The sequence below is a fragment of the Labeo rohita genome, chromosome 19, assembly GCF_022985175.1.
Source record: "Labeo rohita strain BAU-BD-2019 chromosome 19, IGBB_LRoh.1.0, whole genome shotgun sequence".
Taxonomy (NCBI): Eukaryota; Metazoa; Chordata; class Actinopteri; order Cypriniformes; family Cyprinidae; genus Labeo; species Labeo rohita.
In genome coordinates this window covers 28,332,370-28,909,085 of record NC_066887.1, presented here as the reverse complement: position 1 = coordinate 28,909,085, position 576,716 = coordinate 28,332,370, and the positions used below count along the sequence as shown (strand labels likewise).

Genomic DNA, 576,716 nt, shown 5'->3' with positions numbered 1-576,716 from the left:
ACTAAAAAATATAGACAAAAAGAAAGCCTTGAAGGAAATTTTGGCTTCAGGTTTGCTATAGACTTTCTCTTACACATTCAAGTTTACCACCTTTTGTACACTTTTTATACATTCTAAGACTTTTTGAGTGTTTTTGTCCCTTCTGTTAAACCTTACTTTAACCAGGTCAGGTGACTTCTGTTGGCTTTCAGAGGGTTTACAACTAATGTAGAGCTTTTATACAGATCTGTTCTGAACGCTGTAACGTTTGAGGCTTTTAAAAGGGGCTTTGCTTGAGTGTGTGTCTGAATCTAAACTATGCTGCTGTCATTCTGCTGTCTGTAGGGACCACAAGGTGCTGGGAACCCTGAGGGAAGTGGGGAGACTGTGAGTGCTTGTTAGATTTTAATAATATGCATGTTTCACAAGGACACACAGAACCTGCACATCTGCATTCAAGACATTTTCAGTACTAAAATAAAATATATATATGTATTCCAATAAGTTCTGGCAAAAACCTAGATCTTAAAACAAAAAAGATACATTATGCGACATATAGAACTTGGAAAATGTCAGCATGTACTATATCTGTTCTAGACTTTGTAGGGCTGGGATGAAAATATATAATTCTAGATTGCCATTTTGATGAAACGATATTGATTCTTAAATCTCAAGAATCACTTTTCATTTAATGTGTGAATAAAACTTTATGAAACATTTGTAGCCTGATTCCCATCCAATAAATCAGAATAAGCTTTTTGCTTTGTCCAATGATCCATGATCTTCACTTTAGAATACGGGTCCAAATTAGTAATTCCTTCTAAAGTATTTGGTCATTAATAGTGGGTTACCATGATCTTTACTTTAGAATTAATTATACATTTTGCATCATTCACATTAATTATGAACATGTATATAGTAGTTCTTAGTAGTTCTTTGGGAGATAGGAAAAAAAGAAAAAACAGTTGTTACTGATTAGCTAATAGAGCACTATTACTTACTGATTCATTAATCAGAATTTCTTGTTAGTCAATAGTTACTAGAATGTTAACAGTGCATTAGTCATTTGTTCCTGTGTAGTTATTCACTAATGACGGAACTGTATTCTAAAGTGTTACCCAAAATTCAAACAATAAATATCATTTAGCCGCTCTTCAATGTGGTGTAACAGATCGCGGTAGCGCTTCACTTCAAGCGGCATGAAAACCAGTTGTCTCTTCCTCTTTACTACAACTTATAGCACCAAATGAACATAAATAAACATCAGAAGAGATGGTAAGAAACAGTAAAGAAACAGTATAACTTACCGAACTGTATTTGGTATTTCTTTAATCGCTCAATCAGCATTTCAACTGCAGAAAGACGTCAGTGAAACAGCTTGTAAACAATGTAACGTTACATTTATTTCCAAAAAATAGTGACCATAAACTCGATAATTAGTTAGAAAAAGTTTTGCCATCCACTGTTTAAAGTTTATATTTCAACAACAATTTGGTGTAGAAACATAATAATCTTTAAAAAGTTAATATGATAAATATTTATTACATATTTTTTTATTATAAAAACTGCCTTGTGCAATTTTAATGTTTTTTTTCAAATCACTTTAAAATAAGTAATGTAGTAATATAATTGTGCGGTTTATAGCATTAGCTGATAGATTTTTAGAAAATATATTGTACCTGATTTGCTAATATGCCTAATATGCTAATACATAAATCTAATTGATCTGAGGTCAGAACTGAATTTAATCGCAAGCTTGTGCATGGAAATTTCTTTGAATCATGAAATTTGCCTGAACACCCAGCCCTAATAATTTGTCATTAGCTCATGAATAGAGTTGACAGTTTGGTTGCAGTGTCTGTTGTGCTCCCTCATCTTAAATCTTCAGTGCTCGGTTTGCATGTCTCTGGGGAGCTACAGGCTGGTTGTGTGTTATTCTTCACTTCCTGTCTGATCCTACAGTTGCTGATGAATAGACCTGATGCGATTGTGTGTCTCATTTGGTTAACAGTGCCAGACAACATGTCCAGCTGGACCGCAGGGACTGCCTGGTCTGCCAGGGATAAAGGTGAGTCCTCAACATTAAGAATTAAACTTTGGTCCAAAAAAAAAAACCCCTTAAAAATAAAAAAAAATTCCAGAAATGTAAAAGTATAATTACAAAAATGAAAATGTAAAAAATTGAAGTATTGCTTTAAATTAAAAATAAATGATTGAAAATAAACTGTAATGTTTCTTAATAGGTTCCATTTACTACTTGTTACAGAAAGACTGAATGTTCTTTCTGGAGCAGCTGTACATCATTTTGCTCACTGAAGAACATTTCTTTGGCCAAACACCAACGACTTTTCTAATGAATGAGTGTATTATTAAATTGAATCTCTCTGCCAGGGACATCGTGGTCTTCCTGGTGTGGACGGTGTGCCAGGTGCCCAAGGTGAAAAGGTAAGACTGCTTTAAAGTCTTCTTAAGAATGATAAAACCAAGAAATTCAATGCACAAGCTCTCCTGAGCTATAAATGAACAAACACCGTAGTCATTTACTTCTTTATTGACAGGGAGAGCGAGGGGCCACTGGAGAGCCAGGTCCTGCTGGACGTCCAGGAGATGATGTATGAAAACTTGCTTATTTGTTTATGCATTATGGAGTTTGATGTGTTTTCAATATTTTAATTGGAGTGATTGTGTTTACATACAATACTGACAAAGCATTATGCACAAAGCAAGAAATGACAAGGAAAAGAAATATACAATAACAAATGATATGAGTGTAGACATTTATTTATTAAAAATACTGTAATATGTACTATGATGGTATTTGATAAGCAGTAGTTGGTTTCTGAGGGTGTGCAGCTAAAATCTTTTTCACATATTATATCATTTTTGCTCATATTCCCTGCAGGGTCAGCGAGGGCCAATCGGATTCACTGGACCTCATGGTGATAAAGGAGATCGGGTAAGACTTACAGCATCTTCATCAGCAGACAAGGAAAAAGCGAGAAACCAGAGGAATGCTTACAAAGCAATATCCTCCAGCCTGATCAATGCATTAAATAAAAATTGCATTTGTTTAAAACTCAATAGAGCAAATCGAATAACGTCTGCAGCGATTGTAAAAGTGCTCTGTGAGCAGATATGCAGATATCTCTGATATGCAGAACAAAAAGCAAGTGTGGGTGTATTATAAGAGCTTGCATGTGTGTTTTATGTCTGCAGGGACCTGCTGGATTTAATGGGATCCCAGGACCCACCGGACCACCCGGATCCCCAGTACGTGAGCTGTATTTTATTGTTTTTTTTTTTTTTTTTTTTTTAAATCAAAATATTTGGTCAAAATGTTCTGAACTAAAGTCTGGTATCAAAGTAAGAGTAAATTTTAAGTCTTACTTTATGAGATGTTTATGAGAAGAGAATGCACAGCAAAGCAGCCTAGTGGAATTGTACTTTAACAGAGCTTAGATTAGAAAAATTTAAAAATACTATAAAAACTAATATAAAAAATATTTGTATATATTATTATATAGATTACTATATTATAATATATTATAATACTATAAAAAATAATATAAAGGCTTTTTATATTTTTTATCTTAAGATTTTGTTTTCTAATCTCTAATATCTAAATAGATATATAGGTACTCGAATAATGTGGGAAAAAAAGGCTTTTTATATTTTTTCACATTATTCGAATGCCTTGGATTTATGAGTATTTTGATGTTAAAAAAAAGAATTCTGCATCTGAACAGCATCAGTTTTTTGCATTTTTGAATTTATGATTTCAATTTATTTTAGGCAGGTAGGCCAGTATAAAATACATTTTATTGCATTTTACTTTTTTACTAATTTTTTTTTTTTTTTTTTTTTTTGCATTCATAAGCATAAAATCTAAATTTATTGGCTAAATCACCACTGGCAAAATGGGGGTTTAATACAAATTGGTCAGTTTTTTTTTTTAACTGTTGCTAAAGAAAACAGAGAAAAGGGGCTGTGTTGAAAAAAGGGTGGGAAACTTGAGCACCCATAATGCACCCATAAAGTCTGCTAGATAACTCGATTTACTTCATTAATAAATAAATGGGGATATCATGGTGCAGGTAATGGAAAAATAAAATGTATTGTTCATTTGATTATATTACAAACATTAACAATTCAAAGCTGATTGAAAATCAGCAAACTTGCCCTTTAAAGCTTTGTGCAAATGCAGCAAATGGGAGTCAAACTGGTCAACTAACATTTGTACAGATAATAAATTTATATATTTAGTTTTGTGATTTATATAGTTTAACATAATATTTAATAATATTAATATTTGTGTGTCCTAACAGGGTGTTGAAGGCATCAGAGGGCGACAGGGACATCCTGGGCCTAAAGGAGATGATGTGAGTTATTGCTGTCCAAACAATAATAAAATAATTTAAAGTGTTTTGTTTCTCTCTGAAGAATTCTAATGTGTTGTTTTAGGGTGCGATTGGAGCTCCGGGAGAGAAGGGAGCTGCTGGAGCCAAGGGAGACACTGTGAGTGACTGATTGATCAGCTCTCAGTAGATTTATGCTCAAAATGACCTTCATAATTTGGCAGAGCTGTAATGAGTATGAAACTGTACTGGAAGAGTTATCTGAAATGTCAGCTTTAATGATGATGAAGATTGTTTATTTATAGGGTGAACCAGGAAAGCATGGATCTGATGGAGAACCAGGAATTCCAGGAGAGAAGGTGAGTTATGATGATGATTTTCATGGTGATGCATGAAAATCAGAAATTATATTTGTACCTTGTACCACAAATTCAGTTTTAATGATGCTGATTTTTACCCATTTTTATTATAAAAATGCATATTGCTTTGTGACAAAATGATGATTCTTATATCTGCCTTGTTAAAAAATGATTTAAAAAAAATAAAGAATTTGAGATTTAGCTGTTGTCTTGACAGGGAGAGCCTGGTCTGCCCGGAGCCATTGGTGTCAGAGGAATTGTGGGAATTCCAGTGAGTTAATCAGCATGTGCATGTGTGCTTTTACTGAAATGACTCTCAGAGCTGCTGCTGTTACTCTGAATGCTATTACAGCAAATGAGGGTTTTTCCTACTATACAGTAAATACTAAATTTACATGAGGGTGCGTGGTACTGACACCAGCAAACTTAAAATGAGGAGATTTTCACTTGTTTGTAATCTGCAACTCACCTTGGCTGAACAATGCTGCATCTCAAATTTAGGGTTTGCCAGGAAAACAGGGACTCGTGGGGCCTGCAGGCCAAAAGGTAAAACTTCATTTACATGAATAGTAATATATGCTAAATTTTATTTAAATTGTAAAACAGTGATGCACTACAAGCAATCGCTTTTTTTACAGGGTGAAATTGGCGCTGTAGGACCGACTGGTCCAGTTGGGCTTCCTGGTAAAGATGTGAGTATTATGATATTAGCTTTTTGTGTGTCTCTTTGTATATACATTCATTTAACCCTTGTGCAACCTTTTGGACATTTTTGTCCTTTTCAGTTTTGTTTTTTTTTTAATCATTTTGCCTGTGTTATTGCCAGTTGCATAAATTTTGGCACAGGTGTGTTTTTTATTGGAACTTTACTATTTTACCCCCATTTCCTTTAATAAATCTATTTTGCACCAGGTACAAAAAAAAATAGTTCCTCTCAGGACCTTAAGGACAAAAATGTCCCAACTGTTATTTTTAATCATAGTGCCATTTAACTGTAAAATGATGCAATTTTTGTTAAAAGACTTTCATTCTGTTGGCAAGGCTTCAAAATTTAATTTTTTACTATTTTTTTTTACCAGATGGTGCCATTGTTTTCAGGTTTGGCCTATAAAGGAAATATTCACTTTATTCCTGTCTTCTGCTTATTATAGAGCCAATTGGATAAATAATGCAGCTATATTTGTGTGGGTGTGTTGGTATAGATGTCAAAGTATGGTTTGTATGTGTGTTATAAAAAAAATTGTTTGTGTGCTTGTAATATTTGGGAGAGTAAAACTCTCATCTAATGGGGAAAATTTGGTACTGCGCCCAAACAAAATCTTACTGAAACTTTGGAACACAACTTGTTTAGATTCGTGGCTTTGATTTTTTTTTTTTTTTTTTTTTTTTTTTTTTTTTTAGAGTTCAACATTTTATATAAAATATTGTTCATAAATCATTTTAAACCTTTTTAACTTTTTTTTGTTTCACTTTTTAACCTTTTTTAACTTCAACAATACTTTAAAATGAGATTTTAAATTAAAGTCTGTGCTCCCAATCTTAAAATTTTTATGACAGTTTTTTGACACAGACATTTTTGTCCACTATGGACCTATGTGTAACTTTTTTATTGACGCACAAGGGTTAAGATATTGTTATATTTTGTTATATGTTCATTTTATATATAGGGACCCACTGGACCCTCAGGAGAAGATGGAACTCCAGGAGCCAAAGGAGCCACTGTAATAAAAGCATAATTCAAACATACAGTTTATTTATTTATTTTTAATGTAATACAGTTAACAGAAATTTCTTAAAAATGGGTTTAATTAATTAAGAAACTTCTTTCCTTAGGGTGAAACAGGAAAACAGGGTCCAGTCGGCCCAATGGGCCCTCAAGGAATCCAGGTGGGTTGGACAAATGGATAAACCTGTTGGTCTGATTATGGGTCTTAATGGTTGCGTCCCAATTTGCATACTTATACTATGCACCAAACATATGTACTTTGCTGGCTATGGAAAATATGGTACTTGTGAGCAAGTAGCAAGTTAGTGTGTAAGTTAAAAAAATATATATTATTGATACCACCTTTGGTTGCATACATTTGAATTTAAGTTTTAGCATTTAGCAAAATAGTGAATTTAGTACACCATGTAGTTTTTCTTTATCATCTAAATATATGATCAAAATGTTCTGAATTGAAGTCTGGTATCAAAATACAGAGATTTTATTTTTTCAGATGTTTGTGAGAAGAGAATGTACAGCAAACCAGCCTAGTGGAAATGTGTTTTTTAATTCGATATTGAATATTAAATTTAGTTCAAACTTTAAATTCAATAATGCTGTTTTGAAAAAAGAGAAAGGCTTCAGTTCGCTCAAATGTTGCATGTACTGCAAAAAAAATATATCTTCCACAGAGCTTTTGTATCTAAACATCCTTAGTTAAGCTACTTCAGATGCAAACTAAGCATATAAAGTCTTATTTTCTGAACAACTAACCACAATAAAATGAGTTCATGCTTAAAAATAATGAGGATGGAGGAATGAAAACAAGTTTATTTATTTATTTATTTCCCTTTTAAATAAGTTTATTTAAAATAGTGAAGCATTTGTATACCATACAGTTATTCCTTTTATCTTTCCTTGGTTTTAAAAAGTCTATATTTTCTCTGAAAAAACCTGCAGTCTCTGTTAGACGGTATGGATTAATATTAGCTAAAATGCATGCAGTCATGCACCCTTTGCAACCCATTTTCAAAATTTTACGTGACGTATTAATACTAATTGTGCATGCTATTTAGAACAGATATAGCGTGCACTTTGGGACACGACACGTTTATATAATAACAGACAAATCCAATGGCTATTCACACCATTTCCCATTTTTTTCGCATAATTACAGTACATGCGTGACTAATAAAAGGTAATTATTTAGTGAAGTGCAGTCAGTTGCGCATTGTTATTGTAATTCATTATCTGCACTACTTCCGCAGGGAGATAAAGGTGACCAAGGACTCATGGGCCCTCGTGGAATCAAGGGTCACACGGGTCATAAAGGAGACCAGGTGTGTTCATTGTAATAATCATAACATGGGAATGTATTATTGCTTGCTGTGTGTGTATAATCATGTCTTTTTTCTTTTTTTAGGGCCCGATGGGTCCCGTCGGTCCCAAAGGAAGTGAGGTAAATTAGAAAGTACTCAGTGACCATTTAGATTCCTGCTGCTTCCTGCATTTGTATAAGCACCTCATAATTTTATTTTTCTCTTTCATTGCTCTACAGGGAGATCCAGGTGTTGCAGGAGAACCAGGCGTGAAGGGTGATCAGGTTCGCAATATTTATAGCCGCATACCTGTCACACCCTCTAATTATGATATTTCAGTATGTGTACAGTAGTGTGATGGTTTTTAATAATGGTTTACAGGGGCCTCCGGGTATTTCTGGAATCAAGGGCGAGGTAAGCGTGCCATCCTTCATAAACACTCATATTTTTGGAGTTTTAGGTTGTAAGGGTGTTGGGGAAAGTTACTTTTAAAAATAATGTCTTACAATATTTTTTAAAAAAGTAACTAATAATGTTACTTAGTTACTTTTTATGGAAAGTAATGTGTTACATTACTTTTGCATTACTTTTTAAATCTTGGCTGGGCTTGCTTGTTTGTTTTATATATATTTTTGGCAAATGTAAAAGCCCTTTCACACCAAAAGTTAAATGAATTACACTCACGCTGAAGGTAAAGTAAATTCATATCTGTACAGTAGAACACAAGAAGGTTCAACACTCTTAAGCAATTAAAAAAAAAGCACAAATGTTAGCTTATCTAAAGTAATTATTACTTATTAGCCTTATTAGCATGGTTGAATTGGATCAGTGAAGGTCATCAGCAAAGACACTTGTTAATAATATGGGATTAAATACATAAAGGATTTTTGTGTTATTTAACACATTTAATTATTGCACGTTTGCTTTATATTCTAAATTTGCAGTTCACCGAGATGTGTAAATGCATGTTCACATTTAGTCTCGAACTACATTACACTGTACTAGTTACTTGGAAAAAGTAACTAGTGTTACTCCAACACTGGACCCCCCCAAAAAATAATTTTCAAATCTATTTATATATAAAATAAATCAATAATAGATTTAAAAATAAAATAATTTATTTCATAAAAAAATTTATATGAAATAAATTATTTATATAAATTTCATCAATTAATTATATAAAAATTGGTGCTGCAACTAATATATATATATTTATATGTGTGTGTCTGTGCGTGTGTGTGTGTATGTATATAATAAATCAATAATAGGTATAAAAATAAAATTATTTATTTCGTAATAGATTTTTTAAAAATTAATTATATAAATTTCAGAAATTATTTATATAAAAATTGTGGCTGCAACTAATGTAAAACTAATGTAAAAACTTTTTTTTAAATTGGTCTGTTAATACTTTAGTTAACTTGCCAACAAATAATAACTTCTGCCATTAATTGTTTAATATTTTTTTTAAAGATTTTCTCAATAAAAACACTTGTTAATAAATACATTGTAGCAGACCCCCCCAAAAAATCATTTTCATATCTATTCATATATAAAATAAATCAATAATAGGTTTAAAAATTGAATTATTTATTTAATAATTTTTTATATAAAAATCGGGGCTGTTTTTTCCCCTCGATTTGTCAATTAACCATTATGTTTACAGTTAAAAATAATATACTATTTTCTGAGTAGTCTGTTAATCCTTTAGTTAATAAAGTTATTTGCCAACAAATAATAACTTCTGCCATTAATTGTTTAATGTTTTGTTTAAAGATTTTCTCAGTAAAAAAAAAATGTTAATAAACACTTAAATTGTAGCATACCCCAAAAAATCTGTTTCAAATCTATTTATATATAAAACAAATCAATAATAAAATAATTTAATTAATAAATTTTCATAAATTATTTCATAAATTATTTATATAAAAATTGGGGCTGCAACTAATGTTTTTTTTCCCTCGATTTGTTAATTAACCATTATTTTTACAGTTAAAAATAATAACATATTTTCTGATTAGTCTGTTAATCCTTTAGTTAACTTGCCAACAAATAATAACTTCTGCCATTAATATTTTATTGAAAGATTTTCTCTATAAAAACACTTGTTAATAAACACTTAAATTAACTTTAGAGAGAGAGAGAGAGAGAGAGAGAGAGATGCAACAAATCAATAAATGTAAAAATATTTTAAAAAATCCTTTAAATTCTAAATGGATAATAATAAAAAATTTTATGCCATTAATTGTTTTTGTTCAAACATTTTCTCATAAAAGGTTTAAGAAAAGAAAAAAAAAAAAAAAAGAGTATTATACATTATATCACTTCAAACCAGTGTTGCCAAATCTACGGTTTTCCCGCAGAATTGGGTTCCTTTAATACTGTTGCCGCAGGGTTTTTTTTTTTTTTTTGTGAAAACCTGGCAACCCTCCTTCAAACTTAAAAATCTAGTAAATCTAGTGTTTGTTGTACGTTGTTCTTATTCTTTGTTTCATCTAAGCGTGGAGAGAAAGGCCAGAGAGGAGCTACAGGAGCTGATGGTCGTCCAGGACAGCCGGGTCATGAGGGTCTGACCGGACCACAGGGAGCCAGAGGTCTGGAGGGGGAACGAGGACTAACAGGAGCCCCTGGTCCCAGAGGTCTACCTGTGAGTACCTTGCTTTATGACATTGTTCATTTTTGACTGTACAGAAATGTTTGCTGTGCATTTGTTGCTGATGTTGCTCTCAAATTGCATTCAATAGGGGCCCAAGACGAGTGACGAGAAGATCCGAGAGATTTGTTCAGCTGTTGTTGAAGGCATGACTTATTAGTTTTTAATCACACCAACGTCAACTTTATTTTTCTTTGTAAATGGCAACTAAAGTATAACATTGTATTGTTCCAAACAGAACATTTAGATGCTTACAAGAAGGAAGTAGCTAAGAAGCCTCTGGCCATTGGAGCCCCTGGAACTCCAGGACCCATGGGACCACCTGGACCTCCAGGACCATCAGGTCCTGCTGGAGAAACCGGACCCAGAGGAATCATGGGCCCCAAGGGGCCTCAAGGATACTACGGTCTTCCTGGAAAACCAGGAGCCAAAGGTATGTTGACTCTCACTTCCTCTGATGGTTCCAAACCATATATCACTGTATTAGTTCTCTGCTGTCAGCTGAAGCTCTGGAGGATGCAGTGAACACAGTTAATGCTGACATCTTTGATTGCAAACATCTTGATTTGTTTTTTATTGCCTATGAATTTTCAAGATTAAACACTATGAAATATTTAGTTAAGCTTCAGCTGCTTCATGCTAATATGTAACAGCTGAAGTCTCAGTCTAGATTGTTTGATGGTTGACTAATAGTCCAACAACAGACTAAAGTCGGGTTTTAGATTTTTATGCTTTAAATGGCATGAAATTTATTCCATATCCTGTTTTCCATACATGATGCATTCTCTCATTTCACCTGCAGCTTTAGCTATTGCATAGCGCCTTATGTTTTTAAATGTCTTGTGCCATTAGTTTTGCATTTTTAAGATGCTGTGAAATTAATTTTCTAGCAAAATTACCATGGATAATCCATGTTTTAGTGAAAACTATGATAATTGTGTGCAAATTTGGCCTATTTTGCACTAGTGTAGAACTAGTTTAAAGATGTACTATGTATACCAGGGGTGCCCAACCCTGTTCGTTGAGATCTACCTTCCTGTAGAGTTTAGTTCCAACCCTGATCAAACACACCTGTCTGTAATTATCCAGTGCTACTGAAGTAGATCCTAATTAGTTTTTTTCCAGGTGTGTTTGATCAGGGTTGGAGCTGAACTCTGCAGGAAGGTAGATCTCCAGGAACAGGGTTGAGCACCCCTGATATATACCAATATATGGTCAATACTGCTATTAGTCTTTCAACACTGTAATGAAAAAAAAAAAAAAAAAAATCCAACATAAAAGAGGTGTGTGTGTGTGTGTGTGTGTATCAAGGTTATTATTACATATCCTTGGAAATAAAATTAATTAGAACTTTACAAATACATTACTGAAGTAAATTAAAATTATTATTTTAGCTAGCTGTCAAAGCAACATTTTTCATTTTCATGTAGATTAACTTTATATACTCAAACAGCTTGAAATTAAAACTGAAATTAAGATGAATAAAAATTATATAGATATTTTTTAAATATTTTTTTAAAAGATTTTAAAATGACAAAAACGGAATAAAATAGTTAAATCTTAAACTAAAATTAAAATGAAAACAGGAAATGTACAAACCAAAACTAAAATAAAAATTTTTTTTTTTTTTTAAAATATAGATGGATGGATAGATTTATAAAAATGTAATTTATGAAAATAACAAAAAATGCAAACTAAAACAAAACTAAACTAAAAAAAATATTTTAAGATAGATAGATAGATAGATAGATAGATAAACAGATGATAGATATAGATTTATAAAAATGACACTGATGAAAATAACAAAAATACAATAAAATAGCTAAAACTTAACCTAAAATTAAAATGAAAACAGAAAATATAAAAACAAACAATGGAAAAAATGGTAGATAGATAGATAGATAGATAGATTTTTTTAATACAGACTAAAACTAAAATAAAAATTACTATATATATATATATATACACACATACATACAAAATGTATAAAATTAATATAATAAAATTAATAATAATAATAAATGAAAAATAAAAGCCTAGTGATACTAATACAATAATGATGATTTTAATATTTTATAATATAATGTATAATAATTTGTAATTATAAATATTATTATATAAATTCTATAATACACAGTGCATCCTTAATGCTTACTAGTCATTACTTACTAACTACTAGATTTTGAATAGATGGGTAGTAGTAGTAGGTAATAACATTTGTAAAAAGCCTCTTTGGCACTCCACTTAATGCTAATGGTGTTTGCTATACTTCCTTAATATCACATAATGTGCTTAAATGAATACCCCTGCAAGAATCAGCTGTTTGTATGATTTTTCATAAGTGGATTTTGCCTGAGGCTAAAACTGCGAGCCCACATTGATTTCCATCAGTTGCTGGTCATTGAAGGGTAACAGCCTCCAGAATGTTTAGCACTGCAGTCCTTTTGTCCTCACAAGCGGAGGCTGTTGTACAGTGAGTGCAGTCTGCGCTAATTGCCAGCGAGCCGAGGAGGAATGCTACGCTTGCTAATGAGACAGAGATTGAGAAGCAATAACAGGATAATTAGAAAAGCCCCCAACAGCATCTCAATCTACCTCAATTATTTCTGCAGAACCTCTAAGGATGTGAACATGTTTATTGAAGTTTATAAATGCAGGAAACATTCTAGCATTCTCTCAACATTTGTGCCTAGCAGGGCTTTTGAAGGTGTAAATGTCAACAGTCTCAGAGTTTTCCTACATCACTTATAAGAGCTTTAAATATAAGAATTTGGCCATCAATTCCAGTCGACTACAGGCCAGAGACTGAGGTGTGATTGCAGCACTTTTGTGTTCAGTACTACATTAGGTATTCGTGCTAGCACAGCACCATGAAACCACTGCCATTTTTTATGGCCAAACAAGCACACCTCCTTTCTAACCAAATGATGAAACGCTCCAGATTCAGATACTATTCAGCACTATTAAAATTACAGGATTACCAGATAGAAAAGAAAAAGAAAGCTGAGAATTAGCTTACGTAGAAGGGATGTTTGTCTATGTTCTACTAATAGAAAATCATTGGTTTAAAAAAAAAAAAAAAAAACATTATTATATATGATTTTTTTTTTTTTAGTAATCAATGTAAATTCACATTAAATTCAAAATGTTTTGAATTGAATTTTATCAGATTATGACTGCAATCTATTTTGATTTACTAACAAAAAATATATTTTGTTTTACTGTTTTGTTTCTGACATTAAAGACATTTACCAAAGATTTATATTTCAAATCTAAATTATATATATATATATATATATATATATATATATATATATATATATATATATATATATATATATATATATATATACACTACCGTTCAAAAGTTTGGGGTCAGTAAGACTTGTAATAGTCTTTAAAGAAGTCTCTTATGCTCATCAAGGCTGCATTTATTTGATTAAAAATATAGAAAAAAAAAACAGTAATATTGCAAAATGTTTTTACAATATAAAATGATGTTTTTTATTTTAACATACTTTAAAATAGAATTTTTTCTGTGATGAAAAGCTGAATTTTTATCAGCTGTTACTCCAGTCTTAAGTGTCACATGATCCTTCAGAAATCATTCTAATATGCGGATTTATTATTGAAATGATCAATGTTGGATAATATCAACAGTTGTGCTGCCAAATATTTTTTGGAACCTGTGATTTTTTTTTTTTTTTCAGGATTCTTTCAAGAAAAACAAGTTTAAAAAGTACAGTGTTTATTCAAAATATAAATATTTTATAACAATGTAAATTATTTATTAATAAACTTTTAATTATTAACTTAATACATCCTTGGTGAATAAAAATATTAATTTCTTAAAAAAAAAAAAAAAAGAAAAGAAAAGAAACAATAAAAATGTACTGACCCCAAACTTTTGAACGGTAGTGTATATGTATATGTATGTGTGTGTGTGTGTGTGTGTGTGTATGTGTGTAAATATATACAGTGTAAATGACATGGGATGATACATGAAATAATGTATTTAATTTAATTTAAAAATTGTTGTGCCATACTGTAAGATTAATTTTTCTGTTTATGTATTTGTGTAGGTGATGCAGGACAAAAAGGTGATAAGGGAGATAATGGAATTGGAATTCCAGGAATTCCTGGAGAACCCGGACCTCAAGGTACGAAACACTAAACCTCAGCTTTCTGCAAATCATATTTTACCATAATTTGAAAAGATAACTAATGAGTCATTGTGAAGACCCAATTAAAAAAAAAATGTACTCAAATTCTCACATTGACATTTTCAAAATTCTACCAGGACCAGCTGGCAAGCCTGGCATCGGTAAGGACGGTCAAGACGGTGCCAGAGGAGAGGCTGGAGTGCCTGGAACCCCAGGAACCCCTGGAGCCAGAGGACCTCCGGGCACCCCTGGTCTTTGTGATCCTTCAAACTGCTTTAGGCCTCAACCTCTTTACCTGGTAGGCGGGAAGAAGTCCGTCAATATCAAGGGTCCATGAACAGAAACCTTCTAGAAACCTTCATCACGGTCATTATCAGGCAGTCCATTTCCGACAAACTTGAAGAGACTTCAGGTGGCGAGCAGACGGTGAGAGAAACGTGACAAATGTCTAGAGACATACAGATGCAGCGGACCCCATTCATTTGATTTATTCTTGTACCTTGTACATAAACTAGAAGAAAATGTGTTTGTTCTTTCAGATGGTTTACAGTAAATGGCAGATAAATAAATTAATTGGAAATCGATGTTTCAGTTCTTGAGCCACAAACTGGTATAATCGATTCGTTTCACACAACTACATGCCATGGAATTGCAAGTATTTTTAAAATATTTTTTCATAAAATGTGATTGTAAAGACAGACTTTAGACATGGTGCCAGACATTAAGCTACGCCAAAAGACGACAGTGTGATCCAACAACAGGGCTTCTTGAAATAAAAGCCTTTCACCACCATGCTACCTGCGTGCGACGGTTTATTTCAACCTAGGTTTCTGTCACCCTACTTGTAGATAAGATCCCCATATTATACAATTAAATGCAGAGCTGTCCTTTGTTGATGGATCAGGAGGCCTGATTGTTACATTAAGTGCTGGTAAGTAACTGATTACATGTAATCTGGATTACATAAAATTCCAAAAATAAAGTACTTGTGTTTAGATTACATTTTAAGAAACTCCTAATCAGATTACATTACCTTTTTGTTTTTTGTTTTTTTATAGATTACATAACACTACTCATTCAATGACAGTAAATTATTTTATTCATTTGTGCTAATTCATGTATTTATGCACATTCATTGCAAATCGATTCCATGCGTCGATTTGTTGCTTTTGGTTTAGTTACGTCAGTTAATAGTCACAAAGTAATTCTACGTTTACTGTTCAAGTGTTTTTATTTTAAATTAGTTGGTTGTCCACTACATATTTTAAGGTCATTTTCAACACAATTACAGATACAGATTGACAAAAGGAATGATTCCAGAATGATGATTTAATTGGCACATAATTATTTAAGGTTCAATACACCCTTAAGCTTCATGCACAGCATCTATATATTGTCAGCTATAACAGAAAATAATTTCCACTTATATAGGGTTTCAATACAAGTGTCGTTGAAAGTAACAACATTTTCCATAGAATTCCTTAATGGACAAATAAGGGCTTTGCACAAATGGTGGTAAGTGATTTTAGCGGAAAAAAAAAATATTGTAGGTCATCTGTACAGTTCATTACTGTAATAATTATAAAGGTAATTCAAATAAATAATATTTATAAAAAAAAAAAGCTCCTAGAACATTAAAAGCATAACATTGGGGTCTTAAAAGGCTTAGCCATATAGCAATTAAGAATTACAGATATCACTGCTTTTCCACAATGCAAACTTGTAAATTCATTACTGAAGAACTGTATATTATGGAAGCCCGTTTCTGCCCCGAAATAAAAAAAAAAAACAACTTACAATCAGACTTTTTTTTTTTTTTTTGCATGATACAAACGTGCAATTCTGAGAAATAAACTTGCAGTTCTGAAAAATAAATTCAGAATGGCAACATATAAACTCACAATTGCATGTTGTAAAGTCATTTGAGATATAGTCACAATTCTGAGAAATAAAATCGTAATTCTGAAAAATAAAGTTGTAATTATGAGAAATAAAGTCAGAATTGCAAGATACAAAAACACAATTGCGTATTAAGTCAGAGTTGTGAGATATAAAGTTGCAATTCTGAGACATAAACTTGCAATTGAGAAATAAAGTCAGAATTGCAAGATGTAAACTCGCAATTGTGTGGTATAAATTCAGATTTCTGAGATCACAAAAGTCACAATTTTGAGAAATAAAGTCAGAATTGCAAGATACAAACTCGCTATTGCGAGTTGGCGATATAAACTTGCAATTCGGAGAAACAAACTTGCAATTTGGAGATATAAAGTCAATTCGGAGAAATAAAGTCAGAACTGTGAGAGAAACTCGCAATTCTGAGAAATAAACTTGAAATTCTGTGAAATAAAGTCAGAATTGCAGGATATAAACTCGTAATTGCATGTTATAAAACCACAATTCTGAGAAATAGTTAGAATTTCAGGATACAAATTCACAATTCCATAAAATAAAAGTCAGAGCTGTCAACTCGGGGAAATAAAGTCAGAATTGCGAGATAAAATGTGCAATTCTGAGAAATAAAGTCAGAATTGCAGGATACAAACTCACAATTGAGTATCATGACGTCAGAGTTGTGAGCTATAAATAAATAATAAATTTCCGATTTGACGAAATAAAGTTACTATTTGGAGGAAAAAAAACAGTAAGAATTGCGAGATGCAAACTTGCAATTGTGTTTTATAAGAGTTGTGAAATATAAACTTGCAATTCTGAGAAATAAAGTCACAGTTAGGAGAAATTAAGTCAGAATTGCAAGATACAAACTCGCTATTCTGAAAAACTCAGTTTTGAGAAACAGACTTGCAATTCTGAGAAATAAAGTTGCAATTGGTAGAAAAAGTCAGAATTGCAAGATATAAACTTTTATGTGTTATAAAGTCAGAACTGAGATACAAACTCATAAATCTGAGAAATAAAGTCATAAAACTTGTAATTGCATGTTATAAACTCAGAATTGAGATATAAACTTGCAATTCTGAAAAATAAAGTCGCAATTCTGAAAAATAAAGTCGCAATTCTGAAAAATAAAGTCTTATAAGATATAAACTCATAAATCTGAGAAATAAAGTTCAGAGTAATACAGTCAGAATTGTAAGATATAAATTTCCAGTTGCATGTTATGAAGTCAGAATCTGCAAGACATAGGCCTGGTTTTACAGACCCGTCTGTGAACCCAGGAGTTCAAGTCACAGTTCAGATTTTTTTTTTTTTTTTTTTTTTTTAATCTACCAGAATTGTTTGTATCTCACAATTCTGACTTTTTTTTTTCTCAGTATTCTGAGATATAAACACAATTGTGAGTTATAAAGTCAAATTTTTAGGGGAAAAAACATTCTCAGAATTGCGAGTTTATATCTCACAGTTCAGCAATTGAGGGAAAAAAAAATACCATTTTGTTACCTTTAAGTTTTTTTTTTTGTTTGTTTGTTTGTTTGTTTGTTTGTTTTTCCACAATAACAGCCCAGTCCTAGAAAATGGACCTGATCCAGTCTTTATTAACACACATGCTCTCCCACACACATACACATCATACATCAACCTAATTAAGATTAACTGTAGCACCAGAGAATCAGTATTAACAAGTAGATTATACCATGCATAAATTATACTATTTTACATCACCTGCACCTGTAGTTCATTAGAATAATTTAATGCAAATTGATATGGAAAAACAAATACAGTCATTATCGGCTAGAAGAAGCCAAACTAACAGGAGGATACAAAGTCAAAAAGCAACTATATTTGAATAAAGTGGAGGAGAACATGATAGCAATGCTGATAGCGAGTACTTCTTTGGCTTGCGTCGAAAAAAATAAGCAGCACCATTCATTTACATAAATTTGCATCAGTAATAAGCTCAGCTTTTCAAAATACATCACCAAAACATCATCTCTTGAATGTGACGCTTGAAGGCAGGGCAAAGATGGACAAACAATAAAAAAAATCTGAAGTCTTTTTTTTAATCAAGTGTGTATATAATACTAATTACTAAGAGCTTTATCATTGTGATTAAATAAGAAGGTAAACAACGAGCCTGTACAGGATCACATCTGGTTTTTGCATTAAAATTGATATTTAAATCTTTCTTATCTACTGATGATGCTTAAGTTATTTCAGCCATTTTGGCAATTTTTAAATTCAACACATGACCTATCTCTAAAACCTTGCACTGCAAAGACAGCCAACATGAACATAACAGAAAAAAGGCTTAAAAAGAAAAAAAAAAAAAAAAGAAATCTATCCTGATAGAGACACCTATCTATCAGGTAAGTATAGGGATAGAATAAAACAATAAAGTAAAATAAAAAAAAGAAATAGTTTTATATTATTTTATTTTACGTCATTGGTCTAGTTTTATATTTTATTTTACTTTATTATTAAACTAGAATAATAAAATAAAATAAAATAAAATATAAAACTAGACCAATGATGTAAAATAAAATAATAAAATAAAAAGTGAAATAATAAAATAAAAAAGTAAAATAAAATAATAAAATAAAATAAAATAAAAAGTAATATAAATTAAAATAAGAAAGTGAAATATAAAACTAAAATAATAAAGTAAAATAAAATATAAAAGTCAAATAATAAAGTCAAATAAAATAATAAAATAAAAATAAAATAAGTCAAATAAAATATATAACTAAAATAATAAAATAAAATAAAATAAAAAGTAAAATAAAATAATAAAATAAAATAAAAAGTATTAGCTTTTTCCATTCCAAAAAAAAAAAAGAAAAGAACCTGATGAAATTCCACAAAGAAGTGGTTAGAGTTATTTAATTAAAAAACTTATGCAATAATACTGAAAATTCTTTTCAAGGATATCATGATTTCAAGGGAAAACAAATAACAGATCTTAAAGAAAAAAAACATTGTGGCAACAAGGCTGAAAAGATTCTTTTAGATACTACAATTTCAGTCAAGCACACTCAAAAACAACTAAACGCTCAAAAGCCTTCTGACATCAATCTATTCTTGACCTCACTGAAGTTACAATGCTTGTCAATTGAAGATGAATTGCATCCCGGTTTGTGGGCTAAAGAAAAGAGTTCATTTTGAAGCAGTCTTTTCTCTTTCAACAGCTTTAATTGGCTCACAGGGGAGCAATCTGCAGGATCGATCCATCTGAACGCTTTAGCGACACAAGCGATAGTACTGCTTTAACTAGGACTTGGTGTTCCCGAACCTTCATAATGACAAAGGCAATGGTGTTTGAAGAAGAGTGCTACACAAAACTATTACAAATGCATTATAAGAGGCGTCAGTCGTGTATTTATGCAGCGACAGCCTTTTTCGGGTAATTGTTTTTATGACAAACCACCCGTGTTAAACAGGCACTAAACTGAGCAGCTGCCTTCAGTCATCACATGATCCAAAATGAAAAAACAGCCAGATGCATAGCTACAAAAGAGATGTATTTTACAAAAAAAGACTAAAAAGAGCAGAAATGCATTTCTCCATCACCTCCAGGACCTCTAATGATCCTTATTGAGGTATCCTATTGATGCGTGGAAAAGCATCCCACTGTGTTTTTTCCCAGAGCAACGGAGTGTTTCATCAATAAAACTCAAGTAGACAATTTAGACAGACTTTAAAAGAACATCCTGACCTGCTACAGACATCGCTAACAATGGATTGACTCTGCGATTACCGATCGATGATCTCAGTAAACGCCATGTGGGCAGCACAACCTCGATTGTCATCATCAGATCACGGTCGGGGTAGTGAATGTCTTTCTTTTATAACACAAATTCTCATCCTGTTACACAAGTAAATAACCTTGTACAAGTGAGCTTGACGTTGAGCTTAATCTTACTAACTACTCACCCACCCCTCCTCTAATAATAATAAAAAAAAAAATCATAACCAACTCTGACCGGCAGGACACTAGTGGGCTTTTCACACTTAAAACTGTTAACCAAGGGCCATTTTTAACCCTGGGTTAGTAAGATTCACACTATAGTGGTTTAGCAGTCAATCCTGGGTAATCGGTTTGTAGAGGTTTAACATTCTACATTAGTAAAATCTGGGTTAACGTTTTTATTTGTATATATATTAGTGCTCTCAAGCAATTAATCGCGATTAATCGCATCCAAAATAAAAGTTATTGTTTACATATATATATATATGTGTGTGTGTGTGTGTACTGTGTATATATATATATATATATATATATGTAAATATACACACATGCATGTATATATTCAGGAAAAATGTTATGTTTATATATTAAAAATTCAGGACTGTTAAACGATTAATCATGATTAATTGCATACAAAATAAAAGTCTGAGTTTGCCTGATATATGTGTGTGTACTGTGTGTAATTATTATTATATATAAATAAAACTGTTTTGTACATAAATAACATTTCTCTTAAATATATGCATTCATTTGTGTGTATTTATGTATACATAATAATTACACACAGTACACACACATATATTAGGCAAACTCTTTATTTTGTATGCGATTAATCGCGTGATGACAGCCCTAATAAAAATATTTATATGTAATATCGATTATATAAATATACACATGTAAATTATTTTCAAAATATATACTGTATGTGTGTGTACATACATAATAAATATACACAGTACACACATATGTAAACAAAAAATATTTTGGATGCAATTAATTGCGATTAATCATTTGACAGCACTAATATATGAGGTTAAAATACTTTGATTGGGCAAGTACAGTACACATTATTTTAATATTAAACTTTTAGCAAGTTTAACTATCTTTCAGACACTGAAACTAAAAAAATAATACACTTCATAGTTTAAGCACTCTGTGATTAATGGACAAGGATTTTTATTAAATGTGAACTTAATTTATGAATAATTCTGAACAATTTGTGAACCAGGGGAAAAATCTAAAAAAAAAAAAAAATTAAATAAAAAAAAAAACTAAATTTAATGACAAAATTTTAATTCAATTAATTAAAAAAGTTTATTTAAAATTTGTATACTTACTGTAGAACAAAAATTCCAGGATTTCTTAAAGTCTGGCAATCAGGAAAAAATTATACATATATTTTATATATTATTTATTTTTTATTGATTATCATTTTTCCTAGCTGTAGGGTATCTCAACAAATTTCCATTAAGTCTTGCATAGCATTATTTCAACTTTTTATACATTTAGGACCACTATTCAGTGTCACTCCTGCTCGAGCTAGACTTCATAACCCAGAGTTAAAAGTGCTAATGCTACATGCTAACACCTTTTCAAAACTAAAGTGTGAAACGTTGCTTAACCCAGGAATAAAACTGGCCTTCACTCTGGGTTCAAGAACATATTAGCTGTAGTGAAAAGCCTATGACAAACACACACATATAAACACACACACACACACACATTCACTCACCCCTCAGACTCTGTAGTTCTCCTGATGTTAAAGAACATGTTCTTGGCTTACTGAATGTCCAAGTTCATAAATAGGTGTATTAAGTCCCCTTGACGTTTTTGGTGTGAGGTCTTGATGCCAGACTGGCGTAGTAGGCACATTGTGAGGGGTCACACTGCCCTGGCGGTCCAGGAGGTCCGGGCTGACCGTGTGGACCAGGATTACCAGGCTCTCCCTGAGCGCCTGCAGCTCCAGGAAGACCATCTTTTCCGTATCCCGGCATACCTGCAGGACCTGTGGTGCAAATACTGTCTCAGCTGATGTTCACCATTCCAACAATCACAAAGAAATGTCCAAGTCACAATTTATGCAAAAATAATAAAGAGTAGAATGGTCTTGTAAATAGGAATTAATTTTCTAATTAGAATTTAAAACTGTACTAGATTTAATCAAAATTGTTAACATGAAAATAAGTAAATAAATAAATAAAATATGACCATTATGTATAAATCATAATTTAATTTGATAAATAACTAAACGTAAATGTAAATATGAAATGAAGAATAAGAAACAATAATAATAATAAAAACAGAACTAAAGGTACTACATATATAAAATTAGGACTTATTTATAAGATCATTTTACTCTTTTTTTTGCATTACAACATTATTCAGATTTTAAGTACATTTTTCCCCAAAATCCTCCTTTCAGTAATGCAAGAAATATCATATTTTTATTATTATAATGTGGGAGAAAAAAATCTTATTCTCCGGTAAAATTATATATTTTTGAAATCTAAAAGTAATTAAATTTGTTAAAGTAATGTAAGCATAAATTAAAGACAATACAAAAATACTATCATGATCTATAAATATTTTATAATTTAAAATAAAGAAAAAATAAAAAACAAAAATACATTCTGTATTATATAAAATCAAGACCTATTGTTTGGACCATTTTACTCTTTTGCATTTTGCCATTTATAAATAATTTTTTAAGTTTAAATGCAGCTTCAGAGGGCTCTAAACAATCCCAGCCAAGGAAGAAGGGTCTTGTCTAGCGAAACGATCGATTATTTTCTAAAAATCTCCTCCAACTTTAAAATCGTCCTACATCTCTGCAGAAGTACCGACCCACTGTTTACAAAGTGAACGTGCAAAGAAAATGTAACACCCTTTACAAAAAAGGTAAAACAAGGTTAAAAAAATAAATGAAAAAAAAAGAGATCTTGACCTACCTTTACTGTCAAGAATGTTTTATATTTTTAACACATTTCTCCCCCAAATCCCCATTAAATAATTAAACGAATGAATATTTAAAAAAAAAATCAAATTTCTGAAATATTTTTAAAATATTCTTATGTTAAAACATTAGTATTAAAGATGGATACTGATGTCAGTGCAGTCTTTAAGGTCATAAAATAGACTTCCTTTCCATTACAAAAATTATTTTTTTTTTCCATCCTGTATTCCAGTTCTTGACAGTTTTTTTTGATGTTTGATTTTCTTTGCACGTTCACTTTGTAAACACTGGGTCTGTATTTCTGCAGCGATGTAGGATGATTTTGAAGTTATTAAAGGATATTTTTAGAAAATAACCGATCATTTCGCTAGGTAAGACCCTTCTTTCTTGGCTGGGATTGTTTAGAGCCCTTTGAAGCTGCATTTAAACTTAAAAAATTATCTGTAAATTTTTGAAGTGAGCTTTTTCTTGACCGTATTCATGAGATTCATCCAAAACATTGAGTCAATGCAAACTTGAGGACTAATGACCCAATGGTCTTACCCATGGGACCAACTGGACCAGGCTCTCCTCTCTGTCCAACACCATCCTCTCCCTTTTCGCCTCTTGCACCTCGTTCACCTGAAAAACGAAGTTGGGGGGTTATACAAAGTTAAACATTAAACATCAACTAAAGTAACACTCAGAAGTTAGCTTCGCGGTACCTTTAGGACCAACTGGACCTCTAGATCCTTCTGCTCCATTTTGTCCAGGTATTCCAGGCTCTCCAGGTGGACCCTGTCGGCCAGGAGGTCCATCTTTACCTGGCAGACCAGGTGGACCGGGACGGCCAACTGAACTCTTGATATGTGCGGGCTGCATTTGAGCCATGAGGTAAGCTAACTTAGCTGTGAAATTCAACAGAAAGTTTAGGGAATGTAAAAAGACACAGCAAAACAAGTCAAATACATTTTAACCAAATGAATCTCACCATCCAACTGTTTGGAGAGTTCCTCTTGAATGAGCCGCCGCATTTGTTCCATTGATGGCGTCTCACCCTTAAAGGGGACATAGAATGAAAAGCTGACTTTTTCCATGTTTAAATGCTAAAAACTGGTCCCCAGTGCATCTACCAACCCAGAAAATGTGAAAAAGGACAACCTAGTAACTTTGTTTCGGTAAGCCTTTCTCTGCAAGCATGTAGAGAAAAACGAGCCGCTCAGATTTTGCTTCCCCGGTCACATAGTAAGGGGATCTTATAATATTAGCGCCTCTTCATCTGCACGTTTCCACCCACAGCGCCACATTTTGTTTTCTCAAGGGACAATGGTGTACCAGTTCTAACGCAATGGCAAAAGTTCGAGCAAAGCATGCTAACTGTTCTGTCGTTGGCTGCAAAGACGATGAGCACAGAACACTATTTAGAGTCCCAGCCTCAGAGGAGACAAGAGAGCAGTGGATTTACTGATTTATTTACTGTATATTACCCTCCTGCCACACAGATCTAATATAAACATGCCATTTCTTTCCCAGCTGTTTACCTTCACAGACATAACCGACTGTTTTTGTAACTCATGTGTGTTTTTAACATATACCTCTGTGTATTTGACAGCTTAAGTGCAATAAGACATGAAAGAGAACTTCGTTTAGTACTCAAATGCTGTGTGACAGACGCTTTCTGTGTGCTCAGAAAACCCTATTATCAGTACTTTAAACTAATATGGCCTTAAAACACGATTTCAGCGTGGTAAACATGATAATTAACAGATGTTTTTTGGCAGAGCATCTGAGGTACGAGCTGTAAAGGCACAGTCCTATTTTGGAAAAAGGAGGCGGGGAGCAACAGCTCATTTGCATTTAAAGAGCCATGCATGAAAACAGCGTGTTTCTGCTTTCACTTAAACTAGGCATTTTCAAAATTATATAATAAATGATCTGTGGGGCATTTTGATATAAAAATTTAAAGACACATTCTGGGGACACCTCAGACTTACATTACATATTGTAAAAATATGTAATAGGTCTCCTTTAAAACACGTTGAAATGATGTCATGGTATTTATTATATCATTAGCATCACGCACTTTCCATTAAAAAACACTAAAGCAGACTCACTCTGAGACCTGGGAGACCTGGCTGTCCTGGAGAACCAGGGGATCCAGGAGGACCCACTTCCCCTGGGGGTCCGGACATGCCCATCATTCCTGTGTGACCCTTTCTGCCGGGAGGCCCGGGGTTACCCGGAATGCCTGGATCCCCAACAGGTCCTTTGTCTCCTTTTATTCCATTATCACCCTACAGAAACAAGCAACACAGTAAGTTTAGATTTGATTCAAGAGGTACGTATGTGGGTGGATGGATGGATGGACGGACAGATACCTTTTCTCCCTTCTGTCCTCTGTCTCCTGGTTTTCCATACATGCCCTATGATATAAAAAAACATGGTTAGCTGAAAACATTATGAAAAAGTGTTCATACAATATTAATGAATCATCACTCACTTGTTTGCCCTCCGGGCCAATTGGACCAGGCGAACCCTGAGGGAAAATCACAAGTGTAAATATAGACAGGCAGATAGCTAAAACCCTTCATATCCACTCGGGACTGATTGCTTTTCAGCTTCTATAGATTTACAAGGCTTGTCTGTACAAGTAGAAAAACTTAACTTTCTTCATATAACTGAGATTCCCATAAGTCCCAAAGCAACATCTCTACTCACCGATGGACCTTTTGGACCTGGGAAGCCGGGTAATCCTGGACTCCCTGTTTCACCTTTGTGTCCTGGCTGACCCTGAAACATGATAAAACAAAATGATTATTTACATTAATGAACTATATTACTTAGGTGGATGAATTGATGTTTTTTCTGATTAATAGCAACAAAAAGTTTAAAGTTAAGGTAGTTTTAATTATTGTGCTTGGCGTTGTGACAATAATTGTAATGCAATTACGCGCACTGCATTAGTTCAGGAATTTTCAAAAATAAATACTTTTGTCTAAAACTTTGCTTCTAAAAATCTTGTTTTTAAAGATTTTTTAAATGTTTTTGAGACGCTGCATTTATTTGATCCTATCCAACCCCATACATTCAAACTAAAGTATTGTGAAATATTATTACTATTTAAAATAAATGTTTTCTATTTTAATATATTTCAAAAAGCAATTTATTTCTGTGCTGGCAAATATATTTATTTATATATTTATTTATTTTTTTGCTCAAGAAACATTTCATATTATTAAAAATATTGAAAATATTTTTTACATTGATACCTGGACCCATGTTTTAATTGACAAACAAGCAAGAGGTGCAAACACAGATGTAAACATAAATCTCAGTCAATTAAACAACATGGCAGCCCATATTGACATGCTACTATCAAACTTACAGGATTTCCCTGAGATCCAGGCTTGCCTGTTGGTCCTGGTTCTCCAGGCTGACCCTAAAAATACAAAAAACATATTGACCCAGCAGAATAATCACACGGGTGCTGTTTTATTTTGTGGTTTAATTGGTTCATCAAAAGCCTCCTCACGGGTTCTCCTCGTGGTCCTCTCATGCCCTCTGGCCCTGGTGGTCCGGAGTTACCCTGGGCAAAACAAGTACGCCAATTAAAAACCAACACCATCTACTCACGGCAGTCAGGTTTACAGTGACCTCTGCACAACACAGATTACGTTTACTCACGTCTTTCCCGGCTGGACCCTCACGCCCAGGAACACCCTGTTTCCCATCTTCACCCTAATATGACATGACAGCATTTATTAAAAAGAGCCCATGAAATTTCTGCCCATTATCGGGAGCATGTAATAGTCTTGTAGTTCTCCATCTCTGAATACTAGATGTATCTACAGACATGAATTTTATTTGGCATTGACTAACCTTTGACCCTGGTGGTCCTGGTTCCCCTCTGTGACCTTTGAAACCCTAGAAAAGACAGAGATAAAGATGTAAACATCTCAGTCTATAGCTATAGGTATTTGATAATAAAACCATGGTGCATTTTCGTGAGATAGAACAGTACTGGCAGTCTAGTGCCAGAAAATCATTTCTAATCCACTAATCATCTAAGAGCACCACTCACAGGCATTCCTCTGAGCCCGTCTCTTCCTGGTGATCCTGGCTCTCCCGGTTTACCCTGAAAAAGCAAAGAGAATAATGTTTTTTATATTGCTTCTGTATATACAGAACTAAGTATTGTTAGGATGCTGGCATGTATGCAGAACATCATATTCATACCGGCTCTCCTGTTTCTCCTGGTCTTCCATCCTTTCCGGCTTTACCCATCAAGCCCTACAGCACAAAATATGTAGCATTAGACAGTATGTAGGTATAAGAAACAAAAATAGCATGAGGCATTGTTAAATGTATTCTTCATTACACAGACCAAAAAGTTTAGAGTCAGAAAGTTGTTATAAAAAATGTCCAGAAAAAAAAAATGATGAAATTACGCACCATTAAACCTGGAAGACCTGGTGGTCCCTGAATTCCCTGAAGACCTTCTTTACCCTGGTAAAGCACATTCATTTATCAATAATATGGCCGGACTCCAGTTTTGCAATCCATCCAACTAATACACATTCGAATCATCGAACAAAAAACTAGCCTTGCCTTTTCTCCAGGAGATCCAGGTGGTCCAACAGGTCCAGGGTTTCCATCATTACCCTATAGATGAAGTAAAAAATATTAAGGTTTTTCAATACAGCTATACAGGCTGAACATGTTCTTTTATTAAAGTGGCATTTTAAAATACTCACAGGTTGACCCATAGCTCCTGCTGCCCCTGGATAACCAGGAGGTCCTGGGGGGCCCTGGGAAAATACAAATCAATGAGAGAAAGATGTGACATAATGGTATGTCCATTTTTAAATGTATTATATGTATATTCAGCCTATTTATAATGAGAATGGTAGGCTGACAGTACCTTTTCACCTTTATCTCCAGGTGCTCCTACAGGACCTCTGTCACCTTTGATCCCCTGCAATAAAAGCAAATATAAATGGTTATACACAAAAACTTCTCAAGCGGAGAGTATTAATGTAATGCTGTCGAATGACATGCATTTGACACATGAAAGGCAAGTGAACCTATTATTGTGTGATGTAGACGTGTTCGTAATGTGTGTATATGTCATCTACATTCTAACCTTGGCTCCATCAGCACCTGGTGGTCCTGCAGGCCCTGTTGGTCCAGGAGGACCCTGCCAAAGCCAACAATTGATTCACTGATTATTATTCCATTCATTAAACTCACGTTAGTTTCCAATTCCATTAAGTTTAAAGATGAAAGTGGGAGTTTGATGTCTAAATCATGCTCTCTCACCACATATCCATCCTGTCCGCTTGTCCCAGGTGGTCCAGTAAGACCTTTTTCACCTGGAGGTCCTGGCATACCCGGTTGTCCAGCAGGTCCAGGGGGGCAATCTGAACAAATGTCCTGGGAAAGAGAGAAAGGCAAAGTTACAATTTAAAGATGGATTGACGGTTGGATGGAGGTTTGGATTGTTGGATGGATGGATGGAGGGTTGAGTTGTTGGATGGAGAGTTAGATGGAAGATTGGATAGATGAATGGATGATTGGATGGATCAAAGGATGGTTTGGATGGATGGTTGGATGGAGGTTTGAATTGGTAGATGAATGGATGGATGGACGGATGAATGAATGCAAAGGATGATTTTATGACTGGATGGATGGATAATTTAATGATTAAATGGATGGAGGTTTGGATTGTTGGATGGATGGATGGATGGAAGGAGAGTTAGGTGGATGGAATAATGGATTGATGAATGGTTGATTGTGTGATTGGATACATAAAAGGATGACTGGATGGACTGATGGAAGAATGGATGGTTTGGTAGATGGAGGGTTGTTTGGATAGTTGGATGTATGGATGGATGGTTGGATGAAGGTTTAAATTGTTGGATGGATGGATGATGGATGGAGCATTGATGGATGGATGGAAAAGATGATTGGATGACTGGAAGGATTTGGATTGTTGGATGATGGATGAATAGAGAATTATATGCATAGAAAAATTAATGGATGAATAGATTGTGTGATTGGATAAATGGATGGATGGTTTGATGGTTAAATGGAAGAACTGATGGTTTGGTGGATAAGTTTGTAATTGGATGGATGGATAATTTGATGATTAAATGAATGGAGGTTTGCATTGTTGGATGGATGATGGATGGAGAGTTGAATGGATGGAATAATGGATGGATGAATGGTTGATTGTGTGATTGGATACATAAAAGGTTGACTGGATGGATTGATGGAAGAATGCACGGTTTGAAAGATGGAGGGTTGGTTGGATGTATGGATGGATGGTTGGATGAAGGTTTGAATTGTTAAATGGATGGATGGATAGATGATGGATGGATGGAAAAGATGATTGGATGACTGGAAGGATGGAGGTTTGGATTGTTGGATGATGGATGGATAGAGAATTAGATGCACAGAAAAATTAATGGATGAATGGATTATGTGATTGGATAAACAGATGGATGGTTTGATGGTTGGATGGAAGAACTGATGGTTTGGTTGATGATTTTGTGATTGGATAGATGGATGGATGGTTGGAAGAACAGATGGTTTGGTGGATAAGGGTTGGTTAGCTGGATGTACAAATGGATGGTTGGATGGAATCTGAATTGTTGACTGGATGGATAGATGAATGGATGGTTGATTGTGTGATTGGATGGATGGATGGATGGATGGATGGTTGGATGGATGGATGGATGGATGGTTAGATGGATGGTTGGATGGACAGACATTTGGATTGTTGGATGGAAAGTTGGATAGAAGAATGGGTGAATGAATGGTTTATTTTGTGATTGGATAGATGGAAGGATGGTTGAATGAATACATAGATGGAAAGGGTGATTGTATGGCTGGATAGAAGGAAGGGTTGGTTGGATATATGGTTGGCTGGACAGAGGATTGGATAGAGGTTTAAATTGTTGGATGGATGGATGGTTGGATGTGCATGACTGTTACCTTCAGGTTCAGATCAGAAATGTCTGCAGCCTTTCCCTAAAAAATTGGAAAGTAAAAATCCATAAAAAAAAAATACTATTCATAATTCATAATCCACACATTTATAATCCATCAGCAGCAGGTGAATATTAATAGTGTTAGCTGATTTGATGAATCCATATTTAAATGGCAAACTGATATCACTCACTGGTTCTCCAGGGGAGCCCTTCTCTCCGGGTCTTCCTGGTAAACCCTGCAGGTAGATACACACACACAGAGACACATGTGAGCCATGACTGCTTCTGTAGATCCTCCCCACAGAAAAACACATTCATCCCTTGCTGGTCACAAACTAACACTGAATCCCTGAGACGACTTAACTGTGATCCACAGCAGTGCAGTGAATCTGATTCAGTTCCGCATCACGACTGGAGATCAAAAAATAATTCTCATTGTCATTGCACAGGTAAAATAAAATTAGTGCTATGGTGTTTTTTGCATGTTACTAGAGTGTTCTGTAATACAAGAACAAGTTATTAACTATTAATGCACAGTATTAATTTTGGTGGCAAATCTTGATCATTTTATCCAAAAAAATGTCAGCTCTCCCTGAATTATAAATTCAACCTGCCACAACCTGACTAGCATTTGCATATAGCTACTTACAGACTGTCAGTGAGTCTTTGGTTGTGTGTTGTGAAGACAAACTCATTCTAAAGGACTGATGCACAACAAAACAACATGTAGCCATGTCCATAATTCTTTTATCCCTTCACTACTTCAATGTGAGTAGTGTAGTGTACTGGTAAAATTTAGCATTTGGCTAATACTATTAAAATATGGTATTATGAACTGTCCCAGTACAATAAATAAACGGAATAAATCTTACATTGTGTCCAGCGGGTCCCTGTGGTCCACTTACTCCTGGAGGTCCTCTCAAACCCTGAATATCAAACATGACATGTCACGTAAGGCTGTTCTGTGAGCGTCTGTCTTAATTGAAAGTGCTATGAATATGAACAGATGTTTACCGCTGGTCCTGGTGGCCCTGTTTGTCCGGGAGGCCCCTGAAAAAGACAGAATATCAATCAGCTCTGAGATAAAGAAATGTGTGCCTGTGTTTGTCTTCAGATACAAAATTAAAATACTTTAAATGCAAAAGTCACAGAAGCTTTCACATTACAGTATGTGTGCTTATATATGCATGTGCTTGTAAATATGCATGTTCGTCTATGCATATGCCATCTGTTTGCTTTAGTTTGACCAGCTGCACTGGTTTCAGTCCCCTTTCCATATTCACAGCAAATTAAAAAAAAAGTCAGTTTTCGGCCATATGGTAATTTTGGCGTCATTTGTGTTACTAACACTAATGCTAATGTGAAAATGACTGCATTTTGATTGGATATTGCAGATGAGCAGATATATAACCACATGACTAAGTTATGCGTGTGTGTGTTTGTGTGTTTCCATACCTCGGGTCCAGTGGTTCCCTCTCCTGGTGGTCCTCTGTTTCCTGGCATCCCTTGCATTCCCTGTGGACCAGGTAAACCCTAAAACACAAATAAAAATGCATAAACATGGAAGAATAAACAACATCCTCCATCCAATATAATGATGATAGTTCTGTGTATTGCTGTACAAAATATTGTTTACTCTATTTTACAATACTGACTAATTTGCACATATATTGTAATGCATATCCATAGTATAGTAATCTATCTCTCTGTATATACATATATATGTATATAAGGCTGTAGCCTTCTGATCAAACATAAATTAATACAGTAATATTTGGAAAAACTAATTTAATTTAAAATGGCTGTTTTCTATTTGAATACATTTTAAATGTAATTTATTCCTACACTGTAAAAAACAATTTGTTGAGTCAACTTAAAATAATTTGTAACCTGGCTGCCTTAAAATTTTAAGTTCAACTCAAAAAAAAAAGTTTATCAAACCTGAAATGTTAAATTATACTAAGTGACAACTTAGATATTAGAGTTGAATCAACTTAAAATTTTAAGGCAGATGGGTTACTTACCCATCTAAGTTACACATCACATATCTAAGTTGTTACTTAGTACAATACATTTCATGTTGACTAAACTTATTTTAGTTGACTGAACTTAAAATTTTAAGACAGCAGGGTAACAAATTATTTTAAGCTGACTCAACAAATTGTGTTTTTTATTTTTTACAGTGTATGATGACAAAGCTGACACATGATCACATGATCCTTCAGAAATCCATCTAGTATGCTGATTTGGTCCTCAAGAAATATATCTTATTACTGTCACTATTGAAAACAATTGTTCTGCTTAATATTTTTGTTAAAACCATATGTTTTTTTTGGTTACAGGATCAACTTTTGTAACATTATAGATATTTGTACTCTCACTTTTGATAAATGCATCCTTGATGAACAAAATTAATTTCTTTTAAATGTTTTTAACTGACCCTACACTTTTAACCAGGAGTGTGTATACATTATATAAGTCCATAGTACAGTATATAGCACTGACTGCTAAAATACAGTCGCAAGATGCATATTCTGGAACTTTTTCCCCTGAGGAAAACTTGCCCAGCTCTCTGAAATTTCAGTAAAATCATCACATAAATAAAATGCCCTAAGGGAACACACACCTGCTTACAATGAAAAAAAAAATGCCTAAAAAGACCTTTCATGCTGATGGAAGACAAAATGAAGTCTGATTTTTTCTTTTAACAAGAAAAAACTTGTGAAAGAAGTCTCATTACCTTCAGGCCGGGAGGTCCAGGTGGACCTGGAGGTCCAGAATCACCCTGTAATTAAAGAAAACAGATTACTGCTGTGTTGCTATTTTTTTTTTATTTCACTCTCAATCTTTTCTTCATCCTTTCCCTCTCACAAAATCACATACAGTTTATTTTTATGAATGCTTATTGTATAAGTCATCTGAATGCATATGATAGCTTTGTGAGACAAACAGACTACAGTTTAAGTCATGATTCATTGGAAATCACCAATAATGTTTGATATCACTGATAAAGCAATTCTTGATTATTATATAAATGTGTTAATGTGTCTGTATCTCTGTTGGAGAAATTGTAAATGTGTGCGTGTGTATATAGCTGGAAAAATAAGGCATCTGTAACTATAAAACAACCCCAGTCTCCCTGTAACACCTGCAGCCGGGGTCCAATTGACTCATTAGTTTAATGAGTGGTAGTTTTATTCACCACATTTCAGTGCTTTTAACCACAATCAGCAAATATAAATGGAAAAAGTTTGCGTAAACAACTTTCAGATTCCCCAGAGGACAAGACGTAAACACAATGCTTATTAAATGCAATTATACACGGTCATGGCGGGAAACCATAAAACAAGAATGAAACAAACTGCATGTACTTTTCATCTAAACCTAATTATCTAGTAGTTTTGAGAAGTTTAGCAAAACAACACTGTTCAATAATATAATCAATGTTATTGAACTGTCGAATACATTACCTTTGGTCCCTCTTTGCCTTTTCCTGGCAAACCGATTTCTCCTCTTAAACCAGGCTCACCGGCTGGGCCAGGGGGTCCAGAGGGACCGTCTTTACCAGCATCTCCCTAGTGTGATATAGATAACCATAAATTTAGACAGGATGAATTATGATTAAAGTTCATATTTACATCAACTTGAGTTAAATTCATAGATGGTTGGTGCAAAATAATACAACATATCAAATAAAACATCCACACTGAAAGCTACACTTGCCAGTTTCTTTTGGTTTCACATTTAGTTTATTTCAAAAGTTAATTTTCATACCTTCTCTCCTCTCTGTCCAGCAATACCAGGTGGACCGATACTGCCTGGAATACCCTGAAAAAAAACATAAACAACATGTCTACACTTGCAAAGGCAAATAAATAAATAAACACTTAAAAATAAATGATTTTGTAAGTTACAATTACAATATGAGATGATTAGAAGAATAAATGGCATGCACCTGTTTAAATTACTAAAAACTGCACATTTCCTGCAATGGATCTTGCATTTTGGATGTCAAAAACAGGAATTTTTTAAAACGTACCACATTGCCTGGGAGCCCTCGGAGCCCCTGAGGGCCTGTCAATCCAGGCGGACCCTGAAAAGAGTGAAGAATATGACAGTGAAAAGTTCTGAAAGCAATAAAAACATCATGTGTGATAAGAAGACAAACTCACTGGGTCTCCGTGTCTCCCTGCCTCTCCTTTTTCACCAGCATCGCCCTTAGGGCCCTGTCCACACAAACAAGAAGAAAAACATCAGACAGCAGCATGTGGAAAACAAAAGAAACATCTCAATTACTGTAAAAATCCCTGACTTTCTCACAGCTATGACTGGAATATGAAAGTATAGGATTAGCAATGATCAACATATTCAGTAGACTTCGTCTCATGTGAATGAAAGCAAGTCATGTGTATCGTAAAACAGCTGGTTAGATGTTGTGTACCGCAGGTCCTTGTTGCCCTCTGAATCCCTGCTCTCCGGGAAGTCCTCTTTGACCCTGGAAATATCAGAGAATGCAAAGGTAATCAGATTGGTTTCAATAACCGGTATGATATAATACCTACAAACACCTTCAAAGTTGAATTCAAAGTGATAGTCCATCCATAATCATCATTTAATCACTTTCATGTCATTCCAAAACAAAATAATGTATTTTAAATCATTTATCATGTCGGCAACCAGAAAGGTTGTTCAGATCCAAATGACTTCCTTAACAGTTTTGTCCAAACATTCTGTCATTTGTTTCCATATTAAAACATTTCCTTGTTCATTCAGTCATGGTGACTTTGTAATCTCCTTTCATAAAATTTACACTGCACTCCAGAAATGAAACCTGGCTCTATTTTAAGATGTCGTCAAGGCGGTTTCTCCAGCAGAAATGATTGCATTTGGCTGAACTAGTGAGAACCGCAGTAATTCAAGAGAGATTTCTCATTTCACACTAATAAATTCAGGTGAGAGAACATACATCATCGTAACAAGCTTGTCCGTGTTTGTGTAAATGATGCATCGCTTGATGTCTGGACTATTTTAGTAGATGGGTGCGTGATGGAAAGAGCTTTCATGAATTCGGTTTTCAAATGCGTATAATATAATATTCAACAATATAATATACCTAATAATGTAATATGGCTAGGGCAGTAGCCCTAGAAAAAGTATTAGAGTGGGAAGGCCAAAAATGGGCAGGTCATGATGTGAATATATAGGAAGTGACCTCATGAATTATTAATTGTCTAATTGTCTAATTAATATTCATCAGCCAAACTTTCACCGTGATATTTATAATCTGACATCCTCTGCAGATGTGGTTGAGTTGTCTGGCATTTTAGACTTGCTTTGCTTTATTTTATCATTTAATATTTATTAGTCAAGAGGTCAAATATGCAAAAAAGCTCATTTTGGATATTTCAATACCAAAATGTAAAAAATTTAGAATCAACAGATCATTATTATTATTTCAGCTTCAGTAAATATGTAAATAACATATTGCTTGGCCATTTTTCTATGTTAACGCATGTTCATCTTCCTGCAATTGCACTGATCTGTGGACAGATGCTCGGGATCTGTTTAATAGCTTGGGGCAAAAAGACACCTTCACCTTCAAATTTCTCCAATAGTGAAACAGCGGTTTTAAAGTGAGCCAACCAAGATACATAATATCAGTTGATGGGCTGTGACGCCCCTGACCTTCAAGTTTCTTAATAGTCCCTTATGCAACACTAAATCACTTAATATCTGTTGTCAGCTAATGTGTAAAACACTTCAAGTGACTGTTCTCAGAAATGAAATGCACATATTTCACCGTTGCTTTTCAGATGAATCTGTCTTGTGATTCTTCAAACTGACAGCAGACTTCATTAAATCTGCATTAAGAATGCACTTGTAACAGTAACATGATGCTATAAATGAAATCGTTTTAGAGGCTCAAGAGAATCCTGACTCTCTACTGCCCTCCTGTGATGGGTTTTACAAGCTGCAAGGGTTGCTTTATTAAATATAAAATTAATTTGGAAGTGTTGGAAACAATAAAAGCTCACCATCTCGCCTGGTTTTCCTTGATCTCCTTTCTCTCCCTTTTCTCCCGGCTTACCCTAAAGACGAGTTAAAACAGTGAATAGACATCAGGCAAAATATGTGGTTCATTATATGATACAAAGGCCCCAAAAAGTGTTTCAACTAAAGTCACACTTAAAAAGTAATGGATTAAATAACAAAATATCAAACCAAGTGTCATATAGTTTAAAGAAAGACAGCACAAACACACTTGTGTAAGATGATTAAGTTAGTAGATATACTAAAAATATCTATTAAACTATTCTTAATGTAAGATATATTATACAAAACATTTAGTTACTCAAATTAGGCTCAAAACCAAGTCAAAACTGATGACTTACTGGTTCACCAGGTTCAGGAATCACATTGGCCACCTAAAGAAAATGAAAACACATCACTGTGAAATAATACTGTAATACTATGAATTAAAAGTCACTTTCATCAATAAATGGTGCAACAGCTGAGTTAAAAATACACATATATTTGAGTTTGTCTAATCTATTCCCATTTTTCTGATTTATTACTTACATTATATATCCGTTTTTATATTTATCATTACTTAAAATATCTGTAATTGTTAGGGCTGTCAAACGATTAATCGCGATTAATCGCATCCAAAATAAAAGTTTATTTTTACATACTATATGTGTGTTTACTGTGTATATTTATAATGTATATATAAATACAAACACACACATGTATATATTAAAAAATATTTATATGTGCAGTGTTTCCCCTACCATTATATTATACTTGAAGGTCAAGTTATTTGTATTTTCAATATAGCGCCAGATTACAACAGAGTTCATTTAAGGTTACCTTTCCTATTGAACAGGTCTATACAGGTCTATAATCTTTTATTAAACAAACTAAATAACCTTATGGTATTTTTCTTATTTACACGGCAGCATGTCATTTCTGTCTCTACATGGGTCTCTACGCGTCTATAATTTGTCCTCTGCAAAAACGCTGACGGGATCACGAGTCCATTCATAAAAACTGAATTTACTCTATAGCCCGGAATGCCAAGGGATTCGTCGATTTTTGGATAACTGTAGAAAAAATACTACAATTATTATTAAAACTTTTTAAACTGAATATTCACAAATATTTTCTTCCATGTTTTAATGGTAAACCTCTGTTTGTTTGGCAAAAAAATAAAAGGGTTTAATTTTCGTTTGATTAAAAAAAAATATATTTAATGCCTTCATTTGATTATCAGAAAAATTAAAACCGACAAGAATTTCTGGGCAAAAAAAGAAAAAGATTGCAGGGCCCAGAGGTCGCGTTAACCAAAAATTCTCCATTATTGACGGAAAATTTTGATCAGTGACGGAAAAAAGTCCGTCCATCACTTTGACAAATTACACTGAAGGTGATCTAATTGGTGGCGAGTTGCTGGCGAGGGATCCAGAACAAAAATGAAACTCACAAATGTTTTCCTATGTTTTTTCTACATATACAGTAAATGAACATACTTTCCAGAAGGCCAACAATTCACCAAAAATGTTTTTTTATTGGTTTTATGAAGTATTCTAATTTGTTGAGATGAGTGAATTGGTGGGTTTTTGTTAAATGTGAACCAAAATCATCACAATTAAAAGAACCATTGACCGGGCGAGTCCGTGTGCATTGAATTTATTTAATAAACGAGTTTCACAATGACTGAAATAAATGAACTTTTCCACGACATTCTGATTTATTGAGATGCACCTGTACATTAACATATACAGTAAACACACATATAATATGTAACAAAAACTTTTATTTTGGATTGTATATTCATAGTTATGTATTTGTACACAGTATGTCAATAATCAGCTGTACTCACGTTGCCTGGAACCCCGGCTGGACCCCTGGGGCCAATCTCGCCCTGCACAAATGAAAAACAGCAACAATGAGAGGTTATATCCTCATCCTGTCAGCATGTTAATTATCTCATTAACGACCTCATGCCCTCAGGAAACCACTGCTGACAGTTTAATCCTGAGTGTCTGAAACTTACAGCAACTCATGGTCAAAAACAGCTTCTCTAAGCCTTCTTTACTGTATAACTGCTATAATGTTGCTATAGCAAATGCCATTACACAGATGTGACTTGCAGGCAATTGTGCATTAAAAAAAAAACTTTTTAAAGACTTTAAAAAAAATTATTAGATGATTTTCTATTTTAGACATGTCATACTAAATAATATAACATAATACTACGAAATAACAATAAACACTACCACTTAGTAGTAGTTTTCATCTTCCTAAAAGAAATCTCTTATGCTCACCAAAACTACATTTATTCTAAATTGATCAAAAATCCAGTACAGTAACATCGCAAAAAAGTAGCATTGTGAAATATTCTACATTTTAATGGAATTTCCATCAGAAATCATTCTAATATGCTGACTTGCTGCTCAAAAAAACATTTCTTATTATTAGCAATGTTGAAAACTATTGCACTGCTTACTATATTTTTAGGAACTGTGTATTTTTAGGATTATCTGGTGAACAGAACAGCATTTATTTGCAATATAATTTTTTTGTAATATGTCTTTACTGTCAGTTTTGATCAATTTAATGCATTAAAGTAATTTATTCCTATCTCTCTCTATATATATATTTATACTGTACATGCATAATCGTTTGATAGATGCATTAAACAAAATTTGTCTTGTTTTTATATGTATATGTGACCCTGGACCACAAAACCAGTCATAACGGTCAGTTTTTTGTTGTTGTTTTTTAATTAGATGTGTACATCATAAATAACGAATAAATAAGCTTTCCATTGATGTGTGGTTTGTTAGAATAAGACAATATTTGGCCGAGATACTATTTGAACTATTTGCAAATCTGGAATCTGGAAGAAAAAAAATAAATAAAAAAATAAAAAAATGAGAAAATCACCAGTTGTCCAAATGAAGTTCTTAGCAATGCATATTACTAATCAAAAATTTTTGATATATTACGGTAGGAAATTTACAAAATATCATGGAACATGATCTTTACTAAATATCCTAATGATTTCTGTCATAAAAGAAAAATCAATAATTTTGACCCATACAATGTATTGTTGGCTATTGCTACAAATATTCCTGTGCTACTTATGACTGGTTTTGTGGTCCAGGGTCACATACGTATATTTAATAAAGCATAAGCCTTTATATTAAAAGTTTTCTTTTTCACTTTCTCTTGTCTCTCACCTTGTCTCCTTTCTCTCCTTTCAAGCCAGCAAGTCCATCTTTTCCTCTCTCACCCTACAAGAGAGAAGGAGGGATGAAATCTGACAAAAAATGGCTCAAACAAAAATAAAAACGATGCTTAAACTGACATTAATAAGATTAGTTCATCTCATGCAGAATGTGATTTCTTATATTTTTCCTCACAATCTTTGCAGTGAAATATAGTCTGAACATGCGAAGCACCCAAGTGAATAGATGAAGGTTGTTTTTTTTTTTGTTTTTTTTTTTACAGTAGAGCCTGAGATTTTCACAAATCAATGTGTATTGATTCTGTTAAATCAATAAAACATCTAATTTTGACTTCAAACCAGTAATGTCCATATAGTTCTCTCTTACTTGGCTTCCTCTCTCTCCTTTGGGTCCCACTGGGCCGAGCTCTCCAGGCAAACCAGGCACTCCCTGAGACAAAGCAAGACACAAAGCGAAAGACAGTTGTTTTATGTGTCCTCCTGTCAAGGCTCTGTCAAGTCTGATTTAAGTTTTACTTCCCGCACCCGTTCACCAGGAGGTCCTCGTGGTCCTGGTGGGCCTTCATCTCCCTGAGAAAAACAAACTGGCATTGGTGACCAAAAAAAACCCCAGGTTTCCAACCCTTAAATCAACAGCCCACGTCACCACTTTACCTTCGGCCCTGGTTTACCAGGAAAGCCATCCTGTCCGGGTTCTCCTCTTTGCCCCTAAATGGAAATACACAATTATTAAAAACAGAATCCAGTACAACAAAAACACAAAAGAAAAGGTCAAAAACCAGATCTGGCCTTTAGACAGGTTTATAAATGATGAAGTTCTGCCTCCACAGAACTCCACAGTTTGCCTCATTAAAACAGCTCTAACCTTCTCGCCGTCGTTTCCAGGTTCACCATCCAATCCATCCTTTCCTGGCAGGCCCTGAAAAATAATTACCGTTAGCATCACTGTTTCAGTTGAGTTTATAGGGCAACAGATTATGAGAGTGTGTGGACAGTATGTTGTCAGCTGTCAGTGACTCACTGGTTTTCCTGCTTCACCTGGTTTTCCTGCGAAACCGATTTCACCTGGTAATCCCTGTAAGAACAAACAGATGAGTTTAATATCATCTGCTACTATTAAGTGGCTCTAGCTCAGTTTGCAAACAAAAACGATTGAAAAATTAATTATTTTGGTGTACGTAAACTTACTGGAGGTCCTGTTGCTCCAGGGCTGCCAGGAGGCCCAGGAGGCCCCTGAGGACCCTAAAAAATATAAAATAAAATTGGAAATTTAGCTTTTAAAATTAGTTTTCTGTAATCAATCCATTCAGTTTTCTTTACTAAAAAGTAACAATATTGTGTTTTCACTGCATGTGTTTTGCCTTTTAATCTGATTGATGTTTATTTCCTCTGGTAACCACTAGAGCTCACTGTTACTCACTGTAAAAAAGACTTTTTTCATTAAGATAATAATGTTGTGAATGCCATGTAGGCATAATACTCATACTACTTTTGCATACCAGACTATGTTTCCTCATGCATGACATACATGATTGTTAAAATGTATACTGTTGCATTTTGCTGTAAAGTACAGTATATGGTAAGAACTATGTTAGTATTTCATTCCAAACATAAAATCACACTAGAAAGGAAAAATAAAGGGCAAAGAGCTGGACTTAGAGTGAGAACAAATATTTTGGTGTTTCTTACAGGTGGTCCTGGAAGACCATCGACTCCTGGCAATCCTGATTCACCTTTTTTACCCTGGAGAAACAGAGAAGACGATGTCTCATGAGTCTGTGTTAGGTAAAAGCAAAATAAAGGAGATAAGGAAAAAAAAAAAAAAAAAGTTTAAATAATAATATTGAATAACAAAATAAATACAACTTTAATAGTATTTATAAATAAGTAAAATGATAATAAAGACAATGAATTAAGGTGATATTAATTAAAATTAAATAAAACAAAATTCAGTTTTTTTTAATTACTTGGTCAGATTGATTAGATAAGGTGATATTTAATAATTAAAAAAATAATAATAATAAATTCAGCTTTTTTAATTGTTTAGTCTGATTGATCAGATAAGGTGATATTTAAAAAATAAATAAATAAATAAAATAAAAAATTCAGTTTTTTTAATCACTTGGTCTGATCAGATAAGGTTATATTTAATAAAACAAAAAATAAATAAATTCAGCTTTTTTAATTGCTTGGTCTGATTGATCAGATAAGGTGATATTTAATAAAATAAAATAAAATAAATTTTGCTTTTTTAATTGCTTAGTCTGAATTATCAGATAAGCTGATATTTAATAAAAAAAAAAAAAAAAATATATATATATATATATATATATATATATATATAAATAAAATAAATACATAAAATAAATACATTTAGCTTTTTCCCAATCGCTTGGTCAGAGTGATCAGGTAAGCTGATATTTAATAAAATAAAATAAAATAAATTCAACTTTTTAATTGCTTAGTCTAAATGATCAGATAAGGTGATATTTAATAAAATAAAATAAAAATAAAAATAAAATAAAATTCATTTTTTTAATCACTTGGTCTGATTGATTAGATAAGGTGATATTTAATAAAATAAAATAAAATAAAAATATAAATAAAAATAAAATAAAATTCAGTTTTTTTAATCACTTGGTCTGATTGATTAGATAAGGTTATATTTAATAAAATAAAATAGATTTAGCTTTTTTAATTGCTTAGTCTGAATGATCAGATAAGGTGATATTTAATAAAATAAAATAAAATAAAATAAAATAAAATAAAATAAAATAAAATAAAATACGTTCAGCTTTTTCCCAATCGCTTGGTCAGAGTGATCAGCTAAGCTGATATTTAATAAAATAAAATAAAATAAAATAAAATAAAATAAGTTCAGCTTTTTTAATTACTTGGTCTGATTGTTCAGATAAGTTGATATTTAATAAAGTACATTAAAATTGGTCCGACTGATCAGATATGGTGATATTAAATAAAATCAAATCAGCTTTTTTAATTGCTTAGTCTGATTGATTAGATAATATCACTTTTTTTTAATATAATGACTATGAATGAAACAATCCATTAGAGGCATAAAAAGAGTTGCACTGCCCTCTGCTGGACAAACAGCAAATCACACTTAAGATAATTTTGTTCTGTTCTATAGTCAATACAGATTAGAAACATGCAAAGTAACCAATAACATTTAAGATCCTAAGAGTGAAGTTTCCTTTCCTGTGTTGACACATTTCCAACAAAAACAGGATGCTGGGGCACGACATATAGAAGGGCTCATATTTTCTTAATAAAAATAGCCAACAGCCTATATTCATGGTCACAGTCACAGACTATGATTTGCTATTTGTGACTGCTAGTCAGTTTTAGGAATACGTTCAATCTAAAGAACACTTGAATATATGTGGGCTCAAAGCTTTTAGACACTGACTACATGGCACAAAAATACATTTTTGATCAAGGGTTTAAGAGGTTAAGAGCAATGGGGGGTAAAATGATTTCCTTCGCATTTACATTTGTTCAGGAAACTCAGTCACTGACGTTTACATGCTAACACTTCAGCATCCCCTGCTGCTGGCACATGAGATAGGAAAAGTAGTTTGAAGGTATTACAGTGATAAGAGCTTAAAATAGAGTAGAAAAAGAGAGAGAGAAACACTTTTTAGTGTCTCACTCAGGGCTTCCTGCTGCTCTGCAGTTGTGCGTCATTCTACACTCACTCAAACGCCACCCGCACCGTTTCCGAGCCGAGCGCTAGATCTGATTCCCTCTCTAAGAGCTCCTGACAGTGTTTCCCACTGGGACAGAGAGAACTCAGGCTACACTCAAAACACCTGCAACCCCGCTGAGCTACAACACTGAGATACAGGAAGTGTGCACCCAAAATGAAAATTCACATTTGCAAGGATAAAAAGTATCATAAAAGTAGTCAATATGACTCATGCATACAACAGCTTTGTGACTGAATCTGGTTTACTTGTTATAGCTGGACTATTGGCTGGTTTTTGAAGGGTTCTGGGCACTTTTCAAACAGTCATCCAGCTAAGACCAGCTGTGCCATTTGGGAGGCCAAAGAATTGGATGCTTCATGCCAATTTTTTTTTTAGCAGGATATTCACTGAAAATCAAGAATCAATGCCTTAACTGGCCAAGTACAGCGTGTCTTCATGTGTCATATTTGAAATTATCAGATTTAAAGGCACAGTATGAAACAAACAAAGAAGTAGTTTGATTAGGGCTGGACGATATGGCCAAAAAAAAAAAAAAATCACGATAATTTTTTTTTAATATCAGTCGATATCAATATTTATCATGATAAAAGTCAATTTTTTATTTCTTTTCAAGTTTAAAGAATTTTTGCTACAATGTGACTATTTCCATTTTTTTCTTAAAAAAATAAATATAATTTCTTAGTTCTGCATGCTTTAATGAATAATATTATTTTACATCAAGAAACAGATGTTCATAATCAAAATCAGTAATATCTGTAAAAGTTGTAGCAACCTCATTTTTAAATTTTATTATGCTGTTTTTTTTTATTATTAACCATTGTTTCATCCATACATCATGATAATAACAGTTAAAACCACAAATATAGCACCTCAATACCATTGTAAAAATGTAATATGATTCCTAGGTATTTGTATGAAAAATAGTAGTCTAAATGCATTTTGTATAAATGCATAAACACTATAGCTTAATCGCAAAAAATAAAAAAATAAAAAAAATACTGTAATTATATTTCATTACTCCTCCCTCAATACATTTAAGCCTTTTCTGCATTAATTATATAATAAAATTCAACACACATATACTCACATTTCTGATACCATTAGTGGTACTATAGTAAATCTATAGTAAATGATGGCGATTTGTTGATTAAAAAGCCTTTGCGCACAGTTTGTCTCTTGTTTGTCAGCGCCGTTTCATCTGGCTTTAAACCAGGGGTGTCAAACTCCGGTCCTGGAGGGCCACAGCCCTGCAGAGTTTAGATGAAACCCTAATTTATATATTCAACTATTATTTTCTCTTGTGGACTATATGTAAACATCTGAACATGTGAAATATCTTATTCAGGTCAGTACTAAATAAACAATAACATGCATTTTGTATGATCCCTCTTATTTTGGTAAAATAATTAACATTTTGCAGATTCTGAAAGGAGGATGTAAACTTTTGACCTCAACTGTATATACTGTTATAGTGCAATAACATTTTAAATTAACTTTCATTTTTATTTATTCTTTCAATTTCTTTTTAGTTTAATTTACAGCAATTTTTAGTCTTTTTGTTTCTGAGAAGTTCATTTTTAGCATGTTTTTTTATTACCTTTAATATATCAAGGTCCCTTTCTGTATAGACAGTAAACTTGAAAAGTCCAGAATATGTTCTGTTCTGAATGCATCTCAAAATATTACTAACAATATAAGTTATATATCATGACCTGAAAAAGCCTTTTGCTGGTTAAAGTATAACATATTAATCAGACGACAAAAGCCATGCAGTAGATTGTGTAAAATGGTCTTTTCAGCAAATTTTTGATCGTGCTGAAAATGTTGCATATCAAATATGATACAGTAGGCTTTATAAAGTTAAATTCATTTCAGGTAATTGCCAAGGCAACATTTCTAATTTTCATTTAGTTTGAGTTTTTAGTTTAATATTTATAGTTTATTTTATTTCAATTAACAAAACTGTTTTTAAATAGCTTTAGTTAATGATAACAACACTTATGGATCATTGAAGAAAGTCATATTGATTTGGTACAACATGAGGGTGAGTAAACAATGGCAGAATTTTCATTTGAATACACAAAACTTGTTTGTTTGCTTGTTTTTTTCATTTTGGAGCTGTTCTCCAAATACCATTATTATTTTTGCCAAGAAACAATGTTTTCCAAGTATTCCGAGAACATTTTAATGATGCTGTCATCTCATCAGTTCGAGGGCATCTGAGAGCGTTTGAACATCTCCTGCCTCTCTTCCTAACGAGCTCCTCGCTTTAATCTGACCCCACGAGCACTCAAAAATATCAGAACATGCACGGAGATCCGTGCTTTCCAGCCAGTCTCTATGGTTACCACAGATCAGGCTCTAGAACATCTTACATCTCCATTAAAAACAACCGAGATGGATTGTTACAATAAAATACAATTGTCCTACCCTTGGTCCGTTCTCACCCGGCTCACCGGGCAAACCTTGAGGTCCAAGTGGGCCCTGAAAAAAAACAGCATAAACAATATGCTAATTAAAAACACTGAAGTACACAACAATAGCAGACAGAGGAAAATATGATGCTTCTTATTTTCCTAAACAGACCATGAATGTGATACTTCATGATGTACAGTGACCCCAAAAAGTATCAGGACACTTGAGGCCCATTTAAAAAGTCTTAATGTTTGAGTTTAACTTTACTGTCTATTCTGTTTGTCACAGAGTGGAAATTTGACATGTAAATACATTCCCATAAGTGCTTACACATTGACACAAACACAGAGTTAAACAAAATTATACTTGCTACATCATTCCTTGAAACATTTAAAACAATAGCGCCATAATGCCAACCATTTTCTTAGATTGACTTCATTTAAAATTTGCAGTTTAAAATAATCACTGTTCATTAGTCTGCAACCAGATGTGAGGAATAGACCAGGCTTTTCTCAGAACTAACTTCAATTTTCATCCTCAATATGCCGTTTTAAAATGATAAAATTAGTTTGAAAGAGCATTAAATCAAAACATATCTTACAGGAGGTCCAGAGGGACCGTCCGCTCCTGGGGGTCCTCGTACACCAGGGGCGCCCTGAAAACAAACACACATACACAGTTACGAGAATGATCAACAGAAGCGAGGTTCAAGACTCTTCTTCTCAACAGATTGTACACTCACAGTCTCCCCCTTGAGTCCTGCCAGCTGAACCTGAGGAAAAACACAGATGAAGCCATGAGCATCCCAGTACTGCTGTTTTACAATGTGATTCATTCAGTTAAAGGATCACTTCATTTCAGAATTGAAATTTCCTTATAATTTATTCACCCCTACGTCATTCAAGATTTTTATGTCTTTCATTCTTCAATTGAAAAGAAATTAAGATTTTTCTCCATATAGTAGACTTCAATGGGGATCAATGGGTTGAAGGTCCAAATTGCAGTTTTAATGCAGTTTCAAAGGGCTCTACACAATCCCAGCCGAGGAATCAATACTTAGCGAAACGATCTGTCATTTCCTAAAAAAAAAAAAATGTATATACTTTTAAACCACAAATGCTCTTTCCAATGTAATCACGTTGGAAAGGTCATGTGTGACGTAGACAGAAGTACTGACCAAGTGTTCACAAAGCGAACATGCAAAGAAAGTCAAACGCCCTTTATAAAAAAAAAAAAAAAGGTAAAACACTGATGTTAGATGATTTTGAAGTTGGAGGAGAAAATGAGATGGAAAATGAGAGAGCTCTGCACTAAAAAAAGGGCCTAAAATCTAGGCCCTACCCCGGCCCTGGTCCGACAGCTTATCAGAATTCTTGGCCCGAGTCCAACCAGAGCCTGTCTTTTTTTTTCCCTTCTCCCAAAACAGCTTACACTACTGTTTCAGCTATTAAAGGAGAAGTCCACTTCCAGAACAGCAATTTACAGACGATGTACTCACCCTGTTGTCATCGAAGACGTTCATGTCTTTCTTTCTTCAGTCGTAAAGAAATTACGTTTTTTGAGGAAAACATTTCAGGATTTTTCTCCATATAATGGACTGCTATGGTGCCCAGAGTTTGAACTTCCAAAATGCAGTTTGAATGCGGCTTCAAACGATCCCAAATGTGGTTGTAAACGATGCCAGCCGAGAATGAAGGGTCTTATCTAGTGAAATGATCGGTTATTTATATAAAAATAATACAATTTATATACTTTTTAATCTCAAATGCTCGTCTTGTCTTTCTCTTCCCGACCTCTGTTTTTTTCCTGTTCATGACAGTTAGGGTATGTCGGAAAACTCCCATCTCATGTTCTCCCTCAACTTCAAAATTGTCCTATATCACTGTTTTACCTTTTTTGTTAAGGGTGTTTGATCTTCTTTGCATGTTCATTTTGCAAAGACTGGGTCAGAACTTCTGCAGTGATGTAGCATGATTTTGAAACGATTTTTGAAGATGAGGGAGAAAATACGATCAAAGTTTTTTGACATACCCTAACTGTCTTGAACCAGAATACACAGAATTCAGGGAGAGCAAGACAAGACGAGCGTTTGAGATTAAAAAGTATTTAAATTGTATTTTTTAAAATGAAAATAAACAATCGTTTCTCTAGATAAGACCCTTTTTCTCGGCTGGGATCGTTTACAACTGCATTTGGGATCGTTTGAAGCCGCATTTAAACTGCATTTTGGAAGTTCAAACTTCTAATATGGAGAAAAATCCTGAAATGTTTTCCTCAAAAAACACAATTTTTTTTTACGACTGAAGAAAGAAAGACATGAACATCTTGGATGACAAGAGGGTGAGTACATTATCTGTAAATTGTTGTTCTGGAAGTGGACTTCTGCTTTAAAATAGTTCAGTTTTGTAAGAAATGGCAAAATGATATATTTTGTTCCGTTATTTTATTAAGTCAATTTAGAAAAAAACGTTTGGAACATTTTTTTATTCATTAAATGTAAGTTTTTGTTTTTTAAAGTAATGACCAAGCAACCAGTGGCAGCAACTAAACACCGTCCGAGCTGCTCTTGACAGTGGCAGTAGCCCGTCTGAGCTGTGATGTGAAAACTGGCCAGAGGGTCATAAATAAGTTGGGGCCTGGGCTGAAATAAAGGCCTCTACGAAGAACTAACCATGCATGACCTTTCCAATGTGATTACATAATGTGCAAAGTCATGCATCACAGAGCTAGTGCCGTTGGCCACCACTGAAGTCCACTATATGGAGAAAAATCCTGGAATGTTTTCCTCAAAAACTTTTTTTTTCGACTGAAGAAAGAAAGATTCTTGGATGACATGGGAGTGAGTAAATGATTGGAAAATTTGAATTTTAATTAATCAATCAATCAATCAAACAAACGTCTTACCGCATCGCCAGGCAATCCAGCAGGACCTCGTTCACCCTATTAACAAACACAGTGTTTATTAAACAGCTAAATTTTAACTGATCTATTCAACGCAGTTTAAAACCCCACAAAGGGTGATTTGATATTCTAAGTGGAGTTAAACCAGAGTGAAACCGTCTGTACTACAACATGTGACAAAGTAGCATTTCTCATTTTGTTTGAGAAAGTCATTTCCTTTGTGGGTATGGGACAGTGAACAAGAGATAAAATGACACAGACTGGTTCAATTTTGGAATGTCTGTCTTTGTGGATGAGCTTGAGAAATAGACATATGATACAAAACTATAATTTTCCAAAAAAGATATATGTGTTTTGAGGGTTTTATGGGAACAGTCAAATACGGGTCAACTATCTAAGAAATACAAAAGGAAACACTGTACAAAATTACTTTGTATGAGTTTGGAACAAATTGAGGGTGAATAAAAAAAATTGCCCAGACCTTTCAAAGTCAAGCAACGAGTGTCTCAAATAAAATGTCTTTATACCTTTTCTCCTTTGACTCCACTTGCACCAGGAGCACCAATCAGCCCCCTAGGACCCTGGTTTCAGAGAAAATGAGAGAAAGAGAAGACCTTACTTACTTGACCTAAGCAGAAATGTGATACAAGTTCATAATATCTTGTACATCCAGTGCACATGCATGCTGAGCAAAATGGTACATGACAAATTACATGCATTATAAAATGCTCAGAATACTTACGTCTTTTCCTGGAACACCCGGTTTCCCTGGAAACCCATCTAAACCTGGTTCACCCTAAACAACATTTGAAAGTGAGACGTCATCAGATGGATAATTATTATAATATTACCGTTAGAAATGCTGAAAATTCAGCTTTGCACAACAGGAATAAATTACATTTTAAATTTTAATAATATCTCATCATATTACTGTTTTTTTTTTTTTTTTTAGCATAAAAAACTAAATCTTACTGTGCCCAAACTTTTGAAAAGTACTATATATGCAAAATGCCATTATGTATTCCAATTTTTCAATGATAATTTCATGAATGTCATCTTAATAAACGAATATTATAGTACATATGCAGTTTGCTCTGTTTTATGACCACCATTAGTATGCATCTGCTAACAGTATGTCATGTCCAAAGTCCCCATCTTTATTCCCAGTTTCTAATTTTATGTCCCATAAACAGCATACAGGTTTGGAATGACATCTTCAATTTTTTGGGTGAACTATTCCTTTACCTTTATGTGTGTTTGTCTAGACAGGTGTTTCGTTTTTAATACAGAAAACAGCAGCAGGAAACTGACTGACAGGATGGAAATGTGACCATAACATGACAAAAACATGTGCAATATGCACTATGCAGAGCCTGCTGTTTTAGGTCAGAAATTCAGAAAATATAACAGATGGTGGATGCGTTCGCATGATGAATTTATTTTGAATTCAAGGCCATTTGAGTTCCAACCATCAAGGCCATTTGAGTTCCAACAAGGCCATCAAGGCCATTCAAGGCCATTTGAGTTCCAACCATCCATTCGGTCTAAAAATATATCCACTCACTCCATTTGCACTAAATTACCAGCATTCTTATACAAAAGTAATGCGTTTTGGCCAAAAACTACGCTTATTTTTCACATTAAAATATTTGACACAATAATATAGCTGTGAATAGTTCTAAAATATTTAGTTTGAGCATTCCAACCAGCTAAATACAGCAACATCAGTTCAACCAATGGCATGAGTTGGGGGTGGGGCTATGTGTTTGCCAGCCAATGACAGACGTGAAGTTATGTGAACCTGTATCATTATTTTTGAAGTTCCATTTTGTGACTCTAGTGGTGCAAATGTGCTTCATCTTTGACTTCTAAATTATTTTCAGGAAAGTCAAATTTGTCTTAAAAGCTCTCAGTGTGCGTGCGGGGGCGGGCCGTCAGACAGACTGAAGAATGACGGCAATGCTCTACCGTGTGAAACTGTTCTTAGACCGCTCTGACTGCACAACGCCCCCACAGAACAGGATATATGGAGTCTGCATCAGCGCTGTGACATCTGTTTGAGTTATTAGTCTGCCTGCATTCACTCTGTAGAAATATTCCCTCTGTAGCGTTTGGATCTGACAGGTATGTACAGTACTTTGTGACAATGACTAGTTTGGGCTCCGTCCAACTTATTCCAAAGCATCAAAACTAAAACAGGGGCGCTGACAAGGGGAAGACAAGCGGGAACATTGTCCCAGGCCTTTTAGTGGGCAGAAGGAGGTCTGCAATGACAGACTAAACTAGATTTTTCAATTTTCCCAAGACAATGAGAGTACTGTACATGTAAAACATCTGCTGCATGGTTTCAGGAATCATTCACAATTGCATTAGGGGGTTGTTCAGATCACTAAGCCTAAGTAATGATGTTTGTGTGAACATAATTGTTATAATTGACAGGTGTCAGTCATCCCTTACCCTTTCTCCAGAAGCTCCTTTGTCTCCTTTAACTCCAGCGACACCCTGATGTAAAACATGACAACTCAGTATGTCACAAACGTCACAGAGAAGAACACTGAACACACAACAATCTGTCCTGAACAGATGCAACACAAAATTGTGGATGCAAAGTCTTTATTTCAGTTTGTGATCATCTATTGAAGCTAGTTTCAACAGCAAAAATTAATCATTAAACAAGTAAATAAAAAACAGTACAATCAAATACAAAATTAAATAAAAAATTATGATTAAGAAGTCAAAAAAATCATGATTAAGAAGTCGCAATTGTAAAATATAAAGATGCATTTATCATAAACAAAGTTGCAACTGTGAAATTTGAATAAGTCATAAGTACATTTCTATTGCAATACTCAGGGATGGAAATGGGCTTTCATTATCATTAGTACATGGTTTAAACACACAGGTTATACTTACAGACACCCCTTGAGGACCCGGTGATCCAGGTAGACCAGCATCACCTTGGATACCCTAAATAAAAATAGGTCAAAAGGGCCAGATCATGGGTAAAACTACATAAGAACACCTAGCACAGTGTCAGAAATTAGTTTGTCAGCAGAAAGTGATCAAACTAAAATTATGAGAAAATTATGCCAAAAAAAATGGCAACAGCAAACACACAGAAATCTACTGACATACTATAGAGAATTAATTGCATTATTTACAGCAGATTTAAGGGCTTTTTATGCCTTTAATGAGAAAGGCAAAAATCGTTGGGTGAAGAGAGGGGGGCGGGATTGGCAAAGGACCTCGAGACGGGAATCGAATTCGGGTCGCCGTGAGCACAGTTGCGCTGTATGTCGGCGCACTAACCACTAGGCTATCGGCGCCAACATTTACAGCAGATTTAATGTTATTTTTATTTTATAAGTGACATCAACAAGACAATTACTTTTAAATGTGTACATTTTTTTTTTTTTTTTTAGCATTTATCATCACAAAATCACTTCACATTAATATATATCATATCTTAAAGTCCCCATGAAATCAGAATTTAAGTTTTTTGGCTTTTAGTATGAATATGTTAGCCCTAAGGTTATGCATAAGCTAAAGTGTTTCAAAACAATGACAAAATTTGTATTTACAACATATAACCATTCGAAACTTCCACCAATATGGGCCAATGATTCTGATGACATCACCTTGCACTTTAGCTTCTCATCAAATTTTCTATAAAATCAAATTCCTTCTAGAATCTGAAGCATCCCACCCCTACACTATAAATAGACGCTGAACCTGCATCTGAAATCGGTCACTTGTTTACAGAAATAATATTTTCTGCACGGTGAATGGCACTGGGTTCACACGCACAGTGCGTGGCTGCCATACACTGTCAAATTCAGCTATACTGAGCTCAATGGCTCAGACTCAACCTGCGATAAAAACAAAACGCTATTTGTCATTTAAAAAAGGGGGCAGGACTGCTTGATATGTCCTGCCCTGTCTTCCTGTTTCAGTTGAAATTAAATCAACACATAGAATAACACTGCATGTTTCAAAGCACTTCAGTGGACCTTGACAACAGCCTTTTTGGACTCAAAATGACAAAACAATTGCATTTCGTAAGGCAAATATTGACTTTACATAACCCTGGACCACAAAACCAGTCATAAGGGTCATTTTTTTTCAGTCTAAAAGCTGAATAAATAAGCTTTCCATTGATGTATGGTTTGTTAGGATAGGACAATATTTGGCCGAGGTACAACTATTTAGAAATCTTGAATCTGAGGTGAAAAAATATCGAGAAAAATCACCTTTAAAATTGTCCAAATGAAGTTCTGAGCAATGCATATTACTAATCAAAAATTAAGTTTTGATATATTTACAACAGGAAATTTACAAAATATCTTCATGGAACATGATCTATACTTAATATCCTAATGATTTTTGGCATAAAAGAAAAATCGATCGTTTTGACCCATACAATGTATTTTTGGCTATTGCTACAAATATACCCGTGCACTGGGTCCAGGGTCACAAATACAGTATGTTAATTTCTGACACTAGTTTAATCAAAAATATCCTTACTCCTCTGTCTAAAGGAGGTCTTACCTTTGGTCCGAGAGGTCCAGGTAACCCAGCTTCACCTGAAACTCCTTGTTCACCCTGTTCATCAACATGTTTGGTCAATAGTCTATAACTACCAAATTATACCTTCAATCACATACAAATAAACCTTTTGTCACTCACTCTCTCTCCTCTATCGCCTTTTTTCCCAGCCAGACCAGGTAAACCATTTGATCCCTAAAAATGCCCAAATGTAAAATAAATATTAATGTAACTTATAAACACACCTATGGAATCAAGAATGTTTGGACAAACTTGGATAAAAAAAGGTCACATGCATTACATTAGATACACCAGCACTCAAAAGTTTGGGGTCAGGTCAAGTTTTTTTCTTTTTTTTTTTTCTTTTTGGTTGTTTTTTTCAGCAAGGATGCATTGAAGACTTTTTGTTAAAAAAATACACAGAATATTTCAAATAAATGATAAGTTACCTACTTATCTATAAATCACATTTTCCACAAAAATAAGCAGCACTGTTTTCAACATTGATTATAATCAAAAATGTTTCTTGATCAGCAAATCAGCGTATTAGAATGATTTCTGAAGGATTATGTGACACTGAAGACTGGAGTAATGATACTGAAAATTCAGATTTGCATCACAGAAAAAAACATTACATTTTACAATATATTCAAATAGAAAACAGCTATTTTAAATGACAACATTTCACAGTATTACTGTTCTTACTTTGGTCCTTTAAAAAAAAAACATTGCCCCAACAAGCCCCAAACTTTTGAATGGTAGTGCAAGTTAAATACAAATGGCATTTCATCTTGTTTGTATGTACACAAGTGTGTCTTACTCTTTCTCCTCTTTCACCTCTGGCTCCAGGTTCACCACGCTCGCCGCTGTCCCCCTGTGGAAGAAGGCAGAATTTCAGCAGGGCTTTAAAACAACATGTCACATGACTTTGGACATGGCCATAAGTGGCCCCCAAAACATCTCATCCTTTAGCATGTTATACATGTTCAAAGAGGCCAAATGTGTTCCTGTGAAAAATCTAATCATATTTTTCTAAACAAGATTATCAAACCAGCCAACCAAAAACTCACCGTCTGTTTTTGCTTGAAATGATCATCAGACATTACAATGGTTTTTCCATCTTTGTACGCAAAGAATCACATACTACAGGCTTATGAGAAAAGACAAAAAGAGGCCAATGGCAGCTAGTGTAGTTTTCTGGTCAGTACCATTAATCACACATTACTTCTAAACACCTCTTAAGGAAACCTAAAGAAATCTTTGCCATTATATCTTGCCTTTCAGGCATCTCGTGCACTCCAGGGAATCTCTTGGAATTCTGAGAGTAGAACCGTAAAGAGAAAAGCTTTATGACCTGATTATAGTAATGACTTCACACGCCACAGCTGGCAGCCTGATAGCATGTAATTACTCTCAAACTTCTTTACACTTCGATAAACTGATAACTGACAAATGCCATCAAAGGGAAAGTAACACAACAAAACAACCACAATCTTGAGAAATGCCATTTCATTTGTTTCTAATGAAGTTATGTATTAAAGCTATTTTCCAAAAATATACGAGTAAAATTTCAGTACAGTAGCAGCTGGCTTAAATGAACCATATTCATCATAGATAAGCTACTGATGCAAAAGCAAAAGGAAAATCCAGTCCAAGGAAATCCAGAATGCAATGTAGAGATGTTAAAGTGTCATTAAAAACAGTTTAACTAAACACTCATTTTGCAACATCTGTAACTTTTCTGCATGACTCAACTTTTCAAAAGCTTCACAGCTTCGACAAACAACATTTCAGTGTTAAGGATTGACAAAACAACCACATAAAAGGGTTTAAGAGAGACAGAGACAGAGCAACACCTCAAACACAAACATGCGTTTGCGGCATCATGCATTTTAACTAGCCAACTCCTCAATATACTGCTAGCTAACATTATAACACATGGATACATGTGAGTACACAGACACACATTCACATAGAATGAATACACGTATACATAAACGCATGGACACTCATGCAAAACACTGACACACAAACCCCGAGAAATACACACACAAGCAATTGAAAATCATGCATAACAACAAAAAAATAGTTGTAAAACTTGCGGCCACAATACTAATGTTTTCTGAATGGTTGCTTACTGGCCCATATGGCTTAGGTTCTTCCTTTATTGTAAGTCTACAGGATTTTTTCCACTTAATTTATTGTCTGCCATTTAAAAATTAGCATTCTTAGTATTTAGTATTTTTGTCTTTTGTATTTTTGTCTTAAATCAAGATACAATTACTTGAGAAGGAAAATGACTTATGAAATACTGTTTCTGAAAAAAAAAAAAAAAAGTTTTGTTAAAACAAACAAAAAAAAGACTTTGGTGATTTTTTTATCTTGTTTTTCATTAAAATGATCTAAACATTCTTAAATCAAGATGCATTTATACTTGGAATGGAGAATTTGTTAAAACATTAAGTCTAATTTTCTGAAGTTTTAATCAAAATTAAATGAGTTTGTACTTAAAAAAAAAAAAAAATCTGCCATTGAACTAAAAAATATTCTTGTGTTCCCTGTTGAATTTAGTTTATTTTTCATAGTCCATAGGCAGATTTTTTTTTTCTTGTTTTATGCATAAACTCATTTAAGTTTGATTTATTTTTATTTTTTATTTTTTTTTTAGAAAACAAGACGTCAGAACAAGAAGTCATTGTGGTTCTCAAGGAACTATATCTTCTTGATTTAAGACTGTTTAGATATTTGTACTGGAAAGCAAGATAAAAAAATACTGCAGAAGAAAATCATTGTTTGCAGTGCACAAAAGGCATTGTAAACAAATCCATAAATATCGAGCAATTTAATCAAAGTCTTGTCAGGAGATAGGATCATTTTATATGACAAAGAGATTTAACTTCAGCTCAACAGAGTTTCGAAGATTAACCAAAGACTTATGGGTTTGAAATTACATGAGGATGAGTAAATATTAAAAATGTTGTCATCATTTACTCACCCTCTTGTTGTGAGTTAATTTCTTTCTTCTGCTGATCACGAAAGGAGATATTTGGAAGAATGTTGATAAACAAACAGTTGACGGTAGCCATCGACTTCCATTGTATTTTTTTAGTATTATTACCAGCATTCTTCAAAACATATTCAACAGAAGAAAAAAAAACTCAAAGAGGTTTGGAACAATGCGTGGGTGAGTGATGACAACATTTTCTTTTTGGGTGATCTATCCATTACAAACAAGACATATTGTTTTGTGTGTTTAATTTGCAATTGTTAACCTGCTGAAGCACAGCTTTTGCTGTTCGTAGGTCGCCCACAGGAAATTCCAATGACCAGTCCAGCATGCAACATTTTTCTGTGGGCGTCATCTGGCATATAAATTTGGCCGAATAGTGACCGGGTGCAGTGGAAATCTCAAAATACGACTCCTTTTGAAAAATCTTAACAGATTGCGAATCGAAAAATTCATCATATGAGTAAAATCTGAACATTTACCGATATTACAATAAGCACAGGTAAATGTTTACATAATGACAGTTGTCGTTCTATTCCCAACACCACAGTCATTTCATTCTCCTTTACGAATCTCTGACTGATAGAGGTTAATTATGATATTATTCTGAGGTAATTATGCCCTGGAGTCTATATGTCTGTCTGCTGAGCAGCGGAGGATGTCTGTTTTAAGCACTGTGAGTGGGTGTTCGGTGCGCAGCTTCTTGTTTTGCGTATCCTGTGAGACTGGAAGACCCATAATTCTGCATTTCAAAATAAGGTATTTTTATTGTTTTCATCCTCAAAAGAGTGGCAGTTTGCAGAATTTTTCTTTCGTGGTATGTACTTTCATAATCCTAGACTTTGGATTTCCAAGGAAGAATTAAGTTTTTGATGAACTGGCTTCTGGCTCGCACAAAAAGTCAGTAACACACACGTGCACAAAGACATTAACAGTTTTGTCTGTCTTGAGGAGCTTGGCTGTTAAATTCATGACCTTACCTTTTCTCCTCTATCACCTTTGATAGAGATAGCCTGGCCCTGCAAATAATCAATCAACACCGATCAATTATTCTCCAGGCCCAGAGAAATAGAAACAGCAGAGATGGAAGCATATGAAAATAAATCATGTTTTTCTCTAACGACTATAATGCAGAAAGCATTTCTAACAGACAGCAATGCTGTTTTGCGTTCATCTAAACAGTCAACAAAGCTATATGAAACTTTGTAAGTGATATGGATGTAATATGGATGTCGTACACGTTCTCCTTTCTGCCCTTTAGGTCCTGGTGGTCCTTCTGCCCCTTTAAGACCAGGATCCCCCTGCAGATGTACAGTTTATGCAAAAACCCAATGAGGAACCCATTGGAAACGCATCCAGAGATGTGTAAAACCATAATAAAGTCATTGTGCGATGCTGTGATACTGAAACATTATTTGACCTTTTCACCCTTGGGCCCCGTGGCACCCGGTAGACCTGTCTCACCCTGTAGAATGGGAAAGATTGAGAGATATTGCAAAAGAGAGAAATGAGGGGATACATTTTGAAAGACAGTGGTCAGAAATAAGAATGAATGCATTACAAAACAGAACTGAATGCATTACAAATGAAAGTTTAGAAAAAATTGATATCCAGCCTTATATCTTTAAATAAAAGTTCCAGGTTAAATAATAATAATAATAAAAATATCTATCAAAAGCATCTGAGACATACTGTTCATTAACACAGAAAATAATTTTGACTAAGTAAAAACAAACCAATATAGTGAATGCCTGTGACATGCTTGGGGTTTAAAACAAAATGTGCAGCTGATTTTATACTAATTATATATTCACATAATTTATATTAAAGGAAGGGTTACATTAATTATTATATACAAACTGTTATTTATGGCAGATGTTGTTAATTTTATTATTTTGTTTATTCTTATTTTTTGCAGTAATATAATTTTATTTTGCTACATTTTATGTAATAATTATACTTTTTATGAATTATTCTTCATATAATTTTATCACACCTACTCTAATGTTGACATGTTTAATGTTGAAGTCTTGTGGTTATAACGGTGTATTTAGTAGGGATGTGCACAAATGAAGGAAATGACGTGTACTACAGTACACATAAAGGGAATTAATTCAAGATAGGAGGGAAAAACATATTTCAGTGCTCTCACAATTATATCATTTGGTAATTATACTGTATATAAATTGCATCAGGGAGCCACTATTAATATGTGGGGCATTGAAATCACTTTTGAATGCATGCCACTTTTATTAATTTGCAATCACAAGTACTCTGTGTATGGGTCAATATCACTTTTGAATGCATATTTGCCATGATAACTTAACATAAAAATGACTACAAAAGGGTGTGTTATATTAGGTTAAGTTTTTATATTCATAACAAGCATTATTTGGCTCTTTAGATGCATTTTCTAGATTTTTTTAAGTTTTGTGTAGGAGGATGCATGTTATTTTGCAATGTCCCATGAGAGTAGAATATAATCAAATCATAAAATTTTAAAATTTTGTTCTCCTATTAATATTTTGTTAAATAAGAGATTACTCAATTTGAATGTATGGACCATTTGGTAATAAAAACAATATTTTTATTTAATAAAAAGGAAGAGTTTGTCCATGTCCCTTGAATGGTTGTCCACCCTGTCGTATTGGGGAATCTCCGGCCTCTAATATTTTAAATAATAATTCAATCATATCAATATAATACAGTGTGTTCAACAGCTAAGCGTGGGGGAAATAAAATGCAAACACAAAACTACATCCAAATATTTTTCTCCAAATAAGAAAAAAATACATGTGCGAATTGTATGAGTTTCTTTAAAAACACAAGGTTTAGATAAAATCTTTTATATATTTATAATTTGAAAGCAAACAAATAACCCTGTTTAGGAAAGGGACATTATACCTTTTAGAAAATATCATTTGCATCTTAACACTGCAATGAAAACATATTTAACAGTAATATATATGTCCATGACAGGGTGGACATATCTTATGGTCTATGCTTCGAATAATAGCCCATAATTATCTTTAAAAAAAAAAAAAAAAAAAAAAAAAGCTGGGGGAGCTCAGCTAATATGTTTTGATAGTACTTGAGTGTCTACTATTTTATAAAATTTTTGAGTATTGTGAGGGTTGAAAGGCAGTTTCTCATTCATACTGGTGATACTGACCTGTATACTACGAAGCGCCAGTACTTACCACACATTTTACAAGATTAGTTTGTCAGTGTTGCTCAGGATCTGCAAATCATTCGCCATTGTTCTATAAGTCATCTCTCCTTACTCTGTTAATGTAGTAAATTAAATTTTATGTACTGTAATGTAATAGGCAATAACCTTGTCCCTTTAGTGGCTCCATAGAATGCATTATTCATTTTCTTTGCCATTCCGAATATGGATGTAAAATTTGCCTTTTTTTTTTTTTTTTACAAAAACTAAAGAATGAGCTAAACTTATTTTTGTTTTAATCAATAACATGATCACAGAAAAAAGTCTTCTAAATTAAGATGACCACCATTTTATCTGCACATGACTTCAGAAAAAAAAAAACAATTTAGCCTCTACTTAGCGTTTTCTTGCTTGTGCACTGTAATTAACTGCCTATAACATAAGGCTGATTCAATTTTTTGCATGTTAACATGGTAGTTCACCAGCTTTAAGAGTGTGACCTTTGACCTGAAAGGTCTTACCCTTTCCCCTGCAGGACAGGAGCAGTTGGCCGCAGCTGGTTTCTTCTGCTCAGCGCTTGTTGGTTTTGGAGTGGGCAGTGGGAGTGGGGGGGCCTCAGTTACCAGAGACTGTTCACACTGAGCGAGAAGAGAAAGTGAACGAGGAAATGGAAAGAGACTGAGTGTGTTATGAAAGAAGGCGAAAGGAAAGGAAGAGGAAGCAGCTTCAGATGTCCAGAAAATTAATTCCTGACACTGGACAATGAATATTCCCCATCTTCATCTTCATGAATGACTAAAAACAAAGACTTCAGAGCAATTTGGAGAACTTTTCCTGTTTGAAACCATATGTTCCGCCATACTATCCAGGTGGTGACATAATGAGGTGAGAATAAAGGTTTGTATGCGGGTCAGATGCACTTACCAGGCCACCAGGAATATCACAACATGTCTCTTGCTCAGACTGTTTACCATCGCAGTAGATCACCATCCTCTGGAGGTCAAACTACAGAGGAAACACAGGAAGAAACAGACTTCATAAACATCATTATAGAGTGTTTTTGCGAATCGTCAACAATCAACCATATTGGTGGCACTGAACCTAAACATTGCCACTGAACCAAATGAAACTTGCATATTTAGCTGATTACTGCTGTTGAAAATGGACAATTATAGTCATGTTTTGGGCTGTAATAATCAGTCAGACCGGGAAAAACATTTGGAGTTCTATGGACTGCCAAACGTTATAGACTAACAAATCAAGCAGAAGAATGCAAAAAACTGTCTGAGGAACAAAGGGCATTTGTGGTTGGACAAAATGAATGAGGATTTCCGGGGCAAGAACCTCAACAACATTCGTGTTTGTTTCCAGTCAGGTAGGTGAAATATTAGGCTAATATCTTAATACTGCTTTTACATATCTTTACCACTTTAACTTTAGTTTGTCAAAATATTGTTGCCTTTCCTGCTTACTAAGTCCTTCCTGCTTACATGTTTTTCCATGGTTTAGACAGCATAAATTAGCAGAACGATGTATTCAGTAGTACATTAACTGTGCAATCTATGCTGTTGTTTACATCCGAGTATCTCCAATATGGCCGTGCATCTGGGTAACTGACCAAAAGTTTTGGGTCAGTAAGATTTTTTTATGTTTTTGAAATCTTTTATGCTCAACAAGCACTTATTTGATCAAAAATACAGTAAAAACTGTATTATTGTGAAAAATGATTGCAATTTAATATTATTAAAGTGCTTTTATTGAAATCTCTCCCGTCCTACAGGTTCCAATTATCAATACTAAAACCTGTTGTGCTGCTTAATATTTTTGTAGAAAAAGTGATACATTTTTTCAGGATTTTTGATGAACAGTATTCATTTTAAATGAATTAAATTTAAACATTTAAAGAATTCTTTACTGTCACTTTTGATCAATTTAATGCATCCTTGCTGAGTAAAAAGAAAAAACACAAATCACTTTTTAACCATGTTTTTTGGAGACTACCATGATGGTATTCTCTTAAGTAACATGAAAATATTATTATATATGAAAAAGATAATCAATCAGTACCTTAGTATAGCATGGTATTATAATTTGATACCACCATGGTACCATTACAACACTTTTGTCCGAGTGAGACTTAATCTTGTATAAAATGCATATAAATAAACCTCAACTGTTTTCTTACATCAATGGGAACGCTGTCGTAGAGTCTCTTGCCGATGACAGTCTTTCCCTGAATGTCGATGTCTTCTCTTTCTTCTATGGGCAGCGTGTCAATGTGCTTGCAGTCCAGGAACAGGGACACAGACTTGGAGTCCACCCTCATGCCGATCTTATGCCAGTTACGATCAAACAGATTCTCCACCTCTGGGTTCTTAAAGACGGCTCGGACTGCGTCCTTCGTCAGGCCCACAGCGTTGTACTCCACCGCCTTGTTCTCCCCGTCCAGACGGATGGAAACCTGGAGGACATTCTCATTACAGCCTGATCAACTAGACTGCATATACATGAACTCAAATTGATTTCAAAAACAGAACTTTAGAAGAGGATCTTCATTTTCAGTTCTGCATACAGCCTTGATGTTTCAGCTCCATTCGGGACTCATTAGTACACACCTGCGGGATGCCGTATTTGTCATAGACCTGCCACAGGTACCAGTCTTCTTTACGAGAGGTTTTCCTGAACTTAAATGTGGTCACAAAGGCATATTCATCAGGCAGACCCTGAGGTAACACATCTCTACAACACAAAAAGACAAAGATACGTTTTGTTAAAAGAAAAAAAAACTGTTGGAAAACAAAATATGCAAATTAAGTAAAAGTAAACATGTGATTTTTGCATATATCGTTGAAATAAATAGATTTCTTACTCTGTTTGTTGGACGATGGGCATGGTACCGAGCCGGACGTAGGGGGTCTGACCTGGCTCAAATTTTTCTCCAAGAAAATCTCTAACATTGAAGTACTCCATCAAATCAAATCCTGGGAAAAAGAAATACATTTTTAATAAATTAAGTTATTATTCCTATTAAGTAAACTATAACTAAAATAGACTACTGTTAAAATGTCTTTCCATCAGTGATCACTAGGTGGAGTCCATGAGACAGGTCAAAATGCAACATGCTGTACATGAACTTTCCAAAATCGTTTACTTTTATAAAAAAAGACAAATAGGAGTAAAATATCATAGAGCAATAAACCAAAAAAGCCCTATATGCAATGACATAGCCTCTACTTTGTGCGAATCTAGGCACGTTTATTGATTAAAAAATTATAGAGATAATGGTCAACAATACATTTAACTATTTAAAGTAAACTTTATTTAAAATTATTTATAATAATAATATTATTCTAAATTATATTATTATAATTTAGGGAACCTGTAATATTATATTATATTATATTATATTATTAAAATTACAAATGAGCCTTATAATATAACATAAAATTATAAAGATAATGGCCAACAATACAATTTAGTTTTTTACACATTAAAAAAATACACTGCTGTTCAAAGAGTTGGGTTTTTTTTTAATTATTTTCTTATGCTCATCAAGGCTGCATTAACTTGATCAAAAATACAGAAAAAAAACAGTAATATTGTAAAATATTATTACAGTTAAAAATAATGGTTTTCTATTTTAATATATATTAAAATATAATTTATTCCTGTGATGCATAGCTGAATTTTCATTAGCCATTATTCCAGTCTTCAGTGTCACGTGATCCTTCAGAAATCATTCTAATATGCTGATTCACTATTTTTATTATCAATGTTGGAAACAGTAATGCTGCTTTATATGTTTTTGGAACCTATGATTTTTTTTTTTTTTTTTTTTTTTTTTTTTTCAGGATTCTTTGATGAATAAAAAGTTAAAAAGAACAGCATTTATTCAAAAAAGAAAACTACAATACAACAATACAAGTTTTTGCCATCACTTTTTATCAGTTTAACACATCTTTGGTGAATAAAAGTATTAACTTCTTTAAAAAAAAAAAAAATAATAAAAATGTACTGACCACAAACTTTTAAATGGTAGTTTATATTGCTACCAATTTTTTTTTTTTTAATAAATGCTGTTCTTTTTAACGTTTTATTTGTTAATCCTGAAAAGAAAAGGGTCAAATTTTATATTAAGTGGCCAAAACTACTATGTACTTACATTAAAAATAAGTACAATGTCCTTAATGTGGTCGTTTTGTATTGCAAAACACATTTGCTGCCACTGAGGTGGGATATGGGTAGGTTTAGGGAGAGGTCTGGTGATATGGGTAGGTTTCAGGGTGGATTAAGGTGTAAAGGATGGGTCAACATTGTATTTATAAATGTAATTACAAAAATTAATTACAGATGTAATTACATGCAGGTATTTTTTAAATCTAAGTACAACGTAAAAATACATGTATGTACACAATAAGTGCATTGTATCAAATAATTAATTTCAATGTAAGTACTTAGTAGTTAAGGCCACTTATTATAAAGTGGGACCAAAAAAAGTATTACAGGTTACAAAAAAATATATATATAAAATCATGTGACCCTGAAGACTGGAGTAATGGTGCTGAAAATTCAGAGTAAAGAACAAAACTACCGTGTAATTGGTCACCGGTGTTTTCAGTGTTGTAAAATGTCTGTATTACAGATCAGCAAGCAAAAACGATGCCTCACTTGGGCCTTTCTCCACATTCACACAAAAAACTCCATGCCTCTGGGATCAAACATGACATCATTGTTTGTTTAAAAATAGTAAAGTAGTGCTATGCTGTGTGTGTGGATATCAGCCCACTAATTATCGCTTCAGATCCGCAGCCAACACTCATTAAACTGCACTGCTGCACCAGATGTTTTAAAAAACAACCTTTCATGTGCAATTATGTCACTGGTTCTCCAGCATGAGTGTGTGTGTGTGTATCTACTGAGGTTGGCAGTCCTGTCCTTCCACCCTATTATAGCGCCCAAACCAGGGCGCTCCTATAACCAATACATAGTCTGTCGCCATGACGATGCCAGCGGGGCCCTGGGCGTCGCCTAGGGAGGCAATTCAAGGGTTGCTTTGGAAACACACTAATGCTGGTGAAGTTAAACTTTCAAAAGAGCACCGGGTACATGAAACGCTGATGGTTTGTGTATATGATGCCTGTGAGGGTCATGTAGAGCAATCTCGCTTGCACTTGATGAACTCTCATGTTGTTTTCTTAGGGCAGGAGTGTTCAGCAAACGGAGGTTGTTTTAAACAGTCTACAGAGAATGATTATTTGAACTGAAGGATGTTTGGAGTTGGTGGTAATGCGAGAACGTGCCAGTCTAGACCAGACGGTGTGTGCGTGTCTGTGTCTGTAGTAGAGTAACAGGTGGCTGAAAACGTAGAAAGCAGATACTGTGTTAAGAGCAAAGTAGAAAAAACATAAAACAACAAAAGCACTTTGATTTTTCATCTTTTTTGCACTCACAAAGCACAACAAATCCCTCATGCTTTCTGGCAGAGCAGCATTAGAGGGCCGTTCACACATTCTCATATTCCATCTGCGTTAGGTTTAATTGAGATCTTTGGCCGTTATGGTACATTTCAATGTTTTTGCAGTCTATTGTGCCATTAACGCTGTTAAGTTAAAAATAGTTCAAGATTTTAAAACAATGGGACAATTAGAGTCAATATTGAATTATACAGCAAATCTGGTGTAAGCTGCCTCTTAAAGGAACAGTTCACAAAAAAAATGGCATTACTGTATAATACAGTAAAAACAGTAATATAATGGAATATTACTATTTTAAAAAACAGTTTTCTATTTGAATATATTTAATATATGGCAAAGCTGACTTTTTGTCATTACTTCAGGTTTCAGTGTCACACGATCCTTTAGAAATCATTCTAATATGTTGATTTATTATCAACTTTTTTTTTCAAGATTCTTCAAATTAAAAGTTCAAAGAACAACATTTATTCAAAATAGAAATCCTTTGTAGTGATATAAGTTTTTACTATCTTTTTTTTTTGTGCAATTTGACATATCATTGCTGAATAGAAGTATTGATTTCTTCTAATGTTTTTAAAGAAGTCTTCTCTGCTCATCAAGGCTGGATTCATTTGATTAAAAATACAGAAAAAAAAAACAGTAATATTGTGAAATATTATGCAATTTAAAATAGTGGTTTTCTGTTTTAATATACTTTAAAATATAATTTATTCTTGTGATGCAAAGCTGAATTTTCAGCATCATTACTCCAGTCTTCAGTGTCATATGATCCATTAGAAATCATTCTGATATGATATGTTATTATCAGTGTTGAAAACAGTTGTGCTGCTTAATTTATTTACTTATTTATTTTTTTTGGGAACCTGTGATACTTTGATACTTAGGATTTTTTTGATGAATAAAACGTTAAAAATAACAGCATTTGTTTAAAACAGAAATCTTTTTTAACAATATACGATAATACCATTTTTTCTTTCTTTTGTTGAAAGAAATGAATACCTTTATTCAGCAAGGATGTTAAATTGACAAAAAGTAATATTAAAGACTTATATTGTTAGAAAAAAATTCTATTTTAAATAAATGCTGTTCTTTTTTTTACCTTTTTATTAATCAAATCCTGAAAAAAAAAAAAAAAAAATCACAGTTTACAAAAAGTATTTAGCACCACATCTGTTTCCAAAACTGATAACAAATTAGCATATTAGAATGATTTATGAAGGATTGTGTGACACTGAAGACCGTTATTTTTAATTGCAAAACTGTTATTTTTAATTGCAATAACATCTCATAATATTTTACTTTTGTCTGTATTTTTGATCAAATCAGTGGAACTTTGATGAGCATAAGAGACTTCTTTGAAGAACATAAAAAATCTTACTGATCCCAAACTTTTGAACAGCAGTGAGCATTGTTACAAATTATTATTGTGGTTATTATATACTTTTTAATTCAAAGAATCCACAGAAATTATTGATTTATGCTAATATGTATATATAATTTTTCTTGTGTTTGGAAAGAAAAAATGTAAAATTAATTCATGCAGTGTTTTTTTTTTTTTTTTTTTTTTTTTTTTTTTTTTTAACTTTAACAAGCTATTAACACAAGTAACAAGTGAATTTGACCCTCTGAACGTTTCTCATCTTAAAAATAGGATGAATCCCTTTCTTTTCATATCTTTTTTTTCATATTTTGTTTTATTAGATTTTTCCTTTTTTCTAAAGGTTATTTATTTAAAGAGTGGTATTCTGAAAGTGTGGACTTGTTTATATATATATATATATACAGTATATATTGTATTTTACTTTATTTATTTATTATGAAGTTGTACCTCTTCTGCAGCCTTTTTCTTTGGCCTTTGCCAAGCCTTTCGCGTTAAACAACAATTTAAGTACTATATTCTTTCACTGTCAATTCTGAGAATTCTGGAAGGTTTTTTTGACTCAAGATTATATGGCCGTTGTTTTTTGTTTGTTTGTTTGTTTGTTTTTATGCCGTGTTCTTGGGTGTGGGGGGTGGTATTGATTCTAATTGTAAATGTGTACATTTAAAACTCAATAAAAAAAAAAAAAAATAAAAAAATAAAAAATAGGATGAATAGAAATCCGTGCACGTGTATGCTTAGTTTCATCAGTTTGATGGATTCATTCCAGCTGTTTGTTTGATTTCACACCATGTTCAACTCCTCCAGCTGTATGCTTCTCATCAGCTCATTTCCAAGACTCTCTGTTTGTCTCAGCGTCTCCATGCGCCAGGCACGACTCTCTCCCGGTAGCGTTCCTAAGCCTGGAGGAACCTCGCATGGTGAGCAGGACCTGTAATTTGGGCCTGGCGAGTGAAAGCGTATAATCACGACCGAGTCTTATTTTAAACAGTGAGAGAGCGAGAAAGGCTGGGTCGGTTCTGTGGCACGGCACAGATGAGTGCCTTACAACTCATGTCTTTGATCCGAACACATGGGCACTTCGGCGCACAACGCAACAATCTGGAAACCAGCCCAACTTCACCGCTTGAAAACTCTACGGCTGCGTTTTAACACGGTCACAGACTCACAGTGCGTCAGCGTGACAAGCGTCTCTGTGGTTAAAGTGGCTGTTTTTGATCAAGACGCAAGCGCTAAACTGACGCCCTTTTGCCCTCAGCACCTAGTAGCATAAGCGCAGTGTTTTTAAGATGCTGACAAACCATTATTATTATGTACTGAAAACAGTTGTATATTATGTTCCACTTCTTGTACGCCATAGCCTATATCGGGTTTTGAAATTTGAAATCTTTTGAAAATCTGCCCGCTCCCGCTCTAAACGTGCAGCCTCCCAATGCACATGTGCAAATGTGTACCTCAAAAGTTCCACCAAAAACTTTTATATATCACGACGTGTGCACTCAGATTACTATAGAGGGTTTGCAGTTAGATCACAGTTTGGTCATTTACCCAGATGCACAGCCATATTGGAGATACTCGGATGTAGGGTTGTCAAAAAGGTACCGGGTTCGGTACTTTCAGTACTGAAATGTTAAAGACATCAATTTCCCGCTATCATTTGAGCGCCGTTGAGCCAGTTTTTAAACATCGCTGATTGGCCATAGTGTTCACGCGCTCAACAGACATGACTGTTGAGTGCGTTTAAAAATCGGCTCAACGGCGCACAAATGTTAGCGGGAAATGGATGTTTTTAACATTTCAGTACCGAAAGTACCGATCCCGGTACCTTTTGACAACTCTACTCGGATGTAAACAACAGCATGGTTTGCACGGTAATGTACTACTGAATGTTGTTCTGGTAATTTATACTGTCTAAGCCACGGAAAAAACATGTGGAAGCTACTAAATCATATAGAGAAGGTGAGCAGAAAAGGCGTAATATTTTGACAAACTAAAGTTAATGGGCGGTAAAGATATGTAGGAGCAGTATTAAGATATTAGCCTAATATTTCACCTACCTGATTGGAAATTAAAAGAACAAAAAATGAATGTTGTAAAGATTCTTTTGCTGGAAATCCTGGTTCAGTTTAGCAAACCACAAACACCTGCACGCAGTTTTTTGCACTCTTCTCCTTTGATTTTTTTTTATAACTTTTGGCAGTCTATAGTACTCCAAATATAATTCCCAGTCCGACCGATTAGTACAGCCCAAAACATGACAATAATTGACCATTTTCTGCAGCAATCAGCAAAATGCGAGTTTCGTTCGGTTCAGTGGTACCGTTTACGTTCAGTAACGCCAATATGGCTGATTGTTGACGATTTGTGAAAACTCTCTATAAATGGAAAAAGTGCAACAGACACTATGGCAGAGTAAAGGTCCTTGTGCACGATAAAATATAAATACGATCTCATGTCAATCATGTTTACACACTGGCTCCAAAACTTTCGCACGTCATAAAAAAACAATAATTTTCAGCATTTTTCGCATCTGTAGCAAGCATTTTGAGAGGTGTCTTGACAATTCTGAGCCACACAAATCGTCTCCCGTGGCCTCATGGGATAGTAAAGTGTTCATCGAAAACACACTTCAGAATCTCAGCAGAAGCAGTAGGTTGTCCAGGTGCTTTTCACTTACTGTTTTTCAAATACTATGAATTTATGCATAAGAAACCACTTTAAGATTCAAATTTTGTTGCTAACTTGAAACATTCTATTTGAAAGTGAGCATTTCAATCTTTTTTTTTTTTTTTTCAAGATTTCCATATTTAAGTATACAGTAGCTAAGACTTGGTCTTGAATGCCCAAATTAGCTGCCTGAACACACTGCAAATATGGCCTCCAAGTAAAAACTTTTTTGAAAGGGACTTTGGTTTGACTCTCAGTAGGCATGTACCTCAAATGCAATGAGACACTTGATGAAGCATCTTCTAAAGTTTCAGTGTAAGGTTGAAAAAGTAATATCTGAAGCACCACACATGGAAAACTTTTTGTTAAATTATATAAACTGAGTTAGTGCACTTACACTTATTTTCAGATTCAATCTTAAGTCAGCAAATTTTTGTGTCCATTTTGGCCTAACTAACCCTTGGTTAACAGTGATGTTCCAAACTTTAGAAACAGCATGCAGATGTTGGCAGCTTCAGCAACTGTGACATCTTATGTGAACCTGGAATTTCCCTGAAGATTTAGCTTGTGTTGTTCTCTTGAATATCACAGATTACAGGAGCAAGATGCCATAATTACCACTTAAGGCCACCAAAAGAAGAGAGATCTAGTCTAGTCAGTGCAATCCAAAAGAACCGCAACCAAACAGATCTAAGCACAAACATCAAGCCTACAAGGCTAAAGATGACAGAAACAAAGAGTGACTCACTACAGATGTTCAGACGTTGAGATAACACCTTAAACTTTGACTAAACTCTGATTACCGAAGACAGCACTTTTCTTCATTATAAGTAGTATAATTAGAGCCGAACAAACCACATTTCAGAAAACTCTGTTTTTAATTTTTTGAAGTAATGCATATATTAAAAATATAAAAAGTAGAAAGAGCTCTTTGTGTTTTTCAGAGTATAATTTTTGAGTCACCTTCATTTTCAGTGTTCAAACAACTGAAATGAGATTTACAAGAAATAGTTCTCTTGACCATTTTGTACATACAGTAGTTTTGGTATATGCCAACAAAATAAGACCTTCTATAGCGCACACCCCTATAGCTCCAGATTGTATAGTCATTTACTTACACAGGTAAGCGCTCTCTCTCCTTTTCGGTCTGGTTTTTTACTTAGGTTGATGAATTTGAGTGGGTGTCTCACAGAGGAACTCAGAACCCTCTGAAGACCCAAACACAACATCCTCCAGATCTGTGCAATCACTAAAGAACTCGCATTTCTTAGAACAGAGGAGGGCAAAAGATCTCTCATTTCGAAACCTCAGTGTCTCGCTGCAACGTTTCATGTTTTAAAGCATAACCTTCAGGGAAAAGAAAACTTTATTTTTGATCCAAAAATACTTTACACATAAAAACTAAGCTTGTAGTTTGTGGTATTAATACTTACATCCACACAAGAAAAGAGACTAAAAACCCTGAAGTGCAAGATTGGAAGTCCATATGTCAGATTCATTATGCAGGGCACTTCTTTCTCTAATTGAAATAAAATACACTAGGGATGATTTTCATGTAACTGTGTAACCTTGAGAATAAGAAATGTTTTGGTGTTCTCACATCTGAAAATTAAACAGAAACACTGATATATAGTGGTATATTAAAGGATCATGAATCACTACAACCTAAGTTGTAGACAATATTACTGTATCATCCATTATGTCTAATTTAAAAACAAATTTATAACAAATGGATTTAGTGCCGAACCAAAGCAAGCTCAAATTATTATTGAAACTACATTGTTTTTGCTGAGAAGTCACCGTCTCATAACTATTCATGACACAGTGTTACGATTCCTTAAGATGCAAACCGTGAATTGATATGGACAACAAAGCATTATGGGAAGAATATGGAGATAACAAAACATTACCTGGGACCTCCGTCAATCCATCACTGGTGCTGTTTGGCCTGAAACGGCCTGCCTGGACTTTCATATTTGGACACAGGACATCTGTGGAGAGACACACAACACTATAAGTGGACATAACATTGGACACACGCCTCAGTTTTTATGATCTTATGAACTACACAGCACTCCACAGGTGTTTGGATTATGGAGAGTAATTTATTTTATTTAACAGTTTGAAAAATAAAATAAAATTAGTCCTATTTAAGTTAATACGATACATTTGTGCTTTATTAACAGTATGGGGTATTTCCCCTGAAATTTCCAAACACCTGCTTTTATGGAAGCAGACCACATCATTAATTCATATTGTGAAATTAAATTTTTTGTTGACATTTTATTGTACAAGCTCCAGGTGCTCAGGCAATCTGCTGTGGTATTTTGCCAGTGACACCCCTTTTCACTCATACATTTTTAACATTTAATGTTAAGACTGCAGACATAATTAGAATGAAAATGGATTCAGATAGCAAAGTGGACAAAATAATACATTCGTCACGACTGATTTTTTTCTTTCTTTGTTTCTTTCTTTATAATTACTTGTTTTGCCAAAAACGCAAATGAGTTTTCTGTAAAGCTCTAAGTAAGTTTCTTACTTTAAAATATCAGTTTAAAAATAATTTGTACGGTAAAGTGAATTCTAATAAAGAAAATGTTAATTTGAAAGTTTGGTGATCGGGTACGAAATTCCGCGAAAAGGTTTGCTTTCCGGTTTGCTTTCCGGTTTGCGGTTTGCTTTCCGGCAGCAACAAACCAGGCACTATAATTACGACAGTGCTATATTTATGACAGGGAAATCCACTCACTTAGCTGTAGGGGGCTCCAAAATCGCAAAAAAACACAATAATTAGTAATTAGTAGCAATATTCTGTTGTTAAACAACAGCAAGTTTATTAAATACAGTTTTGTATTTAATATAATCTCAATAAGAACTCAAACATTTCTCATCATATTTTTAAAAACCAAATGGTTTGACTTTCGAGGCAATATTTATTATATTATTGTAAAATGACATTTCCGAGCAGTAAACATTCCCTACTTTGAAGAGGTATGATTTTACTGCCAGCTGAAGGAAATGAACAGTTGAGAGTGACTGTCACTGTAATATTATCCATCTTTCTCTCTGTGCTTGAAGACAGGCTGTTAGAGGACGCATTCCAAGCACTCCAGTGAAGACATGGTGGCATAACTTATGACGCTGGGATGCTGGCACACAGACATAAGGAAAAATACGGGTTGGTTCAATGAGCCTAGAGTTTTGGTGGAGCGCTGCTATGCTAACGTCACAGCTGTGATAATTTAGGATGTACAAACAGGCAGATTTCAAATGGCAAGGCATAGCTAGTGACAGCAGTGATGACAGGAGGAAACGCAACACCAGCAGACTTGCTTTACTACGGCATCTGTGATGAGAATATGCTATTTGTAGAAAAGAGCTTGCTAGCACTAAGGAAGGATGTTAATATTAGCCTAGATACTGGATGAGTGCTTTTGTTTGGTCTTCGTGTTGCTTTTAATTGAAAAAGGAAAAAACAAACAAAAACAAAGTACAGGTGATCTGATTGGCAAACGTTGTGAGCCAGATCTGAATCACCCATACAAGCACAACAGCTGTTGTCTTTGGAGGAACATAGTTTACCTAGAAATAAAAATTCTGTTGTCATTTACTCAACCCTGTGCCATATGCTGTTATTTGTGAAACACATACAGACGTCTGTGAAGGATTTTAAGATGACTAATTTTTAGAGCCAAATATGACCACACCTGTCAAACTCAAATAAACAAAAAAAGCATAAAAGAGCCATAAAATTATCATCAAGTCCTATACTTTTAAATTAGTAAATATAGTAGTAAATTAGCAGTACATTTATGAACTGCTGCTGCATACTTTGAAAATGTGTAATCTTTTTTTTTTTTTATTATTATTATTGTTATTATTACTTTTGCCACATAAATACACAAAGGCAAGTAAACAATAAAATAATATTTTTAAGAATTTTTGACTGAACTATTCCAGACAGGTATAATGACACAAAGTCGTCAAACTTTGGTTTTAGGTTTTCTGGTGTAAAATCGTAAAGTGCTTAACTAACACTGGCATCACCTATATTAACCCAGCCCAACCTGAAAATAGAACAAGTGAGTGGGAATTAGTCTTGGATTAGAAACTGTTTATGAATATTTTGGAACATTTAAATTTAAAGTAAATGATGTGTAAATGTTTTTTTGTAATTATTATTCCAAGGTTCTTATTTCATCCTGAAAAGGCTAAATCTAAGTCTCCCCTCCCCTAGAATAATGCGCAATAAATAAACAAATAAATAACACTATAAACCGGAAATATGTCACTTTTTAAATGATTTTAATGTTGTTGTTGTTTTAATCCTGCTCTTACTCTCCCACACATGCACACACTCTTGGCATGAAGCAGGCAGACGCCCAAACCACAGCGGCTGATCGCGTCCCTGACAATCATGTACGATCAGACCCTGTAATTTTCTTTAATCGCTCCTATAAAAAGCGCTTTGTAGCGTTTTAAAAGGCCTCAGCTTCGCTACGAATTCCATTTTACACAGGCTGGGTCACTTGACACAATTACATCTCTGTCCCATACAGTGTCCTCAGCGTGACTCTCCCAAAACCCCACACCCCTGAGTGAGTCCCTGCCCGATTCAAACATCACCCTCCTGACCGCCAAAAAATAAAGAGCTCACCCGCACACCCGCGGATAAATAAAGGTTGGAGAAAAGAGCACCTGGCTGTCTATATTTGTGCTCTGTTATGTGAGCCAAGTTACTTTACCAGTGCAGCGGACATCCACGTAACGTTTTCAGCTATTTACGGTACCAAAAGTTTGGAATACTTAGGATTTTTTAAATACTTTTGAAAGAAGTATTTTATACTCACCAAGGTTTTTATTGAATCAAAAATACAATAAAACAGTAATACTGTTTCGATTTAAAAATAACTGTTTTATGGGAGTAGCAAATTCCACGATTACGGTAGTGATTTATGACAGTGCATTTTGTAGTGTATTGTGTGAGATAGAGGAATATATAGAATAGTTGGCCACTCTTGTATTGACACTGAGTTCGAGTTTAGTTGGCCAACCCCTTTTTCCTTGTAAACATTCCCCGTTGTTCTTACTGCTGACAGGTTTATTTCTGTGATGGCAACGCTTAATTTTCAGCGGACGTTACTTAAGACATCAGTGTCACATGATTCTTCAGAAATCATTCTAATACTCTTCAACGCAGAAGTAATTCTATGGGTGAGGCTTCCGGAAATAAGGAGAAGAATAACAACGTGCAGTAAACCGTAAAACTGTTTGCATTACAAACCAGTGTGTTCATATTTATGATAATACATTAAAATAACATGATAAGATGAACCAATTTGCAATATTAAGCAGCAAAACAAGCTGTTTTGATGAGACCGGAATTCAGACCCATACATTTTACATATGGCCGTGCCCTCTCTTATGGGTAAAAAAAAAAAGGTGCTGACTGAGAAACTTAGGGTTTGTCTTTCTGTATTTCTTCAAACAGGTCATGTTACTAACTATTACTAGCACTAACTACTACTAGTTCTTAGTCGTGTCAAAAAACAAAACTACTGGGTATTGGAGTTAGTTGTAGAAGTTAATGGTGTGCATTGAGTCGGTGAGTTGCACTCGCGATTTATGAATGAATCATTTAGAACGGTGGTATCAACTGATTCACTGGAATGATCTGACTCTAGTGATTCACAGCTGAACTGTGGATTTAACCTTAGTTTATTTTGGGGGACTGATCCCACAGTTAGCATACTGCTAAATGACAAGTAACTAACTAAATGTGGTCATTCATAAAAGTTGTTTTTGACATACCTATTTCCTTTCCCTACTAGTGAAATGACAAAGCAATCTAAAGCCAGGCGTGCGTCATTGTTTAAACGGTGGCACGTATGAGTGATTTCTAACTGTGCTCTATCCAGGGCAACTTCCTTCAGCTGTGGCATAAAGGCTGTAATTTAGAGACTGACCATGAAACTGAAATGATGGACTGAGCAGAACATAGCCTTCATATTGCTGCAGTTCCATGTTGTTTTTCCAAAGACTTTTGCATTTATTTTCTTGTTTGTCCGTTGCTTATTTCTTAAAGCACGTCAAATTGTGATTGGTTCACATACCAAAAAAAAAAAAAAAAAAAATAAAAAAAAATCATAGCGATGCTAAGGATAAGTTGGTAAAATGACTAAATATATATGTCATGATGCACCTACAAAGCCTTTTGATAGATGTTGTTGGTTAATGATGTAATAAATGCAAATGCACAGGACAGTTTGCACTGTTTTGTGTTAAGTAGGGATGAGCGAGTACAGCATTATCTGTATCTGTATCTGTATCTGTTAACCATATGAATTATCTGTATCTGTATCTGTACTCGGAGTGGGCGGGGCCTAACCCGGAAGTGGGTGGGATTTAACCTGGAAGTGGGTCATGTTGTATTGAAATGGGCGGGGCTTTAACCGGTATGTTATTTTAAGCATGCAATTGATATGGGTTGATCAGAAATTGTTATATTTATTGCTGATTAGAAAACTATTTACATGACAGCATCAGCATTGAGCTTCAGATCAGTGGTTTTGATCATGATAACAAACGAACTATATACAGAATAAGTTTTGCAACAATGAATACAACACATGCGGTTGCAATTACGAAGTAAAATGTAATGAACAAGAGTTTTCATTTCAACATAACTTTCTTTTTTAACCTTGAGCAGTGTGGTTTTTTTATTTATTTATTTATTTATGTACATAAATAAATTTACATTTATTTATGTACATTATTTAATACAGAAAGAAAGTGTCAGACACTCAGTGCGTGAAGTAAAAAAAACTGGTCAGAGCCAGCTGACGGTTTAAAAAAGAAAAATAAATTCTCCGACAGGCAGAGACGCGAGTCGCTTTTACCAAGCACCACGTCTGAACAAACCCCACGTTTACCAAAACTCTACTGGTTAAAAAGTAAGTACTACAAACAAACCAAAGTAAAAAACAAAAGTGATGCTGAAGAAACCCTAAACGTTAACGGAAAAAAACCCGCAAACCTGAGTGACTGAGGGAGAGAACAGAGAGAGCGCGCGCTGTTCTCTTCTCTTCTCAGTGTTCTGTGTGTGTGTGTGAGCAGAGCGGGACACAGCAACACAATAAATGTGTATGTGTATCTGTATGTGTTAGTGATGCGCGGATGGCGGTTATATCCGCGGGCGCTGCGGACAATCCGCGGGTCGGGTGGGTCGGGTAATAAAAAATTGCATTCTGATTATTTGCGGGTGGTTCGCGGGTGGATGAGAAAAATCAATAATGACGCAAATATTAACTGTATTTTCTAACATATGTTTTAAATACTCGAGTAGGTTAATATGCAGTGGTGTGTATAACCCGCGTATACCCATTTCTTTATCAGTCGGCTCTGCGCACCCACTTCTAAATCCCCTCTGATGCGCATCATTCAGTAGTGTCCTGCATTAGCCAAAATCATGACAGGCCACCATTTGTAACTAAATCGTATGTGAATAAATGCAAATATTCGCTCAAAACACCCAGCAAAGACGGTAAGGACCCTAGCGCCGGCTTCCTTTGAAATATGTTTTATCATTGCACCTGATGCGCCTGATGCGCCCGATGCGCCCGCGCCCGCGCCGTCCGCGCCAGCACCACATTTGCTGCCTGTTCATACGCGAGAGCATGTCAAGAGAGGCACGCCGAGTATTAAAATAAAAATTATTATTGATTACTAATTTGAATCAGTACATTATACCGAAAACAATACGTCACGTCCAGATATCAGTTAACGTTATTCTTTTTAGCGTGGATTTGGCTTAAAAGCACGAGTGATTAAGCTTATAAGTGTTCATCACATTCATCATATCATCATGCAAAACTAAGAATTAGAATAATTGTAAATGACGATCGGGTGCGGGTCGGGTGCGGTTATCTAAATCAGAGAAAAATACAGGTGCGGGTGGGTGGCGGGCGGATCATTTATTTGGAGCTGCGGATTCCGGTGACGTTTAAGCTCATCCGCGCATCTCTAGTATGTGTGTAGGGGAGGGGCCCTGTGACTAGCCTATCACAGAACGCAGACACAGTAAACTACCCAATGAGAATTTTTATTCAATCCGAGCACAGATATTGACTCGTATTACTCGTATGATACTCGTACTCGGCAAAAGTGCTTTATCCGTGCCGGATACTCGTTTCAGCCGAGTATCCGGCTCAACTCTAGTGTTAAGGCTTTAGTCAGTTTATAATAGATCAAACATTATTCATGCAAATGAATGCAAAAAAAAAAAAAAAAAAAAAGGCCCAGCTGATCAATGAAATCAACAATTAATCAACTTGACATCTCAGGCTGGATTTTAGAAAGTGCTGTGTCATACAGAGAACTTTGTAAAACCACAACTGTATTTTTGTTCTAACTTAAAGTACTCAAATAGCTAGTAAAAAAAACACCCTAGCAACCACATAGCAGCACATTTAAAACCATTAAGAATGCCAGTATCAGCAACTGAAACTCCTCACATCCAAGTTTTCTTGGATGCATTAGGCACACAGAGACAATTCCATTTTATAATTGCGTCCAACCCAAAGTACTAATCTTTGTGGATAGCATATCTGAATCCACCAGGCAAGTGTGAGTATCCTCAGAGACACAAGAAGGGGAAGGGCTTAATCAAATGTTTTCTCTTCTGTTTGAAATGCCCATTAAGTTAATCAGAACCAGATTTAGGAAACCGGGACAACAGATGCTAAAGCAAACATGAGGAAATTAGCACACCCAACAATATTACAGTGCACTGCTGTTCTGTTTAGCAATATCCCACCACTGATTACAGATCTGGCATGCTGTGGTCATGGGTGGACCACCGACCTGAACCAAAGCCCAGATACACCAAGTGATGAAACTACCCAGTCAAAGACGCTTTACACTTTTCATTTAAGTATGCTAAAAATGGCCCAGTGTGCTTCCTTGACCATCAAAGAGCTCTAAGGACTATAATAAACATTTTTAGCATTTTATTCATGATATTTTCTCATTATTGTAAATATTGTATATTTATTTATTAACTGATTATAGAAAAATGTACAATTTAAATGGCTAAAAATAGGAAATGTCATTTTATTGCATTTTTCCCAGCAAAAAAATGCATTATGGGTAATCACATTCCATAAATTAAAATAATACTAATTGTGTTCCTAAAAAAAAGGTAAAGCTTTTGATCTTTCCACATGAAACAAATTAAAAGCCAAAGATGATAAAGTAAAAACAGTACTGTGGAGCCCAGTTCCACTGGAAACATTAGGACTGTAATTTTCATGGCAAAAATAACTTGGACCTCAGAGATGCCATGTTTTCTAGCCACCAGTGTTCTTAGACGCCAACGCTGGTGCCAGATGATCTTGGTTATCACAAAACTGGACCTGATATGCAGTTCCAGCCTTTCTAAATGATAATCCCTGATAGGACAACAAAGTCTGTAGCTGGCAGTGAGATCTTCAAGTTGATATTTCTGCACACTGAGTCATATATGTGGTTAGAGTAATTCGGAGGACTTTAGGTTGGAATCAGGGCAGGGTCAGTGTTTGGGTTTACAGTGAATCAGTTTATCTCTTTCTTTTTTTATCTCTCTATCTCTTTGCCAATTCCAAGTGGTTCCCTATCTTCCCACAAGGCTGTCTGACTTAAATTAGGCATTGGTGAAGGCTTGTGTTACAACCTCTTCAAATACCAATGATTGTTTAAAGAGTGTGACTGCTTCACCACTGTATGTGTCATGATTTAGTATTGCTTTGACTACACAACAGTTCTGGTTAGCTCTAGTGCTACTACAGACTCAGATTTCTACTTCAAACTAAAGAGCTCCAGGTGTTGTCGCTCTCCCGTTCTTGCTAATTTTAGTGAGGAATGTCAAGTCCGGTGTGCTAAGCATCCATCAGAACATACTATGCTACACATAATTTGCATTTGGACGGTCAATCCTGGCCACATACCTCAACGGTTCGGGTTTATGTATTTTTGAATCTATATTCATAGTTTTAATGCAAGCTTGTTGTTTGTAATGGCCTCCAAAGACTATCCCACATGCACTTTTAGGTTGTCTTTGCCTGCCGAGCAGATGTGATCTGGAAAAGCACTTGAGCTTGGAGCTTTTCTGTCTCTTGTACTTACTACACCTCTTTACTCAGAGCTCACCAAGGCAAGAAACCACAAAAATGTCCGGGCCAAAGAGCTTCTAGTTCCTGTCCAATAAGTCTTGTATGGCACAGAACAGACCCTCTTGTGAATGGGAATGTGTGCCAACAAAAGCAGATTAAATCACTAATGTTTTTAGTTAACTGTCAAGTCGATTACATGTAAAGTCCAACTTAACCTATCTGACTGTGTAAAGAAAGTCCTTTCTAAAGGTTCTTTATTGGCATCTTGGCACAGTTTAATCAAGAAAGGGGTGTCAAATCCTGTTCCTGGTAGGCCAGTGTCCTGCAGAGTTTAGCTTCAACCAGCTCCAACACACTTGCCTGGAAGCTTCTAGTACAGGGGTCACCAAACTCAGTCCTGGAGGGCCGGTGTCCTGCAGAGTTTAGCACCAGCTTACCTCAACTCCAGGACCGAGTTTGGTGACCCCTGTTTTAGTAAGTCAGAAGACCTTGATTAGCTGGTTCAGGTGTGTTTAATTAGGGTTGGTGCTAAATTCTGCAGGTCCATGGCCCTCCAGGAACAAGTTTGGACATTTCTGATCAAGAACCTTTCCATTGCACAAAATGTTCTTTATGGTGGAAAAAGGTTCTTTAGGTTATCAAAATCTTATTCACACACAAAAAAAAATGTTCTGTTTACTGAAAGGTTCTTTGGGAAGCTCAGAATAGTTCCTCTAAGGCAGGATGGGCAAATCTGGCCATCGAGATCCACTTTCCTGCAGAGCTTAGTGCCAGCCCTAATAAAATCACTCCTGAACAAGCTAATCAAGGTCTTCAGGATTACTAGAAAGCTATAGGCAGGTGAGTTTGATCAGGATTGCAGCTAAACTCTCCAGAAAAGTGGATCTTGTGGACCAGAGGTCACCAAACGTAGTCCTAGAGGGCTGGTGTCCTGCAGAGTTTAAGGACACCAGCCCTCCAGGACCAAGTTTGGTGACCCCTGTTGTAGGCCAAAATTGCCCAGCCCTGTTCTGTAGCAGGAGTATCCAGTCCTGCTCCTGGAGGGTGAACATCCTGGAGAGTTTACTGTCAACCAGCTCCAACAAACTTGCCAAGAAGTTTCTAGTGAGCCTAAAGACCTTGATTAGCTGGTTTAGCTATGTTTAGATAGGACAAAGTCAAACTCATCAATACTCACTCTCACAGAGTCTCCTCCTTAGCCTGCCCCTGATCTTGTCAATGGCGTCAAAGTCCGTCACATGGAACACATGAGCGCTTTTGGGCTCCGCCGCAATCTCCTCCAGCTCCTCCCTCAGGGCTTCCCCAATTCCTACGGCGAACAGCCTGATTCCAGCAGCCGCTGCAGCAATCGATGGCTCCAAAACATAATCCTGACTCCTGCCATCCGTTAGCAAGATCGCCACTTTCTGAATGCCCTTTGTGGCAGGCCTCGCCCCTGCCTTCTCTGTGAAGATGTTGGTGGTAGTGAAGCTGATGGCGTCTCCAGTCTTGGTGTTCCCACCCAGGTAGCGGATGTTCCCAGCAGCACGCTTGACCTCCTCAAGGGTTTTGTACCTGCCCAGGTTGAATTCGGCGGTGGGACGGTCACTGTAGCGAACCACGGCCACACGCGTCTTCTCTGCACCTACGTCAAAAGATTCCACCAGGTTTGCCACCCACTGCCGGATCTTCTCAAAGTTGTCCTTGCCCACACTGGAAGAGGTGTCCAGGATGAATACAAGATCATAGTGGACATTCTTGCAACCTGGGAAGAAGGATATGAAATTTTACAGACTGTGTGTATACAGTTTAGCCACAGGCTTGTGTTTCCACCATGGTCCGGTTGGATAATACATGGGCTAAATTTTGCAGAGAACTCAAAGCTACTAGTATGTCAGGTTCAAAACCTCAGTCTGCAAACATTACAACAGACTCACTGAAATTCAGAATTAGAACCACCAAGCTAAACAGAGATGTGGTTAGAGGTCATTAAAACAGTATATTTAGACATGTATGTGACCTCACCTGCCCTTTGTCCTTCAACACTGCCTCCGTACAGAGTCAGTGCCAGTATTGTCAGGACCAAAGAGATCCTGAGCCCAAATCGAAACTTCATCTCCTTCTCCGCTGTTGTTTGCTGATATTCCCGCTAAGGTGCGATAATCATCAACTTGCTGCTCCTGTGGAGACATGAGAACAAATGTGAGGTGATCAGTCATTTGGACTCAGAGCTGAGTTATAGTGAACGATTGCAAACAGAAGTGGAGTGTATGATTCATGTTAGCTCTGCGCTAACTGATGTACTGCCGGTGCAGCCCACATTAATCCTGATTTGTACTTTCCAAGTTGTCGTTTCAGTTTGAGCTGATAACAAGATGACCAATGCTCATAAACAAAGTATGTAAGTGAATACAGGGATACTTACCATTTTAAGCTTTAGGCTAAGCAAGGCATTGCTTTTTAATGACCTTTAAACACACCACTCTCCACAATATTTTTTTGTCTATTTTGGTATCTGACCTAGACATGGACACCATGTAGTTGCTTCAAACTTAAAAATGTATTTACTAGGTGAAACTAGGTATCATGTTAAGTGCATGGTGAAGAAATGATGCTTGTTATGTGATAGACATATTCATTAGCAAAAGTAATTGCATGCATGTGAGATGATATATTTAGGGGGGGAAAATGCATAATATTATAAATAACACATAATGAAAGATTATAGGTCTCCATCAGCAAACCAGAGTAAATAAGGAGGGGTAACAGAATGAAAAATCTGATAGTTTTACGTCCAACCGTAATTCATTTTCCCATTTGCTAAACTATACATTCCACCACTGGTGACTAACCACACTCCTCTGGCTAAGCTGAACTGATGTTTCGCTGTAAATAGGGTGTTCTTCTGATTTAGTGGTGTACAGTACGCCCCAGGGAGCACACTGTCATCAGAGACTGAGGGAGCAACGTTGGGAAGCATTGAATTATGGTTTGCAGAGCCTTGATGATGTGGCAATCTCCTCACAGGCAGTTTCATCTAAGCTGTCTAACTTTCAAGTGCATAAAATTACGATAATTCTTGCAAAACCTTCACCAAGGACACAACAGAGTGAACTTCATCAATGGGAAATTGCATCGATTCAATTAGCGAGTTAAAAGTCCCCCTTATATCTTTCAAGTACTAGTTGATGCATTTAGAAATGGAAAACTGCCCACTTTTTGGATCGGCCAGGCCAGTTCCTCGTGAACTGTCAGCCTGACGCCTCCTCTAACACAATTCAGTGTCGTGTCTTTGTTGCCTTCCATAACTCATTCCTCTCCCTCCTTTTTTCCCTTCATGAAGGTTTGCATTATCATCATATGACCCAGAAAGCCATGCTTGCTCATTGCTTTTGGTCTTAAAAGCCCACAGGATCTCTCAGCATGATGAGCTTTTTGAACCCTCTGACTAGAGCAGGTCTTCTTATGTTTCTTTGATGCTGTGAAAGTATCCCACATTTATTTAGCTACTGTCCAAAAGTATAACCAGAGCCTTTGTATATTTGCAGTAAACAACATTTATGTTTTGTGAAATCTAACCATCTATAACCTCCTTTCAGTCAAATGTTGGCTGGTATCTCTATGGACGTCAAAGGCTTCTGTTTTCTAACAGTCAATTCAACAGTCCAAAGTATTAAAGGGCACACTGTTTTACCAGCCCTCTGGTCAGGCTATTAACCTAAATTACCGGTTGCTTTCTAAAACTAATTGACCTGCATTTGGTTAAAAAAAAAAAAAAAAAAGATTAAAATAACAAAATTCTTTTTATAACTAAAATTAAATGTTTGTGGAAGTGAACACCCATTTCTGTTTTAAGCCCTTCTGTTCGCCGCTGCAAATGTTGGTTAAAACGCATTTAACAGTACACGTTAGGCTATATGTGTCCCTGGACCACAAAACCAGTCTTAAATATCACCTGTATATTTGTAGCAATAGCCAAAAATACATGGTGAGGGTGAAAATTATTGGTTTTTCTTTTATGCCAAAAATCATTAGGATATTAAGTAAAAATCATGTTCCATGAAGATATTTTGTAAATTTCCAACCGTAAATATATCAAAACTTAATTTTTGATTAGTGATATGCATTGCTAAGAACTTCATTTGGACAATTTTAAAGCCGATTTTCTCAATATTTAAATTTTTTTGCACCCTCAGATTCCAGATAGATATAGTTCAAGTAGTTGTATCTTGGCCAAATATTGTCCTATCCTACATCAATTGAAAGCTTATTTATTCAGCTTTTAGATGATCTATACATAGGAATTTCCAAAAATTGACCCTTATGACTGGTTTTGTGGCCCAGGGTCACTTTTAGTCAATGTCCAGAAGTAACCTGTGTTTAAAGGCCCGGTTATACTTCATTTTCTGCGTTCCATCCAGCCTCTCGCTCACTCGTGTCCACACAGCTTTCAAAGTACGCTCAACCGCAAATGAGCTTGGATGGATAAGATCGACGCATGTGCAGTACAGTTGTTTTTTTTGTATACTCTACCAGATGCAATTACGTTCTAACTTTGCGCACGCTCTGTTGTACACACTGTCAATGAAGACACAAAAAATTGCGCACAACACGGAAGGTGTGCACAGATATCCGTAGATCTTCCTGATAATTAAAATTACGTCACACAGATGGCCAAAGTATTCCATGGCCATAAGTTAAGACCTTTTGTTTACCAACCCTACACTCTTAAAAATAAAGTTTCTTAATTGGCTTCTATGGTTCCGTTTTAGAACTTTTAACATCCATGAAACCTTTCTGTTCCACAATAGGTTCTTTATCATGAAAACAAGTTTCTTTAGATTATTAAAATGCTCTTCAGTCTTCTGTTTTCTGATGATCTGCAATCATTTGGTTACCAGTTCTTTGACCTACCATCTTTTGTTTACTTGCCTGGCGACCTACAATTGTTTACTTACATTACCAGTCCTACAACCGTTGGATTACCAGCCCCTCGTCCTATAACCTTTAGATTACCAGCATTGAAACATTTTGTTTACCAACCCTACAACCTACAATCATTTGGTTACCAGGCCTATGACCTGCATTTTTTTTTTTTTTTTTTCCCATCGACCACCTTACAACTTTTAAGTTACTTAGACATACAGTATAACATACTGCATTGAGCTTTCCTGCTCTATAACCAACAATATTTTGGTTTCCAGCTTTATTAACCTGCGTATTTTCATCGACCAACTTAAATAGATGTACAGAATAACATACAATTTTTTTGGTTTACCAGCTCTATAACCTACAATATTTTGGTCACCAGCTGACCTGCATTCTCTTCATCAACCAACATAACAGCTTTTACTTACTACACATACAGTATAGCATACTATTTTTGGTTTACCAGCTCAATCTACAATCATTTGGTTTATTAGCCCTATAACCTGCATCAACCACATAAAAGTTATTAAACTTATAACATACTACTTTTGACTTATCAGCTCTATAACCTACAATATTTTGGTCACCAACCCAACTGACTGACCTGGTTACCTCTGTCATTTCATTATTGAACAATTTGCAATTTTGCAAAGTTTTTAATCTTTTCTTGATCATCTGCAGATACAGTTCTAGTTTTGAGGCTCTAAAACCTTTCAGTACGTCTAGCTCCTCTAACACTCCAGGGCCCGGCTTCCGGCCAAACTCCAAAACTCAGCTAAACGACCAGCATGGGAGCAACCTGCAGATGAATAAACCAGAAAGCTTCACTCTTCTCTTTCTGAAATGTAAAAACCAGCTTTTCTTTCTTCTGAAGTTCTTAAAAAAAATGAAAGAACAAAGAAAGCACAGACTGAGCTATCAAGAAATGATGGATAAACATTCTAGCACAAAATATCAGAAATTAAACACTTTAATATAGACTTGTTTACCAATGGCATGTGAATGATAAACTTCACTCTTACCTGTGCTGTCAATCCGTAGGAATAAGAAGATCTTCTTCAACCTCCTCCTGAAGCACACCTCACAGACACCTGAAGTTTCAAAGCAGCATCCTCCTAGAAATAAAGCTCCAGGTAAGGTCACACAGGTGTGATGGCACTCACACAGTAATCCTGCAGTGAGGAGCACAGTGTTGTGGAGTCTGCTCTCCTCTGCTGGGAGGTGGGAGGGACGAGGAACTGCTTCTCCAAGTGTTGGGTTTCAGTGGGGACGAGATGGCTGCCCTGCCCTGTTCACGCACATAAAATAGGGCTCTGACAGACTGCGCCAATTATAGAGCAACTTTCCGGGATATTTTTGTCACTTTCTTTCTCTCTTTCTTTTTCTCTTACTCCCATTCCTTCACGCTCTCCTTTTGGTCTCCATGGCTTTAGTTTTTCCAGGCCAGTCTGAGCCAACCACAGGTTGCCAATGGGGCTGATGGGTGATTGGTAGTCACAACATGTGTGTCTGTAGTCAGTGTTCACTATATGAAGATGTTTTTTTTTTTTTATTTCATTGCACACAAAAAGTATTCTTGTAGCATCATAAAACTAAAACTACTGTTGAACCACTGTCACATGGACTATTTTACTGATGTCCTTACTTTTTTTGTCCTTGAACATAGTAATTACATTGCTGTCTATGCAGGTTCAGAAAGCTCTCGGATTTCATCAGAAATATCTTAATTTGTGTTCCGAAGATGATCGAAGGTCTTACAGGTTTGGAATGACATGAGGGTGAGTAATTAATGACAGAATTTTTATTTTGGGGTGAACTATCCCTTTAACGCATCCATTCCAAAACGTTACCTGATTTAACCAATCCATTTAAAAAAAGACAAACATAATAATTACAAACATTTATTCTGGTTCAAGACACCTGATTTTAATGTCAGGTCTGTTTAAGCAGAAGTCATAATTGAACTCAAACATTTTAAAAACATTACCAGGTTTAAAACATCCAATTTAATTACGATGCAAATTAGAAAACATTTACAGTACCTGGTTGAAGACACTGGTTGAATCCACAAGTTATGTACAACCAAATTAACCCATTTCAACCCACCCATGACCTGCATCTCTCTCTCTCACTAACTTTTTGTATGCTATGTTGAAGTTGGAATGGGTAAGTTAAACCAGTTGAAGTGTGTGGAATAAGAGTCAAAAACCAGATTATGTTACTCAGATACTAAATCAGGTTTAACCAAAAGTCTGAAATGGGTTAGTGTTATGACAGTGAATACCTGCTCTTGAGAAAAAAGGCTGTTGGGCTCTTGTTCTTATGATGATAAAATCATCATTATTTCTAGATCAGATGGACAGACATATAGACAGAACAATGATGAATTGATACAGTAGATTGGATGGATGGATGAACTGACAGATAGAACTGTAGCACAACAGATAGATAGAATGATGGATGGCTGGATAGTACAAAAGATAGACAGAATGATAGACTGAACGATAGATAGAACAATAGAACGCTAAAACGATAGACAGATAGATAGATGGATGGACGGACGTACGGACGGACGGACGGACAGAAAGATAGAATAATTTGATGGATATAGTAAGTTGAACAATAAACAGATAAATAGAAAGAACAACAGAATGATGGATGGATGGATGGATGGATGGACAGACAGATGGAAAGATAGAATGATTTAATGGATATAGTAAGTTGAATAATAAACAGATAGAAAGAACAACAGAATGATGGATGGATGGATGGATGGACAGACAGACAGAAAGATAGAATGACGGATGGATATAGTAGATTGAACAATAAACAGATAGATAAAAAAGAATGATAGAATGATGGATGGATAAATAGACAGACAGACAGACAGATAGATAGATAGATAGATAGATAGATAGATAGATAGATAGATAGATAGATAGATAGATAGATAGATAGACAGATAGATAGACAGATAGATAGATAGATAGATAGATAGATAGATAGATAGATAGATAGATAGATAGATAGACGGATGGACAGAAAGATTTGATGGATAGTAAGTTGAACAATAAACAGAGAACGATAGAATGATGGATAGAATGATGGATGGACAGAAAGATAGAATGACGGATGGATATAGTAGATTGAACAATAAACAGATAGATCAAAAGAATGATAGAATGATGGATGGATAAATAGATAGACAGACAGACAGACAGAGACAGACAGACAGACAGACAGATAGATAGATAGATGGATAGATGGATAGATAAGATAGATACTTCCTTCACAAGATATGTTCCTGTACAAATTGTACTTTTAATCTCTTTAAACACAAGCATTAACTAAATGTCAAAGTATTAGTGGAGTTAATCTCTCAGAGGAAACCCAATTAAAAAGAACTTTTCGTACCTTAAAAGATTATTGTGTTAACTACACAGAGCTCACGTCAGCGGGCAGGACTTCTCTGGCATTTTCTGTTTTTTTTTTTTTAAGTTTTAGTTTTTCCTGTTTGCTCGTCTTGTTCTTTGAGGTTGAAGATGCCAGATATCCTGTGTGCACAGTGTGTCTCTGAGGACCCCCGTTTTCTCTCCCTTTCCTTTTTCCTCCTGTCTTACTTTTCATGTCTCATCTGGACGTCTCACCGCAGAGTACTTTCACAGACATCGGACACACACGAAATCTCACAAACAGACACTTTCCAAACTCCCTAAATCCCATCTTTATGCACAGTAAAACATATCAACAACCATGTCACACAGCAATAGACATCCAAAAATAAAATCATGCAGGAAGTAACTGCTACGTCTCGTTGAAAAGAAACAAGATCTATTTCCATCCTCTACCTTTCTAAGGGGTCCCACTGGAGGTCACACTAACTTTAGCACAGGGCAAAGTCCAGCAGAGGACAACTGATGGGTCGGCACAGATGCAGATCTATGAGAGTAATGAGGAGAAGTGAAGATTATATGCTTTGAGCTCAAGTAAAGAAACATGTAAGAATACAAAAGTCATTGAGATCTGTTATGAAGATTTCTTTATGGAAAAAATTCTGATTTAATTGTGAAAAGAAGGGCTTTGTATTTGCTGCCTGTTACTTTAACTTACAACAAAAAAATGAATAACACTAGTGCCTCTTTATCAGGGGTCTTTGGGATAGCTTTCCATCCTGGTCCTCTCCTGATTTTTGTACCCATTTAAACAAACAAACAAAAAGATGCTCATCACCTCAATGCACCACGGCAAATGGTTTAATAAACAGTAAACCATACCTGTATTGGCAAAAAATCATCAGCTAGTGTTCTTTTCTAGTGTTTTTCAGAGTGACATTTTAACGCAAGCAGTATAGTGCTAAAATTACATTCTGTGAAAGTCATTTTAGTCATTTAGTACTATAGTAATTTTGGTCTCCAGAGTGAAAAGCAATTTATTTACGTCTCAAACTGTGTCAGACACAGCAACATTTCATTGATTTATGTAAAAAGGAAAAGAAACACTGTGATCATTTACATTTTTATTGGCTGCCGTGAATAGTATTGACAAATTCTTTGCTTAGACTGTCAATATGGACGTTCTATTTTTATCTAGTTTTAGCAACAACAACAACAAAATTCAAGTAAAATGAATGTAGCAAGAACATTAATGAACTTTATAATATGTCTCACTGGAATAGTGGATTCTGATTGGTAAACTGTAGCCTTCTGCTAGGAAATAATTGTGTACAATGAGTAAAAACTGCACAATTGACCGATTCACTCTACCCCTCCTTGCTAAAAATCATTAAAACCTACTGCCCTCCAAAAGTTTGGAAACGCCCTAGAAAAGTGGGGTTTTGGATAATATTGGCATGAATCCTTTTTAATTTGTGATAATTTTTCAGTGATAAGGGACAACACAAACTACGAAAACATTTTATTACATAAACAGTTTATACATAGATAAAAACTTACATTTTCGATTCATCAAAATATCCACCATTAGCAGCTATTACAGATCTGCATAATCTGGGCCTAAATTAATTTTATTCTAAGCTTAATTGGCAATCAATTGTTGAAGCTATTAAAATGTGCTCACCCAAAAATCTTTTAAAAACCTGGGCCAAGTTTAAACCAGTAACCAGGCATCACAGCTGGAAAAGGGGCATGTCTGACTTTGACATGTATATATTGCCATTATTATGTAATCAAAATGAAAATTATTATTGCTGGTCTTCAATGATAATGTCAGGTTACTTTAATGTATTTGCACCAAAAAATGATAAGGATTTATGCTGATATCGTCCAAAACCACACTTTGCAAGGGGTATTTCCAAACTTTTGGAGGGCAGTGTAAATAAGTATTTTAAGGCAAGATACCACAGGTGAATAGGGTAACTAAAAGATATAATCATCTTTACCCAGTTAGTTAATCACAGTCATTTAAAGGGATAGTTCACCCAAAATTGAAAATTCTGTCATTAATTACTCACCCTCATGTCATTCCAAACCCGTAAGACCTTTTTTTTATATTTGGAACACAAATTAAGATATTTCTGATGAAATCCGTGAGCTTTCGGACCCTGCATTGAGAGTAACACAGGTGACACGATCAAGGGCCAGAAAGGTAGAAAGGACATTAAAATAGTCCACGTAACATTACTGGTTCACACACTTGTCGTGAGCATTCGTTGACTGTCACAGAAGAGAAGAAATTGTTGAATGAAGTTGTTATTTTTGTTTTCTTTGCGTACAAAAAGTATTTTCGTAGCTTCATAAAATTACAGTTAAACCACTGATGTCACATGGACTATGGTATTGATTTATTGTTCTTACTACCTTTCTGGGTCTTGAACGTGTCAGGTGCGTTGCTGTCTATGCAGGGTCAGAAAACTCAGATTTAATAAAAAACATCTTAATTTGTGTTCCGAAGATGAATGAAGCTATTACGGGTTTGGAATGACATTAAGGTGAGTAACCGATGACATAATTTTCATTTTTGGGTGAATTATCCCTTTAAGAAAATACATTTCGCATTACAATTTTTCTTTTTCTTTTTCATTAAAAATGCACTAAATTTGCATACATTTCCATAACCGAAATTCAAACATTCTGGCATTTTGAAAAAACAGCCCTAAAGACGTACTGTAATTGAAATCTACAGATGCAAATAGATGAACTGTGATAAAATAAACACTTAAATGTGTATTTCGGATGTTTTCATTACACTAGTCTAAAAGAAGACAGGATTGATTGATTGGTTTACTTATGTACAGTTGAAGTCAAAAGTTTACATACACCTTGCAGAATCTGCAAAATGTTAATTATTTATTTAGTACTGACCTGAATAAGATATTTCACATAAAATGTTTACATATAGTCCACAAGAGAAATGTAATAGTTGAATTTATAAAATGTCCCTGTTCAAAAGTTTACATACACTTGATTCTTAATACCTGAATGATCTACATCTGTTTTTTTTTTCATCTTGTGATCATTGATCATGAGTTCCTTGTTTGTTCTGAACAGTTAAACTGCCTGCTGTTCTTCAGATAAATCCTTTAGTTCCCATCAAATTCTTTGGTTTTTCAGCATTTTTGTGTATTTGAACCCCTTCCAACAATGACTGTATGATTTTGAGATCCACTCATATGCAACTATTACAGAAGGTTCAAACGTTCAGCGATGGTTCGGAAGGAAAAACAATGTATTAAGAGCCAGGGGTGAAAACTTTTGCTCGGATTGAGGATGTGTAAGTATCTAAATATCGTATTTTTTTTTTTCATGTAGTACTGCCCTTCGGAAGCTACTTGCATGTTCCCCAGAAGACAAAAAAAGTAAAATTTACCCCGATCTTCAAATTCAAAAAGTTTTCACCCCCGGCTCTTAATGCATTGTTTTTCCTGAAGCATCAGTAAGCGTTTGAACTGTCTGTAATAGTTGCATATGAGTCCCTCAGTAGTCCTCAGTGTAAAAAGATGGATCTCAAAATCATACACTCATTGTTGGAAAGGGTTCAAATACATAAAAATGCTGAAAAACCAAAGAATTTGATGGGCCTGAAGGATTTTTCTGAAAAATCGCAGACAGTTTAACTGTTCAGGACAAACAAGGGATTCATGAAAAGCATAACAGTAGTGATCACCCAGTCTGGGTTTATTTTGTAATAATCAAAGTGTAATTTTTGGATATTTAGATCAGGAATGCTGCGCTGTTTTCTACATTATCGCAGGCTGTTTTCCCATCTAAACCCAAGAGGGAAAATCCTCTATTGCCATGTTCAAGTCTCTAACCCCAGCACCACGTGCTCCACTTCCTCTTCGGGTCAAAGAGTCAGAATATGGCTTCTTGAATGTCATTAACAGCCATCCTTCTCCCGACTTTACCCACTGCCTCGGCCCCGGGTTCCCGTGGGTTCCTCCACGATGCCTTTTCCAGCACACGGCTGGCGTCTCTGAGGGCCTTCTCGGCTGCGCGCTGACCCTTGCCAGGGCCGGCTGAGGCCAGTTTGCTCTCATCAGCAGATAATCCACCTGTTGATGAGCTGGATTTGCTTTGATCCTCCTCTAACCGCTGGGTTCTTCGGAGTCTTAAACGCTTCTTGACTGCATCCTGGGCTGATTGGCTGTTGCCGTGCTCTGATTGGCAAATGTTCTCGGGAGCACATGTTGAGCGGATGGTCGAATTACCTTCCGTTTGCCCTGCTGGCCTATCAGGAGCAAGCTTGACTTGATTGACAGGTTGCAGTGGTTTGTGTGGTTCTGTGATGGTACTCAGCGGGGAGTGTTCTGGTGACTTGTCCAGGCCGTCCTGCCAACAAACTTTCACCTTTCTTGGATAGGTCTCAGCTGACTTACAGTCCGCCACTTTGGCCTCCTGCGCGCTTTTCAGCTTCTGCCGCTGCACCTCTAGGGGGAGCTCTAGCGGAGCAAGTTTCAGAGGGCGTCTCGGGGGGAGATTCTCAGATTCTCGCTCGGACGGCGGAGCAGGAGATCGACCCTGATCCTGTATGGAGGAGGAGGAGGAGGAGGAGGAAGAGGATAGCGTCAAGCGAACAGAATCCTCAGCATGTGTCGATAACAGATGGAGGGCAGGTGTGCGTGAGAGACGGCCCTTTTTAGACACCAGCTGAATGCCACAGCCACTCAGATGGATCATCGCATTTTTCCCCTGGCAAGTTAAACTCTCCTGCATCTGTAACACAAACATGCAAAAGTGTGACTATTATTTATGTTGTTTTATGGAAAGCATATGAATTATACACACTCAAATTTGTTTCTTATGATAATCTGAAAGTTTATGCTTAAACACTTTTGTGCAGTAATATGCATAAATATGAATTTCTTCATAAAAATGTATATTTAATTGTTTTATATACTTTTTTCTTTTATAGATGAGTTGGAACACATAATGAAAAAAAGACAGCCAATGAGTGTACAGCAAACCCATTTTAAACATCCCAGGATGCACCTCAAGCTCTGAAGGAGCTCAAATATAAGATATAAAAATATAATTTTTTAGTCACTACATAATTCCCATATTCATATGTGTGTAAAATTAAAGAATAGTAAAAAGCTCTTACAAAATAAATATTAATAAATATATACAAAATTATAAAAAATAAAAGTTAATAAACATGTTTGTACTAGCAGATATATTTATATTTCATTTGCAACTACTACTTACATAAATCACTGTAATATTTGATCAAAGGTGTTGCAAAAAATTAATTTTTATTTTGGCCATTTTTGATAATTTACAAAAACTTTACAGTCCACATTGCAGTATAGCATTGTTACACTTTGGTGGCACAGACTGTTTTATTACTGATTTAAAAAGACATCTGGTTCATTGCGAAAGTGGAGTATGCATATATACAAAAATCATCACAAATAATACTTTAACAATAACATCTTAATCTATAACGATTTGCTGTGCTTGCTATTCACACTAAAATACAATTACAAGATTTTATTTATTATCTGCCCTTTTTTGAATTTGTGGCTTGCCCACAGATATTTTGTAACAATAACACAACATATTTTTCTAGTTTTGTAGCAAGAATAATTGTCTTTAACAGAATAAAATAGAATGCTTAAATACTCACAACTGTTGCCATAATTTCCTGAGTGTGTTTTTGTCGAATCATCAGACAGCGCATTTGTTGTTTCCTTTGTCCTGCACGAGACCGTGACTCTGCAGAGAGTGAGACAGAGATTGTGTTAGACTGACAGTTGTCTCAGTGATTGACGGTAAGATCCTTATGAAGATTGGGGTCAGTGTGCAGGTGTGTTGTGATCTCTGCTGATGTCAAAGCCAGTTCACTCACACACACACAAACAAATAAACTCACGTGCTCTGGTGAACACATGGCCTTCTTTCCTCTAATTGACCAACACACTTTGTTTTCAAATGTTTTGTAGAAAAATGTGATTACTCTGTTAGTAGCCACTAGATGGCGCTACAGACTACAGCTTAGTCCTGTCCAAATACTGCACACTGTACAATGTACACTGCCTACAAAACTATGAAAATAGAAAAAAACTAACACAACAGTTATTTTATATTAAACCAACTGCATTAATTTCAAAAGCCAAATATGGGATCAAAATAGAGATGTTTCTAAAAATTAGTCTAGTTGAGCATATTGCATTGTAGAATACAGAATTCAAGTGTCAAAGTACAAAGTGTGTCCCTTGGAGAGCACTGCCCCAGCCACAAACTGTTGTACCCCTAAAGAGACGATTAGGTACTATTATTAACCCTTTAGGGATAAATAAGTTACAAAGTTGTCCCTTTCAGGGTACTGACCCAGTGACAAGCTGTTATACCCTTGAAGGTATAATGTAATAAAATTATTAACCCTTTAGGGGTAAAGAAGGTACAAAGGTGTCCCTTTGAGTGTTCTACCCCAGCAACAAACTGTCATAACCCTTAGGGGACAACTTGGTGCTATTATTAACCCTTTAGGGGTAAAGAAGGTACAAGGTGTCCCTTTGAGGGTACTACCCCAGCGACAAGTTGTTGTACCCCTAAAAGTCCAATTCTGTAACATTATTAAAGGAGAAGTCCACTTCCACAACAACAATTCACATTTACTTACCCCCTCATCATCCAAGATGTTCATGTCTTTTTGTCTTCAGTCGTGAAGAAATTATGTTTTTTGAGGAAAGCATTTCAGCATTTTTCTTCATATAATGGACTTCATTGGTGCCCCGATTTTGAACTTCAAAGGGCTCTAAATGATCCCAGCCGAGGAAGAAGGTTCTTATCTAGCGAAATGATCTGTCACTTTTTTTGGGAAAATAAAATTACCTTTCTGGGATGCGCGCTCACGACGCTACGTACTATTGAATCATGTTGAAAGGTCATGCAGAAGGTGGGCGGAACTACAGACCCAGTGTTTCCAAAGCGAACGCTGGACTTCTGGACTTCAGAAAGTGGACTTCTCCTTTAACTCTTTAGGGATAAATAAAGGTACGAAGGTGTCCCTTTTAGAGTAGTGGCCCTGTGACAAGCTGTTGTACCCCTAAAGGTGCAATTTGGTACTATTATTAACATTTTCTTTTTCTGACAGTGTATACAGCACATTTTGGCAAATTATTCAGCAAATTTCTGACTCTAAATCTACAAATATGGAAACATATAGCAAGCAAATGATCCCCAATTTGATGATCTTACTCTTCATTTGTGAGGTGGAATGAGATATCCAGTGGCCTAATCTTCTGTTCAAGTCCTCATAGTCACCCTGAAATCCTCTTCTTCCATGCTGGGGCTGATGGGATTATTTGTATAGCTGTGGTGTTGAGTGAGGCTGATCCTGGTGACCCAGAGCAGGGAAAGTGCTGTCGTAATCCAGACCCGAGCAGAGCACCGGAAAAAGCAAGCGGACCACATATTCACACAAGCACGAGTGCAGAGACGCCGAAATTGGTTTCAAAAGGGCAACGGGCTTAACGAGCATCAGCGCCGCGCAGGCTCTCAAATCTGCTGAAGAATTGTAACAATCTGCCTGAAACCCCAAGCCTTCAAGGCAGCCGTATCCATCTGTCCTGATCCGTTCACTCACAGATGTGAGTGTTCAGATGGAAGCAGCTGATAATGCTGCTTTTGTGCACACTTCCTGTCTCTATTTTCATTTTTGCTCAGGATCATGATATTTTTGGGCTGTAAGGAACTACTGTAGCGATAACACATTCACTTCAAAGCCAGTGCAGGTGAACACCACATCAACTTTTAATCAGCTTTCTACATTTAGCTGACTTAAAAATATTTAAAATGAGTGTTACTTAGTAGTTGTTAGGTTGTTGCTATGTGGATGCCAGGGTGTTGCTAAGGTGTTTTGGTCGGCTAGAAGTGTATTGCTACGTGTTGTCAGAGTGCTGTTCAGTATTTTCCATGTGAAAAAGTGCTAAAGTGTTCTGGGTGTTTACAATAATGTTGCTATGTAGTTTGATAGGGTGATCTGGGTATTTTGGGTAGTTGCCAAGGTGTTGCTAAGGTGTTCTGAATAGCTACCAGGGTGTTGCTAAGTGGTTTAATGATTTTGTGTGATCTGATCTGAGTGATTTCCAGAGTGTTACTATGAATTTGCTGGGGAGATCTGGGCAGTTACTAGGGTGTTTTGGGTTGTTGCCAGGGTGTTGCTAAGGTGGTCTGGGTATCTGTCAGGGTGTTGCTAGGTGTTGTCAGAGTGCTGTTCAGTAATTTCCATGATGGTGCTAAAGTGTTCTGGGTGCTTACAATGATATTGCTACATGTTGCTAGAGTGGTCTTGGTGGTCACAGGGGTAGTTTGGGTGGTTGCCAGGGTGTTGCTAAGGTCTTCTGAATAGCTGCCAGGGTGTTGCTAAGTGATTTCTAGGATATTCTGGGTGATTGCCACCCTATGTGGTCATCAGGGTGTTCTAGGTGATTCCCCAGGTGTTGCTATGCAGTTGCCAGGGTGCAGTTCAGTAGTTGCTAAGGTGTTGTTGGTGCTTGCCTAGGTGCTAAGGTGTTCTGGGTGGCTTCTTGGGTGTTCACCAGGTCACCAGGGCATTCTGGGTGGTGTTCATGTTCATGTTGCTAAAGTGATCTGGGTGGTCACTAGGGTGTTTTGGGTGGTTGCCAGGGTGTTGCTAAGGTATTCTGAATAGCTCCCAGGGTGTTGCTAAGTGATTTTGTTGCAATGTGGTCATCAGGGTGTTCTGGGTGGCTCCCCAGGTGTTGCTATGCAATTGCCAGGGTGCAGTTCAGTAGTTGCTAAGGTGTTGTTGGTGGTTGCCAGGGTGCTAAGCTGTTCTGGGTGGCTGTCAGGGTGTTGCTAAATGGTTGCTGGGGTGTTCTGGGTGGTCATTTGGGGGATTGCCAGAATGTTGTTATGTGGTCAACAAGGTGTTTTGGGTGGTTCCCCAGGTGTTGCTATGTGGTTGTCAGGGTTTTGAAGGTGTTTTAGGTGGCTGACAGGGTGTTGCTAAGGTGTTCTGTTGCTTTGTGATTGTTAAGGTTTTTTGGGTGGTTGCCAGGGTGTTGTAAGTGTTCTGGGTGCCTGCAGCAGTGTTGGCAAATGTTTTTTAGTAGTTGCTATTGTGTTCTTGGTGACTGCCCAGGTCGCTGTGTGGTTGCCAGGGTTGCAATGGTGTTCTGGGTGTCACTAAGGTAATCTGGGAGATTGCCAGAGTGTTGCTATGTGGTCATCAGGGTGTTTTGGGTGGCTCACCAAGTGTTGTCAGGGTTGTAAAGGTGCTTTGGGTGGGTAACAGGGTGTTGCTAAGGTGTGCTGTTGCTATGTGATTGCTAAGGTAATATGGGTGGTAACTAGGGTGTCCTGTCACCATTGGTGGCTACAATGGTGTTGGTAAATGTTTGTTAGTAGTTGGTATGGTGTTCTTTGTGGCTGCCCACGTTGCTATGTGGTTGCCAGGGTTGCGAAGGTGTTCTGGGTGGCTGATGGGCTGTTGGTAAATGGTGGCTAGTGTCACTTCTGAGTGTCACTAAGCTGATCTGGGAGATTGCCAGAGTGTTGCTATGCAGTTGCCAGGGTGCTGTTCAATAGTTGCAAAGGTATTGTTGGCGGTTGCCAGGGTGTTGCGCTAAGGTGTTCTAGGTGGTTTCCAGGGTGTTGTCAGGGTGTTCTGGATGTCTGCAAGTGGTCATTTGGGTGATTAACAGGGTGCTCATAAGTGGTTGCTCAGGTGTGCTGTGTAGTTGCCAAGGGGCTCTTCAGTAGTTGCTAGGATGTTCTAGGTGACTGTGTTGGTGTTGCTAAGTGGTGATCTGGGTGGCTGCCAGGGTTGTTTGCAGATTTTCGCCTGTTTTGTCATCCACCAGAAGATAAATGAGCTTGATCTGAGAAGAGACGAGACAAAAATGTCAATGTTTAGTATAATTTTAAGCTGTCATTCTATGCCTGAAAATGCAACAATTTGTGACAATTTGTCCAATTTTCTTTTATCACCAGGTGCGACACGTGCAATTTTGTGTCTCCGATCTCAAACAGGTTGTTCTCGCAGCTTTCTCAAGATGTTTCCAGCCATCCTAATAGAGAAAAAATACGATTTTCCTGTCAGATGCCTGGTGGAGTTTATTGTACATGTCTCTGCCTGAAGTTGTTTCTGCTGAAATGTCAAACACCTGTAGTGCAAAGAGAAAAAGAGGGTATTACTGCAAAGACGAGAATTTCACCGGGTTCATGACGGTTGGCTCTGCGGTTCTCCAGACAGACCCACGATGGACAAAAGTGCTCACATTTACTCGCAGTCTCCCATGGAGGGGTCACTGACCACCATTTATTTGAAGGAATTTAGACGCCCACTGTTCCACAGTGCTTTCACCTGTTTCAATCCTAAAGCACCACAAACATGAGGATGAACAAATTATACCAGCATATTTACTTTGGGGTAAATTATTACTTTAATTCACCCCACATAAATAGTTTAGCACATAGATTTTGTTAGGAGAGAAAGTCAAAACTCAAATGAATTACTGACCAAATATCAATGTTGTTTGTTTTTTAGAGATTCAATCTTCTGAGTTTCACAGCAGCACATTTGCATGCTTTTTATGCAAATATAATTTATTTGACATAATGGCAATCTGGTGCAAACGGATATTCTGTGAAATGAAAGAACAGTCTGTACTCTTGGCTAGAATAAGACCCAAGTCAATTTCGATGGAGGTGGATTCATTTTTGTCCCAGAATGCCCCAGTGCATTAGCTAAATTTTTCATTATTCTTTATTAAAATTTAAATAGCTTACGAAACTTATGAAAGTAATGCATGTATGTAGGGGTATATATATATACACACACATACACACACTTTATGCATAACATAACTGTATTATGTAAGATTTATTTTATTATAATTCTAAACATAATGCACATCTAAATTCTATAAATTATTATACCACTAATAATTATGTTTATTCATTAAAAAATTAAATTAAATTAAAAATAAAATATATATAATTTTTAAAACTGAAAACTTTTGGTTTTAAATCACAGCTTTTCAGTTTGATCTCTGCCTTTCAGCTCTCGCTTGATGTGCATATGCATTATGCAACACATGCATGTGTACATAAGCTTGTCTAATATCCCTCTCTCTCAGCACCTGCATATTAGACAGGCCGTTCATATCAGTGATATATAAAGAGAGAGGTTAGCTCCACTCCTCGGGTGGCTTGGCTGGGTGCTGAAGCTCTTTTGAGCTGCGTTTAAATTACAGGCTGGATCCAGCGCCAGAGATCCAGCCTCCCTCCACCACTGCTCTTATGCTGTCGCTCTCCCCCGGCCTCAAACAGCAGCCTGACAGCTTAATTAGCGAGGAGCCGCGGGAGATGAATAGGGCCGCAGAACATTCGCTTCCACCTACTCGATAAAGGCCGGCATCCAGCTGTAGACCCACGAAACACTGGGGACGCTGATGTCATAGAGGCTGCTGAACTGCAACCTGACGGAGAACCGGGAACAAGAGTGAAAAGAATATCTATTTGCTAGAGCATTAGCTAATGTACTGTGTTACCAATGACAGCGCTGTGATTAGCATAAGAAATCAGGTCTGTAGAAAAACACACCGTGCTGAAGATTCTACAACACTCAGGAGCACAAAGATAAGTCAACATAAATCAAAACTGATATACTTTTATTAAGTTCACTTAAGTTTCTAAGGTCTTATTGTGGATGACTCATGCATTTTATTTTAAAAGTAAAAAATGACTTTACTTTTCCTGCTGACATCACCTAGCCAATGGAAGCTTGTTTTTGCCACAGGATAAAAATCACGTAATTGCGACTTTTTATATAACAGTTCTTACTTTTTCCCCCTCGCAGTTCTGAGTTTCTGTCTGAGTTATAAACTTAGAATTGTGAAATGTTAATTAGAATTTGTGAGATATAAACTCACAATTCTAATAGGCCTATATCTAATGCTATAAGTAAAGACACGCTAATGATATTAAAGCTCTGCCTTGCAAGTTGACGGGATTGGTTACATGTTTGTGAGGGAAAACTGCAGTTTCAAACCACATTTTTGAGACTATCTTTGATAGACTGCAGTTTTAAGGAGAGAATGCTCAGTGATGGTGTTGACTGATGAATTTGCACAACAGACAGACGTTAAAAATGTTAGTCTAGACGTTATGTTCTGCTTTTTAATTTTAGCTGAAGTTTTTGTAATTTTGTTAGGTGTTTTTGTAATTTTTATTAGTTTAGTTATATGCCTATAAAGTTTTATATATATATACTCACATAATTATATACTCACATAATATATATATATATATATATATATATATATATATACAATTCAAATTAAAACTGAAAAAAATAAATAAAAAAAATAAAAAAAAATAAATAAATAAATAATATATATATATATATATATATATATATATTATTATTTTTTTTTTTTTTTTCAGTTTTAGAATAACTTAAAATAAAAAATGTTGATTTGTTAACTAACTGAAATAAGTTTGTTGCACATTTTATTTAAGTTTAAATCTCTTATATATACACTTCCAAAAGTTTGGAAACACCCTTGGCAAAGTGTGGTTTTGGACAATATCAGCATAAATCCTTATCACTTATCATTATAATTTTTATTTTGATTACATAATAATGCCAATATATACATGTCAAAGTCAGACATGCCCCTTTGCCAGCTGTGATGCCTGGTTACCAGTGGCGATTTCTTTAAGACTGCAAGGGAAGCTCAGCTTCCCCTATAATGTCACAAAATTAATGGTCAAATTATGTACTATTGTATTAACATTTTATTGACTAAAAATGCGTTAGAAAACGTTCATTTCAAAGACGAGTTCGTTCAGAATCAGTTAGATATAGCAGGTCGGCTGACTTGATTTTCTTCTCATACATTCCCGTAGCGTCACAGTGCATTTCCCCGTTGAAGCCCAGCGTCCATTGACTTCAATGCGGCTGCTTTGAACGTTTTTTTTCAGTGCTTTGAAACTAGACGGTCATTGGATAAACGCTGCGATTATGTCCCGCCCACGGACGCTCAGCGTCTCTGGGGGTGAATGAGGAGCAAATGAGGAGTGGGCTGGCCTGGACTCCGAGCTTCTGCGTCATGATTGGAGGGTCTGTCGAAAGATTGCATCTCCTTTTGACTGACAGCGATTTTGTACTATAAGGAATCGCTGAAGCTATTCGCGCTCAGTCCCATCGCGGATTTCTCAAGTTCAGTCGAAATAAAAACTGCTGCAACCTATTTCTTTATATTTGCTTGGCGAAATTGCTTGATTTTCATCATACATTTCACACAATTATACACCACATTCCTTGTTTCACTTTTACAGAGTTTAATATTTTTTTAGATCGTTCATTCATTCATTCATGTTAATATTTAATGTAGTAATCAATATATATATATAGATTACTACATTAAATATTAACATGGAGGATGACTATAAATTAATATAATATATATATTAATATATATATATATATATATATATATATATATAGTAATCTTGAAAAATTTTAACATAACATAATGAAACCTTATATTTCTATTAAAATACTTTATAAATAAATAAATAAATAAATAAATAAATCTCCATAATAACGTTATTTAAATTGCAAAATATTTATACTATATAGTAGCATCTGACTAAAAGAAAAAATACATCATATTTTGCATAATAAAACTAAAGCTTTTTTTTTACGATTGTTTGCATTGTGACTTACTTATGACAATAAAGCACATTCTTGTGAATAAATGAATAGACAATTTTATGATGTAGGCCGAAAATGAGCTTCCCCTATTTGACAGACCAGTAGCCGCCACTGCTGGTTACTGGTTAAACTTGGCCCAGGTTTTTAAAAGATTTTTGGGTCAGCACACCTTAATAGCTTCAACAACTGATTGACAATTAAGTTTAGAATACAATGAATTTAGGCCCAGATTATGCAGAGCTGTAATAGCTGCTAATGGTGGATATTTTGATGAATCGAAAATTTAAGTTTTTTCTACTGTATGTATAAACTGTTTATGTAATCAAATATGTTTTCATAGTTTGTGTTGTCCCTTATTAGTGCAAAATTATCACAAATTAAAAAAGATTCATGCCAATATTGTCCAAAACCCCACTTTTCTAGGGCGTTTCCAAACTTTTGGAGGACAGTGTATATTTTTTCAAATATTGTTTTAGTTAAATACAGTAGCCCTGCTAGGGGAGAGGAGGTGGGGGGAACAGTCTTTAAAATGCATTTTGCATTTATGAAATGGCAACATCAGCCAAAAAAATATAATAATAATAATAATTTCAATTTTATACTCAAAAACTAAATATCTATTAATACACTTGGGGCTTTTGAAAGTGAGAATATGGCTCATCTACATCTAGGCCAACTGTACATCCTCTTTTACTGCACATGTCTTGGCTGGGATTTTTTAAATTGCCTAAAATGTCCGGTTTTTGGCTGTATTGCTTTTTTTTCCCCAAATCCACCCTATTTTTGCCCTAAGAGCAGACACAGCCACTTGTAAATTTTATGGGTCTGGTTTCATATGCGTCCAGCTATTTTTAGCTGTACAAAACAGCTTGTTTTGCTGTTTGTTATGGCAAATTGTTGTGTCTTAACATATTATTTTAATTATGAACACACTGGTTTGTAGTGCAAACAGGTTTACCATTTACTGCACATTGATATTCTTCTCGTTTTTTTTCCAGATTGAACAAAAAACCTAGGACTTACGTTTTCTTAATCATTTAACTAACAGTTTGATTGACAGTGGTGGCTCTAGAGGCAAAGATGCTCGGAAGGAGGAGGTCTATCGTATGATACAAATACTGTGCATATGTGTGAAAAAATGCACAATTTACAATTGTTTACACCACTGGTCTCAAACTCAATTCCTTGAGGGCCACAGCTCTGCACAGTTTAGCTCCAACTCTAATCAAACACACCTGATCCAGCTAATCAAGGTCTTCAGGATTACAAGAAACTTCCAAGCAGGTGTGATTTAGAGCTGGCTGAAGCTAGACACTCTGCAGAGCTGTGGCCCTCCAGGAATTGAGTTTGAGACCACTGGTGTACGCCCTTTAAAAATGTGATATCGCCCCCAAGCGGCTGATTTCTTTCAAATTTCTCACAGACATTCAAAACTGTATGTCAAACAGGCTCAGCAGGTTTTGTTCCGGTTTACGTCCATTATTCTTGTCTAACAGGTGCTCAAGTTTCATCGGCCTATGACGGCCATGTTTTCTGAGTTACGTAAATGTCCTTATACCCATTGTGGCACTTTGGGCCAAGACCGTCCATACAGATTTTCATGTCGCTAGGACAAACGGTTGCATAGTTATGGCTGTTTTTGTTTTTTTCCCCTGTTATAGCACCACCAAGTGGCCAAGCTCCACGACTTTTTTCGTGTGACTTTAGATTCAGCTCTTACATTATGAGTTTGGCGAAGATATCTCATTTCATTCGAAAGCCGTTTTAGTAAAGGCAGCCCTGCCCCTGTCAAACGTTTTGGCATCCTGGGAAGTCAAAAGTTCAATCTTTTTTTGATAATTATTGATATTCACTCCCCAGAGAATCTTCCTGTAGTGGTTTGGTTCTGATCGGATGAAAAAGTTGGGACTAGTTTGCAAAAGCTTTTTTTTTAAAATCAAAATATCCAAAAATGTAGCCCGGGTGCCGGACGATTTGAAGGCGTGTGTTTTGTCCAGCATGAGCCAAGGATTTCAACGACAAAAGACACTTGAGTCTGCAAAGAACGGTTTAGGAGTTATGAGCGATTCCGTACTTTTGATCGCTGTAGCGCCCCCGTCAGGCCGATTGGGGCGAGCCTTGGTGACCTTGTAGACTCTGTGAGTACTACCATCCCTCCAAGTTTCAAGTCTCTACGACTTACGATTTGGTCTGTCTGATTAGTTTTATGTGGAGATCACTTATCCTTGGCCATTCTAACAATTACATGCTTGAACTCCAAATAACGCATACATAAAGTAAAATAACGCACAAGTCTTGAAAAGTGAAGCCAAAACGTTTCAATCGCCCCCAAGGTGGCTGGTCCCAGTATAGGTCATAAACTCCACCCTCTCCATGTAATCTAATGGGACGTGAAGCAACCAATTAAATTTCACATCAAATAATTGCTGTCCAAAGATGTTTTTTTTTTGTCATTTTATGCAGTATTTATCATGCTGATGTAAGTTCAAGTGTTCAAGTTTATTAAATATGTTTGGTATTAGATATGTGATGTTATAAAAACGGGAGCGTGACGTCATGATTGACAGATTTTCTGAACGAACTGAAGCGGCAAACTTTTTCGGCATCTTCAGGAAGAGATTGGGGTTTTTTGTACTTTATTTTAACAAGCCTCTGGGACGGCAATAAGCAGACAAAATTTGGAGCAGTCACACTAATTAGAGGCGTGTGCTTGCGATCGACTCGAGAGTGTGGGTGGGACGCGGCGCCACTTTGCTCCCTGCTGTGCAGACTCGGGTACCAAGTTCTCTACTGCGCAGACTCTGGCAAGTATGTATAACTGCAGACCGGGGATCTCCAAAATGGGGCAAGAATTCCAAAAGTGGGCATAACCTCCAAAATGGGGCGGGGTCTCATCACGTAAAGACTTTCCCCATTGGCTTCAGCCTATTGTTATTGACTTACATTTCAAAACTAAACTTTATAAATTTAACATTTTTTGTAGTTGATCTCAAATATAATAAACTATGCTATATAACTAAATATGCTCAGTGAGAGCAGAGCCCCAAAACTCGTGGCCAGTGGTTAATGATATAAACAGGAATCACCCATGAGCTCTCACGCTAGCCGTCCCAGTGAAGCGCAGGGGAAAGGCTTTAATCTATCCCTTTGTTTTAAGCAACGGGGGCGTACCAGGGCTTAAAATTCACAGGGTAGGAGGGGGTAGTGATGCTGGATGTAACTAAAAAGGTCCAATTTTCCAGTGAGGTCCGGTTGCGGAGTTACGGAACGACCCGACGATCTTATATCGCATAATCTTATTAACTGTTTATCTGCCACGCTATTCAGCGCCAATCCTGCCGTGCAGTCACTTTCACTGGTTAAGGTTAGGGTAAGGTGTGGGGTAGGTTTAGGGGTTAGCATTTGTGTAACAGTGTAGGAAATCAACACTTTGATTGACACAACCAATAAAATCTGTAGAATCAGCTATGGGGCGGAGTTTGCATTGAAGTGGATTGGGGGGGAAAAATTGCACATGCGTGTCATGTGCCTGTCTGTCAAAGGGAGGAAGCCACGCCCTATTAGATTAGATTTCCAGGCTGCAGTTACCCTCGACTTTGGTCCCAAATCAGCACAATATGTCCTCGTCCTATTGGGGCGCTGGCGGCTTCACTTTTCTTCGGTGTATGTGTGTCGTTCCATCTTTTTTTACAGTCTATGACAGAGCATGTCAGTAGACAAACAATGGCAAAAACTTGGACATATCCAAGAGAGAAAAAAAGAGGAAGTGTGGTCAACCAGATCTAGCTATTTTATTAAAGCTTCGCTGCGCTGAAATATGCATGATGAAATATACATGTGCTAATAAAAACTTGGAGCTTGTACTTACTGCCACAGCTGTAGTAGCTCTCATACGCACCGCACTTCTGGAACGAACGTAGTCTGTTCTCACTCACTAAAACACAGGCAAACACTTTTTATTGGCAGAAAATGACAGATTGATATTCTTCCACTCAAGATGTGAGTGTGGTTTCCACAAATAGGCTCGCGGTGAAATTCACAAGCACATTCAGCTCCTTCTCTCTCACTATACTTCATTTAGTTTTCACACATTGAGAAGGTGATGTTGCCTCTGTTAGCTCAGGTTTGCTCTCACTTACATCACACTACAGTAGATCCACACGAACTATCTTTTATCTCTGCACAGCCTACTGTATGTATTTAAGGCCCGTTCACACCGGGAACGATAATTATTAGCATCCACACGAACGCACGGTAACGTGTTTTGTCTGCTGCTGCTGCTTTAAATGCTCGTGCTTGCTAAAGCAGGATGGATTCTGATTTGCTGTCAGTGTTTTAATACTTAATGAGCTGGAAAATAATGTTGCAAAAGTGATTCCAACTATGTTGGTGTGACATGGACAATTCTTTTAGATTCAGAATAATTTTTCAAATATCTTTATTGTTCGTTTTTACCCTTGGTGTGAACGTGCCTTGCTCGCAGTAAGTTAAAAAAATTAAAAATGCAAAGCAACTGCAAGCTTCTGAACGAACAGATTCTGTGCAAAGGTAATTTAAGCGACCGTGTTTTCCGTTTTCCATTTTTTCACAGATTATTTATCAAAGCACCTTAGCCAGATTTATTTTTTAGCAGGATATAGAGTGGTAATGATAAACATTCACTTTCGAGGAAATAAAATGCATCAATGTGTCAAGGTTCGTACGTGGTAATAAGAAACAGGTGTATAAATTACCTTCTCTGCTGATAATCGTGCACCTGCAGAACTTCTAGCATTGCGAAGAGTCATTTATCCTCTGCAATTTCGTTTCAAGAAGTCTTCTGTGATGACAAATGAACACCTGCAAGCAAACATTAGCATATTTCTTTGTACTGTACACCATCACCTGAGCGTCAGAAAGCCTGATGGAAGACGTTTATGGTCGGAAGTCACAGATACAGGTAGGACTATCCCACATTTGATTTTGAGTTTTACGTTAGGCAACTTTATACGCTGGGTTTAAATGTTGTTTCACACTTACAATACTTAAAGTGTTTTAGCATTAAGTATAGGCTACTGTTAAGGATAGCTTTAGCGTTTAGATTATGACGCCTTCTTTAGAGTTTTCTTGACAGTAACCTCAATTTTTTCCTGAGTAACCGATGAGCCTCGCCATGAAGGATTCCAACTTCCGTTTGGGTGCTTTTGTGTTCCGGTCTCCATAGAAATCCATGTTAAAATGGACTGAACTGAAACTTTTTATATATATATATAACTAAATCTAAAAATAAAAGGTGGATAGTCTGAATTAATAAATCAGGATAAAATATGAACTGTGTGAATACAATAATCTGAGCACTCTAAAAAAAATTCTAAGTTAAAAACAACCCAGCGCTGAGTGAAATATGGACAAACCCAGCGGTTGGGTTAAATGTTTAACCAAGCTTCTGGGTAGTTTAATTTAACTCAAGCATTGTTTAAAAATAACTGTATAGCTGGCTTAAAATAAACGCAAAGCAGTTTGCAGTTTAAAAATCAGACACATAATTACTAGAGGTGTCAGCAATAATCAAAAAAGGTGAACATTTATTAAGAAACCATTTCAAAACGTTTATTATTGAATTATTATTTATTCAACTTATTAATAAATATTAATTTACTGAACTTATAAATAAATGTTAATTTCCAAACTATTTTGGGTTCGTTTTAAGCCAGAAACAGTCATTTTTAAACAACAGTTGATACAATAAAACTACCCAGTCGCTGGGGTTGTCCATATTTCACCCAGCATTGGGTTGTTTTTAACCCAGCATTTTTTTAAGGTGAGATTTTCTTAACTTGGGGTTAAATGACCATGGGTTAGCAATTTCAAGTGTAAAATTTAAGTGTGAATTAGTCATAATAAAAAGACAAAGCTACTGAGGACAAAAAAAAGGGTAACACTTTACAATAAAGTATTAACTAACATGAACAAACAATGAATAATACATTTATTTCAGTATTTAATAGTCTTAGTTAATGTTAGTTAATAAATAGTCGTTCATTGTTTGTTCATGTTATTTCACAGTGCTTTAATGTTAACAAACAACTGATTTTAATATTGCATTAGTAAATGATGAAATTAACATTAATAAATGCTGTAAACGTATTGTTCATTCTCAGTTCATGTTAACTAAAGTAGTTAACTGATGCTAACTAATGAACCTTGTTCTAAAGCTTTACCAAAAATGTCTTAAAATAACCTAGGTAATTTTAGTTTAAGATGGTTTAGCTCAGGTTCAGCCTAGTAAGATGGTCTGGTGTGGTCTGTGTGCCTAGTTTAGGACGGTTTATTCCCATACAGGCAACAAACAAACAAACAAACAAAAACAGATAATAGAATGTAATGCAGATATGCCGTTCTGGTCAGTTGATCGAATTCCTCTGTTTACTCTGAGGGTACATAACCACAGCAGAAAGACTGTATACAGCAATAAACGTCGCAGCGTTTGATTTATTCACCGTAGTTAAAGTTTAAATGGCATCTTGAGGAATTCTACTGATTTTTCTGTACGGCACACAAAGGACTCGTACGCGGCTTTCGACAGCTGCCGGAGAGATCCTGATGTGAGAGATAAGGTGGGAGGAATTGTGTGGTGTGATAGCGCTTTGATTTACCAGCGATTATAGCAGCACCTCTCACCTCCCATCATGCACTGAGAAAGCGGACTAATTTTGGGCCCAGAGAGAACGCACACACCGCACGCTTATTGGCAGCACATATGGGAAACACAAGAAACTGGAAACAGAAATAGATTTTCACAACATGGTTATTTGCAAACCGTAGCTGTCAAAAGTCATGCACACAGATGTGAATGCTGATTGTGTTAGTACAAGTGTAAAGCAATTATTATAGTAACTAAAAACTAAAACCATGAAAATACATAGGTTACTTGAAATAAACACTACCTGAAAATAGGATTTTATTTTTTTTTTTTTTCATTTTCATTGTTTAAAACGAATAACTAAAACTTAAACAAAAAGACAATTTAATAAAAAATGAAAAGTGGGAGAAAAATGCACAACAAAATTATTAAAACTTTAAATCAAAATGATCTTAAATACTGATTTAAAAGATTAAATAACTATAAATCTAGATAAATCTAGATATATTTAAACAAATTTGCTGAAATTTAAAAAAATATATACGTTTGATACTTGAAATGAATGTTACCTTAAATAAAATAAAACCAAAGCCTTGAAATAAAATTAAAACCTTTAACTTATTTCAGCTAGCTGCCAAAGCATCATTTTTACATGCGAGTTGTACTCGATGTACAAAAACAACATAAAACTAAAATAATAATGAATAAAAACCGCATAGAAATTAAAGGATGAAACACAACTAAATCAAACCTTTAAAAGGCAAAAATTCAAATCTAATTCAAAAAATTCACAACGACACTAAAATATTACTGTTTTCAGCATATAAAACAAGTGTGCATATACACTTTGCCACCATCACCAATAAAACCAATGGATGTGTTTATGCAAATTGTCATGTGATACAGAAACTCAGCCAATCAGAGAGCACTCTGTGAGAAAGGAGGGAAGTTGACATTTTTTAATTCAAATTTTTAATTCACCCCAGTCATGTGAAGAGGTCAGCCGGCCACACTATGTCATGCACACACAACAAATAAGACAAACAAACGAATTTAAATGCTCATTGCAAGTTTTCCCAATAAAGGCAAAAACAATAAACAAGTATGTTGTTCTGACAGTCCAGAGATCGAATCTGTATCATGACGGATCCCCTTCTTTAGTCGGACAGGATCACACAGATTATTTGATGCAGTGGGATCTTAAAAGATCCACTGATAATGCATTCTATTGCAGAAAGAGATTATTATAGAAATAAATACAGAGCAACATGTGGAGATTATTGTGAATAATCATATTTAAGCGGCAGCGTGATTCACACTGCTGTGGGTGGACAGACAGATTTAATAGTGCAATATTCCTGTAGCATTAAGACAAAAATATAGTAGCTGAGAGTAAACAGATCAGACAGATGACATAAAATTATGCAAAACTGTGATAGACAATCACAAATGGAAATTTGCTGAAATGTACACAACCCTCAGGCCGTCAATATACAAATGTTTGTTTCTTCATGGGAACCGATTTGGAGTAATTTAGCATTACATCGCTTGCTCACAAATGGATCCTCTGCAGTGAATGGGTGCCGTCAGAATGAGAGTCCAAACAGCTGATTAAAACATCACAATAATCCACATGACTCCAGACCATCAATTAACACCTTGTCATTTAGCTGGAAGCTACACTGGTTTGCAATTAAAAATGTCATGCTGCTTTTCACTTCACAAGATCCCTATTCTCATTATTGCTTCCTCCAGTGAAAAAGTTGCCTTGTCTGAATCAGGAAAGAAATACACACAGATCAAGCAATGTTTATGAGAAGAAGAAAAAAACAAAGTTTTAAACAAATGTGACCCTGAACCACAAAATCAGTCTTAAGTAGCAGGGGGATATTTGTAGCAATAGCCAAAAATACATTGTATGGGTAAAGATCATGTTCCATTAAAGATATTTGGTATATTTCCTCCTGTGAATATATCAAAACATAATTTTTGTTTAGTAATATGCATTGCTAAGAACTTTTTTTTTTGCACCCTCAGATTCCAGATTTTCAAAGAGTTGTATCTCACCCAAATATTATCCTATATTAACAAACCATACATCAGTGGGAAGCTTATTTATTCAACTTTCAGATGATGTATAAATCTCAATTTCAAAAAAATTTACCCTTATGACTGGTTTTGTGGTCCAGGGTCAAAAATATGTTATTGTATTTTGATGTGAGAGGACAACAGGAGATGGACTTCTTCACTGTAGGAAGCGTTATTATGGATTACGGACTTGTATTTTAGCTAAAAGTAATTTTAAAAACATTTTAATGATAAATTTGTTTATTACACACAGCTTTTTGCTTCATAAGATGTTATATGATGGACTGGAGTGGTGTGGATTACTTGTGGATTAAGGTGATGTTTTTATCAGCTGTGTTGGACTCCTATTCTGACGGCACCCATTCACTGTTGAGGATCCTTTGGTGACCAAGTAATGCAATGCTGCATTTCTCCAAATCTGTTCCATATATTTTCAGCAAATTTTCTAATTGTGGGTCAACTATTCCTTGAAGTTTTATTTAATATAACTATTATTAAACAATATCTCTCTTATAAATGAATTAGGGTGGATTGATATGTATTTTGATACATATGTTTTATTTGTCAGTGTCTCTCCACAGCAGTGGATCTGTTGCCAGTCATAAGCTTATTACATTTCATCTAGTCCATACATACAAGCTCATCTGTCTGAGTAATTATCATCAGGCTATTACATATAGAATGCAAGTACAGTTTATCGATGTAAAATACATGTTATTCTCTCCTGACCCCAGGAACCATCATGTACATACATAGGTTAAAGTGACAACCAATAAAAAGTGGCAAATAAAGCTGTAATTGTGCTAGTGAAATAACGGACGCATTTCAGACAGTGTTCACGCTAAAATATAAGTTTGTGCATCGTTTGGGCGGTGGCGGCGGCATTCGTGAGGATTAGTTGCTTTGGTTTTATTTGATGTAATGTCTTCCATGTGAATACATGGGGGGAGCTTTTGCTTTGACAACAAAGTCTTTTAATTTGTTTGCTTCTACATCTGAATATGAATTTGAGTATGTGCCTTAATGAAATACAAACTCCACATTTGAAAGATACCCCTTCAAGGCACAGTATGCTGAATGCTGTAAAAATGGGAATGCATCTGAGTTTAAAATATGCCTTTGTAATTTGTCAAGGATATAACTACTTACAATATATGCACTGTACAATTTTATAAAATGGTAGCGATTTACATAAATTTACATGAGTGCTGCAACATATGCTGTGAAATCCAGAATGTCAGACGTCAAGTTGATTGGTATTAGAAGGGTGAGCTTTTTGAGCCTGAAACCGCTTCCCACTGCCAGACTCGGAAATTGACTAAAAGAGTGCACGGGAACGCCGGAGTCCCTCGGGAATGTCTCTCATTAATTAGTCTTGTCTGAAACCGAATTACTTTAGCGGGCACTTTGGGCTTTGCATACCTCAGTGATCCACATCAAGATAATTATTCAAGATTATTTTTTAAGAAAATACCAGCAAGGTTCCAGTCTGGATGTCACTTACCACCTAAAAGGTTTGGGTAATTTTTAATAACTGATTCATTGTGTCACATTTCATCTGATTTATTATTTGTCGTCTGCATGTGATTCTTGGATTTTAGGTGAAAACTTCACCACTCTGAATGCTTCTGATTTGATCAACAGGACTGAAATTAGAGATCAATTCTCAATTAAAACTTCTGAAATTAAATGCACATCGAATCTTATCACACAGCCTTCTACATCCATTTAAAAAATCCCTTATTTGCGATGTTATTTTTTGGTTCGCTATTGTCAGAGTTGGAGTCTTGAAGACCCATCAAGACCACATGAATGTTGCATTCTTATAATTTACTCACCCCCATGTCATCCAAGATGTTTATCTCTTTCTTTTTTCAACTGCAAAGAAATTAAGTTTTTTTTGAGGAAAACATTCCAGGAATTTTCTCTATATAGTGGACCTCAATGTTGGCCAGTGGGCTGAAGGTCCAAACTGCAGTTTCATACAGCTTCAAATCGCTCTACATGATCCCAGCTGTGGAATAAGTGTCTCTCATCTAGCGAAACAATTGGTAATTTTCTTTAAAAAAATAAAATAAATAAATAAAAGTTTTTTACTTTTTAACCACAAATGCTCATCTTGCACTAGCTCTGTGATGCTTGTCTTGCAAATTACATCATCACGTTGGAAAAGTCATGCGTGGTTTGTTCTTCATTTGTGTACTTAGGTAGGGTGAAAATCTCCTCATTTTGTCTTCAAAATCGTCTGACATCATTGTTTTAACTTTTTTTGTAAAGGGCATTAAAGGTCTTTGCATGTTTGCTTTGTAAACATTGGGTCTGTGTTTCTGCCTACACCACGTGCGCGCATTTCCGTAATGCGCAAGGTCGAGCTAGTGCGAGACAAGCATTTGTGGTTAAAAAGTATATCAATTTGTATTTTTTCTTAGAACATGACTACAACTAAAGACTTTTCTGGTCGACTAGTAGACATTCATTTTAAGCAATAGTTGACTATTAGTCGCTTGTTTATTAATAAACCATATAATCGTAATAATGAGCCTTTGATTGCCTACATAGCCTGATAAAAACGCTGAGGCGCACAAAAAAAAAAAACTTGCCACAGCGCACCAGCAGATACGATTATGAATGTGTCATGCAAAAACAGTAAGGAGGCTGCATTAAGGTTTAAATAATTTATTGATAATCTAGTGCTTTTTTTGTTTTCATCTTAAGACATGAAGTCGACAACACTGATTTATCATATCCACAGTAGTGGATGCACCTGTATGCATGTTTCCTATGGATTACATAATAGGAGAATATTTGTTTTCTGTTTTAATTGGTTCATTTTTAAAAGTACTAATTTCTCTCTATGGATATACTTTTCATGTCTGTAAGGCAAGTGTACTCAGAGTTTCGAAGTTTCACGCTCAAGTTCCCAGATAATGCTTTAATTATTTTAAAAAAGCGCAACATTTTGTTGCTATTGTGTGTGCGCACAAATAAACGTAGTGTCTTTACAGATTCAAAAGATGTATTACTTTTATCTGTATGACCAAAAATGACAGTATTTTAAGTGCAAGTGACCGCACCAGCACCTCCATCTGTCATGCAGTAAGCACGCTTCTGTTCAGCTTCCACACTCCGCACAGATACTTAAATAGTGCACATTTTTTCTAGGTTAACATTAGATTCAGCTGCCATGTAAAGTTACTACATACATCTTTCAGATGAAAAGCCATATTTGACGTCAATGAATGATAGGTGGGCATTTAGATGTCCTTCCTGATGTACTGCATTACCACATAGACCAGCCGTTAACGATCTGTCCGTCACGGACTGCATGACTTCACCTCTTTATGTGGTTTTCATTTTTCTGTGACTAAGACTATGCTTACACGACAGCGATGTAGTCGAAAATGGACAAGTTTTTCCCTTACAGTTTCATGTATACACAACGTTTTCAAAACGATTCGCGTTTACACATATCCACGAAAACTGAAAAAAAAAAACTGTATTACGTATGCCAGGCCAGAAGTTGGCGGACTGTTTGTTCACGCTTGCCTTTAAAATCATCACGTACTGCTCATGACTACATACCTAACACGTACTACGCACGTGCATGACGTTACCGTTTTCAAAGATTTCCATATTGGGTGCCATTTTCAAAAACGTGCACTTTGAAACCCGGTTTCAAAACACCATTGTCATGTACACGAACAGCAAAAATGCATTTTTGGCTGAAAATTCTGTCGTCTAAACGGACATAAGCGACTAATAAAATTTTGGTCGACCAAGCCTCTTCTCATCAACTAACAGTTAGTCGACTATTAGGGGGCAACCCTAAACATGACCGGTCATTTCGCTAGATAAGACCCTTATTCCAAGGCTGGGACTGTGTAGAGCCCTTTGAAGCTGCATTAAAACTGCAATTTGGACCTTCAAACTGTTGGCCACCATTAAAGTCCATTATATGAAGAAAAACCTGGAATGTTTTCCTCAAAAACCTGAATTTCTTTTTGACCAAAGAAAGATGGACATGAACATCTTGGATGATATGGGGGTGAGTAAACCATCAGGAAATTTTCATTCTGGAAGTGAACTTCTTTAAGATCTTTTCATTCTTAAAATTCTAATTCAACCAAAGGTGTCTTCATGATTACAGCAAATTAGCAAGATGTTATGTAAAAGGGACAAACTCATACTTGGACAGGTATTGGTCTGGATCTGGGCCTCAAAGCATCAAGTCATGGTCTGGGTCTTGTAGGGTCTGGTCTTAACTCCAACTCTGCTTTACTGGATCCTAACTGTAGCACAGATACTCCGATATTATATCTAGTAAGACCAAATAAAAGAGTTATAAAAGGTTTAGTTATATCAGATGCAAAAACATTCCCTACCACAAGCAGAGAATGAGAACTGTTGATTACATCCAGACCGTTCCTAAAAGAGATGCACTGTTTTTCAATCAACATCCGAGCAATTTTTAGGTTTATGAGGTACCATCTCATTTGCAGGGCATCCTCTGAAGACATCATCAAAGTGTAAAATACATAAATAACTGTCTTTATTGATGCATTTAAATAAGTCTCATTCAAATAAATGCCATGGTTATGGTCGAGAAAAAAGCAATCATTGCTAGGGTTAGCATACATTATACATTGATTGTTCACAATGGAATAATAGCCGTGCTGTTGTTTATATAAATAACGATGAATAACAATCATCCGCGATGCTGTTACGTTCCCATTCGTGAGGCCCTGTTTTAGTGGATGTTTAGTTCGACTTTCATTTAAAAAAAGAAAAACTTTTTAAAGGATTATTTGCTTTTAATATTGGATCCAGTGCTATCGGTTCGCCTCGTGACAATATACGCATATCAGTTTGAACAAAGCACATGCAATTATTCTCCTTCTGCCGTCTCTCATCTGTCACCTCTAAATTCGCACTTGGAAAGTCTCTACATACATGTATAATTTACAGAAAACCTTCGATCAAAATTAAACAAACAAACGGAAAACGAAAAGGTAAACGGAAATGATGACGCACATCAAACGACAACTAATGCACATGCTATGGTTGGCAACAATATTTTGGCATGATGTGAATCAATGTCTTATTTCTCTTAAATAGAATTGCTTATAGAAAACAATACCTGATACTGCGTAGTCCTTTTCAAATCAGTTTTATCGTTATTTCTCCTTCTGTGGTGTGGCACTTGAATCTTAAGAAAGAACCAGAGGTTGCTCACAGTTTGATAAAACGCACATTTTCACATGTCCCTTAAAAAATATTATATATATATATATATATATTTATCTCCCTCTGTATTATTCAAAACACAAGTGTGCATCGTCTGATAAGATATCAGGATGGTATTATTATATCCAAATCCACTTAGGTGCTGCTCAAAAGGGCAAAGAAGGCCCAGGCGATGTTTTCTGCAAAAATAGATATCCATGCTTCATGCTTTTTAACCGAGTTCCAATATATCCACCAAGCGATCAAATGTCCTGTCGGTCCGACGTCAGCCAGAAAAATGACAAAAAAAGTGCCGGATGAGGTTTGGTAGAGCAGCAGCATTGGATATGTGTGTTCAGCGATTGCCGTCGGCCCTCAGATGGACTTGCGTCGTCTCATGAGCCGGAGGTTTTCCGTGAAGCTGTGCAGCCCGGGCGAGACGGAGCTGATGGGGGAGGGAAGGAAGCTGTTTTTCAGCGTGCTCGGCGAGATCTCCTCTATGCGGTAGGACACCGTCGAGTGGTAGTGATGGTACTGGTGAGGGCTCAACTGGGAGCCGAACGAGTTCTGGTGCTGAAAGGCGCCACCGCCGCCACTTCCTCCTCCCATTCCCAACCCGAGGCCGACCGAGCTCCCAAACTCGTGCGAATGGTAGTGCATGCAGGAGCAAACGGACTGAAGGTCGGTGACCTCGGATCTGTAGCGCTGCTGCTGCTGTTCTCGTCTCCGTCGACTCCTCTGCAGCGTGTCCTCCTGGATGTGGATGATCATGCTACTGCGGTTCCCCGCCAGGGAAGCCCTCTCCTCGGCGTCCCGCCGCTCGTCCTCGCTGTTCATGGTCAAGAAGCGTAGTACCACCAGGTTGAGAAAAGCCCCGATGACTGTCAGCCCCACTAGGATGTACATGAAGCTGAACGCCACATAGAGAGGCTTTCTCTGCAAAGCTTTGTTCTTCTGCAGGGCCACAAAGTCCCCGAACCCGATGGTGGTGAGTGTTATGAAACAATAGTAATATGACTGAAAGAAACTCCAGTCCTCGTAATGGGAGAAAGCCGCCGCACCGATGCAGAGTGTTCCCATGCAGGAGAAGAAGCCCACGGTCACCATGTTCTCCATGGAGACTTCCGTGATGCGCATCCCACAGCACTTCTTGATGCGCTTTAGCATGTACTTCACGAAGGTGTTCATTCTCTCGCCGAGGCTTTGGAACATCACCAGCGTCAGAGGGATCCCGAGCACCGCGTAAAACATGCAGAATGCCTTTCCAGCATCAGTGCCTGGAGCCGCGTGGCCATAACCTGAGGAGACCAAAGAGACGAGTGATCAGATCAAAGATGACAGCAAACAACAAAAAAATGAGTGTGCTGAGAATACTGCTGGTTAAAGATCTGGGCTGGTCACCAAATGTTGCAGGTGTGAAACAACACCTGGGTTTTTAACTAAAATATGCAGTAATTTTTCACAAATTGATGCCACTGGAGAGCTTTTTTGAACTTCAGTAAAGAACATTTATTATTGTTCTTGCTTGCTGGTGCTTTAATGATCCCAGAAACCAAATGCACTGAACATCACATTTTCATCTCCAAAGAATCATATATAGACGTTTCCTGAACATGGAAGTCACGTCAGACTCTTAACTGGAAGAATGCTTTGCATTTCTGGTCTCCAGTGTTCCTAGCCAAATTACCGTATTTCCGGAGCTGATAGTCTAATGTTAAACCTATTAAAATGTTTTTAAAAAGCACATTGGCTAGATAGCGCCATCACTTTGCAATGTCGCAATGGCCGTCATTTGTCAGTACCTCCCTCCTCAAAGTTTAATGAGCGTCTAGATGACACGAAGCTGCTAACATTAGTCACATTTAAAAAAATCCAAATTGTTTTATCCATTTGAATTTTTCAGGATTCCTCCCCCAATTTATTAAAAGTTTAACAAAAATTACATTAAGGCCCTATGAAATATGTTTACATTTTTTTTCTCTCAAATTCAATTTCAAACCCCCCCCCGCCCCCCCCCCAATTCTGTTTTTTTTTCCCATTTAAATTTTTCTAGACTCTAAATTTTTAACACCCTATGAAATACATTTTTTATGATTTTTTTTCTCTTGAATTAGTTTATTTTTATTTTTTTTCTAAATTCAGTTTTTTTCCCCATATTAATTTTTCTAGACACTGTTTTAATGGTTAAATAAAAAAAATATCAAATCAAATAATAAAAGGAAATCATGAAACACAATTTTATCAGCAATTTATTAAAAGTTTAACCTAAATTACATTTTAAGGCCCTATGAAAAATGTTTATAATCTCTCAAAATCAGTTTAATTTTTTTCCAAATTTTGTTTTTTTTTTATTTTTTTATTTTACAGGATTTAAATTTTTCTAGACTCTAATGGTTCTAGATTAAAAAATATAATAAAATATGAGTCAAAAAGCATGTCTAATTAATTGAAATCCTGAAATGTACACAAATTAACATCAATTTATTAAAAGTTTAACCATAATTAAATTAAGGCCCTATGAAATCCATTTTATTTTTTTTCTCAAATTCAGTTTTATTTTTACTTAATTTTTCATTAATTTCACTTTTATTAAATTTTAATGATCAAAATCATCTATAATTAGTTGATTTCATAAAAAATAATTATTTATTTATTTATTTCAGAAATGCTGTGTTGTGTATTTACATTTTTCTGGTAAATACTTCTTTAAAATAATGCTGTAATAATGATTTCATTATTATTAATATTAGTAGTAGTATTGTAATTAATATAATAATTCATTTATATAATCATATAATAATGTCTTCAAGTTAAACCGAACGTTTATTTTGACAGGATGCTGTGAAGACCTTCAAGTTTCTGTTTGTATATGATACATCAAAAGAAACAGTAAAATGCTCATGAAGTGACTCTCAGAGCAGTTCTACAGATTGTTAATGTGTTCATGTACTCATATATTGAGACAGAGACTGAAAACACTGCTACAAAAAACAAGAACCTTCATTTCTTTTTGGCAAAGGCATTTTTCCAAGTTGTCTAGACGGATTGCCTGTGATTAACTGCTGCATGCCAACTTGGATAAAGGTGTTAGCTAAATTATATAGTAACGTACAACTAAGGAACTGCTTTCAACAGCACCGGAAATCAAAAATGCATCCCATATCAGCAAGCAGAATTTAGCAACATGGTGTGCTTTCATACTTTAATTTAATCATACTCTGGTGACCAGCCAGTTTCTATAACTTCTATCATCTTCACCAAATTCCAAGAAGCCAATCAGTCAATTTCCAAGAAGTGAAAGTTCCCCAGAATTTGGCCTCGCTTGCAAACGCACTCAGGCAGAAAATATGAGCTGAGTCACGCACTCGTTTAGCCAAAACACTGAGTATAGGTCACGCAAACCAGGTGCCTCTTTGATCTTATTCTAGGCTCAGAGATGAGAGGGGGTGTCCAATTAGTGCCAGGTTTCCTCTCTTGCCCCCTTGGCCCACTTCTTAGGGGGGTGAGACAGGAAGGTAGGCATTACAGGTTTATAAAAGAAAGAAAGAAAGAATAAAAGAAAGAAGAAAGGCTGGTGGAGCCAGTAAAGCTTTTAGCTTAATTAGACTTTATCTGGAAGTAAAAAGGCTAAATTCGCTGACTCACCGAAGCCAGCGAGCCTTTCTAATACAATCTTTGCTGATGAGCAAGAAAATAAGTGACAAGACTATAGTAAAAATGTATTACATCCCACCTCACTATGCCAAGGCGAGTATTCATCCTCCCTCTTTCATTAGCACTAAGAAGGTATCATTCAACAAAACATAGTGGTTTAAACTATTTTTAACAGGCTCGCTTAAAGTTGCAGTAAGTGATTTTACACTTTCCGCTAACATACACGACTTAACACTTAAAAGCCTTCCTACAAAAATCACCCGCCACAGACATGTCAACAAACCTGAACACTGACAGACAAAGAGCATTTTAGGTTTGGCTAAATAAGTGTGAGCTGCTTGTGTCTCGTTTGTGCCGTTTATAGCAAGGTGCTCATTGTTTGGCTGGTTTGGCTTCAGTAGTAAGAAGATCTGAAGGCAAAAAGCTTATTTTTTCATTAATGGCCAATCAAACGTAGCTGAAAGCAACACATAAATCAAACCAAGTTAATTATCGTAGATTCAAGATTTACATATGTTTTTGGAGTACAACTAATAGGGTGAAACATCACACAGTCTGCTGCAAGGAATTCTAATATGGAGTAGAAATATAACTACTTTTTGTACAATATTTTAGTATATAGGAAGAGTTTGGTTCCAAAGCTAATAAACGCTATAAATCCATTTTGATTAATTTTAGTAAAAATGTGCTTTCTTTAGCAAGATGAAAATCCCTATTTTCTGTTTCAAACTTTCATATAGCATCTTTAGGTTAAAATAACATTAAAAATTCTAATCCTTTAGATTTTCAGAGATTTATTATAAAAAATGATTTCCTTCATTCAGGAATAAGGAAAAGGGACTGTCTTTATGAATTGTTGAAAACTAGGATGCGGGGTGTATTCAGAGCGGCGCCTTTACGATTTACAATATGTGAAATGGTGCGCTGTGATTGGCTGAGCAGATGTATCGCATTTTGCAAAAAAAAAAATAATTTTATACATTTTATAACATTTATATTTATGCTTTAACTTCTACAATCTTAAATTAAGTACCAATATAGAATTTACTTTTTTTTTTATTATTATTACCTGAACTAACTTTTTCATGTAGAAATTACATTTGTTTTTCTGCAGTATTTACTACAGCACATAATAATTTTTATTAGTGTAGTATTTATTCACAAATCAAAAATGGCCTCCTATGCCTTTCATAACAGCTTGCATTCTTGCTGGCACTGTACTTTAGACTGTAATTGGGAAAAAAATTGAAGAAAAAAAAAAAAACACTATAAAGCACTTGACAAAATTTTTCTGCCTTTCTTTCATAGATAACAGCAATAATTATATTATAGCATTAAATAATAGCCTACTACTGTTACTAAAAAGCTTGTGCATACTGGAGGATTAACCAATATACAGACGGCTAAAAAATGATTTTGATAATCACAAGTACTGTTAGTTTGGAGCAGCAGTGGCACAAACCTTACATCATTTGTTTTAATAAATTTGTTGAACACTATAGTGAACATAGTGTAAATCTTCACATTATACAACAACAATACAGATAATAAAGATGAATAAAAACACAAACTCAGTGTTAACGAACAGGTGAGAGGAATGTTCTGCAGGAACACACGTTCACTTTGATCACAGCAACATCTTGCTGTCAGTTCTTTATCTTATAAAAGGTGATTATGAAGCATCTGATATTTATTTTCAGACAATTACAACATTCATTCAACAACATATTTCAGCACAATGAAAGTTTTTGCGCCGAGTATCAGTATCACTTGTCACCCTCTCTACTATGTTCCATCTCTTGTGCTTTTTCAGTTAAGATTTAAACTTAACACAGACTGTCATGGTGGGCTTTTATGCAAAAATGGAAATGCTCATGTGAATTTGTGACATTTACAGATAAGGACATGACTGTAAACTGAAAGTTTTTGGGCAGAGGATGCAAACGCATCTGTCAAAGCGCCTGACAGGGCAAGCCATTACACTAATGCATTAGCTTAAAATAAACAACTCTCATGTATTGGGCGGCTTGGATGACCAGGGTTCGTACAGATACTGTAAAAATGAAATTCCAGGACTTTCAAGGACTTTAAGTACTTTTTTTTGATTTTCAAGAACTTTAATCATCTCACTTATCAAACAGTATCTGCTCTTTCAAATTAAAACCATGGTTAATTTTCTGTTTTAATTTTTAAGGAAAAAATTATTAAAATAAATAAAAATCAGAAAAAAAGGTTTGTGAAACCACTGCAAAATCCAGATCTGAAACAAATGATTCACGATCCAAGCTCTGAAGTCACAAACTGAATCAAATAGTTTGCAAACTGACACCGAAGTCTAGATCTGAATCAAATGATTCGCAATCCCACTCTGAAGTTCTGATCCAATTCAACTGATTCACGAACCCGCTCCGAAGTTCCGATCTGAATCAAATGATTTGTGATTTGTGGTCTACAAGCAATGATGAAACTAAAAAATAATTGGCTTTTTTAATTTGATCCTTTTTTTTTTTTTTTGCTAATGAATCATTTGAAACATGATCAAAGTCACAAGTTTGAATCAATTGGAGCGATTCCAATATATATGACTCACTCTACTGAATAGTTTTATTAACTGAAATAAGTGAAATAAGTATTTTTTTTGTTTGTTTTTTTTGAATTGCATGAATTTTGCATGAAAAGATATTTAATTAAACACTTACTTCATAGATATATAGTCTTTCAATAATTCAAGCACTTTTTATGTACTTCCTCAGGAATATTGCTCAAGGGTTTTCCAGGCCTTACATTTCAAAAAGTCAAATTCAAGCACTTCAAGCACCTTGTACGAACCCTGGATCACGTACATCTCCTGTAGTATCTCATTTTGTTTCCCACACTATTTTACATACGGAACCAAGTGGCTCTCTTCAAATGAGTGAATCATTCACTGAACCAATGCAGTCAAAACTACAGAAAATATTTTGTCTAAAACTTCTGGAGTTTCAAGAAAGCAATACCACACTTACAATCACGCTGTCAGAAATAACTATATAAAATACATTTAAATGTACCTATCCATCGAAAAAAAGAGAGTTAATTCAAATGTCTACAGAAATAGCATCAGATTTAATGAGAATCCATCCCATTGACATCTAGCCTCTTGAAAACCTTCTGAACGCCCACTGGCCGGCCCACGCCGCAGTGCTCAACACCCACAAACACATGCATTCATTACCGTAACACAGCACGACCATGCGGCTCAACTCCTGCTGAGCACTTGTGCGAACTTAACTGGCTTTTACTGATCTTTTGGACTTGTAAGGATTGATCTCCCAGTTCCCCTGAAGGCCGCCTGCCCACTCAAGTGTGCGGTTATGGATTCTATTTATAGAAGTCAAACCTGATCGATTCGATTTGCAAGCGGCACCGGGAGAGTTATTCCTTTCTTTTTCACTGGGTACTTACTGTGTTGGAGTTGCTCTTTTGACCTCATGTGCACACACACGCACCGGCATGTATTGGAAATATGGGTGTGTAAATTTCATGTTATTACTCTCAGCTGTACTGGAATATTGAAGAAAAATATTGCAGGGGTCAATAGGTTGAAAGGTCAAAGTGCACTTGGATAGAATTGGCAGCGTATATGACTGATATCTGAAGACAAAAATATATTCAATACAGTTGCATATTAAAGATGGAACATATTGTGGAGCTGTCGATAATTCAATAACTGCATTTTTAACAGCGCTCTTTTAAAAAGCTCAGTCTTTTGTTTTATGGAAAAGAGCTGCATAGAGAAAAACCTTAATTTCTAGACTTAAAGTTTATATATTATATTATATCTATCTATCTATCTATCTGTCTACCTATCAGGGCTGTCAAACGATTAATCATGATTAAATGTGTGTATACTGTGTGTAATTAATACGTACAAATAAATACACACAAATTAATGTATATTTAATAGAAATATGTACAAAATATCCTTATTTGTATTTAATCGCGATTAATCGCATACAAAATAAAAGTTTGAGTTTGCCTAATATGCGTGTACTGTGTGTAATTAATATGTAAATATAAATACATACAAATTAAAGTGTATATTTAAGAGAAATGTTATTTATGTACAAAATGTATTTATTTATATATGTAATATAAATTATATAAAAATTATAATAAATATTTCTTGTAAATGTTTCTTAAATACATGAATGTGTTTGTATTTATATATAGATAATATAGACACATAGTACACACACATTTGTTTGCGATTAATCGTTTGACAACCCGTATACGCACAAACACATACATATACACAATTTTTTTCATCATATTGCGATATATTTATATTGTATGGACAGTGGAAAATATTGTGATATGAATTTTAGCCTATTATGCCCACCCTAACTACTACTAATACAATTATTATTTTTTTAATTATTATTATTTTTTTTTTAAGAAATATTTTCCAGAAAAAATATTTACAAAAATAAATAAATAAATAAATAAATAAATAACAATAAATTAACTTTTTATAAAATCTATTAATTAGAGATGTTTTTGATTGTTAAAACTTAAAAAATAAAATAAATAAATAATAAATAAATAAAAAAACAAATAATTTGGTAAAAATAAAAATTTCATAGGGCAATAAAAATATAGGCCTCATTTTTGTTAAACTCTGCATAATTTGCGGTTAAATTGTGGAAGTTTCATGATTTAATTTATTTAAGCATGCTTTTGATTAGTAGAGTTTGATTTAACCATTAAAACAGACTAAAAATATTCATTTAAACCTGAATATGGGAAAAGCTAAAATTGCTTTCACACACAAAAAAAAATGCTAACTATTCCAAACTTTTGACCATTAATGTAAACTGTAAGTGAGTGCGGCATCACCGTTCATGACAACACAAGCTGGCAATGTAGATATGCAAGCTTTCATGTCTCACCTGCATCATCTAAACACTGCGGACACTCTCTCCTCCCACATGCTCACTGTCAATGCAGCCAAAAACCGCAAAGACAGCTGAAGCTGCATGCCGTGACTCATTTGCATAAGGTAAACGCTGACCTGCTAGCATACTGAACACTCTTTTGAATAACTAGCATGTAAAAACAAAACAAAATGCAATGACACATTACATATCAATCATGGTAGTCTTCATCCAAAACGGGCAGCAATGTGCACCACACCTTTCGCGAAGTCAAAAATCTGGTTACGCAAGACTACGCAAGCCCTGATGTCAGTGCATAAACTGTGTTTACAGCATAGAGATTTTGAACCGTTCGCTGGTAATATTGATTCAGCAAGCGACAAACACATAGTATTCAATTCGCGTGATTCCCTGTTCACCTCGGTGGCGTTCCTCCTCCTCCTCTTTCCGAGGATGAACGCTCGCTTTAGCGAGAGCTCTTGAGTGGGATGTGAGGAGATTAGAGCTGATGCACGTAGGTGGTTTATTTACTGTCAATGCAGAGCCTTGCAGAGCTTTGATACCGTGAGAATTTAAAAGCATTTTTATCGCTATCTGTGGCAGTGGGTTGATCTTTTACACGGTTGGGTTTTCGTTCCAGTCCTGGCTGTTGATGAGCTTAGTCATACTGCGTGTGCGTGTGGTCTTTCTCACTACACAGCCCGATGGGAGAAACGCACTGTGAAAATGATTCAGATTCAAAATAGACCACTTTGAACCGGGAGTCATTTGTATTTAAAACCAAACTGCAAACAGCCAAATTTCCGAACACTAACACTACAGCATGTGCGTTGCATGTTTTAAGTGTTTCTAAAGTTTTACAAGGTGCGTAAAAGCACTAAAAATCACCTTCATATTTATGCGTCACACATTTCAGCTAAGCATCTGTGATCCGTCGTCTTATATTTCACATTACGCAAGTGCTAATTAATATTGAGCTCTGACACTTTTATAACCTGTGCTGTAATTACTTTAAATGAGTCATTATTGGCAGATTTGATTAATTGATGCAATAATATTCACGATCACATCACAACAACAACAGCTGAGTCACTGCCGTTATTCACACCAAGTGAATGCACAGGTTAACCAGTTAGATCATCATTCAACTCTTCATGCTGCTGTGAAGTTGGAAGGTTAAGGACTAACCATGACATAGCTTACTACGCAATGTAACAAAAACTAGCTAACTAGGAAAGCAAAAATACTTTTAGAGGTATCACTGGTCAGATAATAAACACATTTCAATACTCACTACACATCATGGATTTGTCACAGGCTCTGTTTTTTTATTCCTCGAATCAGGCATCATTTTGATAATCATTTTTTTGTCAGCTCTGGTTGGACGACATCATGCTTATTCTGATATGATAATCTCATTATTCCAGCACTGCGACAACAGAGCCATTCGTTCAGCAGAACACAGGCTGGTTGGTGTGTCACAGATGTGTGTGTCTGTGCAGAAAGCACTTACAAAAATTTACCATGGTAACTGTCCACCTTATTCTTTAACGTGGAAGTAAGCCTATGGCTGAGATTTCCGGTTCATTAGCCGTTATAGGGACATAATGAGAAGAATAACAACGTGCAGTAAGTCGTAAAATTGTTTGCACTACAAATTAGTGTGCTCATAATTAAAATAATATGGTATAACACAGCAATGTGCAGTGTCAAGCAGCAAAACAATCTGTTTTGTACAGCTAAAAATAGCTGGATGCGGATGAGACCGGAAGCCAGACCAATTTACTCTACAGCGCTGAATGCTACAGAATTCGTACATTTTTGGATGAATAAATCAAAAGTAGGTCTTTCACTTAATTCGAATCGCAATACAGACTAGTGAATATTAAATATTACGAATATTGAAACACAAAAAATTATGAATATGACAGAACCGCAATATTGTGAACATTACATTGAAAAATTACGGTTTAAATATCCTGCATGTTCCGCTTGCCTCTGTATGTATGAATGGCGGAGACACAGTAGTTGTTTACTACACAAATATTGAAGCACATTTGACTCTCGCAGCGATTTTCAGCCTCATTGCGTTTTACTATATGACCTGCTGTGAGAGTCACTTCTTGTGAATCTTATCGTTTCATTTAAGAAAACTAGCATCATATACTGTTTACACACAGAAACTTAGTAGCAACCTGTCAAAATAAAAGTATGATTGATTGAACATGTATCAGAATTATATTACTTTTATTACTTTTGTTATAATGTACGTCTTTATATTAAATTTTCTGTTAAATTAAATAAAACAATTAAATGATAAAAATAAATAATATAACCAGATTAACCACTTAAATGTAGAAAACAAATGTTACAATTATTATTAACTTAAAGCAATATTTACACATTTTTTCTTCCATGTATTAATTTTTACAGTAAACCTCTGTTTGTTTGCCAAAAAATAAAAGGGTTTAATTTTAATTTGATTAAAGTAAATAAATGTTTAATGCCTTCATATAATTTTCAGAAAAATTAAAAAGAATTTCTGGAAGAAATAAATAAATAAATAAAAATTGTAGGGTCCTATTGGTTAAAATGTTGAAATTGAGAGTTTTGTACTTTTTTTTTTTTTTACTGAAATAAATTGTTATTGAACCGAGTAACGTACCGAATTTCAAGTACCGATACCCGTACTGGTTAAAATGTGAGCAGTACCCAACCCTAGCGCTCACTCCTACGGGTGAAAAAGGTGGATGGTCAACAAGACACCAAAAAAAAACAAAAAAACTATAGTATTCATAACAATAAAATGGTGGTATACACAAGTGTTGTCACTGTTAACCAAATCTACAACAAATTGAAAGCTGAAATGCAATAAAATATAAATATTTGAATAAAACGTTAAACTTGAAATTCTTAAATGAAAATTAGAAATGAACTAAAATAAGTTTAAGTACTACATTTACATATAACTAAAATTAAAGGTCCACTGAAGTGCCTTGAAACACAGCGTCATTCTGTGTGTGACGTAGTTTCAACTGGAACATGAAGACAGGGACATATTAAGCAGCCCCGCCCCCTTTTTTAAAATAACCAATAGAGTTTTGTTTCTATCACAGCTTGGACCAAAGCCGTTGAGCTCAGTGAAGCTGCATTTAACAGCATATTACAGCCACAGATTACCCCTTTAGATTAAATATTAAATTGTTACTAAAGCAAACCAGTGATTATAATGATCCTGAGGAGGTGTAGTTTAAAAATTGTGTTATATTGGTGCAAGGCAACTATATTATTTCTTCTACTCGTTAGTGCAGTTTGTCTATCTGTTTTTACTCCAATCACATCCATATCGCTATAAAATAGTATTCTGTGTAGAATTCAAATGGGTGCGATACGTTTTATGGTCTGCACTGACTCGCACATATGACCCGCTCTTGCTTTCGTGTCTCTGGACCAGATCAGACACAACATGACAATACAAAACCAGACTTCTTTCACCCCACTCGAAAGCATATTTACAGTGTCTGAATCACTCCCTATCCCCTATATACAGTAATCAACATTTGAAGTGGATCAAAAAAGTTAATCAAAGTTGTCCTAGGACAAGAACGGGTATTGTTTTGATTTTAGGACAACTTTGATGAAAGGTTTTGATTCACTTCAAATGTTGACTACTGTAGTGCACTACGTGGCATTCACCATACAGAAAATACTAATTCTGTGAACAGTTGACTGATTTCAGATGCAGTTACAGCATCTATTTACAGTGTAGAGGGCGGGACGCTTCAGATTCTAGAAAGCATTTGATTGGACAGAGTTTGATGAGAAGTTGAAGTGCAGGGTGATGTCATTAAAATCGTTGACTCGTATTGGTGGAAGTTAGAGAGTGTAAGTTTTGAATGCTTATATCTTGTAAATGCAAATTTTGTCATTGCTTTGGAGCACACTAGCATATAGATAACCTTAAAGGAGAACTCCACTTCCAGAACAATTTACAAATAATTTACTCACCCCCTTGTCATCTAAGATGTATGGTGCCCAGATTTTGAACTTTCAAAAAGCAGTTTAAATGCGGCTTCAAACAATCCCAAATGCGGTTGTAAGCGATCCCAGCCGAGGAAGAAGGGTCTTATCGAGCGAAACGATCAGTTATTTTCATTTAAATACAATTTACATACTTTTTAATGCCAAATGCTCGTCTTGTCTTACTCGCCTTGGACTGTTTTTGTTCCGGTTCGTGACAGTTAGGGTATGTCGAAAAACTCCCATCTCATGTTCTCCCTCAACTTCAAAATCGTCCTATATTGCTGTTTTACCTTTTTGTTAAGGGTGTTTGATCTTCTTTGCATGTTCACGTTGCAAAGACTGGGTCGGAACTTCTGCAGCGATGTAGGATGATTTTGAAATGATTTTTGAAGTTCATGAGAGTTCACGGAGAATAAGGCAAGATGAGTATTTGAGATTAAAAAGTATTTCAATTGTATTTTTTTTAATGAAAATAACTGATCGTTTCACAAGAAAAGATCCTTCTTCCTCAGCTGGGATTGTTTACAACCACTTTTGGGATCATTTGAAGCTGCATTTAAGCTGCACTTTGGAAGTTCAAAATCGGGGCAAAATGGAGAAAAATGCTGAAATGTTTTCCTCAAAAAACAATTTCTTTATGAATGAAGAAAGCAAGCATGTCTTTCTTTCTTTAGTCATAAAGAAATTATGTTTTTATAATGGAACATCTTGGATGACAAGGGGGTGAGTACATTATATGTGAATCATAGTGTAATAGTATAACAATACTAAAATAACACTAGTGGGACATTAATAATAGCTATTGCTGTCATCAGAAGTCTTTAGAATGTTCTTTATTTTGCAATAAATAACTAGCAGTAATAATCAAAAAAATAAAATAAAATGTAACATTATAAACACTTTAATGCATATTTTCATAAAGCAAAAAAAAAAAAAATTGTGAGAAACAATACCATCAAAATATGTTTGTCAAGTGAGGGTGATTACTTCATATTCTGCCTCTCTTCTATACCTCAAATTAAAAACAGAAACATCCCATTTCATTTCAAAAAGCTTTTAAGTCTTGACTTGAGTCCTGAAGTCTGTGAACTTTAATAAAACCAATGTCAAAAATATTATCAAAACTTTATCTCCAGTCTAGACTAAGGATAATAACAGTCACAATAACAACAACAACTGACTCACTGCGGTTATTTACAGGTTCACATGAGTGCAGAAAAGGAGGGTTGATAATTTGTAAACAAAAATCTAATTTATTCTTTACCATTGCCAACATATAACCTTCCCCATCCCTGCAATGAGCTTTATATTAACCAATAAGTAAAGAGCATGTCTCATTGTTGTGACGAGGAGTTACGCTGGCCAAACAAAGATGAGCAGCATCACTGATCAATCCAGAGCTGATTAGGGTAATGGCAGTAACAGATTGTCCTCGAAGAGAAGAACATATTAAAGACACACCGAGACTGAATCTGCATCTCACTCCATCATACTGAACAAACAGCAAAGAAAATCATAGATTAGATCTCTTTAATAGCTCAAATGATTCAGCAATGACATGGTGAAGAGCAAATGAAGTCTACTGCTTGTGAGATGTTACATCAGAGAAAGAGATGCCAGTAATCGCACACGTGTCTCCTTGTAGAGTTTCAGAAAAGATTTCACATGCCCTTGCACACACTGCAGCTAAATTTTAGTCCTTAATCCTATTTTGTTCACACACAGTTCAGTAGTTTACAGGAATGACAACTGCATTCTACAACTGCATTGACTCCCGAAAAAAGCAGTGTGAACAGAACTGAACACCTAGTTGTTAATGATGCATTTAAACGTGTATCAGAGTTTTGTCTCTCTTCTGTATGCGCGGTGCAAGAAATCACAGTGAACCAGCTACAATGACTCAGTGTTGCCAGATATATTAAAAAACAAGCAAATAAGCCCATAATAAACTTAAATCCAAAAGCTTTACTTTGCAAATAAGCCACATGCCAAAATATCACGACCTGCACCTGCCTACTATTAACTCCATAAACTGGATCGCTTTATGAGCCAAGCCCAAAGATGATTAAAATAAGTGCTTATAATAAGTGGACATGGCAAGCTTTCAAGAGCGCTCTGCAAAGCAACCTTCCAAACAAAAAAGAAACACAATGGCTCTGTTGACAGTGGTTTGGTTAAAATCGCAAAACACAATGAGTCTCTAATCATTGTAATAATACTCTGGTCAAAAACAGCGGCCTTAAAACAACAAAAAACAGCATCATCTGAGCAATAAAATAATCCTCTGGTATTGATGGAAATCTGATGTCTCACATCTACACCAGGTCCACCATTTTGTTCATAAGTAGAATGATGCTGCATGAACAAACACACACACAAAACTATGCTTAGACACACACGGAAAAGTCTCTCACACACACAAATGCATGAATGCATCTGGACACAAACACACTCTCGCATACGCATGAATGAATTTGCACATAAACACACACTCGCTTTCTCACACACACACAAATGTCATCCTGCCATGTGATTTAATGAACTCAGTCACCCTTTTAGATGTAGTCTCTCAGAGGACTGAAGCGTCTAATTTCTCATCAGATTCCCGCTGTTTGTACACACCTGCTGTGCCTTTTAGAGAATCATATCTGATGTCCCACACACTGCTGTCAGTCCTATAGTGTATGTGCATTGTAAATCCTTCAAAAGCAATTAAAAGTTAGCAGGCTTTTGTTTGTGTATGTGTGTGCGATTGTTTTTGTGTTTGTTTGCAGCTGTGTAGAGTGATTCCCTCATCAAAATAAACGTGCAGCGTAGATGTCTGAGTGTTTGCTGCCGAACACTTGAAGCAAGTAACAAAACTCTTACAATCTTGAAAAACAACCAAATGTGGAACCCAAACAAATGTAATGTGGTTCAGTTTCAATTCATTTAAAATAAATTGCAACAGTTCAATTCTATTTCTGTTCTATTCATTCCAACGGTCTTACAACCATAGCAGCTAAATGTGCCACTCAACCAATATAAATCTGATTTAGCTGAAGTTTTGATTTAATTCCATTAGATTCAGTAGTTAAAATAATTCTAAACTGAGTTAATTCTAAATCAGTTCTGTTCCGTTTTATTCCAACATTCTTAAAATTACAAAGAACAGCCAAATGTGGCACTAAAAAAAATGCAGTGCAAATCAGTTTCAATTCATTTATTGTCAATTCTATTTCTGTTCTATTCCATTCCAACATTCTTATAAATCAAAGCAGCCAAATGTGCCACTCAAATATAAACTTCATTTAGCTCACATTTTAAATTCCATTTGATTCTCTAGTGCAATGAATTCTAAATGAAGTTAATTCTAAATCAGGTCTATTCCATTCTATTCCAACATTCTTAAAAATCACAAAAACAGCCACATGTGGCACTAAATTAAATGCAGTGCAATTCAGTTTCAATTCATTAAAAATCAATTCTGTGTGTCAATTTTATTTCCAGCAGTTCAATTCTATTTCGGTTCTATTCCATTCCAACAGTCTTGTCATCAAAGCAGCCAAATGTGCCACTCAAACAATATAAACTTCATTTAGCTCAAGTTTTAATTAAATTCCATTTGATTCTGTAGTTCAATTAATTTTAAATAGTTCATTCTAAATCAGTTCTATGCCATTATATTCCAACATTCTTATAAAATCACAAAAACAGCCAAATGTCGCACCAAAACACGTTCTATTCAGTTTAACGAAAAAAAAAGTTTTGAAATGGTTTTACTCCAAATCATTTAAATTAAATTTACAAATATAGCCGTTCAGTTTAACCATAACAGTGCAGTTTTATTAAGTTCAGTCAGATTCAAATAAAATGAAAGGAATTCTGTTTCAAATGCATTTGATTCAGTTCAGCCCAATTCACCTAATGTCTGTTCAGATATATATATACACAGATATATATACACACACACACACAATTCAGACAAATGGAATTAACTTAATTTTAAATTTTTAGTTCAAGTCCATTTGATTTTGTCAGTTAATTCTATATCAAATTTTAAATCAGTTCAATTACATTCAGACATTCTTATATTCACAAAAAACAGCCAAATGTGGCACGCAAACAAATTTCAGTTCAGCTCAATTCAATTCAAATGATTTTATATTTTCAAATCAGTTTCAGTTCATTCAACTCACTCCAAATAAATTTCAAAAAGTGACAAAATGAATTCCGTTTCATAACAGTTCTTTGATTAGTTGTTAGTTCTGCCCAATTCACTTTACTTCTGTTCATATTACACACACACACACACACACACACTCTTCCATTCGATTGTACTCTATTCTATTCTGTACTTTAACCATCACCTTTTCAAAAGTGCTGTTTAAAACACAAAAATCAATGACATTTGTGAATATCCATCGTTCAGATAAAAATCTGGCCCTGAGTGGTTTAATGTTTGACTCACTCTTTCCAGATAAACAGATGGAGCGGCGGCCAGCAGAAGCTAAGTGCAGATCGCACAGCACACAGACAGTAGTGGAGATGCTGGAGGCACTAGATTACAGAGTACACACAGCACAATGACTCATTACCTAAAGGTCAGTGTGTGGCACACAAGAGCGCTTTACTCTGACAGAACGTCAGCTAGAGGAGGGTGGCCATTACGGATCACTACAACCACACACGAGACACACCGAACCACAACACACAATGTCGTGAGGGCGCTGGTCTGGTGCTCAAGTGCAGTGCTTCTCAAGAGGCATGGCAAACTTGTAAAGGGGCCTCAAGATAACTTGGATGAAATGGTTTATTATAAAACAAAACAAGCTTTAGGATAAGTTAAAACAGCTAAAATTCAAGATATCTCTTATCTTCATTCTTGTTTTAAGAACGAGGGTCTTGGAAATATCATGTAAATAAACAGAATCTTAAAACACCATTCATGTTCTTTATAAAGAACATACTTTTTTCCCTAGTTTTATCATGTTCTTATGTAGAAACCGTGAGTAAAAACAGAACAGTCAGCTCTTAAAATGTCTAGAATCTTGAAATTTTATTTTGATTTAAAATTTGATTTAATATTGATTATAGCTACTTATTTTAATCTCTGGAAAAAAAATGTAAAACACTTTGTCATTGCAGCAGATGTACAATAGGAAAACTATTCAGGGCCCTTTGAATATTTTTGTGGACAATGGCCCAAAAAGCTGAGTGTAACTACTCTAGTACAAGAACTATATTACACAAAGTTGAAATTACCTATTGGCTATCAATTCTTGAATCCGTGTTAATCCAGAAAATCACTTATGCACATCAGTGTAAAAGTTTTCCAGCAATGCTCAGAAAGTCTAAAAACTCAAGTAAACAAAACGGTCACACTATAGTAGATCACTCATAATTGCATATACAAGTATGGAGTAATTCTAATGAGCAACATGCACTAGTGTTTCATCTTTTGTGAATAAATATCCATTTGCTCTCTATTTGATTGTATTGCTGTCAAGGAAAAGAGATGATTGTGACACTATAAAGTAAAGAGCTAAGAACTAAAAAATAATAATTAGACAAAGAACAAAAGACGACGACAAATGAAAAAACGCATCAAATTTAGTGTGAGGAAACACACGCAATTGACCTTTTCCAGCCGCTGTTATTCCAGCAATGGTTTGCAGTTGATGGTATTAGCTCAAAGGTCAGTCATTAGGACTGCTAAAGGAACCTTATTTATTATTAGTTTGCTTTCCTCAAGACTATTAGTATTAGGATTTGGCCTGAAGAGTAACGGACACTTCACCTCCCAAGAGACGTTTCAGAACGTGTCCTCTGAGATTCCAATTCTGAGAACTAAACAGAACAGAACAAATGTTCACTTACAACAACAAAGAATATCATTCTATGAACCCTGTATATAAACCACTATAATAGTAAGCCTATTCTTACTGTATTCTAATTAGGGTTGTTGTGAGGAGATTACAATAATACAGTGATTAATCTCATGATTTGTGGTTAGTGCTTAAAGTTCCATTTTGGGTATATTTGGATGTATCATCCGATTACATTAGCCTCTCTGTGTGTGTGTGTGTGTCTCTATCACTCATTCCAAAGGCTCAATAAAAGTTTAGTGTTTTGCTATATTTATATAGAAGATACATATGTGACAGTGATCATGTGATACTCACTACAGATGATCTTGCTTCCACTGGACTGTGTTTTTGATTATATAAATTTAAATTGGGAGGTGGCTGTCCCGAACCCTAACCTCTAAATTTCAATTTATGAAAATGATATTGAAATAATTTTTGTATTTTATTCCACTGTTGATTTTTTACCATTTTTTTTTAAGTGAAGTTTAAAAAAAAAAAAAAAAAAAAAGTATATTTATTTTATATTTTTTTGTAAATTATATATAAAAAAAAAGTTTTAATCCATTGGCTGAGACCGATTTTAACTACACCCCTACCATTTACAGTATAATCAACTTTTTGCCTTTTACAAAGAAAAATTGGATTCAAAATACAAATCTCATAAATCACACTTGAAGTATTGTTAAAATCAGGAAATATTCTTGTGTCCCCCAAATTTAGGGAGAGGACAAATATTTCAAAACTTTCTGAACTCTGCACAATTGCTAGAAATATGTACCTTGGATATTAGTGTTGGACGATATGCTCATTTGTCATATTGTCCTATCTTCAGCCTGTGAGATCGCCGATACAAGATATTATCGTGCTAATTTATTTAATCACAGGGCTCAACAATAAGAAGTGCCCGATGGCCTGGGGCCAGCGTAAAAGATGCTCAGGACAGTTGATGAATCTGTCACTGGCCCGATAGGGTCACTGCTGCGTCAGCACGAAAGTTTATCATTTGCATGTGCCTTGTTCATCTAAAATTTCAAGCGATCACAGAGAGACACGTCTCTCTGTTTTTCAAAATGTCATGTGGAAGTGGAGTGGAAGTATTACAAACTCTTTAAACATCCATTAACAGAGGTCAGAGACGCTGAAGACGAACGCAAAAAGGAAAACATACTGTAGCGTAGAGCAAGATCACGGTTCACACTGCGCAAAATATTGGAAATATTATCCTAAATATTGAAACAGGGTTTATATTAATGCATCTCTAAGGGGAACTGACTGTATTAAGAAATGTTTACATGGCGTGTTCTTTTTATTTGCCTCTGTATAATTCATTTAAAGTAGCGTTCATGAGCACAACGCTGCTTTGTTTACAATAATGATACGCTGTATCATTATTCCATAAGCAACACCTGCTGGCAGAGACTGAATTTGCGTTCATTCAGTCTGCGTGCTATTTTTCCCTAAGCATCGTTTAATTTGTAATAATTTTTGAACAAACAAATAATGTTTGAACTTTATATTTGTTTTACTAGTAGGATTTGCTGTGATATCGAAGTTGGAATCGAGAATTGTACAATAGGTATGTAAAATGTTTTGTCATATAAGCTTATTTATTAAAATAAAATGATACTAGATGATATTAAAATAAAACATGAGATAAAAACAATGATAACAGCAATTATTTTCCTTTTTTGTGGTAGGGCCAGTGAAAATTTTAACCGGGCAAGTAAAAATTTTAACCACTGGCCCAGTAGAAAAAATCCTTAGCGTTGAGCCCAGAATTATTTTCTTAATTAGTTTCATTGCCGGCAAATAAACCAAAACCAGCATAAGGCTAAAAGCAGCCTAATGAATTCAGTATGACTTAATTTGTGTTTAACATGATAATTTATTAGAAACATCGTAAGGTACTAATGATTACATTTCCCTAGTTATTCAAAAAGCAGCTACAGAAAACAAGCAAATAACATTTACATCATCAAAGAACATCATCACTGACTAGCCTAGTCTAGCGCAAGTTTATGCACTTTAAAAAACACTCCCAGTACCATAAGTGAATACAATAGTTACATCACTGTATGATGAATACATTTCTTACCCCTTATTTACATGTCTACGGCGCAAAGGGGGCGTTCCCCCCAAAATGAGTTACTGTGTACCCCTTTTCCATCCTCTCCCCTCCTTGCTGAACGGGATCGATTTCGAAAGTGAAAGCAATACACGATACACGATACACCCAGTGAGCTTGTAAATGGGTGTAAATGATGGAAGGTTTGGTGGCCATGTAATTGCCACTGACAAAATGACACTAAACTTTTATTGAGCCTTTGGAATGAGTGATAGAGACACACACACACACACACACACACACAGAGAGGCTAATGTAATAGGATGATACATCCAGTCTAGAAATAACAGTATTGTGCTGTCAGACTGCATTCAGTGTGTGCTAATCTGAATGAGGCCAGAGGGTAAATCATCAAGCGCAGGAGGAGATGAGAACGCCAGGCCTAGCCGTGTTACTCAGTGCGCTGCGAGTCCCTCCAAAACACTCCAGTGTGATTGGAAGTGAGTGCAGTGTAACTGAATTGAACGGAAATTAATGATTCAGAAATGAAATTATGCTCAAGTGAATGGAGGAAAAGTAATGTGAAATCTGAAGAAAGGGACAAAGCTGTCTACATGCTCTGATTGAATTATTCAACAACGAAAACGGCCAACTGGAAATGACATCGCAATTCAATAGCCACATTTTCCCAGGAGGTACCATTGGTGAACTGGGATACGCCGATGGCTTGCACTTGTCTAAAGTGAATACGCCTTTAAGGTTTCATTTGAACCTGCGAAAGCATTCGTGTTCAGACAGAGCAGAAAGCTCAAGAGTCACCCTAACTGTGTGTTTCATACTTCATACAGACAAACATCATCCACAGAAACACCATTCAGAAAATTTTAGAGACCAAAAACACCTAGATGAAATGAGTCAAGTCATTTTTGTGTCTTCACTGCAAGGAAAAACACTAAACAAAGAGGCAAAATGACAATCAATCATTATGAAAGTATTTTTCCCCATTTCTCTTTAGGCAAAATGTTCAATACATTTCTAAGCCATGAACCAAACCAACCAGCTTGGAGATGAATCACAACATAATAAAGCTAATTTGAAGTGCAAAAAAAATGCCATGTGTTGCTTCTCGTTGTCGCAGCTGATTAAGTCAAAACTCTGATTAACATGGATGTGATTTGTCACTTGACACTGTCTGAAAGATTTGTATGGATGATGTATATCTGTATGAATCACTCACTTCAGCTAGTTTCAGTGGTGTTTATCTGAATGTAGTAACCTTTAACATGCTGTCTTAGCTTGTTTTACTGGCGTTTGGCCTCTCCATTACTCTCTCCCACTCCGGTGACATCTGACAGGCTAAAACACAAGGTTCATATCGTTACGTTCCAGCAGCGAGTCAAAGAAACATGCTTTTTGATGCACTACACACCCTCTTACCATAGAGTAAACTCTATGATATGTACTTGGAATTTCTATACAAGGTTTCTGCAGGCTTTATAACAGTAAATATACAAATTTAAGACTAAGTACAATGTAAGCAATCACTTGAATGAATCACAGTACATCAATATGGTCACACAATGAGTTAGTTGTATTAGCAATGTTATGACTTGAATATCCCTTCTCCCAAACAATTAGAATATGGGAGAGAATAAAAAAACCTTTAGTTTAGACTAAAAATTTAGTCTTGTTTCTAGTGCAAATGTTTAAAGATTCTTCAATCAACAAATATTTACTTGAGAAGCAAATGACATAAGAAGTCCTGATTCAATACGTTATTCTTGTTTTTAACAAACTCAGTTTTGTTCAGTTTCTCAGAAAACAAGACTTTTTTTTTAGTTTGAATCTCAACTAAATGCATCTTGATTTAAGGAGATTTAAATATCTGTATTGATTTTTTTTTTTTTTTTTTTTTTTTTTTTTTTTGGCAGCATATGCAACTTTTAAATCAATGACTATTAATTTAAGGCTTTCTTGTACGATTTAAGACCTTTTAGGCCTTAAATTGCAGAAGGGCAAATTAAGACTTCTTAATACTTGCAGAAACCCTGTTTATAGTTCTTGGAACAACGTTTCTTTCAAGCAGCATAAGTTGTGTCTGAACAGTCCATTATCCCAAAACAGTCAACTGCTTAATAAACAGTGTTTTGTACGAACATTAGCTTCCATCAAACCTTGAAAGCATCAAAATGTCACGTCTAATGATCTAAAACAAACTTAAAAGCTTTAGAGAAACCAAGGAAACATTTAAAGGGCAGTTCACCCTAAAAAAAAAAAAAAAAAAAAAAATTAAATAAAATGTAAAATAGCCAACAATACATTGTATGGGTCAAAATGATAGATTTTTCTTTTATGCTAAATATCATTAGGACATTAAGTAAAGATCATGTTACATGAAGATATTTTGTAAATTTCCTTTTTTTGATTAGTAATATGCACTGCTAAGAACTTCATTTGGACTTGAGTTGTCATCTGGACAACTCCACAGATGAATTTCTCAATTTTTTTTTTTTTTTTTTTTGCACCCTCAGATTCCAGATATCCAAATAGTTTTATCTCAGCCAAATATTGTCTTATCCTAACAAACCATACATCATTGGAAAGGTTATTTATTCATTATTATTAAATTGATGATGTATAAATTTAAATATAACTTGACCCTTATGACTGGTTTTGTGGTCCAGGGTCACATATCTCCTAGAACAATCCTATATGACAATCTCCTCAATGTCTACAAAAGCATTTCTCATTAGAAATGGAACAATCAAAATATACATTATCCACAAAAATCAGAGAAAAACAGATAAGGTCAATAAGGATACAATCAGAAAGACAAACAAGGCATTTGACCTAGGAAGACATCCTACTTGACGAAATCGCTGTAAGCATGGGATGAAATGGTCTGTCTGAGAATAAATTGCCTGTCCTATTTTAAAGAAGGCGTACTAAAAATGGTTCTAGTGAAGATCATCGAGCACTCGGCCCTCTCTCACACGCACACAGATACATAATCTTTCCCACTCAGAACGTACAAAGGTTATTTACACACATCAATGAAATTGCTCAGCTGTCACCTGCCATTACATCACCGCGCCGTACAGACACACAAAAGCCATCTGTATCAGCCCCAATTCCTGCATCCCTGCTGATTGCTACAAGTGCCGCTCTTCCTCGGGGCAGCTTATATCCATGGTTACGGGCCATGAAAGGATGCACAGGCCGTCAGGACTCTCAGAAATGGAGCTGAGCTATGCTGGAGGAAAAAGAGATCCATCAAACCATGAAGGAGTTTCTGCTTAAGGAGCAATTACATGCTCCGGCTCTGCTCAGCCCCCTTTCTCCTGTGGGGATGTACAGCGGGGGAATAAGATCTGACGGGGACATAAGGTCAAGTCTGCCGAGACATCCACACTCTTAAAACATAAACGCAGTTCCCATGTCCTACGTTATCATTTAAATTAAAAGGATAAGGACGTTCCTTTATTTCATACTAATACATTCATCCCAGTTTACCTGAATTATTTCACACCATTTATGCATGCATGTATATATTTTGCCAATGCTATGATGATTCCAAACTTACTCCGGCATTAATAACAGCTCAAATACCACATGCAAGTCTTATATCACCAAGTATAATGGCACGCGTCAGATGGAGTGGTGTTAAGAATGCCGCTAAACACTAGTGGACTCTGGAGCAGTGGAAAGCTGTGTTGTGAAGCAACAAATCACGCTTCTGTTTGGCAGCCTGATGGGCAAGTCTGGGCTTGGTGGATGCCAGGACGTACATTACCTGCCTAACTGTATTGTGCCAACTGTAAAGTTTGGTGGAGGAGGGATAATGGTATGGGGCTGTATTTCAGGAGATGGGCTTGGCTCCTTACTTCCAGTGAAGGGAAATCTTACAGGAGAACTCCACTTCCAGAACAACAATTTACAAATAATTTACTCACCCTCTTGGCATCCAAGATGTTCATGTCTTTCCGTCTTCAGAAGTTAAGAAATAATGGTTTTTGAGGAAAGCATTTCTGAAATTTAACTCAACTCTAAATGATCCCATCCGAGGAAGAAGGGTCTTATCTAGCAAAACGATCTGCCATTTTTTCTTTTTTTTTTTTTCTTCGCAAAATAACAATTTGTATACTTTTTAAGCACAAAAGCTTGTGTAGCACAGGCTCTGGGAAGCGCGTCCACAGAACAGGTTCAGACGCTCACTGATGCTTCAGAAGGAAGAACGATGCATTAAGAGCAAGGGGGTTAAACTTTTGAACAGAATAAAGATTAGGGCTGTCAAAGGTACCGGGTTCAGTACTTTCGGTACTGAAATTTTAAAAACGTCCATTTCCCGCTCACATGTGAGCGCTGTGGAGCCGATTTTTTAAACATCGCTGATTGGCCATAGTGTTCACGCGCTCAACAGACATGACTGTGATTGGCTACAATGATAAGCGCTTCACGTTCCTCACCGAGCACTCACAAATAAGCACAACGGGAGCGTTTGAAAGCCGCATCTGTCATCAGATCCGTCTATATGCAGATGTATTAGGGATCCGCTGACACACGTGGCTTTCAACAGCCCTAATAAAGATGTGTACATTTTTCTTATTTTGCCTAAATCTCTTTTTTTTCCCCATTTAGTACTGCCCTTCAGAAGCTACTGAAGATACTTACATGTTTCCCAGAAGACAAAATAAGTTCAATTTACCCCGATCTTTAAATTCAAAACATTTTCACCCCCCTGCTCTTAATGTATTGTGTGTTCTTCTGCATCAGTGAGCGTTTGAACCTTCTGTAATAGTTGCATACGAGTCCCTCAGTTGTCCTGAGGAATAAAAAAACAGCTGTGGATCATTCAGGTAACAAAACCGTATTAAGAATCAAGCATATGTAAACTTTTAAACGGGGTCATTTTTATAGACCAATTTGGAGTAGACATCAGTTACATCACTTGCAGCTGCAAGTGCATTGTGGTTGCAGAAAAACACTGGTAACAAGTGGAGGTAAAAGGGTAAAATCCATGGAATAAGGAAAAAACCATTTTTGTGCCTTTTGATGTCAAAATCAGAATGCAAATAATTGTAATAGAATACTGTCGTCAAAGACGCCATTTGAAGCTAAACGCATACGTTTAAACATACATACTATGGATGAAAACTGCTATGATTACTGTTTTTAAGCATAAATTTGACTTAAACAATAAGTCTACATTATATTCACATATGCTGTTTTTTATATATATCTCCTAATTTGGACTTTATAACTTGATTTAACTCAAAAAAAGTGAGTTTGTCAAATCTGATGGGAAAAAGCCACAAGTTTGGGATATAAACACCTACACTGAGCCGAGGTTTTTTTTAATATATAATTCAAATGTACCTTTTAATTCTTTTATTCCATGACTCTTATTTCTGCCACTTGAAAACTATCATTTTGTGTCACCAGATAGGCTCCGCCCACAAAAAAATGTCATCTCTGTTTCAGATCTGTAAGACTATCCCACTATCTAACGTCAATTTCGCTGAATAACAGAGGTCTTGTAATATGCGGAGAACATTTTGAAAATGACATCTAATCAATATAATCTGTAATCTTTTTACATTGACCTATTTTGCATCGTACCCGTGTAATTCTCCAGCCGTAAAAGCTATCTCCCCAGGGTTTTCTGCAACCATGATGCCCGCGCATCCCGTTTACAAACCTGTAATTGGTCCTGTAACTTTCTCTTGTGGACTATATGCAAATGTATTTTATGTGAAATATCTTATTCAGGTTGGTACTAAATAAAAGATAACATGCATTTTGTATGGTCCCTCTTATTTTGGTAAAATAATTAACATTTTGCTGATTCTGCAAAGGTGTATGTAAACTTATGACTTTAACTGTACATACACTAAAACAACCATAAAACACTAAAAATATGAAGTCTACACACTTAAAAGCCCAGAAACATTTCAGAATTCCAAAATTTTCAGAAATTCCAAGGAATTCAAAGATTGTGATCTTATCACAATTCTATTTCACGTCGGTTTTTAAGACTTATTATGATAATCAAAAACAATCAAAAAACAGCCATTACACTGCAAGCACAATGCATCTACACTGGGATTAATTCATAACTTAAAGGAACAGCGAATGAATAAAAGAATCAGGTTCTAAAATGACTGCTGTGAGGAAGATGAGCTGAGCGGACGAGGGCTCACAGCCCTAATGATCACACACTGATATCTTGTCAAATTTAACACAGACATTCGTTAAATGGCACAGAACTCAAGCAGATATCACAGTTATGCACATCAAACGCTGTGTATTTATAGTCTGCGCAGAAGTGTACCTGCAGCTCACTCTGTGTGTGTGTGTAAGGCTGTGAGTCACACAGTGCTGCTCGACTGACAGAAAAACACTGTGACGTGGCAGGAGCTACTTATGACCCCGTTACCCTTTAACACACACAAACACCCGTGCATCTCCTTCGAGAGCTGCTGTCAGATAAAATATACACACTCGCACACATGCAAGTGTGTAAAAGCAACAGTTCATGCTCTATTAGTATCTAGTATCTACTGTCTTTGAGACACACACATTTACTTACAATTGAGATCACACTATAGACTTTTGTTGCTTTAATAAAGATAATTATATGTACATGATAATACAACACTTCATTTAAAATGCTAGAAAACATGAATTTATTTATGATTTGTTTTTCCAAATGAGGACATTCCTAAATATTCCCAAAAGCAGAATGCAACATATTTAGCTACAGTAATTTAAGCGGACAAATTTGTCCTGCAAGTATAGCTAATAAACCTATACACACATCTAAATAATTACCTAAAACTATTCTATTCCATTGTTTTCATATAAAATAAAGTTATCGTAATCACTACGGAATAACCCAAACTTTATGATTACCTCAAAATGCAAATCTCGTTGCATTGTAACTTTATTTATGAAGCTTTTTACTCTTGGAAAGATGTCATAAGTAAATAAACGCACACATACTGCACTAATTTTACAATTACAGAATATTCCAAACTACTCCAAAATAAAACATTTCAAATTGTTATATTACAAATTAATGTTCGTTTATGAATTGTTTTTCCAAAAAGAAAAGGTTCGTCATATTCAACTAACTTCAGGAGTCAATTTTATAAATAAATAAGTAAATTTATTCATTAATTGTTTTTCCAAATGTGGACTAACTAACTTCAGGTGACAAATTTGTTAAAAAAAAAAAAAGAAAGAAATAAGAAAAATAAATAAATAGTATTACTAATAAATAATATTAATAAAAACTATTTAAAGTATTAAAAATATTACATAAAAATAATTTTGCACATTAGAATAAAAATATATAAAAATGAAAAATATAAAACAATATAAAATATATAAACAATATATAAAACAAAAATAAACTTAAAATAACTAATAATTATAAACTAACCACCATATTCACCTAATTAAAAAAACTTTTTACATTTACATAAATCTAATTATACTTACAGACTTAACACACACCCTCAACAGTTTCGCATTTCTAGAAAAAAATAAGCAATGTCTTTATTAATAAATGAGACTCCAGAAATGCTGAAGAGGATTTTGCAAAACATGCATGAGAGATGGAGGAGCGAGCGCTCTTTCAGATGGGCTGTGCTATCACATTATTGCATCTAGCAGCAAAAGCAGTCTATTTTAAACAGGGCCGCCCTGCCAAAAAGTATTTAACCACAGATGTCACACACACTCCCACACACGCACAAACACACGCACACACACACTTGCACCTTCTAAACTGTAGACGGAGCTGTTTAGTCAGCGCTAAACTAAAATTATGCATGAATGATTGTGGCAATTAGGTTAGAAGCAGCTCAATTACTGTATCCTTACCAAACAACCCACATCTCACACACACTTCATTCGGTCACATGACTGTATGAAGTCATCCTGTTGCTCGAAGTGATTACCTGGGGATAGTTCATCCAAAAATGAAAATTGTCATTAATTACTCACCCTCATGTCTTTCCAAATCCATAAGACCTTTGCTCATCTTCAGAACACAAATTAAGATTTTTTTTTTAAGAAATCTGAGAGCTTTTCTGACCCTGCATAAACAGCAACGCAACTGACACATTCAAGGCCCAGAAAGGTAGTAAGGACATATTTAAAATAGTCCGAAGATAAACAAAGGTCTTACAGGTTTGTAACGACATGAGGGCTAGCAATTAATGACAGAATTTTCATTTATGGATAAACTATCCCTTTAACATCTCAATCGTCCCTTATTTGAGAGAATTTCTGACAATATAAAAGAAGCTGCACTTTAAACGCAGCGATTTCTTTCACATACTTGTTAGCCCATTCTCTCAGGAAAACCCAAGCCCTCTAAACTGTTGTATTTCCTCTGTGAATTGCTCCCGGAAGAGAATGAAGTTACTGAGACCTTTTCCTGAGATGTCAAGCGAGTCAGAGAAAATAAGAGCATGAAAGAGGCAAAAATATCCTCAGGAGAGACGAAACATCAGCCCTTGCTTTCCTGATGCTGCTGCTCAAACGCTAGCCAGTCCACCAGGTCTTATTGGAGAAGAAGCGTGTAATATCAACAATCTCCTGAGTGATACGCTACCAAAACCACATCTATCAAGACCTAAAAGGGCTGTGTTCTACAATCTTGTAGTGTTGTAGCCTTTAAATGAACAGTTCACTATTAATAAATGTTCTGTCAACATTTTATTTCTTCTGGAGAGTTTCTGAAAATGATCCTAGCTTATCTTTTCAGTACAATGAAAGTGACTGTTCAAAATGGCAAACAATGGCATAAAAAACCCTTATACTCACTTCTGCTGTAGGTAAAGCTGGATCACCAATGATTTGCGCGAACATAGACGCATTTATGTAGATCGAGAGGAGCATTCCCTTTACAAACAAACGTAACCCACTGCATCTTCAGCGGCTCAGATGTGGGGAGTAAATGACGACCACTATGTTCATTATTACATCCAGCATCACAACACCTCAATCACTCAATCGGAGATATTCGTCTAGCCTACATCCCTGCTCCGGCATCGAAACAATGGAGGTCGGACTGTTATAGCTGATGTAAGGCAGGTCTGAGATAACACGCTCATGTCAATCAACTATCGTGGGAGCGGCCTCTGTCGGTGTGACGCCACAAGGGGATGAAAAAGGGGATGTTATTTTTACAGATTAATTAAAAACCACTACATGGATTTTTATCATGATAGGGTAGATGTGTACATACACTGCCAACACACATTCATGTTCAAACAACATGTAAAAGTGAACTTTGCATCCAATGACTCCTTTAAGTGACTTACATTGTCTGACTATAACACTATTGCCTGATTTTGCTCTATTTTGTCATTAAAAAAAAGTCTAAAACGAGTCACAACTGAGCCGCTGCACATCTCCATTCAAACACGTGTTTTTTAAACGAATCTAGTGAGTCAATGATTCAATTTCCCATTCATAAAGTCACTTTCTTTATTCCTGAATGAATCAGCCATTCGGACGAATAAAATGAATGAATGATTCAGTAATTAAATCAGTGACTTGCTTCATTTTAAAGTATCTTTTTAGTTATTTAAATTACTTAATATTAATTTCAACATGAATTTATGAACTTGACTGCACTCGTGCCACCTCTGTGCCTCATTAAACATCAGAAAATACACCTACAAGCAACTTTTGTGTTCTTCTATGTCACCTCTGTAATACAAATTCATTTTGTTAACACTGATTTCATTTGATTGGTAACTTATTCTACTTGTTCTTATTCTGTTGTTTTAATCAGAAATGTTAAAAAGCTTATAAAATATAATTAAAAAAAAAGTGACATAAGATTACATACTTTTAATAAAGTTAAAATTCAAAGAAAAACAAAATTCCTCTGTAAATCACTTTAAGAAGTCAAATATCACCTTGTAAAGGGAAGGCTAATTTTTGATCAGATTTTTTGTTTATTGATTAGAAGGTGCTCCTGAAATTTTGACTAAGCTCCTAGCCTCCTAAATTTAAGTTAGGTGCACAAGTTCTCCTAAAAAGAAAAGTAAGTGCCTGTAAAAGTATCATGAAAGCAGTCAATATGATTTATTTTGCATAATTCAATATGACTTATTTTGCATAATTACTTATGTTGCAACATTTGCAACATGGTTGATGAACAGACCAAAAATTTAAGCTACTGCAACTAAAATCTTAACATCCAAAGGCGCATTCATGAGAGTTTATGAGTAAAGCAGTGAGTCTTCTGAATCTTTTCGGCGAACCAGTTGGTCCAGACCAAACTGGTCTGAAAGATTCATTCACGAATCCAATTGATTCAGATACTTCAGTTAAACACACTGAATCAATTACAGCATTTAGGAGCTCACTGAAGAGATTATCAGTAAAGAAACATTTAAATTTCTGTCTGTTCCTCAGAAAATTATCATACAACTTTGGAACACTTATAAATATGAAAACATTTATAAATAAATACAGCAGACATGAGTTGTATGGATGCTGTTATGGTGCATCCTTTTTGGCTTCTTCACATACACATATACATTACATTTATCAGATGAGAACATCTGAACTGGATTGAGCTGGATAATGACACTAATTTTGCAACATCAACACTGTTATTGAACTGAATTGAATTACCATTGAACTAAATTGAGCTGAATAATGACACCATTATCTTCTGTAGAGCTGCTAATAGTTGAAATTGAATTGGTTACATAACTGATTCATTTTAAAAAGCAGGTTATATATTTTTTTAAAGTGTCCTAATATTATAGTTCTGAGTGAGATGTCTGTAAACCCCTCCCTTCCCTAAGCTTACTCTGCGCTGATTGGACAGCTGGCCAAACCTGTTGTGATTGGTACAGAGAGGAGTACTTTTCCAGAGAGGAGCAAGTTTGCGAGTGTTAACATCTGTGTTGCCAAGTCTGTAGTTGTTTTTGATGTCCGTGGGTTAAAGCAACCCCAATAACGTCATAGTTAGCCCCTTGAATGCAAATTTAGTTACAGACAAAAAGTCTGTCAGGGCTCGACAATAAGGAGTGCCTCGGGATGGTTGACGAATATGTCACTGGCTCGATCGGGCCACTGCCGCGTCGTCACGAAAGTTTATCATTTGCACATGTTTTTTAACCTTGATAATTTCAAATTTTAAGCGATCACAGAGAGACGCGTCTCTGACGGACAAATAGCCTACAAATGTGTTGCATTTTGCATGCAATCTTCTTTCAAAATGTCATGTGTGTAGAAATATGACGAACTCTTTAGACATCCGTTAACAGAGGCAAAAGACGCTAAAGACGAACACAAAGAAAAAAAAAAAAAAAAAAGTACTGCAGGCAGACCAAGATCACAGTGCACAATTCACAAAATATTATCCTAAATATTGAAACTGTGGTTTATGAGAGTGTATCTGTTAGGGGAACTGACTGTTTACATGGCGTTTTCTTTGCATTTGCCCATTTATGATGTATTTAAAGTAGTGTTGATAAGCACGGAGCTGCTTTGTTTACAGTGGCAACCGCGCTCTTTCAGTCTATCTGCTGTTTTTCCCTAAAGCATCTTTTCATTTTTAATAAATTATTAATAATAATTTTTAAAAATTTTAAACAAATAATGTTTGGACTTTAGTTAGGCTAATAGGTTTAGGAGAGGTATCGAAATTGGAATCGAGAATTGTAAAATTTTATTTGGTATGTAAAATTTTGGTGTCATATAAGCTTATTTATTAAAATAAAATATAACATGAGTCAAAAACAATGATAACAGCAACTATTTAATTTTTTTTTGGTAGGGCCAGTGAAAATTTTGATCGGGCAAGTAAAAATTTGAACCGCTGGCCCGACTGGGCCAGTAGAAAAAATCCTAAGCGTTGAGCCCTGTCTGTATTTTACAACCCAGAACGGGATTTTTAATGGGGGACCCCCCAAGAAATGCGATTGGGCTAGTTTGAGTAGCAATTGGGCAGGTTGTGTTGTGAAAACCTGGCAACCCTAGCATGCACCTTTACATAAAACAATTTGTGCTCCAATTTGTTCTTAAAATAATGACATAAACTTATGCAAACAAACTGTACCCACAGCTAAAGTTTGGCCGCTAAACTGTAAACACATAACAAAACAATAATGGTGGATATGTTAACCAAGCGCAAACATGACTAACTGATGAGACAAACTAGAATATGTCTAAGTTACATTCTTCATCATTTAACTAAGTAATTAGAACAACGACAGTCTATATAAATTGACACATTCTTATGCAATAGTGGGTTCACAGCTAATTATTAGAACTATTTCAGCAAGGCAACAAAAGGTTCGAATTGTATTGCTGTGGTATCATGGAAAAAAATTGAATTTGCATGATGTAAACATTAACCAGTGGAAGTGTTTGTGGGCAGGTTAGACTGGTCTTATTGCGCAGGCAGGCGGGGATTATGCCAATATGTTACCAAGTGTAACAGGCTACAGGTTAAAATTGAGAAAATATGACAACTCATTAAAGGAGAAGTCTACTTCCAGAACAACAATTTACAGATAATGTACTTACCCCATTGTCATCCAAGATGTTCATGTCTTTCTTTGTTCAGTTCAAGATTTTTCTCTATATAATGGGCTGCTATGGTGCCCCGAGTTTGAACTTCCAAAATGCAGAGTTTAAATGCGGCTTCAAACGTTCCCAAGTGCGGTTGTAAACGATCCCAGCTGATGATTGGGTCTTAATAAGGGATAAGGATAAGGGTCTTATCTAGCGAAATGATTATTTAAATGATTACAATTATTTTCATGACAGTTAAGGTATGTCGAAAAACTCCAATCATATTTTCTCCCTCAACTTCAAAAATCCTTAACAAAAAAGGTAAAACAGCGATATAGAATGATTTTGAAGTTTAGGGAGAACATGAGGTGGTAGTTTTTCGACATACCCTAACTGTCATGAACCGGAAAAAAAAACAGAGGTCGGGAAGAGCAAGACAAGACGAGCGTTTGACATTAAAAAGTATATAAATTGCATTATTTTTATGAAAATAACTGATCGTTTTGCTAGATAAGACCCTTCTTCCTCGGCTGGGATCGTTTACAACCGCATTTGGGATCGTGTGAAGCCGCATCTAAACTGCATTTTGGAAGTTCAAACTCTGGGCACCATAGCAGTCCATTATATGGAGAAAAATCCTGCAATGTTTTCCTCAAAAAAAAAAAAAAACTATTTCTTTACGACTGTAGAAAGAAAGACATGAACATCTTGACAAGGGGGTGAGTACATTATCTGTAAATTGTTGTTCTGGAAGTGGACTTCTCCTTTAATGTGATTCTTAGTCAATATCTTTATGTATCAGGGCTCGAAATTGTGACCGTTTTGGTCGCATATGCTCCCGGAATTTAATCTACATGACCTCAAAATATATTTGGGAGCATTTGTGCGAGTGCTAGTAATTGTTGTGGTTTTCATTTCTTTACAAAAATAATAAAAAGCCCATCAAACAGCACCAGATTACTGGAGTAAGTTATCTTTCATGTGTGGTTTGGGCCAGGTGTTTTATGTAGCATAATTTCACAAAGCTAAAGTCTGTCAGAACATTCTGTTTTTGCTTCAGATATTGAAATTATAATCTAATTTATATCAGAAACAGCTCATGCATGTAGCATCTTTGTGTGGATTAAGTTTAAAAATGCAGTGGTTGCCTCTAATTTAAATGGCTACAGAGAGTTTGACCTGTAATAGAGAAAATAAACGTCTTGTTCATGTACTCATATTTTCATTCTTTCTTGTCCCTTGCTTGAGGCAATAAATAATTATTAAAATAGCCCATTTGTTCGTAAAGCATCGGCAATCAGAATTAGCCATGAAGAATCAAGATCAGCGCATTACTAAAAAGAGGTGTGTGGTAAAGAATTCAGGATCAGGTTTAACTGGTGAAGCTGTATTAATCATCAGGATGTTGCTGGCCGTTACTCTCAACTGGCAGTTGTGGTGCTCCATATATATTTTCCAATATATATTTTCAAAACCCATATGACCTGCTCTTTAAAACTTAGTTTTAAAAAAGTTTTTTTTGCTTTGAAACAAACTATACTGCATAAAGCGCTATATAAATAAATGTGACTTGACTTACCGAAAAAAAATGTATATATGCACAATATGTCTTAAGACAGATAACCTGTCATAAAAATATTAACTATACCCCAGACGGGCTGCACTAGAAGTGCAGGTACACCAGATTTCTGGAAGCGATCCTGCAATAAGACACCTCCATTAAACACACAACCCCCAACAGGAAATGACATCATTAACACCTGCTTCACTTTATTGTTACTCAGCCGGGAAGCATCAGGATGTCAGTCAATAACCAGACCCCATACTGGATGAGAAAACAAAGAGTGAAAGCACAAAAGATGAGGAACACAGCCAAATATTAGTTATGCTGACTCACAGGAAGAGAAGAATTAAGGAGGAGGAGGAGGAGGAGAGGAGGTGAGATATTCAACTTCATAGATCAATATGTCCTCTTTTAGCTTCTTGCAGGACTTTCTCAACGAGTTGAGGGGTGTAAGAGAAGAGACTAAATGGGAAAGAAGAGATGAGAAGATACTACATGAGGGGAGCAAAGATGAGAAGGACGAGGCAAGGAGGAATTAAACAAGGAGAACAGACAAGATGAGCAGATACGACGAGAGCGGGAGAGAGAAGAGGTGACCAGCTTCTCTTTGTCAATTTAAAATGAAAGCAGTGCCATCTAATAAAATCATTAATACATCATACTTTAATCATCCAATGTATAAAACTTTTAAAACACAATTTAAAATTCTCATGCTGCTTTGAATAATAATGGAGTCCACACACTCATTACACACCACTAACACACTAAAGGACACACACTGATCAACTGATCAACTCATAAAAACATCCATCACATTTACTACAGATTCATGTGTCCAACACATCTTTATACCACAGTCAGAATGCCCAGATCAATATTTAAGGGAAATAACTGCTTCATGTCAATGTTTTATTAATAAAAAGTACTTTTTTGATGCTACTCCACTGGCATTCTGAATGTTTTATGAGTTCTTAGTAAAGGGTGCGATATGAAAACGGTCTCCTGATATGCTAATACTAGCCACGAATCTACAACACTCAGATAATACGCTAAAAAAAACACTCTTCAACTAAAGAAATCAATAAACGGGCATGATTTAAACTCTGTGCACAGCTGACATTATGTTTGCAAAATAACGTTATTAGCATGACTGCAAATGCACTAGCTTGATGTAAAGTTAGAGGTGCTCTACCTGGTGGTTAAATTAATTTTAACATACCGTGACTTAAACATTAACTATACCATAGTATCTATGCAATCCATCTGATTTGTCATTTTCTTCAAACCTTTGTGGCATGAGCATGAGTTGAACTCAAATAACATCCGATATTCAACTAACATAGTAAAAAAATTTGGTAACATGATCAAAAAACTGTATCACTCCAATCTTATATTTGTAAACAGTCAGTGCAGAAAATGACGTCACCGTGATTAAGCAATATTACTGGAGCTTCAACCACAGAGCTTTAAGAAATATTTAAATATTGAACTACTTAAATTCACAACTATTAAATCCACATCCAAATAAGGAAACAAGTAACTTGGTGCTCTTACAATATCCACAGAGGCAAATAAACCTAAAGCTATCAATGACATGACATTTAACATCTTGTACATGAACTTCTCAGCTCTGCACGGAAGCTCCTGTACCTGCCAAACCCCCATTAGCTTTTCTTCTACCACCCTGACCCTTGTCTAGACACCTCAATTAGTTTTCAAACACTTCATTATTTAATTACTAGCTCAATATCTTCAAGTTTGTGAGATAGTGTCATCCCATTTGGTAGGATCTTAAATTAACCAGCAGTTCAAGCACGTTTTGTGTAGAAATATATATCCCAACTTGTGGCATACATGTAGAAATATAATATCCCGACTTGTGGCATCAAGAATATTTTAATCATCGTTCCCAAACAAAAGGCCCAAGCAGTTCATCAGTCATTGCAGAGACCGTCTTATTATTAGGAGATACCAACATCTGTGACTCCACCACTGGGAAAAAAAAATAAATAAATAAAAAGACTTGGATCACATGATACCCAATCATACTACAAACTTAATGTCACTGCATTTCTGTTCCAGTGGTTCGACAGTCAGCCACAGTTTGCCTGTCGCAAAACAGGTGTAAACTCTAAAATCAGATCAATCAAAAACAAATGTTGCCAGAACATGTTGAAGATTAATCGATAGACAGTCCATTCATTAAATGATAAGCTAAAACAGTTTATTTAGCGTTGTAAAGCCTCTCCTACATTGGCATCCATTCAAACAAACAGCCTCCCGTCTCTTTCCGGTGTTACAATATGTTCGGTTCCTGAAATATCTGGTTCCAATGGGTGGCGCAAGAGTGCATATTCATGAGTTTCCACTTTTGTGGGCGTGTCGTTGAGACAACGCGCAAACTAATGGAACTGAAAATATTAGTGCACGCTCCTCTAATCGCTGCTTGTTTAATGGATTATTTGGAAAAGGTAACAACGTTTCAGTGTTAAGCATTAAAGCATTAACTGCAACAGTGTCAAAACAATCTGAGGGTGCGAAAAGAAAAAAGAAAATCAAAATATTGAGAAAATTGCCTTTAAAATGGTCCAGATAAAGTTCTTAGCAATGCATATTACTAATCAAAAATTAAGTTTTGATATATTTACGGTAGGAAATTTACAAAATATCTTCATGGAACATGATCTTTACTTAATACTTTTACCCATACAGTGTATTTTTGGCTATTGCTACAAATATACCTGTGCGACTTAAGACTGGTTGTGGTCCAGGGTCACAAATAATTGTTTAAACATAAACTATCATTCAAAAGTTTAGGGTTGTTAAGATTTTTTTTGTGTGTTTTTGAAAGAAGTCTCTCATGCTCACTAAAAAGCTGCATGTATTTGATCAAAAATACAGTAAAACAGTAATTTTGTGAAATATAATTTAAAATAACTATTTTTAATTTATATTCGTGATGGGAATGAATTTTAATTTTCACATAATCCTTATTGATCCCAAACCTTTGAACAGTATATTAACCCACAGGTAAAAAATTCAGTAAAAATATAAAACAGAGTTCTTAACTCTGGCCCTCAAGGTCCACCCTAATCAAATACACCTGAAGAAGCTAATCAAGGTCTTCAGGATTACTAGAAAGTTACTGGCAGGCAAGTTTGATCAAGGCTGAAGCTAGTAAACTCTGCCAGAAAGTGGACCTTGAGGGCCAGATTACATAGTTTAACAGCTTACATACTAAACTTGCTTACAGAGTGCTTATTATTTATATCATGGGTTCAATACTAAAATAATCTTTAAAAGTGTTTCAAGATAAGTCACACTTAGAAATGTCTGGATGTCATTAAATATTAAAATATCAATTCAATTTCTGTATATGCATGTATCAAGCTCATTTAAAACACACTTTAAAATACACGCCACTTGGTTTAATGTTTAGTTATGTAATGTAATGACATTCATATATATATATATGCTTTATACAAATACTTTAAGAGGCCACAGTGAAAGACGTCAAACAGTGAATGCCTCAAAAGGCCCATGCTGTGAAGAAGCGGATTTGTTAAATTCAGAATTAATTCATCTCACATGAAGTTGCCCTTTTTCCCAGATGTCTTTCAGAATTAAGTCGGTGACCAAATTGAGCACTCAGCCCCTCATTCCTTGTAGAAATTATGTATATATTTCATATTTTCCGCCATTCATCACTCGCAATAAATTGCAGCCTTTATGAAAATGGCCCGTAATTAAATTCACATTTTAATTCGTTCTCAGCTTGTACCGATTCAACTCCAAAACTGATTATGCTCAACAATGTACAGTAAATGAATTCCAAACCTTCTTCTTCTTCTTCTTCTTCTTTTTTAAATCAAATGTGGCATTTTATCACAAAAACACCTCATTATAATAATCTTCTTAATCCTGCCAAGTAATCTGACAGGGCACGTGTCCTCTGAATGCATCTGAAGTCATTTGCATCTATCAAAGATACAGCAAACAAATCGGTTATGATATGACTATACAGATATGCTTTATATGGATGGAAGACATTCTGCATTTTTGTTTGCATCGCCCATGCAGAGCGTAAGGTAAAGATAGAACATCACGATGAGAAAAAAGCAGAAGATAATGTGTCATTATCTAAATGAATCTCAACACCGCCTCTAAAATCTTCCTCCCACTTAGCAGATTGAGTCCAACTGCACAAACACACAAATATGCAGACATAAACACACACACACATACGTACACTGCTAATGAGCTTTAAATACCTTCTTTTCCCACCTGCGAGAGGATGAGCATGCCAAAAGTGAAGAGTAGTAGAAATGTGCCTACATACGTGTATGTGTTTGTGTGTATTTACAGTGCCGCTCAAAAGTTTGGGATCATTAAGATTTTTTAAATATTTTTAAAGAAACTTTTCTGCTCATCAAGGCTGCATTTATTTGAGTAAAAATACAGAAAAAAAACAGTAAAATTGTGAAATATTATTGCAGTTTAAAATCATGGTTTTCTGTTTTAATATACTTAAAAATAGAATTTATTCCTGTGATGCAAAGTTGAACTGTCTGCATCATTGCTCCAGTGCCACATGATCCTTAAAAAAATCATTCTAATGGGCTGATTTATTATCAATGCGGGAAACAGTTGTGCTGCTTATTTTATTTTATTTTATTTTATTTTATTTTATTTTATTTTATTTTATTTTCAGGATTCTTTGATTAATAGAAATTGTGAAATATTATTGCAATTAAAAATCGTGGTTTTCTATTTTAATATACTTAAAAGTAGAATTTATTCCTGTGATGCAAAGTTGAACTGTCTGCATCATTGCTCCAGTGCCACATGGTCCTTAAAAAAAATCATTCTAATGTGCTGATTTATTATCAATGCGGGAAACAGTTTTATTTTATTTTATTTTATTTTATTTTATTTTATTTTATTTTATTTTATTTTATTTTATTTTATTTTATTTTATTTTCAGGATTCTTTGATTAATAAAAGTTTAAAAATTTTTTTTTTTTTTTTTTTATAAAAATAGAAATCTTTTGTAACAATATACACTACCATTCAAAGTTTGGGGTCAGTACATTTTTTTTCTTTCTTTGTTTCAAAGAAATGAATACTTTTATTCAGCAAGGATGTGTTAAATTGATAAAAAGTGATAGTAAAGACTTATATTGTTAGAAAAAGATTTCTATTTCAGTATTAAGCAACACAGCTGTTTCCAGCACTGACAATACATCAGCATTAGAATGATTTTTGAAGGATCATGTGACACTGGAGTAATGATGCAGAAAATTAGGCTTTGCATCACAGTTTTGCATCTTTTTAAGTATACTGAAATAGAAAACTGTTATTTTAAATTTAAATACTGTTTTTTTTTCTGTATTTTTGATCAAATAAATGAAACTTTGATGTGCATAAGAGAATTCTTTAAAAAACATTACAAATCTTACTGATGCCAAACTTTTTTTTTTTTTAATTATTATTGCTTGTTTTTTGTTTGTTTGTTTGTTTGTTTTTTGGGGGGCAATTACTGGGATAATTTAAAATAAAATACATAGAATATATAACTGAAATGTAAAAAATAAATCACAGAATACATAACATTCTACAAACATCATTCAAAGAAATATTTAAGAAATACACATATATAAGTATGCACATGATCCAAACCTTTTGAACTGCAGTGTGCATAACTAAAATTGTCCCCAGAAGTATATTAAATATGAAAATCTACTTGGAGACTTTTTGAGGATAAATATTAATAAATAAATAAAATAAGTCAATATGTTGATGTATTTTGCATACTTAAATGTATTGTAAGGAATACCATGATATTTGAATGTGATATTATATGTGGTATCTTGAAGCTGCCACAGCATATGACCAAAAACTTATCTTGTTAACATGGTACAACGTTCATAAAAAATTGAAACACTCTAATAAATACCTAAAAACATGTTATTGCATGGTAAAGACATGGGATTACTATATGGCAAATACCCCAAAATGCCTATTGTACACATCCAAAAAACATAGTATAACCATGGTACCATATTTCAGAAAACCCTATAGGATTACTGTACACTTACAAAAAAAGTACCATTTTTGTACTTTTGTACACAAGTGTTATCCCATGTGTTGGGGAATGTAATACTATTTATGCAACAGTTGTTTCTGGTCCTCAAATCTGATTGGCTGAGAGGATAATGGCTGATATTCTAGTGATATCAGAACTCTAACCGTTTCACCATTTGTATCACTCTGCTTGCGGGTATTTTTCAAAGCGAGTGTCATGGCGGATGCCCAAATGCACTATAATTTTATAAATAATACAGTTTTTATGTCATAGAATGTTCTTCACACTTGTTTCTAAATATTTAAATAAACAAACAATATAAGCCGGTTCAATGTGCACGGAAGGCACGGGTGCATCTGCCAATCTGAGAGGTACAGAAAAGTGAAAATACGAGTGAAAAAAAAATGATATATATATATATATATATATATATATATATGATGTACTAGAATATATATATATATATATATATATGATGTACTAGATAGATAGATAGATAGACAGATGAAATAGACAGGTGAAATGGCTTTGAAGCAATTGTTTGATTTTGCCACAAGAGTCAGGGGTTGAACATTTGGATCTGTGTTTTAGCATTTCAGAAAAACTGTAAAAGTAATGCATTATAATATTGAGTTACTCCCTAAAAAGTAACTAATTTCTTAGTTACTTTTTATGGAAAGTAATGTGTTGCTTTACTTTTGCTTTACTTTTGAAATCTGGGCAGGGCTTGCTTGTTTGTTTTTAAAATAAAAAGTTCTATTTTTGGCAAATGTAAAAGCCTTTTCACACCAAAAGCCTCAGGCTTTGAGAAAAGTAAATTCATGTCTGTACAGTAGACAGCAGAAGAAAAAAAATGTCCTTCAGCAACAAAAACTCTTCAGCAACAAAAAAAAAAGGAAAACAAATGTTGGATTATCTTGAGTAATTTTTGCTTATTAGTATGGCAGAATTGGATCATCGAAGGTCGGCAGCAAAGACATCGGTTAATAAAATGAGATTAAATGCATAAATGATATTTGTATTATTTAACATATTTAAATATTGCTGGTTTGCGTCATATTCTGAGTTGAATTTCACAGTTTTTATTCATTATGAGAAATACTGAATCTGTTTTTTGTGAGTGAGATGAATTAATGCATAGTTATTCTAGAACTAACATCTTACTCCCGATTTCTGTCAACATGGGGACAGGAGAGCTTTTAATCAATAAATGGGGGGTAAAGTAACTAGCGTTACTTATTTGAAAAAAGTAACTTTTTTCTTGTCAATTAAAAAGTAATGCGAGAAAAAGTAATAATATTACGTAACTCGCGTTACTTGTAATGCGTTACCCCCAACACTGGTCTTTGGTCTCATTAATCTATTATTTGTTCCAGAGCAAATAGTTTTCATTTTTGGGTGAACTATTCCTTTACTAGAAACGGTGGTACTTTTATTTTCTCACCGTCACAAGTATAAAATCATAGCCACACACATAAGTGTGCGTGTGTGTCTGTTGACACCTTACGACCTTCTCGTTCTTATGCAATAAAAACGAGAGTAAAAGAAATGGAGAAATATTAAAACCAAAGTCGAAGGCCATTAAGAGCTGTCAATCAAACAGCAGTTTGTGTTTGCAGTGAGATTTCCAGTGAGAGACGTTATGCTTTCACTATGACGCACACGCGCACAGTTCTTTCTCTGAATTGCTGCAGAGTTAAACATCTCCGGCATGCTCACCTGATTTGCAACTCTATGAATAAGATAATGCTAGTTATCACAGACCTGAGCTGATATTGCTCAAGCACACATATAATCTACATATCACAGTTTTTTCCCCTCGTGGACATCCTGGAGTGTGTGTGTGTGTGTGTGTTAGAGGATTTACACAGAGATGTACAGCACGGTTACATGATCTGCTCCCATGAGAAGCTTCAAACGATGTTATAATCCAACACTGACCAGAACTAAATGTTTTATTCATGCCGACATGTGTGTCCCAGCATGCACTGCAACATTCCTTTATGCATGAACAGGTCTGCTAATGCTTTTGGAGAAACGACTACAACGTTCACACATGAAATGGAAAGTGATACTTAATTTACTCAAAGTTATACTCAATTATTGTAAATAATTTCTTGGTTTGAAAAATAAATTTGCACTTTCAATGTAAGTCTTTTTGACATTTGTCATTCATTATTTGCTATAGTAATCAACAGCATTACAGACACTGCTAATGGAGCGTAGTGTCTTTGTCTTTTATAAAAATGTATACTTTAAAATATTTAAACTCATTGTATGAATTTAAATGTATTTCTAATAAAAATTAAACATACTTTTTTAAATATTGTAATTTGTATATTTTAATTCAGTTATTTTGATTTTTATTTACAAATTTGTAAAAATAAAAATACTTTTAAATATTTTGAAAATAAAATGCACAGAGTGGAAGTGTTTTGGACATTTAGCATTTTTACTTTCTATAGTAATCAATTACTTTAATATATTTTAATTAAAAATATACTTATTTATAATATAAATAGATTTTTAATGAACATTTTTTACATTATTTTTAAATTTTAAAAAATGGAAAAAAATGTAACAGTTGTATTATATTTTGAAAAATAAATTGTGCTACTTTATGTAAATGCAAATGCATTTACAGTTTAAGTGTTTTGGACATTTATCATTTATTATTTTCTATAGTAATACATTTATTTAATATATTTTAAATAAAAAAAATCACTTATTTATAATGAAACAATGATTTTTAAGTAACATTTATTTAAACTAATAACGAAAAATAAAATTAACTTTCAATGGAAATGTTTTGAACATTTTTCATTAATTATTTCCTCTAGTAATCAACATTACACACACTATCAATGGCGCTTAACATGTCTTTGAACTATTTCTTTCATATTATAATTTAAAAATATTTTAATTAATTTAATTTAATTAATTTAAATGTATTTCCAAAATAATATTTTTTTAATTAAAATATTTAAATTTATATTTTTTTCAAAATGTACTTTAAATATATATTTTTTCCCCCAACAATCAAGATTTAAACAGCCAAATTCTGCTGAATCAGTTCTCACAAAGATTAATTTGTTACACTGGAAGGTCGATGTGAAGTATATCTGTGGCCTATTTTAATTTATTCAAAAAGAGTGCACACAACATGCATCTAAATCAACTTATATTTTTGCAGTTTTTATCTTAATCATTCATGAGCTGTACCTGTCAGTAAAGTACGTCACCTGTCCGTTGTGGTGTATGAAAACAACAGCGCTCAGCAAATAACTCTGACCTGTTAAAACCCCCATCAATAAAAATGTACTACAATATAAAAACACCTTTTAAGAGCGCCATCCATTTCCCCTCGACGAAAGCGTTGTAACCGCATGTTTAGTCAGCAGAGAGAGACCTCACCAGCAAGCTGACTGAACTTAATTGAAAAACAGATCACTCATAAAAATGGCCAAGTGCCATGCAGCTACTGTTACGCAAGTATAACACTGTTTGAAATTCATCTAGAAAACTAACTGAGCTGGATTCCCATCTATGCAGTTCTCCGTGAACGGGAAGATGATCCGAGTCACTAGATGAAAAAAAGAGACAAGGTCAAATCATCCCCTTGTAGCAGTGCTACAAGTGATGCATGTAGAGAGAGAAAGACAGAGAGAGAGAAAGACAGAGAGAGAGAGAGAGAGAGAGAGAGAGAGAGAGAGAGAGAAAGAAAGAAAGAAAGAAAAAGAAAGAAAGAAAGAAAAAGAAAGAAAGAGAAAGTGATGGTATTGCTATGATGCCACATTCCACAAAAAGATGGTATTATGTACCATGGTGCATAAACCACAGTATTTATATGGAACTTATTTTAAAAACAACAACAAAACAGTACAAGTACTGCCATGGCACTAACATTTTTGGATATGTACAACAGGAAGAATCTAAATGAGTTTTTTGTACCATGGCATTTCTCTAAGTACCATAGTATTAATATAGCTGTATCATGTTATGCCACAGTACTTTAATATGCCATCAGGCATAAAAATCTATAGTATTACAATAGTACATGTCTAAATAAATAAATAAATAAATAGTTTTACAATGGTACATTCCTAAATAACATAAAATAAAATAAAAATAGGTTGTGCATAAATAAATAAATAAATAAATAGTATTTCCATGGTGCACATCATTCATGCATGGAAAATAAAATAAAATAAAATAAAATAAAATAATCAATAGTGTTTCCATGATACATGCATGCATGCATAAATAAATAAATAAAATTCCCATGGTACATGCCTACATAAAAACTAAACTAAACTAAACTAAACAAACAAACAAAAAAAAAAAAAAAAATCAATAGAATTTCCATAAATAAATAAAATTCCCATGGTACATGCCTACATAATAAAATAATAAAATAAAATAATATTATATAAATCAATAAATAGTGTTCCCATGATACACATCATGCATAAATAAATACATAAATAAATAAAATTCCCACTGAACATGCCCATATAAAAAAAAATCAAACAATAAAATAAAAAATAAAATGAAATAAAATGAAATAAAATAAAATAAAATAATAAAATAAAATAAAATAAAATAAAATAAAATAAAATAAAATAAAATAAAATAAAATCAATCAATCAATCAGTCAGTCAGTCAGTCAATCAACAGTATTTCCATGGAACACATCATGCATAAATAAATAAATAAATAGTATTAAATGAACAGAATGAACATGGTACACACCTAATAAAATAAAATAAAATAAATCAATAGTATTTACATGGTACGTCATGTATATATAAATACATGCATAGTATTATCATGGTACATGTCCATATACACGGTACTTTTTATATAGATTTTATATAGATAGATAGATAGATAGATAGATAGACAGATAGACAGATAGACAGATAGACAGACCGATAGATGCCTTTACTGTGTTGAATATATCTTATTTTGGTTGCTATAAGGATCTTCCATCAGATGATATAGTGTATATGTGTTATAGATATGCAGAGCATGTTGGAAATTAGTGGAAAATCGATTTAGCTTTATTGGATAAGCAACCGAGTGTGACTGTGGGCTTGTAGAGCTGGAGCTAAAAATAGCAGCAGAGAGAAGGAGTGTGAGCGGTCTAATGCTTCCACAGTAACACGCTGATGAAAGCCACCGCTGTTGATCCAAGATGCTCACGCTCGCTGCAAACTTTACATTTTGTGCAATCAGGCGTTTGTGCTTTATGGAACGAGAACACTCTTAATGGGAATGTTGATTGCTACATTTTCTGCACGCTCCAGAGATCTAGAACTCTAGAATGAATGACATCAGCCGTTCTGCTGCCTGACAAGCCGATCACACACGCCACGTTCTGGTGTTCATGCACATCCAGATGGAGCCTTGAACAGTTTGGGAATGTAAAACGTATCGATCCTGTGCCGCTGACGTCACCATAAGGAATCATGACAGGTTTCTCTAACACTGGCCTGTCAAATAGATCCCACACCAAACTCATGATAGTGTCAGGATTGACACAATCAGAAACATAGGATCGATCTGAAACATGTGGGAGGACACATTATAACTCTTACCATCATTAATATTAATTAGGTGATGTCACATTCACCCTAACTAATTTGCTGTAAGACAGGTAAGTGGACACTAGGCAGAAAATAACTTAATAATTTACCCTGTAGAAATGTATTAATATATTACATTATATTATATTATATATTTATGTCTAATATTTCAATGAAGACAATTAACTTTTCCATCCGAACAATTATAACAATTACTTATAAAATCAAATAAGAAGTTGTAAGTAATGCAAAGGATCTGGTTAGAATATTATGAAGCAGGCCTACATTAAATGTTAAAAAATCTTAAAAAAAATATATATATATATATATATATGTATGTATGTATGTATGTATGTATGTATAATCAGTATAAATAACAAAGTAATGTCGAATAACCACATGCATACTACAGTATACAGTAAACTATTGTTAAATACATCAAAAGTTAAAATAAAGTAAAATAAATGTAAAAAATAATAAAATTAAAAATGAAATGTATCAAATGTTTAACATACATACAATAATAAATGAATGAAATATGAAATCGCAAATGTTAAAAATTAAATGTATGTACAATAAGTGCACATATACCTAAAAAATATAATATAATATAATATCATATCATATAATATTATATAATATACACAGTACAAAAAGGAAAAACTAAATATGAAATATGTCAAATGTTAAAGAGTAAACAAAACAATAAAATAGAAAAATAAATATATCAAATGTTTTCAATAAAATACATAAAAATAATAATAAATGTTAAAATGAATAAATATTAAAATAAAATATGACATAACAAATGATCAAAAAATGAATAAAAGTTATGTAAAATAAGTGCATGTATACCGTATATAAAATATAATATAAAATACATGGTATACAAAAAAAAGTCAAATAAAAAATAAAATATAACAAATGTTAAAAAGTACATGAAATAATAAACATTAAAATAAATTTAAAAAATAATATGAAATAATATTAAAAAAGTAATTGAAAATAAGTAAAATATGAAATACACCAAATGCTAAAACGTAAATAAAAATAAGCATACCACTAAAAATAAATAAATAAATAAATAGAGTACAAGGCATTTTGTTGCTGCTTTTGGTGGCATTTTTGCCAAGAGCCCTGGTTAATTTCTGACCTTGTTACTGCTTACTGTCCAAGGACAGTTTACTCTGCCGCTGCCTCTGGTTGGGCTGGAAATGTGACTGTCTGCATTTTATAACACAACACTGCCAACAAAGCAAAACACTTAAAATAACTAATAATTATTTTGACATTTCATAATTGCTTGTAGTTCAACCAGCTTTAGTCTGGGTGGACCATTTTATTAAATTCAGATTGCAAACAACCAGAAGCGTCTTTTCCACTGCCCCGAGGTTGACTCTTTCCAGCTGTCCAAACTCACCCGGAGCAGTGTATGGTGGGTAAAGCGTGATGGCCAGCTGAGGAGCGCCCCTGTACAGAACAGCACATGCTGCATGGACAAACTCAGACGCACTCAGTCTCCGCGCAAAGGTGGAAACATTCCGAGCAATTAATCACGGCAAGTGGAACCGGCTCCCCGCGCAATCTGTTCGACGCCGAGTTAGCGCCGCACACATGACCAAGACACACAGTGTCTCCACGGAAACCAAGGCTCCAGGCTACTCTGACATTTCCACCCCCCACATGCATACACACACTACCGCACATCCACGGCCTCCTCTACGCCATCAAAACTAATACATCTGTTAATTATTAAAAACATACTGTCACTCGTACTGTGCTCACACCGCTCACTAAAACACCACAGACAGATAGATACATAGATACATATATAGATAGACAGATAAATAGATAGATAGACAGACAGACAGACAGACAGACAGACAGACAGACAGATAGATAGATAGATAGATAGATAGATAGATAGATAGATAGATAGATAGATAGATAGATAAAAATAACAAGTGTGTGAACTGTTACTTATAAGTGCTTTATTTCAGGTAATGTTTTTTTATTTTTGAAAATACAGAAATATGATTTTTGGGTTTTTGGGTAATATAATATATAATATTTGCCCCCTAAAGTTGGTTTTCAGTGGCATTTTTTATACTGATTTTCTATATATAATATATTTTTCCTAACCCTATAAAAACACGTCATATATTTATTATTGTAAATATAAAAGTTTAATGCTTCGATTAACTCAATAAACTTACCTAAACTGTCACTCTGAACAGTTATAACCTCTTAAAAATGTGTCACTTTCTTATTAATATTTATATAAAAGTCTAATACTTTAGTTAAAACAATAAATTTCAATTGTCAATCTGAACAATTACGACTATTAATTATAAAATCAGATAAATAGCTGTGAATAATGGAAGGATCAGGGTGAAGCTTACAATAGAATATTATGAAATATATAAAATGTTAAAAAGTAAATAAATATATATTATGACATACATTATATGTTAAGAAGTAAACAAATATAAAAATGAATAAATATAAAAATAAAAATAACTTATAATTAAATAGGCCAACGTAAATAAAATCAATATAAATTAATACAGCAATTACAAAATACATCAAATGTTAAAAAGTAAATAAACTAAAATCAATATAATGTATATCAAAGGTTACAAAGTAAATAAATATAAAATAATATAATATGGAATACATTATATGTTAAAAAGTAAATACATATAATGTATATTAAATGTTAAGAAGTAAATAAATACAAAATATTATGAAATACATCATATGTTAAGAAGTAAATAAACATAAAAATGAATAAATATAAAATAAAAATAATTTATAATGAAATAAACCAACGTAAATAAAATCAGTATAAATGTGTACGGCAATATACAGTAAACTATTATGAAATACATCAAATGTTAAAAAGTAAATAAACTAAAATCAATATAATGTATATCAAAGGTTAAAAAGTAAATAAATATAAAATAATATAATATGGAATACATCATATGTTAAAAAAGTAAATAAATATAATGTATATTAAATGTTAAAAAGTAAATAAATACTAAATATTATGAAAAACATCATATGTTAAGAAGTGAATAAATATAAAAATAAATAAATATAAAAATAAAAATAATGATGAAACACCATGTTAAAATGTAAATAAAATAAACATAAATGCATTCGTCAATATACAGTAAACTATTATGAAATACATCAAATGTTAAAAAGTAAATAAAATAAAATTACTATAATGTATATCAAAAGAAAATATTAAATAATATATTATGGAATACATCATATGTTAAAAAATAAATACATAATACATCAAATAAATAATAAAAATAATTTATGAAATACACCATGTTAAAATGTAAATAAAATAAATATAAAATTTCAGTATTTCAATACACAGTAAACTATTATGAAATCAAATGTTAAAAAGTAAATGAAAACAACAAAATAAAAATAAGAAATATAACAATTTTTAAATATAAAATATTAAATATACAAGTATTAGACATAAAAAATAAAATATGAAATGGCAAATGTTCAAAACGTAAATAAAAATAACAAATTAAAGTAAAATAAGTGCATAAATCAATATAAAGTACTATGCAATTCATGGCATACAATAAAAAAGTAAATAAAAATAAAATATGAAATATATCAAATGTTAAAACGTATATTAAAAAAAAACCAAAGTTTTAAAATAAGTAAAATAAGTATTTAAACCAATATAAGCTATGAAATACATCAAATGTTAAAATGTAAATAAAAACTATTAAAATAAATACACCTTTAAATATAAATAAATAAAAATGTTTATATTTTTCTATTTTATTTTTTAAATATAGGTTAAAAAAATGAATAAAAATAATAACTATGATGCAAAGATATGACTTTTGGACCCATTTGTTTGATTTTCCATCAAATACTGTGATTCACAGACATACTAAACCTCTAAGTGACTCATTTGTTTAAACTGCTCATTGGACGTGTAACAACACAAACCGATGTAGTTTAAAGCAAATGATGGATTTAGTTTTGTACTTGGCAGAATTTCATTTAAATATGAACTGCAATTTTAAAATGAACTTATAAAATAATATAATGAAATCGATATTATACTAAAGATTTAAATACATCCTATTTTTGTCTCACAACTTGATTGTTTGCTCCAGTGTTCAATCAGATTGAAAAGAGGCGAACTGCGTTCATGCTGAAACTTTACATTGCTAATGCAAGTGTTTACGTGCCAAGCTGAGCCACCTGGTCACTTGAGAATGGAGCCAGTTCCATTTCAAAATCCAAACTCAAGAGAGCAATTCACATACAGACCACAATTCTCCACTTCTGCGCAGATACATTCAGCAGTGACGGACTGAATGTGCCAGCTCAATTCATTTCATTGTACTAAACTGAATAAAATTATACGGCATTCATCTAAGCCCGCTGACCCTGACATCTCACCTGTTGAATTACTGATTGTTTAGGATTTAACAAGCAATTCAGCCAGAATTATTCTCGAATAAAGCACTGTGCTAAATAAACCACAATCAGAAACTTGTTATAGAGGTCAAAAAAGAGAAACAACTGGTGATTCAGGAAGAATTAGCTTTAAATGTGTGTAACTGGTTATTTAATACACTACCAGTCAACAGTTTTTGGACGGTAAGATTTCTAATGTTTTTTAAAGACAAGCCTGCCTTTATTTAATCCAAAGTACAGCAAAAATTGAAAATTTTGAAATATTATTTAATTTTTAAAAAATTGCTTTCTATTTGAATTTGTTTTAAAATGTAATTTATTTCTGTGATTTCAAAACAGAGTTTTTAGCATCATTACAGTCACATGATCCTTCAGAAATCATTCTAATATGCTGATTTGCTGCTTAAAAACATTTGTTATTATCATTATTATGTTGAAAACAGCTGAGTAGAATTTTTTCAGGTTTCTTTGATGAACAAAGTTCAGAAGAATTTATCTGAAATAGAAATCTCTTGTAACATTATAAATGTCTTTATCATCACTTTTGATCAGTTTGAAGCATCTTAGCTAAATAAAAGTATTCATTTCTATAATTTCTATTACAAAAAAAATTATACAGACTCCAAAGCTTTTGAACAGTATAGTGTATAATGTCACAAAAGCTTTTTATTTCAGATATATGCTGATCTTTGGATCTTTCTACTCATCAAAGAATCCTGAAAATTTTACTCAACTGTTTTAAATATTGATACTAATAATAAAAAATGTTTCTTGAACAGCAAATCAGCATATTGGAATCATTTCTGAAGGATCATGTGACACTGAAGACTGGAGTAATTATGCTGAAAATGTAGCTTTGATCACAGGAATAAATTACATTTTAAAACATATTAAAATAGAAAGCAGTTATTTTAAATAGTAAAAATATTTCACAATATTACAGCTTTTGTATTTTGGATCAAATGCAGGTTTGGAGAACAGAAGAGACTTTAAAAAACATTAAAAATCTTACTGTTCAAAAACTTTTGGGTGTTTATGAGATGGTTTGTGCTAAAGTTTCATAAATCAGTAAGTTAGCATAAAAATGCATTTTAACCCATTTTACTTCCATAATCGGACATATTTTGTGTGTTTTGTGTGTGTGTGTGAAATAGGTTATTCTAAAAGAAAATGGGATTTTATTAATCAGGAATTGACTGGATGAAATCAGAAAAGTGTGTTTAATATTTTAGCTGAAAATTTAGCTTTGATCACAGGAATAAATTACATTTTAAAATATTGAAATATTGAATATTTTAACTAGTAAAAAAATATTTCACAATATTACAGCTTTTGCTGCATTTTTTATCAATTAATTGTAGGCTTGGAGAGCAGAATTATTTTTAAAAAAATTAAAATCTTACTGTTCAAAAACTTTTGGGTGTTTAGATAATATTTTTTGTGCTAAAATTTCAGAAATCAGTAAGTTAGCATAAAAGTGCATTTTTAACCAATTTTACTTTCATAATCGGACATATTTTTGGTGTAAAATAGGTTATTCTGAAAGAAAATTGTATTTTATTCATCAGTAATAAATTGGATGAAATCAGAAAAGTGTGTTTGATACACTTTCAGGGGAAAAAAAGATACAAAAGCTGTCACTGGGGCGGTAACTATACAAAAGATACTCCAAAAGTGCATATAAGTACCTTAAATGTACACTTTTGTACTTTTTTGAAAAGATACTGCCCCATTGACAGCTTTTGTCTGATTGTCCATAAAAACACAATTAATGCCAATCTCAGTTAAACCCAATAAACCTATTCAGGCCGTAAAAGCAACTCATAACTGTAAATCTAGTAAATCTTTCTATTTTTTTTTTTTTTTTTTTTTTTTTTACCAGTCTTACAAAACCAGAATTTATCTCAAATACATAACAGGTGGTACGGAAAGATACTGAACTACTGATATACTAATATACTCATCATCAGCTCAATGATGCTTTGAGTGATACTGCAGTGGTGTACACACACACACACACACACACAGGTGCAGTGCACTGCAGTATTGTCGCTGTCCTGCTGAGGTGTGGCTTCACACACACAGTTTTTTCCTTCTCAACAATGCGATGATAGACACAGATGAGCTAATGAGGATGTCTAAAGTCAGTCATTCTGATGCTTCTGCACCATCATCCAAAAAAAGATTTCATTAAAATCACCAGAAAGAAAGAAAGAAAGAAAGCTTTCAAAGAACTGATTTTAAATCATGCAATACTTGTAAAATGCATGGTATAAGCCAAACAGCACTGAATTACAATGGTAAAGTAGGAGAGAAAGCTTTATGGAGTCACATGACCACATCAGCGATGCATTAGTAAAAAATGTACTCAAAACCAATAGCTAGATTCAATGTACCCTACAAATGACCAGCAATTACAAGCACAAAGCAACAGACGGTTTATTCAGTCCACAACACTGTGTGCTCACCTGCATATGCGTGTGTTTCTCGTGATCGTACTGTACACAAACGCACACAGTAGAATGCACGTCGTGCATTAGTGTCCTTTTACAGAACGGGACGCTTATTCATTATACACAAGAGCTGCTGTTCGCACACCACTAAAACGTCGTCAACACAGTGAGTACCAACATTCAGGCTGGATAAGTACATTCTGTACAGTAGACCTACTGCGTGGACACGCAACATGCAAAGCTGAGCTGTTATGCACAACATTTATCTGTGCACATTCAGTTAAGAAACTGAACTTATGCTTTTTAAAGATGGAAATCACATTTGTTTCATTTTTTTGAACTTCTGTCTACAATGTATTTTAAATCATTCATGGCATTTTGGTCATGTCAAAATAAATATAAAAATAAAATGTTAAGAAATATATCAAATGTTATGGCAACACTTTACAATAAGGTTCATTAGTTAACATTAGTTAATTAATCTTAGTTAATATTAATTTTAGTGCATTATTAAGATCACAAGTTGTGTTTGTCAACATTAGTTACTGCACTGTGAACTAACATGAACAAACAATAAATGACTGTAGTTTTATTAACTAACATTAACAAAGATTAATAGTGTAATAAATGTATTGTTCAGTGTTGGTTCATGTTAGTTAATACACTAACTAATGTTAACAAATGACGCCTTATTGTAAAGTGTTACTAATGTTATAAAGTAAATGAAAAGAATAAGCAATTAAATAAATATGAAAATAAAATACTATGAAATATAGCAAATGTTAAAAAGTAAATAAATCTGATAAAACAAATAAACGCATACATACATAAATCAAAATAAACTACTGTGGCATATATTAAATGTTAAAAGATAAAGAAAACAAAATAAATAAATATATGAATTTACTATAAGGCTTTTTTGCCTAAAGCCTTGGTTAATTTCTGACCTTGTTATAGTTTGTGTGTTCACCTAATTCAAGAAATGTAATTTTTGGCATGTCTTTGGGTGCTGTACTAATTTTAACATGAAAAAAAATCTATTTATTAAGAAATATTTCAGTTTTCTTTTCTTTCTTCTTGAAAATGTTACAATCCTCAGAAAATTGTTTAAATTGGTAACTAATTTAGTTTTATTCCACTTTCCAATGTTAACCCTCAAACAAACAAACGCCTGATGACATCATCATGCCTCCAAGAAATGGGAAGTGACATCATCATGCTGAATTTGAGGAATCCTGTAATTTTTTTATGGTCTTTACTGGATTCTCACTCCATCCTGTTTGATGAAATGGCAGAAACTGAATTTTAAAATTTCAAAAGGTGAATAAAGCAAGTACTCAAAACCCTCATGGAGGTTAACGCCAGTGTCTTGCTTACAGTAGCACTGACTGATTTCTAGTCCTGCTTTCTTTCCATTTTGTGAATCATCATATTAAAATGATATAGTTGAGCAGAGCACATTTATAAGTCTTGTTTACACTTTTCTCTGAACAGAATAAAGTCGAAAGGTGCTGCATAACAGAAATGAAGCAGCAGCAAAATCAGTGTGTGTTTAAAATGAAGAACCTGTGGCCATTCAAAAACGAGGCCTATAAAAGACCAGCGCTGATTATAAAAGCAACATGTTCAACCTATGAAAAGAAACCAGCACCTGAGCGAGTGCAGCAGAAACAGCTTTGGAAAAAGAGAGAATATCTGGTGCAGCAGAGTTGCATTTCTAAATTTGCATTTCCTGAAGGAAATGTAATTCTTGCAAAGCAGCACAAAAATAGTGCTGAAGTTTTAGGCGCGTTTCAGTTTTAGTCTTCGCCTCTATATAAAAGGTTGCTTAGCTGTTGTCATGACACATAACAGCATCAATAACAGATGCAGCAGCTTAAACAGACACAATAAAGACCAATCAGTATGCAAACAAGTCTAGATTTAAGTAGTGAATGTCCTACTAATGCAACTTAAAAGTTTATTTACAAATCGAAATGCACGACTGAGCATTAATTGCACAAGTTCAACATTTAAGAGAGAGTCTAGGGGATATCAGTACAGTGCAGCCTTCGAATGCTGCAATAATAATGTGCACGATCGGTGAGGGGCGACCCAGCTGTAGCTGCACCCGACACCTGTTGCATCAAGATTGATTTTACAGCGTTTCTAGTGAACCATTAATGACACTGAATGATGATGCATTGAGAAATGAACTCAATCAGCGATACAATACTGCAACACGCAAAACCCTGGCCTTCATCTGACCTCGGTGCGGGTGTTTGTGTGAGAGAGAGCGATTACTGAACCACTCCAGCACGTCTCATGTCCTCATATGAACTGTCATGACGCCTGATCATAAAGACGCGTTATGAATGTTTTATGTTGTGCGGTGCTTGTTCACGGTGACTCTTGTTGTCGGTGAACTGTTCTTTCAGCACCACGGCACAAGACTGAACTACAAACTTCACTACGGTCCACACTATTACATATGCTGTGAATATGAGCATGCCAAATTGACAAATGTTTTATATCTTAATGGACTAAACAACAATAAAGTAATTAGTATTCCCATGCCTCTTTAACAAACATCGTGCAAGAGGTAAGCAGCTCATGCGCAATAAAATCTGAATATGAAAAGTACAGTGTAATGTTATTTCAAGCTATTAACTAACGTAAATATTACATGTTATATATTGTACGTCAACTGCAATTTTGCCAAACAGCTCAGGTTACGCATTACATAAAGTGACGGTTCCAACGCTTAGGTTCGAAATGCAAACAATCGCCTTAGAACTCATAAACTTTAGGCCTGGACTAATTATTTATGTAGTTTTCCTGAAATTATGCAACAAATGACACACCTGTGGTGTGATAATAACAGCGATTTTCCGCGCATTCAGAGTCCAGCACTAATAGCGTCCCTTCATCTCACCAGACAAACCCCAGTCTGGACTTTTCCTCCCGTTGAAATGATTAACCAGGTATCCCACGCGATGTCCATCACACCATAGAAAGTGCAAAAAGCTGTACGTTTATATCCAAGCTAGACTCTTTTCGCCACCTTGCGTGAAAGACACACGAATAACGAGCCGAGACTCACCTATAGTGGTTATGACAGTGATGGCAAAGTAAAAGGACCCTGCAAATTTCCACTGGACCCCCGCTCTGTGCGGCTCGGCCTCCATGATGATGGTCTCCAGCTTTTTATAGTCATCCTCACTGATGTTGTACTTGCCCTGGAGGCGCTTCTCCTCAGCCTCCAGTTGCTCCTTCTCCCGCATCTCGAAGTCCGACTCGAGCGCGTCAAAGACCGCGGCCCCGACCAGCAGATAGGTGAACGTGCAGACGATCAGGGACAGCGTCCGCACGTTCTGCCTCTTCATGGCCACCAGGAACCGCCGGCTGAGGGGTTCATGTCCCCTCTTATCCCCCGGGAAGGCGCAGCAGCAGTCTGGAAAGGGCGGATAGGGGCAGTGCTGCTGCTGCTGCGTCTTCGGACACCGGTTGCGGTTGTAACAGGTCCCTTGGTCGTGGTCCTGGCTGGTGGAGAGACACAGCAGACTGCTGGAGCGCCGGGACCACAAGCCCTGCAGCCGCGAAACTCTGCGCAAAACCTGCCCGAACCAAAGCAAAGTCCTCCCGGCGCGCAGTGCCATCAACTAGCGCGCTCCCCGCGTGATCTCCAAAGAGCTTCTGAACTGGAGAAGGCGCCAGAAGCCACTGGGATTCATGCTCGAGCGACAATTACGCACCTGTTAAATTTCCTCTTCCGCTGTGTTTAAACAAACTCATCGTCGTGGCCGTCAGATATCCAAACTGCCCTGAACATCTCCCAGGAAAAGTTTCCCCGACCTGTTCATCTGAGGATCATCTTCAGCTGTTCTCACTCCGCCGGTGCGTGAGTAATGCCGGTGGTACCGGAGGAGGACCCGTGAACACGCAGCAGCATCATCTGATGAGCGGAGCGGCGGAGACGCGCAGCGCACGACTGAGGCTCCAAACGTGATCCAACCCAGGAGAAACTCACTTATTCCCGTAGCTTTGGCGAAACGCTCAGCTCGATGATCCTACAAACAACAGGTCCGAGCGCGAACGTGCCCATCTGTTTCCCCGGTAACGCATGGATGGACGGATGGATGGATGGATGGATGGATGGACGGGCTCGACTCTCATTTGGCTACGCTCCGGTAAAGCTGCACTGTCACGGTATGCCACCGCAAGCGTCCGCTGGCAGACTTCAGTGTGTGCCAGCCTGAAAAAAAAAACACACGCAACACCAAAGCGCACACACAGATGGAGACACTAACGCGCGTGTGCGTTACGATCTCAGCTTGAAATCATTTATGCAATTTGCACCTTCTCAACAGGTGACCTCGGAAAAAGAGTTAATTCAGGTAAAATCCGGTCTCATCCATCATTTTATGTTGAAAATGTGCCTAAACCCAGCTTTTTAAATGTCAGAAACCCCCAACCATGTTAATGGACAGTGAAACCATCAGTGTGAGCAAAAATGCTCTTTTTATTGCATTACGAGAAACATATTATGGCAGCATAATACATGCGTGCGGTGAGGCTGATAGAAATTGAGCAAGAATTATATATATAACATTAACAGGAATATTGCAATAAAAATCAGCTTTCCATCATAAAACTCACTGAACTCCTTGATGCTATTCCTGTGTGAACCATTGTTACGCATGAGAGAATGTGCCACGAAACCATATGGGTAAATATTAGCTCACCAGGAGCCAGTAAAATATGATCATTATTGTCAGTGAACATTTCTAACGCGATTACAGAGGGGAAAAAGATATACTTAATTTAACACACATTAACCACTTTGGGGAATGTTGTCACAATGAAACCTTACATTAAACAGCCTATTATAGGCTTTAAAACTAAATGTAAACAGTAAAAACAACTCTGAAATAAACATCATGAGTCAGCATAAACTAAATGGGTATCAAATCAACAAAAATTGCAATTAATAAACTAAAAAATAGCTTGCGCTGACCAGACATTGTCCTGAAAATACAGTTTACCTTCATAATATAGTTGACCCTTGTGTGAATGTATACTGCATTGGTTTTTCTATTCAAAACAGGATTTGTGTCTGAATAAAATCATCAAATAATGGGTTCCTTAAACAACTGTGTGAAATACACTGTTGTGCCAGGGTAAAATGCATTTGGACCTTCTGAAAAGAGTTCAGTTTTTCAGAGCGTCCATCTGTGAGGATCCTGTGACTAAAATAACTGTAGTGAGCTGGACACCATAGAGTATTTTGGTAGGTAAATGTAGGTCCTGTCCCAATATTTGTGCAGTCACCTGGTGTAAGTTCCAAAAAGCAATTTAATACCCCTCTAATATATAAGCTCATTCCCAACATCTAAAGATATTTAACAGAAAAGCAGAAAGAAGGACTCTAAAAGGACTATAAAACATTCAGTTTTTATAGTAATAATGATTAATTGAAAATAAAACATTTGTAATCATTACTCACCTGTTCCAAATCGTTCTGAATTTTTTTAAATTATTTTTTTTTCCTGTGGAACACAAAATGAGATGTTTTGCAAAATGTTTAGGCTGCTATTTTCTATACAGTTGATGTACACACTGACTACATTATCATCAAGCAACCCATAAAACACCATAAAATATGTGACTGGTACACTATGCATTTAAAATAATGTTTTGTGAGAAACGTGACAACATTTAAGTCATTATTCACAGAGAATGGTATTTGTTATCATATTATTTAAATATAATATTGCAATGATAAACACATTGGTTTGTAGGGCAAATAGTTTTACCTTACTGCACTTTGTTATTCTTCTAGTTTTTCCTGAACACGAAAGTCTCGTCCGTCTCCCCACCCTGTTGAAGACAACAGCATATGCTGGTAGGTAGGTTTTGATGCTGGTTTAAGCTGGTCCTTTGCTGGTTTATGCTGGTCTTTGACCAGCAACATGGGCAGATAGCATAAACCAGCAAATGTCCAGCATAAATCAGATAAGGACCAGCTTAAACCAGCATCAAAACCTACCTAACCAGCATCCCAGCGTCCCAGCATCAAAACACACCTACCAGCATATGCTGTTTTTTTTCACCAGGGCAAATGGGGGAAATATGCTTTACATTTCCGGTCTCTTGTGTTTCTAGTCAAATTAACGCACAACTTTAATTAACTAGCACATTTTTATTTTTAGTACTTTTAAAAAGTTTCAGTTTAATTTATTCAGTCTATCTTTTTACCCTATTTTAATATGGAAGACCAAGGGAAGTTTTAATCCATAATGGCGGTGCTCATCCGCTACTCAGGAAAAAGGTGAATGGTAGCAGAAAATAGCTACCTCCGTGTAGCAAACTAAGGTAGATATGGAACAGATTTAGTCATTGCTGCTGTAGGAAAACAATCATGCAAATCAGGCCGAAAAAATTATTCTTTTTGGTGAACTGTCCCTTTATTTCATGTCTCTTACACAGCGCACTACATCCCACATCGTGAGGTGTACAAACACCCACATTGTACTTTCGGATTTTTAAAATAGGTACTGTTTTTCACTCGCATAGTGAACCAGAAGAGGTCCATTTTTAGTCTACTAGTCATCAAGGGGAACCAAACACAAGCTTTACATAAACATTCACGCTGTATGCTTAGAATTTCAGCAAATGAATTAATATCAAACATGGTAAACACACAGAAAGACGCGTTGGGCTGCGAGCAGACGCTGACGCACGGGCGAACGCTAGGCTATAAACACATATACAGGCTAAATGTTCTTTCTGATGTACTGCCGCTAAGTTTAGTTTCATTTCCTCACATTTCAAAGCCCCCCACAACAGCCACCCACACAGACACACACGAAGGATAGTCTATTTCTAGATGTGTGAAGGGAGAGAGCTGACTGCTTAATGAAGAACGGACTTCAGAGGAAAGCGCTGTAGGTCAGAAAACACCTGTGAAATATGATTTCATACACAAGCTCACGTGTGGAAATCAGTCTTGGGGAAACTCTTAAACTCCAAACCAAAAAAGTAGGTAACACTATAAGTTTTGCTGACTATATTGAAGTTAAAAGTAGCCTACGTATAATTATCGACCGTATTTTTGCCGTAAGAGTGGGTCCGGCCATTTGTAAAATGTTATGGGTCTGACTTCCAGTCTCATCCGCATCCAGCTATTTTTAGCTGTACAAAACACCTCGTTTTGCTGCTTGAGATTGCAAATTGGTGTGTCTCACCATATTATGAACACACTGATTTGTAGTGCAGTTTGCTGTTTAATGCATGTTGTTATTCTTCTCATATTTTCCTATAGCAGCTATTAAACTGGAAGTCTCGCCCATAGGCTTACTTCCACGTTAAAGAATAAGGTGGATAAGGCAAAGTAAACCAAATTTATCAAAAGTGACAGTAGGCTAAAGACTTCTATAATGTTAATATTGCAAATGCTGTTCTTTTTAACTTTCTACTCATCAAAAAACATTAATATCAATAACTGTTTTCAGCATATCAGAATGATTTCTGAAGGATCATGTGACACTGAAGACTGGAGTAATTATGCTGAAAATTCAGCTTTGCATCACAGAAATAAATTATATTTTAAAATAAATTAAAATAGAAAACAGTTATTTTAAACTGTAATAATATTTCACAATATTACTGTTATTTTCAATAAAAATAAAAGTAGCCTTGATGAGCATATAAGACCTCTTTTATAAACTTGCTGACCCCAAACTGTTTAAGTCAATGTACCAAGTAAAATGATTGAGGAACTTTCTAAGTAATGATTCAAATGAATTGATGAATTAACCAGTGAACCAGTTCAGTCGACTGAGCGATCTAAATGAACCAAATCACTGGAATACAGTCTAAACCAACAAATTTGCTGAAATGAATCAGACAACAGTCTAATACAGAAATCTGGGAGAGCATGTTTGATTAAGGTCTCACTTTATCCACCTGTAAAGCTTTGCGTGCAATTCAACATCAAAACCAGCTCTTTGTTAGACTAGTTTTCTTGTTACAGGACAAGACTGAAAAATGTAGTTAAGTTACTCTCCAACACGTGACCAGAGTTCCGATCCTTTTCTGTCTTTTCTCTTGTTTTCGGCTTTGCTACGTGTTCTAAAACACTCTCATGCACAAACGCAACCTTTTCTCTCAGATTGTACTTTGCCTAATCTCATACTGATCCATCTTTGGTTTTATCTTTTGACCTTTTTGTCTCTTCACACCTGTGCTGGCAAATATAACGAAAGGTGTGGCTGAGAGAGGTAGAGAATGAGAAAGAGAGAGAGAGCTTAGGTAAATCTCTGAGCTCAGATGCTGGAAACATGGAAATTAATTGAACTCCTGGTTCCTTGGAGCTCATTTGCATGCAGGAAGGAATGGGTCAAATCCCTCAAGTAAAGAGAGGCTCATTTAAGCCAGAGAAATAAATAAATAATGTAAAAAGCTATGTTTTTCCTTTTAGTTTAAAGCATTCATTGCCTCTTTTGTTACCGGAGCCAAAGGACGGATACACTCTATCCGTTTTCCATAAACTGCGAGAACAATGTGTATTATTGTCTGTGGATCAAAGAGAAAGGATGAAATTGTCCCATGTACATTTAAAATATATACTATAATAAATAAACAATACATTGTGTGCATATGGAGAAATGCAATCAAAATTAAGCTTATCTTTAACTTTATTAACAGAAAATAATTATGACTAAAAAATAAAAATAAATATTGTAATGAACTTATAATGAAAGTCTGTGTTGCAGAATTCTGGAGTTTTTTTATTTATTATTATTTATTTGACACAAAATGTGTTTAATTTGTGGTGAAAAAGAACTTTTTGGTATTTTCTGTGCTAATAAAGAGCTTAACTTGTACTGAACCCGTAACATAAAGTGATGTGTATAAGGTACAAACACTCTTGCAAACCTAAATGCTTTGGAAACAGCAAGCTGAACTACTGTATTTATAGACTTTAAACTCTGTTCTGTAATGCAATATTACAAACACTTCAGCTAAAAGACCCTCAATTCACTGTCACATGGAGTTCAGTAAGTGGGCGGCTCAATTTCCCAACGCTAACACAACATCACAGATCAATACACCACTCTCTTTTCAGGTAATATCGTAAAGTTATTCATGAGCAGTGCTATTTCGAGCGGCTGTGCTTCATTTGTCTGGATGTGTCTTCATTTTCTCTCTACTTGGCATTTTGAGGCATTCTTGACCGTATTTACTCTGTCAACCAATTTTTCTAGCAATATCTGGTACAAATCAAATCTTGTTTCTTCCATATGAATGGCAAAAAAACACTGTTTGCATCCAGTTGCAAATGTGGTTCTAAATCTGAAATGTATCTGATCATGTGAAAGATATCCAAACACTCATTTCTGATGATGATTCTTGATATCAATTTCAGCAAAAACTCAGACATAAATATTATTCATTAACAAATTAAACAAAAAAAATAGCATGCCTTTAGGCATTGTTCAATTAGGTAAACACCGCTTCAGGGTTTTCAAAGAATTATTCATGTAAACAGTGAGATATAAAGAACAAAGAAGAAAACTAAAAGCAGCAAGTGATTTTCTCAGATTCTTTCCATTTTTGTACTCTGCTTATTTTTAACAACTTAATAAACAGCAGTAGGTTTATCAGACTTCTTTTACACTAAAGCAGAGCTCAAATATTTACACATTTGTCATGCATGTTTAGATTCTTTTCAGACTGATTGCTCTAAAGCCATTTGCACCAAGAAGTTTAGAAGAAGGAATAATTCACCCAAAAATTAACATTTGCTGAACATTTACTCACCCTCAGGTCATCCAATATAGATGAATTTGTTTCTTCATCAGAACAGATTTGGAGAAATTTAGCATTACTTATTCACCAATGGATCCTCTGCAGTGAATGGGTGCCGTCAGAATAAGAGTCCAAACAGCTGATAAAAACATCACTATAATCCACATGACTCCAGTCTATCAATTAACATCTTGTGAATGTGAAAAGAGTTCTAAACAAATATGATGGTGGGTTTTGGTGTGAGAAGACAACAGCAGATGGACTTTTTCACTGGAGGAAGCGTTATTATTGATTATTGTGATTTTTTTTTATCAGCTGTTTGGACTCTCATTCTGACGGCACCCATTCACTGCAGATGATCCATTTGTGAGGAAGTGATGTAATGCTACATTCCTCCAAATCTGTTCTGATGAAGAAACAAATTCATCTATAATGGATGACCTGAGGGTGAGTACAATCAAATTGAACAATGTTGCAACTGTCAAGAATTCATGGGTAATTTACATCTCTGCATTTGGCAGACATTTTTATTCAAAGCGACTTATATTGCATTCAAGGTACAGTGGGGAAAATAATTATTTGATCCCCTGCTGAATTTGTACGTTTGCCCACTGACAAATAGGCTATCATTCTATAATTTTAATGGTAGGTTTATTTGAACAGTGAGAGACATAATAACAACAACAAAATCCAGAAAAACACATTTCAAAAAAGTTATAAATTGATTTGCATTTTAATGAGTGAAATAATTATTTGACCCCTTCACGAAACATGACCCTTCACAGAGGTCAGATGTTTCTTGTAGTTGGCCACCAGGTTTGCACACATCTTAGGAGGGATTTTGTCCTGCTCCTCTTTGCAGATCCTCTCCAAGTCATTAAGGTTTCAAGGCTGATGTTTGGCAACTCGAACCTTCAGCTCCCTCCACAGACTTTCTGTGGGATTAAGGTTTGGAGACTGGCTAGGCCACTCCAGGACCTTGATGTGCTTCTTCTTGAGCCACTCCTTTGTTGCCTTGTCATGCTGGAATACCTATCCATGACCCATTTTCAATTAGGAAAGAAGGTTCTCACCCAAGATTTGACGGTACATGGCCCCGTCCATTGTCCCTTTGATGCGGTGCAGTTGTCCTGTCCCCTATAATTTTAATGGTAGGTTAAAATTATATGTTTCCACCTCCATGTTTGATGGTGGGGATGGTGTTCTTGGGTTATAGGCAGCATTCCTTCTCCGCCAAACACAGCGATTTGAGTTGAGTTGATGCCAAAGAGCTCGATTTTGGTCTCATTTGACCACAACACTTTCACCCAGTTCTCCTCTGAATCATTCAGATGTTCACTGGCAAACTTCAGGGTGCTGCAGGATTTCAGTCCTTCACGGCATAGTGTGTTACCAATTGTTTTCTTGGTGACTATGGTCCCAGCTGCCTTGAGATCTTTGACAGTATCCTCCCGTGTAGTTCTAGGCTGATTCCTCACCGTTCTCATGATCACTGAAACTCCACGAGGTGAGATCTTGCATGGAGCCCCAGACTTAGGGAGATTGACAGTTATTTTGTGTTTCTTTCATAATAGCACCAACTTTGCCTTTTCAGCTGCCTGGCGATGGTTTTTGATTCAAATACTTGACATTTCAGCTCTTTGGTCTTGGCCATTGAAATCCAAATCAATAACAAGCTGCTTACCTCTATAAAAGACACGTGGGAGCCAAAAATCTTACTGACTGATAGGGGATCAAATACTTATTTCACTCTTTGAAATCCAAATCAATTCATAACTTTTTTGAATTGCTTTTTTCTGAATTTTTTTTTTTGTTGTTATTCTGTCTCTCACTGTTAAGATAAGCCTTTAAAATTATACACGGATCATTTCTTTATCAGTGGGCAAACGTACAAAATCAGCAGGGGAAAAAATAATTATTTTCCCCACTGTATACATTTGGGCAGCTCATGCATTTCTTTAGAACTGAACACATGAAACTGGGAGTCACTTTTAGCCTGATCATTTCTTTTATAAAGCTGCTTTGGAACAATATGTGTTGAGAAAAGTGTTCTACAAATAACTGAAGTGAATTGAAAATATGAGATCTGTCCATTTAGGCCTTCCAATGTAAAAGCAGCTGTTGATTCTGTCTATCTGATCACAGAGTCACTGAAGTTTCGAATGCTGCACGGTTAGAAAAGTGTGTTCGAGAAATAAACAACAAAAGGCGGCGGCTATATCTGGTGGCAGAGTCAAGAACGCTCAAGCAGTTGAAAATGACAGGTGAACACAGACACAAAATAATATATCACAGGAAAAGTTGTTCAAGCCTGTGATTTCCTTTCATCTCATAAATTAGCTTCTCATTATCCGCTTACCTCTGGGAAGAGAGAGAGAGAAAGAAAGAGTGAGAGACAGACCGCAAAACAGACAAAAAAAATACTAGAACAAAACAACACTGCTGTCGATTTCCACAACACACACACACACAAAGCTTTAGGACTTCACAGGGCCGCTCTTCTGTATTCTCTTCACTGGATCTCATTTCAGCGTTAGAGTAGAAACACAGTGAGACACGCTGATGTGATTCATCTGGCAGACACAAGCAGAAGTATGATAGTCCATGCACTGATCACTAAATTATTCAGATGATGTCCAACCAAAACTATTGAAATATTCTCAAGGAACCACTGGGTCCTGCACAAACACACACAAACACAAACACATCAAGGGTCATATGAAGAGTAGCCCCTGCGGATCGCAGCAGAATAGAGCGACCTGTAGACAAACAGTGAGATGATGAATGTGAAGCAGAGTTCATTTAAATGCTGCTCCTCCTTAACATCAAAATTCTTTGTGTGCCTGTCACACTAATAAAATTATCAAAACAATGTACAGTAGACTTCTAAATTGAATTGGTAAATAATTATTTTTTCTGCCAGAATGATTCATCTGTAACTAAAAAACCCCTTAGGCATTATTATATTGATACAGTATGGTGCAAAGAGAAAGACACTGTAAATTGCAGTTCTTTTGAATAAAAAAATGAATTATTATAGTTACTATTATAGTTAGTTATAGTTACTAGTTACTTACAAATAGCAACTGAGTTAGTAACTGAGTTACATCATTCTAAAAGTATCTAATTACCAGGGAAAGTAACTAATGTGTTACTTCAAATGTCCAATAACTCAGATGCCCCCAATATTAAATGTTAAATGAATGACATTTAAATAAAATAAATGAATTTTTTAGTTTACTCACCAGACTAATATTAAATATCTGATATACTATTATATAGTAGTCAACTTTTGAAGTGGATCAAAAAGTTAACCTAAGTTGTCCTAAGATAAGAATGGGTATTGTTTTGGTTTTAGGACAACTTTGATGAAAGGTTTTGATCCACTTTAAATGTTGATTACTTACCAACTATTTACCAATTCAATGTTCACGCATTACTTCCGCCTACTACCAGAGAAACCGTTCTTAAAAGTTCTTAAAAGCTGAAGAATTCCAGATGAGCTTTGTTATTTTGACAGGAAAACACAGCAAAGAATATCATCTACATGTAGCGCATCGATTCTGCATGGTATGTAAATCTCTCTTGCTCTGTATCTTTCTTTGCGTGTGTGTGAAACAAAGTGACGGCTAGTCGTGTGCCTTCACACTAGAGTTTACGAGTACATTGTTTATGGAAGGCTTATAAAGAGCTCCTTATTCAAGGTGTTTGGCCTATATACAGTGCACAGCATTAATGAGTACACCCCCTCTAAAACTCAACAAATTCCAAAAACCAATTAGCCTACTCTTTACTTAGAATACATGTTAGGGTTTTTTTTTTTTTTGGAGATGTAATGTTCCAACAAGCCAGCTAGATCAATTACAAAAGAAAAATGTCAAAATTATTTAGGAAAATAAGTATTGAACCAACATTGAACAAATACTAAACCAAAACTTTTAAAGACAAGTAATTTCCTGACAATTAAAAGTGTTAAAAAGCCTACTGAATCATACTCTGACTTAATGCTGGCAACAACAGAACCACTTGAGAAAACAGCCAGGAGATTTATTTCTTAGCATAAAAGAGGACAATGGTACAAGAGGAATACCAAACTATTGTTTCAAGTGTGAAAATATAGCAGAAGTACCACTGACATTTAAAAACAATGGACTTGGCTCCTGAAATAATCAGGTCTTTACTTGAGTTAGAAGAAAAAGAGTTTTTGCTAGAAAAAGAGCAGGAAATATACCATGCACGTGTCTCGGAGCCGGCAAATCTATCTATCTCACAGAGTATGACACACTAGAATTATCTACTGTAGCCAAAGCACAATAAACTAATTTAACCTCTTCCAAGACCCATATTTATAAAATATAGACTTCTGGGAATCCATACTTGTCTCAAGAGACCAAGTCAATAATTTTGGATCCAAAAGCATCCAAAATGTTATGTTGTTGCTAAAGGAGGAGTACGGTGAGAAGTGCCTGGTTTCCACAGTGATGTTCAGTGGTAGTAAAGCTCTTATGTTGGGACATATAAGTGCTAAAGGTGTTTGGGAGTTGTGCTTTATCAATACTGTCATCAATTCTCACACCACTGTGTGATGTAATACAAAAACTTGAAACAGAAGATTCTACCCTCTCTTCATTCCATGCATTGTTGGACATTTTTTCAACATGACAGTGAAGATACTGATATTCATCTTAACACTCTTGAGCGGCTTTGGGAGATTCTGTAGAGATGAGATGAGCAACACTCCCCTTAAGGACCAGGGCTTTTTGGGGAAGTCATCCTCCAGGAGTTAAACAGGACAGATGTGGCATGTACTCTCAGTGCCACGAAGGGTCAGAGCAGTATACTTAAAGTTCTGGAGGACATACTAAGTACTAGAATATTATACATTTGCTGAATTAAATCTAGGGTGTACTTATTTCTGCAATCCTTCATTTAAACAAAATTGGCTAATTTTACTTATTTTGTTTAATACATTTCAGTTTCGCCATCTTTCCATTAATTATATTAGTGATCATTAAGAAAATACATCTTTTATATTTATTCAGAGGGGGTGTACTCATTTATGCTGGGCACCGTATATTATGCTATTCTTTTTTGGGTCATGACCCACCATTTGAGACCCCTGGTTCACCACATCCAGCGAGAGTGAGAGTGAGCAAGCGCTAGACAGACGTGACTGTGGCTCTGCACCGCCTGAAGGATGCTGTCTGCTGACTGATAAGACTCCCGCTCATTCACAGGTGGTTGTCAAGGAGACGGAGAGGCACAGAGAGGCCACTCAGACAAACCAGAGCCGGTCGGCCCCTCACCGCCAAAGATCAGGATCAGACCCCACAGACGCACACAAATCCCTCTCAGCTCTACCCGCTGAGTCTCTGTCTCCCACAGTGCACTGCTGCGGGCTAAGAGAACGAGCTGAATGGGGAAAACGGACATTAACACATGTATGCTCAACCATTCAGTGTCTCTTCTGAAGTGGCTGAATCAGCAAGAATAACTTAAGCGTTCTCTGGTTCTCCTTCCATGCACTGTGAGAGCACTCCAGCAACTGACGCTCACTGCTGAGTGTGTGAAAGTGCACTTAATCCTCACAAGTGTGCACTTACAACAGAACAGTTCAGCTGTAGGTTGCAGTAGAGCGTGAGAAAGCACTCGGTATTGTCATATGGTATCGTCATTATATAGTTTGAGCATCAGACGGCATGTACACGGACTGAGCTACATTGATTCTTTGGAACAGTTTTGGTAACAAACAATCAAGATAACAACAGTGAGACCAGAACTTCATATTCCACTTTGTTTTTAAGAGTGATCAGATTTGTATTTTTCCAAACAGCTAATAACAACATCATAATAATCCACACCACTCCAGTCCATCAGTTAACATCTTGTGAAGCGAAAAGCTGCTTTGTAAGAAACATCCATCAAAACATTTTTAATTTCAAACTGTTGCTTCCAGCAAAAATACAAGTGCTCGATCCAAAATATTGCTTTCTCCAGTAAAAAAGTTGTCTCATCTGAATGAGGAGAGAAATATGCACTGATTAAGGTAAATTATGAGGAAAAACAGTCATTCAAAAACACACCTTGATGGATTTGTTTCTTACAAACATGCAGCTTTTCACTTCACAAGACAATAACTGATGGACTGGAGTGGTGTGGATTATTGTGATGTTTTTATCATCTGTTTGGACTCTCATTCTAAAGGTGCCCATTCACTGCAGAGGACATATTGGTGAGCAAGTGATGTACAGTTGAGGTCAAAAGTTTACATCCCCCTTTCAGAATCTGCAAAATGTTAATTATTTTACCAAAATATGCATGTTAGTGTTTATTTAGTACTGACCTGAATAAGATATTTCACATAAAAAATGTTTACATATAGTCCACAAAAGAAAATAATAGTTCATGAGTCCCTTGTTTGTCCTGAACCAAATTCTTTGGTTTTCCAGCATTTTTGTTTATTTGCTACAATGACTATATGGTTTTGAGATCCATCTTTTACAGACAAAGGGACTCATATGCAACTATTACAGAAGGTTCAAACACTCACTGATGCTCCAGAAAGAAAAATGATGCATTAAGAGCCCGGGGGTGAAAACTTTTGAACAGAATGGAGATGTGTAAATTTTTCTTCTTTTGCCTAAATATCGTATTTTTTTCATTTAGTACTGCCCTTCAGAAGCTACAGAAGATACTTACATGTTTCACAGAAGACAAAATAAGTTGAATTTACCCTGATCTTCAAATTCAAAAAGTTCTTAAAAAAAAAAATATTAATGCATGTTTTTTTTTTTTTCCTTCTGAAGCATCTGTGAGTGTTTAAACCTTGTGTAATAGTTGTGTATAAGTCCCTCAGTTGTCCTCAGTGTAAAAAGATGGATCTCAAATACACAAAAATGCTGGAAAATCAAAGAATTTGTGGGACAGTTATATGTAAACCTCTTTTATGTGAAATATTTTATTCAGGTCAGTACTAAATAAACAATAACATGCTTTTTGTATGATCCCTCTTATTTTGGTAAAATAATTAACATTTTGAAGATTCTGAAAGTGGGATGTAACCTTTTGACCTCAACTGTAATGCAAAATTTCTATAAATCTGTTCTGATGAAGAAACAAACTCATCTACATCTTAGAAGGCCTGAGTAAAACAACAGCTCCTTTAAGGCAAAACATTACAGGTGAAAAGGGGATTTTTTTTTTTTTTTTGACTAATGGAAATCAACGGTTCAAATATCAAATTTATATAAAAGTTTTTCAAATTTTATGACTACAAGTTATGACAAATGCTGAATTATGTATTTAAATATGCATTCATTTGCATTCTGGGACAGAAATCCAAACACTGGATAAAGCCAGGCTCAAATCTCTTGTTTATTTTGTTGGCACATTAGTGTTCAAGGTTTTTGCAGAGGGGAATTTGGATTTCTTTTTATCACTGCGTAAATCAAAAAATACTAATTTGCCTTATTTTTTGGAATAAAATGCAACATAAATCAGGCGAATGTTATATGAAAAAAAACACCTCTGTAAAAACTTGCAGAATACATACGGGTATAAAACTAAAGTTTGATTTATGTAAATTCTACCTAAGTGGAAATTTCTGTCTCAGTGCATTAGTAAAAACTCAGATGCAAATAAAATGTAATAAAACACTAAAATGTGCATTTTGGATGTTTTCTTTCTAATACTATGAAAGAAGACTCGTTTAATATGCAAAACAGCCCAAATTGACCTGAGAAAAACAGTGGTTTTGTCTGTAATTTCTTTAGCTACCTGAAAAACCTACAAACTGATTATTATGGTGAATTTTTACTGTAATGTATAGAAATGCATACAAGCACATGAACACAAATGATTGTATTTAAAGGGTTAGTTCACCCAAAAATAAAAATTCTGTCATTAATTACTCACCCTCATGTCGTTCCAAACCCATAAGATCTTCGTTTATTTTCAGAACACAAATTAGAGGAGAAATTGTTCAATAAAGTCGTTATTTTATTCAAGTATTCTCATAGCTTCATTATATTACGATTGAACCACTGATGTCACATGCACTGTTTTAACAACGTCCTTACTATCTTTCTAGGCCTTGAAAGTGGTAGTTGCAAGGTCAGAATGCTCTCGGATTTCATCAAAAATATCTTAATGTGTGTTCCGAAGATGAACGAAGGTCTTATGGGTTTGAAACGACACGATGTTGCGTAATTAATGATAGAATTTTCATTTTTGGGTGAACTATCACCAAAGGGGCGCTATAGCTGACATTAGCATAAACACACTTCTTCTACGGTCACTTTTAGGCTTTAATATATGCAAACAACCTAAGACTGAGTTCAAGGTCAAATGGAAGATGTCATAGGTCAGCGGTGACACCCTTGGATGTGCTGTAGGTTTAAGGGGAACAGTGCGACAGCATTAGTAGAGGTTCATCCCCTTGAGAAGATTAAGAAACAGTATTTAGCATTTTCACTGTATTTTGCGTGTGCGTGTGTGTTTGATGAAGCCCCTGGATTTTTCCATCCTGTGGCGACAGAACAGATCAAAGTGAACGTCAGGAAACCTGGGCTGAGATAATCTCATTCATGACGGAACATGAAGGAAACACACACACAAATGGACATCAAGGACACACATGCATATGAAGGTTTACACATACACACACACAGTGGTAATTGAAGTTGTGAGGTCTGGGCCATAAAAATTCAATATTAGCAGAGTTTGTTGGGTTCATCATTCAGAGCTTGTGTGTGTGTTTAAACATCTCGGCTCATTAACTCACGCTAATTGAGATAAATATGAATAGTTTAAAGTGTCATTAAAATGGTTCATTTCTCCTTGATCACTGATGATTGTCTTAAGTAGTTCATCTTACCTGAACATTTGGAAGTTTTAAACAAATAAAGGTAAAGGTGTACACTACCGTTTAAAAGTTTGGGGTCAGTACATTTTTATTATTTTTTTTTTTTTTTTTTTTTTTTAAGAAATTAATACTTTTATTCACCAAGGATGTATTAAGTTAATAATTAAAAGTTTATTAAAAGTTAATAATAAATAATTTACATTGTTATAAAATATTTATATTGAATAAACACTGTACTTTTTAAACTTGTTATTCATGAAAGAATCCTGAAAAAAAAAAAAAAAAAAAAAAAAAAAATCACAGGTTCCAAAAAATATTTGGCAGCACAACTGTTGATATTATCCAACATTGATCATTCTAATAATAAATCCGCATATTAGAATGATTTCTGAAGGATCATGTGACACTTAAGACTGGAGTAACAGCTGATAAAAATTCAGCTTTTCATCACAGGAATAAATTCTATTTTAAAGTATGTTAAAATAAAAAAACATTATTTTATATTGTAAAAACATTTTGCAATATTACTGTTTTTTTTTTCTATATTTTTAATCAAATAAATGCAGCCTTGATGAGCATAAGAGACTTCTTTAAAGACTATTACAAGTCTTACTGACCCCAAACTTTTGAACGGTAGTGTATATATAAAACCTTATTTTTTCTTTAGTATTTATTAACAATTAAAAATTAATTGATGTAAAAAATGGACTGAAAAATAAAAAGTCCTAACAGCATCTCCTTGTACAAATATAGTAAGATGTACCAAATTATACAACATATTAAATAAACTTGCTACCACTAGGGAAGAATTTTTTTTAAACTAAATTAAAAAGATTATTGATTGTAGACATTGAATTTAATTTCAGTTGCCAGAATTCACAATTATATGCAACTTTTTTTTTTCCATTTACAACTGAAATGAAAAGGAGTGTCTACAACCAATAATTCAGATTTCATTTTTTTCCCTTTAGATTATTTAATATGTTTGGTCATTTGATCTTATAATCTTTGTACGAGGACTAATGGCATTTTTAAATTTTCCAAATCAGAACTGCTTTTATTATTTAATTATTATTAAATATGACATAATAATAAATTATATTTCTAAATATTTTAATTTTTTTTTACTGCCAATTATCTGTATCTAATTAATTACCTATTGTTTACTGAAAATCCAATACATTTAAATTTAATCTATGATGATTGTGTTTGTTGATTAAGGCTGTTTTATACTTTTATTACAATATAAAAATATTTTTAAATACTGTAAACAAATTATTGTTGTATACACTAACAAAAGTTTTTGAACAGTAAGATCTTTAATGCTTTTTAACAAGTCTCTTCTGCTCACCAAGCCTGCATTTATTTGATCCAAAGAACAGCAAAAACAGTAAAACTGTGAAATATTTTTACTGTTTAAAATAACCGTTTTCTATTTGAATATATTTTAAAATGTAATTTATTTAAAGCTGGATTTTTAGCATCCTTACTCCAGTCACATGATCCTTCAGAAATCATTCTAATATTATGATTTGCTGCTCAAAGAACATTTATTATTATGTTAAAAACAACCAAGTAATTTTTTTCAGGTTTCTTTGATGAATAGAAAGTTCAGAAGAACAGTGTTTATCTGAAATAGAAATACTTTGTAACATTATAAATGTCTTCATCAGCACTTTTGATCAATTTAAAGCATCCTTGCTAAATAAAAGTATTAATTTCTATAAGTACTCATTTCTATAATAAATAAAAACTGACTCCAAACTTTTGAATGGTATAGTGTATAATGTTACAAAAGCTTTTTATTTCAGATAAATGCTGATCTTTGGATTTTTCTGATCATTAAAGAATCCTGAAAAAAAAAAATGTACTCAACTGTTTTAAATATTGATAATAATAATAATAATAATAATAATAATAGTAATAAATATTTCTTGAAGAACAAATCAGCATTTCTGAAGGATCATGTGACACTAAAGACTGTAATGATGTAAAAATTTTGCTTTGAACACATGAATAAATTACATTTTTAAAATATATTAAAATAGAAAAGAGTCATTTTAAATATTTCAAAATTTTACTGCTTTTGCTGTATTTTGGATCAAATAAATGCAGCCTTGACATTAAAAATCTTGCTGTTCAAAAACTTTTGTAGTGTATATTATTGCAAAACAACACAAATATTGCAGTATTTGAGAATTTCAAAACAAACCAATTAAAAAAATGACCAAACACATTACAGTAATGAGACTTAATGCAAAAAGCTCATAATTGTCATTAAAATAATTTCATAATGCAAAAAATAAATTTTTTATTTAATTATGGATAAATATGAAATAAAAATGAACTCCATTTAACAATTTTTTTAATTACCAATTATCTAATAAATTACCTATTACTTACTGTAATTCATATACTGTAAGACACTAAGTTTCTGCTCCGAAAGCAGCATCTCGTTAAGTGTGGTTTATGTATTTTTTTCCAATATATACTGTAAAATATACCGTCAACTCGTTTTTTATGACAATGCAACCAAAACCTAAACTTTTTTCCCCCTAATACTCTTAGGCAGTAATATTACATTATTATCTGTAATACTATCTGAACGTTTAGATGAATCATTTTAAAAGCAAATGAAGTCTTGCATTAATGATTCTGTGATTTAGAGACACAATTTGGTCAGATGGACTTTTAGACAATCTCAGCGCTGAAATCCCTGAGCGGACGTTTAATGCTAATTGAATTACTGCAACTGCAATCACTTACCATTACAGCACATAATGTAGACCGTTTCAACCGCCTCTTGCATTATCACCGCTGGACCACACCACAATAAAAGCATTATTATCACATTTCCAGCAATCATCGGTTGCTAGAAATCAGTAAAAAAATAACCTCAGTTCCTGGAAAAATAAGAGGTGAAAACCAGCACATGTTCACATCCTGTCAAGTTCAGTCTTAGGTCCTGAAAAACTCTTCAAACCACTATATTATTATTTTAATTGTATATTGAGTTTTTAATTAACATTTAATCAATATTTTATTAAATTTTTAGAACTGCAAAGTCAAGTCAACATTCCAATCTTTCGCTCAGATTCATAGAGACATTAAGATAATCAGCTGACATCAGATTCATAAGCAAACACTTTAAACAGACTAAACCAGTTTCATAAATATATAAACGTGAATCAAAGTCGTGGTTCCCACATGCCGTCACAAAACCATTTATGCATCAACCCCAGAAAAACTGACCCAAATGTGCTAAAAGCTACATTCCTACATGAAAATATTGTGACAAGTGTAACCCATATTTACATGCACTTCTAAACCTGCCAAGAACATATCCAGGATATATCCCAGCCCGAAATCAAAAGAAGGAAATGGTAAATTATGTTTTATTTTATGTTTTATAACAATTAAGAACATGTCCCCTACAACTCTCATTACTACAATGCAAAATCCAATAAAATTAAAATTAAATCCATGATGATTACACTGTAAAAAACAAAACCAAAAAAAAATACACAACTTGTTGAGTCAACTTAAAATAATTTGTTCCCCTGCTGCCTTAAAATTAAGTTCAGTCAATTCAAATAAGTTTAGTCAACTTGAAATGTTAAGTTGTACTAAGTCACAACTTGGATATTTGAGTTGACTAAACTAAAAATGTGGTTTGGTAAACTTAAAAGCTGGGCTTGTTACCCAGCTGCCTTAAAATTTTAAGTTGAATCAACTCACATATACTTAGTACAACTTAACATTTCAAGTTGACCAAACTTTTTGAGTTGACTGAACTTTTAATTTTAAAGGCAGCCAGGTAACAAAGTTTTTTAAGTTGACTCCACAAATTGTTTTTTACAGTGTATATTTGTTAATTAAGGCTGTTTTATAATTTATTACAATATATATTTTTTTTTTTTTTAAATGTGATAATCAAATTATTGTTGTATATATTATTGCAAAATAAAATATTTTGCAGCAATATAATTTTGAGAATCGCCATTTACAATTATGAGAATTACAAAAACTAAATAATTATAAAAAAAAGTCCAAATACATCACAGTAATGAGAGGAAAAAGTTCTTAATTGTCATTAAAATAATTTCATAATGCTATATATATATAGATATAGATATAGATATATATATATTAAGGCTGTCAACTGCATGTTAATCACATGCAAAAGTAAAAGTTTGACTTTACATAAAATATGTGTGTACTGTGTATATTTATTATGTATATATAAATACACACAGATGCATGTATATATTTAAGAAAATATTTATATGTACATATAATATAAATTATATGTAAATATAAATATATGTATACATTTACATAATTTTACATATATATTTTTACACATAATTACATACATGCATGTGTGTGTATTTATATATACATAATAAATAAATACAGTACACACACATTTTATGTAAACATAGACTTTTATTTGACAGCACTAATATATATATATATATATATATATATATATATATATATATATATTTCCTGTGTGGTTTTTTGGGATGAAATATGAGCTGGAAACATGTTCATCAGTTTTATGCATTGAAAGCATGAAGTGGTTGTGCAGTCAAGCACATTTTACATTTCTCCACAGTCACGATCACTTAAAAAGAACGATTCAGAACTAAATTGTAAGACCTCCTTAGATGATTTCACTTAGTGGTTACCTGAAAAATGTTCTTCATCCTTTTGTCTGTCTCTAAAGAGAAGAATCATGGGTTCAGAACGGATGTTAAAGTGGAGAATTCGGCATAAATTGAATCTTCAAATTCTAAAAGCTCCATATACTAGAACTGCACTCGCTCTTGACTCAATAAATATCCAGATCAGCTCAGTAGTCGTCTAAATAACAGCAGATTTCTCTCCCAGGTCCCTCACAAAAGCCTATTGAGTCGGTCTGGTCAAAGGTCAGAGTTCAGAGGCTCAGGCGGCCGCTTCGATGGGCTCCTGGGCTTTGATGTGGACGCTGGGCAGACAGAACCAGGCGGGCGGCAAGTCGCGGGCCGTGCTGTCATCTTGGAACTTGATGTTCAGATAGAAATCACCGGTGTATAAGAAGAGCAGGGCTCCCACACACACTGAGTTCTCTGTAGGGTTCACCTGCGGACGAGAACATCACACTCCTCAAACACCTGCTGACCTCAGCACTGCAACCCACACACTCCTCACACATATGTCCTGTGGCTAGCAAATAAAAGTCTTACAGCTGCAGAAGCAGACAGTCCGTCCTCTTTAAAATAACCAAACTCAGACCATTGTATGTGAACAGAGTGAACAGGAATTCATTGTTTCTGCTCTTAAAATTGGGCTCAGATCTCACTTTGACCCATTTTATTTGTGATTTAATCTACTTTTTTTTGAGGGGGGTAAGATTTTATACATATTATAGCTATAATTATTATATTATATTATATTATATTTAATACTCCCTTTTATTTTTTAAATCTAATAGTATTTCCACACTTTATTATTCTGTTTATTATTTTAAAAATTATAATTTATTGCATAAAAAATAAATAAATAAAAGTCCAGTGTGAGGACCAAACCAAATCTCCAGGTACTCTTATGAGAACCAGGCTAAAAAACTGTTATAATATAATATAATATAATATAATATAATATAATATAATATAATATAATATAATATAATATAATTAAATTATACATTTCTGACATAATTTCACATGAACTACCAGTTAAAAATTCGGATATATATAAATATATTTATACTTCTCATGATCTTAAAAACATTTTAATCTAAAGGTTTATGATTTAGTGCTTGTAATTATTGTTTGTACAAATTAATCATTTAAATTACATGTTACATTTTTACATTTTTTTTTACATTTATTATTATTATTATTATTAATAATATTAATAAACAAATATAATATTAGAAAATTGTCATGTAATATTACATATATTATGCATTTATATATTTCTGTCATAATTTCGATACACTACCAGTTAATAGTTTGGGTGCAAGAGACAGAATTTATGCTTCAGATTATCTTAAAATCATTTTAATTTAAAGGTTTATGACTTCATGTAATTTTTTGGTACAAATAAATAAATAAATAAATGTTCAATTATTAGATTATTATTATTACTACTACTAGTACTATTACTTCTAATATTATTAGTAGTAATAATAAACAGTTATAATAACAGTTATAATCAGGGTTCGAAATTAACTTTTTTGATCACCAGCCAAAGTGGCTGGTAACTTCAGAAAGTTATCAGAATTTTAAATCAGAATTTCCATTAGACAAATTTTTACATGGTGAAAATAAGAGATTATGAATGCCAATGAATGAAAATTTGATCATTTTATTAACAGTGCATGAAAAACGCACAGAAAGTGCAATACACACAACAAACTATACAGTTAAAATTACTGGTCCCCACCACGAAACTGTTAGTTTTATTTTTTTCTTTCGTGTACTCACGGCAAATCTGACAAAACATGACCGCATTTTTACTATCAAACACTAGCCAATGACGACCTGTCTGCCATTTACAACTAAACTTCCTTCTCTTTGTTTCGCACGCTCTGTCAACATTTTCATCTTCTGCCTCCTTCCTCTTCTCACCTCTTCCTGATCCTGACGTCTGTCCTAACCACCGCAGCATTTTGATTTTAGCTTATTTCGCTGTCCAGCTCAGTCCTCTTTGCTCATCCGATATTTCCCATTTCTTGTTCGTATTTTCGCGCTCTTGTCGTCGTTGATTGGACCCGCAAACCGAAGCGTACTGTATCTGCGCGCTGCTGCCAATAGGTATCTAAAACGTCACCTGTAGTGTAGTGTTCATGTGAAATGTAGGACGGAGGGGACAAACGACCCAGAGCGGCTCTGACATGATTTGCATGATTGGCTCATGCATCACCGGCCAAACTGGCTGGTAAGTTTTTATCAATACCCGCCAAAATGATTTAATTTCGAACCCTGGTTATAATAACACCCCAAGAGTGTTACAAAGGACAGAAAATGATCATGGGAAAGTACATTTCTGTTGCATAAAACCTAGATCAATATATACAGTATGTAAGTGGACCTTCAACACCTTGACTGTGATTGAAAGCTAAACGCCCCTCAGAAGTAAAGGATGTGACCCGGCTCAGACAGCGTCCTGCTGCTGTGCGCTTTACTACGTGTGTCATTGGCTCACCGTGTTGATGTAGAAAGTGTTGGAGCCGATGAAAGTGACGGCATCCTGCAGGTCGTAGTTTTGGACTCCGTTCTGATAGTCTTGGAAGGGGACGACGGTCAGAGAGAACGGTCCGACTGCACTTTTGCTGCGGTTAGTCAGTTTCACCTCTAGCGGCACAGCGTCTCCGACCCTGCAGTCAGCGATCACGTCACAGTCACAAGGCTTTCCGTTAACCACAACATCTGGAGACAAACAGAGAGACAGACAAGAGACGTTTAGCCAAAACAACGAGTCTTCTTTTTTGAAACACTGTATACACATGCTTTAATGTTTGCAATGCTCACCCAGCACATTTATTGTAACTAAACCGCAATAAGAAGTCATTCAGAAATCATCATAGTCATAACATCACAAACACATTTCTTTGACCAAAAATACAAACTGTACGAATCTCAAACTTTAAGGACAAACTCTCTATTCAAAACTATATCACCTCGCCTTCAAATGGTTCATAAAGCCATCAAATATAAATATACACAGAGCACTCATTACACACTGCGTGATTTATTAAAAATGATTTGAATCTCACCACTATTAATGAATGAAACAGCTTGAAATGTGAAACGGTGCGAAGCTACCAGCATGTAAATGACTGAGCATGCAGGTACTGAAAAACCAATACCATCAAATATTAAACACTTCATCAGTAAAAATATTGCTTTTGTGATTACAGTGTGATTCAGAATAATGAAGCATTATTTCAGGAAAATAATACATTTTGAATGTGAGTTAACACAATAACAAGTCTGTAGAAGAACTGTTAAATAAAACAAAATAAAATAAATTATTCAAACGAGTAGAAAATAACCTACTGTAAGCAGACAATGCTTACAATGTTACAAAAGATTTATATTTTAAATAAATACTGTTCGTTGGGAAATACATTTCTATTTAAAGAATCCTGAAAAAATTGTAAAAAAAAAAAAAAAATGATAATAAATAAAAAATATCTTTGGTATAAAGTTTTGCTTTTGTGATTATAGTGTGACTCAGAAAAATGAACCATCATTTCAGGAAAAGAATAATTCCAATATTTTGTATGTGAATTAACACAAGAAGTCCGTAGAAGAACTGTTAATAAAATAAAATAAAATAAATAAAAAATAAACCAAAACAAAACAAAAATAGAAAACTCAAATATATATACGCTACTGTTCAAAAGTTTGGGGTCAGTAATATTTTTTTTATTTACTTTTTTAAATTTACATTTTTATGCAGAAAGTATGCATTAAACTGATTAAAAGTGAGAGTAAAGACAACATTACAAAAGACATTACAAAATTTTATGAATTAACAAGAAGTCATCTATAGAAGAACTGATAAAAATAAATAAATAAGTAAATAAATAAAAAAATAAATACAATTATTAAAACATGTAGAAAAAACCTATTGAAAGCAAAAAAACTATATATATATATATATATATATTTTTTTTTTTTTGAATATATTCAAATAGAAAACATAACAATATTTCACAATATTAGTATTTTTACTGTAATTTTGATCAATAAATGCAGCTGTGGTAAGAATAAGAGATCACTATTATTCATTATTAAGAAATCATTATTATCATTTCAAAATCATCAAAAAAATTACAATTCCTGACCACAAACTTCTGAAAGGTACTAACTATTTTTTAAATAGTTGCAGCTCGACAACCTCAGTCCAAATTCAATGAGTAAAAAGAGCAGATCTCCTATTATGCTCCAAGGAAGAGAAAATCACATCAGTTTGAACAAAACCCACAAAAACCATCTGTAAGATTGGCAACACTGGCAACCCATAACGCAGCGGCACTGATCTCAGAGCAGATCATAACTGAACTCTCACTAAAACTAAAGAAGAAAGAGTAAATAATACAGATTATGTGTGACTGATCGTGAAGAAAGTTGCATCTCTCTCACACGCTCTCAGCTGTCGCTATCTATCACGATGAGGAGTTCTCTGTGTCTCTTCAAGCGCCGGAGGCAGAGCTGTCATACGAACCCCGTCCCCGGAGAGCGGCATGCTGGGAGATGTGGTCCCTGCGGGCCTCTGTCAATGACATGCAGACAGACAGCCTGCCCCGCAGGACTACAGCAGCTCACTGCAGGACGAGTCCCGCACAGATAAATAATCTCGCATTGACAGGACAGCTGTAGATGTCAGGAACGGCAGCGATGCTCTCCGAGGACTCAGTTTAAGCTCTGAGAGGCGGCAGGTACGGCCGTCTGTTTGGGTAATGATGATTTAACAGTCGCTATCACAACCGCAAAGGCAAATGTCAAGCGTTTTTTTATATGCCGAGCCCAAATGTTTAGCTTTGCATCATCAAATATTCATAGTCCCTCCTGACTGACGTAAGACTTGGTGAAATAAAGTTTTCACTTTCCAAACCCAAATGTTATTTCAAGTCCCAAAATAGCATTTCACCACAAACAGAAAGCGTTTTTTGGAACAGAACAATGCCACGGGCAGCGACTAAACACAAGCTGTTTAATCAAGATTTGTTCCAACAACTCGTGTTTCATTTAAAGGTTTGTCTTTAAATGCTGAAGATCAAATGTAGATCACAAAACACATCGTCACTTAGCCGTCAAAATAAAAACAATATTCAGCGCAAAATAGGACACAATTTAACTGGATTGTGAAAACAGGCTATGATTTTATATTTTATATATATAGCATTTGAGGAGGCAAGGAAAGCAGTGTCTCCTCAAAATATTTTGGATGAAAAAAAAAACATTGTATAAAAATAAAACAATGCCTATATTACAAAATATAACATTAAAAAGTGTATAAATTGCTTGTATAAATCTGGTGCACCTAGAGAGTTCAATAATAAGAGCTCCAAGTTAAACTATGTTCAGTGTGCAAACTGAACATAGAAAAAATGTTGATGACCTGACTCACCCCTCTTCTGATACTCTGAAAACATCAGCAAAGTCATATTGTGCTTATTGTGATTTTAGTTCATTTGACAGATACTTTGCCAAAGCAGTGGCACAAAACAATGTTGTTACACTATGAAAAATAGTAAATAGTAATCACTGCACATAGCAAACATATCGAAGTATTATAACAAAATTATAACTTTACAAAAATACATTACACAAATAAAATAATACGATTGAAAATGTATTTACAACTGTAACAAATACATATTTGCATGCAAAAATAGGGCCCCGTTTTTTTTAACCAAATTCCATTTTATTTTTTTCCAAATTCTGTTTTTTTTTTTGTTTTAACTTACACAAGTTAACGTCAATTTATCAAAAGTTAAGTTATGTTTAGGGCCCTGTGAAATGTTTTAGCATGTCTATTTATTAAAATGCATAAAACAACTTTTATTTATTTCTACAACAGCCTTATGAAATTCTGTGTTGTGTATTTAAATGTCCGTCTTTTTCTGGTTATCAAATAAAGGCATACAATATTAATTTATCTTTTAATAAATGAAAATGTAATTTTATTTTTGGCAAATAAAGGGCATACTATTAAAATTTTAAAGATGGAAGAAATATTGTGTAAAAAAGTTTTATAAATTTTTCAACAGTAGTAGTAGTGGTAGTAGTACTGTATGTACGTACATTCTACTGAATGATAGTAATATATTTTTGGCACAACGTCTACAAGCTAAACCAGACTTTTATTTTGATGGGTTGCAGTGAATACCTTTACATTTCTGTGAGTATATGACACTGGTTTTACTCAAATGAAACAGTGAACTGCTCACGAAGTACTCTCAGAGCAGTTCCGGAGATATTGTTCATGCATTTTTTATGACAGACACTGAAATCACAGCAAGCGTCACGTGTGCTTCAATGCGTGTAGTAAAGGAAACCACGCATGCGTCTGCACCATTCATTCATAAAGAGACACGCAGAACATGCAGCATTCATATTTAAATGGTATTTTGCAGCTTAATATTTACAGATGCTAGTCCATATCGTGATTTGATTGAAGTTTAATGACCGGCTTTTGATTAATTCATTCAAACTTTCATTCCAAAATTCCTCGGAAATCATAGTGTGATACAAAAACATTCGGGGCTAGAGAAAAATCTTTCAGGGATCGAGCCCCGAATGATTAGCCCTGGCGACGCCCCTGCTACTACTACTACTACTGTTGAAAAATGAATAAAACTTTTTTTACACAATATTTCTTCCATCTTTTAAATTTTATTAGTATGCCCTTCATTTGCCAAAAATAAAATAAAATTTTCATTCATTAAAAGATAAATTAATATTTTATGCCTTCATTTGATAACCAGAAAAATTTAAATATACAACACAGAATTTCATAAGGCTGTTGTACAAATAAATAAAAGTTATTTTATGCATTTTAATAAACAGACATGCTAAAACATTTCATAGGGCCCTAAACATAACTTAACTTTTGATAAATTGATGTTAACTTGTATAAGTTTTATTGTTTTAATTAATTAAACTTGTTTTTATTATTATTATTATTATTTAAATTTAACCATTAAAAATGAGTCCAGAAAAATTAAAACAGAAAAAAAAACCCTGAATTTGGAAAAAAATAAAATGGAATTTGCTTAAAAAAAAAAAAACGGGTCCCTATTTTTGCATGCAAATATATATTTGTTACAGTTGTACATACATTTTCAATTGTATTATTTTATTTGTGTAATGTATTTTTGTAAAGTTATAATTTTGTTATAGTACTGATATGTTTGCTATTTGCAGTGATTACTATTTACTATTTTTCATAGTGTAACAACGTTGTTTTGTGCCACTGCTTTGGAAAAGTATCTGTCAAATGAACTAAAATCAAAAGCACAATATGACTTTGCTCACAAGATCACTTCATGATCCGATGTTTTCAGAGTATCAGAAGAGGGGTGAGTCAGGTCATCGACATTTTTTTCTTTCTTCAGTTTGCACAGTGAACATGGGTTAACTTGGAGCTCTTATTTTTGAACTCTCAAAGTGCACCAGATTCCAGGTTCACCCACTGGTGTCTAACAAAATCTTATGTATGTTGTGAGCTCCCATCCACCACCACCACCAGCCCCTGATGTTTTGGCACCAGCCAAATGTTTTCAAATCCTAGAATCGCCCCTGTGTCCAACAGCGACACCAGCGGATAAATTTACAGTGGAGTCCACATCTCTCTCGCCTCCCCTGAGCCCACTGAGTTTTAACAGACTCCCTAAAATGCACGGTGAGTTTGGTGGGGCGTACCTGAGAATTAATGGGGGAAAGTCACCAAGTCATCGTGACATGATTGGATATGACTGGTTGTGTTTGGCTGTGATTGGTCCATGCAATAAATCCCACCTCTTGTGTTTGTGCGTTCACAAATCAGTTTGAATGAACAATGTAATGGCGTTAATGGGAAGACTCATTTAAAAAGTATGTAAACAATTCACACACTTACATATAACCACTTTGTTATGTCAAAATTAGACTTATAATATTCTTAGTGAGTTTTGGTTTAAAAAAAAAAAACTTGTTTAACCAAGAAAACGTGACCGGGACATGAATTTACATTTGATAAAAAAACAAACAACAAAAAAAAAACTTTAATTATAATAAAGAATATAATTTCTTAGTAACTTTTTTTTCCCCAGATATTTTTAAACAATTCCAAACACCTCTAATATCCACCCTTTTCTGAATGCGGAAGTCTCGCCTGACTGGAGCGGTGCTTTACATTTCCGGTCTCTGGTGCTTCTAGTCAAATTAAAGGATAAGTCCACTTCCAGAACAAAAATTTACAGATAATTTACTTGTCCCTTTGTCATCCAAGATGTTCATGTCTTTCTTTCTTTAGTCGAAAAGAAATTATGTTTCTTGAGGAAAACATTTCTGGATTTCTCTCTCTATAGTGGACAATGGTGACCATGAGTATGAACTTTCAAAATGCAGTTTAAATGCAGCTTCAAATGGCTCTAAACAATCCCAGCCGAGGAAGAAGGCTCTCATCTAGCGAAACGATTGTTTCCGTTTTCGTCATTTTCAAAACAAATTGACAATTTATATACTTTTTAACCACAAATGCTTGTCTTGTCTCGTTTCTGCGATGCACATACATAGTCTATGCAATCCAGGTCAATACAGTTAGGGTATGTCGAAAAATTCCCGTCTCGTTTTCTTCTTCAACTTCTCTTGGATCTTGGATGACAAGGGGGTGAGTAAATTGTCTGTAAATTTTTGTTCCGGAAGTGAACTTCTCCTTTAACATATTTTCTGAGCCGATGATATAACATTAAACCTGCACACATTTTTATTTTTAGTTATATTGAAAAAGTTTCAGTTCAGTCCACTTTAACATGAATTTTCTATTTTTATGAATTTCCAGACGAGAACACGAAAGCACCCAAACGGAAGCTAGAATCCTTAATGGCGCCACTCATCGGTTACTCAGGAAAAAGGTGGATAGAGACTCTTTTTCACAATCCAATCAATTCTTAGTATATAAAATTAAGTTCCACTTTTGTCTCAGCGAATATTCTATCATTCCAAAATGCATAACATTACAATAAAATGGGTTATGGATGCTATTTTCAAGTTTCATGTTCATATGTTTTAATTCACTGCAGTCTTCAGAAAGTAAATCCACCTAAAAAATCATCCAAAATATGAATCGTGTAGTTGTGCCTCCTTCTCAACACTCAATCTTGTATTCTGAACACAAGTTCAGAGGTTTATTCTGTTGTGCTATTTCACAAGAATCCAGAGATGATTACTCAGTGTGTGTGTTCAGTTTGTAGACAATATGAGATCACAGTCTCCACTTTTCTGAAAATTTATCTTATTTTCGCTCTATCCACTTACAAATAATAGCCCCCCATTTCATCTGCCACACACGCACACACACTTCAGTAGCCCATGTATTAAATCAGAAAATCTATAGGCGAATCTCACCCAACTGGTCAAGAACATGTCTGTGTCACATTTCTCAGTAAGAAAATATAGTTTAAAATATGCACATTTAAAGGAGTAGTTCACTTCCAGAACAAACATTTACAGATAACTCACGTACTCTTGTCATCCAAGATGTTCATGTCTTTTCTTCAGTTGTAAACAAAATCAGGAATGTTCTCCATAGTGAACTTCAATGGTGCCTGCGAGTTTGAACTTTCAAAATGCAGTTTAAAATGCAGCTTCAAAGGCCTCTAAAAGATCCCAGCCGAGGAAGCAGGGACTTATCTAGCGAAATGATCTGTCATTTTTTAAGAAAAATAAAAAATGATATTCTTTTTAACTTCAAACGCTCGTCTTGTCTAGCTCTGCCCTACGCATGCATACTCTATGTAATCCGGGTCAAGGCAGTTAGGGTATGTTGAAACTTTTTTTTTTTCAAAAATGACCAATCGTTTCTTCCCTTCTGTCAGATAGACAGATGATAGTGATCTTTTTGACAGCTAAAGAAGGGGGAGTATGTAAAATGTTGATTTTTTTCCCCTGTTTCTCGATTCCAGACTACTACAACAATATGTCAGACTTTATAAAGAATAAATAAATAAATAAATATTTATGCATGGCAATTATATGTATATATATATATATATATATATATATATATATATACACACATATATTTTATTTATTTATTTTTATTTATTTTTTTTTTTAAAGGGGTCATTGGATGCAAAATTCACTTTTACATGGTGTTTGCATATAAATGTGTCTTAGCAGTGTGTGGACACAACCACACTACAATAATAAAAAATCCATTTACTCCAAAAACCTAAAGAGTCTTAATTATCAAGCCGTTTTAATTGTCTGAGCAGTATGATGTCATATTGCTCAAGCCCCGCCCATGACTGCTAACAGATTGTCCCGTATTAGCATATCTCCACCCTCAGCCAGTTTTACGTTGTCCGCCATTTTCTTCACACTTGAAAAGCTGTAGCGACAACGATTCGTAAGCAATTACGGTGTTTTGTAGTCAGATGTAAACATGAATGCAGTGGTTTAGTTTTGTTATGGATGCAGGGGAAGACAACAATGTCTCTGAATGTATTTGAGTGATTGAGGTGTTCTGTTGTTGGATGTAATAAGGATCATAGTAGTCATCATTTACTCCCGACATCTGAGCTGCTGAAGATGCAGAGGTTTGACGTTATTTTCGTTTTAGAAGGAAATGCGCCTGACAATCTACATTCGCGCGAATCATTTGTGATGCAGCTTCACCTACAGCAGAAGTGAGTATAAGGTTTTTTTTTATGCATCTTTGTAAATCGCCTTTCTTAATAATGTGCTAGTTAGCAAGATTCACGGTTAAATGCAGCTAAAGTAAACAGACTGGCTCGTCACCACACAGTTAAGAGGGGCGGAGTGAGCAGAGCTCATTAGCATTTAAAGGAACATGCAATAGAACGGCTCGCTCTGAACGGCTGATTTTGACAAGGTAAAAAGTGTGTTTTTTACACTACCACTGAGAAATTTTAACCAAAGTATGTTATAGACTTCTCATTAAGACCCTAAAGAATCTTATCAGTTTATGGAAAATGGGCATCCGATGACCTCTTTAGCATCACAGTCATGAAAGTCTAACGCAAATCACAACTCAAAAACAAGCAAAGGTTACATTTCATGTATGTTCATTTAGGTAAAAAAAAAAAAAAAAAATGCTTCAGTCAGCAAATCAGTTTAATATTCGTAATACTCTTTATTTTGATTTTGTGCTGAAATTTAAGATGGACCTCTCTTAGTCATGTCGACTGGCATAAGAAAGCACAGAATTATTGTTATGTCATACATCAGTGAGATTTACAGCACATAAATGCCCATGAAAACAGCTGGATCTGTATGGAAACGATACACTGCAACACATAACTGCACCATATGCATGTACACACGCTCACACGCTCACACATACACGGCCCTGGTGCGACACCTTACCAAGTGTTATATTTAGTTTTTTAAAGAGCTGTTGCTAGGAGATGTGAAAATGATAGGTAGATCAGCTGAGGATGGGTGGAGATATTCCTCCATAATGATGAACAGAACAAAGAGAGAGAGAGACAATCAGACATGCAGAGAAATGCAAACTCCATACAAAAACTACATTTTTACATTCTCTATTCATGCAAGACTCACTGTCATATTGCTAGTGTGTTGCTAGGTGGTTATGTCCTCACCCAAGTCTGAAAGATTAATCTTCCGTCAAACACAACATTTAGCTGAACTCTGTTTACCATGTCAGCATGGTTGTGGTGGCTGTTGCTCTAGAACTGTTGTCGGGGTGACTACGATGTCACAGAACACACACCAAAAAAGAAACAGGTTGTCATGGCAACCAGGTCTGCTTGTGGCAGTGAGCGGATGCAGTAAAAGTGCCGGAAAGCCGGAAAACCGTCCGACTCAGCAAAGCCACGAGTGCAGACTGATTCCTGGAGTTGGCAGGAGTTCTGTGTATCAGAAACCTGCTATTTACTGTAAGACTCGAATGCACCCAAAGGCCGTCAAAACAACAGATTGAGGCAGCTATGACCTAGACAAATGAAATTTCACTATGATAAAGTTAGATGACAAATTAATAGAAAAGCTCGCAAACAAAAGCTGCACCCATTTGAGGCGGTTAGCGTAGCAACAGCAGGCCTCTTTGCATCAGTAAAGATGCAAAGCAAAATATAAGTATAATCATTAATTATCACTTAAAACGTTATGCATTTGCTATAAAAAAGTCTTTAAATGGTTGCTGTTTGGGTCAGTGACGTTTTTGAGATGATTAAAACTTATTGAAGTGTCTGTTGGAAAATAAAAAAATGGTTAGGGATTATCATGCAGAATAAAGATAATGAATACATAAGGAATATACTGTAAACCACATAATCATTATAGCAAATCAAAAGAGTTTTTTGTTTGTTTGTTTTGTGATTATTTGAATGCCTTTTCTTTTCATTTATTTTCTTTTACACTGAAAATTGCCCTGAAAATGACCTATTATTATTATTATTATTATTATTATGATGATGATGATGATCAATGACACTGAAAATTGATATATGTACCTTTATTATTATTGTCATTTATTGTTATTACTAATATTATATTTTCGAAGATGACACCTGAAAATTGCCCTGGAATTGACCCTTTTTTATTATTATTAATGTCACTGAAATTTGCTTTGAACATTTGATATACGTATCATTATTATTTTGTCATTTATTATTATTATTAACAATATATTATTAAAGATGACCTCAAATATTCCCTGACAGTTACCTAGAATTATTATTATTAGTATAATTATTATTATTATTAGCATCATTATCAGCATAGTCATCATTATTGTCATTTATTATTATTATTATTAAATATTGCACCAAATTGTTCTGAATATGGCATGTTATTATTATTATTATCATTATTGTTATTATTATTATTATTACAAATGACACCAAAAATGCCTTACTAATTGCCTTGAACATTTGATATGTATTATTATTTTTATTATTACAATTAATATTAATTAATAACTAATATTAAAGGTTACTCAAAATTGCCCTGAATATGACCTATTATTATTATTATTATCATCATCATCATCACCATCATTATTAAAAATTACACCGAAATTTGCCCTGAAAATGACCTATTATTATTATGATTAATAACTGACACTGAAAATTGCCTTGAATTGATGTATTATTATCAACAACTTAAATATTACACAGAAAATTGCCCTGAACATGACCTATTATTATTATTATTATTGACACTGAAAATTGCCTTGAACATTTGATATAAGTATTATTATTACTACTAACAACATTGTATAATTAAAGATTATTACTATTATTATCATCATTATCATTATCAGCATAATCATCATCATTATTATTGTCATTTATTATCATTATATTATTATGAAAGATTGCACATAAAATTTCCCTGAATATTATTATTATTATTATTATTATTTAATGACACTGAAAATTGCCTTTAAAATTTGATATAAGTATTATTATTATTATTGACAATTTATTATTATGACACTGAAAATTGCCTCGAATATTTGATAAAAGTATTATTATTGTGATTTATTATTATTATTAACATTAAATTATTAAAGATGAGACCTAAAAGTGGCTTTAAAATTACCTATAAGTATTACTATTATTATTGTAGTAGTGAAAAGTAAAAGTTTTTGTTGTTATCATTAATAATATATGTAGATATTTCATAAAATCATCACAGAATTTGCACTCTGAAACAGCACAAATCCTTCGACAAGTACAGTGGCCAAGATGTGCATGCAAATGATTACAAACAAACTCTTACTAACCAGATCAGAAGGGTTTTCACCCAAAGGTTTGGATAAATTTGCTCCTAGGCTTTCTTGGATTCTAGAACATGAATGTCAGCGATCTATTAACAGCCCTCCTGTAAATGTTTAACCATGTGGTAATTTAGATGAATTATTAAGCTGAGTTACACTAAGGTGGAGCGCCGTCATGTAACAGCATAAATTTTACTTGGAAATCTATATGAAAGCACAGAATGAGCAGACGGGCGACCTAAGGAAGAGTTTATCTTCTCATCTCATTTCCTCCACATTAGCGCTGACTCTCGCTCGGCAAAAGTCATCGTCTGGCAAACACGAAGGTGTCTGGTGCTTTCAGGCCACTACAATCACACTAGAGCCGTACCTGCTCGAGAGTTTTATTCCACAAGGCTAAAGGAAACATCCGTCTTGTCTTCTTCAAGATCAGGTCACATGTTTTCAAGTGCACTACTCAGCGTTGAAAGAAACACTAGTGGGACTTAAGTCTGAGGGACACAAAAGACCCTTTTCAATCTACTCGTTCTGAATCGCAAAGCTAGAGAGCAGAGCAACGTCCTTCAAACGCAGTTCAGCGCACCGCTATTAATCAACGGTGAAAGAACAAGAGGGATATCTCTCACTGTCATGGCTGAATCATCAAGCACTTAAAACGTGTGGTAGAGTCTGAACGCTTACGTAAGATCAATTAATTACAATGCTTCAAAGTGGCACTCTACTGACTTCTTATTCTTCGTCTTCACAAAATTCTCCAATTAATTCAGCTCCGACCGCTTAACAGATTTCCGTAGCACTTAAATTTAACATTAAAGTTTGAAATCCCCACTGAATTACCGTAATTACGAGTTTCAGCTGGTAAAAATAGCTCATATCTGAGTCTGAGGACGTGAACAGGTCAGAATAAAATCTTTCAGTGGCTACTTTGTAATTCAGGTCACTTCGACATTCAAAAGTCTAACCATTAGTGATGATGTCACTGTGATATTTACATACACAACTGAGCTTTTCATTCTTGCACGAAGGAGGAAAAGGAGAAAAACGTAATGCTGAACCGCAGCCGATCTTTTCTTTCATGCATTTACATGCATACTGACTTGTTATTGCTTTTTATTTTCACGCGGGCATATGCACACTGAATTTCATGCATCTCTACATCATTAAATGCAAATCTACCTTTAACGTGAAGGACTAAATTACTGAATAAATAAATGAAGTTTATCTTTTTCTTACGCATGCACAAGTGCATTGAATAATGATTGCTTTTTCTTTTATGCATGTATATGCAGACTGAATTTAATGCATCCATATGTGATGAAAAGAGAAATGTGTTTAATGTGAACAAATGTGTGTGCATATGAAAAAAACCTACTGTTCAAAAAAGTTTAATGTAAAATAGCATGTGAGACCTAAATACTCTAAGTTTTAAATGCAGTATATAATAAAACATTACAACCATAAAATTACAAATTATAAAGCGCATTCAGAAAAAGAATTTATATGTGTGTATGTGAATTTGTGTATATTGTAATAAATAAATAAATAAATATAACATCAACATCAAAAGATGGGAAGAAAATGCATTGTTCAAAGGAACAAAAATCGAGAAAATCTAAAATAAATAAAACATAGAAAATTATACATTTGTTTAATATTAAAAAGACAAAAGAATAAAAGTTTTAAATGCACTAGTTTTTAAAATCTAAAATAAATAAAAATAGAAAATTATACATTTATTTAATATCAAAAAGGAATAATAAAAGCTTTAAACGCAGTACTTTTTAAAACCTAAAAAAAATGAAAACAGAAAATTATACACTTATTTAATAAAAAGAAATAAGAATAAAAGTTTTAAATGCACTTTTTTAAAATCTAAAATAAATAAAAAATTAAAATTATGTTTATTTAATATTAAAAAGAAATAGAATAAAAGTTTTAAATGCACTATTTTTTAAAATCTAAAGTAAATAAACATACAAAATTATGTTTATTTAATATAGAAAGAAACAAGAATGTTTTAAATACGCTACTGTTTAAAACCTAAAATAAATAAAAATAAAAAAATGATAAATTTATTTAATATTAAAAGACATAATACCAGCTTTAAATGCAGTACTTTTTAAAATCTAAAATAAATAAAAATAGAAAATGATACATTTATCTAATATTAAAAAGAAAAAACAGTTTTAAATGCAGTATGTTTTAAAATTTAAGATAAATAAAAATAGAAAATTATACACTTATTTAATAGTAAAAAGAAATAAGAATAAAAGTTAAATGCACAACTTTTTTAAAATCTAAAATAAATAAAAATAGAAAATTATGCTTATTTAATATAAATAATAAAATAATAATAAAAATAATAAAAAGAAAAAAGAATAAAAGTTTTAAATGTGCTATTTTTTTTAAAATCTAAAGTAAATAAAATGACAAAAATGTTTATTTAATATAAAAAAGAAACAAGAATAAAATTTTTAAATGCGCTTTTTAAAACCTAAAATAAATAAAAATAGAAAACAATATATTTAAGAATCAGTTTTAAATGCACTACTTTGTAAAAACTAAAAAAAAAATAAAAAAAATAAACAGAAAATTATACATTTTATATTCAAAAGAAATAAAAGTTTTAAATGCACAACTTATTAAAATCTAAAATAAAAAAAATAGAAAATTATACATTTGTTTAATATTAAAAAGAATTACAAAGAAAAGTTTTAAATGCACTACTTATTAAAATCTAAAATAAAAAATAATACATTCATTTAATATTAAAAAGAAATCCAACTTTTTAAAATGAAAACCACAGTACATGACATCCTGCGCCAACTCTGCCACACAAATCTGGAGTCTTACATCTGATCAAGCAGATGAGGATGAAAGCCATTTGTTTTAGCGTGAGTACAGCACAATCTATTATATTTCTGCACTGTCACGTTTACACAGGCTATGAAATAAAGAGACTGGCATCAAATTTGGCTGAGAGCCTCCGGTTGGCGATGCCTCTTTCTCCAGAGAGAGTCTGATCAAATCACAACTTCCTGTTTTGGACGAAATTGAATTCATCTCAACTCAAAATCACTCCTGTTCATTTCCAGCTTTAATTACACTTCTTTTATGCCAGAATTCCTGTACTGGATCCATCCTGCCCTCGGCTCCAGCCTGATCTGGCTGGATATTTACAGTCAACAAAGGTGACAAACAAATTCATAGAGGCAGCAAAACACCTCCCTGCATCAAAAGATAAATAACTTCTGCAAACAAACAATTCAAAGGTTCACTAAGCAGAACAATACAAAGAATCAAACACAACAAATATCGCTTCAAACTACAACAATGGAATATTCTCTAAGCAAATATATATAGGAATGAGTTATTCTTAAAGCATTTTGTCAAGCTTTATCCAAGAACAAAATGTTTTTGCTGAATATATATATATATATATATATATATAAATATACAAATATAAATATATATATATATATATATATATATATATAATTGTTATATAAAATTCCACTTGAATAATGAAAACTAAATAAATTATAATATATATTTAACTTACATTTTTATTATCATTATCATTAAAATATAAAATTAAACAAGAACATATAGTATTATAAATTAGATTTCGTATGCTCTCTCTATTCTAATAATTAACATAAAATAAATAATAATAATAATAATAATATTATATAATAATTTATAATGTAATAATTTAATAATAATAAAAATGACAAATATTATTTCTAATAAATTTAGATTTAATTATTTATTTACATTTTTGTTATCACTACCATCAAAATATAAAATTAAACAAAAATATATAGTATATATTGTATGAATATATACAGTCTCTATTTCTCTATAATATTATCAATATTTATTATTATTATTTATTACAAAAAAATGCTTTAAATGCACTACTTTTTTAAAAACCCCAAATAAATAAGAATAGAAAAATATATAAGAATAACAATAAAGGTTTTAAATGCGCTACTTTTTAAAACCTAAAATAAATAAAAACAGAAAATTATACATTTATTTTATATAAAACTAATTAATATAGATTATAATATATATTTAACTGTGTATCATTAAGATATACATTTAAACAAAAATATATAGTATTATAAATTAGTTTCTGTTCTGTCTCTCCCTCTCTCACTTTCAATAATAATAAATTAATAATAATATATAATGTAATAATTTAATAATAATAAAAACTAAATAAATATAATTTTTAATATATATTTAATTTACATTTACATTTAATTTACATTTTTGATATTATCATTAAATTAAAAAAATATACAAAAATATAATAATAACATTCTATATATATGCACTAAATATATATATATATATATACACACACACAAATATAAATAAATTATTTATATAAATTATTATTATTTAAAGACAACAGATGACGATAGAGAGATCTATATATTTATACTATATATAGTATAGTACAATAGTATTTATAAATGTATTGTACTTAAAACTAAATAAATATAAATTAAATACAAATGATATTGCCTGTTCTCTCACACACCAAAAAATGGTCTGAATTACTAGAAGGCCCATGGAGACAGCACAAACCTCATTGTGAATCGTTTTCGATGCTCAGCTAACCTGACAGACATTGATCAATAATCAGCTATGCCTGAATCGCAAACACAGGTTACGGTGTCAGTTCAGCTGTGAAAATATGGCCGCTTTGACGAACACGACCCGCAGAGCTGATCAATGACGGAGGAAAAACGGCGCTTGGCAAGGTTACGCCGTGAAACTGCTCTAGAGAACTGTCAAAAAAGCACATAAAAAGAGAAAGGGAAGTCTGGATTGGATGCGAAATGTTCTCCGCAGGAGGTCCGTGTACTGGAGATTTCATTTGGCCTTACGAATGATTAATCTAAACTACATCCACTGCACTAAATGATTTGTTCATCGTCCTCCTTTGAACACGCGGGGAATCTTTGACACGCCACTGCAGATCTTTTGAGAGGAAATAAGGGACCCATTCCCATTTTATCTGGACAAAAAAAAGCTTTAAAGAAATAAAGAAATATGCAATTAACAATTTTAGGCCATTTTCTGTAACTTTGAGTGCCATGCTGCATCTATCAAATGCTTAAAAATGTGCATGTCAATAAATGTAATATAGGCCTTATCTAATTTCCAGTGTTTGCACTTAACCCAGACTTTCTCACACAACAACTGGCCAAATCCACCTCTTGGGCAGAAATTAAATCAGCACTAGCCAAAGATGAATTGCCACTTACTGCTAGCCTGTTGCCAACACAACCACTTGGCAGAGGCTTCTGCTTGGACCTTGTCATTTGACACGGTCATTTTAAAATGTCAACATGACGAAGCAAAATAGCACACTTAAATTCCCGAAACGTAGGTACGTTTTAGACCTGTAAACTTGTTTGTGCTGTTCTGAAATGGACTGTATTGTCACATTTTCTTCTTGGTTCACTTTCAGAAGCCACAGTATTTCAAAACAGACCAAAATTTAGATGAAAGCAGAATTTCTGAACTTCAAAATAGATGGACAATATCTCTGCAAGCTTTCACTGGCCTTTTTTCTGTCCATCAACAGAACAAATCCAGGCTGTGTCTGGAAAACAAGTCATTATAAGGCATTTTCTGAGAGAAAGTCATGTTTTGTTTGTAAATTACAATATAAATGACTTGAAATCTGAAAATCTGGGCTGGATCCATGTAAAAATGATGCCATGTATGCCTACATGAATCAAGTTCAGGGGAAATACACCAGGTTCTGAATTATTTCTAAACATGGTGCAACCTTTTTATGATCATAAAGTTGATCATAAAGTCACAAATGTCAAAATGTAACTGCAACAAAGCAAAATGGCACACTAAAATATAATGGCCATTCTTTAAATTTATGTTCGTCAGCGTTATTGCTAATATCAGTTCGAGCCAGAATCCAGCGGTGTCTGGGAAACTACAATCATGACAAAGCGTTTTCTGAGAAAAAAAGCATGTTTTGTTTATAAATCACAATATAAATCACTCAAAATTTGAACATTTCTACAGTTTTACTAAGACAAAAAAAAAGAGGCATACCTAAATATAATGGCTAGTCTCTAAATTTGGGTACATTTCAGACCTGTAGCTTGTTTGTGTTGTTTTGAAATGGACTTAAATGCAAAAGGTTGCATTTTCTTCTTGATTTGTTCACTTTCACAAGCTAATATTTCAAAAAAAAAAGCAATTCTGAAGCTCTACAGGCTTTTATTGGTCTTTATTTTGCTCATCAACATTACTGCGTCTGGAAAACTACAGCCATTGAAAGGCATTTTAGGATAAAAAGGCATGTTTTGATTATAAGTTACAGTATATATCACTTGAAACCTAAATATTTTGTGTTAATCCATACAAAAATGTCATATGCCAATACGAACCAAATTGAGAAGAAACACACCAAGCTCTGATTAATTTCTAAAAGTGGGGGGACTTTTTTTAAAAAGTGGTTGCCTCTGCTTAGTCCTACAGTAGTCATTTTACACAGACATTTGTAATAAATAAAAATGATTTTAAAATTTTAGTAGGACAAAGCAAAAAGGCACACATAAATTTCAGATCTGTAACTTGTGTTGTTCTGAAATGGACTTAAATGTCATAATGTCTCGCAATCTTGCTTTGTTCACTTTCACGAGCTAATATTTCAAAACACACCAACATGTAGTTTAAAGCTGCATTTCTGAAACTCAAAATAAATGGATGAAAGCTCTGCAGGCTTTATTTGGTCTTTATTCTGCTCATCAACATTACTGCGTCTGGAAAACTACTGCCATTAAAAGGCATTTTAGGAGAAAAAGGCATGTTTTGATTATAAGTTACAGTATAAATCACTTGAAACCTAAACATTTTTGTGTTAATCCATATAAAAATGTCACCACATATGCCAATATGAACTAAACTGAGGAGAAACACACCAAGCTCTGATTAATTTCTAAAAATGGGGTGACTCTGCTTTATTTGATCTTTATTCTGCTCATCAACATCACTGCGTCTGAAAAACTACAGCCATTTAAGAAAAAGGCATGTTTTGATAATAAATTGCAGTATAAACCACTGGAAACCTAAAAATCTTGGGTTAATCCATGTAAAAATGTCGCCGCATATACCTACACAAACCAGACTGAGGGAGAAACACACCAAGCTCTGATTCATTTTTTTTTTTTTTTTAAAAGTGGTTGCCTTTGCTTAGTCCTACAGTAGTCATTTTATATGGACAGATTTTAAAAATTTCATCAAGACAAAGCAAAATGGCACACTTAAATTTAATAGTCCCTAAATTAGAGCATGTTTCAGACCCGTAGCTTGTTTGTGTTGTTCTGAAATGGGCTTAAATGTCATAATGTTGTGTTTTCTTCTTGGTTCATTCACTTTCATAAGCGACTATTTCAAAACAGACCAAAAAGTAGCTTAAAGCTGCATTTCTGAACCTCAGAATAGACTGACAACAGCTTTGCAGGCTTTTACTGGTCTTTATTTTGTTCATCAACGTTATTGCTATTATCAGTTTAAGTGGGAATCCAGGCTGAATCTGAAAAACAACAGCCATTAAAAGGCATTTTAAGAGAAAAAGGCATGTTTTGATTATAAACTATAGTACCTGAAACCTACAAATCTTGGATTAATCCATGGAAAAATGACACTGCATATGCCTACACAAACCAAACTAATGGAGAAACACACCAGGCTCTGATTAATTTCTAAAAATGGGCGCACTTTTTTTAAAAGTGGTTGCTTCTGCTTAGTCCTACCGTAGTCATTTTACACAGACAGATACTAAATTTTTAAATTTCACTATGACAAAGCAAAATGGCACACTTAAGCATAATGGCTAGTCCCTAATTTTAGACAAGTTTCAGACCTGTAGCTTGTTTGTGTTGTTCTGAAATAGACGTAAATGTCACAATGTTGGTTTTTCTTCTTGCTTCGTTCACTGTCACAAGCTAATTTTTAAAAACAGACCAGAATTTAGCTTAAAGCTGCATTTCTGAACCTCAAAACAGCTCTGCAGGCTTTTTCTGATCCTTATTTTGTTCATCAACATTACTGCTATTATCAGTTTGAGCGGGAATCCAGGCTGTGTCTGTAAAACTACAGCCATTAGAAGGCATTTTAAGAGAAAAAAAGCATGTTTTGATTATAAGCTACAGTACAAATCACTTGGAATCTACAAATCTTGGGTTAATCCATGTAAAAATGTCACCGCAGTGAGGAGAAACACACTGGGCTCTGATTAATTTCTAAAAATGGGGGGACTCTTTTTTTTTTTTTTTAAATGATTGCTCTTGCTTAGTTCTGTAGTGGTCATTTTAAATGGACAGATACTAAATTTTTAAATTTCACCAAGACAAAGCAAAATGGCACACTTAAATCCAATGGCTAGTCCCTAAATTTAGGTAAGTTCCAGACCTGTAGCTTGTTTGTGTTGTTCTAAGATGGACTTAAATGTTACAATGTGGTGTTTTCTTCTTAGTTTGTTCACTTTCAGAAGCTAATATTTCAAAACAAACTAAAATGTAGCTTAAAGCCACATTTCTGAACCTAAATAGATGGACAACAGCTTTGCAGGCTTTTATTGGTCTTTATTCTGTTCATCAACATTATAGCTATTATCAGTTTGAGCAGGAATCCAGGCTACATCTGAAAAACAACAGCCATTAAAAGGCATTTTAGGAGAAAAAGGTGTTTCGATTATAAATTAGAGTATAAATCACTTGGAAAGTAAAAATATTGGATTAATCCACGTACAAATGCCGCCACATGCCTACGCGAACCACCTGAAGAAGAAACACACCAGGCTCTGATTAATTTCTACAAATGGGGGAATTTTTAAAAATGTTTTCTTCCTGGTTTGCTCACTTTCACAAGCTAATATTTCGAAACGGATCAAAATGTAGCTTAAAGCCACATTTCTGAACCTCAAAATAAATGCATGAAAGTTCTGCAGGCTTTTACTGGCCTTTTTTTGTTCATGAACATTACTGCTATTATCAGTTTGAGCGGGAATCCAGGCCTTCTCTGGAAAGCTACAGCCATTAAAAGGCATTTTGAGAGAAAAAGACATGTTTTGATTATGAATTACAGTATAAATCACTTGAAATGTAAAAATCTTGGAATAATCAATGTAAAAATGCTGCCACATGTGTGCACACAAACCAAATGGAAGGAGAAACACACCAGGCTCTGATTAATTTCTGAAAAAGGGGGGACTTTTTTTCTAAACGTGGTTGCCTCTGCTTAGTCTTACAAGTAGTCAGAAACTAAATTTTAAAATTTCACTACGACAAAGCAAAATGGCACACTTAAATATAATGGCTATTCCCTAAATTTAGTCAAGTTTCAGACCCGTAGCTTGTTTTGTGTTGTTCTGAAATGGGCTTAATGTTGTGTTTTCTTCTTGGTTCATTCACTTTCATAAGCGAATCTTTCAAAACAGACCAAAATGTAGCTTAAAGCTGCATTTCTGAACCTCAAAATAGTCTGACAACAGCTTTGCAGGCTTTTACTGGTCTTTAGTTTGTTCATTAACATTACTGCTATTAAAAGTTTGAGCGGGAATCCAGGCTGAATCTGAAAAACAACAGCCATTAAAAGGCATTTTAGGAGAAAAGGGCATATTTTGATTATAAATTATAGTATAAATCACTTGAAATCTAAATATCTTGGATTTATCCATGTAAAAATGCCGCCACATGTGCCTACATGAACCAAACTGAAGGAGAAACACACCAGGCTCTGATTAATTTCTAAAAATGGGGGGACTTTTTAAAATAAATAGACGACAGCTCTGCAGGCTTTTACTGGCCTTTATTTTGTTCATTAACATTACTGCTTTTATCAGTTTGAGCAGAAATACAGACTTTGTCTGGAAAACAACAGCCATTAAAAGGCATATTAGGAGAAAAAGGCATGTTTTGTGTATTAAATTACTGTACAAATCACTTGAAATCTAAAATTGGGTTAAAATGCCACCATTTATACCTACACAAACCAAACTGAGGGAGAAACACACCACGATCTGATTCATTTCTAAAAATGGTGTGGGGTTTTAAAATGTGTTTGCCCTTGCTTAGTCCTAGAGTAGTCATTTTACACGGACAGATACTACATTTTACAATTTCACTACGACAAAGCAAAACGACACACTTCATTCACTTTCACAAGCTAATATTTCAAAACACACCTAAATGTAGCTTGAAGCTGTATTTCTGAACCTCTAAATAGATGGACAACAGCTCTGCAGGCTTTTACTGGTCCTTACTTTGTTCATCAACGTTATTGCTATTATCAGTTTGAGCGGGAATCCAGCCTGTGTCTGGAAAACAACAGCCATTAAAAGGCATTTTAGCAGAAAAAGGCATGCTTTGTTTATAAATGACTGTACAGATTACTTGAAATCAAACATGTTGGGGTAAAATGCCACCATTTATACCTACACAAATCAAACAGAGGGAAAAACACACCAGTCTCTGCTTAATTTCTAAAAACAGGGCAGCTTTTTAAAAAGTGGTTGGAAATGAAATATTTTGAAGTGCAGTTTACTACTCTTAGAGAACAGCACAATGTCTTTGTAAGTCGTAAGCTTTAGGTAATTGTTTGCACAAATGATTGTTATTAAATGTAGGAATCAGGCTGTAATGAGCGTGCTGTCATTGTCTGTAGCAGCGGGGAAGGCTCCAGTAGTAGTCCGTTTGCGTTCTGTCAGCAATACACCGACGTGTTGGAGGACGGAACCACAGAAGTGAAATTTAATTACAGACTCTTAGAGAATCAGTCGTAAATGCAGCAGTCTTTCTATAACTTTCTCCTTCTGCTGTGGGGTTAAATAAGATCAGATGCATACAGATGACATAGAGATAAGCTTGAAATCCAACATGGAGGTGAAAAACTGTGCTTAGATGTCTATAACAGACCTGCATAGTGAAGTTCAATGAGCCTGACATCATTTAGTAGGGATATAAAAATGCATAAAGTTTAAAAATTGCATGCATTTTAAAATGCATAAAGCCGCAATGAAAAGTCAATGCATCAATTACAAGTTTTAATGATGAATTATAAGTAATGTACTGCATATTCATTTTTATTCAACATATATATATACACCCCGAATACTTAGTGGCAAAGGAACCTTGTGGCCAAAAAAAAAAAAATAAAAACATTAATATGACCATATATAAAATAATGGTACAGAATGCTGAATTTATGAAACTTAAAATATGATTTAAGATTGCACACACAAGATTTATAAAGCATGTCTGCGAAGATTATGAATTTTATAACTAATAAGCATGAAATAATCCAAAAGTGATTACAGTCACATGGCATTAATGGATCTGGTGATTGGCTCAAAAAACATTTGCATCCATAAGTGCCAGTCGAGCAACTGCTGTCTTCTGTAGAGCTGTTTGCATCATTTATTCTCTTATTTTCCTGTTTATTACTGTACTGTAACATATAAATGCTAGGGCTGTCAGTCGATTTTTAATCAAATTAAGTACATGATGTTTCGATTAATTAATCTAATTAATCTCAAATTAAATTTGACTGTGAAAGTACCCACAAATGATTATTTAAAGCTATTTTTGTATTAAATCAGAAAATATCAGGTAGACATTACAAATGGCAGCTTTAGAAAGAAATATTTTATTTGATTCAACATAGAATTTATTACACATAAACATTTAGGCTGCAATGTGAACAATGGAACATAAAAGAATAATTTGAGAAACATCCCAGTATGTTTTGTTCATATGATGAAAGTCATTGGTAACCAAAACAGCTTTCGTACCAACAGTCTTCAAAATACCTTCTTTTATGTTCCACAAAAGAAAGTTTTGAAACGACATGAGGGTGAGTAAATGATGCCAGAATTTTTTTTTTTTTTTTGGCGAACTATCCCTTAAATGTTTCTATTTTTTTATTGTTATTATTTTAATAAAATGATAGGCTACTCCAAATAAGAAACTAAATCTGCCAGCAGGTGGAGGTAAATGTCTTTATGAGTCATTCATTCATTCGAATGGCTGATTCATTCAGGAATTAAGTAAATGGCTTTATGAATGGGCTTTTGAATCATTGGTTCACACGATTCGTTCAAAATGCGGATTCATTCAGAAACTAAACACTGCTGTGTTGCTCAGAAAAGTGCAACAATTCTGCTATAGCTTCAAAGTTAATATGTTTTCTGCAAAACTGAGCAAAAACAATATTTGTTTGTGATAGATCAGGACAAAATCAGCACTCATACTGCTCTTGTTGTCTGTGTGATATTGTGTGTGATATATATATATATATATACATACACATACACACACATACATACATACATACATACATATATATATATATATATACACACACATATATATATATCTACACACACACACACACACACACATATATATATATATATATATATATATATATATATATATATATATATATATATATATATATATATACACTGCCCTCCAAAAGTTTGGAAACGTCCTAGAAAAGTGGGGTTTTGGACAATATTGGCATGAATCCTTTTTAATTTGTGATAATTTTGCACTGATAAAACACAAACTACGAAAACATATTTTATTACATAAACCGCTTATACATACAAAAAAATTTCGATTCATCAAAATATCCACCATTAGCAGCTATTACAGCTCTGGGCCAAGTTTAAACCAGTAACCAGGCATCACAGCTGGCAAAGGGGCATGTCTGACTTTGACATGTATATATTGCCATTATTATGTAATCAAAATGAAAATTATTATTGCTGGTCTTCAATGATAATGTCAAGTTACTTTAATGTATTTGCACCAAAAAATTATAAGGATTAATGCTGATATCATCCAAAACCACACTTCGCCAGGGGTGTTTCCAAACTTTTGGAGGGCAGTGTATATATATAAGTATGAGACAAAACATATACAGCGGCATTTTTTGCACCAATATCTTGAATTTAAGGGAATAACTGCATTTGTGGAACTGTTGCCCTGCATCATATTTGTCAACAGTCACCTATATAAAACATATAAGATGACGTACAGGTCTGGGGGCAGGGTCAGCATGTAACTGCGTTAAAATATTTTAATTGCATTACTTTTTCATAACTAATTAATTAACATGTTAAACCGACAGCCCTAATAACTACATTATAATGCAATGACACTATATAAGTACACTGACTTGACCAGTGAGTTGACTTAACTAGTATGATAGATCTGCTTAGAATAAACAGAAAGGCTGACTGGATCCGTCACAAGGACAAAAGTCTTCAACAGAACAAAGCGCAATCTAAACCAAACGTGCCTTCAGATCCCCAGTCAATCAATGATCTGCCATTTGAACGGAGCTCAATTGGATATAGGTGCAGAGAACTGGGTCTCCACCGGGAGCTCTTGCACACAAAGCCTTGTCCTCATAATCCTGTTTGCCGGTGAAGAATTGATTAAGCATTTGATGTGGGAGGATGCAGGTATGACGGCAACATCGACCACTAACACGCCTTGGAAACCCTCTCAATCACACCAACACCTTTGGCTGTAAATGTATGCACAACAACGCAGAGCCACAACTCAAAAAAAATCCCGATATCCAATATCCACACTAAGAAAATGTAAAGCGTACGTTAAATTTGTTTTGGAGGATGAAATAAACACATTTGAAACATGGGAAATTGGTCGACAAGCCTCTAAATCTCGGTTGAATCCATCTGAAACTAGTTTCACAGAACAAAACATCTCTTTGATGAGAACCATAAAAAAAGAGAAATCATTTTATCCAGCAGGATCAGAGGGCAACGGCTACCTGATGAGACTTCTTAATCTGGGGTCTTGGGAAAGAGCTAAAACCACCGGTTTTGTTACTTGGCTTGGCCGAGGGTTTCGAAACGCTGCACCTACCAGCTATTAGCGGCAAATCCTTCTTTATCAGGCACAAAAGGAAACTAATTAGGAGTTTCAATTTCGCGGCATGTTTTACACAACCTAGGATCAGAGCAGAGTCAAACAGCTGGCGGCAAAACCTTTAAAACGACCCCACACGCGCACAAACACAATCAGCGGTAACGCCGACTGTCTTTCTGAGTGGCCTTCGCTGATTATCCGGTAGGGATTATAATTTGATTTGATTCCTGACTTGACCTGCTGTGGAGTTTAAATTTAACCGGGTAATTATAGGTTAAGAAGAGTGGGGGGGAAACGGCTCCTGAAGACTTTCATGATTGCAATAACTTCACATATCAGCAAGGCTCATCGCTGCAGTGCAAACACCAACCCCATCAACACATGCAAGCGTTTTGCTTATTCCATTTAAAATAGCTAGCAAACATGTAATGCACTTGAGTATATGGTTTTTGTACATTACAATCAAAAGGTTATGGGTTGAAATGCTTACATTTGATCTTTTAACAAAGCAACGTAAGAACACAAGATTATTCAGCAATATCCACAACACAGACGTGCACAAATTATGAAGCTAATTTACAGATGAACTTAGTTTAAAAACCAGTGTTAGTCAGAACAGCTCACACTGTTGCGATAACACTTTGATTCTGCACAGTACTAAACATTAAAATTATGTTTTTGTGAATTTTATATGCAAGAAATAACAGATAATGGATACATCCATTCAAACTATTAATATAGGATATAAAGTATACAGTTAAATAAATATAAAACTATGAAACATTCCACATTAATGATATATATTGAAAAAAAGGAATAATTTATATATATTTTTTATTTATTTATTATTTTATATATCAGAAATAATGGATAATGTATAAATGAATCCAAACCATAAGTTGAATGTAGGATCTAATTTTTCTTTTCTATTATTTTATTTATTTTATTAATTTAATTTAATAATTTAATTAAAAAAAAAGAAAAAAGGCTTGTACTATGTAGGGTATAATGTACAATATATATAATAACACAATTAAATAAAAATACAATCCTAAAAAATATTGTAAATGATACAATAATGATATATACTAAAAATAATAATGAAAGTATTTATTTAATTTTACATAAAATAATTATTTTATATACCAGAAATAATGTATAATGTATAGATTATTAAATTAAAATCAAATAAAAATACAATAAAAAAAAAGTTGTATTATATATATATATATATACACACACACACACACACACACACACACACACACACACACACACACACATATATATATATATATAATATATATGTATTAATAATATTTTTATAACTATGTACACAATTAAATAAAAATACAATAAAAAAATTTACACAACAATGATATATAATAAAAATAATATTGTAATTATTTATATAATTTTTCATAAAATAATTATTTTATATACCAGGAAAAATGTGTAATGTAATGCTTGATGGCTTGTCCTATGTAGGGTATAAAAATAAACTTAAAAATTATATCTATCTATCTATGGCTAAAACAAACAAACAAACAAACAACTCTAAAAACTGCTTTCACTCTGTCTCTCTCTCTACATATTGAACAAGACACTCCACATTAAACATCTGTACAACATTAAATAAACCCTCATGCTAATAGCCTACAAGTACAGCATGAGTTTATTAACAAGGACACCTTTAGCGAGCGCTGTTGGAGACCCCCAAGTTAACAGACTGTAACCATTCTATTAAGAAAATACTAAACCGCAAACCTCTGAAACGGCATGTACTGCCTTCCCAACCCCCTTGAGGAACTTCATACAGAAAGCCGTGAGCTTATAAAAAAGCTTAGAGCTGTGCACGGCATACCACGCTTTCACATGCAAAACAAACCAAATGACTCGGTATGAATGACCAAACGACACGAAAGACCATTCATACCTGTCATAAAATGCTCTATCCTGACAGCTTCCAATCATTTAAGCTGCGAGCCGCACAAAGCCGGCCTGTAAATATTTGTTATTTGGTAAAGACACACACTAATTGGCCTGAAGGGGGACGAGGAATGGCGGCAGGCGTTTCTGTAACAACACAAGCTGAGTGAATGGAAAGACAAACACGGACGCACAAAACGGCCGCTCTTATCAGTCAGATAGCGTCTGTGAGGAAGAAACGAGCTAGTGGGGGAAAAAAAACATTTGACTCTTGCGGGAACAAACTATTAAGCGTCCGCGACATGCCGCTTTCATACTTGGAGGAGCTGTTTAACACGCATGTATGCGCACACACACGCAAATGTGCGTAATTACGCCATTGGCATGCAAAACACACATCGGAGGGTAACGGGGACACCACTTTTTTCAGACGATGCGAAAAGGTGGCGGAAGAAAACAGCAGTGCTTCGTTTTAAATTGCAAAAACAATCAACTTAAAATTACTTTGGAAAATCTCCATCGCGGGACACGCTCTCCTCCAGCGTTCTCCTCAATCTCGCCGTTGTCTTAGCCTAATTATGTAAATGAGACACTGTATGTGCTATTCTCAACGCTTAATGTGCGGGGAAAAAAAGCTACAGGACCCATGAATAAACAACCCACACAAACACACACAGATGTAAACACAAGCCATTTAAACAATCTAATCGCTTTTGTCCTTGGTCACCATCACTGTGTGCGAGTGTTTTAATGAGGTAAACAGTTTGCGCTGATTACACAGTTAGAGAAAGCGAGGATTGAGACGTACAGGAACGCAAAGTCTTCTCGAAATGTGTCAGAACGGAAAAATGTCACGTAAAACTCCTACATTGTGCTCATTGAGGGGATGCACAACCGTTGTTGAGTTTGCTGGCTTCGAGTCTTTGAATAATCCTCAAGAGGTTTGTTTGAGACGCTTAGCAAGCTGCAAGAAAACAAGATTTTATATTAAAAAGCAAACTGGGGTTAGTAAGATCTCTTCCAATCTAAGAGTTGGTTCAATGAATTCAAGTTTATGCGTTTTTACCTATTATATTATTTATACCAGTTTACTAACTGAAAACTACAACTTTAAAACACTCACAATACCTGAAAAACCTACAAATAAAAATGTGCAAATTACATATTACAAGGAAACCTATAAAATAAATATACAAATTGAATAAAATTAAAAAACAAAAGCTTCAAATGACCTGGGGAAACAAACAAACAAATAATTAAACCCACAAATGACCAGAAATCTATATCTATCTATACATTAAATTTGATTTATTTTCTGGAAAGCATACAAATTAAAATTAAAATAAAAATAATAAAATAAATACAATAAATAAATAAATGTATGAACTGCTCAAAAAACCTAATAAAATAATAACAATAATAATAATAATAATAAAAACCCCACAACATTAAAATGTACCAATCATTTGAAAACCCTAGAAAATTAAACCTATACATTTTGTGGGAAATTTCTGAAAATTAAAATCTACTAATTGTATTAAAATACTAAGAATAATCCTTCCAATTGCATGAAAACCCTAAAAACCTACAATTTTGACATATTTTGAATTACATGTGTTGTGTTTTGGGTTAAAGAGAATTAAATATTTAAAAAATTACAGTCTAAAAAAAACCTACAAATGACCAAAAACCTCAAAATGATTATTTGATAAAACTAAAAATGTAAATTTATGAACTATCTGAAGAACCTAAACCTAAATACCTACATTAAAATGTACCAATCATTTGAAAATGAAATGAAACCTATCACTGTAAAAAATACAAAAAACAATTTGTTGTCAACTTAAAATAATTTGTTGTCAACTTAAAATAATTTGTTACCCTGCTGCCTTAAAATTTTAAGTTCAGTCAACTAAAATAAGTTTAGTCAACTTGAAATGTTAAGTTGTACTAAGAAACAACTTAGATATTTGTGTTTGCTAAACTTAACAGATGGGTAAGTAACCCAGCTGCCTTAAAATTTTAAGTTGATTCAACTCAAATATCTAAGTTGTCACTTAGTATAATTTAACATTTCAAGTTGAATAAACTTTTTTTTGAGTTGACTGAACTTAAAATTTTAAGGTAGCCAGGTTACAAATTATTTTAAGTTGACTCAACAAATAGTTTTTCACAGTGTAGATATTTTGTGGAATCTACTAATTATATTAAAAAAAAAAAAAAAAAAAAAAAAAAAAAAACTAAAAATACTAGGGATGCACCGAAACGTATTGGCCGAAATGCTTGCGCGTTTTGTCAGTAAAGCCGGTTCTGTAATCAGCGGTAAATGCCATCAGAGGCGTGATTTCACGTTGAGCCATATATACTACACACAGCCGTTGTTCACCGACGAGCTGCGCAAATTCACACTGATAATGAACATGGATTTGCGCAGCTCGTCAGTGAACAATGGCTGTGTGTAGTATATACGGCTCAACGTGAAATCACGCACCTGATGGCATTTACCGCTGATTACAGAACCGGCTTTACTGACAAAACGCGCAAGCATTGCGGCCGATACGTTTCGGTGCATCCCTAAAAAATACCCCTTCAAGTTGCATGAAAAACCTACAAATAAAACCCCCAAAATACTTGAAAAACTCACTCATTAGAATCTACAAATTGTCCTGAAAAAACAAAAAATTTAAATGTAGAAATTACGCTAAGAAAAGTCCATGTTAAATATATCATGGAATTCTTATTTTTGAATGACGTGTGATGTGTTTTATGTTGAAGGAAATGTCCATTAAAATCTCAAAAATTACAATCTAAAAAAACTCAAAACAATTACTTGATAAAACTAAAAATTAAAATGTACGAGCTATCCAAAAAACCTAACACTAAAAACCTACAACATTAAAATCTGCCAATTATTTGAAAACCATAAAAAAAATAAATAAAAAATAAATAATCCTTCAAATTGCATTAAAAACCTACAAATAAAACCCAGAAAATACTTGAAAAACTTACACATTATAATCTACAAATGTCTGAAATGTCTGTATGAAAAAGCTAAAAATTAAAACTTAGAAATTACTCTAAGAAAAGTCCCATGTTAAAATTAAGTAATTTTCCATTTATGTATGTATGTGTGTATATATGTAGGTATGTATTTATTTATTTATTAAATTTTGACATACTTTGAATTACATGTGTTGTATTTTGGGTTGAAGAAAATGTCCATTAAAACATCACAAATTACAATCTAAGAAGTTTCTGAAAAAACCTACAAATTACCTAAAAAAAGTCTGAAAAACCTAAAAATCAGAACTCAGAAATTACGCTACAAAAAAATCTACAAAAAAGTACAAAGTTAAAATTATTTTTTTCTTTTAACAATTTTTTTTTTAGCTGCAGGGTCTGTTTAACAGGCAAGTCGTGCATGAACGCAAATGATATAAGATATTAAATGGCAGAGCAACCGTTTAAAGACAATTAAATTTGTTAAACTGTTGACATGCTTCTATATGTCCCAGAATAATAACACTAATTTACTGGCGTAGACGTTTGAAGTAAACTCTATGTGTCCCTAGAGTACAGAGGTTTGTTACTGCCACAGTACCACATACTTATCTGGAATAAGGCTTTAGCAAACTGAAGGATGTCTGTACACCCAGTACACCTTTAACACAACAACTCTGTTGGTACACAATGATGAATGTTCAAAACGTCTCGACTGAGAAACTAACACACTGTACCAAAACTGGAAAACTTCATAAAAAAACTGCACTATTTTTACCCGAAAAACAAGAGAAAATAGCCTTCAGACACCAGTTCAGATGACATGAGAGTTATTACATTTAAAAATGTCCAACCCAAACAAACCAAATTACATTTCAGCCATTTTATCAATGGCTGGTTTCCATGCCCACCTGCTTCAGAAGTTAAAAAATAGTCTTTTCCTGCAGAGATTGTTTTTTTTTTTTTTTTCTCTTAGTGGAAACTACTCTGAGACAAAGTTTTCAGACTTTCTGTGGATGACGAACATGGTGAAGCAGACGTTGCTCTGAGTGAAGCTGTCAGGATTGGACATGTAATGAGGACACACATCACAGACAAATTTCAGCCTGCAGGTCAGAGAGTTTCTCTGCCACCTAAACAGAGAGTCTGCCCAGAACATTTACTCAAACTAAAGAGTAAAAACAGATCATACAGAAGTCACAACTTTGATTTTATTAACATATGACCACCCCTATTTGAATATTTAACAACACGACCTGCCCTGATGATTGGTAGTGTGAAAAAGAAAAAATTTAAAATAAAATAAAATAAAATAAATAAAAATAAAAAAATAAAAAAATAAAATAAAATAAAATAAATATAAAAAAATGTAAAAAAAAATAACAAGAAAGTTGGAGAACAACTCAAAATCCAGAGAAAATGCAAAACAAAACAAAAAATAAATAAATAAATAAATAAAATAAAATAAAAGAAACAAATTAAATGCTGACAAAAAAAATGCAACATACTAAAATAAAATAAAATAAAATAACAAAAAGGTTGAAGAAAATTTTAAAATCCAGAGAAAATGCAAAACAAAACAAAACAAAACGAAACAAAATAAATACTAACTAAAAAAGCAAAATACTAAAATAAAAGTTGGTGAAAAAAATTAAAACCCAGAGTAAATGCAAAACGCAAAATGCAAAATGCAAAAAAAAAAAAAAAAACTTAAAAAATACATACATACATACATACATACATACATACATACATACATACAGGATAAAATAAAATAAGGAAATTGAGGAGAAACACTTAAACAGAAAAGAAGAAAAAAGCAAAATACAATAAGACCTAACATGCTAAAATAAAATAAAATATAATTTTAATAAAAAAGAAAAAAATAAATACATGAACGTTAAAATAATTATAATTATTTAAATAATTATTATAATTATAAAAATAAAATAGAATATAATACAAACTAGCATGCTGAACTAAACTAAAATAAAATAACAAGAAAGTTGGAGAAAAACTCCTGAAAATTCAATAAATAAATAAATAAATGCTACCTAAAAATGCAACATACTGAAATAAAATAAAAAATAAAATTGGGGAAAATCTTAAAATCCAGAGAAAATGCAAAATCTAAAAAAAACAAAAAAACAAACCCCACCCCCACCCTCCCCCCCACGGATAAATAAATAAATAAATAAACACTAACTAAAAAAATGGAACATATTAAAATAAAAAAGAAAAAAAAATAACATGCTAAAATAAAAATAAAAATAAAATAAAATAATAAAATAAAATAAAATAAAATAAAATAAAATAACCAGAAAATTGGAGAAAAACTCATGAAAATGCAAAACTATAAATAAATAAATAAATAAATGCTACCTAAAATGCAACATACTAAAATCAATTTAAAAATAAAGTTGGGGAAAAAGTTTATTTGCAAAACTAAAAAACAAACAAATAAATAAATAAATAAAATGAATGCTAAATTAAAATATGGAAGTTGAGGAGGAAAACTTAAACACCAGAGAAAATGTGTAACTAAAAAAGCAAAAATAAAATACAATTAAAACTAACATGCTAAAATAAAATAATAAAATAAAATAAACACAAAATTTAGAGAAAATGCATTGAATAAATAAATAAATAAATAAATCCTGAGAAAACACTACCGAATCCATCTCATGACAATGTGATTGCTCCTAAACAGAGGTGCAAGAAAACTCATTTAATAGGTTCATATAAATAACCAAACACTTTTATGACATGATATGAACCATAACATCGGTTTACGAGCAGTAGAGAATGACAAATCATAAAATTATGCTATCGCTCAGACGAGTTAAAAATATAAAGTCCCTAAATGGTTTTGCTGTCCTTGGATGTTAAAAGTCAAAACAACAACAACATTATCCATCATATGCTGCTGTCTCAGAGCGCACCTCATGTTACCACAGAGAGCTCTGGCAAAAAACGGCCAAACAATCAGCTTGTTCCCACCAGGACGTGTCCTTCAACACAGCTACACTTCCTGAAGACTGCAGGCTTATAGATCTATGAAACACCTGAGCAACTGCAGATCACAATCAATAAATTCTGCATATGAAGCTTAAGAAATCAACACAAGAGCACAATAACTGAACAATCAGAAAAGGACAGACACTAAAAAGTATAATAAAATCATCCCACATGACCCGCACTGTATATTACACACACAAAGCTTATCGTATGACTTCAGAAGACCTGAAGCTGTGGAAACACCTCAGCGGCACAAACAAACTCGAGAGTGACACAGATCAAGCTCTTCTGTCACTTAAAAAGAGCAAAAACAAATAATAAAAGAAACCATATCAGCCAATGAAGTGAAGTAAAATATAAATATATAGCCACACGCTCACACACTTGTGTTTATTTCCTTCATTATATGGTATGAGTCATAAGCGAGGCACAGGATGCATTGATTGTAGGTCTGGATTTGTCTTTAATTGCACGCCTTGTCTCAACAGTACATGTATCCACTTTATTTGAAATGCTGTGGGCTTTAAAGCGAGAAAGAGACTTGTTGCCCTTTGCTGTCCTACACTTACGTTAACACGCATACAGGAAAAAATGCCTAGTTTGACGAGACAAATGTAAGTATACATATTTCATGTTAGCTACTTCATTAAATATGTGTATAAAATTAATCTTATTGCATAAGTGTTACAGTAATTCTAAATTCAAGATCCATTCTACTTTGCATTTACTTATCAAAAATAAAATAAAATAAAATAAAAAAATGAAATAAAAAAACAAATTATTTTATTTTATATTATTTTATTTATTGTTTGGTGAGTAAAATGAAATAAAATAAAATAAAATAAACCAATAGGAAGAAGTAAGAACATACTCCAACTGGTTTATTTTATTTTATTTTATTTACTTAATTATTTTTTGGTTGGTGAGTACAATAAAATAAAATAAAATAAACCAATTGGAAGAAGTAAGAACATATTCCCTCTGGTTTATTTTATTTTTTATTTATTTTATTTTACTGATTTAATTTATTTTAATTCTTATTTATTTATTTATATTTACTTGTTTATTTTTGGTTAAAGATAAATTAAAATTTTTAAAAATTTAATAAAAAAAAAAGTAAAATAAATAAAAACAAACCAATATGTAGAAGTATGAACAAAATAAACCAATAAAAATAAAATAGAATCAAGTCCAAACCCACTTTTCTTTAATTTATTAAAAATTAAATTAAACAAATAAACTGAAAAACAACAAACCAATGGGGAGAAGTACAGTTTGAGAGTTGAGGAGAGTAACTTAACGTCCAGCGGTAATTCTAAATTCTAGTTCCATTTTACTTTTCATTTACTCATCAAAAATAAAATAATATAATTCAATAAAATAAAACAAATAAACCAATAGAAATAAAAGAAATCATATTCCCACTGGTTTATTTTATTTTACTGGTTTAATTAATTTTATTTCCTACTTATTTATTTAGTGAATAAAATAAAATAAAAATAAATAATTAAAATAAACCAATGGGAAGAAGTTTTTTTTTTTAATTATTATTTTGTTATTATTATTATTATTATTATTATTATTTATATTTTATTTTATTCAACTGGTTTATTTTATTTCCTATTTATTTATTTATTTATATTTATTTATTTACTTGTTAATTTTTTGGTTAGTGATAAAATAAAAAAATAATAAAAAATAAATAAATAAACCAATGGGTAAAAAAAATAAAATAAAATAAAATAAAATAAAATAAAATAAAATAAACTAGCCAATGGGAAGATGTAAAATCACAGAAGATCCTGTTTCATTCAGAAATGAATGGGTTGCATATAAATAGCATGCTATGCATAATGCACATCCTCCATACACAGAGAAAGCGTCTACCCATCAAAGTGGATGACCTAGTGTGTCCAATCATGCTCCAGTCATTAACACAACACATCCGATCATGTATCTAATCAACTTCCCAATCACAGCTTTACTGTCAGCCTTACAAGACAGCCGCTAATGGCCACAATTATCAGCGCTTACCAACTCATCTGACCTCAGCCTGGAATGAACCACGCTACAAGTCAATAGGAAACCGGTGGACCACTGTCTGCGATTGATTACAGAAGCTAATGAAAATTTTCTTCATTAGAAGAGCAGGATATAGTTAGATACCGACTTAACCACCGTGACAAGGACCCAGCATTTAATTTAAAGGAAAGTGAAATGACTTTAACTGCACGAGTGGCTTTAAGTTTACAGCTTTTAAATAATGTTGTCAAGATTAATTTATAATTTCAAAGTTAGTTAGTTTCAATTCAAAGCTGTGTATATGCTAATGAATTATATTATATGGTGGAATATTTATTAAATTAATTCAATTACTAAAAATTTGATATTTATTGCAATGTGGTGTCTTGTTTTTATAAAAGAAAACAAAAGTCAAAAAGGTCTGGGATAGTCAGGGGGAACAAATGCGAACCAATTGGTTAGGGTTTTAGACAGGTGTTTTCGCGCAGTTAGATCAGTAGTTAGCGCGTTGGGCTCATTTACAGGGACGTCACAGGACTGATGAACAGAGACTGCAGACGAGAGCATCTGTTAACGACGGCTGCCTAATAATAACTTGGCTGCATTGAAGAAGAAAGCTCAAGCCATCCCCTGTAGGAAAGCACAAACAGATCATGTCAAACAGCTAATGAGAGGTGACACTCATTTGGGCGCCTATCAGAATGAATATTAGAGCCTTTAATGCTATCAGGATTGTAACAGGAGCACACTGGCACAATAAGTAATGTCTAGTCCCGAACAACACATCCAGATTTCTAAGCTAGAGGTTGTTGAGGTGTCCTAAACAGACATAATCTGAGGGGCATTTTTATGTCCTCTCTGAAAGCAAAATGTGAGAAATAAGAAAGCATCAGGCAAAATGCGTATTTGATGAGTTTTGGACCAATCAGATTTCACTGTGGGCGGAGCTACTCAGCACAATGTGACCCAAGAATAAATAGATTAAAAAAAAGTTAATCATAATATAATAATATACAGCAGAGTCATGTACAGAGTATGTACTCAGTTCAAAGGAGAACTTCTAAAAATAGCTAAATAAATATGTAAAAAAAATAAATAAATATGATAAAAGAAAAATGTTTCCCAACCTTCCTTTCTTAAAAATGCTATGTATTCTTATGTATATTCTGAAACTATTCTGTACGGATTTCTACTAAATTCACTGAAAAAATATTTATTTAAAAAAAAAAAAAAAAATTATATATATATATATATATATATAATTTATATATATATATATATATATATATATATATATACATACACACATTTACTCAAATTTTTTATACATTTTATATGCTATTTTTGTATATATTCTGCAAATATTCTGTACTTCGAAAAATAGATCTTAAAAAACTAAAACAAAAAAATTAAAAAAATATAAATATAATACACAAAAGTAACATTTAATCAAGTTTTTGTTACATTTTGTAATCAAAATAAAATTAATTTAAAAAACTAATACAAAAAAACGAAAAAATGTAAAAATATAAATACAATTAACAAAATAACATTTACTCAAGTTTTTGTTACATTTTGTATGCGATTTTTATGTATATTCTGCAAATATTCTGTACTTCGACTATGTGCTAAATTCAGTAAAAAAAAAAAATTATAAAATAATACTAAAATATAAAAATATAAATATAATATAAAAAATAACGTAATCAGGTTTTTGTTACATTTTCTATGCTATTTTATTTATATTCTGCAAATATTTTCTACTTCGACTATGTACTAAATACAGTAAAAAAAAACGTCTAAAAATAAATTCTGAAACTTCTGACATTTTGAGTTCGTATTCAGGGAAGAAAAAAAAAAAAAAAACATACATAAAATTAAATAACAAAAATAAAACTTGTATTAATTAAAGTAAATCTTAAAAAAATTAAAATAAATAAACTTTCCTTACTTTTTACTTACATTCTGTATGCTACAGTATATATTATGTATATTCTGCAAATTATAAAGCTTATACACAGCAAAATGTTAAATTTAAGATTTCCTTTTTCTAGATCTGCAGTTTAATCTGCATAATATGTATAACAGTGCATATTCATTTTGAATATTAGGTAAAGCATTAGTATTTACTATTTAAACTCAGTTTAGTATTAGATTGATTTCTTTCTTTTTTTTTTACTGACCTTGTTGCAGTGCAGTTTGGGATTGCCTTTCTGCAAAGGATGCACTAAATCATCATAATGCTGCTCACATACCTTTTAAAACAACCTTTGTGGCGGGAGTGCACCTATAACACCTTAAAATGCAGGTAAAGGGAGCTATTAACACTGAGAAAAGAGACTTTGACTCCATTTTCCAAGACGTACCATAAATTTTGCCGCTGTCGAAACTGACAGCGAGTGCCGTTATTATCTGTGGAAACGTAGTGACGTAGAAAAGGAAGATGAAATTACAAGACTACAAGAAAGAAAACAGCGGACAAAAAGGGATGAAAGCAGAGTACATCGAGTCCTTTCATTATTCTGTCTCCAGACAGTTTAAGCTTCGCTTTTTGACCTTAATCAGTTTTGATTAAGTGAATTACATCACAACATTAAAGGTCTCTCTCTCTCTAATTGATCAGAGGCAGGAAGTTGCGGAGAAAGGAACAAAATACTGATGACAATGTCTGCGATGATTAAGAACATAAAAACGACACATCAAAGCCGAGAGGTCGAGGAGCACGTTTGATGCTGCTTCACAGACTCAGAGGTGAACGCTTGCACTTTAAATACTTGGTTTAGACGAAAAAGACGAGGTAGAAACACAGAATACTGATGGGAGGAATCAATACGAGCAGTTAAATAGTTACTACTACGGTTTAGTTGCACTGCATTTTTTTAATGCATCTTTTTAACAGCTACAAACCTGAGTGATTCATAGCCTGACTCATCCACTACTAGTGATCTCATTCCTCCAGTGAACTTAAAGTCAACATGAAATACAAAATCTGGTGTTGTAAATGAGTCATCAGTGCATGCTATTCTAAAGAAAGACAAATATTGTTTGTCTAATCTTCAATCCAAATTGCACTACCTACAAAACTAGTTTAAAAACTGTCATACAGAGACCATTTTTATAATATACTGTATTAAATTAAACACCTCTCAAGTATATGTCATATTACACTCTTAGCAGTGATGTCATAGAAGAACCAGTTTTGGTTCCCCAAAGAAATTTCAGTGAACAGTTCTTAAAAGAACCATTTTGAAGACCATTTAAAAAATGTAAAGAACCTTTTTCCATTATAAAGAATCTTTTCTGCATTTGAAAGATGCCATGGATGTTTTCGGTTCTTCATGGAACCGTCAATGCCAATAAAGAACCTTTATTTTTAAGAGTGTATAGAAGTAAAATGGGTTGAAAGCGCTGTATCAATGTCGTTTCAACACTGGAATGATCACTTGATCCAAACTTGAGCATGATTCCACCTGATGCAAGTCTCTGTTCACATTGTACCCTGGAAAAATTACCACAAGAAGTTGGAGCAAAACCCTCAAATACTGCATTAGCACTTTAGATGCTTGTGGAAATTTGTGGAAATTGGACAAACAATCCATTTCAAGGAGAAATGGATATACATATGATTCGGCATTAGAAGTTATGTGAATTTTGATCTTAACTATGACGATTCTAGAGTGTAGTCAAAAACTGCATTACAGCGCCACCTTGCATCTGATTCTCACCAAATTTAATACACAGCTTAATTGAGACGTCTTCCAAGTATCTGCCATTTTTTGCAATGATCGGATATTCAGAATTGACGTTATAAGATGCTGAAGTTTGAGCAGATTATCTGGGTAATACTTAATGTTACTATTTGCTCCCCAAAAAGCCCCTTTTTTAACTTAATTGTTCATATATATTTAGAGTCTTAAAGGGAAACCCAGGTATTTAGACTATGGCTTAGTACAACTTAAATGATGTCTCTTACTGAAATATGTAGTAGAAAACCTATGAAAGATTTATGTTAATTAAAAAATACACATCGTTTTAAACATATTTTGGACTATAGGGGTGCCATTATTTTGATGATGTCAAATGGTTGTACTCAGTGAGCTACTGGGCTACCTGTTGCTATTTTTACTGCAACACAATTCGGAATACACAACTTGAAAAATAAAATGCTGATACAATGCCACATTGTGCGGCTTTTGTTTATAATGTTCAGTCGAGGGCAACAAGAGAAGTGAGTTAAGTCTTCACTGCTTTCCTAGCAATAAGAAGAGGAGAAAAGAATGGGAAGATGCCTGTGGATAAATAAAACTTCCTAAAGACCTGCATCTTTGTTCTCTCCACTTCAGCCCTGATGCGTCTGAGGCTGAGACAAGAAACGCCAAATGCCATCCTGCCAGGATATAAACATGCCGACGCTTGTCATGATGCCGCAGCCACTGGAGGAGTTTCTCACTGTGGATTTCACTCGATATGTGGGAGCGTTTAGACTTCTTATGGGAAAAAAAAATCAATGGCACGGCGTTCGCCACCTGTAAGCTCTTTCAGTAGCTGTGGTCATCGTATCAGTATTTTATTTTCTGAGTTGTGTTGCGGTAAAAATAGAAACAGGTGGAGCTAGTAGCTCACCGAGTGCAACCATTTTACATCATCAAAATAATGACACCCCCATAGTCCAAAATATGTATAAAATGATGTGGATTTTTTAAATAACGTAAATCTTTCATGGGTTTTCCACTACATATTTCAGTAAGAGACATTTATGTTAAATTAAGCCATACAAGTCTTAATACCCGAGGTTCCCTTTATGGTATTAATAACAAAATTAGGGTAAAATCAAACTTGGGTTTTGATCAAACAATTGACACAACAGGACTTGGGTGGGGTTCCTTCATAAAAACCACTTTGATGCCAACCAAACGACCCATATTCATCCGATCGCACTGAAAGCTCTAGAGTACTATGTGTTAAAACTGCTTGGAAAGTAGCAGACGGCTGATTTGAATACTCAGCAGCGCAAAGCTCAGGAAATAGATTTGACATCATAGCGCTGTGAGTTCAGTTCCCCAGAGGTGAGTCTATGAGTAGAGTCACTTAACCCTGAGTCCCGGAGCGGGAGAGCTCCTGTTCAACCCCAGAAATTCATTTACTGGGGAAATGACCTCGTATAACACCTGATTCAACCAAAAATAGATCCATTTCCATTTCTTCTCCTACAGAAATGGACCAAAATGCTACATTAACTAACTATGATCCAAATTATTTACATTCAGACAACCCTACGGGCCAGAGCAGTCAATGGCTCATTTTTCTGAAAGTATGATGGAGTCATTATATTTCTACGGATACAATTTGTCCCGCAGACTTTCACCAGGAAAAAAAAAAAATTATAAATTATATTGTACTTTAAAGTTCCCAAAATAGAGCCTTATCTGTATTTAAACAGCCCCAGGAGCCTGCGGCCAGCTCATTTTCTTCCCAAACACTTCTCTCCTCGGAGAAATCAGCTCTACCTGTAGAGTGCCTGCAGCCGGTGAAAAGCTTTCAGCACACAGGTCTGCAGCTAATGGCTGCCCTCGTCATTACACACCCTGCCATATGATGGAGGCGGGTATTGCCATGGTGACATATGCCAGGTGATGCAATGTGAAGTGAAACTTCCATGAAAAAGTCTATTATCAAGCTACCAACAGTACCTACACTAAACCAACCTAAACCAATCATAAACAACCTACATTCTAAATAATGCTGGGTTAATTTTTTTTTTTACCTGAATGCTGGGTTCAGCCCATTGGGTCATTTTATTGGGTTGTTTTTAATATTTTTTACCCAGCTGTTAGGCAGTTTTTCTGTAACTACGTTGCTGGGTCATTTTTAATGCTGGGTTTTTTTTTTCTACCCAACCGTTGAGTTGAGCATGTCTCTGACGAAACTATTCAGCTGCTGAGTTACAGTCAGAGCGTGGGCTTTTTGAGTCCTCTACAGGAGAGACCGATTTGGTGCACTTCTTTAGCGAAATAAAGGTTTGTATACATTTTGTTTCATTCACAAAGGCTTTACTGTGCTGTAAATTGTATTATTTTACGCAGCGCAACATAAGGATGAGAAGTCAGTCAGCTGCGTCAGCCGCGGTCACTTTGCATGATGGAAACGCCTTTTTCCTTGCATAAAATAAATGGATTTCATTTGTTTTAGTCTGAGTTTGATGTTAAAATGTCAGTACTGTTTGTTTATGGGCAGGTTTTGGAGTCAGTCACAGCATCTTTCAGCTACGAGTGAAACGCAAGTCCACAGTCTGAAGTCTGAAGTTCGCAGTTACCCTGCCAAACAGCGGGGTATTGGGTAAATCCAATATTTACCCAGTGCTGGGTTGCCAAATAACCCAAGTTGGGTTGTTTTAACCCAGCATTTTTAGAGTGTACTATCTATCTATCCATCCATCCATTTCGTCCATTTGTCCATCTACCTGTGTATTTAACCATCTATCTATCATCCATCTGTCTGTGCATCAGTTAATTTGTTCATCTGTCTAGCTATCTATGTATCTATTCATCTATACATCTGTATATGTCTATCAGTTTGGTTAATCTGTCTATCCATTTATTTGTCTTTTATTTATTCATCTATATATTTATTCATCTATTTACTTATCTGTCTATGCAGCTATCTATCCATTTCTCTAACTGTCTATCCATGACTATATTTAACCATCTATATTTGTTTGCTCATCCATCTAGCCATTGTTTATTTATGCAAATATCTATCTATCTGACTGTCAATCTATTTATGCATCTACCTATCCATTTGTCCGTATGTCCATCCATCTACCTATCAATCCATACAGTTATCTTTATTCCTATGCATCTATTTGTCTGCCTATCCATTTATACGTCTATTTATTTGTCTATCTATCCATTTTGCCTCTGTCTACATTTACCTATCTATCCATCTCTGTTTATGCATCTATATATTTGTCAAAATCAATCTGTTTACACATCTACCTATCCATTTGTCCATCTGTCTATCATCTTCCTGTCTATCCATCTACTCATCTACCCAACTTTTATCTGTCTATCCATCTATTCATCTACCTGTTTATACATATATACATTCATCTATCATCTATCCATCCATCTATCTGCTGATTTATCTGTCTACATGTTTATCTATTAGTCTATGTATTCATGTACCTATCCATCCCTCACTGCCTCCTTCCATGTCCCTGAGCAAAGTGTTTACGTATAGTGGCTTCACATCACTTCAGCTCTGCTTTATCAATGTTTCATTCAGTTGTACAGCATTTTACTGAGCCCTTCATAAACACAGTGCCAAACCAGCAGACGTGACCTTTAGACGAATCGATTGGACTGATGATAGTCTTAACAGCTGCTCCGTAATGGTACTAATTAATACAAATTATGCCTTTTGATGGAGATTAACAGATTTGCTCGGAGCGCGGACATCTGCGAGCGGAGAGATGTCAGAAGAGAGAAACTGCATAATTAAAAATCAAAAGGACTAGACTGCAGTTTTCAAATTTACAAGGGAAAGATCTAGACTCGTGCGTTTTCTTCACCTCACATTGCCTCACGAACCCCTCCCGTCATGAATAATTCAGGTCTCGCATGCGGCACGTGAGAGCGAGTGCTCCAGAAATAGCTCGCGCTGCTAAAAAGAGAACAGAGGCTCCAAATTTAGTCCGCCTGCGTTCATTATTCACTGCACACAGCAGGAATGAGCAGGGGACCAGGAATTATGGGATGCTTTTAGGTCAAAGTCGCAGAATCGCACTGCTCTTTAAGCGGTCCAGACAAGGGCTTCTCCAGGGACATTTATTTATTTAGAGAAAGAGAACGGGAAAAGGAAAATGAAAGAAACAGGGCGTTGCAATGGCAGACGGAGCTCAAAATAAAACTGTAGTAAACCTTAGCACAGAATAGACAAACAGCCCTGTTTGCACTAACCCAGATAAACATGCAAATCTGTTGACCAAAACAAAGAGATCGGTGCAATTTAACTAACAAATTAAATCACGAATAGATTGTGCCCCTAAAAAAAGAGGCACTACAAACAATGTCATTTGAAGGAATGGAGATAATATCAAAGCAATAAATCATTCACAATAATAATGCTTTCTTTATAAACACTCTCGGTCTTGTTGCGAATGATTAATCCGTGCACGTTATTCCAGGGTCAGTTTTGATTTCAAGTTGTTTTTGAATGTGTGAATACGCTGACTTCATTCCAGCAGAGATTTACTGACACAACTAGTCAACCGTAACCCTCATTTAGCACACCGTTAGTTGTGCCAAATAAAATGAACTGCGCTTGCAACCGGAATATAAAGCTGGAGCGAACGTCTCTGTGGCCCCATGACACCCGTGAGCCGCTCTCATCATCTGGAGCAGGAGGGGAAGAGAGAAAATTAATCATTGTCTTCACATGCAGCCTCAACTGGAACACAAAACTACCTGTCCTCAAAAAAAAAAAAAAAAACTGGAACAAAGACAGCTAAACTTCTTTGAACATATGCTTAGAAAATCACTTCATCACACAAACCACTAGGTAATACCACATATGACACAACCTTACACATAAAACAATTAAGAAAACCCTTCATTTTAACTACAGCAATAACATCACACAATAACAAAAAAAGACGCATGATATTAAGATTGTAACTGATAAGTTAGATTAGTTTAAATATTTTGATATTATGATATATTATTATTATATATTATAACAGTATCAAATAGTATTTGATACTGTTTTGTCTACAAAAATACAATTTTACAATAAAAATAAATAAAATGGTAAAAACTAATTTTTTAAAATGCTACAAGAGTATGACTGTTGTTATTTGTATTTGATGATTATATTTAACAGTGTTATTAAAACATTCAGTAAATTAATAATAGATTAACCAAGTAAACTTTAAGTGTGTGAATATAACACACACACACACACACACACACACACACACACACACGCACACACACTGCTGCTCAAATGTTTGGGATCAGTAAGACTTGTAATGTTTTTTAAAGAAGTCTCTTATGCTCATCAAGGCTGCATTTTTTTTTATCAGAAATACCGAAAAAATAATAATACTACAAAACGTTATTACAATACAAAATAATGGTTTGTATTTTAATATACTTTAAAATATTTCTGTGATGCAAAGCTGAATTTTCACCAGCTGTTACTCCAAGTGTCACATGATCCTTCAGAAATCATTCTAATATACTGATTTATTTTCAGTGCTGGAAACAGTTGTGTTGCTTAATATTTTTTTGGAACCTGTGATACTTTTTTTAAGGATTCTTTGATGAATAAAACGATAAAAATAACAGCATATACTAAAATAGAAATCTTTTCTAACAATTTACACTACTGTTCAAACCCTGTTTGGAGTCAGTAAATTTTTATTCTTTTTTTTTTTGAAAGAAATTAATACTTTTATTCACCAATTAATACTTTTATTCACCAAAAAGTGATAGCATAGATTTACATTGATAGAAAAGATTTATATTTTGAAAAAGTGCTGTTCTTTTTAACTTATTTATCTTATTTATCAAAGAATCGTGAAAAAAAAAAATCACAGGTTCCCAAAAAAAAAAAAAAAAAAAAAAAAAAAAAAAAAACTGTTTCCAATATTGATCATTTCTTATAATGAATCAGCATATTAGAATGATTTCTGAAGGATCATGTCACACTTAAGACTGGTGCTGATGAAAATTCAGCTTTGCATCACAGAAATAAATTATATTTTAAAGTATATTAAAATAAAAACCATCATTTTATATTGTAATAACATTTTGCAGTATTATTGTTTTTTTCTCTATTTTTGATCAAATAAATGCAGTCTTGATGAGCATAAGAGACTTCTTTAAAAAACATTACGTCTTACTGATCCCAAAATTTTAAACAGTAGTGTATATATTACATATTTTAGTCTGCTCTTTAAATACAGATTTTATTTGACTTCAAAAGACATTAAATATCGTACTTGAGTGACACGGATGACTTATATGGTACTTTTTGTTCTTTTTAAAACTTGATTGATTGTAATTCTATGGAAAAGCACTGAAACCAGTCTTTTCCTTTTGCGCTTTACTGAAGAAAATAAGTTGTATGGGTTATAAATAATGACAGGGTGAACCGTTCCTTTAAATAAAAAAGCTGATACATGTTCGCTCTATATGACAGTTGTGCAAAAACAGCAAAGCTAGAAAAGTGAACAATCAAATCACTGAAAATATGACACTAAAAGCACTGCAAACAAATGAGTCATGAAACCATCAAATCACAAAGCGCCTCTCTCACTATGACCAGGTTTGGTTTATTTATCTGTTTGTCTAAGATTTCATTTAGTCTACAATTAATTGCGTGTCCCTTTAGCAAGTGAATCCAGCAGGTGAAGTGTTTTTTGCTACAGGCTAAGACTAGTGAACTGAGTGTGCTGTGCCCACCATGAATAAACACAGACACACACACCGTTCGTCTCTCATTACGGCTAATTGCGCCGCTTCTGTAAAGGGGTCTTAATTAGCCAAAACAACAACAGCAGTGAGATTATGGGGCCGTACAGATGTCCGCTTTCTCTCTGTCTGTAGACTGAAAGATCAGCCCGAAAACAAACAGGTGGCCTGTTTGTTTAACTGTAACTGCCTCGTTAATAGACTCTGATAGCACTGTATAAAAACATGACACCACTTGTGAATGTATCTGTATGTAGTGTTAATATACATTGGCAGCCAAAACTTTAGAATAAAGATGATTATTTTATTTATATTTATATATATTTGAAATAAATATTAGAATGATTTCTGAAGGATCATGTGACACTGAGACTGAAGTAATGATGCTGAAAATTCAGCTTTTCCATCACAGGAATAAATTAATTTTAAAATACATTCAAATAGAAAACAGCTATTATAAACTGTAATAATATTTCACAATTGTACAGTTTTTACTGTATTTTTAATCAAATAAATCCAGCCTTAAATGTGCACAGACATCTTTCAAAAACAGCAAAAAAAAAACCATATTTATTCCAAACATTTGTGTTGATAAATTCCCATCACGGCCGCCAATGTACGTTTTTATTTAGCAAAGCTTTGCACAAGGGGCTTACGGTTGTTTCGTGCATTACAGTTTTGTGATCACGTCAAGCCTCATGATTATTTCTGCACGACATTGAGACCTCTGCATTGTCGGCATAAGAAAGGGAATTTTTAGCATGGTGGCACATTGTTAATTGGAGGGTCTTGCATACCGAGGCGTCCCTCCATAGGAAGACATTATAGCAGCAGTGTGAGTCCACAGCAAATGCTAAATATTTGTGGTGGTAATTAGACCCTCTGTAATGGTCTCAGGGCATTTGAGGGCTCACATATTGTGGTTTTGGTACACTGTTGGTTTGATTAAATTCTTTAAAGAACCATCAACGCTATAAATGTATTTATCCTTAAGCTAGTATGCAAATAATTCATGCTAGTAACCTGTGGATAAGGATGGCAGTATGAAGTATTATGCTGCCTTCAAGTCTTCACTCAGAAAGTCAAGATTTAACCTAAAAATGAACAATCTGTCATCATTTACTCACCCTTGTGTCTTTCTTTCTTCTGTGGAACACAAAAGGAGAAATCAGTCTTTCCATACGATTTCATTGAATTAGGACAGGAGCTTTCAAGCTTCAAAAAGACTGCCAAAGCACCATAATAGTATCATAAAAATGGTCTATATGGGCTATATTCTATCTTCTGAGCCATATGTTATGCTTTATGTGATAAACAGATCAAACTTATAGACTGAAACCTTCCCTTGCAGTGAACTTTTTCCCTCTTTTAGCTTCCACTTCTTATTTCCATTATACTGAAAAGAGAATGCAGAATATTCTTCAAAAAGTCAAGCTGATCTGAAAATGCCATGGAAGTGAGTAAATAATGGTAAGTTTTCACATACAGGTGAACGATTCCTTCAAATAAAATAAACTAGTGATTGTATTTACATTAGGGGTCGACCGGTATGTGACCCTGGACCACAAAACCAATCATAAGGGTAATTTTTATGAAAATTAGATTTATACATAATCCAAAAGCTGAATAAATAAATGTTCCATTGATGTGTGGTTTGTTATGATAAGACAATATTTGGCCAAAATACAACTATTCTGAGGGTGCAAAAAAATCTAAATATTGAGAAAATCACCTTTAAAGTTGTCCAAATGAAGTTCTTAGCAATGCATATTACTAATCAAAAATTAAGTTTTGATATATTTATTGTAGGAAATTTACAAAATATCTTCAGGGAACATGGATTTCACTTAATATCCTAATGATTTTTGGCGTAAAAAAATATTGATCATTTTGACCCATACAATGTATTTTTTGGCTATTGCTACAAATATACCTGTGCTACTTAAGACTAGTTTTGTGGTCCAGGGTCGTGTGTTTTTCAGGGCCGATGCCAATACAGATTATTACAGATCAAGTAGACCGATAACCGATATTTTGACCCAATAAATATGTCTGGTGTAAAAGTGAAATTTAATGTCAAAATTAAGAATAACAAGGGCTTCGGAAAAAAAAACAAAACAAAAAAAAAAACATTCTTTAAATGCTTTTAAATGATTTTATCGGCAAATTGGTTTTAAAAATGACCAATACCAATAACAATAAAAATATCTAATATTGGCGCCGATAATTGTTCAGGCTGATAATCGGTCCACCTTTAAGTTTGTAAATGCACACTAAATAAATACACTACCATTAAGTTTGGGGTTGGTAAGACTTTTTTTAAAGTCTCTTTTCATCATTACTCCAGTCTTTAGTGTCACATTCTTTGATGAATACAACTTTCAAAAAAACAGAATTTTTAAATATAATTTTTTGTAACATTTAAAATATATTTACTGTCACTTTTGATCAGTTACAGAAAAAAAAAAAAAAATCACATATATGTTTTTTAAAAATGAAACTTTAATACTTTACTAGATTTGAAAGAACATCAAAATTAAATAGTTTGAACTTGGAACGTTGAATGTTGCTTTAGCTTGACACATTGAAGAACACAAATTCTACAGCCCATCTGCCAACCTGTGAAGTGACTTCCCCATCCTCCAAAAATTCAGCAACAGCCATTTTCTCTTATTCCGTTATGCCAATTAGAGTGTCACCGCAACAGGGACATCGCTGGAGGCGGTGGGTGGCTTCCTGTCCCATCCACTAATTCCTTCCCATCATCCTCCAGCGCGCCCATCCATCTTAGACCATGGTGCAAAGACGTCGCCCTGGATCAGATCCCGCATGGATGAACCTGCTGAAGCAGCGGCCACAGAGGAGGCTCATGAACTGCGGGGTCATGCGGGACCAGTGCTGAGGTGTGCGAATGTCACCGAGCAGTCAAAAACCTTTCTGACAGAGCTGCCCTTGATGTCACTGGACATTACTATCACAGTTTGGCTTGATATAGCTGTCTTTGACTGATTAGATGACACTTGGATTGCCCTGCTCAAAGTGACTAAAAGTAGATATCACCAACAGAGACTTCCAAAACAGAGAAAAAGTCTCATCACAATTGATAATGTTTTTTAATAAACGGGTCCAACTATGGTACAAGTTCATCCGTCAAAACTTAATTAACCAACAATTGTAAACAAAGATGTTTCTCTGAAGTCCTCACTGTCACAATCTGAGATTACTAAAGATTAGAGGGAAAAAAATTAAATAAAACGAATGGATAAAACAACAGAATGATGTTGCGATAGAAACAGACAGATAGATAGATAGATAGATAGATAGACAGATAGATAGATAGACAGAATGATAGATAGACAGAATGATAGACAGATAGAACAGAATGATAGACAGATAGAGATTGAACAATAGATAGAACGATAGATAGAACGATAGAATGATAGAACAATAGATATAGATAGAATGATAGATAGAACGATAGAACAATGGAACGACAGAACAATAAAACGACAGCTAGAACAATAGATAAATAGATAGATAGATAGATGATAGATAGTTAGACAAAACAACAGAACATCAGAATGATAGATAGAACCATATAATGATAGATAGATGATAGATAGAGAGAAAGAGATAGACAGAACAACAATAGAACAACAGAATGAATGATAAAATGACAGATAGATATAGATAGATAGATAGATAAAGCAATAGAACGACAGATAGAGAGACAGAAAGATAGAACAACAGAACAACAGATAGAAAGTGACTGAACAATAGATAGAACGACAGAATGATAGAACAATAGATAGACAGACAGATAGATAGAACAGACAGAAAGACAGATAGATAGGTAGAACGATAGATAAAAAGAGAGATAGATAGATAGATGATAGACAGACAGATAGACAGAACGATAGACAGATAGAAAGAGATTGAACAATAGATAGAACAATAGATAGAACGACAGAACGATAGAATGATAGAACGATAGATATAGACAGATGATAGATAGAACAATAGAACGATAAAACAATGGAACGATAGAACAATAAAACGATAGCTAGAACAATAGATATAACGACAGAATGATATAACGTTAGAACAAGAACAATAGAACAACAGAGAAAGAGACTGAACGACAGATATAATGATAGAACGATAGATAGATTGATAGATAGAGAGAGAGAGAGAGAGAGATAGACAGAACAATAGAACAACAGAATGGTAGAATGATAAAATGATAGAACGATAGATAGATAGATAGACAAAGCAATAGAATGACAGATAGACAGACAGACAGATAGAACAACAGAACAACAGATAGAAAGAGACTGAACAATAGATAGAACAATAGAATGATAGAACGATAGATAGAAAGATAGATAGATAGATAGATAGATAGATAGATAGATAGATAGACAGAACAGACAGAAAGACAGATAGAATGATAGACAGATAGATAGATAGATAGACAGACAGATAGACAGAACGATAGACAGATAGAAAGAGATTGAACAATAGATAGAACGATAGAACGACAGAACGATAGAATGACAGAATGATAGATATAGATAGAATGATAGATAGAACAATAGAACGATAGAACAATGGAATGATAGAACAATAAAACGATAGCTAGAACAATAGATAGAACGATAGAATGTTAGAACAATAGATAGATTGATAGAACAACAGATAGAAAGAGACTGAACGACAGATATAATGATAGAACGATAGATAGACAGACAGATAGACAAAACAACAGAACATTAGAATGATAGATAGAACCATAAAATGATAAATAGATAGATGATAGATAGATAGATAGATAGATAGATAGATAGAGAAAGAGATAGAACAACAATAGAACAACAGAATGACAGAATGATAAAATGATAGAACGACAGATTTATTCATGATTAAACAATTAAATAATTAAAATATAAATTAAAAAAATAATGCACTGTTTAAACTAATAATAATTAGCTGTTATTAAATCATTAAAAATACATAATTAAACAAATTAAAAATTACAAATAAAAACAAAAATAAAAAAAATAGATAAATAGAGCGACAGTTTTTTTTTGTAATGAGCGTTACTCTTGAGATCAGGCCAGTGGGTTCAGATCTCTGTCACTGCATTTAATCAATTCAAATATAGTTAAGAACTGAAACAATATATGCATTCAGGTCCTTTACCAGCACAGAAAAGAATATTAGCCTGAAAGAAAATAAAAATCAATACCTTCCCCCAAAACAGCTCATAAAACAGAAAGACAGAGAGCGGAATAGTGAAAGACAGAACGCCACAGTAGAAATGAACATCAGCTTAATGGGTTTAGCTCTTGTAGCTTTCTGTACATCAACAGATGCTCACATGTGAGAAACACCGAGCGAAAGAATTGGCTCCCTGTCAATTCATGAGTGTGAATTCGAATTAGCCACAACACACATGAAGCTGAACTGAGATGACAGGAAGAAGAATTACTGAACAGCAGCTCAAAGAAATTCAAAACAATCTCACAAGAGAAGAACAAAACAAGTGAGAACAACGAACGTCCCAGGTGATCTGTTCAACATTTCTGTTTATCTTGTATGCTGCTTCATGTTATTTGGCTCTGTTTTAAAGACTTTGGGGGAAATTAGAGCAGCGTTTTCTGTTGCTTTTCACTAACGGCTGAAAATATAATAAGCTGGATCTCTGCAGAATCACCAACTCCATGACAATGAGTTGTGGATGTGAATTTGCAGTCTGAATTAAATGAGATGAGGAAAAAAAAGAAATTCAACAAAATAATATAATAAAAATACAACTTTCTACTGACTGAGCAATGCTCTACTCACTGAATGAACTCACTGAATCAGTTAAAAAAGAAATTCAAATCTTTAATCTGGAGGGTCAAATGCAACCCCCAGACACACAGGACAAGAATTTGTTTAATGTCCAAAAGCACCTGCATTAGAAAGCTTCCAACTGTGGCCTCCATTATGTCCAATGAAACCTCTTATCACATATTATTAAGATGTCATCCTATCCAGTGTATAAAAATAGCAATAGAAACAACAAATTCATTTGAGTTTAGCTATCAGGCATCTATCCTGTTAATAAACAGCGTCATAGGCTGAAAGAATGACATGGAAACGCACACAAATAAATAAACAGGTCTGTGTAGCAATAAATGGTATTCGGCAGCGAGTAGAACATGAACAAAAAAATCTTTATCTTTGTCAGGGTCTGATTGTCTCACAGCAGGATGGAACGAGACTCTAAGAAGAGAAACAGAGATGAGATTTCAACTGAACTGAACAAATGAACACATTAATAGAGCGAATGAAGCCAGAGACAACAATTAAATCCCTGCAAAGTTCAAGCTGTAATATTTCTACTGGAATAAAAGCAGTAACGGCTGCAGGCAGTGGACGTAATCATCATTATCGTGATTACACAATTAGACATCAGAGGAAAAGTTATGCTGCATTACAGCACAGATTGACCCCGTGAAACCTTGGGAAATTTTAATGCGAGCTGATTCGGGTTCAGAGAGAGGCCTTTATAGAAACGCTTCACCCATAAATATAATTGGATACTTCCTGTTGAAACTGCTTTCAAAGACTGAAAACAAATGCTGGCTCATCTCTTCTCCTGTTCAGCAGGCCATTCAAATCATCTCAAGAAAATAACAATAGAACCAAAACGCAGTCTAATCAATTGCAGAGAAAAGAGAATGACGGGTTTTATGGACTCTTCCATCAGAAAACATCTGCTTTGTTCCAAAAACCTAGTGCGATGTCTTGACGTCTGTCTCCTACATAAGACAGCTGCCTTCCAAGGACATGTTGTGTTGAGTCGCCCATTTGTTTCACTGGTTGCCTACGTATCGCATCTATTGTAAATCGGTCTCTAGCTGCGTTTCCATTACGCAAATTGAACTTACGCATTGAATATAAATACAATGGAAACACATACATTTCACAAAAATATCCATATCCTGCAAAAATGTTTTTATGCTTGTATGACATGGTTTTTCAAGCACTACGAAAAAGGAATATTTTGCAAAGTTGTAATGGAAACATGCAAATTTTGCAGCGCATTTCTTCGCTGTGTTGTGAGTATATGCAGTGTGCTTCTGTTATTGCAACACGTTTCTGTATTTGGTTGTGTTGTGAGTATTTGCAGCACATTTCTGTATTTTCTGTATTTCTTTGTTGTGAGTATTTGCAGTGTGTTTCTGTCATTGAAGCACATTTCTGTATTTGGCTGTTACGAGTATTTGCAGCGCATTTCTGTATTTTGTTTTGTTGTGAGTATTTGCAGAGAGTTTCTGTTATTGCAGCTTGTTCCTGTATTTGGTTGTGTTGTGAGTATTTTCAGCGTGTTTTTGTATTTGCAGCACATTTCTATATTTGGTTGTGTTGCAAGTATTTGCAGTGTATTTCTGTATTTGGTTGTGTTGTGAGTATTTGCAGCGTGTTTTTGTATTTGGTTGTGTTCTGAGTATTTGCAGCACATTTCTATATTTGGTTGTGTTGCGAGTATTTGCAGTGTGTTTATGTATTTGCAGCGCATTTATGTATTTGTTTGTGTTGTGAGTATTTGCAACATGTTTCTGTTATTGCAGCGCATTTCTGTATTTGGTTGTGCTGCGAATATCTGCGCATTTCTTAAGAAAGCAAATTTATAGATAGAGGAACTCGATGTTTTGGACAGAAGCAACAGTTTGAATTTAAAAATATCTTGATGAGTTTGTTTCTCATAAGCACACAGCTTTTCACTTGACAAGACATTAATAGATGAACTGGAGTGGTGTGGATTACTTGTGGATTATTGTGATGTTTTTATCAGCTGTTTGGACGCTCATTAGGTGTAGGTAATGCTACATTTCTCCAATGAAGAATCAAACTCTACATCTTGAATGACCTGAGGGTAAATGAATTTTCACCAAATTTTCATTTTTGGGTGAACTACTTCTGAAAATAGATTCACAACATCATACTCTGCTAGTTGAGCATTTAAAGTAAACCAGGTTCTGAACTACAGGCATGCACACAAAAAAATAAACAAATGCAAAGTGATATGATTGAATTGTTTAAAGCACAATGTTTGGTCTGCACCCTTTTGTTTTCTTTACAACTCACGCCTGAAGCAAAAGTCGTGTCCTCTTTATTTACCACAAAGCAACACACAAACAGACACACACACTCGAGACCAAGCTGTTTGATGTTAGGATGTCGAGTGCTATCAGGCAGACAGATGTCAACTGCTTCTCGCGCACTCTGCGCCTCAATGTTATCTCTCACTCAGACACACGCCGGCCAATGGCTAAACGAACCAGTCACCACGGCAACAAGTGTTCCGACGATTTTTTAAAAGATGTCACGATATCGTTCCCACAGCGAGAGGCAGAAACACGAATACTAATATTCCGCATTAAACATGCGCATCTCATTGTTTGAGTACTTGACAAAAACTCCCCAAAAGAAAAGTCCCTAAATATTTGGAATTCAAATGACATATTTGCGTTTTATTTCATAACTTCATCTGAATGTAAACCCACCTAAAGCTTGCATTCCCTCGTCGTCTTTGTGAAAGAATCTGATTCAATGAAACCAGACGTCTGACCAAACAAAAGAAAATGGAAATGTCTGGAAGTCACAGCAAGGAGCCGAGAAACACAAAAGACATGATTTCACAATGAAGACGACTCAGGATGGAAAACTTGATGGAAAATTGTCACAGATGTCTTTTTTTTTTTTTTTTTTTTAACTGGTTGTGCAGGTTGATTGCATAGCGACCATTACTAGAAAACAGACTCCAAGTGACTTACACAAGTTTCTAACTTTACTAGTGCACATCAAATAACTCTTTGTATACATGATGGTAATGATATTAAGAGTCTTCATGTGATCTACTGTTCTAGTAAAGCGCAAAAAACTGATTCAAATATAAATATGAATCTAGATTTTGATTACAAAAAGGTCCATTGATGTGTTTTGCACATGGTTAATTAACCATCTTCAAATGATATGGATGGGGCCTGCCAGAGCACATACATATATTTCTAGGCTGAAAAGTACACATGCACATTTGATAACACTGATATTCATCAGTCTGGTCTGTATATGAGGCTTCAGACCCAAACAGATGCATTAATCACAGCAAGCAAACAAGAGGATCCAGCAGCCAGAGCTGACAGAGATAATGATTCCTCACTAAGGACAGATCAGTCTGCATTAAGAGCTCTTAGTTCTAACCTTTGGCCAGTTAGCACAGCGGATGATGAACTCGGACAACCACAGGCTGAATCTGAATTCACATACTATCTCAACACACTTAAAACACACAATTGTAGTATGTAGCATTAATATACCAGTATGGGCACATCACATTACATTTTTTTTTTTTTTTGAGAAACGGTTGAAATAGAACCCTCATAGGAGGGTTTTTGTAATGCAAGACGTGGGTGATATTGGACAAAAGTGCATACATGGATGCATACTTCGAAAATCAAAGCATTGTAGACACACTAATGTAGACATGCTAATGTCACATACTATAATGTCACATACTATACGGGATAGAAAGAATGTGCATTTATATAGTACGTATGGTAAAACATGGTATGAGCCCTCTTAGACCTCTGGGTTAATAGTGTGAGAAAGAGCAGTCGACTTGTTATCGGAGCGCAGCGCATATGTAATGACAGCTAAATAAGATTCATCTTTCATTATAATCGCACGGTCGTAATTTATTCATCATGTTAGATTTAATTTGGTATGGTTTTATACTTGGAAGTGTTGCGTTCATTATGCGCACACCTGTACACGTCTCTGAAGCAGATTTCTGAGAGCTTCATTAGGCACGACGAGGAGGAAAAAGCACAAACAAAAACAAAACACATTTGCATTGAATTAGCATGGACTGAACATGATGCTAATTATATCTGCATATGGATATTTGATGACTGACAGACATTGAGCCAGACGGACAGAAAAATGTGGACAGACAGAAAGATGGATGGATGGATGGATGGATGGAAAGAACGATAGATACAATGATAGATTGATAGAACGATAGAACTACAGAGAGATAGATAGATGATAGATAGGTAGATAGATAGATAGATAAATAGACAGATAGATAGATAGATAGTTTATTGAGGTTTGTGGCCATTTGCTTATGTACAGCTTTCACCACAGTATTTGAGTCAGGATGAGCTCTGGACTTGGACTGGGCTATTGCAACACCTTGATTATTTTCTTTTCAGCCATTCTGTTGTAGATTCGCTGGTGTGCTTGGGATCATTGTCCTGTTGCATGACCCAATTTGGGCCCAACTTTAGATGTCGGACAGATGCCCTCGCATTTGACTCTAGAATACTTTGATATACAGAGGAGTTCATGGCCAACTCAATGACTGTGAGGTGCCCAGATCCTGTGGTTACAAAACAAGCCCAAAATTATCAGCCCTCTTCCAGCATGCTTGTCTTTTGGTATGAGGTGTTTGTGCTGATATGCTCTTTAGGTTTTCACCAAACTTGGCGCTGTGCATTATGGCCAAACATCTCCACTTCGTTCTCGTCTGTTCAAAGGACATTTTTCTAGAAGACTTGTGTTTTGTTCAGATGCAACTTAAGACCTAAACTGTGCTGCAATTAATTTTTTAGAGAGAAGAGGCTTTCTTCTGCCAAGCCTTCCAAACATGCCATTTTCGTCCCATATTTTCCTAATGGTATTGTCATGAACTTTATCATTTAACATGTTAACTGAGGCCTGTAGAGTCTGAGGTGTAGTTCTTGGGTTGTCTGCCATTTCTCTGAGCTTTACACGGTCTGATCTTGGTTTGAATTTTCTGGGACGTCCACTCCTGGAAGGAGAGGTGCCTGTTTTAAATGTCTTTCACTTGTGAATAAACTTCAGATTGTTTGGAAATGGCCGTATTACTCTTCTCAGATTGATGGCAGCAACAATTGCTTCTCTAAGATGATTGCTGATGTCTTACCTCCTTGGCATTGTGTTAACACACACCTGAAGGCTCCAGACCAGCAAACTGCCAAAGCTTATGCTTTTATAGAGGCGCTCAGACTTGCTGATGATCAGTTAATCAAAGGTATTTGATTAGCAGTGCTTGACTGTTATTTATCCTGATAATTCCAATGTTAACAGTAAGGGTGTCCTAACTTTGTCACACATGGCTTTTCCATTTTGGCTTTATTTTTGTTCAGTAAATAATGCCACGGTGCAATGTTGTTGTTGTTCATCTGAGGTTTTATTTTCGAAATGGTAAGACCAGCCAAGGACCAGTTTTTCTTATTAATGATGTCCTGATATGGAAAACCATGGAATTCAATAGTGTGTCCTAACTTTTTCACATGACTGTACATAGATAGACAGATAGAAGCAAGAGAATGATGATGGATGGATGGATGGATGGAAAGAAAGATAGAAGGATAGATAGAATGATAGACAGATAAAATGATAGAACGATATAGTGATAGACATAACGACAGACAGATATAACGATAGAACTATAGAACGATAGATACTGTACAACGATAGATTGATAGAACGATAGAACTACAGAGAGATAGATAGATAGATAGATAGATAGATAGAAACAAGTTAATGATGATTGATGGATGGATGGATGGATGGATGGATGGATGGAAAGAATGACAGAACGGCAGATAGAATGATAGAAAGACATAACGACAGACAGATATAATGACAGAACTACAGAACGATAGATACAACGAGATTGATAGAACGATAGAACTACAGAGAGATAGACAGATAGATAGAAAGATAGATAAGATCGATAGATATATATACAGATAGACAGAAACAAGAGAATTTTTCTTGATAGAACGATATAGCGATAGACAAGGACAGACAGATATAACGACAGAACTACAGAACGATAGAAAGATGGAACGATAGATAGAAACAAGAGGATGGATGGATGGATGGATGATGGATGATGGAAAAAACAATAGAACGATAGAGTGATAGAATGATAGATAAATAGAACAATATAATGATAGATATAACGATAGACAGATATAACGATAGAACTACAGAATGATAGACAGAATGATGGAATGATAGATAAAAGAACGATAGACCAATAGATAGAACAATATAACTCTAGAACAACAGATAGAACGATAAAATGATAGAATGATAGATATAATAAAAACAATAGATAGAATGATAGGATGATAGATAGAACAATAGATAGAACGACAGAACAAAGATAGAACGATAGATAGAACGATAGATAGATAGATAGATAGACAGATAGAAACAAGAGAATGATGATAGATGGATGATGGATGGAAAAAACGACAGAGCGACAGAATGATAGATAGAGTGATAGATATAACAATATAACTATAGAAAGATAGAACGATAGAACGATAGATTTTTTTTTTTACAAGATATGGCAACAACATTAAAGTTATTGTGAAATGCTGTTCACAAACCATTTCTACAATGTGAAGTGGCTAAATGTAGGGCAGGACTGGAACTGACTGGATGGTCAAAAGTGTCTCTATCTGAAAAATAAGAGGGCCTGATAACATCAGCAGACAGTAAAGCGAGCTGATTTTGATTTTAATGTTGACTTTACACCGTCATGCAGACATGCAGACAGCAAAGACACCTGAGACCAGGATGGAGACACAGTTCTCTCACTCTAAACAACCTTAAATCAGTCACTTTCCCTCTCGGTTCAATCTCTAAACCTAAAAGCTTCCTGTTCAGTTCTCTTCAGCTGAACATTTATTCCCTGATCACCAGTCGAGCCTCAGAACCCTGCCGAGACAGACAAACATCTATCAGTCTCTCTCTTCAATCACGCCACAGTATCTTTGTCTTTCCCTAGTGCAGGTTTGTTCATGTGACGGCACCGGTGTGTGTGTGTGTGCTGGTCGTCTCACATGCATTGCGTGCATAGAGCAGATGGCCATGTTCAAAAAGACACGCTACATTCTGCCATGCCACCAGCGACCGGCCAGTCACACGCAAGGGGATCAGTGATTGGCCAATCATAGTCTGGACGTCTGTGGAGCCATCAGCGGACCTTTTACAGCTTGAACAAGAGCCATTTCACACCGCATGACAGAGTGAACGGTCCAGAGGGAACAAATCATATGGAGCCGATTTCAGTATTACTCAGTGAGGCGGGAGGAACTTTGACCCTGAAGGAGAAACACAGCCAAAAGCTCTGATAGCAGACAGATACTGGCCTTCTGCTTAACACGGGCGCTCTGATACTGAGCCTAGTGTGCCTCCTCGCTCTCTACTGCCTACACCAACCGCTCACTAGCCCTTATAGTCAACATTTTGACTCAAATGGTACCACAAAAGTGACTTATTTGAAATTCTAGATTGGCAATCGCATTTAGCACACAAGGGATTCCAAAAGTCTAACGTTAGCATAAAATACATATTAATTTAAAAAAAAGAAAAAAAAAGAAATCTATTTAATTATCTATTTAAATATAAACTTTTAATTATTTTATATATGTACATATACATTATATTCAATGTCTTGACTCTGCCTAAGTGGATGACAGATTGAAATTTCAATGAGTTGGTCGCAGCGCATTTTGAGATACATGCAACCTGTGCTTAGGTACTGGCCAACCATTGTGGAGCAAATAAAATGAAATGAAGCAAAACAAAATAAAATAAATAAATAAATAAAAAGAAATAAAAAATAAAATAAAATGATGAAATAAAACACAATAAAATTATGTAAAATAAAAATGAAATAGAATGACATGGAATGAAAGGAAGTGAAATAAAATTGAATGAAATTATGAAATATAATGACATACAATGAAATAAAATGAAACAAATTGAAGTAGAACAAAATTAATTAATGATATAAAATGAAATAAAATGCAGTAAAATAACATGAAATAAAATAAAATGTAATAAAATAAAATAAAAAGACGTAAAATAAAATTAAATAATGAAATAAAAATCAAATAATGAAATAAAATTAAATGAAATAAAAGGAAATAAAATGAAAAGAAAAAAATAAAATGAAGTAAAAAAAATAAACAAAAAAATGAAAGAAAATGAAATAAAATTAAATGAAATAAAATGTAATAAAATTAAATTAAATTAAATTAAATTAAACAATAAAATAAGAGTAAATTAAATTTGATAAAATTAAATGAAATAAAATGAAAAAAAAAATGAAATAAAAAATAAATAAACAACAACATGATTATTATATAATCTAATAATAATAATAATAATAATAAATAACCATTGTGCAGCAACTATTACTAATAATGCGTAAAAATTATTATTATTTGATTTTTTTTTTTTTTAAACATTAAAATGTATAATTCTTTTAAATTGACTAGTTATTTTCATTTCAGCAAATGGTGCCGGCCACATAAATGAAAGTTTATCCCAGTAATGTGATTTTTAAAACCCCTACAATAACTAGCTAATTATTCATATTAATGATTAATTATTAGCATTCAGACCCTTCACACTTGACCAACTAAGATCACAACAAGCTGCTAAGATCTGCTCACTCTATCTGGTTATTTAAAATTGATGCTACTTACTCGACAGTCTCCTAAAAAACATTCTCAAACACCCAGCACAACATGTAACAGATTGCCAATACTGAGAAAATGCAGAAACCTTATGGATGATTCCAAAGAAATGTGCGGCTAGACATCAGCATGAATATTTCACAGACAGAAATTATTCTGATCGTTTCCTGAGAAGCTCAGTGCATTTGTTTTGGCATCAAATATTTAAGAAGCTAAATGCAGTGGTTGACTTGCTCATGGAGAAAACAGCAATAAAACACGGAGGAACATCACCTGCAGGCACAGATCAATACGCACAAAAGATTACGCTTCATGAAATGGTCTGACATTCAATAGTCATCAGCGACACAAAGCATAATTTCTTGCCGTGTTTTGTTGGTGATTGCGTGTTTGACAGGCACATACAGTACATTGATGTGTATTTGCTGTTTGAAACATCAGCTAATGTCAGTCTAATGCTTATTAGCATTATTATTTATCACTACACAACTAGGGCTGGTTAAATTTGTTTCTGTGACTGCCTAGAATCAGAAATGTGCCTAAAACCTACAACTTTAAGGTTAAAGGAGTAGTTCACCCAAAAATGAACATTTGCTGAAAATATACTCACCCTCAGGCCATATACATAAAAGATGTACGTGAGTTTGTTCCATCATCAAAACTGATTTGGAGAAAAGTAGCATTACATCACATGCTCACCAATGGATCCTCTGCAGTGAATGGGTGCCGTCAAAATGAGAGTCTAAACAGCTGATAAAAACACTACAATAATCTACAAGAAATCCACACAACTCCAGTCCATCAATTAACGTCTTGTGAAGCAAAAACCAAAACAAAAACTGCTTGTTTTTAAGAAAATGATCCTTCACTGAGGCGTTTAAACCACTGCTTCTGGCCAAAATGTGAGCCAATAATCCATAATAACGCTTTCTCAAGTAAAATAGTCCATTCCCTGTTGCTCTCTCACATCAAAATCCATCTACATATTTGTTTAGAACTGTTTTGGCTTGTAAACAGTGCTTGATCTTGGCATATTTCACACATGATTCAGACAAAACGACTTTTTCACTGAAAAAAGCAATGCTATGGACAGTTTACTAGTACTTAAGCTGGAAGCAACAGGAGTTGGAGTTTAATTTTTTTTTTTTTTTAATCCTTTTCATAAACATTTGTTTATTACAAACATACATTTTTGCATAAAAAGATGGCCCGGACTGGTGTGAATTACTTATGGATTATTGTGATGTTTTATCAGCTGTTTGGACATTGTGACGGCACCCATTCACTGCAGAGGATCCATTGGTGAGCAAGTGACATTGATGCAACAAACTCATCTACACGTTATATGGCCTGAGAGTGAGTACATTTACAACAAATTTTCTATGGAAGTCTGTTTATTCATTTTATTCAGTGGTGGACCAAAAAATAAAAATCACAATAAAAACTGTGAGATATAAACTCAAAATTGCGAGATATTAAGTCAGAATTGCAAGATATAAAGAACTTTTTTCTCTCGCAATTCCGACATTTTTCTCGCAACTGTGAGTTTAAATCTCTTAATTTTGATGTTTTTCTTGCAATCCTGACTTTTTTTTTCGAAAATGTGAGATATAATCTCGCGATTGCGAGTTATACATTTCTTTTTATTTCTGTTCTTTTAAGGGGAAAAAAGACTGATATGTTCTTAGAATTGTGGGTTTATATCTCACAATTCTGACTTTATAACATGCAATTGCACACTTATAGCAATTCTGACTTCATTTCTTATAATTGTTTATATCTCACAATACTGAGAAATAAATTCAGAATTGCAAGATGTAAACTCGGTCGGCCGTCGGCCCTCATCGGGCAGCGTCTGTCGGGCTAGTTTGTTTGGTGTTTTCCACACTTCGGCTCTCATCGACGGGAGTTTGCCTGATTCAACATTGGGAATCCGTCAGGGAAAGTGAGAACTCTGATTGGATGCCTAGTTTTGCGAACGAGTGCAGGAGAATTAAAGCATAAAGTGATGAAAACTAATAAGTAAATGAAGGCAGCACAAACAGAAGGCTGTTCTAATGTTAATGTGATCTTACCCAAGCATTCTAGTATGTGAATATTATCATAACAACAATGAGCCGCTTAAAATGAATAACGTTATCAACATAACTGATATTCAAAATGGTAAGCAAGCGCTGCGTTGTTTACGTTTCATACACCTGCGCTTATCTCGTATATATTTGTTTCGGTTTCTCCTTTTAAATGACGAATATATACTATTAAAAGCTGCTGATATAGACAGCAAATTCCTCTCAGGCAGACGCAGAACGCTCGTGCTAGTTTGCAGTCGGCTGTAGTCGGTGCGGTGTGTTCAAGGACAGCTTTGTCCAGGTGCTGCCGACACGAGAGGACAACACCGTCGGCTTTCGTTGCCGCTAGTTCTTTGAAGTCGGCTTGGTGTGTCCTAGCCTTAAAACACCTAAAAAAAATCCTTAAAGCTTTGCTGTCCCGTAATGATGTAGCGTATGCTTCTTGGTCTCTGAGGCAAAAATAAGTGTTTATTCGTTTTTTGTATAGCATGTGCCCCGAATGTGAGTGCAAATGTGTACTTGTCACTCAGGTTGTCCTGTGGGAGTGTGTGACTAAGAGGTTAACCTTTGTGTGCAAGGAGGCCGTTATTTAGTGCAGCAAAGATGCCCTTGGGTGTGTGTCTGTATGTGTGTGTTGATTTGATCGATCGAGCTGCACACAGTGATTATCTCACCTGCTGGATTCAATTAAAAACTCTCGCACACACAGAACAGCCGCTCCTAACTGTGTGCAACGCAGCGACTGGAGATAGAATCCAAACTACAAATACATCTGACATCTATTAATAGAAGTGCATTAGTCTGTCATTTACAGTCAATAAAACCCAGAGCCATTAACTCACAACATGACGGCAATAATCAAAAAGCCCTACGGATTGAAAACTACATGATTTATAGAGGAAAAAATGAGATTCTGTGGTCTGATGGGCTTGCAGGAGGAAAGCACTTCCTGAGGAAACAGGAACATGATCTCCTGAGGTGAAGCAGCAAGACACTGTTTGGGGACTCAGGGTCCTTGATAGTCTCTCCGATTGCGTTCACAGACCGCCTGACGGATATGGGACACAACAACATGTTTTCTTATTAAATGTATTGCCTAATTGCACCAAATCAGCATGCAGCAACTTTCAATGCATTGTAATTGAAATGCAACTTTAAGCATGCATTGTACATTTGTACATGCAAGAAGAGAGAATCAGATGGCCACTTTCTATCTATGTTGGCAGTTCTTGTATAAGTATTATAATAAGTATTAAAAATAAATAAATTTAAAGCAGCACTGCATGTATACTTCCGGGATAAAGCAATCCCAAAATGCATGTAACGGGATATGTGAAAAACGTAATTTACATAAAATAAGACTTAAATATTAAGAATAAATAAAATATTTCAGAGAGAAATATTGTGTGTGTGTGTGTGTGTGTGTATAAAATCCTGTAGTAATAATATCAATAAAATATACTAAAATATACATTCAAATTAAAAATGCACAATTAGGCATGACTTTTTTTGACATATTATTGAGATAATATTACAGTTTTTATTATTTTTTTATTTTAATTTTTATTTCAGTTAAAGTTAAGCAATTTTTGTTGTGTGTTTTTATAATTTTTTATAGTATAGTATGGTATAGTATAGTTTTTATTCATTTTTATTTGTGGTTTTTGTTTTTATTTGTGGCAATTTTTGTTGTTTGGTTTTCGTAATTAATTAATTAAGTATATTTAAAGGGGCCATCGGATGCTAAGTTCACTTTTACATGTTGTTTGAACATTAATGTGTGTTGGCAGTGTTTGCACAAATCTACCCTAAAATGATAAAAATCCATGCAGTGGTTTTTAATTAATCTGTAAAAATAATATCCCCTTTTTCAAATCGAGCCATTCTCAGATGCCTGTTGTTGTGGCGTCACACCGACAGAGGCCGCTCCCATGATAGTTGATTGACATGAGCATTTTACCTCAGATCAGTTGTAACAGTCCGCCCTCTTTTGTTTTGATGCCGGAGCAGGGATGTAAGTTAGACAAGAATATCTCCGATTGAGCAATTGAGGTGTTGTGTTGCTGGATGTAATAATGAACATAGTGGTCATCATTTACTCCCGACATCAGAGTCGCTGAAGATGCAGTAGATTACGCTTGTTTGTGAAGGAAATGTGCCTCCCGATCTACATATATCCATCTGTGTTCGCACAAATCATTCGTGATCCAGCTTCACTTGCAGCAGAAGTGAGTATAAGGGTTTTTTTTTTTATTCATCTTTGCGGTAGCCTTTCCTAATAAAGTGCTAGTTAGCAAGTTTAAGGGCTAAACACGGCTAAACGCGGCTAAAGTAAACAGGCTCGTCACTCCACAGAGAAAAGAGAGGGGCGGGGTGAGCAGAGCTCATTTGCATGTAAAGCAGCCTCGACCAGAATGAGATGATTTTTGCAGAGCTGATTTTGGCAAGGTAAAAATGGTGTTGTTTTACACAACCATTGAGAATTTTTAACCAAAGTATATTATAGACTTTTCATTAAGACCCTAAAGAATCATATCAACCTGTGGAAAATGGGCATCCGATGACCCCTTTAAGTATAGTACATTATAGATAATTGTTATTTGTGGTTTTTGTTTTTATTTGTGGAAATATTTGTTGTATGTTTTTGTCATACATTTATTTAGTAAGTAAATTCATACATATAGTATAGTATACTATAGTATAGTATAGTACAGTATTTATTCATTTTTATTTGTGTTTTTGGTTTTATTTGTATTTATTATTATTTTTTGTTGTATGTTTTTGTCATATATTTATTTATTTAATATAGTATAGTATAGTATTTATTCATTTTTATTTTTATTTGTGTTTTTGTTTTTATTTGCAGCATTTTTGTTGCATGTTTTTGTCATTTATTTATTTGTTTATTTATAAAGTACAGTATAGTATAGTATAGTTTTTTTTATTCATTTTTATTTGTGTTTTTTGTTTTTATTTGTGGAAATATTTGTTGTATGTTTCTGTCATACATTTATGTAGTAAGTACTTATGTATAGTATAGTATTCGTTTTTATTTGCGTTTTTGCTTTTATTTGTGTCAATTTTTGTTTTCGTAGTATAGTATAGTGTAGTATAATTTTTTTATTTGTGTTTTTTGTTTTTATTTGTGTAAATATTTGTTGCATGTTTTTGTCATACATTTATTTATTTAGTAAGTATAGTATAGCATAGTGTAGGTTTTTTACATTTTATTTGCAGTCTTAGTTATGTTAATATATTCCAAGTTAAACTAAAAAAAAAGGAAAATTTTGTATTGAGAACTAGTTAAAAAGTTTTGTTTGTCTAAACACATATTTTATTTCAGTTAAGATTTATTTCAGTCAAGAAACATTTTTTTCCATTTTAGTTAACTATAATAACCTTGCTTCCTATGTAGAATGTTACAAATCAGTCATTCTCAAGCTACCATTTTCAGTTTGGATGCTTCTTTTAGATGCATTCACACTGACAATGATCAGCAGTGAAAAAGTGCTTTATGAAGGAAAGTGTTATGTAGGCAGCAGACAGCTAGACAGATTTTCACATAACTATTTTCCACATCGAGACCTTGATGTCTTTGAGAACCTGTTGATAGGTGGTGTTGATGTATCGCCCAGAACGGTGGGGTGAACCACAGCTCCTGGAATATCTAAAAGAACAGCTGATCTCACGCGCCTCCCACCAGCCACTGATATCAGAACCGCTGATCGATCCAGCGGTCCAACCATTAACCACGAGAGAGAGCGAGAACAGAGCATATAATAGACCCCCGGGTGCAGACAGGTGGATTTAATTACGCTACGTAATCAATGCAGGGCGATATTTCAGCCGTTCAGAGTGATCAACGACCGTCTCGTATGATCACATGGTCTGTCAGCCCGGTAACCGCCGATCGCCGTCCTCTTCCAGCTGACTTGCATGCCTGCAGCAGAATTATCATTAATGTTTCAATAACTGATTCATAAACAAATCAAATGATTGAATCTAACTATAGCTGGTGGAAACGCTCTGAAAGTACAGCTCAACCTGTTCCTACATCAAATAAGACCTGCCTGAATGTGTGTGTGTGCGTCTCCACTGAAGTAGAGTGACTCCCGCTGAGGTAACAGGTATTATCTAATGAGGCCAATTACTCTCATTCAATCTCTGATTAACTAAATATCATTTACTCACAGCAGCTGATTCGAGCTCCGCAAAATCTAGAGAACTGAAAACCAGATATGCAATGATCATTTTAGAGTATAAGGATAGCCGATACTTTTATGCTTTGACTAGGGCTGTCGATTTAGCTAGTTCATTTAGTAACATTTACTAAATTAATCATGCCCTACTACAACAAATGCACCTCTTTAGTAAGAAATCTGTAACTTAATTTTAAAATAAAATTGTAAATATATCTACAATTTTGAGTGCATACTACTACTACTACTACTACTACTACTGATTAGTTTTATTTATTTATTGCCATACCGGCAGCAATAATTTAGGCTATATTTATGTTTATATTTAAATTAGAACCTCAAAATAATAATAATAATAATTATTATAATAATATATAATTATTACTACTACCAGCTACCAGTACTACTACATACAATATATATATGTATTCATTAGTATTACTTTTTTATTTTATTTTATTTTATTTTATTTTATTTTATTTATTTTGTTTGTTTTATTCCATACCATCAACAATAATTTGGGCTATATTTATGGCAAACTCAAATTAGAACCTTAATAAATAAAAGAGAATATATACAATCATTTATATAATAATTATACAACAATATGGTCTTACAACAATAAAAAAGGTAATTAAAGAAGCACTCTTTCATTCTTATATTTGATTAAAAATCTATACATAATGATTTTTATTATTTTCAGTAGAAATAGTCTTTTACTATACTTAAATACTTATTAATAATAACAATAATAATAATAATTATTATTATTATTAATCATTTTTATATAAATAATTAAAGGATTATTTTTTAGTAGTAGTAGTAGTCTTATACTATACTTAAAAACTTAATAATAATAATAATAATAATAATAATTTTTACTATATGTATATATTTTTTATTATTATATATTATTATATTATATATGATATATTTATATATTATATAAAAATATATTATTGTTATTACACTATTGTTTACATATATTAGCTATTGTTTTAATAATAATACCATTACTATTATTATTATTATTATTATTATTATTATTAATATCAATTAAATTATTATTATTAGTAGTAGTAGTCTTATACTATATTTAAATACTTAATAATAATAATTGTTGTTTTTATCATACGTTATATTTTTATTATATATTATTATACTATATAAGATATATTTTATATTTCATATATTCTTCTTATATTAATTTTCATATCAATTAAATTATTTATTTTTATTATTATTAGTAGTAGTAGTAGTAGTCTATACTATACTTAAATACTTAATAATAATAGTAGTAATAATAGTTGTTTTATTATATATTATATATTTTATTATATATAATATATATTATTGTTACTATACTATTGTTTACATATTTTATTATTGTTATTGTTTCTATAATAATACTACAAATAATTATTATTAATAATTTTAATATCAATAATTAAAAAACATACAGTAATAAAACAATAACAATAACAGTGAAAAAAACCCCAGGTAAAAATCAATATTGGTTATAAAAAATGATACTGGTCAGTCTTAACTCTTCTTAACATGCTGTTCAAATCAGTACATATTATCGACAGTATTAGCGATGCTAACATTAGAAAGTTCTGCACCAACAGTTAATTGCTTTTTCATACAAAAGCAGGATCAGGAGTGATTTCAAGATGCCTCTAATATATGCAACCAGAGAATGAAAGCGTGGCTGTGAAAGGCAGTGGGAGTTTGGTAAGAGGTTTTCAAGAGGCTGGTCTTCCAGTGTCAGATGCCCAGGCTGACAGATGGCAAAGCGGCCTGGCTCTAGCGCGCACACTGGGGAAAGTCATGTGTACGTGGCCCTCACAGCCCGATCCACAACCGCAACTTTCACTCCGGCTCTACAACTTCCAGCTAGTGGCCTTAATGCCACCCCTGTCCCAGAATTCCATCTTTTGCTGACTCGACAGCCATGCTAATGAAGCTTTCCCTGATTCTCCAAGTTTGTTTCCACCGACTCTAATTATGCCTGGCAAGTGTCACTGGAAAAACGCTATAAAAAACATATTTATCCGCCAGCGCTGGCTATTTTCAGCCTTTGTGCGAGTGGGTTGATCACTAGCTTGCCATGCTAAGGCGCTGAAGATGTGACTATGATGTCTCCGTGCCTGAGCGCGTGCCCTGCCGAGATGCATAAATCAAAATGTGGAGGGGGGGCATCTGGAGCCGCCCGTCACTTTGACGGATGGGTGCTGTGGGCGGAGCCCAGACTGATTTATCTGCTTGTTTTGCCGCACTGTTACCCAGGCAGTGTCCATCAGAACAATGCGAGAGCAAAGCAGTTGAACAACTATTTCTGGAGCCGTTCTGTCGCCTCAGAGTGTGATTTAGAGATGAACCTCTGATACAGCCGCGGTAGAGCGCTGGATGTGTTAAGCACATGGTGATGAGGTGTCCTAACCCCAGAGAGACGTTCACACGGCTGTCTGCAGACAGAGAGAGAGCACTAGCGTTTAAAAGAGTCGTTATGTGTCAGAGAAATGTTGCGTGGAGTAATTTGAGTAATTCTTATAGCTCTAGTTGCAGCATTTTAATGCACAGAAAACTAGCATCCGTTCAAAGTCATCCCAGCAGTCGTTACATGCATATGCGATATATGATTCACACTTCTATATCGAGGCTAAACACGTCAGAAAAAATGCACGTCAGAGAAAAGAAACACCAGAAACAATGACTCAGAAAGGATAATTCACATTATCCCCCTGCCCCCTCCCCCCCGGTTTTGTTTTTGTATCATGATGATGCAAGGCTGTTACTGAGTTTTAAACATTTATAAGTCATAGGTTCAGTTCCAAAACATATTAAGCTGCCTTGCAGCCTACATAGACAGCAGTCCTCTAAGGCAGACTTACAGGGGAGTAATTTAAGCATTGCATCTTGCAAATAGCTCTTGCAATTTAAGCATTGCATCTTGCAAATAGCTCTTGCAAAGAGATTTTGACACTAAAAAGTAAATAAAGTCAATGGCTATTTGCACTTAGTGCTACTTAGCAATAGATTCTGTTTACACTAAGTGCAAATAGCTATAGATTCTATTTACACTATGTAAAAAAAGCAGGATTTTCTGCTATTTATAATACTTATTGCAAAAAGAGGCAATTATCTGCACCTGTATCTGCATCTGTATTGTATTATATTATAAAACAGTATGCAATGACATATTGAGTGTAAATTATAGTTGTAATTCAAATTATTAAATGCATGCTGCCTTATTGGGACTGCCCTCCCTATACCTACCTGAACTCTAACTGATACTTTATATTCAACTTTTCGATTATTTCCTTCATTTTTATTGAAAATAAATGCCTTTCTGAAATGATATGAGATTTGAAAAGGGAGAAAAAAAGTCTGCCGAAAGGCGAATTCGAACCCAAGTCTATCGCATTGAAAAGACTACAGCATGTGCTTTACCATCTGCGCTACTGGAGCTCATGTTTAATGATCGTCCTTTGTAGTACTGACCAGCCCAATCACACGTTGGTGGGCGGAGTTAGCGTAAATAGCCTCTGCCAACAAGGCAGGCTGTTTGCATTTAGTGTAAATAGACACTCTGTTAAAATTATTAAATTGATGTCACTAATTGGTAAAATAAAATAATAATAATAATAATAATAATAATAATAATAATAATACACTCAGGACAGGACACACGACCTGGGGGGGCTTGAAACACCCAAAACATCCACTTTAGTAATATGGCAGATGCATCTTGAATGAAATGTCTCTCCAAGCATTATTTTTTGTATAACAATATTATGGTAGTCCGGCAATTCAGTCTGTTAAAGACATGAATACTTGGAGACAAGCAATGTTAAATTCTTCATTGTTGTTCAGTCGTAGTACAAGCAGGGTAGTCCCACCCTCCTCCACTCTGATTGGTTGGCTGACTAGAAAGTGACAGTGATGAGCACAGCGTTTTAATCAAAGTTGAAAATTTTTCAACACTCTGACCAGAGGAAAAAACGGCCGAATGCTCAGCACTCAGCAGGAAAAAGACGCTCAGGGCTCGGCACGCTCCTGGCGTTTTAAAAAATGTGGCACTCCCAATGAGAACAATTTTAAAAACACGCTAGTAGCAGGGAAAAACTCTTTGGTGGATTTGTAGCCTAACTGATAATTATCCATTTTCACAGACTAAAGTAAAAATGCTGAAAATTCAGTTTTGCATTAAAGGAATAAATTAGATTTTAAAACATATTCAAATAGAAAACAGTTCCTTTAAATTGTAATAACATTTAACAATATTTTTCACTGCAACTGTTGCAATGCACTGTACTGTCTAGCTAGACAGCACACCAGGTTGCACACTAGGCATACTAGCAATAAAGAGCTGAAATAGTGGAGGCTAGACAAAGAAATACAGTTATTAAATATCCATCAGAAATTATTGTTGACAGGAGGATTATTCATATTAAGGTTGTGATTTGAGTCATCTTGCAAAAGGAATATATCAAATCACATCTGTTGTTCAGATGATTTAGGTTTTATACGCGAGTGTTCAACATTCATAATCCATACAGAGCTGTTTAAATAGTTCATGACGCACATTTCATAAATATGTTGCACACGAGGCTGATGATGTCATAATACTGAATCAATACAAGTGTCGAAATCCACTCAGATCGTGAATCAGATTCAACTCTCAAAACAAACGCAACACCTGAATTAATCTCTGTCTGCTCGAGTTTCACTAAATCATACAAGTGTGTTTCTTCTCATTTTCTGTATCTTCCTCTCACTCTCTAAAGCTCATATTAAAACTCTTTGTTTTGTTTTTTTCTGTCGCATTCTAAATGAAACAGCCTCTCCATTGATTTCCTAGGAGGAAACACAACAGTCTCCCCTGAGGCTGCTTTTTCATCCTTAAAAGACAAATTACCTGACATTTCTAAACTTAACACAGTTGTGTGTGCGGTTACAGGCCTCTGGTATCGTTCTTATTTGTTTGAGCCTTAATGTGCTTTGTAAGTGTGTAGTCCTAAAGTGTGTGTCCTCAACAGACCCTCAATTCACGGATGAGAACATGTTGAATTTATTCTAATTACTGCATGTTCAGTCAATTTATTTCATTCAGATATTAGTTCGAATATAATGTAGAAGTCCAATCAGATCATTCACTGCAACTAACCTGCAAAAGAAGCTCATTTAAAAACCATCAGCTCATTAACATATGACCTGCCAACATTTACATATATATACCTATTCAAAATTCAGCAACTTTAATGCTGCTATGTAGATTTAGGCCAATCACAACATAGCTCATTTACATAAACAAGTCTTAAAGGCTCTAGTGTGTGGCAAACAGATTGAATTCATTTATTTTTCCTCTCAGTTCAACTGGCAGGGAAGATTTGCTTGTTTGACCTCTGATCTGTGTGATTAGTGGACACTGACACGCGTCCCAACAGCGTTCCCGAGAGATCTTGACGGTCCAGGTCCTAAAAGCGAACCTCTTCTCACTGTAAACACAAGCGCAGCTGTCAGCCTCAAAGTCAGAGCACTGTAAACAGTAAAATGCCCGCCCGGAGGAGGTTTAACGTCCATTTGTTTGGATCTGTAATAACTGTAAAGCTTTTAAAGTACCGTTTGCACAGATCAATAGTATCATCACTGGAGCCTGCCACATACTTAAGACCATGATTGTACTGTTTAAAGCTGTTAGTGAGGTGGAGAGAGATTGATGATACCTTGCCTGAGCATCAGACGGCACACCCACGGACCGCCCACTGACTGTCTCATAAACGCAGAGCTCAATAGTGAACGCCCCGATTTTCAGCAGTCTTAGCTCTAAAACTTTTTTCTCATTTGTTTTCTCCACAGGGACTTCAAAAAACACTTTTATGTAGGATATGAAAAAGAAAAAAGAAATTATTATGAATTAAAAAAAAAAAAAAAAAAAAAAAACGAGGTCAAATAAATAAATACTACACAGTTAACCTTAGATTAAGCACCTTAGATTATTAAATAATTATTATATAAAAATAGATGGAAGGGTGGCTGGATATAATATAGGAAAAGAAGAGTCCATAAAAATAATCAAACATTATTATAAATTAATATTTAGTTATAATAAATATTACAACTAAATAAGTGCTATACTGCCATTCAAAAGTTTGGAATGAGTAAGATTTTTAATGTTTTTTGTTTAAAAAGGTCTCTTATGCTCATCAAGGCTGCATTTATTTGATATAGAAAAAACAGTAAAATTGTAAAATAATTTTCCAATTAAAAAAATGGTTTTCTATTTTTAATATACTGTAAAATGTAAGTTATTCCTGTGATGCAAAGCTGAATTTTCATCAGCCATTACTCCAGTCTTCAGTGTCACATGATCCTTCAAAAATCATTCTGAATATGATGATTTATTATCAATGTTGAAAACAGCTGTGCTACTGTAATTTTGGAACTGTTTAATTGTTTTTTAGGATTCCTGAATGAATGAAAAGTTAAAGAACAGCATTTATTAAAAATAGAAATCTTTTCTAACAATATAAGTCTTTGTTATCACTTTTTATCAATTTAACACATCCTTGCTGATTAAAAATAATAATTTCTTTTAAAAAATTTGAATGATTTCTGAAGTATCACGTGATACTGAGGACTGAAATAATGGCTGATAAAAATTCAGCTTTGCATCACAGGGATAAATAATGTTTTTTAAATTATATTAAAAAAATAAAACCATTATTTTAAATTGCCATAATATTTCACAGTTTTACTGTTTTTTTCTGTATTTTTGGTAAAATAAATACAGCATTAATGACCACAAGAAATTTCATTAAAAAACATTAAGTATCTTAAATTGATCTCAAACTTTAATCACATGTTCATATGGCTTTTTTGTCTAAATTGTTTTTGTTTTTTTGTTTTTTTTTTTGGTCTACCAGACTTTACAGTGTGCATTTGTTTTTGCCTTTTTTACCAGATGTTTTTTTGTTTTGTTTTTGCCTATTTTCATTATGAAAACCATACATAAAACATAACTAAGACACCAAACAAAAAAGATACTAGGCTTTAAAGTGTTCATCAAAATGATTTGAACACAAGACTCAAACACACATCAGTTGGCATGACTGTTCCAATTGAGATGTGGAATAGAAAAGGAATGACAGTACACTCACACTCACAGGAAGAGTATCAAGTCCACAAGGCAAATGTCAGGTGTGTTTATATGTGTGGGTCAAATAGGTGACCGATTCCCATATCATGCTTGATCGGCCCCCTGAAGCCCTTCTGATGTCAGAGGTTCCACCCAGTGGGTGAGGGATGATGCGTCTGATTGGTGCTGACAGCTGTCCGTCACTCACAGGGTGCATTGTTAATGCAGGAGAAGAGCAGGGAGGAGGGAAAGTCGAGTGCTCTACGGTGAGTCTGACTGTTGCTATGTGACAGCAAGAGCTCATTTCAGCTTTTCAGCAAGTGCTGAATCTTATTTTTAGAAAGACGACACACTGTATGTCATTACATACAGCTTTTTCTCTCTGTCTCTGTATTCAAAGTGGCAGAGCCACAGACTACACACGCCATCAAGACGTACTGGACATATTCATTTATATATCTGTGCATGAACTAATACATCTTTATTGTCAATTGCTTTTCTAATTTCTAAGTATAACTCATTCTGCATCAGCACTCACATAGAAACACCCTGGCAACATTCTTGTAACTGCAAAACAAAATGCTGCGAACTAGCAACTGCATATGGGAACTTGAAATCTTTGTAATGGCAATGCAACACCCTAGAAATCATCCGCAAAACAGCAAGTTAAAAACAAAGTCTCCTATGAACCCCTAAGCAACCGTAAAGCAACACCCTGGCAACCACCCAAAACACTTTAACATTGTGGTTGTGACTTTTTTCGATGAGCAAGCACCCCTCACTCTCAGAAGTGTGTGTGTTTGTTTAGCTTGTGTGTCATTAAGTGAGTGGGTGACTCTCAGCAGGGGGGAGATCCACTCAGAGTCTCCTTACAGAGTCTACACACGCCACTTAATCAATGCTGTCATTTACATACCGCAGCAGAAACACTGCCATCCACTCACTAACAGTGTGTGTGTGTGTGTGTGTGCAGATATTTGTGCAGGATTTATTCTGTAGCCTAATGAAGAAATGAATGAGGAGCTCCTTGAAGACATTTCAAGATTCTTTTGAAAACTAGATTAGAATAATAGATAGACAGAAAGAACAATAGAAATATATGATATAGATAGATAGATAGATAGATAGATAGATAGATAGATGGACGGATACAATAACAGAACAACAGAACAATAGATGAAATGATGGATGGACAGACGGACAGACGGACGAACGGACGGATGGACGGACGGACAGACAGACAGACAGATAGATCGATCAACAGAACAAAAGAAGGACAAATAGAATGATAGATAGATAGATAGATAGACAGACAGACAACAGATAGATAGACAGATAGATAGATAGATAGATAGATAGACAGATAGACAGACAGACAGACAGACAGACAGATAGACAGACAGACAGACAGACAGACAGATAGATAGATAGATAGATAGATAGATAGATAGATAGATAGATAGATAGATAGAACAAAAGGACAAACAGAATGATAGATAGATAGACAGATAGATAGAACAAAAGGACAAACAGAATGATAGATAGACAGATAGATAGATAGACAGACAGACAACAGATAGATCGATCGATAGATAGATAGATAGATAGATAGATAGATAGATAGATAGATAGATAGATAGACAGATAGATAGATAGATAGATAGATAGAACAAAAGGACAAACAGAATGATAGATAGATAGATAGATAGACAGACAGACAGATAACAGATAGATAGATAGATAGATAGATCGATAGATAGATAGAACAAAAGGACAAACAGAATGATAGATAGATAGATAGATAGATACACAGATAGATAGATAGATAGATAGATAGACAGACAGACAGATAGATAGATAGACCGACAGACAGAAGGATGGGTGAATGGATGGAAAGATATACAGATTCAATGTTAAAACGACAAAAATATAGAACCACAGAACGATAGACAGAACGATGGATGATAGATAGATACTCTCATAAAACAACAGAAGGACAGATAGAACGATAGAATGATAGAACAACAGAACAACAGTAGAACAATGGATGGACTGATAAATTCAATGACAGAACAACAGAAATATAGAACAACAGACTGACAAACAGAGAACGATGGTTGGTTGGTTGGATGGATGGATTGATACAATAACAGAACAAAATAAGGACAGATAGAAAGAATGATAACAGAACAAGAGAAAGATAGATAGAATGACGGAAGAATGATGTTCTTGGCCTATTCAGACCATCCAAAATAATAACAAAAACCTTCCTTTTTTATACACCCCACTTGCAACACCCTCATTCTCACCGTTGGGATGGATAAACATTTTTCCTTTTTTTCTGCCCCTATGTTCAGAGGAATGTTCTTTAGCCTCTCAGTTAGCAGCAGCGCCCTGCTCCACTCCCCCAGCACCCTGCTGTCTGCGTAAACGCTCATCTTTCCATTTGATGGAAGCCCTTCATTCCAGATGCGTACAGATGATGGCTCTCCGCTCCAGCTATGGAAATTAAATTACGTCGCCTCCTCCATCTTTCAGTCTCCTGTGTTTCCAAGCCCTCTCCATCTTATTGGTGGATTCTTTTCACATGAACAAGATTTATATGATTAAACAGCCCATATCTCCACTCAGAAAATACTCAGAAAATTTGACTATCAGTCTTCCTAGCACTTCCTCATGAAATATTCACCTTAAGTTACTTAGCCCAAATCGCAGCTAAGCGTATTTCACAAAAAAAAAAAAAAAAAAGCACAGAGGACGGAGGTCTCAGACGCTCTTTTGCTCTGATGGAGTGTCCTGTCCTGTTTTAAGTGGCATGGCTAATTGCGACAAAAACAAATTTGAGAATCGCCAGCTGGGTTCACATTCTCCTGTCAGTCATTTGGGGACATTATTACGATGACAATAATTATTTTATTCCCATTTAATACTCGCCCTCATTGCTCTCCTCTACCTCATCACTCTATCTTTCTTCTCTCACCCAGACTCATCCATTCTGGTTCTGTTGGATATTAAGGGTCGTTTAGTTTTTTTTGGAGCCAGACTCATCATTTGTCTCTGGTAATCTGCTTGGATGGCTAGGGTATCTTCTTCAGAAATAATGGAGGAATAAGAGATAAGAGAAATTAGAGTAGGAAAACTCTCTGTAGAAGCTTGTAAAGTCTGACAAAGACACAGAAATCTCACCACAGCTCAACCATTAAATGCTCGTGTTGTTCTTTTTTTGTCCAAAAGACCTGAGCTCAAAGAAGCAGCCCACAGGAGCTCTGTTTATACAACAGACGTTTTTTGACCATCAAAACAGAATCAACACAGAGAGTTGTTGTGAGTGTTTTAAGGTGTCCCTGTTCATGCATTTCTAACCATGTAAAACAGTCTTAAAGCTGCATGCATCAATTGTACTCTATCCTACACGATTTACTGTTACTACTTGTACACTACCCTATATTTTCCAGTGATTGCATTTGCAAAAATCAAATTCTAAATAATGACATATATTTTAGAGCACAAAGAGAAAAATGTATATTCACTATAAAATATTCCATTATTTTTCCAGGCGTGCAAAAAAACAAAATAAGACAGATGGAGGGAAAGAAGTAGAACTCCAGGATGGGCATTAGTTGAAAATAGTGTGCAACTGCATGGCTCTTCCATTACGTTGGTTGCCTTGTGGTTTAGAAGCTTTAATCACCACCTGCTGAGAGCAAATACGACAGTGAGGCATCCGCAGCGTAATTATCATGTATGTACGTCTGCGCAGACAACCTAATGATTTCACACACCAGTGAGCAGAAACCCTTTCACTCAAAAGACCTGCTGACCACACTAATACAGACGTGCAGTTAGACACTATTGATGTCTGCGACAATGGGAGTGCACGATTGGACAGGGACGTATTGTTACATCACAATGGGTGAAGGATTGTAGAGATGCTGATTGGATGAGACACATCACTGTTGTTGATTATCAGACAGAGAAATGCAATAACGGCTTCCCATTTAAAACCATCAGAAAGGAACTAGCTGTACCGAATGAGATACTTTTTTTTAATCCTACAGCTCAAAAGAGCTTGTTTAGGAATTGTACAGCGTGACAAAAATTTGATAATTCTGTACCACGCCGACACAATAGAACCAGAAGGATCAAATGCGCCTGTATTGTGTTGAGCCAGATTAGCTGTTCCCCTCAAGCACACACACATTTAATGTGTTTCACTAGCACTTATTAACATTATAAAGCGTACACAAAAGTTGCTAGTAGCATCTAATTTATGTCAAAATCGTAAGAGGATGCAGTCTTAATGCAGTACTGCAGTCAGATACAAATACCATGGTGAAAAAAAAATCTTATTTGCAAAAAAAAAAGTGTGTAGATTTAAATGTGAACATCATTAATCCTCAACTGCACATCCTGACCTTTCTTAAGAAAGAGAGAAAAAAAAAGACAGAAAGACAAAAAGACAGAAAGAAAGAAAGAAAGAAAGAAAGAAAGAATGAAAGAAAGAAAGAAAGAATGAAAGAAAGAAAGAAAGAATGAAAGAAAGACAGAAAGAAAGAAAGAAAGAAAGAAAGAAAGAAAGAATGAAAGAAAGAAAGAAAGAAAAACACATAATCAACCAATAAAACAAGATGTAGCACACAACAACCAATGAAACACAAGACGTGTCACATAGCAGCCAATGAAACAAAGGACGCAGCACACAGCAACCAATGAAATGCAGGACACATCACATAGCAACCAATGAAGCCCAAGACAGGTCACACAGCAGCCAATGAAAGGCAGGGCGTAGCACACAGCAACCAATGAAATGCAAGACAGTTCACACAGCAGCCAATGAAACGGAGGACACAGCAGATAGCAACCAATGAAATGCAAGACAGATCACACAGCAGTCAATGAAATGCAGAACATAGCACATATCAACCAAAGAAATGCAGGACGCAGCACATAGCCACCAATGAAATGCAAGACAGGTCACACAGCAGCCAATGAAACGCAGAATGTAGCACATATCAGCCAATGAAATGCAAGATAGGTCACATAGCAGCCAATGAAACGCAGAATGTAGCACATATCAGCCAATGAAATGCAAGATAGGTCACACAGAAGCCAATGAAACTCAGGACACAGCCCATAGTACCCAATGAAGCCCAAGATAGGTCACACAGCAGCCAATGAAAGGCAGAATGTAGCAAATATCAACCAATGATAGGCAGGGTGCAGCACACAGCAACCAATGAAATGCAAGACAGTTCACACAGCAGCCAATGAAACGCAGGATGCTGCACATAGCAATCAATGAAGCCCAAGACAGGTTACACAGCAACCAATGAAAGGTAGGACGCAGCACATAGCAACCAATAAAATGCAAGACAGATCACACATCAGCCAATGAAATGCAGAACGTAGCACATATGAGCCAATGAAATGCAGAACGTAGCACATATCAGCCAATGAAATGCCAGACAGGTCACACAGCAACCAATGAAATGCAAGACACACCACACAACAGCCAATCAAACACAGACCATAGCACACAACAACCAATGAAACGCAAGACAGGTCACACCACAGCCGATGAAATGCAGAACGTACCACATATCAACCCATAAAATGCAAGTAAGGTCACACAGCAGCCAGTGAAACACAGGAAGTAGCAAACAGCAATCAATTAAATGCAAGAGAGTTCACACAGCAGCCAATGAATCACAGAACATACCACATATCAACCAGTGAACTGCAAAACAGGTCACACCACAGCCAATGAAAAGCAGAATGCAGCACACAGCAACCAATGAAATGCAAAACAGGTCACACAGCAGCCAATGAAACGCAGAACGTAGCACATATCAGCGAATGAAATTCAGGACCCAGCACATAGCCACCAATGAAATGTAAGGCAGTTCACACAATAGTCCATGAAATGTAGGATGCAGCACATAGCAACCAATGAAATGCAAAGCAGCCAATGAGCCACACAATAAAGTTGAAACATAATCTGTTCATAGCCTTTCTAGCATTTAATTCTTTTATTTTTTCATCATCAATGTCAAAATATTATGTTTAATGTATAAATGAAAGTATATATCTCAATCTGTGTATCTACATTAATGTGTTATTTTTTTGAAGTTAAAACAAAGATTATTGGAGTACATTTTACAAGAAAATACTATTAGTTTGTAGAACTTTTTTGTTAGTGTAGGCACTATTTTTTTTTAATCACCCTTTACCTTCATTAGATCATTTTAAATGGTCCTACAGTGTGAAACTAAATATTTCAAAGTACAAATATTTCAGTAGATGCTCAGTTAGTATGAGCCTATAACATTTGATGCATAACTCTAAAGAAATTAACAAAATGCTGCTAAAAATAGTCTCCAGGACATACCATCTTACCAAAATAATTGATGTCAACTATGCAAATACAGACCTCCAAGATAAAGGAGCCCATGAGTGTCTATACACGCTGCACACAATCTGCTGATTTCTTAAGGACTGTGTAGCAAACAAGCATCCAAACACTTACAGGTACAGACACGCACACACACAGAGGCATAAATCAGTGGCTGAAACGGACATTGCCGCGTCGCCCCTTGGTGCAAATGAACAAAATCATCAGAATCCTGTCCGGTTCCCATGGTAACGCAGAATGCCGCAGAGTACCTGTCTTTATCTACAGCAAATAGATTCAAGTACGGAAACGAAAAAAAACACCAGATTACGGCTTTAACACGCTAATCGACACTTACGCTGTGCTGATGAGTTTCCAAAAGTATCCCACACTAAATGCATCAAGCTTTTACGAAGCATTAAACATCCTGAAGCACGCTGATTAAAGTGTTTCAGGTTTTTTTTTTGGGGGGCTCTTTTCAAATAATACATGCTCTTACTTTACAATGCAATCAAACACTCTTGATTTAACAAATAATTAGGATGATCTCTCCATCCATCCATCTAAAAATAAGCTTGAGGTCTTGTTCCTCATTGCTTTCTGCCTCTATCTAGCTCTAAAGACAAAAATAACCAAAAATAAAATAAAAATGATTAAAATAATATTTAACGAATAAATATATGTATTTTAAAATAATTCTAATAAAAATAACAGAATATAATAATAAATAAAATATTTAATATATTTAGTAAAAATATAATTTTATGTTTTTAAATATAATGATGACGTGTTTTCATTTATCTGTCAGGAACAATACACTCTCATCTCTGTGATTTTACAGCTGTGATGACTGTGATTATCAGAACTATGATTTATGAAGGCAGTTATAGCAAGACTGTCTGATCCGAGTTCAGAGGGTTCGAGAGTTAAATAAATGAAAGAATTAGAGAACCATAGCCACACGAACCATCGCCAAGTTCTAGAAATAGCAGGCTTTGAAAGTTTGACAAAGTTTGTGTCTTTACTTTTTAATAATCTACCATCTAAAACGCAATGACCCGGTGAAGGTCTCCTCGGAATATACTTCAAATTAAGACAAGCGACGTGTCAGCCTTCAGAGCACATTCATTTAGTTGGAACAGCACTGTTGAGTTCTTAACCGCAGAAGAACGACCAGTTCTTCGCAGAAGCTCTTCGCAGATCTCAATGTATATGACAGTGGATCTGGATCGGAAGACAAGCAGGTGCAGAAAGAGCTGTCAGCCGTTCTGAAGCTCTGATGGGGTTTTAATCAAGAGTCCTGCAGTTTTCACATCTCTGATAAATGCATAAGAGAGAGAGACTTCTGATAGGTCCATTAAAGCATTAAAGAGCGCTGACCGCATTTAATAGCTAAATAAATGCCGCTGATGATGGGAAAGAATTTTAATGGCTCTTCTGCTGCACTTGTGTGTTTGAAAGTCTCTGATATTACTGTATGTGTGTGTGTGCAGGGTTCAGAAATAACACTTAATAAAAACCCAATGCATGTAAAAACTGGCTTTAACCTTTATATAAACTGCAACATAATGCATGGTTTAAGTTGTGTTTAGTACCAAGTTTTGCTTAACAAAATGAAAAAAAAAATGTTATGGGTGGCCATTTAGAATATGATGCTGTGTGTCACAACAATCCAGTTCAAATAATAAATAAATAAAAAATAGGAGTGAGAGATCAATTTGAATAAGACGTTGAAAAAATAAAATAAAATAAAATAAGGTAAAATAAAGTAAAGTAAAGTAAAATAAAATAAAATAAACAAATTATTATTAAACAAATTAATATACACAGTGGGAAAATTGTTTTGGGGCAAATAAATAAATAAATAACATAAAAATACAACTAAAATAAATAAATAAATAAAAAGAGAGAACGACAGCAATTTGACCAATCTGAGTGAAAAGTTGAAAAAATAAAATATAAAAGAAAAGAAAAGAAAAGAAAAAAGAAAAAAGAAAAACTGTGAAAAAATCGTTTTTGGGCAATAAAAAATAAATAAATAAAAATGCAAATAAATAAATAAAGAGAGCAATACCAAGAGATACCAATTTGACCAATTTGAGTGAAAAGTTGAATAAAAAATATATATATATATATATATATATATATATTTTTTTTTTTTGCCCCAAAACCATTTCTCCACTGCATACTGCATATATTTTATTGTCTTTTATTTTATTTATTTACAAATTATAATATATAAAGTACGCAGTGAAGAAATAGTTTTGGGGCAAAAAAATAAATAAAAAAATAAATACATAAATACATATATATAACAAAAAAAATGTAAAAGAGAGTGAATATGAGTGAAAAGCTAAATAAAAAAGTTTTGGGGCAAAAAAATAATAACAATAAAAATACAACTAAAAAAATTAAAAAGAGAGAGAAACCAATTTGAACAACTTGAGTGAAAAATAAAATAAAATAAAATAAATAAATAAAATAAAATATATGCAGTATGCAGTGGAGAAATGTTTTTTGGACAAACAACAACAAAATAAAACAAAACAAAATATCAAAAAGATACCAATTTGACCAATTTGAGTGAAAAGTAAATAAAAAATAAAATAAAATAAAAGTTCAATGAAAGAAAGAAAGGAGGAACTCTAGAAATTAAATAATAATAAATAAAATAAACATAAAACATAAAGGAAAAAAAAAAATATATATATATATATACATATATACATATATATATATAGTTTTAGTATTTTGTTTGTCTGCTTTTGCTATAATGAACAAAACCTGATGATCACACTCTTCAGCACTATTTGAAAATGATACAAATAGCATCAACATCCTAAAACTTTCTATTAATTTTCAGATAGATTTTGAATCAGAGACCATAGATTTTGAGTCCAGTCCAATTCGGACTCAGACTGTAAATACAGCGCTAAATACTGGCCAAGACATTTTTTATTGCTGATAAATTCTGTCAATTTATCCACTATTGGCAGGTGAAACAAAACATTAAATCACACCAACACACCGGGCCTGCCGTAATGACAGATAAATAAGACCCTAGTGCTCTGACAGCCACTTGAGCGCAAACGTAACGCTGATAAAGGCCGACAGAGATGATGACCGTGTGATATGGAACATGTTTCATGTCACGGTCTGGTCATCTCAGATGAGTCCTCCAACATTTATGAGCTCATAAATATGCATTAGTGTTACGCAGGTCTGCGGGCTTGAATAAACATGATGGTGTGATGTGCTGTGAATGGCTGCTGACCCCTAGACAACGAGGAGGAAGTGAAGAGGCACGACTGCAGATCCAGAAGCAGAGAGGGTGGTTACAGATAAATATAGACACAAGTTTGAGCTTTGATCTCTGAGTCCCATCGAGAGACAGACAGAAGAAGAGCGGGTTACATCACACGTACTGTCACAGAGGAAACTACAGATGATCCAGGCCAAGACACGCCACTCAGACTCTCAGACAACTCCCATGATTCTTTGCAGACAATCCACACAGTGCTCACATACACTTTCACATTCTATCTCAATTTTAACACTAAAGAAAGTACTGGAAACACCGGCTCTGCATCTAGAACCAGTATTGGAGATTTTACATTTTTAGAAAATAAGGTTTTTAAAACAGCTCAAACTGTTTTAAGATAAAAACTTATAATAAACTAACTTGTCCACATTAATAGCACAGAACATAGCAAGTTTGCACTGTACTTGCCAAAAACCATGTACTTTTTTTGTTCATGGATATATTTTACTTTATTTTATTTTATTTTATTCAATTTTTCACTCAAATTGGTCCAATTGGTATCCGTCTCTTTTTATTTATTTCAGGTATTTTTTAATGTTTTTTTTTTTTTTGCCCCAAAACAAGTTCTCCACTGCGTACTGTATATATTATAATTTTATTTTATTTATTTGTTTATTTATTTTTAAATTGGAAATATCTTGGCATCTCTTTATTTTACTTTTTTGTTGTTGCATTTATTTATTTATTTATTGCTTAAAACAATTTCTTCACTGTGTACTATATTTTATTATATTATTATTACTATTATGATTATTATTATTATTAATTCAACTTTTCACTCAAATAAATTATATGTGAGTGCAACTGGTATATACTGATATTTGCATCTCTCTCTTCTTATTTATTTTTTACTTTTTTATTGCATGTTTTTTTTGCCCCAAAACCACTGTGCACTGTATATATTATAATTTGCTTATTTTATTTTATTAAACTTGTCACTCAAATTGATTAAATTGGTATTTATTTATCTATCTGCCGCAAAACAATTTCTCCACTGCATACAGTTTATTTTATTTTATTTTACTGTTTTTCTTTTCTTACATGTGTTAACTGTCGGACATGAATTTTATCTGTTATATATTTAAACAAGTTGTGACCATTACATGAAATCATCTTATGATGACATAAAAACTGCATTATATTACACTAAAACATCTTATCAAAAGTAGTTTTTTGGTGGAAAAGTGGAAAGGGGTCCATTCACATATATGGCAATTTTATAAATAAATAAAATAAAATTAAATAATAAAAGAAAAATACAACATTAAATAAATAAGTAAAATACAATGAATAAAAAAAATACAAGACAACACAATAGAACAAAATAAAACAGAATAAAAAATAAAATAAAATAATAAAATACAACACAACACAACTAAATAAAACAAAACAGAATAAAATAAAGTAGAATACAAATTTGAAAAAAATGAAATAAAAAATTAATGAATAAATAAATAAATGAATAAAATACATTAAAATGTCACTCATTTCAACTATTCTATGTAATTTAGAACTGATTTTAGAGAATAGGCTTTTTTGAGAAACAACAACAAAAAAGATCTAATAAAAACAGAAAGAATGACTGCACCCTCAAAACACATCCATCTGGTGCATACCTACATTGACCAACAATTATAAAACAGCACAAAGAATGCAAGAACCTTGTCTGACGCAAACGGCCTCCAACACACACGGTGAGGGACATTTCTCCTCGATTACAAATGCAAATAAGAAACATGAACAGAGACCAGTCCTACATCCACCGCTGGAGACAAATAACCTCTGAATGTGAATATATTTGAATATCTGTATTCATGAAGACAGGGACGGAGAGAGAAGAGTGTTCTTACCCCACTGTAGAGGAGCCAGCTGCAGATGTTCTAGTATGAGCTGGTTGAGGACGCCCTCCACACTGGCCTCACCGTGACGCTGAAGGGACGAGTGCACATTTGGTCAAGGAAAACATGGCTTATCATCCACAACTGCTATACTAGTGCATCCTTAATGATGCTGAAAACTGATGCACATTTGATCAAAACGTCATATGATTCTCATCCCTACTGACCTTCATTATATTTTTCCTAGAAGCGTTCATAACAATAATGCCACTCTATGTTTTCTGCGTTAAATTAGCCAAGCAGTGTGCATGGAGACGATGAGAGTATAGACAGAGGTGAAATATTTGCATGCAGCGACAGTAATAATAGCGACGAGTACAAAAGCTCATTACGTAACAGCAGTGATGCTATCAGAAGCCTCTAATGACTGCGAGCTGTGTAATGATGCTGAGCGCTGCGCTGAGTCTGAGAGATGGCCTTCTTCTCAACTGAACCACGTAAGTGTACGCGGGGATCTAAAAAGGAGGAAGAGATTCATACAGCCAGATATAGACAATAATAATAATAAATACTATTCATTTGACTTTAAAGGAATAGTTAACCCACAAAAATGAAAGTTGAGGTCAAAAGTTGACATACACCTTGCAGAATCTGCAAAATGTTAATTATTTTACCAAAATAAGAGGGATCATACAGAATGCATGTTATGTATTTTTATTTAGTACTGACCTGAATAAGATATTTCACATAAAAAACACTTACATAGTTGAAGGTTCTACAAATTCTTTGGAATTTCAGCATTTTTGTGTATTTGAACCCTTTCCAACAACGACTGTATGATTTTGAGATCCAATTTTGACATTAAGGACAACTGAGGGACTCTATATGCAACTATTAGAGAAGGTTCAAATGCTCACTGACGCTCCAGAAGGAAAAAATATGCATTAAGAGCCGTGGGGTGAAAACTTTTTGAATTTGAAGATCAGGGTAAATGTAACTTATTTTGTCTTCTGGGAAACATATAAGTATCTTCCGAAAGGCAGTACTAAATGAAAAAAAATATGATATTTAGGCAAAATAAGAAAAATGTACACATATTCATTCTGTTCAAAAGTTTTCACCCCCCTGGCTCTTAATGCATTGTTTTTCCTTCTGGAGCATCAGTGAGTGTTTGAACCTTTTGTACTAGTTGCATATGAGTCCCTCAGTTGTCCTCAGTGTGAAAAGATGGATCTCAAAATCATACAGTTATTGTTGGAAAGGGTTCAAATACACAAAAATGCTGAAAATCCAAAGAATTTGTAAGACCTGAAGAATTTTTCTGAAGAACAGCAGGCAGTTTAACTGTTCAGGACAACTTTTTTGTTTTGTTTTGTTTAGTGATAGTTGTTCGACTGTATGATTTTGACTGTATGATTTTGAGATCCAATTTTGACATTGAGGACAACTGAGGGACTCATATGCAACTATAAGAGAAGGTTTAAATGCTCACTGATGCTCCAGAAGGAAACTCGATGCATTAAGAGCCGTGGGGTGAAAACTTTTTGAATTTGAAGAAGATCAGGGTAAATGTAACTTATTTTGTCTTCTGGGAAACATGTAAGTATCTTCTATAGCTTCTGAAGGGCAGTACTAAATGAAAAAAATACGATATTTAGGCAAAATAAGAAAAATGTACATATCTTCGTTCTGTTCAAAAGTTTTCACCCCCTGGCTCTTAATGCATTGTGTTTCCTTCTGGAGCATCAGTGAGTGTTTGAACCTTCTGTAATAGTTGCATATGAGTCGCTCAGTTGTCCTCAGTGTGAAAAGATGGATCTTTGGGGTTCAAATACACAAAAATGCTGAAAAACCAATAAGTTTGTGGGACCTGAAGGATTTTTCTGATGAGCAGCAGGCAGTTTAACTGTTCAGGACATACAAAGGACTCATGAACAACTATCACTAAAAAAACAAAAAAACAAAACAACAACAACAACAACAACAACAACAAAAAAAACTGTGGGTCATTTAGGTAACAACACAGTATTAAGAATCAAGTGCATGTAAACTTATTATTTTCTCTTGTGGACTATATGTAAACGCCTTTTATGTGAAATATCTTATTCAGGTCAGTACTAAATAAAAAATAACATGCATTTTGTATGATCTCCTTATTCTGGTAAAATAATTAACATTTTGCAGATTCTGCAAGGTGTATGTGAACTTTTGACCTCAACTGTATATGAGTTTGTTTCTTCATAGGAACATATTTGGACAAATTTAGCACTACATCACTTGCACTTCAATGGATCCTCCGCAGTAAATGGGTACCGTCAGAATGAGAGTCCAAACAGCATAAAAACATAACAATAAAAGTGATTCACATGACTCCAGTCCATCAATTAGCATCTTGTGAAGTGAAAAACTGCCATGTTTGTAAGAAACTAATTCATCATTAAGATGTTGTTAACTTCAAAAATGTGCTTCTGGGTTGCTTCAGTAATCCATAATAATGCATCCTCCAGTGGAAAAAGTCACCTTGTCTGAATCAGGAGAGAAATATGCACAGTTTACAAGCCAAAACAGTCTAAAAACATTTCTAAACAAATGTGTTGGTGGATTGTGATTTGAGAGGACAACAAGGCATGGACTTTTTCACTTGAGGATGCGTTACTATAGATTATGGACTGTTTATTTGGCCAGAAGCGACGGTTTACAGTTAAAATGCCTTAATGATGGATTTGTTTAGTACAAACACGCAGCTTTTCACTTCACAAGATGTTAATTGATGGGCTGGAGTGGTGTGGATTACTTGTGGATTATTGTGATGTCTTAATCAGCTGTTTGGACTCTCATTCTGACGGCACCCATTCACTGCAGAGGATCTGTTAGTGAGCAAGTGATGCAATGCTAAATGTCTCCAAATCTGTTCAGATGAAGAAACAAACTCATCTACATCTTGGATGGCCTGAGGGAGACAAATAAAAGTAGAGCCCTTGCTATATATATATATATATATATATATATATATATATATATATATAGCATTGAACAAATTAATTTCGGTTCAAAATATTGGTTAGCGCTCTGCTTGATCTGTAATAATCGGTATCAGCATAGGCCCTGAAAAACACAAATTGGCTGACTCCTAAATAAAAAGATTCACATGACACACTATTATGTGATCTCCAATTTCAGTAATTACTGTCAAAATGTCAGACTATGAAGAGACATCTTTCGTTATAATATTTCCAGTGTGGTCACACGCAGATATATTCGTGTGTTTATGGTCGGTTGACTGACATGATGGCATCTCTGACCCGCGGGCTCAGGATGAACTTGGACACATCCTCCCACAGGGGCTTTGAACACAACCCTCATCTGTTACTCGTCCCATCTTTCTCTTCATATCACTGTGATTTTACCCGTTCAATCACGCCCATGTTTCCACACTTCCAATCAGTCATGCTGATGCCACGCACATCGCCGCTCTGGACCGTATCTCTCAATTATTTATTATTTTAGGTGTTTATTATTTTGTAAGTGTCATTGAGCCTCCGCAGTGGCAAGCGACTCGTGAAGAGAACAAGAGCTTGTAATCATGGGGGCGTTTAAACGCTATTAAAATGAGGGACGTTCAGACCTTGTGTCAGGGTGTCAGTCTTCTAAAATAAACAGGAGATGATAAACACCACTGGATGATGCGTAAGAATCCTGAGCTTCTGATTGGCTGCAGTGATTTTGGCAGGATAGGATAGAAGATGTGATTGGTGAGTAACTGTGTCACTCCATTTGGAGAATGTAAAAATACACTAACACAACAGCCATTTTCATAGATACATCAGAGATTTCTAAAGATATTAACATAAAGCTAATTATAGAGACGACAGGTTAAGCCAAACCCTAAAAGTAAACTACATGGACGAAAAAAATATTACTTATATAATTTTTTTTCCAGTTGAGGACGTCTCTATATGTCCTCAGACAGTTAAGTACATGTACTGTACACACACAAGCGCCATAAGTTTGAACCATATGTCAGTGCATCAGGCTTAGTGTAAACATGTCTCCTCCAGTATGTCCAGCTGTTAGAAACAGATGCTGTCTGACGGTCATCCTCACAGCTGGGACACACGTAACATCCATAACACATTACATCACCTGAGTCACTCGGCATACTCCAAAGCCAAAGCTCCAACAACGTAAAAAAACAACAAAAAACTACCAGGAGAGCTCATCTGAAAACATCTGATAAAATAAAACATAATAAAATAAAATAACCTTTACTTTTTAAATAACCATCCTATAGTCTAATATCCTATAGGCTAATAAACTAAATAACACTATTTATTTATTTATTTTTACTATTAATACTGTATTCCTAATTATGTAAATATCTGTATACAATAGCACCTGTTCTATTTACATAATTACATAAAAATATATCAGATTGTGCTTCCACCAAGATAGGCTGTTCTAGTGGTTTTCTAGATAATAATAATAATAATAAAATAATCTATACTTTTTAAATAACTATCCCACAGTTAGGCTGATGAATTATATTACTTACAGTATATAGCCAAATAAATGTTTGTTTATTTATTTACTTATTTATTTTACTACTAATACTTTATGTAACTATGTAAATACCTGTACAGCTTATCATATTTTGCTTCCACCACGACAGGCTGTTCTAGAGGCTTTCTAGGCAAAACAATAAAATAAAATAATAAATAAAATAACATAAAATAAAACAAAAAAAATCTTTACTTTTTTAATATCCATCCAACAGTTAGGTTAATGAATTATATTACAGCATATAGCCAAATAACTGTTATTTATTTATTTATTTGTTTGTTTGTTTGTTTGTTTGTTTTATTTTATTTTACTATTAAAACTGTAATTTAAATAAATTATGTAAATACCTGTATAGTTAATCATATTTTGCTTCCACCATGATAGGCTGTTTTAGAGGTTTTCTAGGTAAAATAAAATAAAATAAAATAAAATAAAAATAAAAATAATCTTCACTTTTTAAATAACCATCCCACAGTTAGGCTAATGAATTATATTACTTACAGTATATAGCCAAATAACTGTTTATTTATTTATTTATTTTACTCTTAATACTGTATGCAAAATAAAATAAAATATAAAAAAATAACTAAAATAAAAAAAAATAAATAAAAAATAAAATCAGCATAATAATTAATGAAATATATACTGTATAACCAACTAATGGTTTATTACTATTTGTACTTTATGTTTAATACTGTATACATCTGTATAATTTATCATATTGTTGATGACAGAATTTTAAAGCTGCTTTGGAAAAAGATGTACTGTAAAAAGCACTAATATAAAAAAATATCTAAATATTATATATCATGTATATAACACTGTCATAATTTTTGTATAAAAGCAATATGCCCATACTGTATAAGACTGTATAAGTTGTTTTTTTTTAGGGATTTTATTATGATTAAGGTATCGCCTTAATAATTTTACCCCCTTTAAAAAGCATTGCTTTTTAGTAAGATGAGTTACTCAAAAAGTACTCAGATGCGCTCAGCTTTGGCTCACTTGTTATAGACAGTGTTATCAGAACAGCTGGCTTGAGTAAAGGATATGATGGTCCAGTGGATGTCCAGTGTGCTGTTGATGAGTCCTCCCTGGACCTGCTGTCTCTTCTCTTCCTGCTGCCGAACTGTAGCCAGTCGCAGTGCATCATGGTCCATCACGGGCATGCTGTCAAAATCAAACTTATCCACCTGAATGGCCATCCTGCACAAACACAGAAGCACACAAAGGTCAAGTGAAGTGCTGTCATTCAAATGCACAGCAAAAATACATTTGTTTCACAGAGAATGACATGCTCAGAAATAAATCCTTCAAACGTCAGTCAGGTTTCGTTTGTATACACAATGTTTAGAAACTGACAACAAAAATCCATCATCATAAAAGGCTTGTCAGAAATGGTACACAAAAATGGCAAGGACACATGCACAAGCTCACAAAACCACTTCAGGCTCATAGAAACGCCAATAAAATATCCTTGACATTTCCATGTTTTCCGTTATCAGCGAGCAGAGAGAAAAACAAAGCGAGAGAGACAGAAAGAGTGATAGAGGGATGGATTAATGAAGGAGATAAGACCCTCTGGGGGGCTGTTGGGAGACGCTCTCAGGCCTGGAGTCGGATCACAGCATCTCTGGAGAAGAAAAAAATCCACTGCAAATCTATTGATTACAGACAGAAAATACGCTGCGACGCGTGACCTCACAAAAGAACATCAGTCGTTTGTGGCACAGAAATGATCTTTTTTGAAGAATACGTGAGAGGTGCTTACATGCGAAAAACTCAATGGCATTCTAGGAAGTTCCACAGGGTTACTATAGTATTGCTAAGCGGCTGATAAAGGGTTCTGGGTGGTTTCTAGGTAGTTAATTACTCAAAAGAAGCCACTCAAAAATGTCTATAGCTACATTAAATAAACAAACAAACATTTTAATAAAGCCACATTTTTGTGCCATGTGTTTAGGAGAATGAATGAATAAATCCTCAATGAATCAATGAAATCACTATATTTTTTTTTTTTTTTATAAAAGTATATTAATTTCATTAAAGCAGTATTTTCATGGCATGTGTTCAGAAGAAATAAAATACATCACAACTTAGATTGAATAAAATAAAATAAAATAAAATAAAATAAAATACCCCAAAAATTTAGGACAGATAAAATATATTAAATACATATAAGGATAAAATAAAATAAAATAAAATAATTATTACAATTTAGTTAGGGATTGATGAATATACTGTAGATGAAATAAAATAAATACATAAAAATATAGAAGGATAGCTATAAAATAAATACATATAAGGTTAGAAGGTTGGATAAAATAAAAAATAAATAGATAGAAGAATAGATCAAATACAAAAATAAAAAATAAAAAAAATAAAAACAGAAGGACAGATAAAATAGCTAAAATAGCTCAAATAAAATAAAATAATTACAATTTAGTTATGAATAGATGGATATACCGTAGGTAAAATAAAGTAAATACATAAAAATATAAAATAAATAAACAAAAGGATAGACAGAAGGATAGATGAAATAAAATACAAATATATATATATATATATATATATATATATATATATAAACAGAAGGACAGATAAACTAATTACAATTTAGTTATGGATGGATGGATATACTGTACATGAAATAAAATAAATACATAAAAGTATAGAATATAGAAGGATAGATATAAAATAAATGCATATAAGGATAGAAGGATGGATAAAATAAAATAAAAAATAAACACATAAAATAGAAAATAAATGCATAGAAGGATAGACAGAAGGAAAGATTAAATAAACTAAACTAAACTAAACTAAAAAAAAATTAAATAATTACAATTTAGTTTGAATTAATGGATGGAGGGATAGATAAAGGATGGATAAAATAAAAAAAATGAATAAAATAAAATAAAATAAAATTATTACAATTAGTTTGGATGGATGGATGGATGGATGGACTAGCAGACAGGCAGATAGATAGACATATATATTTATTTTCAAATTATTGAGGCAAGTCATGTGACTTGTAAAAGTCCAACACTAATAGTGAAACTTGGCTGAGCAAACGCTAATGAAGAGATCTGACTGCACACACATCCTCCAGTTCTTCCTTCCTTCATTCATTCATTCATCCAGTCCACAGAAGACAACAGGCTGAGATCCCTGCAGACACTGATACATAATTCATCACACACACATTAAGGAAAACACAAACAGCCCGCGGCCGCTCGCGCTCTGTTTCCACAGCCTGTGGCGTACTGGCCGCCGTGCAGGACGGAATAATTATTTCTCCCCTTTCTTCTTTCATGCGTCTGGCGCTCTGAGGCTGCAGTGGATTAAGACGCTCAGATAGCAGCAGATGAAACACAGCGTCAGTGAAGCTCAATCTGACTGGATCTCTCAATCGACTCCACTACTCCGTCTGTAAACACTCCTGCTTGCTTGCTTTCTTTCGTTTACTTGTTTATATGTTTGTTTTGTCACTGACATTATTTTGTTCATCTTTATCGTTCTTTAGGTTTATTTTAGTTGTCTGTTCTTTTGTACTGTTTCATGTTCTTTTTATTATTTCATTCTGCTAATGTTTTATTCATTCTCTGGTTTGTTTTTATTCCGTCATTCCTATCCTCCAATTCAGTTTCGTTTAATTTGTTTGTTCTCCTGTTTGCTTTGCCATTTATTTCAGTTTATTCTTTCATTCTACCATTTGACAGTTTGTTTGCTATCTGTTACTTCTTTTGTTGTTCTTTATTTCATTTTTCTTTTAGTTTCAGTGCTTAGATTCTTCTAAATTTATTTCAAACTGCATTTTTTCTCTATCCTTCCATTCTGCAGCCCTTTACTTTGTTCTTTCTTCCTTCTTTTTCATCTATCTGTCCTTCTTTTTAATCTTCCTACCTTCCCTTTGTTCAACCTTCCTTGCTTCTTTTTTATTCTACCTGTTTTTCATTCTACCTTCCATTCATCTTCTTGTTCTTTTCTTCTATCCTTTCATAATTCCAACTTCCTTCCTTTTTCTGCTCCACCTTGCTTCCTTTTCCTTTCCACATCCTTCCTTACTTTTCCTTCTTCCTACTTTTTGTTTGTTCTTCCTTTTTTAACCTCTCTTATTCCCTTCTATTCTTCCTTATTTTTTGGTCTTCCTTTTGTTTTTCCTTTCTTCCTACCTTCCATATTGTTCTTCCTTCCTTCCTTCTTTATTTCTGTTCTACCTTTCTTAATTCCCATTTCTGTCTTTTTCATGTTTTCATTCTTTTTCACTTTTTCTTCCAGCCTTCTTTGTTCTTCATTCCTTTTTTGTTCCTCCCTGCTCCTTCCATTCTTCCTTCCGTCATTTCTTTTTGTTCGACCTTCCTTCCATCCTTCTTTACGGTCTTTCTTCCTCGCTTCCTCATGTTCTTCCTTCTTTTATTCCTCTTTCTGTTCTACCTTCCTTCCACCTTTCTTCATTTCACTTTCTGTTCTACGTTGCATCCTTCCTCTTTCCCATCTTCCTTCCGCTCCTCCTCCTTTCCATTCTTCCTTCTGTACCTCCTCTGTTATCTCACATTCCTTTCAGTTCTTTATTCCATCCTCTTTCATTCTTTTCCTTTTTCCACCTTCCATCATTCCTCATTTGTTCTTAATTCCTTTATTCCTCTTTCTTTTTTCTTCTTTCTATTTTTCCTTTTTTCCTTCCTTCCATTTGGTTCTTCATTCCTTCCCTTTTTCATTCTACCCATCATGCTTTCTTTCATTCATTCATTCATTCATTCATTCATTCTTTCTTTCTTTCTTTCCTTCCTTCCTTCCTTCCTTCATTCATTCTGGTTCTTCATTCCTTCCTTTTTCCTTCTACCTTTCCTCCCTTCCTTTTGGTTCTTCGTTCCTTCCTTTTTCACTTCCTTCCTTCTGGTTCTTCATTCCTTCCTTTTTTCCTTCTAGTATTCCTTCCTTCTTTCTTTCTACCCATCAAGCTTTCTTTCTTTCTTCCTTCCTTCTGTTTTTTTTATTCCTTCCTTTTTTCCTTCCTTCCTTTTGGTTCTTCATTCCTTCCTTTTTTCCTTCTAGTTTTCCTTTCTTCTTTCTACCCATCATGCTTTCTTTTTTTCTTTCTTTCTTTCTCCCTTCCTTCCGGTTCTTCATTTCTTCCTTTTTTTCCTTCTACCTTTCCTTCCTCCCTTTTGGTTCTTCGTTCCTTCCTTTTTTCACTTCCTTCCTTCTGGTTCTGCATTTCTTCCTTTTTTCCTTCCTTCTTTCTGGTTCTTCATTCCTTCCTTTTTTCCTTCTAGCTTTCCTTCCTTCATTCTACCCATCATGCTTGCTTGCTTGCTTTCTTTCTCCCTTCCTTCCGGTTCTTCATTCCTTCCTTTCCTTCTTGCTATTTGGTTCCTTGTTCCTTACTTTTTTTCACTTCCTTCCTCTTTTCCTTCCTTTCTTCTGGTTCTTCATTCCTTCCTTTTTTCCTTCTTTCCTTTATTCCTTCTAGCTTTTCTTCCTCCATTCTACCATCGTTCTTTCTTTCTTTCTTCCTTCCTTCCCTCCTTCTGGTTCTTCCTTCCTTCCTTTTTTCCTTCTACCTTTCCTTGCTTCCTTTTGGTTCTTAATTTCTTCCTTTTTTCATTCGACCTTTCCTTCCTTCCTTTCTTCCTTCCTTCCTTCCTTCCTTCCTTCCTTCTGGTTCTTCATCGCTTCCTTTTTTCATTCTAGCTTTCCTTCTTTCCTACCTTTTTGTTCTTCACTCCTTCCTTTTTTCATTCTACCCTTCCTTCCTTCCAGTTGAAGAAGAAGGAAGAGAAAGAAAGAAAAACAGAAAGAAAGAACAAGGGAGTATCATGGGTATAATAAAAAAAAGGAAGGAATGAAGAATTTGTTCTTCTTTTGGTTCTTCATTCCTTCCATCCTTTATTTGCTGTTCATCCTTCCAAGCTTTCTCATTTGTTCTTCCTTCCATCGCTCCCTATTTGTTCTTCCTTTCTTCATTTCTCTTTCTGTTCTACTTACCTTCCGTCCTTTCCTATCTCCTCCTTCCTTCTGTTCTTCCTCTATTATCTTCTTACATTTCTTTTAGTTCTTCATTCCTTTCATTTTTTATTTTACCATCATTGTTCATTCTTCCTTCATTCCTTCCTTTTTTCTTTCCATTCTACTTGTTCTTTTTTCTTTACTTTTTCCTTCCTTCCTTCTTTTTCTACCTTCTTTCCTTTTTACATACCTTCTACCTTCCTTTTAGTTATTTTTTTCCTTTCTTGTCTCTTCCCTCCTCTCTTTTTAATGCAGTCAGTCATGATGTTTAGTCACCTGATGTTTATGAGATGAGAGGTTAATGTCAGTGAAGAGGCTGCAGGTGTCTTGAGCTTGACACTGACGGAAAGTAAATGTGATCTGATTCGCGTGTAAACTGATCCTGTAAAACAACACGCAGGTAAAAGCAGACGCGGAGACTTGATGGACTGATAAATACAACGTATGAGACATAAATGCGATCTGGAATCTCATAAGAGAACTCACACAAACTCCAAACAAAGATGCCTCACTGCTAAACTGCGAGTAGCACTCTGAAACTCACAGAAATGAGAAGAGAGGGAAAAATCCATCTCTACAGAGAAGCCCAGAGTAATGAACCCAACCGCAGAGAGATTCGAGATGTGAGGCTCATCTCACAACAGACAAGAAAGATCCCCTTATAGACACTCCACTGAGAAAACTCAATTCAGCAGTTACTATTTTAACAATAAACCAAACTTAAAGATGCTTCTTCTCAGAGAAAGCTTTATCATAAAAACCGCCTGACAGTTAACAGCTAATGTTTCAGTTAGCATACAGAGCACACTGTCAGCAGGCCAATTAAAACACTGACACTAAAACTATTAAACTTGAAAGAATAAATAAAAAAAAAAAATCAGAAATGAGTCAATCAAACCAATTAGTGAAGCAGCCAACCAGTGTGACTCATGCCTAAAGCTAATGTCCCACAGAAATGTTTTTCAAAATTATATTTTGCATTAAGAAAATTAAGCTTTTTATTCTTCCAAAAATAAGATTGTCTTTTTGTTAATTGGGGTGTAATATGACCTGAACGTTTTTAACCTAATACACCATTATGATGGTTTCTGTACAACATTTGTCCACCTTTCTCATCATCATTCTCAGCAAAGAATAATGTGCAATTTTAATGCAGTAATTTCTCACCCTTGATGTACAAAATATGCAAAGGTAAAACCTCAAACACAACACAAAGAAACACACGCACATCTCTGTTCTTCATCATTAGCTGTCAGTATCAATGCATCTGGACTCTGGAAGGAGGGTGTTATCATTCTAAGCATGAGCACTACAAAGGAAAAAACAAAAATTAGAGAGAGCGAGAGAGAGAGAAGACAAAGAAAGACTGAAACAGACCTCTAAAGATTGAAGGACAAAAATCACACACACACATACATAAACATACATTTTACACATGAGCCATTTATACGCATATGCAGTAGCTGCATTTAAAAAAAAACAGTTTGCATGATTACAGCAGTAGATCCATTTCAGTTTATCATTTGTTAATAAATATATTGAATATATATTTTATTCATTATATATATTCAGGAAGAGAAAGATACAGATACAGCATTTATGCGATCAAAGCATTTTGCTGCAGTGTCACTGGCTGCCTGTTCAGAGCGAGAGAGCGAGCGAGCGAGAGGGTTATATTTAGCTCACGTGTGTGTGTTCACTCCCGTGACTCCAGCAGCAGAAACACTGAGCTATTTATAGACTGCCTCCCCGTAACCCGCGGTTACCGGCTCACACAGCAGCATCACTGCACCACGGCAACGCCGCATCACCCCACCCAGCATCAGAGCAGAATCTCGACATCACATTAACTCACTGTGTCATTCAATTGAAATTATAATTTTTATACATTCAAAACGACACAATCCCTCAGATGAGCTTGCAGAAAAGATGACAGGTTATTAAATCCTGCCGTCTGCAAGAGACCAATCTCACAAATTCTAAATTTTGTACTGTATGTGCACATTTTCATTCATTTTAAAGAAGTTCATTTCCAGAACAAAAATTTACAGATAATTTACTCACCTCTTTGTCAGCCAAGATGTCCATGTCTTTCTTTCTGCAGTCGTAAAGACATTATGTTTTTTGAGGAAAACATTTCAGGATTTCTCTCCATATTGTGGACTTCTATGGTGCCCCTAAGTTTGAACTTCCAAAACGCAGTTCAAATGCAGCTTCAAAGGGCTCTAAACAATCCCAGCCGAATAAGCAGGGTCTTATCTACACTCTTAAAAATAAAGGTGCTTCGCGATGCCATAGAAGAACGCTTTTTGTCTAAATGGTTCCATGAAGAACTGCATTTTGGAAGTTCAAACTCAATTTCTTTACGACTGAAGAAAGGAAGACATGAACATCTTGGATGACAATGGGGTGAGTACATTATCTGTAAATTTCTCTTCTTGAAGTGAACTTCTCCTTTAATAGTGATGTGCTAATAAGCATAAAATTATTTAGTTTTCATTATGATAATATAAATCTTTTATTTTCTTTTAAAAATTGCATTTAATTCAATATTATCAAAAAATATTCTATTTAATTTTAAATTAATCAAAGAACTTTAATTAAATTAAATTGAACTGAATTTTTATGTAATAGTATATCCAAACTCTCATTTTTTTTGTATGAAGTTTTGTCTGCCATCATGAATTGTGTGCATACAAGTGCATGCAATGCTGCCTTAACAATGGGCTAAACAAGGTTTCTTAGTAGGCAGCATAACTGCAATCACTTTGTTGTCCACTGGAGTTATTTTTCATGATGCCTTTGAATATTGCTTATATAGGCATTTTAGGTTTTGAAACAGAGCAGTAGAAAGATTCGGTTGCAACTTGACTCTGGGAAAGGGAAAATAACAGTATGCACACACACACACACACACACACACACACACAGTAAAAAGGGAAAAGTGGCCCTTCATCATGGAGGAAGCACTTAGAGGCTTGTTGCTACAGCAACAGGCTTTTGTTTAAATTATGTGGGTAATGAAGAAGTTGAGCGGACTATGTCACACCAACACGCACACACATACACACACACGTACGTACTTCACAACAGAAGTGGAGAGAGTGCAAAAAGCCCAAAATGCACAATGTGTCACAAATTCAGTGCCCTTAATGGTGTGTGTTTCAAAAGGTGTGAATCAGTGACTGTCAGTTTAAACAAGCTTCCACACACAAATCAAACACATGCATACAAGTATGATGTCATCGCAAACACACTCACTGTGACTGTCATGAAGCCTGCTGGTTTTCTAACACAATCATTTTGTGTTACCAGAACTCCACAGTTATTTATTTATTTATTTTTTGGTGAAAGAAATACATTTATGAAGAAGAAAGCCAAAATATTAAATGCCATGGATGAATATTTTGTAGAAGGGGTCAAAATGATTATTTTCACCTGAGATTTGGGCTAAATAATTGACTTTAGAAAAGTGGCAGCATCATTATGTTATTTTTACACAGAGATTGGTAGGTTTATTAGTAAAATCTGTTGACTTTAGCAATCCTTGTTGCATTGTATGCCAATAGGTAATAATTCTGGAATGTGAAAAGTACTTCTCATATTTTTTCCCCAAAATTTGCATGGCTGCAAAGAATTAAAGATGTCTTAATGTCACCTAAAAATTCTTAATTTCTTTTGGTATCTATCTTATATATCATTCAGTTAGAAAAATATGAAGATCTCAATGTGGCTCCATGAATAAACTATTAAGTTGTACACATATTCAGTGTTTTTAAATATTTAAATATGCAGGTACATTGCATATCTGTTCATCAAAAAAAAAAAAAAAAGAAAAATGTCTAAACTTTAAAAAATAAATCACAGAAAATATTGTTTACATTAAGTTCATTCTGTCTGCATTTAGAATATCAACATTATCAAGTTTATCAGATCACAATCTAAAATCTAATATTAGATCAAAATCTAATTAAAACTAATACCTTAGGAACCTAAGTGAACAAATAACATATTTAATTTACTTATTTAATAAATAAAGATATCTAGGCACAAAAATAATTAGCTAAGAGAGATCTATACTATACTACAGAATGCTTTTTTAAAATAATATTACTTTACAGGAGATAATTTTAAATATAATTAGGACTATTAGTTTTATTTCTCATTTTTCATTGAGTCTTATTGTTTCTTCTTGCCTTGAGGACAATTTAAATAAAAAAGTGGCACATCACATCCTACTCTCTTCAAACCTTTAGATAAATCTGCCCAATTAAAGCTCTCATTAGAGTCAGGTGACTGAACACAGACAGGCTTGACTGCAACCGGTCTGGCTTAATATGAACTTATTAAAAGTTGATGAACTTTATGACCTGAGTTAGTTATCTGCTCAAATATGATGGCATATAAAATGTGCAGTAAAAACCATAAACAATATTAGGGAATAAAATAAAATAAAATAAAATAAAATAAAAAAAAATATTTACATGCACTGATGAAACATATTAAAAAACAAAACATTTAAAAACAAAAAACATTGCTTTAGTCATTTGATGTTATTTTGTTTTTAAAGCAAATTTGTTTTAAATCTGTCCTTGACCAGTGCAGAAAACACAAAATGCACCAAGACCAGGAAATCAATCAAGATTTCATCTGAATCTTAAATAATACAGAACCCTGCACCCACAGAAACTCCAGCGTATTCAGCTCTTACAGAAACAATCTCTCTCAGAAAAAAAGAGAGCTGAGGAGATCTAAGGCTCAGAGAAATCGATTAGTGAAGGTGAGCCCTCGCACCGCTGGACGCCTCATTGTCACGCCGGCGGCCCGCGGATGACTGACAGGAATGATTGGTATGCAGCGAGGACAGTGTCGTCCTTTAAAAAACCTCTCCCTGAAAGCATTCATCATACAGAACGACAGAACGAGGCAGAGGAAAAGACACAGAACCACCACGAGATGAGACATCTCATGTTATGAGAATAGACCGAAAAAATCAGCATGAAGAACTACACAACAACACATAACACACACAGCGCCATTAAAAGGGGGGAGACCTGATTTAGCCCTCCATGAGATCAATAACCAGTACACACACACACACACACACACACACACACACACATCGATCAGCATGTAGTCGTTTATATTTCATCCTCCAGAATCAATCACCCCACAGCTTCTGGAACTCTGTAATCTGTTCATCAATTCTTTCTGATTCAGGTATTGGCCAAAGCAGCACGTTTCCCAATCAAGTCATTAATCAGGTGATCCACAGAGGTGATCGGGGGAAGGGAACGTCACCCGCAGGGCGTCAGAAGGGCTCGTATACAAAGAAAATGCAGCCCTGCGAGTCAACACAAACCTACACTCTTAAAAATAAAGGTGCTTTACGATGCCATAGAAGAACCTATTTGGTCTAAATGGTTCCATAAAGAACCTTTAATATTTGAAGAACCTTTCTGTTTCACAAAAGGTTCTTTGTGGCGAAAGAAGGTTCCTCAGATTATAAAAAGGTAAGAAAGAGATGCCATCGCTGTGAAGAACCCTTTAAAGCACCTTTATTTTTAAGAGTGCATAAAGCACTTTATGGCGGCTACATTTTCAAATCAATGGGATTTTTATGCTTTTTGTGGAGAGGATAGTAGAGAGAAAGGAGAGTGTGCATGTGTGCTACAGGAGTGACACAGGGTTTAAAATCAACAGGGAACTGAGAAAATAAACTATCAAAAATGCATTTAGCTTTTTAAAGCGATAGTTCACCCAAAAATGAAAATTAGCCCATTATTTACTCATCTTCAAGCCATCCTGGACGTATATGACTTCCTTGTTTCAGACGAATCCAGTTGGAGTTAAATTAACAAATGTCCTGGCTCTTTCTGGCTTTATCATGTCAATAGGTGGGTGTTTTTCTTCAATAGGTCAAAACAAGTCCAATACAGCACATCCATCCATAATAAAAAGTGCCTCAAATGGCTCAGGGGGGTGTATTCAAAACGTAATAATCACTTTAAGGCATCCACAGCTCCGGGTGGATGATGTAGGACGTCAGAGTTGCGTATGTGCCGGTGAGTCTCGTGAAAAACAACGTTTGTTTACAAGAGCAAAGGAAGCAAAGTTTCCTTACTTTAGCAAAGGAAAAGCAGTCTCTTCTTGGCTTATATTGAAATCCTCTGACATTTTTACTTTACAAATCCTTGTTTTGTACTTCTAATTTGTGACCGGTGTTTTGTTTTGCTCTCTCCCCTGCGCGTCTGTGTTCGTCACTTCTGAGCGGCGCATACGCACCGCCGGCGTCCTACGTCCGTGTACAACAGTGAGCCCGAACCAGATTAAAGTTACCATTACATTTTAAATATAGATATTTTTTGTACAAAAATGCATCAATTTGCTACAGGAGAACTTTATTTACTCCCCGGAGCCATGTGGAGCACTTTTTATTATGGATGGATGCGGTTTATTGGACCTGTTGAAGAGAAACACCTGCTTATTGCCATGATAAAGCTTGAAATAGCTAGCACATTTTTTAATATAACTCCGATTTGATTCGTCTAAACAAAAAGGAAGTCATATACACATAGGATGGCTTGGGGGTGAGTAAATAATGGGCTAATTTTCATTTTTGGGTGAACAATCCCATTAAAAACACTACCCTTCAGAAGCTTGTGATTTGTAAGTTTTTTTTTAATGTTCTGAAAGAGGTCTCTCAGCATCATTACTCCAGTCTTCAGTGTCACATGATCCGTCAGAAATCATTCCAATATGGTGATTTGCTGCTCAAGAAACATTTCTTATTATTATCAATGTTGAAAAATGCTTATATTTTATGGAAACTGTGCTATTTTTGTTTTCCAGGATTCTTTGACAAACAGAAAGCTCAAAAAAACAGCATTTATTTGAAATAGAAAACTTTTATAAATGTCAATAATATAAATGAAATGTCTGTCACTATCAGTTTATTTATTCAACTGATTGCATCCTTGGTGGATAAAATTATTAATTCTTAAAAATGGATAATTGAAAAAAAAAAGTATATGTGTTCTGAATACATGATATAAAATGTATGAGAGTTTATGATACATACATTTTTCACTGACAAAAAAAGTTACAAAAAAGTTTTTTTCTTACACAAATTTTACCTCACACTTGCTTGGCTAGTGTTCATTTTGGACCCTGGTGCACGACAAACTCTTTTATTTATTTATTGATTTATTGAGGCAACAGATTTTATGTAGAAAGAGATATTCTGATAACGTTTAAAAAAAAACAATTACCAAAACATGAAATTTATGTCTCTCCTCTGTAGTTCTCAAATCTAATTATTAAAATATGTCACAACAGATTTAATGTCAAAGACAGCAAATACCATTTTAATGTCTCCATCAATCACAACATGGCGTGGTTAAATATGCAACTGTGATTTGAGAGCTGCAGTGTTTATTTTTCAGATAACATTTCCTACTGTGTCAAATCAACGAAATTTCAGAAACTTCCTAGGCTCAAATTTTTGATTTTGCAAAAACAAAAATTTAAAGAGAGATTGACATGTTTAGCGAAGAAAACCAAATTTTTTGAATGGTCACCATTGGCACATAATGCAACAAAGACTGTTAAAGTCAACAGATTCTACTAACAGACCTACCAATCTCTGTGTAAAAATAGCATTATGATGCTGTCATCTTTCTGAAGTCATTTTTAAAATGAAAATTACCATTTTGACCCCCCTCTACAAAATTGTGGATTACTCAGTAAATACACAGCCATGACATTTAATATTTTGGCTTTCATCACTATAAATGTCTATCTTTCTTCTGAAAACATATTAGCAAAATCAAAAAATTGATCTGGGGACCTGTGGTTGAGTTGACGTGGAATTGTATTGTATTTCACAAAAAAAAAAAAAATAACATCATACGGGTTTAAAAAGAGATGCTTGTGAGAAAATGATGACTGAATGTTGATTTTTGGGTGACCTATGCCTTTAATGATTGACATTGCGATATTTTCTGTTCATGAGTTACCTTGTAAGTTATCGGCTTCCAAAAGAGGAAATAAGTACAAACTTTACATGAATCAAAATGTAATCATGATTTTTCTCATCTTAGACACTTAACTGAGGAGGGGAATAAAACAGTCGCATTTACTTTTTATCCTTCATTCCTTCAAACGAAGGCATATCATGTGGTGAAGCCTGTCTCCTTAAGTTTGCATTTCTCTGCAAATCTTCAAAAAAAGACCCTAAAGGCAATTTTCAAAGAGTCGCATTAGAAACCTGCTGCAACGTATACAGAGACACTATAAGCGAGAGAAGCTCTATGAAAGTCAGAAAGTGTGACCCGCTGCAGCTCTGGTTCATGAGAGTAACTTTCATGAAATGGAGAGCTGTCAGCGGAGGAGAGGGTCAGGTAATGCCGTCTGACAGTCTACAGACTTCAATCAGCCAGACAGACGGCGTTACATCACACTGATGAAGGAGGAGTCCGTGTGTGTGTGTGTGTGTGTGTATGTATGTACCTCTGACACTCGCTGGCGTGCAGCACCAGGTCCTGGTTGTTCTTGGCAGACAACGTGAGCTCATGTTCGGTCGAGTTGAACACATCCAGCAGTAGATGACATTGACGAGTACTGCAGAAACACAGAGAAAGACAAACCGAGGAAGTATTAATGAAGTACAGATATCACACCCTGTGGATCACTTCAGGTAATTATTAAAGTTTGAATATCAAACTTCCTGTCCTGACTCAAAGCAAAAATAAAGTAAAACTTGATCAGGACTTTGGACCAATGAGATTTTACTGGGTGGGATTACTACAATGCAACAGAAATAAAACAAAAATAAAATAAAATACAATAAAATCAATCAATCAATCAATCAATAACTGTCACAATGTCTTCATGAGCTTCCTGTGTCACAGTTGGTTAGGGCAAAGAAAACATATTGCAGTGGACAAATTGTTAAAAATTAAACACGATATTGTGAAATGATTTAACAAAAAACATTTTTATTTTTTGATTTTGCTACCAAAATGTATTTCAAATAAATCTTGCTCTTTTAAACTATTCATCAAGAATCCTAAAAAAAAAAAGCAGCACAACTGTTTTTAAAATTGAAAATAATAAATGTTTCTGATGACACTGAAGACTGGAGTATTGCTGCTAAAAATTTAGCTTTGCATCACAGAAATAAATTACATTTTAAAACGTATTCAAATACAAAACACTTATTTTAAATTGTTAAAAAAAAGAGGTCGCTATATATTTTTTCCCCTTTATTTTTGAAAAAAGTTACATTTTTGTAAATAATAAAGGACTTTTTTCAAAAACAAAATGTTATTATTTTATATACTGTTGAACAGTAGTGTATGTACAAGAAATATCCACAAAATTTGCTTGGTTTAAATATTTTTGATATTTAAAAAAATTCAGCTTTGCATCACAGAAATAAATTACATTTTAAAATATATTCAAATAGAAAACACTTGTTTTAAATTGTAAACAACAAAAAAGTTGCAATATTTATTTTTACTTCATTTTTTTAAACATTTTATTTATATAAATATTTTTATTTTTATAAAAACTCAAATTCTTTTTTTCAAAAACAAAAAATTACATTTTAAAATATGTTCAGATATTTAAAAAACACTTATTTAAATTGGTCAAAATCAAAACAAAACAAAAAACAATATTTCTTTTTACTTTACTAAAAAATAAAATACTTTTTAATTTTTCAAAAACATAATGTTATTATTTTATATACTTTTGAATAGTAGTGTGTGTACAAAAGTATCCACAACATTTGCTTGGTTTAAATATTTTTGATATTCAATCTGACATCAGTTTATACTACTAATACAAACACAAAAATAAATGTAAGCACACACACATACAAACACACACACACCCCAAAACAGATGGGCACAAGAGGTCATGCAGATGTACTTGTCATCTTCTGTCCAAACATCAAAGGTTAGCATCTCTTTCATGTAGCAAAAGCTCTGTGTGTGTGTGTGTGTGTATGTGTGTGTGCTACCTGCATCTTTATTTATGGAAACAAATTCTCAAACCCACCACAATAACACAATACACACAAATCAAATTTTACCCTGCTTGTATTTCCTCCCCAAAGTCCACTTATAACATTAGTCATGGTTTCTTGCAACAAAATGTATCATAAATGAGTTTTCGTGACTATTTCCTATCTTCATCATCTCATCCCATTAGAATCAAAGAATCTATTTTTGGCATCTGTAGCTTTAAGGATTAGTACATCAAATATAGTGCATCAAATTTCAATAGAGCAAGAAAAGGCCAGTTTACCATCATATGACCTCTTTAAACCCCAGTAAGCTTTGTGTTTATAAAAAGCAAAGATCTTGAATGATACGAAGACATACAGTGTCTCTCTCTCTCTTTCTCTCTCTCACTTCTTACAGTGATCAGTGGGGAATGAATCATCACAAGAGATGCTGCCAAGTTTTAAATAGCAGAGAGAAATTGAGAGCGGGTGCCAACCAATGCTTACTCAACACCGAGCATCCCTCATTCTCTCGCTCTCCATCAATCTCTCTCAACTCGTGAGCAGATGCCGAAAGTTTTCCCGCAGCGAGTGACGTCACCGCCGGAAAACACTGAGGAACATTTCAATTTAAACATCACAGGAATTTGACCCTGTTTACTCTCTTAATACACATTCTGGATCTCATTAAAAGGTTTGTATTCATAATCTTTCTTTGAAATAAAACATCTTTTTGTTTAGCCCATTCGCTTTCAGCAGCTCACTGGGGGTTCAAGACAATAAGGCGAGATTTTCCGCAAAGCTGCTTCGAAATAGCATGGATTGTGAAAAGTGCTTTACAAATAAACATGTAATGCACTTACAGCAGAAGTTCTTGGGCGAAAGACGAAGTACTTTATGTATAAATGTGAACATGTGAACATAATGTACACAGCAATTTAATAAAATAGACACAAGAAGATTATACCTGTTGACCTAATGTCAAACAACTGCTAACACTGACTGTGTAAAGTTATATCTGATGCAGTCATTCCATATGAATTGAACCCACGACCTTGACGTTGCAAGCGCAATCTATTGTAAGAATTTATAATGATAATATATATATATATAACTACTACTACAACAACTTTTAACAACTTAAAAGTAAAATTAATTCATGTTACTATTATATGACTAAAAACTATTTTTTAAAGTCAAAATAAATTGATTATTATTATTATTTATTATTGCCATCTATTATCAATTATTATTATTATTATTATTATAACAACTACTGCAACTGAAAATCTTGAATTTACAATATTATTATAATTAAAAATATATATAATTAATTTTTTGCAAATAAATATTAATTTATGTTGCTATTCTATGACTCAAAAACAGTGATAAACAGCCATATTTAACTATTCTTATATGTAATAGCTTAATAAACATTATTATTTATAATAAGTATTATTATTATTATTATTATTATTATTAGGATTAGGATTTATTATTATTGCCATCTATTATCAATTACTACTAATACTATTACTTATTATTATTACTATTACTACTATTATTATTGTTATAACTACTACTACAACTGAAAACCTAGCATTTACAATATTATAATTCTTTTAATAAAATGTATTAATTTATGTTACTACTATACGACTCACAAACAGTGATAAACAGCTATATTTAACTATTTTTTTATGGAATAATTTAATAAACAATAACAGATTTTCATAAATGGATTATTATTATTATTTAGTGTTACTGCCATCTATTATCAATTATTATTATTATCAATTAACATCAGTGTACTACTAGTATTATTACTATTACTATTACTATTAATATTATTATTATAACTATTTCTACATCTAAAAAACCTAGCATTTACAATATTACTATTATTACTATTTTCATGTATTATTATTATTAGGATTTATTATTATTATTGCCATCTATTAATTATTATTACTATTACTATTCCTACTATTACTATTATTACAACTGCTACAGCCAAAAACCTAGCATTTACAATATTTTTTAAAATATAAAATTTACTAATTTATGTTACTATTATATGACTCAAAAACTGTGAAAACAGTGTTAAGCCATTTTATTTTTCAAATTTATTTTTTCAACAGCCATTTTAACTAGTTGTATATGTAACAATTGACTTAAAAAATATTTATAATATTATAATTTAATAATGTATTAATTTTGAAAGCCCATTTCCACCACAAGATAAAAATTAATTATGGAAGCCACTATAGGATTAAAAAAAAAAAAAATAAATAAATAAGTAGACTTTTTATCTCACAATTCAGACTTAAATTTGGAAATGAAGTCAGAATTGAGAGATATAAACTCAGAATTCTGGTTACATATCGCAATTTATATCGCCGTTTATATCACACAATTCCATTTTTTTCCCATCAGAATTCTGAGTTTATATCTTGGAATTCTGAAAAAATTCTAATTGAGAGAAATGAATTGTAAGATACAAGTTGCAAAAATATCAAAAAAACAACACTGAAGAAGAATGAATATATCCAATAACATTAATACGAGTTGCACATTTCTGCCTGATTGCTTCACTCCATAGACTTCCATTATAAGTGAATTAATGCATATGTTTTAAGCTGTGAGTTTAAGCCGTACTGAACCCCAAACAATCCTATAAGCCACTGGATTTGCAAAAGACAAAATGTCATGAAGACTGTAGCTTTCTCTTATTTGGCATTTGAATGTTGCCTCCAGAGTTCCTTGTCTCACTACATCCGTTCACACCACACAAGAGATAAAAGCTTTTTTAAGACAGGTTGTTTTTTATTTAATGGTCTTTCTGTGTTATTTGTGTGTTGAGTGTGTCTAAAAGCGATGGTGAGGTGCTTGTTGTGGGCGTGTGTTAATGGTGTCTGAGTTTAGTAATTAAACTGTTGCTTTTTACAACATCCTGTTGAATTCACTTGATCAAACACACACATGCTGTACATTTGTCCACACATAAGAGGTGTGGGTGTGAATTAAAGACACAGACATTAGTCACAGACTGCTTTACGTGTTCAGAAAGCATCGTCCCCGAATCTTTAAGAACCTTTACAGAGAAATAACCCAGGCAGTCCAATGAGTTTTCATCAGGTCTGCGGCGTGGAACAGACCTCTACTCTGCCTACATTATTCAGCGCAGACGATGGGCCATTTGTCTGGACCCACCGCCCAGAAATGTCTAGAAGATTTTCATTTCAGGAACATTATTTCATCTCCTCAGAGGTAGTGAGCTGAAGAACTGCACCGCGCTCGAGTGGATCTTTCGAGAGGCTGTGAACATTAGTGTGTGTCTGAGTGTGTACGTGTGTAAACGTTTCACATTCCACACATATATATATATATATATATATATATATATATATATATATATATATATAATTGATAATGCCTTATAAAACACACTAAATTTCTTTAAATGTTTTCATTAATAATAAATAATAAGAGCACATTCTAAACTTTAAAATATTTATCCATTCTTATTTATTTATTTATTCCAGTAAATCTTAATCATTATTGAATTAAATTGAATTATTACTTCAATATTTTATTGAAATGTTAAAATGTTTAATATAAATATATAAATTATAACAGTAATTTATATAATATATAATAATACATAAATATGTAAATTCTTATTATTAGCAATTGTGGTATATATGCATAAATCAAGAATACAATGTAGTATATATGAAAATGTTAAATTATAAATTTAAATTATAAAAAAAAATATATATAAATTACATTATTAAAATTTAATTATTGAATAAAAATACTACTATAATTAACATATACTGTCTTTTAACAAATTACCACACACACACACACACACACCATTATTTTAAAAAAGTAAATAACAATAATAGTCATAGTTATTAAATTAAAAAAAAAGCAAAAATATAATAATCATATAACAATCAAAACATCAACAATGTTATATTAAATGACATTTAAACACAACAATAATAATAACAATAACAATAATAACAATATAATAATAAATATTTTAACAACAGTTAATAATAAATAATAAAAATGTAAGCATTAAATATTGTTATATTAAAATAATATACAATTTTAAAAAGCAATACTTAATAACATTATTATATTATATTATAACAATTAAATAGTCATAATCAATAATCATATGCTATATTAAATATTCGATTATATTTAAATATAATAATAATACTATTTAAAATAATAAATAATAAATATTTAAATTATAATTCAATTGAACTATCCTAAAAATAATTAATAATAAGTACTTAATAATATTGTAATATTAAATATTATATTTATTAAATATTAAAAATAACAATAATATTATTTTATTGTATTGTATTATTATATTATATTATATTATATTGATCCTAATTATATCTTCTATAATAATAACAACAATAATAACAATAATAATAATAATAATGTGATATTAAATATTATATTTAAATAGTATTATAAAATATACAAAATAATAATAATAATATTATTATATTATATTATATTATATTATATTATATTATATTATATTATATTATATTAACCCTATAACTCAATTTTGCATTTTTAAACATTAAATGTAATGTCTAAACAAAGACATTACACATTCTTCTTATAAACCTGTTGCCCTCGTAGAGATGTAATGAGGTGTGTTCACATTTAGTGCTGCTATTCTTAGAGCACCTGAAGTCATCAGAGACACGCATCGACCAGCCGACTGCTGAAAATTTCACACCCATTCACCAGAAGCAGGACTTTCCATTTCTATGTGCCACTGTTGTTCTTGGCCAGCGTCCAGTTTGCAGAATGAAACTTTCTTGGCCTCGTGTGGAAGAATGAGCTAATCATAATTTGAGGTTTACAGCCATTGCATGAATGAAGTTCAGAATGAGGCACACAGAGCAGTGCTGAGGAAGTGACTTTGAAGCTCACAATACACAACAGCTCAACTATTAAACTGTTTTTGAATCATTAATCAAAAAGAACTGACTTGCTAAAATGAATCAGATCCCCAACATGTGAAAGAAACAAATGAGCTTGTTACTAGATAAAGTAGACATTTATAAAAAAAAGCAGAGTTGCTGTCATGCTACTGATAAATGCAGTACTTTCATCTGGTTACTCCTCAGCACTGGTCCAGAGTGTTATAAAGAGAAACGCTCAGCAAAACGCAGTGTGTGTGAGCAGCCGATCCATCCGACAGGAATGATAGATGATCTAGATGACTGAGACAGCAGATATTATTACAGCTAATGAGTCACTTCAAGTGATCATTACTAAGGTGTGATCAGTCTCTCTCTCTCTCCATCCATCTCCATCTGTCTATCCCTCTCTCCATCTCAGCAACAGTCATTCATATCCACCTCGGCTGTATCACACGAAACATCAGCGTTCAGGTCGACTAGAGCTGAGCGGCTTCTTCATAAATGACCTTTGCGGCTTCATTTATTCAGCAGATGAGAACTCGCCCTTAATAATGCAGCTGACAATTACAGGGCAGTGTGTGTGGACAGTACATTATGATGTAAACTACATAAATGGATGTAGAGTGAGGTTTCGTACTGCTCTGATGCTGTTTGACGACAAAATCACAATCTATTATTTGTCTTCAAGCAGTTTAGAACGTTCATATTCCATTTGAGATAATGACATTCTTTAGCTTATATTTTTTTCTGTACTCTCTTAGAAAACTAACACTAAAGACAACAGTGTCAGGTTCGCTAGTAAAACTTGACGCTTGAGAATTAATAATAAAAAATAATAAAATAATAAAAAATCCACATGTCAATGTTTAATAGAGAGAGAGCACTAGTGATGTCAAATCGATTAGTTGCAATTAACCATGATTAATCGCATCCAAAATAAAAGTTTGTGTTTAAATAATACATGTGTGTGTACTGTGTATATTTACATGCATATATAAATATATACACACACATCTATATATTTATAACTTTTATTTTAGTTGCAATTAATCACAATTAATCGTAATTAATCGATTTGACAGCACTAATACGGAAACGTTTTTGAACAGTAAGCTTTTTTTCAATGATTTTTAAAGTCTCTTCTGCTCACCAAGCCTGCATTTATATGATCTAAAGTACAGCAGAAATATTTTTTATATTTAAAATAATTTTCATTATATTTATATATATTTATTATATTTATATATATTTTAAATTGTAATTTATTTTTGTGATTTCAAAGCTTTTTTTTAAACATTAAAAATACTTACTGCTCAAAAACTTTTGACTGGTTGTGTGTGTGTATATATATATATAAACCTTTGACTGGTAGTGTATATATATTTAGTAATATATTATTTGGTCTACATGCAGTATATTATTTGCAGATACATGGAGTTATAACTGATGCACATATAAATAAAATAAACAAATTAAAATATTATTTTTGCAACTGTACTGTGAAGCAAAATGTCTATTTTTTTTCTTTTTTAATATTATTATTATTATTATCATAATTTTTATTTATTTATTTACTGCAAAAATAGTGTTTACATGGGTCACAGTAAAAAGGGCTAAATTACAAATAATTTTTTGTAATTTACAACATAATGACACTTTAAAAAAATACTACAAATATGTAGAAACTATGACATATGTATAATATAACCCCTTGGTATCGATATACTTTCCTTTTTAAACAAAAAAAAGTTACAAATGTGCTAAACATGTTCTGTAGGCAGAGGCTTGCCTCTTGAGTGTAGAGTAAATGTATTGTTTGATACCTGGTGGCAGGTAAAGTGCTGACTCGTGTGAAGAAAACTGACGGTTCAACATCCACTCTGACCCCCAGACTGAGCTCGCGGTAGTAGCCCTCCACCTGACCGGCTCCTCCGCTGTATTTAAAGGTCAACACAGCCTCCAGCGTCTACAGAGAGACAGACAGAGAGAACAAAAACACATCAGTATCTCAAACACACCAGAAACATGGAAGCACAGACCAGTTTGTTTACAGTTGAAAAAAGCAAATCAGTGACACACAATCTTACATTCTAAATAGCTGCTTATGATCATATGACCAGAACATTAAAGAATCAGCTCAACCTTAATTGAAAACCGTTTACTCATATCTCACATCATCCTCATTCCAAACTCTTCACAGTAATCTTTTTCATACCATGAAAGCATGCAGAGGCTGTCAAGCTCTAAGAATAACATGAAAGCACCATAAAAGCACTGTATAAGCAGTCCATGTTTCTTGTGTCCTGCCCTCAGTCATTTGATAGCTTTGTATGAGAGACCCAAATAAGATGTTATGACTTCAAAAGACTTGGAGTATAGTGCAGAAGTCATATAAAAAAATGTTTGGTACTTTTATGCTGCTTTTTTGTCCTTTGTGGAGCTTGAAAGCCCCTGGTCACTTTTTGCTTTAGTTGTATTGAAAAAAGCAGCTCTGAAATTCATACTTTTTGTTCCACAAATGAAAGAAAGTCCAGTTTGAAGGGTGAATAAATCATGGGAAAATGCTTCATTTTTATTGCAGGTACAAAGGACATTATGGAAGCCCCTTTCCGAGAAAAAAAAAAAATTGATTTTTTCTCCCCCCTCACAATTCTGACTTGTTTTTCAGAATTCTGAGAAATAACATCATAATGATATAAACTACTATACTGTATAATCTCATATCATACAATTTTGACATTTTCTCTCGCAACTGAGTTTACATCTCACAATTAAGGTTTTTGTTTGTTTGTTTTTCTTCCAAAAATAATAATAATAATAATAATAATTGAAACTTCTTACATTTCTGACTTTCTTCTTGCTACTCTGAGTTTATACCTCACAATTTTCAGTTTATACCCATGCAAATATTTTACCACACAAAAAAAGTCAAAATTGTGAGATATAAACTTAAAATTATGACTTGTCTCGCAATTCTGAGTTTATACAAAACAAACAAATAAATGCATACAGAATTAAAAAAAGGTTAATTGCAATCTTTTATCCCACACTTCACTTTCTTGCAATTCTGAGTTTATATCTCACAATTCCAGAGTTTTTATGTTGCAAAAACGTCAGATGTGTGAGCTATAAATCTAGAATTGCAAGAAAAAGTCAGAATTTTGACGTCTCTTTTTTTCTGCCACGGAATAAAAAAATAAAATAGATAATTGACACTTTTTTACATTTGTGACTTTTTTCTTGAAATTCTCAGTTTATACCTATGCAAGTATTTTATCTCACAAAAAAAAAAAAAAACCTTTTTCTCGCAATTCTAAGCTTACAAAAAATATAATAATAATAATAATAATAATAATAAATAAAAAATACAGAATTAAAAACTATCCAACATTTCTGACTTTTTTCTTAAAATTCTGAGTTTACCTCTCACAATTCCTGAGTTTTTATGTTGCAAAAATGTCAGAAGTGGGACATATAAATGCAGAACTGCAAGAAAAAGTGTGAATTGTGAGATATAAACTTATTTCTCACAATTTTGACACATTCCCTCGAAATTCTGAGTTTTAAGTCTCACTATTTTTTTCTGCCATGGAATAAAAAATAAAATAGGTAATTGAGACTTCTTACATTTTTGACTATTTTCTTGCAATTCTGAGTCTATATCTTACAATTCTCAGTTTATACCGATGCAATTATTTTATCTCACAAAAAAATATGAGATATAAACTTAAAATTCTGACATTTTCTTGCAATTCTGAGTTCACAAAAAATAATAAATACAGAATTTTAAAAAAGGTGTTTATAACTCACAATTCTGACTTTTTCTTCAGAATTCTGAGTTTTTATGTTGCAAAAACATCAGAAGTGTGAAATATAAATGCAAAACTGCAAGAAAAAGTCAGAATTATGAGATATAAACTCGTTTCTTACAGTTTTGCAATTCTGAGGTTACATTTCACAATTAAGTTTTTTTTTTCTGCCATGGAATAAAATCTAAAATAGGTAATTGAGACTTCTTACATTTCTGACTTTTTAATTGCAATTTTGAGTTTATATCTTTCAATTCTCAGTTTACAAAAAAGTCAAAATTGTGAGACTAACATAAAATTCAGACTTTTCCCTCGAGTTTACAATAAAAACTAATTGTAATAATAAATAATAAAGAATAAAAAGTTCACATAATAAGGAATGAAAAATAAAATATTAAGGAATTAAAAATAAAAAAAGGCTAATTGTGAACTTTTATCCCACATTTCTGACTATTTTCTTGCAATTCATTTCATTACAATTCTGACTTTTTTGTAGTTTTTATCTTGCAAAAACATCTTGCAAATATTGCAAAATGCAATTAAAAATTTTTTTAATCCCATGGTGATAACCAGAAATAAGACAAATATTAGCAGAAAGAACATACAAAAGATTAAAAACTGGATGAAAAAACAAAGGAAGCTCTGGTAATGAAAGAGTAAACCGAGTGAATGCAGAAAGAGGAGGACAAGCTGAGTCAGTCCGGGGGCTGAGACAAACTGTGTGTGTGAGATCTTGGCCTTTTCTGCATCGCTGCATATTGCCAGAACTGCAGATTCTTCCAGAACAAACTTTCCCATTTTCCCCATGTCTCTGTAATCTCTGTAATCTACTTAAAAGGGGGAGCATCATGTAAACATTATTTAAATGGTTAAAGTGCATTTCCTGCTTAAAAAGCAACAGCGAATCCTTTTAAAATTTCATCATCGCTGTCGCTCATCTTGCCTCGTCTTACCAGACCTCACCAGAGCAAACGGTTTAAAATAGAGTGCCATCTCATCACGCAAATGGAGTTCAGAAGTGTAATCGGTGTGCAGAAACCAACAAAACAGAAAACTGCTTTCATGCAGATGCACCGTCAGACTTCAAGTATTGGAATCTGGGCCACTTTGTAACTTATTCTGACCAAGAACAATCCACTAAAACATCTGATGTAAAGCAGTCAAAGTGGTTGTTTTACGTGAGGTTTAGAGGTGGGTAAATCTGAAATCACAAACTCTGAAGGGGCAAAACAAAACATGGAATGTTTCAAACAAAATGAACCTCGTAAACGTCAAATATCCAGGAGCTATGAATGAAGAGATGAAAGAAGACAAAAAGAATAAATTAAATGAATAACTGAACATATACAGGAAATAAATTAAAAGCAGAATTTAAAGGTACAGTATACAGATATATCTATTTTATCTACCACTCAAAACAAAAAGACTCATTTCCCAGATGACTGATGAAATCCTGCACACAGACTCCAAGAAATGGCATAAAACAAGCCAGTCAGACAGGAGCTTGCTATTTTGAGGAATCTCATCATTTTGATGTAAATATAACCATTTATAGAAGTTAGTTTCACAGATTCACGTCCATACATATGAGATGTGAAACAGGAACATCACAATCTCAGGGTGGGAAAGATCTGGGCGCAGATGTTTTCCAGCAGGGCTTCATCTAGAGAGATTTTCTTAAATGAGGGGCCGACACCATCACTTCTGAGTCTGAGAGGATGAGGAGGCAATAAAACTAAAGAACGAGGGGGAACAGAAGACAAAGATAGAAAGAAAGAGATCTAAAGGGAAAACAGATCTTATTGGCATCATTATTCTGACGGCCTCACGCGCCCTGCACAGACCTCTGGCTCTGAGAGAACAGAGAAAGAGTGCGTGTGATGGTTTCTAGCAAGAGAAAAAGACAAGAGTGTGTGTGTGTGTGTGTGTGTATTTGGGTTTGTAGGGTTTTCCTGCAGGGCCCACTGGAGTGATCCACATTCACCCTCCTGTTGTGTGAAACCTCACCCCGTTCAATCGCTACGCTCTACTGCGTGTGTGCGTGTGTGTTCGCTAAGAGCTGCCGGCCTCCGGAGAGAAGCTATTTCAATCACACAGAGAGCTAAAGATAGAACAAACCATAAACTGAGAGAGAGAGAGAGAGAGAGAGAGAGAGATGTGCTGACACACAGTGAATTTAATAGCCTGCGGTCTGATCACCCGAGAGGTTCTATACTGATGCTGAATGAACTAATGAGAAAATAAATGAATGAACAAATAAATCAATTAATTACTTAAAAAAGATTTCAATGTACAAATTAAACTAATGAATGTACAAATCAACGAACAAACAAACCAATAAAAGAACCATCAAATAAACAAATGAATGTACAATTTGAAAAACTAATGTACAAATACATGAACAACAAACAAATGATCAAATAATATAACTTACAAATGAATGAATAAATCAATCAACAATCTAATAAACAAACGAATGGATTAAAAAAAATGATTATAATGGACAAATTATGAAACTAATGAATGTACAAATGAATAATGTAACTAATGAACAAACAACAGAATAAAAAAATGAACAAATAAAGACAATGAATGACTAAACAGACATATGAATGAATGAACAAATAAAAGAAAAATAAACAAATGAATGAACAAATGAGTGAATGAACAAACGAATGAACACATGAACAAACCAATGAATGAACAAACAAATTAATGAATTAATGAATGAATGAACAAATGAATGAACAAATGAGTGAACAAACCAATGAACGAATGATCGAACAACCGAATGAATGAACAAATGAACGAATTAATAAACAAATGAATAAATGAACAAACAAATGAATGAACAATCGAATGAATGAACAAACCAATGAACAAACAAATGAACGAATGAACAAACCAATGACTGAACAACTGAATTAATGAACGAATGAATGAACAAATGAATGAAAAATGAATGAATGAACAAGCGAATGAACAAACAAATGAACAAATGAATAAATGAATTAATGATCAAATGAACTGAACGAATGAATGAACAAATGAATGAACGAATTAACAAACTGAATGAATGGATGAACAGTTAAATGCACAAACGAATGTACAAACAAATGAACAAATAAATGAATAAACAAATGAATGAACAAACAAATTAATGAATGAACGAATGAATGAACAAACAATTGAATGAATGAACAAACGAACAAATAAATGAATGAATGAATGAATGAATGAATGAATGAACAAGCATGAATGAATCAATGATTAACCAAACAAATGAATAAACACATGAATGAACAAACAAATTAATGAATGAACAAACGAATAAATAATTGAACAAACGAATGAATGAATGGCAAACGAATGAACGAACAAACAAACAACTGTATGAATAAATGAATAAATTAACAAATGAATGAATGAACAAACATGAATAATAAAATAAATGAGTTAATCAACAAACGAAAAAAATACTGAGCTCAATGAATGAATGAATGAATGAACAACACATGAAAATGAAAAAATTAATAAACCAATATATCAAGTATTGGATTGTGCAATATATAATATATAAAAATGGATTCAAACTAATGAATGTACAAGTTAATTAACTAATGAAAAAACAAATGAATGCACAAACTAAAAATTATTGAACAAAAAAGAAATACTAATTTATGAACAAACTATACTAAAATATGAATGAATAAACAAACAAAATATGACACATGATAAAAAACTAAACATGACTAAATATGATAACATATGAATGAACAAGACGCTGCAAATAAACATGAGTGATTTAAATTCAATTAAAAAAAAGATTCAACAAATACATGAATGAATTAACAAATGAGAGAACGAATAAAGGAATCAACAAAGCAAAAGTGAATGAATGAATGAATGAATGGGCGAACAATGAAAGAAATAATGCATGAAAAACAAATCCATTCAAAAAGAGGCATCAATAATAAACAAACGAGCAAGTGAATGAACTAACATAAATGTGAATGACTGAAATAAGATGAAGGCAGACTCAGACTAAATTAAAGTCTTGGACGTATTAAAATGAAATCTTGTGTGAAACGAGATCTTCAGGTTTCATAAACACACAGTAAAGACCTTCAGGCTGAAATGGATGAATGTTGAAGAGCTCCAGCGGGAGCGTGAAGGTGATCACTGCACAATCACCGCAGACTGTCAAAAGCTTTCAAACGGCCCTAATATCACTGCTGCACCGCTGGAATATTAACCACCGAAATATTCTGCTCATGCAAACACAGACGTTCGTTTAACCCTTCTGAAACGCCCGCTGCCCCTCAGTCATGTCCTAACGGTTATTAAGACCCCAGAGTTTTACGGCTTACAAGAGGAGGATGTGAAATCCAATACACTTCATAAAGATCTCTGACATTTTCATTTACATCCTCCTTCCAGACCATTACTACAGGGAGAGAGAGAGAGGGAGTCCTTAATGCTTTTGCAATATTGTACTCCAATAGTTATGCTAATAACGCTGCACTGAAATGAAATGGAACTAAATAGAGATAAAAGAGAAACTTAAACACTTAATAGACTGGATACAGAGAGCGTTGGCCAGAAAAGTAGTCCAGGTCATTTTTAAATGTGATATCATCAATCTCATATCCTAAGATTCTAAATGAATAGATTAATTACAAATAAACAAACAAACAAAAAATGAACATGCATGAAAACAAGTGACTAAAGAAACATGAATGAACGAATGAACAATTACCAAATTAATGAATGAACAAACACATGCATGAATGATCAAATATACAATTGAGTGAATCACCAAATGAAACAAATAACTGAACTCATTAATAAATAAAAGAAAGAAAGAATGAATAGAGGAAAAAAATGAAACTAAAGAAAGAACAAACTGAAAAAGTGAATTGAGTCATTAAAAAATGATTCAAACTAATAACTATACAAATGAATGAACTACTTAAATAAATTAAAGAAACGATTGAACAAATTAAACAAAATATTAAATGAACAAGGTTATAAATGAACGATCCAACAAACAAAAAAGTGAATCAACCAATACAAAAATACTGAACTCATTAATAAATGAAATAATGAATAAACAAATACACAGACAAACAATGAATGAACAAACCATAAAAACGAATTATTCTACAAAAAATTATTAACCAATAAACAAACAAAATGAAAGAACAAATGAAATATGCTCAAATGAAAAATGAAGGAACACATGAAGAAAATTTAAGCAACGTTGTCATTTTTATATTCTAAAATCAAAATACTCCAAAAAAGCAACTCATCTCAAATGGTGGTTCTTTCAGAATAAGCTGCAGTATGGACTTGTCAATTTATCTGGCTCTACAAGACTAGTACAGAGCACGAGACGGACTAATTGTGATTTTAAGATTGATTTTTAGGTTTAGATGCACAACATACAGGAAAACCACAACAGGGGGAGCTTAAATACCAGTAAAACCTCCAGCACTGTGCTGAAAGAGCTGTCAGTCTCTGACTGTCACATCCATCTCAATGTCAGTCTAAAATACCGGTTCAACTTTATCTCTAGTCATACTAAGCTGTTCGGGAGAGAGACAGAATTTTGTGGATACAGTGTATGAAAGACTAAAAAGAAGCAAATTCTCATGTTTTTACAGCCTAGTGTATTTCTCAGATAACTCGAACAGTAGACGTACGTGTGTGTGTGCATGTGGTCAGATCCTGATAACAGCAGGTTATCAGATGTGTTTATCAACACTGGTCTCTAGTGACCTTTATGTTGTAAAACCAGGTCTCTGTGGCATCGTGTTACCCTTTCACACCCACCCACACACACAAAAACACAGATACACACAGTTCAAGCTGCAGATTTCTAACGTCAATGACCAGTGACCAATGTGGACATGTCCAGTGCTGCTAAGAAACGGTTAACTTTATGCAAATGTCAGATACTGTAGTTTAGTGACAACTTCATGGAAATTGCACACAATATACAAATACATAATTAAACGATGCCAGAATGTGTCAAATTTGTCGGTTTAATATTTTTTAAAAGAAGTCTCATGTACTCATGTAGCTTGCATTTATTTGATCAAAAATATAAAAACAGTAATATTATAAAACATTACAATTTAAATTCTCTTTGATATAGTTTGAAATGTAATTTATTCCTGTGACGCAAAGCTGAATTTTCAGTATCATTACTTTAGTTTTCAGCGTCAACACAATTTTTCGAAACTCATATGCTAATTTGCTGCATTAAGATGAATAGAATGTTCAAAAGAACAACATTAATTTGGAATAGAAATCTTTTGCGACATTATAAAATACTTTACTCTCACTTTTGATCAGTTTAATGTATCCTTGCTGAATAAAAAGCATTCAATAAAAAATGTTTTTTTGAACAGTAGAATTCATTGTCATCAACATTAAGTAAAATTCTGAATAACGTCTACTAGCAGCTACCAATACACTAAAAAATGCTGGGTTATTTTTTAAATTTTTTTTTTTTTTAACCCAAAAGCTGGGTTCAGCCCATTGGGTCATTTTATTGGGTTGTTTTTAATATTTTCTACCCAGGTGCTTGGTAGTTTTTCTGTAACTAAGTTGCTGGGTCATTTTTAACACTGGGTTAGTTTTTCTACCCAACCGCTGGGTTGAGCCTTTCTCTGACGAAACAATCCAGCTGCTGAGTTACAGTCAGAGCGTGGGCTTTTTGAGTCCTCTACAGGAGAGAGCGGTTCTCAGCACTGCCGTTTTGCACTTCTTCAGCGTAATATAGGTTTGTATACATTTTCTTGCATCTATAAAGTATTTACTGTGCTATAAATTGTATTACTTTACACAACACAACACAACATAAGGACAAGATGTCAGCATCAGCAGCGGTTGTTTCTCGGACGGAAACGCCTTTTGCCTTGCGTAAAATAAATGGATTTTATTCGTTATAGTACTGAGTTTAATTTAATTTGATGTTAAAAAATGTTCTCTAATGTCAGTACTGTTTGTTTATGGGCAGGTTTTGGAGTCAGTCACGGCATCTTTCAGCTACGAGTGAAAAGCGAGGCCGCGGTTGAAGTTCGCAGATACCCCGCCAAACAGCAGCCCTTCACCAGCTTTGATTTCACCAACACTGGCACGAGAATTAGGGCTATTTTGGTAAAAAGCAATTACAGAAAACGGTTGAATACACTAAAATTAAAATGCTACTTTTAAATGTTACATTTTTGATGTCTAAAATGCTTGTTAAATGAGTTTAAATATATGCAATATTGTAAACTATGTCTTGTATTTTGTCCGTGTGTTCTTGCTTCATCATAAATGTTCATCTTTTGATTATTGCTGTTGCCTCTAGTAATTCTGTGTTTTTTTTATAAGTTCCAGTCCATTTTAAGCCAGCAATATAAAAATTTTAAAACAATAGCTGACTTAAAATAACCCAGCATGTTTGGTAAAAACATTTAACCCAACCAGCTGGGTCAAAATAACCCAGCATGTGTTTTGTCCAATATTTACCCAGCGCTGGGTTGCCAAATAACCCAAATTGGGTTGTTTTTAACCTAGCATTTTTTTTTAGAGTGTACAGTCCAGTGATTTGTTAACAGGGCATTAGGGTTAGTTGTTTCAACTAAGGCTTTCAATTGTTAATCCTAACAATGAGCAATAATAATAGTGATAAAGCAAACCAAGCACATTTAAACCTGTGTCTCAGTGACAATCTGCTGTCCTACACACATTCTGACACACTGACAGCCAAGAAACCAGCTGTTCATGCACAACACACACACGCTGGCATCCATGTAAAACACAAACAAGCCAGACTGAGCCATCCATCAAATCACAGACATGCATGACTTGACATGAGTGTGTGTATGTGTGTGTGTAAGCATATGGAAATCTGTTCAGTCTGGTTGGCCAGATTACACACATGGACTGAGATGCACACGGCATAAATATACACTCAAAGCCACAATCAATATCTATATATATTATATGTATCTATCTATCTATATATCTATATATCTATATCTATATCTATATAAATATATATATATATATATATATATACAGGGGTTGGACAGTGAAACTGAAACACCTGGGTTTAGACCACAATTAGTATGCCGTTTGGCCTCCTTTTGCAGCCAATACAGCATTATTTCATCTTGGGAATGACAAATACAAGTCCTGCACAGTAGCCAGAAGGATTTTGAGCCATTCCTTTCGCAGAACAGTGGCCAGGTCACTATGTGATGTTGGTGTATGAAAACATTTCCTGACTCGCTCCTCCAAAACACCCCAAAGTGGCTCAATAATATTCAGATCTGGTGACTGTGCAGGCCATGGGAGATGTTTAACTTTACTTTCATGTTCATCAAATCACTCTTGTCACCAGTCTTGCTGTGTGTATTGGTGCATTATCATCCTAATACACGGCACCACCTTCAGGGTACAATGTTTGAGATATTGGGTGCACATAGTCAACCTTCACACTCTGCTCTTATTGGTGGAATGTGCGATCAGTAAAGACTGGCCACCAGGCTGCATAAATATAGCCATGAAACCTCCAACACTATATTGGCCAGTGTTTCAGTTTCATTGTCCAACCCCTGTATATATATATATCACTCGAGACTGATTCAAAACTTAAGTATTTTTTAAATTATATATTTAAAGAATCAGATCATAATCATCATTCATTGTGAATAGGACTACGCAGCTCGTGTAATTTTTTTCTTGCAATTTTGTGATACACAATCTTTTCATCCTATTAAATCCAATGCCGCATGCAAACTCACATTCAGAACTTCAAATGTGATTTATTTATGCGATTCTAGAGATTAAGCAGGGCTTAAAACACAAACAAATGCCTACACACACAGTGATCTAAAAGCCCTAACTAGAGACAGAAGATACAATAGGTTTAGTATGTACTAATTACAACTATTTAGTTGTCTATGGCATGTCTTTATTCAGACAGATAGGTAACTGTGTATGTGTGTGTTTTGTTTCTTGAGGGCCGACGCCACCCATATAAAACTATGAAAATGCCACACTAGCCAGTTGCTAAGATACGACTGTATGCTTTGTGCCACTGTAGGAACAAACAAATAAATACACACAAATACACAACCCACAAAACTTGTCCTAAATAAAACCGTGTACATTTCAAACACACGCGCTCAAGTTCTGCACAGTGTTGCTTGCATTTCCATGGAGACACAGATGGTGCGTTCAGAGTCTCGGCGGAGTTTCGCTGTTTATTTTCAGACCTGCCGCTTTTAGTTTTTGTTTAACGTCTGTCTTAAACGGCCTTTGCTCACCTGATTGGCTAAAACAGAAACACAAGCACATAGTTAAATGCCTTTTTAAGCAACTTATTATTTTAGTCCCCCTGGAGGTTCACTTATAAATGTAAGTCAAAGTTTTTGCACCACCAAAGAAAAAATTAAAATGTAGATTTTCCTTTTCCTCTCTCTCTCTAACTCTTAATAGAAAACGTGTTTTTGCTGATGTGATTTTAGAAAACACTCTATTTAAACATGAAACGAGCAATTGCATTTTCATGCATGTGACATCAAATCATATCATAAATCATAAATTTAGATTTCATTCAGTAAATGTTCCTTGGGAAAATGCAATTTTAGACTTGCATTAAAACAGTAAGTTTGCATAGTACAACAGTTATGTTTGTTAAGGAAAGCACTAATACTGATAACAAAACCTTAAAAACTAGATATCATTGGTGAGCATAAGAGATTTCATAAGACTTGTTAAAAATATTCTGATCTCAAACTATTGAATGTTGAGTGCATATGATAAATATGAAAAAGGGTTTATTTGGAAAAATGCTAATAGTTTTCAGATGTGAGATCTGGCTCTGTCCTTTGGCCTATGATTGGTTCAGCTGATGGTGTTTAACAGATATCAGAGACACTCTTGGTCTTATGAAGAGGCCGTACTTTCAGAGATCTGATTTGAAGGATTTCATTTGATTATTCAAGAGGGAAAACCATTCTGTGCCAGTACAATTCCCAAGAAACAGCTGCTGTAGCATGAGTGCGGATCAGACTGTCAAATTTGGCCTGAGCCACTCCTATACTATACTCGTTGTTAGCTTATGTTAGTTCATTAATGTTAAGATACAAATTTTTTTATGCTAGCATATCCAACTAAGATTAAAAACTGCTGTAAAATTTAGATAACTAGTGTTAATGCATTCAGCTTAATTGTAAGGTATTTTAGAGAAAATTGAGAACATGAAACATTAACAATACATGAGTTAGGTTTGCAAGTCTTTTTTAAAACTTGAAACTGAAAATGTTGTGGAACAAATGTGAGCCTGGACCACAAAACCAGTCATAAGGGTCAATTTTTTTGAAATTCAGATTTATACATAATCTGAAAGTTGAATAAATAAGCTTTCCATTGATGTATGGTTTGTTAGGATAGGACAATATTTGGTTTAAAATTAAGTTTTGATATATTTATGGTAGTAAATTTACTAAATATTTTTATGGAACATGATCTTTACTTAATATCCTAATGATTTTTGGCATAAAAGAAAAATCGATAACTTTGACCCATACAATGTATTTTTGGCTATTGCTACAAATATACCTGTGCTACTTGGTTTTGTGGTCCAGGGTCACATTTTATAGCGTGGAACTGTGGAACAATTATGATTAATTCATTTAATATTAATTAAATTTTAATAATATTTTATTACTAGTTATTTATGTTAATAACATTATTTATATTAAATTATATATTTTATTATTATATCACATTTTTGTTACTTTAGAATAAAACAAAATTGATCAACTGTGCACAATAAGATCAGAGCTGTTTCTCAGGTTGTTAAATGTTACCAAGGTCAGTTTTGATTTCATATTCATTTTAAAATTTAAAGCTTATATCTTCTTTTATTTGTAAAGGTCACATCTGTGAGTATCTGTCCTGCTAAGATGATCGCATTCACTCTCACACATGCGTAGCTGCTAAATAAATGTGTACATCTAATGTGACTTCTCATTGGATTGACTGATTAAAACCCTGGTCCGCTAAGGGTTTTAATTTCTAATAGCGTTGGAGTCAAAGCGCATACACATAGACTCACTGCAAATGCATTATTACTTTTTGTGCTATTGATAGAGGGTTGAAACGTAGTGCATCTTTTCGTGTGTGTCTGTGTGTGTGTTACCCTGCGGTTGGCTGCTGAAAGTGCTTACACAGTAGTCAGAGCTACAGAATAACTGCCATACATCATCTCACAGATGAGCTGCCAGACCCCCACACACACACACACAAACAGGCACGACTCCAGCTGCTGATACGGATCTTCCCCTCTCTTTCACTCTCGCTGTGTTTGGTCTCTCCACTGAGTGCACTTGGCTCTTCACAGAATTTAACTGCCCCTCGTGCCTCCTGATGCCCCAGCTGCCCCTCTCAGACCCACACAGCGAGAGTGAATCATGTCAAACTGGACCCGGTGAGGATGTGAGAGGCAGTATAAAAGAAAAAATAGGTGGGAGAGTGTGCTGCTTGCTTTCTTTACAAGGCTTATTTTAAGGTGAAACCAGTTTTTCTTGATGTTTGAATATACACTGGTATTTCTGTATTAAGAAATTTCCTGATAATTTATTCACCCCCATGTCATTCAAGATGTTCAAGATGTTTTTCTGTCTTCAGTCGCAAAGAAATGAAGATTTTTAAGGAAAACATTCCAGGATTTTTCTCCATATGGTGGACCTCAATGGGAGCCAATGGGTTGAAGGTCCAAATTCAATCAGTCATTAAATACATACATAGGGCCCTATGAAATCCGTTTTATTTCAATTTTACATCTATTTAATAAAGGTTTAACAAAAATGACATGATTAGGGCCCCTTTATTTTTTCTCACCATATGTTTTATTGTTTTCAAATTCTGTGTTTTAGTATGTCTAATTATTTGAATGCATACTTAATTTATTCAAATTTATTTTTAAAATAGCCTTAAGAAAGTTTTTTTTTTTTTTTTACCCTCAGAAATTCTGTGTTGTGTATTAACAATGTTCTGGTTATCAAAACATTATTTAATTTGTCTTTTAATTATTTAAAAATTAAGCAAACTTTTTTGGCAAAAAAGGGGGAATTCACTATTAAAATTAAAACATGGAAGAAATGTTGTGTGATTATACCTTAAAAAATAATGTTTGTTTTATTTTAGTAGTTGTAGAAGTAATAGTAGTAATATATTTCTGACACAATGTCTTCAAGTTAAACCATACTTTTAATTTGACAGGTTGCCGTGTCTACCTTTACATTTCTGTGTGTATATGATATAACGCTAGTTTACCTAAAATGGAACGGTCAAATGCTCATGAAGTGACTCTCAGCAGATATTGTTCATGTATTTATGTCCTCATATAGTGAGACGACAGACGCTGAACGTCACACGCGCTGAACAAAACCGCTCGTCTGCTCATTCAATAAAACAGAGACACGCAGAACATGCAGGATTCACATTTAAATGGTATTTTTTACGCCGTAATATTTACAGATACTAGTCTATATTGCAGCCTGATTTAAGTGTAATGACCAACTTTTGACTAATTCATTCAAACTTTGATAATTCCGTGGCATTCTGCGTTATTCAGTAAATTCCGTTTTTACGACAGGATTCTGCGATTCAGTCCGCTTTTTCCATACTGTGGAAATCATAGGGCCCTACAAATGTATATACTTTTTAACCACAAATGCTCATCTTGAACTAGATCATGTTGGAAAAGTCACACATGGATAGTACTTTGGTTTACATAGGTAGGGTAGGTAAAAAAAAAAAAAAAAAAAAACACTCTCATTTTCTCCTCCAACTTCACAATTGTCTGACATCGATGTTTTACCTTTTTTTTTTATAAAGGGAATATGACTTTCTTTGCATGTTTGCTTTGTAAACACTGGATTGGTACTTGTCACTTGTCACCTTTCCAACATGATTACATAATGAAAGAAGTCAGGCTGGTAGAAGATGAGCATTTGTGGTTAAAAAGTATATACATTTTTATTTTTTAGAAAATCACAGATTGTTTCACTAGATAAGACCCTTATTCCTCTGCTGGGATTGTGTAGAGCCCTTTGAAGCTGCATTGGAACTGCAATTTGGACCTTCAACCCATTGGCGACCACTGAAGTCTACTACACGAAGAAAAATCCTAGAACGTTTTCCTCAAAAACTTTAATTTCGTTTTGACCGAAGAAAGAAAAAAAAAAGACTTGGATCACATGGGGGTGAGTAAATTATTAGGAAATTTTAATTCAGATAATTGAAGTGACCTAATCCTTTATAGCAGTGTGATAAATGATTCAAAAGTAGATCAAAAGTAATCTAAATGTAATGGATTATGTTACTAACTACAATTTATGTAATGTAATCTGGAATCAGTAATGGAATCAATTTGCAAGTAATCTACCTAGCTCTGAATATAAGTCTTACGTAAAAGTGTTTGTCATTTCTGATTAGTTTAATGCATTCTTAGCTGAATAAAAGTAACCATTTGTTAATAAAAATAAAAATAATAATCTTATTGACCTTTGAACTTTTACCACAAACCACCATACCCCTAAAAGACAAATTCTGATTCTACCACCACCTTATGTTGTACATAAATGTACATGCCAAATGTAGCACACTTCCAGGGACAATTTTGTACCCAAAGTATTGCTACATACTGTTGGAAAGCCTCTCAGTGCAGCGTGACTCATATCTGGAGTCTGTGGTGAAAATATCTCCTCACATCACTGATGTGTTTGGTCATTAGAGCTTTAGTTAAAAACACACAGGCCTGAAGGGAAGCAGAACGAGTGCATGTTCTCATTCATATCATTCATGTATGAATTTGTTTAAACTTTTTCTGATTTCTCAATTAAAGGATATATGTACTCACCCCCTTGTCATCCAAGATGTTCATGTCTTTCTTTCTTCAGTCGTAAAGAAATTATGTTTTTTGAGGAAAACATTTCAGGATTTTTCTCCATATAGTGGACTTCTATGATGGCCGTGAGTCTGAACTTCCAAAATGCATTTTAAATGCAGCTTCAAAGGGCTCTAAACGATCCCAGCCGAGAAAGAACGGTCTAATCTAGCCAAACGATCTGTCATTTTCACAGATATGAGCACTCATAACAGCCATTATGGGTTATTGACTTATTCAAACCAACCTACCGCCACAACAAAAGCAGATGCAAACGCTAAAAAACCATCATCTAGCTGTGCAAATCTACGCGTGTGTGAAGGATAGCCAGAGAAGCATGTCAGACTTCATAAACCCTGATGATCATTTACTTTTAACGTTTCTGCTCATCTTCAATAAAGCAGCTCCGGATATCAGCCGCTGATGGGAAGAAGAGTGCTTTTCATTTCCCTTACATGCACAAAACGAGTAAACAAACTAATCACGAGTCTAAATGATGAAATATACTATGCGTGTGTGCTTATATGACTGCAAACTCACAAACGCAGCGGAGCGTGTCGAAACCAAACAGCTTAATTTAAGAGTTTGTGCCCGGCAGGATCTGTCACGAGCACACTATGCCGTAACGTACGCATACGCACACAAGAGCCGTCAGGGGTCACATGTGATGATCCGTTTCCATACCGGCTGAAAACGAGTCATTAATCTACTCAACTGAACTCACAAAAGAGAGCTTGTATTGATTCGCTCTCCCTCCAGCGCCATCTGAGGAATTATTAAAATGCTTCTTCACCGTCTGGCCGAAGAAACAATGACGAAACAGCCTGTGCTGTATTTAAGATTTCAAAACCTGAAGACAAAAAACTGGGAAAATAGAGACCCAGAAAAATGGGATAGGATTCATGACTCACTCATGTTAAAAAGAGATAGTTAGTTGTAAATCACCACCATCAAATCAGCCAAAATAACCAATGAACAAACATGCAGTGAGTAGTAAATGTGAAAAAGTTTGTGAATGGCTTACATTCCATCTGTACCGAAATCCACTGAATCATTGCTGTTTGTCTTCGAAGAAACTGCCCTTGGCTAGCAGCATGCATTCTTCGCATCTCTTGCAATGCTTTGACAGCAGACAGATGTATGTGGCATTCTGTACAGCTTGTGTTTTGATAGTAAAACTGAAGGGATGCAACCATGAGTAAAACGGTGAATCAAACAACACTTTACAACAAATTAAAGGAACAGTTGAACCAAAAATGAAAATTTGCTGAAAACGTACTCACTCTCAGGCCATTTGAGATGTAGATGAGTTTATTTCTTCATCGAAACAGATTTTGAGGAATTTAGCATTATATCATTTGCCCACCAATGGATCCTTTGCAGTGAATGGGTGCCGTCAGAATGAGAGTCCAAACAGCTTATAAAAACATCACAAGAATCCATAACTCATGAGCATGACTCCAGTCCGTCAATTAACATCTTGTGAAGTGAAAAGTGTGTATTGAAAAAAGCCTTAATGATGGATTTGTTTCTTACAAATAGACATTTGCTTCACAAAATGCTAATTACTGGACTACTTGGATTACTTGTGGATTATTGTGAAGTTTTTATCAGCTGTTTGGACTCTCATTCACTGCAGAGGATCCACTGGAGAGCAACTGATACACAAATTAATTTCTCCAAATCTGTTCTGATGTACAAACAAACTCATTTATATTTACTGATGCACCAATACCACTTTTTCTAGTAATCGCCCGATATAGATACTTTTATTTTTGGTACTTGTCGATACTGAGTACAAATACCGATATTTGTAAATTTACCAATACATTTTTTAAATATTCGGTACAGAAACCCGATTATAAAAACAGCACAAGAATCCACAACTCATCAGCATGATTCCAGTCCATCAATTAACATCTTGTGAAGTGAAAAGTGTGGACTCACATTGTAAAAAGCCTTAATGATGGATTTGTTTCTTATAAACACACATTTTGCTTCACAAAATGCTAATTGCTGGACTGGAGTCGTATGGATTACTTGTGGATTATTGTCAAGTTTTTAATCAGCTGTTGGGACTCTCATTCTGACGGCACCCATTCACTCTGCAAATGATCCATTGGAGAGCAAGTGATACACAGATTAAATTCTCCAAATCTGTTCTGATGAACAAACAAACACATCTATATTTAGGGATGCACTAATATCACTTTTTCCAGTACTTACTTAACGCCATTCTACTGTCTGATGTTCTATTTTCTGTGTTTATTTGTCTGAATACAGCACTTGTCACATGCTGTGTGGTATCGGGGCATTTTAATGAGTACGAGTACAATACCGGCGCTCGGTATCGGTGCATCTCTATCTATATCTATAATTTTCATCTTTGGGATATCTATTTCTTTAAATCACTTCTGATATAATCTGAATTTGGAGGTTGTACTTTATTATTTGTGCAGGAACAAGCCGAACCCAGTTTTGGCACTTCTGGAATTGGATCCAACAGCTATTTTGTGGATGTAACATCTCATATGGCTTTATAAAAGAAATACATGATAAGATCTGTTCAGTGACGTTTCTTGAACTATGTGCACTTTTGTTTTTTTTTAGTCTTTTTTTTTTTTTTTCCTGGTCAACCCTTTTGTCTTGCTAAGACTAATTTCATAGACAGCATTTATGTATCCTGAACACACCCAAATAAATATACCATTAACGTTTTTCTGAGGCACGACAAAATATTCTGTTCATAAATGAGGCTTAGCTTCATTTGTCTTCATTTGTTTTCTTAACACATTTTTATTTCAAGCTCTCCACTGACGCAGTTGTCTTCTTGGTAAACAAGTATAATAAATATATTAGTAATAGTATTCATATTCGTATTAGTATTATTAAAATATTAAAAAAAAAAAGACATATACATATATATATAGCACAGCAGTCAGCCAATTACAATTTTGACAAATTTTAAATTTTAAATGATAAATTTTAAATTTTAAAAATAATTGTAAACTTAAAAACTGAAATGAATTAATTATTAATTATATGTTTAAGTTAGATCAGTTTTATTTGTTTAGATCAGTTATTAATATTTAGATCAGTTTGTTTCGATCAGTTTTAAATATAAAATATGTCTTTATATTTTATTTTATAACAGATAAAAAAAAATCTAAAATCTATACAAAATACAGTTAGAAAATAAGCAAAAATAAACAATGTCATTTAAATAATTAATGATCGTAGAAAAATTGTGATGCTTATATAAATAAATAAATAAATGTTAAAAAAATGATGTGATGCTCAACGAAAAAGAAAACAATAACACTTTACAATAAGGTGTCATTTGTTAACATTAATGTATTAACTAACATTAACAAACGATTAACAAAACATTTATTACACTATTTATTCATCTTTATTAATGCTAGTTAATAAAAATACAGTTGTTAATTGTTCATGTTAGTTCACAGTGCATTAACTAATGTTAACAAACACAACTTGTGATTTTAATAATCCATTAGTAAATGCTGAAATTAACTAAGATTAATAAATGCTGTAGAAGTATTGTTCATTCTTAGTTCTTGAGCACATACAAGCACATTCTCTCTCTCTCTCTCTCTCTCTCTCTCTCAGGTATCTGACCCTAATCTTCCCTCTCCAACAGCCTCAATCCGATCTCTTATTGTGCTCGTCCTGCCCTGCAGGGCAGACCAGATTCTCTCTGTCTCCTTTATCACTCCTCAGTCCCTGCCAGGACAAGAAGAAAGAAAGACTGCACTGGAAACAGCTGAGCTGGAGACTCCTTCTCCTCACCGCTAAGCCGTTTTGGGGGTTTGGAGATAGTGAGGGCCGAGACACCGTCTCTCTCTCTATCTCAGTGGACAGTGTTGATAGGGTTATGAGAGGGGAAGTGAGCGAAGACACTTCCTGTTGTGAGTCGCAGTCGGACTCTGTCAGTCAGGCGGCAGAAGTGATTACCTTCAGCTCGTCCGGATTCAAACATTCAGAGTGTCTCAGGCTGGGATATATCCTGCAGCGTTGATGTGTCCTGTCACTCAACACTTCCTCCTCTCATTACTTACTCTAGCTTCCCTGTTCATCTCGTTTCCATTCAGGATGCATCTGTATTTTCTCACCCTGGTGTCCTCAAACTCTTTCTTTCTGACGAAAATGGCACTGAATTATGCATTGATGACAGGAGGGATAGAGGTAGATGGATTGTCAGTCTCATGCCCCACTCACACTGACAGTGATTTTGCCGCTGGAGGACAGCGGGTCCCCGTACTGGTGTTCGCTACTGGGCGTTCCTGAGGCTGGACGTCCTGATGTTGCTGGTAAAAATCTGATCACAAATGAAATGTCCTAAAAATCCTACACAATTTAATTCAACAACAAATTAGTTTGCTTGCTTGTTAAAATTAGCATCCTGGAGCGGAAATTAGTTTATGCGTTAAACAAGGGGGAAAAAAAAACTATTTGGTAATGGGGTGAGACAAAATAAATGTGTTTTCTTTTTGAATTAAGTTTATTTTGTCTCTGTAGTACATTTTAAGCATAAATCTCATTAACTTTAGTTAGATTTCTCTCACAAAAACAAAAACACGATTTATTATCACATGCCATGTTGCTTGTCAAGTAAATTGAGCTTGTTTTAAAATACACAGATTGTTTTTGCAGCGCACTCAGGTTGCCAGAAAATTGCAAAATGAATGACCTCCAGTCCGCAGATCACTGTCAGTGTGAACAGTCTTTCAGATAATTGCCCATTCCTCCATTACCTATTGGACTGACTATAACACTTCCTCTGACCTTTTTAATTTAATTTAAATTTAATTTATTTTTAATTAAATTAATTAAAATATTTTTTTCCATTTATTTATATTATTTAATTTTAAATAGGTACAATAAAACACACATTTGATTCATTTTACCATTTCTGCTAAACCACACTATATAAAATAAAAATATAATAAATATAAAATAAAATAATAAAATTTAAAAAGTTAATTAAAAAAATTAATATAAGTAAAACAAAAGAAAACAAATAAATATTTTATACACATTGGATTGCTTATATCAATTTCACTGACATGCACTATATAAAATCAAATATTAAATTAAATATAAGTAAATGACAAAATAAAAATGAATTAAAAATGAAATCAAGATAAAATAAAATGAAACAAATTATAAAATTAATTTTATTTTATTTTATTTTGAATAGATACAGTAAAAAATGATTCATTCAACCACTTCCGCTAAAGCACATTATACAAAATAAAAGTTTAATAAAATAAAAAAATAAAAGTTACTATTATTAAATATAAATAAATAAAACAAAACAAAACAAAAAACAATATATAAATCCAAACTGGATTGATTATATCACTTCCAAGGACATGCACTACATAAAATAAAATATTAAATTAAATATAAGTAAATGACAAAATAAAAATGAATTAAAAATTAAATCAAAATAAAATTAAATTAAACAAATTCTAAAAATTTATTTTATTTTATTTTGAATAAATACAGTAAAAAATGATTAATTAAACCACAATATAAAATAAAAATGTAATAAAATAAAAAAAAAAAAAAAGTTACTATTATTAAATATAAATAAAACAACAAAAAACAAAAAAAATAAATATTATATAAAATACACATCGGATTGATTATATCACTTCCACGGACATGGACTATATAAAATAAAATATTAAATTAAATTTAAATAAAATAAAAATGAATTTAAAAATCTAAATTAAATTAAACAAATTTATAAAAAATATATATTTATTTTGTTTGTTTAAACAAATAAATAAACTCAGTACTTGGTGTGTACATACTGTATATTCACAAACATGATCAACAATGTGAGATTTGCTTCTTACACAATGATAAATAAACAATGGACTACTCCAAAAAAAAAAAAAAAAAAAAAAAAGCTCAATCTGCTCAATAAGAAAGAATAAAGCAGACCTCATATAAACTCACCAACAGGTCAATTCAAATCTGATTTCAGCTAAAACTTCAGCACCATGGACAGAGACACACACAAAAGTTCAGCACCATGGACAGAGGCACACTACAGACTGATGTAAAGTGAGAAACAGTCAAGTTTTACAGCTGCTATGCAGGAAAAACACGATACAACAAAAAAGGCCATTCAGAAAGCAATCTGATATGCTCTACACACAGAATAAGACTGATTCACAATGTGGGTGGGGCATTCCAGTGTGATGTCATAATTAGAACCCAAGTAACCATTAAAACTGCATCACACCTAGCTAGTACACTTACAAGTGTTCTACAGCATTTAAGTGTACTATGGCTCTAGAGCAGAGTGTGAGCAAAAAAATAAAGCGTGTGTAGCCTGAGGACAAATTTCCTACCTTGACGTGATTGAATTCGTTCTTGCTGGCGTCAGTACCGACTGGTTTATTTTCGGCACGTGGCTTTAGGACCTGCCGTAGCGGGCTGGAGACGGGCAGACCTGTTACACTGATACCATCTGAAAGCATACAACAATATACATTAGACATACTAGACATAGGCCTGAGAAACAACTAGAGAGGAAAGAGAGATCACTATCTTCTGTAACTTAAGAGGACGCTATTATACAACCATAATTCCTCACATTCAGAGGACGTGAACATCGCTCATATGCTTTCCTCTGCATCTCGCTCTCCATCCGCCTTTCTATCTCTCAGCGCATCTGTTTGTCCGGCGTTTAGCGCTCGAAATAAAAATTAAAATCCATAACATGACAGTTTGAAATATGATGAGGTGGAAAAAGTTGGTAATAAATAAGACTCTGGAGTGCGTGTGCTGCAGTGGCTCTCTGGAACACACTCAGGTGGATATATTTTATCTCTCCTGTGCATACGGATAACGGCGCAAACTTATAAACTCACACAAATTCATTCAAGCGAGAAACATTCTGGGTTATTTTTGGAAACGGGACATAAATATGACGAATGAGACTTTCATCAGTGCAGACTTAAATGGTCTGTAACCTGCAAGAACATAAAAACACAAAACTAATAAAACAAATCCTCAACTGTACAACATCAGCTGCAGTATATGCAACGTTTTATGCTTCTTATGGAGCGTGTCAGTTAATTTTGTGATTACTAAAACAGATGTTTTAAACTTCTAATCTAAACTTTTGTTGTAAAATGTTTCATTATTTTTTTTTAATTAATTGCCAACATGAAATAAAAAAAAATTACCTTATATACTTATTAAATGCATGTTGCTCACCTCAACTTTTCACAGAGAAGCGCAAACACAAAATCTAATTTCTTCTCATAACCTATCCTATATCATCTGAAAATGTCAGATTATTGATAAATAAATAAATAAATAAATAAATAAATAAATAAATTAATTAATTAATTTCTATAGCACATTTAAAGTTTTAATAATAACTACACTTTCTAATTATTGTAATAATAATAATTTTAATAATAATAATAATAATAATAATAATATACACAAAAGAAAAAATAACAATTACATTTAATCTATATAGTGCTTCTAAAGTTTTATAATAGTATTTTTGTAATAAATAAATATTACTAAAAATAAATAAATAAAATAAAAAATAATTACATTTAATTTATATAGTGTTTCTAAAGGCTTAATAATAATATTTTTTGTAATAATAATAATAATAATAATAAGAAATGTTTAAAAGCAGCAATAATAAATGCATTTTCTAATAATTATAGTAGTAGTCGTAGAAACAAAATAAAAAACAATTACATTTAATTTATATAGTGCTTCTGAAGGTTTAATAATAATAATTTTATAATAACTAATAACAATAATAATAATAATAATAATAATAACAAATGTTTCAATCTTTAAAGTTTTTATAACAAACATGTTTTCTAATAATTAGATTGTAACAACAACAACAATAATAGAAACAATATAAAAATAATTACATTTAATTTATATAGTGCTTCTAAACATTTAATAATAATATTTTTGTAATAATAATAATAATAATAATAAATATTTATATGTCTAATGGTAGCAAGTTTTAAAAATAAATAGATTTCCTAATAATTACACTGGTAGGTTTTTTAGCAATAACAACAACAACAACAACAACAACAACAACAACAACAACAACAACAACAACGATGATAATAATAATAATAATAATAATAATAATAAATGTTTAAAGGTAGCATCTCTCTGTCATTAAACAAACAAACAAATAAAGAAAGAAATATCATTTTTAAATATAGCACATTTAAAGTTTTAATAACAAATGTATTTTCTAATAATTATACCGGAAGGTTAATAACAATAATAATAATAATAATAATAATAATAATAATAATAATAATAATAATAATAATAAAAATAACAAAATAAAACAATTACATTTCATTTATATAGTGCCTTTAAAGGTTTAATAATACTATTTTTGTAAAAAATAAAAAAATAAAAAAAAGAAATTAAAAATTAAATAGGCGTCTCTATGTACTTAAAGAAATAAATAAACATGGAGGTTGCATTGTCTGCCACACAAAGCCATTGCTGTAATTGAAGGTGTTTCTGCAGCGGTGACATTTCTGGATTTGACCTGCTTTGGCTCTGTCTGAGGGAAAATAATGAGGGTAAATTGCAGCGTTTGCCATGCACAGATTTCTCTCCGTATCTCATGCAGATGTTCCAATACACTCGTATGGATTCTGACATTCAACAGAGGAGGAAGAGCGGAAAAGATGGCAGGTGAAAGGTGCACACACAAAAATGTTGAACAGCATGTGATTTTCAGTCATCTTTCATACGCTGCCTCTCTACTGCTTGGTAAAAGAGACACAGCCGTACATAACAGCACACATCAGGATGGATCTGGTCACTATTTGTGTTTTACCACCCGTGGGTTCTGAAAGGGAAGGAGATGGTGTTCAATCACTCGAAACACAGAGAACTTACGGTCCTCATTACGAGTCCCACGGCCTCCGAAATGACATCACTTCCCTTCAAGAGTGTCTGACACAATATGTCGTAATGTCTGCTGCTAACTTTACAAGACTCAGACGCCCAGACACCAGGTCAGAGCAAACAGAGTGACATGAGGTAAGAGGAGGCGGAGTTAAGAGAGTATCACACGAGCAGAAGAGGGCGGAGCTAAGATATATAAAAGCTAAAAGAAAAGATACATTTAGATAAATTTAGACTCAGAAATATAAAATTATTATTATATAATATATTGTTAATTATATATGTACCTATTTTATTAATATTAATACTTATAAATATTATTATTAAAATAATTTATAAATAACATTTATACTTTTATACTACTACTACTATTAATACGTTTTAATAATAATATTACTAATATACTAATATTAATATTAAAAAAATTGTATAAAAAATGTATTATTAAAATGCATAAATAATTTTTCATACAACACATTTAATGATTTAATAACAACAACAATAATAATAATAATGAAATTAATAAAGAAATGTTTTTATATAATAGCTTTAAATATTTAATTATATTTACTACTAATAATAATAATATAAAAAATATTACTATTAAAATGAATAAATAAATATTTATATAAATATTTATTTGTTTTACTACTACTATTACATGTTTTTAATAATAATATTAGTAATGGTTATATACAAACAAAATTAAATAATTTATTATTATTAAAATGCATAAATAATTATTTTTGAATAGCACATTTAATTATTTAATAATAATTAGTAGAAGAAGAAAAAGAATGATGAAATGAAAACAGAATTTTTTTTTATTGTTTATTTGAATACCATTTATTATGTAATTATAATATTAAATAATAATAATAATAAAAATAATAACATAAACATAAACATAAAACAATTTATTACTATTAAACTTTATAAATAAATATTTTTTATAGTATATTTAAAGATTTAATTATACTATTTAATAATAATAATCATAATAATAATAATAATAATAATAATAATAATAATAATTTGATATTTTTATATAATGCCTTTAAGTGTAAAGATCTTTTAATAAAAGAAAAAAAGAAAAGAAAGTAAATACAATTAAATAGCATGAAATAAATTTAAAAATAGCATAAAAAGCATAAAATAAAATAAAATAAAATAAAATAAAATAAAATAAAATAAAATAAAATAAAATAAAATAAAATAAAATAAAATAAAATAAAATAAAATTAAATTAAACTAAATTAAACACTGCATTATTACATGCTTTTTTTCCTGGTCATAATTTGATTTTACCTTTTCTAAGTATACATAAGAAATGGAAATGAAAAAAGGTCTAGGAGCTAAATATCAGCTCAAATTATCCACCTAATGAATATCCTAAACAGTTTATGTATAACAGACGTCATTTACTCCCCTGCTTAAGTAAAACACAGCGGGTTGCATTGAAAAAAGCGGCGCTCGGCCGTTACCAGACGTTACCCAATGAGGCTATCAGGTTCATCCCTATGTGGCGGCGTGACATCATCCTCACCAGGGCTCTGCGGTCGGCTGACGTCCCGCATGAAGGGTAAACGTTTACCTCCAGCGGCCTCTCAGCGGGGGGAGCCGTCCGGTTTAATGGAGCCACTCTCCTCTCTCATTATGTTGTTCTTGCGCTGACATTTTAACATTCAGGCACTAATGTGTTTAGTCTGACTGTCTGGCCCTCACGCGCTGCCTCTCTCTGACGGGGAGACGATTTATAGAGGACGGATGAATGAACGAAAGCGGGCGGCATGTTAAAGAAACTCCCGTACGGACTGAACCCAACGGCCTCCTGAGAGACAGACACAGCATTGCATCACAGTGATGACATCACCGCCATCGCAGCCTGAGTTATGCTGACAGGAGAGATAGAGGCAGACACTAAGAGAGCGATTAGAGACACAAAATGGCATGGAAAAGGGTTGAAGAGAACAGAGCAAAAGGAACAAAGGGAACGTACGGTGTGGTCAGCTTAGAAATGTTTTTCATAAGTCAGTTCTTTTTACGGAATCAGTTCGATTAAACTCACTCTGATCAACTGAATCAGTCATACACTTGTTGAACTGATTGGTTAATAACGAGTTGGTTAACAACAAATTTACATCTAAAATTCATTACTAAGAAAGTAAGTGCTGCAGGTACATGATCAGCTGAGAACCAAAAAGAAGGAAAAAACAGTTTTTTTCCCTACATTTAATATAATTATATATTATTATTTTTTTTTTTTTTTACAATTGTAATAATACTATACTACTGTAAGTAGTATAATAAGTATTTATTAATATTTTTTTTATAGAACTGTCATATTGGGATGCGAGAGATACTTGCTTTCAAATGTTAAACTATAATAATACTAATAATAATAATAAATAATATTTTACTGCAAAATAAATATTTAATAAAATGTTTAATAAAAATAATACAATATTTATTTAAATTACAAATATTAAATCAAAGAAATTAACAATAATTGTAATAATACTACTGTGAAATAAAAATAAGTTTTTTAATAATAATAATAATAATAATAATAATAATAATAATTTTATATTGTAGAACTGTTATAATGGGACACGACAGATACTGGCTATCAAAATTATATTTTGCTTTCAAATGTTAAACTAAAAATAATAATAATAATAATAATAATAATAATATACTGTAAAATACATATTTAACAAAAAGTTTAATAAAAACAATATTTGCTTATTTATTTAAATTTAATAAAACATTAAATCAAACAAATGAACTATAATTGTAATAATACTATACTACTGTGAAATAAAAATAAGTATCTTATAATAATAACAACAACAATAACAACAACAACAACAACAACAATAATAGTAATAATTTTATTTTATTAAACTGTCATAATGGGATGTGAGAGATACTGGTTGTCAAAATTTTATTTCGCTTTCAAATGTTAAACTATAATAATAATAATAATAACAATAATAACAATAATAATAATAATAATGTTGTTATTATTATATTTTACTGTAAAATAACAAATATAGTATATTAATAAAAAATAATATTTGTATTTATTTAAATTCTAAAAATTAAATAAATAAATAATTAAAAAAATAAATTTACTATAATTGTAACTTACTATACTATAATTACTATAATAATAATAGAACAACCATAAAAATACAATTAGCAATAATTATGGTTGTCTTAATTTCTTTGCTTTCAAACTCCAAACTACTGTAATATTCGTAATGAACTATCGTACTGTAAAATACAATAGTATTTAATACTAATACTATTTTATTTTTAGTACTGTTTAGAACAACAGTAAAATATATATATATATTTATAATATATATATATATTTTTTATATATATTTATACTATATATATATTTATCATTTACCCTGATGTTGACAACAGTCTAAAAGCTGCTTCATGCAAAACACCACCAATTATGTCTTGCAATCCATTATGACATCACAATGGAGAGAAGGATAATCAGACAGTAGGAAGTGCAACATCAAACACTTCAAAATTTGAATGACTTGATATTTTTTAATAGTTTCTACAGTTACAAACCACAAGTTGTTTGCACCGTGCTCTTTCATTTAGGTGCATCAATCCATTGAATCACTATTATACAAAACTCTGATTCGCACTCACATAAAGCAAACTTTTCTTTTAGTTTTATTAATTCATCCAAGTTTGCTTTATGTGAGTGCGAATCAGAGTTTTGTATTACAGTTACAAACCTCCATGATAAGAATACCATTAGCAGACGGTGCTAATATTACTACTATATAATAGCAATAATGTATTAGCACCTGTGATAACATCAGCAGTGTTTACAATTCACTGCCCTCTACATGCTGCATTAATAGGACAGGCTTTAAGCTGTCTTATCACCCTAATTCAGAGAAAATTATTATTTCCACAATAATTAAAACATTTTAGCAGCGTCTGAGGAGAGACCCAGGAGAGGACAGAGAAAGAAGAAGGAGGGTGTTCATCTCGCACCTGTTTGTAATTCAAGCAGAAACGCAGCAGACAGACAGACGCACACCGCCGCTCGTCTGCTACAGTCTGTTCTCCTCGTGTCTCATTAATATTTACATGTGCGTACAATGAGACACCGAGAACCTGGAGGACATTTCCAATTCTGGTAGGTTGCTCTTTTGGGCTCAGACGAGGTTGCAAATACATTTCAGTGACATTTCATACTTTATCGCAAGAGCTTCTTCTCTAATTTCTTAAAGTAGAGAAGAAAATAGTCAACTGCCAAATGCAGTGAAAGTAAAAAAAAGCTATATAACTGATTTGGAGTGCAGTTCAGATCATTTGAACTTGGTAGAATTAGATGAAAAATGTTCAAGATGACATTGGACCAAATTTTCCCTTTTTTTTTTTTTTCCCCCAAAGACCATTTACTGAATCAAATGTGCAAAACGAAATATTATATTATGTTTTTAAAAAAATCAGTAAAAACTATAGTGGCTGAGAGAGCTCAACGTGCTGAAACCTAAGAAAACACATGCAAATAGTAAAAGCTCCAGCAAATTAGGAAAACACCTTAATCAGTTTGACAACACGTGTGCTGCAAATACTCATAACACAACCGAATACAGAAACTTCTGTATTTGTTGTGAGTATTTGCAGCGTGTTTCTGCATTTCGCTGTGTTGTGAGTGTTTGCAGCGCATTTCTGATTTTTTTATTTTTTAATATTGAGAGTATTTGCAGCACATTGTTCCTATTTGGTTGTGTTGCGAGTTTTTGCAGCATGTTTCGTGAGTATTTGTAGCACGTTTTCGTATTTGGTTGTGTTGTAAGTATTTGCAGCACATTTCTGTTTTTGCAGTGCGTTTCTGTATTTGGTTGTGTTGTGAGTATGTGTAGCATGCTTCTATTTTGTTTCTGTATTTGTAGTTTGTATTTACAGCACATTTCTGTTTTTGCAGTGCGTTTCTGTATTTGGTTGTGGTGTGAGTATTTGCAGCATGCTTCTATTTTTGCAATTCCTGTATTTAGTAGTGTTGAGAGTATTTACAGCACATTTCTGTTTTTGCAGTGCATTTCTGTATTTGATTGTGCTGTGAATATTTGCAGCATATTTCTGTTTTTGCAGTGCGTTTCTGTATTTGGTTGTGTTGTGAGTATTTGCAGCATGTTTCTGTGAGTATTTGCAGCACATTTTCGTATTTGTTTGTGTTGTAAGTATTTGCAGCAGGTTTTTGTATTTGGTTGTGTTTTAAGTATTTGCAGCACATTTCTGTTTTTGCAGTGTGTTTCTGTATTTGATTGTGTTGTGAGTATTTGCAGCATGTTTCCATATTTAGTTGTGTTGTGAGTATTTACAGCACATTTCTGTTTTTGTATCGCATTTCTTTATTTGGTTGTGTTGTGAGTATTTGCAGCATGATTCTGTGAGTATTTGCAGCACGTTTCCATACTTGTTTGCGTTGTGAGTATTTGCAGCACATTTCTGTTCTTGCAGCACATCTCCGTATTTGGTTGTGCTGTGAGTACTTGCGCAGGTGCCTCACGCCTCAACAAATTTTGCAACACTGCAGCCTGTTCATTATCAAAATAAAATACAGTTAAAGAAACATAAAAAGTTACACTGTTCCGCTGTACATTTTTTGGCATTCAGCGTGACCACCACCTCACTGCGCTGATATAGCCGATGTGAAGGACGATGTTTTACGTCGATGTGAGTGAAGTACAAAGCCTATTACACAATAAATTTTCTATTTGCATTTTTTTTTCATTTGCAATGTGAAAAAAGGTAATCTCAGGTAAAAAAAAGGTAATACTGTGAAACTGTTTTCTATATGAATATTTTAAAATATTAATTGAATATATTTAAAAATACATTTTAACATTAGATATTTCATAATAGTTCATTTTTATATTTATTTTTTTTATCATTTAATAATATTTTAACATTTTAATTACTTTTAATAACATTTTGTCATGTATTTCACAATCTTTTTTTTTCATTTTGATATTAATTTAAAGTTTTTTTTTTACGCTGATTTGTTGCTCAATGAACATTTCTTATTATAATAATATATATAATAATAATATTTTTATCATAAATATTTTTTGCAGGATTTTTGGATGAACAGAAAGTTAATGGCATTAAACTGTCACTTTCAATCAGTCTCATGCATCCCTGATAAATGAGAGTATTAACTATATGTATTAACTATAACTATATATAGATACTACCCAAACTTTTGAACAGTACAGTGTGCGTGTGAATGACGTTTTGCCACTTCAGAAACGTATCGCAACGTTTGAAGCAAATTTGAACGCCACTTCAATGCTGTTAAAGAGAAACAACTGTAATAATGGTGCTTTCTCCTTTTCAGGCATGAGAGGTAAAACAAGAGGTTAGACAGGAAGAAAGAAGGTATAAGTGTAATATAACCAGGAAACAGACAAAAGGAACAAGATGTGAAGAGGAAATAGATATGAATCCAGAGAGGAAATAAGAGAGGGCAAAGGGGACGGAGAGAGGGTAATACAGGAGAGAGGCGGCTGATGTCTCCGTTGAATGTAAAATGAGACACTACAGACACCATTTCAAATCACCTCGCTTGGATCAGATCTACCATAACAGGGCAAAGTGAATACTGCCTTTCCATCTATCAGAGAGCAATCAAGCCCGTCTTGATTATAGTGCGATGGCTCCGGTGATGCACTCTCAGAAATTGAGCGTAAATTGGATGGGACAAACCAGAACGGACCCCGATGATGTTGTTTTTGCGTGTCAGCGTATATGTGCTGGATGCTTACCGTCGTTCAGGTCGTGTAACAGGTTCTCCTGACCGGAGAAGTCCAGTTTGGCACTTATGTTGACAGGGATGGAGACGGATTGACCGGATTTCAGTGGCAGGTGCGACAGAGCGTCCTGCAGATCCCAGGACAAGAATTCACCAAACAGCTTCTCTGTAAGACAGAAAAGGGGAAATATTTAATCACAGCACTAAGAAATGAATTGTCCTGCATTTTGATCACTGACAAACAAGAATTTTTAAAATTAAAAAGAGAAAAGAAAAAAAATTAATGAAAAAAACAAAAAAGAAGTTTATAAGTTAATAAAACGTTTCTTATTATTATAATAACATTTATTTAATTCAGGTTATTATTTATTATGTTTCTTATTCTATTGAACACGCAAAAAATAAATAAATAAAGATCATAGGAGAAGAGCGGTATCTGAAACACTGCATGAAATCTTTATTTAAATTTTTTTCAAGATTTTTTTTTCATTATTCAACATAAATTTACATTAACTCATCACAATAAGTCTCAGTAATTTCAAGTTTTTAATAAGTTATATTAAATTCAATTAGATTATTTTTTTCTTTGTCAGTTAAATGCAATGTAAATTACTTGGACAACTAACTTGATTATAATTAAACTTATAATTAACAGTGTATTTGCACTTTATTTATTTATTTATTGGCAAAAAAAAGATCACTGAAGAACACATGCATTTGAGATACTGCAAGTGTGAAATATTTAATAATAATATTTTTTTTGTGTGTTTTTCTTTTTCATATTAAAATATTTTTAAATACTCTGTTATGCATAATCATTTTAATAAATAGATCTGGACATTAATTTTTTTTTTTTTGTATATCCTGGTACAAAGACAGTAAGCAGTAATCCAATGTCTGAATTAAACCACAAATACTACTAGAAAATAGTAAAAGGCATGACCACGATTTTAAAAATTCTATATTTCTATATCTAAAAATGCATTTTTGTTTAAGCCTAGGGACAGGCGAAATGGGCAAAAAAAAAAAAATTATCATGATAATTTTTTTAATATCAGTTGATATCGATAATTATCACGATAAATGTCAAATCTTTATTTCTTTCAAGTTTAAAGTCAGTTTTGCTCCTGAAAGTTGTAATTTCCCTTAACAAAATAGATATCTAAAGAGAAAAATTAATTTCTGCATGTTCTAATGAGTTATATTGTTTCAAGTCAAGAAACAGGTTTGAGTTGTCTGATAATAATAATAATATCACTTTTTTCTCTTAGAAATGCACATTTGATAGTAGCTTGAGGATGCAGAGGTAAATTTCTGTTCATTATCAATCAGTAACATCTGTAAAAATTGTAGCAACCTCAGTTTTATATGGTTAAATTTATTCTGACCCAGTTTTTTTTTTTTTTTTTTTTTTTTTTTTTTAGTTAAGCATTGGTCTCCCATAGTAGCAAGCATACATTTTAAATCATGATAAACACAGTTAAAACCACACTCAATACCATGGTAAAAATATAACTACATGGTTTTACAGGTAGCCTATTTGTATGAAAAACGGTAGTCTAAAAACATTCAGTATAAATGCATACATGCTATAGCTTAATCACAAACACATACATACTATAATTATATACCATTACTCCTGTAATAAAATTCAGTGTGAATATCCCACATTGCTGCCACAATACCATGGTGCAGTGAGTGTTACTACAGCAAGTCCACGGTAATAATGGCGATGTGTACATTGAAAAGCCTTCTGACTATCTCGTTGCACACAGCTTTAAACTAGTTTGAATGAGTCATTTGTGTTCATCGCTGAATTCAAGTCACACTGGATCTCACAGCGCTGTCGGAGCCGTTCACATATTGTGTCTTTTGCACGCTCAAGTTTGTCATTTCGAATGTAGGCGCGGCAGCTGCGCTCATAATGGAAGCGACACGGTCGGTTTTTCCAGGCGCGTCCGCGCTGCATCGAGATAATAAATCATGCAACCTCTCGGTCTCCCTCTTGAAGCCAACACGGAAGTGACTAAAACTGCAATTCATCGACTGGCTGCTAGAGACATGACTGCAAAAGGGAGTCATTCCCATAGACTCCCCATGTGCATAACAATGCCCAACTTTACAGCAGAAAAAAATATGTTTACAGCCTGGTATAAAAAATGGTTTTGGTCCATATAGCATAGCATATTTTGCCCTTCACATCAGCTGTGAGGGGGGTGAATTTTTTTATAACTCATTATATTAAGCCTTAAAGTTCTGCATAATTTAGGGCGTGGCCACTTGAGTGACAGGTGGATTGCCACTGCTGTCACCACTGTCGCACTAGGTGGGCGTGGTTTCAGCAACCAGCTCCACCCACATCCCACCTCTTTGCTTATTTTCGATTATCCAAGAGTGACATGCAGTGACGCGATTCCAAGATGGCGATGGCCGACTCCCGCCCACTAAGAGCTTCTAAAATGCTCTTCAGAAACCTACGGGTGACGTCACGGACGCTACGTCCATATTTTTTTTACAGTCTATGTAATAAATGCAACTTCTCTAGTGAGCTCGCGCAGGGTGGCAGTTTTAACTTTGGTCCGAGCGGATAAATGGTCCGTGTGGCGCGATTCAAATGAGTCGCGCTGTTTCGTTCCGCTTTTGGCACATAAAAATTACATCGAACATTTATTGAACTCTTCATATCATTTTATCGAGGAAAATTATGTTGCGATAATTATCATTATCGAATTATCGCCCAGCCCTATTTAAGCCTATTTTTATTTCTCACAAACTTTGATGAATTAACTGGTGGAGCTTCTGCAGTACTGACACAAACCCCCTTCTGAAGACCCCCTGCTGTATAACAATCTATTCAAGTCAATTCATCTAAAAAATTCCCTTTATTACAGCATGTGAGTCAGAACTTTTTTTGGCTAACTATCAAATCTACTCAAAAACTCACTCTAGTAAACAGCAGATTCATAAACCTTTGGTGATGCAAACTTTGGAAAAGAAATCCATCACAGAAAAAAAATCTAATACCCCAAATAACATTAAGAAAACCCAGATCAAAAGCTCTAAGTTCAGATATGTTTTGATCAGCATTGACATCTGCAACGAGAGAAACTTCTCACACTCTCTGCACTTGGCAAAGAGTTTCTTATATGATATACTTTATATCAAGTGCAATATGTAATAGCAAATTTGACCTCTACCTATTATAAATCCAAAATGATGACCATCTAAATAAATAAATTAAATATTAAAATAAAAATGTAATATTAAAATAATAAAATTATATTAAAAGTAAACTAAATTATAACCAAAATTAAAAGCAAACTAAATAAAATCTTAAAATAAAATAAAAAATATAGAAAAGAATAGAAAAGAAAAGAAAAGAAAAGAAAAGAAAAGAAAAAAAGAAAAGAAAAGAAAAGAAACCAATACCACTGCACTATTTAGTTCAGTGTTTTTACCATCTTTCTATATTTTACCAAAACTACATTGTTGCTACCTGGGGAGAAATGCAATTGAGAGTTTGATCCTGGTGCGTAACGAAAATCTTACAAACTCGCTCTCTCTGTTCATCTCGTCGTCTCCCTGTGTATGTGAAGACACAAGAAACGCCTGTTGAAAGCTTCATTCAGATGCTAACAGCTCCCAAACCTCACTGAGGACGAATAATAGACAGAGGCCAAATAACGAAGTCAAACGAGTGCTGCACAACACGTCTGTGAACGTTTAAATGAGCATCTGCCCTACAGACACATGATCCTTATGAATCACAGCTTTGATTTTCATTTTCACATGAAAGACTGAAGAACGCAATAATAAGATGCTGCATTTCAATGACAGTCATTAGACATTCACGGGGAAAACACTTCAAAATCAACCCGCCGACTCGTATTAACACCTGCCACCTGTTTGTCTGAAGCCTGACGAAGGGTTTGACCATTTCTGAGTGAACAAAACAGATGCGTATTTTCATTTGATTGACAAACTCTTGTCTCTATGAACAGAACCTTGATATTAGTCATAAAAGGGGGCCGGAGGTTAGATGTTTGACCTTCAACATCACACTACAGCTTATTCTGGCCAAGAACCACCATTTAAACAGGAAGGCAAAAAGATTAAAGCTGAATATATGAGCTTTCAATTGATGTATAGTTTGTTATATTTTACAATATTTGGCCCGAGATACAACTATTTGAAAATCTGTAATCTGAGGGTGCCAAAAAAATCAAAATATTGAGAAAACTGCCTTTAAAGTTGTCCAAATGAAGTTCTTAACAATGCACACTACTAATCAAAACGTAAGTTTTGATGTATTTACGGTAGGAAATTTACAAAATATCTGGAACATTAATATCCTAATTATTTTTGCCATAAAGGAAAAATCAACAATTTTCACCCATACAATGTATTGTTGGCTATTGCTACAAATGTACCCATGCTACTTATGACCAGTTTTGTGGTCCAGACTCACATTTGATTACTTGCTTTTGATTAGGGCTGTCAAACGATTAATCGCATACAAAATAAAAGTTTGAGTTTGCCTAATAAATGTGTGTGTGCTGGGTGTAATGTATAATACACACATAATAATAATGTATAATATAATGTATCAATGTATATATTTAAGAGAAATATGTTATTTATGTACAAAATATTTTTATTTATATGTAATATAAATTATATAAAAATACATATACTTGTAAATATTTCTTAAATATACACACAAATGTGTTTGTATTTATATACACTTAATAATTACACACAGTACACACACATATATCAGGCAAACTCAGACTTTTATTTTGTATGCGATTAATCGCGATTAATCGTTTCACAGCCCTACTTTTGATACTTTGCTATTGTTAGCTTAGTTCTATTTTTTATTAACTCAAAAAAGTATTATAATTATCCAATTACTCGATTAATCGCCAAAATAATCAACCGATTACTTGAGTACCAACATAATTGTTAGTGCCAGCCCTACTGAAAACATATGGTTTACTCATGGATATGACAATGAATAAGCATCACAAAATGTAAATTTTATTCACATCCTACATGCAATCTAATCCAACCTGTTTGAACTATATGAACTACATATTTTAATTATCATTCTTCTGGCTAAATGAGACTTATTATAGAGTGCACCAGATTCAAGATGTCACAAACAGCATTGTAACAGCATTGTACTGAATACAGTTGAATGAAAGCTGTCAATCAACAGGATTTAATTAAAAAGGAATGAACATTTTGTAGTGATCATGATTTGCATACTTCATTTAGAGAATGTGGTGCTAAAGGAAAAGACACAAATAAAAGGAAGAATTATTTTTTAGTGAATTACTGCAGTACTATTTAAAAGTCTGGGGTATGCAAGTCTTATTTATTCAGCAAGGGCACATTAAATTGATCAACTGACAGTAAAGTCATTTATAATGTTACAAAAGATTTCTATTTCAAATAAATGCTGCTAAGCTTTCTATTTCAACACTGATAATCATTTCTTGAGCAGCATATTAGAGCATATTAGAATGATTTCTGAAGGATCATGTGACACTGAAGACTGGAGTAATGATGCTGAAAACTCAGCTTTGCATCACAGAAATAAATGACATTTTAAAATATATTCAAATAGAAAGGAGTTATTTTGAATAGTAATAATATTTCACAAAATGACTGTTTTTATTGTACTTTTGATCAAACAAATGCAGCCTTGGTGAGCATAAAAGGCTTCTTTCAAATACATTATAAAATCTTACCAGCCCCAAACTTGACCAGTAGTGTATAAAGCAGGGGTGTCAAACTCCGGTCCTGGAGGGCCGCAGCCCTGCAGAGTTTAGATGCAAGCCTAATTAACCACACCTGATCCAACTAATCAAGTCCTTCAGGCTTAATTGAAAACTGCATATTATGTGTGTTGGAGCAAGGTTGGCTGCGGCCCTCCAGGAACTGAGTTTGACACCCCTGATATAAAGAATAAGATTTAAGATAAATCAAACAACCGTCTACATTTCTGAACTTTTCCTCCACTGTTTTTGCCATTAAAAAACATTAATTATGGTAACAATTACACTGACAAACAGAGCAAATATTAAACTGGACTAAACCCACGTTGCTGTTTTAGCATTTTAATTCTCAGTGTCTGCTCTTCTCCTCACGCTTATCTATTCCAGCTGTCTCTCGAGAGCCGTGATCCTCTCTTCAGAACAACACGGATGAAAATAAACAACCCAGACAGATGTTAAACCCTGTTCCACAACAACACGTTCCCAGGCCTGTGAGCCGTCATCCTGGAGGGCTTCTTCCTGGCAGCGGTCCTGAACGGATCAGGACAGCAGACTACATCCATCCCGAACGCACACGCCTGCCAATGCTACAATCTGTTTTTTTGGAGCCTGGGGATCTCAAACCATGAGTTTAATCTCAGATGTCTCTGCAAAACGCAAAATTTACAATTAGCACGTGGCTAATGAGGCTACGAAACCTATGGAACAAAGTTCACGAAAATAGAACACGAAAATAGATGAATTTTAATTTCCCAAACATATTAGCACATAAACAGTGATTTCATACAGTCTTGGTTTCAGGCGGTGTGTTGACAGACCGATCACGGATCATCAGAAGCATATTGCGCATAATAATAGAGCTTTCCAAAATCATAATCTCAGATTGGCCAGCTTTACATGATTTACGGGAATCTTTTTCAACCTTTTTTCATGTTTATCTCCCAATTTCTGAGTCATCAGACAGAAAAAAACAGTCACGCTTGCTTTATGTTCCCAGGCTGCCAAGATGAACGCTTCCAAGGCATTGAATCTTTAAAAGATATTCAAGCTTTCAATAGGGGAAAAAAAAAAACCTATGTGAAACTAATTTTCATATACACTGGAGTGTGAAAATAGCCTCTGTGTACAATTAAATTATTCAAAATTACAGTCAAATGCCATCAAACTCAAACTGAAAAGCTGAGGAGAGGAAGAAAAAGAGCGAGGCCCACAGCTCAAGCTCTCTGCACTAATTTGTTGGGGACGCAAATATTCAATAATTCATAATTCTGTGCAAGTGAATGCTAAAAACAGCGTGTAGACGGGCGAGTCGGCTTTATGAACAGCTGAGCGGTGACCATAATTCACCACGGTACGGCCAGGCTTGAAACTCCGTTGCTAGGAGACACAGAGTTGCCGGTGGCAGCGACTTCTGCTGTCTCATGTGTTAAACAAAGGTGACAAACAAGACATTGACTGGCATATTTATAGAGATTTTTAACATTTCTGAGAAATGTGTGTGTTCTGTGCTGAAAACATGCTGTAATTTAAAACTTTATGAATTACTTTGTGTTCACTGAACAGGCATTGGTGACATAAAAATATTTTACGTGCACATATATTGTTAGCCAAGTTTTTTAATTTAGTTTTTCATGACCATTTTGCACTCTCTCCCTCTGACATTCAAAATTAAATATCTGTTTTTACTAGTGGATTAATTAAAATTGCTTAAAATTGGAAGCAGGATGGAAACCTTTAGATGACTTCACAACGCATTAACTTCTCTGAACCTCTAGTCACAAACACAATACAACAGATAAATGGATAGATAAAATGAAAGAACAAAGGATGGATAGACACACAGACAGACAGAAAGACTGACAGACAGATAGAATGGACAGAAAGATAGTGGGATAAATGGATAAGTAGACAGATAAATGAACACACTGATAGAAAAATTAATATAGATAGACAGAGAGACAGACAGACAGACAGATAGACAGACAGAAAGAACTATAGAACAAAGGATAGAATGATAGACAGACAGATAGAACTATAGAATGAACGATAGAACAATAGATGACAGAACAATAGATAGAACGATAGAGCAATAGACAGAATGATAGATAGAATGACAGAATGATCTATAGAACGATAGATAGACAGATAGATAGATAGACAGACAGACAGACAGATAGATAGAACTACAGAATGAATGATAGAACGCTAGAACAACAAAACGATAGAGCGATGGATAGGGCGATAGATAGAACGATAGACAGAACGACAGAATGATAGATAGATAGATAGATAGATAGACAGATGAATAGATAGAACAAACGATAGAACAATAGATGACAGAACGATAGAACGATAGATAGAATGATAGATAGGATGACAGAACGATAGATAGATATAGAGATAGATAGAACTACGGAATGAACGATAGAAAACTAGAACTACAGAACGATAGAGTGATAGATAGAACGATAGACAGAACAACAGAACGACAGAACAACAGATAGAATGATAGAACGATAGATAGACAGACAGACAGATAAACAGAACTATAGAATGAACGATAGAACGCTAGAACTACAGAACGATAGAGCGATAGATACATAGAACGATAGATAGATAGAACTATAGAATGACAGACAGAATGATAGATAGATAGACAGACAGATGTTACAGATGATAGAGCGATAGATAAAACTATAGTCCGAACAATAGATTGACAGATGGATAGATAGAACTATAGAACAAACGTCAGAGAGAACGATAGAGCAATAGAATGATAGATAGAATGATAGAACGATCGATAGATACAGACAGATAGATAGAACTATAAATAGATAGATAGACAGATAGATAGATAGATAGATAGATAGAACAACAGAATGATAGAGAGATAGAACAACAAACAATAGAATGATAGAGCGATAGACAGAACGATAGATAGATAGATAGATAGATAGATAGATAGATAGATAGATAGATAGATAGATAGATAGACAGATAGATAGACAGAACGATAGAGCGATAGAGCGATAGAACAATAGACAGAACGATAGACAGAACGGACGATAGATGCCAAGTGTGCTTACACACAAGGAATTTGTCTTGGTGACAGAAGCTTCCAACGCACAGACAGGATCACAAATGACAAGACACAGAAAACAAAAATAAACAAGTGATGAGAATAAATATATGAAAAGACACAAACACTAGACAAATAAACAAGTGATTAGAATAAATACGTGAAAGACAATACACAATAGGTGTGTGAGGGGTCCAGAATGTTTTTGCTAGCCCTTTTGCTCACTCTGGATGAGTACAGATCTTGGAAGGTAGAGAGGTTTGTACCAATGATTCGCTCAGCAGTCCGGACTATCCTCTGTAGTCTACTAAGGTCAGTTTTGGTAGCTGAGCTGAACCAGACAGTTACTGAGGTGCAGAGGATGGATTCAATGATGGCCGAGTAGAACTGTTTCAGCAGCTCCCTCGGCAGATTGAACTTCCTCAGCTGGCGAAGGAAGTACAGCCTCTGCTGGGCCTTTTTGACAGTCGGGTCAATGTGATTGTCCCACTTAAGGTTCTGAGAGATTGTAGTGCCCAGAAACCTGAATGTTTCCACTGCCGTTACAGTGCTGTCCATGATAGTAAGTGGGGGGAGAGCAGGGGGGGTTCCTCCTGAAGTCCACTGTCATCTCTACTGTTTTGAGTGTGTTGAGCTCCAGGTTGTTATGACTGCACCAGACAGCTAGCTCTTTAACCTCCTGTCTGTAAGCAGACTCGTCTCCGTCCTTGATGAGGCCGATGACTGTAGTGTCATCCGCAAACTTCAGGAGCTTGACAGAGGGGTCTTTAGATGTGCAGTCATTGGTGTACAGGGAGAAGAGCAGTGGAGAGAGGACACAACGCTGAGGAGCACCTGTGCTGGTGGTGCGGCTCTGAAAGCTGCTTGTCTTGCAGCGTTGCCATGTCCTCATATTTGCAAGTGCTTTTAGACATGTTGTTTGGTCATGTTGCACATGGCTTGTGAGCGCAGCTAGCCCCATGTCAAAATGTGGTTAAAACTTCTTTCACTGCTATTTTCTCACATACAGATGAGCACACATTTCTGATGCGAGTTTAAATTAGTTGTTCAGTTCAGTTCCATACACACTGCATAGAATTTTTGTATATATGGTTGTCAATTCCTGTATTTTTCGGGAGTTAATGCTGTTGTCGAATGCAGTTGTCACTCCCATATTTTAGTGAATTATGTGTGTACAGAATGCGATTAAGGAGTAAAAGGTGAACTGACAACCGACTTTAGCTGCAATGTGTACGTGGCCACAGAGAGACAAGAGAATGACAGAACATTACACAGAAACACAGGATGAGCAAGATAATAATAAAACAGAATGTCATAGAATGACACAAAGAAAGAACAGAATGTTAGAATGATAAAACGAAAAGAATGTTTTATAAAAAGAACAACAGAATGTTAGAACCAGAGAAAGATTGATAGAACAGACAAAAAAATAAGACAGCACAATATAAAGAACAACAGATAGTATAACAGAAATAATAAAAAGAATGTTTATTTAGAATGAATATATATGTAGATAGATTGGCAGACTGACAGTTTTATATTAGTATGACACACAAACAGTGTTACGCTTGTTAAAACGATCTAATAAAAGCTGCTTGTGTCAACCTGAACAAAAATCTACAGCCATGAATCTGAAGATACTGAGGAGTTTTAAATCAAGTTCTGGACTGAAACATTCACAGACACAACAGTGTCCCTCTATGAGGGGTAGACAAGCCACCAACACTGAGCACTATTTCACAAATTATTCAAATGTTTTTTTCACTGTCAGAGGTAAAGGTAAAACTTTGATAACAGTGCTGAGATCACTACAGGGAGAACCAAATATAAAACACCATGAAAAGAGCAGGAGAGTGTGTGAGAGACACATGAAGGATGATAATAATCCTCCATCAGCATGAAGAAAACTGAATAACACATTATTACCGCCACACTGTCCTCTCTCTGATACACTGGCTTTATCTGCCTAACACCTCCAGCATGAGAATGACTCTACAGCTCTTGCACTGGATTCAAATTCCTCCTCTTCTCATTCATCTTCCTCTCCAAACGCTTCTGAAATTAATTCAGTCCAGACCACTTCCACAGACTCTATTCAAAGTTTGTGTGATAATTTCAGCCTTAGGTGTGCCATCTATTGTATAAACTTTATAATAAATGTAATCTTGTGAAAATGTGAAAATCTCAAATTGGATTGAATTGACAATGTTTGCCATTTTAAAAGTGACAGTTTGGGTCAAGTTAATGTTTATACTTTTCATGCCTGGCAATTTCAAATCACACTGTTTATTCTGTCACAAAGTGGGAGCTCATAAAATCCAAATGCATTTAAGTTCAAATAAAATTCTTGTGAAGAATGTAAAGAATTCAGAGGGAACTGTGTTGACTTTGTGCCATCAAGATGCAATACTGAATATTTTAAAGATGTACTCAAAAAATGTGTAAAGACAAAGTAGACATAGACATGTGCAGCACTTGAAAAGCTCTTTTAGTAGGACAACCTCACAAATTAGTCACTAGTAAATACAGTGACTTTTCTTTATATATATATATATTTATATATTTTTTTTTTATTAATTAAAAACTTATAAGTATAAAAAATCATAAGTATACAGTGCAAACCGGAAAATGGAAAGTCTAACAGACATACATAATAATATATAAGCAAAACCTCTGATTTACGGGTGTTTTCTATTTGCAGAAATAAGTAAAAAATTGATTAATGTGAAAACAAAGAAATAAATAATTGTATTTGTAATAATTAATAATAATAATAATAATAATACATAAATAATGTTTAAAAATTAAATAAATATTTACTTCATATGAATTGTACAAATTTCTTGTATACATAACATTTCAGAAAACATTTAAAATATATCAGACCTCAATATTTCCTTAAAGGATAGCATAACACATCCACTATGTGTAAAGTAAAAGTAAAGTAAAGTAAAATAAAATAAAATAAAATAAAATAAAATAAAATAAAATAAAATAAAATAAAATAATCACTTAAGGTGTAGTAATTTTGCCTGGATGGTGACTTTTGAAAAGAAAAAAAGTAAAAAAAAAAAAAGATAATAATAATAAAAAAAATAAATTAATAATAATAATAATAATAATAATAATAATAATAATAATAAAGTTTAGTTTGTTTAAAATAAATATTTACTTTATATGATTTGTACGAATTTTACACACAGTGGATGTAAATAAAATAAAATAAAATAAAATAAAATAAAATAAAATAATAAATAAGTAATTTTGCCTGCATGGTGACTGAGAGACTTTTGAGAAGAAAAATAAATTAATTAATTAATGAATGAATTAATTAAACAAATATCAATAATAATAATAATAATAATAATAATAATAATAATAATATTTTAGTTCTAGTAATATTTCAGAAATTATTTTAAATATATCATACTTCAATGTTTCATCAAAAGATGTCGCTGTGTAGGGTCTAAGCTCACAACATCCACTATGAATAAAAAAAAGAATAATAATAAAATAAAAAATAAAATAAAATAAAATAAAATAAAAAATAAAATAAGCACTTAAGGTGTAGTATTTTTCGCTGGATGGTGACTAAGAGACTTTTGAGAAATAAAAAATAATAAAGTTTTAGTTCTAGTAATATTTCAGAAATTGTTTTAAATATATCATACTTCAATATTTCATCAAAAGATGGCTTTTCATCAAAAGTCATTTCCTTTGGAAAATGCAAATCCATAGTCATGCTGTGTGCAAGTGAAAGCAGTGCAGCGTCACTTATTTGAACATTCCCCATTGTACTGGAAGAAAAACTTGAAAATAAAAAGACACGAAAAGCAATTCTGTACAAACAGCGGACAAATCCAAAGCCCTAAGATAAACATGTGTCTGCCTGGTTAGACAGTGAAAGGTCACTGCTTCAGCCATGAGAATCTCATGGAGAGCTGGATACAGTTTCACGCATCCGATCACTCCTCAATATCATTCAGAATCACACACATACAAAAAGCTCATACATATTTAACCACATTTCCACTTTAAGTAAATGTGAGTGGGGTTTGCCTGAGCAAAAGTCACCAAAACAATGCAAGAGTGCTATAGATAGATTTCAGGGAATTGCTATGCGGTTTAATGGAGTTCTAAATGATTGTAAACAGTTGCTAGGGTGTCCAGGGTGGTCAAAAGAACCCACCTCTTTCAATTTACAGTAAGTCTATATTTTTCTACAAGGTGAAAATTCATTGATACTTCAGTTAAGGAGTTTGTTCAAATGGCCTTTAGTTATAAAACAGTTTCGTTGCCTAATATTGCACCATATGTCATACACGGCAAATGTCATAGTCAAAGGGAAAAGCATCATCGCTAACTTCAAAAAAAGTCTGACAGCTGATGTAATCTGACAGCCATCAATCACAGCATGATATCAAACAGACTGCGACGACCAGAGTCATAAATTATACATCTATATATTGAAAAAAGAAACAGCCAGGCCAACACTGAATAGCATCTGGAGTCAGAGAGAAAGACAGGTAGAAAGACTGATAGCTGCAGAGAGAGATGGAGAGAGATGTCAAAAACGTGCATTTCCATATGTTGAGTAATAAATTGTGTGGTGGGTACAGATCAGACAGAGATGGAAATATGAGTCCCAGAGGAATACAAACAGAGGGACAGAATCTGGGATAGATCTATCTATCTATCTATCGTCATGGGCAAAAATATCGGCACCCTTGAAATTCTGACAGAAAATGCAACACTTCTCTCAGAAAATTGTTCCAATTACAAATGCTTTAGTACTCACATGCTTATTGTTTTTGTTTGCACTGCAACAACACAAAAAAACAGAGAAGAAAAGTTGATAAAATAAACTTGATAAAATTTCACACAGAACTCAGAAATGGACTGACTGTGTGTCTGTCTCTCTGTCCATCCATCCCTCCATCTATCCATTCATCTATCTATCTGTCCAACCATGCATCATTGCATTCCTTCCGTTCGTCCATCCATCCTTGCTTCCGTCCGTCCATCCTTCCGTCCATCCATCCAACTATCTATCATCTATCAATCTATGCATCTATCAATCTATCAATCAATATATCAATCAGTCTATCTATCCATCCATCCATCCATCCGTCCATCTGTCAATCCATTCATCCATCCATTCATCCATCCGTCTGTCCGTCCGTCCATCTATCCATCCATCCATTCATCTCCATCCATCCATCCAAAAAATTGTTCCAATTACAAATGTTTTAGTATTCACATGCTTATTGTTTTTGTTTGCACTGCAACACAAAAAAAAAAAACAGAGAAGAAAAGTTGATAAAATAAACTTGATAAAATTTCACACAGAACTCAGAAATGGACTGACTCTCTGTCTGTCTGTCTGTCTGTCTGTCTGTCCATCCATCCCTCCATCTATCCATTCATCTATCTATCTATCTGTCTAACCATTCATCCTTGCTTCCTTCCATGCGTCCATCCATCCATCCTTGATTCCGTCCGTCCTTCCGTCCATCCATCCAACTATATATCAATCTATCTTTCTATCTATCTATCTATCCATCCGTCAATCCATTCATCCATCCGTCTGTCTGTCTGTCCATCTATCCATCCATCCATTCATATCCATCCAAAAAATTGTTCCAATTACAAATGTTTTAGTATTCACATGCTTATTGTTTTTGTTTGCACTGCAACAACACAAAAAAAAACAGAGAAGAAAAGAAATGGACTGACTGTCTGTCTGTCTGTCTCTATGTCCATCCATCCCTCCGTCTATCCATTCATCTATCTATCTGTCTAACCATCCATCCTTGCTTCCTTCCGTCCGTCCATCCGTCCATCCGTCCATCCATCCATCCTTGATTCCGTCCATCCATCCAACTATTTATCAATCAATCAATCAATCAATCTATCAATCTATCTATCTATCTATCTATCTACCTATCCATCCGTCAATCCATTCATCCATCCGTCTGTCTGTCTGTCCATCTATTCATCCATCCATCCATTCATATCCATCCAAAAAATTGTTCCAATTACAAATGTTTTAGTATTCACATGCTTATTGTTTTTGTTTGCACTGCAACAACACAAAAAAACAGAGAAGAAAAGTTGATAAAACAGACTTGATAAAATTTCACACAGAACTCAGAAATGGACTGACTGTCTGTCTGTCTCTCTGTCCATCCATCCCTCCGTCTATCCATTCATCTATCTATCTGTCCAACCATCCATCCTTGCTTCCTTCCGTCCTTCCGTCCATCCATCCAACTATCTATCCATCTATCAATCTATCCATCCATCTATCTATATCTTTATCTATCTATCCAACTATCTATCCATCCATCCGTCAATCCATTCATCCATCCGTCTGTCTGGCCATCCATCTATCCATCTATCCATTCATCTCCATCCATCCATCCAAAATATTGTTCCAATTACAAATGTTTTAGTATTCACATGCTCATTGTTTTGTTTGCACTGCAACAACACAAAAAAAACAGAGAAGAAAAGTTGATAAAATAAACTTGATAAAATTTCACACAGAACTCAGAAATGGACTGACTGTCTGTCTGTCTCGGTCCATCTATCCCTCCATCCATCCATTCATCTATCTATCTATCTGTCCATCCATCCATCCTTGCTTCTTTCCTTCCGTCCATCCATCCAGCTATCTATCTATCTATCTATCTATCTATCTATCTATCTATCTATCTATCTATCTATCTATCTATCTATCTATCTATCTATCCAACTATCTATCAATCCATCCATCCGTCCATTTATCCATCCATCCAACTATCCATCCATCCATCTGTCTATCTATCTATATCCATCCTTCCGTCCATCCATCCAGAAAATTGTTCCAACTACAAATGTTTTAGTATTCACATGCTTCTATCTATCTATCTATCTATCTATCTATCTATCTATCTATCTATCTATCTATCTAATATAAAACCTTCAAAAATCAAGACTTATTTTGTTTTTAAACTTTTAAACTGTCTTGACCAATTTTTTTCTTTTCTACTTTAAAAAAACCCTTTTACAGTATAAAATTCAGTCAGTTTCTACTTCTGTGTTAAATTATAATTGCAAATAATCCGTTTAAAGCAGAATGAGGTCAAAAAAGCTGCAACAGTTTTCAGATGTCTGAACCTAAAAGAGAGAGGCAAAAACGATTTTAAAGAGCACAGATTTCCTAATACTTAGTCAAAAGTATGAACTAGAAAAAAAAAAAACATATTTCTAGTGCAAGGTATATGCAAATTCTAAGTTCAACAACCAATGTTTTTAATAAGGAAGCGTAACTGTAAGGATTTGCCCGCTGCTCTCTCTGCCCTCTGTTGGTTGAGGGAGAAACTGTAGTGTGTGTGTGTGTGTTTGTACACAGATGTCTCATCAGAGCTCTCTCTGCTCATATTTTATTCATTGTTTGCTTGTGCGGGCTACAGGAGACCATGCTGCAGACAAGCCAAAACAACCGCTGTGTGTGTGTGAGAGAGAGAGTGTTTCAAAGGTGCTGCAGCCAACACCCAACAATCTAAACCTGACGGCTCATTCTGTGTGTGTGATACAGAGTTCATGGTGACCTTGGCTGCTCCTTGTGGGCCTCCATCCTTTAGTTAAGACATGCTGCCATCTGCTCTTTCTACATCCGTCACTGGCCTTTATCCAAAACCACCCACGAACATCAGAAATCTAAATCCTCTCCATCCAGAACCTCTCACACGTCTCTAGAGACCAAAAGAATCTTCCAAGAATTCCAAAAGTCACATACAAATATTCTAGAGCTTCTCTGTATGTTAGAAAATCTCCCACTGACTTTAAGTTCTTCTGGGAATTTTGGACTTTGGAAATAGTACTTGCCATCTTGTTTTTTTATTTAAATAACTGTTATTAATATGTTATTACTACTATTTTTTAAAACTGTTTTTCGTTTCCACAGACATAAAGCTTTTAACTTCAGAATGAACAAGATTCACATTATAATTGATATTTCATTCTGCCAGAGAAGAAAGGTTTTCAGAAGTTCAGAAAAATATAGTGTTAAAAATGTCAGCAAAAATAAAATAAAATAAAATAAAATAATAAAATAATAAAATAAAATAAAAAAATTGAACTCTATAATGTGAATATTAAAAAAAAAGTAAAAAAAAAAAAACAATTAAATGAAAAAACGAATATATAAAATAAAACAAATAAAATAAGTAAAAAAAAAATAAATTAAATTAAAAAACGTTTGGTCACCACATAAACTGGCTAAATAATTGGTATTTTCTAGTAGGCCTATTGCTATTCTTCACAAACACTACCCAATTTATCATTTTACAAAGAATGAACACAATTCATCTGCTGTGTTGCATTATTACAATATTTCCTGCAGGAAATGCTAATTAATGTTGTGATTATTCTCCTCCTTTTTATAGTCTCAACAACAACAACGACAAAAAAGCTAGATCAAGCAATCAAACACAATGCCACCATAATGAAACTAAGAAATGAAACATCAGTAAAATAACTTTCATTAGTCTAGGAGGAAAAAGCAGGCAGTATCACAAAATATCAAGGGTGACATTTAAAAACATGGACGTCATTGCTTCAGAAGACAGTCTTGCGTATTTCTGTAATAAAAATAGCCTGAGCCAGCTTGAAAAAAACCCACAAAATATATGTTACACACTCAGCTAGCGAAGGCTCCACATCTCAGGGGTCACAACTTGATGATAAATGCTGTTTTATTCTCAGAAAACACGAATGAATATGAACCAGAAGGGATATTCTGACGATAGTTGTGACTCTAATGGCTTTTGTCCATTCGCCTAAGATTATGAAAGCCCTTAGACCACAATAACAATAAGAACAGCAAGAGCTTTTTATCCTAACAGTGGCTCTGTTCCCGTGTATTACAGTACTGCTGGGTAATTAGAGGCCCTAATTGGACCATCCACCACTACATGCTGGTTGAGCCCCTGAAGGCAGAGCGTGCATCGCACAGAAGAGTTATTACAAGAAAATCTGTGTATGCACATGGATGGAGAGTGCACAGAAAAGCTCCCCGGGCTCTTCTGGAATCCTTTCAGAGTCGTTCGAAACACTCCAGAGTCTTCTAAAGCCTTTATGGAGCTCCGTACCATTTCTGTAGTGCACTGTGGGGCGGTGTAGCGGTTAGAGGATTAGTTTAGCCAACAATGGAAACTCTCATTCGTGCACGCACATACTGAAACTTGCCATATTGCAATTAGCGATGAGACATGGGAGAACCACGGGCCTAAATTATATGTAAATGTGGCCTAAATTATACAGTTTTCATTCTTGGATGCTATCAAAGCTGGTAATTGGATGGTAATGTGATATTTGTGCTTTTGAGAAATACATTTAACCCTAAGTTATGTGAAAATCACAACATCAGAATAGTCCAAAGCCTTACATGCTCATCTTGTGATGCAAAGCTGAATTTTCAGGATCATTACTCCAGTCTTCAGTGTCACATGATCCTGCAAAAATCATTCTAATATGCTGATTTGGTGAACGATTTCTTCTTATTATCATTGTTCAAAACAGTTGTGCTGCTTAACATATTTATGGAAACACTGATACACTTACATTCACAAGTTTAGAGTAATATTAAAAATATGAATAAATAAAATAGATTAAAAAAAAAAAAAGTTTGTGGACAAACTTTAAAGGGGTCATTGGATGCCCAGGTTGATATGATTCTTTAGGGTCTTAATGAAAAGTCTATAATATACTTTGGTTAAAAATTCTCAATGGTTTTGTAAAACAACACCCTTTTTACCTTGCCAAAATCAGCTCTGCAAAAATCATCTCATTCTGGTCGAGGCTGCTTTAAATGCAAATGAGCTCTGCTCACTCCGCCCCTCTCTCTGTGGAGAGACGAGCCTGTTTACTTTAGCCGCATTTAGCCGTGTTTAGCCGCTAAACTTGCTAACTAGCACTATTAGGAAAGGCGATCGCAAAGATTTATAAAAAACAAAACAAAAAAACCCTTATACTCCTGCTGTAAGTGAAGCTGGACCATGAATGATTCGCGCAAATACAGACGGATATATGTAGATCAGGAGGCGCATTCCCTTCACAAACAAACATAATCTACTGCATCTTTCGCGGCTCAGATGTCGGGAGTAAATGACGACCACTATGTTCATTATTACATCCAGCAACACACCTCAATCGCTCAATTGGAGATATTCTTGTCTAACTTACATCCCTGCTCCGACATCGAAACAAAGAGGACAGACTGTTACAGCTAATCTGAGGTAAAACGCTCATGTCAATCAACTATGGTGTGAGCGGCCTCTGTCGGTGTGACGCCACAACGACAAGCATCTGAGAATGGCTCGATTTAAAAAAAGGGAATATTATTTTTACAGATTAATTAAAAACCACTGCATGGATTTTTATCATTTTAGGGTAGATTTGTGCAAACACTGCCAACACACATTAATGTTCAAACAACATGTAAAAGTGAACTTAGCATCCGATGACCCCTTTAAGTTGACTTGAAAAAACCTACACTCTAAAAAAAATTAAAGGTTCCAAAAGGGTGTTTTTGCAGTGATGCCATAGAAGAACATTTTAAAAATCTAAAGAACATTTTTCGACTATAAAGAACCTTTTCTGCATTTGAAAGGTTCCATGGATGTTCACGGTTCTTCATTGAACCATTGATGGCAATGAAGAACCTTTATTTTTAAGAGTGTAGGCAGAAAGTTTAAAGTAACTTTAAAAGTTTGAAGTTTGAAGGTCAGGTTGAAATAGATAAGGTCACAAAAAGATAATTTAGTGGCAAAAAAAATAAATAGTGACCTTAGATTGCTTTAATATTTAAACATTTTTACTGAATTTTTGATCAAATAAATGCAGCCTTAGTGAACATAAGAAACAACTGCAATTATTCTAAACTTTTGACTGGTACTCTATAAGGACCCTAGAAATCCTCTACAATGTAAGAACTTCACAAATCCCTAAAATATTAGTCAGCATCGTGATGCTGCAGGGAATGTAGGCTAGCCAGAAGAACACTAGCGTTTAAGCTAACTGAAGCATCTAGCAATCTGTTTTAATTAAGAGTGCTGGCAGGAGCTGGAGGGGCATGCAGCGTCTAAAGCTTCCTTCAGCCCACAGAGAGCTGCCATCTGATCTACTGCCTCAATCATGACCCAGCATCTCACCAGGGGAACTGAATGTAGTGCAGAACTAAAAGTACAACCCAGGTCATGTCTGAGTATTTGGGGTGGTCCGGACGAGGGCCCAAAACTCACTTAGACCGCAAGAGACCATCAGACTGACTTTGTTTTGTTGTGAAATGCAACCATTAGTCCAGTCTTCAGTGTCACATGATTCTTCAGCAATCATTCTAATATGCTGATATGCTGTTCAAGACACGCTTGATCAATTTTAATGCTAAATAAAAGTATTGAAAAAAAAAAACGTTTTGACCCCAGACGGTAGTGTAATGTCTGTGGAATAGTCTTTAGGACAGCTAACAATTGTGATTCTTCTCACACTTTCTACAGTTCTGCTTGAGGATATACAGTTAGCTTGCTAAGTTAGTAAGTGTCTAAAATAAAACTGTGGCTAAATGCTGATGGCAGTAACCTGGCTCACTTTAGCAAACTTTATGTCCTCTAAAAGTTTGTTAATGCCCTGGGCAAAGTGGAGTGTTGGATAATATCAGCAAAAAATCCTGAAGTAAATGCATTAAAGTAACTTTAGCAGTAACACAGAGCATTAATAATGATTTTAATTTAGATTACATAAAAATGTTAATCTATACACATCATCACAGTCAGACTGCGATGCCTGATTACTGGATTAAATGTGACCCAGGATTTGTTTGTGAAGATTATTGGATCAGCACATATTTATAGCTTTACTAATTAAGTGCCAAATAAAGTTAGTAAACAACCAATCAGAACACCGTTTGGAGATAATTTAGAAACAGCTGTAGTGTTTTCTCAATTCTCAACTCATTTTTATTATTAAACGTTTTCACAGTTTATGTTGTCGCTTATCACAACATGATCAAAACTCCACTTTGTGCATCCATCCTTTTGAAGGCACTGCATGCTATGTTATTCCCTAATTATGCACAAGAGTATACACTATTTACTAGTATTTGCCTACTTAAGAGGGAATTATAGTGTACATCCTAATACATAATTTAGGACACACCAGTGAATACATGTTTAAGTTTGAGAAACACTATAGCGTAACTCTAGTGCATCCTTAAGGTGATGCTATGATCCATTTTAATGCATACTTAGGAGAAAGATGTAACTAGTATTCTGGGGCATACTCAATAGGATACTAGATGCTATAATTAAAACACTTGTATACATAAAGGGATACATTATATTCATTTTCTAGTGCAAACTCAGTAGGATGATAATCAATATGAAAAGTGGATGTTGTAGGGGATAATCAAGTGCATACTTCAGTGTGAACTAGTACACACTCATGCAAGCTCAAGTGTATATGGTAATATTTTAGGTTCAACAATAAGATTCAATTTAACAAAAGTTAATGCAACAGCTAAGAAAAAACATTCATGCATTATGAACAAGCATTAATTAACAGTAGAAAATGTATACATCAACATTAACTTAGATTAATAAATGCATAAATAAAAAATACATGCATCAATAAATCAACAAATGCATGTGTAAATGCATGAACAAACGCATGTGTAAATTAATAAATACATTTTTCACTGTTAGTTAACAATGATTAGTAGTACATTTATGAATTAATATTAACCTAGAATGATACATGCATAAAAAATAAATAAATAAATAAAAACATGCATCAATAAATCAACAAATGCATGTGTAAATGCATAAACAAATGCATGTGTAAATGAATGAATAAACAGTTTACTGTTAGTTATGATGATTAATAGTATATTTATGAATTAACGTTAACCTAGATGAATAAATACATGAAAAATAAATGAATGAATGCATGCACTAATAAATCAACTGATGCATGTGTAAATGCAAAAAAATAAATGCATGCGTAAATTAATAAATAAATAGTTATAATTTTTTTTAAAATAAAAGTTAGTTAACAATGATTAGTAGAACATTTATAAATTAATATTAAGCTAGAATGATAAATGCACGAAAAAAATAAAAATAAATACATGTACAAATGCATAAACAAATGCATGTGTAAATGAATAAATAGTTTACTGTTAGTTATGATGATTAATTGTATATTTATGAATTAATATTAACCTAGATTAATAAATGCATGAAAAATAAATAAATACATGCATCAATAAATCAACAGATGCATGTGTAAATGCATAAACAAATGCATGCGCAAATTAATACATAAATAGTTCACTGTTAGTGAACTATTTATTTATAAATGCATAAACAAATGCATGTGTAAATGAATAAATAAATAGTTTACTGTTAGTTATGATGATTAATAGTATATTTATGAATTAACATTAACCTAGATTAAAAAAATGCATGAAAAATAAATGAATAAATACATGCATCAATAAATAAACAAATGCATGTGTAAATGCATTACTACATGCCTAAGTAAATGAGTGCATGTGTAAATGCATAAACAAATGAATAAATAGTTCATTGATAGTTAACAAGAAAAAGTAGCATATTTATGAATTACTGTTAACCTAGATTAATAAATGCATAAAAAATGAATAAATACATGCACCAATAAATCAACAAGTGTAAACACATAAATCAGTGTGTATGTCTAAATAAATGCATAACTAAATGACTTAATGAATGGCACAATATCTATGAATTAACATTAACCCAGATCAAAAAATACAAATTAAACAAATGCATGAATACATGCATTAATAAATCAACAAATGTATGTGTAAATGCATAACTAAATCTCTGTTTAGTTCTCTGTTAGTTCATAATGTTACTGTACTGTTCATAATGTACTGTTAACCAACTGAAACTTATAAAGCATTACTGTGAATATTCTTTTTGCCTGGCTTGACAAATATAGTTTCCAATCTAAAAAAGAACCAGAGGTTACAATGAAGCTCCACAAATACTGGATCATTCTCAATAGAAGACACCTGAAAATGAAATCAACAGGAAGCAAGAACACAGGGGACTATCAAAAGAGCAGTGGAGTGTTTGAACACCATCAAGATAGAGACAAAACTGCAGGTGATTCACAGATCCGCTCACCAAAGCCAGGTCTCGACCACAAACACAGCAGGTCGTGAACCGTACGTGAGTGTGTGCACGTGTTTTGACAGCGCGACAGACTGCCAATCATAACAAGGACAACTAAAAAGGGAACTGAAGTGGACGTCCTTGTGTGTCCACCAGAGTGGAATGAACTTCAGTCAAGCTGCATCACATCACATTGCAGATACGCTCGTCCCAGAGAGACTGACTGCATGCTGAGCTTATGGAAGATAAAGTTTGACAGTGGGACTTGTGATTGCGTCCCGCACTGCTGTTTTGATACGCGTAGGAAGACAGGACAATGTAGAAAGCTAAATCAGGTAATGAGTTTTGAGGCCAGAACTCAGTCGAAACAGGAAAACTCCAGCTAAAGTAATTACTGAAGTTAACTAACAAAAGACAATGCTGGTGCAATCCTCACAAAGATGAGGAAAATGTTTTCTTCCAACACTACAAAGACCTGAGAAATACCATTTTTCATTTGGAACATGCTGTCAGGGGTGAAATATAGCGTATGGGTGCAGGTATGGAGGTTTCTGTATCAGGTGGCATAAATAAAGACTGCTGTGGGCGGCACAGGATGCGGCCCATCCCCATATCTCATTCCTCAGCTTTCTGTTCAGTCATATTCAATGTCAAATACAACGCCGCTTTCTGGCTCTACCTGCGATGGAAGAAAGTGAAAGTATGTGTGTTTTTTTGCCTTCAGGCTGCCTGGGAAACAAGCTCAGGTTGCTGTTGAGCTCTCAAGTACCTGCAGAGACTCACTAGAGGACGGAGAAACAAGAGAGAAGGTGAGAGAGAAAGAAACGTGGTAAAGACGAGTCCAGGAGCTGCCGAGTCTGACGGTTTCTGTCACAGCGGCCCTCTCTTAAGCAGCGAGAACATGGACAGATCCTCTCACTTAACGTGTCTGGTGAAAGACAGACTCTAAGGGCATTTTCACATCACATTTTTCCTAAAAATACTTCAGAAATCAGATCTGGTGTGTGGTATTTTCTGTCGGCTGTTTAGAAACTGAACTAGCAAGGTCTGATTTCTTTTAAGTCAGTTCTTTTCAGCGAATTTGTCAGATGAGTAAACAAATAGGTCTGAATTGGTTTGTGATTTTGCATTTGTTTGTTGTTCAGCCCTAATCATTTTGTGGTTCAGTCTGATAATTGTGATTCTTTTCAATTAATTTGTCAGATAAGTAAGAAAATAGGTTTGAAAGAGTTTGCGATTCACTTCGAATCCGTTCGTGACTCAGACCAAAATCAAGGTGAATTAGATTGTCGTTCAGCCCTAATTGTTTTGTGGTTCAGTCTGAAATGATTCCAGCCGAATGAGTCTGTTGTTCATTCTGAATCATTCATGATTCAGTCCAATCAGTTTGTGGTCCAGTCTGGTTCGTGATTCGGCCTGAATCGGGCTTGTGATTTACCCCCGAAATGGTTTGTGATTCACTCCAAATGGGTTCATGTTTCAGACTGAATCAGTTCAAAAATTTAGTCAGAATTGGATTCAAGTTCATTCTGAAACTCTTGGCAGTTTAAATCAGTTCATGGCTGAATCTGAATCATTTGGACAGTTTATCCATGCACTGAATCATTTGGAGAGGTTTCTCACTCCGTAAAACTGAATGAATAATAAGAATGAATAATTCTTTTGAGATTGTTCTTTTCAATAAATGTGTTAAATGTGTACTCAAATAGGTCTGAATTAATTTGTAGTTTACTTCGAATCTGTTTGTGACACAGACCAAATTAATGTGAATTAGTTTGTGGTTCAGCCTGAAACTAATTGCGATTCCAGCCAACTCAGTTTGTTGTTCATTCTGAATCATTAATGATTCAGTGCAATCAGTTTGTGATCCAATCTGGTTTGTGATTCGGCCTGATTCGGTTTGTGATTCAGTCCAAATACAGTCAAGATTCAGCCTGAATTGCCTTGTTATTCATCCCGAATCCGTTTAAGATTCTGAATCATATCATGATTCAGACTGAATCATTATGTGAAACGAGTCAGAATTGGATTCAAGTTAATTCTGTTGGCAGTTCAAATCAGTTCATGGCTGAATCTGAATCATTTGGACAGTACACCCATGCACTGAATGGGTTGACTTTGCACTGAATTTGTGACTAAGACCAAATTAATGCAAATTAGTTTGTGGTTCAGCCCTAATCGTTTTGTGGTTCAGTCTGAAACTGATTGCCATTCCAGCCGAATGAGTTTTGTTGTCACTTTGTTATTCAGCCTGAATCGGTTCAAGATTCAGAATCAGATCGCAATTCACACTGAATTGGTTTGTGACTCAGTCAGAATTGGATTCAAGTTAATTCTGTTGGCAGTTCAAATCAGTTCATGGCTAAATATGAATTATTTGGACAGTTCACCCATGCACTGAATGAGCTTGTGATTTAGCCCAAATCGGGTCCATATTCCGAATCAGATGGCAATTCACACTGAATCAGTACATGATTCAGTCAGAATTGGATTATGGTTAAATCAGTATACATCAGTTCATGACTGAATCTGAATCGTTAGTAAAGTTTACCCATGCACTGAATCACTTGGAGTGGTTTCTCACTCTATAAAACTGCTATTTAGAATCAAAACTGAGGTCTGATTTGCAAATTAATAATTATTTTGAGACTGTTCTTTCCAATAAATCTGTCTAACATGCAACCATATAGATCTGAATTACTTTGCAAATTAATTTGGTGTTGATTAATTTAATCATTTTGTGATTCAGTCGAAAAGTTGTTTGTGTATCCGTCCGAATCAGTTTATGATTTACCCTGAATTAGTGTGTGATTCAGAACAAATAAGTCTGAATCGGTTTGAGATCTAGTCAGAAACAGTTCATGGTTCAGTCTGAACAATTAGCAGTTCAGTCTAACTCAGTTCATGATTCTGTCTGAATCATTTGGACATTTTATTCACAAACTGCGTCAAGTTTAGCACCGGCATCTGAATGACTCTGTACTGCAGGTAAAAGACTTTTTCTGACCAAGGGAGTGTCAAAACCAAACACAAAAACATATATATCACACCATCGTAAAAACACCCTAAAAGTCTTTATGCGCTGCCCACTGAAGAGCTTTTCGGAGTGTTGTTCTGTAATGACTCCAAAAAGCAGACAGGACATTGTAATTGTGGATGTTTGAGACTTGTGTTTGGTGGCTGCTGATGAGCCCACAGGTCCAGACCTGTAGGCTCATCAAGGAAGAAAACATCATTAGCTTCATGCCGCAATAAAGAATCACTTTGATTTCCACATGAGGGTCATTTGCCACGGGGACAATTTACTCTGGCAATACGAGAGGAAAAAAAAGAGATAGAATAGAAAGAAATATAAAGACTACTGTAAGTGCATGTAGGGCTGAAGTGACCTTATGAGAATTCAATCATGGCCGTCGTGATCAGAAATATCTTCTTCAATTAAACCCCAGCAGCTCCTAGCTTCTTATTTCCTGTCTACATCCACTTGTTCTTCTCCATCTCTCTATCGCTTCCCTTTAATTTTGACTGAAATGAGCTTTTGGGCCCCTAAAGATGTTGTTAAGCCATTGAAAAGATACAGTAATTAGCATAAATATACGTAACACACACAAATACAGGATAAAATAATCTATTTTATCAATGTATTTCAATATTAAATGTACTTTTAAATATAAAAAAATAAATATAAAGTGCCTTATTTATAATATAAAATAATATTTTAAGTATTTTAAGTAATACGTATTTTTAAAATTTAGAAATGTTTAGTTATAAAACCCAAGATGTGAAACAGACAGGTGAGCTAGTTAGGGTCTGGAAATCCTGGTTTATGCAGCAGAGACGGCAAGTGCTTTGACATTTCCAGATCCAAATGGGACACGATTCATGGATTTTCTTTCTCTCTCCTGGTTTCTTTTCCTTTGGCCATGTCAACAGTTAGTAGGAAACTAGACATGATATTTATAGTTCTACTGCAGCCTTCAGGAGATCATCTCACTGTCTCTCTCTCTCTCTCTCTCTCTCTATCTCTCTACTCTTGGGCATTTCAACTTTCAGAAGAGAGAGACGATATACAAACAAATGTGTGTGTGAACTCACCCTCAGGATGTTTTGAAAAATCATGCCATGAAATATTCAATTGAGCGAGTATACCTCTATAGGGATGCATCTAATCCATATCTTTCAGCATTAATAAGCAACAAAATGCAGTTCAAATCCAATTTCTTGACTGATTGCAAACCACACTGGTGCTTTTTACAGAAGCTTCGCCAGGTGTGAACAAATACATCTGATTTAAGCAATTAAAAACATCTGAAAGTGGGCAAGAATAAAACAGGAACATGACAATGCAATCATTTACTACATCTGGAAAATAATTCTGAGCTTTTTTCTCTTAATGTGGATGTCGGATGAGACAACGGTTATTTTCTTATTTCAGATATCATGTCCCATCAGACAGAACCGCTCAAGCTTAACAAGCCTTCTTACATAAAACATAACAGTAAAATACAAAATCATTCATTTCATAAATAACACATTTTTGAACATTCTCCCTCAGATGTATATCTTCCACTTTGCAATAAATGTGGGTGGTTTCATTTATTTATTAGTGGCGTCTACTACGTCAAGCATCACTATTACTATTGCTCATATTTTAGGTCAGTGATTTGAGCAAACCTCAAACTTTAACTATTAAACTCTAGAGTGTCTCTGCCAGCCGAGAAAGAAGGGTCTTATCTAGTGAAACAATCGGTCATTTAAACAAAAAAAAAAAAAAAAAAAAAAAACCTTTTTACCCTCAAATGCTTATTTTGTCTAGCTTGGCCATGCGCACGTGTTCTTTCAGTTAGGGTATGTCGAGAAACTCCCATCTCAATTTCTCCTCCAAATTCAAAATCATCCTACATCGCTGCAGAAGTACCAACCCAGTGTTTACAAAGTCAATGTGCAAAGAAGGTCAAAAGACAAAGAAGGCCTTGACAAAACAAGGTAAAACAGCGATGTAGGACAATTTTGAAGTTGGAGAAGAAAATGAGATGGGAGTTTTGAGACCTACCCTAACTTTATTGACCCGGATTACACAGAGTTCACACAGAGCTAGACAAGATGAGCATTTGAGGTTAAAAAGTATACATTTATTTTTGTTTTTTAGAAAATGAATGATCTTTTTGCTAGATAAGACCCTTCTTCTTCATCTGGGAGTGTTTAGAGCCCTTTGAAACTGCATTTAAGCTGCATTTTGGAAGTTCAAACTCATGGGCACCATAGAAGTCGACAATATGGAGAGAAATCCTAAAATGTTTTCCTCAAAACACATAATTTCTTTACGACTAAAGAAAGAAAGACATGAACATCTTGGATGACAAGGGGGTGAGTACATTATCTGTACATTTTTGTTCTGGAAGTGAACTACTCCTTTTCTTCTTAATGAAAACTCTGTTATTAATTACTCATCCTCATGTCATTCCTAACCCCTTAAAAACTTTGTTCATCTTCTAAACGCAAATTAAAGGAGAAGTTCACTTCCAGAACAAAAATTTACAGATAATTTACTCACCCCCTTGTCATCCAATATGTTTGTGTCTTTCTTTCTTAAGTTCTTAAATCGTCTTACACCGCTGCAGAAGTACCGATCCAGTGTTTAGAAAGTGAACATGCAAAGAAGATCAAACACCCTTTACAAAAAAAATGGTAAAACAGCGATGTAGGACGATTTTGACGTTGAAGAAGAAAATGAGACAGGAGTTTTTCGAATTACCCTAACTGTATTGACCCAGATTATACAGAGTATGCCTGTGCATTGCAGAGACAAGACAAGACAAGCATTTGAGATTATAAAGTATAGAAACTGTCAATTTGTTTCTAAAATGACCGATCGTTTCGGTAGGTAAGACCCTTCTTCCTCGGCTGGGATTGTTTACAGCCCTTTGTCTGCATGCAAGATGAATTTTGGAAGGTTAAACTTGTTAAACTTGAGGAAATGTTTTCCTCAAGAAACATAATTTCTTACTGACTGAAGAAAGGAAGACATGAACATCATGAATGACAAGGGGGTGAGTAAATTATCTGTAAATTTTTGTTCTGGAAGTGGACTTCTCTTTTAAGATATTTTTGATGGAATCTGAGTCTTATTTTATTTTCTTTGCACACAAAAAGTATTCTCATAGCTTTATAAAATCATGGTTGAACCACTGTCACATGGATTATTTTAATGATGTCCTTACTACCTTTCTGGGCCTTGAACGTATCAGTTGCGTTCCTGTCCATGCAGGGTCAGAAAGCTCTCAGATGTCATCAAAAATATCTTAATTTGTGTTTTGAAGATGAACAAAGGTCTTACAGGTTTGGAACGACATGAAAGTGAGTAATCAATGACAGAATTGTCATTTTTGGGTGTACTATCCCTTTAATAATTCTTGGAACATTGCATGTTTCCAACTAAGGACATTCACAAATGTCCCTATAGTGAGATTTTGTCAAATTTAGCTCTTTCTGGGGACAAATCCCTCACTAAAGCACAGCTAAGTACATCCACACACACGGTTCAGTCAAAGGACATCTCCACAACAACTTCAAAGGAAAGATGGTGTGTGTGTGTCCGTGCCTGTAGAGGCCACCTGCTCAGTCACCAATGCTGAAAGCAGTCTGGGATTAGAGGAAACACACGCTCACACACACACATAGTCCAAAGACAACGCTTTTCATGTTCGCATGTGTGTGGAATACCACTAAGAGCACTGCACAGTCTTATTTTCCATCCTCAAAGACGCAGAGACAGAGGTGCGTAAAAGCAGACATCTTTATTCAAAGAGAGAGCACATCAAAACAGTGGAGTCACGGGGAAATCTCAGATGGGCTCGAGTGATCAGACTAATGCACAGACTCTATTACGAACTCGCAACAATCAGCGCAGCCTTTGAACCTCCGTCCCATTACAGGACGCGCATCGTATCAAAAACGCTGCGGCATTTACCGCTCGATAAAGAGCGGGACGGCGTTTAGACTGTGTGTTGCGTGTACCTTTAGTGCTGAGGGTTTTGGATGTCAGCTCCAGTGTGTTCAGCGTCTCTGTGCCGATATTCTCCAGGGTGATGGTCAGCTGCTGCGTCTCTCCATTAAACAACTGCAGGGACACGCTGGTGGACAGGTCTTCACTGGACAGATGAGCTGACCTGAACAGAGACAAAAATAAATAAATGAATAAATAAAAAAACCACAGAATCAATAAATGTTTATTAGGGGTTTAAATAATTGCATTGACAACAATTTATCTTAATTGTTTTTTTGTTAAATTCTTTGATGCACCATGACTTTTTGTCACAATTCTAATGCATAAATATAAAACCTTTTAATGTGACAGTTCACCCAAAAATTACAACTCTGTCATTAATTACTCACCCATTTTTGAGAAAATCTGGGAGCTTTCTGATCTTACATAGAGAGCTACGCTACTTTCATGTAATAAGGACATTAAAATGGTCCATGTGATATCAATGGGTCAACCGTAATATTATGAAGCTACGAGAATACTTATTGTGTGAGAAGAAAACAAAAATAATGACTTTATTCAACAATTTCTTTTCTTCCCTGTTAGTCTTTGTTGCGCATTCACATGAGGGTGAGCAATTAATGACAAAGATTTCATTTTTGGGTGAACTATCCCTTTAAAGACATGCAGAGGACACAAATGTAAATGCAGGGACAATTTACTCTCAGAAAACGCTCACAAATGTTGTTATGAACAAGTACTTTTTGATTGTACCTGTGGAGAAAAGTGGATGTTAAATAAATAAATTTAAAACACAGGGTATTATTATAGTAATTATAATCAATTATTAATTTGCATATTCACTAGTTTGAAAATGCATTCTCAGATTGAAGCCTTCACATCCCTGATTTTCTAAATAAAAATGAAATAAAATAAGTAAATAAACAAGTAATTAAGTAAATAATACATAAATATGTTAATAAGTAATTAAATGAACAAGTAAATATGTAAATAAACAAATAAATATGCAAATTACTTAGTAAATTAATAAATAAACACTTGTGCAGCTATTTTCTAGACAAAGTATAGCTCTCATCACATCCCACATGGGTAGTTTACAAATAGGCAGTAAAAAATGCTTATTTTGTAAAAGACGATTTTTGAAGAAGTAATATATATATTTATGTAGTGTGAAGTCTGATCTTTGAGAAAATATAAAAGGTCAATAACTTCAACAACTTAACTTCTTTTTTACCGAACTGTACCATAAAAGTTGTCCTATGATGTGACATAGAAAAAAAAAAAATAAGAAAAATAACCTCCTAATAATATATAAATAGCATGAGATAGATTTATCTTTATTGTTAGACATATATTTTCTTATAGTGTTATTTATTCAATATGAAATTATAATTAACATCATTTTTTTCCCCATGACTTGTTGGATGAGTGATATGTATATCTCCCCTATTTCAATACTCAACTGTTTTTTTTTTAAAGATATTTTGAAATTAAAATATTTTGTTCTTTTATGTGTCACACCATAGGACATTACGTCACACCACAGGACATTTCGTCACACAAAGAACAAAAATTGTTTTTCTACTTAATTTTGAACATGTCAATGGAAGAAGAAAGTTTAATTTTGATACCAACAATATCAACATGTTTTGATAATTCAGTCTCTTAGTCAACCAGTATGTTACTGAAACTCTTCTAGCCCCCCTGCTGCATGTGCAGCACAGCTAAATATGATTGATATTCAAACTACATTCATTAAGATGTGAATGCATTTTTTTAAAACTATATGGCTACTCTTTTTAAGGCATCATTTTGATTCTATTTACTTTTTACATTGCTGTCTTAGGATCTTCTCCTTTCTGGTGGATCCTTGTTAAATTTCTGTCTATATTTCCATGTCCTCCACAAATTTCTTGTTTCAAAAACAAAGTACCACATTTTATACTTATTTTCATGACACTTTATAACAGTACACGTTTTCTTCAAAAACATCAGAAAACTGTTTAATTATTACATTTAAGAAAACAAAGAAAATGATCAAAAATGAATAAAAAGGAGTTAAACAAATCTTATTTAATTATTTAAAATGCTTCTTAAAGAGACCTCATCCTCTGGTGTGACATCTTTGTCCTGTGGTGTGAAAGTACTGGCGTCACACCGGTGGACATTATCTGTCACACCAAAGGACGTTTCAGCTTTGTGTGTCAATTAATGACCTTGCTATTATGAGCTAACCTGTCATTAGCAGTTAGCAAGACACATTTGCAGAATTTCCCATGATTATGTAGTTTAACATGCAGTTTTTAATTAAAAAATATTATTTAGTCGTGTTACACCAAAGGACAAAAAAGTAACACTTTTCTAGTGGTTCCAACAAAGTGAAATATTTGAAAATTCTGAGACAAAAATGTGCACATGTCATGGGCTTCACAGGGGGCTTCAGTAGCACAACCATGAACGGGGTCCTTCAACTAATTAAAGTTTTCTCCGGAATTGGCCAATTTAAAATCAGGATATGGTGTCACACGAGAGGACACGGTTTTCAGAGACAAAATGTATCAAGTTCCTATGCTTTCAGAAATATATGGATGAAAAAAATGATTGCCATTTACTAAAACGGACGCTTGTTTTTTATGCTTTTCTTTTTAACTTATAAAAGTTGTAATTTATTGAATCATGCTTGAGACAGTCACACCATAGGACAATTTTGAGATTTGGCTCAAAAAGAAAAAAAAAAACCCTTGCAGATTTTATAACAACAGGTCCAAGAAATGTTTAACAATTTACTGCATTTTAAATAACAACAATACTAATTATATTCATTTATATCTTGTGGGACAGTAAAAATTCCATGTCACGTCAATGACCCATATATGTACTATATTAACCAAGCTTACATCCCAATAACATGTCAATCACTACTAAAATCTTTAAATAATAAGTAAATTTGCACCTTTAGCTCAAAATCATGCTAAACGTATTTGTTGGTTCAGTTAATGCACGCCTTAGAGGACTTTTGTAAAGACCACCCAATGGCGATGTCAATAAGGTCAATGACTCTTTTAATTGAAAGGTGGAACTTTCTTTCCTACAGTCGCTTTTCAATTAAAAGAGTCAATCGCCTTATTAGGGCTTTGTCTTAATGATTTCTCATGTGGCTTTTCTCCTTATATCACCTCTAGTTTAGCAATGACATCTAGTTAAAGGAGATGTGCAAAAGCATGCTGCAAAATTCAGATTTATCATTATAAATTTAAGGAACAAGCTAAGGCTTGAGAAAAACCCTTAAAATAAATAGTCCATTAAAAAGTGTGCTGCCAGTGTTCTATTCCATCAATTTCCCCTCATTTACTTTGTTTGTTCCACTCAGGGTGTCTAAACCTTTAGTCAATCGCTTAAAAGTTTCAGCTCGTTTTTCATGTCTTAGCACTGTGGTGCTTTTTGTCTAAGAGCATTTAGACTGATGTTTGGCTCTAAAAACCTATTCAAGAAGTTTAGAAGACAGTGAAAGAATGAAAAATGAGTGTGGACGGTCAGTTTGTACATCAGCTCACAACACAACATTTGCATGAACTCATTTTGCTGTCATAAAAAAAGACTGAAAGTTTCTTTAAGTAAAAACCAAACAGCAAAAAGGCCAAAACAGTTTCAAAAACATTAATTTGATCTTAAAAACTGGTTTCCAGGAGGGTAAACGCATTGCTTATGCACATTCCAGAGTAAATAAACTATGAAAAAGGCAACTCTTTCAACTGAAAGACAAGGCTTACATTTTTACAGATTCTCCCATTCATTTTTATGAGTGGTTCATCTCCTCCCACTTATGATGTCTCTGACCCAACATTTATTCAAGCAGAGCCACACTAAACAAACCAATTTCATTTCATTTCATTCTGAATGTCATTTTAGACTGACTCATTCAAGTTGAAGAATAATATTTTTTATGTACTTGAGAATGAATGTGTTTACAGCAGCCTCTGCAGGGCTAAATATGATTAAAATGACTGACAATGCTGTCAAATGGAATATAAGGCTGTGAATGTATGCATGGGTGCGTGTGGGCCTATAAAGAATTACTGTAATTAGCTCTGGGTGCTCTGGAATCGTCCAGAGTCTTCAGCCTGCCAAAATTTTCTCAAACAAACCATATTAAAGAAGAAGTGAAAAGGATGGGAGGAAAGAAAGAGTCTTTTGCAGTAATTGCATTTGGTGTGTAAAACGGTTCTCGTGCTTACATACAGACAGACAAATTTACAAAAGATAAACTTGTTTTGTAAAGTGAAAAGATGTATAAAGATGAATGGGAAGTAACGTAACTCAACTGGGCAGCTTCAGCCCTGCATTTACATTTAAAGGGAACCACGGGTATTAAGACTTGTATGGCTTAAAAACCCATGAAACAGTTCTGTTATTTAAAAAAATCCACATTGTTACATACATATTTTGAACCACAACACAACTCAGAAAATAAAATACAGATACAACGCCACATTGTGCAGCTTTTTGTTTTAATTTTCAGTCAAAGGGCAACAAGAGAAGCAATGCAAGTCTTCACTGCTTTTCCTTGCAATAATAAGAGGAGAAAAGAATGGGAAGATGCCTGTGGACGAATAAAACTTCCTAAAGACCTGCGTCTTTGTTCTCTCCACTTTAGCCCCTATGCCTTTGAGGCTTTTAGTCGACCACAGCTACTAAAAGAGCTTACAAACGGCAGAGACAAGAAACGCTAAATGCCATCCTGGCAGGATGCAAACATGCTGATGCTTGTCATGACGGCACAATAACTGAAGGCGTTTCTCAGCATGGATTACACTTAATATCCAGGGAGTTTTGACTCCTTATGGGAGATCAATGGTACGACATTTGGTTTAAGCCTACACTTACATCCACTGCCACCTGGAAGCTCTTTCAGTAGCTGTGGGCATCTTAACAGTATTTTATTTTGTCTTATCTATTCTGAATTGTGTTGCGGGTAAAAATAGCAACAGGTAGCACCAGTAGCTCACCAAACACAAGCATTTCACATCATAATGGTGCAACAATGTGGATTTTTTAAATAACATAAATCTTTCATGAGTTTTCTGCTATGTATTTTAGTAAGAGATATCATTTACGTTATATTAAGCCCTTTAAAGAGCCAATTGTTTTTTGATCCTTTATGTTAGAACATCCTTAGCTCGACCAGCATGAAAAATACATCTCATCCACATGATTTGAGCTGAACGAAGCAGTAAAAAAAGAAATAGCTACTTCATTAGCTATTTTCTGAAGTTTTATACAGAAATTCAACTCTTAAACTAAATATGATGAAATTGTTACAGCTGTAAAATCTAGATGTGCTTTTCAAAACAAAGAAAATAAGTATTGTGCCACATTCTGGTCAGATGTTTGTTGAACTCCACCTGTGGTTCCTATGCTAGAACACTTGTGTAAACTGGTAAATTGACAATATACACTAAAAACGCCCACAGCTACTGAAAGCTTCCAGGTGGCAATGGATGTAAGTGTAGGCTTAACCCAAATGTCGTACCATTGATCTTCCCCATAAGTGGGTCAAAACTCCCTGGATATTAAGTGTAATCCACGCTGAGAAACGCCTTCAGTGGCTGCGCCGTCATGACAAGCATCGGCATGTTTACATCCTGCCAGGATGGCATTTAGCGTTTCTTGTCTCTGCCGTTTTTAAGCTCTTGATTAAGTGGAAAAAAAAAACAAAAACAAAAAAAAAAACCTTCACTGCAGGTTTTTGAAAGTTAGGGAGGTTCAGCAGACCATCTATACCTACAATATGACAGCAGTGGGAATTCACCTCACACACACACACACACACACACACAGTGCTCAGTCCCTAGATACCGTCACAGTGCAGCCACTTCATCATCTTTACTCCCTTTACTGCATTTCCTCGCTCTCACCAAAACTGCCTGATGTTGACGAGTAACTGCTATGTCAATGCTTTTTTTTTCTTAAGGCATTAACAGTGGTGCCATTTAGGGATGCACCAAATAGTGTATCCATAATCAGAAAGGCATGGAAAATGAATAATGCATTCTTTGGAGCCACCTTAAGGGACACGGTTAGCCGCTTGGGTAATGGTAGCCTGTTACAATACAGTACATAAATGTCACTTACTGCATAAACTAATGATTTGCAGAACCTGAGCAACACTGACAAACATCTAATCTTGTAAAATGTGTGGTAAGCAGTGTTTAGCATTACAGTAACGCAAGTTATGTAATCAGATTACTTTTTTTCAAGTAACTAGTTAAGTAACTCATTACTTTTTAATTTACAAGAAAACATCTGAGTTACTTTTTCAAATAAGTAACGCCAGTTACTTTGTTTTCCTATTTACTGACTGACAAGTCTCCTGTCCCCATGTTGAGAGAAATCAGGAGTAAATGCAGAGGCATTAAAAACACTGTGTAAACATGATGTTACTGTAGATTCATGTATTCCTCAAAATGAAACTGATGTAAACCTGCAACCAATATTTTTGTTGTTGACCTTCGATGATCCTGTTCAACCATACTAATGAGCAAAAATTACTGTAAGTTAACATTTGTGCTTTATTTTATTTTTTTTTTATTGCTGAAGAGTGTTTCTTTTCCTGCATTCTTCTGTACATACGTGAATTTATTTTTGCTTCAGCCTGAGGCTTATTCATTTCAATTTTTGGTAGGAAAGGGTTTTTACATTTGCTAAATGTGGAACTTTTTATATTAAAAACAAGAAGCAAGCCCTGCCCAGATTTAAAAAGTAACACAATACTTTCCATAAAAAGTAACTAAGTAACGTAATTAGTTACTTTTTTAGGGAGTAACGCAATATTGTAATGCATTACTTTTAAAAGTAACTTTCCCCAACACTGGTGGTAAGTACTGGCGCTCCGTAGTAAACACAGGGTACGTGTGATCGTGAATCTCAAAAGTGAAAGTAAAAAGCGAGCGTGCATTCAAATGGGATTTCAATGCCCTGCATATTAATAGCAGTTCACTGATTTATGTTTCCCCTACCATTATATTACGGGGACAAGGCATTAATTATATTTTTGCACCCATAAAAGCACAATTTTATTTTAATTTTTTTAAATTATTATTTAATTCTAAAATTATAAAAATTAAGATTTATTAAAATTTACATTATATTTTACTTTTTTTTTTTTTTTTTTTTTTAATGATTACTACTGTCTAGGGACGTAACGATATAAAAACCTCACAATACGATAATATCGCTAATAATATGAAATCCACAATACAATATTTATTGCGAAAAAAAAAAAAAAAAATTACAATTTTGTACATTTTAAAGTTAATTAAAAAAAAAAAAAAAAAAAAAAAAAAAAAGGAAAGGGAAAGGACGTGACTTGTGGCCAAGTATGGTGACCCATACTCAGAATTTGTGCTCTGCATTTAACCCATCCAAGTGGACACACACAGTAGTGAGTAGTAAACAAACACACACACACACCGTGAACACACACCCGGAGCAGTGGGCAGCCATATTGCTATCGCTTCAGCGCCCAGGGAGCAGTTGGGGGTTTGGTGCCTTGCTCAAGGGACTCACCTCAGTCATGGTATTGGGGGTGGACAGAGCGCTGGTTATTCACTCCCCCCACCCTCAATCCCTGGTGGATCTTGGACTCGAACCCGCAACCTTTCGGTTACAAGCCCGACTCCCTAACCAGGCTGCCCCTACTGTCTAGGGATGTAACGATTATTACTTAATTATTCTATCTAATGAATTCTATTAATTCTATCTAATAATTCTATCTTATTATTTAATTATTCTATCTAATGCACTTTGAGAGTTCAAAATTAGGAGCTCCAACCCATGCTCTTAACTAAGAACACTTAAGTCAGAAAAAAGTCAGTGAATTGACTTGTACATGAACATTAAAGGGGACTCAACCCTCTTTTTATTTGTGATATACTGACTCAGTCTAAATTACACCTATGCTGGTGTTTTAGAAAGCCAAACAAAATTAGAATATAATAATAGCAACAACAATTAATATATTAATAGAAAAACAACAATGACAGTGTAAAACAACTGCACTACAAAATAAATGAAAATTAATATTTCATAGTATATTATTTTTGCTTAAACTACAGTAGGGAAATCACATTCACATTCCTAATTTCTACACTTAAAAGAGATATTTTGAATTTGGACTGCGGTAAAATTACCCATTTAAACCGCTAGCTGTCAGCTAGCAATTCATACCGCACTTTTAAGCTTTTATTTTGACGAAAATTGCAGCAGAGCTTTTATTTTGAAGGAAAACTCCAGCTTCAGTGAAAACAGGCTTCCAAAAACGCATCTCCACAAATCTAGTGAAATGTTGTAATCATCTGCCATGGAAATAAAGCATAACTGGTGACCGCTGCACTCCTAAACGCACGCTAAACTCCGCACATGCAATAAACGAGTTCACCGTATTAATTCACTGAACTGAGATGTTCTGAGGCACGGAAAACACCCGATCACGAACTGGTCGACTCAACAATCTGTGCGCTTTGCTTTGAAACACAAAGAAAACAGACTAGATGAATGGATTAAGCCATATTGTGCTTTCAGTTTTAGTTTGACAGATACTGTGCCAATGCATAATGGCACAAAACACAACCTTAAGGACTTTTATATTAGAATAAGAAGTTTAAATGTACTTTAAAAACTATACTTTTTGCCCGGAAGACCTATCGTTTTTATATGATCACGATAACATCGAAATAGTTTTGCTATCCCTAGTACCGTCACATGGCTTAAAGCACTGTAGTAGCTTATTCAAACAACTACCTTAATAACCTTTTATGTTTCGAAGAACCAATAATAACATCTGCGGCAAAACCTGCTACCTGGTATGCTGATAAAAAACCTCTGCAATCCTGACTCCCAAAACCTGCCAACAGCAGCTAGCCAATCACAACAGACTCCCTTCCAGCACTTTATTTCTGTGTGCAATATGCATCAGGCGGTCCGTGGGCTTTCCATGAGCAATCGGGCATGCTGTCTGAGCTGAGAATAACCACCTGAACGCTTCCACTGATTTGTGACAGCACTGAGCAAAGTGACATCTCCATAAAACTCTGTTTTGCATGCAGGCTACAGCAACTAAAACATCCTAAGAGAAGGTGATCTAATTAAGTCACCTTATTTTTATTTCATACTGTGAAGAAAAAAGCATGGAAACCTCGGTAAGGATGTGCAGAGCTGCAGCCGTGGGAGCGACGGCACCACCTCCACCATACAACCGCTGCTCTTCACCCCCACCAGACCCTCCAGAAGACAGTCGCTGCTCACGCCGAACACAGACGTGTGATATCCTGCAATATTAGCAAAATCACATTTAAAAACGTTCCATAATAACAGACCAAACTAATGATCTGAAGGCAATTAGAGCTCATTAAAGTCCTTTGAAACACGCGTATGATTTGTAGACGTTAAGAACTGCTGGAATGGCCGTAAAGCAGGGATCAATGAGTTTATCCTGTTTTAATGAGAGGATATTTAGCTGGTTTATTCAAGCAGGGAAACGCCGGAGTTGTTTTTCAGTTTAAAGCAGACTTGATTTCTGCATTATCACACCATTATGGTGCAGAATAAATGTTCAGTATAAACTCGTTTCTCGTTTTATAAGAAAATATTCACTGGTCCATCGGTTTTTTAGTATTGATATAGTCAAAATAAACCCTATTTTTCCACCATTAAATATAAACACCCTATTTACCTAATGTACTCTGTATTTACTCAGTAATATTTCTAGCACATTATGCTATACGAAAAAAACTGAATACATATGCATGAGCCAATCAATTCTCAATCAATAAAAATCCTGCTCTATTTCCAGCTGAGTAATCAGTTTCAGTTCAGATTAGAGAAGTCAAACTGCAGTTTCATGTTACGTGAAAGGTGTTGTAAAACTTACCATTGATTGTGATGTTGCCTGCGGTCCGAGGAACTCCAACTAGAGTAACCGGATAGAGGCCAGACTCCGCTGGCAAAGACAAAGCGGCAGGAAGAGACTCAAAATCTACACCTGATGTCAACAGACCCTGATGAACACAAACACACAGAGTATACAACGGTCAGTATATAGTGAGTGCTTTGTGTATAGATAATTGATTGTTTTATGGATAAGGGCAGCATGAATGCTCTGCTTAATAACCCTTCTTGTGTTCTATGTAAAAAAAAAAAAATTTGAGGACGAGGATGAGTAATTAATGACAAAATTTCTGTAAAAATATTTTCAGTTTAATACCAATGAAAAAACATATTTAAACATATTTACTACTACTACTACTAATATAATTTTAAAATAAATAAATAAATAAATGCATTTAATAAAAAAAAAAATTAAATAAAAGTAAAATTAAATTCAAATAATATTAAAATAAATGTAAAAAATAATAAAATAAATAAATGTAAAAAATAAATGTAAAAATAAAACAATTTATAAATAAATGAAACTCATAATGAATAAATGTATTAATCAAAAAAAAAAAAAATTAAAAAAAAAACTGCATTTAAAAAAATAATAAAATTATTATGTTTAATTATGTTAAATTAATTATTGTTTAAAAATTATTTAAAATAAACTACATTTAAAATATAAATAAATAAATAAATACAAAAATCATTTTACTTTTTTTTTTATATATAAATAGTACAACTTATAATCAATCAATCAATCAATCAATTTTAACACTGTAGGGAAATGGTCGGTATTATTATATTATTAGTTCAGTAATTTGTGTTAATTAGAATGTATTGCTGCTTAGCACCTCAGGAATTTAGTGTTTAAAATGTTCTCTTTCTCTTGTGGTGTTTTCTCACAAAAGTGAAAGAAAAAATGCAATTAAAAAACAGATTAAATGCAAAACAAACGCAGCCACCGACAGCTTTTCAAGGACAGAATCGGAACGTCATGCACATGTGGATGTTATTAAAAGATAAAATGCACACACACAAAGCAATTCATTCAATGTCCTCGGAGCAAAAAGATTAACGTAAATGGCACGTGAAATTCACAAGCCATTCACAAGCCAGCACTTCAGTTAACACAGAAAAAACATATATTTACCAGATACAGCATAACAGCACAACTCTAAAATAACAAGCATATACAGTGCCTTCATACCCCTTTCTTTTTTCACATTTTATGCTGCAGACTTATGTTAAACTAGTTTAAATTAATTCCCCCCCCCAACCAGGTCCAGGCTGTGCCTGGGACACTCAAGGACATTCACAGAGTTGTATATAAGTCACTCTTTCGGTGTGCTTAAGATCACAGTCCTGTTGGAAGGTGAACCTTCTGTCCAGTCTGAGCTTCTGAATGCTCTGGACTGAGTTTTCATTAAGGCTACGTCTATATTGTGCTGTGCTGAGCTTTCCTTTTACTCTTATGAGTTCCTCGGTCCCTGCCACTGAAAAACAATGCTCCCGAGCTAAATTTCAACTGTCCCAGAAAAGGGTATGAATACTTATGCAATGAAATCATTTCAGTTTTTTATTGCTAACAAACTTCCAAAGTTGTTACAAACCTGTTTTTAGCTTTGTCATTATGGTGTATGGAGCGTAGATTCTCTTGAAATTGTTATTTAAATCAGTTTAACATAAGGCTTCAACATAAAACGTGATAAAATGAAGGGGTATGAATACTTCTGCAATGCACTGTATAATAAAAACCGAGTAGCAAATATTCTGTTTGGCATTTCAGTTTTTCAATTTCAGCTTCCAAATTCAGCAGAATACATAGTCAGTGTTTTACAGATTTATGGTCTTTTATGCTAGTTTTTGTCTTAGTGTGTGTTAACGATAACAACAAGTGAATAAACATGCAGAAACAAAGCAGAATGAAAAGACAGAAACAGATCAGTGAAAAACAACTGGTGACAGATTTTTTTTTGGTTTTCTCTCTTTTCTCATTTTTTTTAAAACTCCAAACATCACATAATCAATCATCCTGATATACATCTGATATGGAGGAGATGAAATCACTCCCAGCATGCTCTCCCCATTACCCATGGAGAAAATTGCTCTTGTTCACAGCACTACAGAGAAAGGAAACAGCGTTAGCAGAATCACAGCAGCAGATGAGAGCAAGAGACAGAGACAGATTGAAAACGAGACGCTTACACCTTCGTCGTGGAGGTGAGGGACGATTATTACGGTGCGCCGAGAAGTCGAGCTGCTCTCCGCGGAGAGTTTTCCCGGTTTCTATTCATACACGAGACATCATTCAAACTCCACCAAATCTGCTTTATGGGATTTTTTATCATATTAGCCTGAATGAAACCATTAAACTCTGGACTCAACAGGAAAGAATCAAGAATTTTCCATTTCTCCTGATATTTAATCTGCTCAGGGTCTCATCACAGTCAATGTCTCTGTGACATGAAACTTTTATATCTATCTAAAGAGAACATAACATAGGGCTTTAAAGTCAAGCACTGACTTTTTTTTTTTTTTTTTTTTACAAAATCATGTTACTTAGGCAATTCGGATACATTTCTATGTAATATTTTGTATATAGTAAAATAATGTCTAAGCAAATAAAAAGACAAAATGTTAATGTTAATGACAATTTAACTACAAACTAATTGAAGAAAATATATATCATATACAAAATATAGAGGGAAAAAAAATCAATGTATAATACTTACATTGTTTAAATATTATCAGATATATATACACTACCAGTCAAAAGTTTTTGAACTAAGATTTGGAATGTTTTATAAAAAAAGTCTCTTCTGCTCATCAAGGCTGCATTTATTTGAGCCCAAGTACAGCAAAAACAGCGAAAGTCTGAAATATTTTTACTATTTAAAATAACAGTTTTCTATTTGAATATATTTTAAAATGCAATTTATTCCTGTGATCAAACCTACATTTTCAGCATCATTACTTCAGATTTCAGTGTCACGTGATTCTTCTGAAATCATTTGAATATGCTGATTTGCTGTTCAAAAAACATCTATTGTTATTATTATTAGTATTATTATTATTAAAACAGTTGAGTAATTTTTTTTTTCGGGCATGCATTTTATTCTTTGATGCATAGAAAGATCCAAAGATCAGAATTTATCTAAAATAAAAAGCTTCTGTAAAGTTATACACTATACCATTTAAAAGCTTTGAGCCAAATATTGTTTTTTATTTTTTAGGGAAAGAAATTACAGAAAGTAATACTTTTATTTAGCAAGGATGCTTTAAATTGATCAAAAGTTATGATAAAGTTATTTATAATGTTACCAAAAATTTCTATTTGAGATGAATGCTGTTCTGAACTTTCTATTTATGAAAGAAACCTGAAAAAATTCTACTCGGCTGTTTTCAGCGTTTTATATATATATATATATTTTAAAATATATTCAAATATAAGAAAACAGCTATTTTAAGTATTAAAAATGTTCCAAAATTGTACGTTTTTTGCTGTACTTTGGACCAAATAAATGCAGGCTTGATGAGCAGAAGAGACTTCTTAAAAAAAACAAAAAAACAAAACATTATAAGTCTTACTGTTATTTATCTATCTATCTATCTATAGAGAGAGAGAAAGAGACAGAGAGAGACATAATTTTAATTTTAAAATTGAGTATTAAGTATTTAGAAAAATATTTAGACCTTTCAAAATTTTACATTTAAATACTTTTTTTATTTCTACATAGCTGCTAAAATACAAAAAAAAAAAATAAAATAAATAAAACTTAAATGATGAATTAAATGAGATATTGATAAAACAAACAAATCAATCAATCAATCAATCAAATCAAATGATCCAAATCAAATCAAAATCAATCAAATCGAATGAAAAAAAAAAACAAACAAAAAAAAAAAACTTTATGACCTACTACCTGAAAGAAATGACTGTAATATCTTTTCTGAGAAATCATAAATGTTTCTACACTAGGTGCTGTAAACATGAGCAAAACATGCTTTTAGTCAATAAAAAAATAAAAAATAAAAAATGGAGCATTTGGCTTTGTTGACATGTTTTTGGATGTGAAGGTTTTGCAGAGATGGTTTGTGACTGAAAGGATGATGGCCGTCTAATCCGGTGTTTGTCAATAATCAAGTCTGACAGAAGTTGGTAAAATGTCTGAAATCACTTACAGCAACTTTATCAACTCCACTGTCCAGACAGTAGAAACATAGATGTCTCTCATCACAAAGATCTCTCTCACTCAACCTGAACAGTTGAGCAGCTTTGTAATAAAGACACATAATAATGCCAATCAGGATGTATATGTTCAGCTCTGAAGTCTAGTTCAGCGCCCTAACCTGTAAATTACTTTACCGGTAGTAAGTAAAACCTCATATTATGTGGAAGGTCTCAGTATTGTATAAGCCGTATTTTTGAAATAACTCATTTGCATTTCCTTCTTGAAAAGGTTAATTAGCTCGACAGCTAATACTAACGATCTGTTCTTTTCTTTTCTGGTCTGGATGTCAAACGGCAGACTTTCATCGCCTGCTACAAAGACCCTGTGGAAATATTTGCTCTTTGTGCGTCTTTTTTCCCTGTTCCACCAGACAAAAATTATACAAGCCATTTTCAAATGCACCGTAACATAATCACAGGCACTTAATTAAACCTAGAGTGAATGAAATTAATACCTAGAAGAGAAATATTTTCAAAGCAGTTACATGAACTGACATTAAAAAAATGACAGATGCATCTGAAGGCATTAATTATATTTTAGACCTGTTCAGGGCTCTAAACGAACTTTTTGCACTGGTTGCACTGGTGCACCTAAGAAAAATTTTCGACCGCATCGCATTTAATTGTCATTTACAATTATTCTAATTCTTATTTTTGCATGATGATATGATGATATGAACAGTTTTTATTTTAATACTCGGCATGCCTCCCTTGACATGCTCTTGTGTATGAACAGGCAGCAAATCTGGTGCTGGTACGGACGAAGCGGGCGCAGGCGCATCAGGTGCAATCATCAAACATATTTCAAAGGAAGCCGGCGCCACGGTCCTTACCGTCTTTACTGGGTGATTTGAGCGAATATGCGCGACCCACCCGCAAATAATCAAAATGCATTTTTTTATTACCCGACCCACGGATATAACCAACATCTGCGCATCACTAATTGCCGCCCATGGTCTTCCCACACTCTTTACAGTAAATGCAGTGCATTATATTATCGGCTTTACTGTATCTTAGCCAGGGAAACTGGTCAAGCCACTCTCTTTGAAGATAATTAGATATATATATATATATATATATATATATATATATATATACACACACACACACACATACATACATATATATATATATATATATATATATATGTACATATATGTATTGTATTACATATATACCTACACTATAGAAAATCCATAAATATTTATTACATATAAAAACAAACAAAACAAAAAAACAAATAATAAAACCAAATTATTACGAAATATAAGAAATTATATGAAATTTTAATATTAATTAATATAAGAAATTATATTTAAATAATAAATAATTATATTTAATAATAAATACTGCTAAATAGTTAATAAAATAATAAAATAATAATAGTAATAATTACATCAATAAAAAATAAATTATAATTTTAATACATTTATACGCCTAGCAGTCATGAAGACACTGAACAAACAGACAACACTGAGGTACATTGAATGTATAGTGTACTTGACATGAGGTCAGCAGTAAGGTCACACAGGTTCTTCCTGGCACTATCTGCGGTGCCATCTGACACAGGTTATGACTGGCAGAGGAGTTTTATAGGGTATCATGCTGATACCATCTGGGGCTGATCTGGGCATGTCTGGAACAACACAACTCACCTATGCAATCATTTTTCCTTTAACACAAACGCACACACATCACAGTTAAGTCTATCCTGGTGAGAAAGGACAAAAAAAAAAAAACTTGTGGATTGGAGTTTAACCTGTAGTTGGATCACACACCTGTGCCCTGAGTCTGCGGGTGTGATGGGCTAATGGTTATGGATCGGAGCTGCTAACATAAAGACAGTAGATTCAGTCCAACAGTCACTATAATCATAGACCTGCTCCATCACTATCCTAGCCTTGAGAAAAGAACTTTACCCCTGAATTGCTCCTAAAAGACTGTCTCTACAGTTTTTTAGATAAAAAGTGGATATTCAGCTTCTTTGGGGAATACAAATACAGCTCTGTTCTAAAACTCAGTGAGTTGTCTACCTAGAGAGCGATTTAAGGCATCACAGATGTGAAATGTTTTTTTAAATGATTTATTTAAATTACTGAAAAAATTTATATTTAAAACAATAACTACAAATAAATAAATAAATTACAAAAAAATACAAAAAGGAAATATACAAATAAAAATTAAAATTAAAATATAAAATACAACAATTTTAATAAAATAAACTATAAAAAAATATATATATTTGTATTAAAACTGATTTTATTTTTAATTTCATAAAAATATCTTAAATAAAATAAGATATAAAACTGAGGCACCTCAATAATACCTAGAAGACAAATATATAAATATATAAATAAAGTAATAAAGAAATAATAAAAAAAGTACAAATAAATAAATAAATAAATAAAAACATTACTAGAATAGGATAAAACAAACAAAATAAAATAATTGTTTTATTCTACTAATAGAATAAAACAAACAAAACATACACAAATGAAAAATGTAAATAAAAATCAAATAGATCAAAAATATAAAATGCAAAAAATAAAAACAAAATTCAAATTGCAAATAAAAGACAAATAAAATATGAAATAAAACATACGAAATAAAATAGATTTTATTTTTAATTTTCTAAAAATTTAAAATAGAGTATAGAGAATAGATAAAATAAAAAAAATAAAAAATATGAGGCACCTCAATAATACACAAGAACAAAAACAAGATTAAAATTGCAAATAAAAGACAAATAAAATAAAACAAAATATGAAAAAAATACATACAAAATAAAATAAATGTATTATTTTATTATTATTTTAAATATTTTAGATAAAATAAAATAAAATATAAAACTGAGGCACATAAATAATACAAAGAAGAGAAATAAATAAATACATAGGAAAGAAACGTCGTTAAAATTCTTAAGATTCTATTCAAGAATAGAATAGAATAGAATAGAATAGAACAGAACAGAATAAAATACTGAGGTACCTCAACATTTAGAAGAGAAATACATAATAAAAATAACAAAAGATTAAAATAAGATAAATAAAACAAAAAAATATAAAATAAACCTTATTTTATATAAAAAGTAAAATCAAATAAATAAAAAAAAAAAACAAACAAAAAATATCTAAGGCGCCCCCAATAACACATAGAAGAGAAATTTCTACATAAAATGAAATCTGAGGTGCCTCAATGAAAAGAGAGGTTGCTAAAATTCATAATTCTATTCAAGAATAGAACAGAATAGAATACTGAGCCACTTCAATAAAACTTAGAATGGAAATAAATATTTTTTTACACAGATTAAAGACAAATATAATTAAAAATATATAAAATAAATAAAACCAATAAAACCTAGAAGAGAAATATATAAATAATAAAAAAGACAAAGACTAAAATAAGATAAATACAATAAAAAAAATATAAAATAAAAATTTTTATATAAAAAATATAATAATAATTAATAATAATTAAATTACATTTAAAAAATAATTAAAAAAAAAAAAATTGAAGGTACCCCAATAACACATAGAATAGAAATATATACATAAAATACAATCTGAGGTGCCTCAATGAAAATAAATGTTGCTAAAATGCCTTTTTATGACCAAAAATAAATAGTTCAAAGATGGAAGATGAGAACGTGTCCGAAGTAAACAGCTTCACAGAAGGTAGCTATCTATGTAAAGCGCAGACAGCAAAGAGCCAGCGTTTGATACACAATTACCTTGGTTTCTTAGGAACATCTCCACATGGCTGGATTCTAATAATTGGGTCTTATATGAGTGGCCCATTATAGTGTCAGAAAGACACCGTAACCCCTCTCCCACATTCACACAAACCGTCTCCATCTCTTCAGTGAGCTTCTGCCTCTATTCCCCTGTCATTATGGGCAAGTCAGGGTGACCCTTCTACGCCCTAAATGGCCCCTAAGCCACCAATAAGCGTCACTGTCTGGGCCAAAGTCTAAAGTGCGGTTAATATATAAACAGTTAATATATAAACACATAAAACACAATAGTCATTTTGGCAATGACATTTGCATTACAATTCTATTGCTCGGTGCACTGGCCAAATCACAAACCAACGCAATGAAAACACCATGTCTAGATTAGTTTTCAATTTTTCTGTCCTCACTGAGAGCAAAATGCCATATAAAGTGACAAAACCTCTATAAATTAAGCAATGAATTTTTTAAAGAGATCTCCATAGTGCTCAATGCCACTTTTTATAGGCTTCAAATATAAGTGCTCATGCATAAAATCTGTTTTTAGCATTTTTTCTTATAGTGATGAACATAAAGAGTAACACCATAAAGCTTCTGCAGGATTCGATGTAAGAGCTTATATTCTATCGTGATTTGGACATTAAAGTGTCAAGCACAGGTTTTAATTAAACCAAAGAGCACGCGCACTTAGCGAGATAAATGCCTCCTCCAGACGAAGATGAAGATAAGAACGTGTATAATTGGCGCGCTCACTCTTTCTACGCGTTTTTCTCTTTTTTATTTAGTAATTATTTAAAATAAAATAAAATAAATAATTGAAATGACAGAAAAATATATTTCAATAAAACAAAATAAAAACAATTCAAAAATCAAATAAAATATAAAAATATAAAATTTAAAGATAATACAATTATTTTATTATATTATTATATTATTATTATATTATAAATTTAATATTATATAAAATAATATAATACATATATTATTACTTTTTTAAAAATATAATTATTATTTTTAATTATAATTATGTGTACACACGACAAAAATAATTTCATAAAATTACAATACATAGTATATTTTACAACTACAATAAAATAAAAAAACTAAACGAAAGATACAAACAAGATAAAATACAAAAAGAAAGAAAAATTACTAAATAAAACATACACAATTAAATAATATAAATAAAAACAATATCAAATAAAAGATCAAATACAAAATCATTAAATTATGAACACAAATTGATATATATAAATTATACACACTTACACATATACTACAATAAAACAAACAAAAAACCTATGAATAATAATAAAACAAAGTAAATAAAATAAAATGAACTTAACTTAATACTCCATTTTTGGCTGTACAGATAATAATTTACATAACAGAAAAATATAATATTTCATAAAATAAAACTAAAATATAAAAAAAAATTGCAATAAAACAACATACTACAAAATTAAATGAATAAATAAATAAATAAAAATATAAAAATAAAAAAACGCAATAATATAGAATAAAAACAATAAACAACAAAAAAATTTAAATTATAAATATATGAGCAAAAATAATAATTTATAAAAACAACTACAATAAGACAAAAATAAAGAAAAATTAATACACAAAAAAGTAAAAAATAAAAACAATAAAATAATTTATTTATTATTTAATTTTATAATATTAAATCGCTTACCATGTTCTCAACCCGCAGCTCAAATGGCATCGGGTTATAAACCATCAACTGCACCTCGCACACGTCGCCTTGCACCCACTGGAAATCTGCAACACACACACACACACACACATCAGTGAAAAGCAGCACTGTATAAATGCACAAAGAGAGAAACACATTCAGCTTTTAAACATAAGATTCATTGATGTTGACAGGCCTGATCAATGCGTTTGCAAGCCCTGCTCTATAAATCTGACCGAATTTAACAGCCAGCGGCGACCGTAAACATTTATTTTACTTGGGGGTACAACAAGACGACCTCCTGCTAAATTTACATTCATGCAATTGGCAGATGCAAGATATAAACTATGGAAATCAAACCTATGACCTTGGCGATTCTAGCAAGCATGGTTAAGCAACAGAAACACTATATGACTCTTTTCAGCTGAATTTTGCTCTCTGTTTCTGAGTAAATCCTTCAGAGCTGGAAGCTAGCGGACTGGAGTTACTCTACTGAGCTTTTCCATTAATCCAGAGACGGAGTCTGATACTGATTAAGCGTTTGCAAACAATGGCCCCTCGTTCCCTCGGGAGGAGATATATTCACTGTATTATCTACAGTATGCTTGCAGATTTCACGCTCAAATTAACCAGAGCCCCGTCTCACACTAATAATCATCCGCCGCTGAAGGCCATATGGAGTTTAGAACGCATGAATTATTTTCAAAGAATGAAAACCAACTGTATCTATTCTTGTCCGTCGCCTCTGAATTACGGTTATTGTTGACATTTCTCGTGAATTCCATGAATCTAGAGCTCGTTGTGGATTTTACACTAAAACGAAATGGCCGTCATTGTGAAATGCCTTGTGAAATTTGCTGGTGAGTTTGGGGAAAAAGAAATGCTAAAATTTATTTGAAAAAAAAAGAAGGCATAACATAGTTTAAAATACAAGGGTGATCAACTTCTATATTATCCAGCTTTGGCACACAGCTACTTAACAAATACTTAAATGAAATATGAAATATTGATTTGATTTGGGTTGAAATCATTTTTAAGTGATAGAGATAGAAGTAAATTGTAAATAAACAAGAAAATAAATAAAACAAACAAACATTAAACAAGTAAATGAATAAAAGTACATGATAAATGTAAGTAAGAGTGAACTAATAAATCAAGAAAATTAAAAAAAATAAAGTTATCATATAAACAAATTAATGAATAAAAAATTAAATACGTAAATGAACAAAAGTAAAAAAAAAAAAGGTAAACGAGTAAACAAATAAAACAAGAAAATAAAACAAATTAATTATTGTATAAACAAGTAAATAAATAAAAAAATTAAAAAGAAAAAAAAAGTATGTACACAAATGTAAGTAAAAAAGTGTAAACAAATAAAACAAGAAAATAAAACTAATAAATTAAGTAAATAAACAAGTAAATTAATAAAAATACATAAATGTAAGTAAATAAGAGTAAACAAATAAAACAAGAAAATAAACCAAATTTATTGGCATGTAAACAAGAAAATAAATAAAACAATAAACAAGTAAATTATTAAAAGTACATAAATAAAACTAAATAAGAGTAAACAAATAAAACAAGAAAATTAAATTATCATATAAACAAGTAAATAAAAAATAAACAAGAAAATAAATGAAAAAATGAAATACGTATATGACTAAAAGTACATAAATGTAAGTAAAGAGTAAACAAATGAAACATGAAAATAAAACTAATTTATTAATTATCATATAAACAAGTAAATAAATAAACAAACAAGAAAATAAAAAGTAAACAAGTAAATAAATAAACTTACATAAGTATATGCAAATAAAACAAGAATATAAAACAAATTAATTATCAAACAAGTACATAAAGGTAAGTAAAAGTACACAAATAACAGAAAATAAAAATAAATAATGAATAAAGTAATAAATAAGAAATTAAACAAGTACATAAAAATAAATGTAAGTAAAAAGAAATAATTACATAAAAATAAACAAGCAAAATAAAAATAATGTAAGTGAAAGTAAATCAGAAAAAAAAAAAATTCATAATAAACAAATAAAAATAATTTATTTATGTGTGTGAGAGGGAAGTAATGGCCACCCCTTTTCTCCCTTTAAAGAAACTTTAAGTTTCAGGTATCTCCAGATCATCATGAATTTTCTCTTCCAAACACTTTTTTCCCCATTTCCATCAGGAATCTAATAAACCATTTTAAACTGGTACATAAATCCAGCGTGAATGCGCTGTTGGCCTACACTGAACTGACGTAGAGTAAACGGCAGGCTTCACTCCTGAGGGAAATTAAAGCACGGCTGAAAAAGGAGCTTCTTTATTATAGATGCTATGAAGCCTGGTGTGGGAGACAGTTTTCCATATGATGAATGCATCAGAAGACAGCACAGAGCTGAAATGATGAGAAAGGGACAGGACAGGCCAGGTCAGGCCAATTAAATGTAATATCCCCCTTAAGGGAGAAGCCCATGAGGCGGTTTGAGCATTTCATTTGAGCTGGATGCCACACAAAGGCCCTGTGGCTCTGCTTATGGAGAACCAAGCCAAATCAACGAGACACAGACAAATCCACCTGCTGAGTCCGACATCTGGCAGTTCAGGTCAACATGAAACAGCCATCGCAATTCATTTCACCTCAGTACCCTGGCATAAAGATAAAGAGTTAACATTACTTTTGGTTAATATTAACACTATATCTTGTTCAGACTTGGTGAAATCGTCTGAAACTGAAAAGTTTTTGTTGGCTCGGGGTTCAGTTTAATCAACTTCAGGATAAATTATAAATATTTCCTTGAACTCAATAAATAATGTAAAATTTGGAAAAGTAAAACAAGTGAACTTGTGATAGATATATGAGATGGGGGTTTGTTACGCTCTTTTATGCCACGTAGAGAGAAGCAGTGAATAAGAAAGAAAGAAAGAAAACTCAACTGTTCCAACAGTAACTAAAGCTCCTAAAGGAGACTGACTGACTTGAAGCTGTATGATACATTATACATACCCCATCTATACATCAAACTTATATGGAAGTGGGGTGGATGGAGGAGAAAGAGAAATATTGGAGAAATCAATAAATTATACACATATACTATTGTTTTTTTTATGTTTTTTGAAAAAGCTCATATGATAATAAAGGCTACATTTCATTTAATTTAATTGCATCTTTTTATTCTCACAATTTTTCTCAATTTCTTCCTCGCAATTCTGAGTTATCGCACAAGACTTTTTTTTTTTTGCAATTTTGATAAAATATGCATAATTGTGAGATATAAACAGATAATTGTGAGATATAAACAATTGTGAGCTATAAACAGAATTTTGAGATATAAAGAGAATTGTGAGAAACACAACTGTGAGATATAAACAGAATAGTAAGATATAAACGCAGGATTGTGAGATATAAACATAATTGTGAGATATAAATGAAGAATTGTGAGATGTCAACAATTGTGAGATATAAACAGAATTGTGAGATATAAATGCAGAACTGTGAGATATAACCAAATAATTGTGAGAAATAAACAAAATTGTGAGATATAAACACAAAATTGAGAGATATAAACATTTCACAATTCTGCATTTATATCTCACAATTGTGTTTATATCTCACAATTCTGTGTATATATCTCAATATAAATGCAGAATTGTGAGATAAAAACACAACTGTGAGATATAAATGAATTGTGAGAAATAAACAAAATTATGAGATATAAACATGACTATGAGATATAAACACAGAATTGTGAAAAATAAACAGAATTGTGAAAGAAACAAAATTGTGAGAAATAAACAAAATTATGAGATATAAACATGACTATGAGATATAAACACAGAATTGTGAAATATAAACAGAATTGTGAGAAAGAAACAAAATTGTGAGAAAGAAACAAAATTGTGAGATATAAACACAAAATTGTGAGATATAAACATAACAGATATAAACACAGAATTGTGAAATATAAACAGAATTGTGAGATATAAACTATATATAAATTATTTGGTTATATCTCACAATTTTGTTTATTTCTCACAATTCTGCATTTATATCTCACAATTTTGTTTATTTCTCACAATTCTGCATTTATATCTCACAATTGTGTTTTTATCTCACAATTCTGCATTTATATCTCACAATTGTGTTTTTATCTCACAATTCTGCATTTATATCTCACAATTTTGTTTATTTCTCACAATTCTGCATTTATATCTCACAATTGTGTTTTTATCTCACAATTCTGCATTTATATCTCACAATTGTGTTTTTATCTCACAATTCTGCATTTATATCTCACAATTGTGTTTTTATCTCACAATTCTGCATTTATATCTCACAATTGTGTTTATATCTCACAATTGTGTTTTTATCTCACAATTCTGCATTTATATCTCACAATTTTGTTTATTGCTCACAATTCTGCATTTATATCTCACAATTGTGTTTTTATCTCACAATTCTGCATTTATATCTCACAATTGTGTTTATATCTCACAATTGTGTTTTTATCCCACAATTCTGCATTTATATCTCACAATTTTGTTTATTTCTCACAATTCTGCATTTATATCTCACAGTTGTGTTTATATCTCACAATTCTGTGTATATATCTCAATATAAATGCAGAATTGTGAGATAAAAACACAATTGTGAGATATAAATGAAGAATTATGAGAAATAAACAAAATTATGAGATATAAACATGACTATGAGATATAAACACAGAATTGTGAAATATAAACAGAATTGTGAGAAAGAAACAAAATTGTGAGAAAGAACAAAATTGTGAGAAAGAACAAAATTGTGAGATATAAACAACACAATTCTGCACTTATATCTCACAATTCTGTATTTATATCTCAATATAAATGCAGAATTGTGAGATATAAACAACTGTGAGATATAAACAGAATTGTGAGAAATAAAATTGTGAGATATAAACATAATTGTGAGATATAAACACAGAACTGTGAAATATAAAGATAAATGTAAGATATAAATGCAGAACTGTGAGATATAAATGAAGAATTGTGAGATAAAAACATAACTGAGATATAAACACAACATTGTGAGATATACTGTAAACAACTGTGAGACATAAAAGCAGAACTGTGAGATATAAATGCAGAACTGTGGGATATAAACTTAACTGTGAGATATAAATGAAGAATTGTGAGATATAAACACAGAACTGTAATATAAATGCAGAATTGTGAGATATAAACATAACAGTGAGATATAAACACACAATTGTGAAATAGAAACAAAGAATTGTTAGATATACACTACCGTTCAAAAGTTTGGGGTCAGTAAGACTTGTAAAAGTCTCTTATGCTCATCAAGGCTGCATTTATTTGATTAAAAATATAGAAAAAAAAACAGTAATATTGCAAAATGTTTTTACAATATAAAATAATGTTTTTTATTTTAACATACTGTTTATGTTTCATACTTTAAAACAGAATTTATTCCTGTGATGAAAAGCTGACTTTTTATCAGCTGTTACTCCAGTCTTAAGTGTCACATGATCCTTCAGAAATCATTCTAATATGCAGATTTATTATTAGAATGATCAATGTTGGATAATATCAACAGTTGTGCTGCCAAATATTTTTTGGAACCTGTGATTTTTTTTTTTCAGGATTCTTTCATGAATAACAACTTTAAAAAGTACAGTGTTTATTCAAAATATAAATATTTTATAACAATGTAAATTATTTATTATTAACTTTTAATAAACTTTTAATTATTAACTTAATACATCCTTGGTGAATAAAAGTATTAATTTCTTAAAAAAAAAAAAAAAAAAAAAAAAGAACCAATAAAAATGTACTGACCCCAAACTTTTGAACGGTAGTGTAAATGCGATGCGATCTGGGAAAACCCGTCGGATGTCGCGATGGGACGTTTTCAGGAAATTAGAATGTCAATTTTAGTCAAAATTAGGTTTTCATTAAATTATTACTCTATAACATCTTGTCTATCATCCATGAATATATCTTAGCAAAATTCACTTGTTTAGTGCAGAAAAATAGTGATTTATTGCAGCAAGCAGAAATGACTGTGTCTTTCTCTTATGTTAAAAATGCGCTGCGGAGGTGCTTTCTCTTAACACCACAAAAACAAACCTATCAAAATAAACCACGTAACATATTTAATAAAGGTGTATCAATGCACATTCCCCGCCAGTGCTGTGGAAACTATAGCACGCAAAGTTTTATTTGTTTTTTGTTTTGTTTTTTTATATCGTGAGATGGAGGAGCACAAGAGAGCAACGCAGTCTGAAGTAGCTGCTCACTTAAACAATCTTTCCTGTCTCAGTCTGCTCAATCTTGGTGATGTCAGTGCCCTAAACGATGTTATAATGGACTATTTCACATTCAGAGATGAAGGATCGGATGATGAAGTTACTAAGGAGTCGTCCTGTGACAGTCTGTTTTATGCACAGTGCACAAACAGTTGCGCTGTGCTCGCTTTTCTAAATGTAAACTACAAGGTACACTATTTGTGCTATCTAAACATACAAAGGGAGATCAAAAGTTCAGAGACTATGCCCATGATAAACAGAAAACTGTCCTCTTCAGGGTAATGTTAGTCTATTTGTGTAATGATGCAGTACAGCGCTCCTGACAGACAGCTCTCGTTAAACCCGTGAAATTAAAATGAAAGCTGTCTCACTTTAAACCACTTTTCCTCAAAATTTCTTTGATGAAAATCATAGCTATCAGCCATAACTTTTGTTTCAGCTTTCATATGGTATCAAAACCTAAAAAAGGTCAAATGTGTTGGGTTTTCCTAGATTGCATCACAAATGCAGAATTATGAGATATAAACAAAGAATTCTGAGATGTAGATGCATAGATAAAGTGTATAATGCCCAGTATTTTAAGATCTGTTCAGATTTTCAAGCCTTTATGCTCACCAAGGCTGCATTTATTTGATTAAAAATACAGTAAAACAGTGATACTGTGATATTTTTGCAATCAAACGTACTAGTTTTCTATTATAGAATAGAATTCTAAGCTCTGCTGTTCAAAAGACACCCACAAAAAATCTAATAAAAGAAAGGGCCCTTGTGATCAGTCATCAGTCCAGGAAGCAGTCAATGTTTTGTTTTTTTTCTAATCCAGATCTCTGCACAGACCAAACACAAGCACACTCTGCATTAACGTCCCTCCACAGTGACTCACACACTCGTGTGACGGCCGCTCTTGAAGACGACAGGAAACCCTGATCGAGTGTAGCTGACTCACCTCTCCAAACGAAACCTCCGCAGAGATTCGCCATCAATTCTGTATCGCTGCTGTTCAGCATTAGTGAGGAGCTCTCCCGAATGACTCACATCGAGCTGAACCTCATGTTCTTCAAACCTCTGCAGCTACACAAAAGCAGAACTGTTTACTATTATGTAGCGCTGAGTGTATTACATGTTTTCCGGTGGGGTTCCCAAGGTAAAAGTCGCATTTCAGGGCCTAAATGTCACATTATTGGGGTCACTTCAACTGGCGGACATAAAAAAAAAAAACATCCACGGAAAAGGTGTTAAAGTAGCCCAACTCCGCGGGAAAACTGCGGATTTGGCAACACTGGTTAACACTCACAGGCCATCAGCGCATTTTTACATTGTATTATTGTAATAATTCCTGTATTACAGTGCTGCATATTAGAAAAAGTAGATATTAAAAATAGGTTAAAATGAAAAATCTCATTATAAAAAAAAAACATGCTTGCAACTAATATTTAATTATTTAAAATAAATGAAATCATATTTTTAAAAAAACATACATAATGATTTAAAGAACATAAATAAAATTAATAAAATAAATAAATAAATCAGTTAAAATACAAATGTTTAAAAGAAACAAGAATTTTTAATTATTTAAATTAAATTTCTTTTTATTTTTTTAAGCTTAATGCTTACAAAATGTACAGTACAGTAGTTCTACCTACTAAAAATATAAAACAGTTCAATGAAGTCAAGATACCACCACACATTATCACTAGCTGATGTTATTGTTTTCTTAGATCTCTTTTCTTAGGGATGAGTTAACACCAGGGTTGCCAGGTTTTCACATCAAAACCCATCAAAATGCCACTCAAAACTAGCCCAAAACTAGCCCAATGGGTTTCGGTAGGGTTCCCCTGGTAAAAGTTGCATTTCAGGGGCTAAATGTCACGTTATTGGGGTCACTTCAACCCGTGGACATAAAAAAAAAACATCCAGGGCAACAGCGTTAAAGTAGCCGAACTCCGCGGGAAAACCGCGGGATTTGGCAACACTGGTTAACACTCACAGGCCATAAATGCATTTTTCTATTGTATTATTGTAATAATTCCTGTATTATAGTGCTGTGTATTAGAAAAGGTAGATATTAGAAATAGGTTAAAATGAAAAATTCGGCTACAAAAAACCTTACATATGCTTGCAACTAATTTTTATTTAAAATAAATTAATTAAATCAAATTTTAAATTATTTAAATTACATTTATTTTTTTTAATTCGTTAAATGAAAAGAAATGCTAGTATGAATTTAAAACGGCTTTGAGGCTCTTTTTCATTATAGTACTGAGAAAATAAATGATTATTTAAAAATACGATTATTAAGAATTTGAAATAAAAAAAGGATTTAAAATAAACAGTTTAAAAATAAATTGATTTGACATGAATTATTTAAAAAAAAATAAACGAAAAATAAATAACGCTCTAGATAAACTTCAAAAGACTAAAAATCCACTGATATGTCTCCTTTTTTGTCAATATTCCTAAAGCTGGACTGTTTTTACAAACCGTTAAAACATCAGGCTGCGAGGGCCGCCAGAGACAATGTGCTGATAAAGATATTAATTTGCAATTATAATGATTTCAATGAAATGTTAATGGCATAATTCAGATACGCACTTGTATTGCTTTGCATGTACAGTTTTGTGTGGCAATCAGATCAAATAATACAAAAAATAGAGGGTCAAGTTGAGAGCACTGCATTGTGGGACACAATACCCAGTGCAGTGTGCCCTGCATACTTCATATTTTGGAAAACAGTAGCAGGGCATACAGAAAATGCAGTATGCAAACTAAAACTACTTGTAAAACTAAGAGGCAGTATGCCATTCCCAACAAGTCCAAGGTCATGCATTTGCAAATGCCTGTGGTTTTGGGTGAGTGTGTTTGTCTCCAGCAGGACGGCAGTCATTATACAGCCCCACACTGTGCCGTCGTCCATTACAGCTTAGTAGTTTAGATTGTGGGTCTGCTGTGGACATCTGCTGGTGTAAGAGCTCCATCCCACATACACAAGCACGTCAAATACTTGCCCTTTTGAGCGAGGCCTCACGATAAACCGCTCTAAGTGGTGTTGAGATCTGGCAGGTGAAAGATGTATACAGACGCTGAACCCAAGACGCAGGATGGATGCACCTGTCAGCGTGGCTGAATCCCATCTGCAGGGGTCAGGAAGCTTCCAGGGCTTTTACAGTGAGTGGGGAAAGTGAGAAAACCTTTGAAAAGCCGCTCCATCTGTTCACTAACAAGCACCTTTTTCACACGCGCCTCTTCCCAATTGCAACGCTGCCTGACCGCTACGACGACAGCCCAGTGGCTATACTGCAGATCTGGGGAAGCAAGAGTTTTGCACAGCCTGAAAATCAAGGGAGAGCGAGAACTCCCCGCGTGGGAACTCCTGCAGGTCATAACAAATGTTAACGAGAGATGAATTGGCTCGTTAGAAAGTGCTGATTATCAGCACTCGCACAGCGTGTGAGCAGCTGTTCGCCCACATGCAACACACACACACAGATACTACTCATATACAAATGCTTTCAAAATATGATATATAAATGAATTAAGTTGACCAATAAACAATAAATAAATTATTTTAGTAATTCCTATATTATAGAGCTGCTTATTATTGAAAGTAGATATTAAAAATTAGATTAAATTCGATTTAAAAAAACTACCTATGCTTGCAAAATTTTAATTATTTAAAATAAATGAATTTAATCAAAATAAAAAAAAATATATATATAATAATTTAAAGTAAATAAATAAATGCTAAATTTAAAAACAATGTATTTATTTGAAATGTATTTTTATATATTTGAAATTACTTATTTTAAGTAATTAAAAATATTATTATAGATGATGTCTTTTAATAATTTTACAGCAAGTATTTATGTATTTAATTGTATGTGCTTATTTAAAATGTACTTTAATTTATATACAATTATTTATTTATTTAAAATAAATAATAAAAAACTTAAAAAAAAAATTTAAATTTTAAATGACTAATTATACATTTTTAAGTGTTTATTTTAAATGTATTTTTATTTATTTTTATTTATTTATTAATTTAATTCTATAATTATTTTAAATATGATATGAATATGATATGAATGACTGACTGAATGAAAGAATGAATGCATGCTTATTAAAAATACAATTATTTGAAATTATTCATTTATTTTAAATGCCTTCTGTATTTATAATACATTAAAACATGATGTATTTTTTAACATTTATTTTTATATATCTGAAATGACCAATTTAACTATTTTAAGTTATTAAAATTAATTATATAAATAATGATTTATTCATTATTAATGTTACAGCAAATCATGTATTTATGTACTTACTTGTACTTATTTAAAATGTGTTTTCATTTATTTAAAATTACTTATCTAAAATAAAAAATAAAACAAACATTTGTATTTTTATTTAAATTTTAAATGACTAATTATACATTCTTAAAACAGTATCTATTTATTTTAAATTGATTTTTATATATTTTCATTTATTTATTAATTTAATTATATAATTATTTTAAATTTGAATGAATGAATGCATGAATTAATGCTTATTGAAAATACAATTATTTAAAATTATTTTTCATTTATTTTGTGCCTTTTGTATTTTTAATATTTTAAAACATGATGTATTTATTAGCCATTTATATATTTGAAATTACCAATTTATTTAATTATTAAATATATACAATTATTATTATAAATAATGATTTATTCATTATTGTTACAGCAAATCATGTGTATGTACTTAACTGTACATACTTACTCAAAATATATTTTGATTAATTTAGAATGATTTAAAATAAATAAAATAAACTTTCTGATTTTATTTATTTAAATTACTAATTAAACATTTTTAAAAGAGTATGTATTTATTTTAAAAGTATTTTTTCATTTATTTATTTATTTAATTATATCATAAACATTAATGAATGCATGAATGCACGAATGAATGAACGAGAAAGTATGAAAACTCCTCTTTCCTCTGATATGGCCCCTTTAATTTGTCCATATTCCTGGAGCTGGACTGCTTGTACAAACCGCTGAAACAGCATCAGGCCACGAGGCCGCCTGAGACAAAGTCCTGATAAAGATGTTAAAGAGTGTTTAATGCCTCATTACGTGCGTAATGGAGAAGGAGATATCTCTCTCTCTCTCTCTCCCTACAACAGCCATCCGTTTAGGAGACAGGATAAAGCTCTCTCCTCCTGCTGTTCCGCTGGAAGACACACAACTCCAGACACCTGCACCGCTTCTGAGATCCGGCCATGCTGAGAGCCGGAGGATATCTGCCCTGAGCTCTTCTGAAAACACGTTTTACCCTATGAAATACATCTCACTCCACATAAAACCACAAAAACAACCACAATGCTGAACAAGTATACCCCTCAAGTCAATATAGTACAGGTATTCACATCCATGTGCACACAAGCCTCAAAAAATATTTCATTGTGTTAGATAACAGTAAAGAAAAATGAAAAGAAAAATACCATAAGCATGCTTGTTAAGCACTTAAAATGAAAACATGAGAAGAACGGAGTTCACACATCCAAAAAATAATAATCAAAACACCCGTAAAAAGTAACTGAACAAAAATAAGTTTGTGAAGATGTAAAATTAGGTTTTCATGCCATTTTAGTATGTTATATCTAATGAAATGATATTCGGATACTGTGTACTTTTTCGGTTCACTGTATCTATTTCCAGAAATTTACACCAGGCAAAAGCAGCATGGCTGGTTGAGTTCATGAACTGATAGCGCTGACAGAATCCACGGTGGATCAACACGGGCTACAGCTGATAAAATCATCTCACTTCAAGGAAACCTGCATGAAATGCTAGACTAAACAGCAACCCTTTTACTCAAAGTCAACATGAAATAAAATTAGGCCCATTTTTAACAGACAAGACTGACCAATAAAATCTAAAATTCCAGACAGCAGTATATTGAGTCAACATAGTCTAACAAAGCATAAACGTGATGGACTAAATCAAGTCCTGCCCAACATTATATCCAGCTTAATATTTAGCTTCCCTCACGTATGTGTCAGATTACAAATAATGCATTACAAATCCTTTCGTCAATAACAGAATCCTGAAGAAATCAAACAGCAGATTTGACAAGAGGAGAACACATTAATAAACACTATATTGACTGCTTATATTGTTACAAACTGTAAACAATATTAACTGTCCAGCTCTAATTTGCTAAAGGTAAGGCATGAAAATGTTAAGATATTAAGATAACATCATTATAATAGTAACTAATTACCAGGGAAAGTAACTATTGTGTTACTTTTTAAAAACATTTTCAAATATGTCAAATAACTTGGATGCCGCCAATAGTAAATATGTTAAATTAATGAAATTTAAATTAAATGAATGAAATTGTGTGTTTACTCACCAGACTAATATTAAATATCTGATATACTATTACACAGTAGTCAACATTTGAAGCGGATCAAAAAAGTTCATCTAAGTTGTCCTAAGACAAAAATGGGTATAGTTTTGGTGGTTAGCACAACTCAAGGTTTTGATCCACTTTAAATGTTGACTACTATACATACATAAAGCATAATGGCACAGTTTTTAAAAAATCTGAATATACACTTAGCATCAGTCATTATGATAATTTAGATAACAAAACTACTATGAATTCTGCTACTAATAACACGCACAAAGGATTAACAAGCTGCTGGTTTCATGAATATTAATCATGTTGTCTGCATTCACTCAAAATGATTTGCTGAAATCAAAATGGTGACGATAACGGACCAATTATTTGTTTTTAAACATTCGAGATGCGTGTGCATTATGGATGCAGAAAACCTGGGAGAGACAGCCTTTACGGCTAGAGAATTACACAGATAAATACTTACAATATAGTTAGATTTAAAAAGATTATAGATTATATTGATTAGATGTCATTTTCAAAATGTTCCCCACATATTACAAAAGCTTGTCAACCAAATTTATGTTAGATAGTGGGATAGTCTTACAGATCCGAAATAGGGATGATTTTTTTGTGGGAGGTTCAAGTAGCAGTCTATGGAGCCATGGAATAAAAGAATTTAAAAAATAGGTAAATTTGATTTTATATTTCAAAATTCTGACTTTATTCTTGCAATTCCAAGATTATGTCTCACAATTCTAATAAGGGAAAAACAACTTGTCATTCTCTCTTTTCCCCTCGGCTCAGAATTTATATCCCACACTTCGGGCTTTTTTCCCGCTTAGAATTAACAAACTGACTAGTTTTGAGTTAAATTGAGTTGTAAAGTCCAAATTAAGTCCAAGTATTTTTTTCCTCTTATTCCATGGATTTTCCCATTTACCTCAACTTGTTACCAGTGTTTTTGTGCAACCACTATGCACGCGCAGCTGTAAGCGACGTAACTGACGTCTACTTCAAATTGGTCTATAGGTAAGTGCCGGCCAATGAGAGCACCGCTTGCGCAATTGTTCCGCCTACTGCTGAAGAAACCGGCATTTCTTAATAGTTCCAAGGGAACTCCGTTATTTTGACAGCAAAATACAGCAAAAAATATTGTTTACATGTAGTGCATAAATTCTGCATGATATATAAGACTCTCTTGCTCTGTGTCTTTCTTTGTGTGTGTGTAAGTCAAAGCGACGGCTAGTTGTGTGCCTTCACAATAGAGTTCACGGTTCATCAAATACAGGTACACATTCATTCAGATGAACTAAAAAATAAAATTATAATAAATTACAGCAAAGTCGCATTTTATTGTCAACGGCGTTGTAATGGGGGAAACAGTAATTCGTTTTATTACTCGTTACTGAAAAAAAAACCTCTGTTAGTAATGCCGTTTATTTATAAGGCCGTTATTCCCATCACTGCCAATGGATGCTCTGCGGTGAATGTGTGCCGTCAGAATGAGAGTCCAAACAGCTGATAAAAACATTACAATAATCCACACCACTCCAGTCCATCAATTATTGTCTTGCGAAGCAAAAAGCTGCATGTTTGTAAGAAACAAATCCATCACTGAGCCATTTAAACTTTAAACCATCACTTCTGGCTAAAATATGAGTCCATAATCCATAATAACTCTTCCTCCAGTTAATAAGTCCATTCCCTGTTGTCCCCTCACATCAAAATCTACAGACATATTTGTTTAAAACTAGACTGTTTTTGCTTGTAAACAGTGCTTTCTCTGTGTTGATCATATTTCTCTTTTTTTTTTTTTTTTTAACTGGAGAAAGCAATATGTGACCCTGAAACACAAAACCAGTCATAAGTGTCAATTTGAGATTTATGCATCATCTGAAAACTGATGATCACTGATGAAAGCTTTTCATTGATGTACGGTTTGTAAGGATAGGACAATATTTGGCCCGAGATACAACTTTTTAAAAATCTGTAATCTGAGGGTGCAAAAAATGTAAATATTGAGAAAATCGCCTTTAAAGTTGTCCAAATGAAGTTCAACAATTTTTTTGATATATTTACTGTAGGGAATTTACAAAATATCTTCAGAGAACATGATCTTATTATCTTAAATGCTTAATATCCTAATGATTTTTGGCATAAAATAAAAATTGATCATTTTGACCCATACAATGTATTGTTGGCAATTGCTACAAATATACCTGTGCTACTTATGACCGGTTTTGTTTTCTAGGGTCACATATTATGACTAGATGACTCATATTTTAGCTGGACCCAACAGTTTAAAGTTTAAAAACATCTTGAATTTGATGAATTTATTTCGTACAAACATGCAGCTTTTCGCGTCAAAAGACATTAATTGATGGACTGAGTCATGTGGATTACTTGTGAATTATTGTAATGTTTTATCAGCTGTTAATAGCATATATATGATCTTAATCGATTATGCTAATATTGTATGTTCTTTACAGAGCGAGCTCAGACTTCTAGCACTGCAGAAATAATTGTATGATCGTCATGCACACAACCCTTTTGTACATTTTTAGACTCATGCTGTTCTTTTGGTTAGTTCCTGTCAAGCTCACAGATCCGGACGGCAGATTAAAGCTTTACCACAGGAACAGTTTGGATCAGTTCGTACAGAATAACTCAGGAGAGAACACAAGGTCACTAGATGCTACAGAGATAATTACACAGTCCTGTTGTACTTTAAAACGTTTTTGCTGCCATTATTAAACTCTATTCAATCCAGTTTAATGTGCAACCATTAAGTCATTCATTCACAATAACAAGACTGCAAACACCGTCTCCACATCCGAATATGCACACACCCCTACTATACAGTATGCAAAAAGCAGTATGATAAATGAGTAGAATCTCCAAATATATATAGGGGGTTAAAATGTCTTAAAAAAAATGCCAGCATCATAATGTTATTTTTACACAGAGACTGGTAGGTCTGTTAGTAAAATCTGTTGACTTTAGCAATCTTTGTTGCGTTATGTGCCAATGATGACCATTCAAAAATGGGGAAACAGAACCTTTTAAGTTTTTACTCCAAAGTTTGAATATATGTAACTCAAGAGGTATTACAGTTATCTTAATGCCCCTTTAGATATTGAGTCTTAACAAACTTTCCTTTTGGCATCTTCATTTTTATGGCCCTGTATGGTTCAGTCCCGAGATACTGAAATTTCAATATGGCTCCAGGAGTAAATCATTAAATTGTACACATTTTCAGTGGTCAAAAACCAAACGTGGGTCATTTTGCAAACATACGACACTTCTTTTCTTTTAAAGAGGAATGTCTAAAGAACAATGTTGAAACAACTAAAGATGAATCTCATTTCCTTCTGTCAAGACAACTGCATTGAACATACCTGAGTGCCATAAATATTCTTTTTCCAAAGTTTGCATGCCTATGACTCAAGAAGTATTAAAGATATTGCAATATGATTTTAGATTCAAGTTCTTAATAAACTTTTCTTTTGGAATCTTCATTTTCAAGGCCCTACATCATTCAGTCCCAGAGATATGGGGGTCTCAATGAGGCTCCATGTCCAGATAGTTGAATATTACCCAATTTCAGTGTTCTGTGCCCCAGGGATTTTTTTCAAAATTTGCCTGTAAGAAGTATTAAGTATTAAATCTTGATATAAAGAAGTATCATATTTTCACAAACTTACCCACATTTGGTTTTTGACCACTGAAAATGTACACATTTTAATGCTTTACTCCTGGAGCCATATTGAAATTCCAATATCTCTGGGACTGAATCTCATACGGCCTTAATGAAGATGCCAAACGGAAAGTTTGCTAAGATCCAATATCTAAAAGACCAAGTAAGTTATCTCTAATACTTTTTGAATTACAGGCATGCAAACTTTGGAGAAAACGTGAAAAGTGCCGTTTCCCCATTTTTGAATGGTCACCATTGGCACATAATGCAACAAAGATTTCTAAAGTCAACAGATTTTACTAACAGACCTACCAATCTCTGTGTAAAAATAACATTATGATGCTGCCATCTTTCTGAAGTCATTTTTACCCCCCTGTAACTTGACTCTGAATTTCAGGTGAAACTTCCTGTTTTGACCTCCCCCTACAAAATAGTGGATTATACTGAATCAGTAAATATTCATCCATCAAAGTTTTTGAAATTTGGTTATTTTGGCAGAATGACCCTACAGTATTCATGAAAAAGCAGATGAACAAATCCTGGATAGATGTGATGAAACAGCCTATCTGAACACAAACTGTTTAGATGAATAATTATTTCATTGCACAAACAGCTTATTTCATTCTGCAATTCATATTATGGCCTTTGTGGTTAGAAGTGGAAATACAGATGCATAAAAATCTTTTCAAAGCAATTAATAATTAAGGGAAACACATTTTTCTTTTTTTTTGCCCTTTGATGAAGAAACTTTCTTTTTACTGCATCAGGGAATCTTTAAATGCAGCTTGCTTGTTTTCATCTCTGAATGTGCCATTTAAAATTGCGGCGGGGTGTTTTGTTAATAGCAGCCTTGAGGTGAGGAAGAATTGTTTGGCTCATAACCAGCAGTTTTACAGCCTTTGCATACAAAGAGGCTCCTTTTGGACTGAATATCAAATATTCAGATGTGCTGGCTTGCATCACAGCAGAGATCTCTGCAGCATAACCAGAGACTCCATACAAAACCTCTCCAATTATGTTGCTGACAGTCGGAATAGGTCATTAAGATAAAAATATGTATGTACGAATATATACATCACAATAAATTAGTAAATTATTATATATAATATTATAAATAAAGATATAATTGTTTAAAAAATTAAAAATAAAAAGATCAAAAGGATTAATGATACAGATTTATTTTCACAGCCTGCTTGAAAATTGTAAGATTTTTATGTTTTCCAAGCCTGCATTTATTAGAAATCATTTAAAATAACTGTTTTTTATTTGAATACATTTTAGAATATAATTTATTCCTTTGATGCAAAGCTGAATTTTCAGCATCATTACTCCAATATTCAGTGTCAAATGATACATTCAGAAATCATTCCATCTGTCCTTACTGTCACTTTTGATCAAAAAGTGCATATAGTTTTGAAACTCTTTAACAGACTGAACATGGACGAGAGTTTCAAGACTGAATCCCGACTGGTTAATGAAGTCAAAATTTTGATCAAAGCTGAGAGTTTCATATCAGCTATGAGCAAACATTCACTGCATTTGGGAGAAGTCGTCAATCCAATCTTAACTATCCAGCATGGGCGAAAATAGATACAGACTTCCCTTCGGCTCATCTATCTCTCACACACACCTAAAGGATGCTGGCCTCTTCTCTGGGAATAAGAGTAAATATATTCACTGTATGAGAGGCAGCTTGAAGGCAGATGGTTCCTCTATGCACAACAAGTCATACATTTAGAAAATGAGTTTTGGCTGTGTGGATCAGGCTGAGATTGAACAGTGTTTGGGGTTTTCTATCGGGCTGCTGGAGAGTTCGCTCTGATACGGCTGAAGTCTGATTCCCCTCTCTGAGGGGAGTCGACCGCATCCGCATCCGTTCCTGATAAAATAATGAATATTTAATCTAAATCAAAACAGCCAACAGCCATGTGTGTTTTCATCTAATGATCCCCAAATTAAACAGCCATCAATAACAAGTTGTTAAGCAAGAGAGTTTTACACGACACACCTCCAGAGAGCATCAGGAAATCTGAACTTCATGATTTTCTTTACTAATACTGAAAAATATACACCCTGATGTGACACACGGGTGTACTTGAAAAATCAGTTTTAAGACGTATCGTAAGAGCAGACAGTAATCTTGACTAGTCCATTACCAAAAGCTCTGAGAAAGAAAGCTTAAAACACAGTGTTGTTAAATGGGAATAGTTCACCTAAAGTTCTGTCTTTGCAAAAGCTTTGGTTCTTTCGTACGTGGAAGATATCAGAAGTGTTCAAGCTCCAAAAAAGCATCTTCCATGGGACTTGTGAAGTATATCGTCACTTATGAATATACAGAAAAGTATTGTGAAGTATAACCAGTGAACTTACTCAAATTCTAAATATACATTATCAGTCAAAGGTTTTTGAACAGTAAGTTCTTACTCCATTCTTCAGTGTCACTGTAACTTGATACTTATTTTCAGAATTCTTTGATAAAGGAAAATTTAAATGAACAATATTTGTTTGAAATAGTATTTTGCAACATAAATGTCTTTACTGTCACTTCTGATCAATTTAGTGTGGTCTTGCTAAATAACACTGTTAATTTCTATAAAAATATGACTGAACCCAAACTGTTGAACTGTAGTGTACACACTACCAGTCAAAAGTTTTTGAACAGTAATATTTTTAATGTTTTTTTTTAAAGAAGTCTCTTCTGCTCACCAAGCCTGCATTTATTTGATTGTACGTGCAGCAAAAACTGTAACATTTAAAAATATTTTTACTGTTTAAATTAACTGTTTTCTATTTTAATAGATTTTAAAATGTATTCCTGTGATTTCTAAGCTGAATTTGTAGCATCATTACTCCAGTCACATTATCCTTCAGAAATCTTTCTAATACTCTGATTTGCTGCTCAATTTTTTTTTTTATTATTATTATGTTGAAAACAGCAGATTTTTTCCAGGTTTTTTGATGAATATAAAGTTCAGAAGAACAGAATTTATCTAAAATAGAAATCTTTTGTTATAAACATTATAAATGTCTTTATCATCACTTTTGATCAATTTAAAGCACCCTTGCTAAATAAAAGTATTAATTTCTATAATTTCTTATAGGAAAAAATTTACTGCCTCAAACCTTTTGAATAGTATAGTGTATATTGTTACAAAAGCTTTTTTTTTTAGATAAATGCTGATCATTGGATCTTTTTATTCATCAAAGAATCCTGAAAAACGTGCTTAACTGTTTTAAACATTGATAATAACAATAATAATAAAATTGCTTTGAACAGCAAATCAGCATATTAGAATGATTTCTGATGGATCATGTGACACTGAAGACTGGAGTAATGATGCTGAAAATTTAGCTTTGATCACAGCAATAAATTACATTTTTAAAATAGAAAACAGTTATTTTAAATGGTAAAAACATTTCAAAATGTTACTGTTTTTGCTGTACTTTGGATCAAATAAATGCAGGCTTGGTGAGCAGAAGAGACTTCTTTAAAAAAACATTAAAAATCTTAGTGTTCAAAAACTTTTGACTGGTAGTGTATGCACTACAGTTCAACAGTTTGGGTTCAGGAAGAGATTTTTTTTAAATAGAAATTAGTTTTATTTAGCAAGACCACACTGAATTGATCAGAAGTGACAGTAAAGACATTTCTAATCCTGAAAAATACTATTTCAAACAAATAAAGTTTGTCTTGTTGTTGTCAACATTGATATTAACAAGAAATCTTTTACCAAATCAGCTTATTAGAATGATTTCTGAAGGATCGTGTGACAATGAAAACTAGAGTAACGATGCTGAAAATTCAGCTTGCATCACAGAAATAAATTACATTTTAAAATATATTCAAATAGAAAACAGCTATTTTAAATTTTAATAATATTTCACAATATTGGCGTGTGTTGCTATAAATTCTGCTTTAGTTACAGGCAAATAAAAGTCACAATAAGTCTCAAAACTCTTTGGATGTATAAATTGTATTGTTTTATTATACATAAAAGAAGCCTTCTTATGTTTAGTGGTTTTATGAAGCACTACAGTCTGCAGAAATAATGATCTCTCGATTTAAAATCGATGGCATTTCGAGAAGACAATTTACACGCCGACTTTGATCACTAACCTTACAAAACTCCGCACACTCCATAAGATAAAGAAATTGACTTTACGTCAAGAGAGACCTAATCTCCCCTCCCTCGGCTGGTAAGACTTTCCTATGTAGTCAAGAAAGACATCGCTCTCGTTTTATGATTCAAGACGCAAACAGAATCAGGCAGAACTTGGCGGCCTCGAAACCCATTCTCCGCCTGTGCAATTATAGGAAAGCCCATCTCCTGTTATATAACCCCCTTTATTTTACAGCAAGCATCAATCTCGGTTATGGAATCTGACGTGGAAGGCGAAGCGCTACACAGAGCATTAAATATTCTGTTAGTCTGCAGCCGCGGCGCTGGACAGATGAGCAGAGGCGGCTGTTAACTCTGATATCTGATCACAGGCAGAAACGAGAGAGGTAGAGGAGGAGAAGAACGGGCCGAAATGCTAAATGCCCCTTAGCGCTGACAATTCACTCTCGGTATTGTCCAGAGAACCAAAACGCCCTAAAAAATTTACGGAAGCTTTCGCGAGGGTGGCTTTTGTGAGGGTGGCTGTCAAACTTTCTAAAAAGGAACACGCTAGAGAGACAAAGCTTGAGAAGATTCCAAAGGAACTTCCTGAAATTGAATTTGGACCAAGCTGCGAGATTTGTGTTGGGCCTAACCGATGGATTCTCTCCAAAAAGCTGCGGGCTGTCTGAAAGATTGAATCACAGGTGTGTAAACAGGGTTTTGAGTTTAAACGCTGCAAGAAAACAATGTACTGTAGTACAAGCAGGACCACTGGGATATGAGTAGGATTTCTTTTTTGCACAGCCAGGAGTGTAAAACACACTAAACCATCACACAACTACTGCATCTACAGCATTATATAAACAGCAACCAGTATCTTCCAACGCCTAATCACCATTTTAAAGAACAAAAACATTACTAAAGAAACAATCCACTACATTTTACTAATTTAAAAGCATTTTAGAATGAATGAATCTCATGAGCCGATTCTTTATAGTGAATCAAAAACATGCCAGATACCCAAACAAATGATTCTTATAAGCCAATTTATTTTAGTGAATCAAACACATAACCAAAATAATGGTTCCAATGAATCAAAAAAGATTCTTAAACAACAGTTTATTTGAGTGACTAAAAACATTCCTGAAGACTTTTATGAGCCAATTCAATACACTATTTTAAAAACATTTCAAAACTAATTAATCTCATGTGGCGTTTCTTTTCAGTGAATCAAAAATTATAACAGGTACCAGAACAAATGATTCTTAAAAGCAAATTCTTTGCAATGATTCTTATGAGTCATGAATCTTATGCGACAGTTCTTTTCAGTAAACCAAATTATTAGATACCAGAACAAATGATTCTTCTAAGCCAATTCTTTTTTGTGAATCAAACACATAACCAAACTAATGATTCTTTTGAGTAAGTTCATTTAAGCGAATCAAAAACATTCCAGATTCCTGAATAAAATGATTCTTATACACCAGTTCATTAAGTGACTAAAACATTCCTGAAGACACAAATTTTATGAGATAATTCTCTGTACTATTTTTAAAAATATTTCAGAATGAACGAATCTAATGACATGGTTCGTTTTAGTGAATCAAAAATGTTCCAGATTCCTGGAAAAAATGTTCCTTGTACCCCAGATCATTTAAGTGGAAAAAAAAAATTCCTGAAGACAAGATATTATGAGACAATTCTATATCATTTAAAAACATTTCAGAATGAACAAATCTGTGACGGTTCTTTTCAGTGAACCAAATTATTACAGATACCAGAACAAATTAATCTTATAAGCCAATTCCCTTTAGTAAATCACACATAACCAAACTAATGATTCTTATGAGTAAGTTCATTTTAGTGAATCAAAAACATTCCAGATTCCTGAGTAAATGATTCTTATACACCAGCTCAATTACGTTTAAAAAAAGCAATCCTTAAGACATGACTTTTATGAGCCAATTCTCTATGCTAATTTAAAAACATTTCAGAACGAATGAATCTCATGAGACAGTTCTTTTCAGTGAATCAATTATATTCCAAAAAACCAGAACAAATGATTCTTATAAGCAGATTTATTTTAATGAATAAAACACATAACCAAACTAATGATTCTTATTAGTAAGTTCATTTTAGTGAATCAAAAACATGCCAGATACCCAAACAAATGATTCTTATAAGCCAATTTATTTTAGTGAATCAAACACATAACCAACATTATGGTTCCAATGAATCAAAAAAGATTCTTAAACAACAGTTCATTTAAGTGACTAAAAACATTCCTGAAGACTTTTCTGAGCCAATTCAATACACTAATTTAAAAACATTTCAAAACGAATTAATCTCATGTGGCGGTTCTTTTCAGTGAATCAAAAATTATTACAGGTACCAGAAAAAATGATTCTTAAAAGCAAATTCTTTTAGTGAATAAAACACATAACCAAACTAATGATTCTTATGAGTAAGTTCATTTTAGTGAATCAAAAACATCCTGAACAAATTATTCTTATACACCAGTTCATTTAAGTAAAAAAAAAAAAAAAAAAAAAAATTCCTGAAGACATCACTTCTTTGAGATCATTTTCTGTACTAGTTTTAAAAACATTTCAGAATGAACAAATCTCATGAGATGGTTCGTTTTAGTGAATCAAAAATATTCCAGAATTTTCCGAATGAATTAATCTTATGTGACAGTTCTTTTCAGTAAACCAAATTATTAGATACCAGAACAAATGATTCTTCTAAGCCAATTCTTTTTTGTGAATCAAACACATAACTAAACTAATGATTCTTTTGAGTATGTTCATTTAAGTGAATCAAAAACATTCCAGATTCCTGAACAAAATGACTCTTATACACCAGTTCATTTAAGTGACTAAAAACATTCCTGAAGACATGACTTTTATGAGATAATTCTCTGTACTAATTTTAGAAACATTTCAGAATGAACAAATCTCATGAGATGGTTCGTTTTAGTGAATCAAAAATATTCCAGATTCTTGAACAAATGTTTCTTATACACCAGATCATTTAAGTGGGGAAAAAAAAACATTCCTGGGGACAAGACTTTTATGAGCCAATTCTATATAATTTACAAACATTTCAGAATGAACTAATCTTATGTGACGGTTCTTTTCAGTGAATCAAATTATTACAGATATCAGAACAAATGAATCTCATAAGCCAAATCCCTTTAGTGAATCACACATAACTAAACTAATGATTCTTATGAGCAAGTTCATTTTAGTGACTCAAAAACATTCCAGATTCCTGAGTAAATGATTCTTATACACCAGTTCATTTACGTAAAAAGAAAAACATTCCTGAAGACATGACTTTTATGAGCCAATTCTCTATGCTAATTTAAAAACATTTCAGAATTAATGAATCTCATGAGGCGGTTCTTTTCAGTGAATTAAAAACTGTTACAGATACCAGAACAAATGACTCTTAAAATCAAACACATAACCAAACTAATGATTCTTATAAGTAAGTTAATTTTTTGGAATCAAAAACATTCCAGATTCCTGAACAAATGATTCTTATACAACCAGTTCATTTAAGTGACTAAAAAAATCCTGAAGACAAGACTTTTATGAGCCAATTCTCTATACTAATTTAAAACCATTTCAGAAAAAAAGAATCTCATGAGACGGTTCTTTTTAGTGAATCAAAGACATAACCAAACTAATGATTCTTATGAATCAAAAACATTCCAGATACCCCCCTTCCCCCAAAACATTATTCTAATACACCAGTTTAAGTGAATAAAAAAAAAACATTCCTGACAACAAGACTTTTATAGGCCATTTCTCTATACTAATTTAAATACATTTCAGAATAAATGAATCGACACCATTCTTTTTAATGAATCAAAAACATTTCAGATGCCAAAACAAATGATTCTTAAAAGCCATTTCTTTTTCTCTGATTCTTATGAGTAAGTTCTTCTAGTGAATCAAAAACATTCCAGATTCCTGAACAAATGATTCTCATACACCAGTTCATTTTAGTGACTAAAAAAATTATTCAATTCTCTATTCTAAATTAAAAACATTTCAGAATGAATGAATCTCATTAGACATTTTTTAAGTAAGTCAAAAATTATTATAAATACCAGAACAAATGATTCTTACAACCCAAATCTTTTTAGTGAATCAAACACATAACCAAACAAATGATTCTTAAACATGAATAAAAAACATTCTAGATTCCTGAACAAATGATTCCTATAAATGGGTTCTTTTTTTTTGTTATGAATGAGTGGTTGGAATAAATGATTCTCATGAGCAGATTCATTTCAATGAATCAAAGACATTTGTCACTCCCAAACAAAAGATTCTTATACTGTAAACTGGTTCTTTTGAGTGAATTAAAAATGCTATAGATTAAATTACGTTTCTTTGTACGGAATCATTATTACAAAACAAATTATTCTGATAAGCCAGGTTTTACTGAATCAAAAAATGTCCAAAATGGAATTACATCCCCATTGACTACTATTATATGGAAAATTATTTTTGAAAATATCTTATTTTGTGTTCCACAGAAGGCCAGTTATTGGATTACACCTATGCCACCCCTAAAAAAAACAATGAAAAATCATTAAAAAGTTTCTGCACTTTCTGCAAGAACTGCTTAATTCTCTCACAATTTGGCAAAGGGATTGCATTTTTTCCCAATATTTCTTCCTGAATCATTACTGGAACCAGAATTAATTATTTATTTGCGCTATCCCTCATCCCTATTCAAGTTGCACACAAGAAATAATTCCTCAAAATAATTAGGCAAATGTTTCAAATACATTTCCTACTTCAATCTCATCAGTCAAATACCATTACGCACATATACTTTGAGTTAGTTAATGCACGACTAAATGTACCTCACAAAACCCCTGCTTCGATGTGTGTGTAGGCTGCTCACTTTGATAAAGGTCTTCTCTCCAGAGACATCTGGTGTGTGTGAGTCAGACTGCTTTTTGGCAAGAACAAGAGAGCAACAGAACAGCAAAGAAAACACCATCTATAGATGATTCGTCGCAAACACGCACTAACTAGCTTACATATCAACACCACAGAGTTAGAAACAGACACACAAACCAAAATCAATGCAAACATGTTCTTTTCGCTTCTCAAATCAAACCTGGGTGCTCATTACATGCAGCCTGGCCAAATTTAGAGCTATGCAGGGCAGCGGCACGTCATCGCCACATAAAATATTCAAACCAATGGAGCCTTGACGGCAAAACAACAAACAAGTGACATTTTTCATCGGCCAAAAGATTTTTCTGTCAGGGAAAGTGTGTGACTCAGAGACGTTAGCCTTGGGTGCCTGGCTTACCCCGAGACAGGCGTGACACATCCCCTCCTGCCTGTGGCATTCTGGGAAGTTATTAAGCAGGCTTGTACCAATCAAACAAGAAGGAGGATCGCATAATGCGGCTCATTTACAAGCCGCGTTTGACACCGCAAAGTGCGTGGGAGCCGTTAAGCAAGAAGCAAATGAATAATTGAAATTGCTAGAGGAAAACGGGACTTCGAGGATTTGAGACACAGCCGCTGGTGCTGGAAGAATACGAGAGCTGTGATGTCCTGTCACGACTGTGAGGTGAAGGACTTTTGTGATTACTAGATGGGGGTGCAAACAGAGAGCAAATAAATGGTTACTGGACATAGATGTCAGGTGTGGCATCCATCTTTTGGACCTAGAAAGGCTATAAATAGACTTTTAGTAGAGCAACAGGTCCAGTCTGTGGCATTTATTACCAAGAAAAAAAAAACACTTAAATGCATAACACATTTTCATGAACATCCACACCAATGCAAGTTTCAAACTGGCATCTTGTCAGTCTTTCTGAACGATTCATTAAAGAATCAGCTCATATGCATCAGTGAGTTCATTAGGTAAAGATTTATCAGACTGATTCAAACTGGCATCTTGTGAATCTTTCTGAACGATTCATAAACGAAACAGCTCATTAGAGTCAGTGAGTTCTTTAGGTAAAGATTCACCAGACTGATACAAACTGGCATCCTGTGAGTCTTTTTGAATGATCCATTAAAGAATCAGTTCATAAAAGTCAGTGAGTTCATTAAGTAAAGATTCATCAGATTAATTCAAACTGGCATCTTGTGAGTCTTTCTGAATGATTCATTAAAGAAACGGCTCATAAGAGTCAGTAAGTTAAATAGATAAAGATTCATCAGACTGACACAAACTGGCATCCTGTGAGTCTTTCTGAATAATCCATTAAAGAATCAGTTCATGAAAGTCAGTGAGTTCATTAAGTAAAGATTCATCAGACTGATTCAAACTGGCATCTTGTGAATCTTTCTGAACGATTCATAAAAGAAACAGCTCATTAGAGTCAGTGAGTTCTTTAGGTAAAGACTCATCAGACTGATACAAACTGGCATCTTGTGAGTCTTTCTGAAAGATTCAATAAAGAAACAGCTCATAAGAATCAGTGAGTTCAATAGGTAAAGAGTCATCAGACTGATTCAAACTGGCATCTTGTGAGTTTTTCTGAATGATTCATTAAAGCATTAGCTCATAAGAGTCACTCACATTTGCAAAGCATCATTAATGAAAGCAGAAAAGGATCTGGTGTCATGTTGAAGATTTTTTACCTGCCAGGCAAAAATCATGTTAAAATTATACTGAAAAAAATGGTGTTAAAACAATTTTCACTCAGCAATTGCTAGTAAATTTCATAAACAATTACAAATAAATGGCAAGTAACACACTGAATTAGACATTAAAGTTTGTAGAAAAACTGAAGTTTTTTCTTGTACTCCAACAATCCGTTTTATTTATCATTTTGAAAAATCGTCTTTTACTCTGTACTAATAAGCATAATCATTAAAAAAAACAGTGCTGCTTGACTTGCAAAAGCCACTAAAAAGGCAAATACTCCAACATTTTTTAAAAGAAAATAAAGCAGGATCTGATTGGTTTAACTGAAGGCAAAGCCAAACAAGTCCAAGTGGCATTTCAGTGAAGCTGTACCTGAAATTATGTGGAAGTATGGAAGTACGTGGCTCTAATTTGACCCTGACTGGAAATGATTCAATTATGTAAACGACCAGAATGATTCTGTTTTGAATGTGAATTTTATTCTTTTGCTCCCTCCATCCCTCTTGGGAAAACAATCTCTTGACGTCTAGGTGCTTGTGTAATCAACCGGAAATTGAGACAACTCAAACCTCGCTTCAACAGCAGAAAGACGAAGTCTTCAGGAAAGTGCCCACCTGTGTCGATTCTCCCCGCCCACCTGTGACTAATCACGACCTGTGACGGAAGCAGTTGACTAACTGCTCCGACGTAATTGAGAGTGAAATCGGGACCATTGAGAGTATCCAAGTGGTCATGGGATAGCACAGGGGGAAAAAAATAGAAAAACGAGCACTCGCAGCAGACGTTGGTGGGTTTTGGCAGAATGAAATAAGACAGGCTGGAAACAGCCATCTGACTCTTATACAACATGATTTGTTTGAAAAGTCGGGGCAACCTCATACTGAACAGCCATCTGTCTTCATAAAATTCCTGCCAGTTCCTCAGGGCCCCTAGGATCCAAAAATACACCCAAAAAATCCACACATCCGACACAAAACAATAGAACTCAAAAAAAGTTACGCTCAGAGTGAGAGATTAGATACAGTCCATGAATTCAATATGAATCTGGAGGAGCCTGAACTATAAATAGACATTTCACTGACATGAAGACTGAGTGAATGATTATTAGAGTGATTTATCTTTGACATCACTTCGACATCAAAGCTGATGAAATTTTAAAAAGTAAATAAATAAAAACCATGTTTTTTTTTTGTTTTGTTTTTTTTTAATGTACCATTGCAGTACCAAAATATATTATATTAGATTAGATTATTTGACATCAAAACTGATGCAATTATATATATATATATATATATATATATATATATATATATATATATATATGTTTTCTGGATATGTACCATGGTAATACCTAAATATATTATATTATATTATATTATATTATATTATATCATATCATATCATATCATATCATATCATATTATATCATATTATATTATATTATATTGTACTAAAGCTGATGAAATTAAATAAATAAATCAAAAACTAAAAACATCTTCTGGATACATTTTCTGGATATGTACCATGGTAATATCAAAATATATTACATTACATTACATTACATTATATTATATTATATTATATTAAATTATGCAGTGTATTATCATTATTTAACAACCTGTACTAACAGGTGTAAGGTGTATAAAATAATATGGTAATAACATTTTTGATTTACCATGATAAATATTAATATACCGAAGTACTACAGTGTTACCAAACTTGCTGTACCATGGTATTTTGATATATACAGTTATCAAATTAATTTGTTGAAGTACCTTTAAGTACCACACTTACAAACAAGCCTACAATGAAAATACCAAAAACTACAATGAAACTACTAGAAGTTGTTTGGAGTACCATGCAATTATCATATGAAACTGTGATATGTGTCAAAGAATTGATGTATTATCATGAAATACTGTCACAGTACCATGGTACTGCATATAAAACCCATGGTGTATGAATATAATCAAATCAGCATAATATAAGTACCACAGTATTACCACACGTTGGACATGCAGCATTTATAATGATTGCAGAATTATGCAGTTCATAACTACAATCTGGTGTAGATTAACAACCGTTTGGATGTAAAATTAGATTTTGCAACACTTAAGTTTGTAATAATTCTCAGTGGCTCATTTTTAATAACCATTTCATAATATATTACTGTTGAGAAGGGAAATAATGTGGCTAACAGAAACACTTTTAGTGTTACCACAGTATTACCACCACTGTACCATGATACTTTAATGTATATCATGATACTGTTTGATTATGATATTTATATACCATGGTATATTCATTGTATTCATTGTGTACCATGGTATATCAATAAGATACTATGGCGCATACTGTATCAAAGCACCATCATTTTAACATGTGCTACCACCACTGTTCCAGCTAGTCACTATGGGTTGAGTTTTTAAACAAGTACACTGCCTAGTATTTTTAATGTGGCAAAGTGTTCTGCTATTTGCCTTAATAAGTCTATAAATAATAGAGCCTGTGCTGTGTGATGCTGCTTAAGAGATCCAGAAAACACTTCAACTCCTTCCAGCCGCCTCCGACTGCCAACAGGGAAAGAGACAACTTAATGACAGCGCCTGTCATAAACATGAATCAAACAGACCACGTGGAAGCACAATGGTGTGTGTTCAGTTTAGAGTCTTTTAAACAGTAATTAAGATCGCTGCGAAAGCCCATCAGAGCAATACCAGCCTGCATAAACAGCGTGTGAGGTGAAAACTCAAAGATCATGCTAATATACCATAATTAAAGTCTCAGAGAAAACAATAACTCACACAGAGGAAGTTTAAGAGAGATCTGAGGAGAAAAACAACTCACCGATCTTCTTCGAGCGCTCGTCTCCTCGGCTGTGCATCGTGATTGGAGAGTAGATGAATGGACTGGCGCTGGACATGCCCTGTCCCAGAAGGCCTTTCACCTTATGGGGACGCAGACTCACTGGCAGGTTCAACAGAGACACGGATCTAAAGAATCAATCGAAAAACAGGGAGAGTTAGGCCTCAAGAACTAGCAAGAATCCAGCCCTTGGTTTAAAAGTAACCAAAATTGGGTTGATTTTAACCCAGAGTTTTTAGAGTGCAGTGGATAATCAATTTAATGCATCCTTGTTGAATAAAATTATTAAAAGAAATCTTACAGCCCCCAAAATTTTGAACAGTAGTGTAAAATTTATGAAACAACATGAAATGATGAATTACTTAACTGCTGTTTGAAAAAAAAAAAGTTAATTAGGTCTGATGCACGTTGCACATGCAGCATTTATAATGATTCCAGAATTATGCAGTTCATAACTACACTCTGGTGTAGATTAACAACCGTTTGGATGTAAAATTAGATTTTGCAACACTTAAGTTTGTAATAATTCTCAGTGGCACATTTTTAATAACCATTTCATAATATATTACTGTTGAGAAGGGAAATAATGTGGCTAAGAGAAACACATTTAGTGTGAGAGCACAACTGCAGCTTTAGGTTTCACCTTACCAACAGCCCAAAACACCTTAACAACAACCCACAACACCCTAGCAGCCACATCTGCAAAACTAAAACAATGGGGCGGAAAAAATTCATCCATCATCACAGCCCTGCTTTAACAATTACAACACAAGCTCTAGAATATTCAGCCATATTTAAAGGAATAGTTCAACCAAACATTTAAATTCTGTTATGGTCTTCACCTTTATGTCATTTCAGTCCTGTCTGACTTTTTGACTTTCTTTCTGCAGAACTGCATAGAGGATATTTTGGAAGAACAAGATGACAGAATGTTCATTTTTGGATGAACTCTCAGGTTAAATGTTGGAAAATTAACCGACAAACCTCAAGTACTAAAATTCGGCACATAACTCTTCCCACGGTGCTTGTGCGATTGGACATAAATGATTCCTCAAACCATGTAAGAGGAGTGTTAGTATTCTACTATGTGATCAGACTTACAATTCTTACCTGGTGGACAATAAAATGGGCTAAAAAGAAGTCTTATACTGAAATCATACAGATCAGGATAGAAAAAAAAAAAATCTAATTTCACTGGACTGAAATCAGTAAGCTGCCACACACAACCACCCGAAAACTCAAGCAGCCACCCAAACATCTTAGCAACCACCCTTAAACGGAACATCAGGTGGAAAACGTATTTATACATGATGTTTGCATATAAATGTGTCTTAGCAGTGCGTGGGCCCAACAACACCACAATGATAAAAATCCACCTTAAAAACACCTAAATACAATTTTAAAACAAATGCTAGCAGCTACCCCACTAAAAACCCAGGTAACAACTCGAACCCCCCCAAAAAAAACTCCAACAACCACCTAAAACACTTCAGCAACAAGTCAAAAACCCCAAATGCTAGCAGCTACCCCAAACCCTTGCACTCACCCCAACTACCCCAAACACCCTACCAACCACCCTAAAAACTATAGTAACCACTCACAACACCCCTGCAGCAACCCCAAATGCTAACAACCACCCACAACCATTCCAGACACCCTAGCAACCACCTCAAACCATAAAAAACCACCCAAAACCTCCCTCAACCATCCACAACAGCCATCTAAAAACTCTATAATGCCAGCAGCTACCCCAAAACCTAGCGACCACCCCAACCAATTTAGCAACCACCTTAAAAACCGTAGTAACCACCTGTAACCAATGGCCTTGCAGCAACCCCAAATTCTAACAACCACTCCGGACACCCTAGCAACCACCTCAAATCCTAGAAAACCACCCACAACAACCTCAAAAACCATGTAAAAACACTCTAGCAACACGCCAAAAACCTTGTAACCACCCCAAATCTTAGCAGTTACCCCAAACCCTAACAATCACCCTGACAACCATCTCAAACACCTTAGTAACCACATAAAATACCCTAGCAATCACCTCAACCCTTAGAAAACCAAACATCCAATAACCACCCACAACACCATCCAAAACACTTCAACTGAAAGCCAAAAACCCTAGCAACCACCCCAAATGTTAGCAGCTAGCCCAAACCCTAGTATCCACCTCAACACCTACCCCAAACATCCTAGCAACCACCCTAAAACCCTAGTAACCATTCACAACACCCAAAATGCTAGCAGCTACCCCAAACCCGATCAACCCCCCCAAACACCATAACAACCATCCCAAAACCCTAGTAACCACTCAAACCCTAGAAAACCACTCCTAACCTCAAACAACCACCCACAACAGCCTCAAAACCACCGAAAACACTTTAGCAACAAGCCAAAAAAAAAAACCTGAAACCACCCTAGCATCCATTCACTACACCCCAGCAACCACTACATATAACATAAGCTAGACGTAGTAAGAAAGAGGGAATATTAAAAACCAATGAAAAAAAAAATAAAAATAGGCCGGCATTGGTCTGTGTTCCTTCTGAGTTTCTAAATCAAGCTCTCAAGCGTTGACCAGCTTTCAACACTCCTCAGTTCTGTTTCTACCCTTCCTATTCCCAGATATTCATAGAAAAGGAAAAAAAGGAATCACTGTGAACTTTCACTTGATTCTGAACAATGAACAACTCTGCTTTAAAGCCTAAATGTCTTATAACACTGTTGCCAGAGCAACAACATTGCTGAACAGCAATCAGAGCAGTTTAATACTGGCATGTATTCTTTCCTATAAGACATCAATCTCTCGCAAAACAGCAATATTTCATTACAGAGCTTCTTAAAAAAAAATGCCTAAAATTCGCCCTCTGTGTAGATTTTGGCAGAAGCCAACGAGCAAGACATTGCATGTTAATGACATGTGAGGACGGAGATAAATATCAGGAGAAAAACTCCTTGTCTGAAGTTTTATAATTAAATATCCCTTTAAGAATAAATTAAGGAATTTGAACAACTCTTCAGAGAGGAGCGCTTGGAGAAATGGAGACTTCAATCAAGTGAGCATGTTGAGCTTTATCCACTGGTGGGATTATGAAATACATCTGTTAAACACATTTATAGTCCTTTCTTTCCTACGCACAAAGAACATCAGCAACTTCCTCGGGACAGATGAAAGGATACGTGAAGTTTTGCGCTTCCCATTAAAATGTTTAATTTGGGGAGAATAAAACAAATGAAAGCTGCGTATTTAATTTGCATACAGCTTTCTTATGGCTCACAGGCCAACAAACTTCAAAGATGTTTTAAACCAAAGTTAAAGAGTCATTTTTCAGACATTGAACTGTGGAAATACACCATCAAAAGCATATGAGAGGACACTGGGATAAAAGTGTTCAAATAAACAAAACAGACATATTAGACTATTTCAAAATTGTCTTAAAAATGTTTGATATAAAATAACACAAACCATTAACTGAAGCTAAGCTGCATGAAGTGACAACCACAAGCTCATTAACATAAGACCTCCCACATATGCAAATCATCTACTTCATATATGGAATCTTTAAAGGGGCAGAAGCAAAAACCAGACTGTTTAATACCAAAGATCAGAGTAGGAGTTGAATATGGTCGTACACAATTAAATGATGACTGGTTTTGGTACAAGGATGTCAGGGGGAAAAAAAATGCCCTCTCACCTGACGATGGGAAGTTTGGTGAAGGGAACAGGAGGAAGTTTGAGTCCGTCAGGAAGGTTGATCACCTCCATTCCACCTGGACACTTTGACGTGTAGTTTTCCAAACTCTGGGTCACTTCTTTTTTCTCTGTGGAGAGAGAAAGAGAACGTTTAATTTTATTGCTGTGACAGCAGGAAAAAAAAGTATAATAATATAATATAATATAATATAATATAAACATTTTTAAATTGTTTATTATATATTTTATATTTTGAAATGTCTGGAATAAAATATAAAATACAATAAAATAAAACAAAAATTAAAATGTTAACTTGGTTAAAATGTTGCATTATAAAAGTTATTTATAACATTATAAACTGCACCTTAATTCATATATAAAACAATAATAGTAATAACTATTTTTAAGTAAACATTTCATAAATAATAATAATAATATTAAATGTTATACATTTATTTATCATTTTAATATTATACTATTATTTAATTTTTATAATTAAAAAATAAGCATTACAATTTTAATATAATAATCAAAAAAGTATTATCTTAAAAAAAACAATTATTTAAATATGCTTGTAAACAATGTTTTATAAAATAGATGACACTAAAATCCGATTGAATGAGCTTTCAAAACTCCTGAAACATCACTGTTTTTAAGAGCCAACAGCACACCTCATAAATCAGCAGATCATCAATGTATCTAAAGTGCATTGAGAGCCCCATGGGTGAAATTACGCACAATCCTCACTCACAGGTCTCTAGCCCAGAGGCAGATATAAATTTAACAAGGCAAATAATCGGAGCGTCCGTACATCATGAGGGGAGACGTGCATGGCTAACGATCGGTCTATTTTAAGCTCTGTTTCCACAGGTGAGCGTCGTATTGACTTACTGCTCTGTCTATAAAAATGTTTACGGCCTCACTCTGCCATCAATTCACAGCTCACAGACTTTCCGATAAAACCAATGATCCCGGTGCAGTCACAATCAGATCCAAACGTTCGGAAAGAATCCCTGCTGCACTGAGCAACAGGCATCTAACACATTAGAATCAACAAAAATATAGTACAAAAACAAATACAAATATCTTGTTATCATCCATAATGAGATTTTTAAAGTATATAAATAATAATAATAATAATAATAATAATAATAATAATAACAACGTGTGCACTGTGTATATTTCTATACATATATAATAAATAAACAAATACATGCATATATTTAAGAAATATATGTAATATATATATTTACATATAATATAAGTCATATATACGCAGCATACATATATTTATTGTGTAAACACAAACTTTTATTTTGGATTTGATTAATTGCGATTAATTGATTTGACAGCACCAATTTATATGATTATTATAATAATAATAATAATTATTATTATTATTATTATTATTATTATATTTATATAGTTTAAAAAAAAATCAATTTTAGTAGTAATTAATTAATTACATTTTGCATTAACAATAATAATAATTATTACTATTATTATTACTACTACTACTACTATTATCATTTATAACATTTTGTATTTTTATAAATAATGTTATTATTAACAATACAAATTATAAATATTTAATATTAATAATTATAAATAATTTAATGTATTTAATTATTTAATTATAAATGGATAAATATTGTTATATAAATTATGAATCAAATAAAAAAATAAACAAATAAAATAATAATACAAAATATGATAAATACTTTAATATTATTGTTTATTATTATTCTTAATAATTTATATATAAACCATATTTAAAATAAAAATATAAATGCGATGAATCGATTTGACCACACTAATTTATATTATTAATATTTTATACATACAACATACATAAAATAAAAAAGTCGACGAATCGATTTGACAACACTAATTTATATTATTATTATTATTATTCAAGTAAAAATTAACTTTTAGTATATTTAGCATTAATAACATTAACAACGTTTATCATTTTGCATTAATAATAGTAATAATTATTTTATTATTCTTATTATTGGTATATTTTTGTAGATTATATATTATATTTTTTTAGTAATTAATATTCATTATTTAATATTATTAATAATAATAATATTAATAACAAATTACTTATTAATAATTATTTGTTATAATAAATTAATTATGTTATAAATAATTACTATTACATTAAATCATCAGTAAAAATATAAATCATAAATAACAATAGTAATAATACAAAATATGAAATAAATACATTAATATTATTGTTGTTATTACTGTTTATTATTATTATAATGGCACTGAGTGAATGCTCTCAACACATAGTATACATCCATCAAATATATATATATATATATATATATATATATATATATATATATATATATATATATAAAGCTTTAGGAATATTTAGAATACACAATGTTACATTTAAATTATTATTAATATTGTTACTACTACTACTACTACTACTACTACTACTACTACTAAGTTAATTGTTAATTGTTCTACAAACTAAAGGAATCCTTTGTACCCTTAACAGATGGGAATGAATTGAAAGCTTCATAAAATAGGTGCTGCCAGACTGTGGGCCCCCATGTGGCAGACAGGAAGGTACGACTAACATATAGCTGCCATTAATGATTTAACATGACCCCAAGAAAGATCATTCCCATCAATACGTCTCATTCTTCACACAGGGGTGCAGCTGGCCCATGGTGAAGTGCCGTCTGAGACGGCAAGAAGGGGAAGGACAGGATGAGTAGAAATGTAATAGACATCCTTCACAACTCATTCTCATGTTGAAGGAATAATAGATCAAAAACCCGTCTGGCTCTGAGAGCAGACTATAAAAAATGAATTCCAAATTAAATCCATCCGTTAAATGAGACTTTTTGCACTTACATATTGCATGATGCACTTACATACTGCCAAACCACAGTTCAGATCTAAAAAAAAATATTTAATAGTGGATCTCTCTGTGTGTATTGTTCTTTTGACAGCGCTGAAAGAGACCCGTGTGCATCTCTGAATCTCTGCCTACAATTGAGTTATATAACACTAATCTAAAATAACAACAGGGATAAAACAAAACCAAGCACTTAGAGTCCATCGACTTGGAGAACTGTCAAACTTACTGGATCTATTTACAGAAAGCTAGATCAGAATCAGAAAAAAAAAAAAAGAAAAAGACAGAAAATCATTTTATTTCATTGCACCTATCATGCAAACTATCAACACGCATGTTCTCTGTTTTGCATACTTTAAAAGTCTCAATAAATTATAAAGACAATGTAGCCAGTTTCAGATGCAATATTGTCATGACTGTCAGTTATGTTTTTTGTTTTTTTTTTTGCTGTTTCAAAAGCAGCCAATGCAGAAAGCAAAGGTTTCTATTAATGCTTCTTAGTTGAAAAGATGATCATGAAAAGATAAATGAGAAGAAAGAAAATTAGATCAGACCAGTCAAACCCAAAGTGATTCATATTTTTACTAATGGACACTAAAGTGTCTGCGAGGTGAGAATATTTCTCTCAGTAAATGATGAGGCGTCTGGCTACATAGATAATCTTAAACCACAGTAGTCTAAATAAATAAATGTCCTCATTCAAATTCATCAAAATGAGGAAATTATCTATTAACTAGCCATTTTGCTTTTTAGTTATTTTGCTTTTTTGTGAAATCGAAAGGAAAAAACTAGAAAACTGTAAATGAATCACATTTCTATCCTCCTGATTGTGAAAAGTGCTTTCAGTTATCATATGATTTTCACAGTACTTCCTTCTTCGGTTCTCACAAACATAAAACAAAAGAAGCCCAGCACACATAAAGTATTCACAGTTTCCGATGTGGCCTTTGCGTGTGACCCCAATTAAGGAGGTGACAAGATGTTAATCGCTCATTGAAATTTTCTCGTATGACGTCACTGGTAATCAAATTGTGTCTTTTGTGTGAAGTGATTCATTTAGCGGGAATTACCTCACACGGACGTTAGCCAGCTCTTGTTAAAGAAAGAAAACTAAATCTCACAGACGATCTTTGTCTCACTGATGCAGATATTCTTCTTAAAAACGTACCTAATCATAACTCATTCAAATTCAATGAACATTTGGACAAAAAAGCGGTCAAAACCAGTCTACAGCTAAACACCGTCCGGTACATTATGACTACTATAAATGACATTTAATGTCACTATAAAACTGTACTCACAACCCATTTTACTTCTATAATGCATTTACAAGTAAAATAGAGACTAATGGGTTTTTCAATAGCTAGTATGCATAATTATAAATGCATTTATACACAATGACCTTTATATTTTACATAAGAAAATATACTACTTATATTGTATGGAAATAAATAATTTTTTGACAAGTAAAATGGAATGAATGAATGAATTAATTAATTAATTAATTAATGTTCTCACAGCCTATTTTAATTCCATAATATATTTACAAGTAAAAAAGAAATAAATACATAAATAAATAAATAATATATTAAATGCAAAAAAATAATATATTGTATGAAAATAAAAAAATAAAAAAATATTAATTTATGTTTATACAATATATTATTTTTTGCAAATAAATAAATGTTCTTACAACCTGTTTTACTTACATAATATATTTACAAGTAAAAATGGTATTAATGGGTTTTTCAGTGGCTGATATGCATAATTATTAATAGGCTGATACATATCAACCTATATATTTTATATAACAAAATATATACTATATATATATATATTATATGGAAACAAATAATATATTGTATGGAAATAAATAAATATTATTTATAAATAAATTAATGTTCTCACCACCTATTTTACTTTCATAATATATTTACAAGTAAAAAGGTATAAATAAATAAACAAACAAACAAACAAACAAATACATAAATACATAATATATTATATGCAAAAAATAATATATTGTATGAAAATAAATAAATAAATATTTATTTATTTTCATACAATATATTATTTTTTGCAAATAAATATAAATAAATGTTTTCACAACCTATTTTACTTACATAATATGTAATAAATGTAAAATGGTAAAAATGGTATTAATGGATTTATCAATGGCTGATATGCATAATTATAAATAGGCTGATACAAATCAACCTATATATTTTATATAACAAAATATATACTATACAAATTGTATGGAAATAAATAAATATTATTTATAAATAAATAAATGAATGTTCTCACAACCTACATTTACAAGTAAAAAGGTATAAATAAACAAATAAATAAATAATATAATATAATATAATATAATATAATATACTGTATTAAAATAAATAAATAAATAAATGTTCTCACAACCACCTATTTACCTATTTTAACCTATTTTACTTCCATAATATATTTACAAGTAAAAATGGTATTAATGGGTTCCTCAATAGCTGATATGCATATTCATAAATAGGTTGACGTATATCATATATTATATGCATATAAACATTATTTAAATAAATAAATACATGTTCTCACAACCTATTTTACTTCCATAGTATATTTACAGGTAAAAAGGGTATTAATGGGTTTTTCAATGGCTGATATCCATAATTATAAAAGTATTTTTTCATATCAGCCTACATATTTTATATAATAAAATATATACTACATATATTGTATGGAAATAAATAAATAAATATATTGTATGGATAGAATTAAATGGAAATAAATAAGTATATAAATAAATAACCATAAAACTGCATTCACAGCAATTTATGTAATTTATCTAAAAGGGTATTAATTGTTTTTCAAGCTGAGATGCATAATTATAAACATATTTACACATATTGAGCTATATATGTTATATGTGATATATACTACACACATTATAAACAAATAAATAAATAAAGGAAATAAACAAAAGCAACATTAAATGAAAATAAATAAATAATATAAATATATTACACACACACACACACATATACACAAACATTATACCAAACCTTTTAAATTCATTTTAAAAAAGAACTCCCTGATTTTGCATTCTGAAACAACAACAATTTCTTCTTTCTGGAATATTTCAACTAAAGCATTTCTGATGGGTCAGGACAGGAAAAAAAGAAAGAAAAAGTGTGTAATGCGAAAATGTCACAGACTCAACAAAAACTCTAAAAACATGACTGAGGAGGTAAAAAGCCTGCAGCTGTCGAAAGAGATGAACTCGAGTGCTCAGGCTGATGTGAGGACTGCTGACGGGATATAAGCAGAGATGACTGTCACATAAATTATGAATAATGTATAAGCAGGGCGCTGAAGTCCACTGCAATGAAATTACCGACTACAGATGAGCAACTAAACTCAACAAACGTGCAACATGCTGACAAATGCGTCACACTTCTCAATCGGAGAGGTAGAAATGCAGAGCCACCAAAGCTGGGAGGAGACGGCAAACTGACAACTGGCTCAGAAAATTGCTGTTTACAGCAGTTCAGTGAGGAGGAATAGATTGGACGTTACTATGGTCCATCGCAAAGGGTCCGCAGAGCGCCGTCTGCATCTTTCGGCTGCGAGAAGGAGGGGTTGTTGCTATGGAAACCATCAACATCCAGGAATGTGAGGAAAGGGCCAGTGTGGGAAAAGTGACTGAGAGGGTTTTCGTCTCGTTTCATAACGTCTTGTTACAAAAACGCCATAACATGTTCAAACTGAACGTAATTGCATGCCGTCTGATCAGGGTATAATTACTGACTTCGCACGGCCTCTGACGAGATGACACGTGGGTCACTAACTTGATATACGGCATATTTTCGAGTCAGCTATCAAATGAAAGGGTTCAGCACATGAGGGAGAGACTTCAGATGACAGAACGCAGGGAAATAGAAATGACACGCATATAATCATATGCATATACACCATTATGTGTGTATGCCTCTTAAAATAACATGAAAAACAAACTATTCATTTTAAAACTATAAGAGTTAGTGTTGTTATCTGTAACTAAAATTATTTAAAAAAACATTTTTGGTAATTAAAAAATAAAATAAAATAAACAAAACAAAATAAAATAAAATTAAAAATAAAATACATTTAAAAAGCTTAACTAAAGCTGACAAATAAAACTAAAGAAATCAAAATACAATAAAATGCTGAAATAAAGTAGAAAATTAAAATAAAATAAAATTATTAGATAAAAAAAAATTCACCAATTCACCAACAGTCACCAATGCAACATTAAGTTTAAGTACTACAATTATTAAAAAATAAATAAATAAATAAAATAAAAATGTAATAATTAAATAATTACAAAAAAAAATAATTAAAAAAATTAAATTAATTAAAGCTGCATATAATTATTTAAATACAGTGATAATAAAAATGGCAAAAGTACATTTAAAAAATATATCACAAAAATGTACTGGAATTTAAATAAAAATTACACATTTAAAAATAAAACAATTCTAAATATTAATAAATGGCATAAAAATATAAAAATACTAAATACCAAAATAACACTGATAACAGCTCCAAATAAATAACAAATATTTATTAAATTAAATTTTAAACAAAGATTAACTAAAGCTGACAAATAAAACAAAAGAAATTAAAATACAATAAAATGCTAAAAATTAAACAGAATTATTAGATAAAAAAAAATTAAACACTCACCAATGCAACATCAAGTTTAGGTACTAAAATTATTTTTTTTAAAAAATGTAAAAATTAAATAATTAAAAAAAAATTATTAAAAAAAAAGCTAAATATAAATATTTCAAAAACAGTGATAATAAAAATGACAAAAGTTACATTAAAAAAAAGAAAAGAAAAACACAAAAATGTACTGGAATTTAAATGAAAAGCACAAATTGTTAAAATTAAAATAAAACTAAAAATTAAACAGCCAATCACCATTGCAACATTAAGTTTAAGTACTACAATCATAAAACATTAAAATAAATTAAAGCCACATATAAATATTTGAAAAAAAACATTTATACTAAAATTGAAAAAAGGACAATTAAAAAAAAAGAAATCACAAAAAATGTACTAAATTTTAAATGAAAAGTGAAACTCAAAAATAAAACAATTCTAAATATTAATAAACGCTATACAAATACTAAATACCAAAATAACACTGATAACAGCTCCAAATAAATACATTTTAACGTTTATTTTAAAAGCTGAGGAATAAAACAAAATAAAATTAAAATACTATAAAATGCTGAAAAAAAGCTGAAAATTAAAATAAAACAAAATTTTTAGATAAAAAAAAAAAAAAAAAATCAAACAGTCAACAAGGCAACATTAAGTTTAAGCACTACAATTATTAAAACAAAAACTACATATAAATATTTTAAAAGAATGATAACAAAAGTACATTAAAAAAACATTAAAATGTATAAATAAAACAATTCTAAGAATATGCAGAGTAGTTAGTGTTGATGGTGGTTGCCAGGGTATTGTAATGCGGTTGCTAAGTAGTTCCGGGTGCTTTTGAGTGCATCCCTAAATGTAGTGCATTTTAGTGCATTGCTATTCTGTTGTTAGTTTATTTTGGGTGGTTGCTGGGCATTTCTAACACTTTATAAATAGTTTTTAGTATATTGCTATGCAGTTGTTAGTAATCCTCATAGTTATGCCTGGCTTAGCAAAGAGCACTAAATATTCTAAACGCATTCACCAGGTACATCGTCCCTAAAATCCATTTCAAATTGCTTGTCTGTGTTTCTGTCACAAATGTCTCTCCCTCTCCCAGTCTCCCCAGAGCCGCGCTTAATATTTCAGGGACAAGGGTGCTTTTAGCAAGAGCCTGAAAGTGAGAAAGAGGTTGTTTAGTGGGGCGTGTGTGTGTGTGTTTATATGTTGGCCATGAGAGAGAGCTAGTGAGTGTGTAGCTTGTGTATGTGTGTTTGCAGGGGTTAAAAAGGTTGTGAGTGTGTTTGTTTAAAGCTGTATGAGAGTGAGATTAGCTCAGGGCCACAGAGACCAGAGGGGCCACAGTTTTTATTCAGTCCAAAGAGTCTGAACACACTTCCATTCACACAAACACACAAACTTTAAGTTCATGTACCTGACTGCATATGAGTGAATGTCACAGAACTTGCCTGGACAACATTTCACCACAAAATAAAATGACATTTACATTATATTACAAATACAATATATGTATACATTTTATTTTTAAAATTGTATTAATTTTTAAATTGACACATTTATATCTCTTCAAGAAAATCTCTAAAATAAAAGTCTATTTATTTTATTATATTTTAAAATAAAATAAAAAGCTGAACTAAAACTGACAAATAATAAACATACAATAAACAGGCGGAAATAAAGATGAAAATTAAAATAAAAAAAATTATTAGATAAAAAATTAAAATAAAGATGAAAAATAAAATTACATTTTAAAAAGCTAAACTACAGCTGAGAAATAAAACAAAATCCAATAAAATACAATTAAAAAAAGCTGAAATAAAGCTAAAAACTAAGATAAAACAAAATTATTAGATTAAAAAACAGTCAGTCGCCAAGGCAACATTAAGTTTAAGTAATAACATTATGAGTGAAAAATATAAAAATAAAGGAAAAAGAAAGAAAATAAACTATTCTAAATATTAATACATAAATTAATTATTCATTAATAAATAATAAATCACTTAAATAAATAAATATTTATGCATTAATAAATAATTAATTTACCAATAAATAATAACAAGCTATAAAAATATAAAAAGACTAAATAATACCAAAAGAAATTAATGAATGCATTAATTATAATAATATATATTTTTTATATAATTTTAAGTTAAGTTTAAGTAAATAAAAGTTTTTTTTTTTTTTCGTACCCGAGGCAAAATTTACTCTAAATAATACTGTATATAATATTTTGCACAAAGAAAATAACAGGTACTTTTATAATTATTTCCTACTTGCATTGTGAAATTACTTAAATAATTAAAACAAAATAAAATAAATTAAAATCAAATCAAATAAAAAAATTAAATTAAATTAAAATAAATTAAAATAAAATAAACAGTTAAGTATAATTCACCACAAATACACAATACAAATTACCACAATACAAAAAGGGAAAAAAAAAAAAAAAAAATTATATTCATATTTATTTTTTAGAATAGAATACATTTTAATGGTCCTATATATATATATATAGGATCATTAAAATGTATTATATTCTAATATATATATATATATAGAGAGAGAGAGAGAGAGAGAAAATTAAGCAAATAAATAAAACAAATCATTACAATCAATCCAAATTTATTTGTACAGTACTTTTCATAATACACCCTGTCTCAAATAATAGTAATAATCTTTATAGTTCCACTTTCTTGCCTTATGTTCGCATTTTTCAGATTAGACCTTGGCAATTCATATAATTTAAATTTACAGAAGTGTCTTTATAGCACCTTGTGCTTCCTGCAGGTAAAGCCTTGTCAGGTCATTGAGACTCATCCATTCACAAAATGTGCTACTAACTTCTAAATAAAACTAAATTAACACCACAGACATCAGAGCGGAACTGAAAATGAATCTCTGTGTTGCAATTTACACCTTTCATCCGGTGAGAATTTCTCAACTTCGTTCGCCAGCTCTCTAAATGAAGCGCTTTATTTGGCATTCTTGATTCGTCTTCACAAACGTCGTCAAAAATAGCAGCCGAACACATACCTCAAATAGCTTATTTCACACTGCTCCGTGCAGACAACACAACCCCTGCTGACATGTGAGCTCTGGCAAATGAAACTTGACAAAATACTAATTAGCCGACAACATCACTTTCTTTTCTTCACCGTCTCTCTCAGTCTGTTCTGCTACACGCTTTCAGCCTCGTAACCATCATTTCTGTCAAATAAACTTCTAAAGTTGGCGAAAATGTTGTACAGCGAGGTAAAGGACATTTTGTTCTTAAAAACAACTTGAAACTGCATTCGCAACACATTCAACTTGAGTAACGCCACATATTTCTGACTGAAAACAAATACTCAGGAGGGGAACAAAGTAGCACAGGACTTATCAATTGGAATTTGATTGGACAGTGAAGACAGGCTGTGACATCTTTCTTGTCCCCTGCACTCACTTGGTTACATCAGCAGAAAAGTCCATTAAAGATACTGAAAACAAACACTCTTCTTTAGCATAACATATCCTACCGTTTCGTTCACAATAACAGAAACCTTTATTAAGAAAGTCACTCATAGTCTGATTTGCTTGACCAACGTCTTTCACCTTTCCCTGGTTCTTTTGCTATAGTAGACTTTATGCCTCTAAGTTTCATTGATTTTGAAACTTCATAGGCAACGTTCAGAAAAAAGGACATTTTTTAAATAATTATAGTATTATTAATATTTTTGTAGTCATAGCTATTAGGTACACCATCGTTCAAAAGTTTGTGGCCGATGTATGATTTTTAAAATGTTTTTAAATAAGTCTCTCTTGTTCACAAAGGTTGTGTGCATTTGTTCAATTTGATCACAGTAAAACAGCCATAATATAGAATATTATTGCAATTTAAAAGCACTATTTTCTGTTTTAATATATTTTAAAATGTAATTTATTTCTGTGAGGTAAAGCTAAATTTTCAGCATCATTACTCACATTGATCCTTCAAAAATCATTCTAATATGCTGATGTGCTGCTCAAGAACATTTATTATTAACAATGTTGAAAACAGTTGTGCTGTTCTTCATTCATTTATTTTTTTGAAAACTGTGATACTTTTTTGATTTTTTTTTTCCAGATTGAATAGAAATATTCAACTCGTATCATTTATTTGAAATAGATATTTTGCAACATTATAAAATTTCTAAACAATTTAATGCATCCTCGTTGAATAAGTGTTAATTTATTTATTTATGCTTCTGAATAGTAGTGTGAAATAAATAAATAAATAAATAGAACTAAAATCAACGTCACTTCACTTACAGTAAGTAAATATATATATATTGTTTTTTGTTTTGTTTTTTAAATATATACACACACAGTGCTGCTTGAAAGTTTGCGAACCCTTTAGAATTTTCTATATTTCTGCATAAATATAACACAAAACATCATGAGATTTTCACACATTAAAGTGTGACAAAGAGAATCCAATCAAACAAACAAGACAGAAATATATACTTTGCCATTCAGTTATTGAGAAAAATGATCCAGTGTTAAATATTTGCGAGGTGCAAAAGTATGTGAATCTTGGCTTTCAGTATCTGTTGCAGGTAACATTTTTGTAACTGCTGATCAGTCCTGCACAATGACTTGTAGGAATTTTAGCCCATTCTTTAGTACAGAAACACTTGAACCCTGTGATGTTGGTGGGTTTCCTCCTAATGTTGCTTCCACAACATTTTAATTGGATTGAGGTCCAGACTTTGACTCTGCCGTTCCAAGCATTACCTTTGTTCTTGTTTAACCATTTTTTGGCAGAATGACTTGTGCGCTTGGGGTTGTTGTCTTGCTGCATGACCCACTTTCTCTTTAGATTTTAGTTCATGGACATGTCCTGACATTTTCCTTTAGAATTTGCTGGTATAATTCAGAATTTATTGTTCCATCAATGATTGCAATTCGTCCTGGCCCAGATGCAGCAAAACAGGCCCAAAACATGATACTACCACCACGTTTCACAGATGGGATAAGGTTCTTCTTATGCTGGAATGCAGTGTTTTTCTTTCTCCAAACCTAACACTTTTTATTTAAACCAAAAACGATATTTTGGTCTCATCCGTCCACAAATCATTTCTCCAGTAGCCTTCTGACTTGTCCACATGATCATTATCAAACTGCAGTCAGGCAGCAGGGTTTTTTGGAGAGTTGTGGCTTTTTCCTTGCAACCCTGCCATGCACACCATGGTTGTTCATTGTTCTCCTGATGATGGACTCATGAACTTCAACGTTAACCTGGGCTTCTTTGAACCCTCAGAAACTATTACACATCTTGCTTAGGAGTGATCTTTGTTGATCAGTTTTCTCCATTTGTACACAATCTGTCTGACTGTGGATTTGTGAAGTGCAAACTCTTTAGAGATGGTTTTGTAACCTTTTCCAGCCTGAAGAGCACAAAAACAACTCTTTTTCTGAGGTCCTCAGAGATCTCCTTTGTGCCATGATTCACTTTCACAAACATGATAAGACTTTAACAGATCCCTGTTCTTTAAATAAACAGGGCATAAACTGACACCTAATTGTCCTATTGACCGAAAACACTTCTGAACATACAAATACTTCAAATACAAATTAAATTTCACCTGCAAATTAACTCCTAATCTTAGAGATTCACATACTTTTGCAACTCACAAATATTTAATGCTGGACAATCTTTCATAATAAATAAATGACAAAGTATATATTTTCATCTCAATTGTTTGATCAGGTTCTCTTTGTCAATTTTCAAAACGTGTGTGAAAATCTGATGAACTTTTTGGTCATATTTATGCAGAAATATAGAAAATTCTAAAGGGTTCACAAACTTTCATGCAGCACTGTATGTATATATTATTATTTTTTTTTTTTTTTATTTCTACCCAATTTAAATGATCAAAAATGTAATGTGTATCGGTCAAAGCTGCTGAATAGAAAAATATCAAACAAATCAACAATCAGATCCTCACTAGCTAGTCTCTGCTGCATGATACAACAGCTGACATAATATTTAATTAGGTCTCTTGCAGTCTTATTTTGTACTTTATTCGAGAGTCTGTAATAATTCAGAAATAGCATAGACAACTCTTATTGGAATAATTAAATTAAATTAAATTAAAAGAATTAATTAATTTAAAATAAAATAAAAAATACAAATGCAATAAAATAAATACTTCTTTCTACCCCATCTATAACCTCATCTCTCCCATCGTTTTCTCTTCCATCTAGATTCTAGAAGCGTGTATCTGCAAATCTGCAAATACGTTTCTCCACCTCTTTCTCTCTCTGTCTGCATTAATTACATCATAACACGAGCATCCACCTGTTATCTGTAGGCAGAGCAATTGTTCACTACAAAGCTCTGCCTTGAATAAAACATCCCCATCTTTTCTTCTAATATCATTCTGTCAGGACTTGAAAAAGACGGTACCCCCTCATGTGCTAACTTAAAAGAAACCCTCCAAATCTCCTGCTCTGTTATCCCATCAAGAGTCCAGATTGACACTGATCAGTGTCAAGCAGATGCGTTTAAATCAGACGCCTACGTTCTGTAAAGTGCCTTTGTGTTGAAGGCGTTTCTAACAACTGCTGCTAACAGGAAATCATTAGTCATTATACAGTAGAGTATAACGGGGCGGACTGCGATCTGACTGTACTGTCTGTTCTTTTGCATTTGCACAGATGCTTTCAGCGATAAAAATCAAGAGAAGCGGCAGGAGGCAGACTGAAACTGTCGCTCCTCACTTTAGCTCTTAGATGGCACACAGTTTTAATTCAGGTGGACTGAGCAGCTCGCCTCAATCAAAGATCAATCATGTCAACAGCAGGATGGTGACTGCAATTCAAATGAACACGGGGAACTTCTGCAAAGCCAACACTGTGAAAGTGATGTCCGAATTAAGGACAAATCGCTATTCTAGAGCAGTTCTTATTAATAATTTGGTTGAGCTGCTGTAAACCAGAGTGAGTGGTATTCCTAAAGCCTCTGGACTTGCAGAGGTAAAACAACGTGGAATCATTAATTTACAACAATAAACGGCAAATTTGCTGATTAACATCTTTTAACTAGGTTCAGAAGTATCTAAAATTGTCACTAACGAAACATTTGGTGGAGTTTCAGTAGTTACACCTTTGTTTTTTTTTGGGAGTTTTAGTATGCAAGTTAAAATTCCGTAATGTGATGTGGTCGCTACCAAAACGGTACCATCACTTCCGAAAATGTCCAGTCACTACTGAAACGCGGGACATTTCGTCACAAAATACTATGACCATAGGACCGGGGTGTTCTTTAGAACTTCCGTATAATGATAAGCCAGCTTGTAAATTTTCTTGTGTAGCTCATTTTATGTGTTATATATATAGGTGGAGACTCTTGAGACTCCTCTTCTGCCTCGTTCTTATCAGAAACTGAGAAATAATATAATTGCAACATCATAAATAATGATAGCGACATGAACATTCAGTTTCATATTATTTAACAACATATAGCTTAAAAGGAAGCTTGGAGAGTACCTAGACACATAACTGTGCATTTAAATGCTGACAGCTAAACACGGTCATAACTGTTCAATCTAATGTTAGCAAGCTAGAGATGCGTCTCTTCAACGACATCTTAATAGTATTCTTGACAATCAATAACTTGCCTTCATAGTCATGAACACATTTTTAAAATCGTGTAGTAGTATTTTAAAGCCTTTATTATTTTTCAACTCTACAGCTGTGCAGTAAAATTCACTTCAAAGATTCGCTTTTCATTCATAAACACGACATGAAAAAAATGTCTTTTCACAGAAAACAATGACTTTTTAAGATGAAAATGACATTAAATTAGAAGATGGCAGCAGAGAATTACTCATTGGCTGCAGCTGCCATTTCGATTCCCTAGTTTTTTCAAATCTTGTTTTCGATTTATTATAAAATTACTAGTATAACAAATTTTAGTACTTTTACTGCAGTGAAGTATATAGTATAGCAAGTGCAGAAAGTCATTAAAATAAATAAATAAATAAATAAGCCTATAAGGGAGAACTATTTAAATACTTATATATAGTTCACTACAAATTAAATAAATTAAATATTAATGCTGTAAGAATTAAATAATGCATTCAATATGAATTTGAAATATTTTAGATTTAATTTAACTACATCTTTTTAGTTTAAGTTTTTCTTGTAAAAGCTATTAAATAGCCTATATTCAACCAAAACAAACTTGTTACTGCTGTAATTTTGTTACTCTGACTCTAAAGATTCAGACTCTTTAGTCTGAATCATTTAATGCACAGCTCTATTTTTGACATTAGCTTGTCAGATGTTTTGTTCGGTTATTACCGTCAATCATAGCAAATACTCGCGGTCTATTTAGCGGATTTACTCGCATAATTTTTTACACTCTCGTTTGTCATTCATGAAACGGTATACATGGACGTTTGGTCCTCTTAGATAAACCTTTTTTTCTTTAAATTGTGAATGGATTACGTAGAGAAAATGAGCAAAGGACACTCGTCTTATAGCATAGCACAGTTGACCAGAAATTACTGAGCTGGCTTGTCTAAAACAAGGAAGTAATCCATGCATATGGTGGTCAATTATCAACTAAGATGAGATGATATTCAAACTACTGAATTCTTAACTTTAAAATCAGAATGATCAATTTTTTGCCTTTTACAATGAAAAACTGGATTCAAAATACAACAAATCTCAAAAATTACCACTTGAGATATTGTTAAAAATGTAATTGTTATTGATTTAACTCATTACATTTTCTTTAAATAAAATATATATTTTATATATTTTTATAATATTTGTTTATAATGTAGATGTAAGCAAAATGTTAATAGGTCAGTATAATCCTTCTAATTAAATTATACATTACTGTGTTTCGGTAGTGGCAAATTTGGAGAGAGGAAAACCATTCCAAAACTTTCTGAAAATACAATATGAGAATTAACTGCACAATTACTAGATGTGTACCTTGGATATTATACAATTTGCATACATACAATTTTTTTGGAAAAAGACTTTTTCCAACTGTGACTTTGGACCAATTCCGTAGCATGGCCCATATATTAATTATAAATGTATATTTTATTTATCTATTCATTATAAAAATAAATACAACGTGTATTAATACACAGCTTATAACGAAGCCAGTATGCAATTGAAGAGTTTATTTGCAAAAACAGATAAATCCATTGTGGTTGTGATTACATGCAGTTTTCCCTCAGCTTTGTAAAGTGCTGCTTTTGCAAAGTTCCGTGAAAAAATGTCAGACTTTATTTTCCTGTTACGCCCTGAAGAAGATATCTCGGGTTCATCAAATTCATTATCTGGCAAGTCATTATAATGCCAGATTACAACATATGAGACATCTCATGCTTGTTTGTCAAACATGTGACTTTAGCTTCAACATGAAGCATTCATGCTTCTGTTTAAACTCCAAAAGAAGGCCTGAAATTCCATTTAAATGACTGAAAACAGATCTCTAACTCGTTAGACAAAATAATAGTGATTCGTTTGGCTCTCAGAGGAGAGAGGAGTGCAGAAATGGGTTTTATCAGAACACAGGGAGCCATTGTTACTCTGACACTGTGTTGAAAACAGCATTCGACCAATCCCTGAGCTCAGCCGAGGGAACTCTGGATTTGTTCTGTCTGGTAGGAAATGATAAGCTTGACAGAGCTCAATACCCAAGAGCTGCAGGCCCGACCGACGACCGCATGTGTGTGTTTGTGTGTGTGTGAGGCAGACAGGATTACAGCACACCTCTGTGGGGACAGGATGCTGTGAAGTGGACCATGGCTGAGCAACAAAAAAAACAACATCAATCTCTTTTCAAAGACATGGAGGCTTTCAGGAAAATCCAGGTAACACACCACACAGAGCCATATGCAAACACAAATAACCGTATACATGCTTAAATGACAGGGACTAAAAGTAGTGAAACTACTAACCACATATTTTCAGTAGTTCGGCTTTTAAGTCAAGTCTAGCTTTTGTTTTAAACATTGTGGGTCAAAATGCTAAAAAGATTTATAAAAATGATTTGAACTCAATACAGTTCCTAAAACAGTGAACATCTTCATTACACGTCAAATAAATATTTTAATATTTAAAATACACACTGTTTTTATTAGTTTATTTAATTATAATTATATATAATTATATATGACTGAGTATGACTGAAAGTATAATATGACGATTCTATAAAATGCAGTCCTGAAAATACAATAAGTCCTCACCGCAGCAAAACGTATAAACGCACTATAGTCATCATTTTATCCTCACTGTCTCTTTCTTTGCATCTCTTCATCGTCTGTTAGATGACTACTGTCTGTCTGAATCTCTCTGGGTACATGATGGGTGTCTAAACGAGCTGACAGCATCTACTATGAGTGTTTGTTCTTGCCTGTTTGAGCATTTGTTCATGATACGTTTAAGGGCTACTTTTCCAAAATCCTAAAAGATAGTAAAACCGACTTAGGAATAGTTCACCCAAAAATTCAAAATTGCTGAAAAATCTCAACCTCAGGCCATCCAAGATGCAGATGAGTTTGTTTCTTCATCAGAACAGATTTGGAGAAATGTAGCATTACATCACTTGCTGATCAATAGATCCTCTGCAGTGAATGGGTGCCATTAGAATGAGAGTCCAAACAGCTGATTAAAACATCACAATAACCCACAAGAAATCCAGTCCACACCACTCCAGTCCATCAACTAATGTCTTGTAAAGCGAAAAGATGCATTTTTCTTAGGAAAAAAATCCATTACTGAGGCATTTAAACTTTAAACCATCACTTCTGGCCAATAGTCCGTAAAACGCTTCCTCCAGTGAAAAAGGCCGTCCCCTGTTGTCTTTGCACATCAAAATCAACTGACACATTTATTTAGATCTGTTTTAGATGGTTTTCTCTTATAAAAGTTGCTTGATCTGTGCATACTTCTCTCCTAATTCAGACAAACTGGACAAAGCAATATTATGGATAGAGGATTTATATTTATTTGATTTATATAACCTGTTAATGATGTGTTTGTTTGTTACAAACACACAGCTTTTTACTAAACAAAATGTTAATTGATGCACTAGAGTGGTGTGGATTACTGTAATGTTTTTATCAGCTGTTTGGACTTTCATTCTGACGGCACCCATTCACTGCAGAGGATCCATTGGTGAGCAACTGATGTAACGCTATTTCTCCAAATCTCTTCTGATGAAGAAACAAACTGAACTATATCTTGGATGGCCTGAGGGTGAGCGTATTTTTAGCAAATTTTTTTTTTTTTTTTTGGATGAACTGTTCCTTTAAGGGTCCTTTCACACCTGTAGATCGATTGCTTTGTTCCAAAACAGGGATTAAAATTATTACAGTGTTGCTTTTTATTCTTGGTGCGGTTCGCTTTCACACAGCAAGTTTCTAAACTGACCAAATGTGTTAATACAAGTCACGGTTTATTTTCCGGGATTCCACTCAGCTGTCATCCGTCAGGATGGAACAACAACAACTTTGTGGGCTTATTGTTGCATTTTTTGTAGCTATCGTTATATTAATTTATAATTTTGAGCAGGAGTCCAAGATTCATCTGGAAAACATTTTTAAAATACACCTACTACAAAGAGAGTAAAAAGACACCATTATAAAATGAAAAGGCGTGCTTTGATTTTGAATGGCAAAGATGTGCCCACACACAGACATTCACAGGTTTTAAGTGGTATTAGCAAAACAACACAGCTACTGCTGTTCACAGAACTGTAATTACCCATTATACTATGTGATATAGCCTGGTACATTGGTCCTTTGGATCGGATTGCTTTCTCACTACAACCGAACCACTCCAGAGTTCTCGATCTCAGACCGATTGTTTTGGCGCGGATCTGAGCACGATTGCCGTGTTCACATATGCCCAAATGAACCAAGCTAAGGGGGGAAATGCGCCAGGTTCCGAAACAAAGTGCCAGGTGTAAAAGCACCCTATGAAACCAAAGAGAGGTTCATAAATGTGACCCTGGACCACAAAACCAGTCATAAGTAGCACAGGTATATTTGTAGCAATATTAGCAATACATTGTATGGGTCAAGATTTTTCTTTTATGCCAAAAATCATTAGGATATTACGCATCCTAATCATGTTCCACTGTAAATATACCAAAATCGAATTTTTTATTAGTAATATGCATTGCTAAGAACTTCTTTTGGACAACTTTAAAGGTGATTTTCTCAATGCTTTCATTAATTGATTTTTTGCACCCTCAGGTTCCAGATTTAATTGTACATAATTGTATCTCAGCCAAATATCATCATATCCTCACAAACCATACATCAATGGAAAGTTTATTCATTCAGCTTTCAGATGATGAATTTTTGAAAAATTCACCCTTATGACTGGTTTTGTGGTCCTGGGTCACAAATGGGTCAAAAAATTCTTACCAAAAAGAGCCATAAAATTCAAGAGGTGGTTTTCAAAACTAAATGTGTGAAGTTTGATGCGCCCTGTATCTTACCCTGATCAGAGAGGAAATCCAGCATGGTCTGTAGCAGAAAAGAGAGATGTCTGACAGACAATCCTGGGTTCCCCATACGGCGAGATGCATAAACCAGCTCATGAAGCAACCGTAACTGTACTGCCGCCCACCCACGATGAGTCCCTACAAACAGAAAGGAGGAGAAAGCATTTACAACACAAACAAAACAAGACTTTTGATGGATTTACATCATGTGAGCCTTTGTGTTTCCACCTTCAGACTGTATTCTGATTCCCCCCCCCCCAAGTGTATTTTTCACTCCTGAAGCCTGTTTTTCTTTTTCACCATCCTGAAGTTTGTTAATCAAGTTGTTTTTTTGTTTTTTAATAAAAAAGCTGTTTTCTATTTCTCTAGGCAGTTTTTGTTACTGTACCTTTAAGACTTCTTGACAACAACTGCCCATCAAAACCTTGTTCTTTACATCCCCTTTTACTGATGAAATATAATGGGAAGGTCAAACTCAATCAAGTTTTGTTTGTACATACAGCATCTTTTTCTGCTCAAACTGTCAGAAAGGCATCATAAAATTTACAGCCCTAAATTACATCATTCAACAGCTGAGTTACAAAACTCATCCATCAGGCAACTCACACAACTGTCACAGAAGAGGAGAGAGAGAGAGAGAGAGAGAGAGAGACAGTGAGAGAGTGAGAGAGAGTGAGGTTAAGCTGCTCCTGAAGAATGTAGCAGCAGCTCTGAAATGATTGTGAGGATTTATCACTCAACACAGTTCTGCTGCTCACATGACCTTCTATTTCACACTCACCTTACTCTCAAATCATGCAAATCCCACACTAAGCTTTACAGCAGAGAGTGTTTGTCTGCACACCAAACCAAAGGAACCAAAACCTGCAACATTTCTTCTGTCTGATGCTTTCAAATCAAGAAACAGGAATCAACAGTCTCCAAAAAACTGGAATAGAATGCTTTGAAAAGTTTACATGCAGGATTCACAGATAAGCTAGTGCAAATGTTTAAATGTGAAGTGTAGACACTATATCCCACAATGTGCTCAAAAAAAAAAAAAAAAATTCAATCATGATTCTTAACTTCCCCTTGTTCACTAAATGTTTAAGACATATTTAGGTAAACATGCAATTAAAGTGCACATTTCTACGTATATCCAAGAACTGGACGCAACTTGCTTAAATAAACATGCAATTTTATGCTGCCGTGCATAGAAAACTGCAGATGCATCGCTATTTGCAACTGAAAACTACTGCGTGCGACTATAAAAAAAATATTTACGAGCACCATGTGCGACTGACCCGATCATCATATTTGTTTTGCGCTGAGGGGAGCTTCAAAAGTGTTTTTGCAACGTTGAGTAACGTATCACAGACATATCTCACGAATCCTTTCATAAACAAAGTGTAGAGAGAGTTTTAATAAGAGATTCACTGTGCAGTGTAGACAGCTTCGTTGATTATAATTGAAGATAGCGATGAACTAAGATGAGTGACCCCTTTTAATGATTTTTAAGGGAGTTTTTAAATGAGATATTGATTTAATACAACAGTTAAATAAACAAGAATTTAATATTAACCCTCTGGGGTTCTTCGGTCACTTCTGACCGGAATTTTTTAAATAAAAAAAAATAAAAAATCGTAGCTTCATCGGAATGGTACGAAACTTAGTGACTTTTATTTAATTTAATTTTGTTAATACTGACATTTAATTGGTAACTTATTCTTATTCTACTTGTTCTTATTCCGCTGCTTTAATTAGAAATTTTAAAAAGCTTAAAAAATATAATAAAAAAAAAAGTTGTCATAAAAGATTACATACTTTTAATAAAGTTAGCGACACTTCTGAAATCACTTTAAGGAGTCAAATATCACCTCGTAATGGGAAGGCTAATTTATTATCCGATTTTTTGATTATTGATTAGAATGTGCTCCTAAAAAGAAATTAAGCGTAGAGCCCTGCACATCAGAGTAATTAAAAATAAAATAAAATAAAATAAAATAAAATATTACTCACAATCCCTTGCACTACAGAAAAGCATGAGATTGTAGAAATGTGGAATGCATGGTCAAAGTTCCCATGATGTTTTTTTTTTTTCCCCCCAAATGTGTGAATTTAAAAGTGAATAACAAATTTGGCAAGCTCAACCGTATGCAACAAAGAAGCGTGGTATCAATATGCAAAATTTATGTTGTAGTATGTCCCAAGTCTGTCCCAAAACACTCCCAACACATGAGTTATGCATAAAACTCACAGTCTAAAAAGTACATGCACACAAACAGCAGAATTCAATGTTTTCAGTTTCATAAAACCCCACAAATAAATAATAAATATAAATATATTTATAAATAACTATTTATTATAAAAAAAAAAAAAAAAAAAATACACAAATTGTGCTTAGGGAGCGTTAGCTAGTGAATTTTGTATATATGCTGTCTTGAGACCCTGGTGCAATCATTGTTTTATTAAAAAAAAAAAAATAAAAAAAAAAATGATAAAACTCTACAAACAACAAATTCTGCCCAAATATCAGTTGTTGGAATGTTACATGTACATGCACAAGCTTTACTTCCCACACGTCTTCTCCTGGAAGCAAATATAAATGGATATCTGCATATAATTTCCATACACATTTGGCATCCAGACACCCATTAGCAGATACTACAGCATATCAGCAGCATCAGAAACATGTCAGGCAACGACACGGACTGTAAATATCATCTGTGCACATAAGACAGATAAAAAAAAATATGTCTGGCATTATCAGATTTTTGAAATAACCTCTGTAAAATAAAAAAAAATAAAAAAATGCAACATGTAAAACCTTACTGTTACCCTGACATAGAAGTAGGATCTTAATTGTTAATTAGTTTAATATTAATAACAGTTAATTTAGTACAATTAATATATTTAATTAATATATTCAATATATTAATAATATAAAATATGCAACATTTAATAGATTAAATTGTAGTACAAAATATAACATTTTTTTTACAGTTCATTACTTGGACCAATAAAAGCAAGCCGATTTTTCTGTGTACCTAACATTCATTCACAGCACATCACCCCATAAAAATTTGACTATTTGCAACAGCTGCTGCACATTCAGCTGCTATTTATTAAAAACAGCCACTTCACTCCCTCTTCAACTAGAAATAATACATCCCTCTGCAGTTCAGGGATCATAACGGCTGGTGCGAACAGAAGTGAGTCCCCAGGAAGCATTTTACAGTTCTCCAGGGTCTGCTGCAGTTCTGTGTTTAGTCTTTGCGTTTTTACTGGACTTTCTAAATCCCTGTGCACAATAGTTGGGCTAAACGCAATCAATCAGAGGTTGATGATATATTCGCTCTCTCTGTGCGTAAAGAGAGCTGAGCTCGAGAACTCCCAGGCCAATTAAAAACCCATTTTCTCTTCTCTCTCTGCACTCCATGGTGTCTCTATTGACCCGAGCCCTCTTCTCTCTTTCACTTAAAGCTTCAGTAAGCCAGGGTCACCCTTCAGCTTCAGCGGACACACGCGAGGGGTCTCCACGGCCCACCCACAGGGGCCGTCACCTCATGCTCTCAATGACATCACTGATTCAATGCATCAAAATCACATGACATCAGCTGTTTTGCCAGGCATAAATATAGAACGAAGATGTAAAAATAATAAATATACCTAAATAAGGGAACAGACGGCTCTGCATTGACACACCACTCAGAAATCTTACTTGACGTCCATGTGAAATCAAAACAGACTCTATTTTCTTAATAAATGCTGTTTGTCTTGTAGTGCCTGATTCATCAGTGCACATTATTCAACATTTAAACAAAATGTAATAACATTTTTCTGCCTTGGAATTAATGATTTTGCTGACAGAATCAAAAATGTGTGGACTGACCAACCAAAGCTGAGAAAAACTCACTGTCATGATGTCTGGATGCTGTGGGTGGTTGCCAAGGTGTTGCTGCTATGCTATATGATAAAGTGTTCTAAATAGATTTAGAGCATTACTGTGCCATTGTCAGGGATGGTTGCCAAGGTGTTGCTATGAACTTACTAAAGTGTTCTAAATGGTTTTTAGAGCATTACTATGCTGTTGTCAGGGATGGTTGCCAAGGTGTTGCTATGCACTTACTAAAGTGTTCTAAATGTTTTTTAGAGCATTACTATGCTGTTGTCAGGGATGGTTGCCAAGGTGTTGCTATGCTATATGATAAGGTGTTTTAAATGGTTCTTAGAGCATTACTACACTGTTGTCATGGGTGGTTGCAGAGGAGTTGCTATTCACTTGCTAAAGTGTTCTAAATGGTTTTAAGAGTGTTGTTATGGGTTTTTGGCGGTTGCCGAGGTGTTGTTTTGCACTTACTAAGCTGTTATAAATGGTTTTTAGAGCATTACTACACCACTGTCAAAGGTGGTTGCCAAGGAGTTGCCATGCACTTGCTAAAGCATTCTAAATGGTGTTTAGATTGTTGCTGTGGGTTTCTGATGGTTGCCAAGATGTTGCTATGCTATATGACAAAGTGTTCTAAATAGTTTTTAGAGCATTACTATGCCATTGTCAGGGATAGTTGCCAAGGTTTTGCTATGCTATATGATAAGATGTTCTAAATGGTTCTTAGAGCACTACTACACTGTTGTCAGGAGTAGTTGCCAAGGAGTTGCTATTTACTTGCTAAGGTGTTCTAAATGGTTCTTAGAGCATTACTACACCATTGTCAATAGTGGTTGCCGAGGAGTTGCCATGCACTTGCTAAGGCATTCTAAATGGTGTTTAGAGTGTTGCTATGGGTTTCTGGTGGTTGCCAAGGTATATAAGGTATGATAAGGTTTTCTTAATAGTTTTTAGAGCATTACCACGCTGTTGTCAAGGGTGGTTGCCAAGGAGTTGCTATGCACTTGCTAAGGTGTTTTAAATGGTTTATAGAGTGTTGATATGGGTTTCTGGTTGTTGCCAAGGTGTTGCTATGCACTTACTAAGTTGTTCTAACCAAGGTGTTGCTATGCACTTGCTAAGGTGTTCTAAATGATTTTTAAAGCATTACTATGCCATTGATATGGGTTTCTGGTGGTTGACAAGGTGTTGCTATGCACTTACTAAGGTGTTATAAATTGTTTTTAAAGCATTACTATGCCATTGTCAGGGGTGGTTGTCAAGGTGTTGCCATGCACTTTCTAAAGTGCTGTAAATGTTTTTTAGAGTTTTGCTATGGGTTTCTGGTGGTTGCCAAGGTGTTGCTATGTACTTACTAAGGTGTTCTAACCAAGGTGTTGCCATGCACTTTCTAAAGTGCTGTAAATGGTTTTTAGAGTGTTACTATGGGTTTCTGGTGGTTGCCAAGGTGTTGTTATGCACTTACTAAGGTGTTCTAACCAAGGTGTTGTCAAGGTGTTGCCATGCACTTGTTAAAGTGTTGTAAATGGTTGCTATGGGTTTCTGGTGGTTGCCAAGGTGTTGCTATATACTTGTTAAGGTGGTGTATTTCAGGGCATTGCTGTGTGGTTGTTATGGTTTCTGGTAGTTCCCAAGATGTTGCCACACACTTGCTAAGGTGCTCTAAATGTTTTTAGAACAGTGCTATACAGTTGCCAGGGGTTTTTGGGTGGTTTCCAAGCCCTTCTAAAAAGATTTTAGAGCATTTCTATACAGTGGCCAGTTTCTGGGTGGTTGCTAGGTAGTTAGTAATTATTTCTGTAATATTCTGGTCTCTAGACATACTGAATGCCTATTCTTTTTTCTTTTTTTATCATCCACAACCTCTCCCCAACAAACCACACAATTTGAGGCATAATATTGCACCAAAACAACATAATTAGTTATATGTTATTATATAGTTTTAAATATTAGCCACTATTAGACAAAATATTCACTATGGAAAGTGTCACATTATGGCAGTTCAATGTGTCGCAAATAGCGTTTTATGTCACCTTTAAAGAATATTCTTATATTAAGATTTTCTTTTTTCAATTCATAGGATTCTGAACGATATAGGCAGACCCTCAGGCTGCATCTAAAGCTAAACATCTTTATTATTCCACGCATGTGTGCTAGCGTGTGTGCGAGTCGGGCAGAAGGTTGAGAGGATTTCATATTAAAGAGAATATAGTTAAGAACCCTAAAGTGATGCACCTCAGAGTCTGACATCACAGCTCAGGGTCAGATCTCTTCTCTGCGCTGTTTTCCAACACAAAGACTAAACGAAATATATATCACCCCTGAGAAGAGCCCTTCAAAACCCACAACGCTGTTCTGTAAGCATACAAAGAGGGACAAGGTTACCTCAATGCCGCCTGGGCAGATTACAAATCAACCAAAGCCTGTTTATGAGTCTGAGGTATTTAAAGAAAAATGAGCAATTCAAACTATTTATATTCTGCTCTTGTATTGCGAAAGACGCCAGTTAACTGGGGTAAAACGGGTCGAGAGGACAACCATGAAATAAAACACAGTAATAGCATGCATTTATTAAAACAAACAACCGCATTAACCTAATTAAAAGAGCAAACACGAAGGGGAGGAGGGATGATGTCATTAAACAGGTTCAAAAACCTCGAGACATCGGCATGTACATCACTTGCATCATAATGCACGCAGACCGCATTTCTATTCCAGACTCACATGCACATTACTTCTTTCTTTATTGTCAACAGGAGTCTGCCCTAAATAGACCGGAGGACATGGCAGTGGATAATGCCTTTCAACCAAGCAAAACAGATACTCAAACTTATTTATGCCTCTTGACTACTGGTCGACCAGTGGGTTTTTAAATGCCTGATAGTGATAGATTATTGTGGCTTAACAGCCTTGTGTAATCTTGTGTTACCTTTGCTGAAGTCTTTGGGGTCTAGAGAGAGGCTGTATCCCGGCAGGGTCTCCAGCAGGAGTTTGTAACAGGCCTTCCAGCCCGGCTCAGGGATGGTGGGCGCCACGCACTGCATGGCTGCGACACGTTTGAAGAACGCTGATTTCCGGTGGAAGCCGATGAGCTCGTACAGTTCTGAGAGCACACTGTAACGCTGTATCTTCTCCTCTTCTGACAGCTGAATACATAGACAAATGTTCAAAGACTATTCCTAATTCAGAAGCTTTGAAAACTGACTTGTTGCAAGCGCTCACCTGGCCTAGATTGATGTAAACAGCATTCTGCAGGAACTCTGATGCCTCCATGGCTCGTTTCTGAATAGCCAACACTCTGACAGCCTTAATGCAGGCCTCCAGCTCAATCACTCCTGCGCTCTTATACTGAAAGACAGACGACAAGATTTTAATATTTGTATGAGTTATGAGCTGTCAACTTAAAGTGTTAATTTAGTGCATTAATTCTATATATTAAAAAAATAATTATTAAAAAAATAAATGAATGTAATTAATCATGGCCAGGCCCACACATATAACCATCTGAGAAATTCAAGCTTAACTTTTTAACTTTTTTTTTTTTAAATACATATTTTTTAAAATAAATAAATGCATTTTAACATTTTTTATTTAATATTTAAAATAAATATTTAATTATTAAATCTGTTTTTAATGCACAAAGGTTTTGCATACATGCATATAAATGGCCAAATCATGCTAACATTTCAATCACGCTGCTATACATTGTTTTTTTTATGTTATTATATATTTTTTAATATAATAAAATGCACTCTGAGACCATAAATTATAAAAAAAAATATTAAAGTTCACTGATGAAAACAGAAATAAAAAAAACTCATTCTGTACTAATTTTATTTTTTTATTTCATTTGATTTACTTTTAATTTTATTTAACTTTTTAATGCATTAAATTTCACTATTTATTTTAGTTTTTAACCTTTTAATAATAACTTGCATAATAAAAAAAATAAATGTTTTTGTTTATAATCAAATCATAATCACATCATGACATTAAAATTACATTTATTATTAAATTTTTTTAATACAACAATAAATAAAATAAAATAAATCTGTTCTGAAAACAGATTTCCATAAATGCATATAAAAGGCCAGATCATGCTGACATTTCAGTCATGCTGCTATACATGTTTTGTCTTATTTACGTTAAAATATAATTTCAAATTGTAAGAACTGTCCTCTGAGACACTACAGATAATAATTTGCGATACTGAAGTGCAATGACTAAAATATTAATAAAAGGAAATGATATAATAAAATGTAATAATTAAAAAAACACCTTTGTTTTGTTTGCACAACAGTTTTTTTTTTTGTTTTTTTTTTTTTTTAAAGGGGGGTCAGGAATTAATTATTTATTTATTTTATTTTATTTTTATTTTTTTAATTGGATACAAATATTACCATTTTTAAATGGAATCAAAAAAAAAAAAAAAAACACGCTGACCCCAGTCATTTCAATAATGCTGCCATACATGTTTTGGCTTGTTGACAAAAATTGTGAAGATTAGCCTCTGAGACAAAATTGAAGCTCACTGACTAAAATTTAAGAAAAAGATCTGAGGGTCAGAGAAAGGTAATGCTGTACATCCATCTCCTATGTGCCTCTGTTCAGGATGTGTCATCATATTTGAAAATCAAATCTCAGCAGTGGACAGTGGCACAAAGTGCTCTGTTCAAATTTCTGAATTCACAAGGCTGCAGTGTCCCCTGCTGGCTGCTGGCAGAACAGCTGATGTGGCAGAAATGAGCAGTTGGAGATCAATGAGACCAACATAGACTGAATGAGCAACTCCATTCACAAGATTGGGGTCAAATACTTTAGTTTTCAGCAGTCTCATTCAAGGTGAGAACAAGGAGTTTAAAATGCACCATGAAAAAAGATTTTTTAATGTCAAAAATCTCTAGGGGATACTTGCTGTGAGATGCACATCAGCAGAGGCATTGTGGGTAAAACACCTACTTAAAAGCAAGCCCTGTTTGCCATCTCAGAGGGAGAGTTGATGAATAATAAAAGAGAAGTGTGAGTGTTTAATAAAACAATAAGCGACGAGAAGCTGTGCGTTAAAGTGATTTTACCACAGTTTAAATGCGGTTAGGCCCAAAGCAATGTGCACTTAAATGATTAGCACACCTCCAGAATTAAAATTTCCTGATGATTTACTCACCCCTATGTCATCCAAGATGCGCATGTCTTCCTTTCTTTAGTTGCAGAGAAGTTACGTTTTTTTGAGGAAAACATTGCAGGTTGATTGATTTTTCTCCATGTAGTAGACTTCAATGGGAGCCAACTAGTTGAAGGTCCAAATTGCTTTCAGTGCAGCTTCAAAGGGCTCTACACAATCACAGCTGAGGAATAAGGGTCTCATCTACCAAAATGACTGGTCACAAACATATATGATTAAAAATAATATATATTTTTATTTATTTAGAAAATGACGAATCATTTCACTAAATAAGACCCTTATTTCTTGGCTGGGATCATGTAGAGCCTTTTGAAGCTGCTTTAAAAACTGCAATTTGGACCGTCAACCCGCTGATCCCCACTGAAGTCCACTATATGGAAAAAAAAATCCTGGAATGTTTTCCTCAGAAACTGAAGAAAGACATGAAAGAAAGACTTGGATGACATGGGGATCAGGAAATGTTTGTTCTGGAAGTGAACTTATCCTTTAAAACTCTCTTAACTGCAAAATAGCTATAATACAAGGCTTTGGCTTTGGTTAAAAAGGCCACATATTCATGTTTAATAAATAATGATATTTTCATTATTAAAATAGTTTGCAAAAGCTGTTTTGCAACTGCTTTAAATGGGCCTCAATAAATCAGATTTTAAAGCTGAAACTCTGTTTATATTGCTCTGTTGTATGAATCTGGAGTTTGTTAAAAAGTGACAGTAAAGACATTTATGGTTTTATATAATACCTCCACTTTAAATAAATGCTGTTGTTTTGAAATTTCTATTTATCAAAGAATACCGACACGAACATTTACATGAAAGCATATTAGAGTGATTTATGAAAGATCATGTGACTCTGTAGATTGGAGTAATGATGCTGAAAATTCAGTTTTGAATCACAGGAATAAGTTACATTTTAAAATATATTAAAATAGAAAACAGTTATTTTAATTGCTTAGAATATTTTGCAATATTCAGGGCTTTATGCTTACTTTTCTTTTTAGGAGCACAGTCAAAATTTCAGGAGCACCTTCTAATCAATAATCAAAAAGTCTTATCAAAAATCAGCTTTCCCATTACAAGACGATATTTGATAAGTGATTTACAGGGAAATTTTGTTTTTACCTTATAAGAATAAGTTACCATTAAAATGAAATCTGTATTAACAAAATTAATTTGCACTACAGAGGTGGCACAGAAAAACACAAAAGTGGCTTTTTAATGTATTTTCATATGTTTAATGAGGCTCAGAGGTGGCATGAGTGCAATCAAATTCATAAATTCATATTGAGATTAATGTTTTAATTATAACATTTTAAATACAGAAATTTTAAATGATTTAAACAACTGAAAAGCCACTTTAAAAATGAACTAAATCTGCTAGTGACAGTGATTTAATTACTGAATCATTCATTCATTTGATTTATTTAAATGGCTGAATTATTCAGGAGTAAGCAGGTGACTGTCTTCATGGATGAGAAATTGATTCATTGACTTTCCCCATTCGTGAAAAAATGCACATTCATTCATAAACAAAACACCGCTGTGTTTGAATGGAGATGCACAGCGGCTCAGTTGTGACTTGTTTCAAATTATTTTTGATGATGAAATAGAGCAAACACATTTGTGTACAGAAATTTACCTTGCCATAGTAAGAGATGGCCTCCTTGTATTTCTCGATGATGTCCTCTTGACTCAGACAGTTCTTGGCTCGGCCAATCTCAGTGCTTGTGTCGGCACTGATGCCATTGGTCGTCAGAGCACCTGGACAGCAAGACAAGAGAAAGAACCGACATAAATGCACCATGAAATATTGAGAAAACAAAGCAGAAAAAGAAACAAAGCCAATTCTGTACTCTGCATGCCACTGTAACACTTCACGTTACCTTTTTTTCGATTATTATAAAGCCTAAAGTCTATAATAATACTAAATTATGCCACTCTGAGATATAAGATGCCACAAATGAGTTCATTTGTCTGATGCAAGACCTGGAACTTGACAAGCAATCTCTTGAATTAAATATGAAAGTCATCAAGAAACATGTTTAGAGGAATGAGAAAAATAATTACACACTTAGGATGTTTATTAAAGAAACAAGGGAAGAAATTGACCCTATTTACTTTATTAATCCATGTCCCTGGTCGTATCAGGAATGATTCATCAGTGCATAATCTTTTATTAAACTTTAATAACCTCCTGTACCTCTGAAATGGCTTTTCATAAGTACTGTTCACAAACTGAACTTTGGAAATCTGTACTTTGGGCCAAGAACTGTTGGTTTTAGCTGGCCAACTGCATTAAAGAAATGAGAAATCAATTAAAAGCAATTAAATCTTTTCATTATATGATGTAAATTGAATCTATTATCGTTAACAAGTCTGTGTATGATCGTATACCATTTTGAAATACAAATGGCAGCAAAACACTGACCTCTAGTGGCAGCAGAGAGCAGATGTTGTAAAGTTGTACTGTAAACTCACTACGTCAAACCCATTAGTTACTATAAACTGATCAAAAACACAAACCAATCTGATCAGTAAGTATCTGCACTACAGATTTTTACAATGGATATTTGGCAAATCAGCCATTAACCTGCAAAAAAATCAGGAAGAAAACACAAATATCCAATCTAATGATTGCAAAAGTATTAGAAATCTTTTCAGAAATCAAAAGTAAGGATTCGAATCCATGCATTTAAATCACTAGACAATTTCATTGCTGTCAGATCAGAAACACAAAAGGCCAACGAAACACCTGCACACATGCAAAAGCACAACAAAGTAACTAAAACTACATCACAAGTACACACAGGCAGGAATCAAAGCCATTTCTTGAGCTACACATGTGCTTTACTGTACCTGGATCAATGAGAACTTCCTGAGCGCCTGAAGACGGACAGATAAACAAACAGAGAGGGAGAGACAGAGAGAGAGAACCTGGTTCACTCTTGGGCACAAGCAGTGAGCAGTGTTAGTACAGCACATATCAGGGCACAAAATGGTTTATGATCCTGACATCGCTGAATGGTGATACAGCCGCAGGGATGAGCAGACATGCATTAGGACTGAAAAGTGATGGGCTCGTTCTAAATAATAGCTGTTAACAGATACCGAGGAAGCATGCAAGCTGTAAAAACACAGTCATTCTCTTAGTTCTGAATATATTACAGCATCTTGTGAAGTGAAAATGTGTTTGTAAGAAACAAATAAATCGTTAAGGCATTTTAACTTTAAAATGGCACTTCTGGCAAAAATACTACTCCTTCAGTGAAAATTCCATCCTCTATTAAAATCTAAATATTTGTTTAGAACCGTTTTCACTTATAAACATTGCTTGATCTTTGCATATTTCTCTCCTGATTCAGACAAACGATTTTTTTTATATTTTAATTGGAACCAATGATTTGAAGTTCAAATATCTTAATTGTAGATTTGTTTTCAACAAACACAGCTTTTTGATGTTAATTAATGGACTGTGTGGATTACTTGTGAATTATTGTGATGTTTTTATAAGCTGTTTGGACTCTTCTGATGGCACCCATTCACTGCAGAGGATCCACTGGCAAGCAAGCAATCTTTTTTTCCTTTAAGTGGATGTCACTGGATTAGATATTAAAATATCAAACCAAACTGCATCTACGCAAATGCTGTGAGAGATTTCCTTCATTTTGAACAGAATCTATATTTTATCATGCATCATGCATGTAATTTTTGTGAATTGTTTTACTTGGAAAGTGTCTATGTCTTGAAAAATTAAATGCCATTTGATTTGATAATTTTTATGCACCAAAATGAAATTCATTCGCATTCATTGAAGCTACTGTAGATGACAGTGCATTAATTAGTAAATGAAACGTGAATGAATAATATGCTTATTAATGAGTTAAAATACAATGTTATAGTGCATAGGTTAATATGAGCAAATAAATATGATTTTTTAACATTTTTAAAAAGGAAACAAAAGGAAAAGTAGGAAAAAATAATAAAATACAAAGAGAAAGAAAGAAAGAAAGAAAGAAAAAGAAAGAAAGAAGACTGTGCCTAAACCACAGTATATGACATTTCAGGAAAAACAAATGAGTAGATCAGTTGAAAACTGACTATTTTCTTCTATTCTAGAATAAGCTCACATTCCTCTGTTCTAGCTCAGCATAACAGAATGAGCAATAATCATGTGTCTGGTTTGGTCTGCTGTCTGTGAAGAAGTTGATAATTCACTCCTAACAAAGTTTTAATGAAAGAAATAAACATCAAATCAAGAGTATTGATTGTAGTATATAAATTACAACTGAGCATGTGCAGACACATTAAAGGTATAGTTCACCCAAAAATGAAAATTCTGTCATTAATTACTCACCCTCATGTCGTTCCAAACCTGTAAGGCCTTCGTTCATCTTTGGAACACAAATTAAGATACTTTTGATAAAATCCGAGAGCTTTCTGACCCTGCATAGACAACAACAGTACTACCACATTCAAGGCCCCGAAATGTAGTAAGGACATCATTAAAATAGTCCATGTGACATTAGTGGTTCAAGTGTAATGTTATGAAGCTACAAGAATACTTTCTGTGCACAAAGAAAACAAAAATAACAACTTTACTCAAGAATGTCTTTGATGCACATTCACAAGAGTACCACAACGTATGCATGTGCATTCCTCTGCTTGAAAACAAGGTGTAGCGCATCCTAAAATCCGTGAATCATTTGATTTGAATCATTCAATTCGCTAAATGACTCACAACCTGTTCTGAACTAAATCAAATGATTCGCGATACATGCTCTGTCCGTAGTCCTGACCTGAATCAAATGATTTGCAATACGCAACGTTCCAAACTAAATCAAATGATTTGTGATGCATGATTTGAAGTCCCGATTTGAAACAATGGTTTAACTGATTCAGAGTTTCGAAACGCTCCATTTTACCCATCACTAGATGCTTTTTAAAACAGTTACAAGCGAAAATGAATGACTCTTTTAATTTAATCTGGTTTTTGCTAGTGAATTGATCGAAATCGCGAGTTCAAATCAATCAAGAGTGGTTCCAGCATAAATGACTTTGGTTCATCTGTTCCTCTTTTCGCATCTTCAGCCATGTTTACATGACACTGTCAGTACTACTATTTGCTTAGCTCAATTGTTTTCTGAGATTAACTGAAATAAGCAAAAAAGGTATGATTTTTGAATTTGAATTTTGTGTGAAAAGATATGTGCTTATTGACAAAATTAAAGACTTGTTTCATTGATACACTGTCTTTCAATAATTCAAGTAATCTCATAATAATATATAATAATCAATAATTCAAGTAAATTCATTTTCAAGTAACCTCTTCAGGAATACTGCTATTTTCAATGGTTTTTCAGGCCTTACATTTCAAAAAGTCAAATTCAAGTACTTTAAGCACTTTAAGCACCTTGTACGAACCCCGATTTCTGCCTTGCTGTCTATGCAGGGTCAGAAAGTTCTCGGATTTCATTAAAAATATCTTAATTTGAGTTCCCGAAGATGAATAAAGGTCTTATGGGTTTGGAACAACATGAAGGAGAGTAATTAATGACAGAATTTTTATTTTGGGGTGAACTATCCCTTTAACACTTCAGAGAACCTCTTTTACTTGCTTCTTCACTTAGAAATTCATTCAAGATGAGAAAAAAAACAAACAAACAAAAAAAAATCCATTATTTCGGTTTCCAAAGTTTTTCACTTTTCTTTCTTAAATATATATGAGATTAGGGAAAAAAGCAAAGATATACAAAACACCTACAACCATTTTATTCTCCAGAATTAAATATGAACTCCAGAATCTCTCAAGTCACTAAAACAAAAATATATTGATGAAAATGATCTTGATATTTTTTAACAAACTGTTTGTTTAAATAAAAAGTGATGCTATAGATGTGTCTGGCTGCACTGACCAGGTCTGTGTCTCTTTCCAGCATCGGCAGCAGAGGAGACGCTAGGTTTGCGGGCTCCACTCTTCCCCGCAGTGCCTCCTGGGTAATGGAAGATGACAGACGCAGAACACAGGCCCTCTAAAGCAGCTGAGGAACAATACACAAACCATTTCACTGTTACTATTAATCACTGAACTATGGAAGCCATTTCTGCCACTGAAAAAAAAAAAAAAAAAGTTATTGCGACTTTTTATCTCATTTTTCTCAGAATTGCTATATAAAAATTCTGACTTTTTTCTCCAGATTGCATGACAGAAACTTACAACTGCAAGAAATAAAGTCAGAATTGCAAGATAAACTCACATTCCAGACTTTATTTCTCAGAATTGCATGATATAAACTTACAACTGAGAGAAATAAAGTCAGAATTGCAAGATAAACTCACATTCCAGACTTTTTCTCCGAATTGCATGATAATTGCAAGATAAATTTATTATTCAGATTTTTTTTTACTCAGAATCGCATGATATAAACTCACAATTGCGAGAAAAAAAGTCAGAATTGCACAATAAACTTACTATTCTGACTTTTTTGTCAGAATTTCATGATATAAACTCACAATTGCGATAAATAAATCCAGAATTGTGAGATAAGCTCACAATTCTGACTTTTTTTCCTTAGAATAGAATGATATAAACTCACAATTCTGACTCACAATTGAGAGAAGTAAAGTCAGAACTGCAAGATAAACTCAGTCTAGACTTTTTCTCAGAATTGCATGATAATTGCAAGATAAATTAATGATTCAGATTTTTTACTCAGAGTTGCATGATAAAAACACAATTGCAAGAAATAAAGTCAGAACTGCAAGATAAACTCACAGTCTAGACTTTTTCTCTGAATCGCATGATATAAACTCACAATTGCAAGAAAAAAAGTCACAACTACAAGATAAACGCACAATCCAGACTTTTTTCTCAGAATTTCACAATATGAACTCACAATTGCAATAAATAAAGCCAGAATTGCGAGATAAGCTCACAATTTACTTTTTTTTCCTCAGCATTGCATGATATAAACTCACAATTGCGAGAAACAAAAAGTTTATTACTAAAACCTTAATATATATATAACACCAAAAACTATTTAAAAATATTAATAAGAACATATATAAGTATGGCAATGATATTTAACCAACATCGACTTAGGCTGAAAGTATATCTATGAAACATTTATCAATCAATCACCATCTTACCTCCCAGCCACAGGAAGTCATTGACAGACCGCAGCAGCTCTACAGCCATGTGATAATGTACGAGGGCATCCTGCAGCATGCCAGCCTGCAGACACAGATCCCCGACATGCTTCCTCATGCGGCCCTGACAGCGTTTCTTGTAGTGCCTGAGGAAGAGGAGCAGCAACAGGCATCAGATAAACATGCAGGATTTACGCACAGAGCTTAATCGATGCAAGACGCGCTCGCAGCCAAGTGCAGGTGACGTCAGCCATATTTAATTAAAGTTATTTTTATCAGCGGTGGATCGATGTCGTCTCATTTGGCCATCCTTATATGGAACACAAATATGCTGATATGGTTTTGCATTAAGCTTGGTCTTCTCTCTTAGCCCAGGATTTACAGACAGAGAGAGGGAAGCTGGAGCTGAAGATACAGATGCAGAAGGAAGGGGATGCACAGGCCAAACTTGGTGGGGGGGGGTTAACTAAAAGGGTCACAAAGCAACCTGATGCTGATTTATATTCTAGAAATATGAGGAGGTAAAAAAACTGGTGGAAGGACCCCTACAGACAGTGTGCAAGAGGGTCAAGTGTTATTCAAGTGAGAGCCAGACAGAACAGGAGAGAAACTGGAGAAAATTCTTCATCTTAAGACTTTCATAAGTTCACACTTTTACATAGAGAGGATGAATCAGTAAACATAAAATTACTTTAAATGATCAGCAACAGTTTGATTAAGCAAATATTGGAAGACTTTAACATCAAGGCTTATTTAGCCTAAATCAAGCATATTTTTAATTTTTCATCTTATAATCATCTATATTTGAATCATCATATTTTATCATGTAGACGTTTCAATGAAAAAATATTTGTAATATTGGCAATAACATTAATAATACACTAAAGAAGTCAAAAAAGTATATATAAAAAAATCAGCAATTGTAGCCAAAGATATCAGTGCTGCTACATTATAATAAATAATAATAATAAATGTTACAATAACACCATTTATCTATATCCAAATTGTTTTATATAAATATATATGTGTGTGTGTATATATGTATATATATATATATATATATATATATATATATAAAAACATAAATATATGTGTGTGTATATATATATATATATATATATATGTGTGTGTGTGTGTGTGTGTGTATAGATATGTATAGATATATATATATAGTCTATTCAAGAATCTTTAATATTACGATTTATGATTGAGATATATATATATATATATATATATATATATATATATACACACTTCATATATATAAACTTCACACAGCTAATCAGTTATAGTCGTTAGAAGATAATCACTCATTATATATATACATATATATGTATTTATTTATTTAGGTATGTTTTTTTTTTACCCAAATGTCTATCCATGAATCCCTGATATTATGATTTATGATTAAATAACATTAATACATTTTATATATTATTGTATGTATTAAAAATAAAAATATATTTAAAAACAGAATTAATAATTGCTTTATATTAATAACGATAATTTTTATAAACATATATAATGTTCACTTTCACATTTTACAAAAAACGTATTTATTTATTTTTTCTTTTTGCCAAAATGTCTATCCATAAATCCCTAATATTATGACTAAATAACAAATATTACATGAATACGTTTTATATATTATTATAATTACAATTTAATTTATATCATTGCTTTATTAAAAATGTAATCTTTATAAACATATAATCTATATCTATATTTAACTTCTGATCAAGAACTTGTATCCTGCAATACAGAGTGTTTTCCACAGATACATGGATGTCATATTCAAATTCATGCCGTGACCGTAGATGAGATGAGCATAAAGCTTTGCAAGCAATCACTCATGAATTACTGAATGACATCCATGTATTTCTGCAGTTAAAACAGACAGAGATAGTGAATAAGAAACACAGTACACTTGATTGAACACTTGACCCTGTCAGGCACCAGGACCCAGAGCATCGTTCCCATATTTCTGACAAGGATTCAAAATATTCTCACCATAAAGGTGAAGTGTGTCATTTATGCACAACCACACAGAACTGCAAAACAGGAATATCCACCATTAATCAAGCAAACAGGAAGTTTGCCACTGGTTTATTCTAAAGCCGACAAGTTGTGCAGCTCAAACCTGTGAAAAAAAATGACACAGTTCACCTTTAAACAATAGATTCAAAAACAACACGAGGACATAAAGATTATATACGCTTTGTTCTGTTTCTGCACACTGAATTTCATCCCAGAAGGTTTGACCTTTCTACTCTAAACTGAGGTCCAACCACTGTGTCACTAAGGGGAGAGGAAAAGGCTGATCAGGTAAGAATGAACTAAAGCAGGAGACAGAACTACCGGCTCACCTTTTCACACCCAATAATAAACTCACAGGACAGTATGAAAGAAAAGAAGAAAGACAAATAAAACAAGGAAAAACAAGAGAAGGGAAGAAAAAACAACAGCCATGAAAAACAAATGACAAAACTCATGAAACAGGATAGAAGATCATGCATGGTTGTCCTACAAGCAAAACCATCACACTGTGGGACTCCTGGGCATTTCGGATTTACCACAGTCAAGTTAGACTTTATTTAAAATAAATTATGCAACAAAATGTAATACTTTTGTTCAAATCTCTTTGTTCCACAAATAAAATATTAATCATGATAAGGGTACATCAATAAGCTAAAAATTATTTTTCTGTTATGGATGATAACTGGATGGGTTTGTGAGTTGAAAAAAACCTAATAACTACTTAAATCATAAAAATGAAAAATAATAATAAGTCAAAATAAAACACTTGATACATGAATCAAAATATTTGTATTCCTTTACATATCTTATTATAATTCATTATAAATATAAAACATGTTGTTATATATGTTGTTATATAATATATACCTATATAAAAATATTGTTTACTTGCATGCCATGTGACCATTAACTGAGATCAGCTGAATAACTAAACGATAAAAATGTAAAGTAAATAAATTCAAAAACACTAAAAAACTAAATATATAAATAGAAACAATGGTGTGTAAATTCTTAAATGTGTTAAGTATATATATTTAAATATACAAAAGATAAAGATTTATTTAAAAAATTACACTATTTTATATTATTTTGGCCAGTAACCAACCACTGATGCAAATGTACGCATTAATGAATAACCAAATTTATTGTTAAATTATTAAAACATAAAAATAAGTTCTCTTACATGTAAAAAATATTTTTTATATTTTTATATATATATATATATATATATATATATATATATATAAAAATCAACATATAAAATACATATTTACATATAAAATTTAAGGGGGTAAATATTTTAGGTCAAATTGGTTTGGCTGACAGAAAAGTTTGGGAATAATTATGAAAAAAAAAACAATAAAAACAAAAATGTTAATTTAGACATCACAACATTATAAAGTACAGCACGAAAAAATACACACTGATTAAGAGATTAAGAGATACCTTTAATATTGGTGCTATATTATTAGTGAATTTTCAAAATTAAGGAAGTTAGCATTTGATGATGGTAAAGGTAATATAAAATGTAAAAATAGGGAAAATAATAAGTTATTAAGTTAAACTGTCCATTATATATCTTTAATATCAGCCAAAAACTGATATGGTACCTTATTTTTATTTTATTTTATTTTTCCCAAAATATTATTATATGTATTAAAAATAAAAATAAATTTTAAGTTAATATCATTGCTTTATATTAATAAGTATAATCTTATTAAACATTTTTTCTACAGACACATAATTATCTTTAGTTTCAGCCAATAACTAATATGGTACATTTTAAGTGTTAATTAAAGTTTCATCCACCGCCCTTTTCCAGATATAGACTTATGGGTAATGGGTTTTCCAATAGCCAATTATTTTAATTAGGGCCCAAACTCACCTGCTGTCTGTGTCCAACCCCACAAAGTCCTTCTTCTCGAATGGCACACACAGCAATTGTATCTTATCGCCGGATTTATCAGTTGCTCTGTCCAGCCGTTTCGACTCTAGGACGATAAATATAGACTCAACGAAATCCTCCACCCTCTTCTCCACATCAGGACAGTCGTCGTAGCTTGGGTAGAACGCCACATCTGTCCGCTGCTGTTCTGCCACCTCCCCTTGCAGCCCAAACACCAGAAGCCTTGAGTCATACAGCGTGGAGCCGAACACCTCCTTCTGCCCGTGGAATCGGTCTGACGTCTGCGGCCACTCTTTAGCCGTGGTACAGCTGGTCACCGAGATGAGACCCACAACTTTGCGGTGGGTCTGAAAGTCGCCCCACTCGTTGTTTTCAGGGGGGTAATGGTGGCGGTATCGGATAAACAGGACACGCTGGGAGTCCCGTATGCTGACCTGGCTCACGCTGGCGATGCGTTTGTAGATGCGGAAGAACTGGTCCTCTGGGACGATGCCCATGGGCTGGACCACCACCAGGACCGTCTGATGGTCCTCAGCACACTGCATGTAGTCTGGGACACTCATGTCGGCATACAGCAACTCTAGAGAATGATAACAATCCAAAAACAGCATATTGTATTATTATGGGAAGTTTCAAAAGTGTTAAAATAAAGTTACACAGAATTATGTCTCCACTGTGCATTTTAAAGGAGAAGTCGACTTCCAAAACAAAGATTCACATTTAATGTACTCACCCCCTTGTCATACTTCAGCTGTAAAAAAATTATATTTTTTGAGGAAAACATTTCAGGATTTTTCTCCATATAATGGACTGGTATGGTGCCCCGATTTTGAACTTCCAAAATGCAGTTTAAATGTGGCTTCAAACGATCCCAGCCGAGAAAGAAGGGTCTTATTTAGCGAAACGATTGGTTATTATCATTAAAAAAAATTTTTGAACTTTGTGAATTCTGACTCAAGACAGTTAAGTCAAAAAACTCATATTTTCTCCCTCAATTTCAAAAATCATTTCAAAATCATCCTACATCGCTGCAGAAGTACCGACACAGTCTTTGCAAAGTGAACATGCAAAGAAGATCAAACATCCTTAACAAAAAAGGTAAAACAGCGATATAGGATGATTTTGAAGTTGAGGGAGAACATGAGATGGGAGTTTTTCGACATACCCTAACTGTCATGAATCGGAAAAAAACAGTCCAGGCAGAGTAAAACAAGACGAGCGTTTGATATAAACAAGTATTGTATTATTTTTAATGAAAATAACCAATCGTTTTCGCTGGATAAGACCCTTTTTTCTCGACTGGGATCGTTTACAACTGCACGTGGGATCATTTGATGCCACATTTAAACTTCATTTTGGAAGTTCAAAATCAGGGCACCATAGCGGTCCATTATATGGAGAAAAATGCTGAAATGTTTTCCTCAAAAAACATACTTTCTTTACGACTGAAGAAAGAAAGACATGAACATCTTGGATGATAAGGGGGGTGATCACATTATATGTGAATCTTTGTTTTGGAAGTGGACTTCTCCTTTAATGTTTTGATGCCTGATATATTGTACATACACTACCAGTCAAAACTTTTTGAACAGTAAGATTTGTAATGTTTTTAGAGAATTTGCTCACCAAGCCTGCTTTTATTTGATCCAAAATACATTAAAAGCAGTAATATTTTGAAATATATTTACTATTAAAAATAACTGCTTTCTATTTGAATATATATTATAATGTAGCTTATTAATGTGATCTCAAAGCTAAATTTTAAGCATCATTACTCCAGTCTTCACTGTTCACTGTTTAAGAAACATTTTTTATTATTATTACTACCGATATTTTAAACAGTTGAGTACATTTTTTTTTTTCAGAATTCTTTGATGAATAGAAAGATGCAAAGATCAGCATTTATCTGAAATAAAAAGCTTTTTTTAACATTATATACTATACCATTCAAAAGCTTGGAGGGAGTGTAATTCTGGAAATTTTGGGGAAAAAAATACAGAAATGAATACTTTTATTTAGCATGGATGCTTTAAATTAATCAAAAGTGACAATAAAGACATTTATAATGTTATAAAAGATTTCTATTTCAGATACATGCTGTTCTTCTGAATTTTCTATTCATCAAAGAAAAATTAAAAAAAATTCTACTCAGCTGTTAATAATACATAATAATACATATTTTTAAGCAGCAGATCAGCATGTTAGAATGATTTCTGAAGGATCGTGTGACACTGAAGACTGGAGTAATGATGCTGAAAATTCAGCTTTGATCACAGGAACAAATTACATTTTAAAATATATTCAAATAGAAAGCTGTTATTTTAAATAGCAAAATAATTCCACGTTTTTACTGTTTTTGCTGTACTTTGGATCGCATAAATGCAAGCTTAGGGAGCAGAAGATACTTCTTTAAAAAACATTAAATATACTAAACTATACTAAATGTTCAAAAACTTTTGGTAGTGTGCTATTTTTAAAACAAGAGGTAAAATAGAAATGTATATTAAATAAGAAATTTAAATTACCAACCAAAGTAATTACTATATTTCTAATATACATACACTGGCAGCCCAAAATGTTTGGAATTATTAGGTTTTTTTTTTTTTTAAATGTGTCTGAAAAAAATTCTCTTTCACAAAGCTCACAAATGCTGCTCAAAAATGTAGTAAAAACAACATTTTGAAATATTATTATGCTGATAAATTATTAATTGTGGTTCGTATCAATGTTAAAAACAGATATTTATTGTAGTAATGTTCAGCGTGATAGAAATTAAAAAAGAAAAATATCCTACTAACATCAAAATACTGAATTAACTTCAGTAATTGTTTAAATAGCACAAGCAAAACAAACAATCCCAAAAACGTGTAATATTTTACACATTCGGGGCCATAAACTTGCTACGAAAAAAACATCAGTGCATTATAAAATCTAGCAATAAAAGCAAACAAAGCAAACAAACCAAACAGTCAAGTGTTTCAGCCTTGAACAAAACCTTAATGCGTTCCTTATTAAATTAATCTTATTTCCTAAAACATCTATCGTTGTTTGTTTATTCAAAATAACATATTTGTACAACATATGTGTTTGTTTTGGTCTGATTTCAAAAGCGTGTTTGAATGAAACATCTTCAAATTTATCAGCAGATATCAATGTGACAACAGCGTATTAACGTCCGATATAAAACCCACAACAAAAAGAGTAAAATGTATTCTAATGTAACACTGACAAAATAATCACATCCTTCTAAAATATGTTTGTAAACGCTTGTTTTTACTCACAAACGCTCTTCCTGTCTACACTGCTGCGGCTGCTTCTTCTGCTAATGTCTGTCAGTGAGAAACGTGTGACTCATACATGCGTTTATAAGCGCCCCCTATTGGATGAGCTCCAAAAATAAAAAAATAAAAATAAAATAAAATAAAATAAAATAAAATAAAATAAAATAAAATAAAATAAAATAAAATAAAATAAAATAAAATAAAATTGTATGTTTAACATCTACAGGAAATTGCCAGTCAAAAGTTTTTGAACAGTACGATTTTAAATGTTTTTTTTAAAAAAGTCTCCTCTGCTCATTAAAATGCATAAAATAAAAAAAAATGAAAAATATTTAAAAATAACTATAATAAACTATAATAAACTGCTTTCTATGTTAACATTTTTTTTTAATGTAATTTATTCATGTGATCAAAGATACATTTTCAGCATTTTTTTTTTTTTTTTTTTTTTTTTTGCTGTTTAAGAAACAATCTTTTATAATAATTATCAATATTTTAAAAAACCAAGAACATTTTTCTTTTTCTTTTTCAGGATTATTTGATGAAGAAAAAGGTCCAAAGATCAGCATTTTTCTGAAATTAAAAGAAAAAAATTGTAAAAAGCTTTTTTGGGGAAGAAATTATAGAAATTAATACTTTTATTTAGCAAGAAAGCTTTAAATGGATCAAAAGTGATGATAAAGACATTTATAATGTAACAAAAGACTTCTATTTCAGATAAATGCTGTTCTTCTGAACTTTCAATTTATCAAAGAAAGCTGAACTAATTCTACTCAGCAGTTTTCAACATAATAATAATAATAACAATAATAAATGTTTTTTGAGCAGCAAATCCGAATATTAGAATGATTTCTGAAAGATCGTGTGACTGGAGTCATACTGCTAAAAATTCAGCTTTGAAATCACAAGAATAAAATACATTTTAAAATATACTCAAATAGAAAACAGTTATTTAAAATAGCAAAAATATTTTACATTTTTACTGTACTTTGTAGCAAATAAATGCAGGCTTGGTGAGCAGAAGAGACTTCTTTGAAAAAAAAAAAAAAAAAAAACTTTTGGTAGTGTACATGTTTAGAATAAAAAAAACGTTGTTGAGCCCGCTAATAGCATATTTCATCGCCTTTCACACATATCATATATTCAGAAAATGTTTCCAAAATGTAGGCGAGAAGCTGATCATCTCAGAGACTGCTCCACTCAGAGGCCTCCCTCACACGGTAGACCTTTCTGTTTGCCTGCAGGCGTTCCTCGTCTGCGTCTGTCATATGATCAGCTTCCCGTTTGTTTGTGTTCATGCAGAAAGCTAACCGCTTCCCACTATGAAACCTCCTCGTCTGTATCCAAACTAAACCTGTAATCCACACCGATCCCACCTCAATCACTCAAACAAAGCCTACAGAGTCCACACAGACAGATCAGAGGGATTAAAAGCTTTCAAAACAGGGTTATAATGTCGATCGAGTACGAGGAGCAGCTAGCCGGAAGCCTGGTGGACTCTTTTCCTAAAGATTTCGGCTACGGCGTGGAAAACATGGATATGATGCAGGAAAACCTGGAAAACTCGCCGTCTGCAGACAATAAACCCAGAATCCTGCTGATGGGACTGAGGCGCAGCGGGAAATCCTCCATCCAGAAGGTCAGATCCCTTTGGGATACAGCATTGCACTAACAATAAAAGTAACCATGGTAAAGCCTTGGATTTGGACACTACTGATATGATAATACCACGCTGTTCTATTAAGTACCTGTATGTACAAACTGTTACAAAAACGTACTTTGGCAGTACCGTGGTACAATAATGATACCAGATGGTAGTATTTGACGTATGCCGTGGTACGTACAAAAATACCATGGTGCATGTTCAAAAATATGATATTACCACGGTTCCATAGTGCCATAGTAACAACAAACTGGACGTGTGATACCATGGTATTATTGGAAGTATCGGGGAGTACCATAAAATACAGTTGTATATGAATTTCACTGCTATGGTATGTTTAGACGTACCACAGTATTACCGTCACTGTACTATAGTACTGCCAGTGCTTGTTTTTAGGGACAGTACGTTTTTTAGTCATTTTTTGTAGGTGTAACCATTATAGCAGTGTATTAAAACATGGTATCACCATTTTAATTAATATTTTTGTATTTATTATTACAAATCTATATTATATATAAAACATTGTGTGTATGTATATATATATATATGTATGTATGTATGTATGTGTGTGTGTGTGTGTGTGTGTGTGTGTGTGTGTGTGTGTGACCCTGGACCACAAAACCAGTCATAAATGTAAATTTATTGAAACTGAGATTTATACATCATCTGAAAGCTGAATAAATAAGTTTTCTATTGATGTATGGTTTTTAGAAAATGACAATATTTGGCCGAAATACAACTATTTGAAAATCTGGAATCTGAGGGTGCAAAAAAATGTAAATATTGAGAAAATCACCTTTAAAGTTGTCCAAATGAAGTTCATAGCAATGCATATTACTAATCAAAAATTAAGTTTTGATATATTTACGGTAGGAAATTTACAAAATATCTTCATGGAACATGATCTTTACTTAATATCCTAATGATTTTTGGCATAAAAGTAAAATCGATAAATTTGACACATCCAATGTATTTTTGGCTATTTCTACAAATATACCTGTGCAAAATAAGACTGGTTTTGTCGTCCAGGGTCACATATATATATATATATATATATATATATATACATATATATATGTATATGTTGATTCAAGTCAACATTAAATTCATAAATTCATATTGAAATAACTGAAATGAATTATTTCATAATTTCATTAATAATTGAAATAAATGTTAAATTCATATTGAATAAATTCAATTTATTTTGTTAGCAAACTTCTCTGATCAGTATATCCATGTTGTTGCGTAAAAGGAAAAATGTGAATTTCTTCATATTTTTTTAATAGACCATCTACTGATTCTGCTGACATAACCACGTGAAATGCATTTCAAATATTGCTTCATGTTACAAAAAACAAAAACAAAAAAACATTTCCCTATATTGTTAAGTAACATTTAATGCTGCTTAAAATTCTTTGTCCACTGGAACTAATATATTTTTGGAAATAATATATTTGTAATTGAGTTTATAAGATGGTTTCATCTCTGTGTGAGCCTTGTGTTTATAATTGAACAAGGAACAAATCAGATACGTTTACAATATCCGTATGCATTTTCACTTATAGTTTAATGTTGTGAATCTCAGGTGGTGTTTCATAAGATGTCCCCGAACGAGACGCTCTTCCTGGAGAGTACTAACAAGATCTACAAGGATGATATCTCTGGCAGCTCTTTTGTGAACTTTCACATATGGGACTTTCCAGGTCAGGTGGACTTTTTCGACCCCACATTCGATTACGAGATGATTTTCAGAGGCACCGGCGCATTAATTTTCGTCATTGATGCTCAGGTGAGCCGACATCAGCGAAATATGAGGATTCTGAGAGTGTTGTATAATATGCTTACTTTCATTTTTAAATGTTCAGCATGGAATTTGGCCCCACGCCTGGCAAAGAATTTGTGTTATCTTATTGTTGTGTCTCTATCTTTGTAGGATGATTATGTAGAAGCATTAGGCCGGCTACATCTGACAGTGTCACGGGCATTCAGAGTGAACCCAGAGATCAATTTTGAGGTGTTTATACACAAGGTGGACGGTTTATCAGACGATCATAAGATAGAGACACAGAGAGACATTCATCAGAGGGCTAATGATGATCTAGCTGACGCCAGTCTGGAAAAGCTTCACCTCAGGTTGGTCATGCTCATCCTAAAGCCGGATCAATTTGCTATGACGCAAAAGCGTGTTTGGTAGAACTATGTTGTGCTTTTAGATGGGCTACAATGACGTTTAAATGGGTAAACAGTGTTGTTATTGTTAAAACTAAAACTATTAAAACTATTTTTTTATTAATTGCAAAAAAGGTGAAATAAAACAAAATATAAATATTAGATTAAAAAAAAATTAAAATTAAGGAATGAAATAAAAATAATTTAAGTTGAAGTACTAAAATTACTAAAACTAAAACTGAAAATAAATTAAGGTTAGAAATATTAAAAAGAACAAATAAAAGTAACAAAACCACATAACAAAATAACAATCTTAAATTAAAAATGGAAACTGAAATGAAAATATAAAAATAAATTGTGAAATAAAACAAAATATAATTATTAGATAAAAAAATTAAATAAAAATAAAAAATAAGAACTAAAATTACTAAAATGAAAAATAAATTTAAATAGAAATATTAAAAAGAACAAATAAAATTAACAAAACCACATAACAAAATAACAATCTTAAATTAAAAATTGAAACTGAAATGAAAATATAAAAATAAATTGTGAAAAAAGGTGAAATAAAACAAAATATAATTATTAGATAAAAAATAAAATGAAATGAAATAAAAATAAAAAATAAGTACTAAAAAAAAAAAAATAAATTGAAGTAGAAATATTAAAAAGATCAAATAAAAGTAACAAAAGCATAACAAATTAAAAATTAAAACTGAAAATATAAAAATAAAAACTAATACAAAATATGGATAAATTCTATGATTAGTATATCAATAATACCAAAATAACACTGGTACTAAAAGCAATACATTCTGCTAATATCAAATTTCTCTTTTTATTTTTATTAGAAGGAAGATGCATGGTAATTTTATTGATCAAGCCTATATTATGTCAAAATGAACCTATATAATTCCTTAACAAATATCTCTTATGTATTCACCAGTGTAAGTTATTATTTTTATTTATTTATTTTTTTACAATATTTGATTGTAAATATTGCAATATTTACCAGTATTATCAGGGTCTACTTTTCTTTGCCCAAACAAACCCTGTTGGATAAAATTAAGTCTCATTCTACACTTTTCTGATATACTCAAAATATGTCACATTATGCAAGTTCAATATGTTTATGTTGTTTTAAAAATGTTATTATTTCAATATAATTAGTATTTTTTTATTTTAATTTCTCTCTTTGTTTAAAGTTCTTTTTCTGGCATTTCTGGATGAAATTTGTTATATGAAGTGATATATTAACAAGGAATATTTCTCTTTATTTGTTCTCAGTTTCTATCTCACCAGCATCTATGATCACTCAATATTTGAGGCCTTCAGTAAGGTGGTCCAGAAACTCATCCCTCAACTGCCCACTCTGGAAAACCTCCTCAACATATTCATTTCTGTATGTGCACAGCTGTGTACCCTCATCTTTCTTCTTTAAATTAAGAAATGTCTCTCTCCAATTCTAGAGTGAAACCTGAGCGAGATTCCATTTGTACTGTACTTAGTCTAGTCAAAATCTATAGTATCTAAATACGAGTCAAATAACAATTTACTAAGTGCATATTTGTCAATATAATGTTCCGTTACAGAATTCTGGGATTGAGAAAGCATTCCTGTTCGATGTGGTGAGTAAGATCTACATCGCCACAGACAGCTCTCCGGTAGACATGCAGTCGTACGAGCTCTGCTGCGACATGATCGATGTTGTCATTGACGTCTCATGTATTTACGGGTGAGAAACTGTGATGCAATCCTCAAAAAAATAACTACTGTTCAAAAGTTTATGGTTGATAATATATATATTTTTTATGTTTCTGAAAGACGACTTTTATGCTCACCAAGGCTACATTTTTTTTAAGCAAACAAACAGTTAAAAACAGAAATATTGTGAAATATTAATAATTTGAGTAACTGTTTTCTATTTTAAAAATAATTTATTTTTGCAATGTAAAGCTAACTTTTTATGACCCTTCAGAAATCATTCTAATATGCCAATTTGCTGCTCAAGACATTTCTTATCATCAATGTTGAAAACAAGTCATTTTTGATCAGATTAATGTGTCCTTGTTGAATAAGTGTTAATTTCTTTAAAAATATTGATTTGATTGATTTTGTATCCTTTTATCATGCTGACTGTACACGATGCAAGATAAATGTAATATATAGTGTTCTCTATTATGTATTAGACGTTTTTTAATCCATTTATTGAATGTTTTTAGCCTAAAAGACGACAGCAATGGTAATGCTTATGATAAAGAGTCTCTGGCCATCATAAAGTTGAACAACACCACAGTGCTTTACCTGAAGGAGGTCACCAAGTTCCTGGCTCTGGTCTGCATCTTGAGAGAAGAGAGCTTTGAGAGAAAAGGTACAGACATTTGACATGATCATCCGCTGTAGAATATCAATCAGTATTTTGTTGACTTGGGTGAAGGGAAAGTGTCATGTAGAACCATTTTTGGAACACTTTAGTGAACAGTTCCTAAAAAAAAAAAGTTCAAAAATCTATAGAATCTGTTCCCTGTAAAGAAACTTTTGTGGAATGGAAAGGTTCCATGGTTTTTAAAGTTGTTCATTGAGCCACAGATGCAAACAGTGTCAAATCAACCAAAATTCAAAAACATCCCTTGCTCAAATTTTTGATTTTGCTATTATTGTTTCTGAGCAAAGATGTACAGTATTTAAAGCCAAAATATTAAATATCATGGATGAATATTTACTGAGTAATCCACCGTTATGTAGAGGGGGATCAAAATGGCAATTTTCACCTTAAAATGGTTAAAAATGACTTTAGAAAGATGGCAGCATCATAATGTTATTTTTACACAGAGATTGGTAGGTTTGTTAGTAAAATCTGTTGATTTTAGCAATCTTTGTTGCATTATGTGCCAGTGGTGACCATTCAAAAATGGGGAAGCAGCACTTTTCAAGATTTTCTCCAAAGTTTGCATGCCTGTAACTCAAGAAGTATTAAAAATATCTTGATGCTTTTTTAGATATTGGGCCTTAAAGCAGAAGTCCACTTCCAAAACAAAGATTCACGTTTAATGTACTCACCCCCTGTCATCCAAGATGTTCATGTTTTTCTTTCTTCAGTCGTAAAGATTATAAAATTATGTTTTTTGAGAAAAACATTTCTGCCTTTTTCTTCATATAATGGACTGATATGGTGCCCGAGTTTAAACTTGCAAAATGCAGTTTAAATGCAGCTTCAAACGATCCCAAATGTGGTTGATCCCAGCTGAAGAAGAAGGGTGTTATCTAGCAAAACGATTGCTTATTTTCATAAAAAAAATACAATTTAAATACTTTTTAATCTTAAATGCTTGTCTTGCCTTTCTCTCCCTGAACTCTGTGTATTCTAACTCAAGACAGTTAGGGTATGTCGAAAAACTCTGACCATATTTTCTCCCTCAACTTCAGAAATCATTTCAAAATCATCCTACATCGCTGCAGAAGTACCGACACAGTCTTTGCAAAGTGAACATGCAAAGAAGATCAAACGCCCTTAAAAAAAGGTAAAACAATGATATAGGATGATTTTGAAGTTGAGGGAGAACATGAGATGACAGTTTTTTAACATACCCTAACTGCCATGAACCGGAAAAAAACAGTCCAGGCAGAGTAAAACAAGACGAGCGTTTGTCATTAAAAAGTATATAAATTGTATTATTTTTATTAAAACCGATCGTTTCGCTAGATAAGACCCTTCTTTCTCGGCTGGGATCGTTAACAACCGCATTTGGGATTTTGCATTTCAATTTTCCTCAAAAAGCAATTTCTTTACGACTGAAGAAATAAAGACATGAACATTGTGGATGACAATGGGGTGAGTAAATTATTTGCAAATTGTTGTTCTGGAAGTGGACTCCTTTAACAAACTTTCCTTTTGGCATCTTTATTTTTAATTGTTTTGAGACAGGGAAACAAGATACAATTCTAATTTCAACATTATTTCTTTTTTCTTTCTTTCTTCAGACATTGTTCTGTAAATTAAAATAAATATCAGCTGTACACAAAGTGACCAAAATATGGTTTTCGACCACTGGAAACGGGTAATATTCAAAAAATTTGGACATGGAGCCTCATTGAGACCCCCATATCTCTGGGACTGAATGATGTAGGGCCTTGAAAATTTAGATTCCAAAAGAAATATTTATTATCAACTAGAATCTCAAATAATATTGCAATATCTTCAATACTTCTTGAGTTATAGGCACACAAACTTTGGAAAAAAGAATATTTATGGCACTCACACAAGTATATATTTAATGCAGTTGTTTTGACAGAAAGAAAGGAGATATATCTTTAGTTTCAACATTATTTGTTCTTCAGACATTCCTCTTTAAAAGAAAAGAAGTATCATATTTTTGCAACGTGACCCACATTTGGTTTTTGGCTGCTGAAAATGTGTATATTTTAACATTTACTTGTTAAACATACATATTAAAATTCCAATATCTCTGGAGCCAAATCTCATAGGGAAATAAAGATACCAAAGGAAAGTTTGTTAAGACCCAATATCTAAAAGAGTATTAAGATATCTTTAATACTTCTTGAGTTACAGGCATGCAAACTTCAGAGAAAATCTTGAAAAAAGTGCTGTTTCCCCATTTTTGAATGCTCACCACTGGCACATAATGCAACAAAGATTGCTAAAGTCAACAGATTTTACTAACAGACCTACCAATCTCTGTGTAAAAATAATATTATCATGCTGTCATCTTTCTGAAGACATTTTTACCCCCCTGTAATTCAATTTGTGAAAACTGCTATCTTGACCACTTTACAAAATAGTAGATTTCTCAGTAAATATTCATCCATGAATGAAAAGCCAATATCTTTCTTAAGAAAAAAAAAATATTAGCAAAATCAAAAATTTGAATGCGTGACCTCTAGTTGAGCTGTCACGGAATGACCCTAAAGTGTTACTTAAAAACGTCTCTTGCAATTCTAAACATTGCTCATGCCTTCATCTTCAACAGGTTTGATAGACTACAACTTTCACTGCTTTCGAAAGGCCATCCACGAGGTATTTGAGGTAAGCGGCTCCTCCACCCAGAGGACAGGAGCGGTGCAGTCCAGCCCCCCCAGCAGCAGCGGCAACGGCCTGTCCCGACTCAAATCCGCAGCGCTGAACGGTACACCCAGAAGCCTGGTTTAACCCAGGACACACGGACCTCTAAGAACACAGGGCCTTTACACTAGTGCGCTGAACGTGCGCTAACGTACACGTGAGATTACTGGACCGTTTCTCTAGTTACACCTGCTGTTCCAGGACCTGAGAGACACAACAGGACACTCACACAGGACAGACTACATTGCTGCTTTTTTATGATATTTTGGTGTGTGTGTGTGTGTGTGTGTGTGTGTGTGTGAGAGAGAGAGAGAGAGAGAGAGAGAGATTGTGTGCGAATGCAGCATCAGCTGTTATAATGGGGAAGAGGGGAAAACTTTAGTTTAGCCAACAGAATGAGGCACAGTGAAATGGTCGAGAATTGTACTAAAGTGTCACACTGAGCAAATAAAGTCTCAAAACTAGTGAGCTGCCTAACCTTTTTTATATCTTTGTGTTTATGGCGGCCAAACGTGCTGTCTAGGTAGGGCGCTCACTAAGTTTTGAGGCACATCCCACTTTTTAAAGGTTTGAGGGTGAATTTTACAAGGAGAAACATTTTCAAGTGACATTTCACAAACAAATCGAAATGGGAAAAAAGTTTGAATGAAATTAAGCCTATTTTTAGGTGCATTAAAAATGTTTAAATTGTGATAAAACACATTTTGCCTAAATTCTCATTTTTGTAATAGGTCAGAAAATTCTATTTTTATTTTTTTACTATTATTATTATTATTATTATTATTATTATTATTATTATTTTGTAATTCTCAAATTTTCTCGATTTTCATTACTTTAATGCAGTATTTTAATTGTATTACAGTAAAATAGAATATTGAATAAGTAATGACATTTTTCACATTTTTAAATGTTTTTTTGTTTTTTTTTGAATTACCGTAATAAGAAATTGGGTGAAATGTAGTTACATTTGTTTAATGTGAAAATGTAAACATAAAAATAGGCTTCATTCATTTTAAGCATTATATTTCCTATTTCTTTCTTTTGATTCTGGGGTAAAATGTGACTTGGACATGTTAGATACACCAATGAAACAAATCTTCACTCCTTTTTGTAGCAAAATTCCCAGACCAAACGCTCTTTAAGATTCCAGTTGTTAATGTTGGCCTGTGTTGTGATTGTGTTGGCTGTCGCTGTTATTTACTCCTGACACAAGGAGAAAAATAAAGGGAGAAAAGGCTAAAGGCGTTTGTGAACGTCATCATGTCTCTGTGAACTGCCTTACAGTGACATAAATCACAGGGAGTTTTTTTTTTCCTTAGGAATGTAAGCTTTTCCTGCCAAATTATCCCATGTTTTAATTGGAAATGAAAGTAATCTGGGAAACAAGCATCGGCCCAGACTAACAGGAAGCGTGTATTTTGCCAAAAATGCTTCTTTCTAAATTCCGATATGCTGAGAATACAGAATAATGAAACTTCAGTTTGTTAAACTAGTGATTAAAGGTATTACGTATTCATATGTGAAGTCCCAGGGTCTAAAAATAACCCTTTTTCCTTTTTTATATTACATGATTCATTATTATATTCTCAAAAATTCCCCTTTCTTGAATGGATATAATGAGGGCTTGTGTGTGTGTGTGTGTGTGTGTGTAAGAGATTTACTGCTGAGTGTGATTGTGTTGAATGATGATTGTTAGTGATTGTTGTGTGTGTTTATCTTTCTTTTTTCTAATAAAGTGTAAAAGAATAAGATATTAATTTTTGTGATTGAACTATAAAGATTATTACTTGTAAGATACCAAGAAAATGAGAATTGTTTACTTATGGTATATTTTGTCTCAGAGCACGCTGATAAATTAAAGCTATATTCATTTGAGTCCAGGTCTCTCATTTGTCTGTACAATTGTGGCACTGCGTGTGTGTGTGTTGCTTGTTTCACCTCTAGATGTCGCTGTCTGTCAGGATGAAGATTTACCAAACTGAAGCGCAAGCAGGAACTAAAAATATCATTTTGAAGAAAAAAGAACAGTATATAAATAATCTAATCAGAATTTAGACCTAGAACTGTTTGTTAATAAGTTAATTTCTTATACATTTATAATGTAAAAATCAACATTTGTTAAATCTTAAGGTTTTCTGCAGGTCTTAAGTCTTTGTGATATTACAAATGTGGGCCTTAAAACTTCCTAAATCAAAGCTGAAAAATCTTTCAAGTCATGGCATTAAATTTTGCATGCATGGCAAAAAAAGCTTCCTCAGACTTTCAGTTTTGATCTCCAATGCAAATTTCTGAACATCCTTAAATCAAGATTTATCTGAGATGCAAAATGAGGATATGAAGTCTTGAAGATATGAAGTATTTTCTGAGGAACTGAATAAAATGAAATGACTAGGTTTAAAAGAACAAACATCTGTTAATGTCAAACCTGTTTTCGCTTCGAATTAAGTTGATTTTTTGAGCTTACTGGCAGATATTTATGGGAGCCCGTTTCCGCCAATAAATACAAAATTTTAAAAAATGGTTATTGTGACTTTTAATCTCACAATTTTTATTTTTGTACAAACTCACAAATTCAGATTTGCAAGATAAAAACTCAGATATAAACTCAAAATTCTGAATTTTTTTCTCAAAAACTCGCAACAGCGAGGTATAAAGTCAGAATTGTGAGATATAAACTCACAAATCTGACTTTTTTCTCAGAATTGTAAGATAAAAACTTGTAAGATAAAAAAAGATGTGAACTCACAATTCTAAATTTTTCTCAAAATTGCCTTATATAAACGCAATTGCGAGTTATGAAGTCAGAATTGCAAAATAAAAATTCACAAATCTGACTTTTTTCTCAGAATTGCATGATGTAAACTCAATTGTGAGTATATATATCAAGCAATTCTGAGACATAAAGTCAGAATTGCGAGAAAAAGTTGCAATTTCAAGTTGTAAAGTTAGAATTGTTAGATATAAACTCACAATTCTGACTTTTTTTCTTAGAATTTCAAGATATAAACTCACACTTGTGAGAAATAAAGTCAGAATTGCGAGATAAAAACTCGCAACTGAGAGTTATAAAGTCAGAATTGTGAGATATAAATTCACAAATCCGACTTTTTTCTCAGAATCATGTGATATAAACAGAAGTGAGAAATAAAGTCAGAATTACGTGATAAAATTTCGCAATTGAATTGAATCAGAATTGATATAAACTCAAATCAATTTTTTTTTCAGAATTGTGTGATATAAACTCAATTGTTAGTATATATCATGCAATTCTGAGAAATAAAGTCAAAACTGCAGAATAAAAACTCGCAATTGCGAGTTATAAAGTCAAAATTGCAAGATATAAACTCACAATTGCAAGAAATAAAGTCAGAATTGCAAGATAAATACGCACCACTCACGAGTTTACATCTCACAATTCTGACTTTTTTCTCACAATTCTGACTTTTTTTATAAAGTTATAAATTGTTATAAAGTCCAATTCTGAGGCGGAAAAAAGACTGATGATTACAGAAAGATAGAATGATTACAGAATTGCAAATTTATATCTCAGAATTCTGACTTTATAACTCGCAATTGCTCATTCACATCAATTCTGAGAAAAAAGTCACAATTGCGAGTTTGTATCAGAATTGTTTGTATCAGAAAAGTCACAATTACCTTTTTTTATTTTTATTCAGTGGTGGAGATGGGCTTCTATAGATATTTGTTTTTGTTTTAATTATACACTTACAACATTTTGATCATAAAAATTCCACTGTTGTGTCATTTTGGCGCTCAAGTTAATGTCTTCGGACATTGCACTGGAAAACAAGACAAACAAACTGATAATGTATATCACTTTTTGCAGGGTTATCAGCTTTTTTCTTTCTTTTTTTTTTTTAGGAGTTTAAGTAATGGGAATCTTTTCTAACATATTGATGTGTTACATTCAATTTATTCTTATTTTTTCCTTTACTTCGTTTTAAAGGGTCTTAAATTTATGTTAAATTTATGTTGTCCCTGACCAAAATGACTAAGTGCTGCCTTAAGAGTGTGTGGGAGTTTTTCCATAAAGTTTCCATGTTGGACATGGGCTTAAGAATAAGCTCAAAGCTGCTGAAGGTTTGGATGTTTTGGTGTGTCAGATGTGGGCGGGCTAAGAGTGCAAATGTCTCGCCCAGTGGGAGGATCAACTCCATGTGATGTGTTTCATGGGAAAAACTGCAGTAACACCACTGTGTGTCTCACAGACAGACTTTACACACTGTGCGCAGGGCCAGATCAGCTGGACACTTCAATACTACGGTAAGATCTCAACTAATTACTGTAGAGTAAATAAAAAGTATTCAGTTTTTTTCTAATAATGTCTATAGGGGAACTCTTGCTATTGTTTCCTGATTTAATAGTTTCTGAGATGTGTTTGGTATATTTGATGTATTTACAGATCAATTAAGTTCTATTTATTTAAACATTTAGTTACTTTTTTTCTCATTTTGGTTTTTTTAATTATTATTTATATTTTTAACTAAAACTAGTACTTAATTCATTCAGATAGTTCATATATAATGGATTATATATACTCTATGGACGCCTGGTTGAAAAGCTTAAAGCAGCACTGAATTCATGCTGTTCATTTCCACTGCAGTACAGTAACTTTGGAATAGGCTCAAAGTAGTACAGTTTACATTTTCTATAAAACAATGACAGTTTCATTGAACTGTATGTGTGTGTGTGTGTGTATGTGTGTGTATGGCACCCCAGGGGCTCGGCGACAAAGGCAGCATGAAAAGTGAGTTATTTTTGTCCAGAATACAGGCAGTTCTCACACACACACACACACACACGATATCTCTCTGTGTTTCTCACCAGTATTAAGATGGAATTTGCCCACACTTCTTTGTCCCCAGTGTCTTTTCTCCTTCCCAGATTTCCTGATACCAATCATACCATGGTATATTTAAATACACCACATCTAATGATTACCAAATTAATGTACCATGTACTTTGAGGTAAAACTATCCTATACCCAGCTCTAAACTGTTAAGTGTGGACAATTACAAATTAGAAGCTTTTAAAACAATGTGTATTGTGAAAAAAAAACTAGACTAAAATTCCACAGCACTTACTCTGGTATTACCATCTGATAGTTTTGCACCACTGCATTTTGATATTCCCTTGAAAGTATGAAGAGTGAGGTAGAGACAGATCAGATCAGTTCATCAGCTTTAGTGGTCTTTGAGACTCAATGTGCCAAATAGTGACTGCTCTGAAATTGTAGTTGAACTGGAGGGAATTGCGGCGCTCATTGCTGGTGCACATAAATTTGAGGGATGCAGTTTTGTGGACACTCACTCTTTCTGAGTAAGATTCATGGAGCCACAGTTTTCAAAATGATGAATAGAAGAGCATTTTCCACTACGGACAGGATTTATAGACCTTACCGTAACTTTAACCACACAATCTGCATTGATTAATGAGGTTTAAAACCTTGTGGAAATTATTTTGCTGTCCCTCACATGAGTCAATGTCTTGCAGACAAGAACTACCCCAGTACTCAGTGTAGAAGTGAAAGACTTTTTGGCAGACATTACAGGTCCTTATGAAGCCTTTTTGAAGCATAGGACTTACTAAGCTCAAAGCATAAATTATAACACCTAATTTGACCGTTTTTAGTTTTGGTAATTTAAAGGCATAGTCCACCCAAAATGAAAATTTTGGTATCACTTACTCAGCCTCATGTCATACCAAACTTGTATGACTAACTTCCTTCCGCAAAACATAAAATAAAATATTTGGAAGAATGTAGGGAACCAAACTGTTTCGATTCCCATTGATTTCCATTGTATTTTTTGTCCATATAATTGAAAGTCAGTGGGAACCAAAACTGTTTCATTATGTTCTACTGCAGAACATAAAAGAAGATATTTTGAAGAAAGTTGGTAACCAAACAATTTCAGTTCTTATTGACTTCCATTATATGGACAAAAATACAACGTAAGCCAATGGGAACCAAAACTGTTTGGTTACCAACATTCTTTAAAATATCTTCTTTTAAGACTTACGTTCTACTGCAGAACATAAAAGAAGATATTTTGAGGAAAGTCTGTAACCAAAGAGTTTTGGTTCCCATTGACCTTCATTACATGGACTAAAAAACAATTTAAGCCAATCAGAACCAAAACTGTTTGGCTACCAATATTGTTTCAAATATCTTCTTTAAAGACTTACGTTCTACTGCAGAACATAAATGAAGACATTTTGAGGAAAGTTGGTAACCAAACAGTTTTGGTTTCCATTGACTCCCACTATATAGACAAACATAAAAGGTAACCAAGCAGTTTAGGTTCTCATTGATTTGCATTATATGGGAAAAAAACAAGGTAAGGCAATGGGAACCAAAACTGGTTGGTTACCAACATTCTTCAAAATATCTTCTTTTAAGACTTGTGTTCTACTGCAGAACATAAAAGAAGATATTTTGAAGAAAACTGGTAACCAAACAGTTACTTGGATAAAAATACAATGTAAGCCAATGGGAACCAAACCTGATAGGTTACCAACATTTTTTAAAATATCTTCTTTTAAGACTTTATTTTTTACTGCACAATATAAAGAAAATATTTTGAGGAAAGTTGCTAACCAAAAAGTTTTGGTTCATTGACTTTCATTATACAAAAATACGAGGTGAGCCAATCGGAACCAAAATTGTTTGGTTACCAACATTCTTCAAAAACTCTTCTTTTAAGACTTTTTTTTTCCTGCAGAGCATAAAAGATGTTTTAAATAAAGTTGTTAACCAAACACTTTTAGTTCCAACTGACTTCAATTATATAGTCAAAAATACAAGGTAAGCCAATGGGAGCCACAACTGTTTGGTTACCAACATTCTTCAAAATGTCTTCTTTTAAAACTTTCATTTTTATCTAAGAACATAAAAGAAAATATTTTGAAGAAAGTTGTTAACCAAACACTTTTAGCTCCAATTGACTTCGATTATATGCTCAAAAATACAAGGTAAGCCAATGGGAGCCACAACTGTTTGGTTACCAACATTCTTCAAAATGTCTTCTTTTAAGACTTACATTCTACTGCAGAACATAGAAGATACTTTGAAGAAAGTTGGTACCAAGCAGTTTAGGTTCTCACTGATTTCCATTATATGGAAAAAAAAATACAAGGCAAGCCAATGGGAACCAAAACTGGTTGGTTACCAACATTCTTCACAATATCTTTTTTTAAGACTTATGTTCTACTGCAGAACATAAAAGAAGAAAATGGTTTGGTTACCAACATTTTTCAAAACATCTTCTTTTAAGACTTACTTTTTTCCTGCAGAGCATAAAAGAAGATTTTGAAGAAAGTTCATAACAAAACAGTAACAGATTCAGTTCCAGACATATATGGACAAAAATATAATGGAAGCCAATGGAAACCAAAACTTTTTGGTTACGAAAATTGCTCAAAATATCTTCAGGTTTGGAACAACATGAGTAAACAATGAGAGGATTTTTATTTTTAGGTGGACTATTCATGTAATGTCAAACAAAATTTAACAGACTTTAAAACATATTTTAATAATCAACACTAAATGCACACAATTTTCTTGTAATTTCTAATTGGGTGCACAATCAAATATGCATAAAAGTTTTCCAATGGTGTCCAAACAGAAATTATCTTTTAATGGCACAGTCATTTGAAGGTTCGGAGTACGTACAGCATACTGCAACACTAACTTATCCTTAACTTTAAAGAGCTGCCCCATTTAGTTTCCTTGTAACAGCAGACATGGATAGCACATGGCATTATGGGAAGGCGCCAGTGAGGTAAATATGATGCTTGTTTATAAAGCAGGGTAAATATGGCTTGTAAAAGAGTAATTAAGACTAACATCGGCATTCACTCTCTATCCACAAGCCAACTGCGGTGTCCACACTCGCACGCCTCGGTTTTTCCACCATCTGATTGTATGATGTCATTAGCGACTTCCAGGCGTAGTGAATTTGGCACCAAGTGGAATAGTTTCCACTCTTATCCAGAAAACATGTCGGTATGGGGTCTGAGCGGATGGGTGTAAATTGAGGTGGGGGGCTGTGACCACATAATGTTTTTGGTTGGCCCAAAAACTGGCGTGTTGTGTGCAATCTTTCTCCATGAGTAACTGGCAGAAATGTTGGTCTTCTAAGAACTCCATCTGGTTTTTCTCTGCCTGAAGAGTGGAATGTACCATTTTTAGGCAGAAAAATGCCTTTGTTTGCCCTTTTTGAAACCATCAAATTCTTCCCGACCATGGCCCTGACCACAGTGGCATTCCCACAGGGTGGTAGAGGGCAGAGAGACAATAGCTGGAGACATGCCAGTGAAGAACACTAGACTTGCAGACATACTGCACTGTAAAAAATGTGCTCTTCAGACAATTTTTAGAAAATGACTTTATTGTTGAAGTTGTCTATTTAAATATTTTGATTAAATGTATTCACTTAAACTGATTTAAACCTCATACTGTGTTCTGGTTATTTTGACCAAAAGAGGATTTTCTTTTCCTAACGCTAGTTAATGGTGCAGCTTTTGACTAAAACTTACTCACACTGGATATAACAACAATTTCTGTACATACCCCCCCTTCCCCCAGAAACTGCTACTTCTTTTCTTTCAGTTAGTACAGGTTTTGCATTTGTTTTTGAAATTACTTGTTTGTTCAGCCTCATTAATCTTAGCTTATGCACCAAAGACTGAATCTAAGATTTGGTGGTAATGTACAATAATTAGAGTGATTTAAAAGGCTGGTCATTTTTGACTAGGAATACCAAACCAGGTATTGGAATTTCAGCACAGCACAAGGGTTAAATGTCAGCTCAGCTTGATTTAAATTTTGCCCTTAGATTTATCGACCCTTTGCAAAAGCTTGATTGACAGGTGATCTGGCCAATCATAATGCTGAATCCACCGACAAACAAATCAGACAGGAGAGTAGATTAACTTCGGTGTACATTGTGTGTTCTGATGTCTTTTCACTGTTGAAATAACATACGTTCTGATGTTCATTCGTGTTTTTTTATGAAAAGTTGATTGGTTCACATGTCAATATATCACAGTGATCTGTCACAACACATTAAAAAGCCACAAAACAGTATGTTGCTTAAATTTCATAAAAAATGACAACATTTTAAAGATGAGACCTTCAGAGGCAGCATTCCAAGGCAGAGAAACATCAGATTTTGAAGGCTCAAAGTCATTCCTGATAAGGCAGTGAGGCAGCAAGTCAGCTGACTAGGATTTCGGATGCAGCCGATGTGTAGCGTGAGAGCTTTGTTTGTCACACATAGCAACAGTAACTAAGGAGGGTGGATTCTTGCAAAGAGTCAATTCCACAACTGGAGTTGCATTTACACCAGTGTTGATTTTAAAACATAATTTTTGCTATGGTTATGCCTGTTGTTTACACTACTTCGGTGTTTTTTGACCCCTGCAAACAGAGACTTTCGAAAACGCTGCAGACTTCGCCATTTTAGTTTGAAAACTTGTTTACGTTTAGTGTAAACGGACCAAAATGGAGACTTTTGAAAACAATGTTTTACAGTGTAAACAATAACATTATGCTCATCATGTGACCTGCATTTTCAATTGTGTATTGTTGACAAAGATCGTTTCTGAAACATAGTGAAAACGCCAGTGTAGATGAGGATCGGTTACATTTTAAAATGCTGTTTTAAAATTAAATTTGCACTAGTGTAAACCGGGCCTAAAGTATGGTATTTGGTATTTTCATATGGTATTATCTTTCTGAGTGAATTTTTCTTTTTTGGAATTTTTTTGTTAGCTACAAAAACAAAATACAAAAACTATAAGACTAAAATGACAAAAACTCACAACAAAAATATTAAAACGTCAACTAATAATTTAAAAGAATAAAAATATTTATTTTTGTTTCAGTGAAAGTGTTAGAACTTTGACATATGATGTCACCGCAGTTTGACTGCAGTAAAAACTAGCTTTGAGCAATAATTGCCCATGAAATACTCATTAGGTGAAGTTTTTTTTTTTTTTTTTTGAGTTTTTGTCATTTTAGTCTTACAGTTTTGGTTAATAATTAATAAGTATTTCTATTTAGCTTTAATTTTATTTTAGTTTTAGTCATTCTTATACTTTTACATTTAGGTCAGTTTATTTCAGTTAGTTATCAAGACAACATTTCTAATTTATATTTAGTTCTAAGTTTATAATGTAATGTTTACATTACCAGTCAAATGTTTTTGAACAGTAAGATTTTTTTTAAAAAGAAGTTTTATCTGCTCACCAAGCCTGCATATTTATTCAAATTACAGCAAAAACAGTAAATATTTTTACTATTTAAAATAACTGTTTTCTATTTGAATATATTTTAAAATGTAATTTTTTCCTGTGATTTCAAAGCTGATTTTTTAGCATCATTACTCCAGTCAAATGATTCTTCAGAAATCATTCTAATATTCCGATTTGCTGCTCAAAAAAAACCATTTACTATTATTATGTTGAAAACAGCTGAGATTTTACATTTTAAATAATTCAGGTTTATTTGACGAATAGAAAAACAGCATTTAACTAAATTAGAAATGTTTTGTTACATTCTAAATATCTTTATCATCACTTTTGATCAGTTTAAAGCATCCTTGCTAAAGTATGCTGTAAAAGTATTACATCCTATAATTTATAGAAAGCAGTTATTTTAAATAGTAAAAATATTTTACAGTATTACTGATTTTGCTGTATTTTGGATCAAATAAATGCAGGCTTGGTGAGCAGAAGAGACTTCTTTAAAAAACTTACTGGTTTCTGTTTTAAAATCTTACTATCCAAAAACTTTTGACTGGTAGTGTATATTTTTTAATTGTTTATATTGTTATATTATACAACAATTTTTAAATTTTAGATAAGAACACAGGGTTTACATTTAAAATTATTCAGCAGAAATTCACATTTGTCCAATATAGATTTGAATCTGCCATTTCATTTTATTTTATTTTATTTTATTTTATTTTATTTTATTTTAATGGATGAGTTAGACTAGATACTGAACTACTTAAGTGTGCATTTAATTTGATTTCATTTTAATTTTTTACTATTTTATGTAATTTCTTGGATGAGCTGGAGCAGATAGTAAACTGCCTTAAAGGAGTCACTGGATGCAAAGTGAAAAAAGCAATTTTTCAACTCGTTCATTTACACAACAAAGGCATTTTGGGTGTGCACATTTGTGAAAACAAGTGTTTTGTTTTGTTTTTAGCGTGTAAATGTACCCTACGTGGCTGTGCTATGCATTTTGCAAATGACCATATTGAATCTTCCTGTTAATATTGATGCATTTGTGAAATTATTTAGCTTGTAGTAAAAACCTTTTGAATCGTAATGGGTGGATCAGAATCATAACTCTGTTATATTTAGCACATGATTGTGTTACCAGTCAAACATAGTGATCCTGAAATAGTATTAAGATCAAGGGAAACCATTCTAAGGGAATGTTTTCAGAATACATGCCAAAAACTGGATAAGGAAAGCAACGCATTCCCTTCTCCTCACATAATAAAACCTTTAATAAGCATCATATGACGGCTGTGCTGTTTGCTAAACAGCAGAAGTTGGCTCGAACATGTCCCATGGAAGGAAGACACATTGTTTTTAAGAGTAAACAACCCTCCCAAGATCTCAGCCAAGATATTAGACTGAAAATTAAACATCTTTACGTAGCCCAAATTGGTATTTATTATTCATCTGAGTTTTGCTTTAATTACAGTTTGCTTCATTTCCCAGAACTCTTAGTTTTCACTTTATTCATTCCAAGTCTTTCTCAAATTGCCAGTCTGACACTCTCAGCTAGTAAATTGTCAGAAATATATGAATTAATACTTACTAACTCTTTGATAAATATTAATATTTTATTACGAGTTAAAAAAGAATTTTCTAGAATTCTAAGTTTTCCCATTCTCACTTTTCCTGCTGTTTATTCCAATAAAATGAGTTCTTCACATTTCATTCCCAAACCTACAAACTCACAGTCTGAACATCTGTCAGAAATATGGGAAATGCTAAATTTAACTGCGAGTTTACACGCAAGTGGACATTAAGTACTTTTTGTGGCGCTCTAAATATGGAATAAATTAAAAATCCACAAACAGCACGTTTAATATGCGTTGATGGTTTCATTTAGAATGGCTTCAGAATGAAACAAAGGTTTAATAACACTGACATTTGGCCTGCAGGTGTTCAATAGCAATAATTTCATTGGCACATAGACTTCAGGAAACAAATCGCTACCAGAGGGCACACACACAGTTAACCAGCTGGTTAATTTCCCATACACTGAACAATAGGGTTGGAAACTTTTGCAGCTGCTGAATAACATGTACTATGTGCTTCAATAAGTGTGAGCGATTTTGTGTAAAATTAGGGATTTATTACATTTTCTTCTCATAACACATGGTGCATTGAATAAGCTGGACTTCTACATTGAATACCTGTGGAAACCGCATTCAAAGAAAGTTTTTGTTGTCCTAATGTTCGGTTTTACAGATCATTTAGCAGCATTTTTTTCTTTGGAGACCTGCGGCTTAGGAAATATATGAGGTGGAACCAGAACAGAGACGCCTTTCCTGGATTTGGCATTGCATGGGGCCTTTGTAAGTTTGTACCATTTTTGGATGGGCGGCATCAGGAATCTAAGATCGTCTTGTTGATAAAGTGTGAGCATGTCGATCGGAAAATATTCATTGTTACGCAAAGTCGTTAATCTGCACCTTGTGGAGGCAGGTTTAATCATGTGGGAATGCTGTGGAATTTATTTGATTCGTTTTTCACCAATGTTCTGCTTTAGATGGCAGGCTTAGGTAATGGAGAATATTATATAGCGTTATTTGGAATTAAATCAGGTTTGATCTTTAGAGGATAGGGCTGTTACAAAGAAGGAGGACAAATTTAGTTTGAAGTTTTTGTTAGTTTGAAATGCACTTAAAATCTGATTTTTGTTAAGGCATGTCAGTCTAAATAATGAGGTCTGATTTCATGTGTTTTTTCCATCATTTTCCAGGTCTTTTTAACTCATAGTCATAGCCTGACAGGTAATACTGTGGTTCAAACGTGCACACAGTCTTTTGTGAGTCGTGAGCTGTCTGTTATAGTTTGACATGTTAAACAAAGCGAGTCATACAGACTCTGGTATGTTAGTGTAGTGGGAAAGTGTCACCTATGATCTGAGAATGGGGCTAGTTGAAATGTTTCCCACATTCCCTTCATCTTTCCGCTTGCAGGACGTACATTCCACAACACTGATACTTTAGTCTCTCTTCCTTCTGTATGTGTGAAAATGATTTATTATTTTATTTAACAATGAGTCGGACCGGACAGTGAACTGATTTAAGTGTGCATCTTTATTTTGTTATTTTATTTGAGAGTTGGACCAGTGAACTGCTTTAAGTGTGTTTATTTTATTTTATTTTATTTCTGCATCTTTTTATTTTATTTTATTTTATGAGTTAGATCAGTTAGTGAACTGCTTTAAAGTGTATATTATATTTTATTTTTTTGATTTCATAAATTGGACCAATTTAGACCAGATAGTGTTCTGCCGTGTTCTTCCACAACACTGATACTTTAGTCTCTCTTCCTTTTGTAAGTGTGAAAATGATTTATTATTTTATTTATCAATGAGTCGGACCAGAGAGTGAACTGATTTAAGTGTGCATCTTTATTTTGTTATTTTATTTGAGTGTAGGACCAGTAAACTGCTTTAAGTGTGTTTATTTTATTTTATTTTATCTGTATTTTTTATTTTATTTTATTTCTGCATCTTTTTATTTTATTTTATTTTATTTTATTTTATTTTATTTTATTTTATTTTATTTATTTATTTATTTTTTTTATGAGTCAGACCATTTAGTGAACTGCTTTAAGTGTGCATGTTATATTTTACTTTTTTGATTTCATAAATTTGACCAATTTAAACCAGATAGTGTTCTGCTGTAAGTGTTTATTATTTAATTTAATTTAATTTAATTTAATTTCATTTCATTTTTAATACATATTTTTTATTTTATTATTATTATTTTTGCATCTGTTTTATTTTATTTTATTTTATTAGTTGGACAAGTTAGTGAACTGCTTTAAGTATGCATATTTTATTTTATTTTTTATTGATTTGATTCATTGGATCAATTTGAACCAGATAGTGTGCTGATTTTATTTTATTTTATTTTATTCTATTTTAGAGTTAGACCAGATATTGAACTACTTTAAGCTAATTTTATTTTATATTTACATCTTTGTTTTATTTTATTTTATTTTATTTCATTTTATTGACCAGTCAGTGAACTGCTTTAAGAGTGCATATTTTATTCTATTTTATTGATTTGATAAATTAGTCCAATTTAGACCAGACAGTGTACTGCCATAAGTGTTTATTATTTTATTTTATTTTATTTTATTTTATTTTATTTTTATTTTTTAGATGAGGATGAACAGGTGTTGGAGCAGAACTGCTTTAAGTGTGTTTTTTTCTTTATAATTATTTTATTTTTTATTATGGATGACTTGTACATCTTTATTTTTAAGTGGGAGTGGTTTTATTTTATTTTTTTTAATGTGTGAGCTCAGTAGTGTTAAAAAAGCATCCCATCCAATGATGCTGGTTGATGTCCAGAATGAGCAAAGCTAAAATCTAGACAAAGAAGCAGTTCTAATATACTACAATTATTCTTTGAGCCACATGGTTTGGTCGCTACATAATTCCCATATTTCATTTGTGTTATTTATTGTGTTAGTTATGCTGTCTTAACTATTATTGCAAAATGTGGAAAATAATATGACAGAATGTCCAAACATTGACTGGCAAACCTCTTGTTCCTCTTAAAGGAATGTTCTGTTGTTTATATCAGGAGTCACTCAGTGTCTTGTACTGCATTGCTATCGTCATTTCTTGCAAAAACAAAAAGGGTTTGGGGGAATGTGAGCGTGATTCATAACTATTTCCAGTTTGCGGACCACTCGCTCATTTTGCTCATTTGGGGGTGAGAACGGGATGTGAAAGAGGGGGAGACTCCGCTATCACTGTCATAAAAGGGAGTTCTGATGTTTCTGACCCCCTGGGGAGTTTTACATCTCATTAGATCTGCATGTTCTACAATCAGAACGACTCCCACAAAGGACGCCAGAGCAGAGCAGGAATTACAGTGGGACAAGAGATGCAGGGAGAGAAAAACTACACACTTTCTAAAGTTTGTCATTTACTTCATTGCAAACCGTATGTTTTTAAACATATGGTAAGGGCCATTTGGGTGTCCAACCATCTTCATTCATCTTCATTAGGGCTTGATTCCCCCAAAACAATCAAAACACAAAGTTAAAAGGAATTAAATTAAGGAAAAGTTGCTTATCTTGTGTTAACAACCAGTTCATCATTCTGCTGTTTATTTTGTGTTTATTTTATTGATTTGATTTGATAAATTAGACAAATTTGGACCAGAAATGCCTGAAGTGTACATCTTTATTTTATTTTATTTATTTTTTATGGGTTGGATCAATTAGTGATCTGCTTTATTTTATTTTTATTTTATTTTATTTTATTTTATGCCTTAAGTGTTCATCTTTATTTTAGTTTAGTTTATTTTATGAGTTGGACCAGTTAGTGAACTGCTTTTTCTGTGCTAATTTAATTTAATTAATTTAATTTAATTTAATTTTATGAAATGGAATGAAATGGAATGGAATGGATGAGTTAGACCAGATAGTGAAATACTACTTTAAATGAGTTTAATTTAATTTATTCAGATTTATTCATATCTTTATATTTTATCCTTAAGTGTAATAAGAATCCCTTCTTATTTTTTATTTTAATTTTTATTATTTTATTTTATTTTATTTTTTATTTTATTTATTTTATTTTTTATTTCTGAGTTTAGTTTTAAGCATTTTATTTTGTGATAAATGGCTGGATACTCATTATTCTGCTTATTTCACAGCAAATAAATAAATAAACAAATAATTAAATAAATGGTCATGTTAATTTGAACTGAAATTGTTATTTGACATTTTTCTAAAGCGGTTAAAAATCATAGTGTCATCCCATTTTATTTTATTTTAATTTTTTTATTATTAATTAATTATTTTATTGTATTTAATTTTATGGGTTGGACCAGTTAGTAGACTGTTTAAGTGTGCATATTTTATTTTATTGATTTGATTTGATAAATTAGACCAGTTCGGACCAGAAATGCCTTAAGTGTTCATCTTTTTTTTTAGTTTAGTTTATTTTATGAGTTGGACCAGTTAGTGAACTGCTTTATCTGTGTTAATTTAATTAAATTAAATTAATTTAATTGTATTGTATTGTATTGTATTGTATTGTATAGTATGGAATGGAATGGATGAGTTAGACCAGATAGTGAACTGCTACTTTAAGTGAGTTTAATTTAATTTAATTGTTAAATGTAATAAATTTTTTTTTACATTTAATATTTTATTTTATTTCATTTATTCATATTTATTCATACCTTCATAATTCATCCTTAAGTGTGCATCATACATGTAAACTCCCTTCTTATTTTATTTTATTTCATTTCTGAGTTAAGCATTTAATTTTGTGATAATGGCTGGATACACATTATTCTGCTTATTTCACAGCTAATAAATAAATAAACAAACAAACAAATGGTCATGTTCATATGAATTGAAATTGTCATTTGACATTTTTCTAAAGCGGTTAAAAATCTGACTAGTGTCATCCCATTTATGCATCTAGTAAATGGCTTTATCCAAAAGCACTTTTAAAAAATCCCAGGTGATCTAAAACAGAATAGTTCATCAATGTATTTTTTGCAATTTTTAGCATACTGCTAAAAAAAAATAATGATGGTTTTCATAATCTTTAACTACATGTCTCTGCGTTCACCTTTTAACATCAAGACACAATTATTTTGCAGTGGTTAAAGAGGTCGCACCTTTTATGTTTTCTCACTGAATTCTTACAGAAGTTCAATTGGATTGTGACTGTTATTTCAGTTTGTACAGAGCAGTTAGAGGAGATTTGTTGCGTTTTCAATGTGGGAATCTGTTTATTCTCACGCTCTGTCCAGGACACACACAGTTATGATTACATATTTAACACACATATAAAATGACCACTTGTTTCCCCACTGGATCGTGATGACCGGCTTATCTGTTTAATCAGAGTTAGTGGACTAGACTCAGATCCCTAGTGTATCCTTTGGCAGACATTCTCGCATTCTCTGTCTTACTTCATTCTCTCGACACACACTGAGTATTTCATTTAAATTCACTCCAGTCATTTAATTAAAAACCTTCAGGCCTACTATGACGAAAGACTTACCACTGATTACAAATCAAAATTCATTTGATTGCAGGCTACATAAATTGCTCGGCACTTCTTTCTGATGTGGAGACGCTCAGTTTAAAACAGCTCACAGCTAATTACTCAATGACAACTTTCTGTAAACCTTGTTTTTCTTTAGGACTAGAGTGCATCTCAATCTGCTGACTGTGCTGTGGGAGTCCGAGAGGAGCGGAGAGTCATGTCAGAGCCGTTCGACTGTGACAGCTGTAAGGAGTCTCTGTACGGCAGGAAATATATCCAGGTGGACGACGTTCCCCACTGCGTCCCCTGTTACGACCGTCTGTATGCAAACACCTGCCAGGAGTGCAAAGAGCTTATCGAACACAACTCACGGGTGAGATCAGCAACCATGGGATTCATAAAAATACACTTTCACCAGTTTCAACTTAAAAACTTAAGTCTAGCAGCTGCCTTAAAATTTTAAGTTAAATCAACATAAAATTACAAGTCATTTTAACTCACTTTATTGTAGCAAGTTGAAATTATTTGTAGTTTTAAGTTGATTTAACTTAAAATTTTAATTTTAATTTCAGCTGCTAAGCTGAGTTTTTAAGTTTAAAGTAAATAGACATTCATTTGTATATCTGTATTATGATTAAGTGTTTGGGTTCACACACACATACAGGCATAAATTCACTCCATATACCATTTACAGGTGATGCGTATCATTCATCATATATTCGCATCCTCACAGCTGCACAGCTGCACAGCTGGTCACAGTCACGCGTGACAGAGTAGTGAAGCAGAGGGCCAATGCAAACAGAGCAGGCCGCAGATGCCACAGCACGCCGCTCACCATCTGAGTTATAGATCCACTGGGAGAAATACACACTACATAAATACTAATACTCGCTCGCTCTCTTTCTGTGTTTTTCTTCCTTCTTCTTCATCAGTCATCTGTAGACGTGATGATTTGTGGGTCATCTGGCTAAAAGGACATAATTTATTGTATGACACTTTGATCTGCTCTGAATCAATCACATGTGAAGGACTGTTTTAAAGAGAAGTTTTGGTACAATAATGCAAAGGCTTGCAAAACTCTCAAAAAAATTATTTGATTCAGTTTTATTTTGGTTTGAATTTAAGGTAGTTCAATCAGATTTCAATCCATCTAATCTAATTAGATTCAGTTTCAATTTGATTCATTTTTTAAATTTCATTCATTTTGATTTGTTCTAGTCTAGTTCATTATTGTTCAGTTGGAGTGCAATGTAAATGTAACAAAATTCAATTTGATTTAATTTTATTAATGCAAAGGCAGTGCCAATTTGATTCAGTTTCAGTTTGATTTGAATTTGATGTAATTTAATGAGATTCAGTTTGATTCAACTGTATTTGATTTGAATTATATTCCATCCGTTTTTATTTGATTCCTTTTTTAATTTAATTCATTTTCATTTGTTCTAGTCCAGTTGGAGTGCCCTGTACAGTAAATGTAATGAAATTCCATTTGATTCACATTTGATTCATTTAGATTTTATTTGATTCCAGTTCAGTATTGTTAAATCCTATTATACAATGTTAGTTTGATTCAGTTTCATTTTGGTTTAAATTTGAGGTAATTCGAGCAGATTTTGTTCAGTTCAGCAGTGTTTGTTTTGATTTGAATTATATTCCAACTAATCTAAATTGATTTAGTGTGTCAATTTGATTCCTTTTTAATTTGATACCTTATTATTTGTTCTAGTCCAGTTCACTGTTGTTCAGTTGGAGTGCCATGTAAATTCAATGAAATTAATTTAATTCACATTTTGATTTGATTTGATCCAGTTCAGTATTGTTAAATCCTATTATACAATCCTATTAATACAAAGGTGGGAGTTTGAATCCGTTTCTTTTGATGTAAATTTAAATTTGATGTAATTTAATCAGATTAAATTTGATTTAACTGTATTTGTTTTGATTTGAATCTAATTTGATTCAGTTTCAATTTCATTCCTTTTTTTAATTTGAATAAATTTTATTTTTTCTAGTCCAGTTGGAGTGCCATGTAAATGTAACGAAAATTGATTTGATCCAGTTCCATATCCTTACATCCTATTATAAACCTATTGATGCAAAGACAGTTTCAATTTGAATTTGAAGTAATTCAGGCAGAGTTAGTTCAATTCTCGTTTTTGTTTTGATTTGAATAAGATTCCATCTAAACAACTTTGAGTCAGTTTTAATTTAATTATTTTTTTTTTTTATTCATTTTGATTTGTTCTAATCCAGTTCATTAATGTTCAGTTGGAATATCAAGGTAAATTCAATTTGATTCACATCTGATTCAGTTTGATTTGATTTGATCCACTTCAGTATTGTTAAATCCTATTATTCAGTCCTATTAATGCAAAGGCAGTGTCAATTTGATTAATTTTCATTTTGGTTTGAATTTGGGGTAATTCAGTCAGATTTAGTTCAGTTCAGTTGTATTTGTTTTGATTTGAATTAGATTCCATCTAATTTAATCTGGTTCTGTTTAAATTTTAAACTTAATTTGTTTTCATTTGCTTCCTTTTTATTTGTTCTAGTCCAGCTGGAGTGCTATGTAAATGGAACAAAATGAAATTTGATTTATATCTGATTCATTTTTATTTTGGTTTGAACTTGTGGTAATTAAATCAGATTTAGTTAAATTCAGTTGTATTTGTTTTGATTTGAATTAGATTCCATCTAATTTGATTAGTTTCAATTCGAATCCTTTTTTTAATTTGATTCATTTTTTATTTGTTCTAGCGTAGTTCACTGTTGTTCAGTTGGAGTGCCATGTAAACGTAATGAAATTCAATTTGATTTACATCTGATTCATTTTGGTTTGATTTGATTTAATCCAGTTCAGTATTTTTAGATCCTATTATACAATCCTATTAATGCAAAGGCAGTGTCAGTTTGATTGTTTCATTTTGATTTGAATATGATGTAGTTTAATCAGATTAAGTTTGATTCAACTGTATTTGTTTTGAATTTGAATCAACTTGACTCACTTTTGAATTTGAATAATTTTGACTTGACCTGATCTGATTGCAGTTCATTATTGTTTAAATGGATTACCATGTTAATGTAGTGAATTTCAATACCATAGTTTGTGATTTAATTTGATTTGATTTTAATTTGATTTACATGTTTTACACTAGTTCAGTAGTGTTCAAATCCATTATATAATGATATTATGCAATCCTATTAATACCTTGGAGTAGCACGTAAATACCATGGTAGATGAATTTCAGTATAATAGTATCTGATTTAAGTTGATTTACATTAGAATCTGGTTTGTTTCGATTTTATCCGATCCAGTTTAGTACTGATCAATCCTATCTGAATTCGATCCAATCTGCCAATCTGATTTGCACTGTTTTGTCAGTTTTAATTAAGTATGATTCAAATTTGATTCAATAAGACCTGACCATATTTGCTCCAATGCCGTTTTGATTTAACGTCTGTGAGAAACAGCATACCGTCACTAACATCAACAGAACAAGTTTACATAGAAACGGTGATATTTGTCAGATCTGATTTCTTACATCTTTACTGGAAGATCTCAAGTGTCTAAGACAAACAAGCGAAGCTTCTGTTCTGTGTTTGGCATCCATAGCTGTCTGATCTTTAAGAGCTTGGATCAGTGGACAGTAGTAAAGCATGTCCCTTTATTGTGCAAAGGTCTCAAACCATTCCTTTAATGGTAGTGGACATGACAGAGAACAGCAAGATCTGTTTTGCTTCAACATGCTTTCAGGCCATAGAACTTCCTGCACAACCAGCTGCGTCACCTCATTTCACCTTTCGTTCAGCTGTGCAGTGACCTTTGACCCAAGGCTTGATGATGTAACTGATTCAAAATGATGAGTAAAATACTCATGTCTATGGACTAACAGGTTCTAGTGGCCTAAAAACAACATGCCACACATACTATCTCCAACTGTCCAGGGTATTCAGTGTCATGCACTGTCACAAGGGCTAAACTCAAGTTAATAAACCAGTTACCACATGCTTTTCTAGAATGATTTAACAGAATTTACAGTTGAACTGACATGTGTTGCTGTGCTGTCTGTGTTCAGGAGCTGTTCTATGAGGACAGGCATTATCACGAACACTGTTTCCGCTGCTCACGCTGCAGCCGTTCGCTGGCCGACGAGCCATTCACCTGTCAGGAAGATGCCTTGGTGTGTAACGACTGTTACTGCAATGAGTTTTCATCTAAATGCGTGGCCTGTGGGAAGACTGTGATGCCAGGTACAGTTGCTAAACACACATGCATATGCTTACATTTGAGATGCATCTTTTCATACTGAGGAAAACTGAAGGGCTCATATGCAACTATTACAGAAGGTTCAAACACTCACTGATCAGAAGGAAACACAATGCATTAAGAGTCGGGGGGTGAAAACTTTTGAACAGAATGAAGATGTTTCGATGTTTTTCTTATTTTGTCTTCTGTGAAACATGTAAATATGTTCTGTAGCTTTCTTACTTTGCCTAAATATGATATTTAGGCAAAGTAAGAAAAATGCACACATCTTCATTCGGTTCAAAAGTTTACACCCTCTACATGATTCCTCCTTATTTTGGTAAAATAATTAACATTTTGCAGATTCTGCAAGGTGTATGTAAACTTATGACCTCAACTGTAGGTAGATAGACAGACAGAAAATCATATTCACTGTTGTCTGAACATCTCAAGAATCACAACTATCTTGAATGTAACTGGACCAGACTGTACAGACCACAAGCATACACACAACAAATACAAAACCTTTCAGATGTAATCCTTCAGGAAATGAAGTTTAAGTGTGTTTCTCACCCTGCCCGCTAAAGCAGAAACCGAGTTAATGAGTTTTGATTGGGTATCAGGGTGCGGCAGAAGAGATGTGACATTGTGATTACAGACACGCTCAGCTGAGAGAGAAAAGCCTCCGGCCACACTCGCGCACACGCCTGCAGGCCTGACGCCAAGACTCGGGCGTTACGTTACCCATAATTACACTCCGCCGCCTGCTTCTGTCTCTCTGGAGCTTTTCGGAAAGAAATAAGAGACGGGGAAAGTTCCAAAAGGATAAAATTACAAACTGAAAGTGGCAGATCTCTCCTCCCTCGTTCATTCAAAACAGACCCGCCGTCTCAGTCCCCCTCTGGGCTCATTTTCACACCCATTCTCAGTCATTATACATAGATCAGGTGAGCCGTTTTCCCACCAACTTGTACGATGCATCTGCAACTTATGCATTTCCAAATTCCACATGCATTTTTATTGAAATTCCAGCCATTGTGCCATTTCCAGCCTACGATTTTGACACGCCTCAAACAGAACTCCCACACAGGAGGCTTTTGTAGATCTAGGGCAGTTCAGGCCCAAATGTAAGCATGTACATAGTTGTGTAGTGTGACATCATGTGTAGCCTTTACCTTTGTAGTTGCTAGTTACTTATCGGACATGATCGGCCAACCGTAGAACAGTAAAAGCATTTGAGGAAAACCTGTAGTGCATAAACAGGTGAGGCTGTTTTTCGGAGGAAATCCGCTGCAGACAGGTAGAAGCACATTCAGTGATTGTGCAATGATGCAACAAGCTAAAAATTACAAAAGACATGAAACAAGGTTTAGCTCTGAAATTAAAAACCCCAAGAATTCAAAATGACAGTTTTGTGGCTTTCTGTTTATGTCTGTTATATTTGAGTCTAATCTACAGCAAATGCTAGTATTTTTATTATAGTATTTAGTAATTTCAAATTAATTTTAGAAAATGCATTATTTTTTATTATATTTCATTTTTTATTACTTTTATTATAGTATTTATTATAATATTGATTCATACTTTGGTTTAGCTTTGTCATATTGTTATATTCTTTTGTAATATTACCATTTAGTTTTATTTCAGTTTAGTACTTTTAGTAATTCCACCTAAACTTATTTTCAGTAAGTTGGCAAGCCAACATTTCTCATTTTCATTTACATTTTTAAGTTTCAGTTTTAAGTTTAAGAGCCTGCATTTATTTGATCAAAAGTACAGCAAAAACAGTCAAATTTTGAAATATTTTACTATTTAAAATAACAGTTTTCTATTTAAATATATTTTAAAATGTAATTTATTCCTGTGATTTCAGAGCTGAATTTTTAGCATTACTACTCCAGTCACGTGACCCTTCAGAAATCATTTTAATATGCTGATTTGCTGCTCAAAAAACATTTATTATTATTATTATTGTTAAAAACAGCTGAGTAAAAAAATTTTAAGTTTCTTTGCTGAATAGAATGTTCAGAAGCATTACCAGCATCTACATGAAATATAAATCTTTCGTAACATTATAACTGTCTTTATAATAACTTTTGATCAATTTAAAGCATCCTTGCTAAATAAAAGTATTAATTTCTATCATTTCTGTATACACACACACACACACACACACACACACATATATATATATATATACACACACATATATTCAAATAGAAAGCAGTAATTTTAAATAGTAAAAATATTTCACAATATTACCGCTTTTACTGTATTTTGGATCAAATAAATGCAGGCTTGGTGAGCATATAAGAGAATTCTTTAAAAAATATAAAATACAAAAAAATCTTACTGTTCAAAAACGTGTAGTGTGTATACACACACACACACACACACACACAGACACACATACAGAATATATATATATATTCTATATTTTATTTCAGCCTTATTTTTAATCTTTACTTTGTTTTAGCCTTAGTTAACCATAACAACACTATAATGTTGTAAATATTGTTTAAAAAAAAGTAGAAATAAAAAAAATGTATATTGAAAAAAAGAAAATATCACATATCAAAAAAATATTAATATATTAATGACTCTATTAGTAATTTTTAGCTACTTATTTTCCATTAAAAATATCAAAAAAAAAAAAAAAAAAAAAAAAAAAAGGTTTGAAACAATATCTGTTCAACTGAGAAGCATGGTTGTTTTTTGTCTTTTTGGTTTTATCAAATCTAGCTTGTTTCAAGAATTGTAAGATATTTTAACTGGACAATAAGACAAAAATACTGAAAAGCTTTGAAGAGCTCCCATTAGTTGAATGCTTTGCTTTATGTAAACAATATCTTCTCAATGCTCTCAATGTAGACAATGTGTTTAACATTTTGTTTTATAGTTTATATGAAATAATTTTGATCTCTCAGGCTCCAAGCGGCTGGAATATGGAGGCTGCACATGGCACGAGGAATGCTTTGTTTGTTGTGGTTGTGAGCAGCCCATCGGCGCCCAGTCGTTCATCCCAGACAAGGGCGAGTACTACTGCGTACCCTGTTACGAGGGACGATTTGCCCCACGCTGCGCCCACTGCAAACAGGTGAGATGAAAAGTGCCAAATGGCATCACTGTGAAGCCCCCTTTTGGGGCCATTATATTTAAGAGGGCAAACTACACATATCAGAATATTAATCTAAATATTGAGTATTTTGCGTTTACTCCATTGCCAACCTCTTTAAATCATATGTCAGTGCATTAAAGTTTTTGTTGGTTATGTCTCTTACAGCTCTTGGTTCAGGGTGGTGTTACATATAGAGACGAGCCCTGGCATAAAGAATGTTTCTTGTGCACCGGTTGTAAAGTCCAGCTTGCCGGACAGCCATTTACAACACAGGGTGAAGATCCATACTGCGTGAAGTGCTTTAGCAACCTGTACGCCCAAAAATGCTCTGCCTGCGACAAACCCATCACAGGTCAGTGTGTGTTAGAGTGTCCCTTATAACAAGACCACTCTTTATTACCAGCCTCTGCAGCTGCTAACAGAAATGCTTTGTCAGAAACAAGAGACAGTTGTCACGTAAACAGAGTCATGTGTTTGGAGGCAGATGGTGCTTCACAATGTTGAGTCAGTCTGAAATAGTTTTGCTTGCTCGTTGGGAACCCAACAGTCTAACAACCACCAGGTCACGAACTATGAGTCAACATGGGGTCAAATATCTACTGTTTATGTTTAAATGTCTTAAAAAGCTCTGCAAAGGGTCTGGTTGTAATTAAAGAGATATTTTGATTTACTCACCCTCATGTTGTTCCAAACCTGTATTACTTTGTATCTTCTGTGGAACACAAAAGGAAATGTTATGCAGAATGTCCAAGCTGCTCTTTTCCTTATAAAGAAAGTCAATGAGGACTGGCAAAGGGCTGAAAGTGACAAAATAAATAAATAAATAAATAAATAAAATATTGTAAAAACACCATAGAAGTCAAAGTAGTATTCATAGTAGTCACCACAGTGGTCAAAGCTGTACAAACAAAGCATACAAATCACATAAAGCATTTTTTAAACGGCGCTCAATGACACCCCAGTCCCCATATACTTTCATTTTATCTAAATAAAAACCATCTGCCAAATAAAGTCTTACATGTAATTCTGAGTACATAATTTTTGGTACTCGTACTTTTCTGCCAGGACATTATCTATTAAAACTACACTAACGTTTTTGCTTGAAACAAACTAAATATAAATAACGAGTGAGTACATCATGAAATTCTCTTTAAAAAAAAAAACATGTTTTGCCTTACCCTAAATCACTATGGTAAGATGATAATAATTATTCATATTTTTGTTCCTGGATTTCATGGGAAATTGCATACTTTCATCATTTGTCTATGCCTGTTTACATCATATTTGTAAATAGAGGGAAAAAATAAAGGCTATTATCCACCTTTTTTCGCTACAGAGTGTTTTCACGACGCGTCATCAATTGGTCATATTGGCGGCACTGAATGTAAACAATGCCACTGAACCGAACAAAAATTGCATATTTTGCTGATTGATGCTGCTGAAAATGGTCAATTATTGTCATGTTTTGGGCTGTACTAATCAGTCGGACCGGGAGAAACATTTGGAGTACTATAGACTGCCAAAAGTTATAACAAATCAAGGAGAAGAGTGCAAAAAACTGTCTGAGGAACAAAAGGCATTTGTAGTTGGGCAAACTGAACCAGGATTTCCAGGGCAAGAATCTTGACAACATTCGTGTTTGTTCTTATCATTTCCGGTCAGGCAGATGAAATATTAGGTTAATATCTTAAAGGAGAAGTTCACTTCCAGAGCAAAAAATTACAGATAATGTACTCACCCCCTTGTCATCCAAGATATTTATGTCTGTCTTGCTTTAGTCGTAAAGAAATTTTTTTGAGGAATGTTTTTCGAGGAAGACATTTCAGGATTTTTCTTCATATAGTGGACTTCAATAGTGCCCCGAGTTTGAACTTCCAAAATGCAGTTCAAATGCGGCTTTAAGCAATCCCAAATATGGTTGTAAATAATCCCAGCCGAGGAAGAAGGGACTTATCTAGCAAAACAATCTGTTATTTTCACCAAAAAAAACGCAATTTATACACTTTTTAATGTCAAACGCTCGTCTTGTCTTGCTCTGCCTGAACTCTGTTTTTTTTTCTGGTTCAATACAGTTAGGGTGTTGAAAAACTCCTGTTCTCCCTCAACTTTAAAATCGTCCTACAACGTTGTTTTACCTTTTTTGTTAAGGATGTCTGATCTTCTTTGCATGTTCACTTTGCTAAGACTGGGTCAGTACTTCTGTAGTAATGTAGGATGTTTTTAAGATTATTTTTGAAGTTAAGGGAGAATAATACGATGAGAGTTTTTCAACATACCCTAACTCTCTTGAACCAGTATAGACAGAGTTCAGGCAGAGCACGACAAGACTAAAGTTATTCTTTTAATGAAAATAACAGATCGTTTCACTAGATAAGACCCTCCTTCTTCAGCTGGGATCGTTTACAACTAGGGTTGCAAAGGGGTGGAAAATTTCAGGTAAATTTCCAGAAACTTTTCAAAAATGCCTGGAATATTCCAAAAAAATCTGGAAAGTTTCCAAAATTTTATGGAATGTTTCCAAAATTTATTGGAAATTTTCCACTTTTTTGCAACCCTATTTACAACCACATTTGGGATCGTTTGAAGTTGCATTGAAACTGTATTTTGGAAATTCAAACTCAAGGCACCATAGAAGTCCATTAAATGGAGAAAATTCCTAAAATGTTTTCCTTAATAAACATAATTTCTTTACGACTGAAGAAAGAAAGACATGAACATCTTGGATGATAAGGGGGTGAGTACATTATCTGTAAATTTTTGTTCTGGAAGTGAACTTCTCCTTCAGTACTGCTCGTACGTATCTTTACCACCTATTAACTTCAGTTTGTCAAAATATTGCGCCCTTTCCTGCTTACTAAGTCCTTCTCTATAAGATGTTAGCTGTCTCTACATGTTTTTTCCCATGGTTTAGACAGCATAAATTAGCAGGACAACGTACTCAGTAGTACATTAATCCTGCATTCCATGCTGTTTTTTACATCTGAGTATCTCCAATATGGTCGCACATCTGGATAACTGACCAAACCGTGAAGTAAGTGCAAACCCTCTACAGGGAAATAAAGAGAACAACAACAACATGTAGTAAATGGTAAAACAGTTTGCATTACAAACCAGCGTGCTCATAATTAAGATAATACATTAAAATAGTTGGTAAGACACACTAATCTGCAAAATCAAGCAGCAAAACGAGCTGCTTTGTACAGATAAAAATAACTGGACGTGGATGAGACTGGAAGCCAGTCCCATAAAATTTACAAATGGCCACGCCTGCTCTTACGTTAAAAAAAAGGTGGATATGCTGTGGATGTAGCGTGACGTCACAACAGCTCTAAGTCCCTCTAAGTTCCATTTTTTCACTTGGCAGCCATCTTTGAAACGTCTCTTGGCCAGGCAAGTGTAACTCCTATCTCTTTTCAATGGGGAAGCATCAAATTCTCCAAAACTGTTCACCAAGTTTATGATTAAATGTCATATTTGAAATCACCAATGAGATCTGACAACAAACTGCCTCATAAATATCATTCCTTATGCTCCAATAGGTTGTTTGCACATGACGTCATTGCTGTGGCGCGAAATGCAGCTGGAGGGCAGGAAGTGATATTTCTCCATAGAAATCACTAGCAGAAACTCAAAAATGCCTATGTTTTGTGTTGTTTATAGATGCTCAAATCGGTCAAACCTAGAAACCACAAAATATCTTTTATCATGTATGAAAATTTGCTGTTCATAAGGGCGGAAAGGCAAGAAATTGACTGAAAAGCGCAGGAAAAAGTGGCTTGTAAACCTGCGTCTGTGGTCAGGAGGAGAGTCGGATAATGCTTGTGTGTGCAAATGGTTAAGAAAAGATATAATAATATGTTAAGATATTAATAAAGAAATATATAAATATATACAGGGTGAGACAGTGAGAATTCACCTAATGCTAAACGACACACATAGACACAATGTAAGATACTGTATTTGTAGTTCCGAGAGCGTCATTGATTATAACGGAACATTGTGAGATTGCGATAAACTGAAGTGAGTCACAGCTTTTTAGTGACTATATGGAAGCGCTATTTGCTCGCTTTCTATAATCAGAAAGGAATTTGAATAAAAGTTTTTCTTTACGTGCTGCTAACAGGACCAATAGCCACAAAACCCTGCACATGCAGCGAACTTTCAGGAGTGACTGAAGAAGCAGAACGGATGAGATGGAAAAAAGTCTGTACTGTACAAGTGAAAAGTATAAACAGAAAATCACAACATATGTTGGATGTGATTCTTATGTTATGAAGAGGAGTAATTTTTCAACTAAACTGAAATAGCTGCCTCAGTTGCCCGTCATCGAGGCGGTGGAAATAAGCTATGCAACTAAGCCTGATAGCAAACAAACTCTTTCGAAAGTGATTCCCACATTTATATGAAGAATGCAGGATATATATTTTTTTCAAATTCTGAATTGATTATAGTCTAGAAAGCGAGCAAATAGCGCTTTCATATAGTCACTAAAAAGCTGTGACTCACTTCAATTTATCGCAATCTCACAAGGTTCAACGGTCATCAACTGCAAATATAATCTTATTTGCATTGTATGTACGTGTGGCATTTAGCATTGAGTGAATTCTCACTGTCTCACCCTGTATCTATATATTTCTTTATATCTTAATATTTTTTATCTTTTATTAACCATTCGCACACACAAGCATTATCTGATTTCTCCTTCTGACCGCAGACGCAGGTTTACAAGCCACTTTTCCCAAAAATTTTTGTCAATTTCTTGCCTTTTCCACCTTATGCAACAGCAGATGTTCATACACGATATGAAATAAATTTTCTCGATTTGACCGATTTCCATAAACAACTGAAAACAGTAATTTTGAGATTCTGCTATTGATTCCTATAGAGAAAAATCACTTCCTGCCCTCCAGCTGCATTTCGCGTGTCCTCAGAATGACGTGATTGCAAACAACCTATAGCGTTAAAAAGCTTATTTTTTAAGGCTAGATCATCCACTGCGCATGCGCAGTACTGAGTGCACATCTCAGAACGCTGATTGTTTCTATAGCAAACTGGACTTCTAACGGCAGCTGCAGTGACGCGCTGACTTTACTAATCAATGATTGGCTCTTTCATTAAGAAGGCGGGGCTTCGCGGCCATAATGAGCGTTGCATCTTTCCCCATTCAAAACTATAGGAGTGACAAGTCTTGGGTAATCTTTGCAACAGCTAAACCTCAAACCAAAATCAGCGACAGTAAGGTTACCCATAACACACTGACTAGGTTCACAAAAATGTTAATATGTTGATATAATTCTCCAAATCACTTACTACTTTGGTAACTATTTTCCTATAAATGGCCACGAGTTATAGTTTCTTTTAACGTTAACTTTACTTGATAAGCGTTATTTAACATTGAACGTTGTCAACATTGCCAAACTTTGGAAGCGTTATTTTAAAACTTGTTCTCAGGAAGTCAAAATAACGACATATAAGCTGCTTACCTCTCCATAAGACATATTTTTTCAAGATATCCATCCTTCTTCCGTTGAGAGAGTTTTGAAGTTTGTTGACAGTGAAATTCGCAGTGATAAGGTGATAATCTGTAACCGTGAAAACAGCGGCTCGTCAAGACACCAGATTCATCCGCGCAGCAGAATAGTGGAGCCGAAGCACAACTAAATAATATTCTACCGCAATTAACTTTAGTAAGTAGTTTTATGCTTCAACCGCTAGAGGGCGGTTAGAAGTTACATAATAATGCAGCGTTAATTTACAGGCATTTCCTGTAACCATAAATCACAACACTATGCGATGCATAATGCAAAATATAGATAAAACATAGATGAAACTCATATTAACACATTGTGCCCTATTTTTTACTGACTTTTCTTATAGTGGAACCCTTTCAATTCTCAGAAACAATTTAAACAATGTTTTTAATCATGACTACCCTGGTGAAAAAACCAGCATATGCTGGTAGGTATGTTTTGATGCTGGAATGCTGATTAGGTAGGTTTTGATGCTGGTTTAAGCTGGTCCTTTGCTGGTTTATGCTGGTCCTTGACCAGCAACATGACCAGCAAAAACCAGCAAAGGACCAGCTTAAACCAACATCAAAACCTACCTAACCAGCATTCCAGCATCAAAACATACCTACCAGCATATGCTGTTTTTTTCACCAGGGTATGTTGTTTTGAGATTGTACAGACCACTTCTCACAAAGAAATACCTCTGAATCTTTTCCTCAGGTTTTGGAGAAGGGAAGTACATCTCGTTTGAGGAGCGTCAGTGGCATCAGCCGTGTTTTAAGTGCTCTGAGTGTTCGGTGTCTCTGGTTGGAGCAGGATTTTTCCCTGATGGATCAAAGATTCTCTGCAAAAGCTGCAATGCCAAATAACCCACAACTGCTTCTTTTAAATGTGTTAAAGCAGACCTTTGTGTAATATAAACACATTTATGAAACATCTGACATCATTTAAACATGTATGATGTACATTAAAGTTTTGGTGTTACATTCTTCCAAATGCGGTTGTTAAAAATCCCTAAACTAGAAGGACATGTTTGATCAGGTTGAAGCATTTTATGGTTCAAATTGTAAACGCAATCATTTGAACCAAGCACGCGTATATGCCAAAGGCGCAGTTTTCTGAGATGTTGTTTTCGTCATTACTAGTACATTTGAGTAATTTTCCATGTGTTTGCATAAACTTCAGGCCTTTAAATTCCCTCCAACAACAACATTCCTCAACAAAATTTACATTTGAACAAAACACTGACCCAAATGATTGTTAGTATGGGAAGGCCTGTGTTCAACGAGACATTATGCTCAAAGATTGAATCATGTAATGATGCATATTGACAAAAAATGTTTGTTAAAACAGTGAATTTTACAGTGCACTATGTTAATGCACCAATGCATGTTTTTAATAATTGTCACATGAAATATTCACATATTAACTTCTATTTATGTTGCTTTCAAAAGGCTGTTTGATGAGTTTTACAGATGTTTGGTGTATTTTTGCACATGAATGCCTCATGTAAAACTGCTCCTGCTGTTATATTGCCTTTCATTAAAATGTTTGTGTAACATGACAGCTTTCAAATATTTGAGGTTTAGTCAGATTATTTTCCTGAAAAATTAATTCTTAATGCATCGGTGTAACCAACGCTACTTGCCATATATGGGCCTCCTTACATTAACACTGAATTTTGCTAACTAAATTTCTGTGATGAAAGATGTAGGCCTAAAGGTTAAGTTAATCCTGTATATATCACTCCACCCTAACATCGCTAAGCACTTTCTGTCTCCTAACGAAAACAGACAAGTCCTCCATGTGAAGTTAATTCTAATAATTGCTTTTAGTTATGTTTGATTTTGAATCTCGTGTGAAACATTTATTTTTACTTCACTCTTTGCCCCTTTACCAGATGCCAAATTTCTGACAGATGTTTTACCCAAATAAGGACACAAAAGCTCTAAAAAATGACCATGAAACATGTAATTTCCTAAATGTATTAATGCCTGAATTACTACAGGTTTCTCACTGCAGGAAAAGGTGAAGCACAAAGAGAAGGAAGTACAGGTGGTACCTTAGTGTGGATGTACTGGTTCCAGAAGCTCAATACTTGAAGAATGATGCACTAATCACTGTCATCAGATTTTCCACACACATCCAGTGGAAAAGATGGGTTGATGGAAACATTGTGATCTTTAAAAGGTGAGGTCTGTAATATGAAATGTCTTTGCATTTGATCCAAAATACAAGATACCTGCTCTTAAATAGAATCTAACTTAACTTTTCTTCTTCATTTTTGCTCAGTGTCTTTTAATCATCTGGTGATTTTTTGTGCATGTATGAAGCCAGTTCTTCTCAAGTTCACACAGGTGTCCTGGCAGAGGAATCACAGTTGTAGTACATCAAATTATAGATCTATTGTTTTATTATTTAAAACCTTACTAACTTTAAAATAAATGCAGTTCGGTTTTATTTTCAAAAAGGAATGAAAAATATGAGGATTAAAAACATGACAAAGCAGACATAATCTTTCCAGCCCTCTTCATAAACATTAATCCGTTAGTTTAAAATATTCTCATGACTCTTCCCTCAGATGCAGCTGACCCTGTTTATAGAAATACGAAAATTGTGCCTTGTTTTTTCCCAGGAGAGATTCTGGGTCCTATTCAAGTGGTACTCTGGGGCTTTTGGTTTTATCTTGTGTCTTAATCCTCAGTGGATGGAACATTTCTCCTGCTGTCTGTTAAAACCATCTGAACTAATCATTGTAACCAATCCGTCAAACCAATCATGGGTTGAATACACTGGTACACACTCAAACCATCTATGTGTGAAAAGATAAAACGTAAATTAAAATGCTCAACCAATTAGAGGTCCAGACATCACTATTAATTAGTAAAGATTTTAAGAATGCAAAACCAGCTAAATCCATCTGACGTCTTTCTTTAAAAAATGCATTTTTATCAGGCTCAGATATATAGGTTTCTATGTAAGTACCGGTACTTCTGATTGGGCTGAGGCTGGTATTTTAGCGAGTTTGAAGAAAAAGTATTTGATGGACGTATAATATGTGTCGAGAGCATTCACTCAGCATCATTATCTCATTTTTGAGCAAGATGGCTTTTAGCTGGTTTTGCATCTGAACTCTTCATATATTCAATAAAGAAATGTACATGACTTTCATACAACTTTTTATGATCCATTTTATTAGTTTTCATAGTTTTTCATAGTTTTATTTTTCAACCACAATTTTTAGTACAATTTATTTTATAATTTCATAATGTTTCCAGGTTTTCCATGACTATGAAACTCGCTGTATATCATCCCTATGTTCTCTTTTGAAACTACAGTATATGGTGCCACCTAGTGAACATTAGCTGTAAGTGTGTCATTTGTGCATCAATAGTGTTACAGAATAGCATAAATAATAACTTGTTTTAAGCTGTAAAAAAGTTATATACTGGAAAACTTTGCCTTTGCTGTTGTTCAAATGTTGCAGTCACAGTCAGTTACAAGATATTTGAAAACCAATGTCTGGGGACCTGATTACAGTGATAATGAATTATTTTCCATCATTTATTTTTCACAGTCATTTTTTCATATTAGTGCTGAAAAATCAGTTATTGTAATTGACAGGTGTGATGATCAGTGGGATTGAGTTCTTACCGCTAGTGTTTGGATATGGGCATAAATATAGATAGAGTTTGTCAGTGAAAGACTGACCAGTGAAAGAGTAGATATGAGAGCTGGACTCCACATCATAAAAGGAGACCAGACCCTCCTCATAATCCACAAACACACCGACACGCTGTGGCTTCACTCTCAGAGACAGAGAGACAGAGAGACAGAGGGACCAGCAAAGGCTGTATATTCACTTTCATTTCTCAGAGCCACAGTCCAGAATCCAGTACTGGTACACACTGCGAACCTTCCTTTTCTGTTAATGGATTCTCTGGCCACTCCTACAGTCCAGTCAGTCTTTTCCTTCACCTGCACCTCAAAATAAAATCTCCCTGAGGAGAATCCCTCTTTTCCCAGGACATATACTGTTTGCTTTACAAACAGTCAAATGACATACTTTTAACACAATTCTGATATCAGTGCAACTAAAGTAATGGAGTATTTGGTTGGTAACCTGGTTCTGTTCAACTTCCAAATTCCTGTTTAATGATAATAAACCCAACTAAACCAGACCACTTCCATTACAAACTTGTTCAGGACATTTTCTCTTATCTATCACTTACCTGTGATTACCAGTTCCACAAGGGTCACAACGAAATATTCTGTTGTTTTAAAGAGGTTGATTGTTTCAGGCTTGTGTATTGTTGTTGATCTAGTGAGTTCAGTTTCTCTGAATTTCTCACCGAACTCCAGTGATGTCAGAGCTCCTCCTGTATTTACACATTTACATTTGTCACTGTATTCAGTGTGCTGGCTTCATGTATGTCTGTTTGTATTGGAACTGATGTTTCTATCAGCCCATGATGAAAAGATACAGCAGACATGTTGATAGATACAGCTGATGTTATGGGACGCCTGTCACCCTCATAGATCAGGGTTCAGATGAGCTGTGGAAACCTGTTCTGATACTATAATTTTACAAGCTCAGGATAACATAAACAAATAAGCAAATAAACACAGGGAGTTCTTTGATATCAGTGTTTGATTTAAAAAAAAAAAATCAGATACACTAAGGCAGACCGAAAGAGAGTTCTTGGTAAAAACTTATAAAAGTCAAAAACACACAACAATGTAACTACGCTGAAATATGTAGAAACATTACTAAAAACATACATTAATAATCACGTTATAAATGTACAAATCACTTGAGTCCTCTATATTTTAGTCTTGGATTACATATACAGTAATTTCCAAAAGTCTCCAGTAGAGGACGCCATTCTCTCACAGTAACTACTATTTTCATTTACTGATGTCTCAGTAATATCACAGAACATTTTGTAACAGATGACTGAAATAACCTTTATAAAACCGTTTATCGAAGATTTAATAGTTTGGTTTTTAATATAATTTTTACATAAACATTTTATAGGCAATTTCACTTTGACAGGAAAAGATGGGAAAATGGTGTTGAAAAAACCATAAGTGTTGAAAAAAATAGCATTTTAAAATAAGAATGACATTTTTACTGTTAAATAAGGCATGAAAAAAATATTTTATCACCTGAGAAGCAGCACACACATTATTAAAGGTTTCTGATTTTTAATCATAATCATCATAATCCTTATTTTTATCTAGTGTTTCTACTGCAGTTAAGCGTGTAAATTCATGTATGACAGGTGTGATGATCAGTGGGCTTGAGTTTTCACCTCCATCATTGTTGCATGGGCTAAAATATGGATAGAGTTTGTCAGTGAACGACTGACCAGTGTAAGAGTAGATATGAGAGCAGGACTCCACATCATAAAAGGAGACCAGACCCTCCTCATAATCCACAAACACACCGACCCGCTGCGGCTTCACTCTCAGAGACAGAGAGACAGGGGTATCACAGAGAGCTGCATATTCATTCCCATTCCTCAACCACACAGTCCAGTATCCATAACTGGGACACAGTGGGATCTTTCCCTTCCTGTTAATGGATTCTCTGGCCACTCCTAAATCCCATTCAGTCTTTCCCTTCACCTGCACCTTAAAATAAAAACTCCCTGAAGAGAATCCCTCCTTTCCCAGGACACAGACATCTCTATCAAATCTCTTTGGGTTTTCAGGGAGTTTCTGTTTAATCTCTCCATGTCTCACTTGTTTTCTGTCATCAGACAGGATGAGATATGGATTAGCTGTATCTGGATCCAGAGTCACATCCACTGAGAAAACAGAGAATATGAATCGCAACTTCACAGAGATTTCATGATAATGTTTGTAGTATTCAGTTCAGTTTTTAATCAGATTGTAGTGAAGTAATGAAACTGTGAGTATAAATGTAATCTAATGTAGTACAAACAGCACAATGTACCTGCATACTGCTGCATCCACTTCAGCTCTGTAGAAACTATAACAATAAAACATCATGAGATGGTTACTGTTGCGTTTTGCAGTAATGGGCACACAATTTTAAATATGGACACCTTTATTACTGAAATGCTGAAAATGGTTTACAAGATTAACATAACATCATTGCTTCACAGTTACTGGGAGAAATATTACATACATTTATATTTCCTATATTATATTTTGTGGCTGATGTTATTCATCTCAGTTTTGGCGTAAGGAAGTGCTGGAGTTCACCAGCAAAGACGACATTATAAAAATTACATTTTTCAAATGTTATACTCAAAACTAAAGCCCAGCACTGTAAAGCTGTCTATCAATAATATCTATAATTTAGATTTTCTTTTAAAACATGTACAAATCTTCTCTCCAACTGCTAACCGTAATGTAAAGTTAATGTTTTTCTCAAGTCTCATGGTTGTGGTTACAGGAATGAAGTTTTTAGTACAAGATGAATTTGTTACAAATTTTATGAAATTATACATGAAAATGACTTGCCCACTTTGACCAGAACTGTAAGGTGCTGATAATGAGCCACAAACACATGATCACATACTTCTCTTATTTCAGCTTGGACTCATTCTACATTACATTTGTGTGGTATATTTGACATACCAGTTTGCATGAGTTTCTCATCTAGAGTTTCCTGCAGTTGAGTCAGAGCTTTCCTCAGATTCTCCAGACTCTCATCAGTTTTCATTCTGATCTCAGGCCAGCTCCTGGTGTTTGTAGGGCTGCACAGCAATGAATAAATCTACAGCAGGAGAGAGGAGAAATCCTTCAGCATGGGGAGTGTTATGGTGTCATATACTGCATTATCATTGATCAGAGAGATGTTCACTGACCTGTAGGAGGTGGAGGTGATCTTCAGTGTGTGAGAGCTGCTCCAGCTCAGTGTTACTCATCTTTAGCTCAATGATCTCATGCTCCAGCTCTTCAGTTAACTTCTGCTCCTGTTTCTCTGCTGCTTTCTGCTGCTCCACCATCATCTCCAGCAGTTCAGTCTGACATCTCTCAGTGGAGCGGATGAGATCAGTGAAGAGCTCAACATGGGCTGCTTTCTCCTTCTCTGTGTTTATCTACTCAAGTAAGTCAATCAATAACTTATTAGTGGTGTTTGCTAAGGCAAGAATCATTGTTACTATTGCTCAGTTTCAGTGTTTTTTTTTGCGGGGAAGCATTAAACTTCACACCGCACCATATGTGTCATATTGAGAAGAAGTGCGATATTACTTCACTAGGTGATCAGGTAATCGCAGCCATATCAATATTCAGACCAGCAATGAGTGTGATATTACTATCACTTTTACACAACAGTTTAAAAAAAGTTAAAAAGTAATATTAAGTACCTTACATTTAAATAAATTGTCAGTAACTTTGTCTGTATTTCCTCCAACCAACGAAAATATTTAAAATCTAAATACATTATACTGACACTCATAAAGATCACTGATTGCCACTGGTGCATTGATGTAACCTGCATAAAGAGTCACTGTAAATCCCTAAAACACAGACCGACAATCTGAATGGAAGAAACACAGACAAGCGGAGTGATACAAACAGTGAAAAGTCCCACTGCTATTGACTGTATTTTAGGAGTATATCAAGACTCCCTGAGGACCACAATCAAACTATTTTAAACTCACTTTTCTGACTTCTGCTGAGTGTTTGATGTCTTGAATCTTCTTGATTCTGTCCTGGATCATCTGCTGCACGTCTTTCAGCAGTTGAGTCTATAGGCAAAGAACAACACAGACACATTTATCGTAAAAGAGATTCACTGTATTCTGAGTAAAGTTATGCAATTGTTTTAATTTCACAAGAATAAATAAAATGACATTAGCACTTTTTAGTTAGTAACTTCTACCTTCTTCTCTTCACTCTCTTCCTCTACAGGAACAGTGTTGTGGTTCTTGTGGTCTGTTGCAGTGCACATCAGACACACACATGTCTGATCATCTCTACAGAACAGCTCCAGAGGTCTCTCATGTTTCTGATATATATAGTCCTCCAGATTACTCACAGGATCCATCAGTTTGTGTTTCTTTAAACTTGCCACTCTCAAATGAGGCTGCAGGTGAGTTTCACAGTAAGAGCTCTGACACACCAGACACAACTTCAGGGCTTTCAGCTGTGTTTCTTCACAATAGTCACAGAGAACTTCAGTTTTTTTCTCAGGACTTTTCTTTTTATAGTGATCTACAAACTCTTGGAGTGTGGTATTAATCTTGAGATCAGGTCTTTGGTTGAATGTTTCTTTACAATATGGACAGTTGCAGGTCTGGCTGTTGTCCCAGTGTTTATTCAGACAGGTCTTGCAGAAGTTGTGTCTACATGGAGTGCTGACTGGATCAGTGAACACGTCCAGACATATAGTGCACTGAAGCTCCTCAATCAGTGGACCACTGGAGGATGACATGACTTGAAAGAAAAATCATGAAGATAAATCACCTATGCTACTATAGTCTAAACGTCAGTACAACAAATTTTGAAATTACGACATGGATGATCAACTCTTCACTGTTATTAACAGCTAAGAGAGAGTAATGTTAAAGTTCTCTCAGCAAGAAGTTTTTACTTTTTAACTTAATATATAGTATGAAATGCCGTAAACTCACTAAATATAAAGACAGTCTGAGCTATGATCTGCTGTTGTGATCAGAAACAGCAAGTACAAAGTACCGTTAATATTATTTACTACAAATAAAAATATAACCACAAACTAAAAATAAATCGCAATGCATATTACTAATCAAAATTTTATTTTTTATATATTTACGGTAGGAAATTTACAAAATATCTTTATGGAACATGATCTTTACTTAATTTCCTAATGATTTTTGGCATAAAAGAAAAATTGATAATTTTGGCCCATACAATTTATTTTTAGCTATTGCTACAAATACACCTGTGCTACTTAAGACTGGTTTTGTGGTCCAGAGTCACATATATTGTACGACAAAATATACTTTTAATCTTGTTCCATGTAAATGTGATTTTCAGCTGCAATGTGTCTGCAGGTCATTTACTTCCTGTTTCTTTATGCTGTGTGACAAAAAGACAGAAAATTAATTTACTACCAATCAAATGTAATGCTTAAATACAATTCTCCCTGCTAACACACGACGTAACAGTTACGTAATGGATTGGTAAGTTTTGGTAATTTCATAATTTACCAATTGGCAACGTAACTACGACGTCGCATGCCCATAATTTTATTACCATCAAAATACAGGGCTCTCAAGTCTCACGCATTCACCGTGAGACGCATTTCAACCAGTTCACACGCTCTCACGCCACACCTTGTATTTCTCACGCTGAGTAAGGTATAACTTGTCCCGCTATATAATGTTAATAGACGAGGCGCAGGTTTGCAGTGGGAGTTCATAGCTGTCTTGACAGTTAAATTCCACCTACCAGCAAATATCATTAATTAGAATTTTTTGTTTTCGGGTAAATTACGTGAGGCCGCTACAGTCAAATTCGTCACTAGGCAACATGGACGCGCACACACGGGACGAGGCGGTGGAATCGTCGGTCGCGGGGCTGCCACTTTCTCTCGCAGTGTAAGCATTTTGTGCAGCGGACATTGCCCTTTGTATTTACTAAAAACTAACAAAATAAATGCAGTAGGTAACCCCTACTAATGTTTTTTTTTTCCCCTTAATTTTACGATTCCTGGACAAAATCACTTGTCTATGGTCAAAGATAGTGAGAGCTGATGTTGGGGAATACAGCCAAATTCATGCAAAATTATTAGCTCTTCAGGAGCTTTAACTAAGTTTTGGCTACTGGAAACTAAGGATAATTGAAAATTGGTAAATCTGATAAAAGACACAAATTCATCCAAATAATTTTTATATATATTTCAAAAATACATTAAATGTATCAACATTGTTGGGAAGGTTATTTTGAAAATGTAATAGGTTACAGATTACAAGTTACCCTATTTAAAATGTAATAAGTAGTGTATTTCAGCTGCTTTAAAAGTAATGTAACTGATTACATTTGATTACTTTTCTAAATTTCTAACTAAAGTTTTCAACTGTTGATCCATTTGAAACTTTTAAAGCAGACAGGGTTAACCGTAGAGTATATAGCACTCAACACTAATTACTGTCAGACTTACAAAATCCTTCATCACTTAAATTAAGATTATAATTTAATTTTAAAGCACAGCCACCACAAAATCAAACTTTAGCACCTAGGTTAGGTTAGGTTAAATACAGATTTAAAATCAGAAGATATAGTTTAATAGCTATGATACCATTTTTATAATCAAATCCTAAACTATGACTGGAAACACTGGCATCTAACAATGCCTTGGAAAAAAAACAGTTCATCTTAAAAAATAAAGCATATACATAAACCCAAATCAATCAATCAAACTTACCAGTTGTTATAGTTTCTATTTTGTGCTGGTCAATTATGAACCATAGATAAAAATTTAACTTCTAGCAAAAACTGGAGAGAATTGCGTGGGGCCGAGGGGCCGCTGCTGCAAATATTTGAGTGACTCCTCTACTAACAGATATAATCTCACTCCAAACTTTTTCTAAAACTTGAGAGCCCTGAAAATACCATCTCACAGCGTCGTCAGCACGTCCTCCTAACGTCGTAATACTATCAAGGACGTCCCAGATACGTACTCTATTGGTAATATATTGGTAACTTCATGACTTACTGGTAACGTAACTGCAACGTCGCATACACGTAATTTCATGACCATCATTTACACGTTCTTTATATGCACTGAATTTGCTATATATAATTAAATATAATTAAACGTCAGACACAATATTGAAAGTTCTTTTGAGATAAAATGTTCTTTTCACCAAATCAGAATATGTACGATTGCTTATATATATAACGTTAGTGCAAAACAAAGAGATTGAATTTCTGTGCAATAATATGTTGATGTTGTTTTATATATACACGAATGTAGATTGTTCAAAGAGTTAGAGTGGGTTTGTCTTTCAGAGTGTCCTGCAGTTGAGTCAGAACGCTACTCATATACTCCTGACTTTCATGTCCCTTTGTTCTGATCTCTGGCCAGTTCTTGTCACTCGTCTTTGTAGGACTGCACAGAGATGGGTACATCCACAGCAGGAGAGAGAAGAAATCCTTCAGCATGGGGAGTGTTATGGTGTTATATACTGCATTATCATTGATCAGAGAGATGTTCACTGACCTGTAGGAATTGGATGTGATTTTCAGTGTGTGAGAGCTGCTCCAGGTCAGTGATCTCCTTCTCCAGATCTTCAATGCGCTCTTGGTCCTGTTTCTCTGCTGCTTTCCGCCTCTCTTCCATCATCTCCAGCAGTTCAGTCTGACATCTCTCAATGGAGTGGACAAGATCAGTGAAGAGTTCAACATGGGCTGCTTTCTCCTTCTCTGTGTTTCTCTACTCAACTAAGATAAATCAACAAATTATTAGCTTTGTTTGAAATAGAATCAGTGTAATTATTGCCCATACTTAAGTTTATTTAGGGGGTTCAAAATCCCTCAACTAATGTATTAAACTTCATCCTGCAGTGTTTACACTCAATGATTTCTCAAATCATGTGTCTTGGTGAGAACAGATGTACTATTTCGTTAGTGAGCATATACAATAATAAAACAAGAAGTTGCTATAAATTAACTTGCATTTTAGACTTTTGTGTCTTCAGTGTCTTCAGTGTGTCACTGACCCCTTCCTCTACTCTTCTATGTCCCTTCCTTCATGTGATTCTGATCACTTTCTCCAGCCAGGTAAACCATCATCTCAGCTGACTGCAGTGTGTTTTTCCTTAACTTTTCGTATATTAAATATGTAAATATTTTCATGTATATTAAATAAAAATTATCTACAAAAAGTAACAACATTGTAATTAGCAAAAACTACAGTTTTTTTTTTATTGGAAATATATTTTAGGAGAAGCATTCTGTTGAAATTGCATTTGATTAAAGTAAACCCTGTAACTCAAGTACTTTATACCCCTGCATTACTATGTATTTACATTTAAATTAATCATTTGGTACAATGCACTTATTGTGTACATACATGTTTTTACATTGTACTTATATTAAAAAACACCTCTATGTAATAACATCTGTAATGAACTTCTGAATTTCTGTACATAGTTGTTAAGGCTACCTAATATAAAGTGTGACTGATGATTATATGACATTTCTGTTCCTCTGCTCCATGGTTTGTTTGTTTAAAAGCATGGATAATCCAACACAACAAATGGGAATAGCATTAGCTACTTTAGAAAACAGAAAACACATCTGTAAATCGTTTAGTTATACTTTTATGAAAATGTTAAAAGCAAATGTACATAAACAAGGATATGTTGGCAAAAGTGAGGTTTTTGCATCTCACCCCTGTAACCCAGGCCATTTAAAACCTTTTTGTTGAATGGCTATCAATAGTCCCTAGCTTTTTTCCAGGTTGGGAAACTTGAAAAATCTTGCCTTGTGGTCAGGGTTTTAGCCTTTCCCATCATGAGACTAATTAATGCAGCTTTTCACATAACACAAGCATACCATTTTACAGATAAAAAGAAGCAACTGAAAAGACAATTGTTCAACCACAGAACACCACAAAAAAGGCTGCTACACCCACAATGCAATTTAGTTATCAGTACTTTGACAAAGACCTATACACAGACTGGTAGTCTGACTGAACAAACACAGACAAGTGGAGTCATACAAAACCTTGAAATGTCCCAGTGCTGCTGGACTGCATATCAGCAGTCATGGAGGACCAGAACTAAATGATCTATAATAAATATTTAATTAATACTAAATCAACTCACTTTTCTGACTTCTGCTGAGTGTTTGATGTCTTGAATCTCATTTTTTCTGTCCTGGATCATCTGTTTTGTCAGTTGAGTCTACAGACAGAGAAAAACACACAATAATATTTTTTTCTTTACAAAATAAAAAAGGTGATTCCTCATGATATGAGGCCTTTAAATTTTTTGTTTTTGTAACTTCTACCTTTTTCTTTTCACTCTCCTCTTCTACAGAAACAGTGTTGTGGTTCTTGTGGTCTGTCACACAACACATCAGACACACATGTCAGATCATCTCTACAGAACAGCTCCAGAGGTCTCTTGTGTTTCTGACATAGTCCTTCAAATTACTCACAGGCTCCATCAGTTTGTGTGTCTTTAAACCTTCCACTTTCAAATGAGGCTCCAGGTGAGTTTCACAGTAACAGCTCTGACACACCAGACACGACTTCAGGGCTTTCAGCTTTGTTTCCTCACAGATGTCACACAGAACTTCAGGCTGATTTGAGAATACTGGATGGAGAAATGATAATGATAAACACCTGCACTACAGTGTAAAATCAACATGTGCAGTATCTAGTGTGGCTGATTTCAAGTAGATAAAGTATAAGAATTCAGGTTATTGACTTACATGGAGGATTACCTATACTTCCTCTCCACTCTTGTCTATATGGTGGTATTGGGAGAGATTCTGCCATTGTATTATTCACTTATGTCTTATGTCTTTTTAAGGGAAAAAAAAAATAAAATTAAATCAAATAAATAAATAATGAGCAAACAAACAAAATAATTGTATAATAACTGCTGTTTACATTAAAGGAAAAGTACCGCAATTTTCCCTCAAAATTAACAAATATTTTGTGATTATACAAATGAAATAGTTTTAATTGTATTTCATTGTAAACATTTTATTTTGTAGGAGAAAAAATCCTTTAAAAAAAAAAAAAAAATGTTTCTTAAAGACGCATACACTCATAAAACACCTGAAACATTTGCTATTTATAAAAATGCAAACAATAAACAAACAAATCTTTTTGAAACATTTTCTAACAAAATGTCTTCCCAAAATAAACTAATGCAAAGTCAAGTGTTTTTAATCTTGTTAGATGTGTTCCTGGGTCAACATATTTTGTTGACCATGTCTGCATTTAAAAATTTAATCTTGATGTTTCTTCCTAACTCATGAGTTCTAAAATCAGAGGAAATGATAGATGAATCTGATGTACAAGCACAAACACTGATTGTAAGCCTAAACTGCAAAAACTATAAACTGTTTTTTCAAATTTGAGTTCATCATTCCAGGGTCAACAAAGATGTTGATCCAGGAACAAGTAAAAAGGTTTACCCATTTAGACAGGGGATGTTGTCAGGTGGAGGAGCCAACATTTGAGTTCAAAATGTCAGCAAGAATAGTAATGTACAATGAGATAATTGCATGTTTTACAAATCATTATCATTGCAGCAACATTTGAAAAATAAGATTAATGTATTAGTCTGCTTTTACATTGCTTAACACACTTCTGTTTTGACACATTATATTTTTCACCCTTCTATTGCTATGGTTATCAGCACATTATGTTTAGATATGTTGATCATTGCGATTTCGAAAGTAAAAACCCATATTTATTTGAGGACTGAGGGATTTACATGTCACTCCTGAAACTTTCACCAGTATTACAGTTTTAACTGAGGGTGCTCTTGCTTCTGTTTTAGGATGCTTTTCAGTGTGTGAGAAAATAGACGTGTGACATGAGAGTGTGAGAACAGTGTCAGAGAGTTGGCAGCCTTGATTTACAGTACTTTGCAGCAGCTTCAGGTTTGTTTGTGTCAAAGGAAAGGTCACATATCCTTCATGTTTCTTAAGTCTTTAAATGACAGAAAGTACCAAACTTTGCTGTAATGTACTTAATGACTTATTTCTAATACTGACACCATTTCAGTGCAGTAAACAACTAAACTGGGGCATGTTGCATAAACATGTTTAGAGTGTCTTAAGAACTGGTATGACCAAGTAACAGTTAGTTAGGGGTAATCAATCTTACTTTTCGGTATCATATTAGACCAATGTACATTTATGTGTAACTGACTTTGAAAAAACAAAAAGTTATGAGCAGTCTTAAATAAAAACAGAATGTACAAACTTGTCAGACTAGTTTGACAATTAGTACAGCTCAGAAAACAGCCCCGAATTCTGTTCAACATATTCCAGTTTGACATTAACCCTATTAAACCAGGCATTTCTATTAGAAACCCATACAGGACAATCTCTCTTATATTTCTATCACTTACCTGTGAGTATCAGATGTGTCCACAAGGGTCTTTGAACGGCTCAATAAATATTCTGTCGTTTAATGGCTGAACGTTCCCTTCAATCTCTTTATGAATTCCAGTGATGTCAAAGCGATGTCCTCCTGTATTTACACATTTAAGTTTGTCTCTGTATTTGGTGTGTTGGGCTCATATGTGTTGGTTTGTATTGGGACTGATGTTTCTGTCATAGAAGTATTAAAAGGCACACACAAGTTTGATTATTTGACAACATTTGTGGAGAGTTTCCAGTACAAGTTCTTTTCACTAATCAAAAGCACAAGTGTCTGGCCTAAAACATGAGTGAAAGTAAAGTACAATTTTAAATTGCATTACATTTGCAACTGAATTTATGCTTAGTTTAATGATTATGAACATAAACAGTGTTGGGGAAAGTTACTTTTAAAAGTAATGCATTACAATTTTGTGTTACTCCCTGAAAAAGTAACTAATTACGTTAGTTACTTTTTATGGAAAGTAATGCGTTATGTTACTTTTGCGTTACTTTTAAATCTGGGCAGGGCTTGCTTCTTTGTTTTTAATATAAAAAAATAATATAAATTCTAATGTAAAAGCCCTTTTACACCAAAAGTGAAAGTACATTTATGCAGGAGATCACTCTTCAGCTATAAACAAATAAAACACAATGTTTATCTAAAGTAATTTTTGCTTATTAGCATGGTTGAATTGCATCATCGAAGGTCAGCAGCAAAGACACTGGTTAATAAAATGGGATTAAATACATAAAGGATATTTGTTTTATTTAACATATTTAATTACTGCAGGGTTGCTTCATATTCTGAGTTTGCATTTCACTGTTTTTATTAATTTTAAGGAATACTGAATCTGTTTTTTTGTGAGTGAGATGAATTAATGCATGTTCACATTTAGTCTAGAATACAGTAACATCATATTTACTCCCAATTTCCCGAAATAAGACTTGTCAATCAATAAATGGGGAAAAAAGTAACTGCCGTTACTTATTTGAAAAAGTAAGATATTTTCATAGAAATTCAAAAGTAATGCGTTACTTTACTAGTTACTTGAAAAAAATAATATTATTACGTAACTTGCGTTACTTGTAATGTGTTACCTCCAACACTGAACATAAATATGGAAAAACAAATGTAGACCTTAACAGCATTAACATCAATTCAACTACAAAGCTGGCGCTGAAAGTATGTTATATAGTGTTACAAGTCACTATGACTGTTATTTATTTCTAAAATAAAGCTACACGTAGGATAAATGTATGTGACAAAAGTTATTTCTGTGACAGTTCCAGCTGTCTGACAGGGTGCAGTGTACTGTTCTGCCTGAGATTCCCTGGTTCCTCATTGGATGGCACAATTTCAACCCCAGATCACCTCTCCTTTGTTAGAGACTTGTTGCAAACCTGTATTAAGCCAACCTTATTTAAATGCTTCACTGCCTATTGTTCTTGTTCAGTCCTGATGTCTGCTAGAACATGTTGTTTCTAAGGATTTGTGGCTAGTGAATTTGCTGTCTTCCATTGAGTTTTTTGGATTATACTTTTTCTTGTTTTTCTTGTTGTTTCTTTTTGGATTTCTCTCCTGCCTGACTTTTAGGGCAGCTTTACTGTTTGGATTACCTTTTTGTATTTCCTATCGATGAGTGTTTTTTGAGTGCCTCTGTGGCAAATTAATTGCTGTTTAAGACTGTATCTGTTGTTTTGTTTTGATGAATTTTTTTTTACCCCGAGTAAAGAATTCCAAGAGTCAGACTTTGAGCCTCTCGATTATTTTCCCTGCTTCTGGGCTCGACCTGCTCCAGTGGTGCAGTGGTAAGCACCAAGTATATACACTCGACAAAACTGAGTTTGAATTCCTTGCTTCATTTTCTGCACTCCTTGCTGATATAGTGTACAAAACAGCCATGCACTGTATAGGAATTAGAGAACCAGCACAAAAGTGAATGATTGTGGACACAGCAACAGTCCACTCCTGGAGTCAACTCCTAGGGCTGCATTTCACTGTGATTTGTATGTCCTATAATTTTCATTTTGTTTAATGTAAATGTGATTTTTAGATGCAGTGTAGCAAGTTTGTGTTCAGTTTGTCTGCAGGTTATTTACTTCCTCTTTATTTAATCTTTGTGATTTGACAATATTACAAAAACACCATACTTTGCTTCAAAACAGTCAAATTACATATTTTTTAAATACAATTCTGATATCATTTCAGTGACACTAAAGTAATGGAGTATTTGACATGATTAAACCTGGTTCTGTTCAACTTCCAAACTCCTGTTTGATGACAAACTCAACCATGACACTTTCTTTAGAAACCTGTTCAGGACAGTTTTTGTGAGTTTGTTTTTTTTAATCTCTCACTACACTACATTGATGTCAAAGCTCCTGTGTATACACATTTACATTTGTCTTTGTATTTGGTGCATTTGGTTCATGCGTGTCTGTTTGTTTTGGTACTGATGTTTCTGTTAGCTCATGACGAAGAGATATCAGCAGATGCCCAAAAGCTTAATTGTTTGGTGACATTTCTTATGAGTTTCCAAGACAATTCCTGCTCAACTTGCAGATGTTAGTCAGTCTGTTTGTCTGTCTGATATGTTATGGATCACCTGTCACTCGCATAGATCAGGGTTCAGATGAGCTGTGGAAACCTGCTCTGAGAAACACTACTATGATTTTACAAGCTCTGGGTAAAAGATCTTTAATGTCTCTAAAACCGCAAAAATAAATAAATAAATAAATAAATAAATGCTGGGAGTTCCTTGACATAAATGTCAGTCTCAGTGTTTGCAGATACACTAAAGTAGGCCAACAGAGAAAACTTGCTGAAAACTTTTGCTCCAGAAAAGAAAGTCATGTAGGTTCAGAACGACATTAAGGTGAGTAAATGATGACAGAATGCTGCTCTTCCTTTAAAACATCTTGTCAAAACTGTCTTTCTTTGTTTGAAGCATAAAAACACACTACAACAAACTATGTTTTCTATAGACACATTAATAAAAAAATACTTGACATACTTAACTAAAATTGCTTGGGAACAATTAACAGAACAGGTGAATGAGGGAACAAACTAAGAAGGCAGATCAAACCATGACAGGAAAACAGAACAGAACTAAATCAAAACGAAGAACAAAACCATAAACCTGACAGCATTACATTTTGACATAAGTGACAATTTAAAAAAAATCATTTTGAAAAAAAACAAACAAACAAAAACTTTAATTGTTTGAGTAGCATAGATTTTATCTTAAAAGTCAATATTTTTATTTAGTGTATTTCATATTGGGGTAGATTCATTTATTGTAATTGACAGGTGTGATGATCAGTGGGCTTGAGTTTTTACCTTTATCATTAGTGTATGGGCTAAAAAATGGATAGAGTTTGTCAGTGAAAGACTGACCAGTGAAAGAGTAGATATGAGAGCTGGACTCCACATCATAAAAGGAGACCAGACCCTTCTCATAATCCACAAACACACCGACACGCTGTGGCTTCACTCTCAGAGACAGAGAGACATGAGGGTTATTATAGCCACTATATTCATTTCCATTCCTCAGAACAACAGTCCAGTATCCATTATTAGGACAGAGTGAGTTCTTTCCCTTCCTGTCAATGGATTCTCTGGCCACTCCTAAATCCCAGCCAGTCTTTTTCTTCACCTGCACCTCAAAATAAAATCTCCCTGAGGAGAATCCCTCCTTTCCCAGCACATTTACATATCTATCAAATCTCTTTGGGTTGTCTGGGAGTTTCTGTTTAATGTCTCCACATCTCACTTGTTTTCCATTATCAGTTAGGATGAGATATGAATTAGCTGTATCAGGATCCAGAGTCACATCCACTGAGAAAACAGAGAATATGAATCACAACTTTAACAATACAAAGATTTTTTGAAGATGTTTAACAATGTAATATACATACATGGTTTAAACATTTCCACATGTTAGCATAACAAACCTTGCACTGTTGAATCAAAGAAAAAAACTGTCACTGATATTGCTGAATATTTATTTTACTATAACAAAATTACATTTCTGGCTATAAAGTAAATTTTTCATCTCAGTTTTTAGTGTTTATTTAAAATGAGACAAATTTTCCATCATTTTAATCTCCAATTAGATTAGATATTATTTATTGCTTTATAGTTATTTATTGCTTTGCTAACTAGCAGAATAGACTAGCCAGTTTTAAACTCCAGTTGCACAGATTGGGAAGGTTGTAACACTGCATTACAATATGCATCACTATTATTAGAACTATGCTAATCTATGACATTAGAGATTTTTTTACATTAATTACTTTCATGATTTTCAACTAGAAACAATGACAAACAGGTGAATAAAGAAGGTCAATGTTCGATTTTCAGAAATTATTATTTGAAGAAATGTAAAGCATTTTGGCTGGTTTATTTGTCTCCTGTTCTGTGAGAGCTGTGTGTGAAGAGGGAGGAAAGTGTTGTGTTCATCTCTGTGTTTTTGTCTGAATGTGTTTTTCATCTATTTGCCCACATTGTTTTATATTTTATATATTTGTGTGTTGCGATCAGGGCCATTTCAAGAATGGGGCCCTGGCATGTTCATTGTCAAACTCTAAAATTAGTTTATTTTCATTTTTTTTTTTTTAAAGACATTTTTAATAAAAAAAAAAAAGTGAATCATTTTATTTTATTGACTAAATATTTTAGTTTGTCTTGTTCATTTTTTTATTTCGATCATTTTAAGCTGTCATCATGTTACAGTGTGCTCCTTAGATGTTACAGTGTTCCCCAATCACGGGGCATGTTGTCCCATTTCACTTCCATTTTTGGGGGGTAAATAAAGAAAAAAGTATACACTGTAATTATGAAACACAACCCACATATTTGTATTAGACATATGAAATTACAACACATTGTACCTGCATACTGCTGCATCCACTTCAGCTCTGTAGAGACACAAGACAAAATAAACAATACAAGATGTTTTTTTTATGTGTGGAATTATAGACAAGCTTTAAAGATATATTTAAAGAATTGTGTACAACATCATGTTTTTATCCAATCAATGTATGTGTTTGTGCTGATATTTAAAGAATCAAGCAGAAACCCCTGTTGCTTTGTGTATGAGCTCTTAATTTTTCATTTACAAGAACAGCTAGAGCAACTTGAGCACTTTTTGAACATTAATTGTTTCTCATGGGGACATAACTTAATTTCAGAATGATGTCTTATCAATTTCATTTTATTTTAAAACAAATATTCTTTCCAACTACAAAACCTATTTGATCTGACATGTATTCACATGGAACAACTGAAAGACAAATTAATGGTAAGTGGTAAGTGAAGGTTCAAAATCTAAAGTCTCATGATCGCAGTTACAGGGATGAAGCTGCTAGTACTAGATAAATTTACTACATATTTTCTGAAATTAGTGATGAAAATGACTTCCCTCTTCAAGAAGAACTGTGAGGTGCTGAGTGAGCCACAAACACATGATCACATACTTATTTCAGCCTTAATCAGATTCATTCTTCACTACTGACACTAAAAGAAGATAAATGTATGCATCTATACAGTGTACTTGAGATTGACATACCAGTTACTGAGTGACTAAGTTTCTTATTAAGAGTGTCCTGCAGTTGAGTCAGAGCTCTCCTCAGAGTCGCCATACTCTTATGAGTCTTCAATACTGATCTCAGGCCAGTTCCTGGTGTTTGTAGGGCTGCACAGGGATGAGTAAATCTACAGCAGGAGAGAGGAGAAATCCTTCAGCATGAGGAGTGTTAATGGTGTCACATACTGCATTATCATTGATCAGAGAGATGTTCACTGACCTGTAGGAGGTGGAGGTGATCTTCAGTGTGTGAGAGCTGCTCCAGCTCAGTGTTTCTCATCTTTAGCTCAGTGATCTCCTGCTCCAGATCTTCAATGAGCTCTTGCTCCTGTTTCTCTGCTGCTTTCTGCTGCTCCTCCATCATCTCCAGCAGTTCAGTCTGACATCTCTCAATGGAGCGGATGAGATCAGTGAAGAGCTCAACATGGGCTGCTTTCTCCTCCTCTGTGTTTCTCTGCTCAACAAGGTCAGTCAACAGATAGTGGTGTTCGCTCAGGCAAGAATCAGTGTTACTATTGCTTATACTTCAGTGTTTTAAGGAGTTTTCAAAATCCCTCAACCAAGCATAAACATTTCATCCTGCACCATTTGCACTGAATGACTTGTCAAATCATGTGTCTTAATGAAGAGAGGTGTAATATTTCTGTAATAAGTGATCAGGTAATCACAGCCATGTTGATATTCAGACCAACAGCATGATTGTTAGTGTGATATTGCTTTTATACAACAATTCAATAAAAAAAAGTTAATATTGTTTGATTTTTATTTTGTAAACTAGCTAATATTGATTAAATTATTGTTGTTTTATCTGTATTTTCTCCAACCAATGAGTTTCAAAAAAGTCCCAACATACTGATGATCCCTACTAAATAAATCAGTCAGTGTTATTAAACAGTTGGTTGAGTGACTGAATCAAAATCAATAGCTCTTTCATAAAGACAGTGTAGCTTGAAGAGAGAGTCACTGTAAAATCCCCATCACAGATAAGTGAAGTGATACAAACAGTGAAAAGTCCCAGTGCTGTTGAACTGTATCAGGAGTCTTGGTGGACCACAACTAAATTATTTATAATACATTTTTACATAAACTATTTTAAACTCACTTTTCTGACTTTTGCTGAGTGTTTGATGTCTTCAATCTTTTTGACTCTGTCCTGGATCATCTGCTGCACGTCTTTCTGTGTCTTCATCAGTTGAGTCTTTAGATAAAGAACAACACATTTATCATAACAGAGATTTGCTGTCTTCTGATTTGCAGTGTTTTTATAATTAACTTGTTTATGTCTAGTTTTGAGCCTAGTTTTGACAGCAACTTCTACCTTCTTCTCTTCACTCTCCACTTCTAGAGGAACAGTGTTGTGGTTCTTGTGAACTGCTTCAGTACAGAACAGACACACATATGTCTGATCATCTCTACAGAACATCTCCAGAGGTCTCTCATGTTTCTGACATATATAGTCCTCCAGATTACTCACAGGATCCATCAGTTTGTGTTTCTTTAAACCTGCCACTCTCAAATGAGGCTGCAGGTGAGTTTCGCAGTAAGAGCTCTGACACACCAGACACGACTTCAGGGCTTTCAGCTTTCTTTCCTCACAGAAGTCACACACAACTTCACTGAAAGTCACACTTTTTTTCTCAGGACTTTTCTTATTATAGTGATCTACGATTCTCGGAGTGTGGTATTAATCTTGAGATCAGGTCTTTGCTTGAATGTTTCTTTACAATATGGACAGTTGCAAGTCTGGCTGTTGTCCCAGCACTTTTTCAGACAGGTCTTGCAGAAGTTGTGTCCACATGGAGTGCTGACTGGATCAGTGAACACGTCCAGACATATACAACACTGAAGCTCCTCAGTCAGTGGACCACTGGAGGATGACATTACTGGAAAGAGAAATTCTGTAGATAAATCACATACATTCCTGAAAAAAATTTTAAAAAAATACTCACGTGTCTATTCCCATATCAATAAAGTAATCAAGTCAATTGTCCAATACTGTAAATCAATTGCGGGTCATCACTGGCTGACTTACATTGAGGTAAGGACAAACTGCTTCTCCTGTTCTTTCTTCCTTTTAATGATGTTGGTGAAGATTCTGCCATGATTGTTGAAGCCTTTTTAAGACAAAAATCATGACAGATATCTTATTTAATATCTTTAATTATTATCAAATTAACTAATATATTCTGTTGTCTATATTAATTATTAACACATTCAAGCCCATTTGAAAACCATAACAGGTTTTAAAGTTAAATATTATTTAATATCAAGCTGATTTTACTAGATTAAACCAATGAAAGCAACAATGAAGTATCAGGGCTTTTTGAAATAGATCCTTAAGTTAACGATTGCACATAATTTGTACAGTGTATTTCCTCCTGGTAAAAAATGCTTTATGTATTTCCTGATATATAACATGTTACCACAATTTTTTTTTTGACATCAGCTCATTTAAATATCTCAATAATGTATAAATAAACAAACTGTAAATAAAATGTATAAGTATTATATTCAGCTCTTCACTGATGTTTTACGTTATCAGAATAAATATTTCACTGTTTCCAACCTAAACAATCAAATTAGATCATGACCACTGAATCGTTTTTCATAACAAAATATTTCATTTCAGGTAAACAGTTTTCACATAAAAATATATTTCTCATAAAATAAACTGCAAAATCTTGATTTATGTACCTGTGATTTTCAGTTGCAGTGTAGCAGGTTTGTGTTCAGGTTTTGGGTCTGCAGGTCATTTACTTCCTGTTTCTTTAGTCTTCATGTTGTGTGACAGAATGACAGAAACACAAAACTTTGCTTGACAACAATCAAATGACATACTTTTAATACAATTCTGATACCATTTCAGTGCAGTAAACATTCAGTTCTGTGGAAGAAAATTCCATTTCAAAACACAGTGAGTGCACTCATAAAATCATGAAATTTTGCTGTTCGTAATGAAGGTAAAAAAAATATTAACATAAACATAAATAATTTATCTGTCACTTACCTGTGAGTATCAGACGTGTCCACGTGGGTCTTTTATTGGCTCAGTAAAATATTCTGTCGTTTAAAAAGGTCGGTCATTTCAGGTGTCCATATTGTTGCTGATCAAGGTAGTTTCACTTTCTCTTATTCTGAACTCCAGTGATGTCCGGGAAAGCGATCATTTCCAAACGTCTTCAGCAGAGGACGCCATTCTCTTACAATGACTGATGTTAGTGTTCTTTCACGCCAAACTTAAGATGTTTACAATTTTTAAAAGAGAGAATTTGAATGAAGTTTGCTTGTAGAACGTAATTCATTCTCATTTCATCAAAACTTACCAGGATTTGAGTGTAAGAACCCAAGAATGTGAGGTATATAGCCACTAAGACTGTCTTAAGAACTAGTCTAAGCAATTAACCAGATAGCCAAGTCTTACTTTTTGGATTTAAATTAGACCGATGTACTTTCGTATGTATGATGGATTGACGGCATACTAATGTTTCATGAACCACACGAGAATCCTGTCGTAAGTTGATTTGTGCGCTCAGATCCCCATCTGCACTTGTTTCTACATAAGATTGATAAATAGTGCCCGCTTTTTTTTAAACCACTCAGGTGCACCAACTTATTCCCATTATTATACTGCCACCCAATGGAAAATCAAAGTATTACAATGAAAATGGCATCTACATGAACTAGAAATATTTGTTTGAGCTCAGTATATTCTATGATTTGAATATTATCTTGTAAATGATATCTTAAAAATGTAGTTTATTACAACACGGAATCTTATTTTTTCATCACTAGTTACAAGTTGCTTTTTATATTATGGACTTAATTAGCAAACAATTTTAGCTAAAATGTACAAAAATAAAAATGAGCTGGAGTGTTTAGACATTTCACCACTGTTGTACCTTTCTGAGCTGTAGATATTAAATATTACAGTATGAGAAGAGTGTAAGTCATTCATGCATTTATTTATTATTTTTTTCTGTTTTTGAGTATAGAAATATTCTGTACTCTGTCTCCTGGTTTTGTTTCCTTTTGTTGAGAAACACAAGGACACAAAATCAAGATATAAATTAAAAAATAGAAATATATAACACAAATATATATAATTTTATTAAAAAAAGTATATACAAATATAATATATGTTCAAGAGTAATTTTCATAATGTTTAATGTAAATGTAATTTTCAGCTGCAGTGTAGCAGGTTTGTGTTTAGTTTGTCTGCAGGTCATTTACTTCCTGTTTATTTAGTCTTTTTGTTATGTGACAAACTGACAAATACACCAAACCTTGCTTTACAACCAGTCAAATGATGTACTTTTAATACAATTCTGATATAATTTCAGTGCAAACTAATCATATTTCACATGATTAAACCTGGTTCTGTTCAACTTCCAAATTCCTGCTTGATGATAATAAACCCAACTAAACCAGGCCACTTCCATTACAAACCTGTTCAGGACAGTTTCTCTTATAGTGTGTAAGTGCCACAAGGCTCTTTGAAATATTCTGTTGTTTAAGAAGGTTGACTCTTGTTTAAAGAGGTTCCTTGACATGAACGTCAGTCTCAGTGTTTGCAGATACACTAATGTAGACCAACAGAGAAATCTTGGTGAAAACTTTTGTGCTCCAGAAAAGAAAGTCATGCAGGTACAGAAAGACATGAAGGTGAGTGAATGATGACAGAACGCTGCTCTTCCTTTAAAACATCTTCAGTTGAAACTGTCTTGCTTTTTTTAAAGAGCAAAAACACACTACAATAAACTATGTTTTCTAGAGACACATTAATAAAAACATACTTAACATACTTAAAACATACTTAAAAACACAGAGATGGCTTGAGGGTAAGTAAATTATGAGAACATTTTTGAGTGAACAATTCCTTTAATTATAATTAGGAATATAAATGTGTATATTTGAAAGATAATCTCTATTATGTTCAAACAAAGGAAAGGATTCATTTAATTTTTTTTAACAAGGTTTCAAATAGCATTGTGTTTCTACTTTATATCAGCGCCATCAGATATTTAAGTCTTTGGTTGAATTAGGCCTATTTGTAAATTTACAAACGAACTATGTGCATATTTACAAAAAGCCTGTGTACATTTACAAACGAACTAACTTGCGTGCATATTTAAAAGCTTTTGCACTTTACAAACGAGCTATGTGCATATTTACAAAAAAGCCTTTGCACATTTACAAATGAACTACGTGCATATTTAAAAGCTTTTGCACGTTTACAAACGAACTATGTGCATATTTACAAAAAAGCCTTTGCACATTTACAAATGAAATACGTGCATATTTAAAAGCTTTTGCACTTTACTAACGAACTATGTGCATATTTACAAAAAGCCTGTGCTTATTTACAAACTAACTATATTGTGCATATATGTGCCTATTTATGATAAAATTAGAAAACTAAAAAACTTTGCATTTTAATAAACTTAGTATTTTAATTAACAAATGGAAATTGTCATAAAATGGCATTGAACTACAGTACATTCAAATACTATGATATGGTAATTTAACTAAATAGATAAAATGAACTATATATATGTGATAATCTGGTAGACAAGAGTGCCACAAATATTTACATAGCAATTTAAAAAAGATACTTTTTTATTGCTGCTGAATCTGTGATTCTGATTACAGATCACTCCATGAGAATGCTGAGAGGGAATTCATCATCATCATCCACAAGATCCACACTCTCAAAGCTCTCCTCCTGTGGGGCGATATTGGATGCAGAGGGTGAGCTAGAACCAGCTGCAGGACAGGACTTAAATGAATAAGCCGCTGAAGTCCTTTCTACCTCAGCATTTGAGTGTGGGAGCGAGAGGACAGAAACTGCAGCAGAGGCCGAGTCTTCATATGGGTTTATGCCTTTAGAGGCAGAGCTTACGGCTAACTGTAGAGAGTGACACACACAGCGGATGAGGACTAGATGTTTTAGGTCACTCTGCTCCTGGAGAATTTTGTGCACACCATTGTACACTCCTGTCATCACTGATGCATTGTCTGTGCCAATGCCAAGCAAGTTCTTCCGCTTGAGGCCACATTTCTCCAGAAAAGTTAGAACTGCTCTGGCTATTGTTTTAGCATCCCCTCCCTCCAGCTCAACAAGGCCTAGGTATGTGGCCACCACATTTGCTTTGTCCTCACTGAAATACCTAATCACGATCCCAAGGTACTTTGAGACACTTACATCAGTGCTTTCATCAAGGAGGAGGCTGTATTTGCTGTCACCAATATCAGACACCAGTCTTTTAAGAAAATATGGTGCCAGCACCCCATTAATCATTTCGGTACACTTGGTACGGTGCATCCGAAAATGTTTGGCTGCACTGGAATCTGGAAAAGCAGCTTTACATGCTTTTCCAATATGGTCACAAGAGAGGATGGAGCAGTGCTCTGCAATTGCCATTGCCATTGTTGCCTCAGCCTGTTTCAAAGAGTCAATTTGTTTTGAAAAAAATGGCAATGTAGATTGACTTGCTTGATTATAGGGTTTGGACTTTTCAGTGTGCTTCTGGGTTGATGCATGTTTTTTAATGTCAGACAGCTTGGCACAAAATTCTGTCTTGCAATAGAGACAGTAAGCCCTTGTGTCATTGCCCACATAGGGCTTCAGCCACCCCTTGAATTCGGGAATTAACTCCCATTCTTTTCTATACTTCTGGGAATATATTTTAGAGTGTGACATGTTCGCTATTTTAAACGTGTGTAATATTTTAGCTGTGTGTATTTCTATTTCTATTTCTATTGTATATATGTTTTTATATTTCTATTATATACTGTATTTATATTTTATTATTGGTATTTTATTTTTTGTATATCTTTAATAAAGTTATTTAAATTTATATTATACGTATATATTTTTTATGTGTATATGAGTTTAATAAGTTTAATGAAGTTTATCGTTGTGTATGAGAAAGTAGAATTACGTACAGTCAATCAGATGTAGCTCAGTAAACGATCTCAGACGAGTTCAGAAACTGGAATGAACTTAAGCTCTGTAACAGTGAGTAATATAAGTGCATCAGAAGAAAAAATAAATAAATAAGAAAAAATACGAAGAAATATGGGGTTCCATTTGTGCCAAAAAAGAGGCGACTGCTTTGTGCTTTGTACTACACATTTGTCTTTGTCTACAGTTATTGCCTAATTATTCAGGTAAATCAGTATATGTTGACGTGCATGTTGTCTGTTGACGTCGTCTTAATCTGTCGTCCTGTCGTCTTTTTCTCTGTTTTTTTTACTGTTGGTCCTAACTGTCATTTTGTTCTGTCGACCTGTTCTGTCATCCTCACTGTCGTCTTGTTCTGTCATCCTAACTGTCGTCTTGTTCTGTCGTCTTGTTCTGTCATCCTTACTGTTGTCTTGTTCTGTCGTCCTAACTGTCGTCTTGTTCTGTCGACCTGTTCTGTCATCCTAACTGTCGTCTTGTTCTGTCGTCTTGTTCTGTCATCCTTACTGTCGTCTTGTTCTGTCGTCCTAACTGTCGTCTTGTTCTGTCGTCTTGTTCTGTCATCCTAACTGTCGTCTTGTTCTGTCGTCTTGTTCTGTCGTCCTAACTGTCGTCTTGTTCTGTCGTCTTGTTCTGTCATCCTAACTGTCGTCTTGTTCTGTCGTCTTGTTCTGTCGTCTTGTTCTGTCATCCTTACTGTCGTCTTGTTCTGTCGTCCTAACTGTCATTTTGTTCTGTCGACCTGTTCTGTCATCCTCACTGTCGTCTTGTTCTGTCATCCTAACTGTCGTCTTGTTCTGTCGTCCTAACTGTCATTTTGTTCTGTCGACCTGTTCTGTCATCCTCACTGTCATCTTGTTCTGTCATCCTAACTGTCGTCTTGTTCTGTCGTCTTGTTCTGTCATCCTTACTGTCGTCTTGTTCTGTCGTCCTAACTGTCGTCTTGTTCTGTCATCTTGTTCTGTCGTCTTGTTCTGTCATCCTAACTGTCGTCTTGTTCTGTCGTCTTGTTCTGTCATCCTTACTGTCGTCTTGTTCTGTCGTCCTAACTGTCATTTTGTTCTGTCGACCTGTTCTGTCATCCTCACTGTCGTCTTGTTCTGTCATCCTAACTGTCGTCTTGTTCTGTCATCCTAACTGTTCTTGTCATCCTAACTGTCGTCTTGTTCTGTCGTCTTGTTCTGTCATCCTAACTGTCGTCTTGTTCTGTCGTCTTGTTCTGTCATCCTAACTGTCGTCTTGTTCTGTCGTCTTGTTCTGTCATCCTTACTGTCGTCTTGTTCTGTCGTCCTAACTGTCGTCTTGTTCTGTCGTCCTAACTGTGTCTTGTTCTGTCATCCTAACTGTCGTCTTGTTCTGTCGTCTTGTTCTGTCATCCTTACTGTCGTCTTGTTCTGTCGTCCTAACTGTCGTCTTGTTCTGTCGTCCTGTTCTGTCGTCTTATTCTGTCATTCTTACTGTCGTCCTGTTCACCGCGGTCAAGTGAGCCGCCATCTGGATTTGCTGCACGTCTATTAGTGGAATTACGGTACGGAGACAAGAAGCGGCCAAAAAGCTGACGAACATCTATATTTCAGCGGTTAAAATTTAAATGTGCTAGAAAACAGGGAAAAAGCATTTACAAAACATATATATATATTGTTCATTATAGAAGATACAATATTTCGAATACTTTCGAGATATACTTTCGAATACATTATACTGTAAAGTTTTCTGAAAAAGTAAAGTTTTTTAAAATACATTCTAACACTGAATGTTTGCTCCTTTTTTTCTACATGCATTATTAAAATTTCTTATTAAAAGTTTCTTATTACTGTCTTAGAAAACTTTACAGTATAATGATTTCAAAAGTAATATAATTGTATCTTCTATAATGAACAATATATATATATATATATATATATACGTTTTGTAAATACTTTTTCCCTGTTTTCTAGCACATTTAAATTTTAACCGCTGAAATATAGATGTTCGTCAGCTTTTTGGCCGCTTCTTGTCTCCTTACCGTAATTCCACTAATAGACGTGCAGCAAATCCAGATGGCGGCTCACTTGACCGCGGTGAACAGGACGACAGTAAGAATGACAGAATAAGACGACAGTAAGGACGACAGAACAAGACGACAGTTAGGATGACAGAATAAGACGACAGTTAGGACGACAGAACAGGACGACAGTAAGAATGACAGAATAAGACAGTGACAGAACAAGACGACAGTTAGGATGACAGAATAAGAACAGGACGACAGAACAAGTAAGAATGACAGAATAAGACAGTTAACGACAGAACAGGACAGAACAAGACGACAGTTAGGATGACAGAATAAGACGACAGTTAGGACGACAGAACAGGACGACAGTAAGAATGACAGAATAAGACAGTAAGGACGACAGAACAAGACGACAGTTAGGATGACAGAATAAGACGACAGTTAGGACGACAGAACAAGGCGACAGTTAGGATGACAGAATAAGACGACAGTTAGGACGACAGAACAAGACGACAGTTAGGACGACAGAACAAGGCGACAGTTAGGATGACAGAATAAGACGACAGTTAGGACGACAGAACAAGACGACAGTTAGGATGACAGAATAAGACGACAGTTAGGACGACAGAACAAGACGACAGTTAGGACGACAGAACAAGGCGACAGTAAGGATGACAGAACAGGACGACAGTTAGGATGACAGAACAAGACGACAGTAAGGATGACAGAACAGGTCGACAGAACAAAATGACAGTTAGGACAACAGTAAAAAAACAGAGAAAAAGACGACAGGACGACAGATTAAGACGACGTCAACAGACAACATGCACGTCAACATATACTGATTTACCTGAATAATTAGGCAATAACTGTAGACAAAGACAAATGTGTAGTACAAAGCACAAAGCAGTCGCCTCTTTTTTGGCACAAATGGAACCCCATAAAGAAACGGTCAAATTAAAAGTTTTATTTCAAGCAAAGGAGAAGCAGGTAAGTGATTGGTCCGTGGCAACACTGTTTGCACATGCGCAGCTCATTCACATCTATGTCAGCTGCCGTGCGGTCACGGGAATATGCTGCTCCTTTCAGCCGGAGCCAGCACTCCCTGATCAGAGCAGACACAGGGAGATGAGTAAGTGTACCGGGAAAGCAAGACCTTGCGCTTACAGGACAGTACTGGCGACATTTGGAAAGTTGCTAAGGTTTGTCCAAAAGTCGCTAGATTTGTCGCTAGGCGCTTTTTTGAAAAAAAGTCGTCAAGGGGGTCTGAAAAGTCGCTAAATCTAGCGACAAAGTCGCTAAGTTGGCAACACTGGAGCAGAGCATGCGCTGCCCTACTTATACCCGGATGCCCGGGGCATGGCCAGCTATGCAAAATCTGCACACCCAATTTCATTGGCCTTTTCTCAAAACTGAGGTGTTTGGGCTGAGTGACCCCTAGTGTCGTACACTCGACACAACGCGGAGTGTAAGACAGATAGGGAACATTTGTTTGAGCTTAGTATACTCTATGATTTGAATATTATCTTGTAAATGATATCTTTAAAAAAGTAGTTTATTACAACACGGAAAACTAGCAATGACACAAACACTCCAACATTACAACTTTAATCTACGTTTTATTTTTTCATTACAAGTTACAAGTTACTTTTTATTATTATGGACTTAATTAGTAAACAATTTTAGCTAAAATGTACAAAAATAGAAATGAGCTGGAGTGTTTAGACATTTCACCACTATTGTACCTTAACTGTAGATATTAAATATTACAGTATGAGAAGAGTGTAAGTTATTCATGCTCTTATTTATTTATTTTCTCTGTTTTTGAGTATAGAAATAAGCTGTACCCTGTCTCATGGTTTTGTTTCCTTTTGAGGAACACAAGGACACAAAATCAAGATATAAATTCAAACATTGAAAGATATAACAAAAATGTTTATCATTTTATTAAAAAGTATATACAAGTATATTCTATGTTCAAGAGTTATTTTCATTGTGTAACGTAAATGCTATTTTTAGTTGCAGTGTGGTTTGTGTTCAGTTTGTCTGCAGGTCATTTATTTCCTGTTTATTTAGTCTTAATGTTTTGTAACAAAATGACAAATACACCAAACCTTGCTTTACAACCAGTCAAATTACATACTTTTAATACAATTCTGATATAATATCAGTGCAACTAACTGATATAATTTCTGTGAAAACTAATCATATTTCACATGATTAAACCTGGTTCTGTTCAACTTCCAAATTCCTGTTTGATGATAATAAACCCAACTAAACCAGGCCACTTCCATTACAAACTTGTTCAGGATAGTTTCTCTTATATTTCTATCACTTACGTGTGAGTGCCACAAGGGTCTTTGAAATATTCTGTGTAGCGATTTAGCTCAAAAGGGAAATGTATATAAATAATTACAATTAATTATGATTATTATTATTTTTATCAGCTGCCAGTAGTAACTGTAGCATAATTAATTTTCCATCAGCTAATCTGTTTGTCCAGTGAACATTCGGTATAAATTTTAAATCAACTCTAAGAAATGATGTGTTCTTGGCCACAGTAAATAACTTTTTTAAAGTACTATTGCATTAGAGCATGTAGCTCGAATCGGAATCATAAAGGGACATTAATTTACAAGGCAGAATCAGAACCAAAACTCATGTAATTTGTGCACAAGAGTTTTATTAACGAAGGACTAACACATAACTAATCTAAACAAAGAAACATGAAATCACTCATACATGGGGGAAGGGTCAGTGAGAGAGACAAGAAAGTGAAGCTATGAAAGATTCAGTTAACCACCTGAGTGAAACCATCAGTGCTGTCTGCAGCTTATACTAAACCTCTGTTTTGTTTAGTTAAATGTACAATACTTGCATTGCCTTGGTCGTTGAACAAGTGTCCGAATGTGGTCTCAGGTGAAAGTCTTGATGGTTTGGAGCAGTGGTGGTTTTGGAATCGTGATCACGTTCTTCCGGGTTCAAAGAATGATGAACTCCAAAGATGTTCTGATTCGACGGTGACTGGGAGTTTCTTCCCATGTGAAAAGTAAAGAAGAACCAAGAGCTGAAATGGAAAGACAAGGCTTGGCGCAACTTAGAGAAGTCCCGATGAGTTCTAGCTCATCCTCCTCATCCTCTTAGGTTCTAAAAGAACTCATGTGAGATGAGTGAAGAAAACTAAAAAAGTGTGGAAGAGAGAAATGTCTGTTCGAGGACATTTCCATGAAGATGAATTCCAGGGTTGAGTGAAAATGTCTGACTCTTTGTGGTCTAGAGCCACAGCTCTATATGTTGGGGCCTGTCGGGCCCGCCAGGCACGCCCTGTACCGGCTCAGGCTCCCCGTGGGTTCCTCCACACGGGCAGTGATCGGAAGATTTTGTAGAAGAGAGTGAAGAGTGAAGAGAGAGACGATCACTCGTTCAATGCCTTTAAGGTCTCTGGGGGCTACGCCTCCAGGAGGTCAAAGAGCCAATAGTGACTTTCACTTTTGGAGGGAAAGTTTACGACTCTTTGTCTGTGAGCATGGTATTTTGCATATGTAATTTGATTGGGTGTTGATGCAAAAACTACTAAGGATTTTTAAAACACTAATATGTTGCATAGGTATTAACATATAATATACATCATCTTTTAGATCACCAAAATACGAATTTAAAAAGACCAAACACGGCATAGGTATGTTATACTAGACTAGAGATCTATCATAACAGATGCATACAACAGACAGTGTTGGGCAAGTTACTTTGAAAATGTAATTAAATTACTGATTACTCCTTTTAAAAGTAATCAAATTACTGTTCTGATTATTTGAAAAGTAATTAGTTACATTACTAGTTACATTACTTTTTTCTGTACATCCACAAAATTTACGTGAAATAGTACGTTTGTGTGTTGCCTAATATCGCAGCATAAACACTCCCGATAAAATATGTGTTATTAAAGCATCAACATTCATCAACAAACTACTATTATTTTTACTAAAAGCAATAGGCTTGCGTGCGTGTTGCAGAATGCACAGCATTTCGAGCGGCGAGTGGATTCTCTGATTGTCCATTGCATTCCAGAAATCAACGTTGTTCAACGCTTCAAACACTTTATAAATAGAAACTCTGCCTATGCTTACGCTTGTTAATCGTTTTTGTTTTAATATTAGTTGTTCTTGTTGCTTTTGTGCAATACATGAATAGCAATTCATTTGTCTGAGATATTTTATGTTTAGATATTTCTATTTAGTGAGAGTCCCGCGAATCATTTTATTCAATCGCATCCCGCACACACAGTCTCTGCCCGCCCGCACCCGCACTAGCCCATCAAGTTTTGTCCCGCTCCACTCTCTGTTGCGTCGAGTCCAGTGCCAGTGGATTAGAGGCCCGCACTCCCGCTGCAATCGACGCAACAGAGAAGTTGATGTGTTGCTCTGGGCTCCCGGTAAGTTTTAATGTGCCATGCTGCCCTTTCAGGTGTTTTAAATTGGCTACGGAGTTTTTCACGGTTGAAAAGGTTTTCGTTTCCTATAATTGACAATGCACAATAATGTTCTTGCCTTTGACAGAAATAAACTTAAAATAATGTTTGTATTTCCAGCTACAGAACGCGCACTTTCCTCTCTCTGGCTTTGTTTTCATTGGTAGTATCCGCCTCCAATCAAAGTAGGTCTCAGGTAGAGGACGTCGTGTGTGCTAGCCAACACCCTTTTTACAATCTAGATGATAAAACACATTCTGTTGGCAATGATGTAATGTAGCGGTAAAGCATGCTTGTAACTATACTCTAATTACTCATCCGGAAATTACAACGCATTAAATTACTCCGTTAGTAAAAAAAAAAAAAAAAAAAAAAAAATCAAATTACAGTAACGCTTTACAAAGTATTGCATTACTGCCCAACACTGACAACAGAATATGATGAAAACACAGAATTACAAAGCAATAATAGTAAAACTATACACAATGACCTGGGGCTATGTGTGATAGGAAGGTCAAGGATATGTTTGTCTGTGAATGAATAGTAAAAGAGTCCATTTCTATAGGCATTGTGTCTTTCCTATGGGCAAATGTGCATTCCTTTGGGGGCAGTTAAACCCGTTATCAGATGGTCACCCTGGCAACTTAGCCCTTTTGGGGTGTTAGTTGCTTTGTGGGGTATTCTCCAGAACTCCAGCATATAACTGGCTTGTTGGGTTTAAAGACTATTTGTTAAATGTAACAAATAACTGTATGTCTGATTGGTCCAGATGCTACATCTGTTGTTTAAAGAGGTTGATAATTTCAGGTTTTTGTGTTGTTGTTGATCGAGTGAGTTTCAGTTTCTCTGAATCTCTTACTGATCTCCAGTGTTGTCAGAGCTCCTCCTGTATTTACACATTTACATTTGTCGCTGTATTTGGTGTGTCTGTTTGTATTGGGACTGATGTTTCTGTTAGCTCATGAAGAAAAGATATCAGCAGATCCCCAAAAACTTAATTGTTTGGTGACATTTCTTATGAGTTTCCAGCACAATTCCTGCTCAACTTGCAGATGTTAGTCAGTCTGTTTGTCTATCTGAATATGTTATGGGACGCCTGTCACTCTCATAGATCAGGGTTTAGATGAGCTGTGGAAACCTGCTCTGAGAAACACTACTAAGATTTTACAAGCTCTGGGTAAAAGATCTTTAATGTCTCTAACACATAAAACAGCAAAAAATAAATGCTGGGAGTTCTTTGACATGAATGTCAGTCTCAGTGTTTGCAGATACACTAAAGTAGACCAATAGAGAAATCTTGGTGAAAACGTTTGTGCTCCACAAAAGAAAGTCATGCAGGTTCAGAAAGACATGAAGGTGAGTAAATGATGACAGAACGCTGCTCTTCTATTATAACATCTTTAGTTTCTTGCTTTGTTTAAAGTGCAAAAACACACTACAACAAACTATGTTTTCTAGAGACACATTAATAAAAACATACTTAAAAACACAGAGATGGCTTGAGGGTGAGTAAATTATAGGAACATTTTCGGGTAAATAATTCCTTTAATTATAATTAGGAATATAAATGTGTATATTTGAAAAACAATCTCTATTATGTTCAAACAAAGGAAATTATTCGTTTATTTATTTATTTTATTTTTTTTTACAAGGTTTCAAATTTGTGTTCCTACTTTATATCAACATCATCAGATATTTAAGTCTCACATTTTATTTGAAGATATCTATGCCAACTTTTAAAAAAATTATAATTTTAATGAAACAATTTGTGTTGTTTATACAACTTACCTCTAATTTATACTTTCTTTATTGTGTTAACATGTGACATGGTGCCATGGTAATACAGATTTTAACACTACCATGATCATAACAATGCAGTATTTATTTAGATGCCTTGAAGTACCATATACATACCGTGATATATGAGTATGGTAATCATTTACTGATGTACCGTAGTAACATCTGGTACTAGAGATAACTGAAACAATCATGATACAACATTTTATCAAAATGACCATAGTTTGGTTTATTTTGATGTAAACATATTACATGAAATTTCACTTTGTTAGGTAGAGATGGGAAAATAGTGTTGAAAAGCACTGAAAAAAAAATCATTTATTGAACTTTTAAAACAAGCATTAGTCAAAAAATAATTTAGAAAAAAAAAAAAAAAATTATATATATTATATATATATATATATATATTAGGCCTATTATTTGAGTTGCAGTGCATATATTATTAATGGTTTTAGATTTTGATCTTAAAAGTCTTAATTTTTATTTAGTGTTTCTATTTTATATTGGGGTAAATTCATTTATCATAACTGACAGGTGTGATGATCAGTGGGTTTGAGTTTTCACCTTTATAATTAGGGCCTGGGCTTAAATATGGATAGAGTTTCCCAATGAAAGACTGACCTGTGAAAGAGTAGGTATGAGAGCTGGACTCCACATCATAAAAGGAGACCAGACCCTCCTCATAATCCACAAACACACCGACCCGCTGCGGCTTCACTCTCAGAGACAGAGGGATGGAGGGACCAGCACAGGCTTTATATTCATTCCCATTCCTCAGAACAACAGTCCAGTATCCATTACTGGGTCTCAGTGTGATCTCTCCCTTCCTGTCAGTGGATTCTCTGACCACTCCTAAATCCCAGTCAGTCTTTCCCTTCACCTGCACCTCAAAATAAAATCTCCCTGAGGAGAATCCCTCCTTTCCCAGCACATTTACATATCTATCAAATCTCTTTTTGTTGTCTGGGAGTTTCTGCTTGACGTCTCCATGTGTCACTTGTTTTCCATCATCAGACAGGATGAGATATGGATGAGCTGTATCAGGATCCAGAGTCACATCCACTTAGAAAACAAAGAATATGAATCACAACTTCACACTACAAAGATTTTGTGATGATGTTTTAATATTTAATCAGTTTTTAATCAGATTGTACTGCAGTAATGAAGCTATGCGAAATGCATGGTTCAAACATTCCAATACATGCTAGCATAACAAAAATGTGCCGAAATGCAAAAATCTTTTGAAGATATCCCTTAACATTAATCTTACCATAGCAAAAAATAAATAAATAAATAAATAATAAATCTGGCTAAAGTAAATTTTTCATCTCAGTTTTTAGTGTTTATTTAAAATGAGACAAATCTGCTATCATTTTAATCTTCAATCTATATGTAAATTGCAGTTTAGATGCTTTAATGCTTTGCTAACTAGCAGAAGACACTTACCAGTTTGAAATTCCAGTTGCGCAAATGGGAAATGTTGCAACACTGCATTACAATGTGCCCTGCTATTATTATAACTATGCTATTCTATGACATTAGAGATGTTATTTACATTAATTACTTTCATGAATTTTAATGAGAAACAGTGGCAAACAGGTGAATAAATAGAGTCAATGTTCAGAAATTAATATTTCAAGAAATGTAAAGCATTTTGGCTGGTTTTTTGTCTCCTGTTCTGTGAGAGCTGTGTGTGGAGGGACGGAAGTGTTGTGTTCATCTCTGTGTTTTTCTGAATGTCTGAATTTGTTTCTTCATCTATTTGCCCACATTGTATGAACTATGCTGTACAGCTGTGTGTTGTGATTGAGGCCATCCCAAGCATGGAGCCCTGGCCTGTTCATTGTGAAACTCCAAAATTAGTTTAATTTTAATTATTTAAAAAATTACATTAATTCAAAAAGGTTAATCGTTTTATTTTATTGATAAAATATTTTAGTTTATCTTATCTATTTAAAAAAAAAAAAAAAAAAATATTAGATTAAATAACATTTTAAGCTCTCATATGGTCTGTTACAACATGCCCCTCAGATATTAAAATGTATCCCACTTATGGGGCATGTTGTTACATTTCACTTCCATTTTTGGGCGTAAATAAAGAAAAAAAAAAATGCATATTTGTACTAGACGTGTGAAATTAATGTGAAAACTCTGAACCCTATGCAGATTTTTTAAAAATTAGGAAGTCGAAAATTGTTAGGTTATGCCCTGCTCTACCTGTGAATGTAAGGTGTAGCACAAACAGCACACTGTACCTGCATAATGCTGCATCCACTTCAGCCCTGTAGAGACACATGACAATAAAACATCATGAGATCTTTGGGATGACTTTATGTGTGGAATTATAGACAAGCTTTAAGGTTATATGTAATAGCTATAAGATTGAATAATTTTTTATAAAATTGTGTACAACATCATGTTTTTATCCGATTATTGTATGTGTTTCTGCTGATATGTCGAGAATCAAGCAGAAACCCCTGTTGCCTTGTGTTTAAGCTCTTAATTTTTCTTTTACAAGAACAGCTATAACTTAAGCACTTTTTGGACGTTAATTGTTTCTCATAGGGGCATAAGGAAATTTCAGCATAATGTCTTATCAATTTAATTTCATTTTACAAACAAGAATCTTCTTTCCAACTACTAAACTGATTTGATCTGACATGTATTCACAAAACAAAGATGGAACAGTTGAAAGACAAATTAATGGCAAGTAGCAAGTGAAGGTTTATCACGTCTCAAGTCTCATGATTGTGGTTACAGGGATGAAGCTTCTATGTGCTAAAAAATGTACTACATATTTTCTGTAATTAGAGATGAAAATGACCTGCCCTCTTTAAGAAGAACTGATAATGAGCCACAAACACATGATCGTCACATACTTATTTCAGCTTTAATCAGACTCGTTTTTTATTACTGATATTGAAAGAAGATAAATATATGTATCTTTACAGTGTATTTGAGATTGACATACCAATTGCTGGGTGGCTGAGTTTCCTGTTTAGAGTGTCCTGCAACTGAGTCACAACCCTCCTCAGAGCCTTCAGACTCTCATGAGTCTTCACACTGATCTCAGGCCAGTTCCTGGTGTTTATAGGGCTGCACATGGATAAGTAAATCTACAGCAGGAGAGAGGAGAAATCCTTCCGCATGAGGAGTGTTATGGTGTCAAATATTGTATTATCATTGATCAGAGAGATGTTCACTGACCTGTAGGAGGTGGAGGTGATCTTCAGTATGTAAGAGCTGCTCCAGCTCAGCGTCTCTCATCTTTAGCTCAGTGATCTCCTGCTCCAGATCTTCAATGAGCTCTTGCTCCTGTTTCTCTGCTGCTTTCTGCTGCTGCTCCATCATCTCCAGCAGTTCGGTCTGACATCTCTCAATGGAGCGGATGAGATCAGTGAAGAGCTCAACATGGGCTGCTTTCTCCTCCTCTGTGTTTCTCTGCTCAACAAGGTCAGTCAACAGATAGTGGTGTTTGCTCGGGCAAGAATCAGTGTTACTATTGCTCATACTTTAAGCAGTTTTCAAAATCAATTGCTCATACTTTAAGGAGTTTTCAAAATCAATCCCAACCAAAGTATAAACATTTTGTCCTGCACTATTTGCACTAAATGATTTGTCAAATCTTGATTCTTCTTGTATTAACTAGCTAATAATGATTAAATTATTGACAGTTGTTTTGTCTGTATTTTCTCCAACCAATGAAAAGCGTTTCGAACAAAGTCACAACATACTGTAGTGATGATCCTTTCTAAATGAATCAGTCAGTGTTTCTGAACAGCTGGTTGAGTGATTGAATTAAAATCAATGCCTCCCTCATAAAAACAGTCAACTGTCACCACCTAATGGTGTAACAATATAACTTGCAGAGAGAGTCACTGTAAAATCTCCACCACAGACAAGCAAAGTGAGTCTTGGTGGACCGCAACTAAATTATCTATAATACATTTTTACTCGTTTACTATTTTAAACTCACTTTTCTGACTTCTGCTGAGTGTTTGATGTCTTGAATTTTCTTGATTCTGTCCTGGATCATCTGCTGCACGTCTTTCTGTGTCTTTATTAGTCGAATCTTTAGAAAGAGAACAACACATTTATCATAACAGAGATTTGCTGTCTTCTGACTTGTAGTGTTTTCATAATTAACTCTTTTATGTCACAAAGAAAATGTGATTCATCATGATATGAGCCTAGTTTTGACAGTAACTTCTACCTTCTTCTTTTCACTCTCCACTTCTAGAGGAACAGTGTTGTGGTTCTTGTGAACTCCTTCAGTACAGAACAGACACACACATGTCTGATCATCTCTACAGAACAGCTCCAGAGGTCTCTCATGTTTCTGACATATATAGTCCTCCAGATTACTCACAGGATCCATCAGTTTATGTTTCTTTAAACCTGCCACTTTAAAATGAGGCTGCAAGTGAGTTTCACAGTAAGAGCTCTGACACACCAGACACGACTTCAGGGCTTTCAGTTTTCTTTCCTCACAGAAGTCACACAGAACTTCACTGAAAGTCACACTTATTTTCTCAGGACTTTTCTTTTCATAGTGATCTACGATCTCCCTGAGTGTGGTATTAATCTTGAGATCAGGTCTTTGGTTGAATGTTTCTTTACAATATGGACAGTTGCAGGTCTGGCTGTTGTCCCAGTGTTTATTCAGACAGGTCTTGCAGAAGTTGTGTCCACATGGAGTGCTGACTGGATCAGTGAACACGTCCAGACATATAGAGCACTGAAGCTCCTCAGTCAGTGGACCACTGGAGGATGACATTACTGGAAAGAGAAATTATGAAGATAAATCACATACATTCCTGAAAATTATATTTTACACAATACTCACATTTATTCCCTTATTAGGAATGTATTTAAGTCTTAGTTTTATTCAAGTCAAATATTATTTAATATCAAGCTGATTATACTAGATTAAACCAATTCGAGCAACAATGAAGTATCAGGGCATATCAAAATGTCTGCACGTAATTTGTACAGTGTATTTCCTCCTTGTAAAAAATGCTTTAGGTATTTCATGATATATATAAGATGTTACCACAAAATTATTTTTTTTTGCAATGTTTTAACACCAATTTTAGCCAAATATGGTTACTTAATATTTACTGCATTATTTCACATCAGCTCATTTTAAATAGCTCAACAATGTATAAACAAATAAACTATGTACAAGTATTGTATTCAGCTGTTCACTGATACGTTATCAAAATAAATATTTCACTGTTTCCAACTTAATCAAATTAGATCATGACCACTGAATTGTTTTTCATAACAAACTATTTCATTTCAAGTAAAATATTCTCACATAAAAATATATTTCTCACAAAATAAACTGCAAAATGTTGATTTATGTGATTTTCAGTTGCAGTGTAGCAGGTTTGTGTTCAGTGTCTGCAGGTCATTTACTTCCTGTTTCTTTAGTCTTCATGTTGTGTGACAGAATGCCAGAAACACAAACATTTGCTTTACAAGCAAACAAATGACATACTTTTAATACTATTCTCATACCATTTTAATGCACTAAACATTCAATTCTGTTGGGGAAAATCTCCAGCCAGTGCACTCATAGAATCACATGAATATTTGCTGTTCCTAATGAAGGCAAACAATATTAACATAAACATAAATCATTTATCTGTCACTTACCTGTGTGTATCAGATGTGTCCACAGGGGTCTTTAATCGGCTCAATAAAATATAGGGATGTGACGAGATCTTGTGGCACAAGATGTGTCTCGCGAGATCTCGTGACGATATCCTTGCAAAACATTTTGCAGTGTTTACATTTTAGCTGCACGATTAATCCTTAATATTTGGAGATCTCGATTCAAACACCCATGCGATTTTATTCCTGAATGACAACAACTTAGCTATGTCTATTAGGACTGTTTCACATCGCGAGTGTCAGTGGAGCGTGAGAAGCAGGTTTTGTCGCTGCTCATGTTAATGAATCGGAGGGTCGGGGTAAATGTGAAGGCAGAAAAAGCAACACAAACAGTCTTTTCAACCACATTATAATCATTATTTCTGTTACAGACATTTAAATAACAGAAGTACTGGGATAAAAGTTTATTGTTTGGGTATAAACCACTGATCTATATATAATGACTCTCTTATAGATCAGTGGTATAAACACTAATTGTCTACAGTAGCGAGCAAAACTAAAGCATCTTAACACTTGCATGTATTGTAACGCTTATCCTCTTCCGCCAGGAGGTGGCGACAACTTTTTAAAAAAAGTATGTCATTTAATCATTCATTCGGGAGATTTCAGTAGTCAAACAAGTCTTAATAAAGTGAGACACTGACTCCTTCGTTGAATGTTTTTTTTTTATTTTTTTATTATTATTATTTTGTTTAAATGCATATGTTTTTAAAAGACTTATGCAATGAACAGTTTGTCAGAATCACTAGTAAATTATGTTATTTTGTTTAGTTTTCTAATCTTTTTTCTGCAGAATCGTGAGAATCATGGTCTCCAATTTATTAAAAACAACTGGGATTCTCAATTTATCCAGAATCGTGAAGCTCTTGTTTAAATGTTGTTTATTACTGCATATAATTCATTAAAATGGAAGTTTAATTTCATAAAATTCAAAATGCACCTACATGTTTTTTGCATTTTGCCTTTTTCAGTTGAATAAAAGACTATTTTCCCTATATATTTCATCATTGAGGATTTCTTAAGAAAAGTTTAAAAATCTCGTCTCGTCTCGTTCTCGTGAAACCAGTCTCGTGTCTCGTCTCGTCTCGTAGTATAAGTGTCTCGTCACACCCCTAATAAAATATTATGTCGTTTAAAAAGGTTGGTCGTTTCAGGTGTCTATGTTGTTTCTGATCAAGTTAGTTTCACTGTCACTGAATCTGAACAATGTCAGGGAAAGCGATCATTTCCAAATGTCTCCAGCAGAGGACGTCTCTTACAATGACTGCTGTTATAAGTGTTAACTGACCCAAAAATTGATGTTAACTATTTTTTAAAGTGCCCATATTATGGATTAAAAAAAGGTTCATATTTTGGTTTTGGGAGTCCCCAACAAGAAGTTGACATGCATACAAGGTCATAAAACACTTTTATTGTCTTATAATATGCATTTATTTTTACCTTATTCGCTCAACGACTCCCAAACGGTTCGTTAAAACGAATCATTTGTCCAAACCACTCCTTTGCTGACACTAATCTGCGGTGATTGGTCCGATGACCCAGTCTTTTGTGATTGGTTTAACGTGCAGCGAAATTCAAACACGGAACGCCCATCACCGTTAAGGTCCTTTCACACGGGACGCGGCGAGCGGTGAAACTGCAGCGCGGCTGCTGCCTTCTCTTGTAGTGGAAGCATTTTGTAATAATAATAATAATAATAATAATAATAATATATTTTATTTATAAAGCACTTTACATTTTAAAGAAAATCTCAAAGTGCTACAGAAAATGCAATAAACAGCAAAATATCAAATTTAAAAACTTTTTTAAAAAGAAATGTTTTTAAACCCCTTTTAAAAACATCAGTTGTTTGGAGAGCCCTCAAATACTCAGGGAGGGCATTCCGCAGACGAGGGGCAGCAGCACAAAAGGCTCGATCCCCAATAGTACGAGTCTTAGTCATTCGGGGAAGGAGACGATAAGTGTTTGTGGAGCGAAGGGAACGTGCTGAAATCTGCAGATTGAGAAGTTCTTCAAGATAAATTGGGGCATTGCCATGAATGCACTGATGTGTAAGTAAGGAAACTTTGTATTCAATCCGGGCAGAAATGGGGAGCCAATGCAATGATTGAAGTATTGGTGTGATATGTTCATATTTACGCACTCTCATCAGGATCCTAGCAGCACTATTCTGAATATGCTGGAGTTTCGCGATGCTCTTGCTAGGGATCCCGATGAGAAGAGCATTACAATAATCCAGCCTTGAGGAGACAAAGGCGTGCACAAGCTTCTCAGCATCATGTAGGGTAAGTGTAGGACGAAGTCTGGCTATATTCCTGTGGTGATGAAATGATGTTTTGCAAAGATGTTTAATATGGGCCTCAAAGGTCAAATGAGGGTCAAACTTAACACCAAGATTGGTGACTAATGTTGATAAAGAAATGTCCTGGCCAGAAAATGTAATACAGGTTATAGTAGATGTTCTGATCTGATGAGGGGAACCAATGAGGATAGCTTCTGTTTTTGAACTGTTCAGCTGAAGAAAATTATCATTCATCCATGTCCCTATCTCCTCCAGACAGGCAGTAAATGTAGATAAAGTTGTTGATGATAATGATGATGGTGACAGTGATGATGAGCGAGTATCAATTTTCATATATAGCTGTGTATCATCGGCATCATAACAGTCAAAGGAAATACCAAAGCGACTGATGACTTCCCCAAGTGGAAGCATGTAGAGAATGAATAAGATAGGTTCGAGAACTGATCCCTGTGGAACCCCGCATCCAACAGCATGTGAACAGGACCTTGAGCTTCCCATGGCAACAAATTCTGATCTATCTGTGAGGTATGACTCCATCGCAGGATGGTATTATTAAGTCCGATGGAATGATGTAATCGGTTGAAATGTATACCATGATCAACAGTGTCGAACGCTGCAGAAAGATCCAGAAGAACAAGTAGTGATGGTGAACCAGCAGCAGCTGTAATCAGCAGGTCATTTGTGACTCTCACTAAAGCTGTTTCTGTACTGTGAGCGGAACGGAAACCAGACTGAAACTTTTCAAAAATGTCATTATGTTTGAGGTGGTCCTGAAGATGACTGGCAACTACTTTCTCCAGAACCTTAGAGAGAAATGGCAGATTGGATATAGGCCTGTAGTTAGCAGGAAGTTGAGGATCCAGGGTGGGTTTCTTAAGTAATGGTTTTTAGGACAGACGGTACATGGCCATCCTGAAGGGATTGATTTATTATCATGGTGATTAGGTGATTAGGGACTGATTACAAAAATATTTGCTTTCACCAGAGATGTAGGAAAGGGGTCGAGAGCACAGGTTGAAGATTTCATACCCCTAATGATATTCTCAACCTCCTGCTGAGTGACTTCTGGGAAGCATCCAAGCAGTCTCGAAATACCAGACTGCAGGTCAGCAGTTGAGGCAGACAAAGAAGAAACAGAGAGAGAAGAATGAAGAGGTTTAAGAAGATGATTTATGGTGGAAAACAACTGTTTAGAATTGCCAGAACAATTCTGAATTACATTTGAGTTGTACTGTGACCGAGCTTCTTTAATGGATTTTAAATAAGCTTTTTGATGGTCCCGATAGGCCAGCTTGTGAACAGTAAGTCCAGAGGCATTATACCGCCGCTCAAGGGCACGTCCAGATGCCTTCATTTTCCGCAGGTCACTTGTGAACCAGGGAGCTGAGCGAGAGAACGTAATTGTCCTAACTCTGATGGGTGCATGGAAATCCAAAATGCTGCTCAGAGTTTTATTATAAAATTCCCTAGATTCAGTGACTGATGAGACATTTACAAAATCAAGATCTTGAAGGCTTAATGTCAGGTCTTCTGTGTCAATGTTTTTCAAATTTCTGAAACGTATCTCATGTTTGGGCTTAACATAAGACAGAAAAGGCAGTTCCATAGAGATGACCTTATGGTCAGATACACCCAGATCATACACAAATGGTGCACTTAAAGAGGCAGACTCAGTAATAACCAAATCGAGAATGTCGGGAACATCAACATGTTGTCTGAGATTTAAACAATCCAACATCTGCAAAAATTCAGTAGCTAAATTGCAAGAGGGGTTGTTGACATGAATATTAAAATCTCCAAATATTATTACATTGGAAGAAGTTGCACAAAAAGTTAAAAGAAAATTGTACAGCTCCGAAATGAAGCACGTATTTGGTTTAGGTGGCCGGTAAATTAATAGTACTGTCGTTGTAAAAGGGGTCTTACAATTAAATGCCAAACATTCAAAAGAGGACAGCTCAGGGAGGACCAAAGGGGACAAATCCAGGTGACTGCGGTAGATGACAGCCAGGCCACCACCACGGCCAGTGCTATGAGCTTTTTGAATATAACAGTAGCCAGGAGGACAGGTCTCATTTAAAACAGAAAAAACCTCTGGTTGATGCCAGGTTTCTATAAGACACATTATGTCCAAACTTTTGCCCCGAATGTGATCGTGTATTAAACAAGATTTGTTTGTGAGAGACTGAGTATTAAACAATTAAATTTTAATGTTAGATAAAGCAGTGACTCTGTGCACTGGCAGAAGTAAGCTGAAATCCACTCTCCATTTTCTGTCTGGCTCCATGTGTGGCGCTGTTTCAGTATCTCCAGTGCTAATAATCCATGGAGTATGGGTACTCTGATGACGTGGAAGAGATGTGACAGGGCGCATAACTGACCATACAGAAGGGATGGCGTCACCAGACCGGGAGTAAACAAACTTTCGCCGAGAGCTTCTGTGGATATAGCAGGGCCGACGCAGGAGTCCAAGTTCTTTAATAACTGATAAACATGATGGAGTGTTATAGTTGTTAAATTCCATCAGTTGAGTGACCGAGTAATTCATTACGCCAGTCACACGGGCTCCACATTTGTTGCTATCCGCTAGCCACATAGGCAATATGCAGAGCAAGAGAGGAGCTCGGCACCAAGAAGTCATCCGTAGCGCGACTGATGAAAACGAGACCAGTAACACCAAAAGGAGATGCGAGCACTGAGGATTCAGGCAGAATTTGGAGAAGCCGTAGCCGATTAGCTGCACCGCTAACTGCAAACACTTGCTACCAGCCAAGTAGAGTCATCTGAGTCGGTAAAATCTGTACAACAGTCCCGAATTATATAACAGTAGTTCCAATAATCCAGCAATGTAGACTTGACTATATTTTAACAGTTAAAACTCGTTAAAACTAGTTAAATCTTGAGTCGAGTGGAGAAGCGGCGAACAAACAGCGCCAGCGTCCTCTCCCTCCTCCTTCACAGCCTTTTGTGCCATTGAGGCGGTGTATGCGACACGGTCTCGGGGAGGATGTTGCCATAATTACAACTGTCAAGGTCACATTTATATGTACTAAAAGCTGTGTCATCCTGTCATTAATTATTGTCATTATTATTTTTTTCTGTTTGGCACAAGTGGAGTTGTTTTTGAAGAATTGCCTTAAGAGCATAAAAAAAACAACCTTCTCCTCCATTTTCAACTGTCCGTTATAATTTCAGTTAAACGTTCTATGATTGGTTGTTAATAATCTGTTCACTGATTGGTTAAAGCCGACGCAGCAACCGTTGCCGCTCACAAAAAGATAAAATATTTTTATCTTTGGCGGCACCTGCAGCGAAGCGCCGTGCTCGTGGAAGCGGCAGGGTTTTTGGGTGCACGAGCACCGCTTGCGCTCCACCTTTACTCTAGCCCACGACTCGGTGGTAAACAACAACACCCAAACAACCATAGTATATGCGTCAACCCAACACAGAAACGTATTGATAAAGCACTGCAGCTTGTACACCAACGTATTGTTCTATTCTTTGTCAGAACTTCAAGTAATAACAACGACAAACATTCACTATTCATTGACACATTTCTAGACAATAGCGAGTGAACAGATAAAGCTGTCAGTCGGTTAGCCAGAGACCTACGAGCTGCACGGAGCAAACACAATACACACACACACACACACACACAACTAAATACGTATTTTGCATGATACAGAGTAACCTTACATGAGAGCAACAAGTTTTAAAGGATTACTCCACTTTCAGAATAAAAATGTCCTGATAGTTTACTCACCACCATGTCATACACAACATAATGTTACACCATATAACACACAGCTACGTATTTTGAACGATCGCTACAAAATACTACCTAACTTACAGTTAGAGGTTCAGAGGAGCAAGCTGGTCCAAATAAACTGGTCACTGCTCCATCTTTTAAGAGCAAGCCTTTGGTGAATCCCGTATTGTACTTAGGATACAGCATCTTCTCGACATGACGCAAACCACATGGGCGGACATTATGCAAATGTGTTACTTCGTGACGTATGGCCGTAACAGAAAAAGATTCGAATTCCTGACGACTCCTTCAGGCTATTGTGAACCGACTCCTTTTTTTGATAGACAATAAGTTTATGTATCGTGCACTGTCGGCAAAATCACTGCTGCGGCAGTGAGAAGTGAATTTAGCATGACATCAGCTGTAAGGGAAGTGGGAGAGGTTATTGCTGTGGAGGTGAGAAAGAGTTTTAGTATACCTGCTCTTAGACCGGTGGAGCAAATTACTGCTGCGGCAGTGAGAAATGGAGGTTAGTATGACGTCTGCTGCAAGAAAGGTGGGGGTGTCATTGCTGCGGAGGTGAGAAATAGTGATTTCGAATGGAAACTCCAGTGAAAAAAATACTGACCTCTACACATCTGCTGAGACCGGTGGAAGAATTCACTGCTGCGGCACTGAGCAATAGAGTTTGATATGACGTCTGCTGAGGCCAGTGGGAGAATTCACTGCTGCGGCAGTGAGCAATAGAGTTTGGTGTGACGTCTGCTGAGGCCAGTGGGAGAATTCACTGCTGCGGCAGTGAGCAATAGGAGTTGGTATGATGTCTGCTGCAAGAAGGTAGGAGACGTCGTTGCCGAGGAGGGGAGTAATAGAGTTTGGTATTGTATCTTCTCTGAGAATGGTGGAAGAAATCACTGCTGCAGCAGTGAGAATTAGAGCATAGTATGGTGACTGTCTGCTGCAAGAGTGGTAAAAAGAAAGTCAACTGAAGCAAAAATAGTTACTATTCAGTTCAATTCTGATCAGTGAGGACTCAATTGCATTTAATGACTGTGCAGAGTTTTATCAAGTTTAGTTTAGCTATGAGCAGCTCTACTGTAGACAGTAAAAGCACATGCTGTCACAGTTGATGGGTTAGAAATCGCTGATGTGGGAGTAAAATTGGAAATTTTGTAGGGGGGAATTCACTGCTGCGGCAGTGAAGTAATAAGTGATTTGTTAGGGTAAATCACTGCAGTGTCACTAAGAGATAACAGAGCTGATTTGAGAATGGTGGGAAATGTCACTGCTGCGGCAGAGACATACTGACGAATTCCTGGAAGACGGACCCAATGAGAGGGAAGCGAGGGTCCAAGATGTACAATTGCCTGAAAGAAATCTCAAGGTGGATGGCTCACAGCGGGAGAACAGCTCGACCATTTAAAGCAAGGTACTATGTCTATCCAGGAATATTCATTGAAATTCAGAACCCTCGCTGCTGCCAGTGGATGGAACGAGCGATCTCTCCTCACCACCTACCGGCTAGGCTTGGAGCCCAAACTTCGTCTGCAGTTGGCTGTCCACGACGATCACCAAGGATTAGAGAAATTCATTCAACATTCCATCAGCTGTTCAGACTGCATGTCTTCCTACCAAACCAAAACTGCAGCAGCCATACCCGCACTCCTCCAGAAGGAATGACCCCTCCAGAACCAGCCTCCGAACCTATGATTCTCGGAAAATTGTCTTCCACCGAGCGGCAGAAGAGGTTGACCCGGGGTCTGTGCATGTACTGTGGCGCTAGCGGTCATCTAAGGCTGAACTGCCCCTCCCGGCCGACTCGTTCTTGGGTGAGTGTCGTCCAGTCAGACGCGGAAAATTTACACCCATTGACCACCAATGTACAAATAATTACTTCCACTCTTTCTGTTTCAGTCTCCGCTCTCCTCGACTCCAGGTCAGCTGGCAATTTCATCTCGGGTACCCTCTGCCGCCAGCTCAAGCTCCGCACCTTTACCACGTCAAGCAAATATCAGATACGCTCAATAACAGGAGAACTACTGTCCCGGAGACAAATTCAACACTATTGGACACCATTACCCTTCAAGTAGGACTATTTCACAGGGAGAGGATTCAACTGCTGGTTCTGGAGGGCGCTACCGTCAACGTCATTCTGGGGCGCCCGTGGCTGGTGAAGCACGATCCCATTCTCTCTTGGGGCACTGGCGAAGTACAAAGATGGGGTAAAGAATGCTTCACTAACTGTTTCCCTGACCTTCCGCGACCAATCAAGAAACCCATTTCAGTCTGTGTTACATCCGTTGAAAGTCCTGTGGCTAACCAGTCCGTCAAGATTCCCTCTATTTATTCCAATTTCAGCAATGTTTTTTGCCCCAAGAGAGCTTCCCAGCTACCTCCTCACCGGCAATGGGACTGTGCCATTGACCTCGTTCCAGATGCACCGTTGCCCAGAGGAAGGATTTACCCATTGTCACTTCCAGAGAGTAAGGCCATGGAGGAATACATCAAGGAGGCGCTAAGTCAGGGGTACATCCGGCCATCCACTTCTCCCGCAGCCTCCAGCTTCTTCTTCGTCTCCAAGAAGGATGGAAGGCTGCGTCCCTGTATAGATTACCGGGCCATCAACCGGTACACCGCCAAGTTCCGTTATCCCCTTCCTCTCGTCCCTGCGGCTCTGGAACAGCTCCGCACAGCGCGGATCTTCACTAAATTGGACCTCCGCAACGCCTACAACCTGATCCGGATACGTGAGGGGGACGAGTGGAAGACTGCCTTCGTGACCCCTACTGGCCATTACGAATATCAGGTCATGTCCTATGGTTTAGTAAATGCCCCCTCCGTATTCCAAAACTTCATCCACGAAGTACTCCGGGAGTTCCTGCACCAATCCGTTATAGTCTATATCGACGACATCTTGATTTACTCCTGTAGTGAGGCCGAACAGCGCCACCATGTTGCGGAGGTCCTGCAGAAATTGCGTGAGCATCAGTTGTATCTGAAGGCAGAAAAATGTTCATTTCATCAACCATCTGTTCACTTCCTTGGATACATCATCGACCGTCATGGGGAAGGGGAAGGTGGATGCTGTCATTTCCTGGCAAGAACCCAAATCCATCAAGGAACTTCAAAGATTTCATCTGGACATCCGACGCTTCTACAGCCTTTCAAACCCTGAAACAAGCCTTCACCCAAGCTCCACTCCTAAACGATCCTGACCCCGATCTCCCTTTCGTGGTGGAGGTGGATGCATCTACCACAGGAGTTGGAGCCGTACTTTCACAGTATCATGGTACCCCTGCACGCCTTCATCCATGCGCCTACTTCTCACGGAAGCTCAGCCCGGCAGAAACAAACTATGACATTGGAAACCGGGAACTATTGGCCATCAAGCTGGCCCTTGAGGAGTGGCAGCATTGGTTGGAGGGAGCTGCTCATCCGTTCCACGTCTTCACGGATCATAAAAATCTTCAATACCTTCGCGATGCCAAACAACTCTGTCCCCGCCAAGCTAGATGGGCTCTCTTCTTCACTAGATTTAATTTCTCCATATCATACTGTGCAGGATCAAAAAATGTCCGTGCTGATACCCTTTCTCGTCTCTCTGAGCCCGAAGAAATGTCTGAAACTCCTTCCAACATCATACCTGCCCATCTCATTGTCAGTCCCATCGAATGGACCTCTCCTCCAGCCGTCGCCACTCCCGAACCCAGGACTCTGCCGGGCTGCCCTCCAGGATGCCAATTCATCCCTTGGACACAATGGGTAGATCTTATCCATTCCACTCACGTCTCCCTGGGCACCGGTCATCCTGGGGCCAACAACACTCTCTCGCTTTTGTCCGAGCGCTTCTGGTGGGTCGACATGGCAAGGGATGTTAGACGGTATGTGCGGGGCTGTAAAGAATGTGCCATGTCCAAGAGTCCACGTCACCTCCCCGCAGGTAAATTCCATCCCTTGCCGATCCCGAACCGCCCCTGGTCACACCTAGGAGTCGACTTCATGACCGATCTCCCCTCGTCTGATGGAAATACCTGGTCATTGTCGATCGCTTTTCCAAGTTCTGTCATCTTCTACCTTTGAAAGGATTGCCCACAGCCATGGAAACCGCCAAATGTCTCTTCAATCATGTCTTCCGATATTATGGAATCCCTGAGGATATAGTCTCAGATAGAGGTCCTCAATTCATCTCTCGAGTGTGGAAATCTTTCTTCAAGCTCCTAGGTGTGACCGTGAGCCTCTCGTCTGGATACCACCCACAAACCAACGGACAGACCGAGAGGAAAATCAAGGAGGTGGGGCGGTTCCTTCGGACTTTCTGTCACGGCCACCAGAACTCCTGGAACCAGTTCCTGGGCTGGGCGGAGTACGCCCAGAATTCACTGCGGCAACCTTCCACGGGACTTACTCCTTTCCAATGTGTCTTAGGATTTCAACCCCCGCTCTTCCCGTGGAATGGAGAACCATTTGACGTCCCCACAGTGGATCACTGGTTCCGGGAGAGCGAGAGAGTCTGGGACACCGCTCATCATCACCTGCAGAGGGCAGTGCGCAGGACCAAGGCGGTCACCGACCGAAGAAGGATCCCTGGTCCCACCTTCACTCCAGGACAAAGGGTCTGGCTCTCGACCAGGGACATCCGCCTGCGCCTGCCCTCCAAGAAACTCAGTCCCAGATTTATTGGTCCCTTTACCATCCTGGAACAGGTCAACCCCATCACATACAAATTACAACTTCCACCTCAATACAGAATTCATCCCACATTTCATGTTTCACTCCTCAAACCCTGTCACGAACCTCTGCTTCCCTCCACAGAGCCTGGCCACGAAGAGGAACCCCCTCCTCCAATGGTTCTAGAGGAAGGATCCATCTATTCAGTCAAAGAGATTCTGATGTCCCGGCGTCGTGGTGGTCACCTCGAGTACCTAGTCGATTGGGAAGGTTTTGGTCCTGAGGAAAGGTCATGGGTCCCTCGCGACGACATCCTGGGATCCCACTCTCACCGATGAGTTCCATGCAGCTCACCCTGAATATCCGGCACCTCGAGGAAGAGGTAGACCACCTCGACGCCGGAGAGGTCGGCCCTCAGGAGCGGGCCGTGGGGAGGGGGGTAATGTCACGGATTGGCCAGGTTCTTCCACCACTCACACCCAGCGATCTCAATCACCGGAGTTCTAACTCACCGCACCTGCACCTAATCATCAGTCAGCCTACTTAAGCACACACCACACTTCAGTCTCTGTCCGGGCTCGTTGATACGAAGCGGACTCATTGTGCCTGTCATCAAGAAGTCACAAACTATACTTACCTACGAATACTTACCTGTCTCTCTTGTGTTCTAGTCCTGTCGTTCTTGTCTCTCCAGTCCAGTCAGCGGTGCGTGTGTGTTCGTTCAGCCATCAGATCCAGTCCAGTCATCCTGCAACAGAGGATCTAATATATCTTATCATCATCATTCAAGTCAAGATCAAGTCCTACCAGATCCACTCTCCTCTGCCGAAACATCATCTGCTTCACGTTTGCTCTGCTGTTTAAAATAAACATCCCATTACTGCACTAACCTGTCTTGCCCGTTTGTGTCCGTAACACTGTTTGGGCTTGTTAAGAATAAATCTATGCAGCCTCTGTAGAAATCAGCATGGTACACATTATCATTAACTTATGTATAGGCGTAGAACAAGAAAGGCATGAACTTACAGAAAAAGGAATACGCATGTGAATATAGCGGTTGCTGTGGTTTTTGCAATCCTCTGCGGTTGGTTCGTCAATAACGTGGTATTGAGATGATTGCAACAGCCCAATGGGAATCTTGCGGTTGCTGAGAAATGGAAAATGAGAATCCAGATGACTAGGTAGAAATTTTTGGATGTATTAAAAGGAGGATGGTGTATGGGTTATTAATTAATTAAAGTGCCCCTATTATGCCATTTTAAAGGTTGCTAATATTGTTTTAATAGACTCCCAAAACAGGTTTACATGTATGCAAGGTCAAAAAACACTTTAGTTTTCTCCAAAAATAGATTTAAATTTACCCCATTTCTAAATGATTCCTAAACGACTCGTGCGAAGCAGTTCGAAGAATCAGTCTCTCTAAACCCCTCCTTTCCGTGAGCCCTCACTGCTGTGATTGGTCAGATGGCGCAGTCCTTTATGATTGGTCTACCGCGTACGGTGTGTCGGAAAACGAAACGCCCATTGCCATAACTGACTGACAGCACTGGATACTTGTCAATACATAAAACAGATGGCATCGATTCCAGCCAGAGTCTGATGATGAAACGGCTGAAGTGGCTGATCCACAAGTTAGCACAGTCTACCGTGGAAAGTGCTCGCAATTTGCTTTTATAACCGAACCGGGCACACCTCTATGTTGTAAACTTCAGCAATGTATAATGCATTAAGCGGCTTTCACACCGAACGCGGAAAGCGCTGCGCTGGCCGCTGGGTTCAGTGCAGCCCTTCAGAGCGCAGCGGAAAAAGTTCATTTGAACAACTCATTTGAACTTTGCTCCGCTGCGCGTCCGCTTTAGTCGAGGCCGAAACAAGCCGTCCACGCAGGGCGGAAACAATTGAAACGAATGGGTTTCATAGCACAGCGCTTTCCGCATTCGGTGTGAAAGCCTCTTTGTACGCCATCCTTTATCATTACTCCAACTAATGAGACAGTCAAGCTGCATCAATCACAAATTGTCAGACTACAGTGGGTCCACGGCTGAACAACAGAACTACACAAGTGTGATTTAGCCGGTTAGCATGACATGTGCATGGTTGTTACACAACAACATACACAACTACGTATTTTGAACGATCGCTAGAAAATACAATATTTGTAGATTCATCATCTTTTAGAAGTGAATATAAAACAGTTTTACTCACAGCGTATGATACAGCGTCTTCCATATAATGTACGTGTAAATTTCCATGTGACCTAAACCCCATGGAAATGTATGGGCGGGCAAGTTGTTCGCGACGTAGAACGTAGGTGGACATTATGCAAATCTGTTACTTCGTGACATGTGGCCGTAACAGAGAAAGATTTGAAATCCTGACGACTCGTTTATGCAAATGTGAGTCGACTCTTTTTTTTGATAGACAATAACTTTATGTATTGTGCACTGTCGGCTTCACAACTTTGCAGATAGTTTATGTTCACATACAGCTACATGACACACTACATGAAAGATCATATTTAAAAATGCATAATAGGGGCACTTTAATAGCAGGGCACTGCTGAATAAAGTTTAGTTTAACTGTATTAGTTTGGCAGAACTTGATCTATAAAAATAGCCGGGGCAAAGTCGTGGACAGAGAGTGCCCGGTCATTCTTAGCAATGGCTTTAAACATTGCCAACATAATAAAAGGCTTAATTTTCATGGGATGAAAATGGGAATTACCACTTTAGTTTATGGGGATCTGAAAAGGCATGATAATGGATAGTCAGGATAAACAATATTAAAATCTCAATTAGTGAAATGCACCCAGAAAATTTGATTTAGATCAAAGAGTTTACAAAAATGCCATGTACATGAATGTACGAGCGAGGCGAGCATGCCTCAAACGTTCAACTGTATGCATTCCTATTTTAAGAGATGTAGATTTTACGAATGAAAGCGGTTTAGCTGTAATGTGGATAACGTTAGGAACTGTAGCGGCTGTAGTGCGCAGATGCCTAACTTACGATACCCGGGCGGGAGAAGCGCGTTTGGCGTTTGATGGAGGCGGCTGGGCAAATCTGCAAGACATCGCTGACGAGCTCTATTACCCTTGTTGAAAGCTAAAACTGGAGCTGGATTAAGCGTGACTTTGCAGAGCGTTGTTAGTTGGAGAAGTGCGGGAGTTCGTCGGGCTGGGAGGCTGTTCATGGACAGGGCGGGGTCGTATGCTGGAAGAACGGAGGCTGGGACGGTGCAATGAGAGATGCTTATATAGACTTGTAATGATGATTGACAGGACTGAATGATTCCTACGTTTGGAACTTCATTTAAAGACATCATTTGAATGAAGTTTGCGTCCAGAGTAAGAACCCAAGCAGAGAATCTGAGGTGAACAGACTTTACACAATAGACTAGTGTTGTCATGATACCAAAATTTTGACTTCGATACGATACCTGACTAATATCATGATACCACTACTGAAATGATACTCCGAAAAAAACAGAGAACAACAGGAAAAGTATTGAGTAATAGATGATCCAAATGGAGACCATAGTTATTTTATCTGTTAAAACAAAGCATTTCATCCCCCCCTTAAAGGAGAGGTCCGGTGTGATATTGACCTAAAGTGTATTGAATCATGATACCGAGTGTGAACTAACCTTGCATATCTCATCTCGGCTTGTCCACTCCAGTCCGAAATCTGGGGTCAGTTAGCCGATGCTAACAACAGGTTGTCGATGAGAGTAAATGGGGCATCGGGCTAGCCATGTAAATATAAATCACTGTTTTACACCATTTACGAGGCACAAAGTAGCTCCACACTTCATTGGTAGACTTCCAAGGGCCCTGGCATTTAAAACGAGACATTGAGAACTCAGAATAACCACCGGTAGTTTATTTACAAGAAGACTTATACAAACAGTACCTGCAAGAAAATGACGGGCCGCCGCCATCTTCAATGTAGTCACGATAAGTTGAGTGTCGAGCAGGAACGAAACTACAACCTGATAACTCAAATGTTTCATCCTCGTCTTCATAAAACTCAGTAGCTTCATCGTCCGACATCCTTGCAATTGCCAACTGTCTGCACTAACTCCAGTCCAAAACAAACGCGAGGACTCACGTGACTTATCAGGTTGTAGTTTCGTTCCTGCTCGACACTCAACTTATCGTGACTACATTGAAGATGGCGGCGGCCCGTCATTTTCTTGCAGGTACTGTTTGTATAAGTCTTCTTGTAAATAAACTACCGGTGGTTATTCTGAGTTCTCAATGTCTCGTTTTAAATGCCAGGGCCCTTGGAAGTCTACCAATGAAGTGTGGAGCTACTTTGTGCCTCGTAAATGGTGTAAAACAGTGATTTATTTACATGGCTAGCCCGATGCCCCATTTACTCTCATCGACAACCTGTTGTTAGCATCGGCTAACTGACCCCAGATTTCGGACTGGAGTGGACAAGCCGAGATGAGATATGCAAGGTTAGTTCACACTCGGTATCATGATTCAATACACTTTAGGTCAATATCACACCGGACCTCTCCTTTAAAAAAAATAAAAATAAAGAAAATAATATTAATCACATGCCAGTGACACTACACAGGATTATGGTAAACAACTACCGAGCCTACAGGTATGTAGAGTTATTTACTATATTGGTAAGTTAGCTTAAAGGATAAAGCCAAATCTTATTTCATGATGTAGAAATTTTATTTCAAAACAACAATTTATATCATGACATAGTCATTTTTTATTTTTTTCTTCGTTATTAATAATAAGTACCCAGACACAAGTGACAAACTAAAGGACAACTACAATAAAACAAAGAAACAAATAAAATAAAGAGGGCCCTATGAAATCTGTTTAATTTTTCTAGACTCTATTTTAATGGTTACATAAAAAAGTATTTATCAAAAAGCAAGTATAATTAATTGAAATCATGAAACTTGCAGAATTTAACAGCAATTTATTATTATTATTATTATTTTTAAATTACATGTTTTTAAGGCCCTAAGAAATACATTTTATTATCCTTCTCAAATTCAGTTTTGTTTGTGACAGTGTGTTTTCCATTAATTTTCTGGATTCTATTTTAATTGTTTAATTACATTTTAATAATCAAAAGCATGTCTAATGAATTTATAAAGGATAATTAGATTTGATAAAGAATTAATTTATTATAGGATTTTTTTTTTCTTCCCAGAAATATTGTGTTATGTATTTACAATTTTCTGGTAAATAAATTTTGTTTTTGTTTTTTTCTGAAAAATATTCCTTAACATTGTTTTAATAATAATATTATTATTAATAATAGTACTATATTTACATTAAGTAAAATATTAATATATTTCTGACTGTCAAGTGAAACCGAACTTTTATTTTGACGGGTTGCTGTGAAGACCTTTAGGGTCTTGCATTATATGACGATAGTTTTCCGCAAAAGAAACGGTACAATGCTCACTAAATTACTTTCAGAGCAGCTCTAGAGATGATGTTCATGTACTCATATATTGAGGCGGCAGAGGCTGAAAACACCACGAGCGTCACGCGTATGTGTAGTAAACAAAACAGCGTCTGCACCATTCACTAACACAGACACGCAGAAATACGGCTCTTATTAAAATGCATTCTTAAAATACTGGTGTTATGGACCAACTGGGGATCATGTTATCTGGGAACATGCGCGTGCACGCAAATAGTTTTACCTGAGATTCCAGCAGATGTTGGACGGCCACAGATTCGTCACATGGAATTTTCTACGGAACAGATTTCAAAGCTTTCGACATTATTTGTGAATGTTTGTATCATTATTGGACTCCGTTGTTTTCCCCTTCGCTATTCTAATGTGTGTCAGACGCCGTTTAAGGGCAGTTTAATACGTATTCATGTCGCGTCTCACAGACCACGCCCAGATTGTTTTGTTTAGTCTACATTCGTTTGAATGTTCTTTTTTTCTAATAACAATTCTAAGTCCATTAAATAAGGTATTCCTTTTTAAAACGCCTGTATGTGCAGTAGTTAAAAAAAAAAAAATCTTTAATTTGTGTATTAATTTTATTTGAGTAGGAATATTGCTGTGGTTAAAGGGACCTCATGCACTTTATTTTTTTTCTTTCTTTTTTTTTTTTAAATATTGATAAAGAATGAGTGATAAACAAGCTAAAGTTTTGCATTGTGCCTACAATTTCAAATTAGTGACACAGATAGGATGCAGTGAATTATCTGTGATTAAGTTCAGCAAATTGTTTAAAGTTTAACAAACATTTATTTAATGTTTAACAAACATATATACATAGGTGTTAAAGCAAAATCACAAAAAGCACTTTTAACAATACATATACAGTAGCTTCAAAGCAGCATTAAATAAAATGCATGTTTCTGTTACTAGGGAAATCTGCCATGTCAGAAATGACATATGTCAGTGTAATGTCCATATGTGACCCCGGACCACAAAACCAGTCATAAGGGTCAATTTTTTGAAAATAGGATTTATACATCAGCTAAAAGCTGAATAAATAAGCTTTCTATTGATGTATGGTTTGTTAGGATAGTTATTTGGCTGAGATACAACTACTTGAAAATCTGTCATCTGAGGGTGCAAAAAAAAAAAAAAAAATCTAAATATTGAGAAAATTGCCTTTAAAGTTGTCCAGATGGAAGTTCTTATGCAATATGAAATCCAATGCATATTACTAATCAAAAAAAAAAAAAATAAAGTTTTGATATATTTACAAAATATACAAATGCTATATATGCTATATTATACATGCTATTTAAGACTGGTTTTGTGGTCAAGGGTTGCATATGGCAGAAATGTTTTTTTAATAAAGGTTTGTCAAGTCAAGTCATCTTTATTTATATTGTGCTTAATACAGTAATAAGAGCAGCTTTACAGTGCTGAACAGGAGAATAGTGTCAATAATGCAAAGAAAATTTAATTATCGTGAAAAGCAGTTCTAAAAAGAGGACAACAGTAAACAGTAAATTTTTCTGTTAAAGCCAGCTCTTCGTAGAGTCAGTGAAGTCATCATCCAGCTCAGTTCAGTTGTGTCGATGGCTGTGTCGAGTTGTGACAAGGTGGATCTATCTCTAGGGCACATCTAGTTGTCATGGTCTCAGCTGACATTCAGAGAGGTTGTGATCGTCTCTAGGTTCTGATCCATCACCTGGTCTGGTTACAGACTGGATCTGGTTAATTAATATCATTCAATTAAGCAGAAACATTTTAAGGCATTGATTACATATTGTGATCATAATGATAATTTTGCAGTTTTGCATGCTAATTCAGAGTTGGAATCATCTGAAGTTTTTGCAGGGGTTGTTGTCATCTCTTTAATGGAGTTAGTGAGGTTGTTAAGTTATATTACATATAAAGAGGGCCCCGCTCATTACATTTTACTTATAAAATTGAATATGTGTCATATTTTCAGTTTAATAAGTCTGCAATAAAGTACATAATAAAGCTTATCCTATTTTAATTGATGTTTAGGAGAGTGATACTATTCATGTGAGGTGCCAAATGATTATGAGGTTAGTGATGTATACAGTATATATACTCTTGGAATATTAGCCATATGTAATAATTCCTGATCACAGTATCATATGTTCAACTTGAAAAACAATGGTTGCCACTAAGTGATTGTCACAGGACAAAAGTATGTGAAAAATGAATAGCAGGAGTCATGAATTGGTCTAAACAGAGATAAGCCTATGCAAAATGTTGTTTTCAGATCAGTCATAAATCAGTCATATGTCCAGGGAAGAGGATACAGAGGCATCAGAGCAATCAAGAGATCTCAGAAAATAATAATAAGTGTAATAACACTTAAACTCAAGCCAAAGCATCTCTGTTCTTTTTTATTCTTTTCATTTCTTTAATATTAAGTAATAACTTAGAAAATTAATAATTTGATTAGGAACAATAGTAAACTTCAGATCAATTAACAAGACTTGTCAATAAAATCATAATGGACTTTGCATTTCGTGTTTGCTTTAGGTAACCTACCGCTAATTTTATCTTAATCTATATTTGTTCATTAGACCACATACAAGAGCACACTACAGACACAATGCTATACAGAGATATTGACAAGAAAATACTTAAAGTTTCACTCCAGTTGGTTTAGGAGTTTGATCATTCATTGAAACAACTGTCCCACGTTAACGTGGGTGTGGTTTTTGAGCGTGACATGGAAGCATGGTAAACTTCCTTAAAACTGCGTGAAATATGCAGGCACGAACACAGCGAAATCAACGCGCTTTTTTATGCATACCAAATTTATACAACTGGTGAAACACGTTTTTTAATCCATGTTCTGTGCAATTTCGTATATGACGAATCTGTCATCATCTAATATCTGCTGGAAATCCAGGTAAACATACTTGTGTGCACGCACGCATCCCCAGTTGATCCATAACATCGGTACTAGTAAAATGCGGAATCGTACCTTTTTAAAAGCAGGGTATCGCGATACTTTTTAAGTACTGGTATATCATGCAACACTACAATCGACCAGGCATAAGGTATTTAAGGACACAGGAAAAATTGAGAGCCAGGCTGAGGAATCCAGGGACCAGTTACATAAACATAGTGTAACCCCAGTAGCAATTACCCACTATGCTAAAGCTGGGGCCTGGGTAAGTATACGGGTTAACTACAATAAACCAATTAACTGTTTTCCCTCCTGCAGCAATAAAGACTGAGAATTCAAAAGCTTGGTTTACGTGTGTTTTATATGAGTGAACAGATGAATTAAAGCAATGTAAATACAAAAAAAAATGCAAAGACAAATCCACTATGTCACATGATTTCCTTTTAACAGAGTGATACGTGGAAATAAAACAACCTCTTATGCCTTTTAAGTGTTAGATACCTTTAAAGTTAATTAACCTTATGGCTTTAACTGAATTACTTAATATAAACTTCCAACTGGATACAAGGTTACAATTGGGATTAAGACCCCCACAAACAACTTAGTATTGTATAGTACAATTATAGTATTTGGTTAACAAATAACAGTTATGTGGGCCCACACTCGCACTCTCACTCACTAGGGATGGGCGATATGGGCATAAAAATTTATCACAATAATTTCTGGTATTATTGCGATAACGATATCAATGATAATTCATGGAAATCCTGTTTCTTTAGAGAAAAGAATTATCTTTCCTATTTTATCCAAAATAGGGTGTTGTAGGCATTACCGAGTACACAAGTAATGTAATGACTGTTTAACTCACTGGAATGTTAATCAAATTATTTGTACTTTCTGTACTGGAAGTTCCTAACATTAAGACAAATTCTTTGTGTGTAAAACACACTTGGCAATAAAGCTTTTTCACATTCGGAAGCCGGAGGGCGCCCTTGCGCTGAAACTCCACATATGATTTATAGTAGAAATAATAGTACTGACGACACTTCAGGAATCTCTAATCCAGGTATCGCTGTAGCGGAATAAAACGCAGACAGAGGAATTTTAACTGAGGAAACTTCAAGACAATAAATATACGATTGCTACAATATATTGTTTGTCTGTGTTCTTCAAGCACCCAGCAAACACAACGTTGTAAAAATGTTTTTTTCACGTTGTGAAAAGGTTGTAATAACGTTTTTTTCCGACGTATTTAATACGCCAAATGTCGGGTTTTTTAAACGTTATAAATACATTTTTTCACAACGCTGCAAACGTTAAAACGTTGGAAGGAGACGTAAAAATTTATAACGTACTTACCACGTCCAAACTGGTATGCTGCCATCAAAATGTTTTCTTTACAGTTGTTCATCTGACTACTGATCCTATTAAAAGCACTTATTTACATTTCACCTTACCCTGTAGCATTGCTGACCTCGTCGGTTTTATAAGCCTAGGTTAACATATGTAGGCCTAATAATTTATACTACACAAAAATTGTCACTCATCGTATTTATTCACAAAATATAAAAAGTAATATGATATGGGTAGTTCACAAAAATAAAGAAATAACCCAATAAACAAGACAAATGCATAAATATATACCAATAAAACAAAATGGTTTCAAATAAAGTACAACATATGAAAATTATGCAATGACTGGCAAATTTGAATATGAGTACAAACTGCAAAAAAATTTCAGTGCATATTTTAACAGAAAAAAAGCAACATTTCATTTGTAAAATGTATTCAATTTTAGCTAGTTACAAATTATTTTACTGCAGTTATAATAATAATCACACTGCAATCTTATTGCTCGTTTGCACTAAAACTAATGATTATATTCAGAATTCAGTACAACCCCAAAAAGAAACAAGGTTGTAAAGAACTGAATTATCTAAACCAGGGGTTTTCAACTCTGACTTGTGAGATCCACTTTCCTTTTTTAGCTCCAACCTTTATCAAACACACCTGCTTGTAGCTTTCTATTAGAACATGAAGACAATGATTACCTTGTTCAGTTGTCAATTGGGGTTGCAACTGAATTGTGCAGGAAAGTGGATCACGCAGGTCAGAGTTGAGAACCCCGTTATAAACTTTGAACAAAACCAAAAAACAATGCTACGTCTAATCTACACTTCATTTTTTAGAGATCAGTGCATTGACCAGGGCTGCCGCCTTCCATGTGAAATCCCCATAACCACTGAAAGAATACTTTGACAAATCGGTTACTGATTATACAGCAAATGTGGGGGGAATTATGCTTCACACTGGTGTACTTAAATATATGCATCATAGAAAACAAGGTTTAACAAATCTCACACCTAACATACAGCATTATGGTCTGTTCACACTGGTTGAGTCAGTGTGTTCCCCCAGTTGGGAGTACAGCAGTGTGAATTGGCTTATAGGTGCTTTGGGAAAAAAAACAGTAAAAATATTTTTTTTAATGCTTAAGAGCAATTAACATTCATATCTGAAATAAGGCACATTACCCATTCTTGCAATATTCGTGTTCATGTTCCTGAGTAATGTCTGCATGCACTAAATTCTGAGGAGAACAAATAATATGCCAGTAGACAGCAATCCATATTAGAAGTCTGGTGTGGAAGGTGGATCTGAAACTGACTTCTGTCCAGGTTGACACAGCATCTCTTGTTTATCTGTCTTCACAAACTGCCCTGAAATTCAATTTTAACATCAACAATATCTCATTATGTTGGGCCCCTCTTTAGGTTGCTGTTTACCAAGTGTCCTCAATGAGTTAAACGAGATGGCCTTGTAGGACATACAAGATAAAAAAGGATATTTAATTGATATATACTTTAAAAAAAACGTAATAAATGGTAATGTATGTTTGAGGTTTTACTTTCTAGTCAGATGGTTCATAGCACATTGGAGATGCTCTTCAACAGGAGGTCCACTCCAACTCTACTGCAGTACTGCCATCAGCATGGAAGAATCTAATGCTAGAAACATAAACAATTTGTCACAGAGCCAATTTGTCACATAAGGCATTATTAGAAATAAACAAACTAGAATATAGGTGAAATGCAGAAAAGAGAACAATATGAAGAATATTTCAATCTAGTAATCCTCATACAGTATCATATTACAGTTTGTTTGGAAGTCAAATTCTTCTTACATAATACATAACTTACTGACGCTCCTGAAATCACAGTACAATTTTTATCAATTTTTTTAGCGTGATTAAAACGTATTTAAAATTATTTGAGCTAATTTTCAAGCTCCATGTAAGTGACGTCACTGATTAACAGTACAGCCAATACATTTAGGTTAAATAATTTACTTCTGTTCATCCACTGATAAATTGCCAGCAATATTTACAAAACCATATAAAAAAACTGTCATCTACACATAATATGTGTAACGCCATGCCAGCAGAGGGAGCCCTCACCCATTGACTCTCTGTTACCGCTCCCTCTGCTGATTCTTGGGTTACTTCCTGTTTGGTGGCCATTTAAGGAGGCCTACACCAAACAGGCCCCGTGAAGTATTGTTTTGTTCTGATTTCATTGCCTTGTTTTGATGTTTGTGAACTCTGTCACTTAGTAGGCTTTAATGACATTGCCCTAAAAGACATCTTCTGTCATGGACTAAAAGACTCACTTAATTACCTCATGTCTCGCCATACCCCTCACTGGGCTGAACAATACATTGACTTTGCACTCTGGTTGGCTGGTTCACCATTTACTGTGGGGGTAGCTGATGAGGAACCTTGCTATCCCCCAGTATCTGCCAAACCTAGTAATTTTTCTGTCATGTCAGGAATCATTCAAATCACATCAGAGCCCTTTCATGTCATGCCTGCCAAGCCAGAGCCTGTTCACGTCACGTCTGCCAAACCACAGCCTGCACTCGTCAAGTCTACTAAGCCAGAGCCCTCTCATGCCATGCCTGCCAAGCCAAAGCCTGCTCAAGTAATGTCCACCAAGCCACAGCCTGCTCACGCCATGCCTGCCGCTCCAGGACCTGCTCACGCCATGCCTGCCGCTCCAGGGCCTGCTCACGCCATGCCTGCCAACCCCAAGCCAGTCCACAAGATGGCCGCTGTCCCAGAGCCAGTCCACAAGATGGCCGCCGTCCCAGAGCCAGTCCACAAGATGGCCACCATCCCCAAGTCTGTTCACAAGATGGCCGCCCCGTCTGAGTCCCCGGCCAAGATGGCTGCCACACTCGGGCCTCATCAGTCCAAAATCATCTCATCTGAATTTCATCTCATGTCTGCCACACACAAAGCAAATCAAGTGATGATTGATCCTCAGGTGTCAAGTCAGGGCTGTTCTCCATGAGTCAAGCCAAGTCACAGCTGTTCTCCATGAGTCAAGCCAAGTCACAGCTGTTCCCCATGAGTCAAGCCAAGTCACAGCTGTTCACCATGAGTCAAGTCAAGTTACAGCTGTTGTTCCTGAGTCAAGTCACGTTACAGCTGTTGTTCCCGAGTCAAGTCAAATCACAGCTGATCTTCCTGAGCCAAGTCAAGTCACAGCTGGTCTTCAGGAGCCAGGTCAAGACACAGCTGTTCTTCATGAGTCAAGTCACAGCAGACCTCCCTGAGTCAAGTCAAGTCACGGCAGACCTTCCTGAATCAAGTCAAGACCTAACGGAGCCTCTTTATGACATGGCTGCTAGTATGGAGCCTCGCCAAGCCACGGCCGTCATGCCAGAACCTTGCCAGGTCCCGTCTGACCTCCAAGGGCCTCATCACATCTCAGCTGATCTCCAAGAGCCTCGTCACGTCTCAGCTGACCTCCTAGAGCCTAGTCACATCTCAGCTGCCCCCCCAGAGCCTCGTCACGTAACAGCTGACCCCCCAGAGCCTCGTCATGTATCAGCTGACCCCCCCAGAGCCTTGTCACGTATCAGCTGACATCTCAAAGTCTTGCCAGGTCTTGTCTCAGCTCCCAAGCCACGCAGAGCCCACACTCCCAAACCACATGCCCACAGCGTCCACACCCTCAAGACCGGCAGGCATCCCACTATCTACTGTGCTGCCTGTAATGGCTGTTGCCATTTTGAGCGTGTGGGCTACACGCTGTGCTCCAGAGGCCTCGTCTGTCCACGAGTCTGCTCCAGAGGCCTCGTCTGTCCACGAGTCTGCTCCAGAGGCCTTGTCTGTCCAAGAATTTGCGCCAATACCTCCTGAGGTGTCAGCATGCTCTGTAGAACCTCCTAAGGAGGTGGCGTCCACCCATGAACTCACTGCCACATCTGTCCAAGAATTTGCGCCTATGCCTCCAGAGGTGTCAGCTCATGCAGTAGAACCTCCAAAGGAGGCGGCATCCACCCATGAACTCACTGCCACGTCTAACCACGAGTCTGCGCCAATGCCCCCGGAGGTGGCGTCTCCGGCTGCAGAACCTCCTATGGGGCCGGCGTCCTCCTATAAACTCTCTGCCCGCCATGTCACAGTCAAGGAGACCTATCATGAACTCTCCGCCCATCATGTCACGGCCAAGGAGGCCAAACATGAATTCTCTGCCTGTCATGTCACGGCCAAGGAGGCCAATCATGAGCCCGATGCGCTGCTATGGATGTCATTAGTTCCACTGTGGATATCTTTGCTCCTGTCTGCTCTGCTTGCTCTGTCTGCCCCGCAATGGCTCCCTGTTATGCCTGCTCTGCCTGCCTCGCCATGACTCCCAGTTCTGCCTGCTCTGCCTGCCTCGCCATGGCTCCCTGCTCTACCTGCTCTGCCTGCCCCGCCATGGCTTCCTGCTCTGCCTGCCCCGCCATGGCTTCCTGCTCTGCCTGCTCTACCTACCCCGCCATGGCTGCCTGTTCTCCCTGCTCCACCATGGCTCCAGGCTCCTCTGAATCAAACATGGTGGACTTCTGTTTCAGTGTTCCACTGTCTGCCATTGCTCCACGGCCCAGGTCCTCCAAGGTTTCACTGTCTACCACTGTCCCACGGCCCAGGTCCTCCAGGGTTCTACTGTCTGCCACAGCTCCACGGTCCAGGTCCTCCAAGGTTCCACTGTCTACCACAGCTCCACGGTCCAGGTCTTCCAAGGTTCCACTGTCTGCCACAGCTCCACGGCCCTGGTCCTCCAAGGTTCCACTGTCTGCCACAGCTCCACAGTCCAGGTCCTTCAGGGTTCCACTGTCTGCCACTGATCCATGGTCCAGGTCCTCCAGTGCTTCACTGTCTGCCACTGCTCCATGGCCCAGGTCCTCCAGTGCTTCACTGTCTGTCCCTGCTCCACGATCCAGGCCCATCTCCTCTGCACGGACCTGGCCCCCCGTCCCACCCCCTGTTTTGCCTCTGTTCCCCCACCCTCCTGGACTGTTGTTGTTTTGAGCACCAGGAATCTCTCCTAGAGGGGGGGGATTCTGTAACGCCATGTCAGCAGTCACCCACTGACTCTCTGTTACCGCTCCCTCTGCTGTTTTGTTTCTTGTCATAGTTTTGCCTTGTTTTTGCCATTGTTTTGTTCTGTTTCTTTGCCATAGTTTTTGCCTTGTTCCATTGCCTTGTTTATTTGTCACTTGGGACTTGGACTCTGCCTGTTTATTTGGTTTTCGCTTTTGTCTTGCCTACGTTTCATTGTATGTTTGGAGATTGACCTTGCCTGTCTTGACTACGATCTGTTTAATAAAGCTCGCATCTGGATCTTACACGCTTCTCTGGAGTCCCGTTACACTATGTGATTAAAAGCGAAAACTTTATGAAATAAGAGCTAATCTCTACAGTTAGCCTACATCTTGCTAACGGACTTTCTCCGAAGACACTAAACCATTTCTATAAAGTAAATATTCAACAGAAACGTGTCTATTACATGTAAGAAAGTGTTAGGAATCGTTGTATGTATTATTTTTTTCTTATTAGGGACAAAACTTACCATAAAGCAGTGTGACAGACGGAGACTCGCCGCTTGTCAGTTAAGCTGCTTCCCCGTTTCCATGGTAACTCTCTCTCCGCTCCAGTTTAAATGCAACTCGAATGTTCAAAGTGCACGCCCGTTTAAAATGCAGCGTTTACATAAATACATACATGAAGTACAACGTACAGATGTCAGAATGACAGATAAAATGTCCTGAAACTTGATAACGTATTGTGTAAGTGGATAGTGTAGGCCTAATGTAGGTAATCAAACTGTAAATGGAATGAGAATATAAAAGCATATTAGCAGAGAATGTAAAACTATTTTTGAAGTCAGTCTATAACAGGTTATAATATAATATTATATAATATAATATAATAATAGCTTTAGAATTTTTATTTATTTACTTATTTAACTACCTAACGAAAAACATACCAGAAATTGTAAACATAGTGTAGAATAAGTAGGCTATCTATAGCAAAACACATTAAAAACAAACATCACGTACAAAGGGAGTTACTGTCATGACGTTTGTAAAAAATAAATATTTTTTAACCAACCAATCATTTCTGTTCATGTGTTAATACCTCTCTTCCACCTTTCATTTATTTATACCACAGACTGGTTTACACACTGAGCTGTTAGCTCGTGATATATGAATATACGGTATTATTAAATGAGCAAAGACAACTTAAAGTAAGGATTCACATATTACTTTTAAGTCCTTTTGATATTGCTCAGACTATCTGTTACTCAGTCACTAAATTGCGTTAATGTTAAAATATCACTGTTATTTTACTGATATTTTTACACAAACAGAACAGTTTTACAAGGTTATATTTGGGTACTTTCATGACATTTTTAAAACGTCTTATTCCAGTGTGCATATTACGTTATTTTAACACACGTCCCCCCGAAAGTTGTAGTTTGGTCTGATTTCCTTTTCGTAGTGGACGAACGTGATATTTACGTTTTTTTGACTACTTAAAGAAAGCGTTCCAGGTTGGTATTTTTACAATGTTTATAAAACGTTTTATTTTGGTAACATATTTTTTTGTTTATTTTAAAAAAACGTTTTTAAACCGTTTTTAAAATGTTATACTACAACATTACCTAATTGCAACCAAAATACAACGTTGTGAAAAGTTGTAAAAACGTTTTGCGTTTGCTGGCCAATCTTAGGTGTTTTTATAAGGATAGAGTATATTTACAATGCAATGCTAATCGACATAGCCTTTATAATACTATAAAATAGTATGATTTCTGCCTCATTCTGTGATTCGAAGCCACGTCTGATCACAAAAGGTTATTTCATACACTTGACTATGTTACGAAGTTAATTTGGAGGGAAAGCATGTCAATAAATTATATCTTTGTCGGACAACAGGTTTGTAAGACTCAAACACACACAAAACTGCATTGCACAGTTGCTACTATTACAGTTAAATATGTCAACAACTAGACTTTATCGTTATTATCGCGGGAAGACGAATTATTATCGCAAAAAAATTTACCGGTATATCGCAAACGATCAGATATCGCCCATCCCTATCACTCACACACCCACCATACGCTGCAGGCCTGATGTCGTCCAGCACGCGATGGGTACCGCTGTACGGCGAATCGTCCGGACGTCGGTTCGCCCACGGAGTTAGCGAGTGTTTCCCCGCAGCAACAGAAGGAACCCCGGGCTTTTCCGGTCACCCGGAGCGCTATCTGGTCCGCCTCTCCTCCGTTGAAGGTCGATCCGGACAATGCTAATCAACCCTCTCGTATGAATGGGATGAACGCGACAGGTGGAATCCTTCACACTATTACCTACCCTTGCTAAATAAACTTATTATTAGCACGGTACACATTACAGATGTGGCGAATGACTCTGAATCACCAGGACTTTCAGATAGAAGATCCCGTTTTGGGCGAACTACGCAGTCTTATTTTTTCCTCGCTCCTTCTCGCGTCTCTCCCCTCTCTTTCCGCAAGCCCCACCCTCCTCATCATAACACGCAAACAAAATATTAAATAATTAAAGAAGATGAAGCATTATTTATATACTATAGACATAGTATGAAAGACTAAAGGCACAACATAAAAATATACGTTATAATATAAACAAACATATAACTCACAGTGTAATAACACGTAATCTTTACACTAACCGGGTTACAGTAGCCACTATGTTAAGACTGTCTTAAGAAGTAGTTTGACCAATTAATATTCAAGGGTAACCAGTCTTACTTTTTGGATTCAAATTAGACCAATGTACTTTCATATGTGGGCTATGATGAATTAATGGCATACAAATGTTGAATCACACAGGAACCCTGTCATAAATTGATTTGTGCACTCAGATCCTCATCTGCACTTGTTTCTACATAAGATTAATAAATAAGGCACACTTTTTTTAAACCACTCAGGTGCACCAACTTATTGCCATTATTATACTGTAACCCAAAGGAAAATCAAAGTATTGCAACAAAAATGTCACCTACATGAACTAGAAACATTAGTTTGGGCTTAGCATATTCTATGATTTGAATATTATCTTGTAAATGATATCTTTAAAAAGTAGTTTATTACAACACGGAAAACTAGCAATGACACAAACACTGCAACATTACAACTTTAAACTATATATTATTTTTTTATTACAAGTTACAAGTTGCTTTTTATTATTATGGACTTAATTAGCAAACAATTTTAGCTAAAATGTACAAAAATAGAAATGAGCTGGAGTGTTTAGACATTTCACCACTACTGTACCTTCCTAAACTGTAGATATTAAATATTACAGTATGAGAAGAGTGTAAGTCATTCATATACTTATTTATTCATTTTCTCTGTTTTTAAGTATAAAAACATGCTGTACCTCGTCTCCTGGTTTTGTTTCCTTTTGTTAAGAAACACAATATAAATTCAAACATTGAAATATATAACAAAAATGTTTATCATTTTATTAAAAAGTATATACAAATATATAATATGTTTAAGAGTAATTTTCATCATGTTTAATGTAAATGTGATTTTCAGCTGCAGTGTAGCAGGTTTGTGTTCAGTTTGTCTGCAGGTCATTTACTCCCTGTTTATTTAGTCTTAATGTTTTTTTGACAAAATGACAAATACACCAAACCTTGCTTTACAACCAGTCAAATGACATACTTTTAATGAAATTCTGATATCATTTCAGTGCCAACTAATCATATTTGACATGATTAAACCTGGTTCTGTTCACCTTCCAAATTCCTGTTGATAATAAACTCAACTTAACCAAGCCACTTCCATTACAAACCTGTTTAGGGCAGTTTCTCTTACATTTCTATCACTTACTTGTGAGTGCCACAATGGTCTTTGAAATATTCTGTTGTTTGAAGAGGTTGATCATTTCAGGCGTCTGTATTGTTGTTGATTGAGTGAGTTTCAGTTTCTCTGAATCTCTTACTGAATTCCATTGATGCCAGAGATCCTCCTGTATTTACACATTGACAATTGTCTCTGCATTTGGTGTATTTGGTTCATGTGTGTCTGTTTGTATTGGGACTGATGTTTCTATCTTAATTGTTTGGTGACATTTCTTGGGAGTTTCCAACACAATTCCTGCTCAACTTGCAGATGTTAGTCAGTCTGTTTGTCTATTTGATATGTTATGAGATGCTTGTCACTATCATAGATCAGGGTTCAGATGAGCTGTTAAAACTTACTCTGAGAAACACTACTATGATTTTACAAGCTCAGGGTAAAAGATCTTTAATAAATGCTTAGTTCCTTGACATGATCATCAGTCTCAGTGTTTGCATATACACTAAGCAGACCAATAGAGAAATCTTAGTAAAAACATTTGTGCTCCAGTGAAGAAATTCATGCAAGTTCAGAATGACATGATGAAAGTGAGTAAATGATGGCAGAACACTGCTCTTCCTTTAAAACATCTTAAATCAAAACACTCTTGCTTTGTTTGAAGCGCAAAAGCACACAAGAACGAAATACATTTTCTAGAGACACATCAATAAAAACACACTTAGCATTCTTAAACTGTACTTAAAAACACACCTAAAATGACTTGAAGGGGAGTAAATTATGGGATCACTTTCATTCTTGGGTGAATTATTCTTTTCAACATAAATAGAAACATACATTTGTATATCTGAAAGATAATCTCTATTATGTTCAAATAAAGCAAAAGATTAATTTAAAAAATATATTTTTACAAAGTTTAAAATTTGTGTTCCTACTTTATATCAGCATCATCAGATTTTCACATTTTATAGATTTTATAGCTAGCTAATGGGAAAAATGTGTTGAAAAAGCCATAAGCATAGAAAAAAAAAAAAATCATTTGAGCATTTTAAAACAAGCAATTGTCACGCTTGGTTATAGTAGCTTTGAAATGCATGAAGATAGGAACTTGAAGAAACTGACCTTTATTACAATACTCAAACACCAGGAAGCACAGGAGTAACACAACCAAGATGACACAATCAACTCACGATGAAACACAGGGCTTAAGTGACTAGGAGAACTAATGAGATCATTAACAGAACAGCTGAATGAGGAAACAAACTAAGAAAGCAGATCAAATCATGACAGGAAAACAGAACAGAACAAACAAAGAACAAAACCATGAATCACACAGCATTACGTTTAGACAGTAAAATATGGCAGATACATAACTAAAAAATCATTTTGGAAAAAAAAAAAATTGTTTGAATAGCAGCACATTAATGGTTTTCGATTTGTATCTTAAAAGTCATTATTTTTATTTTGTGTTTTTATTTCATTTTGGGGTAGATTGTAATTGGCAGGTGTGATGATCAGTAGGGCTACGTTTTTACCTTAATTATATAATTAGGGCATGGGCTAAAATATGGATAGAGTTTGTCAGTGAAAGACTGACCAGTGTAAGAGTAGATATGAGAGCTGGACTCCACATCATAAAAGGAGACCAGACCCTCCTCATAATCCACAAACACACCGACACGCTGTGGCTTCACTCTCAGAGACAGACTGACAGCGGGACTAGCTTATATTCATTCCCATTCCTC

General features: G+C 34.2%; 11 protein-coding genes, 1 long non-coding RNA gene and 1 pseudogene across 17 annotated transcripts in view; 4 read left to right on the top strand and 9 right to left on the bottom strand.

Moving 5' to 3' along the window:
* The window catches only part of LOC127181485 (collagen alpha-1(IX) chain), a 42,383-nt gene extending 27,100 nt beyond the window's left edge, over positions 1 to 15,283 (top strand). Inside the window, exons 16-38 of the mRNA XM_051136252.1 lie at positions 325 to 366; positions 1,991 to 2,047; positions 2,371 to 2,424; positions 2,538 to 2,591; positions 2,882 to 2,935; positions 3,196 to 3,249; positions 4,305 to 4,358; positions 4,441 to 4,494; positions 4,640 to 4,693; positions 4,911 to 4,964; positions 5,195 to 5,239; positions 5,332 to 5,385; positions 6,361 to 6,414; positions 6,527 to 6,580; positions 7,667 to 7,738; positions 7,822 to 7,857; positions 7,957 to 8,001; positions 8,099 to 8,131; positions 10,218 to 10,364; positions 10,462 to 10,516; positions 10,609 to 10,803; positions 14,453 to 14,530; positions 14,671 to 15,283. Coding sequence (XP_050992209.1) covers positions 325 to 366; positions 1,991 to 2,047; positions 2,371 to 2,424; positions 2,538 to 2,591; positions 2,882 to 2,935; positions 3,196 to 3,249; positions 4,305 to 4,358; positions 4,441 to 4,494; positions 4,640 to 4,693; positions 4,911 to 4,964; positions 5,195 to 5,239; positions 5,332 to 5,385; positions 6,361 to 6,414; positions 6,527 to 6,580; positions 7,667 to 7,738; positions 7,822 to 7,857; positions 7,957 to 8,001; positions 8,099 to 8,131; positions 10,218 to 10,364; positions 10,462 to 10,516; positions 10,609 to 10,803; positions 14,453 to 14,530; positions 14,671 to 14,870 — 1,599 coding nt within the window. The 3' untranslated portion in view covers positions 14,871 to 15,283. The remainder of the gene's footprint in view (positions 1 to 324; positions 367 to 1,990; positions 2,048 to 2,370; positions 2,425 to 2,537; positions 2,592 to 2,881; positions 2,936 to 3,195; positions 3,250 to 4,304; positions 4,359 to 4,440; positions 4,495 to 4,639; positions 4,694 to 4,910; positions 4,965 to 5,194; positions 5,240 to 5,331; positions 5,386 to 6,360; positions 6,415 to 6,526; positions 6,581 to 7,666; positions 7,739 to 7,821; positions 7,858 to 7,956; positions 8,002 to 8,098; positions 8,132 to 10,217; positions 10,365 to 10,461; positions 10,517 to 10,608; positions 10,804 to 14,452; positions 14,531 to 14,670) is intronic.
* A 2,672-nt stretch (positions 15,284 to 17,955) lies between these two features.
* Positions 17,956 to 84,897, bottom strand: col22a1 (collagen, type XXII, alpha 1). 2 transcript variants are annotated; one of them, XM_051137612.1, is made up of 65 exons: positions 84,726 to 84,897; positions 80,800 to 80,954; positions 79,973 to 80,539; positions 70,555 to 70,635; positions 61,992 to 62,103; positions 61,738 to 61,861; positions 61,308 to 61,583; positions 60,047 to 60,127; positions 59,644 to 59,760; positions 57,374 to 57,418; positions 57,192 to 57,254; positions 56,934 to 56,972; positions 53,767 to 53,820; positions 53,088 to 53,141; positions 52,950 to 53,003; positions 51,315 to 51,368; positions 50,859 to 50,903; positions 49,144 to 49,197; positions 48,929 to 48,982; positions 48,405 to 48,440; positions 46,243 to 46,272; positions 46,102 to 46,155; positions 45,516 to 45,569; positions 41,047 to 41,100; positions 40,546 to 40,599; positions 40,379 to 40,432; positions 40,223 to 40,276; positions 40,012 to 40,065; positions 39,883 to 39,927; positions 39,725 to 39,787; positions 39,350 to 39,403; positions 37,987 to 38,028; positions 36,497 to 36,529; positions 36,140 to 36,193; positions 34,546 to 34,599; positions 34,277 to 34,330; positions 34,144 to 34,197; positions 33,879 to 33,932; positions 33,575 to 33,679; positions 32,845 to 32,889; positions 31,560 to 31,637; positions 31,119 to 31,154; positions 30,977 to 31,030; positions 30,296 to 30,340; positions 30,109 to 30,144; positions 28,432 to 28,545; positions 28,256 to 28,309; positions 28,034 to 28,087; positions 27,867 to 27,920; positions 27,721 to 27,774; positions 27,565 to 27,618; positions 27,349 to 27,402; positions 27,194 to 27,247; positions 26,992 to 27,036; positions 26,797 to 26,850; positions 26,645 to 26,698; positions 26,498 to 26,551; positions 25,831 to 25,902; positions 25,613 to 25,648; positions 25,491 to 25,535; positions 25,227 to 25,406; positions 24,104 to 24,170; positions 23,838 to 24,020; positions 23,677 to 23,754; positions 17,956 to 22,185 (listed from the first exon to the last, which is right to left on the bottom strand). In XM_051137612.1, exons 2-65 carry the CDS (start codon positions 80,888 to 80,890, stop codon positions 21,992 to 21,994), a joined length of 4,869 nt encoding a protein of 1,622 aa, XP_050993569.1. In that variant the 5' UTR covers positions 80,891 to 80,954; positions 84,726 to 84,897; the 3' UTR covers positions 17,956 to 21,991. The 2 variants fall into 2 exon arrangements, with proteins under 2 accessions (XP_050993569.1, XP_050993570.1); XM_051137613.1 differs by lacking the exons at positions 56,934 to 56,972; positions 57,192 to 57,254; positions 57,374 to 57,418; positions 59,644 to 59,760 and having other exon boundaries at positions 17,957 to 22,185.
* Positions 84,898 to 90,820: 5,923 nt separating this feature from the next.
* Positions 90,821 to 94,571, bottom strand: LOC127182302 (uncharacterized). The gene is made up of 3 exons (XM_051137548.1): positions 94,362 to 94,571; positions 92,788 to 92,876; positions 90,821 to 91,874 (listed from the first exon to the last, which is right to left on the bottom strand). The coding sequence occupies exons 1-3, from the start codon at positions 94,366 to 94,368 to the stop codon at positions 91,014 to 91,016; spliced, it is 957 nt and encodes a 318-aa protein (XP_050993505.1). The 5' UTR covers positions 94,369 to 94,571; the 3' UTR covers positions 90,821 to 91,013.
* Positions 94,572 to 108,311: 13,740 nt separating this feature from the next.
* On the bottom strand, positions 108,312 to 172,561 carry kcnk9 (potassium channel, subfamily K, member 9). Its single transcript, XM_051137533.1, has 2 exons — positions 171,095 to 172,561; positions 108,312 to 116,085 (listed from the first exon to the last, which is right to left on the bottom strand). The coding sequence occupies exons 1-2, from the start codon at positions 171,648 to 171,650 to the stop codon at positions 115,163 to 115,165; spliced, it is 1,479 nt and encodes a 492-aa protein (XP_050993490.1). The 5' UTR covers positions 171,651 to 172,561; the 3' UTR covers positions 108,312 to 115,162.
* Positions 172,562 to 189,625: 17,064 nt separating this feature from the next.
* Positions 189,626 to 465,107, bottom strand: trappc9 (trafficking protein particle complex subunit 9). Of its 2 annotated transcripts, XM_051136711.1 has the most exons (23): positions 465,057 to 465,107; positions 461,755 to 462,355; positions 457,833 to 457,978; positions 456,599 to 456,724; positions 453,543 to 453,569; positions 452,326 to 452,447; positions 448,731 to 448,856; positions 448,438 to 448,654; positions 441,635 to 441,778; positions 421,543 to 421,669; positions 417,824 to 417,969; positions 387,846 to 387,931; positions 378,184 to 378,310; positions 377,449 to 377,581; positions 368,267 to 368,418; positions 338,197 to 338,349; positions 328,804 to 328,922; positions 306,469 to 306,611; positions 298,172 to 298,282; positions 284,705 to 284,857; positions 279,104 to 279,195; positions 193,865 to 194,088; positions 189,626 to 191,794 (listed from the first exon to the last, which is right to left on the bottom strand). In XM_051136711.1, the coding sequence occupies exons 2-23, from the start codon at positions 462,336 to 462,338 to the stop codon at positions 191,618 to 191,620; spliced, it is 3,435 nt and encodes a 1,144-aa protein (XP_050992668.1). In that variant the 5' UTR covers positions 462,339 to 462,355; positions 465,057 to 465,107; the 3' UTR covers positions 189,626 to 191,617. The 2 variants fall into 2 exon arrangements, with proteins under 2 accessions (XP_050992668.1, XP_050992669.1); XM_051136712.1 differs by lacking the exon at positions 453,543 to 453,569 and having other exon boundaries at positions 189,627 to 191,794.
* A 1,215-nt stretch (positions 465,108 to 466,322) lies between these two features.
* rragcb (Ras-related GTP binding Cb) lies at positions 466,323 to 475,843 on the top strand. Its single transcript, XM_051137559.1, has 7 exons — positions 466,323 to 466,695; positions 468,305 to 468,508; positions 468,653 to 468,852; positions 470,176 to 470,290; positions 470,481 to 470,623; positions 471,111 to 471,259; positions 473,877 to 475,843. The coding sequence occupies exons 1-7, from the start codon at positions 466,510 to 466,512 to the stop codon at positions 474,053 to 474,055; spliced, it is 1,176 nt and encodes a 391-aa protein (XP_050993516.1). The 5' UTR covers positions 466,323 to 466,509; the 3' UTR covers positions 474,056 to 475,843.
* A 2,318-nt stretch (positions 475,844 to 478,161) lies between these two features.
* fhl3b (four and a half LIM domains 3b) lies at positions 478,162 to 505,733 on the top strand. 2 transcript variants are annotated; one of them, XM_051137706.1, is made up of 7 exons: positions 478,164 to 478,252; positions 478,709 to 478,736; positions 491,440 to 491,655; positions 495,359 to 495,533; positions 498,456 to 498,625; positions 498,812 to 498,998; positions 504,877 to 505,733. In XM_051137706.1, the coding sequence occupies exons 3-7, from the start codon at positions 491,500 to 491,502 to the stop codon at positions 505,023 to 505,025; spliced, it is 837 nt and encodes a 278-aa protein (XP_050993663.1). In that variant the 5' UTR covers positions 478,164 to 478,252; positions 478,709 to 478,736; positions 491,440 to 491,499; the 3' UTR covers positions 505,026 to 505,733. The 2 variants fall into 2 exon arrangements, with proteins under 2 accessions (XP_050993664.1, XP_050993663.1); XM_051137707.1 differs by lacking the exon at positions 478,709 to 478,736 and having other exon boundaries at positions 478,162 to 478,252.
* A 3,160-nt stretch (positions 505,734 to 508,893) lies between these two features.
* Positions 508,894 to 513,242, bottom strand: LOC127182400 (E3 ubiquitin-protein ligase TRIM39-like). The gene is made up of 7 exons (XM_051137700.1): positions 513,123 to 513,242; positions 512,021 to 512,574; positions 511,800 to 511,886; positions 510,999 to 511,232; positions 510,769 to 510,907; positions 510,119 to 510,154; positions 508,894 to 509,969 (listed from the first exon to the last, which is right to left on the bottom strand). The coding sequence occupies exons 2-7, from the start codon at positions 512,570 to 512,572 to the stop codon at positions 509,365 to 509,367; spliced, it is 1,653 nt and encodes a 550-aa protein (XP_050993657.1). The 5' UTR covers positions 512,573 to 512,574; positions 513,123 to 513,242; the 3' UTR covers positions 508,894 to 509,364.
* Positions 513,243 to 515,308: 2,066 nt separating this feature from the next.
* Positions 515,309 to 517,438, bottom strand: LOC127182405 (tripartite motif-containing protein 29-like). The gene is made up of 3 exons (XM_051137710.1): positions 517,138 to 517,438; positions 516,954 to 517,031; positions 515,309 to 515,557 (listed from the first exon to the last, which is right to left on the bottom strand). Exons 1-3 carry the CDS (start codon positions 517,204 to 517,206, stop codon positions 515,318 to 515,320), a joined length of 387 nt encoding a protein of 128 aa, XP_050993667.1. The 5' UTR covers positions 517,207 to 517,438; the 3' UTR covers positions 515,309 to 515,317.
* Positions 517,439 to 521,355: 3,917 nt separating this feature from the next.
* LOC127182399 (E3 ubiquitin-protein ligase TRIM39-like) lies at positions 521,356 to 527,945 on the bottom strand (annotated as a pseudogene).
* A 12,509-nt stretch (positions 527,946 to 540,454) lies between these two features.
* LOC127182401 (E3 ubiquitin-protein ligase TRIM39) overlaps positions 540,455 to 576,716 on the bottom strand; it is a 303,683-nt gene continuing 267,421 nt past the window's right edge. Inside the window, exons 2-7 of one of the 2 annotated variants that reach the window (XM_051137704.1) lie at positions 544,255 to 544,439; positions 544,018 to 544,113; positions 543,249 to 543,482; positions 543,013 to 543,157; positions 542,297 to 542,323; positions 540,455 to 541,103 (exon numbers count right to left, since the gene is read on the bottom strand). In XM_051137704.1, coding sequence (XP_050993661.1) covers positions 540,556 to 541,103; positions 542,297 to 542,323; positions 543,013 to 543,157; positions 543,249 to 543,482; positions 544,018 to 544,113; positions 544,255 to 544,439 — 1,235 coding nt within the window. In that variant the 3' untranslated portion in view covers positions 540,455 to 540,555. Of the gene's footprint in view, positions 541,104 to 542,296; positions 542,324 to 543,012; positions 543,158 to 543,248; positions 543,483 to 544,017; positions 544,114 to 544,254; positions 544,821 to 576,716 lie in introns of both variants that reach the window. The other variant, XM_051137703.1, reaches the window with a different exon arrangement.
* LOC127182408 (uncharacterized) lies at positions 566,236 to 573,631 on the bottom strand. 2 transcript variants are annotated; one of them, XR_007829896.1, is made up of 3 exons: positions 571,696 to 573,631; positions 567,702 to 567,801; positions 566,236 to 567,610 (listed from the first exon to the last, which is right to left on the bottom strand). It is a non-coding gene; the product is annotated as an uncharacterized LOC127182408 (long non-coding RNA). The 2 variants fall into 2 exon arrangements; XR_007829895.1 differs by having other exon boundaries at positions 566,236 to 567,513.
* LOC127182404 (nematocyst expressed protein 3-like) lies at positions 568,462 to 571,063 on the top strand. Its single transcript, XM_051137708.1, has 2 exons — positions 568,462 to 570,782; positions 570,867 to 571,063. Exon 1 carries the CDS (start codon positions 569,680 to 569,682, stop codon positions 570,490 to 570,492), a length of 813 nt encoding a protein of 270 aa, XP_050993665.1. The 5' UTR covers positions 568,462 to 569,679; the 3' UTR covers positions 570,493 to 570,782; positions 570,867 to 571,063.

What these genes read in the sequence shown, in the direction of transcription:
- LOC127182302 (XM_051137548.1), bottom strand. An exon ending in AGGAAATTATGGCAACAGTT is followed by an intron (nt 91,875 to 92,787) that starts GTGAGTATTTAA and finishes TTTGTGTTACAG; the next exon opens with ATGCAGGAGAGTTTAACTTG.
- LOC127182405 (XM_051137710.1), bottom strand. Translation starts at nt 517,206, where the DNA reads ATGTGTTGTGTGACAGACCACAAGAACCACAACACTGTTTCTGTAGAA. An exon ending in AGGAGAGTGAAAAGAAAAAG is followed by an intron (nt 517,032 to 517,137) that starts GTAGAAGTTACA and finishes CTCTGTCTGTAG; the next exon opens with ACTCAACTGACAAAACAGAT. An exon ending in ACTCAGCAGAAGTCAGAAAA is followed by an intron (nt 515,558 to 516,953) that starts GTGAGTTGATTT and finishes TTAGTTGAGTAG; the next exon opens with AGAAACACAGAGAAGGAGAA.
- LOC127182404 (XM_051137708.1), top strand. Translation starts at nt 569,680, where the DNA reads ATGTATCAGCTGACCCCCCCAGAGCCTTGTCACGTATCAGCTGACATC.
- LOC127182400 (XM_051137700.1), bottom strand. Translation starts at nt 512,572, where the DNA reads ATGTCATCCTCCAGTGGTCCACTGATTGAGGAGCTTCAGTGCACTATA. An exon ending in ATCACCTCCACCTCCTACAG is followed by an intron (nt 510,908 to 510,998) that starts GTCAGTGAACAT and finishes CTCCTGCTGTAG; the next exon opens with ATTTATTCATTGCTGTGCAG. An exon ending in GTGGATGCAGCAGTATGCAG is followed by an intron (nt 509,970 to 510,118) that starts GTACATTGTGCT and finishes CTGTTTTCTCAG; the next exon opens with TGGATGTGACTCTGGATCCA.
- col22a1 (XM_051137612.1), bottom strand. Translation starts at nt 80,890, where the DNA reads ATGAAGTTTCGATTTGGGCTCAGGATCTCTTTGGTCCTGACAATACTG. An exon ending in GAGGGCAACAAGGACCTGCG is followed by an intron (nt 34,331 to 34,545) that starts GTACACAACATC and finishes TTGTGTGGACAG; the next exon opens with GGCCCTAAGGGCGATGCTGG. An exon ending in CTGGAGATAAAGGTGAAAAG is followed by an intron (nt 27,921 to 28,033) that starts GTACTGTCAGCC and finishes GTATTTTCCCAG; the next exon opens with GGCCCCCCAGGACCTCCTGG.
- trappc9 (XM_051136711.1), bottom strand. Translation starts at nt 462,338, where the DNA reads ATGAGTGTCCCAGACTACATGCAGTGTGCTGAGGACCATCAGACGGTC. An exon ending in GGATTTCCTCTCTGATCAGG is followed by an intron (nt 421,670 to 441,634) that starts GTAAGATACAGG and finishes CTCTCTCCACAG; the next exon opens with AGAAAAAAGAAGTGACCCAG. An exon ending in CAAAACCCTCAGCACTAAAG is followed by an intron (nt 338,350 to 368,266) that starts GTACACGCAACA and finishes TCTGTCTTACAG; the next exon opens with AGAAGCTGTTTGGTGAATTC.
- fhl3b (XM_051137707.1), top strand. Translation starts at nt 491,500, where the DNA reads ATGTCAGAGCCGTTCGACTGTGACAGCTGTAAGGAGTCTCTGTACGGC. An exon ending in TTATCGAACACAACTCACGG is followed by an intron (nt 491,656 to 495,358) that starts GTGAGATCAGCA and finishes GTCTGTGTTCAG; the next exon opens with GAGCTGTTCTATGAGGACAG. An exon ending in TGGGAAGACTGTGATGCCAG is followed by an intron (nt 495,534 to 498,455) that starts GTACAGTTGCTA and finishes TTGATCTCTCAG; the next exon opens with GCTCCAAGCGGCTGGAATAT.
- rragcb (XM_051137559.1), top strand. Translation starts at nt 466,510, where the DNA reads ATGTCGATCGAGTACGAGGAGCAGCTAGCCGGAAGCCTGGTGGACTCT. An exon ending in CTGGAAAAGCTTCACCTCAG is followed by an intron (nt 468,853 to 470,175) that starts GTTGGTCATGCT and finishes ATTTGTTCTCAG; the next exon opens with TTTCTATCTCACCAGCATCT. An exon ending in GACGTCTCATGTATTTACGG is followed by an intron (nt 470,624 to 471,110) that starts GTGAGAAACTGT and finishes GAATGTTTTTAG; the next exon opens with CCTAAAAGACGACAGCAATG.
- kcnk9 (XM_051137533.1), bottom strand. Translation starts at nt 171,650, where the DNA reads ATGGCACTGCGCGCCGGGAGGACTTTGCTTTGGTTCGGGCAGGTTTTG. An exon ending in CACTGTCATAACCACTATAG is followed by an intron (nt 116,086 to 171,094) that starts GTGAGTCTCGGC and finishes TGGTCTCCTCAG; the next exon opens with GTTATGGCCACGCGGCTCCA.